Below are 478,518 nucleotides of genomic sequence, written 5' to 3'. Positions count from 1 at the left end.
TTATCTTTTCATTGTGCATGTGTAATTGGCATCACATAGCTAGTCTACAGGTAAGCTTGGCAGAATTTTATTTTTATTTCTTACTTTTCAGGGTGTTCTATTTTTTTTAACTATTTTTAATTTACATTTTTGGGGAAATTAAGGGAGGTTCAGGGTTAGGGCAACTCTGACAGCAGATGGACTCCCAGTATTGACAGTGGGCTTCAGAGAGCTCTGTGGGAGGGCAAGGGGCCCAAGACACAAGGGGTACAAGGTGCAGGGGAGACACTGAGACCCGGTGACACAGAGACCCCTGGCCAGAGCTGTGAGGAGGACAACGAACCACCCAGTTACGGGAGAGTCCACCCTTCTGAATGGCTCCTGCCCCGGTACAACTCCCACTGTGAGGGAGTGGAGCCATGATAGCAGCTGTGCAGGGTTCCCTGCATAACCACAGGTTCAGTAATGCCCAATTCATTCAGGTGCTAGATGAATGGGGAGGCTGAACTAACTGACTGACTGTAATGGGTGTTTTTTTCCCTGTCAATTTCTGTTTGTCCTACAAAATCAACATTTACAGAAACTAGTTATTTAAATTGAATCCTACCAAGCCTGTTTACACTATTAGATGTTGTGCATGAACTACTGATTCCCTAATCTTGACTGGAAAATATATTTTTAATTATATGACAACTATAAAATTATTTGCTGAAGGGTTTTGCTGATTAGATAACTCTAAACTGTATGGTTTCAGAGTAGCAGCTGTGTTAGTCTGTATAGGCAAAAATAACAGGAGCACTTGTGGCACTTTAGAGACTAACAAATTTATTTGACTATAAGGTCTTGTGGGCTACAGCCCACTTCATTGGATGCATAGAATGGAACATATAGTAAGGAGATTTTACTCACCCCCCCCATGAAAAGGTGAGAGTTGCCCACCCAACTCTAAAAAGCTAAGTAACTAAGATGAGCTATTATCAGCAGGAGAAAAAAAAACTTCTGTAGTGATAATCAAGATGACCCATTTCAGACAGTTTGAATCTATTTCCCCATATTAAGTATCCTCACACCTTCTTGTCAATGTGTGTAATGGCTCAGCCATTCCCAGTCTCTATTTATTTAAGCCTGAATTGATGGTATCTAGTGTGCATATTAATTCAAGTTCAGCAGTTTCTTATTGGAGTCTGTTTTTGAAGCTTTTCTATTGCAAGATTGCCACTTTTAAGTCTGTTACTGAGTGACCGGAGAGGTTGAGGTGTTCTACTGGTTTTTGATGATCACTTAAAACAAACCGTAATAGGGCCAAAAATGCCACCATGGCTAAACAATAGAGTAAAAGAGGCAGTTAGTGACCAAAAGACATCTTTTAAAAAGTGGAAGTCAAAACCTACTAGGGAAAATAGAAAAGAACATAAACTCTGGCAAGTCAAGTAAAAGTCTAAATAGACAGGCCAAAAAGAATTTGAAGAGTAACCAACAAAAGACAAAAACTAAATAGAAATTTTTTTAAAATACATCAGAAGCAGGAAGCCTGCTAAACAAGCGCTGGGGCCACTACATAACTGAAGTGCTAAAAGAGCACTCAGAGAAGACATGGCCATTGCGGAGAAGCTAAATGAATTCTTTATGTTGGTCTTATCACTCAAATCAGCCTCTTTATCAGACAAATAGCAGATTATCATTGGAACGTTTTAAAAAAATTGGTATTACATTGGTTATCTTAAGCGATGGTCACATAAATACCACCCTATACTGGAAACCTACTGACTGCTATACTTACCTACATGCTTCCATCCAGGACACACCACAGGATCCATTGTCTACAGCCAAGCTCTAAGATACAACCATATTTTCTCCAATTCCTCAGACAGACAAGCACCTACAAGATCTCTATCAAGCATTTTTAAAACTACAATACTGACCTGCTGAAATGAAAAAACAGATTACCAGAGCCAGAAGAGTACCCAGAAGTCACCTACTACAGGACAGACCCAACATAGAAAATAACAGAACGCTACTAGCTCCCACCTTCAGCCCCCAACTAAAACCTCTCCAGCGCATCATCAAAGATCTACAACCTATCCTGAAAGATGATCCCTCGCTCTCACGGATCTTGGGAGACAGATCTGTCCTCGCTTACAGAAAGCCCCCCAGCCTGAAGCAAATACTCACCAGTAACCACACACCACAGAACAAAAACACTAACCCAAGAACCTATCCTTGCAACAAAGCCCGATGCCAACTCCGTCCATATACTATTCAAGTGACACCATCATAGGACCTAATCACATCAGCCATATCATCAGGGGCTAGTTCACCTGCACATCTACCAATGTGATATATACCATCATGTGCCAGCAATGCCCCTCTGCCATGTATATTGGCCAAACCGGACAGTCTCTATGCAAAAGAATAAATGGACACGTCTGACATCAGGAATGATAACATTCAAAAACCAGTAGGAGAACACTTCAACCTCTCTGGCCATTCAGTAACAGATTTAAAGGTGGCAATTTTGCAACAGAAAAGCTTCAAAAACAGTCTCCAACGAGAAACTACAGAACTTGAATTAATATGCAAACTAGACACCATCAATTTAGGCTTGAATAGAGACTGGGAATGGCTGAGCTGTTGCACACATAGAATCTATTTCCCCATGCTAACTATCCTCACACCTTGTCAAACTGTCTGAAATGGGTCATCTTGATTATCATTACAAAAGTTTTTTGTCTTCTGCTGATAATTGCTGATCTTAACTAATTAGCTTCTTAGAGTTGGTAGGGCAACTCCCGTGTGTGTGTGTGAGAGAGAGAGAGAGATCTCCTTACTATATGTTCCATTCTGTGCATCCGATGAAGTGGGCTGTAGCCCTCGAAAACTTATACTCAAATAAATTTGTTAGTCTCTAAGGTGCCACAAGTACTCCTGTTCTTTTTGTCTAAACTGCATATGTATTCTCAATTATTTGTATACAGAAAATGAGGTGTACCCATATAGATGCTCACTGAGCTTTAAGAATAGTTGAATTCTGCCCAGGCTATAGGCTTGAAGCCTACTCAGAAACTAACCTGCCATAGAGCATATTTCAGTGAGCCAACCAGGGTTAAAAGTGCATGGATAACTGCAGCAAGCTTTATATCAAAGAGACATTATCACAATAGCCTTTACAGGTGCACATGCAACAGATTTTTTTGCTCCCAGTAGCATCTGAGAACCCAGGAGCAATCAGGGATTGAAAAATGTCACCTAAATCATGAAAAGATTTATCTAAAAGTGGTGAGCCCCCTTGATGGAAAAAGATAACATATCCACAATACTCTCAAGTTAGGCCCACTAATATCATTTTGGTCCTGTCAAGGTTCCTTCCCCACTCTGAACTTTAGGGTACAGATGTGGGGACCTGCATGGACACTTCAAAGCTTAATTACCAGCTTGGATCTGGAATCGCTGCCACCATCCCCCAAGCACTACTTTTTTCCCTGGGTAGCTTTGAGGGACTTCACCAATTCCCTGGTGAACAAAGATCCAACCCCCTTGGATCTTAAAACAAGGAAAAATTAACCATCCCCCCTCCTTTCCCCCACCAATCCCTGGTGAGTCCAGATCCAAACCCTTTGGATCTAAAAACAAGGAAAAAATCAATCAGGTATTAAGAAAAAGGCTTTTAATTAAAGAAAAGAAAGGTAAAAAAATCCTCTGGGAGAGATTAGCATACCAGCTGCTCTCACAGACAACAGATTCAAAACACAGAGGATGTTCCCCTGGGCACAAATTTAGTTACACAAAAAAATACCCAAATATGTAATTAGAGGTAGAATCAAGTTGGGTAAGACAGGTTACAAAGAAATAAACATTAACCTATTTATTCCTTTCTAAAACTTACTACTCTGATAAGAGGCTGGTTCCTTGATCTTTTTCATTCCGGCTGAAACTGAAACTCTAAATAAAGGAAAAACTTCCCTCCTTTTTCAAACATCTTGTTCCTCCATTGGTTCCTCTGGTCAGGTGTTAGCTAGGCGAGGTGAACTTTTTAACCCTTTACAGGTAAAAGAGGCATTAACCCTTAACCATCTGTTTATGACAGGTCCTATATATATATATTAACTATAAAGTTCAATCTTACTAAACATGACTTACAGTTGAAACATGCATTAAAGACCTCGATCCTGCAGGTTGATCTGTGCAGTCACCCACATCCTTCCACATATAGCACAAGTTACAGGCCTTTTTTTAAAAAAAGAAATGTTAGCCTAGTACTGGCTTTAAATAGTAATTCAATTGCAGTCAAGTTTTTTTTTTAGTTCTAACTTTCTATTTAAAGTGATTAAATCAATAGACTTAAATAGCTTCTTGTATCGCACTTCCTAAATAATTTGAAAGTGACCCGTTGTTAGTAAAGTATCACTAATGTGAATACAAACATTTGCACTTTTAAAATGGTGCTTTTTGTGTTTTTGGTAAAATAGGCTTGTATATTAATTTGGGCTCTAATTCTACAATTTGTTTCTACAGGGATAGGCTCTGTACCTGCACAAAGACCCATTATCTTTATTGCAGAGTCAAGTACAGGAGTAGGGCCTCAGGCAGTAATTTCTGACAGTGATGCCAAATGATGAGCATGAAGCAAAAGTAAATATGAACTGTTTTTTACATTGCCATTAGAGGGGAAATCTGTTTGTAATTTTTAAATCTATGCAAATATTTTTATAGGCCTGTTTTGGAAGAGGTTTTTTTTTTTATTATAAGGTCTTCGGTTCATGCAACATAATGTTCTTCCACTGAATGAGGCAAAGGACCTGTGGAAAGAGTACGTGATACTGTAATTAAAGATTGTATCATGAATCATATGTACAGAGGGGCTGAATGAACGCTGTACAAGCAATCTTAATTCTGGTATTTCCTAATGTCTGAGGCCTTGACTTTGAAGGCAGTGTTCTTTTAAATAGTTTTGTGGTATGTAATCTTTATAGAAGATGAAAATGATTGGTTCTTTAAGATATTGCTGACTGAAAGGGCTTTAAAGGTTGTGTACATATTTTGTTCTATTTCATCAACCAAGCCAAGTCAGTCAACCTTACAATTTATTTATCTTGGTCTACTCCAATTTCCCTAAATGAATTTGTGCCAGAATAAAGTTCACAAGGTCAGAAGAAAAGATTAATATTTTTTATTAAAGCTAATGTTAATATATATATATATTTAAAATACATAGGTTGGGAAAAGAGTGTCTGTACATCTGGGTATAGTGTTTAGATTATCCACAAATACAAAGTTAGTTTTTTAAGTCATATGACACATAATCAGCAATTACCCAAATTTAGGTGAATAGATTTAACAATACAGTTTAGATATTATAATCCGAATACTTGAGTACATCACTCCTGAAAAATTGTACAGATATTTGGTTGTGGAAAGCAAAATATATCAATGAGTGGAGATTGTCCCTCAGTAATTGAGAATTAGGTTGACTGTCCATTTAGAAAATACAATCCATGAGGAAAACGAGAAGTCTGGTGGCACCTTAAAGACTAACAGATTTATTTGGGCATAAGCTTTCATGGGTAAAAAAACCCACTTCTTCAGATGTGAAAAGTGGAGAACCAATGTTGAAGGACAATTTAGTCAGGATGGATATGGTCCACTCCCAATAATTGATGAGGAGGTGTCCATACCAAGCAGGGGCGGCTCCAGGCCTTAGCATGCCAAGTGCATGCTAGGGGCGGCAAGCCGCGGGGGGCACTCTGCCGGTGCCTGCGGAGGGTCCACTGGTCCTGCAGCTTCAGCGGACCTCCCGCAGGCACCCTCCACAGGCACGCCTGCGGGAGGTCCACCAAAGCCGCGGGACCAGCGGACCATCTGCAGGCAAGCCGCCGAGGGCAGCCTGCCTGCCATGCTTGGGGCAGCAAAATTCCTAGAGCTGCCTCTGATACCAAGAGAGTGTCAATACCACTTCACATCTGAAGAAGTGGGTTTTTTACCCACAAAAGCTTATGCCCAAATAAATCTGTTAGTCTTTGAGGTGCGACCAGACTCCTCATTGTTTTTGTGGATACAGACTAACACAGCTACCCCTCTGATACTTGAATCCATGAGGAAAATATTTATTACTTTACTGACTCCTTTTTATCAGCACTCCAGCTCATCCCTTCTAGTATTGCCAGTGTCCAGTGATGTGTTCTATGTAGATGTCCCTTGACCACTGAGACAATCCTAAACAAAGGAATGGTTGGAACTTGTAGAACTTTCCTTACTTTTCAGGAGCTGTGATTCAGTATGTCCTAGACAGATCTCCTTTCATGTTCTGATTGCCACCATAACTCTTTTTTTAATGGGTGGTTTATTTCAGGTTTGAATAGTGAAATTTTCTTTTTTTCTGACGAAGATGCAACTTGTTCTGTCTCATTCCTCTAAGGGGAATTTTGTTAATGATACAAAATCATTGACTCTTAGTTGGTCCCAAATACTTTAATAAATAAAACATCAGTATATCTGAGGTAAAACAAAACAAAAAATCACCTGAAGCATGAGAATCACTGGACTAAATGATCTATTGGTGTCTTCCAGCCTTAAACTCTATGAAACTATGTATGGAAATAAATAGCTATACATAAATAAAGTAGAAAACAAAATATTACTGGAATTATCTCTAGTTTTGTCACTGTTTAATAATCCTGACTATATAGTGTTTGTTCAGATTTTATTATTGGTAATATTTGGTAGAAATTAGAAAATTTACCATATAGTGGGAAATTCCTGATTTAAAAAAAAAACAAACAAAAACCAAAATCACAGATCTTTCTGTGAACTTTGCAAGGTCTTTTGGATGTGCAGTTTTTTCCCCCCCAGCAAACCTCGGCATTTTTAATAAAACATGAGCAATAGACTTTTACAATCTAACCAAACAGCAACAACAAGTTTTATTGGCTAACATCACTTGAAAATAAACACTGCTGAAGTCAAAGTACTCACTGACTTTGTTCCTCTTTCCTTTCTGACAGCTGAGCTCTTTACTTACTCATTTTCAGACAGGGACTTTCCTTTTAGACTCCCTCAGCTGAAAGGAGAGTAGGGGTTTTCTCTGCCAAGTTCTTGTTGGAATTTTTCATTTTCCAGTAGCTCTTTCTGTACAGAGATTGTAACGAATGATACGTATTGTTCTCTTCCCTATCCCTCCCTCTTTTTAAACTGCTGCTAAATTATTTTTACTTCCTGTGTTGTCCTGTTCTTTGTGCCTGATAGACAGCAATTTGATATCTACAGGATTCCCTCTTTTATATTATTTCAAATCCATTAGTTCATACCTACTACCAAACCCCTTGTCTAGGCCCCAATTATTGCTCAACACGATTGCTGCAACCTACTGTTGTCTCCCAGACACTCGTTTTAGCTCTCCTTCAGTTTGACCAAATTGCTGACAAGAAGGTGGCCTCCCTTGCTCACTATTCAGACTTATATTCAGACCCTCTTCAAGTGCCATCATTCGCTTCCTCTCACCTTGTTCCCCAACTTCAAGCTCTTTGCTTCTGCCTCCAATTCCCTGTACAGTTTAGGTCTGTCTCTCTGATCTTGTCTTTTACCTCCTGACTAGTCACTTCACTCTGATTAAGCCACACAGCTATTATAATATATGCTTGGAAATCATGCTCTCCCAAAGTCCAAGCAGCATAAAGATACTTTCTTCTTGTTAAGGGTTTTCATCCCCTTCCTCCCAGAGTTCATGGTGATGGAATGAGTTTATATGACACAATTACAGAGGACTACAATACAAACACTTAATATCACCTTATAACATGGGGTACAGATGTTATAAGTGAGATTAGTACATGCAGTGTCTTACAAGCATTTCATAAAATCTAAATACATTCTTATAAGCTTAATATTAACATACAGGTGAGCCAGACTGGGTTTCCAAATATGTATTGTCCAGTGTTCAGTTGAGGCCAATAGGTCCGCCAGCACATGGTCTGCCTGCATCATACCAACTACCTGACCAGGATGGTAATGGTGACTTTGAAATGTTCATGGAGATTAGAGAGGCAACAAAAACAGAAACCCTCAAAATAATGGGGGATTTCAGCTATCCTGCTGTTGATTGGGAACATGTCACCTCAGGCCGGGATGCAGAAATTACATTTCTAGATAGCATTAATGACTGCTTCTTGGGCAGCTAGACCTGGAACCCACTAATGGAGAGGCAATTCATGATTTAGTCTTACAGGATGCACAGCATCTGGTTCAAGATATATAGCTGAAACACTTGGTAATATGACCATAATGTAATTAAATTTAACATCTCTTGTGCTAGTGCTGGGGGAGACAGGCCGACTTAATGGGGAAGCCCCAGCTGCTGCTAGCCACTACTCTGGCACCAGCTGCTGCAGTGATGTTGCTGCTCTAGTGCTGCTGCAGCTGCCTGCCTGCTGGGGCTGCTGCTGCCGCCAAGGGGATGCCACATGCCCAGCTCCTGCTTCTCCCCACTCATTCCCTGTCCCCTTCTTTTCCCCATCTCCACCCACTTCCTCTCCCCACTGTCCCTGGTCCCATCCCATCCCCTTCTCTTCTCTCTGCCTTATCTCATTGTCTCTTACTTCCATCCCCTTTCCCCCAGCCCCCCTGCCCTTCTTGCCCTGCCCCCCTTCACTGTTATACAGGAAACAGGAGGGCACTAGGAACAGGAAGTGGCAGCAAGCTGCCTGGGCAGTGACCCAGAGCACAGAACAGCTGCTCTGTCCCGCCCCATGTTCCATGAGCTGAAATGTGCAGGGGTAGTAGGTTGACCAGACAGCAAGTGTGAAAAATCGGGACAGAGGGTGGGGGGTAATAGGCTTCTATATAAGAAAAAGCCTCAAGTATCGGCCTTATAAAATTGGGACATGATCTGGTCACCCTAGGGGGTAGTGGGAGGAGGAGGTGCAGTGTGGATAGGACAAAGTCCCCCTCTCCCCCGGCAGGCGGAGCAGAGCAAGCCCTGCAGAGTACCTCCCCCACTCGCAGAAATTGGTGAGAGGGAAGGAAGTGCCACTTGACCACTTGTAACACCTCCCTCTGGTTGGGGGGGGGGAAATGCTCCCCCTGCATTCTCCCAAACTATGACCATGCTAAAACTATAAATGGGGTCAAAAAAGAACTCGATACGTTTCTGAAAGATACGTTCATCAATGGCTATTAGCCAAGATGGGCATGGATGCAATTCCATGGCCTTGGTGTCCCCAAGACTGCTGGAAGTTGCGACTAGATGATAGGGGATGGATCACTCAATAAACTGCCCTGTTCTGTTCACTCTCAATGAAAAACATTTGGCACTGGCCACTGTCAGAGACAGGGCTAGATGGATCATTTCTCTGACCGAGTATGGCCATTCTTATGTTCTAAGCTGTTTAAGAAAATAATGCTACTGCAGTTCTGAGTGCTATCATAAATTAAAACCTTTTATAAGGAGACAAGAAAATTAATCTAGCTGCCTAGATTTTTTCCTGAGGATTATGTTCATGAGCACCACTTCTGATGCCTCATACGATAGGGGCAGGTGATACAATATCTGTGAAATATGCTCGACTCCCCAGAAGAAAATTCAGTGCGGTTATCCTCCTGTGTGCAGTCCTATCTTTGGCTTTCTAAATGGAAAGTTATCTGTTGTTGTTAGAATCATTAAAAGAGAAAAAAGGTTGAGACAAGAATGATGACATAAAACTCAGTTCTGTCCCCTTCCACACATATAGCTCTAAGTGATTCCATTGGAGCTATATGGCTGTATTTATAAATTTTAAATAAATATGCATGTTGCAACACAAAAGTGCAATGTTTTACATAAAAGGCTGTATGGGAATTACCTTTAGATAGTAATTCAGCCTCTGATCCACTATACATCTGTGTCACTGAGAGCCCGTCTGCTCTTTAAATAGAACCATGTCAGGGGACCTGGTTATAATCTGATTCCAGCCTACAATGTAGATAAGATCTTGACCATATGATTGAACAATGCTAAAATTTTGGACTATCCAAGACTTTAGAATGGCTTAGTAATAGAGTTAAGATTTAATTTACACTACAGATTAAAACTAGGTTGCAATAGGGGCCCTATAATGGTTTGAATTGTAAGACAGCCATGTCCTAAAAGAGACAGGAGCATAACAAGCTGTGGATATGTTGCATAAGTGGTAACTATATAACATCCAGACTTTGAGATCATGTTCAAAATTACAGTAAAAGAGCCTTTTAGTTTATCCAGCATGACAGAAACTTGTGTTTTAAGAGACTTTGTAAGGAAAAAAAATCACCTGCATTATTTGTATTGTGTTGTACAGATACAATTCAAATGGAAAAAAATCATGATTAACCAATGTGTCAAAATAAAAATGTAAAATCATTTTATTACATATTTTTAGTACCTGTCAAACATTCTAAAGATTTCCATTCCAAACAAAAGCCAGGCTCTGCAGCATTTTGGTGAAGCATATTTTCATTGTTATATACAGATGTACATAAAAATACTATATTTGAACCTTAAATTGATCAAGATGACTGAGCAGGTCACTATGTGAAGTAAAGCTATGGAGTATATTTCCTGTATGTATTAATATAAACCAGAAGTGAAATTGCATAATTTGTTGATGACTACTGGCATTTACATAGTGTTTTGGAAATTCTTGATTGCAACATTCATTTATCAGCAGATAAATATTTGCCTTTGTGAAACCAAGCATACACTATTTTTGGCCTCACTTATTTATGACCTAAGTTTTAAGATTGGGAGAAACAGACTCTCTTAGAAATAATTAAGTTAGTTACGCTGTGCTGCCAGCTTTCATTGTCAGGAGAGACAAAACAGGAACGGGGATAAAACTCAGTTTATTTCCGTATGTGTTCGTAAGTGAAACCACATGACATGGATATGCTGCTGGCACCAATTTGCATAACACTTTGGAAATTCCCGAAGTAGGACACAAACATTTTAGGGGCTGGACATACTTAATCAGGAAATCCAGTCATACCATTATGCAATATGTATTTACTGGAATGACAAGTCACTACGCATGCTTAGTTTGCATATCTTTAGCTATTAACTCTCTGTTCTATGTAAAGAGCACCCAGTTGAAACAAACATGAAAAGTCTGATCATAGTCTCTCTACTCCACTTCTTTCAATTAGTGAGCTAATTATGTCAGCGTACACATCGCAGTCTTGTCCTGCCGATGTAAGTGCCCTAATACACAGACATAATAACTCCACCTCCACTAGAGGCATAGAGCTTATGTTGGTGTAATTAGGGTGACGCAGTGTCTGTGTAGACACTGCATTACTTACATTGGCTGTTGGCTATCTTGTCAATTTCATGGTTCCATACTGCTACCTGGAGGCTCCCTGCTCAGGGAGCAGAGAAGCACGGGTGCTGCCCCCCACTCCTGGCTGGGAGCAGGGAGCCAAGAGCCTGGGGGAGAGGAGAAGGGACAGCTGGGCTCCCAATGTGGAGGTGTGCAGTGCTCAGAGTCCTGACTCTCAGCCCCCCATACTGCCCCGCTTCAGTTGGCAGAAGCGCTCCTGGTGAGGATGCACACCGCCGACAGAAGATGGATAGGGCGCAGTAATTACTGCCATGCCTGTAAGTAGACCTAACATAAGTTGACTTAAGTCTGTAGTATAGTAAGTGAAGTCACCACATCTATTTGTGGTTAAATTAAGCCAAAATTGATTTGACATGGTATAGAAAACAAGTGAAAACCACAAACAAAAGTTAAATAGATGATAAATATAACTAAACTAACCCCTGCAAAAGGTGTGCTATCCCTTGTTAACTGATCATTCTGAGAGACAGAATTTCTCTTAGCTGTAACAAGCTGTTAACTAGCATTGCAGCACCCCCATGTTTTACGCATGATTCTGCTGCTGCTCCACGCTGGGGATCTCCAATGCCGCCCCCCTGCTGAGGATCCCGGCTGCCGCCGGTGTCTTGGCTGCCAGCCCAGCTGCCAGGGTCCCGGCTGTCAACCCCACAGCTGGGACTCCACTGCTGGCCTCACGCTGGGGATCGCCGCTACCACCCCATGCAGGCGATCCTCAGGCACAGGAATCCCCACTGCTGCTGGTGTCCCTGGGCGCGGGCATGGAAGCAGAGTCCCGGCAGCAGGGCTGGCAGCCGGGATTCCGGCTGTGGGGCTGGCAGCCAATACCCCTGGTGCGGGGCTGGCAGCTGAGACCCTGGTAACGGGGATGACAGAGAAGGTCCTCTGGCGGGGCAGGCAGCCAGGACCCTGGGCACAGGGGTGTGTGTGGCGGCAGCCAGATCTCCAGGTGCATGGAGTGGCAGCTGGGACCTCGGGCATGTGGGGCTGCAGCAGAACTGAAACTGATAAGCATCAAGTTTAGTGGTTAATCGGTTAAATTTTACATCCCTAATTCTGATATTCCTTCTTTCCCTGTTCCATTGTTTATTTGAATACTAATCTGTATTTAATAAGATAATGAATTTCTCCTAAATGTGACCTTTTGATGTTATGCATAAACACTTGGCATATTTTTCTTATTCCTCTTTCAAGTAATACATATAGGACCTGATTCAGTTAACTTCAGTGGTCTTTTGACCAGACCCATAGAGTCCCTGACACAAAGTAACTATTACAAATCAACCCCTACAGATCCATATTACACACAACAGTAAAATATTAAGTTCATTTTAGTGGATACAATTCTGAATGGGTAGAAAAGACCTCAGCCGTTGCAGAGATGAAGAAAGAGCTTGTTCAGGAGCCGTATCAAGGAATTTCTGCAGGCTGGAGACAGATAAGGAATTATTCACTAATACAAAACCAACCAACAATGACCATATTATTGAAGGGGAGTTAAGATTACTTAACTAAAAGTGCCTTGTACTCTCTCAGAGCATGAAACTTGGCAGCCAAAACCAGAAACCTCTGAGAACCAGGAAATACTCTCAACCAATGTACAAAAATTAGAGAACCATACAATTCAATGAAAGTAAACGCACAGTTAGGGTCAGGCCTCCTACCCCACAATCCCACAAAACCTTAACTTTCTCCCTTTTGATCACCACTCTGAGAGGTCCTTAGGGCAGATCACAGTGCTGTATCTTCCCTAAGATATGTCTAAGGGTAGTGGGGAGGATGAAGAAGACCAGTGCTAAGAAAACCCTAAATCAGATTTACATATTTAAAATACTCTGATCCCTTCTCTAAGAAATCCCTCAGGGAGATTGCAATACCTCAGTCTGCACTGAGGCTTATTATTTAGGATGATGTATGGCAACTTGCTGCTAACTCCCTGGATCAGCGGTGTGCACAGAGCCTGACGGTCCTTGGGAATATATATATAAGGGAAGGCCTGGGACATGCAATTCCCAGATAGAGCTAGTGCCTAAAAACAGCAGTGCGTCCGTGGTGGCAAGGGCTGAGGCTGAGTACGTTCCCGCCTGACCCCCTAGAGCTGAACATTTCACAAAAGGAATTAAGACAAAGCAATAAATCAGCTTAACAACTTTCCTTGAGAGGGTAACATGCCTTGTGGATGGGGGGAAGCGGTATATGTGCTATATCTTGACTTTAGTACTGCTTTTCATACTGTCTCGCATGACCTTCTCATAAACAAACTAGATAAATACAACTTAGATGGAGCTACTATAAGGTGAGTGCATAACTGGTTGTAAAACCATTCCCAGAAAGTAGTTATTAATGGTTCACAATCAAGCTGGAAAAGCATATCAAATTGGGTCCTGCAGAGATCAGTTTTCAGTTCGGTTCTGTTCATCATCTTCATCAATAATTTAGATAATGGCATAGAGAGCACACTTATAAAGTCTGCGGATGATACCAAGCTCAGAGGGGTTGCAAAGTGCTTTGGAGGATAGGATTAAAATTCAAAATGATGTGGACAAACTGGAGAAATGGTCTGAAGTAAATAGGATGAAATTCAATAAGGACAAATGCAAAGTACTCCACTTAGGAAGGCACAATCAGTTGCACACATACAAAATGGGAAATGACTGCTGAGGAAGGAGTACTGCGGAAAAGGATCTGGGGGGGTCATAGTGGATCACAAGCTAAATGAGAGTCCACAATGTAACACAGTTGCAAAAAAAGCAAACATTATTCTGGGATGTATTAGCTGGCAGGAGATTTACCATGAAACAAACCATGCAGTGGCACGGGGCCCCCAGTGATGGGGAGGAGGGCCCAAAATGCAGGACAAATATCTGATAACCTGCTCCCGAGTCCCAGCCTGTGGCACAGCAGGGCTCAGGCAAGCAGGTTGCCTGCATACCGTGGAAGGTGGCCCCACACCGCTCCCGGAAGCAGCCAGATGCTGGCATGTTTCTGCATGGCGGCCCAGGCAGCGCACGGAGACCCACTGCCCTCCTCCTAGGGTGACCAGATGTCCCGATTTTATAGGGACAGTCCCAATTTGTGAGTCTTTTTCTTATATAGGCTCCTATTATCCCCCACCTCCGTCCCGATTTTTCACACTTGCTGTCTGGTCACCCTACCTCCTCTCCACAAGGGGCATGCAGAGATGTGCCAGCAACAGTGCAGCAGGGCTAAAGCAGCTCCCTGCCTGCTCTGCCTCCCTCCCTCCCTCCCTCCGTGCTGCTCCCAGAAGTGGCCAGCATGTCCCTGTGGCCCCTGAGGTGGTGGTGTCTTCATGCGCTGCTTCCGCCCCAGGTGCCGTCTCCGCAGTTCCCATTGGCTGGAAACTGTGGCCAGTGGGAGCTGCGATACTGAAATAAACCATAAAAATAGAATTATCTCCTGCAGACCCCCCTGCTCTCTCCTTCCCCTTGGTGCTGCTGCCGAAGGGGTGTGTGTGCCGGTCGCTTTGGGAGCCACGCTGCCCAAGGTAAGCCTTACCCCCTTGCCCCACTCCTGCACCCCAACCTCCTGCCCCAGCCCAGAGCCTGCACCCCACACCCAAACTTCCTCCCAGAGCACGCAACCCACACTCCCTGCTGCATCTCAACCCCCTGCCCCAATCTAGGTACCTCACTTTATTTTCATTTATTTCCCACTACTTATAATGTAGGAGGAGGAAAAAAAGAATGAAAAATGGGTGGGGTGGGGGGAGATAGGAGAGAATGTTCTTTTCTTGGCTGGGTTCTAAGGGGGCCCCCCAAAAAAATGAAGTTGCGCACAGGGCTCCACTAATTCTATATTTGCCACTGTTAGCAGGAGTGTTGTAAGCAAGACACAAGAAATAATTATTCCGCTCTACTCCACGCCAATTAGGCATCAACTGGAGTATTGTGTCCATTTCAAGAAAGATGTGGACAAATTGGAGAAGGTCCAGAGAAGAGCAACATAAATGATTAAATGTCCAGAAAACATGACCTATCAGGGAAAGTTGAAAAAATTGGTTTTGTTTAGTCTGGAGAAGAGAACACTGGAGGTGGACATGATATAACAGTTTTCAAGTATATAAAATATTATTAAAAGGAAGGAGAAAAATGGTTCTTGTTATCTCCTGAGGATTGGACAAGAATCAATGGTTTTAAATTGCAACAAGGGTGGTTTAGGTTGGACATTAGGAAAAACTTTCTAACTTGCAGCTAGTTAAGCACTGGAATAAATTGCCTAGGGAGGTTGTGGAATCTCCGTCTTTGGAGATTTTAAAGAGCAGGTTAGAGAAACACCTGTCAGGGATAGTCTAGACAATACTTAGTCCTGTCTTGAGTGTAAGGGACTGCACTAGATGACCTCTTGAGGTCCTTTCCAGTCCTACAATTCTTTGTAGACATAGTATAAGAGTGTAGAGCTGGAGTTGCATGGGAAACATGGAAAATGGCATGTGTTGTTAGAGGGAGGTAACTTACAGTTATAGTTCCATTTTTCCATCTTGTACACTCAATGAGGCAAGGGTCCTGTGGAGAAAATAGTATGTGATCCTGTAATTAAAGACTATGTCATAATTAATATATACAGAATGATGGCAAAACTAAGCTTGCAAGGCCAGCCTTATTCTGGCATTTTCTAACTTTAAAGAGCTTAACTTTACAATGCATATTATTTTCTTTTAATGTAGTTTCTTTTGTATGAATAATATAAATAATCAAATATATAAAAAACAGCTAACTAAAAAGACATGTGGCGATCATCACCCTAACCACTTTGCTTGTTACATTGTATTTCTTTCCCCCATTTGTAATAATTTTCTTGTTCTTTTAGATTGTAAACTCTTTGAGGGATGGACTGTCTTCCTAAATGTGTGTACAGTGTTTAGCTCATTTGGGGTGATACTGAAATAAACCATAAAATAGAATTATCTCCTCCAACTATTGATATTATGGCCCCTAAACTTTATCCTTAGAGGTTCCCATGGTATACAGATAGCCTTGGACAGATGAAGTAGAAAGAAGACAGCTAGAGTGCTGGTGGTGGAAGTCTTTTACCAAGTGTAACTGACTATAGCAAAGTTTTGGATGTCTTATGTCATAGCTGTGCAAGAAGCCAAGAAAGGTTTCTTCACATCTACTACAGCATTTGGGAAGCTATGATCAATTAAACTGTTTTGGGTGTAGGCAGACAAGTTAATCATGTTGCCTTCACTTGCTGTGGAAGTGTTTCAAGCTCTGATGTATATAAACTACACTGCAGGCAAGATTGCTCTGATTTGGAATTAATTATTGGCCCCAGTAGAAGCAGAATTTTGTTTTGGGAAAGAAGATCCGAGAGTCTGTGCTGACTGTCAGGTAGCTTTGAAGACAATGTCCACAGGGTGTTGTTGACATTCTCCTACAGGCCCTAGAAAGAGTTGCCAGAGGTGCTTCAGTGGCCACATACCTTTCTTTTGAGAGACCTCAATTACAAAGGCAGAATATCTCAGTCATCTCTGGCCTTGAAGGAACTCTAATAGCGATTTCTAAATATTGACTCCTGTAAAGGATGGGTGGAATTCTAGTATGCCTCACACACAGCAAGAGAGTCAGATTCCAGTGTCTTGGGCTGGGGAGCCCGTTGTGGGATTAGTGCCCTTATTTAAAAATCTAAAAGATATTGTCTATATCTTATGTTTAAGAAGGTGGTGTTAAAATTAACAGCCCAACTTAGATTAGTAACTTTCAAATGAGTACCAGAAGTAAGGGTCTCAAATATTTCCATACGTCAATATTGTGGGGTCTTATTTTTATTGGCTAGGAGAACAAAAATAACTTTCTTGTCTATTTTTTGTCATTAAGCTTTGAGAAGTTTGTGACCTCAAGGCACATGAAAATAGAACTGTTGCTGTCTGACCATCAAGTGAACTTATTTCTTATTTCTGTTACTTATTTCTTTGATGATCGCATATACTGCTTTTGTTCACTATCTTTGTCAGGAGGGCTAATTATGTTATGAAGTGGGTGGGATACAATTTTGGGGGTTCATACTATGTGAGGGGTTATGGCTTGCAAGTTAATAATGGTTGGTGCCTAGGAAGGGGATATCCTAATAGTACTCAACTGTTCCAGGGATTCTGAATTAAAGTAATTCTACCATGAACTGATTGTGGCATCTCTTCTATGTTGGGTTTTATTATAGAGTTTGAATTAACAGTGTCATCATCCATTAGAGATTTGAGTTGAAATTGTCATTTTCCCAGAGCATAAGCTTGAACAATTAGTCAAGAGTTGAATAAAGACTCAGAGGTGAGTTGTTCATATTCCTTCCCTTACTCTCCTATTTGTATAGCTCCGTGGAGTTTACAGAACCCAGTTTGACTGGGTAATTTCTTTTGCTCCACTAAATGATCATGATTTCCTGTCTTTGAATCTCTACACAGAAGTATATGACAATCTTGCATCAGGGATCCAAGAGCTGTTATTGCTTTATTTTTAGACTGCTTCCTGTTTGTTTTGGACACAAAGAAGATGAGGAGTTGTTCTCGTCCCCAGGCGTAAAATTAAGTAACGTATATGTGGGGCTATGGTGCCCCCTAATGTTTTAAAGCAGTGGTTCTCAGACTTTTACACTGGTGACCCCTTTCACATAACAAGCCTCTGAGTGCGACCTCCCTTTATAAATTAAAAACACTTTTTTATATATTTAACACCATTATAAATGCTGGAGCCAAAACGGGGCGAGGGATGGAGGCTGACAGCTTGTGAATCCCCACATAATAACCTCCCGACCCCGTGGGGGGTCCCGATCCCCAGTTTGAGAACCCCTGTCTTAAAGATTTTTCTTATTTGTTGCAGAGTAATTTGTTGGGGAGCAGCCTGAAATCGGGAGAGCACTGTAATTTTATTTTTATTTTTGGAACTTGTGCCAGAGATGCCAAGAACTTTGGATAGGCACCTCCTCTTAATTTTGCATAAATAAAAAAAATAAAATAACTTCCCCCTGAAAATATTTTTCTTCCAGTTGCTGGTTTGGGAAAATTATAATTTGTTTCAGATGGTAGGCTGCTTAAGTTAGTTTCCAAATCCATTTTTTGGCACCCAAACAAGTTTCAAAAATACTGAGCACCCACCAGTTCCTTCTTATTTTTATGGGAGCTAAAGGGTGTTCATCTTTTTTGAAAATCTGCATTAATTTGGTGCCTAAAGATGGATTTAGGAGCTGAAATGTATATATCAATTTAAAAAAATCTTATTCTAAATCTTCAAAGTTTACTTTAATTTCAATGATTTTTCCTTCCAACACCATTGCAATGCAAGTGTTATTGGGGTACAATATGACTAGTCTAACAAGTTACAATATTTATTTAGATTTAAATAATATTAAAAGAGCTATACAAAGATCTCCAGTCAACCTGACAATTACAAAAACATAGCAACTACCTAGTTGCAGTAAAAATATATCTACATAATCTACAAAGTCAATCTACCACAATCAAATCATAACAAATTAAGTCAGCCAGCCAGTAAATCAAAGAAAAGTATTTTCTAATCTATACTATTTAAGTTTAAGGTTAGTTAATGGCTTTTCTTCTGTGACGGAAAACATGGTGGGCTTACAACTTTGGCCAGGCTTTTAGGCCTAAACTTCGGATAAGCTTGTTTCTAGGCTGTGTTGAACTTTGGTTCATCTTGTCTCTGTGTATAAGGGGCAGAGAGGAGGGGGACAGAGTGATGAAAGAGTGATGGAAAAAGATGTGCGTCAAGAGGTAAAAGGAGTCACAGTGGAAAGTTCCCAAAATGGAACAATGGCTTTGTGTGTATAAAGGGCATGAGGGGACAGAGTGATAAAGTCCTCAAGTAGCATAATTTGCAGTAGCCAGGCTTATGAAATATATAGCCACAACAGTTATGTTAGAAAGGTCGCTGACCGCAAAAGAACAGACAGTGAGTAACAGGGGGGGCCTAGTGGGAGAGACGCTTGTTTTTGCTTTTGTCCTATATTAATTTTGCAATATATTCCAAATAAGGTAATTAATGTACAATGTGTGTGTAATTTGTCTGTGGTTTTAACCTTTATAAGCTGGCTAGAAATTTACGGAAGGCAGAGCAACTTGCCACCTTGCATGGGGCCATGCTGACTCTCCTTGCATATATGCTTGTATAAAATAAAGGAGCCTCAGGCTGTCTGATCCAAAATCAACCGTGTGGGTAATTTTCCACAACACTTCTTAGGAAATGACTTGGGATGCACAGTGGAAGAATGCTCCTGTACAAATCAGAAACCACTTAGTGTATGTAATAACGTAGGTGATATAAATCCTGTTGTAGTCTCAGATTAGTGGTTAATCTTTTTGTTTTTTCTTTTCTATATTTGCCAAATTTTTATTGAAGAGGTGGATTAATTTGGGTAGTTTGTAGTAATATACCAATTCTCTGCATTAGTGAAAAAATAGTTATTTATCCTTGGCCTGCATTGCTTTCAGCTCTCAAAACAGTCCCACAGGAAAGATGAAATGTCTCTTTCAAAAACCATTCTGAGTGAGGCTCTTATTTCAATATTAGAATAGAAATAAGAATCCAGATTTCTGTATTTCATCACAGACTTACACAAAGAATGCCAGACTGAAATAGAAGAGTAACAGGCTTGCTGACCTGTGCTACTATAGAAAAGAGCTTTTTCTCTTCATTCAGGCAAAACTCCTTGTTCTGATTTGTTGTCTATAAGTGGCAACAAAACTGAAGTACTTAAGCTAGCTAAGGTTAGTATTTTAAAATAAATATATGAATAGTTATTTTATATTTTTAATTATTTCAGGTTACTGGCCAGATAGGAACTAGCTGATAAGGTTTAAATTGGTGACCACAGTTATGGGTGAAACAGAAATGCCTAGATAAGAGAACATATGTAAGATGCATTTAAGACAGTGTTCTCCCAACTTTTCACAGTTGCACTCCTGCTTATCCCTGTCTGTGCCCCTGGGAGTGTGTGTGGAGGCTACTGACAGCAGTAAGGGGGCTGAGGCTGGGGCCACCGGTGGAGGCAAGTCTTGGGCTATGAATGGAGCCATGGCAGGACTGGGAACAGAGATTTTTTTTTTTTAAATAATTGGAGATATACCAATCTCCTAGAACTAGGAGGAACTTTGAAAGGTCATTGAGTCTAGCACCCTGCCTTCACTAGCAGGACCAATTTTTTCCCCCAAATTCCTAAGTGGTCCCTCAAGGATTGAACTCATAACCCTGGGTTTAGCAGGCCAATGTTCAAACAACTGAGCTATCCCTCCCCCTGAATTCTGGGAGGCTGGCCCACTGGGCTTCCTCACCCTCCACAGGTAGTAAAAGGTTCTGCCACTTGACATTACGGTGGAACACAAGGGTGAGGAAGTGAAATGTGTGGAGCATGAATGTGTAGAGTCATTCTCTAGGCTTGGTTTGGAAGCAAAATGGCTGCAGTGTGTGCAGCTGGTTCGGGTTGTGGAAAAGAGGGGGCGGGGGCGCTTGCAGGGCAGGGGCCTGATGAAAAGGTTCGGAGAGCCAGAGGTGAGGAGTGAGTGGGGGGCACCCAAGAGGTGGGTGATAAGGCTGCTCCCACCTTCTGGAGCATGAACAGGGGAGTCTTAGGGGTGGAGAGCCCCATGAGCCGACCAAGCACCTGGGGATCCACCCATTTCCCCTGCTTGTAATCCAGGAGGTCTCTCCTCGTTTCTGCCAGGACCAGCGTTGGCACACTGAGGCGGACTCCGCCACCTGCACACTGGATTGTGTAGCAGGGGCTCTGAATTTAGTTGGAAACTGGGGCTGGATCGGAGCTGAGGGCAGAACAGGGCTGGGTGGCAATCCTTTCCTGCCCCCCATGGGGGCTGGCCCAGGTCCCGCCCCACTAAATGTTTCTTCACGCCCCCCTAGGTGGGTGCACCCCACAGTTTGGGGACCTCTGATTTAAGGAGATGATATTTCATAGAGTGGTGAATAAATGGATTGACTTGTTACTGAGGTGATGGAGTCCGCAGTATTAATGTACTGATTAAAACAGTGGTTCTTAAACTTTTGTACTGGTGACCCCTTTCAAATAGCAAGCCTCTGAGTATAACCCCTCCTTATAATTTAAAAACACATTTTTATATATTTAACACCATTATAAATGCTGGAGGCAAAGCAGCGTTTGGGGGGAGGCTGACAGATCGCGACCCTCCATATAATAAACTCAAGACCCCCTGAGGGGTCCCAACCCCACGTTTGAGAACCCCTGGATTAAAAGCTCTTTGGGGCAGCCAGTCTTTTCAATATATATGCACCCAGTGCCTAGTACAATGAGGCCCCAATCCCAAACCAAATATTAAATAAATGTAATAATTAATTTGAGCAAAAATGGATGACTATCTAGAATTTATCAAATTCTATATAAGGATTTATAAAGTGTCAATTACTGGTATCTCTGAATCAGAAGAGGTGGGAGTAATCAGTTCCCACAGTGGGTCCTGATCCTGAACAGGGTTTCGATTTTATCATAATATAACAAATAACTTTTCTGTCTTCTCCTGGCTCAGCCATGCTTTTTTGGCATGAGAGTATTTCTGAATTCTTCAGTCATAAACGTTTTTTAAATAATTTTATAATTATATGTAGCAGCACAGAGATGTCAGAGTGTCATCACAGTTCTAGGTACAAAGAGTCCATAATCTATTTGTATTATTATACTATTTTGCAGCTGTGTATATCACTTTGGGCCTAATTCTGTCACCCTTGCTCACCGTACTCTCTGAATAATCCTGATGAAATCAGAATTGTGCCCTTTGTGATTATTCTTTGGTTCTCAGACTCTTTCTAATCTTGATTACAACTTCCAGCACTCAGATTTCATTTTCTCTTTTCCAGATGGTCTCTTGGCACCATCTAGTGCCTGATTGTTACATGTTCAGCTAAGGAACAAATGGGATCTTAGTTTCTATATAGAACAGAGGTGGGCAAACTACAGCCTACAGGCCACATCCGGCCCACGTCCTGCCTTACCCCTGAGCTCCCGGCTGGGGAGGTGAGCCCCCGGCCCTTCTCCTGCTGTCCTCCTCCCCTGCAGCCTCAGCCCACTGCACTGCCAGTGCTCTGATCTACTGCTCCTGCCAGGCAGCGCGGTGGCATGGCTGGCTCCAGCATGGTAAGGGGGTGAGGGGTTCTGGGGGGCACTCAAGGGACAGGGAGCAGGGAACAGTTGGATGGGGTGGAGGTCAGGGAGGGTTGGATAGGCATGTGAGTCCCAGGGGGCCTGTCAGAGGGCGGGGGGTGTGGATATGAATCAGGGCAGTCAGGGGACAGGGAGGGCTGGATGGATTGGGGGTTCTGGAGGAGCAGGCAGGGGACAGGGGGCAGTTGGACTGGTCGAGGGTTCTGGGGAGGGCAGTCACGGGATAGGGAGCAGGGGGTGATTGGATAGGTGTGGGAGTCCCAGGGGGCCTGTCAGGGAGTGGGGGTGTGGCTAGGGGTCAGGGAACTTAGGGGATAGGGAGAAGGGAGGGTTGGATAGGGGGTCGGGTCCCAGGGGGGTGGTTAGGGGCAGGGGTCCCGGGAGGAGGTGGTCAGGAGACAAGGAGCTGGGTGGGGTTGGATGGGTCAGTGATTTTTGTTTTGTTTTGTGTTTGTTCAGCACCTAGCACAACAGGGTTCAGATCCATGACGAGGCTCCTAGGTGCTATGGTAATACAAATATTAAATAATAATTTAGACTCCAGTCTTGCTTTTGCTCATGTGGAGCCCCCCCCCCCCCAACTTTAATGGGATTCTGTGTGGACACAAGGCTCCACACATATGAATCTGATGCAAGGACCAAGTCACAGATTATGACAGCAAGTGTGTGTCTGTGTTTTTTCTAGGGTGACCAGTTACCCCTCCCCTCAAATAAAAGTGTCCCAATTTTTCACACTTGCTATCTGGTCACTCTGTTTTTTTCCCCTCCAGGCTAGCAAGGTTGTTCTATTATTTCCTGGTACAGTAGCAGCACCTAGGAGCCCCAGGCACAGCGCCGGCTGCCCTGTGCTAGGTGCTGTACAAACACACATCAGCAAGGGAGTCTCTGCCCTGAAGCCGTTACAAGCTAACCGTGAGCAGGAGGCGGGCGGGCGGGCGCGCGCTCCTTCTCCCCCTCCCGCAGCTGGCGGGGCTGTACCGAGGAGGCGCGTTTCCCTGCCAGACCCAGGCCCCATCGCGGAACCGAAGCGCCCCCGGGTACCGACCGCCGGATGAGCGAGGACACTAAACGCAGCGCTCAAGCAACACCCATCCGCGGCTCGGTCCCAGCCGAGCAGCCCCGGAAGCGGAAGTGGCGTGCCTGCCGCGGTGCGTTGTGGGCAGCGGCGGTTGCTGTGGAGTTGGAGCTGAATGAAGCTGCCGCGGGGAAGGGGCTGTTGGAGCCGCTGAGTGGGAAGGAGCCGCGTCCGCAGCCGCCCGGCCCGAGCTCTGTCAGGCAGCGCCGCCATGTCCTACAACAAGATCCCGCCGCGCTGGCTGCGCTGCCCCAGGAGGGGGCAGCCGATGGCAGGTGAGCGGGGCCGGGGTGCTCGGCGCGGGGCGGCCGCAGCTTCTCCGCGCCTCTTCGGACGGGTCTCTGGCCCCAGTGCGGGTGGTGGTAGCCCGGACCCCATCCGCGAGCCGGGTCGGAGCGGGCTCCCCGGGGCTGGGCGTGGGGCGTCGCAGGCACCACCTCTTTCCAGGGGAGCCCTCGGACTAGGCGCCTCTCGGCCCCCTCCCTCCTTTCTAAGTGGCGTCTCGCTACCTTTTCGCTTTTCGCTCCCGTTTTATGCCCCAGCGCTCTCATCCTCCCCCAGAACTGCGCCCTGCCCCCCAGCACAGCACACCTCCTTCCCACAAGGCTGGGGGGAAACTGGCCAACATTCACTCCCGCTTCTCTCAGAAATCCTCCTACCTGCAAAACAGTTGTCGCCTTTCGCTCTTGTATCCACCTGGATTGTCGTCCTGGATCAGACGGACCTGCTGTAAAGGGAAACGGACTAACTTTCTGAGATCCTTGTCAGTTTCTGTTTCCAGCAGCAAAAAGCTAAAGGGAAACTGACCTGACCAGTCGCCCTCCCGTTCTTTAAAAAGTAGTTCAGAAACTTTTAACTGGGCGCGAAGTGGCGAAACTGACTGGGGTCGGTTTCTCTTTGTAGCTGGCTGTATGTGCAGATCCTTGAAGTAGTTTCCACTGCTGTGACTGATAAGATGAATGCAATGGTCTGCATCCTGCCCTGGAGCTAAGAATTTACTCAACTGCTCTATCCTCTTTTTTCGTAAGCAGCTAATTCCCTTTACCCCCTTCTCCTATCCCCCCCCCCGTACCATAACACAAAGAAATAAGCTAAGGGACTGAAAATGGGAAAGAGAAGTAATGTTTTTCCTTCTACTTCTTACAAACAGACAGACTTCCTTTTCTAGGTTCTAATTCAGCATTGTACTTAAATCTATGCTTAACTTTATATCTGTGAGTAGGGGCTGCTCATTTGATTAAAATTAGCCACATACGTAACTTTGCTGAGTTAGGGTCATGTTTCCTTCCTTCCCTCCATCATGTTTACTTTTGTTAGTCTCAAGTTCTCTCTTTGTTTTAGTCAATTGCCTTTTTTGAGGATCTTTTCAAGGATTTTTTCTTTACTTATCAAGTTTATGTTCAGAATGGGATTAAAAAATGGATTGTTTGTTGCATTTCTACACATTGTACTTCTCTATTGATCTAGCAGAAGCAGTGAGTGAAATCTTTGGATCAGATCAGATCTGGTTCTCTTACTGGGGATGTGCTATATACAGCAGTGGTTCTCAATCTGTTTACCTTTATAGGCCACTATACAGCTCTCCCTGTAACATAGGCTACATCTGTACAATATATATAATGCCTGTATGGCACTGAGGATGTGTCACAAGGGCCACAGCTGTGTGCTGATTGGGCTGCAGGTTGAGAACCACTGATGGTCAGGAACATTGAGATCCCTACAGGATAGGGGATTAAAAAAAGTGTACGATAGATGCTGTGCAGTGAATTAGTAGCATTTAATTTGAGTTCAGGACTAAAGTCTTTCCTGTTTGGAAGGTCTGTGGAGGCAGAACACCTAGTTAGAAATATAGTCATCTAGTCCAGCATCCTTTCTCTGACAGTGGCCATCACAGATGCTTCAGAAATTTCACATTAGGCCGATGTCACCTCCCTGTTAGGTTTTCTGGCAGCCAATTTGATCTTCAAGTAACTTTACAAATCCCTTCTGTTTTCTGGCCATGGCAGGAGTATCTGTTGTCACACATACTATTTTTCTGATGTCAACTCCTCATTCTTCAAAACGGTTTACAAAACTTTCCAGTATATCTTCCCCCTTTGTTGTGCCATGCTCGGGTTTTAGGCAACAAAGTTCCTCTTGGATTTCATCGGAAGCACAATACCTTGCAACAACTGCCAAATATGGAACGTTGTTTATATCCATGATCTCATCAACTGCAACACTAAACGCTGCTGTGTCTTTCAATGCAGTCACCTGCTTTTCCTCAATGTTTTCTGCCACTTTAACTGCCCATCTTTGCCAGAAGAGTTGAGAGATGCATAAGTGTTTTATTCTAGATATGATTGTACTTTATTTGGCAAATCATTGAACAAAATCTCTGAACTGCTGAGAAAAACTTTATATATTCCCCATCTGTAAATGGCTTTCTGTTTTTTGCAATGCACTGTGCAATCTTGTAACTTCCTTCTTCAGCTTGATTTTTACTTAAGCTTTTAAAAACACTGCTTTGCTTCTCATAGGCTGCTACTGTCTTTTTTATTCAGTCTCGTCTGTTTCGTCAAGAAAGGTTTTCTCATGCTTCATTTCAAAATGTCGTCGAACACTTGATGTGCGACAAACACAAATAGCACAAGTACCAGAGGGGTAGCCGTGTTAATCTGGATCTGTAAAAAAACAGCAAAGAGTCCTGTGGTACCTTATAAACTAACAGGCGTTTTGGAGCATTAGCTTTTGTGAGTGAATACCCACTTCGTCGGATGCATGTAATAGCACAGTCCTTTTCAATAAATCCAAATGCATCTGTCCAAGCAGGCTGAAATGAGTGGACATCTAGCTTCGCTTTCTTAGGAACTGCCATTTTGTCAAATGTTCCCTTCAACTGTCAGTGGGGAAAAAAATGGCGATAGAAAGCAGGCACAAGATCAAACGCAATTTGGTCTGATATAAGCAATTTTAAGATGGGGATGCTGAGCTGCACCCTGAGCTGCAGGTCAGTAGTAGGGAACCCCAGAGCAGCAACTGAGCGGCTCAGCCTGCTGCCGCTCTGGGGTTTTCACCACCGGCTCCTGCCAGCCGGGGTCTCAACCGGCTACCAGCCTGGGGTTCCTTCACCCAGGCCAGCAGTGGGTGCTGATTGGGACCGGCAGCGGGACCCTGCCCGGCAAGGGGCCAGCAGCAGAAATCCCAGAGTGGCGGTGGGCTGAGCAGTTCAGCCTGCACCGCATGCCATCAAAAATCAGCTTGCGTGCCACCTTTGGCACGTGTGCTGTAGGTTGCCAACCCCTGGACTAGAATATTTGCAGTTTTCACAGGTCTTGGGCATTGGGGGAAGGGTTGTAGGCCAGCCTTAGGCATTGTGGGAAATGGGGAGGTCGCAGGACAGCATGAAGGAGCCCTGGCTGAGTTGAAAAGTGGAGCACGGGGAAGATGGGAGGACCTGTGATGCTGGGGAGGAGATGGGAAAACAGGAGAACCCTTGTGCTGCTGTGGGCAGGGCTGATTTGGGGAGTAGAGTACTAGTTGGAGCAGGGGAGACCTTACAAGCTGCTTCCATACCCTGTTGGTTGGCCCCCAGACCAAGTGGAGTACATGATTGTCAGTATCTAGAAATGAAGACCGTGAGAATTACATGTATTTTTATACAGTAACTCCTCACTTAAGGTCATCCCAGTTAACTTTGTTTTGTTGCTGATCAGTTAGGGAACATGCTCATTTAAAGTTGTGCAATGCTCCCTTATAACATAGTTTGGCAGCTGCCTGCTTTGTCCACTGCTTGCAGAAAGAGCAGCCTATTGGAGCTAGCTGGTGGGGGCTTGGAACCAGGTTGGACTGGCAGCCTCCCCATCAGGTCTCTGCTTCCCCAAGTTCCCTGTGCGGCAGCTGCTCAGCAGGCTATCAGTTGCCAACAGTTCAGCTGTCCCTCTCATCCACTGCCATGTGCTGCTCCTGCCCTCTGCCTTGGAGCTGCTCCTGGGAGCTCCTGCTTGCTGTGCAAGGGGGGGGTGTGCTAATGTCAGGGTGTCCCCCTTCCCCCTTACCCCATCTTCATAGAGCAGGGACACACACAGGAGGGAGTTTTCTGGCAGCAGCGGCTGTCTCAACTTGCTGATCTACTTAAAAAGGCAATGTACTTAGAGTGGGGTCAGTGTGCTTAAAGGGGCAATGTGCATCTGTAGCAATGTGAGACTCACTGATGCAGCACCTCCCTCTTCTGCAGTTTGGGAATTAGCTCTTTTCCAGCTCGGAGCACCCTCTGCTGGCCCGCGGCTCACCAGCCTCAGGCCCCCCCATCTCCCTCCTGATGCCCTTTACCTTGGGGTTCTGCCCCAGCAGTATCCCAACTCTCTGGGTCTCCCCTCCCAGGGAATCCCCAACTCTCTAAACCCACCTTTCCTCAGTGGCTACTGCCAGTCATCATCTAGTCCCTGCTCACTGGGGAAGACGGCAGTCTGTAATGGCCACTCATCATTGGCAAGGGGTTCAGACCAGCTGTCTCTGCCTAAGCCTGGGCTGCAGCCTCTGCAACCTCAGTACCTGTTTTGGCATTTTAGCAAGGCCTGCAGCCTGGTGATTTACCAGGCTGGAGCTCCCCAGCTCCTCTTGCCTTTCCCCAGCTCCGCTCTGTTCCCTGTGCCCTGAGATCCCAGGCAGCCAGGTCCTTCTCCCTCCAAGGCTGGAGAGAGACTCTTCCAGTTCCTGGCTTACAGCCCTTTTATAAGGCCAGCTGTGGCCTGATTGGGGCGTGGCCCCACCTGTGGCTGCTTCTCCAAACAGCCTAGCTTGGCTGTTTTTAACCCATTCTCCCTGAGTGGGGCAGTTGTCCCACTACAACCTCTCTCTCTCTCTCTCTCTCACGCAGGGTGTGTGCCTCTGTCTGCCATGCTGTCTCCCTTTGTAGTCTGTGAGGCTACGTTGCCAACCTGTTAACTCTTGAGGGCTCAGCTGAATGCTAGTTCATCATTCAGCAGCAAGGCATTCCCTGGGAAATATCTCACCCTCTTCCACCCTCTAACTTCACCACCTCAGCCAAGCTTCACAGTCATCATGGCTGTGTACAGTATTAAACTGTTTAAAATTTATACTCTGTGTGTGTGTGTGTGTGTGTGTGTGTGTGTATATATTTTTTTTTTTGTCTGGTGAGAAAAATTTCCCTGGAACCTAAACCCCCCCCCCTTTACATTAATTCTTATGGGGAAATTAGATTAGCTTAACATCGTTTTGCTTAAAGTCATATTTTTCAGGAATATAACTACAACATTAAGTGAGGAGTTACTACATTTAATTTTAATATATTTGGTACTTTTAAAAATGCTTTTTTGAATTCGATAGTTACTTAAATAGGAATAGAATTCTTTAGTGTGAATTGGGACCCATATTTTTTAAATTTTTTTATACTTGCAAATTGAAATTTAATACTGCTATTCATAGTTACTTATAATTCAGCAAATACCACAAGTACAGAATCTTATATGAAATGCCTAAAATTTATTGAAACTTAGAAAAGAGATGGTAGAGACCTCTTATGAAGGTTGTCACAAAGCCACTCTGATGTGTTGTGCGAACAATAAAGGCTCATAAATTAAAAAGTTGAGCCTCCAGGCAATAATAGCTGAGAACAGACCTTTCTTTAATAAGGTCAAGACTTGACAGTTCTAAAATAAACTCTCAAAGTCCCAGAGCCACAGGTAAGCACAGTATTTTATACAGAATGTTGCTGTTCCATGATGCTGATAGGGAGACCTCTGTTACTGTGGAACAGTTATAATGAAAAGGGCTGACAGTAAATGGATGTTTCTGACACCGTCTGGCTCTTTTAAGGCTGTCTTTGGAACACTTCACACTTAGAAACCATCAGACCTGATGTTTACATGGTCAGGCTTACAAACTGACATTTTTAATTCCTATTTTCTTGTTCTGGCCATGCTGAATTTAAATGTTACTTTTGGGGCTTGTCGATTAATCGCAGTTAATTCATACGATTAACTAGAAAAAGTAATTATGATTTAAAAATAATTGTGATTAATCACAGTTTTAATTGCACTGTTAGAATATCAATTGAAAATTATGTATTTTTTGCATTTTCAAATATATTGATTTCAATTACAACACAGAATACACTTTGTATTATTATTTTCTCACTTTGCTCACTTTGTATTATTATTTTCTCTTACAAATATTTGCATTGTAAAAATGATAAAAGAAATATTATTTTTCAATTCACCTCACACGAGTACTGTAGTGCAGTCTTTTTATCATGAAAGTGCAGATTTTTTTTTGGTTACATAACTGCTTTCAAAAACTGAACAGTGTAAAACTTTTGAGCCTATAAGTCTACTCAGTCCTACTTCTTGTTCAGCCAATTACTAAGACAAACAAGTTTGTTTACATTTGCGGGAGATGATGCTGTCTGCTTCTTGTTTACGATCTCACCTGAAAGTGAGAACAAGCGTTTGCATGGCAGTTTTATAGCCGGCATTGCAAGGTATTTACGTGCCAGATATGCTAAACATTCATATGCCCCTTATCCTTCAGCCACCATTCCAGAGGACATGCTTGCATGGTGATGACGCTTGTTAAAAAAAAATAATGCATTAATTAAATTCGTGACTGAACTCCGTGGGGGAGAATTGTATGTCTCCTGCCTTGTTTTCCCCCCATTCTGCCATTATTTCATGTTATAGCAGTCTTGGATGATGTTCATTTTAAGAATACTTTCTCTTCAGATTTGACAAAACGCAAAGAAGGTACCAATGTGTGATTTCTAGAGATAGTTACATTATTTGACCTAAGGTATAAGCATTTGAAGTGCCTTCCAAAATATGAGGGACAAGGTGTGGAGCATGCTTTCAGAAGTCTTGAAAGAGCAACACTTTGGTGCAGAAACCACAGAACCCGAACCACTAAAAAAGAAAATCAGCCTTCTGCTCTTGGCATCTGACTCAGATTATGAAAATGAACATGTGTCGCTCCGCACTGCTTTGGATTGTTAAAAGAACATAAGAACAGCCATACTGGGTCAAACCAAAGGTCCATCTAGCCCAGTATCCTGTCTTCCGACAGTGGCCAATGCCAGGTGTCACAGAGGGAATGAACAGAACTGGTAATCCTCAAGTGATCCATCCCCTGTCGCCCATTCCCAGCTTCTGGTAAACAGGCTAGGGACACCATCCCTGCCCATCCTGGCTAGTAGCCATTGATGAACCTATCCTCCATGAATTTATCTAGTTCTTTTTTTAACCCTGTTGTTATCTTGGCCTTCACAACATCTTCTGGCAAGGAGTTCTGCAGATTGACTGTGTTGTGTGAAAAAATACTTCCTTTTATTTGTTTTAAACCTGCTGCCTTTTAATTTCGTTTGGTGGCCCCTAGTTCTTGTGTTATGAGAAGGAGTAAATAACACTTCCTTATTTAGTTTCTCCGCACCAGTCATGATTTTATAGACCTCTATCATAGCCCCCTTTAGTCGTCTTTTTTCCAAGCTGAAAAGTTCCAGTATTATTAATTTTTCCTCATATGTCAGATGCCCCATACCCCTAATAATTTTTGTTGCCTTTTTCTGAACCTTTTCCAATTCCGATATATCTTTTTTCAGATGAGATGACCGCATCTGCATGCAGTATTCAAGATGTGGGTACCCCTATGGATTTATGTTGAGGCAATATGTTATTTTCTGTCTTATTACCTATCCCTTTCTTAATGATTCCCGATGTTCTGCTTGTTTTTTTTGACTGCCGGTGCACAGTGAGTGGATGTTTTCAGAGAACTATCCACAATGACTCCAAGATCTCTTTCTTGAGTAGTAACAGCTAATTTAGACCCCATCATTTTGTATGTATTGTTAGGGTTATGTTTTGCAGTGTGCATTACTTTGCATTTTTCAGTATTGAATTTCATCTGCCATTTTGTTGCCCAGTCCCCCATTTTTGAGAGATCCTTTTTTAGCTCTTTGCAGTCTGCCTGGGACTTAACTATCTTGAGTAGTTTTGTATCATCTGCAAATTTTGCCACCTTGCTGTTTACCCCTTTTTCTAGATCATTTATGAATATGTTGAATAGGACTGGGCCCAGTACAGGCCCTCTCTCCATTCTGAAAACTGACCATTTATTCCTACCCTTTCTTTCCTATCTTTTAACCAGCTACCAATTCATGAGAGGACCTTCCCTCTTATCTCATGATTGCTGACTTTGCCTAAGAGCCTTTGGTGAGGAACTTTGTGAAAGGCTTTCCAAAAATCTAAATACGCTATATCCACTGAATCCCACTTGTCCACATGCATGTTGATCCCCTCAAAGAATTCTAGTCGATTGGTGCGGCATGATTTCCCTTTACAAAAACCATGTTGTCTTTTCCCCAACAAATTATGTTCATCTATGTGTTTGACAATTTTGTTCTTTATTATAGTTTCAACCAGTTTGCCCACTGCTGAAGTCAGGCTTACCCGCGTGTAATTGCCGGGATCATCTCTGGAGCCCTTTTTAAAAATTGGCATCACATTAGCTATCCTCCTGTCATTTGGTACAAAAGCTGATTTAAACGATGGGTTAAAGACTACAGTTAGTAGTCCTGCAATTTCACATTTGAGTTCCTTCAGAACTCTTGGGTGAATACCGTCTGGTCCTGGTGACTTATTACTCTTTAGTTTATCAATTTTTTCCAAAACCTCCTCTGACACCTCTATCTGGGACAGTTCCTCAGATGGGTCACCTAAAAAGAATGGTTCAGGTTTGGGAAGCTCCTTCACATCCTCAACTGTGAAAACGGATGCAAAGAATTCATTTAATTTCTCCACAATGGCCTCATTGTCCTTGAGTACTCCTTTAGCATCTTGATCGTCCAGTGGCCTTGCTGGTTGTTTAGCAGGCTTCCACTTCTGATGTACTTAAATTTTTTTTTGGCTATTACTTTTTGAGTCTTTGGCTAGCTGTTCTTCAAAAATTTTTTTGGTGCTCACGTGGCACTGTTGTGGCCAGTGTCGCAAGATATTATCAAGCAGAAGCTGTAATCAGCATGGACACGTCCTCTGGAATAGTAGTTGAAGCACGAATGGACATATGAATCTTTAATGCATCTGGCATGTAAATATCTTGTGACGCCAGCCACAACAATGCCATGTGAACACCTGTTCTCACTTTCAGGTGACATGGTAAACAAGAAGCGGGCTGCATTATTGCCCATAAATGGAAACAAACTTGTTTGTCTGAGCTATTGGCTGAACAAGAAATAGGACTGAGTGGACAATTTTACATTGTTTTATTTTTGGGTGCAGTATTTTTTTTCCATAATTCTACATTTGTAAGTTCAACTTTCATGATAGAAATTGCTTTACGGTACTTGTATGAGGTGAATTGAAAAATATTGTTTATTTTGTTTCTTACAATGCAAGTATTTGTAATAAAAATAAATATAAAGTGAGCCCTGAACACTTTGTATTCTGTGTTTGTAATTGATTTCAATTACATTTGAAAATGTGGAAAACATCCAAAAATATAAATGATGGTTTAAATAATGTTTTAGTTCCTCTACTGTCCCAAACTGTGGGTCCCAATCCACTAGTTGATCCCAGGAAGGTCCTAGATGGGAGGCCAGATCCAGGTTCGATTAACCCATCTCTGGGCCCTAAGAAAACATACGCTTCTCCTGGCCCCATGCAGAGTAGAGACCCCAGTGGGGAAGGGGAGGTTGGAGAGTGAGCTATCTCTGCATTTTCCCCACACTGGTGGTTCCTGTCCTGTGCTCCTGAGCCCATCCTTTTTACTCCAGGTATTGCGACCTAATGCGTGGTGTTGCAGTGCCACTCAGGTTAGGCCAGGCCATCCCTCCATAGTGATGTAGGGGCAGCAGGCCAAATTTCCCTGAACTTGTTTTTAATTAAATCTGTTAGGTTATTGTTGAGCCTCTGTGAAGCTGTTCTTCATATAGCTTTAAAATAACTTGTGTGTATATGTATGTGTATGTATACATACAATAAATTTTTATTTTATTCTATAGGGAAATTTTTGCCTTTGAAGACAATGTTAGGACCAAGATACGATGAACAGGTTGCTGAAGAGAATCGCTTCCATCCCAGTATGCTGTCCAACTATTTAAAGAGTCTGAAGGTAAGGTAACATTTTATATATATAAAAAAAATACATTTTCTTCAGCATGCATATGTAATAGAGGGTTTCTGTTGGACTGTTGGTAGGAAAACAATCACAAATACTGTAATTTTCCCCCACGTTTTTTCTTTTTCTCTATAGGATCCTAGCTTTCATAAAAAAGCATTAGGTTTAATAATAAAATGGTAGTTGCCCTCATAATCCAGCATTGCTCAAAATTCTGCAGCTAAAGAATTGCATCAAGAGAAGTGTGAACTAATTTTTTCTTGTTATCGTCACCCCCATCTCAATGAGATGCTAATATCATTGTCAAGCTGCAGCCAGTTTAAATGTTAACAGTATTACAGATAATATGCACGTACATACACCTCTACCCCAATATAACACTGTCCTCGGGAGCTAAAAAATCTTACCGCGTTATCAGTGAAACCGCATTATATCGAACTTGCTTTGATCCACCGGAATGCGCAGCTTCGCCCCCCCCAGAGCACTGCTGTACCGCATTATATCCAAATTCGTGTTATATCGGGGTAGAGATGTAATTATAAAGTTGAAGTGTTTCCCTTTGCGCTGAATGCCTTCAAAAGCAAGGGTAAGTGGCATTTTGGACATAAATGATAGACTTCTTGTGTAGTAGGTCCTGACTTCCAGACATATCAGTTTCTGCTGTGTGTGATGCCCCAGTGTGCATTATATTTTTACCCCAACCATGGAATCTAGCTTGAGCATGGAACAAACCTATAGCTTAGATGGTAAGGGAAAGGCTTTTTTTTCAATGTAGTGTGTTTTTTTGCAAAGTGTTGTTTAAAACATTTATCTCAAAAGTTTTGTAGAATAGCATTCAAACTATGCAAAAAAACATGCAATTCAGCTTAAAAGTGAAAATAATACGCCTTACTTCCTTCTGGCAGGGTGACTCCATGTTCCGTCAAGAGTTTGTGGTACGTTCTTTATAACCAATCCAGTGTATTTGGGTGTACCACTGAGTATTTGCTTTATTAGGCTAGAGGGTAAAAGGTGTGTTTTTAAAAGAAATTGAGTTACCAACATTTATATTAAAAAAAAAAAATAACAACCCCCAAAAAACCCCCACTTTTTTAAATTTGGCCTTGTCTAAACAGAGAAGTTGCACCAATTTAACTTGAATCCAGTTATAAACAATTTTGTTAAGCCAGCGCAAAACCCTACATAGACATTTATTTCAGTTTGAGGGATATATTTATATTAATTTAGCTTAAGATTACAAACAGGTTTATGTTCATTTGTGTGTCTATGCAGCCTTTTGCACTTGTTAAATAGATTTTAAATTACCCTTTTAGTTAAACTGGTGCAACTCTGTAGACAGTCCTAGGGGGAACTAGGCCAAGTAAATCTGGAATTATGGACTTGTAAAATAGGAAAAGAAACTTGCCAGTTCAACTGAACTCTCCTACAGCCCTTTTTGTGGGGGATAGATATACTGGATTTTATTCTCTCCATGTGTATGCCAGTTATGGTTAAACAGTGGCAATTTAGGAGCAAGCTTGTTTGGAGATCCAGGCAATTAAAAAAACAGAACTCTTCTCTTACTATTGCTTCCAAAGTCTGCCTGTCTGCTTATGAACTTATCTATGTAGATTTTTGTCTTCCTAATATAGGCTTCTCTGCCCACTCATTCTCCAAAGTTGAACTTTGCTCTCGCAATGCTTAGAAGTGACCTGCAAAGTATTTTTTAGAAAATGCTCTTGATCATCATAAAGAAGTTAAAAAACAAAAAAAAACCAAAACCAAAACTAACCCCCTGAAAGATTATTTTAGGAGGGGAAGGTTGAAAGGAGATTTGAAGTTTGGAATTCTCCCTGCTTCTTCATCCTTGTCACTTATTTCATTTGGTCTTGTGGGTAAGGCACAGAACTGGGAATAAGATTATTTGGGCTCCAGCTTTGTTGCAGACTTTATGTATCACTTTGAACAAAATATGTAAATCTCAGTCTGTTTATTAGTCTTTAAAATTGGAATAACACTCATGCATGGGTGCTGAGGCTTATTTAATAAATGGTCTTATTGGGGTCAGAAACAATGCTGAACGATGTTGACTACAGAAACTAGGAACTCTAATGAATAAGTAAATCTTTCTTTCAAACTATAGTATAATTACTTAATTCCATTTCAGAGGATGAGGACAGAATTCCTTGGTTTCATTGCTACACAGAGAATTTGTCAAAGGTTGTTGTGAAGCAAATTGGTTTATACCTTTCCAATAGCAGCTCAGCATATGTATTTGTAACAACCAGTCTCCCATGTGCCAGGGGAGTAGAATATCTCTAAGTATGCTTGTTAGATGGTTGTATACTATGTGATACAGCAGGGCCAGAGAACAGCAGGAGAGTGGTAGATGGGAAGTATATAAGCTGTAGGATGATCAAGGCCTTATACCCTGTGGACTAGGGAAAGGTTACTGCAGCGTAACTGGAGCACCTGGACCCAATTAAGGCCCTGCCCAAGACCTAATAAAAACTCCCTGCTTCAGTCAGACAGGGAGTGGGAAGGAGAGCTGACCAGAGTTTAGAGGAGTATTGCTGTTAGCCGGAGGACCAGAGTACCAGGGGAAGGGAAACCCTATCCAAACAGAGCAGTGGGACTCCCCCGGCACAGAGGACTGATGGAAACCTGACCCGAGGAGGGAGAGGGTAAGCAGCCCATGAAACTGAAGGGGCTAGGATCCGGAGTAGGAGAGCAGACCTGGGTCCCTTCCCTGCTCCCCTCTCTCTCTCTCTCTCTCTCTCTCTCTCCCCCACCAGGGCACTAGCAGAGCCAACAACACGCAAGAAGAGGGGCAACAGACCACCTGACCCACCACATCAAGAAAAAGCGCGGGATCTGCCAGAGTAGTGTTGGCCATTTGCCACACCTGGTAGATGTAGCCATATGATTCCAAAGGCAACCCCATTTGCAAGTACACCTGACATATAGGTTCCAAGATTCTTGTTTTGTAAAGGCTTGTCATGAACTGTAGAATTTTGCAGATTTTGAATGTTTTCCAAATTTCTGTTTTGTGTTTTTTTTTTGTTTTGTTTTTGCCCTTACAACATGTAAGAATATAAAGGAAAATGAAATGCACAGTAGATGCGGTCCTCACTTGTGTGTTGCACAAAATGGAATTATTTTGCTAGCTTTTTAAAGCTTTCTAATGCTCCTGATCACAAATTTAAGAACTTAAAGTAAGAGTGTGTTGAGTCCGCCCATTTTGTGTTCAACTTGTGCCTGAATCAGTTGTCACTGAAGCTGTTGTGATTCTGTTCTATTTGTAAGAAATCCAACAGTCAGAATCGGCTAATCATACAGTTATTGGCATGAGGGCCATCATTTTAACTGTTTAGTTCACAAGTGATAAGCAAAGTTCTGTCTGTGTAATTAATCCCACAAACACTTTTAATTGTTCAAAGTCACAATGTTGCTTCTACTAACTAAACATCTGCCATTTGAAAGTATGTGGATATTGGCACTCTGAAACTTGCCAGTATATTTAATAGGCAGGAGATTACTTAGAATCATCATATCTCAAGAACAGCAGTTTAGCGATAAACACAATAATGGATGAGTATGTAGCTGGAAAATGGATTATCTAGTGGCAAAGAGAATTTTCCATAGACAGTTGTTAACCAGCTTACTTTAATTTGTTGAGTATTTGTACTTTCAGCAGCTGATCAGATTACTGGAGCCTGGTTATCACCACCTCTCCACACTTCTCTCTAATACGTATGGGAAATTTTAGCAGAACGTTATGATTCTGATTTTTAAAACCGTGAAATGCTGTTAGATTACTGGAGATGTTTGGTGATAGTGATTCCAAAAATAATTAAGACAACCTCTAAATGACTAAGACTTAAAAAAACACCTTTCTATATGGGCAGAATATTCTGTAATAGCTGACTGTGCGGTTTCTTGTCCTCTCTTCTGAAACACATGCTACTGGTTACTGACCGGCTGGATGTCGGACTAGGTAGAACAGTGGTCTGATAACGGTATGGCAACTGTGTTCCAGTACTACATAGTTTTTTCTCAGTAACACTTGGAATAGACAGGAACATCCACAAGAACAGTTCTTTGCTGCATTGAGAGGCTTTTAACAACATATATGCAGAAACCACAATTTAAGGCCTTACTGGGCATGCTTAATAAATGACAGGTTTCCAAAGATCGCATCTGTATAGTGGTCTGAGATGATAGAGCTAACATAATAAAAGCTTTGGGTGACAAATATGCATGAGTTGTGATGTTTCTCATGCTGCAGCTCTGTGTCAATAATTTATTGCCAGAACTACCCTTTATGGACATTCCTGGTTTACATCGCAGAATTTGCTCACACTAACGTTACTCTTCCATCTGTAAATTGCATCATAGAAGGTATGCTAGGCATGATTGATTGAAGATGCTATGATTTGATGAAATGTCAATTACAAAATACTTAATTGCCTGCTGGAAAATAGCTGTACTTTTAATATTCTCCTGATGGCTGTAGCCAGGGGGGCCTTGCAAAAATCGGGGTAGATAAAAATCAATGTTTTAAAAAAAAATCAAATAAATTAATTTAAATTTAAAAATTCCAGACTTTTTAGATAAAATGCTTTTTGAGGAAAAAACCTGTCTAAAGATCATTTTAATTAAGATACATTATAGCTGAACGCTATCTCATGATGGAATAGGGATTATAAATTCTAATTTTCTAGTATGAGACAATCTATTCATGTAATTTTTAAGAAAAGTTTTGTAAATGAGTTCCAATAGTTCACGGATTAGGGATCCAATCTTATGGGGTTCCAGAGGCTTCTGTATATAATATTTAGGTTAATCTTTCTATCTACCCAACGGGGCTTAGTGCTCAGTCTGGAAGATACCATCAGAGATGTTTAGATTTGTAGTTCTCAAACTGTGGATTTGTGTCTCCAGAGATAACATGCTTGTTAACAGCAAAAGTGATTTTAGATAAATAATATATAGAGGTGAGAAATATATAGAGATGAGACCTCAACCCTATTTTCCCTCTGCAAATTTGTGTATAGTCAATCCCTTATCTTTCTCTAAAAGTGTAAAGTTTCAAAAAGTTCAATGAATAGAAGATTGTTGGGGGTGGAATAGATCTGGACAAGGAGAAGTCTGGAGATAAATATGAGAAGGGAGGGACAGGCAGTAGAAACAAAAGTAAAACTGTTTGAGCAGCGCATGCCAGAAGTCTTGAGGTCTTGCTGAGTGTAGCCTTTATTGATTTGCGATCCCCCATACCATTTTCTCCCTTGAAGGGAAAACCTATAATGGCAGCAGGCGGTAAAACAGACCCAATTTGGAAATATTTTAATGAAGATCCTTTACCTGTGGGTAAGACAGGCAGGTGTGCCAAATGCAAACAGTGCAACAAAGAAATGCAAGGCCGGTTGTCCGAATGAAACAACATCATGAAAAGTGCTCCTTCTCAGGAGGAAGCTGCGTTAAAGATGATGAAAGGAACATGTCTGAACATGCAGGATTTTCAGGCTGGTAAACTTTTTTTTATTTCATACTTTTTTTTCTTAAGGCCTGCCTGTCTTCCTTCTGGACTATTCTTGTATTCTCATGTTTGAGCAAAAAATATGGTTGTGACTCTATGGTACTATCATTTTAGATGCAGGTGGGATTAAAAAACCAATAGCTGAAATAGGCAGATCTTCCTTTTACAATTTCACATTTAAAGTAGTACTGAGTGTCAGTGAATACAATGAGTAATACTAAATGAGCAGTATGGTAGTAATGATTAAATAACCACATTGACTTATTTTGTTTAGGAGAATCCATCCTCAACATACAGGATTCTGAAGACTATTCACCTTCAAGATCACCATCATTTTCTATAGTTTCAGAGTTATCTGCCAATGATGGTGTTTCAGTCACATCATGTATGTTACATAGCCACAGTATATCATCTGTAGCAAAAAGAAAAAAAAAAATCTCCATCATCCAGAAACAACTATAGATAAGTTTCTGATAAGAACCAGCAAATTACAAAAAGAAGAAATTGATGAAAAAAATTGCCCAGTTTGTTTATGCAACAAACTCTCCTTTCCTTACAATTGAGGAACCGCACTTCATTAGCGTGGTTCAGTCATTAAGACCAGGATACAGTCCACCCAACAGAGTAGATGTCGCAGGGAAATTGCTGGATAAAGTATGTGAAGGAGAAATTGAGCAGTGTGAAAAAGGTCTAGAGGGTAAAATTGTTAACTTGAGTCTTATTGGGTGGAGCAAAGTCCACAGTGATCCTGTTGTATGTGCTTGTTTGACAACAGAAGAAGGGAATGTCTTTTTTACAGAAATAATGCATCAGGAAATGTGCACACAGCAGAATACTTACAGGAAGTAGCAGTGAAAGCTATAACAAACTGTGAACAAAAATTAAAATGTCTAGTATGCAGCATGGTCAAGGACAATGCTGCAAATGTATCCAAGATGAAAATAAATTTGTAAGAGAGTCCCAAGCTAATAACATATGGTTGCAGTGCTCATTCGATGTACCTCCTAGCCAAAGACTTCAGTGTTCCAGAAATAAGGCTAATGTTGTTGAAATTGCAAAATACTTCCATAACAACCACTTTGCAGCAGCTGCTCTGAAAAAAGTGGGAGGAACCAAGCTAACGCTCCCACAAGACGTGCGATGGAACTCAAGGGTGGACTGTTTTGAGCACTATATCAAAAACTGGCCTCAACTGATGACAGTTTGTGAACAAAATTGTGAAAAAATAGATGGCAGTGTCACAGCCACAGTTCTCAACATTGGGCTTAAGAGAAATGTTGAACACACGCTGAGTACCCTGAAGCCTATTTCTGTAGCCTTGAACAAAATTCAGGGAAATAGCTGTTTTATTGCTAGTTTTCTTGCAAATATTCTCAATACTCGGTACCAGGGTCAAACCTTACCTGCTGAAGAAGAGAAGTTGCCTATGACATGGACATGCAGAAATCATCCCTCCATAATGCCAACTACAATAAACTTTAGAGCTAAGAATGACCCATTTAAGAAATGTGTTTGCTGATGATGTTTTAAAGAAAGTCAAACCAGTGAATTGGTGGAAGTCACTTAAGCACTTGGATTCAGAGACTGTGGAAGTGATGATCTCACTTTTAACAGCAGTAGCTTCTTCTGCCAGTGTAAAAAGAATATTTTCTTCCTTTGGACTAATTCATTCCAAATTGAGAAATCGTTTGGGACCTGAAAAAGCAGGAAAGCTTGTTTTTCTTTTCCAGATTATGAACAAACAGGAAAATGAAGATGACTGAGTGAGTTGCAGAAGCCAATATTTTAAATTTCTCATGTTGACCTGGCTGACATAGTCAATTTAATTTTTTTTTAATTTCATGTAAATATTTAAGTTAAAAACAATTTTAACAAAAATAAACCTGATTTTAAAAAACATGAATGTTTAACTAAATTCAAAAATTCATATGCTGTTTCTTTTGTTAAAATATTGTGTTTGCTGTTTAAGAAAAAAATCCAGAATGCATAATGATGTTTTAGTTAAATAAAACAATTTAAATGTTTGTCTGGTCATGGTCTCTTCCTAATGCAGCATGTTAAGAAAATCTTCCAAATATTAACGATTAATTTGTTGAATTGGAGATAGTTCATCTCCCAATGACTTCATAAATATCTGCTTCAATTACCTTGGGTAAATTAAATAACCAAACAATCATTTGTTTTCTAATATAGCTGTAAAACGAATCTGAAAAGTTTTCAAAATAAATCACTTAAAAAACATAGTATGAACCTTCTAAAAATGAAACCTACATCTATCTCTGAAGTGTGAAGAATATGTATTAAGATTATAATAACCAACAGGAATGCACTTTTATGTAGAAATCCATGATTAAATCGAGTCTTCCTGACTAGTGATTGAAATCATGATTTAAATCAATTTGATTTAAATCAAATCCACCCTGGCAAAAATAGATTCAAATCTAGAGCCACTTTGGGGACAAACATTTGGGACAGTGATCAAGATAGTATCACTCTGGTGATTCTCTCTGGAGCACTGACATTTTATGGACACTCATTTCCACAGCAGGCCAAAGCAGCTGAGCTACAAAAACACATTTCAGAATCTATTTCATGCAATTCTATTTCAGCCCTGTCAGTCAGAGCAAGGGTATTATATGTGCATGTGTACTGCAACTGATGGGTGCTTCAGCAGGAACTGAAACAGTTTTTCTTACTCCTGTAGTACTTGTTTTTCTAGCCCTGTTAAACTGTGAGATACTGAAATGTAAAATAGATATCTGATATTGTTTATTACCCCTACTCTAATTAAATTACAATGTGATTGGAAGGGTGGTAATCTAGTTTTCAGGTGATATAGACAAGGCCCTGTATCCTGTAGCATATCAGACATAAATTATGAGAGGGACCCTTTTGATCCACTGCTGCTTGAAGTGCATGAAGATCAAGGGGTGATCGGAGGGACCAAGGACCTCTACTTCTGTATGCTTAAAGAGGTACGTACACAGGCAGTGAGAGAGACTAGTCAATCAGAAGCGCTAGACTTCTGGGGTCTTCTCCCAAGCAGACTTCGTTAGTTCTTCTGCTGTGCAAATTAGGAGCAAAGCCCCCAAGTACTTGGTGACAATGTGGCTCTGAAGTCTGCAGCAGTGTTCCAGTGAACAAACTAAAATTTCTTGGTCAAATTCAAACAAAATTTAAAAAGTGATTTTTTTTAAAGTGAGTGAAACATGAGGAGAAAATTATCCATAAAAAGTATTATTTGTGCGTATATATTTTGATTAAATTCCTTTTTATGTTGGCTACAAATTTTTGTATTGAAAACTCTTAACTGCATTGTAGAAGTCGTTTGGGGGATCATGGGAAGTTTTTGAAATTTTGAAAGTGACTTTTGAGGCTTCTTGTTTCCAGGAAGAAGTGGGAGACAAGTCTGGATTTTGTCGCTTAAGTGTCAGTTGAAACCTTTTTGTCCTGAGATGAGGATGTCTCCTTGTTCCCTCTGTTTTGGGTAGAGGTACAGTGGAACCTTCAGATTTTGGTGATTGGCTTGAAAGTTTTGTTCCTCCACTGCTTCAACACTTGACAAAATCTGTTTGCCTCACTACATCCAACAATGAGAGAGAAGCTCGTTGTTCTTCGAGTGGTGGTCCCTATTTATATTCCAAACGTGTGTGCACAGGCGCGCCATTGCTGGAGTGGGAAGATTTTCTTAGCAGTATCCATTGTCCCGCATGTGCATCTCTTCGTGTCTCAGTTGCGGTTATATTAGGTCATGTGAGTCGACGCCTTTTCAGTTCCCTCTTAACTGCCGCGTTGTCGGAATCGGAATCAGAATCCCTGTTCCTCTGCAATCATAGTTCAACTATGAGAGCATTTTAGTCTGTTTGTATATAGTAGTTCTTTGTTTTTTTTCTTCTATAGTTAGCTGTAAATAGTTTTGTGTAGTATTAGTTAGTATTCATCGCCCTGGTTGGGCTCCCCAGTGACTCTGTCCTGCATTCCAGGGTTCAAAAACTGGGCTTTGTGTCCTCGCTCGTTCTCAGTGAGCGATGAGTACCAGTGTTGTATCTACTGTCTTGGGGAGACTCATCTCGCTGCCCACTGCAAGATCAGTGTGTTCTTCCCACTGCAGACCTGGGAAGCGTGACAACTTTGCCTCTGCAAGGTCCTTATGGAGGCGGTTCTCTGGCCACATTCACACTCTAATGTGGGACTGGCAGAGCTATTGGTGCAGCGCCCTTCACTGCTAGTGAGTGCTCCGCTTAGCACATCCCACACCCTGGATACAGTTGTATTGACGGTGCAGGACAAGCCCAAGAATGAGAGCCAAAAACATTCCCTCCACGAGCCAGACTGGGCAAAAACTCGTGCATAGACCTTGCCGCACCACTGCCTAAGCTTCCTTGCTCCAAAGGTAAGATGAAGGAGGAGGACTACCTGGCAGTACCACAGACCACTGTAGTGGCTGCCCACCTGGAATGCTTTCTGGGGCACTTGCTGCGAGTGTCTCCATGCCCATCGGTTCACTTGGCACTGCAGACACCACCACGCTCCTCGGTTCTCACAGAAAAATTCACTGGACCCCATGATTCTGTGAGCCCACATCTTGAACTGCTCTATCCCCCTTCTCTACTACTCACCATGCACGAGCCACCCAATTTGCTCCAGGAGGGGCAATTCCAGGTAGTGTGTCATGGATGTCCGTACCGACGACTCCACTGCTCCTGGAAGCTTCATTGGACTCTGATGGATTCTCTGAGCCAGAACAGACATTCTCCTCCAACTCGAGGAGAAGCTTAGACTCCTGTGTCCAGACATCTCACCCACTAGCATATGACCCAGCACCTCCCAAATTCCCCAAGTCCTGGCCACATTGGGATTCATATCAGTGGCTCAGCCAACTTTCTCAAGCATCATTCCCTTCTGCCCTGGACCTCACACCGGAGCCATTGGGCTCTGAGGAAGAAATAGAGGCAGAACTGGTACTACCAGTTCCTCCAGTCTCTATGGCCCCTTTGTCTTCTCCGGATGATGCCCTTATACCCCCTTGCCCCCTGATGACCTACTGCACAGGGCTGCCACAAACCTAGGCATACCCTTGGAGGAGGTAACATGACCAGCACCGCTAACTGCTGAACATCCTTCAATCCCAGGGAGCATCATGTGCGTTGCTGCCCCATCAACACTGCTTTCCTCCAACCTGCAAGAGCAGTCTGGCACAGCAGCTTCCTGTGCCCCTATGCCAAAACAGGCAGAATGCAGGTATGTTGTGCCAGCTAAGGGGTCAGATTTCTTCTTTTCCTACCCACCCTCCAGTTCCATTGTGGTGCTTGTGGCAGCAGAACCCGCCCGCCAACACAAGCAGAAATTGACTCCTCCGGAGTGGGCAGCCAAGTGCCTAGACCTTTTGGACAAGGTGGTCTACTCAGCAGTTTTGCATTGTTGACTACCAGGCTCTGCTGCCAAAGTATGATTTCAACAGCTATGCCAAGCTAGCAGAATTCTTGGATGATGCGCTGCAGGACAAGAAACAGCACTTCCATGCCCCCATAGAGGAAGGCAACCTGGTGGTCAAGGTAGGCCTTGAAGTAGTGATTGATGCCACGGATATGTCATCCTGTTCCCTTGCCATGGGCATAGTCATGCAACACAACTCTTGGCTGCAGTCCTCCGGCTTTCTGTGGGAGATACAGACCTCCATATAGGACCTACCCTTCGTTGAGGACAAGCTCTTCTTAGCCAAGATGGATGAGTCCCTCCACTCCCTGACGGACTCAAGAGTGACACTCCAGTCCCTTGGGATCTACACCCCAGCATCCCATCACAAACAGCAGCAGAAACCATTCTGTCCTTGGCAGTACATAACCTATCCTCCCTACTATCATTGGCAGAAAGAACCCCCATGGAGGCAGCACTTTTTATAGTGCTTCCGGCCTGTGGCCCCAGCTGAAGCCACCTCCTCTACAGTGACACACTGATGGAATCCCCGGTGTATAACCTGGAACTGTGGGACGACTGTGCTCCCGTAACTCTCCAGCCTGGGCTATGTCAGTGACAAGCAGAAAAACCCCTCCCAGATACTGTGGTCATTCAGTCATCAGCATGTGGAGCCCCACACCCAGCTAAAATGCATGAATGCTCCCTGAGCCAGTTGTGAATCTGAGAGAGAGAGAGGCACCAGTCAATCACCCCAACCTTGCACCCCAGAAATATAGTGTCTTACACTGCTCAAGACTCCCTTGGACAGTGCAAGCTCACTAATTAGTTCACCACTCCAGCAAAAGGATAGTGGACGTGCAGCAGCCCTTGGTAACCTGAGCTGAGATTGCCCAGGCACTTCAACCGAAAACACACTGTTTTAGATAACATCCAAAACAGATTTATTAACTGCAGAAAGATAGATTGTAAATTATTCTAAGTAGCAGGCATAGAGATCAAAATTGGTCACCTAAGAAATAAAAATAGAAACACAGTCTAAATTCTAACTTTAACAGACTAAGCAAGATTTGAGTCAGTCTCTGTCATCCTAATAGATGTTACAGGCAGCTCACAGTTCCTACTACACAGGCTGAGTTCCCTTCCAACCTGGGACCAATCACCCCAGTTCAAAATCTGTGTCTTTCTGATGATTTTTCAGTTTTTTCGTGCGTGCATGTGTGCGTAAGAGACCAAGTGATGATGTCACTGTCCCTCTTTTATACTTTTTCCAGCTGTTAGAAAGTTCCTTTCCCTGACATGGGTGCCAGGCAGTCCCCATTGGTCAGGCAGTTTCCATTGCATATGTGCCCTCACTAAGGAGCCTATGGTAGAGTGGATTCTTATTGATGAGCCATCAACGCCTGTTTGGCCAGTGATAGCTGCTCCTTTGCAACTGAAAGGCTGGCTGTAGGCATTTTCAAACCTCACAATATATTTCAGTAACATGGAGGAATATTTTATAACTTCACATACAATGATAGAACATACAATTCAGCAGGATATTAAAGTTCAACAGATCAAGACTTTTAAAATGGTTTCTCACAAGGCATGTGTTGTACAAAACGTATCAATCATATGACAGTGGTGAATATGGGGATTCCAGAGTGCTACTTTCAGGTACACAATGTCACACTCACCAACAGCCCCAGGCTCACTTTTTTGACTTGTAAGTCGAGTGCTGCAAATGCTCCCCATCACCAATCCCGTTCCTCTGGTCATCTGTGGGGCCTGTCTTGCCCTCTTTGTCTCCAAATGGGGCAAGATCACTGACTGAGTACTGGAGATCGTGCACCTTGGTTACTCTATTGAATTCCTTGACTTGCCTCCCCCCACACAGGGGCCCCACTTGGATGCCTACCGGGGATCTTTCCCGTCAATACCTATTACAACAAGAAGAAGCGGACACCTTTCTAGTGAAGGATGACAGAGAGCTGGTTCCTTGCTCTTTTCCTGGGCAGAGAATTTTACTCCCCCTACTTTCTGATCCTGAAAAAGGATGGAGGGTGCCACCTTATCCTTGATGTCTGCCTCCTCAAAACCTTCATCAGAAAATCTAAGTTCTGTATGGTGACACTATCATTTATTATTTCCTTCTTCCCCAAGGAGGCCTGGTTTGCAGCTCTCAGTGTGAAAGACTCATACTTTCACATTGTCAATCACCTGGCCTATTGAAAATTTCTCTGCTTCTGTGTGGGCAGCAACCACTGCCTATTCAGAGTTCTCCCCTTTGGCATTGTGACGACCTCACAGGTCTTCACAAAAGTCTTTGCAGTCATGGCCACACAGCTGCATCATCTAAGTTACTTGGTGTGACCCTACCTGTACGACTGGCTTTTAGTTGCACTGTCACATGATGAGCTTACTTCTACCATCCTTGCTGTCCACTCTCTCCTCATAGCTCTTGGCATTTGTGAATCAAGGAGGAGAAACTGGTACTCATACCGATACAGAGAATCACCTTCATGGGGACGTGTCTTGATTCCTTGACAGCATGAGCCCTCTTTCCTGCAGACAGATTTGCAACCTTGACAGCTCTAATTACAGACTTACACTGCAGCCCTCGCACCATGGCTCACGGTTGCCTCTGCCTCATTGGGCACATGGCCGTCTGCACCTCTGTAACATCGCATGCTTGTTTACATATGCAGTGCCTCCACCTGTGGTTCCTGACGGTCTTCAGACCCCATCATCTGGATGCCAAAATGCTCATCCCACAGTCGGTTCTGGCCTCTCTCACCTGGTGGACCGACTCTTCCAAGGTTCTGATTGGCACTCCCTTTGCTGTCCCGGTCATGACTGCCACCATGACCACAGATGCCTCCCTTGCCAGTTGGGATGCTCACCTAAATCATCACAGCACCAAAGGCATTTGGATGCTGCTAGAGGTCAGAATGCACATCAATGTCCTGGAGCTGCGGATGGTTCACTTAGCCTGCCACGTGTAGCAGCCTCTACTTCACTTGCAACATGTTCAGCTCCTCTCAGACAATATTGCAGCAGTGACATACATCAACAAACAAGGTAGTACCAAGCTCCCGTCCCTCTGTTCCAAGTCTGTCCACGTATGGAATTGGTGCATCTACCACCATATCACACTCCACGCAGTGTACTTCCCGGGAGCACACAACTCCTTGGCTGATGTGCTCAGCAGGACCTATACCTCAACCACAAGTGGGAGTGGCTTGACCCCACCGTCTGCTCCATCCTCTGTCCATGGGGCACCCCTCGCTGGGACCTTTTTGCCATGTACACCAACTGCACATTTCTCCTCTACTGTTCCAGAGGTGCTACTAGCCGTGACTCCTATGGTAATACTCTTGTCCTACCCTGGAGGGACAACCTCCACTATTCCTTCCCTCCCATTCCCCTCATTCCACAAGTCCATCCCAAGATCCACAGAGTTCAGGCTACCATCATACTCATAGCCCCATTCTGGTCCCGACAGGCTCTCCATTCACACACCACTCCATCTTTGCACAGTCTGAGACTTCCTCACTCAGGACATCCCCAATCCGGGCCTTTTTCCCCCACAGTCTGTTTTTATCGAATTCATGTGTAGACAAAGCATGCTCTGCACCAGTTCAGTGCATCCTTACCCATAGCAGGAGGGCCTCCACACTCACCTTCTACGCAGCAAAATGGGAACGTTTCATATCCTGGACTCAATGCTATCATCATCCACTGGATGCAATATCCATTCCTGTTGTCCTGAATTACTTCTTAGAACTCAAAATGTCAGGCCTTGCCCTCAGCTAGTGCCTTCCTTCCCCTCATGGATGGACACTTGGTGTTTACTCACTCCACCGCCGTCCGCTTCATGAAAGGCCTTCTCAACACCTTTCCACTGGAACTGTGGGACCTCAACCTTGTCCTCCCCATCTTCACTAGATGACCTTTGAACCTCCTGGCAACATGTCCCTCCTCATACCGCTCTGTGAAGGTAACCTTCCTCATGGCTATCACTTTGGCCAGGAGGATCAGTGAACTGGCGGCCATGATGGCTGGCCCCTCCTTACACTGTATTTCAGAAGGTTATGTTTCCTTGCGACTGCATCCCAAGTTCCTCCTGAAGGGGGTATCAGAGTTCCACCTCAACCAATCTATTCACCTGCTGGTCTTCCATCCTAAGCCACATGCCACCCCTGCGAACAAGACTCTTTGCTCTCTTGACATCTGCCGCATGCTGGTATTCTATCTGCACAGAGCTCACTCATTTCATGCCTCTGCTAGACTGTTCGTTGCCATTGCTGACTGCTCCAAGTCCTCTCCTCCCAACAAATCTCAAAATGGTCTCTGGCTGCATCTGAGAATGCTATACGCTGTCCAGCACCCACCGCCCAATGGAATTACAGCACACTTGAGATGGGCACTGGCAGCCCCATCCACTTCCTTAGTGGGCGTCTCCTAACAGGCCACATGCTGGGTGGTGACGTGGTGTTCAGTACATACTTTCACAGCCCATTATGCCATTGCCTGAGGGGTGGCGGAGGATGCTGCAGTAGGCCATGCTGTACTACAGGCTGTGATGCCTCTTGTGATGCTGTTCTACAGGCTGTGATGCGTTGTACCCATCTCCACTGACAACTTCTCAATATTTACCCACATTTGGAATACATATAGGGACCACCACTTGAAGAGGTTACTTACCTGAAACTGGAGGTTCTTCAAGATGGGTGGTCCATGTTTGTTTTCCAATACCTGCTCTCTGCTGCGGACTGGTACACTCAGCGGTAAGAGGATGAGTGAAGAGGCATCAACTTGCATGACTTAATATAACCTCGTTTGAGACATGAGGCGACTCATGACACGTGTGGGTCAATGGACAGTGCTATGAAAATCTTCTGACTCTGGTGCATGCGCAACCATATCTGGAATATAAATAGGTACCACAGGTCTCCAAACCTCCTCATTTATGTTATTTTATGTTCCTACTAAAATGATGACCATTGAGGTAGTTAATGTTCACGTTTAATTTGTCATCACACTTCAGATGTGATAACTTAGTACAGTTCACACTTCTCAAATCTATTATTTAGGTTGCCTGTGGACTAGGGTAGATGACATGTAGTTTATATTTGGTTCACATTTTTAAAGGTCATCTCTGCAGTCCTAGGATTAACTGTGATGAGCTAATATATTGAAAAGTGTTTAAACTCTGCACCAGGAGCCTAATGCATTTTTAAACAGAATTTAATTAAAATGTGTTAGCTAATGTTCTTTTAAATAACCTTTTTTCTTAGTATAGTCAAGGCCCAGAAAGCGGTGTGGGTGTCTGGGCTGGGGGTTGTTCTGCAGTTGGACTCTTAGGTGAGAGGAAGTATGAGTGTCTGAGCTGCGGGAGCTCCCTGTGGCTGGGCTCTGGGAGAAGAGGGTGTGGGTGTCTGGCTCCCTGTCTGGGCTATGGGAAGGAGTGGGCAGAGAAACAAGAGCTGGGTTGTTGGAGGGGTTTCTTTAACTCTCTACTCCCTAGGGAATTTTTGTTGTCTGTATTATAGACATAGAATCATAGATTATTAGGGTTGGAAAGGACCTCAAGAGATCATCTAGTCCAACCCCCTGCTCAAAGCAGGACCAATCCCCAAATGGCCCCCTCAAGACATGTCCCGCTATGTGTCGCTTATGCATTCAAGGACTCAATGTTGCAAACACCTAGGTACATAAATACCATTATTCACATGCCTAAGTATTTGTGTGGGATCAAACAGTACATGGCTAGTCCTTGACATAGTTGCTGACAGGTATTTTAAAAGAAATGACCAAAATAATTGAGACTGGCGTAATTACATTGTGTTATTTTGACCAAAAAATATGCAGAATTTTGCAAAATGTTTATTTTTTTTGGTGCAGAATTTTCCCCAAGAATAATTCTCCAATCACAGCTGAAGATTGCTTCCAAACAATCTAGAAAAGCTCGTGCATTTAATTTATAACTTTGCTGTATCCAAAGTTAAATAATTGATGGCCTATTAGCCTTAAATGTAAATAGAAGCCTATTATCTTTTTATATAGATATTTTTATTGATCACAACTCCTGTATGTTTCTGAATACATAATAGTGTTTTACTAATATCACAATGACATACTATCGCCATCCTCTTACAAGCGTATTATGGTTAAAAAAATATACTGTCTTTAATGTTTAAGTGAGCTACTGGTATATACTTCAAAGTGTTTTTTTTTTTTTTTAACATTTCTAACTATCGAATGAGATTAGGTCTACTGATTTTGATTTTAAAGCACATCAGTAGCTGATAAATTGATTTTTTTTTTTGTCGTACTGGCACACCTTGAAATCCTTTTGTTTTTGTAGAATGCAATGAATCTGAGAAAGCCATACATGGTAGGTAAATGCATAATTTTCTTTGACAGTTTGTCCCAGTTGATGAACTGGAGGGTTTCAAAGCCATGAAAAAGCACCTGGATCATCTGCTGAGGAATATTGTCAGTGCTGTTGCAAGAAAGGCTAATGTCATTTTGGGATATATTAACAAAAGTGTTATATGTAAGATGTGGGAGGTAACTGTCCCGTTCTTTTCAGAAGTGGTCAGGTCTTAGCTGGAGTATTGCGTCCAGTTTTGAATGTCACAGTTTAATGTTGCGGACAAACTGGAGAGAGTCCAGATGAGAGCAACAAAAGTAAGAGGTTTAGAAAACATGACCCACGTGGGTCACTTGAAACAATTGTGCATGTTTAGTCTAGAGAAGAGCAGGGTGAGAAGGGGTCCTGATAAGTTTTTAAAAATGGTAATGGTAAAGGTTATTTAAAGAGGGTGGTGATCAATTGTTCTCCATGTTCACTGAAAGTAGGACAAGAAGCAATTGGTTAGTTTGCAACAAGTGAGATTTGCGTTAGATATTAGGGAAAAAACCTCTAACTATATACTCATTGGAACAGGTTACCTACGGTGCTTGTGGAATCCCCCTCAATGGAGATTTTTAAAAACAGTTTACCCAAGGGGTTCTCAAACTTCATTGCACCGGGACGCCGTTCCAACAACAAAAATTATTACATGACTCCAAGAGGAGGGAATGAAGCCTGAGCCTACCTGAGACCTGCTGCCCCGGCTGGAGGGGCTCAGAGCCCGAGCCCCACAGCAGTGGGTGGATGGGGCCAAAGTCGAAGCCATGGGCTTCAGCCCCAGGCTTGGGCCTGTAACCTGAGCCCTGCTGCCCAGGGCTGAAGCCCTCAGACTTTGGCCGTAGGCAGTGGGGCTCGGGCTTCGCCCTCTTAAAATGGGATCGTGACCCAATTTGGGGTCCCAGCCCACAGTTTGAGGACCTCTGGGTTAGACATTTGCCAGAGATGGTCTGAGTATACTGTAATGTGCCTCAGCGTGTGGGGTGAACTAGAATGACTCTTGAGGTCCTTTGCAGCCGTACATTTCTATGACAATACATGAGGTGGATAAACACTAGGGCGGGAGAGGAGTTATTTAAGTTAAGGGCCAGTGCTGATACAAGAACAAATGAATATAAACTGGCCATCAACAAGTTTAGGCTTGTGATTAGATGACGGTTTCTAACCATCAGAGGAGTGGAATTCTGGAATAGCCTTCCAAGGGAAGTAGCTGAGGCAGAAAATCTAATTTGTTTCGAGACTTAGCTTGATAAGTTTTATTGACGGAATGGTATGGTGAAGTCACCTACAATGTCATATGATCCATCTGTGACTGCTATTAGCAAATATCTCCAACTGCCAGAGACACGAGATGGGGAGCACTCTGAGTTACTACAGACAGTTCTTTCCCAGGTGTCTGGCTTGTGGGTCTTGCCCACGTGCTCAGGGTCTAACTGATTTCCATTTTCGAGGTTGGAAAGGAATTTTCCACCAGCTCAGATTAGCAGAGATCCTGTCTCTCCCCCCCCCCACAGCATGGGGCATGGGTCGTTTAGTGGTTTGAACTAAAGTAAGTGGTGGATTCTCTGTAACGTGAAGTCTTTAAATTGAGATTTTAGGACTTAGAGGTTACGGGCCCTCTACAGGAGTGGTTGGTAAGGTTTTGTGGCCTGCAATGTGCAGGAAGTCAGGCTAGATGACTGTGATGGCCTCTTTTGGATTTAAAAGTCTAGGGGTATGTCTACCGTGCAATTAAATACACTTGGCTAGCTCATGTCAGCCTACTTAGACTTGCAGGGCTCAGGCTGCAGGATGCTAAAACTGTGTTGATTTAATTACAGCTTGAGTTCATAATAGTTTAAAAATATCTATCTGAATCAATTTAATAACTCTTTCTTTATTTAAATTCAGATTGCATACTCTTTCCTCACCAAATATTTTTTCTTCACTTTGAGCAGGTTGTTTTGGGGTTTGGGAAGTTTGGCATTGGTGGTTAGTTGAAAAATGAAACATTGAAGCTTTGAAGGAGGAAAAACTGTGGTGGTAGTGGAACTAAATATTACATATTGCTTATGAACATGCACAATATTTAAAAAAAAAAAGGCATTATCAACTTTAGTATGATGTCAATTTATTTTGGTTATTATTGGTGAGCTGTTCATATTTGGAGCAATTAAATATAACATAATTACTTTGCTTTTATTCTTTTAGGTTAAAATGGGTTTATTGGTGGACTTGACGAACACCACTAGATTCTACGATAGGAATGATATAGAAAAAGAAGGGATCAAATATATAAAACTTCAGTGTAAAGGGTAAGTTGATTGTACCCAAATAAATATTTGATCTTTAAGTAAAAAGTCTGTACTGAATTCATTCCCCTTTCTGTTGTTTTTATTCTAACCTTTGTTTTTCAATGTTTACCAGGCATGGTGAGTGCCCTACACCTGAGAACACAGAAGCCTTTATCCGCCTATGTGAACATTTTAGTGATAAGAATCCTTCAGAGCTTATAGGTATGTCTCTTTATTACCCTTTTTTTGCACCATTTTTGCCTCTCCACTATCTTGTCACTATCTTGTCTATCAAGCGTTACTACTTTCTCTGATTCCAAGAAGGATCTAAGCAAGTGGATTTCCTCAGTGCAATTTTTGTGCCACTGTAAGGATTGCTTGGTGGAGATGACCCTATAAACAAGCTTTTGTCTTTCTCAAAATCAATCTCATGTTAGTTTATGCACTAGTTATAATAGAGTTGGTTGCTTGATGCAGACAAATATGGCAGCTAAACAGTTGTATAATGTAGGGGCCTGTGGCTGTCCCTCCCTGTCAGTCTTGGAGGGAGGCCACGCCCTTCATTACTGTGTATCTATAAAGGCAAGGCTCAGTGGGTAATTCGCAGTCTCAGAGGTTATAGCTTTCTGGGCAGGGCAGAGCAGCAAGCAGTTTAAAGAGGCTCTGGCCCTCTGGGCAGTGCAGAGCAGTAAACTATCTTTCGCCTGGCCTCCTAGCTCAGGCATATAGCAGACAAATGTAAAAACAGTTATACTGGGTCAGACCAATGGTCCATCTAGCCCCATATTCTGTCTTTTGACAGTGGCCAATGCCAGCTGCTTTCAGAGGGAATGAACAGAACAGGTAATCATCAAGTGATCCATCCCATCACCCATTCCCAGGTTCTGGCAAACACAGGCTAGGGACACTTCAGGGGATGGTTTTGCATCCCTGGTCAGTCTGGCTAAATGCAGGCCTCTTGGCCTAACGTGGGTAGGCTACTACTCCTTTGGAGTGTACCTCTGTCTCTTGGGATTCCTCCATCTCCCTGGGGTACACGGCCAGTAGCAGTCCCAGTAGCTCCTCCAGGTACTGGTCAGTCAGCAGTCCCAGTCCCTCTTCTAAGTCCTGACAGAGCTCCAACTCAGGTGCAGGGCTCAGCAGTGGGTGAGAGACGTCTGCTTCCTTCTCCGGCTCTTCCACAACTGAGCTGCAGGGCCCACCTTTTAAACTTTCTGTCCTTCCCCAATGTTTCTGGCAGGGTGGGTGTGGCTTGCCTGGCTCTGCCCACCAGAGGGTGAAAAGTCGTTCCTTCCTGTCAGTCTTGGCGGGAGGCCCTGCCCCATCGCTACATATACGGGATAGATGTTTTACCTAACTCCTTCTGATGCAAGTGAGTGCTTCTTGGGCAAGCGCTGCTTGGCTTGACCGCGACTTGTGTGACATTTGATAACCAAGAGAGGCTGATCTCCTTGTGGTCATGTTGGATTTATAAAGATCTTGTGCTTAGTATTCATTAAGGTTCCAACTTCAGCAGTTGAGTTCCTTCAGTAATATATTGGGGAATGTTAATGGAAATTTGATTGTTACACTTCTTTGGCATATACAGCCTCAAAATAAGTATTTTCAGAACTTTGATTTTTATCAAAAGCAAAAATATCCCAAATTAATTCAAGAAAGACTCTTAATTTTATTTTAAATATAACAATCAGGTTAGATACATGAGACTAAGTGCATCCTTTTCCGAATACCATTATGTTTAAACATTTAATATAATTCTATGCTATGAAAGGTAAAAATATTACAAGTAAGTGTTCTTATAACTACCAGTCCTGAAAACTAAACCTGGGATCCAAGAGTCAAGCTAGATTATTTTTTCTCATGTGTCATCCATAATAAAGATTAAGCTCTCAGTGCTTTTGAAACTTTTTAGTTTGCTTTCAGTAGGTTTGTATAGGTGAACTGATAGGTATGTAGTAAACAACTGAATTGATGCATTTGAAGAAATGGTATTCAGTACTTTCTCCCGGTTGTGTTGACTGTCATGCTAACAGGAGTAAAAGCAATAAAACGTTATTTTTTGTCACTGTTTAGCAGATATAATTCTGAATAATCACAGAGAGCAAATCTGTTGAATTAAGAAGATGCTATTTATACATAATTCATTCTTAGATGAGAATCACACTTCAAAGTTTATTTTATATATTTTACATAGAGACACTTGCTGGTTTAAGACATGCATTTTTTTTTTTTAAAACACATAATTGTCTATAGACAGTTTTTGGAACTGATATAACTACATATTGGTTTAGAAACTGATATAGTTAAAGCAGTACAACTCCCTAGTGTGGATGCATCTAGGCTGGTATAAAATGCTTATATTGGCATTGTGTGTGTGCGTGTGTGTGTTAGTGTAAAAATGGTATGTAGACCAGCCTGAAAGATCACAAACGGACTTATTCACTGAAGAGTTCTGTGATGAGGTGCACCTATCCTGCACCAGCTCCCAAAGGGTTAACTGTGCTTTGTAGGCTTAGGAAGCCCTGCCCCTCCAACTCTGCTGGGAATATTCAGCTTGGAGGCAGAATATAAAAGGAAGCAGCTGCTGAAGGGGAAGGCTGCAGGTGCTCTCCAGGGAGCTACTGCAGGCCTGTGGCATGCAGAGCTCCAGACGGACTCCAGGCTACCCGATGAGCCCGGAGAAGAGACCGTGTCGGCAGAAGCTACACCACTTGAGGTTTCCAGAGAGGCGGGGGGACTTTGGAGAATCGCTGAGGGAGAAAGGGTAGGAATCAGCCCAGGGGACTTAGACTTTTCTGTGGTGAGTGAACCAGGGAACCAGTCAACATGCTTCAGGAGGATCCCTGCTGACTCGGTGGTGGGCACCCACACCACCAACAGGACTCCAGGCTGGGTCACACACCTCTAGATGGCACCCCACTTCCCCAGTGAGCCAATAGGCCACACAGCACCCCAGAAGTGGGCACCTTCATTGACTAGCCTTTAGGCCATGCTGCCCTGAGTAGAAGGTCTGTGTTATTGACTCCAGCCATTGGGTCTCGCTGCCCTGCCTGTAAAAAGCTACATTATTGACTCCAGCCAGTTGGCCATGCTGCCCTGTGGAGAAGGGTGACATTATTGACTCCAGTCACTAGGCAGTACTACCACATTTTATAGTAAGGGTCCTCAGCAAAGGACCTAACCGGCTGCAATATCATCTTTGCCCTTTCTTTTGACCACACATGACCCGGCAACCCGTGACAGGGTGTACCTACCCCGCGGCAAGTTCATTTTGCATTTTTATCAAATTTTGAATGATTGGTTTAGAATGTGGTTCTCATCTAAAGGATCATTGCCCTTCCTCTCTTTAGATAAATGGAAGGGAGGGTTTCAAACTTCCTTGTTGTAATGTGGACTTGTGATAGGGAAAAGGTTGAGAACCACTGGATTGGAGGCAAATTGGACTAATACTCAAAATTAACTCTTGAAATTGCGTGAACACTTATTTCTGTGGAATAGAATGTTTTTGTTTTTTCTCAGTCTTCTTTACGTGTTCAATGGGAATTTTAAATAACATTTTCTTAAATCATATATGGAATTTGTTCTCGCATCATATGTTACTTATCAATTGGAATAAGTTGACGTAGCCATCAATAACATCTCAGTGCAATTAATTATTTTCTGTGTCAGCAGTTTACATGGCATACAGATAGCATTATGAAGAGCTTGAAATAGAAAACTCATTTTTCTAATATTTTAACTTTAAATATCATTTGCAGTGTTGGACCATTAACTTCTGACGGTTGGTTATAGGGAATACAGATTACACTACACCTTTCATTTCTGCTGTGTGAACCAAGACATGAAATTGGAGTTATTTGTTAAGATGGCGTTTGTTTTCATCTCCTTAGCTTAGTTATTCTGGTCTGAGATATCTTCTTCCTCGTAAGAGATTTAATTAGCAGTGTCCTCAATGTCTTCTGTTGTAATTTCATCTTTAGAGGGTAATAGAAAGAGGTTCCTTGTCTAGAATTCTAGACAGATGGTGTCAAAGAGAAAACAGATCACTGTTCTAGAAATGGACAGAGGAATGAATGCCTGTATACTGAGGTAGTCATGTTTGAGGAGGGAAGTTCAAATATCTTTTGTTTCTATTCACTAGTCTATTAAGAAGCAGTGCAAAATGTACTGTATGAGAAGAATGAAACATCAAAGTAGTCAAATGTGTTTAGTTGGGGAAGACGAAGAGAACTATTCTAACAGCAGAAAAGAAAGGATATGAACGAGACAAACGCATAATTCTTTAGTGAAAATTTTTACATGAAGTAGTTTCAAATGTCAGAAAGAGGAAACCAATAAAGATCTGGTCAGGCAGTTCTACTCCTGTTGGATTGAGCAGTAAATGATTGGCATAGGACTCCCATCAGAGTTGAAAAAGTTTCATCACATGAGGGTGATAAGATTGATAATGCGGTTTAATCCAATCTTCAGAAAAGAAGCAAAAGTTCTGTGCTTCCTATATGATCAGCTAATTCTTAATTTTTCAAATATAAAGTAAATAGAAAAATCTGCTGTTTCTGAACTTCTAATAGTAATAGAAATCAGAGACAGAAAAGACCCATTAGGTCAACTCCTTCAAATGCATGCTTGTTTGCGACTCTAAATTCTTGAGTTTAGTTTGGTGTACTTGAGCAATGGGCCTGCACTGCTTCCCTTCCCGTGCTGCCAGCATACTTTTCTGGTCATCACATGATTCAAATGTATGTTGCTGATCCGAAACTTTTCCTAACACACTCATATTTCTTTACTCAGTTCCATTCCATTCTTAGGATTACTGGTTTTTCCTCCTTCTTAGTGTTAATTTTTAAGTAAACTTTGGTTGAGTTTTTAGGCATAAAAATCAAATTTTGAGAATTCATAATATTCTGTGTAACTGTCTTGAAGCCTGGGAATCAGGTCCTTCTAAGGAAACACCAGAGTAACTGGGGAGATGGGAGGTTGTATGTACATAGAAAAGGACAGAAACAGTGATGGCTGGGAAAGCTGCGTGATCTCAAATCCCAACGCCTTGCTTTCATTGTCAGCATGCTTCTACTATTGCCATATGGATGTAAAAAATCATAAGACCTTTGACTTTGACTTTTTGATGCCAGTAGTCATTGCATGCCCCATTGCAACAAACTGAGTGTAAGTCAAGAAAATTTAACTTTCAGCCTCGGTAGATCAGGAATACAAAGTGCTAGTTTTAATGGCAATCTGTGTGAAATTTCCTAGCTAAATTAGATAAAGATGGATTGGAAACTTGATTTTTTGGAACACGATGTTGCAAGTCTGGAGTAATCTTGCTACCACCAAGGAAATAAAGTGTAAAGACCTTGCCTTAGTAGGCTGCTCTGCAGAGAGAAAAATGGATTACAGGAACTGAAATCCATTGTGGTCTGAAGCAAGTTATGAGATAAGCAAGGATTAGTAAAACAGACAGGAAGAAAGCCTCACTTGTATCTGTCTGTTAATTATTGGGACATTTCTGTTTTGCAGAGAACACCTTCTTAATATCCTTAATTTCCTATGTATGAAGAAAATGCATCTTTCAATCAGGTTGAGAAAGAAAGGTCTCTGACCTGGTTTGATACGTGTCTGTAATGAGGGGGGCGGCTCAACTTATTCCCCTTTTCTGATCATTAGTAACAATTTTGCTTTTGGTGTGGAGGGAGGAGGTAAAGTACACACTTGAAAACTGTGTATATTTTTTAATCCCATATTTTGGAATTTACCATTCACTTTGCTTCTGTTATAGAAGAAAAAAACAGCTGATCATAATCTGATCATATAGACCCCAAAGAAAAACTCTACTGATACTTTAACTTCTCTGAATATGGTTAAGAAATATGGAAATTGATCTAAATACTATTAACTTGGATGAGTTTTTCTGCTTTACTGGAACATGCAGAATAAAAATAACCAGAATAATGGGCATGGCACTAATAAATTAATGGTGTGACCCCTGTCACTTTTAATAAATTAAAAAAAGAAATGCAAAACAAATTTTGAGCAAGATATTAAAGTCCCCTTTCTTGACAGAACTATTATAATGGCAAGAGATGGTTTTTCCTTCCGATCTGATTTATCTAAACCACTAGATGGAGCTTGTAACATAGGAAAAAGGGAAAATTAGAAGCAATTGCTTTTTTGCTCTCCCTCCTCCATGAGAAATATTCTATAAAATAAAGGCTGAAAAAACAATTTATTAAATTTAAACATTGGTTTCTGTTTAAACTGAAAAGACAAGTAGTTCAAAGTGATTGTCTTTATTGAATGGATTTGTTTTTTTAGGGATTTCTTTCAAAATTAAAAGTAAATAACCACTAACATGTTAATAGCCATTTTGAAATAAAACTGAGAGGATCTCTGGATATAATTTTTAAGTTTTAAAGCAGGGTAACTTTGACATGATTTTTATGCTTAACAGTATGATATGACTGTAACCCCAAATTATTTCTCTAAATTCACAATCACTGCATTGATTGCTGCTTTTATAAATGACAGTGTAAAGAGTCCTGTGGCACCTTATAGACTGTTAATCTATAAGGTGCCACAGGACTCTTTGCTGCTTTTACAGATCCAGACTAACACGGCTACCCCTCTGATACTGTCTTTTATGGCTCCTACAAATGCTGATCAGAAAGTGATCAGGTACTTTCTGGTATTAATCATATTTCAGCACTAATAAAAAATAGTACTGCTGAGGTTTTTGTATTGTGACAAATTGAAGATTCAGAAAATTACTTGTAAGAATTAGCACACAGAATTTAAATATCATCTGGGCTTTATATATAATCTCTAGAGGATCTGGGTTTCCTCAATTAGAATGGGGGCATCTCCTTAATGGTGGTAATTTAAGTGGAATGAGCCAAAAATATCACTTGTTGGCATTGTTTGTAATAAAAACAGCTGCATGTTGTTCATTTTAAAAATGATTTGTCTCCATACATTTAGTGTTTGTTTTGTTTTCCAGGTGTTCATTGTACACATGGGTTCAATCGAACTGGTTTTCTTATCTGTGCCTTTTTGGTTGAGAAGTTGGATTGGAGGTAATTTTGCAAATTTAATTAACGTTGAGTACGGGGAAGGAGTATAATTGGTAGTGTTTTCTCCAATGTGTTTCACAATTGTCATTGCTCCATTGGCGGTCCGATTGTTCTAAGAGTTTTATCTTTAAATGACTATATTTTTTTCACTGTTGATTCTAGGAATGATGATTTTTTTTTCCTTCATATCTGACACAGTGCACTAAGCATGTCTGTATTTTCAATAGATGATGGTAACTGGAAGGTCTTAGGGTTGAGCAGGTGACATACATTAACATTATTCTTGTCAAACTCTTTTGACAGTTGACTCTATTTCAGTTAAGCTTTCAGCTATATTGTCAAGTCTGTAGACCAACAATTAGCCCTACCAGCTGTTTTTAAGTTTTCATGAGTATGGATATAGGTTGCTTTCTCTCTTTCCTCTGCAAAGTATTGAAATAGACTGATGTGTATGCTTTTGATTGATAGCATTATTTTAGATCTTTTGTTCTTGGCATATTCAAAAGAATGGTATTAGATAGTCAAAGTAGCAGGAAAGTGACATGTATGCGTACATCTGAAAGAAAACCCAAAACACTGCATTTGTTACAGGATTTTTCCAACAACAACTGTATTGGTGGTGTAACCTGCCTTTTGAGAATTTTTCCATAATCAGGGTGCATATTTTGAAATAAGGGTGGGAGAAACTAACCCTTCCCGCCACCTCCCCCCGCCCAGTGGCGTTCCACTTTAAATATCAGTACTTCAGGAAAAATGTCTAAAAGTCTTGCCATGCTAGAAGTTGACTTTTATTCAATGATATAATTTAAACTAGGGCCATCAAGCGATTAAAAAGATTAATCACATGATTAAACAATAATAGAATACCATTTATTTAAATATTTGAGTGTTTTCTACATTTTCAAATATATTGATTTTAATTACATCACAATAATTGTACAGTGCTCAGTTTTTATTTATTTATTTTTTATTACAAGTATTTGCACAGTAAAAACAAAAGAAATAGTATTGTCCAATTCACCTAATACAAGTGTTGTAGTGCAATCTGTTTATCATGAAAGTTGAACTTACAAATGTAGAATTATGTGCAAAAAAAACTGCATTCAAAAATAAGTGTAAAACTTCAGAGCCTACAAGTCCACCCAGTCCTACTTCTTGTTCAGCCAATCACTCAGGCAAGTTTGTTTACATTTGCAGAAGATAATGCTGCCCGCTTCTTGTTTACAGTGTCACCTGAATGTGAGAATAGGCATTCTCATAGCACTGTTGTAGCCGGCATCACAAGATATTACGTGCCAGATGCACTAAGTAGTGCAGCCTGATGCATGTTCATTTTCGTCCTCTGAGTCAGATGCCACCAGCAGAAGGTTGATTTTCTGTTTTGGTGGTTTGCGTTCTGTAGTTTCTGCATCAGAGTGTTGCTCTTTTAAGACTTCTGAAAGCATGCTCTACACTTCGTCCCTCTCAGATTTCAGAAGGCACTTCAGATTTTTTAACTTTGGGTCGAGTGCTGTAGCTATCTTTAGAAATCTCACACTGGCTCTTCCTTTGCGTTTTGTTAAATGTGCAGTGAATGTGTTCTTAAAATGGATAATGTGCTGGGTCATCGTCCGAGTCTGCTATAACATGAAATATATGGCAGAATGTGGGCAAAACAGAACAGGGGATGTACAATTCTCCACCAAGGAGTTAACTCTCAAATTTAAGTAACCCATTAGTTTTTTTTAATGAGTGTCATCAGCATGGAAACATATCCTCTGGAATGGTGGCCGAAGCATGAAGAGGCCTACGAATATTTAGCATATCTGGCATGTAAATATCTTGCGATGCCGGCTACAACAGTGCTGTGAGAATGCCTATTCTCACTTTCAGGTGACACTGTAAACAAGAAGCGGGCAGCATTATCTTCTGCAAATGTAAACAAATTTGTTTGTCTGAGTGATTGGCTGAACAAGAAGTAGGACTGAGTGGACTTGTAGGCTCTGAAGTTTTACATTGTGTTGTTTTTGAGTGCAGGCGTGTAACAAAAAAAGTATATTTGTAAGATGTACTTTCACAACAAAGAGATGGCAGTACAGTACTTGTATGAAGTGAATTAAAAAATACTATTTTTATCATTTTTATAGTGCAACTATTTGTAATAAAAATAGTATACACTTTGATTTCAATTACAACACAGAGTACTATATGAAAATATAGAAAAACATCCAAAATATTTAATAAATTTCAATTGGTATTCTATTGTGTGAGTGCGATTAAAACTGCGATTAATTGTGATTTATTTTTTTGAGTTAATTGCATGAGTTAACTGCAATTAATCAACAGCCCTAATTTAAACACAAGATTTTCTCCTATCCACCTAGTCCTGATGCAGAGTCTGTGTCTCTAGAGTCTGGTCTACACTAAAAAGTTGGGTCGACCCAGCTATGTTGTTGTCATGAGTGTCATAGTTAAGCCGACTCACAGGTGTAGACAGCGCTACGTTGATGAAAGAGTTCTTCCGTTGACCTAGCTATAACCTCTGAGGGACGTGGATTATGTATACTGACGGGAGAACCTCTCCACTTGGCATAGGTAGTATCTACACTGAAGCGCCGCAGCTATGTCATTGTAGTATTTCAAGTGTAAACAAACCCTAGGATCTTGGCAATATCTCCCTTTCCACTATTCTATTTGAAGAACCATTTCCAGCATTGGATGGAAAATGGATGGATCCATGCTGCTGCCTTTGTTGTTTGTTTGTTTATGAATGAGCATAAAGCTTATCTTGAGGCTGGGTTATGGACAGGATGACTGCCTTTGAGGGAAGAATCAATTTTTTTGTACGGTACACACGCAGTGAGAGAAGATTTATTATCATGGGGCCTTTGAGCGCCAATGGGCCAAGGAATCTAGAAGCTCAGATGAACCCGGGAAGTGGATATAAAACCGAACATCTTACTAATAGGGTGCTAGTGAGTCCTATGCCTGTTAGACTGGATACTTTCACTTCCTTTAAATGCTTTAAAAAGTCAGCAGGTAATAATTTTAACCACAATAGGTCTTTATTTTGTTTTTTCCCCTGGAAACAAATAGAGATTCTGAGTTAAGTCTATTTGAAATAGTACCTCCTATTCAGCCTTATTTAATACTTTCTTGCTTCTGCATGAAAAGCCTTAAATTGATTGACCAAGCCTTGGTGGGTTTTTTTTTTTGGTTGTTTTGTTTTGGCAAATGGTTAATCGTGTTAATTAAACTTGTTCACCTCGGTCAGCTTTTGTGAAACAGTACCAACGTTCTCAAATGTAGCAGATAAAATACAGCTACAAACAAAAAACAGCAACATTAAAAGAATTGCCTTAAATTTACAATTACAGTAAGGGTCTGCACCATATTAAGAAAAATTGTTTGCTGCATTGTCATTTCAAGTAAAGTGGCATTGCTATTCACTGATGAAACAATGAGGTTTTCCCGGTTGAAAATCCATCCATATTTACCTCTTAAGCACATGATGTCGGATAGCAGCAGATACACTGTGAATGCTGAGATGTGTTATACAGCTAGTTTAAGGAAAGGTCATCTAGACTGACAGCCCTCGAGCTCGTCATTGGAAACCTTACGTGATGCTCTTTTTGCAACTCACTTTTCTCCAAGACAGTTTCATTTCTGGAGTATGTAAACTATCTGTCCTACCAGGCTGGTCTTCTGTACCTGAAATCGGAGCTGTTATATCAGGTTTTGTTACTATCTAGTCTTATTACTACGTATTTACAAGAGAATCAGCTGCTTGTAGTACATCAAGGGCAAACTTTTCTAGAGCAGTGGTTCCCAGACTGGGGTTTGTGAACCCTAGTTTCATGAAATGTTACAGGGGGTTCACAAAATGTTACAGTGGGTTCTCGGGGGGAATCCCTAATGGCGGACAGAGCTGTCCATAGGGATCACGGGGCCAGCAGCCCAGAGCCTTGGGGACTTCTAAGAGCTAAGCAGCTCAAAGCAAGCATATCTATCACACTGAAGAGATTTAAACTTCAAGACTCCTTATACGAAATAGAAAGGGAGGTGGATAATTTTTGCTATTTTTAAAATTAAATAGGCTTCATAGTGTTTTTAAATTATTATGAAGAACAAGTTGAAGTTTTATTGCAATGTGCATTGTTTGCCTGGACTGCTCAAGACCTTGTGTAGAAGGAACTCTTTGAGTTGGCTTCTTAAATACCTTCATGCTGTTTCACATCTGATACTCCTTGATGAAACACAGGAGCCAGAGGCGCCAGTACAGAGGGGTTGACGAGAGTCACATGCCATCCCCGCTTTGGCGCGCCCCCCGTGGATCCCTTCCCCTTGTTTCCTGGCAGCCTCCGCAGCCCTCCCCTTTTCCGGTGGCATCCCCCCAAGCCACAGGGTGCGTGGGGCGTGCCTCTGATAGGAGCCTTGTCTTACAACAGGCTTAATCAAAAGGGATACAAGCTACAAAAGTGAGATCTCGGAAGATTGTTACCATTTTCATAATGTAATAAAAATACTGTAATGATGAATAATTAATAAATAGTGTGTAATAAGCATGTCATAAAAGCAAATGTTATATTCCCAAGATCACTGCTTTTATAATTTATGCTGAGGTAAGGGAGAAAATCCCTGGAAAAATTCATTTTTAGGAGGGGGTTCACTAGACATTTTAGTGAAAAGGGTTTGCAGGTTGTTAAAGTTTGGGAACCACTGTTTTAGAGGATGATTGGAATTCTTAAGCATTTGGAATGTGGGCCCATCTCTCTTCCCTTTTCCCTCCTTCTCCCAAGTTGCCTCTTGTCTCTGGGGCATTAATTAAAGGATTTGTTAAGCAATTTAAAGACATTACCAAGATAATTCTAATTTGTCTTGTAAAAAGAACAAAATGAATTTTAGGATCTTTTTCAGATTCTTTTTCTCTCTAACTTAACTATCTAGGTTCTTTTGCCCATTGTGCCAGCTTCTGGCCACCATCCAGGCTTGCTATTCCAGATATTGATTTTTCCTCTTCTACGGAAGAAAACTAGACTTACTAGCTCTAGGGAAGGGCTTGCTTCCACTTATGCTGAGAAACCTCTAGTTTATTCTGTCTCCTGGCAGTTTCAGAAGACACTTTTCAGACAACCTACCTTCCCAGACTGTATAGCACAGAAAAACTTCTTAACCTCTTCCTCCTGAATCTAATTTTCCTCCTTTTATGCTTTCTCAGTGTTTTCTTTGTCTCTTTGCCTTGTTAGGGTATTTATTCCTGGCTTGGTAGCGTTCTTTGCTCCACAGTCTGTAGCAGCTCCCTTGGTCCCAGGCCAAGGTGTCAGAGAAGTCTGCCAAAAAGGTTTAAATGAAGTAATGCCTTCATTGTTGAACTGCTCTTATTCTATTCTATGTAGGTTCTTATTCTGTGCTCATCACCATAGTATGAATGCTTTCCATTAAGTAAGGTGAATAACATTGTTATGGTCTGTCTGAATTAGGAACTCCTCTTTATTTTGTGGACCTAGCCTCCAGTTCGTCAAAACAGTTAAGCATGTCTACATTTAAGCTTGTGCTTAAGCTTTTTGCTGAACAGGAATGGACTGTTCTGTTGTGGCTCGAAAGAGGAACTACTAAAGGCTGGTTGTAAGGACTTGGGTGCTTCTTCCCAAAGAAATGGAAAAATATTTTAACCATTTATAAAAACTAATTCTGTTTGCTTATCAGTATATTCAGCCTTTGTTCTGGACTCCTCCCAATTGACCCCCATAATTATATGCATTTTCCCCCTCCCTTTTTCTGTAATAGCTGTGAACATGTATCCTATAACCAGGAGTCCAAAAGGGAGCTATTAGCCACTGGAAGGGGCCAAAAAGTACCTGAGAGTCCATGAGAAAAACTTATATAATAATGCAGGCTCTTGCACAGGGAGCAGCAGTTACCAAGATGCTCTTAACACCATGTTTCAAATGATAATGGATTGAGTAAATCTTCAAGTGGTGTCCCTATGTGTGCTTCACTTGAGAACATGAGAATGGCCATTCTGGGTCAGACCTGTGGGCCATCTAGCCCAATGTTCTGTCTTTCGATAGTGGCCAGGGCCAGATGTTTCGGAGGGAATGAACAAAACAGGGCAATTGTTGAATGATCCATCCCCTGTCATCCAGTCCCTGCTTCTGACAGTAAGAGGTTTAGGGACATCCTGAGCATGGGGTTGCGTCCCTTATCTTTGCTAATACCATTGATGGCCATATACTTCATGAATTTATCTAATTCTTTTTTTAACCTAGTTATACTTTTGGCCTTTAACATTGCTGGCAATGAGTTCCACTGATTGGCCGTGTGAAGAACTACTTCCTTATGTTGTTTTCAAACTGCTGCCTATTCTTTCAAGATGTGCTTGCACCCAGGCACTCTTGATTAGAGATTTTTGTCAACAGTGTCCTCAGGTCATCTCCTGTGTCCTAGATATTCCCATACTCCAGTGCAACAGCATATGGGGGGGGGGAGGGAGTAGACCTGCCACTCTAGTTCCTTCTCATCTGCCTGGAGCTTGAGACGGAATGTTGCCATCTCTACTCTAGCTAGCCATGTGACTTCCTGCTTATTTCTTATTGTTTATTTGATATCTTCTTAGTAATTTTTCATTTATATTTTACCATTATTTAGCACAGCTTTGTGCTTTTGGCTGGGGGTCCACCTTCTTCTCCTCTTTCATTTACCTGATCTGGGTCTTGGTTTTTTCTTTTGGGCCTCAATCCATAGCCTCGAATAACAGGTTATGCCCAAGACCCTGGGCTTCAAACCCTACCAGACCTGTCATATGTAGATCTTTTCCCTGCAGTGATGGACAATCTAACTGCCTCCGCTGCCTGGCAGAGACTCATGTCCCCTTCATATGTTAGATCCTGAGCAGATGGAAGGGGGTAGACTCTTGATGGAGTGCTCTTTGAGACCCTTGAGGTCCAAGTCAATCCCTCCTTTTCCCCCTGTATATTGGATTTGGTTGCTCAGATTGCTTAGGCAACCATCACTGTAAGCAAAGATGCCGGAGGTCCTTTAGAACTATACAAATCCTCAAAAAAGAAAAGACCCCATTCTCCAGAATGGGATAAAAGAAGGGGAACGTCGCCCTTTTCATCTGAGTCTCAGGAAACCTCATTTCAGGACATGGGTACTAGTGGGGCTCCCATTCCCTCTGGTACTGAGACTCCAGCACTGGCTAAGAAGACCATGCTGTGTACCAAGAAATCCAACTGGTAAATAACCTAGAGCAGCCCGGTTGGCATCGGATTCAGTGTGTCTAAAGCACAAGAACTCTAAAGCAGGGGTGGGCAAACTTTTTGGGCCAAGGACCACATCCGGGTGGGGAAATTGTATGCAGGGTCGGGGCAGGGGGTTGGGGTGTGGGAGGGGGTGCGGTGTGCAGGATGGGACTCAGGGCAAGGGATTGGGGCAGAAGAGCAGTGCGGGGTGTATGAGGAGGCTCAGGGAGGGGGGTGTGGGGTGCGGCAGGGGGCTGGAGTGCAGGAGGGGTGCAGGGTATACGAATGGGCTCAGGGCAGGGAGTTGAGGTGCAGGATGGGTGCAAGGTGCAGGCAGGGGGCTTAGGGCAGGAAGTTGAGGGGTGGGGTGCAGGAGGGGTTTGGGCTCTGGCCAAGCGCCACTTACCTGAAGTGGCTCCGGGGTGGCAGTGGTGCATACTGAGGCCAGGGCAGGCTTTCTGCATGGCTGCCCTGGCCCCATGCTGTATCACTCCAGGAAGTGCTGTGGCCCCAGGGGGAGGGCGGAGGTCTCCACATGCGCTGCCCTTGCTACACCTCCAGGTACCTCCCCCAAAGCTCTGATTGGCCATGGTTCCCTGTTACCATGCAATGGGACCTGCGGGGGGTGATGCCTAGAGGCAAGGCAACGCACGGAGCCCTCTGCCCGTCCTCCCCCCCGCCTGGGGACCGCAGGGAAGTGGTGCTGTCTGCTTCTGAGAGTGGTGGGGGGCCTGTTTTTTCCATATACAGCAGTGAGCTGTCCCACATTAAACTCTTGAAGAGTCCTGAGAGGAATATCCAGCTGCTATCCACATGTCCTCCAGTACTGTCACCCCTACCAACCAAATCTCGACATTCAGTACGAAAGCAGTTATCAGACCCTCTCTGACCTCCAGTACTGACTGCCCCTCTGATGGATGTGGTTGTTGACACTTCATCAGATTCTGAGATGCCCATATGTCTCCTCAAGGCAAAATTGTCTTGCCCGTTAATACTGCCCTTTTGGCTCCAGCTTGTGTGGTGTGGCAAAATGTAGCTATGATACCTCTTACGTGTAAATGGGCTGTCAAAAATACTATCTCCCATCCAGAAGCTGAGTGTTTATTTTCTCCCACTTTTCACCCAACTCCCTGGTTGTTGAGGCAGTTAATGAATCACAACATCGAGTCCCGCTCAACATCAGCTGACGAGCTGAAACAGCTGGACCTTCTGGGCCTCAAAAGCTACTTCCCAGCTGCTTTGCAGTTTATAGCTGGTTATCAAGCCCTGATGGCAAAGCACGATTTTTACATATTTAAAGTTTTCTTTTTTTTTAATAGAACATTTGCCACAGAGGGAATAATTTCAAGCCCTCATAATGGAAGTAAGACAATCACAAAACTCTCTCTTCAGGCCTTGCTCAGTGCTGCCAACGCAGCTGCACGTTCCATCTCCATGGGAATAGTCGTGCACTGAGCTTCTTGGCTGCAGCCCTCTGGCCTCCCTTGGGAGGTACAAAACACAGTCAAGGACCTCTCCTTTGAGGGACACAGGTTGTTCAGTAGTGCCACAGATGGTTTCCTTCATTCTTTTAAAAACTCCCAGACAAGGATCTCTGGGCATCTATATACCTGTGACAAAGATAATACATTAGATTGCAGATGGCTCAATGCTCTTGTCCAGTTCATTACTAGCCCATGAGATTGGCTGAACCTCTCAGGTGGGAGCCCAGATTCACTAACAAAGGGCCATCCTCTACAGTGACTTTCCAGTCAGTGACATCCTCAAATGACCATTTTGCCCCATTGGTTGAAGGCTGTGAACAATCTCCCTCTCTCGATCCTACACTGCACCAATCCCCTCTCTATCCTTATGGGGATTGTCTCATTTCTACCTTCTTGGGGAGTTCATCACCATGGACAGATGGATCCTGGATGTGATTTCTACAGGCTATCCCATCTAGTCCAGCCGCCCCACCACCATGCTCCTCCCTATCCCTCTTTGGAGGCCATTCTCATGAGGGTCTCTTGAGACAGTAGGTGCAATCTTTTGTAACCCTAATGGTGGTAAAGCCTGTTCCACTGGACTTCATTGGGAAAGTGTTCTTTCCTGGTACTTCCCTGGTCCTCAAGAAAAAAAAAACTGTTGATGTGGATCAGGTGGACATTGTTGCTAGACCTCAGGACTTTGAACACCTTCATCCACTCTCAGCTGTTCAGAATGGTAATCGTAACAGCAATAATTCCTTCCCTGGATCTGGCTGATTGATTTGTCTTCCTCCATCTTCAGGTTGCTTATTTTCATATAGCCATGTACCCCATCCACAGATGTTTCATGGCTGGCAGGGACCACTACCAATATTGCATCCTACCCTTTGACCTCTCAACTGCCTAAAGAGTCTTTACTAAAGTCGTCTTTGCCATCGCAGCCCATCCAGCAGATGGGAATAATCATCTTTCCATACCTGGACGATTGGCTCCTGAAAGGTCGCTCATTTCTCATGGTATAGACAGCAACCAGGAAGGCTCTATCCCTGTTCTTCTCCCTGGGCTGCTGCCTCAATTCAGAAAAGTCTACACTCACACCTGCACAACACGTAGACTTCAGTAGGGTCACTCTGGACTCTACCACTGCCAGAACATACTTGACCATAACAGGTTTGCCACAATGTCCAGATTCATTTCAACAATACAACAGACCTTGCAAACCACAGCAAGGGCTTACCTGCAACTCCTGGACCACATGGATGCTGGTATGTTTGTGACACCTTTATGAAGACTACAGTCCTGGGGTCATCAAGCCTGGACAAGAATTGCTTACACCCCCAACAAGCACAGACCAAGTGAGTGTCTATACCTCAAAGGGTCCTCAATTCTGTAATTTAGTGGAAAGATCCACAAAAGACTTGTTTGGGTTTTCCATTCTCATAGCCTTCTCCCACAAGGATCATCACCGCCGACATCTCCCTGCTAGGCTGGGATGTGCACTTTCAGCTCTTCACAGCTCAAGCCAAATGGACCCACAGGAGGCAATCATCCACATCAACATATTAGAGCTCAGAGTGGTTTGTTAAGCTTGCTAGCACTACTTTTTATTATATCAGTTGTCAAGGAGGAGTAAGATCCCAGTCCTTATATGCCGAGTCAGTAAAACTATGGAATTGGTGCATAGTTCTCCACATACTGTTCTCAGTGATCTATCACCCAGGACTGCAGATCACAGTGGCAGACTCCCTCAGCAGGCATTTCTGCCCTTTCTACAAGTGGGAACTGAACAATGCCGTATTCAGAAGAATGTGTCCTACCTGGGGTATTCTGGAGATAGATTTCTTAGTGACACTATCCACTGCAAAGTGCAGACAATCTTATTTGAGGGCAGGGCACTGCTGCACCCAATGGGAGATGCCTTAGTTGTCCCGTGGCCCTGTGTATTGCTATATGCTTATACCACTACACCATTTACTCAGAGTCCTGAACAGATTGAAACAGGAGAAATTAGCCATCCTCATAGCACTGTTGTAGCTGAGGGAGATATGGTTCCCTGAATTAGTTTGTGTGTCGGAGCAATTGCCTCTCCATTTCTCCCTGATTGAAAATCTCCTAGATGGCTTATTGGTATAGAAGAAGATTGCTCTCTGGAGATACTTCTCAATAGTGGAAAACCTACCTTCAGACGGGAAAATGTTTTCAGTTTTGGGGCAGCCATCGATCTATATCTCCTCTTGATTCTTGTCTGACACAAATTCTGTTACCTGCTAAATTTAAAAACCACAGGATTATTGCTGAGTTCAGTTAAGGTTCATCCCCCTGTTGAGGGATTTTCAGTCTTCATGGACCCAACCACTGTGAGGTTTATTAAGGGACTACTCAATTTTTTTCCTTTTGTGAAAGAACCTACACAATTTAGTCCTTAATGTACTGAAGAAGCCTCCATTTGAATCTATGGGGACTTGTCTCAGGACTGTTTTCCTTATTTCAGCCAGGAAGGCAGGGGAGCTAGGAGTACCCTGATGGCTGACCAGCGTTCGAACATGACAAGATGACACTACATCCACACCTGCGCTTTCTCTGTAAAGTTTCTTCAGAGTTCCACATTAATCAGGAGATTCAGCTGTTGGCGTTTTACCCCAAGCCTTGCTCTCTGAGTGAAGAAATGAGACTACATATACTGGATATGAGAAGAGCTCTTGCTGTCTCTCTTGATAGGGCTAAGCCCTTTAGGGCTTCTCCTAGGCTCTCCATCTCTGTTGCAGAACTAAGAGAGAGACATCTGATCTCCATCTGGAGGCTGTCCAGATGGGTTGCAAGATACACCTTAATCTATTATGAAGCCTCAGGAGTTCGTCCCCTTCCTATGATGATGGCTCATACCACCAGGGCTCAATCTGCCTCTGTGACGCTACTGAAAAACGTACCTATCTCAGACATCTGCAGGTCAGCCACCTAACCTTTGAGGCACATGCTTTCCTAGTACTCATGTCTGCTTCCAGAGCTGATATGGCTTTCGGTGATGCTGTTCTGTGGTTTGTAGTGAATCTGTCTCCTTGGCACTCTTCATAATTGAGGTACTACTCAAAAATCTGCTGAAGAGGAGCACCTATCGGGACGCTACTCAAATAAGGAGAAGTTATGTGTCTTGTACAGTAACTGGAGTTCTTCAATATGTGTCCCTATGGGTTCTCCACTACCCATCCTCCTTCCCCTCTGCTTTCCAATCTTCTCACTAGATTTCATGGCTGAGAAGGACCTGAGCATTGGGGGGGGGTCCATCCCCCCCTTTCCCAGTATCCTTGCACTGGAGTAAAAGGATCTCTCGGATGCAGGTGCTGCAGCTGAAAATCTCCAATCAAGAATGCATGAGCATGCACACATCCTGAAATGGAGTACCCATAGGGGGACACATCTTGAAGAACTTCAGTTACTGTACAAGATAAATAAGTATCTCAAGAGTTTCTGAATTCTTGACAATGAAGTGATTTATTTTTTTGAATTTTTAGGGGAAACTGAAAGTCACACAGAACATTATTAATTTATTAGACATGTCTTGTTAACATCCAGAAATACACAACTCTCAATTTCTGTTTTCCAGTATTGAAGCAGCAGTGGCTACCTTTGCCCAAGCCAGACCACCAGGTATCTATAAAGGGGACTATTTAAAAGAACTATTCCGTCGTTATGGAGATGTAGATGATGCACCCCCACCCCCTGAGCTACCTGAATGGTGCTTTGATGAAGATGATGAAGAGGAGGAGGAGGATGATGATGTTAAAACAGGAGGTCAAGAATCAGAACCTGGGTCTTCAAGTTCCTCTTTTGGCAAAAGGAGAAAAGAACACCTAAAACTGGTAATGTTGTCCAAAAGCTTAACATTTTACTTTATAAATTGAATTTGGAGAACTCTTCTTCACTAAATGTTGCATAATGTGTGTCACAAATACCAGCTCTTGCAAGTGAGGAATGGATTGCACTGTTTAGAGCCAGGCATAACATGAGTTGGTGGAAAGTAAAATTTCTTAGTTCTTTGTATAATGCTTTTGATCTTACTTTCACCACGTCTCCTATTCCAGTACTAGTTGTTTTCTGAGCAGAGATTCAGTTATATTAAATTGTAACAAGATTGCTTGATGAGTTTCCTGATGTGAACAAATGCTCTGTTGAGACTGGGTGGAGACGAATACATTCCTTTTAATTGTGACTAAAGTCTTCCAGAGGTGCAAGCCAAGCCTTGCTAATAGGTGTATATAACTTTTATTGATCTTTTCAATCCAGCCATGCAGTTGAAATTGAAACTTTTGTTTTTGAACTAGTGTTTAATTTTCACATACATTCCGTGGAGAGGTTCTTAGAATTTTTGGCAAACAGTAATGTGAACTGAAAAAGAAAACAACAAAAAACAAATTAAATTTAAAAGCTGTGAGAAATTGTCTAAATAGACTAAAGCAGTTACAGTAATTATAGTTATATATGTTTGATCAATTACTGTGACTAGTTCAGATCTGTGAGATAGGCATACATAATTATTAATGTACTACTTATTATATCTGTAAAAACATGATATAGAAAATAACACTCCTACTTAAAGTGGAAGACATATGGTTTTGTTGTGCTAAAGACTAAGGGTGTGAAGACTAGGTTGCTGTCACCACAGTCAAATGGCATCCTTTCTCACTCAAATATAGGACTAATCTGATCTGTTGAACAAAGATCATGATAGAAGATACTGACTTTTCCTCCTTTCAGAGCTGGAAATGCTAAATTATACAAATAAGCATATTAATAACTAAAACACAATTAAGACTTAGAAAATTTCAGAGGGAGGAATCATTTGATTAATATGCATATTCGTATAATTCAGTTTTACAGCTTGGGATGCACTCACTTTGGCATGAAGAGGAAGAGCCCAGGAATTCTATCCCATGATGCTTGGTTGATTGATTGGACTTTTCCCGTAGCTGATCAGAAAAGGATTCAATCTATTTATGGGTGACTTGTAGATAGGGGGCCAAAAGAGAGTGGTTATCAGGTAAACACTTTTTGCTTATATATCTAGTATTTTTTCTTCGTGTTGGGCATTATATAAGGTGCTAATGTTTAAAATAGAGTTGCAATTAATGTCTCATGCCATGATGTAAACATTCTACAATGTATCATGTTTGAATAGGGAGTTATGCCAAAGCATAAGACACAACTGGAAAAACCCAGATGCAACTTAGAATATAATACTGTGCATGGGCTCCTTTTACATCACCTCCTTTTACATCAGTTACAGGAAGCCTGTTTGTTGCTGGTCTCTGTGATGTTATAGGAAGAACTGAAGAAGTAGGTTTTGACTCAGTGAGTGCTGCACTTCAGCAGTTGAGCATTCACAGAAACGTGACAGCATTGCAGAAGTGTCAGTGACAGACATTTGAAATCTGATTTCAGCAAGAAGCATCGTTGGGTATTTTGTAGATAGTACAAAAATTATACTCCCAAACCATTTTTATAGTCTGAGTTTGTTACATCAGATTGATGAGTGTTAAGTCAAATAGAAGCCTCATCCGTGAATTCTCAAATTACATAGGCATACTGCAGCTGATCTTAATGCTCACATGTACAATGCAATGGGACATACTACATGGTATACCTAAAGATTAAAAAAGTGAGTATAATTGGTTGAATGTCCTTTTCCTAAAATTTTGTTGCAGGCACCTGCATCTATGACTGTATGTTTGGCAGAATAAACTGTCCCCCTCCACACTTAAAAAGTTTATCTGAAGCATGCTCTGCTTCATGAGCAGTTCTAGAAAAGAAAATTACTTTTTTCATAAGCCACCCAGATCCTTTATTATTTGCTAAGGAATATGATCTATTGCATTTTATGTCGGGGACACATGATATAAAAGAAATGTCATAGGATATGGCAGATGGTACAGGATTCTTCCAAGGTGGAATTCTGAGCCCTACTAGGGGTCCTATCAAGGTAGCCAGTCAGTGGCACGGACAGCTGCAGTGGCACAGGAGCCAGCAAACAGAGCTGTAAACAGGGGAGTGTGAGTGTTCTGTTGGAGGAGAAGGTATTTGTAGCTATTTGTATTTGTATGTGTAGAGGCTGGTAGGGGCAGGGTGCTGGGAGAGAAGCTGAGCCCTCATTAGGGGTGGGGCTTCTCTGACTAGGCGTCCTAACAAGGTAGCCAGCCAGTCAGGCAGTGGCACAGGAGCCAGCAAACAGAGCTGTAAACGGGAGTTTGAGTGGGAGTTTGCAGGGAGAGTTTGGGGGGAAGACTAAGAGAGGCAGGCAGAGGAATAGACAGTCTAGTGAAGGGAGTGTGTGGTGTTCTGGCAGTGTTTTGGTGCTTGTTGGGGATTTGTTATGCTGTGGGTGGTGGTGTTTTGGTTTGGTTTGTGTTTCCCGGACTAACAGGATTTAGGTGGGAGAGCTATGATAGATACAGAGGCAGCAGTGGTAGTGACCTAAGCTGTGGAAGACACAATGAAGATGACTGGATGTAGAAGCTGTGGCATGTATATGATCCTGAATGGGGTACATGAAAAGAGTTTTATCTGCATGACGTGCCGCCTGATAGAGCTGATGGAAGAAAAGATCTGAGGACTGGAGATGCAGGTAGAAACTCCGGTTTAGTTTAGAAGGGGGTTTGAGCAGATGATGGAGCAAAGACACAAGGAGGCTGAAGAGAAAAGCTCAGACTTGCAAATGGAAGCAGAACCAAAGAACTCTAAGGGGAGACTGCTGGATGAGGAAAGTGGACAGTGGAAGCACGTGACTAAGAGAACCAGGCAGAGGAAAAGACGGGCTAGTGAAGGAGAAGCAGAGCTCAGGAACAGGTTTGCGGAGTTGGAAAATGAAGAAGGGGCACAGCAGATGGTCACTGAAGGTGAGAGGGCAAGGAAGAAGAGAAGAGCAGCTAATCCTGTAGGAAGAGGGGAAGAGTTAATGGCGATAACACCAAATATGAGCCCCAGAAGGATACATTAGGTTGCAGAGGATTGCAAGGGAGAATAGGAATCGAGAGGACTTGCAGCCAGAGGGAACAGGGGATAGACTGGAAAATCACACCATCACCAGGAAAAGGCAGGTCTATGTGACTGGGGACTCCTTACTGAGAAGAATAGACAGGCCTGTAACCAGAGCTGATCCAGAGAACAGAATAGTATGCTGTCTGCCGGGTGCTAAGATACAGGTTGTGGACCTGAGGCTGAAGAGGATCCTAACGGGAGCGGGAAAGAATCCGCTGATTGTCCTTCATGTGGGAACAAATGATGCGATTAGATTCTCGCTGGAACATATCAAGGGAGACAATGCCAGACCAGGGAGGACTTTTAAGGAAATCGAGGCTCAGGTGATCTTCAGTGGGATTCTGCCTGTTCCTAGAGAAGGGCAACAAAGGTGTGACAAGTTTATGATGATCAACAGTTAGTGGTACTATAAGGAGGGCTCTGAGATGTATGGCCACTGGGAGGCATTCATGGGCAGAGGACTGTTCTCTCAGGATGGACTTCACCTGAGTAAGAAGGGAAATAGATTTCTAGGATGGAGGCTGGCACAACTGATTAAGAGAGTTTTAAACTAGGAATTTGGGGGAGAGGGTTGGGAGATGTCCAGGTAATCTCTACGCTGGATTTTAACATTGAGAGGGAAGAAAACGAAGTAAGAAAGTATACAGCCCTGGATAAGGGAGTAGACATATGAGGAAGGGTAGTGTAGATACCAGTCTAATAGGTGATACTGGTGGCAGAATGTCTGTGCCTAAACAGGTAAAGAATGTGAGCGAAGCCAAAGAGCAAAAATTAAGATGTTTGTACACCAATGCGAGGAGCGTAGGTAACAAAATGGAGGAACTAGAGTTACTGGTGCAGGAAGTGAAGCCAGATATTATATGGATTACAGAAACATGGTGGAATAGTAGTCATGACTGGAGTATTGAAGGGTGTGTGCTGTTTAGGAAAGACAGAAATAAAGGCGAAGGTGGTCAACTAGCATTGTATATCACTGATGAAATAGATGGTAAAGAAATAAGTGATGGAATGGATAAGACAGAGTCTATCTGGGCAAAAATCACATCGGGGAAGAAAGCTACTAGTGCCTCCCCTGGGATAGCACTGAGCCTGTAGGGCAGGGCCGCCCAGAGGATTCAGGGGACCTGGGGTCTTCGGCGGTGGGTCCTGGAGCAGAAGGACCCCCCACTGCTGAATTGCTGCCGAAGACTTGGAGCGGAAGAAGCTCTGGGGGCCTGGGCCCCGTGAGAGTTTTCTGGGGGCCCTGGAGCGAGTGAAGGACCCTGCCCCAGGGGCCCCAAAAAACTCTCATGGGGCCCGAGCCCTCGGAAAACTCATGCCAAACCAACCTGATCTCCTTCTTTGAAAAGGTAACAGATCTTTTAGACAACGGAAACACACTGGATCTAATTTACCTCTATTTCAGTGAGGCATTTGATATGGTTCCGCATGGGGAATTATTAGCTAAATTGGAGAAGATGGGGATCAGTATGAAAATTGAAAGGTGGATAAGGAACTGGTAAAAGAGGAAACGACAATGAATCATACTGAAAGGTGAACTGTCAGGCTAGAGGAAGGTTACTAGTGGAGTTCCTCAGGGAATGGTTTTGGGGCCAGTCTTATTTAATCTTTTTATTACTGACTTTGGCACAAAAAGTGGGAATGTGCCAATAAAGTTTGTGGGTGACATAAAGCTGGTAGGTATTGCCAATACAGAGGAGGACTGGAATATCCTACAGGAAGATCTGAATGACTTTGTAAACTGGAGTAATAGTAATAGGATGAAATTTAATAGTGAAAAGTGCAAGGTCATGCATTTAGGGATTAAAAAAAAATAATTTTTGTTATAAGCTGGGGATGCATCAGTTGGAAGTAACAGAGGAGGAGAAGGACCTTGGAGTATTGTTTGATCACAGGATGACTATGAGCTGCTAATGTGATATGGCCATGAAAAAAGCTAATGTGGTCTTGGGATGCATCAGGTGAGGTATTTCCAGTAGAGATAATGCGGTATTAGTACCATTATACAAGGCACTGGTGAGATCTCATCTGGAATATTGTGTGCCGTTCTGGTCTCCCATGTTTAAAAAGGATGAATTTAAACTGGAACAGGTACAGAGAAGGGCTACTAAGGATGATCCGAGGAATGGAAAACCTGCCTTATGAAAGGAGACTCAAAGAACTCGGCTTGTTTAGCTTAACCAAAAGAAGGCTGAGGGGAGATATTATTGGTCTCTATAAATATATCAGAGGGATAAATACCAGGGAGGGAGAGGAATTATTTAAGCTCAGTATCAATGTGGACACAAGAACAAATGGATATAAGCTGGCCATCAGGAAGTTTAGACTTGAAATTAGGTGAAAGTTTCTAACCATCCGAGGAGTGAAGTTCTGGAGGCTTCCAAGGGGAGCAGTGGAGGTAAAAGACATATCTGGCTTCAAGACTAAGCTTGATAAATTTATGGAGGGGATGCTATGATGGGATAGCCTAATTTTGGCAATTAATTGATCTTTAACTATTAGTGGTAAATATGCCCGGTGGCCTGTGATGGGATGTCATATGGAGTGGGATCTGAATTACTGTAGAGAATTCTTTCCTGGGTGTCTGGCTGGTGAGTCTTGCCCACATGCTCAGGGTTTAGCTGATCACCATATTTGGAGTCGAGAAGGAATTTTCCTCCAAGGAAGATTGGCAGAGGCCTGGGGGTTTTTCGCCTTCTGCAGTGTAGGGCACCGGTCACTTGCTGGAGGATTCTCTGCACGTCAAAGTCTTTAAACCACAATTTGAGGACTTGAGTAACTCAGACATAGGTTAGAGGTTTGATACAGGAGTGGATGGGTGAGATTCTGTGGCCTGGGTTGTGCAGGAGGTCAGACTGGACGATCATAATGGTACCTTCTTGTCTTAAAGTCTATGATTCTATGATTGGAGTTAATGGTTTCTCCAGAACAGTGGTTCTCAACCTATTTACCATTGTGGACTGCATATGCAGCTCTCCGTGTTGTGGGCCTCATACACACAATATATGTACTACCTGTGTGACCCTGAGGATGTCACATGGACCACAGCTATGTGCTGATTGGGCTACAAGTGGCCTGTGGGTTGAGAACCACTGCTCCAGGATTTAAGGAAAGTTGTGTTATATACACATCAACGTGTCAAGGAAATGTCTGGGGTGTACCGGAAACTGCTAAAATCTCTCTGTCAATTTAAGTTAGATAGCAAGGATTAATTTTTTTATTGTCTGTTAAGCCATCAAAGAGCACATTAGCTCTAAATTCCAGTAACTCAGTTCAATAACTTTTTTTATTATGTGTCCTTCAGTGGGGTGTGCATGTGTGAGGATTTTTTGTTTGTTTTTGGAATGATTGTCTCTCCTGTTTTCATGTTGCTCTGGTGCTTTCTTCTGCTTGCTATGCTTTCCTTCCCTTTTTTGCCCTTGAACAGAGTAGTGATGCACAACCTTTGCGTTGTCCACAACAGTACTCTTTGAAGGGTCTGTTGGCTGCGGAAAACATAGTGCAAGGCGAAGTATGCACGGAAGATCTGTGGAATCCCCCATGCAAGATTCCGGGACTTTCTTCAAGTTTTTGTGATTATATGTAACCCGAATAAGTATATGCACAAAAAAAACGTGTATGCATGGAAGATCAGTGCATACGTGGTTTTTTTTGGGCATAAACTTATTCGGGTTACGTATAATCACAAAGACTTGAAGGAGGTCCTGGAATCTTGTATGGGGGATTCTGGAGACAATAAAAGCAATCTGATAGCACTGCTGGGAGGAGGAATTGATTCTACCAGTCTTTTTGGCCACAGATCATTGCTTTTGTGGATTTATTTCAATCGCTCATTCAGCTACTGGATGTTTCCCCGGAGGCTTTTTGCTTGAAAAGTCATTATCAAACTCATGTCCAGTTACTTCCATTCCAAGTATTTATTTTATCAGAAATAAAGTTCACCATTCTAGCTTTGCAAAGATAGCTGTTGGTCAGAGAAATTGCTGAGACAATGGAAAGACTGTTTCATGGAACAAGGTTAAGATTTGCCAGAAATGGATCTTCTGCCTATTTGGAACAATCCCTGAAAGTGTAGAGCACGTAACTGTCACATTTTGTTAGGAATGGTAGGTGAGAAGTGGAAACTTCTGATTAGAGCTGGGCAGGAAACACACATCTTGTCTCATGAGAATTTTTGTCATTTTGAAAAATTTCTCCATCCTAAATTGTGATTAAAAGCTGAAATTTCAAATTTTAACTAACCAAAAAGCTGAAAATTTTGGGATCTGGTCAACTGAAACTTTTAGTTTGGATTTTTCACTATTCTTATATTTCACGATAAATTAACTTTAATTTCCAACAAAAAGTTTTTCAAACTGAAAAAGAAATATACTTGTTTAAAAAATGGTGATATGGGATGTTTCAACAATTTTATAGCTAAAAAAAAATTAAAACAGTAAATTCATCAGTCATGTAATTTTCGACTGAACTTCAAATTTAATTTAAAATGTAACTTAATAAAAGTTTCTAAAATTAATGGAAACTTTTTTTTTAAATTTTAAACATTCCTCTACTGAGTTTGTAGCACAAAGTCAGAAAGCAAACGTACTGTGAAATATCTGGTTTCACTATCCAGGCTGATTGAAATGTAAACAGTAATATCGTATTAGGAGAAAATTACTTTTTGGGGGTTTTTTTGGTATTAAAGAATTCTGTGTCCCTCATACCACATGTTTGCTCATTTATAATTCTGTCAGAATATTTTTTTAACTGCTATATTTTTTTTTAATTGAATTGTGGGTTTGGCTGAGTATAGGCTGTATACAATTGCTTTTCTTCTAAAAAAAATTTTTTTTTTTTTTTTTACAATTTACATTCAATATTAGTTAAGATCAAACTCTTTAAAACAAATTTGGTTTTTTAAACATGAAAAAATATCATTGCCTATTTCAAACCTGGTTCCCTTAGGAGTCCTTCATTTAATGTATAGTTAATTACTTTTACAAGCCAAAGTTCCTTTAAAAGAAGAGTTAATTTATATTCTGTTCACAAAATTCATTTTTTAGGCATCTCACAAAACCTATGAGAATGAGATAAACCCACTCTTGAAGTTTTATAAATATAGTAAATACTGTTAAAGTACAAATCAGTGCTTAACTGATGAGGTATTTAACCTATTTTTTTTTTTAAGAATTATTGTTAAAATGTCTTTTCAAAGCTCCGTAGTTCAGAATTTACTTGATATTTTTCTTGCCTGGTTTCCATCCCTCACACTTTTAGTGCACCATAATCATATGTAATATGTAGTGTCTTTGCAAAAGAGCTTATTGTTTCAGGTCAGGATGAGAGAGTCTCAAAATATTACATCAATTAACAAAAGAATCCAAACAAAACCAGCCTTCAAACAGTGCAAGTAGGAGGCTAGGATGCATATTTTCAATTTCACAAAGCTTTATATAACAAAGGTTTATATAACCTTGAATTTCATTGAGGTAGTTTACTTTTCTAAAAAAATATATATTTTCCCTTCCCAACACATGGAGGGTTGTAACCTGTATAAACTGTACAAACTTGTGATACAAATTGTTGTGTAGTAACCTTACAGCAGACTGCTGTTTTGAGAGAAAACAATTGTACTAAGCACTCTGCCACCTGCAAGTCCAAATAAATAAAATTGAGGATTTGAAAGTATCCCTTCACTGAAAATTTCTGGAGAGATTTTCAAATGACACAGATAGCAGTTAAGCACTTAACTTCCATTTCTGCCTTTTCGAAATCTCACCTGTTGGGCAAAAATTGGATAGCACTGTCTTAGTAGTGGGGAAAGGTACTATCATATTCTCTGGTTGTTTCACTGCACTGCATAATCTCCCTTATCAGGAGTAAACCATGACCATCTTTCCCTATTCCAAACCATTCTCTTAGCCAGACACTGAAAATTCACAGACAGTGCATCTAGGCAGTTGCCTGCTTCCTTTACTGAGCCATTCATATACTGATAGCACTGCAGCCCAGAACTACCTCACTCTTTTGTCCAGTGCCCTTCAAGTAAGTGAGTAGGCAGAGTGACAGAACAAAAACCTATGGAGCAACAAACAATGAAGACATCGAAGTGAAACAGCCTAATTCTCTAGATCTCTTGTGTAAGAATGAGAATTGAAAATGATCCCATCCAGCTATGCCAAGGTCCACAGCCAAGCCAATAAGATCTTGAGTTTATCAATATTCTAAACAAGTTCTTTGCTGCCCAATTCAATTGAGAATGTGTTGGAAACATTTGTTGACACTATGCTTGGTGTAGGTTTGGGTTATTATATTGAAATAGGGACTGGGAGTGTTTAATCAAATAAATTTCTGGTTTTGTTCTGTTGTTGAAATGCAATTTTTGTTTTATTCCCCTGAGCATCAGACTTGTTTTAAAGACTAAAATAATTTATAATGCACTCTGTGGGTTTCTTTTCAATATCCTTTTGATGATATCTTTCTTAGGCTTACAGTAATGCTCAGTACAACTTTATGTATTAGGTTTAGATTAGAAGAAAAATTATGCCTGTTTTTTTTATAAAGTATGTAGGTAAGAAATCAACTTTTTATAGTGTTCTCAAACTCCTACTGTGGAGAAAATTCTCTCAACCAGAGATGACTGGATCTGGCTTCTTTCAGAGTTAGTTAATTTTTATCTGAGCATTACTCAGAGGGAGTCCTAGGTGAACCATAAGATACTTCTTGCACATTCTCAGAGGTGAGTTTGCTCCAGCTTCCATGCTTTCAATTCCCGCCATGGAGGGAGTGAGGAACGGTTCTCTGATTGCAAACTCTGATGTTTGGTGTAGCAATGCAGTGCATTGCCACTAAATCAACAGGCCACCCCTTTTAGCTAGTGTATGCAGAACTGAGTGCTTTGTGTACTTCAAAGTATAATTGTAAACATAAGCCACTATGCTATTATAATATAGTCAGCAGCTTGTTTGGTATTTTGAATATAAGGAGATGTAGAAATGTATTGTGCTCTAACTAGTGGAGAGCCTAAGTGTGGTTTTAATTGGTTCTAAGCATCATCAGCTCTTACTAATTTCACCTGGAAATGTGAGTGCTGTCAAGTTGGACTCTCGGCAGTCTGGCAACAACATTGTGGTGACACACGAGACTAGTGAATAGTCAGTGTGATCTTTAATTTCTGATGAGGTGACTGAGGTGTTTTCTTCTGTGGAAACACTCTTTAAAGGCAAAATAGTTTAGAGATTGCAGTTGTTGACATCATCAGTTTTCTGGTGCTGCTGAAAACATGGACCTTCCTTCAAAAAATCTTAGAACTGAAGTTAAATAACAGGTCAGAGGTAACCTGCCAGATGACCTAAAGATTAAAATTCCCAGGTGAGGCGATTATTTTTCTTGTAACGGAATTACTATGTATGTGGTTTAGAATTAATAGATTCATAGACTCCAAGGCCAGAAGAGACCATTGTGGTCACTTTGTCTGACTTCCTGTATAACATAAGCCATAGAATTCCCCCCAAATAATTCCTAGAGCGTATCTTTTAGGGAAAAAAACCTAATTCTGATTTTAAAATGTCAGTGATTGGAGACTTCACCATGACCTTTGCTAAATTGTTGCAATGGTTAATTACTCTCACCATTAAAAATGTATGCCTTATTTCTGGTCTGAATTTGTCTAGCTTCCACTTCCATTCATTGGATCATGTTATATCTTTGTCTGCTGGATTGAAGAGCCTAATATGAAATATTTATTCCCCATGTGGATACTTATTGACACTAATCAACTCACCCCTTAACTTTTTTCTTTGTTAATATTAGTATATTTAGGGTTACCATATTTCAAGTTCACAGAGGACACTGCTGGGAGTAGGGAGAGGTGGGAGAGAGGGAGGGGAGGTGTGAGACTCCCCTTATATTATCTGGAGTGGTGATCTGTTAAGTCACTCCAATCCTTGACTCTGGGAGCCAGCCTTACCCTGCTCTGCTATGAGAACCCCCACTCTCTGGCTGTTCACACACAGCCTCTAGAACATAAGCTGCTCTCAGCTACGTGAGTGAGCACTTTTGGCCAACCACTGCTTGGATTGTGCAACCGAATGATACTAGCCAATATCTCCAGTCCCAGACATAACCCTAGGAACGTCCATCTTGCAGCGTCCAGTTATGCCCACTGGACACTGACAGCTTATACGAGTTTGTCAATTTAACAAAGAAATTGATATGTACCAGGTTTGTTATCCAAAGGAGAATCTCTGACATGCTGCTGCTTCAGGTAGAATAAACAAATGAATTTAATAGCTACAAAAGATAGATTTTAAGTGATTATAAGTCAAAACACAGGAGGTCAGATTTGGTCAAATGAAATAAAAGCAAAACGCATTCTAAGCTGATCTTAACACTTTCAATGCCCTACAAACTTAAATACCTCTCACCAAAGTCTGGCTGGTTGCCCTTTAGCCAGGCTCTCCCTTTTGATCAGCGCTTCAGTTGCTTGGTGGTGGTGTCTGTAGATGGAGGTGGAAGAGAGAGCGCATGGCAAACATCTCCCCTTTTATCGTAGTCTGTCTTCCCTCTTGGCTTTGCACCTCCCCCCCTTTTAGAGTCTGATGAGCATTACCTCATCGTATTCCAAAACTGACCAAGGGAGGGGGAGTGACTCATTCGAGAGTCTAAAGGCTTGGCTACACTTGCAAGTTAGAACACATTAAAGCATCCCCGGGCACCCTAACTCCTGAGGTGTCCACACTAGCAAGTCACGTAGAGTGCATTACTGTGCTGTGATTGGCCTCCGGAAACATTGCATAATCCCCTGAAATCAAGTGGCCCCTCTTCTCATTGTTTTGAAATCGGCTGCAGGCATGTGGCTATCCCCTTTCAGAGCTCTGTTTCAGACAGTGGTTGGTGCTTATCTGCTCCAAGACAAAGCAAATCATTAGTGTGGAATGCTGCTGGCGTGTGTGTGTGTGGGGGGGGGAGGATGGGGTGTCTGCTGCTGTCTGAACTTACAGCATGCTGACACACTCTCAGCCCCCCAAAACACACTGTCTTTCCCCTCACATACACACAACACACTCCCTGTCACACACATCTCCTCCTCCCATTTGAGAAGCACTTTGCAGCCACTTGCACACTGGGATAGCTACCACAATGCACTGCTCTTTGTGGTGTTGCAAGAGCTGCTAATGTGGCCACGCAAGTGCGCTTTCAGCTGACAACCTAAACACACGGCAGCATTTTCCCTGCTGCTGTCTCCGAAGGCTGTTTTAACTCTTAGCGCTCTACATCTGCAAGTGTAGCCAAGGCCGAACAGATCCTTTTTTGCTGCCTAGGCCAGTATCCTTTGTTCCTGTGAGGCTGGGCTGGGTTTGTCCCATACATGCCCTGATAAGATGTGAACTGCCCCTCTGCTCTTGGAGAGTTTGGCCTGGGCTTATTTTAAGCCATGAGGACGCATTTTCAGCCTCACGACTATATACATGAAATTGCAACCTATTACATTATTATAACAACAATGCTCAGTGCATCATGAGCCTTCTGAAGACACCCGACATGACAAATTTTGCATTGGATATGACATAATCATATTATGAGGCTGAATATGGGGGCGCAGGTTGTTCCCCTGAGGTAGAGAGTCAGGGAGGGTACAGTTTTCTACTGTACACTTTCTTTTGTACCTTGAATATCTAGCATTTTATAAATAAGTGTAATAGCTTCAAAAATAAATGTAAATCAAATGTAAATAAACCTTTTTTTACATGCAGTTAGTCCTTTCCTACAGTGCTTCTTCCTGTTGTGCCCATGCATATTTCTCTGTAGAGTGTATCTTTCTCAGTAGTGGTTGATTGCTCATCAAGTAACCATGAAAGTCATTACAAGATCTATTTCTGGAGTTGTACTGCACAAACAGGATCCCTTTCACTGACTCAACAGTCAATACCATGCCACCCTTAGTCCTGTGCTGCTTTTAGAGCTGGGTGGCTGGCCAGCAGCTGCTGCTCTCCAGCTGCCTAGCTCTGAAGGCAGCGCCGCTGCCAGCAGCAGCTCATAAGTAAGGGTAGCAAACCGGTAAACATGAACTCTGCTTATAAGGCATGTTCGGAATTGTAGTTCTAGCAGAATCAATTTTGGGAAAAGAATGAGCAAGGAAAAATCACAGACATTTGTTCATATTTCAAATATCTGAGCTAGGAGGACCAAAAAAAGTGTGTTCCAGGAAAACCCAGGCATATGGTAACCCTAAGAATATTGAGCTCTTTGAGTTTTTCTAATCCTTTAATCGCTGTCATGGCTCTTCTCTGCATAGGTCTGGCTCAAGCAGTGTTTTTCAGAGGGATTTGAATGGAGAATGTTAAGGTTATAATGTTTTATCTGCTGCATTTCATGTTTTTAAAATAAAAATTCAGGTCTCCAACAGTCCTTATATGTTCTGACTGTGATCACTGAAGCTGATGTTCCCCAGTGACTTTATTAAATACTATTCTCTGATTTTTTTTTTGTGGCCATTGATTATTATGGAATTCCAATTAATACTGATTTGAAGAGTTGAGGGATTGTAGGGGTCTAGTCCCAGAATCAGGCACAACAGAATAAGGGTTATCAAGTTCAGTATCTGATTGGGAACCCTGGTGTGCCCAACGAAGACACTTGCAGTGAGGGTAAAGCGAAGCTTTAATCACTTTTATTAACACAGTTAGTAAAGACAGAAAAGCTGCAAACCCCTTAACATTAACTTTGCATTACTGTTATATTTTTATCTCTTGTACCCCATTCCTTGCATATGCTCACATACTCGCACCCCTTCTTGGGGATCTAATGGTAAGATGCAAAGGTCCAGCCCTTTCTCTGGCATGCCAAACAAGTCAGATGGTCTAGATCCAGATTAAGATCGACCGACCCTTCTTACATGGCATTCTGGCTTATTATAGGGCCTAGAGGTTATCTTGAATATTCATTGAAAGGACCAACCTGTCTTGTCCACCATAAAGTTAGTGCTTTTATCCTATTGGTTAGTATATTAATGATTTTAGATTACCACATACATCAATTTGTTGCCAAGAAGAGTTTACAGTTAAGCATTTGCCAACATTTTATCCTAAAATATTTTAAACTAGTATTAGTTCAGTGTTTCTGCAGTTACCTGGTATCATTTTGTACAACTCCTCCCTTAGGCACATTATTCCCAGTTGCCCAAAACTCAGGGTAAGTGTTGGACCACTTATTCTATGCCAAAGTTCTCTGGCCTCAAAACCTTATGCTAACTGCTTAAACTGATGCCTTACAGGATGCAGGCCTGTAGTTTCTTTGTGTTTACTGCTAAGTAAAATAAAATGCAAAAAGCTATCTCTATGGACTACAATACAAATCAATAACTTTGTAAATTTGACTTAATTAACTGCCTTTTGTTCCTGGGCACTAGATCTCTGCTGGAGGAGCAGTAAGGTAGATTTAATTTGTCGTCTTTTTTTCTGGGCTTTTGCTATAAAGTGGCAAAAAACCAACCAAACAAAAAACCTTGTAACTGTGTAATAGCTTAAATTTTACTTAATAAACACCTTATCTGATTTCAGTTTTTCTAGAAGAACCTTTCCTTGGCCTAACCTACCAATTTTGAGGCCAATATGACTATTTTGGTGTATTTTTAGAAGTAGGGTCAAATAAGACCTGTAATGGAAACTGAGGCCATGTCTACACTTACTGGGGAATGACACTGCTGTGATTGATATAGTGAGAGTTGATTTAGTAGGTCTATTAAAGACCCGCTAAATCAACCACAGAGCGCTCTCTGGTTGACTCTGATATTCCACTGGAATGAGAAGACTAAGATAAGTTGATAGGAGAGCATCTCCTATTGATGTAGCGCAGTGTAGACACTGTGATAAGCTACTAAGCCGTAGCTGGAGTAGTGTGACTCAGTCTACGCTAACAGGGTAGATTGACCTTAGTTGTACAACCTTAAATATTGATGACTTTAAATCTTAGTCAGTCTAGAAGTGTGTGTGTATATGAAAGCATCTGTTTTCTGAATTTCTTTTGTGATATATCTTAAATGCTAATTGCATTTTGTATTTTTTTTTTAAGGGTGCAATTTTCTTGGAAGGAGTGACAGTTAAACGTGTAACCCAAGTGACAACTCAACCAAAGTTAAGAGAAATACAGCAAAAATGTCAGCAATTCTGTGGATGGGAAGGGTATGGGAAAAATCATTTAATTTTAACTTTTTTCTTTGAATAGTCCAAAAATTCAATATTATATTCTTAATTTTGTGAAAAGTCAAGCAGGTAGCTATTTATTCCGATGGACTGTTCTTTTTTTTTTTTTTTTTGGTAACCAGAAATATTCAACAGTAAAGCTATATTGGCCTGAAAAGAAATGAAAAGAATGATCAGCTGTTATAATTTAAGAAACAAGATTCTAGAATCATATTTCCAGGGTCAGATCATAAATTATGTTCGTATTAGCCATTGCTACACAAATAACAAATGCAGTAGTCTGGTCTAATAATTATTTCTAAAGTTTTGGGTGAGTTTTAGTGCACATTAAACTAAATAATGCTAGTTTGAACCAAGCAAAAAATTGCAAGTTTACTTATACAACTATCAATACACATTTGTTCTGATGTGCAGAACCCTAGTTTTTCCATTTCTTGGCCTTTCTAATGCAGTTGTTGCTGGTTTGAATTTGTGCCTAGCATTGATATGAATGCTGATTTAGTACCATTTCTAGATGTAATCCAGAATTTGAATGTCAGTTTCCAGAAGTGAAGGCTCATGGAATATTCACAGTACCTCTTAGCCCTGGTCTACACTGGGGGCGGGGGGGTATCGATCTAAGTTCAGCTACGTGAATAATGTAGCTGAGGTTGACGTACTTAAATCGACTTACTGTGGTGTCTACACTGCACCAAGTTGACTGCTGCCACTGCCCTATCAACTCTGCCTGCGCCACTCGCAGCGCTGGAGTACAGGAGTCTATGGAAGAGCGCTCGGGGGTCGATTTATCACGTCTAGACTAAGGTGGCTCTTGTAAGAAAAAAAGTCATATGCAAGATGTTCCAACTGAAAGTTAACCTTGTAGAAAAGGTAGTGTTAACTGTGTCTCATGCAAGATTGATTGGAGCAATACATTACCTTGTATGGATACTCATCGTAGAATATTAATAAAAATCCTGCTTCTTTTAGGTCTGGATTCCCTGGAGCACAGCCTATTTCCATGGACAAACAAAATATTAAACTTTTAGAGCAGAAGCCGTACAAAGTAAGCTGGAAAGCAGATGGCACTCGGTAAGTTTTCATATCTAAAAAAACTACATAATTCACCCTGATACATAAAGCAAATTGTTTAGATCAGCAGTTTGTATGCTCTTTAGAGCGTGAATTTCTGCCTTGTACAATGGAGAGACATGTTTTATTTTGTTAAACAAAAAAAGCTCTTAAAAATTGAAGTTCTAATATAGTTTAGTATTGTACATGTTATGCTGAAACTTGATGTCAAGCCTCTTTCATCTGAGATGCTTTTCTATAGACTGAATGTTCCTTTAAGTGTATTTTATTTAATATTTTTGCTTTAATTCTTGTCCTCCCTGAGTTTTGCCTGTTGGTAACCAGCTGGGCTTGGATACCATGATGATGAGTGCCTTATAATAGGGGTTGTCTACACTTAAAACACTGCAGTGGTGCACCTGTAGCACTTCACTGAAGTGCTTACCTACAGTGATGGATGGGTATCTCCCATTGACCGAGTGCTTTCTACATCAGGGGTTAGGTTGTTTTAACCGTGTCGTTTAGGGGTGTGTATTTTTCACACCCCTCAGCGACATAGTTATGCAGAACTAGTTTCCTAGTGTAGACCAGGCCTAAGATAATATACAATAAGAGACTTAAAGGAACTCAGCTTGGTAAGAAAAAAGTTATACTTTATGGTACACAGATCAATCTTTAACTTTTAATTTGTTCTTCAGTTGACATTGAAAATTTTATTTACTTTTTCCTATTGACAATGCATCCTACTAATGATTGAAATTTCATAATTCTTCAAAGGTATTTGTACAGTAGTCCTGTGTTAGAATTGTAATTCTGTGACTAGTCAGCATCCTTTTGATTCAACAGTAACTTCTGTTACATGTATTGCAGTGGTGACATTCTTTTAGCAGAGGTGTAGAAATAAATTTTTCAGTCTGCATTTGTGTGCAAGACTTGTATGTGTAGAATGTATTTTTGACAGTTGATCTACCGCTGGATAAAGAGAGAAAATACCTGCACTCCCCCGTCTGCTGTTAGAAGCTGTAGAGGGATATCCATTTTAATTCACTACTCTGTAGGAAGAAAGTTACAAGAGCAGTTCAATAGAAGTGGTTACAGAATCAGTAGAGAAACTAGCTAACATCATGCACTGAAAATGCTTGCAGCTACCATTTCTAGACAACTCATCAATAATATATACTGAGCAAAGTAAAGCTATTCTGTGTCTGGTATTACAAATCAATGCAGACCACAGAGGGCATGTCTAGATTATGGGCGCTACAGCAGCTGTACTGCAGCTGTACTGTTGTAGCACAAAAAATGTCTATATATATATATGGATGGATGGGGTATTTCCGTTGATGTAGGTAATTCACATACCCAAGCAATGGTAGCTAGGTCAGTGGAAGAATTCTTCCACAGCCCATAGCTAGTTTGATCTAAATTTTAAGTGTAGAGTGGAGCAGGATAAGCTGGAGTTTAAATTTTACTTTCCTCAAGCTAATATATATATATGTGGTGAACAAACCTTCTTAAACACTAGCTATTTCCTGTATTTTATTGGGAGTGTTCAAGAAGTGGAAGCAGATATGAAAAAGATTCTTTCACCACTGTATTCCATATTAGAAGTAAAATACTACTTCCCTTAGAAGCCATATAAGAAATGTTACAAGTAAAATGTAGGAATAAAACAAATTAATCAATCAGCAAGTAAAATATCAGATCAGTGAAACTGACTTGGTGACCAGTGCTGAAGCTATACAGTGTCACATTCGAAGTTAATTCTGCTTTGAAATAGATTCCCTGTCTCTAAAACTGGGGAATGTTGCTGCAATTAATAGCTATCAAGTAAGAAGAAACTCCATAATGTACCTGTGTGTGCACTGGGAGAAAATTTCTTCATGACTTTAGCTAGTGATCTGTTTATACCTTGAGTAATGATTTATTGCTCCTGTAATCTTTTATTATTTGGCATTTATATAGCAGTAAGTGTCGAGAGGCCAACTAGACTGGGGCCCCACTGTACATAAGTTTGTTTGCTTTTTAAAAACCCTGGGAAATCACAAAAAAATGTAATAAAATAACATTATGCACTATGATAGTGTTTAATTGCATCATCACATACTATTTGTTACATGCAGTGTTGTTGTAGCCGTGTTGGTCCAGGATATTAGAGAGAAAAAGTGAGTGAACTAATATCTTTTATTGGACCAAGTTCTGCTGGTGAAAGAGACAAGCTTTTGAGTTTACACAGAGCTCTTCGTCAGGTCTGTAGCATTCCTCCCTCAATCACTGCACAAGATGGACAGTGAGTGAGGCAGAGGATTGTAAGGAGAGGAGAGGGCATTCTCTTCTGTTTAAATTATTGGACTGAGTTCCAGGAGAGCGGAGTTCTCTTCCTGACTCTCCCACAGACTTCCCCTGTGATGCTGGGCAAGATAATCACAACAAGTTGTGACAGTATGTGACTAGCCTAAGGCTGACTCACTACTTTGTTTACTTTATAAGGGTCTTCACATGGAGTAAATTGACAAGGTAATAGTTTAAATACTAAATGATTGACTAATTAGCTGGGTGATTCAGTTGAGTCATCAGCTGACACAGTTGAGAGGCAGGAAGAGACAGGGAAGACTGGAAGGAAGGGCTATACAAGCCGGAGATCTCACAGAGGTGAGTTTTTTCCCTGCATTTGGTGTTGAACTTGCCACTGGTGTGCATGGTATGCACAAATGGGATCAATTTAAGGTTGCATCAGCACCTTGACTTTCTAACAGTATCCCCTCCACCCCCATGTGATTTTCTGTGTAGGAGAGGGAAAAAAGAGTAGGAGTTGGCAGTGTCAAAAATGTGTACACAACTGAGGTATCTGAGTAATGAAGAGGAGTAGCAGCAAAATACTATGGGTAAGAAGAATATAAGAAATGAAAAATAAAGAAGAAATTGCTAACTCCCTTTAGTTCTAGAAGTTTTGAAAAATGGAAAAGTTCCTGGATCAGCTGTTTAAGTTCAAAGTTACGGGATACTGCATTCGCAGAGGACATACATTCGAGCTCTAACAGTGAACTGATTGCCATACAGACATAATAATGGGGCATGGTCACTATTCCAAGGAATGTGCAGATGATTCAAATACCAGTGAGGACAGAGAATTAATACAAAAAGAGAGGTTATAAATAGGGCTATTGATTAATTGCAGTTAACTGACGCAGTTAACTCAAAAACATTAATTATGATTAATCGCACTGTTAAACTATAGAATACCAATTGAAATTTATTAAATATTTTTGGATGTTTTTCTACTTTTTCAAATATATTGATTTCTGTTTCAACACAGAATAGAAAGTGTACAGTGCTCACTTTATATTTTTTATTACAAATATTTGCACTGTAAAAACAATAAACAAAAGAAGTAGTATTTTTCAGTTCACCTCATACAAGTACTGTAGTACAACCTCTTTACTGTGAAAGTGTAATTTACAAATGTAGATTTTTTTTTTGTTTGTTACATTGTTTTGTTTTTGAGTGCTGATATGTAAAACTTTAGAGCTTACAAGTCTACTCAGTCCTACTTCTTGTTCAGCCAATAGCTAAGACAAATACGTTTTTTTACATTTACGGGAGATACTACTGCCTGCTTCTTATTTACAGTGTCGCCTGAAAATGAGAACAGGAATTTGCATGGCACTTTTGTAGCTGGCATTGCAAGGTATTTACGTGCCAGATATGCTAAACATTCATATGCCCCTTCATGCTTCGGCCACTATTTCTGAGGACATGCTTCCATGCTGATGATGCTCGTTAAAAAAATAATGCATTAATTAAATTTGTGACTGAACTCAGTGGAGGAGAATTGCATGTCTCCTGCTCTGTTTTACCTACATTGTGCCGTATATTTTATGTTACAGCAATGTCAGATGATGACCTAGCACATAGAATCATAGAACTGGAAGGGACCTCGAGAGGTCAATTAGTCCAGTGCTCTGCACTCATGGCAGGAATAAGTATTATCTAGACCGGGATAGGCACCCTATGGCATGCGTGCTGAAGGTGGCATGCGAGCTGATTTTCCGTGGCACTCACACTGCCCGGGTCCTGGCCACTGATCCGGGGGGCTCTGCATTTTAATTTAATTTTAAATGAAGCTTCTTAAACATTTTAAAAATCTTATTTACTTTACATACAATAGTTTAGTTCTATATTATAGACTTATAGAAAGAGACCTAAAAACATTAAAATGTATTACTGGCATGCGAAACCTTAAATTAGAGTGAATAAATGAAGACTTGGCACACCACTTCTGAAAGGTTGCCAACCCCCGATCTAGACCATCCTTGACAGATATTTGTATAACCTGCTCTTAAAAATCTCCAATGATGGGATTCCACAACCTCCTTAGGCAATGTATTCCAGTGCTTAACCACTCTGACAGTTATGAAGCTTTTCCTTATGTGCAACCTAAACCTCTCTTGCTGCAATTTAAGACCATTGCTTCTTGTCCTATCTTCAGTCGTTAAGAACAACGATTCTTCACCCTCCTTCTTGTAACTACCTTTTATGTACTTGTTCATTTTAAGAACACTTTCACAGCAGATTTGACAAAACGCAAAGAAGATTTCAATGTGAGATTTCTAAAGATAGCTACAGCGCTCGACCCAAGGGTTAAGAGTCTGAAGGCCATCCGGAATCTGAGTGGGATCCGGTGTGGAGCATGCTTTCAGAAGTCTTAAAAGAGCAACACTGACATGTGGAAACTACAGAACCTGAACCACCAAAGAAGAAAATCCAGCCTTCTGTTGGTGGCATCTGACTGTGAGGATGAAAATGAACATGCGTTGGTTCTCTCTGCTTTGGATCGTTATTGAGCAGAGCCTGTTGTCAGCAAGGAATGGTGGTTGAAGCATGAAGGTACATATAAATATTTAGCGCATCTGGAATGTAAATATCTTGCAACACTGGCTACAACAGTGCACTGTGAGCATCTGTTCTCACTTTCAGGTGACATTGTAAATAAGAAGTAGGCAGAATTATCTCCTGCAAATTGTAACCAAACTTGCTTATCTGAGCAATTGGCTGAAGTAGGACTGAGTGGACTTGCAGGCTCTAAAGTTTTATATTGTTTAATTTTTAATGTATTTTTTGGTACATAATTCTGCATTTGTAAGTTCAACTTTCACAATAAAGAGATTCCACTACAGTACTTGTTTTAGGTGAATTGAAAAATATGATTTCTTTTGTTTTTTGCAGTGCAAATATTTGTAATTAAAAAAAAAAAAATGAAGTGAGCACTGTACACTTTGTATTCTATGTTGTAATTGAAATCAATGTATTTAAAAATGTAGAAAACATCCAAAAATATTTAAATAAATGGTATTCTAATTAATCGTGAATAATTTTTTTAATCGCTTGACAGCCCTAGTTATATATATCAGTAGAAAAAACAGATTTGCTCTGGAAAAAAAATGTGAACTAGTACAACGAGAGTAAAGTCAAAATGTTCAAATACTCAGTGGGAAAGAAAGCCTGAAACATTTTTTTGTAAGGTAGTTAGTTCCTGTGGTGATGAGCATACAAAGAGCACCCAACCCCTTTTCCCCTCTCCAAAAGAAAATAATTTGGGGGAGATTGTAAATGGCAAAGTGAATCAGATATTATCAGGACTTCACAAATCCACAGAAAATCACTTGATGCTGGTACTATTCTGGATTTACAGGAGAATGGAAAATATGTTTGAGGTTTCTTCTATCTCGGTGGTTCCCATTGATTATATTCATGTTATGTATAATAAATAAAAATAAAATGATTCGTATTCTAGTGCAGTTGCATTGTGTGATGCCCTCTAAATTTGTGAAGGTCTATAGCATTGTATACATGGAATTTTCATAAGGAAGACATGCTAGAATAACAAAGTACCTTGGCGTAATCCAAGATGATCAGATTATTTCCCAATACTTCATATTTTTAAAATTAATTTATCTTACATAGAGTTCGGTGGAGTAAAATAATCTTGTTTTATTGTTTAAATAAAAGAAATTGGGATTGTTTTCGTAAGATTTCAACTTCAATTATTATTTTAAATATAAATGAAATCATTTACTGTTTTGATAACTACTTCAACACTTTCTTAATTTCTTAATTACTCAAACTCTAGCATTTGTCAAGAGTACTTAACAGCTTGAAGAAAAGTTTGAAGGAATAAAGTGATTTAATGAATGCTGTTACTAACATAAACTCAGTTGGTAGTTGTAAATGTTTTAAGAAGTACAGTAGAACCTCAGAGTTCTTCTTTGAGTGCTTGCTCATATCCATTCCAATTAGGTGTGCGCGCCGCGTGCACGTTCGTCGGAGACTTTTTCCCCTAGCAACACTCGGTGGGCCAGCAGGTTGCCCCCTGGAGTGGCGCTGGTATGGCGCCTGATATATACCCCTGCTGGCCCGCCCGCTCCTCAGTTCCTTCTTGCCGCCCGTGTCGGTCGTTGGAACTGTGGAGCACGGCTAGCCGTTCTCCACCTCCCTAGCGTTTCACTCTTTTGCAGTTTAGTGTATATAGTTCTGTTATTATAGTAATAGTTGTAGTTATAAAGTTAGTAAGCGTAGTTGTAGATAGTTATACAGAGGATTGGGGGTTCGCCCCTTTTCCTCCCCGCGGTGCCGGGGCCCATGCCCGGTTCACCCGGCTTTAAGCCTTGTGCGGCCTGTCATCGGCTGATGCCAACAGGAGATCTGCACAACTCCTGCCTGAGGTGCCTAGGCGAGTCCCACCTCATGGACAAGTGCCGGATCTGCAAGGCGTTCAAGCCCCGAACGAAGAAGGAGCGGGACAGTCGCCTGAAGCAGATCTTGATGGAGGCAGCGCTGACTCCCCCACCGTCGGCACCGACTCCGGCACCGAGGCCAAGTGGCGGCTCTGCTCCGGACCGCCCGGCACCGGCAAAGGCTTCGACTTCCCGCTCGGCACCGGCCCGGCACCCTAGCCGGCACCGCTCCCTCTCCCCGAGGAGCAAGAAGCACAGGGCTCCTGCGGTGTCTACAACTGCACCGCAGTCGGAGCGTGCCTCCAAACCTGACCACCCGGCACCGTCATCCGCCGTGGCACCGAGCGTCGTCGCACCGTTGACTCCGGCTTCTCAGGGACCGTTGAGTCCAGTGCATCTCAGCTCCCCTGTGAGAACAGCGGTTGAGCTCGTCGCGCCCTCCGTTGCACGCGACCTCATTGCCATGACAGAGCCCGAGCTGCCCCAACCCCCGGCACCGCCGGTGCGGGTTCTCCAATCGATGGGCAAGCCCGCCATGGTGCGGCCGCATTCACTGGGCACTACTGGGCATCGGTCCCGTTCCAGATCGAGGGACCACTCTCAGCGACGCCGCTCAAGATCCAGACGCCGCTCGCAGTCCCGAGACCGCTACCTGCGGCACCGGTTGTACTCGCGGCACCGTTCAGGATCCCGGTCGCCGTCGTACTACTCTCGGCACCGGTCTAGATCGCGGCACCGACGTTCCTACCGCAGCCGATCCCGGCACGGCAGTGGACGGCACCGGTCGACCTCCCGGCACCGAGCTGGTAGCAGGTCCCGGTCCAGATCAAGGTACCACCATGATTCCCAGTACCGCTCGCCAGCACCGCGCAGCGACGTCGGGGTGCGCAGAGGCCTGACGCAGTCATCGACGGCTCCTCCATGGCCTTCAAGGCACTCGTCCGCTTCCTCCCGAATGGACAGTGCCTCTTACGGGGGTTCAGATGTGCAGGCCCACCCGGACCAGGGACCACCACAATGGTCCTTTTGGACGCCCTGGGCATACCACCAAGCCCAGGGCGAACCTTCGGGTCCTGCTCGCTCCCGCCAATCGGAGCATTGAGCACTGGAGGCCACGGTCAGCCAGCCCCCCCCTCAAGTTTGGAGGAAGCCCCTATGGATCCCCTGGCGCAGCAGGATGCTCGGGAAGTGGACGTCCCTCTGGACGAGGCTTCAGTTCAGGAACCACTCCTCCCTGGGGTGTCTTCTTCCTCGTCCCCAGATGAGGCGGTAGCGGGCACATCAATCGGCGGGGGCCCTGATGAAGATCTCCGGGCACACCAGGACCTTCTGAGGCGAGTTGCCCAGAACATAAACCTCCCTATCGAGGAAGTCCCGGAAGTGGAGGACCCGGTGGTGAGCATCCTTTCTGCGGAGGCACCGACCAGGGTAGCCCTCCCCTTCATCAAGTCGATCCAGGCGAAGACGGATACCATCTGGCAGTCTCCAGTCTCCATTCCACCCACTGCCCGCGGAGTGGAAAGGAAGTATATGGTACCATCCAAGGGGTATGAGTACCTCTATGTACACCCCGCTCCCTGCTCCTTGGTGGTACAGTCAGTCAATGAGTGGGAACGCCACGGCCAACAAGCTCCTGCGCCAAAATCCAGGGAAGCCAGGCGCATGGACTTGCTGGGCCGCAAGGTTTACTCCGCGGGAGGCCTTCAGCTCCGTGTGGCGAGCCAGCAAGCCCTCCTGAGTCGCTACAGCCACAACACCTGGGAGGCTGTCAGCAAATTTACGGAGCTGCTTCCCCAGGACTCACGCCAGGAATTTTCATCTCTCCTGGAAGAGGGCAGGAGGGTCGCCAGGACCTCCCTACAAGCGTCCTTGGATGCTGCAGATTCGGCAGCAAGAACACTGGCATCGTGCATAGCCATGCACCGTATATCATGGCTGAAGTCTTCTGGACTACCACCGGAGCTACAGTACACGATTCAGGACCTGCCATTCCATGGGCAGGGCCTTTTCTCTGAGAAGACAGATCCCAGGCTACAGAGCCTGAAGGATAACTGAGTCATCATGCGGTCACTGGGAATGCACACGCCCCGGACTCAGAGAAGGCCATTCTGCCCCTACCATCAGCGCACTTACCCCCCACCTCGCCCCAGACAAGATTTTAACCGGAGGCGAGGGCGGCCGAACTGTGGACGTCAACCAGGTCCTCAAAGGGGTAATACTTCCGGGTCCGACAAGCCACCGCAGGGACCCAAGGCAAACTTTTGAAGGTGCGCCCGAGAGCAGCTTACCAATCCCTTCCCTGGATCCACTTCATTTCCTCAACCGCCTCCGCCCCTTCCTGCCGTCATGGTCCCAGCTAACCTCGGATTGTTGGGTCCTGCGCACAGTGCAGTTTGGTTACCATCTTCAGTTTGTTTCTCCACCCCCCTCCCATCCTCCCTCCTCGTCCCTCTTCAGGGAGTGCAACTGATCGTCCAGGAGGTTCACAAGCTCCTGCTCATTGGAGCTATAGAGGAGGTGCCAAGGGAGCTAAGGGGCAAAGGGTTTTATTCCCGGTACTTCTTAATCCCCAAGTCAAAAGGGGGCCTTCGACCCATCCTGGACCTGCGAGGACTGAACAAATTCATCAAAAAGTTCAAGTTCCGTATGGTAACCTTAGGAACTATCATTCCCTCCTTGGATCCCGGAGATTGGTATGCCGCACTCGACATGAAGGACGCATACTTCCACATTGCGATCTTTCCCCCGCACAGGCGGTATCTTCGCTTTGTGGTAAATCAGGACCACTACCAGTTCACGGTCCTTCCCTTTGGGCTCTCCTCAGCCCCCCGGGTGTTCACCAAGTGTATGGCGGTCGTCGCCACTGCCCTGCGCCGCCGTCGTATCCATGTTTTCCCTTACCTCGACGACTGGCTCATTCGAGGCACGTCGGAGGCGCAGGTGACCGAGCACATCACCGTCATCAGGGAGCTGTTTGCAAGCCTAGGTCTGACCATCAACCCCGACAAGTCCACTCTGGTGCCTACGCGGAGCATAGAGTTCATCGGGGCAGTGCTAGACTCCAACCTCGTGATGGCCAGCCTCTCCCGGCACCAATTCCAAGCCATAGTGTCCATGGTCACAAGTCTGCAGGCCTTCCCGACCACGTCTGCTCGAACGTGCCTCGCTCTCCTGGGGCACATGGCCGCATGCACCTTCGTCACCAGACATGCAAGACTCCGCATGCGCCCGCTGCAGACCTGGCTCGCGTCGGTCTATCGACCAGGCAGGGATGCCATAGACACAATCGTAACGATTCCACCGATCGTTCTAAGTTCCCTAGACTGGTGGACAACGCCCTCCCAAGTGTGTGCGGGCCTACCGTTTCACGCCCCTCAGCCCTCAGTGTCCCTGACAACGGACGCGTCATCGTTGGGCTGGGGTGCGCACCTGGGGACCCTGCGTACACAGGGTCTATGGTCACAGAGAGAGTTGACTCTTCACATCAATGTGCGGGAGCTACGGGCAGTTCGCCTAGCATGCCAGACATTCCAACGCCATTTGCACGGCTGTTGGGTTGCGGTATTCACGGACAACACAATGGCCATGTATTACATCAATAAGCAGGGCGGGACCCGGTCCTCCCCGCTGTGTCAGGAAGCAATACGTCTGTGGGACTTTTGCATAGCCCACTCTATTCATCTAGTGGCCTCCTTTCTCCCGGGAGTGCGGAACACCCTTGCGGATCACCTGAGCAGATCCTTCCTGTCCCACGAATGGTCCGTCCGTCCGGACGTCCTCTATGTCATTTTCCAGAGGTGGGGGTTTCCCCAGATAGATCTGTTCGCCTCCAGATTGAACAGGAAATGCCAAGTGTTCTGCTCTCTACAGGGTCGCTCCCCGGGCTCACTGTCGGACTCGTTCTTTATACCGTGGACGGGTCGTCTTTGCTACGCCTTTCCACCCTTCCCTCTCGTCCACCGAGTCCTGATCAAGGTCCGGAGAGACAAGACCCGCCTCATCCTGATCGCTCCGGTGTGGCCGCGGCAGCCTTGGTACACCATGCTGCTCGATCTGTCCCTGGCGAATCCGATTGCCCTACCTCTTTGGCCGGACCTGATCACACAGGACTTCGGCAGGATGCGCCATCCGGATCTACAGTCCCTCCATCTGTCTGCATGGCTCCTGGCTGGCTGAACCAGTCCGAGTTGCGCTGTTCCGATGCAGTACAGCAAGTGTTGTTGGGCAGCAGGAAGCCTTCCACGCGTTCAACCTACCTAGCGAAGTGGAAACGCTTCTGCTGCTGGTGTAGCCAGCACGGCCACGACCCAGTCGCCGCGCTAGTCCCCACCATTTTGGACTACGTGTGGTCTCTCAAGCAGCAGGGCTTGGCGATCTCCTCTCTGCACGTCCACCTTGTGGCTATATCCACCTTCCATCCAGGCGAGGCTGGCAAGTCCGTGTTTTCTCACCCGATGGTGTCAAGATTTATCAAGGGCCTGGAGTGACTATACCCTCAGGTCAAACGGCCTGCCCCTACTTGGGACCTGAACCTTGTCCTGACCAGGCTCATGGCGCCCCCCTTCGAACCCTTAGCCACATGTTCGCTGCTGTACCTGTCCTGGAAGGTGGCCTTCCTAGTCGCTATTACGTCGGCCCGGTGAGTCTCGGAGCTTCGGGCTCTGACCGTGGACCCTCCGTATACGGTGTTCCATAAGGACAAGGTACAGCTGCGACTGCACCCGGCGTTCCTCCCTAAGGTAGTCTCGGCCTTCCATATTAACCAAGACGTCTTCCTGCCAGTCTTTTACCCAAAGCCACATTCATCCCGAAGAGAGCAACAGCTCCACTCCTTGGATGTCCGAAGGGCTCTCGCGTTCTACATTGAGAGAACTAAACCCTTCCGACGTTCACCACAATTGTTTGTGGCAGTAGCAGAACGAATGAGAGGCATGGCAATCTCCTCCCAGCGTATCGCATCCTGGGTCACGTCCTGCATCAGGACATGCTATGACTTGGCCCGTGTGCCAACGGGGACCCTTACCGCCCATTCTACCAGGGCCCAGGCTTCGTCGGCCGCGTCTTTGGCTCACGTCCCCATACAGGAAATCTGCCGTGCGGCCACATGGTCTTCTGTACACACCTTCGCATCACACTATGCGCTGGTCCAGCAAGCTAGAGACGATGCCGCTTTTGGCGCAGTGGTTTTACAGTCTGCTACGTCTCGCTCCGACCCCATCGCCTAGGTAAGGCTTGGGAATCACCTAATTGGAATGGATATGAGCAAGCACTCGAAGAAGAAAAGACGGTTACTCACCTTTGTAACTGTTGTTCTTCGAGATGTGTTGCTCATATCCATTCCACACCCGCCTTCCTTCCCCTCTGTCGGAGTAGCCGGCAAGAAGGAACTGAGGAGCGGGCGGGCCAGCAGGGGTATATATCCGGCGCCATACCGGCGCCACTCCAGGGGGCGACCTGCTGGCTTACCGAGTGTTGCTAGGGTAAAAAGTCTCCGACGAACGTGCACGCGGCGCGCGCACACCTAATTGGAATGGATATGAGCAACACATCTCGAAGAACAACTGTTACAAAGGTGAGTAACCGTCTTTTACGAACTGACCAGTCAACCACAAAACTCATTTGGAATTGGATGTATACAGTTAGGTAGCAGCAGGACCAAAAAATACAGTACAGTACTGTATTAAATGAAAACTTCAGAAAAAAGGGGAAGTTAGAATTTTTTTTTACAAGGTAAGAAAACTGTTTCTGTGCTTGTTTCATTTAAATTAAGATTGTTAAAAGCAGCATTTTCCTTCTGCATAATTGTTTCAAAGCTGTATTAAGTCAGTGTTCAGTTTTAAATTGGAAAGAACAACCATAATGTTTTGTTGAGTTTCAAACATTTCTGAATTCTGAACAACTGCCATTGTGAGGTGCTTGTAACGGAAGTTCTACTGTACAATCAAAATTGGATAACTTTTTATGGTCACCAGAACTAGGCATCATCTTCCCAGTATCTGTGTGCATCTGAACTTTGTAGAAGATCAAACCTCTTTCTTTTATTACAAATGTTACATCTTGCATGCTTTATTCTCTAGGATAGACTCCTATGGTGACCAGATAGCTGAGATTATGATTTGGATCTTCTTCAAAGTTTCCAATTCATTGCTTTCAATCTTGTATAGAAAGAAAAGTCAGACACAGGCAGCCTACATATTTTTCTTAAAAAGACAAACAACGTTTTTACATTTAAAAGACACGGGCAGAGACACCCGTCTATTTCCTATCCATATTGTTGGGATAACTGGAAAGTTTAGTTTTACTCTGTCAGCATGTTATTACATCCAAATCAAAACAAGTTCTGGATTCTCTGCTATTCTGTTTGATTCTCTTGCAAGGAGATTCCTTGTCTTCTTCACAGTCTAATTCATTCTCATTCAGACTTCCAAAGTCAGTTTCATTTTCCTCGGAATTATAATTTTGGATTTTTATTCTAACTGTTCAGTACCTTTGGGGAAATGGTGACCATTTTCTTAAGTTTTTAGAATTTTCAAACTATCAACAGTTTTGTTCGTTTTAGTAGTTGAAATACTATATCTTAATCTCTCATTTTTCTTCAGTATTTCTTGTTTCAAAGCAAAGTTCAAGAATCCACAGGTATTAATGAAAATGTTGTTTACTATTGCTAACCATCACAATATTCCTCTTTGTTGTGGGTACTACTGTGAGATAATTGATATTGACTTGTTACATCGCAGTCAATCTCTCAGCACAAGGAGAATTTAAATACTGTACTGTATTTCAAAATACATCTTACATTTTAATTTAATTAGAAAAAGTAAAATGTTTGTTGGCATAGTAAGAAAAGGCATACTACATTGCTATGTAAATATATGTGTAAATATATGCTAATGTTTGTTAGTAAATTTACTGGAAAGTTTAAAAAGAGAGTTGAATATTTGCGTACATATATGAGATAGGGTTGCCAGGCATCTGGTTTTTGAGTGGAATGCCTGGTTGAAAAGGGACCCTGGCAGTTCTGCTCAGCATCGCTGACCAGGCTGTTAAAAGTCCGGTCAGTGGTGCTAAGGCAGGCTCTTTGCCTGCCCTGGCTCCACACGGCTCCTGGAAGTGGCTGGCATGTCCCTGCAGCCCCTCGGTGCAGCGGTGGCCAGGGAAGCTCCATATGCTGTCCTTGCCTCAAGCGCTGGCTTCATAGTTCCCATTGGCCAGGAACCATGGCCAATGGGAGCTGCAGGGCATCACCTGAGGGTGCGGGCACCATGCAGAGCCTCCTGGGCTGTGCCTTTGCTTAGGGGCCAGACATGCCGGCCACTTCTGGGAGCATCGTGGAGCCTGGGCAGGTAGGGAGCCTGCCCTTAGCATTGCTGATGCCTGAGGTGAGCCCTGCCCATCTGGAGCCCACATCTTGAACTCCCTGCCCCAGATTGGAACCCTCTCCCGCACCCTAACTCCCTCCCATACCCTGCACCCCAAATTCCCTGCCCAAGGTCGGAATCCCCTCCTGCACCCCAACCCCTACCCCAGCCCTCAGTCTCCTCCCACACCCAAACACTCTCCCGGAGCCTGCATCCCAGCCCCGAGCCCCCTCCTGTACTCCAAACCCCTCAGCCGCAGCCTGAAGCCCGCTCCTGCGCCCCAAACCCCTCATCCCTGGTCCCACTGCAGAGCCTGCAGCCCAATCCCCTGCCCCAGCCCTGAGCCCGTTTCCGTACTCCAAACCCCTTGGTCCAGCCCGGAGTTGTCATCTACTCACCAAAGTCCTCATCACCAGTCCCACCCTTGAGCCTGCACCCCTAGCTGGAGCCCTCATCCCCTCCCATACCTCTGCTCCCTGTCCCAGCCTGGAACCCCCCCCATGCCTGGAACCCCTCATTTCTGGCCCCATCCCAAGGAGAGCGAGCGACTGAGGGAGGGGGGCTGGAGTGAGTGGGAGCCGGGGCCTTGGGGAAGGGGCAGGCAGGGGCAGGATAAGGGTGTTTGGATTTGTGGAATTAGAAAATTGACAACCCTAATTTGAGCTAAAAGGACGTACAGTTGTATAAGTGAGGTGTATACTCATAGTTTCAGTTAGAGAAGGTGCTATATGAGAACACAAATCATGCTGCTTATGAAACATTGAAGAGCAAAGGTAACATTCTTGTTGTGTATTGACATTGCTGAAACTGACCATCCAATAACTTATGTTCCTGAAAGGAAGGCAAATCCCATTCAGCATCCAGAAAGAGAATGAAATTAAATTTAAGTGTTCATTAAATCAACAGCAAGTGTCGTCTGGTTTTCCAAAGTCTCTTAAAATCTTCAAACAACTAACTTTGTGTCCAGAGCGCCTTTCTTTTTTGAAGAGAGAGAACTATTGGTCTCTGAAATCTTTTGTGTATGTCTCCATCCTCAAGCGATTCTGCCTGGACATACTATGTAGCTTGTCTATATAGAGCAGCAGTGCACACTACGGGGGTGTGATTTCTTGTCTGAAACAGCACTATGTTAAAGCGCACTCGGGAGCTTTTTCACTTGCACCAGCAGGGTCTACTCAGACCAATTAATGAGCAACATGTTAATCTGCCTTAGAAATCATACCTCCATAGTGTACATTACTCCACCATGTATGCAAGCCCTAAAGATGATAAATTTGGGAGATTAAACAGGATAATGTGGTTTCTTAAACTTATATTTATTGCTTGAACATCAGGGATGCATATGTTGTGTAAGAGGAATTATATATACAAAATGTAATTAACTGAAAAAGTTTTTTTTTTCTTTTGCTTGTCAGCTGTAACAAGTCTTGTGCGTGCACTCATTGGAGAATATTGTGTACAAAACCTGAGGCCTTAGCATAGGGATGGGCAAACTACGGCCCAAGGGCCATTTTAATTCGGCCCTCGAGCTCCCGCTGGGGAGTGGAGTCTGAGGCTTGCCCTGCTTCGGCACTGCAGCTGGGGAACAAGGTCGGAGGCCGCTCCATGCAGCTCCCAGGAGCAGCAGCATGGCCCCTCTCTGGCTCCTATGCATAGCGGCAGCCACGGGGCTTCGCTCTGCATGCTGCCCCCACCCCAAGCACCGTCTCCATAGTTCCCATTTCCTGGGAACCGCAGCCAATGGGAGCTGCAGGAGTCACAGAAGGGACATATCGCTGCTTCCGGGAGCTGCTTGAGGTAAGCGCCACCTGGAGCCTGCACCCCTGAGCCTCTCCCCATGCCCCAACCCTCTGCCCTCCAAACCCCTCGGTCCCAGCTGGAGCACCCTCTTACACTCAAACTTCTGATCCAGAGCCCATACCCCCAGCCGGAGCCCTCACCCCCCACACTCCCTGCCCCAGCCCGGCGCCTCCTCCCATACCCTGAACTTCTCATTTCTGGCCCCACTCTGGTACCTGCAGCCTCAACCAGAGCCCTCGTTCCCTCCCACACCACAATCCCAATTTTGTGAGCGTATATGGCCCGCCATAAAATTTCTATTCCCAGATGTGGCCCTCAGGCCAAAAAGTTTGCCCACTCCTGCCTTAGCAGGTATTCTTTGGCATGATTAGAATGAACAGTGGGATGTCATAAAATTAACAATTTTTGTTGTGCTCTGAGACTGACCTTTCTAATTTATTTCTATTTCATATTTTCAATATGAAAACTATTTCTGTACTGTATATTTTATATTTATGTGAAAAATTAAAGCTCGAATTTATAAAATATTTCAGTTTTCTTGCAAGCCATTTTAGCATTCCTACTTTATATGCCATTAGACAAATTTCCGTGAATTATTATACATTTTTTGTTTATAACTATAGTTTTTCTCTGAAGGCTCTGAAAGTAAATATTAAGACTTCAAATGGGATAAAAAGCTCTTTACTCACCACTTTAGCTTGGATGTTGTCCATCACAGCTATCATCCGTACCCTTGAAGCCACTTTTAACATCATTTTAGCTATAGAACACTTTTCAAGTTTATCTACTATAGTTTTGTTCAGCTTACATTTTATTTTATATGGCTTTCTTTCTTTTTCAGGAGGAAGTCTTTTTACCTCTAAAAGTACTGCAAGGACATTATTGTGGCTTATTTCTGGCTGGTTGAGCTTATAAAAGAGATATTTAAAAAAATACTCATCCAGCTTAGTCAAACTTCTTATATTTAATCAGTGTTAAATCGTTGTATGTTATTCCTTTAGCTGGGGTTCTCACAGTTGCCTCTCAGGAGGCTCAGATACTTGAGCATCTTTTTGTTGGTCTGCCTTATGTACTGATTTAAATATCAACAGTGATAGTCTATGTGACAGTCATTAATTTCACTGAGGACCTGATTTTTTTTCAAAGAAGTCTACAGTTGCCATAGATTTCAGCTGGAGTTGAGTTCTCACCCTTCTGAATTTTTTTTAAAAGTGCTGCTTGTATCATGGAGTTATCTGTACAATAGCACAAGTATTTTTTATTTGCTTTATGAATAGTTGTGCTTATTGTTTGCCTATCAACTATCACTTTTTCCCCTCTTCTCAAATTAACATAACCCCAAAAATAAAATGAGCAGTAATTATATGCAATATTGAGGAATAATGTAACAAAAGCGCTTTACCACAAGCCTTTTAAATACAACTACTTTTGGTGGTTTTAATTGAAGATAGGGTGCAGTCATATAGACAGAATGTGAGTTGTGAGCAGAGAAACTGGAGCAGTTGGGGAGCTTGTCATATGTACTCAGGTAAGGTTTTGTCAGTAGTTGAGTTTTGTGTCTCTGAGCAGGGAAACAGTGTGACAGAAGTCTGTGTGACCTGTTAACATGGAGGGATGTTCTCAGGATACATGTATGAGTGGCACGTGTTTATTACCTGAAGGTATTTCAAAAGTGAGAGATCTGTGATGTCTGTCATTAACACAGCATGCCTTTAGTGGGGGAGAGGGAAGCACTTGGGCTTTGTCTACTGAGAATTACAGTAGGGTCACCAAAGAGACTTCAGTGGAAGCAGGAAAATAGTGAAACTAACACTGGAAACCTCTCCATGGAGTGAATGGCTTCAATAGGAAGACAGCAAGTTGTGAACCTGTGTAGGGCAGGAATGGGCATTGGTCAGTAGGAGAGGATTTGAAAATCTGGGAGTTGGAATTTGTCCTTTCTTTCCAGGGACATGTTTGATGATCTGTTTTGAACACTTAAGCAAAATCCTACTTATCTGTCTAATTTGTGCTATATTTATTGCTGTAATATCAAAGCCCCCAATTCAGCAAAGCATTTAAGCATGTGAATTGGGAGGACTGGGTATAAGCATCCCTAGCCATTTAAATCCTAAATAGATAAATAGTCCCACTGAAGTTCAAAGTTCAGAATTTGTACCTTGCTGTGTATAGATCTCCAGAAATGCAGATTTGTGTGTGCCCCCCTCTCTAGTGACCTGCATATTGAAATACTTACTTGTTTGGAGATCTGCATTCAGTGTGGGTTCAAGCACAAAAACAAAACCCTATCCATGTTCGTGTCAGAGTGGAATAGGCCTAGAAGACCCCTGCCACACCCATCCCAGGAAAGGGGCAGTGGAACTAAATCCTCTGAGTGGCCTAGAGAGACCATGCAGTAGATAGCTGATCAGGGAAAGGCTACAGGGAGCAGCTGATGAAAGAGCCTGCAGCAAGCCGCCAGTCAGGCCCCAGGAGGGCCAGATAAAAAGGAGCTGCAGAGCCAGAGACCTATAGTTCCTTGCTGGAGCTAGAGGAGTTCAGACAGTTCTCCTGGGTAGCCAAAGGGAACTGCAGCACCACAGACAGCTCAATGGTGGCAGGAACTGTGGGAGTGAGAATGAGATCCTGGGTGGATGCTGGGCCTGAACAAAGAAGAGCCCTGAGGTAAGGGTGGAGCTTTGGTGAAGGCTGGGGCAGCAGGGAAATGGCCTAGGGGACTGAAAGTAGTTTAGCTACAGGGACATGGCGGCGCATGGCTTCTATTCTTAGGGCCCCTGGGCTGGGACCCAGAGTAGTGAATAGGCCTGGGTCCCCCCATAGGCCACTAGGGAAACAGCATATAACTGGACAGTGATAAACCCCCAGAAGATGAACTGAACTACTTAGTGGCCCAGCTGGAGAGCTGGGACCAGAATAGACCAAGAGGGTGAAACCACCACCTCCAGGGAGGAAGCCTTGGGGGTATGGCCTGATGCCGGACTATTTAAAAACTGCAGACACAGGCGAGCAGAAGGGGTAATTGTGAGAGATGAGTGCTGTGCCATTACAATGTTTCTGTGCTTGAAGTTAACAACATAATTTTCAGCTGCTCTAGAGAGTTTTGTTTTCTAAGTATCTTATTTAACAGCATAAAGGTGTAGTAGTCCTCATTCAGGATTAAGTCCGTGGCAAGTTAAAATTTCTTTAAATGGGTTAGTATTTTTATATCTATTATGAGGGACGTCTTCTCTCCCATATTCCCAACTCAAAAACTGACTTAAAACACAAAATAAATCTAAATAATAAGATGAGGTAAAATGAGAAAATTCAGCTAGTAGGAAAAATTTGAGTCAAAAGAGAAACTAGTAGTTTAACATTAGAGCTCTTTTGTCGTATTTGTGGTGTTTGTGATGTCACTAAGTGGCCCAGGAATCTGTTTAGATTCTTCATACATATATAAGAATAGCCATACTTGGTCAGACCAATGGTCCATCTATTTTTGTATTTTGTCTTCTGATCATGGCCAATGCCAGATGCTTCAAAGGGAGTGAACAGAACAGGGCAATTATCAAGTAATCCATCCCCTGTTGTCCAGTTCCAGCATCTGGCAGTCAGAGGCTTAGAGACACTCAAAACATGGGGTTACATCTTGGACCATCTTAGCTTATAGCCATTGATGGCCCTTATCTAATTTTTTTTTTTAATTCAGTCATAGTTTTGGCCTTCGCAACATCCTCTTGCAATGAGTTCCACAGGTTGATTGTGCATTACATGAAGAAGTACTTCCCTTTGTTTTAAACCTGATATCTTTCAGTTTCATTGGGTGACCCCCTTGTTCTTGTGTTATTTGAAGGGGTAAATAACACTTTCAGTTTCTCCACACCATTTGTGATTTTATAGACCTCTATCATATCCCCCTCCCCATCCCAGTCATCTCTTGTTCAAGCTGAAGAGTCCCAGTCTTTTTAATCTGTCCTCATATAGAAGCTGTTCCATACCCTTAATCATTTTTGTTGCCCTTCTCTTTACCTTTTCCAATTAAAATAAATATTTTCTGAGAAAGGGCAACCAGAACTTCCTGCAGTATTCAAGGTTTGGGTATTCCATGGCTTTGTATATGAGCATTATGATATTTTCTGTTTTATTATCTATCCCTTTCCTAACAGTTCCTAACATTCTATTTGCTTTCTTGACTGGCACTGCACATTGAGTGGATGTTTTCAGAGAACTATCCATAATAACTCCAAGGTCTCTGTTTTGAGTGGCAATAGCTAATTTAGACCCCATCATGTTGTGTGTGTGTGTGTGTGTGTGTGTGTGTATCTGCCATTTTGTTGCCCTGTCATCCAGGTTTGTGAGATCCCTTTGTAACTCTTTAGAGTCTGCTTTGGACATAACTCCCTTGAGTAATTTTGTATCAGCTGCAAACTTTGCCACCTCACTGCTTGCCCCGTTTTCTGGATGATTTATGAATAGTACTGGTACCAGTATAGGTCCCTGGGGGGACTCTGTTGTCCTTTCTCCGTTCTGAGGACTGACCATTGAGTCTTACTCATTTTTTGTTTCCTGTCATTTAACCAGTTACTGATCCATGAGAGGACCTTATGCCATGATCGCTTAGTTTGCTTAAGAGCCTTTGGTGAGGGAACTTGTCAAAGGCTTTCTGAAAAACCTGAAATACTATACCTCCTGGATCACCTTTGTTGCTGACCCACTCAAAACATTCTGATAGATTGGTGAGGCCTGAAATCCCTTTACAAAATCTTGGATGATTGACATCACATTAGTTATCCTCTAGTCAGCTGGTATATCCGCTGATCTAAGTGATAGGTTACATACCACTGTTCAGTAGTTCTACATTTTCATATTTGAGTTCCTTGAGAGCTTAGGTGAATACCATGTGGTCCCAGTGACTTTTATTATTTCATTTATCAATTTGTTCCCAAACCATCTCTGTTGACACCTCAGTGGGACAGTTTTTCAGTTTTGTCACCTAAAAAGGGTGCAAGTGAAAAAGCTGTTAATTGTTAGTAACCGTTAGGAAAGAGAGATAATAAAACAGAAAATATCATAATGCCCCCGTATAAACCCATGGTATGCTTACACATTGAATCCTGCATACAGTGCTGGTCAGCCCATCTCAAAAAAGATGAATCAGAATCGCAAAAGATGCGGAGAAGGGCAATGATGATTAGAGTTATGGATCAGCTTCCATATGAGGAGAGATTAAAAAGACTGGAATTTAGAAAAGAGACAACTAAAGGAAGATATGATAGAGGTCTATAAAAGTGTGAATGGTGTGGGTAAAGTGAATAAGGAAGTGTTGTTTGTCCCTTCACATAACAAAAGAACCAGGAATCACCAAATGAAATTATTAGACAACAGGTTAAAAACAAACAAACAAAAGAAGTACTACTTCATACAACGCACAGTCAATCTGTGAAACACTTTGCCATGGGATGTTGTGAAGGCCAAAACTATAATGAGATTTTAAAAAGAACTAGAAAAGTTTTGAAGATATCAATAGCTATTAGCCAGGATGGTGGTCACGGATGTGACCCCGTGCTCAATGGTGTCCCTAAAACTCCAACTGTCAGAAGCGGAGCCTGGACCACAAGGGATAGATCATTTGAAATTGTGTTGATAGATTCAGTCTCTCTGAAGCATCTGCCACTAGCCACTGTCAGAGATGGGATACTGGGCTAGATGAACCATTGGTTTAACCCAGAGTGGTCATTTTTATGTTAATTGTTTAAAATATTGTTAAAATACATTACTAGCTACCTCCTTAAATGGTGACTTTTTCTTCTGGAATCTGGAGATATCTTTTTATTTAGGATTAGCCCTTCTTCAGTCATATGTGGCAAGCAACTTGTGTATCTGTGTACCTGTGCATCTGTACAGAATCCAAATATTGACAAGGAAAGTTGTGATTGTTTTCACTGATTGACTTTACTAACATCCTTTTTCTGTTCTTACTGATTTTTACTGGGGTTTTACAAAAGCTACTATTCATTTTTTAACTTTTTTTTTTCTCACCCAAATTTTGGACTGCTGAAGTACATGAAAATTCTATTTGTGTTAAGAAAATCCAATACTCTGTTAGATGTTTATTAGTAATTAAACAAACTAATTGTAAGGCGTCTGTTAAAGTAAGGCAATGTAGTGGAAGATACACTTGCTTGTATATGTATGCATGTGTGTACATCAGTGGTAGTCGTTTTAAAAAAACCAAACAGTGCTGGAACTCCCTGGAACCAACACCCTATTCTAAAGGAGATTAAGCCACTTCTACTTTTAATACCCTTCTCTCTATTTTTTGCTTTTTTACCCCTGTCCTACTGTGCCTCCATATTAACTCTCATATTTTCACAGAAAACTGTCTAGTAAATTTTTTTTGCACTGATTTTCACCCATTTTTTAATATTTTTTTGTAATAAACAGTGTTATATTCCCAGGAAGTTTTAAATACAGTAGAAACCAAAAACAAAGAGCCTTTGGGTTTTCCAGCTTTCAAGGTGTGTTGAGGTCAAGTGATGCAAATTGTGACTTTCTTTGTCTTTACTTGGGGCTTGGACTGGTTGCTGGCTACTGATTGCTGAATCCCAAGTATAGACAGGGTCTGGCAAATGACCTTAAAACATCAAACCAAAAGCTTTGAAGTTCACTTAAGTAATGTTCTTCGAGTGATTGCTCATATGTGTTCCAGATAGGAGTGTGCGCGCCGCGTGCACGTTTGTCGGAAAAACTTTTACCCTAGCAACACTCGGCGGGTCGGCTGGGCGCCCTCTGGAGTGGTGCCTCTGTGGCGCCGGATATATACCCCAGCCGACGTGGCCACCCTTCAGTTCCTTCTTACCGCCCGTGTCAGTTGTTGGAACAGTGGAGTGTGGCTTAGCTGACCTCCACCTTCCCTAGCTACTCGCTCTTCTAGTTATATTCGTAGTGTAGTTAACTGTTATTGTGTGTGTGTATATATATATAGTTCATTAGAGTTAGTTATAGTTCATAGTTATAGTTGTTAGTAAGTGTTGCAGGGTTCGGGGGGTAGCCCCTTCCCCGCACCTGGTGCCGGAGCTCATGCCTGGCTCACCGGGTTTCAAGCAGTGCTCGGCCTGTCATAGGCCGATGCCGACAGGAGATCCCCACGACTCCTGTTTGAAGTGCCTAGGGGAATCGCACTTATCGGCTAAGTGCCCAATTTGCAAGTTTTTTAAGCCAAGAACCAAAAAGGAGCGGGACATTAGGTTAAAGCAGCTCCTAATGGAAGCGGCCCTGACACCGTCGCCCTCGGCACCGAGCATGAACCAGTCGGTGAGCAGAGGCACCCCTATGGCACCGGGCGTCGCCGGTACGCCTAAGGATTCCTGGCACCGGCCACCGCCGACACCGAAATCGACTCCCTGCCGCTCCCTCTCCCCGAGGTCGAAGACAGCGAAGGGTCAGACGGCAACACCAGCGTTGCAGCCAGAGACTGCACCTCAGTCTGACCGCCCGGCACCAATACCTGCTGCAGCACAGCCAAAACCGGTACCGTCAACTCCAGCCCCACGAGGGCCTTTGAGTCCGGCACCTGACAGCTCCCCGGCACTGGCCGTGGTAGAGCTCACTTTGCCATCTACCCCGGAGACTTTCTCCATGGCGAGGGACTTGATCGCCATCACCGAGGCTGCACCGCCCCTACACCTGGCACCGCCGGTGCGGGTATTGCAGTCCATGGGCAAGCCGACCTTGACCAGACCGCCGTCTGTCAGCGTAGCAGACCAGCCACGCTCAAGATCACGATCCCGCAGACGCTCTGAGTCGAGACGTCGCTTCCGCTCTCGACGCTGCTCTCGGTCCCGACGCCGGTCCCGGTCAGACTCTCGGCACCGGTGGGACTCTCGGCACTGGTCAGTCTCTCGCTTCCCAACCCGCTACTCACAGTACCGCTCCAGTTCCTGGCACCGTACCTCCTGGAGCAGGTCAGGGCGTAGAGACTCGAGATCCCAGTCGACCTCCCGGCACCGGGCCGGTCACAGGTCCCGGTCCCGCTCTCGGTACCGCTCTGTGTACCGGCACCGGTCCCAATGATCGAGGGGTGCGAGATCAGTCGGGACTTCAGCTCCATGCTTTTCTGCTCCACCATGGCTGTCCAGACACACATCCGTATCCTCCCAGGTGGGCAGCTGTTACGACCGGGACTGGGATACGGAGGTACCTACGGGTGTTTTCCAGGACTCTCGGCCGCAGGATATTGGACCTCAGCAGTGGTCCTTCTGGACACCCTGGGTGTACTACCAAGCCCAGGGTTCCCCCCTGGTCCAGACCCGCTCTGCTGCCTCAGAACATCGGGCACCAGAGGCCACCATTTCCCGCCCCCCCGCGGTTGAGTTGGAAGAGCACGCAACACATCCTCTGGACTCCCTGGGGCAGCAGGAGCAGGAGGCCGTCCAGGACCCCCTCATTCCCGGGGTATCCTCCTCCTCACCGGATGAGGCTGTGGCAGGGACCTCATCATCAGGGCCCCCGCCGATAGACCTCAGGGCCCATCAGAACCTCCTTCTCAGAGTGGCCCTCAATATCAACCTCCCAGTGGAGGAGGTCCCGGAAGTCGAGGACTCCGTAGTGAGCATCCTCACCGCTGATGTTCCCACCCGGGTCGCGCTGCCATTCATTAAAACCATCCAGGCCACTGCCGACACCCTCTGGCAGTCTCCAGCCTCCATTCCACCGACAGCAAAGGGAGTTGAGAGAAAATACATGGTACCCTCTCGGGGATATGAGTACTTGTGTGTTCATCCTCCTCCCTCCTCCTTAGTTGTCCAGTCGGTCAACGAAAGGGAGCGACATGGCCAGCAGGCACCGGCCCCAAAGTCCAAAGAGGCCAGATGGATGGATCTTCTGGGTCGTAAGGTGTACTCAGCGGGGGCCCTACAGCTCCGAGTGGCCAACCAACAGGCTCTACTGAGCCGATACAATTATAACACTTGGGCAGAAGTGGGTAGATTCTCCGAGCTGCTACCCCCAGACTCACACCAGGAATTCAACGCGTTCCTGGAGGAGGGAAAGAAAGCGGCCAGGACCTCTCTCCAGGCCTCCCTAGACGCGGCCGACTCAGCGGCCTCGGGAATCACCATGAGGTGCATCTCCTGGCTCCAGGTCTCTAACCTGCCTCCTGAGCTGCAGTACACCATCCAGGACCTACCCTTTGATGGCAAGGGTTTGTTCTCGGAAAAGACTGATCCCAGGCTGCAGAGCCTGAAGGATAATAAAGTCATCATGCGCTCTTTGGGAATGCATACCCCCGTAACCCAGCGTAGACCCTTCAGGCCCCAAGCACACTTTACACCTTGGCAGAGGCAGGACCTCAGTAGAAGGCGCGGGCGGGGTGGCCGTAGATGCCAGTCCTGTCCCCAAGGGGGCCAAAACCATGGGCCCTCTAAGGCACCACTGGGCTCCAAGTCCAACTTTTGAAGGTATGCCTGGGGACGGCGTACCAGTCTCAGGACACGATCCTTTCCCTCCCTTTTCCAACAGTCTCTCCTACTTCCTCCCAGCGTGGTCCCAATTGACATCGGATCTTTGGGTCCTGTGCACAGTGAAGCAAGGGTACCACCTCCAATTTCCTTCATCACCGCCCTCCCGCCCCCCCATCCCGGTCCCTCTTCAGGGACCCCTCTCACGAGCAAGTCCTCCTACAGGAGGTCCAATCTCTCCTCGCGGTGGGTGCTATAGAGGAGGTACCTTTAGACGAGAGAGGAAAGGGGTTTTACTCCTGCTATTTTCTGATCCCCAAGTCCAAGGGAGGCCTCAGACCTATCCTAGACCTGTGCGGACTCAACAAATGGATGCTCAAGTTGAAGTTCCGCATGGTTTCCCTGGGAACGATTATCCCGTCCCTGGATCCTGGAGACTGGTATGCCGTCCTCGACATGAAGGACGCATACTTCCACATTGCCATCTTTCCACCACACAGGAAGTACCTTCGCTTTATGGCGAACCACCAGCACTTCCAATTCACAGTCTCCCCTTTGGCCTCTCCACGGCCCCGAGGGTGTTCACGAAGTGCATGGCCGTCATCGCCGCCCACCTCCGCCGGCAACAGATACATGTGTTCCCGTATCTGGACGACTGGCTCATCAAGGGGACCTCTCAATCTCAGGTATGGCAGTATGTCGATATAGTCACGGACATATTCTCCCGGTTGGGCCTACTCCTCAATGCCGAGAAATCCACCCTGGTCCCCACACACAGGCTAGACTTCATGGGGCAACGCTGGACTCCACTCAAGCCAGGGCCTACTTGCCTTAGCCCCACTTCCAAGCGATTGTATCGATTATACCAGGTTTACAGGCCTCCCCAATCACCTCAGCTCGCACCTGCCTCGGACTCCTGGGGCATATGGCCGCATGTACTTATGTGCCCAAGTATGCCAGACTCTACATGAGACCCTTCCAAACGTGGCTCCATTCGGTCTTCCGCCTGGGCAGGGACCCTATAGACGTCCTGGTGACAGTTCCCCCCAACCCCCTCCGCTCCCTCGATTGGTGACTAACTCTATCCCTGGTATGCACAGGGATGCCGTTCCATCCACAGCTGCCGTCGATGACCTTAATGACGGATGCATCATCCCTCGGTTGGGGGGCCCATCTAGGTCACCTGCGTACCCAGGGCCTTTGGTCATCCCAGGAGCTGACACTCCCTATAAATGTCCGGGAGTTGAGAGCAGTCCGCCTTGCATGCCAGGCGTTCCAGCAACATCTTCACGGCCGTTGTGTTTCGGTGTTCACGGACAACACAACGGCTATGTACTACATCAACAAACAAGGAGGGACCCGCTCGTCTCCTCTGTGTCAAGAGGCCATTCGACTCTGGGACCTCTGTATAGCCCACTCAATAGACCTAGTGGCGTCCTTTCTTCCGGGGGTCCGGAACGCTCTGGCGGACCGGCTCAGCTGGTCCTTTCTATATCACGAGCGGTCAATAAGACCGGACATCATCCATTCACTCTTCCGGAGGTGGGGATTTCCCCTCGTAGACCTGTTTGCCTCCCGCTCGAACAGGAAGTGCCAGGAGTTCTGCTCCTTTCAGGGTCTCTCTCCAGGGTCAACCACAGACGCATTCCTCCTGTCGTGGAGGCACCACCTGTTGTATGCCTTCCCTCCATTTCCCCTGCTGCACAAGGTCCTGTTAAAGCTCCGCAGGGACAAAGCGCATCTGATTCTGATCGCACCTGCGTGGCCCAGACAGCACTGGTTCACCACCCTGCTAGATCTGTCGGTGGACACCCCAGTTCCCCTCCCTCTCCTCCCAGACCTGATCACGCAAGACCACGGCAGGTTTCGTCACCCAGACCTGCGAGCCCTCCACCTCATGGCGTGGCTCCTGCATGGCTAAACACAGCGGAGTTGTGCTTTTCCGCTCCAGTTCAGCATATACTCCTCAGCAGCAGGAAGCCTTCTACCCGCTCCACATACTTGGCAAAGTGGAAACGCTTCTCTTGCTGGTGCGCAACTCAGGGCGTTACTCCTTCGGAGGCCTTGATTCCCACGGTCCTAGACTACCTCTGGTACCTTTAAGCAACAGGGCCTGGCGACATCCTCTCGGAAAGTGCACTTAGCGGCTATATCCACTTTCCGGCCAGGTGAGGGTGGACACTCTGTGTTCTCCCACCCCTTGGTCTCTCGGTTCATTAAGGGCCTAGAGCATCTCTATCCCCCCGTACATTGCTCTGCCCCTACCAGGGATCTCAGTTTGGTCCTATCCAGACTAATGCTCCCACCATTTGAGCCGCTAGCGACTTGCTCGCTCCTGTACCTATCATGGAAAACAGTCTTCCTGGTGGCCATTACATCGGTCAGGCGGGTCTCCGAGCTGAGAGCACTCACAGTGGACCTGCCCTACACTGTTTTTCATAAAGACAAGGTGCAACTGCGCCCTCATCCGGCGTTCCTCCCTAAGGTTGTGTCTGCCTTCCATACCAACCAGGACATCTTCCTCCCGGTCTTCTTTCCGAAGCCCCACTCTTCTTGACGGGAGCAATAGCTACACTCCTTAGATGTACGCAGGGCACTCGCTTTCTATATTGAGCGAACAAAGCCTTTCCGAAAGTCTCCCCGACTGTTCGTGGCGGTTGCGAAGCGGATGAAAGGTCTGCCAGTCTCCTCCCAGAGGATCTCCTCCTGGGTGACTGTATGCATCTGCACATGCTATGACCTAGCTCATGTCCCTTTGGGCCACCTCACAGCACACTCTACTAGAGCTCAAGTGTCATCAACTGCCTTCCTGGCGCGTGTGCCTATCCAGGAGATATGCCATGCAGTGACCTGGTCTTCGGTCCACACCTTCACCTCGCACTACGCACTGGTCCAGCAATCTAGAGATGATGCAGCCTTTGGCGCAGCGGTTCTGCATACTGCCACATCTCACTCCGACCCCTCTGCCTAGGTAGGGCTTGGGAATCACCTACCTGGAATGCATATGAGCAATCACTCGAAGAAGAAAAAACGGTTACTCACCTTTGTAACTGTTGTTCTTCGAGATGTGTTGCTCATATCCATTCCAAACCCACCCTCCTTCCCCACTGTCGGAGTAGCTGGCAAGAAGGAACTGAAGGGTGGCCGGGTCAGCAGGGGCATATATCCGGCGCCATAACGGCGCCACTCCAGGGGGCGCCCAGCCGACCCGCCGAGTGTTGCTAGGGTAAAAGTTTCTCCGACGAACATGCACGTGGCGCGCACACGCCTAACTGGAATGGATATGAGCAACACATCTCAAAAAACAACAGTTACAAAGGTGAGTAACCGTTTTTTTTCTTTTGGAAATATTTCCTTTAATTTTAACATGTACATTTAAAATAACTACATGTAAATCATGCAGTTTGTGGGAAAAACATAAATATACTTTTAAAGTTTGTTGCATTACATTTTTAGTGAATCTTTAAAGTTTAAAAATGTTCTAAAACTGTATAATGTGAATCCTATATTATGTATTTATTGAAGCAGTTATTACTAAGCCTCTGGTATCTTGAAAATATTTTTATGCTAATACATTCATGAGACATATAAATCTAAAAGGGAAATTGAAAATTTTCCATTACAAAAATTATGCCCTGTGGCTCTGTTAATAAAGGGTATATACATTGTATGTTAGCAGTAGCTAGAAGATATGCATATGGTTTTACAAATGTACCTAATTTTGAAGGGTTGGATTTTAGAAACAGGAGTTGCTGTATGAATAAGATAATTATTACAATATGTTAAGTCAGGTTCTATGTTTGCTGCTGTTATCGGCTTTTGTACTGAAAAGTGTGATTAGCCCGGGTGGTTTGTGGCTTGCCTGTATCCCTTGATACGTATCTCATTAATAACGTTTGTAGCAGATGTTAGTTCTAATGAGTGGAGCTGAATGTTCAGACAGGAATAGTGTGGTAAAAAGGTAATGAGACACCAGTCTTGGGGAAAAAAATCTCCTACCAAGAAGAATATTAAAAAGGTTTCAAATGTGTATTGAATAATTTAAAACAGTGCAAACAAAAACAGAGCTATCTACATTTTATCACTTTAATGCACATGAATTGATCCAAAATCCAAAATATTAAGAAGTTTTAATTACTTTATTTACATTTGTATGAGTACCTTTTTATATTTCATATCCATATACATGCAGTTTCTATTAAAATCATCTATGTAATTTAACCTATCTTTTTAGTTACTATAAGGAAACCATTTTCAAAAAGAAAGCAATCGCTGGCTGTGATAAAAGATTATTGGATTTGAAAGAATATGAAGCCATGTTTTTCCCTGTACAATAGATTTTTTAAATTAAATATCCTAAGTAAAAATTACAATGACTATGTAAAGTACCATGGAGGATGAATGTGTCTGATTTATCTGAGCAACCGTATACTGAGATCACTGGGGAGGAAGAATGGCTAACGATTGACTTTAAGACATACATATCTGATGGAATGCTACAGCTTCATGGAATTCTGGTTGGAAAAAAATGGGTTGTTACCTAGTTCTTTCTGTAATGACCCATTCTCTTACAAGAATATAATATAAATTAACTTAATAAAAACTCAGCTAACGTAATTCTTACCCTGGGCTTATATGTCAAATAGCTTAACAAATGGACTGATTGGAATCCACAAGGAGATCAGCCACTGGCTTGATTCTAAAGAATTTGTTGTTTGATAATGGTGGTGCTGACTCTGACTATAAGGCTGAAAAGAAGAATTTTATTTGATTTTTTTTAAAGTTGTTGTAAAGAAGCATCATATACTATAATGCTTGAGTTTCCCTCAAGTATAAAATTAAGCTATAGATACTATAGATCTGAGGTGATATAATGTAGCACTTTTTTGCACATGTGAATGAAGGATCACATCATGTCACTTATAGACTTGAAATTTTTGCTTTTTAACAAATTCATTCTAAATTTTTAACTGCTCAGGCTTTTAATTTTCTAGCAACTTGTCTGTACTTGTAATTGTGGTTCTCTGGGTTGCACAAAATCTTTAATAGGCTACCTTCTATTGGTTGTTTGATTACAGGAGAGTGAATGGATATTACAGCATTGTAACAGATTTCTATTATGATTTTATTTGTGTATATCTATTGGGGGAGGGGGAAGGGGGAAAGTATGGAAAGGATATGTTCATGGGCAGGAAAGGTAATGTTTTGCTTGTAGATAAATTAAGAAATGTAACTTATTTTGCTCAGTTTCCTCAGTTTACAATCAAATAGTTAATCCACAATGAGTGCTTTTTCTGTGATCTCACCTTTTTTCTTATGAGATAGATCGTTAGGCATTGTTGTTTCATAGAATTTGTCTGTTTGGTGGCTCCAGCTGTGAGAGAATGGACATTTTTCTCCAGTGTTCTTTTGTGGCCAAATAAAGTTCGAAGACTCGCTTAGTATCTGTCTCCATCTAACTTTGAAAGGAGGATGGCATTAAATAGCTTTTACATGATATAGAGGTCAGATTTTTGTGATACATAACACAAATGCAGAATTTTAATAATTCCACTTGGCTTCAGCACTCTTCCAGGTGTTGGTTTGATCACAAAAATAAGTCTATTGCATCAACTATTATTAGCCAAGTTATGAAGATATACTGTATTTTTTCAGTCAGTAGGTGCTTTTTTCTTTATTTCAGAAATGAACCTGTTTCCTAGAGTACAGTGTGTTGGTGGAGATGATCTCTTTCCTCTGATAAAACCAAGTTCTGATGACTTCATGTAATTTAAAAAGCTAATGGCACTTCTTTTGATAAGAATAGAAATATGTGCTGCAGTGCTCTGTCTTAAGGGAAGAAAATTAGACACAAGATTGTGTCTTCCATGACCTTCATCTGCAACCTGACATGAAATTTTTTGCTCCCATTTTTTTGCTCAAGAGTGAGAGAGAATACAGGCTTTCTGGCGAGTGCTCCAGCATGGGATTATCGTTGATGGTAATCGTACTGTAAGGGTCTTTTCACTGTAGCTTCTACTGGTTGTGCCTGAGTTTCTAGATCTATTTGAGAATCAATGAGTATATTCTCTAACCAGTTTTTTGCTTTCTTCAGTGAGGCAGTATGGATCATTCTAACTTCTTACACTGATGTATAGTAATCTATAGTAGTACAGGATGCTTTGTTACTCCTGGAACATGTCCATGAGGAAATGTTGTTCTCCGAACTGGAGAGTTGCTTTATCAACCTTGAATACTTGGTATTTAGCTGTTGTGGTAAGTGATCCTAAAATTCTGAAATAATTCTCATCTAAAAAAATAAACTGTCTTGCTACTGCTGCCAGGGGTACATTTGACAGTAATTTTTGGCTACCATCTGCCAATGACTTGCACAGTGCTTTGTGAAGACAGTATAATTTTATATGTATTGACCAAGGTGATTGCAAAATTTAATCTGAACGAGATCTGCCAATATTCCTAAGATGCTTTCATTATCTGAGAAACCTAGACTTGATGCAAAGACAGTATTAAGTTACTGTAGATTGGACAGTCTTTTAGAAAGTCTTCTACATCATGGAGTAAAGTGATTTCTGTCCAGATACTTCCCAAATGGACTAGATTCTACATACAGGTATTCTGTTAATTGACTGAGGTTCCTGTACTTATAGATTTGATGTTAAAAGGTGTTTCTTTGGCATGATTGGAGAACGTTTGAGTTACAGAAAATTGTAACAGATCCTCATGGAGCTCTATATACATTTATGCAGCACTGTTTTCTATATTTAGCATCTTAGTCAGGCTTTGCTTGGCAGAGCAGTCTTTTATTTAGTCATTTTTTCTCCTTAGCCTACCTTTTTAGGGATGTACTGCTAGTTAATCTCACACAAGTGTAGCTCTGCAGAGGCAATTCTGGGAAAAAGATGCTACTTACTAGTAACTCTTACATTATAAGCTTGGAGTGTGACGACTTACAGCTTTTTAAATTATCAGTTTGTTCTGATACTTAAATCTGTGCTAGTACTTAATTTTATTACCAGAAAAGTGTAGGTCTAGGGTAGGTTTCTCTGCAACAGTCTGTGTGATGAAGACTGCTATGAAGAAATGACTGCTTCTGAGCAATGTCCTTAACTGTTTTAATTGCTCCATTTAATTTCACTGATTCTTTTGGAGGCTTCCTATTTCTAATATACTTAAGAATCTCTTGTTTATATTTACACTCTTAGCTATTGGCTTTTCTAATTCCATTAATGAGATTTGCCTGTAGGGTGGACATTGTTCACTATCTTTAGGAATATGATTGTACCATAATTTAAGGTTTGTGGCATTTTTGAGGGTTCAGGCGTACGTTGCATGTAGTGTTACATAGTTTACAAAAATTGATAGCGTAACCGTCTGCTCTAGTTGTTTTGAGGGCCTCTCTTTTGGATTGCTTTATTTATCTAATCATGGGAAATGCTTGTTTCTAGATTTTTGGATAATTGTGTCTCTAACAAAGATGAGTTTTATTTGAGTAGAAAATTTTCTACGATGTTTGGATTAGGAATTTTTTGTAGTATGAAGTTGCTTGTAATCAGTTTGTTTTTGTGCCTAGAGTTTTGTATTTGATGGGTTCTAATATGTGGTGGAGTTTTGTTTAAATATGCTAGCATTACTTCTGTTTATTCCCAAATGCAAAGATTCTTTAACATTTAAAATAAAGAGCATTTATCTGCTTGTTTTTCTCATTAGAGAAATTATAATTTAAAAAAAACCTGGGCATATGAGTTGTAGTAGTTTTGTATCCACTGTTACATCCGCTTTTCAAAATTCTACTCGTGGAATGATATTTATTTATTTATTTATTTTTGAATAGGCAGGACCCCCTACAGATGACCAGCTGAAGCTGGGAAGCATGAGATTTGATCATAGTCACGGTCTTAATGCAGAGCTGCAAGTGTTGTAAGCATAGTGAGGGCAATGAGGAAAAATTCTGTTCTCCCACCGGCCCATCAAGAAATGAGATGAACAGGGGGAATAAATAGACTCACAGATTCCAAAGCCCAGCGGGACCATTCAGGCTCCCCCGCCTCCCTGACTGTAACATTTCCTTCTAGAAGATGGATTAAATCATATCCTTTGAAAATGTCTTTTAATCTCATTTTAATGATTTCAAGTAATGGTGAGTCTGCCACCGGCCTTGCTAATCTATTCTAGTGTTTAATTCCCCTCACTGCTAGGAAATTTAATCTTATTTCAAGGTTGAATTTGTCTAATTTCAATTTCCGCTCATTGGATCTTGTTATGTCTGTATCACAAGATAGAAAAGCCGCACTCTATCAGATAACTTTTCCATGTGTAAGTACTTAGGAGTGATCAAGTCACTTTCAACCTGCTCTTCAGTTAACTGAATAATTTGAACTCCTTAAGACTCACATCATAAGGTTAGGTTTCCAGCCCCTGGATCATTTTTGGGGCCCTCCTTTGGACTCTCTCTAGTATGTATGGCCACAGGATGCAGGAGAAGGGGTGTGAGAGAGACCAGAATGAAAGTGAAGCAGTTGGATCAGGCATAACAGTAGGCCAGATTGGATAACAGGTGAGCTGCAGATCTGCTGCTTTTACAAAGAGCCGAATGCCATACTTGGTGGAGACCCTACACCATCCCGCACACCACTATGGGTACCTCTTAGGAGCCCAAGTCACAGGGTCCTACTGTGAACAGTGAGGAGGAGGAGGTGGAGGAGGGTTGGGGACATGCGGATCCAGTTATGCCATGAGCTAGGACCTGTTTGGGGTTCCCCTGCAATCCAGTCAGTCCCAGTAGTCAAGCCCAGTGCAGGGAAAGGAACTTGAGGTAAGTGTATAAATTTATTTCCCATTAGTGATGGTGCCCCCAACTTAGCAGGACATAGCTATACCCTTTTCATTAATTTGCTTATAGAAGAGGTAGCAGTACAACAAAGAAAGTTCCTGTCATCCCCATGCAACTTGTTTCTGCCCCACAATACATTGCCAAAACTCCCCAAAAGGGTGTGTTGGACAATGGCAGGTTGCACACTGGTTTACCTAGCCATGAAGCACTTTACTGGGAATTGAAACAAGCATTCCTGGTGTCCGTGCACAGTGTTGGTGCAAGGAGCCAAGTATGCATGTTCACAAGCAATATACTAACTGTGGTGGCTTTATGCTGATGTAACTTGCATCAGCAAAAGTTTGTAGTGTAGACACGCCCTTAGTCACGCTTTTCAATACCAAGTGTCCCATCCTATTGGAATAACGTGTTATTTGTTTCCATATATATTACCTTGTATTTGGCTGTGTTAAAACACATATTTTTAGACTATGACCATTTAATCTGGTGATTCAGATCACTCTAACAGAAACCTGTTCTCTTCATTATTTACTACCCCACCACTCTTAGAACCATCTGAAAAGTTTAGTAGGAAAGATTTTATATCATCATGTATATTATCAATGATAATATTAAAAAGAAAAAAGGTCTTATCCCACAAATTTTTGAAAGGTAGAAACATTTTATAGTTTTAATTACAAAGAAAGGCACATCCCTTTTTGTTCTTTTCAGAAGTTTAAAAGATAAGATACTTTTTGCAATGAATAAATTCTGAATAGTTTTTGAAAGTAGTTTGCATTTTTATTTCTGGGTTGTTATTGTCATCTTGCTGAAAAGTTGCATTTTTTTTTTTACTCTTTGTGTTAGGAACTCTTTGTAGAAAACTGTAAACTGTTTTTCAAAACCACCTTGTAATATTTTACCCATTGTAACAAGTGACCCTACCCTGTTAATTCTACTCTGAAAAGTAGATATAAAATGTTGTTCTTACTCAACCAGTCTGTTTCCTGTATGTATTCTATCTGCTTACGATAGTGATAAAATCAAGCTTTTTACTATTCCCGTAAACAAAAGAGCCAATATGGTTCTAGAAGAGAGTTGGATTCTATTCTGAGTCATTGTCATTGTCAGTTAGCTAACTTTCATCTGCAACCTTTACTTGTTGTGGTGCCTGAGCCAATCAGAATTTATTTCAGTTTTCAGAGTTGGCAATTGGGGAAAAAAAAAATCATTCAATCAGAAGTCATTGAGAGAAAATTAAAAAAAAATGGTGTCAACTTCAGAGTGACTTTTCAGAGTAGGACTACACTTCAAGGGTCTTGTTTTAAGTCTGATATACAATTGCATAGTAGACTTTACAAGTAGGTTTTTTGATTGCATGTGACGAGCAGATATTTGTGTGTGCGCATGGCTGTTTGTATGTGCAAATAGCAAATTATATTCAGATTGAAAGTGTTTTAGCCTATTGCTGGAGTGATTAAAAGTGGTATCGTTTTTCTTTGTCTTCGTCCAGAGACTTACTCAGAAATTAGCATTCTAAATCTCCACAAATTTTCCCTGAGGTAGTGTCCCTTTATGAAGGCCTCAGCATCCTCTAAAAAGGCATACAAGAGTACCGGCCACTACCAGCTGCAGTAAGTGTAAGTGGAAGGAGACAAAAACTGAGCTTTGCCTACTTGTCAGGGCTTTGGGGCATGTATTGCCAGCTGTCACCTCAACCTCCAAACAGTACTGAGGCAGTTCCTTTACTGAATCAGGCCTCAGATCAGGATTTCTGAACTCTGATTTGTTTTGTGGCATTGGAAAACTGACTTGATGAGCTGTGGGAAAGGGGGTTGCTGACCAGGGGCTAAGTAATGGGCAAGCCTATGTGGCACCTGATCACACTTACATCAGACTCTGTATGCTCCATAGTTTATTACTTGACTTTTCTGCCATTTGGTGCCTGATACCAGCCCTGAACTGCTGCAGCAGAGTAGGAATACTCTTGGTGCTGTAGAGGCCTCTTAGCCCCAGTGTGGGCAGATACTATAGAGAGAGGAGACACATCAATGTAGGAAGTTGTGGGGTAACTTTTAGTTAAAAAAGGAACTAACAATACTAATAAAGGAGCTGTTACTATAGTCTATAAAATAAGGAAGCAAAATAAAATACATATTTTACAAAAATTAAAGAAAATATAAAACAGGCAACAAACTTAGCAACATTTTTTTGGATGGAGGGCAAATGTTAAGGGTTACCAAGAACAGCGGTTTACACTGGAGATTTTTAAAACAGTAATTTAAAACGAACACATCCACATATATTTAAGTGATTCTGATGTAGCTGCCTGAACTTATTAATGTTTCCATTATCCCCCTGCCCATGTATTGTTTGTTAAATTTATCTTCAGTTAAGTTGTAAGATCTTCAGGGCAGGAAGTCTGTTTACCTAAGTATATTGTCAGTACTATGCTAATATAATACAATATATGGAGATATACCTATCTCATAGAACTGGAAGAGACCCTGAAAGGTCATTGAGTCTAGTCCCCCTGCCTTCACTAGTAGGACCAAGTGCTGATTTTGTCCCAGATCCCTAAGTGGCCCCTCAAGGATTGAACTTACCTGTTGTGTTAGACACTGTATAAACAAATCACAAAAAGGTGGTCCATGCCACAGAGAGCTTATAGTAATCTATTGAGTGCTATTGTTTAATATAAACTCTTGGACAAAATACTGTTAGGAGGAATTTAAGGTGGAGAATTTGTGTCAGTAATGTAAAGTTTGAAAAAGGTTGCTGGAATGTTATAATTATTCCTGGATCAGAGTTTACAAACCCTAAAAATTTGGAGTTAAGGTTACAAGTAAAAGAGAGCCAGGAAGTGCAAATCTAAACTTTGCCCTCTAGTGATATTATGCAGTAGCCATACAATTATGTTTAAGGCATTTTAGGCTGCCTACATAGCAAAGAAATCCCCTGGTCCAAGCCTCTTGAGCCCGAGTCCCTGGCATGGGCCTGCTGTGTTGTTTTTCTTTGCTCTGTAGACATAGATTGAAGTTCCAGATGTTAGATAAAAATTGCTTTCAAAGGCACCATATAGTGACACTATGAGGGGGGAAAAGTATGTTCAGTGGTATGCCAGAGTGTGCTGTATTAAACTAGGTGTACAGTTGCATTGCATTGCTAGAGCAACACAAAGCTTCTGAAGTGTCCTTAATTCATAGTTAATTTACTGGTTTAGAGGGTTGTGTTAGTGAGTGCTATGAGAAAAGAGTAGTGTGGGGGAGTCCAGTCCTTGAGTTCATGTCTTTTTCAGCATTTCCCCAGCATTGCCTCATTGCTTATGCCTCGTTGTGGGGCAGCACCATTTTGAGCCTTTCAAACTCTATTGCCCAGGCTATCGTGCAGCCTTGAAATTGTTGAAGAGAAGTGATAGTTATTCCGTTTAATCTACCAACATGTATTGGTATGTGTTCAGTCATTTTCATATCCTTGACACTTTACAACCAATAGAATCGTTGCATGCAAACTTGCTGTAGAGGAAAGGTAGTGATTGCTTGTTGCCTCCAACAACACAATAGTACCTCTGTAAAATTACCTGGCTTGCTCTCTTGACCCTGTCTGTAGCCTATATAGGCAGAGCAACTTGCCCTTCCTGGCTTGTGAAAGAGAGTCGTGAGCAACTGGTGCTATGCCTGACTGGAACAGCCAATACTTCATTCAGAGAGAGAATTTTCCCTTCCTCCTTCAAATATGTGATAGCCCAATCAGGACTGAAGAAACTTAACCTGGATACATTGGTTCTGGTCATCTACTGCTCAGTGTCTAACCTCCCATTACTGAGCAAGCTCATAGAGAAGTTAGCCAAAGGCCAACTACAAGTTCATCAAGTGAAGCTAATATTCTAGATCCAGCACAATCTGGATTCAGGCCAGGTCATGGAATAGGAAAGTGCTTTAGTGGTATTGATGGCTGATCTCCTGTCAACGGATAGAAGGTTCTCTTCCTCCTGCAACTCTCTGCAACATTTGACACTGTTGACCATGAGACACTGCTCTTTTGCCTGAGAGGTGGTACAGGTCCAGTATAATGCCCTAAAATGGCTTGAGTCCTTCCTGGAGGGATACACTCAATGAGTAGTGATGGGAAATTGCATTACCACCATCAGACGGCTTGCTTATGGAATCCTCCCAGGTTCAATTCTCTTGTCCTTTTCAACATCTACATGAAACCACATAGTCGACTGGTTAGGTGATATGGGCGCAAGTGCCAACAATATGCATATAACACACAGCTCTACCTCTTCCTCACAACATATGACCACCACCCCAAGATGGCCCAACGCTTGGACGAGATCAGCTCATGAAAAACAATAGATGACTGATGCTGACCCTGACCAAGACAGAGGTGATGCTAGTGGTGAGAGGAAAGCATTTTGAAGAGTTTGCAGCCACGGTGCTTTTTCTTTTGGTTTAAGGCACACACCCACACTGCTTCAGTATATAGGCGTACTGCTGAATTCCTCTTTGATGCTAAGCTGTTACATAGCACCATTCTCCAATAATGCTCTGTCTTGTCTGGTTGGCTAGGATACTCCATCTCATCTTAGCGGACGATGACTGGGCCTCAGTTATTCATGTTTTCATCAATTCTTGGCTGAACTATAGCAATGTGATATATTCAGGCATGAAGCCTTCAGTACTTAGAAAACTTCAACCAATAGAGAACACTGCACCATGTCTAAATACAGCACAGGCTATCATGAGCGCAACAAACCTATCCTCTGCTCTGTACACTGGCTTCCCTCCGAATTTCAAACAAAGCTCAAGGTTTCAGGCCTCTTCTTCAAGGTTGGCCTGCGCGCAAGAAATCTAAAAGACTACTTAATTCGGGGATGAAAACTGTGGTCAGTGACTTTGCTCTTCTGGCACATTATCTCTATGATAGTAGTAAAGCTCATCTATACAGGAGATGCATCTTTATTGGGATCTTCTGAATCCCTGGAAAGAACTTCCTCAAGAACTAAGGACCATCATGCACTTTGAGGAGAAAATTTGAAGTTTATGTCTTTGACCTCACCTTCTCTAACATAAATACTTTGCAAAATGTGTAAATTAAAAAATACCCTGCCAAAACAAGACTCTACTGCATACACTTCTCTCTCCGGGGAAAGAACGAGACACCAAACAACACATAGCAGATGTTAACACATAATGCACTACTGGAAGGAAGTCAGGTGCTATGCTGATAAATGCAGTATAGAACATATGTAGAGTAGAATAACAATTGTTTTATTCCAATAAATCTCTGTACATTCACTTGTCTTGTTTCAAATTAATAGGTCCCCATCCCAGGCAGCGTAGTATGTGCTTGCACAGAATCCAACACAGTGGGCCTAGATTCTAATGAAAGCTTTTGGGTACTACCACAATACATATACTTAGTAATAATGCTGTAACAGTGAGGATTGCAGGTTCAGTGGAAGATTTTCTTCTATTAAGGCTCTAGATGCTGTTGGAGTTTCTATCATTAATGTACCTAAAGAGCACCATTCTTGCTCTTTCTTTGCTTTGGGAGCTATTGCAAGGATGGGGAGTGGGCGTCCTTAAATCAATAAGGAAAGAATGTAGTTAGATGTTCCAAAGTGGGGTGTGTGTGTGGGACAGGGGAAGCTAAATATAAATTCCAAGGCTGCTAAGTTGCCAGAGTTTGAGTAATATTAACAGTTAACAGTTTTGAAGTTCCTCCCCACAAGTGATGGATAGCTGCCACATCATGTTCTGACAAATGTTTGTCAGTTTTTGTTCTTTCCTGTCCTTTTCTGTCTCTCCCCATCCCCTATCATGTTTTACTTATTATTTTCTTTCATTCCATCTTTCCTGGTGGCTTTCTGTTACTTTTCTTACCTGGAGGCTGCATGCTGCTTGTACAAGCAGGTACATTTATTGTTGGCTCTGTGCGGACAGACTGCTGTTGCAGCTGGCTGTCTCTCTTTGTAGTAGACAAGAAGCTACAATACAGCTGGTGGGCTATCGCCCGAGCCTGCAGCCCTTTATATATGCTGCAATTAGGTGTCATGAGAATAGAGAGTGTACTTTCAGGGTGCATGAGAACACATTTGCAGTGAGTGTACAGGGTGGATCTGGCACATGAAGTTTTCCCCGATCGCTTACTTCTCTCTTCTAACCCATGCCACACTTCCTGGGCTGGTGTGTTGCTCAGCTGAGACCTGTTTCCACAGCCTATGACAGCAATGATGGCATGAAAGTCTCACGGTTATGTCTACTATCTGTCTTCCATTGATGATTAATTAACCTCTTTTGCTGTTAAGTTTTTTGTAATGATATGGCAATTGAAATTCTGCCAGGCTGAAAATCTTCCATGCAGTTGATCCTGATATTTGAATACCACACTGTAGTTTAAAGAAAAATGACATAGTTTGACATAAAAACATAAGAATGGCCATATTGGGTCAGACCAATGGTTTATCTACCCTAATATCCTGTCTTCTGACAGTGGCCAGTGACAGATGCTTCAGAGGGACTGAACAGAATAGGTCAATTATCACATGATACATCCCCTGTATATCACATGTCCAGTCCCGGCATCTGGCAGTCAGAGGCATAAGGACACCCAGAATATGGGGTTTCATCCCTGACAGTCTTAGCTAATAGCCATTGATGGCCCTGTTCTTTATGAAATTATCTACAGTAATTCTTTTTTGAACTCAGTTATAGCCTTCATAACATTTCTTGGCAATGAATTCCATAGGTTCACTGTGTGTTCTGTGAAGAAGTACTTCCTTATTTGACCTTAAATTATCCTCCAAAACTAGGCTTGTAGTAAGATGTTTTTATTCATAAGAAACCAGCTGGGGAATTAGCAACACTGGGAAGCCTGATGAGGGGATGGAGGACCGTATGTTTTTTGCCTTTAACATATTAATAAGATGGTATCTTGCAGACACTGTCGCAAATTTTAAAGGTATTTAGGTCTCATTTTCAAAAGGGTTTTAGGCACTTAAGAGCCAAAATCCCATTGACAGTCATTGGGATTTAGGCTCCTAAGTGCATAAATCCCTTTTGAATGTGAGACTTAGGCTCCTAAATCAGTTACGCATTGCAATGCTGAGTGCAGCAATGCCAAAATTCCTTTACAAAAGCTGGGCCATCGTTTCTAATTTAGGGCTTGATATTCAAATGATTATAGTTATCGTAATTAAATGAGTGTAGTCTAGTAAAAATATAGTGAGCTCCCCAAAGCATAAAAATGTTTCACTAATTTCTTTAAACTGCCCTTTCCAATTGTCAGGCTAACTAGCTATTTTATTCCATATTGTAAAACAGGAAAATGTGTGAACTGTAAAATAGCTGTCATGCCTACTTATTGCCTTGTAATACCTTCTTTTTAACTGTAGTGTATATTCCTGACCTTTGATTTCTTTAAGGCACACAATAAAGTGGTCCAACTGAAAGCAAGTCTGAAATAGCTCATCAATAATTGGAAAAAACCTCCCTCCACTATCCATAAATTTATACTGTATAAAGTCTTGAGATTATTGCATAGAAACTTGCAGTCTGTCTCAGATCAAAGGCTTTATACTGTAAGTCTCTGTAAATTGCATTGTGATTGCCAACAGTGATACTGAACTGAGTAGGACTAGGGATTGAAAGAGCCCGACAATCTTTCAATTTACTTGGAAAGATCTGATGAGGGGGGAGGGGGGAAGCAAAGGTATGCTAGTTATAAATTAAAGGTTGTTAGCTATCATATAGAATAAAGACAAAGCCTTTACAAACAATTTTACCTTGTAAGTAGCCACAATAACTTTCATATTGCTTAAGTAATAATGCAAACTCTTAATACAAAGACTTATGCGATTAATCCCTTTGTAAAAATAATCTGCGGAAATGTAACTGTGAACATCAATAAACCTGCTTTAGACCAACGTGTTAAATTGTCTTGAATAAATGTCACCAGTTATTTATACTGAGCATTTCTATATTTTTGACACACGTCACATTCTTTTACATGATCTTGTGTGTTTTGGTTCATTTTTCACCCATACAGACTCTCTCTTGCTCAACATTTTACATTTTTCTGTGCCTAAATGTCCCTCATAAGTGTTTCAACATCCGTGCTGCTAACCCTAAAGGAATTACTACTCTACTACTTTTAAACAAAATTCCTTTAACTACTGATAAGTCTTGAATACATTATATGGCTTCAGTATAATTTTTTGATCCCTTTTGTAAAAATAATCCGTGGAAATGGAACTGTGAACATCAATAAGAATTGAAGCAGCTTAAGCAACTAATAAAAATGGCTACAGTATTAAAACTATTAGATAGTAACAGATTTACAAAATTTTCTTCAGATGCACCCAAACAAGGCCTAGGTGTGGTTCTATTATAAAAGTATGGTGATCTTTGGAAACCAGTTGCTTATGCATCTAGAGCTATGTAAAAAACGGAATGTCAGTATGCTCAAATAGAAAGAGGTTTTGGCATTGTTTTCTTTATGCAAAAATGTTCACATGATTATAAATGGTAGATCTGTATTGGCAGAAACAAATCATAAACCATTAGTTAATCTTTTAGAAAGGATTATGATTGACATATTGCCTTTGTTACAAAGATTGTTTTTTCAATTGTATTTATATGATTTAAAATTAGAAATCAGCCAGGTAAATCTTATTTGTTGCTGATACTCTTTCTAGAACAGGGGTTCTCAAACTGGGGGTTGGAACCCCTCAGGGGGCTGCAAGGTTATTACACGGGGGTCATGAGCTGTCAGCCTCCACCCCAAATCCTGCTTTGCATCCAGCATTTATAATGTCAAATGTATTAAAAAATATTTTTAATTTATAAGGGGGGATCGCACTCAGAGGCTTGCTATGTGAAATGGGTCACCAGTACAAAGGTTTGAGAACCATTATTCTAGAACTTATGTTGTATCCAGTGTAATTGAAGATGATGATGATGGGGTATATGTATATGTACTTAAGTTGTTTCCTATATCAGGAGTATGGGAAGAAATTGTATAAGCAACTAGACAGGTTGAGAATTTTGCAAAGGGTTGTTATAGCTATTGAAAAAGGATATATAAAAAAAGATACTGAAGCCATATAAGTATTTATTCAAGACCTATTAGTAATTGAAGGAATTCTCATTAAAGCTAATAGATTAGTAATTCCTGTAGAGTTAACAGTAGAGATATTGAAATGCAAACATGAGGGACATTTAGGCATAGAAGAATGGGGACTGGACTTGATGACCTCTCGAGGTCCCTTCCAGGCCTAGAGTCTATGAATCTGAATCTATGAATGTAAATGCATAAACTATCATATTTGAAACTGAATGATAGAGTATATATCCTTTAATGGTAGAAAATGATCTCAGAAGGCCACTGTAACAAAAGAGGTAGCACCTCAATGTTATGATGTCATGACTAATAATGGTCAAGTGTATAGATCAAAGCGGAGTGTATAGACAATTGTTACCTGCTAGACCAGACTCAACTGAAAGAAGAAATGATACACTGCAGTAACAAGAGCAAAAAGAAATTGAAAATGACATCATTCTTCTAAGTAATAAAGAACAGCTTCAATAATACAGCAAATAGAGAAGTTAGATGGTCATTGGATCAAAAGGAGACCTGTTAAGACTTCTAAAAAGCTGTTTATTGACAAATACAGATATGTGAATAAATATGTGGTGGTGGTTTGTTTTTTTTTAATTTAAAAAAAGTTGTGGTATTTCTGTGACTTTAAGAGACTGAATAGAATCTTCAGGATATGGGAACTGACAATGGGAGGAAGCTCTATTAACTATATATCTAATAAAGACTGAAGTTACTATCAATGAATAAGTATTAAGACTAGTGGATTACTTTTATATAAAACAGTCACCTTTAAGTTTTGACTACTTGTCATTAAAGATCCCGTGACATTTTTGTTCAAGAGCGCATGTGTTAGCCTTCGCTAAATTCTAATCTGAGTGATTACATTCTGCCTATATATTTTTTTTCTGCAGTGTGAATTCAGTTTTGGCATTCTTCCTCACATCCTGATCTAAGTTGTTGGATGGTGTAAGCATGCATTTTTTAACAGCTACTTCATTCCTTTCAGAGATAATTTTATGTAATTGATAGTGTAATAGTTCCTATATATGTGAAACGTATAAAAGGATTTGGCAGCAGGGCTGGCCTACAAACCTCAGCATCATTGAGATTACAGTTCCCACCCTTCTCTGAGTGCTTTGGGGAGAGGACACCTCCATCACACTGTACAACTATGAGTTCCAGTGTTGGGCCCTGAATAGAGGCAGAAAATCTGGGTTTGCTCCCCGAAACCACTTTCTGTCCTGATTACCTTTCTTCCTGTCCCACAAGCCTGCCTTTGTCATAAACCCGTGGAATGAATAATGTTAGCATTGGAAGTTTCCCTCACTGGCATTAAAAGTGTCAGTACATGCTTTTCCAAAGTTTTTACTAAGTTTTATTGTTCTTAACCATCACCAATTTCCAAAAGCCTCTCCCATAAATTAATAGGACTTGTCAGCATTCCAGTACCAAGTGAATATAAAGGGAGGTAGGGGTATTCCTTCAAAATGCTCAGCTCTAGAAGTATCCTAAACTGTAGACAGAATCCTATATTTACATGTCTTCTTAGTATTCTATAACAGTGACTTGCTGTTATCTCAAGATACATATAGCTAAAACTGAGCTTCTAATCTTTCCTTCAAAATCATCCACACTATCTGTGTTCTTTGTTCCTCCTTACCACACCACTATCCTTTGTCTCCCAGGCTCAGAAAATGAGGGTATCCTAAGGGAATGCTCTTCCTAAACGTGCATGCTAGTTTTCCAGTTCTGCCTCTGAAATCCTTCCTAAAAACTTACTAGTTGAGTAATGCCAAAAGAGAGGGAACCAAACTGATATAAGGCGTGTATATTGGGGGAGATAGGGGAGGGAATGGGAACCATTAAGACATGTACATGACTAATTTAAGTTAGTTTGCAATCTTATTAATATAACCTTGGCCTACTTTCCTCTTCCATCTCCTTATGTTTATGACTACCATCTCTTATTGCTTAATTTAGACTTTTATGTTCTCTCTCTGTCTCTGGGCAAGATTTAAATAGTAACCTACGGTTTTCAGATTTTCAGAGGAGCATTGAAAGAATTGTTGGCATATCTGTATGTCTCCAAAACGTTGTGAACTTCAGTGAGTTTTCTTAAAAACAGAGTGATGTTTCCAGGTGAATATTGTCATGTCTGCAAGTAAGGTATTTCAGAATATGATTGGTGTTAATTGAAAGTGGAATAGGTATTCCTATGTAGACAAGTCCTTAGTAGACAGTTGTGTAGATCCTTATTGTGACATTTGATTTAGAGGTTAACTCATCTCATTAGTTATGACTTGTTAAGTTTGTGATTAGACCTGAAATCGGGTGAGATTGTGGCTCTCCAAGAATTACTTGGAAGCATTTGATCTGCTTTCGCCACTGGAGGTTGGTTCCATCTTCCATTCAGTTTTCACTGGTGGGAGCAGTTATTGCTTATTTGTGTTAGAAATTATATAAATCCATAACCTTATAGCTATCCATCTACTCTTTAGCATAATGATTTTTGATGTTTAGATAAATGAGTGAAATCTTCGTACTGTATTTCAATTTTTTTTTAAAAAGTGTAGGTATAGGCAGCAGAACTTTCCTCTCAAAGCTACCAGCTCATTTACTGTCTCATATAAGCTGCATTACTTTTCTTTGTACTTTTGGAAAGCCTTGATGTTGAGTAGGAACTTCATGTTTATTTTCAAAGACAATAATTGTAAGGAGAGAATAAAAGTTGAGACTGGAGGAACTGAGTCTAAAAGGAAAAAAATCACAGTTAAATGTGTCTAGCTTTTATCAGAAATGAGAAAATAAGTTTATAATCTGGAGGAAAGACAAGACACTATATCAGGGATAAGACTAGAAGAAAGGGGAAATTTAAGACGGCTGTCAGTAAGATTTACTAGACACTGAAATTATTTCCAAAAGGAAATAGTTGAAGCTTGAATATTTTAAGACTAGACTTGACTGACTACTTAAATTTGTAAAGGAACAATCCTACATTGGCAAAGATATGAATCGGTTGCCTTTAATATAGTGGTCTCTAACCTTTTTATGCCCAAGATCACTTTTTGAATTTAAGGGCAACCAAGGATCTGCCCCGCCTCCTTACCCGAGGCCGAGGCCCTGCCCCTTCCCCAAAGCCCTGCCACGGTCACTCCATCCTCCCTCTCTTCGTTGCTCGCTCTCCCCAATCCTCACTCACTTTCACCATGCTGGGGAAGAGGCTTGGGGTTTGGGAGGGTTGTGGGCTCTGGGCTGGGACTAAAGTGTTTGCAGTGTGAGAGGATGCTTTGAGCTGAGCCTGGGGCAGGAGATTGGGACCCAGGAGGGGGTTGGGAGTGCATGCTCTGGGAGGGAGTATGGGTGCAAGAGGGGGCTCCGGGCTGGGGCGGAGGGGATGTGGGTGCTGGATCTGGGGGGGGGGTCAGGGCTGGGGCTAGGGTTGGGGCTTGGCTTGCATGAGGGGGTTTGGCATGCAGGAGGATATGGGGTGCTGGCTTTGGGAGGGGACTCATGGCTGGGGGTTGGGATGTGGCCACCCCATGCTGGTCCCTGAAAGGGCCAATGTGCCTCTGCGGCCTCTGGGACCGGGGGTTGGAGAACACGTGGCTCTGCGCACTGCCTCTCTCTGCAGGTATCACCCCCAAAGCTCCCATTGGCTACATTTTACTGTTCCTGGCTAAGGGGAGCTGCGAGGGCAGTGCTTGCAGGCATGAGCAGTGCGTGGAGACCCACACACTCCCCCTCAGGGCTGCGGGGGTGTGCTGGCTGTTTCCAGGAGCCACGTGGGGCCGTGGCAGGCATGGAGCCTGTCTTAGCGGCAGCCCCGCTACCCCACCAGAGATCGCGATGGACTTGGAGACTCCCTAGGATCGACCAGTCAATGGCGATTGATGGGTTGATGATCAATGCCTTAATAAGTCTCTTCCATCTTTGTTTAATATTCTGTGATACTGGATTTTATGAGCCCTAATTTTCAGTTATTAAAACAAAGTTATAAGGTTTATTTTGTATCTTTGTGTTCCTTTATTGTGAATGACTATTTACATTAAAATATTTTAGGAAATATATTTGTTTTCAGTATTTTTATTTTTAGAAAGCAGCTTATTAGACAGATTGACTGATCCACCTGATTCACTTTGTGTTCTTGGATTTGAATTGTTGCCCCTACAAGTAACTTCTAATTTGAGAACATATAACAAAATCCAAGTTACTTTCCTTCTTCAGATTTAGTTTTTTCTTAATCTCAAGAAAAACCGAGAAAATACGTAGAAAAATACTTGTTCTGGTCATTATCTGGTGGAAATCATTCATATACAAAATATACAATGTTATACTAGTACTATTTATATTGATGTAGCATCCAAGATGTGCTGTACAGCCATAGGAAGACACAGTACCTCGCATTAAAAAAAGACAAAAAGAGATGAAGTGGGAGAAGGGATATAACATAAAAGCAGATAATGAAGCTGGCAGAAGCACATCTTGTTAGATCCATGGTGTGAGGTGTTTTTTGGGGTGGAGAAGAGATATGGAGAGGATGAGTTTAATGGAATGAGTGGGAAAAGGAGAGGTGAGAGAATAAAGACGAGTGGTACCCCTTTATACTTAGATAAGTGCTGCACGTTTGGAAGGGATATGGTGTATTACCTGAGTGGCTTGCTGGAAGGCGAATTTGGAAGAGATGGGTAAGACTTGGTTCGCTCTGGACTCATGCCCGCAATGCAATGCGATGACTAGAGAAGCATATCAGCTGCCACTGGACATGGAACGCCATGAGCTGGGAGTCCTGGTGCCACAGGTGAAGAATTCGGATCATACAGTCCTCATTCTGAAAGCTAGAACCATGCTGGAGAGAACCCTGAAGGATGCCATCTGCTGCCAGTGTGTGGAAAACCTGAAACGGAAGCCAGACCAAGGCACGGTGTTTGAGGTGACGTATAAGTGGGACGCCAGCAACCACATCCTCCCCAGGGACAGCGTCACCTGATTTGCCGACTGGAGGCTCATCCAAAGAGCCTGGTTCAACTGCATACTACTGAATGGAGCCATCCGCCATGGGAATGTGGACAAACAATGTAGGAAGTGCGGCTATGCCAACGAGACACTACCTCATGTCCTGTATAGCTGCAAGCCCCGTTCCAGAGCCTGGCAGCCTCGAGACAACACCATCCAAGATTACCATCCCTGGAACCGACAGCCAACTGTGACTGGACATCATCATCACCAATGAGGACTGGAAAATCATCATCATGGTGGATGTCACATTGCCCTTCGAGAACAGGACCCCGGCCTTCCACGATGCCCGTGCTGGAAAGGTGGAGAAATATGCCCCACTGTCTGACACTTTGAGAGTTAGGGGTTACCAGGTTCAGAGACAAGCGCTGATCGTCAGAGCCTTGGGTGCATGGGACCCTAGTAATGAGCGAGTGTTGCAAGAATACAGAATCAGTCAATGCTATGCTCGGCTGATGCGGCATCTCATGGTGTCAGATGCCATCAGATGGTCGAGGGACATCTACATAGAACATATCACCAGACATTGACAATACCAGGAGGGATGAGCTGGAGTGCTGATGAGAAGCGCAGTAAGGAAGTAATTTATAGATTGTATTTCCTAAGTGGACAACCTACCCTAATTCTCAATTACTGAGGGACAATCTTCACTCATTGACTTATTTTGCTTTCCACAACCAAATTTCTGTACAACTTCTCATGAGTGATACCTGAATACTTGGATGCTAATCTCTAAACTGTATTCTTAAATTTATTCACCTAAATCTGGGTTATTTCTGATTATGTACTATGTGTATCATATGACTTTTTTTTTAAAAAACAAACTCTGTATTTGTGGATAATGTAAACACTATACCCAGATGTACAGACATTCTTTTCTCAACTTATGTATTACATAATTTTTTTACCATTAGCTTTAATAAAATTTTTAATTCATGCATAGGGAAGTGTTGAAATCCCTGCTTTAAGTGCAAAACTTGGCTTTAACTATGGATCTGTGACTGACTCCTGCATAATAATGTGTGAAGATAAGGCAACCCAGTCATGATTGTATGTAAAACTGTAATGTTGCCGTTTCCTGGTTGAGGACTGCTTACCATGCAAATACTAATGTTTTTAGCATACAGTGCTTGAAAGTTCTCAGTCTGTTTTGTCAAAAGGGGGAAAAACAGAATAAAGATTTTCTGTGCATTACGAGGTAGTCTCGAGTATGGCCTACTTCACTGCCCACAGTAAAGAAGGAGCTTTTGCATTGTTCACTTTCACCATTCTTCCTGTGGATTCCACCTTACTCTGTGTATAGTTAATCAATTTTTCTGTATATATCTAAGGTAGCCACACACTTTGCTCTAAATCTTGTTAAAAAGGCATATGAGTTGTACTATACATGTGACCCTTTATTTCTCCAAAAGTACATAGTTGAGTAAAATCAAAACCAATTCTCAATGGGCTTTCTTCTCAAAGAGGGCTTTTTCCATGCCAAATTGCAACTTTCTACCTTTGATTTTATAAGAACGTTAGAACGGCCGTACCGGGTCAGACCAAAGGTCCATCTAGCCAGTGTCCTGTCTACCAACAGTGGCCAATGCCAGGTCTCCCAGAGGGAGTGAACCTAACAGGCAATGATCAAGTGATCTCTCTCCTGCCATCCATCTCCATCCTCTGACAAACAGAGGCTAGGGACACCATTCCTTACCCATCCTGGCTAATAGCCATTTATGGACTTCACCACCATGAATGTATCCAGTTCCCTGTTGAACGCGGTTACAGTCCTAGCCTTCACAACCTCTTCAGGTAAGAAGTTCCACAAGCTGACACTGCGCTGCATGAAGAAGAACTTCCTTTTATTTGTTTTAAACCTGCTGCCTATTAATTTCATTTGGTGAACCCTAGTTCTTGTATTATAGGAATAAGTAAATAACTTTTCCTTATTTCACTTTCTCCATATCACTCATGATTTTATATGCCTCTATCATATCCCCCCTTACTCTCCTCTTTTCCAAGCTGAAGACTCCTAGCTTCTTTAATCTTTCCTCATATGGGACCCTCTCCAAACCCCTAATCATTTTAGTTGCCCTTTTCTGAACCTTTTCTAGTGCCACTATATCTTTTTTGAGATGAGGAGACCACATCTGTGTGCAGTATTCGAGATGTGGGCATATCATTGATTTATATAAAGGCAATAATATATTCTCCGTCTTATTCTCTGTCCCCTTTTTAATGATTCCTAACATCCTGTTTGCTTTCTCAGTTCATGAAAGGACCTTCCCTTTTATCCCATGACAGCTTAATTTACATAAGAGCCTTTGGTGAGGGACCTTGTCAGAGGTTTACTGGAAATCTAAGTACACTACGTCCACTGGATCCCTCTTTTCCACGTTTGTTGACCCCTTCAAAGAACTCTAATAGATTAGTAAGACACGATTTCCCTTTACAGAAACCATATTGACTATTGCTCAACAGTTTGTTTTTCTCTGTGTCTGACAATTTTATTCTTAACTGTTGTTTCGACTAATTTGCCCGGTACCGACGTTAGACTTACCGGTCTGTAATTGCTGGGGTCACCGCTAGAGCCCTTTTTAAATATTAGTGTTATATTAGCTATATTCCAGTCATTGAGTACAGAAGCTGATTTAAAGGACAGGTTACAAACCTTAGTTAATAGTTGCGCAACTTCACATTTGAGTGCTTTCAGAACTCTTGGGTGAATGCCATCTGGTCCCGGTGACTTGTTTATGTTGAGTTTATCAATTAATTCCAAGACCTCCTCTAGTGACACTTCAATCTGTGACAGTTCCTCAGATTTGTCACCTACAAAAGCCGGCTCAGGTTTGGGAATCTCCCTAACATCCTCAGCTGTGAAGACTGAAGCAAAGAATCCATTTAGTTTCTCCTCAATGACTTTATCATCTTTAAGCACTCCTTTTGTATCTCGATCATCAAGGGGGCCCCACTGGTTGTTTAGCAGGCTTCCTGCTTCTGATGTACTTAAAAAACATTTTGTTATTACCTTTGGAGTTTTTTGGCTAGTCGTTCTTCGAACTCCTCTTTGGTTTTTCTTATTACACTCTTTAACTTAATTTGGCAGTGTTTGTGCTCCTTTCTATTTGCCTCACTAGGATTTGACTTGCACTTTTTAAAGGAAGTATTTTTATCTCTGTCATGGTACAATTCCCCACTCTGAACCTTAGCATCCAAAAGATGGGGTACCAGCATGAATTCCTCTAAGCTCAATTACCAGCTTAGTACCCGTAGTGCTGCCACCAACCAGTAATTCCAGTGCCTGGTACACTCTGGTCCCCCCAAAACCTTGCCTGGGGACCCCCAAGACCCAGATCCTTTGGATCTTAACACAAGGAAAGTAAACCCTTTCCTTCACCGTTGCCTCTCCCAGACTTCCCCTCCCTGGGTTACCCTGGAAGATCACTGTGTGATTCAACTCCTTGAATCACAAAACAGAGAGGACAATTCACCTTCCTCCCTCCTTCTCTTTCCCCCTCCCAGACTTTTCCTGAGAGAAAGTAATCCTGGCACAGTGAGAAATCAGCCTCTCTCTCCCTCTTCCCTCCTTTCTCCCCACCAATTCCCTGGTGAATCCAGAGCCAGTCCCCTGGGGTCTCACCAGAATAAAAAAACAATTAGGTTCTTAAACAAGAAAAGCTTTTAATTAAAGAGAGAAAAACAGTAAAAATTATCTTTGTAAATTTAAAATGTAATAGGTACAGGGTCTTTCAGCTGTAGACACTGGGAATACTCTCCCAGCCTAAGTATACAAATACAAATTAAAATCTTTTCAGCAAAATACCAAACTGAACTCCTTTCAGCCAAATGCACATTTGAACTCCTTCCAACCAAATACACATTTGCAAATAAAGAAAACAACCATAAGCCTAACTCGCTTTATCTACCTAGTACTCACTAGTCTGAACTTATAAGAGCCTGTATTGGGAAGAAACCTCGTTGCAAGTCTGATCCCTCTGAGCCCCCAGAGTGAACAACAACCAAAACTAACAGCACACACACAAACTTTCCTCCCTCAAGATTTGAAAGTATCCTGTCCTCTGATTGGTCCTCTGGTCAGGTGACAGCCAGGCTTACTGAACTTGTTAACCCTTTACAGTCAGAGAGATATAAAGTACTTCTGTGCTATTAACTTTTCTTATCTGTTTATGACAATCTCTCACTGCTTCTTTTACGTGGTTGCTAAGCCACGGCGGCTCTTTTTTGGTTCTTTTACTGTGTTTTTTAATTTGGGGTATACGTTGAAGTTGGGCCTCTATTATGGTGTCTTTAAAAAGCGCCCATGCAGTTTGCAGGGATTTCACTTTAGTCACTGTACCTTTTAACTTGTGTTTAACTAACCCCCTCATTTTTGCATAGTTCTCTCTTTTGAAATTAAATGCCACAGTGTTGGGATATTGAGATGTTCTTCCCACCACAGGGATGTTGAATGATATTGTAGTATGGTCACTATTTCCAAGTGGTCCTGTTATAGTTATCTCTTGGACTAGCTCCTGTGCTCCACTCAGGATTAAATCTAGAGTTGCCTATCCCCTTGGGGGTTCCCGTACCAGCTGCTTCATGAAGCAGTCATTTAAAGTATTGAGAAATTTTATCTCTGCATTTCATCCTGAAGTGAAATGTTCCCAGTCAATATGCGGATAATTGAAATCCCCCACTATTATTGAGTTCTTAATTTTGATAGCCTCTCTAATTTCCCTTAGCATTTTATCATCATCGCTATCACTGTCCTGGTCAGGTAGTCGATAATAGATCCCTAATGTTATATTCTTATTAGTGCATGACATTTCTATCCATAGAGATTCTATGGAACATGTGAATTCACTTAAAATTTTTACTTCATTTGATTCTACATTTTCTTTAACATATAGTGCCCCTCCCCCCTCCTCCCCTGGCCTGTTCTGTCCTTCTGATATATTTTGTACCCCGAAATGATTGTGTCCCATTGGTTGCTCTCAGTCCACCAGGTTTCTGTGATGCCTATTATATCAATATTCTCCTTTATCACAAGGCACTCTAGTTCACCCATCTTATTATTTAGACTTCTAGCATTTGTGTACATGCACTTTAAAAACTTATCACTGTTTTGTTAAATTTTTGTTATATTTTTGTTTTGTTATATTTTGTTAAATATAGTGTTGAAACAGTCATATGATTTTTAATAATGGAGAAAAATGAGTATTCACTATCCTCATACTCAAATAGCTGAGCCATTATCCAAATGCTTTAAAAAAATCACTTTCAGGTAAATATGAAAGGTAAAAATTTCTAAATTACAAGTAACTGAAACAGGAGGTTAAGGCTGCATAAGCGCTTCTGCTTTAACTATAGTATTTGCAGTAGTTGCCTCTATCGTAAATAAATCTAAAACCTCTAAAAATACAGGTAGAAAAGACGTTAAGTGTCATTGAGTTGTCAGCATTTACAGATTTATATTTCCACTCTGTTATTAAACACACATTTAATATTCAGAGATTAGGCGCTGGTTAGACACATTTGGCAGGAAAATTGGTAAGTGGAATTTTTTTAGTTTAAAATTAAATAATATGTCTGTTTAATTACTATTGTGGAAAAGGACTGTTGCATTGATTGTATAGCGGACCAGCTGTGATTTCATAGTAAACTGAAGATTAAATCTTAATTTATCTCTATCATGTATTTAGGTGGCTATATTTAGGTTAACAAGGTTATTGTGCATGCATTTTTTCATTCTATTGAAGTTCATTGAAAATAACAGAATCCATAAACAAAAGTTTTAAAAAATGGTTAAACTAGTTAGAAAGTCTTGTTGAATGAAAAGATCTTTTGAGACTAATTATGGGCATTAAATAAGGTCTTGATAGTTGCTGTTGGAGAGGATGTTAAGACAATGAATGGTACATTTTATCAGTGATAAATGCTCTGATTTACAAGGGGAGTCAAGCAAGAGAAAACAGCACTGGTTTTATTTGTTCTCATAGTCTTATAGAGAGGTCCATCTGCATGTACCCAGACAATCTCTGAAAAGTCAGAGCATAATAAAATTGTCAGAAGTCTCTGAGTAATACAGAATATCAACTACTTCAGAGGGAATGGTGATTTGTAGACCACTAAAACTACATCTATACTATTGTCAAAGTGGACTACTCTGTTGGTAGTGAAATGAGTGGTTAAATTATAGAGAAAATAAAAACTGTAATTTAAAAAAAAAAAAGTCTTCAGGAACTTACCCAAGTTTGGTGAACAAAAATCAGTTTTAAAGTTTTGAGAATTTTTTGAAGCTTTTAATATTCAGACTAAATTGAATCTTTTTTTGATGTTTATGGGAAAATTATTTATCCAGTGAGAGTACAAAGAGTAAAAATACACTTTCACACACAATACTGTATTAATATTTAAAAAGTTCCTTTAAGAGTTCTGGTGAAAATTGATCTGTTTTACAGATGGGGTAATTAAGATACAGGGAAATTGAAGTAGACTTGTACTGAATGTATTTATCTTCCCATTACCAATCCTGTTAACTCATCTTGAGCTCATAATGGAACTGGGGTCCTTTCATAGAATCATAGGAATGTAGGATTTAAAGGGACCTCAAGAGGTCATCTAGTCCAGCCCTCCATGCTGAGGCAGGACAACCTATACCTAGATCAGACCTAATAGGTGTTTGTCCAGCACCTTCTTAAAAGCCTCCTATGATGGGGGTTCCGCAGCCTCGCTTGGTAGCCTATTCCAGTGCTTACTGTCCTTATAATTCAAAAGCTTTTTTCTAATATCTAGTCTAAATCTCCCTTGTTGCAGATTAAGCCAATTACTTTTTGTCCTACCTTCAGTGGACGTGGAGAACAATTGATCTCCATACTCTTTATAACAGCTCTGAATATATTTGAAGATCATCAGGTCCCCTGTGTCGTCTTTTCTCAAGACTAAACTTGCGTGGTTTCTTCTAATTCTTTTTCATTTTCTAAACCTTTTATTATTTGTGTTGCTCTCATCTGGACTCTTTCTAGTTTGTATACATCTTTCTTAAAATGTGGTGCCCAAAACATCTTTCTTAAAATGTGCTACTCCAGCTGAAGCCTCACCGGTGCAGAGTAAAGCAGAACAATTTACCTCCTTTGTCTGACATACATATTCTGTCAATACACCCCAGAATTATATTAGCTTTTTTGCAACTGCATCATATGGTTGACTCAAAATCCACTATAACCCCCAGATCTTTTCACCAATACTACAGCCTACTCAGTTATTCCTCATTTTGTGTTTGTGCATTTGATTTTTTCTTAGTAAGCACAGTACTTTGTATTGTCTTTAATGAATTTCATCTTGTTAATTTCAGACCACGTCTCCATTTTATTAGGCCCTTTTGAATTCCAATCCTGCCCTCCAAAGTGCTTTCCTTCTTATGTATTACCAGTAATAATTATTTTACAGACCAAATGAGGCCTTCATTTAACTTGGGCAGTGGTCTTCAGATCATGCCCTCAGTGACATATCTGTAACTTCAGTGGATTTGCACAGGTGTAAATAACTGAATTTACTTTACAACAAGTCAACCACAATGCTTATGGGATTGCTATGAGCAGGAGAAAACAATATAGATCTAGCTATCATTCTTCTGATTTGTCAATATTGTATTTCTTATTGGTATTCAGTAATATCGCTCCAATTAGTCCTCCCATCTTTTAATGTTTAGGAGTTGTACCAAGATTTTTTTTTTTTAAAATAAACTAAGGTGAATATGGTCCTTTCACACCTCTGGAGCAACAAGGTATAAATGTTCTTGGCCTATGGTTCTGAGCCATTTTTAATCTTTAATTTCCACATATTAGAATAATTACATATTCATCTCTTCCCCAGCAGTTATCCCCCGTAATTTTTCAGCCTTATTTTCCAGTTCTTGCATTTAGTTCACTTTGTCCTGGCCAACATTTGATAGAGAGCCTTGAAATTTTGGTCAGCAGAAGACAGCTTGGCCCCAGTTTTAATGTAATTGTTTTTTAAAAGATCTAGAAAAGTCTGCAGTGTCATTTTGGAGAGCATCTCCTGCCAACAGTGCTGTTTGCACTCGTGCTTTCGTTGGTGAAATGTGTGTTGGTCAGCAGTGTTTTTTCACATCTCGACTGACAAAAGTTTTACCAACAAAAGTGCTAGTTACTCCTGGGGGAATTCTGTGCCGCTGCATGTGTGCATTATTAATGTGACCCACGCATTTTTTTTCCCCACATAAAATAACTTCTAATGGAAAGTTGCTGCAGTTCCACCTTTTGCCCGCCAGGGGATACTGAGGCATTAGAACAGAGCAGCTGCTGATAGGGAAGGGAAGAGGTTGCCTGTCTGACAATGCTGTGCCTGTGGGGCCAGATCAGGAGATGGGATAAGGTGGGACACAGACAGTATGAGGTTGGGAGGTAACAGACTGGGGCTCCTATGGGCTATTGGGGAAGGACAGACTGGGACAAGGGCTAAATGGGTGTGTGTGCAGGGCCACATGGGCGAAGAAGGGTGGCAGTGGGGGCACAGGTACATGGGGACAAGGGGGAGGGGGTTCAGAGACAGATGGGGATGGGGAGGGGGTGCGTGGACACCTGGGGGGTGGCTGAGGATGGTGGGAATGGGTTTCTGAGTGGGGGTAGAGGGACACATGGGGACGGGAAGGTGTGCAACGACACATGGGGTACACGTGTAGAAGGGCAAGTCTACCTGACTAAATGGGAGAGGTTAGGGGTTAGCCAGGGTCTGCCTGGGGAAGGCTCCCTAACAAACCCTCCATGCCCCCCCCAAAACAAATAAACAAAAACCTGTTTCATATTTCTCCCACCCACATCCAGGTTCCTTCCCCCTCCCTCAGCTCCTCCATTACCCCTGACTCCCTCAAGCCTTTGCACTGCTTCTGAGAGGGGCGGGTAATAAGGTTCTGTATTGTAGTTTAAAGGAATTTCTCAACATTCTACATGTATGTGCCTAGTAAGGAATCTATTTGACAAAAAACATTTCCTGAATCTTTTTCATTGTCTGTATTGTTACAGACATACTTGCTGACAGGTATTTTGAAATACATTTATCAAAATAATTGTAAGTGGTGTTAAAATAATCCCCAGCTCCTAGGACACGATTAGTATAGGAGCTATGATGGTGCATCTCTCTTTTCCTGTTTGCCTGTTTTCTAGCCAGCAGTTTTTGTTAGACAGCTGCTGCGTCTGCTAATTTTCCCTCAGATGTCTTGTTCTTCCTTTCAGTACTGGACAGAGGGGCAGTCATCCAGGTGAAAGATCAGTGTTTTTCATGTGCTAACATATTTTGACAACAGCTCCTTTAAAACTGATCTTAAAAATCCTCCTTTTTAGATAGGCTGGAGGATGGTGGGTGCAGGTTATATAATATTACTGTAATTAAATATATGCAACAGGGAAACCTTAGGTTTTGTCTGCAATTATTCTTACATTCTTAAGGCAAAAAGAAAACTAGGAACTGTGAAACCCCTAAAGTTGGAGTGGCCTGAGTAACTTATAAATTCAGCAGGATTAGATATGGTTTTGGGTGTACTGACTTTCTGGCCCTGGCAGTTTCTCTGTTACTGGTGAGTTTTTGTCAACTCTGTTAAGGAGCCTGTGAGTTTCTTGAAAATTAAAGTATTTTAATCTCCCAGCTTTCCAAAGACACCAGTTCACATTTCAGGATAGATGTATACACCAAATTTGGAGATTTTAGAAAAAACTGTTGTTGAAATGATTATCTTAAAAACATCATAAAATGGAAAATTGGAAAACCTTTTTTTAAAACACATTTTTCATATTTCAAATATTCTTTGTCCTTTTTGTCTGACTTGCCTCAGTTTTTCCTCAGATTGTCCTTTCACCCCCTCATGGATTCACCAAGGGCAAGTCATGCCTGACTTCTATGACGAGATAACTGGCTCTGTGAATGAGGGGAAAGCAGTGGACGTGTTATTCCTTGACTTTAGCAAAGCTTTTGATACGGTCTCCCACAGTATTCTTGCCAAGAAGTTAAAGTAGTACGGGCTGGATGAATGGACTATAAGGCGGATAGAAAGGTGGCGAGATCATCAGGCTCAACAGGTAGTGATCAATGGCTCCATGTCTAGTTGGCAGCGGGCATCAAGCAGAGTGTCCTAAGGGTCGGTTCTGGGGCTGGTTTTGTTCAATATCTTCATTAATGATCTGGAGGATGGAGTTGACTGCACCCTCATCAAGTTTGCAGATGACACTAAGCTGGGAGGAGTGGTAGATGTGCTGGAGGATGTAGGATACAGGGGAACCTAGACAAATTAGAAAGAAATCTGATGGGGTTCACCAAGGACAAGTGCAGAAGAATCCCATGCACTGCTACATACTAGAAACCGAATGACTAGGCAGCAGTTCTGCAGAGAAGGACCTAGGGGTTACAGTGTGTGAAGCTGGATTTGAACAGTGTGCCCTTGTTACCAAGAAAGCTAATGACATTTTGGGCTGTGTAAGTAGGGGCATTGCCAGCAGATGGAGGGATGTAATCATTCCCCTCTATTCGACATTGGTGAGGCCTCATCTGGAGTACTGTGTCCAGTTTTGGGCCCCGCATTACAAGAAGGATGTGGAAAAAAGAATTCAGCGGAGGGCAAAAAAATTATTAGGAGGCTGAAGCACATAACTTACGAGGAGAGGCTGAGGGAACCGGGATTGTTTAGCCTGCAGAAGAGAAGAATGTGGGGGGATTTGATAGCGACTTTCAACTGCCTGAGAGGGGTTCCAAAGAGTATAGATCTAGACTGTTCTTAGTGGTAGCAGATGACAGAACAAGGAGCAGTGGGGGAGGTGTAAGTTGGATATTAGGAAAAACTTTTTCACTAAGAGGGTGGTGAAGCACTGGAGGGAGGTGGTGGAATCTCCTTCCTTAGAGGTTTTTAAGGCCCGGCTTGACAAATCCCTGGCTGGGATGATTTAGTTGGGGATTGGTTCTGCTTTGAGCAGGTGGTTGGACAAGATGACCTGCTGAGGTCCCTGCCAACCCTGATATTCTATGATTCTATATAAACCTGTTGTTAGTGGGAATTGCCCATTCTTTAGGTATTTAAAGTCATGCTGTTGGCTGATGAGATCTTTTTTCCTGTCTAACCACTGAAAACTTTCAATGTGAATAAAAGCAGCAAAGAATCCTGTGGCACCTTATAGACTAACAGACGTTTTGGAGCATGAGCTTTCGTGGGTGAAATTTCCACTACATGCACCTGACGAAGTGGGTATTCACCCACGAAAGCTCATGCTCCAAAACGTCTGTTAGTCTATAAGGTGCCACAGGATTCTTTGTTGCTTTTACAGATCCAGACTAACACGGCTATCCCTCTGAATGTGAATAAAAGTCTTTCTTTTTCCCTCCATTTCGTTTTCATTTTTTCCCCATACCCACTTCTCCTATTGTTAAGGTCCGCGGGAGGGGAGCTTTGTAGGCTTCATAATAGCTATTGGAGAAAGGCTCTGCTCTCCGACTTTACATTGCAATGTAACTTTTGGTTTATATAAATATTATATAATTAATGCATTTCCTATTATCAGATGCTGGGTGCAGTGGCACATGCCTGTAATCACGGCTACTTGGAAGGCTGAGGCTAGTGAATCACTCAGGGGTTCTAGGGTGTGGTGCACTATGTCAATCGGGTGTCCAGTGCCACTGACAGCCTGGCCAGCAGGTGGCCGAATGACTGGCTAAAACAACATGAATGACATGTTGTGATTGGCGCTCTCTCTGTGAGGGTTGATAGACCGATCGATCAAGGTGATATTAGCAGACACATCATTCATATGTAGATGCCCTACTGCTTCATCACATTTCACTCTTAAAGAAAAAATTTATACAATTCTTGAAATAGCTTGATGCTTGCTAGACTTGTATGTCTTTTAAAATAATTGCTACACATTTAATAAATATATGAAATGAACAGTATAGAGCCAAGAACATATATCATTATGGAACAAGAATAAGGGGCAAAGGTTAAGTTTGGGCAGGCATTGCAAGTTGGGTAGGGTGATGATAATTAAAGATGGTTTATATGGCAATAGAGAATTGGCGAGATCACTTAATTATTCATTTCCAGACATTCTAATCTTTTTTGTAAAGTAATACTTTTGTAAACAAAGTGCAATGTAGTTTTTGTGTACTACCTGAACTTTGAAATACTCTGAACCTTAATTTATTTGTAACCAAGCTTTTTTTTTGCAAAATTATGCTAGTCACTATTCTATGTAACAATGGCCATTAACTCTTTAGCAGGATGTATTAAACTCATCTGGTGGAGATGTCTGGATTCCATTTTTAATTATTGTCAGTGGGTTGGAGTATAAATTGTGGACTAGATATGCTACCCTTAATCTACAACAGAACTTACTCATGTGAATATGATGTTTGCACAAAGATTATAAGAATGACCATACAGACCAATGGTGCATCTAGCTCAGTATTGTGTCTTCTAACAATGGTCAGTGCCAGATGAAGAAGGAATGAACATAACAGGGCAACTTCGACTGATGCATTCTTTTGTTGTCCAGTCTCTGCTTTTGGCAAGTGAAAGATTTAGGGACAGCCAGAGCATTGCACTGAGTCCCTGGCCATCTTGGCTAATAGCTATTGATTGAACTGTCTTCCATGAACTTGCCTAATTTTTTTTAACCCAGTTAGACTTTTCTTCTTCGCAAGTCCCATGATAATGAGTTCCACAGGCTGACTATGCATTGTGTGAAGTACTTCCTTATGTTTGTTTTAAGTCTACTGACTATTAATTTCATTACTGACATCTGGTTCTTGTGTTGTGTGAAGGTGTAAATAACACTTTTTCTCTATACCAATTATAACTGTGTAGACCTCTGTTATATCCTCCCTATAATCATCTATTTTCTAAGACTGAATAATCCTAGTCATCTTTTTTAGTCTCTCGTCATATGAAAGCTGTTCCATAACCCTTATAATTTTTGTTGCTCTTGTCTGTACCTTTTCCAATTCTAATATTTCTTTTTTCAGATGAGGCAACTGGAACTGTCCGCAGCATTCAATGCGTGGGGTTACCATAGCTTTATATAGTGGCATTATGATATTTTCTGTTTTATTATTTAGCCTTTTCCTAACAGTTTCTAACATTATATGAATATTAATTACTACTCTTATTATTATTATTATTATTTTATTATGCTAATGTTTTCTTAGCGTTCTTGACCTCCACTGCACAGTGAATAGATGTTTTTCAGAGAACTATCCACGATGACTCCAAGATTTCTTTCTTGAGTGGTGGGAGCTAATTTACACCCTATCATTTCATGTGTGTGTTTGGAATTTTTTTTTCCAATGTGCATTTACTTTGCATTTATCGGCATTGAAGTTCATCTGCCATTTTGTTTTGTTTTGTTTAGTGTGATATCTTTGTAACGGTTTGCAGTCAGTTTTGGATTTAATTTTTGTGGGTAATTTTGTGTCAACTGCAAACTTTGCTGCCTCGCTGTTCTCCCTCTTTTCCAGATTGAACAGCACAAGTCCCAGTACAGATTCTTGGGGGACTCTGCTATTTACTTCTCTCCATTATGAAAACTGGTAGTTTATTCCTGTCCTTTGTTTCTTATCTTTTAACCGGCTACTGATCTGTGAGAAGACTTTCCCTCTTATCCCATGACAACTTACTTTTATTAAGAGCCTTTGGTGAGAGACCTTATCAAAGGCTTTCTGAAAATCCAAGTACACTATATCCATTGAATCACCGTTTTCTACATGCTTGTTCGCTCCTCCGCAAAATTCTAATAGGTTGGTGAGGCATGAAATCCCTTTACAATAGTCATGTTGACACTTCCCCAATGCTTAGTGTTTGTGTCGGATATTTACTATAGTTTGAACTGGTTTGCCTCATACTGAAGTTAGGCTACTGGTTGTAATGGCCGGTTTTGCTTCTAGAGCTTTTAAAAAAAAAAAAGTCATTACATTAGCTATCCTCCAGTCATCTGGTACACAGGCTGATTTAAGTGAAAGGTTGCATATCACAGTTAGTAGTTCTATAATTTCATATTTGAATTGCTTTAGAACTTTTGGGCGAATGCCATTGAGTCCTGGGGACTTACTACTGTTTAACTTATCAATTTTTTTCCAAAACCTCCTCTATTGACACCTCAGGGTTCCTCAGATTTGTCACCTAAAAGGAATGGCTTGGATGTGAGGATCTCCCCCCATACCTGCGTTGTAGGCAGATGCAAAGAATTAATTTAGTTTCTCCATCAGGGCTTTGTCTTCCTTTAGTGCTCCTTTAGCACCTCAGTCATCCAATGGTCCCATTCCTGCTTTTGATGTACTGGCAAAAAATGCTGTTAGTTTTTGTGTCCTTAGCTCATTGCTCTTCAGATTCTTCCTTGGCTTGCCTTTGTTATACTTTATACTTTGACTTGCCAGACTTCATGCTCCTATCTTCTTCAGTAGGATTTGTCTTCCATTTTTAAAAGAATGCCTTTTTACTTCCAACTTCCTCTTTTACTCTGCTGTTTAGCCATGGTTGCATTTTTTGGTCCTCTTACTCTTCTTCTTAAATGGGGGTGGGTGGATGGGTGGGAGGGAATGCATTTAGTTGGAGCCTCTTTATGATATTTTTAAATAGTCTCCATGCAGAGTGCAAGCATTTCTCCTCTGCGTCTGTTCCTTTCAGTTATTGTTTAACTAGCTTATTCATTTTTGTTTTGAAGTTAAATGCTGCTGTGGTAGGTTTCTTTGGCATTCCCCCGCTCCCCTCCCCCTATGTTAAATTTAATTACATTATGGTCACTATTATTGTGTAGTTCAGCTGTACTCAGCTCTCGGACCATGTCCTGTGCTCCATTTAGGACTAAATCAAGAATTAAATTACGTCTCCCCTTGCGGGTTCCAGAACAAGCAGCTCCAAGAAGCAGTCAGCTTCTAATCTGTGTACTGTGCTTCTAACCTTTCCCTCATTCCATCCACTAAAATGATTAGTAATTAAATGTTGACACTGAAACATCACCAGTGGGCTTTAGAGTTGACACTTCAATTAAATTATTTGGTAACAGGGTAGCTCACACCTCTGAGTCAATGTTTGAGGCTGTATTCAGATTCAGGCAGATATTGTGTCAGTTTACACTCGTATCACATTAAGGTGTGTGTGCGTGTGCTGGTTTTTTCCCTTTCAACCTTAAGGCTAAGAAACTTTTTAAAAATTAGAGTTTAGATTTTGAGCAATCTGAATGCGTCCTATGGGATGCTGTGACATTACCCAGGGTACAATATGGACTGTTGAACAGCTGTGCCCCCTCAGTTCTCCATCTTGAGGTGCCATTTATGCTGGTTCGCTATGAGAATAACCATTCCTGATCTGCTCACACACAGCATCCAGAATGTAAATTATTCCTAGCTATACTGTATAAGTGCTATAGCCAGCCACTTTTGAATTGCACTGCAGAGCAACACTGCAACAAATTCCCAGTCCCAGATTTTCCCCTAGAAATGTGCGTCTTCTATTACCCAGCCCTTTATTGGACAACACAAGCTCATATAAAGTCCATCGTTTTATTAATAGAAAATGATATGCACAAATCCTGTTAACTCAAATGGAGTTTCCCAAACAAGCACACTGGTTTAGATAAAAGAATAAAACAAGTTTATTAACTACAACAAGATTTTAACTGATTACAAGTAATGAGGCATAAAAGTCAGAACTGGTTACAAAGAAATAAAAGGTAAAACACAACAAAGACCTAATTTAACTAAATTAATTCAGATCAAAAGTCTCTCACTACTTGCTTCTTCATCAGTCTTACTGGCTGAATTCTTTTCAGACAGGATTCTTCCCTCAGTCCAAAGCTGTTTTTGTTCCTCAGGTGTTGTGGCTGCTGTGGATAGTGAGGAAGGGAAGAATATCTTGGTGCATCTGTTCCCCATTCTTATACCTTTTCCTCTTTGAGAATCAGCTCCAGCTGGGGTTCAGGATACAGGAAGTGTGTGAGGATGAGAATTTCCAGCTGTTTCTTTGCCAAGATGTAAATTTCTCGCCCACACCCTTTTTTCCTGCCAAAGAATAGCTGCTTAACTAGGTGATGATCCATTTGATTTCATTGTGTCAGTTTGCCTTTTGTCTCTGAGGAACTGGTTTGTGGCTGCTTCCCCAAATTTGGAATATGTCTTAGTAAGATCACACAGTAGGGTTCTGGCTTTCTGCTAAATCTGAGAGTTGGACACTGGTTGGTGAAGGCCATTGGGTAAGTCCATTGTTGGTTGAAATGTTCGGTGTGTCCCTATCAAGAATGAGGATGGAAAAGGAAACCAGTGATTCTTAAAGAGGCTAGTATTATCATCAGTCCTGCACAACATATAATTAGGCCACAAAATGGGTGGAGGAGGAGGAGACGCATGGACTGTGGTTTTGGAGTATTCGGTTCTCTGATGACATCCATCTCTACACTCAGCCATGTTGGATTTGGCTTCTGTTGACTAAGTATTAGATTACCGTAATGCCCTTTACATGGGGCTACTCCTTGAAGGCATTTGGAAGGTGAAGCTAGCACAGAATGCCCTTTAGTCAGTGCTCTAGGGCCTGCATTAGCTTCCAAAAAGTTTCTAGAATTCAGTAGTGGAGTTAACCTATAAACCTGTAAATGGTTTGGAATCTAATTACCTGAGATGCTACTTCTGTCTACCATACTGCTGAAGCTGCAATTAGTGGAGGTGCTCAAACTGGAGCTTTCTTGTTTTGAGAAGTGGGGAGATGCTGACCAGACACACACTCAGAGAGATTCTCTGTTTTTGAACTTGCGCCTCTAACTTGGTCTGCTGTTGTCAGAATTTGTTTTCTTGACATGCTGCAAATCCCATCTTTATCTTCCAGTAATGGTGAGTGAGTGGGCTGAGGACTGGAGGGTCTGTTTTTTAATCCTCTTATTAGCTGGTGAATATTTGTGTATGTTGAGATGGGAAGAGCAGTCCTTTACAGTGTATATTTGTATTATGAAATTTAATTTATGAAATGAGTGCTCACAGCATGAGGTGGGCATGTGCAGCAGCTTTCATATGTATAAAGAAATGAAAGTGTCAGTGCTCTGTATAGCTCTTGATAGCAAATTAAAGCATTTCCTCACACAGCTCTGTGCCAGTACAACTCAGTACAGACTTGAAACAGCCCACCCAAATTGTGGCCTTTTGAGCATAGAATGCTAGTTATGCTAAACTGTAATAGTTTCTTATATTCAGAATATTGAAAGAAAACATTTACATAAACTGCATATGAAGCTGTGCGGTTCCCCTGCAAGACTTTGGGGTAGAATCTTTGGAAGGGACTGCTTCTGTGTTATCTTAAACTGTCTGGGAAAAGGGTTCTTGGGGGGATGTTTATTACTTGCTTTGTCCTTCTGACAGCAGAGGTCCTCTGGGTGTGGCTTGCAGCTGTTTACTAGAGCCAGTGACTTTTAGGAAAGGCTACTGGAAGATAACTTATCCCGCAAGTAACAGGAATCTTGAATTATGAAAAATATTGAGGTTTTATGAAGGTGTCTAAGTTCAATAGTTGAAAATTTTCCAAACATTAATGCTCATTTTGAATCTCTTTAAAACTTTTATTTTAAACGTTAATTTGATGTGGATGGTTGAAATCGCAAAAGGTTTTATACGGATAATATTTTTCCATATGGCTTGCTCTGAAAGTAACTGGAGTATAGACAGAAGGAACAGTTGCTAAAAGAGGATTTTTATATGTCCCTCTAAGTTAAGGAATCATAGTTATAGGTCTCAAACCTCTGTTGTGTTTTAATATCTATTCAACAGTCAGTCATCTTTATAGATTAAAATTGCATATTTATGACTTTAACCTATATAAGCTAAATGTTAGGTATTGAAATATCTGTCTGTAGTTATTTTAGGTTTAAAAAGGCACTTTTCTAAAATAATGATCACTATATGCTTACCTATAAAACTTCCCATTTTAATCCATTTTCATAGCTTCATTCTTTTGAGTACATTTGATTAAACTAAAAAGGCAGTTACAATTAAAATATTTGTTATACATTTAGAGGCTATAGTTCGAAGTATAATGTCATCTTTAATGTTTTTGTTGCAGGTATATGATGATGATTGATGGCAAGAATGAAGTTTATATGATTGACAGAGATAACTCAGTGTTTCATGTATCTAACCTGGAGTTTCCATTTCGTAAAGATCTTCGCACACATTTAACGAATACTCTGTTGGATGGGGTAAGGTGCATAATGTTTATTACAATGCTATTTTTCTGTGTTCAGCACCTAAGCCATATTTGCAGTCCTGGGGATAGTGAATGTTAGAATTACAATAGTAATGTGTTCAGTACCTAATAGAGAGTGATGACCACATTTTCCATTCGTCATTTGTTACCAGTCCATCCATAAAGTAGCAATGCTGACTGCTCAGCAGGGGCTGAAATCAAGATGTTGATTGGCAGCCTCTGAAAAAGAGGAGGAAGAAAGCAAAAAGGAATAAAACATGACATGAATCTTTACACTAGTCTCCGTCGATGTTGGAAACACTGCAAGTGAACTGAATTATCTTCTACTTCTTTTTCAAGACTCATGTGCTAACCTTTAAATGAACTCGCGTTGAAAGGAGCCGTTTGTTGTTTGTTCTCCCACCTTCATTTTTCAGCTGATTTTAATTATTGTCTTGTGGTTTATGTGCTGTTTTCACCCTCTATGTTAAAGTTTATCTATTTATCTCTGACTAAAAACTTCAAGCAGCGCTGAAAATTTACATAAACTTAAATGGGCCTGATAGTTTGGCAATATTTTAAACTGGCAGATTATCTGGAAATTTATAAAATACCCGTAATTGTTAAGTAATCAGCCCAGCCTTTTAAACCGAATATTGCTTTCCAGAGTTGTTAAGAGGAGAGAGCAACTCCTCTTCACCTATCTTTTTGGGGAGAAAATGGCTGCATTGGCTAGCAGGTCATGGGAGGGTTGGAATCTGCCCAAGGGGAGGGGAATGATACTGACACCATTGGCTGTCACCTGGATGGAGACTAGGTAAGTGAAGCCTTCCTGATAGGTCTGCTCTTACAGCTATCGGGGTGACCAAAGGCAGGAAGTCCTGCCTTTTGATCCCTGGATTTTTCTTGAAAAGACGACCCTGCTGCTGCCACCACTGCTGTTCCCATTTCCTTTGCCTTCTGGAGCTTGTGCTCCCTCCTGTTGTGGTCTGTACCACCCCTTGGGCTTTCCACATTTAGGAATCATTCTCTTTCCGCTCCTTAATGAGCTACTATGCCTAAAGAAGGTCACAAACCAAGCTGTCATCTTAAGAGTGGGCTGTTTAAAGGAGCTCTGTGCCCTTTGAGCAGCAGTGGGAGGCAGAGAATCAGGCAACTAACTATAGAGACAAAGCTCCTGCACCCCCTTGCAGCAGTAGAAAGCAGGGAGCACCAGGAAAACAGAAGTACACAGCTGAGGAGCGTTGCAGGAGGGTTGTGTACCTTTGTAAAGATGAGAACTGCTGCAGCCAAGGAATCTATAAATCACTCGAGGTAATTGGGTCCCCTGATAGTCCATACTACTGCTCTTTTTGTCCCTTCTACTCATTTCCCCGGACGCTTAAGAGAAGTAAAGCTCTCTCAAGGCTCACAAACTGCAAGCAGTCTTTGTCCACTGTCACTCATCCGTAACTCACATAGTGATTATGGTTGCCATATTGTTGAAGTCTCTGCAGCTTTTCTGTAGCCACTCAGTAAGGTTGTGTATTGTCAGCATAATTCAGACAGTTTTTCTGGTGACATGCTGAGTATCTTTCTAAGGGCTAGTCTACACTGGCAACATTAAAGCGCTTCTGGCAGAGCTTTAATGTGTCTCGTGTGGTTGTGGTGCAGCTCTCTCCCAGCGTTCTTAAAAAAAACAAAATACCTTCATGAGGGGCATAGCTCCCAGTGCTGGGGCACTGTTTACACTGATGCTTTATAGCGCTGCAACTTGCTGCGCTCAGGGGGGTGTTTTTTCACACTCCTTTGTGAGAAAGTTGCAGCGCTGTTAATTGCCAGTGTAGACAAGCCCTAAGACAAATGGCTGAGTAGGGAACCAGAAGTGGTTATATTACTCTGCATTCCTTACTTTCTCCCATTTAATGGGCTAGCCCTCCTACCTTTCTGTCCTTATCCACAAAGGTAGTAACCCTAAACTCAGAATTCCAGAGTTACCTCATGCTCTCCTCAGGGATCTCACAGTTGGGTTTGCAGCAATGGTGGGTCTCCTGTCACTTACCCAAGTGTCAGATTTTGTCTTAAAAAATTCCTCGGCGTGCCACCAAAAGAAATCTGAATTACACTGATAATGGACAGCCTGAGTAAGTGGCTCCAGTGCAGCTGCAGAGACTTCAGGAAAATGGTGACCACAATGACTATGTGGGCAGTGGGTGAATGGGAGTGGACAAAGATTGGCTGCAGCTTATGAGCCCTGAAAGAGCTTGATGGTACAGTGACTTTCCTAGCCATCAGGCATGTTTTCACACAGCTATACCAATGAGAATGCTACCAAAATGAAAATGCAGGGGGGTGAATTTGTGGATGGCTTCTCTCCTATATATAGAACTGTTGTTATTGTTACCCATGGCTGTTATGCAGCATGAAACCCTGACACCTCAATAAATATCGGAGTGACGAGAGCTACAGACAAATTGGTTATCTGCTTTCAGGACCTATGAATACCTTGTATGTGCAAAGTAAACTAAACAATGTCTTGTCTTATTAAAATATAAGTGTCTCATACAATTTAATGTCTAGTTATGGGGATGTATAGACTCTCTGATGTTATTTGTATTACTGTATAGCCTCCTAGGTGCTAGTCATGGGCCAGGAACGTAAGCATTATACGGACACAGAACAAAAAGCCTATACTTGCCCCAAAGAGTATAAATATAAAACAAGAGTTGACAAATGGATAAAGACAGATGAGCAAGAACAAGGAGACAATGAGACAGTATTGGTCAGCATGTTAGGCAGTGGTCTCAGCACACCAGCAGCATAACTGTTGTCTAGTTTTTTGTAGGTATCGTGAAAAAGGAGAACTTTAAGGAGAGTATGAAGGTGGCATATGATTGATTTTGTGAATGTTTACAGAGAGCACCTCCCGACTGTGAGAGGTAACATGGTACACTGTTGCAAGGGCAAGCAGCCTACATGGCTTTGGCCTTTTGGGGTCTGACCTCAGAGCATTCAGCACCCGCATTCACCGTGTGCTTCCTGCAGCAAGTCCGCCTGAGTGGGGCTCCTGGGGAAGCCAAAGGGCCCTACACCCCAACTCTGCAATCAGCTGTGACTCCGCAAGAGTGTAAAGTGGAAGGTTTATTAGTTGACAGGTACACAGCGTAGATCAGAACTTGCTAGCACAGAAATTAATGACTTTCAGCCACATTCATTTTGGGGGAACCCTGGGCCAGATGCCCTAAACTCCCCCCTCTTTAAGTCCCTCACAGCAGATTGAGCTGGACCCCATTGCCTGGCCTCTGACATGCCCATTGTTTCTCCCCTGGGCTTTGTCCTGCTTCCCAGGCAAAATGTTTCCTGATCACATTCTCCCTCCTGCTTCTCACGTTATGAAGGGATCAGCAATAGCTTATGTGCAGGCAGCTGGGCAGCCTCATCTGCCCCCAAGGGTCTCAGCAAAAGTCACACACCCTTATTCCCACCACAGAGGCACTGGTACAGTACACAGGAAAACTGAGGCATACAGTATTAATGCAGGACAGTAAGACTCGCATGCAACGTAACAAGAGGGAAAACCTCACTTCATCACAAAGATGATGCCTAATTTACAGGTCTGAGTGTAGGCAGGAGGGTGGTAATGTTCAGTGATAGAAAAAAGAGGTAGCAGAGACGATTTGGAGGGGAAGATTAAGAGCTCTGTTTTAGCCATCCTTAAGCTGACAGCTAAACATCCATGAGGAGATGTTGGAGAGGCAGTTGCAGACTTTTGTTTGGACAGGAGGAGACAGGTTAAAGTAAAGGTAGATCTGTAAGTTATCAGCATAGAAATGGTAGTTGCATTTGTGTTTCCAGATGAGTAGCCAGACATAAGTTATAAAGGGAGAAGAGAAGGGGGACAAGGACAGAGTCCTGTGGTGCCCCTACAAAAAGTTGGATGGGGGATGAGACGTGCCAAAGGACATGCTGAAGGAGGAAGAGAATTAGTAGGAGGGAAGAGTCACAGAGGGCATGGGTAGATAAGATTTCAAGAAGAGGAGCATGATTGACAGCGTTGAAGGAAGCTGAGGATGAAGTACTGGTTCTGAACTTTGGCTAAAATGAGGTTCTTAGAGTTTTTGACGAGAGCTATTTCAGTTGAGTGTAAGGCATGGAAGCCTGATTGGAGAGGGTCTAGGATGGAACGGGGGGAGAGGAACTCTACAGTGATTGTAGATAGTGCATTCAATGAGCTTGGAGATAAAAGGGAAAATAGAGATGAGGTGGTGATTGAAGTGGAAAGTGGGGTCCAGCCACCACCCCATTTTGTTTTTTAAGCTGGGCAAATATAAAGCATGCTTTTATTGTCTAGCTCCAGGGAGCTCAGGAGATCAGATGGGGTCACTGGGACAGGCAGAGGGATTTGAGGAGGGAAGATCAAATGATAAATGTCTGGATCTGTGACAGGGAGAAGGAGAATTGAAGGAGGGGAAGGAGTCATGTTATATTCTGTCAATTTTGTTCTGGAAAAATCCTCAAGGTCCTGTGCAGAGTATGAATTGTGGACAGAAGAAAAAGGTTTTGAGGAATGAGTCTAAGGTGGTGAAAAGGTAGCTGAAATTGTGGTCTTAGGATTCAGTTAAGTTGGAGTAGACTTGTTTAGCTAGAGAGACAGCAGAACTGAAGGATGACAGGAGAACAAATATGTAATGGAGGAAGTCAGCCTGACCACAAGATATCTGCCAGAGACACTGCAGTGCAAGAACATGAATAGGGGAAGCAGATGTTGAAGATGAGCCAGGGCTGGCATTGAAAGGGTGGACCTTGCAATGGTATTTAGAGGTACAAAACAGTTGAGTGTAGGATACAAAACATGGAGAGAGTGAAAAACTATCAATGGAAGGGCAGCCAGGGAGGACAAGAAGTTGTCCATGCTGATGAATTGCAAGTCAGAGATGCTGAATGATAGCATGTGGGAGGGTGTTGATGGGCAATGCTGAAAGAAATCAGGTAGTGGTTGGAGAGGGGAACTTCAGTTATTGAAAACCAAGTCCAGGGAATTTTTGGTGAATGGAAGAATTGAACCAGGTCAAATGATGAGGGTGAGGAAATTCTTAAATATATCAGATGCTGGAAGTCTGTCTGTGAATTTTCATGTACTCATTTGTCAGGGACTAAAATGAAGGATAAGAACACTGCAGAGAAACCAAGTGATTTCTTTGCATCAGGTCTAATTCAGAGGATTTTGGAGAAATACATACTTTTTTCAGTGAATAAAAGAGGAAGCACTGGAAAAAAGTCATAAATTAAATGGCAACAAGACTGGATGGCGTACATCCAAGAGTTCTTAAAGTAGTTTCAGAATGAGGATCCTGAGCTGCTAACATATATTTATAATCCTCATTAAAATCACATAGGCTATGTCTACACTATTGTTGGTTGACATAACTTATGTTGCTCAGGAGGGTGAATAAATTACCCCGACTGACATAAGTTACAACAGCATAAGGGCCGGTGTGGACAGCACTATGTTGGCAGAAGAGCTTCTCCCGCCAGCATAGCTTCTGCCACTCATGGGGGCTGGAGTAGTTAAGCCATTGGGACAGCTCTCTCCTGTCTGCTTAGAGTGGCTACAGTAGAGAGCTTACAGCAGTGCAACTGCATAGGTGCAGCTGCGCCACTGTAAACTCTGTAGTGTAGCTGTGACCTTATTAACCAGAGGACTGGAGGGTAATGTTTTAGAGCCAGTAGAACCTGAGTTATGGACACGGCGGGAATGGAGGTTGTCCGTAACCCTGAACACAGTGCAGTTTGGGATCCAGATCCAGCAGTTGACACTCTAGGCCAGGATTTAGCAGCCACGGAGCAACTGAGTTTGAAAGCTTGTCCCCCTCTGTGCAGAGAGGTGTGTTTGTGTGATATGTCCCCCTCCTGGGAGGAGAGAATGGGTTAAAAACAGCGTGGCCCCTCCCACCTGGGTGAGTGGGGGTAAAAATAGCACTCCTCTCCTGGCAATGGATGGGGTGAAAGCTGTGCAGACCCCAGTGTTGCTCCTGCTCTGCTGTCTCTGGCTGCCTTTACCTGGCAGCTGCACTGTCTTGCTGTGAGTGGGGGTGGAGGTAGGGGTAGGGTGAGGCAGGGCGAGGCAGCCCAGATGTGCCTACCTTTAAGATGCAATACAGGCACAGTACAGTACTTGATTTATTTTATTTTATTTTTTTAAATCTCTTTGTTGCTTGATTGGTTACTTGCAGTTTCAGATGGTGTCTGGTTGACCGGTCCGTCTGCAACTCTGGTGCTCATATCTTTGAGGTTCTACTGTATCTTTGTTAAAAGTGCCTGGGTTAATCTGTGAATTTCTGAAGTAAGCCTTATTTCCGTATCAGATAAACTTGTTGAAATGACAGTTAAGATGACCATGATATGATAAAGTAAAACCAGCACGGCTTCTTTTAAAGGAAATTGGGTCTCCCCAAATTTCTAGAATTCTTTGTGTTGAAAATTAGATGATGAACTAGTGGAAAAATATATTTGGACTTTCAAAAAGCTTTTGACAAATCCCATAATAAGTCTAAATAGTATGTTGTCAACATTACACAAGATCGATGGTGTTATGCCCTTATTCTATACTAGGATAGTGGTTTTATGTATTAATATCTTGGAAAGGGGGTAAATAGTGAGCAAAATTTGTAGAGAACAAAATAACTGGATTTTTTTTAGAACTCCGTATTAGAAGCAGAATTCTGTGCTAGATGGATCATTGGACTGACCTGGTATGGCAATTCCTACTGTGTTCCTATCATCTTATTTTCTTGAAGGACTGTTATATCGGTAACTAATCCTTTGAACATGCAATAGTATTGATGTTCTCTCCTGACTCAGGGCTCCCCTGACAAAATGTAACATCAAATTGGCATGTAAGCTGCTTCTTGTACACCTGGATAATTTTTTTCCAGTTGCTCCTCACATTTTGTGGGTGGTTTTACTATTATGATATGATGCCACTGGGTCCTCTTGCAGCCTTTGATGTGTTGAGTGGTTTCCAGATGGGAGGCTGGGGTATGGAAACCTCCTCCTTTGCTACCTAAACAAATACTTGTTTATCAGCCCTTGGAGTTCTGAGCATTGACAGATTTTACTTGCCACATTCCGGATCATTATGGGAGATGCATTAATGGCAAAACTGAGAGGACCTTCTACCATACAATTTTTTCCTTGCTGTTGAGATTGACACACATGTCTGGGAAGCCCAGCTTTTTCAGGACAAGTGGGATGTGCTCTCAGCTTGCCCAGAATCATAAACCACTGTGCTACCTCATTGCCTCAGCATGAGGTAGCTTTGCTGGAGTGTTATCTGTGAGAGTCAGCTCCTTATCCTACCTATCTGTCTGCCTCGCCAGCAAACTCCTCAAGATCTTGCCAGTCTTAACCTTGCCATGCAGATAACATTCAGTGTACTAGAGTTCCCCAGAGGCATATCTCTGAAGTGTCCAGGCCCTGTCACTGGACACTCACAGAAATTCCCAGGTTTTGCTGTCTCCAAAGAGACAGAATACCTACCAGCCAATTGGCTCAACTGAGATGCACACCTTATTTCACTATAACATTAGTGAGATGAATTTATAATAAAACAAGAATAACTTTATGAATCAAGAACAGAGATTTAAATATTAAACACAGATAATAGAAACAGAAGATGGTTACAAATAAAACCGAATAAAACAAGTTTGCTAATGTCTGAACATCTAACAGATTATAATCCTGGTCTCAGACAGTTCTTATATACAGTCATTTTTCAGCTTCCTCAACCCACATAGTTGAGAGGTCTGCCTTTCATAAATTCCAAGAGGACTGGCTTCCTTTTGTTCCTTAAATGATGGATAACAAAGGAGTCCCCTTTCTTCCCTTTTATAGCCCAGGAAACCTTTGAAAAGTAAGCCCAAAGAAAGTTCCTTTCCCCTGCTGCTTGTTTTTTGGGGTGCAGATGCCAAGTCCCTTCTTGATCCCTTAGTCAGTTTGCTCTTTCGATTAGCTTGATCACTTTATTTACCTTAGATGCAAATATACCTTTATTGTTCTTTTCCTGTAATCAGTCCATGTTGTTTCTTCATCCCTCTGTTAGCTTGCTTCAGGTAAATCCACATTCGTTTGTCTTAGGACAAGTTTGTCTATGGTCTCTTGCTCTCTGGCTTGGAGGGAGGCCGCTCTATCTCACTGGGTCAAGCAACAAACGACAGTTAATTCGAAGTCTATAGCTCTGGCCCCTGAACGGCGCAGAGCAGTCGGTGGTCTTGAGCCCAAGCTTCCAGGCTAAGGCACTCAGCACACACAGTCTGGGGCTCCATAGCCTTCTGGCTGGGGGAAACCAAAAACACAGCACGGCTTCTGGCCAAGGGGAAGTTGGCCACCATCCCAGGAGTGGGGTTGGAAGCAGGGGGTAGAGGGACCCGGGCCCACTCTTCTGAGTCCCAGTCCAGGGCCCTAATAGTGGCTGATGGCTCCACCACGGGGTCAGCGGGGATCCCACAGAAACAAGCTGACTGGCAGCAAAATCAGTTGAAAGTCTGGTTTCCCTGGGCTACTTCCTACCAGAGTCTGGGGATAGGGCTCTGTAGTCCACAAATCTTCCATTTCCTCGGGGTACATGGTTGGTGGCAGTCCTGGCAACTATTTCTCCAGGGTCAGTATCCTGGGGGAGGGGCAGTGCACAGTGCAGGTTCGGCTCCAGAGTTTTGCAGTTGACTGGAGACATCTGCCTCCTTTCCTGGCTCCGGCCCTACTGAGCTGCAGGGCCCGCCTTTTATACTTTCTGCCACAGCCCTCTGCTTCTGCCACAGGGGGTGGGGCTGGTTTGACTCTGCCTACCGGGGGATTGTAGTTGTTTCTTGCTCTCTGGCTTGGAGGGAGGCACTTTGCCTCACTACAGGCAGAATATCATTGGACAGAATTTCAAATGATAACTCTGTGGAACTGGCTGGTATTTTCCAAGCTCATCCTTTAAGTTTGATGTGGCCTATGCATTCCTTCTGCCATTGAATTAGCAAGGGTACATCTGCAGGAATTGCTCTGTCCACATATCTATTCAAGTGACACCATCATAGGACCTAATCACATCAGCCACGCCATTAGGGACTCGTTCACGTGCACATCTACCAACGTGATATATGTCATCATGTGCCAGCAGTACCCCTCTGCAGTGTACATTGGCCAGACCAGACAGTCTCTATGCAAAAGAATAAATGGACACAAATCTGACATCAGGAATCATAACATTCAAAAACCAATGGGAGAATACTTCAGCCTCTCTAACCACTCAGTGACAGATTTGAAGGTGGCTATTTTGCAACAAAAGAAACTTCAGAAACAGACTCCAAAGAGAGACTGCTGAACTCAAATTAATATGCAAATTAGATACAATTAACTGAGGCTTAAACAGAGACTGGGAATGGTTGGGTCATTACACTAACTGAATCTATTTCCCTATGTTAAGTTCTCCTCACACCTTCTATGGGTCATCTTAATTGTCACTTCAAAAGTTTTTTTTTTTTCCTCCTGCTGATGATAACTCATCTCAATTGATTAGACTCTTCCTTTTGGTATGTGTACTTTCACCTTTTCATGTTCTCTGTATGTATAAATATCTCCTGTCTGTGTGTTCCATTCTATGCATCCAAAGAAGTGAGCTGTAGCTGTCTGCCTCGCCAGCAAACTCCTCAAGATCTTGCCAGTCTTAACCTTGCCATGCAGATAACATTCAGTGTACTAGAGTTCCCCAGAGGCATATCTCTGAAGTGTCCAGGCCCTGTCACTGGACACTCACAGAAATTCCCAGGTTTTGCTGTCTCCAAAGAGACAGAATACCTACCAGCCAATTGGCTCAACTGAGATGCACACCTTATTTCACTATAACATTAGTGAGATGAATTTATAATAAAACAAGAATAACTTTATGAATCAAGAACAGAGATTTAAATATTAAACACAGATAATAGAAACAGAAGATGGTTACAAATAAAACCGAATAAAACAAGTTTGCTAATGTCTGAACATCTAACAGATTATAATCCTGGTCTCAGACAGTTCTTATATACAGTCATTTTTCAGCTTCCTCAACCCACATAGTTGAGAGGTCTGCCTTTCATAAATTCCAAGAGGACTGGCTTCCTTTTGTTCCTTAAATGATGGATAACAAAGGAGTCCCCTTTCTTCCCTTTTATAGCCCAGGAAACCTTTGAAAAGTAAGCCCAAAGAAAGTTCCTTTCCCCTGCTGCTTGTTTTTTGGGGTGCAGATGCCAAGTCCCTTCTTGATCCCTTAGTCAGTTTGCTCTTTCGATTAGCTTGATCACTTTATTTACCTTAGATGCAAATATACCTTTATTGTTCTTTTCCTGTAATCAGTCCATGTTGTTTCTTCATCCCTCTGTTAGCTTGCTTCAGGTAAATCCACATTCGTTTGTCTTAGGACAAGTTTGTCTATGGTCTCTTGCTCTCTGGCTTGGAGGGAGGCCGCTCTATCTCACTGGGTCAAGCAACAAACGACAGTTAATTCGAAGTCTATAGCTCTGGCCCCTGAACGGCGCAGAGCAGTCGGTGGTCTTGAGCCCAAGCTTCCAGGCTAAGGCACTCAGCACACACAGTCTGGGGCTCCATAGCCTTCTGGCTGGGGGAAACCAAAAACACAGCACGGCTTCTGGCCAAGGGGAAGTTGGCCACCATCCCAGGAGTGGGGTTGGAAGCAGGGGGTAGAGGGACCCGGGCCCACTCTTCTGAGTCCCAGTCCAGGGCCCTAATAGTGGCTGATGGCTCCACCACGGGGTCAGCGGGGATCCCACAGAAACAAGCTGACTGGCAGCAAAATCAGTTGAAAGTCTGGTTTCCCTGGGCTACTTCCTACCAGAGTCTGGGGATAGGGCTCTGTAGTCCACAAATCTTCCATTTCCTCGGGGTACATGGTTGGTGGCAGTCCTGGCAACTATTTCTCCAGGGTCAGTATCCTGGGGGAGGGGCAGTGCACAGTGCAGGTTCGGCTCCAGAGTTTTGCAGTTGACTGGAGACATCTGCCTCCTTTCCTGGCTCCGGCCCTACTGAGCTGCAGGGCCCGCCTTTTATACTTTCTGCCACAGCCCTCTGCTTCTGCCACAGGGGGTGGGGCTGGTTTGACTCTGCCTACCGGGGGATTGTAGTTGTTTCTTGCTCTCTGGCTTGGAGGGAGGCACTTTGCCTCACTACAGGCAGAATATCATTGGACAGAATTTCAAATGATAACTCTGTGGAACTGGCTGGTATTTTCCAAGCTCATCCTTTAAGTTTGATGTGGCCTATGCATTCCTTCTGCCATTGAATTAGCAAGGGTACATCTGCAGGAATTGCTCTGTCCACATATCTATTCAAGTGACACCATCATAGGACCTAATCACATCAGCCACGCCATTAGGGACTCGTTCACGTGCACATCTACCAACGTGATATATGTCATCATGTGCCAGCAGTACCCCTCTGCAGTGTACATTGGCCAGACCAGACAGTCTCTATGCAAAAGAATAAATGGACACAAATCTGACATCAGGAATCATAACATTCAAAAACCAATGGGAGAATACTTCAGCCTCTCTAACCACTCAGTGACAGATTTGAAGGTGGCTATTTTGCAACAAAAGAAACTTCAGAAACAGACTCCAAAGAGAGACTGCTGAACTCAAATTAATATGCAAATTAGATACAATTAACTGAGGCTTAAACAGAGACTGGGAATGGTTGGGTCATTACACTAACTGAATCTATTTCCCTATGTTAAGTTCTCCTCACACCTTCTATGGGTCATCTTAATTGTCACTTCAAAAGTTTTTTTTTTTCCTCCTGCTGATGATAACTCATCTCAATTGATTAGACTCTTCCTTTTGGTATGTGTACTTTCACCTTTTCATGTTCTCTGTATGTATAAATATCTCCTGTCTGTGTGTTCCATTCTATGCATCCAAAGAAGTGAGCTGTAGCTCACGAAAGCTCATGCTGAAATAAATTTGTTAGTCTCTAAGGTGCCACAAGTACTCCTGTTCTTTTTGCGAATACAGACTAACACGGCTGCTACTCTGAAATCAGGAATTTCAGAGTTTTCCTAGGAACTTTGACAGGAAACCATTAGAAACACAGACATTCATCATGACTGGCTAGGAGTATTTTGTCACAGGCTGTTCAGTCGTGGGTATATAAGAGTACACTGAACATTCTGGGCTAGGGGATGCCATCTAAGCTATTTGCTATTAGTATGTTGTGGTAATGTTTTCAAGGAAGTAATTGAAAGTGCAAGTTAGAATTGGTGTATTTGGGAGGATGTGAGGAATCTCTCTCCTCTTTGTGCATTTCACAAGAGCTGACAATTAGGAGCTGCTGGACATGGGGGGAGCTTGGCTTTCAGTTCAAATGTGTGGACTGGTGGGGAAGGACTTTTATGCATTGATATTAATTCCTGTTTGGGGCTGGTGGTATTTATGGTGCCCTGGTCTGGTGCTTCAGGATGAGACTAATAGTTCCCAAGTTTGTGGTAAATAGGAAAGAGGGTTAAGGGAAGTCCTTTCCCAACAATAAACTATTTTGGAAGGAACTCCCAATCAATCACTGTTTATTTCAGGTACTGCATGTTATTTTACGACATCCTGGATTATGACTTTACATGTTTTGTACTTTTGCAAAACTATTTGTATTGTAATACATTTTAATAGCCCAGTTTATTGGTATAAAATTATTCATAAAACAGGATCCTTTTTCAATTTTTTTCATAAAGTGAAAAGCAAAATGGAATGAAATTAAGAAGGCTTGGCTGGCTGAAGCACTATGAGAGAGAATTAAAACTTTCCATATCATAAATCTATTTTCATAATTCAAATTTTTAAATGAGTATGATCAGTGAAAGGTAATGAAAACTGCTTATGGAATTTATTGCACATTCAGATAAATTATTTTGTGTGTGTTTGAAAATGGAATTTCTATTTCATTTTTAAGCATCACAATAGTTCAGTCTAGTAGGTGGTTTGTTATTTAATGCTGGTCCTAGATGGATTTTTTTCCCACTACTGTTCTTAACACTGGAATATATTCAGTTGTTTTTTTAATCTCTGAGAAGAAAGTCTTGTTTTAACAGATTGTTGCTAATTAGTTCTGAAGGGCTGTTGAAGTTAACTCTGTAATTGCAAAATTAAAAAATTCTTACTCATTGGTCTTGATGTAGACATTCTGCTCTACTGAGATGTAGAAAGAGGTGGTCCAAATGGTACTGATTTTTTAATACATGAATTTAACAACAGAATTTGAAAGAAGAGGAAGTTATTTGACATTCTGTTGAAATAGTTGTGAACAGATATAACATGCCAGGAGGAAAGAAAAGAGAGAGAGTAGATTGACAAAATAGGGAGGGAGGGAGAGAGAGAGAAATGAACTAGGAAAAACATATAAAAGATTATTTACTAAGCAAATTTTCATTCTGAATTTAAAGGAAAATGCATCCTGCTAATAAAGGAGGTGGAAAGCAAACTGGAATAGTGAGTTTAGTAACTTTGTGATTATAGAGGAATCTGTTAACATTTCTAGCATTCTACTTCAATTGATGTTTGACCCTCTTTGTGTTATGTCTTGCAATACTAGATATTATTTTAAAAGTGGGTAAAAAAGAATAGAAAATTTAAAAATAATTGCCCTTCGTTTCTACCTTGCAGAAATTCCACCAGATCTTGGAGACTATCCTAGTAGACTAGTTATCTGGTTCTTCATCAATAGTATTCTAGGCTTCAAAGAGCTATGAGTAGTTTCGTACATTAGATCTCCAATATGAGAGAGTGCTTGTGGTTTTATTTTTCCCAGATACAGCTTATAGAGGCAGTACAGTGATTCAGTAAATCATCTTGGCTGAGAGCTTAATCATTATTATTTGATGTGAGGTATTACACAGTTTGCCCTGGTCTGTATTGACCAGTCATTTGTGTTCAGCTTCATGCTAGCTAACTTGATGCTTCAGTCATATTCCATCACGATAACATTTTGTAATGAATGTAAGTAATTTCTTAGAATTCTTTGGCCGGGGACAGTTGCTCAAATCAACTGGGATTCTCTGTGCATTTTGACGAGTGTAAGAACACCTATAGAGCTTCACAAATATTAAACACGTATCACAATTACCCTATGAGGGAAGTATTGTCCTCATTTTAAAGATGTGGAAACTGAGGCACAGAAAGGCTAAAGCCAGTATTTTCAAACATGGGTACATGAAGTTATGCATCTAAATAGGAGTGGCCTGATTTTCAGAGATGCTAAGCATTTCTGTATTTAGGTGCCTAACTTTAGGAGCTCAAGTTTGAAAATTTTGAATGATGTATTTAAGACCATGCAGAGAGTCAGTGTCAGAGGTGTGGGACTATTCCTTTAGTTCTGGCCATTGTTTGGTGCACTAGAGTAAACTGTGTCTCATGCTGCTGACCCAGCTGGGTTAGCTGCACGCATCTAACTGGTAATGAACTTATAGAAGGCCTTGAGCCATCAGCTGTAGCCTGGCTGGCACTGCTCCTGGCAGCTAGAATCTTACTTGTATCTTCCTAAAAATCAATGGATCTTTCACTGTGTTTTCTCTTGATTTCAAAAGGCCAGCCCATGGTCCATGAGGGGAGCTGTGAGTAACTAGTGATTCTTTAGAAAAATCAGTGATAAGTTTAACCATAGGGATCAGATTTGTCTTGATTTACATTTTCAAGGCTATCATTAAGAAGCAAAATAAGTTTCAAGTCTTTTTTCTTGTATAGTACTGTATGTGTTAGTATGGATCCCACTATAGGTGCACATGAGCACCACGTATACAAGGTCAAATTATTTTTGAATTCAGTGTCTATTGGAGCTGCAGATGCCCCTTTGTGCTCCTATGTGATGACATGAAGGCAGTGTGACCCCATGAGTAGAGCAGGGTGAATAATGGATTTTTAATTCGCTGGCAATTCCAAAAAACTGAAAACCAAGCAAAAAAAAAATTTGTTTCAGGTTGAAGTGAAAACAAAATTTTGTCAAATCGAAAAGTCAAAATTTTGAGTTGGCTCAAAATGAAACATTTTGTTTGTCATCTCAGAAATTTTTGTTTTGATTTTGGGCATTTTGACAAAAGCAAAGGACGACTAGGTTCACAAAATAGATGGGGATAAGGAAAGGTAAAAGTGGAGGAGATCTTCCTTATAACCTTTATTGCATTGGTTAGGGAACTCATACAGGATATAGGAGACCCTACTTCAATTTCTCCTTGTACCTAATGAGGAAAAATAATTAGAAAATTTGTTTCCCACATCTTATCCTAACTACTGGACTATGGAATACTGTGGTATGAGTCTTTCAGAGTCTCTCCTGTTGGAGCTGTTCCACTTTTTATAAATAAAGTCATTGCAGCAAGGACTTGTGTCATAAACAGATAGCTAAGGGTTAATGTCTCTTTCACCTGAAGCACCTGACCAGAGGACCAATCAGGAAACCGGATTTTTTCAACTCTGGGTAGAGGGAAGTTTGTGTCTGAGTCTTTGTTTTCTGTCTGCCTGCTTTCTCTGAGCTTTGGAGAAGTAGTTTCTGCTTTCTAATCTTCTGTTTCTAAGTGTAAGGACAAAGAGATCAGATAGTAAGTTATATGGTTTCTTTTCTTTGGTATTTGCATGAATATAAGTGCTGGAGTGCTTTGATTTGTATTTTTTTTGAATAAGGCTGTTTATTCATATTTCTTTTAAGCAATTGACCCTGTATTTTGTCACCTTAATACAGAGAGACCATTTGTATGTATTTTTCTTTCTTTTTTATATAAAGCTTTCTTTTTGAGACCTGTTGGAGTTTTCTTTTCTGGGAAATTTCAGGGAAATTGAGTCTGTACTCACCAGGGAATTGGTGGGAGGAAGAAATCAGGGGGAGATCTGTGTGTGTTGGATTTGCTAGCCTGATTTTGCATTCCCTCTGGGTGAGGAGGAAAGTGCTTTTGTTTCCAGAACTGGGAACGGAGAGGGGGAGTCACTGTGTTTGGATTCACAGAGCTTGTGTCTGTGTATCTCTCCAGGAGCACCTGGAGGGGGGAAGGGAAAAAGGATTATTTCCCTTTGTTGTGAGACTCAAGGGATTTGGGTCTTGGGGTCCCCAGGGAAGGTTTTTCAGGGGGACCAGAGTGCCCCAAAACACTCTAATTTTTTGGGTGGTGGCAGCAAGTACCAGGTCCAAGCTGGTAATTAAGCTTGGAGGTTTTCATGCTAACCCCCATATTTTGGACGCTAAGGTCCAAATCTGGGACTAAGTTATGACAACTTGAACTTGGGCTCCCACATCTTAGGCGGATGCCCTAACTGGGCTATAGAATCATTCTCACTGTTTCCCTTTCTGTTTCCCATAGTCATTATGAATGCCTATGAATTGCCACTATGAATGACTGAGCTGTAACCGCGACCCTCACTCTGTTCCCTCTTAGCACCTCTGGCCAGGAGATGGAACCGGGTGACCGTACAACCTGCTACTCTCTTTGAGCTCAATTTCTAAACTATTTATTCATCCATTTATATATTATTTATTTAGCAGAAATCTTTCTTCATCTCTTTTACATCATTAACTTTTATTTGGATGTCTCCACTTCTTTCCCCTTCTTCTCCCCCCCAAAAATCTACAGGATACCCCTCTATAGTGAGGAGAGGGGCTTAGTGTTAGCTGCTGTAGTGGACTCTAAACCCCCAGGGTTTAATTCTTGGCCAACTTGCAACGCTCAGCCCTCTGGCCATTGGGCATAACTGATGTCTGTTTTTCTTTCAGGGATAGTTGCATCCCTGATAAGTATTTGGTGCATAAATCTTCCTCATCTGAGGTTCATAAGTTGAGGGACATGTGGCTAATACTCCTGTTCAAGCAATCTATGCATGTTATCTCAGACCTAGAAGGAGATATTCACCTCTAAAGGAACCCTGCAGTGTTAGCAAGTGCCCTGCTGTGTAGATACATATTCTGAGGGTCCACTGAGAGGAAAGTATGGAAAGAACACTTGGTTGAAATTGGCACCAGTCACATAGCTACTGAATACTCTGGTACTGAGGCTATTGACACAACTTACTCTGACCATCTTGGCACCAGCACCAACCTTGCTCCCTCAGCATAGGCAAAGTCATCAGAGCTGATGCCCCAACATATGGTCAAAGCCAAGTGGAGACCAGACATGACTCCAAACAGAGGCACCACCCAATAGAGGGGGGGAAGAGGCATTCAAGTCCTTTGCCAAAGGAGCGAGATTAAGTGAGCTGATACTGCTGGTGACAGTACTGGCACAGACACCAATTAGAGGCCCAAGGTATACCCACAAAGAACCATCGGGATTTCTTCTGGGAACATTGATACTTGTATAATGGTGAGACTGGAACCAAGACATCACTCCTTGGCACCACCATTCAAGGAATATATAACTCCATGTCATTGTGGCCAGACTATGTGTTCTCTTTCATGTCCAGCAGGGATACTTCTCTGCTACCTTTGGAAGTGACCTCAGAGCTGATAGAAGAGGCCTACCTCAGAGAGCACGAATCCTGCATAGCTGTGAGTGACAGTGGGCTTATCAGCTGCAACCTGGCCAGTACCCATACCACCCTGGCCATACTGGCACTAGTGGGGACCATTGGTCCCTCTGTACTGCAGCAGGTCTCCTCCTTGCACATTCAGAAAGAGGAGATCAGGTTCCCTTGTGGCATCACTACTTAGTACACTAACACTGGAGTCAAAGGCCAGAACAGCAGCAACTCTCATCTCCACCAAAAGAGTTATTTTCACTTGATGAGGCATTTGAACCAGCTCCTGCCCTGGCAGTTGACAATTTTAAGGCCTTCCAAGATCTGCTCAGGCACATTGTGGAGGCTCTTGGTATAGAAATGATGGTTATGTAGGAAAGCACTCATAAACTCCTTGACATCCGGACTATATCATTTCCTGTCAAGATTGCTCCCCATCAATGAGGTCATTCTTGAGCCAGTCAAATGTCTCTGGCAAACTCCAGCCACTATTCAGCCTACATCCAAACAGGTGGAGAAGCATTATCAGATATCCCTGAAAAATTTTGAGCACTGTTACTCTTTGAAACCTGGGATCATTGGTAGTCAATGTTACAGAAAAATCTAAGTCATTGAAAGGTAGAGAAAGAGAAGAACCCCATACTTGGTACTGGAAGAAAAGAAATTACATGCATGGGATGCATCTAGAACTCTGCATTATTATATTGACAGGATTAAACCATTCAGACTGTGAACACATATATTTCTGGCTATAGCTGGATCTGTCTAAATGTGAATCTATCTAATCTCAAAGTATATACAAATGGATACCACTATGCATCTCTTTGTGTTACAAAATGGTTGGTGTGCCTCTACCAGCAAACATCAACTAATTCCAACAGTGATAGACTTTTTCCTCCTGCTTCAGTCCCAGTGTTTGAGATTTTCAAGACGGCAATGTGTGGTAACCCACTGATTTTTGTCAAACACTGTGCCTTGGATTTAGCAGCTAGGTCAGATGTCAAGTGTTGGAAGCCAGTCAATCACTGTTCAGCTGATGCAGCTGAAACGCCCCATCCCCACCATCCTGAAGAGGATCCTGCTTGCAAATAACAGTGGGATTCACACTGAGGGTGTGTCTATAGTACTGCAGTAAGTCGACCTACACCAGGCAACTGCACTTACGAGAATGAATTAGCTGGAGTTGGTGTACTTTAGGTCAAGTTACTGAGAGGTCTGCACTGCAGGGGTTCGAGAGGAGAAACTCTCCTGTTGACTTCCCTTACTCTTCTCGTCGGGGGTAGAGGACAGAGGTCGACTGGAGAGCGATCTTCTGTTGATTTAGCAGGTCTTCACTAAACCCGCTAAATCAACCACTGATGGATCGATCTCAGAGCATCGATCCTGGCTGTAGTGTAGATGTATCTTGAGATATAAAGAAAGAATGGTTACTTACTCTTCAGAAGCTGTGGTTCTCTGAGATGCGGTACTCACTGTGGACCCCACAACCCATCCTCCATCCCTCTTTTGGTGTCCTCAGCTACTGTGGGCTTCAATTATGAGGAAACTGAGTGGGAGGCATGGATGCTATGCCTTCTGACAGGAATAAAAGGAGGCACCGGGCATGTTCACAGCCCCAACGAGTGTTACTATAAAAAAAAAAATCTGATTGTGTGTATATTGGTTGCATGTGAAGCTATAGATTGGAATTTCCTACTGACTACAACATCTTGAAGAGCAGCAGGTTAAGGAACCATTCTGTATTGAGAAATTAAAGCAGAAAGATTCTCTCTTGTATTTCTAGGCTCTGTCAGATGAGGAGCGTTTATAGCTTGTCATAAACAGATGGTTAAGGATTAATGCCTCTTCTACCTGTAAAGGGTTAAGAAGTTCGCCTAGCCTAGCTGACATCTGACCAGAGGAACCAATGGGGGAACAAGATGTTTCAAAAGGAAGGAGGGAAGTTTTCCTTTGTTTAGTCAGAGTTTCAGTTTCAGCCGGAGTGAAAAAGATCAAGGAACCAGCCTCTTATCAGAGTAGTAACTTTTAGAAGGGATAAATAGGTTTATGTTTATTATCTTTGTAACTTATCTTGGCACTATTAAGGGAATTATCAAAATTGAGTATTTGAGTATTTTTTTGTGTAACTAAATTTGTGCCCAGGGGAACATCCTCTGTGTTTTAAATCTGTTGTCCATGAGAGTAGCTGGTATGCTAATCTCTCCCAGAGGGTTTTCTTTCACCTCTCTTTTCTTTAATTTAAAAGGCTTTTTCTTAATACCTGATTGATTTTTCCTTGTTTTTAGATCCAAGGGTGTTGGATCTGGATCCACCAGGAGTTGGTGGGAGAAAGGAGGGGGGATGGTTAATTTCTCCTTGTTTTAAGATCCAAGGGGTTTGGATCTGTGTTCACTAGGGAATTGGTGAAGTCCTTCAAGACTACCCAGGGAAAAAGGTAGTACTTGGAGGTGGTGGCAGCGATACCAGATTTAAGCTAGTAATTAAGCTTCAAGTGTCCATGTAGGTCCCCACATCTGTACCCTAAAGTTCAGAGTGGGGAAGGAACCTTGACATAGCTTCTGGGCTTTTTGAGTTTACGAAGGCTGGCTCTGTATAGAGCATTGATTTTTTTTGCTCTTTTGATTCTTGACATAGGGCTGCAGCAAAAATTACACTGAAATTAATTGGGTAGATAGGAAAGATGCTTGAGGGAGGGAAGGAAGAGGAGAAAGGAGAAAAAAATAGTGATTTTAAGGTCTGATTTCACACAGTCTATTTGAACTAGAAATAAATGCTGCATGCTACTGGTAAAATAAGATTCTCAGATTTGCAATGAAATTTAGGATTATTTTTTAGCCTAAATGGTTTTCAAGATACCACTGGTCCCTCACTCTAGCAGTGCTGTGTTGGCACTGTTCCAGGTGGTAGCTCACAGCGCTACTGCTTTTGTAACATATTACCAAGTTATGCTCTGCAACCCTGGAAGATTAGGGAAAAAAGAGATTAATGATGTGGCATAACCTCACCAGTTTACATCAAGTGAGCCAACCATTGGAACTTGCTCTAAGGTTAACCTTGTGGTTTGTAGAACTGAAGTAACAATTAATGAAAAGTGGCAAAGAACACATATCCTAGAAAGCAAACTTGGATTTAAACCACACTTTCTCTGCTTTTAATCTACATGCTTTGATACTTTATGTATATAACTTTGTGTTTTACACTGTCGTCAAACTAATGCTTATTTTTAAATTTGTATTTGTGTTTGTTATCTGAAAAGTTGCTTGGTAAAACTGACCTTGTGGGGCTGCATGTTTTGAGTCCTAATGACTTCCTGTTAAAATGTGATTTGCTTACAAGTAAAAGGTTTTTCTAACAGTAAATGCTGCAAACTCAACTTGAGATCTGACTCAAGCTGTGTTCTTTTTGGCTTGCATATTTTCAAGGAAGATTCTGCAGGCAGAATTTAATAAGCAATTGTGTTGATGTATGTTTCAGAATTAAATCCATTTTGCTTTCTAATAGCTATATTGACTAAAGAGCTCAGAAGAGTAAAAAGTAATATATTTGGGGCATTCTATACGTTGGGGGAGCATCCTCTAACCCACATATTCCTCATTTATATATAATTGTAATATTGCATATAAAGTAGGCCGTATGAGGTATCAGGGGAAAGGTTATGATCTGCTGAAAGTCATTTTTCTATCTAAATATGTATATCGTTAATGCATATGAAGTTATGTGAATGTGTTGTATGGTGGTCATTAAAATATGCCGTGGGTTTGGGAGGCACTCAGATACTGTCTCTCTAGAGACAATGACAAGCGAGGTAACCAACACCCAGGTGGGTGCTAAACAGATATGAGCAGCCATTGTCCAGCAGAGGAGTTACAATGCAATGACTCACTTGCACAAGGCCACACCAGGGGAATTGCTCAACCATGCCTGGGGATTCAGCAGTGCCCAGCAGACATGCCTAAACTTGTGTTCTCCAAGCACATGGGTCAAAGGGTATAAAACAGAACACAGTGGCCACATGCTTGGCCTTACTCCTGTGTCCACCTATGCTGCAAGCAACAAAGACACTCAGAAGACTGAAGACTCCAACAGAGGAGACTGGCCCAGGTTTAAGGGACAAACCTGTATATTAAGGGCCGCAATATCCAGTGGGGTGAAAAAAACTGCATAATCTAGATGTTATCCGGTCTAATAGGGTTGAGAGTTTAGACTGCGTGCTTATATTTTATTTTATTTTATTTTATTTTATTTTGGTAACCACTGTGACTTTTTGCCTATCACTTATAATCACTTAAAATCTATCTTTTGTAGTCAGTAAACTTCTTTAACTGTTTATCTTTACCAGTGAGTTTGCCTGCAGTGTGTGGTAAATCTTCTCAGGTTTGCAAAGGCTGGTGTCTATCCACTTTTCATTGATGAAGTGGTGAACCAATTAATAAATTAATCTTGAGCAGTGCAAGACAGTATATTCCTGAGGTGCAATGCTGGGTGCTGGGGGGATTTGTTTGGTGCCTTTCCCTATGTGATTCATGAGTGGCTGCGGGGGCATTCATGTATTCTAGCTGGGTGTGGGGCTCCACATGCTGTTGTGCTGAGTGATAACAGCACCTGGAGGGGGTTGCTGCTTGTCACTAGCAAAGAACTGTGAGAGAGAGCCAAGGCTGGAGAGTTAAGGGGGCACAGTGGTCCCACAATCCCAGGTTGCACCTCGGGGAACTTGTCAAAATATTTTTGTCAGAAAAGTAAATGAATTTGAAATAAGTACACACAGGACATATCTGATAACCATAATCACAGCAATTTGGATAGTTATGCAGGCAAACATGTCAAGTTTATTTTAAAATATTAAAAATATCAAGCGTTATGCAGATTGAGAGGTTAAAGTTTAGTACTATATCATATATTGTTGTAAATCGGAAAATGGTAATGTTCATCTTCACAAGCTTAATTTTCCTAGAGGTAAGTATCCTGGTACATGATCCCTGCTCTTAGCCTGCAATATATAGCAGTGATGAGTTGCTTTGATGCCTCTAATTTTTTAAAAATTAATGAGGCTACAGTAGTTAGACATTCTGTATTTCTCTTTTTCAAAAGGGTCTGTGTACCCACACATTCGTTTATTTTTTTTCAAAAGTCATATCTGGGAAAAGGTATTAAGTAGAATAGTGGGTTTAAAGAGTGGTGGTAGACAAGGTGGCAGATGGTACGCAGGAAGGGGTAGAGAAAGTAGTGCTGCACGACAAAATTCATGGGAAGGATCATCTTTAGTATGTGGGAGGAAAGTCATGTATAGCATGGGAACAATCTGAATTGAGAAGGAACTGTCAGGTGGTGTGTCAGAATGTATCAGGGAAGGGACAGGAAGTGGGAAACATGAGATAGAGGTCACATTTCCAGTAGACTATTTCACCAGTAGAATTCATGCCAGCATTCAGCCGAAGACATTATAGTTTTGATAAAGCACATCCACACTTGGCCTTTGCTGATGCAGTGTGTCCTTATGGCAAGAGCCTGTATGGGCAAAAGATGTACAGCACTGTGAGCAGGTATCCCTGTTCTCCCACCTCACTATTCGGCAAGCTGCCTTGTGGGACTTTCTTTTTTGCAGTACATTGCAGGGTAATAGCTCTCCTTTAATGGAATTATGGAAGTTTGAGATCATTTCTCCATAATTCCTTCCATCCCATGGTCTTTTTGCACTTTTTTCTAAAATTCACATAGTTCCCTCCATTATATCCCATAATCCGCTCTTCCTCACACTGGTTTTCAGTGCCTTCTCCATTTTGCTGTCAAATTCATGAGTGCTGAACAGGTCAGTGGAATTCTTGTTTCTGTTTTACAGATGGGTCTGATTTTTCTGTATTTGCAGCACCTCAATTACCACAGCAACTGGTTGTGCAGCAGTGAAAATGAAAATATTGAGGAAGAGTGGATGATGTGGACAAAGAACGGAACTGGCCAGGTGCTGCATGCATTCAGTGACCAGCTGTGCACAGTAGAGTAGCATTTTTGGCCCGTGAAATAAGCACTGGGTAGTGGGATTGGATCCTTATGCAAATCTGGAACGATCAACAAAGGCTGCAGAACTTTGGGATGCAGAAGGGGACGTTGCTGAAGTTGTGAGCCAAGCTTGCAAAAGCCTCCAAAGCGCGCACACCAAAAGAGAGTTCAGGCTTGCAAAAGCCTCCAAAGCACGCACACCAAAAGGTAGAGCTGGGCAAATAACAGATGTTTTGTTTTGCTGGCTATTTTGAAAAAAACAAAAATATCTAATTTCTGGTTGAAACGGAAGCAACATTTTTTGAAATCTTTTGGCTAATCAAAAAGTTTGAATTTTTTTTAATTGAAACTTAATTTTTCTTTTTGTTTTGTCCCAAATAAATTTGTTTAGACTTTCAGGCATTTTGTTAAAATAAAAGACTATGTAAAGAAAACGAGGAGGAGTTGATGGTGATGGTGCCTCCCCTTATGAGCTTTAGCCCAATGGGTAGAGCACTCAGTGTGTGGGTGACCCAAGTTCAGTTCTCCCTTCTTCTCATCAGGCAGAAAGGATTTAAACTTGATCCTCTCACATTGCAGGAGAGTATCCTTGCCACTGGGCTATTGGATATTCTGGTATGGGACTTTGTTCTAGCCACCAAATTGTAGAGTCATTCTTGCTATCTCTCGCTCAATTATTATCCATTATTAATGAATAACTATGGATTGCAATTACAAATGACATTGGATAGTTATTGGGCACTAGCAGCACCACCACTTTATCTTCCTCTTGCTTTTTTGTGAATATAGTCGTACTTTTGTTGCTTTTGTCAAAATGTCAGAAAGTCTAAATAAGTTTTTTGAGGTTGAAACAAAACATTTCATTTTGGCTTTTTTGGTTCAGTTGAAACTATTTGGTGAGCTCAGCATGAATTCATAAATAGTTTTGTTTGGAATTGTTTGAAATTGCATTGTTTGGAGAATAAACTATTTGTCTGAAACCCTTTGCCCAGCTCTAGAAATGGATGGTTATTGTGCTGTAGAAGCTTGTAATTCCTTATTGTTATAAATCAGTGGGCAATCAGTTAGGTGTTGGAAAGTTTTTCCAGTAGTGATGGTTGTCATCCAGGTGTATAATACCATTAAGTGTGTCTTGCTGCTCAGGTTTGTGACTCTTGACAATATGCAGGAAATAATAGAGATATTTGATGCAGTTGTCTTGCCAAACAGTGATACGGTGATAGCTGCATATCCTGATTCTGCTATCCTCCCCTTCCCAACCCTGCTTCTGCCGTACATATACAGAAAGAGGTACATTTCCATATTTATGTAAGTATTGGCTGATCACTAGGGATGTTTCAGTGACATGATTGTTGGGTGGAAGTGTATGATGCTCACATCTTTAAGAATACAGGATTTTTTGAAAAGCTGCATGCAGGGATGTTTTTCTTGTACTAGCACATTTATATTGGTGGGGTTGCAATCGTAATTGTGATTCTCTGGGCCTCAGCCTATGCTTTGCTTCTGTGGCTCATGAAGTCATACACTGGGCACCTTGAACAGAAACAAGGAAAGATGTAATTATCAGTTAAACAAGTGCAGAATGACCATGGAGTATGCAGTTGGCAGATTAAAGGGATGCTGGAGATATCTCATGTCTAGGCCAGATCTCAGTGAGCCAAATATTCTTTTTGTTATTGCTACATGTTGTGCTTTATGAGCTATATGCAAAGCCAAGGGGGAAGTGTTACCAGCAGGGTGGAGGAGGGAAGTGGAAAAACTGATTCTGAGCAGCCTGACACAATAATAACTACCAGAGCTTGTCGAGATGCTGTACATCTGATGGAGGCCTTAGGGGCACACTTTGCCAGTGTGCGATAGTCAGTGTGCTGCTTTTGTTTTATTTTGCAATTAATTACACATTTACTTATTACAAGGTTATTGATTTGTGAATAAATTGTAGTTGGCACGTCTATTAATTTTAAGTGCATTGTTAACATTTTATGAATCTAGTGAGAGGGTACTGATTTGAGTAGTTCATGTGTCTTTTGAAAAATAAAGTCAATAAATCACAATTTTCACAAAATAAAACTTGAGCAGTAATAAACAGCATAAATACTTCTAAAAAGTTTTAAAACGACTAAAAAAGTGCAAGATTCTGCTTACCCTGGGATGAATCAAAGCTCAGTATAGGTGTAGTCACAGCAGTTCTTATTTTCCAGTGAGATTCAGTGAAAGGCATACTATGGCAGGCTATGCTGATACTTTAGGGGGCTTTGGGTGTGTGTACATAACCTAGGAGGAAAGAATTGTCCATGAAGTGAATGGCTGCTGGGGTGCAAGTTTTTAGGTATTTTCCTTGGTAGTGCTTTGGAACATCTGAGTTGGAGGAGCTGCATGTTGTCTTGGTGCACTTCCTTATGTATCTCTCAGGCCTTCTGCCTTTCCTCAAGCAAGAGCTCCCTACACTCCCTAGTTTTGTGTGCCCTTCTCTCAGAGATCTTGAGCAGATCAGAGAATGTCTTCCTTTGTTCTTTTGTCTCTCCCCTCGCACCCCCATATTAAGGGTAGTCTTTCAGCAGGTATGGAAGATAACCCAGCCGAGGCTGCTGATAAACAACCAGACAGACATTGCTAGAGTTAAAGGGTTAGCAGACAGGAAAAGATAGGTATTACAACTCCCTAAAATGTTACCAGAAAGATCTTCATAAAAATATGAAGTGATCAGACTGACTGCCATTTGCTTCAGGACTGTTCAGCAACTCCCAGTGTGGTGAGTATATGGCCGTACAAATTTATTACAGGCAGTGATAATTCTAGCTGGTGTCTTGTGGTGCTCCAAAGGCCCGAGAAGGTGTTATGGATTTACAGGATCTGTGCTATGCTCTGGCCTGTAGATAGACTACAGGCATTCCCAGGAGACTATCAGACCCCCAAATGGTCACACACTTCCATAAGAATAGGCGACGTAGTTTCAGAGACTGAGCTCCAGCCCTCCTGTTTCTCACTGTGAGCTCTGCCCAGCAAGCGTGACTGAAGGAGACTCCTGTTCAGACACTTTTATTCCCTTCAAGAATCCATGCACTTCAATCAGTGTTTGTAGTGATTCCAGGCAGCCTTTTCAGAACAGAGTAGGGTTTCTTAGTCAACTGAATACAGCACTGGGAAGTCCTTAACTTTTTCTTCTCTATGCTAACCTAATACCAAGTTAAGACTAGCTACAACCAGGGTGCCACCCAGCCAAGGCACTGTCAAATTAATTTTGGCTTATCCGCTCTCTCCTTTTGCCTGTGCCCCCCAGGTGAGAATTTCTGTGACTCTATGAGCCCATTTCTTATCACAACCTCCTGGTACCTCTCAATCCATCATCGTCCTGCTGCAAAGTCATGCTGAGTTCACGTGTTGTTCTTGCCAGGGCCTCCCATTGTGAAAAGTCAGTTGTGCAGTCACTGGGGCTCCCATTGTCTTTCCAGATGTTCCATTGATGGTTTGGTTCCACCCAGTGCTTACTGACCCATTTGTGTCACTGCGGACAAGTGATACAAATATCTCATTTCTCTTGCATTGCCCCAGGAGCATTATTTTAACACTTCTGCACCCTCTGGATAGTATTACCAAGCTAAATGAGTCACTGCTATACACAGCATTGATAAAAATAATACAGAAAATTCCCGCATTCTTCCCTGAAAGGCATCTCAGTGTTGCCTAAGCCTGTATGCTGCCAGTGTCTTCACAGAGGTGATGTCACTGGAGCTTGTTGTATAAGTGTGGGAAGGTGTCTTGTCTCACCGGGAGAAACCAGGCTGCCCTTCCCAGAAATGTACAGGCAAAAATGAAAGAATGTTTGCTTGAAATTGCTCCAGAGGAGAAAAAGGATGTCTGGGCCAAAATAAATCAGAAACTGCAAGTGGAGAAGGTTTGTTGTTCCTGCTTAGTTCTGGGAGCCAGTAAAAAGCCAAGCCTACCAAGCCAGCAACATACCATTTCTACCTCTTTTTATTCCTGAATCAAAGTGCAATGCATAATTAATTTGTTTTGGACTTGGATTCTCGGACTGGAAAACCAAAGTGCATATTTATTCTGTAGTTTTTATTCATAAAAATCCTGTAGTAAGAATGCTCAGTTGTTCAGTTGCTTACATTGATTCTTTTTATTTGAATGCTTAGGTATCTGTTTCAGTGTATTTCTTTTTCTGTTTGCAATGCACAGATTTATATTTGCATTATTACATTGCTAGAATTTCTGCCTGCCAAAAGCATGCATGAATTTCTGCCTGCCAAAAGCATGCATTTGGGAATGGTTTTGGCTTGCGTGTAGTATTCTGTCATGTTTTGCACTGTGTATTCTTACAATAAACTTGATACCTCAAAAGGAATTGGTCTGTTCCCTGCCTGAGGCCTGGACTACACTACGCGTTTAAACCGATTTAACGCCGCACCCGTCCACACTGTGAGGCCCTTTATATCGATATAAAGGGCTCTTTAAATCGGTTTCTGTACTCCTCCCCAACGAGAGGAGTAGCGCTAAAATCGGTATTACCATATCAGATTAGGGTTAGTGTGGCTGCAAATCGATGGTATTGGCCTCCAGGTAGTATCCCATAGTGAACCACTGTGACCGCTCTAGACAGCAATCTGAACTCGAATGCACTGGCCAGGTAGACAGGAAAAGCCCTGCGAACTTTTGAATTTCATTTCCTGTTTGCCCAGTGTGGAGCTCTGATCAGCACGGGTGGCGATGCTGTCCCAAATCCAAAAAGAGCTCCAGCATGGACCGTACAGGAGATACTGGATCTGATCGCTGTATGGGGAGACAAATCTGTTCTATCAGAGCTCCGTTACAGAAGACGAAATGCTGAAGCGTTTGAAAAAAAATCTCTAGGCTACACAGTGCTGCGTGACAAGCATAACGGAAAGCCAAAGAATCACATGGACGCTCATGGAGGGAGGGGGTACTGAGGACTCCAGCTATCCCATGGTCCCCAGCAGTCTCCGAAAAGTATTTGCATTCTTGGCTGAGCTCCCAATGCCTGTAGGTTCAAACACATTATCCGACATGGTTCAGGGTATAGCTCGTCAATTTACTCCCTCCCACCCCCCATGTGAAAAAAAAGGTGGAAAAAATCGTTTCTTGACTTTTTTTAATGTCACCCTGTGTGCACTGAATGCTGCTGGTAGACGCGATGCTGTGGCAGTAAAGAGCACTATCCGCTCCTCTTCCCTCCCCGGTGGCAGACGATACAATATGCTTGATAGCTGCTGAGTGCTCCTGGCTGGCCTCAGGTGAGGCCGGCCAGGGGCGCCTGGGTAAAAATAGGAATGATTCCCGGTCATTCCCAGTAGATGGTACAGAATGGCTGGTAACCGTCTTCATCATAGCAACTGGGGGCTGAGCTCCTCCGCCCCCTCCCTTTCCTGTGTAAAGAAAAGATTCTGTACTGCCTGGACTATCATAGCAACGGGATGCTGGGCTCCTCTCCCCCGCACCGCTTAATGTCCTGCCTGGACTATCATAGCAGCTGGAGGCTGCCTCCCCCTCATTTTATCTCACTAACAAGTCACTGTTTCTTATTCCTGCATTCTTTATAACTTCATGACACAAATGGGGGGGACACTGCCACGGTAGCCCAGGAGGGTTGAGGGAGGAGGGAAGCAACGAGTGGGGTTGTTGCAGGGGCACCTCCCGTCAATGGCATGCAGCTCATCATTTCTGCGGGATTTGACACGGAGCAGCTGTGCTCTCTGGTTCTCTGATACACTGGTTCTCTAGTACACTTGCCCCATAATGACTTGGGGAGTCATTCCCATTTTTGCCTTTGCGCCCCTGGCCGACCTCAGCCAGGGGCACCCATGATAGCAGCAGACAGTACAGAACGACAGATAACCGTCATCTCATTGCCAATTTACAATGGCAGCAGACGGTACAGAACGACTGATAACTGTCTCTGCTATCATGCAAAAGCAAACGAACTCTGCTGTGTAGCGCTGCAGTATCACCTCTGTCAGTGGCATCCAGTACATATATGGTGACAGTGACAAAAGGCAAAACAGGCTCCATGGTTGCCATGCTATGGCGTCTGCCAGGGCAATCCAGGGAAAAAGGGCGCGAAATGATTGTCTGCCGTTGCTTTCCCGGAGGAAGAAATGACTGACGACATTTACCCAGAACTACCCACGACAATGATTTTTGCCCCATCAGGCACTGGGATCTCAACCCAGAATTCTAAGGGGTGGGAGAGACTGCGGGAACTATGGGATACCTACGGGATAGCTACCCACAGTGCAACGCTCTGGAAATCGACGCTAGCCTCGAACCATGACGCGCACTACTGAATTAATGTGCTTAGTGTGGCCGCGTGCACTTGACTTTATACAATCTGTTTTACAAAACCGGTTTATGTAAAATCGGAATAATCTCGTAGTGTAGACGTACCCTGAGAGTTTGACCACCATTCTGAGAGAGGGGAGGAGAGAGAACAGTGTGTGTGAAGTTTTGGGGCCTGTGAAGAAAGTTAGGTGTATTAATGCCTTTAAAAAAATAAATAAATAAAAACAAACAAAAAAACCCCATTTGATCTCCCTTCCCCTCCCTCAGTGGTTTCTGTCTCTAGGCTCATCTGGGTCAGGTTTAGCTGAGTTGCAAAATGCTCCTGGCTATCTGATAGGTTTGCCTTCTCTGTGTCCTTGTCCTCAATAAGTTCCCGGCCAATGGGAGCTACAGAGCTAGTGCTCGGGGCGAATGCAGTGTGCAGAGCTGCCTGGCTACGCCTCCACCTAGGAGCTGAGGGAGGGGGATGTTGACACTTCCAGGGGGCCCCCGCAAGGTAAGCGCCACTCAGAATCCTCACCCTATCCCGGGCCCCCATCTCTGCCCCCTCCCATGCCCAAACTCCTGCTGCTGCGGAGGTTGAGGGGAGGAGGCGCCGTGGCACATGACTGCCCCAGGAGTGGCCGGTGCGACTGGTCCAGGACTGCCTGAGCTGCTGAGGCAGCTCCTGGGCCAGGTGCCCCAGCCATGCAGAAATTACAAAAAGTCATGGAATCTGTGACCTCCATGACAAGCTCACAGTTTTTGCCATGTGTCCTCAAGAAGGGGACAACAGTAAGAGATGGACATCAAAATAATTCTAAGATGGGGAAATGAGGAAAAAAATATAGAGGGTTGCTTAATTTAGTGTGGAGATGTATGTATTTTTGACTCTGGTCTAATTAGCTGCAAATGTTAATTTGGACTGGTAGTCATATGAAATGTGCTTCAGAGGCAAACAGACGCATAAAGCTCTGCCTTAATTTATGTGATTTAAGCACCATGTGGAATACTTCATTTAAAGGAGCCTTATTGGTTAGTGAGGGATAGTAACTAATACATAAGTACCATTTCTGAGTCCACTCTGCTGTCTGTATAGTCAGAAAAATGTTAACCTATTGTTAAATCATCTGATCTGAGCAAACCAAGCCCCTCCCAAAATAAAAAAAGTTCAGTCTTTAATGGCCACTGTGCTTATACACTGTACGTGAGATTTTTCAGATGTGCCTAAGTGATTTAGGATTACAATTTCACCATTTTCCAAAATGATTTTCAATAGGATCACATACTTTTAAGCTAAATAACACATTTTGAGACCAATGAAACACTGAAGCACAACAGTTCCAGCTCAGAACAGTGTCTTAACACTGATTTGCCTTGGTTTTGTTGAGAACTTTATATGGCACACTTCAAATGTGAAGAATATTTTTATAACACTTGTAAACTCCTGAAAAAATATGCTTGGTAATAGAACTTTGGATGGAGCCTTTTAGCAGTAGTGGTTAGCATTGCTACAGTTCTATAGACGTACTGGATGTAAGCATATTTTGAGACTTTTATATTATTCTTGAATTGCAGATATTAAGGGAGTGTTATCTTTTTCTCTTTTAAGGAAATGATCATTGACAAAGTAAACGGACAAGTCGTTCCTCGGTACTTGATTTATGACATTATTAAATTCAATGTAAGTATCTTTTTAAAATTACTACTTTTTGATTAGTAGTTATTGACTAAAATTAAGACAAATTATGTTTGCATTGTTAAGAGCCAGAAAGCACACTTTGATACCCAAAGTGGTTGGGCAATGTGTAATCCAGCTGACAGCAGTACAGGAGAAGTAAGATGGAAAATATCCTGAATCAGGCAAAGCACAGTTGAAAGCAGCCTCAGTAATGCTACTTGCTTGGTCAATAGAGACTTGATCGGTTGCAGAGACTTCATGAGAGAAGGTTGTGTTGTTTGAAAACCTCTGCAAAATACTTTTCAGAAACTGCTTCTTTCTACAGCAGATATGAGCTTGGTTTGGCCATGGCGGTAATAACTTAGCATTATTCCTCTGCAGATCTGTCTATAGGTAAACAATATATTTACAGCTTAGTTGGGACCATATAAATACTGAATAATTTTTTTTTGCAAGCTCAAGAGATGGCAAGAATATTTAGTGTACATGTTACTTTCTGATTCTCTCTTAATTTGATTGGGATAGTTACACATGGGTTAAAGAGAAAATATCCTTTCAGGCTTATGTTAACAATGACGAGGAAATCACATAGCTGAACTGAAAGCTCTTCCAATAGTCCTGATTTGGCTGGGATCAAACAGTCCCAACTAATGTCCTGGTACTGTTTTCACTTATAAGGATAAATCTACAAAGGGCTAAAAGACCAGTGGCTGGCCTAGGTTAATTGATTTAGGCTTGTGGGGTTTGGGTGTGAGGCTAAAAATTTCTGTCTAGACATTTGGGTTTGGGCTTGAACCCAAGCTCTGGGACCCTCCACTCTAGCAACGTCTCAGAAAACAGGCTCTGGCCCGAGCCCAAGCATCTACACAATGATTTTTTTTTTTTTTTTTTTCAGCTCCAGAGCATAAACCTGATTACCCGGGCCAGCTGCAGTTTTTTTAATCCCTGTGTAGATATAGCCTGAGAGTCTGCAGAGGCCATACTAGGGCACTACATTTACCTCTACAGTATTGTTGGTCTGGGCTACTGCTGTTCTGGGCTACTCTGTCATCTGGGCTGACAGTAAGTGGGCTGGGTTGGTGCTGTGGTAGTGGATCCTTGCCCAGGTCGTGATACAGAGAGTGGGAAGGGGGTTAAGCTGCAGTAGTATAGCTGTTTTTGAAACACACTACACCTTCTTGGCTGCTCTACACCTTCTTTGTATTCTTCTTTTAGATTTAGGCAGCTGCTTCTCAGTTCTGTACCCTGCAGCTGTTTCTCATAAGCTCAGATGTGCCAAGGCCAGACATGGACAGAAATCAGTCCCAAGGACCAGAAAAAGGAGCTGTTGAGTATAGGGGAGGAGGCGTAAGGAGGAAGGAGGGGAAAATGGGTAAGCCATTGTGGAGAGCTATGGGAGCAACTGCAGAGTCATAGCTGGGAAGAAACAATGTGGGTGAAGAGAGAGCAGCTTTCAAAAGGAGTTTGCCAAGAAACTAGAGGTTTGAAAGACACTAAAGGTTCTTGTGTGTTGTTTTAGTAATTTCTTTTTCTCTCATGATCTAAGAAAAATAACCTTAAAATCACTATAATTTACATAGAATTATCAATTGGCTGGGGTCTGTTGGCCCTCAGACTCCCAACTAATTTGAAGAGTTGTCCTTGACAAAATGTTTCACACCCCTCCCCCCCATACACATACAATTGAGGTTTTAGTGGTTGAGGTGATCTGTACATATCTGGATGGCATAAAGCGGCAATATTGAAGCAAAATTAAGTTTTGTCTTGTATAGAAACGTTTTCCCATCTGTGTTGAGAGAATGAATGAGTGGCACTGTGGGGATCATTGCATTACTTATTGTATAAGTGGTCAGTCCTACTGAAACAAAGGAAGGCTTTGATTGAGTTGATGTGCATGAATACTGTAAAAAACAAACAACCCCCCGACAACCTTGTCTTTTAGTTTCAATTTATAGGGGTACTGAGAAGTTTTGTGCCTATATTAGCTATTCTTCTTTGAGTGCTTGTTCATGTCAATTCCAATCAGGTGTGTGCGTGCACGGCAGCAAAAAGATTTTTTCCCTAGTTGTATCCGTCAGATCTGTCCGGACACTCCCTGGAGTGGTGCCATCATGGCACTCAGTATAAGGCCGTAGCTACCTGCCACTCCCTCATTTCCTTTTTACTGCCAGTGACGGTTAGCTGGAACTTCCCTTTGTTTTTGTCATGACAAGCGCATTTGGCAGTCTGTATATAGAGACAACACCATAGCGATATTCTATATCAACAAAGAGGGGTGCATTCTCCTCTACCCTGTGCCAGGAAGCCCTCATACTGTGGGACTTTTATGTAGCTCACGCGATACACCTGCAAGCATTATACTTCCCGGGAATATAGAACGAGTTGGCGAACTGTCTCAGCAGGTCTTTTCATGGCCATGAGTGGTCCCTATGCCTGAGGTGGAGCTTTCCCCAGATGGACCTGTTCACCACACGACGAAACAGGAAGTGCCAGCAGTTTTGCTCCTTCCTCAGTAACAGGCCGAGCTTCATCATGGATGCCATCTTCCTCCTATGGGGAGGCCGTCTTCTCTATACGTTCGAGCTCATCCTTCTCGTTCACAAGGTGCTCCTCAAGATACGGAGGGAAGGGGTTTCAGTGATATTGTTAGCTCCAGCCTGGCTTCGCCAACATTGGTACACGTCTCTCCTGGAAAGTCTGTGGAAGCCCCAGTCACCTTGCCACACCTCACGGACTTAATAACTCAGGATCACAGCCATCTCCAGCACCCGAACCTGGAGTCATTGCACCTCATGGCCTGGAATCTCCATGGATGAACCCCATGGAGCTCTTCTGCTCAGACCCAGTTAGACAAGTCCTCCTTGGCAGAAGGAAACCCTCCACCAGGACTATCTATCTTGCCAAGTGGAAGAGATTCTCAGTCTGGATGGCGCAGCAACATCTATCTCTGACGCTTTCCTCTATGCCACTCATATTGGACTATCTTCTCCATCTCAAGCAGTAGGGACTGTCCATGTCATCACTTAGCCGCCATCTCTGCCTTCCGTCCAGGTGCAGAGGGCCAGTTGGTGTTTGCCAACCCAATGATCAGCTGTTTCCTGAAAGGTCTTAACAGGCTATATCTGCATGTCCAACACCCAGCCCCAAACTGGGACCTCAATCAGGTCCTTTCCAAATTGGGGAGTCTGCCCTTCGAACCGCTGGCAACTTGTTCCCTGCTCTACCTGTCATACAAGGTGACATTTCTGATATTGATAACCTCAGCCAGGAGAGTGTCTGAGCTCCAGGCCCTAACATCAGGGCCTCCTTAAACTGTGTTCTGTAAGGACAAGATTCAGCTCAGGCCACATCCAAAGCTCTCCTTCCAAGCTTGTCTCCCAGTTTCACATCAACCAGGACATCTTCCTCCCAGTGTTCTATCTTAAGCTGCACTCAAGCGGCAGGGAGAAGAGACTTCATTCACTGGATGTCTGCAGAGTGCTAGCCTTTTACATTGAAAGAACAAAATTGTTTAGGAAGTCCATTCAACTGTTTGAGGCCGTGGCAGACAGGATGAAAGATCTTCCAGTTTCCTCCCAGTGAATTTCCTCCTGGATCATGTCCTGCATCCGTGAACGCTATAACCTGCCAGAGGTGCCTGCCCCTGCTCACAGCGCACTCCACTAGGGCACAGGCTTATTCAACAGCATTCCTGGCGCAAGTTCTGACCCAGGAAATATGCAGAGTGGTCCGCCATACATACTTTCACCGTGTATTATGCGATTACCCAGCAGGCCAGAGACTGTGGCCTTCGGTAGAGCAGTGGTCCAGCCAGTGGACAACTCTGACCCCACCTCCTGAACTTAGGCTTGGGAATCACTTGATTGGAACTGACATGAACAAACACTCGAAGAAGAAAAAAAACAGTTACTCACCTTCTCATAACTGTTCTTCAAGATGTGTTGTTCATGTCCATTCCAATACCCACCCACCTACTCCTCTTTTGGAGTAGCTGGCAAGAAGGAACTGAGGAGGTGGCGGGTTGGTAGGGCTCTGTATTGGGCGCCATGATGGCACCACTCTAGGGGGCACCTGGACCAACCCATCTGCTAGGTGATAAATCTTCTGGCTGCTGTGCGCACACGCACATACACCTGGTAGGAATGGACATGAAGAAGAATAACAGTTACGAAAGGTGAGTAGCCATTTTTTCCTGAAATGGCCATCATGCTTCCTATTATTCTTACTAGTGCTTTCGGTTCTGAAATGTCTTTTGGAATCCTGTCAAAGTTGATCTATGGGAGAAAATATTAAATATTTTAGACAATTCAAATGGTAACGTGCATTTTGAAGTGTTTTAGTGCAAACTATGGGGTTGATTCTGACTCACTTAAAATTATTTTCTCACTAAGGAACTCTACTATCATGGAGCTAGGCTCTACTCATTGTGAATAAAAGTGGCAGAATCAGGCCCTGTACAGTTTAAACAGGGTTTGTTTTAGAACAACAAATCTCGGAGGGGTCATTTTGACATTCTCTGCTTTTAAAAGCAAGAGTGTTTAACATTCTCCCACAAATTTGGAATTGAATTTTAATAGCTTATAATCAATGTTTTAGTCAATGTAACTTGTAGAATGTAATTCTTAGCATCCTCAGCAATAAGTGGTGGTTTTCTGAAAGTTGTAAAATATTCTAAGTTTTGAAAACTTTTGAAAAAGAGCAAAAATTGTTTTTGTAATATTATGACCTTTGTGTTCTCTTCTCTAAAAACTTTTTCTTGTAAGGCTATCTCTTATGTTCTCTGCCCTGTCTATGTTCTGTCCTTTGCTTTGTCTATCTCTCACCCATTTTCTATTGTTTTTCCCTACTTTCCGTGTTTATTCTCCTTCACTCTGTCTGGTGTTTGCCCTCTTTTATTTTATGCTCTGTCTGTCACTCACTACTACTGTTTCTTCCTTTCCCATTCCCTCCTTTATGGTCACTTTTCCCTGTCTGGTCTCGCCTTCCTTTTTCGTTTGTTTGTTGTTTGTTCCTCTATTCTGCCTCTGTTCTGCTTTAACAGCTTTAACAAAGTGAAGCTTTCTAGAAGCCTAATCTCTGATGCATTAGATAGAGGTGTTGAGGTGATGGGCTCTGATTAAACATGAAGGAACCAGATTACTGAGCATGAAAATGAGTGGGTTTTTGTAAGGGGTTAAGTTGTGAGGGAAGGCACTTGAGTTGCACTGTAAATGCTGTCAGTTTCTTTGGATGCACTGAGAATCAGGGAGGCATTCATTATGAAGTATTGCACTTTCAGTGTCAAGGACAGATAAGACAATGTGTTATCAGTATGAGCACAAGCAGGACTTCAGCTGAAAGAGGCTATTAGCAGTGGCCATACCGTAGAGATTAAAAAGCACAGCTGCCTTTATGCTAATTCTAGAAGTTTTAATTACAAAAATGGGCAAGCTAGAATGTTTGGCTTGGCAAGAAGTGATCAGTATAATTTTATCACTGAGATGTGTGGTGTGGAGTAACTATAAAATCAAAAGAGACATGGTAAATCCTCTCTTTATGAAATACAGGTTAGGTGGGAGGATCTTGGTTACATATTATAGTGGAGTGCTGGGTCAGCTATAGTTAAGGTTGTGTGTTTCTCCTTAAAAGGTGAATATTATAAGTGCTCTGAAATCCAAGTGCTTGCTTGGATTTTCTGAAAATTGTTGCCTCTTGGAAGTGCGGTGTAGGGGTGGTATTCCAAATTTGGGTTAGAACAAAATACAGCTACTCAAAATCAATTGTTTACAAAATCACCTGCTTGTTACTTTTTTGTTTGTGCACATTTGGGGCTCAAACTGTTTTTCTACTCCTCAAGTTGATCTCAGCTGCTTGGGATTTATTTCAGTTAGTGCACAGTCCCCACTGTCCCGTTGAGAAATCAAGATTGCAAAAGTTACTGAAGGTAAAGTTTTTAAATCTAGGTCAGCACAAGCTAAACTGATATATTTATGTGTGTAATGTGTAAATGAAGCAAGACTAGGACTCTGTTAATGGCTTGAGATTTTCCATGTGGTCTGTTATCACGAAGCTGGGTGGTTCAAGGTGAAATGCTGGGATCATTGAATCTGAGCAACACCCATGCACTACAAGTTTGTGCGCTAACCGGTAGCAGTTGAATGTGTCTTGCACATCTTCCTTGTCCTCTGTCTGAATTGTGTTTTGTTCTGAGATATTTTAAGGTGCTCTGAAATTCACATGCAGACTTTAATTTTACTTCTGAAATATTGTCAAGGCAGTTGTCATTAATTGAAGAGAGGGAAGATAGCTTGATGTAATCATGCTTACATTCTTTGTTCGGTTTCTGAACAATGGAACTGAGTGTGATAAAAAGTTGCTGCATCACTTGGTCAGGGAGTTCCTGATACACAGCCCCCTAACTTGAACTGCTCAGAACATTTTTCGATTCTTATAACTTTTTTTTTTGGTGCAGCATTGTTATGTGTGTATGTTAGAGCAGTCAGTTGAAGAGGTGGTGTGAGGTGGGGCTTGGGAAGGTGCAGAGTGGCAGCTGTGGCTGTTTGCCTAACTTTGTTCCTTAGGTCAATTGCTTTGGCACAACGTAGATGATAACCCTTATTAATGTACATGAGCATCCAAACACCATGTTTTTTAAAACCCAGTTTGGTGATTAAAGATTTGATGAAGAACGGGGATTCCAAAGTAGTAATTTTTCTATAATTGCTGCATGAATAAGGGTTTGTCCTTAAAGGGACCTTTTGCTTTCTGGGAACTCAGAAGTACTAACAGAGCAGAACAATGTGGGGTGAAAAGTTGGGCTCCTTCTCCATTGATGACATTCTTGGAGAAGCAGCAAAGAATCCTGTGGCACCTTATAGACTAACAGATGTTTTGGAGCATGAGCTTTTGTGGGTGAATACCCACTTCGTCAGATGCATGTAGTGGAAATTTCCAGGGGCAGGTATATATATGCAGGCAAGCTAGAGATAATGAGGTTAGTTCAATCAGGGAGGATGAGGCCCTGTTCTAGCAGTTGAGGTGTGAAAACCAAGGGAGGAGAAACTGGTTTTGTAATTGGCAAGCCATTCACAGTCTTTGTTTAATCCTGAGCTGATGGTGTCAAATTTGCAGATGAACTGAAGCTCAGCAGTTTCTCTTTGAAGTCTGATCCTGAAGTTTTTTTGCTGCAGGATGGCCACCTTAAGGTCTGCTATAGTGTGGCCAGGGAGGTTGAAGTGTTCTCCTACAGGTTTTTGTATATTGCCATTCCTAATATCTGATTTGTGTCCATTTATCCTTTTCCGTAGCGACTGTCCAGTTTGGCCGATGTACATAGCAGAGGGGCATTGCTGGCATATGATGGCATATATTACATTGGTGGACGTGCAGGTGAATGAACCAGTGATGGTGTGGCTGATCTGGTTAGGTCTTGTGATGGTGTAACTGGTGTAGATATGTGGGCAGAGTTGGCATCGAGGTTTGTTGCATGGATTGGTTCCTGAGCTAGAGTTACTATGGTGCGGTGTGCAGTTACTGGTGAGAATATGTTTCAGGTTGCCTGTGGGCGAGGACTGGCCTGCCACCCAAGGCCTGTGAAAGTGTGGGATCATTGTCCCGGATGGGTGGTAGATCCCTGATGATGCGTTGGAGAGGTTTTAGCTGGGGACTGTATGTGATGGCCAATGGAGTCCTGTTGGTTTCTTTCTTGGGTTTGTCTTGCAGTAGGAGGCTTCTGGGTACACGTCTGGCTCTATTGATCTGTTCCCTTATTTCCTTGTGCGGGTATTGTAGTTTTGAGAATGCTTGGTGGAGATTTTGTAGGTGTTGGTCTCTGTCTGAGGGGTTAGAGCAGATGCGATTGTACCTCAATGCTTGGCTGTAGACAATGGATCGTGTGATGTGCCAGGGATGGAAGCTGGAGGCATGAAGGTAGGCATAGCGGTTGGTAGGTTTTCGGTATAGGGTGGTGTTAATGTGACCATCACTTATTTGCACTGTGGTGTTCAGGAAGTGGGCCTTCCGTGTAGATTGGTCCAGGCTGAGGTTGATGGTGGGGTGGAAGCTGTTGAAATCGTGGTGGAATTTTTCCAGAGTCTCCTTCCCATGGGTCCAGATGATGAAGATGTCATCAATGTAGTGTAGGTAGAGAAGGGGCGTGAGTGGACGAGAGCCGAGGAAGCGTTGTTCCAGGTCGACCATAAAAATATTGGCATATTGTGGGGCCATGTGGGTGCCCACAGCGGTGCCATTGATCTGGAGATACATATTGTCATCAAATTTGAAATAGTTGTGTGTGAGGATAAAGGCACAGAGCTCAGCAGCCAGTTGTGCTGTGGCATCATCAGGGATACTGTTCCTGACAGCTTGTATTCCATCTGTGTGTTGGATGTTCATGTAGAGAGCCTCTACATCCATGGTGGCTAGGATGGTGTTTTCTGGAAGGTCACCAATGCATTGTAGTTTCCTCAGGAAATCAGTGGTGTCACGGAGATAGCTGGGAGTGCTGATGGCATAGCGTCTGAGTAGAGAGTCCACATATCCAGACAGTCCTTCAGTGAGAGTGCCAATGCCCGATATGATGGGGCATCCAGGATTTCCGGGTTTGTGGATCTTGGGTAGTAGATAGAATAACCCTGGTCGGGGCTCTAAGGGTATGTTGATTTCTTCTGGTGTTGGGGAAGGGAGTGTCCTGAGTAGATGTTGCAGTTTCTTAGTGTATTCCTCAGTGGGATCTGAGGGAAGTGGCCTGTAGAATTTGGTGTTGGAGAGTTGTCTGGCAGCCTCCTTTTGGTAGTCAGACCTGTTCATGATGACAACAGCACCTATCAGCCTCTTTGATGATAATGTCAGGGTGATTTCTGAGGCTGTGGATGGCATTGCGTTCTGCACGACTTAGGTTATGAGGCAAGCTTGTTTTTCCACAATTTCTGCCTATGCATGTCGGTGGAAGCATTCAATGTATAGATCCAGACTGTCATTTCGACCCTTAGGAGGAGTCCAGGTGGAGTTCTTCCTGTGCTGTTGGTGGGAGGGTACCTGTGTATCAGTGTGCTGTTCAGTGTTGTCCTGGAAGTATTCTTTGAGTTGGAGATGGCAAAAGTAGGCTTCCAGATCGCCGCAGAACTGTATCATGTTGGTGGGGGTGGCAGGGCAGAAAGAGAGTCCCTGAGATAGGATAGGCTTTTCTTCTGGGTTGTGTGTGTAGTTGGATAGATTGACGATATTGCTGGGTGGGTTGGGGGTACCACGGTTGTGGCCCCATGAGGCAGGTAGGAGTTTAGACAGCTTACAGTCCTTTTTCCTTTGTAGAGAGGTGAAGTGAGTAATGTAAATCTCCTGTCTTATTTTAGTGAAGTCCATTTGTATGGAAGTTGGTTATTAATGAGAGTCTCCAGGTTGGAGAGCTCTTTTTTGATGTTTTCCTGTTTGCTGTATAGGATGCTGATCAGGTGGTTCCTCAGTTTCTTTGATAGAGTATGGCATAATCTCTCACTATGGTCTGTGTAGTATGTAGATAGCAGTGGATTTTTTTACCTTTAGTCCATTTGGTATGATGTCCATCTGTTTGCATTTGGAAAGGAAGATGATATCTCTCTGTATTTGTGCAAGTTTCTTCATGAGGTGGATGGATTCTTGGAGAGGAATTAAATGGAACCACCTGTGTGCCACCTTCCCCCAGTTCCTCCCAGTGGATCAGCCACAGCTTCACCAGGGAAAGGGAAGGGTCTCCAGGGCTCCCCTTCCTCCACTGTTCACTGATGAGAGGATGAAACCCAGAACTCTCCACCTTCCTCATGCTGCCTCCAGCAGCAAGAGAAGGGGCTCCAGATTCACCATTCCTCTTGTTGCTGCTTCTAGGGGAAAAAATGGGAGGTCAGAGCAGTGCAGGAGAGTGTGGGGAAGAAAGAAAGGGAGCAGAACTGCAGTGGGGGATGTGGGTAGGGTCTTAGGTCTGCCCCCTAAACTTCCCCACATCCATACCTCCCATTTCTGTTCCTCCTTCAAAACAAGCTCCCATAAAGCTGAAATTGGGATGCGGAGTTGGCAGTGAGCATGTTCATTTTATGGCACTGACACACAATGCTAAGGTGGTGTGGGGAACTGAGAACAGGCATGCTTAGTGCATGGCACAAATATACAGTGAGGAACTGGGAATGGGCATGTTTGGTGCATGACACAATACGTGACACTGAGCTCGTATTTGGAAACAGAGCAGGCACTCATGTGGAGAGCTGGGCTGTGGTACATAGGGATACAGAAAAGTATTTTTATAAAAACAAGGAAATTAAATGCCCAAAACTTTAATAGCGTTAAGATTGCCCTTTAGTGTCCTGTGCCCTTTCAGAATGTTGAGTTCAGCTATACTCAAAGCTGTGAAACATGATGAATAAAAATTGATTACATTTTTTATAAAAAAAGGATTTTTATTTAAATTTAAATAAAATACAGGTTGATTTTTTTAAAAAATTTTAACCCATTGAGAATTAAATTTAAATTTATGACAGTGGTTGTTAATTTACTGTAATATATTAAAGTAAATTAAATTAAATTCAAGCAGTACCTTTTTGCTACCAAGTTTTAAAGAAAGTCGTACAAATGCATTAGTGGTAGTCACCGGCTAGGTATCTAGAACCTGAATTTGTTGAAGTGCAAAACTGGCTTTTGACAGTCTTACTTTCTTCTGCAGGTGTAGAGAGAATATTTTCTTCATTTTATTTTATTTAATTGGTTTGTTAAACAGAGAAACCAGTTGGGAGTTAAAAAAGCAGGAAAGCTTGTATTATTTTTTAAATTTATGAATAAGAACTGGGTGTAAGAGGATGAAATCTTCTAGTTCTAAAAACTTGAAGAACGTGATGATCAGAAACAATCACTTCAATACAATCAGTTCAGTTCACTAACTACTGATAATGCTTCCTTTATTTGAAATGCAAAAATTGTGTTGATAAACTTAATTTCTTGCTTATCCAGCACAACCGTAACTCTGTGGTAACACGTTTTTGAACATATAATAAGGGAACATATAATATTGGTCACTGACATCTGCAGGCTGAATGTAGCACGCACAGTGTCTCTTGAAGTCTGTGGCTCCCTTGTCTCCAGCGTCACTGAAAACCAGAATTATTACTCTGTTTATGAACAATCAAGAAGTTTCTGCAGATCTCCTGTAGCAACTGTAACTGTTGTATTGTATTTATTCTTAAAACCATCTGTTGTTCAAAGTGCAAACTTGGGAAAAGCAAAGCAAAACAAACTTTGTATCAGTTCTTAGCTTCACTCTAGTGCTTAATTTTTAATGAAAGAGGTGCCAGGGCTCAAGCAATTTGGTGCCGAGCTAAAGCAATTTTTTTACTTTCATAACTGACGTGGCAAGCCCAGAAGTGTTGAGGCCAAACCTAGAGGTGCTGAGGCTCAGCACTGGCAGCTGCTGGCACAAATTAAGCATTACTTCACTCAGATTTAACTATTTAATTTAACTAACTGCCATTTTGAAAAGTTACTGATTGAACTGGAATGTTGTTTTGAGGTGATTTCCTTATAGTAGCAACTGTGTGCCAGCAATCAGTCAATTGGGAATGGAAGTATGAGCCATTGCTCCATGTGCAACTGAGATACATAAAAAGAACAAAGTACCAGCTGGTGACTTGAGGGAGCAATAAGGATTTTTTTTTTTCAACTCATCATGGCAGCCTGTTCAGGCTGAAATCAGCTTTTCAGATGACTGTGGCCCGGGGATAGGGAAATGAGATAGGAATGAAGGGAACACAGAAGGAAAGTGGAGCTGGAGGAGCTTAAGAATAAGAGGGGAAGTATATGGGCATATAGGAATGGAGGTAAAAGACAAAAAAGGAAAGTGGCAGATTAAAACAGAAACAAATGGGATGGGATTGTTAAGGAAGAAAAGAGACTGCTTTAAAATTAGCAAAGTGTAATGTATTTATATTGTGACAAATAAGTGTACTTTATATCTGTTTCTTATTCACATTAAATTGCCATGATACCCCAGCATGAACTCCTGCTAATTACCTGTCTTACCTGATGTGATCTCCAAGAATGAAGGTCAGATTCAATATCTGGATCTAGCCTCATTGTTTCTGACAGTGTGGATACTGGCTGGCTTACTACCATGGAAAGAAGCTGTTCAGCTGAAGTCCAGAATATATTGATGCTTACCAGAAAGGACTCTACTAGACTGATCTCTGCAGACAAATAGAAGAGATTATCTATTTGGGCAGGCCAATGCCACCTATCTCCCTTAGAAGTCCTGATTCCTGCTATTCTCGACTATAGCCTGCAGGGCTGTTTACCAGCTCCATAAGAGCACATTTAGCAGGAATATCAGCTCATACTCCTCCTGTCCAGGGTGTCACCATATTTTCCCCACCGTATCTTCCCAGTTGCTATATTCCTCAAGGGCCTTTTCCTGCAGTCCAGGAGTTCCCTCCTCCCTGAGACATAAATATAGTCTTTATATGGTTAATGGAACCTCCTCCTGAACCCCTAGCAATTTGTTCTCTATACCATCTGTTTATGAAAATTGGCTTTTTAGTAGTTATAACGTCAACACAGAGAGTGGTGAAATTCAGGTCTTCATGGCTGGTCAACCTTATTTGGTGTTGTCATAGTATCTTTCCCCAATCTGAACCTTAGAGTCCAAAAGTCGGGGTACTAGCATGAATTCCTCTAAGCTTACTTACCTGCTTAGATCTGATAAGCTGCCACCAATCAGGAATTCGAGTGCCTGATACACTCTGGTCCCCCTAAAAACTTCCCTGAGGACCCTAAGACCCAAATTCCTTGAGTCTTACAACACAGGGGAATAAACCATTTCCCTCCGCTTCTCCTCCCCTCCAGGTGTTCCCTCCCTGGGCTCCTGGAGAGATATACAGATTCAAGCTCCATGAATCTAAACAAAGGGATTCCCCCTTCTCCTTTCTTCCTCCCAGATCTTTCCCGCCCTGGGTACACTAGGAGATCACCGTGATTCAAACTCCTTGAATCACAACACAGAGAGGAATGTTACCTTCCCCCCCTCCTCTTTTTCCCTTCACCCAGAGGCAATACAGATTCAAACTCCGTGAATCTAAAACAAAGAGGAAATTCACCTTTCCCTTCTCCCCACCAATTCCCTGGTGAGTACAGACTCAATTCCCTTGAGCCTCAACAAGGGGAAAAAATCAGACAGGTCTTAAAAGCAAAACTTTTAATAAAAAGAAAGAAAAAAGGTAAGTTATCTCTGCAATTTAGATGGTAAAAGTTACAGGGTCTGTCAGCTTATAGAAACTGGAGAAAAAGCCTCCTCCAGCAGAAATACAATTTAAAATACTTCCAGCCAAATACGCATTAGAATTCTACCAGTCAGATACACATTTGCAAATAAAGAAAAACAATTAAAAAGACTAAACCACCTTTCTACTTGCACTTACTACTTGAATAGAAAATTAGAGCCTGTGGTACGTCCAGTCACTCTCAGATCCCAGAGAGAACAAAGCAAAACCGCAAAAACACAAACAAAGGCTTCCCTTCACCGAGATTTGAAAGTATCTTGTCTCCTGATTGGTCCCCTGGTCAGGTGTTTGGTTCCCTGTTTGTTAACCCTTTACAGGTAAAAGAGACATTAACCCTTAACTATCTGTTTATGACAGGTGTTTCATAAAAAAATGTGACCATTAGGTAACAACACCTTAAATTTTGTACCAAAGATTGTTTCAGATTTTCATCTGAATCAGGTGATTCAGCTGCCGGTTTTCTTTCTAAAGCCTCATTCCAGTCAACTAAGGGAAATTGCATAACCTTGATATGGTTATGTCCCTTTCATATTACCTTGACAGAACAATTCAGTAGATCCCTCGGGCTGATTGTATCATTGCAGACAGGTTGAAAGATCAGGCAATATTCACCCAAAGACTGTCTAAATAGCTATCTAATTATAATAGATCAGACCCTGAGTTAACTGGAGTAGATCCACACTTGCAGGTTAAAGCCCACTCTATGCTTTTGGCATGTTCTGTGGCTTCTCTGAGACGCATACTAATTTCAGAAATTTACAGGGTAGCTACATGGGGATCAGCCCACGCTTTCATACAGCCTGAATTGAGGCTTCAGGATCTAACATCTGCTTTGGCAGAGCTGCCCTGAAATCATTATTTAAATAGGACTTCTAGCTCCCACTTCCTGACCGTGAAGACACCACTTGCTCATTACCAGAAGTGGACTTTGTGTGGACAATCACTCAGAGAAGGAAGAATAGTTACTTACTCTACAGTAATTCTGGTTCTCAAGATGTTTTGTCCACAAGTATTCAATGATCTGCCCTCCTTTCCCACTTCTACAGAGTCCCATACTATCTGGATTATCTGTTAGTGAAGGAACTGAAGGACGGTTGGATTTGTACTGCCCTTTATACCTCTTGGTGGTGATGGGGGTGGGGCGGGTGTGACGTAAGGGCATCCAAGGCACAGGCATAGCCCTAAAGACATTGCAGGCCAAAAGAATCCAATATTATGTGCATAAGATGATGTACCCTAGAAGTGGAATAGATGTGGACAACATGTATCAAAGAACTGCAGTTTCTGTACGGTAAAAGAAAAACAAAACTTCTTTTCCTTACTTGTGCAACAAAAAGTGTAGCTGTTGTACTTTGGGATCTAATTAATACAGTCTTATAAAAGAAGCTGAAAGTGAATACTACTTTCCTTTTCCTTTTTCACCCTCTAGCCTTTAAAATTTTTAAATCATAGGCAAGTTTTCATGAGAGCAGATTGGAATGGTAAGAATAGAATTAGCTCTTGAAAGGAAAATGCTTGCATATGTAACGTTTAAATAGCAGAGAGAATTTTACTTGAGTGTTCTTAAATCTGTATGTAAAATAGGATATTTAAGACAAATTTCTCTTCAAGTTGCTAATGTGCATAAAGATGTGGTGGTTGCTATTCAGGAAAGTTTATCACTTGTAAACACATGCTGTGTTGGTCATAAATCCTGTCCATAGCCATCACCCTTAGCAGGAGTTCATGCTTGAAGAATTTTTGTTTTTAAATCTGCATAAAATGTTACTGTGTATTATTCTCCATTATAAACCTCATTTTAAAATGATGTTAAGTTCACAGTACAAGCTGTCTCTCATTTGTTAGTCTATTAGTCTTATCTTAGAACTGCAGTATGAAAATATTGGGGGCACAGTTCAGAAATCCAAGCACTTGTGAGCCAAAGTCCATTATGTTTGCAGTTGCACTTGGATGCCAAAAAGCTTGTTCCTAGGTTTAATTCTGAAGCTGTTAGTTTTTGTAGACACACACTATCAGTTTAAAAATTATATCTTTAGAAATGGCTTTGTTGCTAGTAACACCTTAGAAAAAATAATCCTGTTTTCAAATCAAATTTAGTTTTTCTCCATTTATGTAACTTGTCTCTTGCCCAGATATTTGAGAATGGAGGCAGTTTGTGTATCCGTGTGGGCCATTACCAGTCAATGGTGATAACATCTTACTGATGCTGTTCTGAAAAGCTGTATTTGCCTCTCCCATTCACTGTATATGGGCCATATCTGACAGTTAAAGTTATTTCTTTTATTGTAGCACCAAGAGTGCTCTAGCAGCTCAATCCCAAAGACTCTTAGCTGCTGCTGCTGGGGTCACCACAGCTGCTAATTCCCCTACTTTACAGTGCAGAATGTTGGAAGATAGCAGCAGAGATCAGGGACTAATTATTTGATCTGGTGCAGCAACTTAATCTTGAGTAAATGGCCAAACAGTGCAGTATGTGTTAGTGCCCTCCCACTAGGGTTGGGGGAAAGGGACAGATTTGTAAAGTGGGCAAAACTACAGATAAGAGAGCCAGGTGGAGTTTATGGGAGAGAGAATGGAAACCCCAAAATGGGGATGAAAAAAGGGCATACAGAGATCTGGAGACAGAAGAAGTGAGAGGGACACATTAAGGGGAAGAGAACTTGGAGTCAGATGATCAGATGGGCATTTGGGGAAGCATTTATTTATGATACATATGATTTATTTAGAATGCATGCACCCAATACTCTTAAGCTGTACAAGCCATATAATATATATGATTGATGTACAAAAACTAACACACACCCAGATTCCCTCAAAACTGATGTTTTTCCTACTTCAGTAAACCTGGGAAGACTTAGAACTGTGTGACTTGATGGCATCAAGTGAGTTTGTTGAAGACCTTTACATGAAAATGACCCAATAGTTGAGAATTTTCTTTGAATAGAAAGTAACGAAGAAAACCCTTCAATGATGGTCAAAATGAAACTTAAAATTAAGATATTAAAATAAGGAAACAGGAGGGAAAAGGAGAAAAGCTTACTATTGTGTAGAGTTTTGATAGGGCAGCTAATAGACACATCTTAATGTAAGAAAAACAGAAGTTTTAGACCTAAGCATGAGATACTGTAAGATTTTAACTGATGCTATCGACTGTCAGACTGACAAGGAAAATGAAAAGTAGAAAAGCATCAAGCTCAATATGTGTTCAGTATCCTAGAGTTGAGGAAAGTGAATTGTAGTAGGTGTCACATAGCTTTAGAGACTTCCATAGGCCAATTTATAATTGTGCATTTGTATATATATTAATTTGATCTCTAAGTTGTAAAACAAGCTTTATAAGATTTCTGTTATAAAAGAATGAATCTGTTAGTTAAAAAAAAAAAAAAAAGAAAATGTCTGTCTAGCAGCATGCTTATTTACCAGATCAAAAAATTAATTGAGCTGGATTTAAGATTAAATCTATAAAGCGGTAATTCAAAGATTTAAAAAAAAAAAGCCACAATGGCATGGTAATTATCCTTAAAGCAAGCATTATAAACCCAGAAATTTCAGATGTAAAAATACTCTTAAACGAAATTGAAACATGTTCAAGTAATAAATACGCAGGTAAGGCATCTAAACAACCTTAACTCTTCAAACTTTCCTTATAAATACAACTTACTGAAATATTATGCATAAGGTATATTTGAAGAAATTAATATGTAATTAAGTTAAGGTGTTAATGATTGTTCTAATTGCTGTTCAGGTAATTTGAGACTTTTAAAACAGGTTAAATTGTGAGTGTAAATAGTGTCAAGTCACTTGCATAATTATTCCTACACGCTATTGTAATACTCTTTGTACAAAGTATGCCTTGTGAGGTACCATTTGAAAACTCACAATTTGCTGGTCATTGTCCTTGTAAAATTTATGCGACAACGTTATATGTGAAGTTATAGAATATCCTTGTATGGTGTTATTGACACATTCCAAATCCCATAGCCCTGCCCAAATAGAAGTTGGTAAACAGGTCTGTCCTAAACAAAGGAATGTGTGCTCTGCTTAATTTGCATTTAAGCAGTAAACAGACATCAACCAGGAAGGGAAACAAAGAAAGCTCAAACAGGTGAGAGAAAGTCAGCAGGGAACATCCTACCACATAGACTCTGTCTCCTAGTGTCCCGCTGGAAATGTCTTTCAAGAGAGGGACAGAAGCTATAAAAAGGGGAGACAAACATTCCAAGGGACCCCTTTCTCTCTCCCTTCTTATTGCATTCACTCAGAAATGCAATAGAGCAGTACGGTCCAGTACACCGTACCAACAAGATATTTATAGCTGGTACTGCTTAACGGAAAGACACAGGACGAGCAGAATGTGGGGCTGCCAGCAACTCCTCTGGTGCAGCTGTACCGCCCCCAGCCCTTCCACACAGGGTCTGCTCTGTCTGTGCAGCAGCCCCTGAGGGGTCCCGACCCCAGTTTGAGAACCCCTGGGCTAGGCAGTATGGCTACAGGCCATACTGCCTAGCCCAGTATGTCCAGTACTGGGCTAGGCAGTACTGGACATACATTTCTGCAGGAAAATCTAAGAGGGGGTGTATGGGTCATCTTGCAGTATAATCAAGGCTGGCAAGAGTCAGAATGTAACCCAAGTGTGGCTGGCAGGCTGCAGTTGCACACAGACAGTCAAGGTCTGACTTGCATGCTGGAAGGCTATTTGTGAGCAGCCCAGGTGGGAGATACTTCAGCAAGGCATTGTAAGGCACCCAAAGTTGCAGGGCAGTGGTGACACAGCTGCTTATTAGTCGGTAGGTCACAATTCTGTTACAAACATTTCTGCAACTTTTAATTTAGTCAGATAAACACAGTTGATTATCTTTTAAAATATTCATGAGCTTTCTGAAGTTATCTTGGATGTACAGATTGTTCAGGTGTAATCTTATTCTGTACTAAAGATACTTAGTTTGGGAGGAAAGTGAATTATTTTCTTGTAACTCATAAGAACAAATGTAATTACCTTTCTGATCTGTACCAATTACAATTTTAATTGGATCAGCAGTCAGTGCTGAAAAACAGATTTTAAATATAAAATGAGAAAAAATATCTTCTTTAAATTTTAGACTGTTTGTAAGAACTACAGGGAAACAGAGTATTCATAGAATGTAAAGGAGATATCAGGAAAAAAAATCACATTTAAAGATAGTTTTCAGTATGTCCAAAATACAGCACACATACTGTCATCCTGTTTTCCTACTTGTTGAGCTGTTTAATGCTACTGCAAAATGAAGAGATTCAGATATTACATTTTGTTTGAAAACTGAGATGTTATTGTTACTGAATAACATGTGCAAACCCTGCTTTGCTTTTGTTGCACATAAAGCACACCAATATTTTAGAAACAGAGTATAGTAGATCAAGTACAGCTACTGAAATAGGTTTAATCCTGAGGGAATTCTGCGCCAACATATTTAAAATTCTGCACTAAAAAATTAAAAATTATGTCACAACATTTTAAAATTTTGCAAATTTTATTTGTTAATAAATAAATGTGGCTCAAGCATGGCAGGCCACTGGCTGCATTGAGGTGGGAGATCACCATGAAGCTCCCACTTCCCCCAGTACAGGGACTCAGCAGTGAGACTCTGACACAGTGCAAGGGCTGGGCCTGTCGCAGAAACACCCCGGGGCCCTGCCCCTCTTTGCCAGGTGCACCAGGTATGGGTAGGCAGGCTCAGCCCTGCAGGATCCAAGTGTGGAGGGATCCGGATGTGGGGTGAGAGATTTCTGTGTGAGGCAATCTGGGTGCAGGCAGCTCAGTGGGGGATCTGGGTGCAGAGTGGTTCATTGTGGGGTTCCAGGTGCAGGAGCAATGAGACTGTGCAGGGGATCCAGGTGAAGGTGGTTGGGGCTCATCAAGGGGGTACCGGGTGTGGGGAGATGGGGCTTGGCAAAGGGGTCTGGGTGCTGGGAGAGTGGGGCTTGATGGGATGGGGGTCCAGGTGAAGCTGGCTGGGGATTAAGGGGCTACAGCTCTGAGTGTGTGTGTGTGGGGGGGCTCATTGGAGGGGTCACTATGTGGGAGGGGTAGGGCTTGTTAGGTGAGAGTTCGATGGGCCTGCTTAATGGGGGTGCCCAGCTGCTGTCGAGGGGATGCCACGTGTTGGGTTCCTGCTCCCCCCGATTCTTCTGTTCCCTTTTCTTCTCCATCTCACTCCCACATTCCCCCCCGCACTATTCCATCCCCACTTCCTTCCCCACTGTCTCTTCTTCCTCACGCCCCTTCCTCATTCCCCCCCACCACAGGCACTTGCTGTTGCACAGACGACAGGAAGGCTCGCAGCACACAGAAGGGGAGCATTACTGGCACTAGGACCCAGGAGGGGGCATTCAGCTGCAGAGTCAGCACAGCTGAGAAGCAGCCTCCTTCAACTGGGCAGCCTTGTGCTTGCAGAAATGCGGGGGCGGGAGGGCATAGTGGCACATAGCCCCTGTGCCTCACCTCTGTTTGGAAGGAGGTAGTCTTCCCCAAAAAACTTTGTCGTTCCTCCGCCTCCGTGTGGTTTCCCTTTGCTTCCCTATGTTTCTGCAAGGAAGCACAGGAATTCTGCAGGGGGTGGAGGCATTTTATGTGGATATGCAGTCACGCAGAATCCTCCCAGGAATATATGCTGAATTATTCTTCTTAAAGCACACATGATACACTGGCATAATGAAGGAATTAATAAAACAGCCATCTTTTATTGTGCTATTATAAGTTTCAGAGTAGCAGCTGTGTTAGTCGGTGTCTGCAAAAAGAACAGGAGTACTTGTGGCACCTTGGAGACTGACAAATTTATTTCAGCATGAGCTTACTTGAGCTACAGCTCACTTCTTCAGATGCATAGAATGGAACACACAAACAGGACATATTTATACATATAGAGAACAAGAAAAGGTGGAAGTACGCATACCAACAGGAAGAGTCTAATCAATTGAGATGAGCTATCATTAGCAGGAGAAAAAAAAATTTTGAAGTGATAATTAAGATGACCACACACATAGAAGGTGTGAGGAGAACTTAACATAGGGAAATAGATTCAATTAGTGTAATGACCCAACCATTCCCAGTCTCTGTTTAGGCCTGAGTTAATTGTATCTAATTTGCATATTTGAGTTCAGCAGTCTCTCTTTGGAGTCTGTTTTTGAAGTTTTTTTGTTGCAAAATTGCCACCTTCAAGTCTGTCACTGAGTGGTTAGAGAGGTTGAAGTGTTTATGACTTTGTCCTCACCCACAACTATTTCACATTTGGGGACAATATATACTGCTATCGGTACCTGCATTGCCTCACAGTATGCCAATATCTTTATGGCTGACTTAGAACAATGCTTCCTTAGCGCTCGTTCCCTAACACCCCTACTCTACTTGCGCCACATTGTTGACATCTTCATCACCTGGACTCATGGAAAAGAAGCCATCGAGGAATTTCACCATGATTTTAACAATTTCCATCCCACCATCAACCTCAGCCTAGACCAATCCACACAAGCGGTCCATTTCCTAGACACTACTGTGCTAATAAGCGATGGTCACATAAACACCACCCTATACCGGAAATCCACTGATTGTTATACTTACCTGCATGCCTCCAGCTTCCATCCAGGACACAACCCACGATCCATTGTCTACAGCCAAGCTCTAAGATACAACCGTATTTGCTCCAATCCCTCAGACAGAGATAAACACCTACAAGATCTCTATCAAGCATTCTTAAAACTACAATACCCACCTGCTGAAGTAAAAAAAAAAAAAAAAAAAAAAAAAAGATTGACAGAGCCAGAAGAGTACCCAGAAGCCACCTGTTACAGGACAGGCCCAACAAAGAAAATAACTGAAGGCCACTAGGCATCACCTACAGCCCCCAGCTAAAACCTCTCCAGCGCATCATCAAAGATCTACAACCTATCTTTAAAGATGATCCCTCACTCTCACAGATCTTGGGAGACAGGCCAGTCCTCGCTTATGGACAGCCTCCCAACCTGAAGCAAATACTCACCAGCAACCGCACACCATACAACATAAACACTAACCCAGGAACCTATCCTTGCAACAAAGCCCGATGCCAGCTCTGTCCACATATCTATTCAAGTGACACCATCATAGGGCCTAATCACATCAGCCACACAATCAGATGCTCGTTCACCTGCACATCTATCAACGTGATATATGCCATCATGTGCCAGCAATGCCCCTCTGCAATGTACATTGGCCAAACCGGACAGTCTTTACGCAAAAGAATAAATGGACACAAATCTGACATCAGGAATCATAACATTCAAAAAACAGTGGGAGAACACTTCGCAGTGGAGGAGTTGATAAGGTGATTAGCTCCCCTTCCATGAGGTGCAGCCCCTGCTAGAAACTCCAACCTCTTCCCAGTAGGGGGCTGAGGAAGGCCTTGGCCCCCGTTCGCCACAAGCCTCGGCCCCTGCTCCTCCTTTTCCCTGAGGCCCCAGCCCTGCCCAAGCGGGAAGCCAGAGCCGGACTGTGGTAAGAGCCACTCAGGGAACCCAGGTTGCTGTGGGGAGCCCTGGCCCTCCTCCTGCCCTTGACGGCGCGAGCCCAGAATATGGGCCAGGGCCTGCTTTCAGGCACCCTAGCATCTCCAGATGATGATGATGTATCCTCAGTGTGAGAGGATACCTCTCTGGGGGAGAGAACTCCAGCTGTTAGAAAGAGACAGGTATTAGTAATGGGCGATTCGATCATAAGAACAATAGCTGGATTTGCGATGACCAGGAGAACTTGCCTGCCTGGTACGAAGTTTGCGGATCTCTCGAGACATCTAGATAGATTTATGTGTACGGGTGGGAAGGAGGCAGGGGTCGTGGTACATGTAGGTACCAATGACATAGGGAAGAATAGGAGAGAGGTACCTGGAGGCCAAATTTAGGATATTAGGTAAGAGACTGAAGTCCAGGGCCTCCATCGTAGCATTCTCTGAGATGCTCCCAGTTGTACGTGCAGGGCCAGTTAGGCAGAACTGCAGCGTCTCAACGCATGGATGAGACGATGGTGTAGGAAGGAGAAGTTTAGATTTATTAGGAATTGGGGAAACTGTTGGGAAAGGGGGAGCCTATACAGGAAAGCTGGGCTCCACCTAAACTAAAATGGAACCAGATTGCTGGCACTTAATATTAAAAAGGTCATAGAGCAATTTTTTAAATTAAGGGCTGTGGGAAAGCTGACAGGTGCGGAGGATCATATGGTTTGGACATTGCTTTGGGGAGGATCTGTTAATAGAGAGTCTCTATGCAGGGCCAGCTCCAGGGGTTTTGCCGCCCCAAGCAGCCAAAAAAAAAAAGTCGCGATCACGATCTGCGGCAATTCAGCGAGAGGTCCTTCGTTCCGAGCAGGAGTGAGAGACCCTCTGCCTAATTGCTGCTGAATACTTGAAAGTGCTGCCTCGCTCCTGAGTGGCCACCCCAAGCACCTGCTTGATAAGCTGGTGCCTGGAGCTGGCCCTGTCTCTATGTCATAGTGAGTACAAGAGGATGGAAAATGATAAAATACAGGCAGGGTCTGATCAGAAACAGTCAAATAAAATAAATACATCATGTAATGGCAGACAACTAAAAGGAGACAAGTTTTTAAAATGCTTGTATACCAATGTTAGAAGTCAAAATAATGAAATGAGTGAATTAGAGTGCCTTGTATTAAATTAGGATATTAATATAATAGGTATCTGTCATAGGTTTCACACCTACTGTGGACTTTAGGGTACAGATGTGGGGACCTGCATGAACACTTCTAAGCTTAATTACCAGCTTAGATCTGGGTTTGCTGCCACCATCCAGATGTCTGAGTCATCTGGGAAACTCTGTCTTCCGCCCCAAAACCTTCCCCTCCCTGGGTAGCCTTGAGAGACAACTCCACCAATTCCCTGGTGAGTCAGATCCAATTCTCTTGGATCTCAAAAACAAGGAAGAATTACTCCTTCCCCCTCTCTTTTCCTCCCCACCAATCCCTGGTGAGTCCAGATCCAATTTCCTTTGATCTCAAAAACAGGGAAAAAATCAATCAGGTTCTTAAAAAGAAGACTTCTAATTAAAGAAAAGAAAGGTAAGAGAAGAAGACCTCTGGGAGACAGCATACAAGCTGATCTCAAAGACAACAGATTTAAAACACAGGATGTTCCCCTGGCCAAAAACCTTAGTACACACAAGAATACCCAAATTTGATTATTCCCCTAATTGCACAAAGACAAGTTACAAAAGAAAATAAACATAAACCTATTTATTCCTTTCTAAAACTTACTACTATGATAAGAGGCTGGTTCCTTGATCTTTTCCACTCCAGCTGAAACTGAAACTGACTCTAAACAAAGGAAACTTCCCTCCTTCCTTTTGAAACATCTTGTTCCCCCATTTGGGGGTCAGGTGTCAGCTAGACTATGTGAACTTCTTAACCCAAAAGAGGCATTAACCCTTAACTATCTGTTTATGACAGCATCACAGAAATGTTGTGGAATGAGGATAATTAATGGGATACAGTAATAGCAGGGTATAAAATATTTCAGAAGGACAGAACAGGTCGTGCTGGTGGGAGAGTGGCATAATATGTGAAAGAAAGCATAGAATCAAATGACATAAAAATTGTAAATGAATCAAACTGTACCATATAATCTCTATGGATAGAAATTTCATGCTCTAATAATAAGAATATAATGGTATGGATATATTACCGAACACCTGACCAGGATGGTGATACTGACTGTGAAATGCTCAGGCTCCAAAGGCTCTTATGCAAAGCAAGCTACCACGGGATAAGAGGGAAGGTGCTCTCATGGATTGGTAACTGGTTAAAAGATAGGGGAAAAAAAGGTAAATATAAATGGTCAGTTTTCAGAATGGAGAGAGTTAAATAGTGGTGTCCCCCAGGGGTCTGGCCTGGGAGCAGTCCTATTCAACATATTCATAAATGATCCGGGAAAAGGGGTAAACAGTGTGTTGGGAAAATTTGCAGATGATAAAAAATTACTAAAGATAGTTAAGACACAGGCAGACTGAAGAGCTAGAAAAGGATCTCTCAAAACCAAGTGATGAGCAACACAATTGCAGATGAAATTTAATGTTCATAAATGCAAAGTAATGTACACTGGAAAGTATAATCCCAGCTAGCCATATAAAATGATGGGGTCTAAATTAGCTGTTACCACTCAAGAAAGAGCTCTTAGAGGAGGGATAGCTCAGTGGTTTGGGCATTGGCCTACTAAACCCAGGGTTATGAGTTCAATCCTTGAGGGGGCCACTTAGGGATCTGGGCCAAAAGTCTGCCTGGGGGTTGGACTTAGATGACCTCCTGAGGTCCCTTCCAACCCTGATATTCTGTGGAGTCATTTTGGATAGTTCTCTGAAAACATCCTCTCAAAGTGCAGCAGCAGTCAAAAAAGCAAATAGAATGCTGGGAGTAATTAAGAAAGGGATAGATAATAGGACAGAAAATATCACGTTCTTCTATATAAACCCCTGGTGTTCTCACATCTTGAATACTGCGTGCAGATGTGGTCGCTCCATCTCAAAAAGGATATATTGGAATTGGAAAAGGTTCAGAAAGGGGCAACAAAAATGATTAGGGGTATGGAATGGCTCCCACATGAGGAAAGATTAATAAGACTGGGACTTTTCAGCTTGGAAAAGAGACAGCTAAGGAGAGATATGATTGAGGTCTATACAATCCTGACTGGTGTTGAGAAAGTAGATAAGGAAGTGTTGTTTACTACTTCTCATAACACAAGAACTAGGGGTCACTAAATGAAATTAATAAGCAGCAGGTTTAAAACAAATAAAAGTAAGTATTTCTTCACACAACACAGTCAACTTGTAGAACTCCTTGCCAGAGGATGTTGTGAAGGCCAAGACAGTAATAGAGTTTAAAAAAGAACTAGATAAATTCATGGAGGATAGGTCCATCAATGGCTATTATCCAGGATGGGCAGGAATGATGTCCCTAGCCTCTGTTTGCCAGAAGCTGGGAATGAGCGACGGGGGATGGATCACTGGATGATTACCTCTTCTGTTCATTGCCTCTAGGGCCTGGCACTGGCCACTATAGGAAGGCAGGATACTGGGCTAAATGGACCTTTGGTCTGACCCAGTAGAGCCATTCTTATGTTCTCCGCCCAGGGCCAGCGGAGGGCCCAGGGCTCCCCACAGTGTCCTAGACTCCCTGGGTGGCTCTTTCCATGTCCCAGGTCTGGCTTCTGACCTAACCATGGGGCAGTGTCTTGGGGGGAAGAGTTACGGCCCTGTTGTCTCCCCCACTTCTACACAGGTTCCAGTGCTCCTGACTGTAGTTGTATTTAATCCACCTCCCTGAGAGGCGATAACTACATCAACAGAAGAATTCTTCCATCTATCTAAAACTGTTGACACTGGGAGTTAGATTAGCATAACTACATCCTTCAGGGGTGTGGATTGTTCTTTTTTGAATGATTGCTCATGTACATTCCACAGTAAGTGTGCATGCTCACCGTGTGCATCGGTGCTGGAAGTTTTGCCTAGCAGTACCTGTAGGGGAGCGCCCCTAGTGACCCCTCGGACCTGGTGCTGCTCCCTCTCCCCACCCTCAGTTCCTTCTTGCCGCTAGTGAAGGTGCTTTGGAACTGCTGTTCTCCAGCTCTCGGCCGTAGCATTCCCTGTTTGGATTGCTGTTTAGTTTGTAGATAGTATCTGTAGAAAAAAAATAGGTTAGTTATAGAGTAGAGAAGTGTGCCAGGGTCAGGGCATGCCCCGTGCTTTAAGTCGTGCAATACTTGTAAACCACCTATGCCCGTAAGTGATCTGTTTACGCTGTCTTGTGGAAACCCACTTCAGCGACAGATGCAAGATTTGCAGATCATTTAAACCTTGGACCAAGAAGGAGAGGGACATACACCTCCAAGCTATATTGATGGAGTCAGCCCTGCCCCCGACACCACTATGCCACTCCAAGTCGGCACTGAGCACCGCGGCATTGGTGCGTGGAAACCCAGCAGTGCCCTCCACCAGCCAGCACCACTCCCCATCCACAGAACACTCTAAGAAGATGAAGAAGAGATCTTCTCCGTCAAGGCACCAGGGCAAGACTAGACCCACATTGGGCAGCTCTTGATCCCCCTCGATCTCACAGCCTCTGACTCAAGTTGAGCAGAGTAGCTGAGCCCACTCCAAGCCGGCCTCCCCAGATGCCAGTGGCTACGTACAGGTGCCCTCCATGCTGGAGGTCCTGCAGGCAACTCAAGACGTAATGTCTCTTCTGGTACCGGCTGCACCAACCCCAGTGGCTCCCTGGTTCAGAGGCAAGCCGGTGCTCGGACCGCCACAGTCACTACCCAGGCAGTACTGTTCACAGTCAAGGGAAGGTTCCCAACACTGTTCTCTGCAGAGTGACCGCCCCTCTCACAGCTTGTGCCAGTTCCCATTGACACTCACCAGATTGTCTGGCTGGGTGCCGAGCAGCAGGGATTCCACATTGAGGGAGCACAGGCATTAAGATCAAAGTGCGTACCGCAGGGACTGGGACAGACGGCACCAGAGGTCACCAACTCCAAGAAGCCACTGTAGCCCCTCACGGTACCGACCTCGAAATATAGGGTCGGCTTATGAAAGGGTCATACAGTTTTTGCTATTTTTACCTAACCATCTTGGGAGGTCAGCTTATAAACGAACGGGCTAATGATCGAGTTATACAGTACTTATTTTTCCTTTCCTCCTTTTCCTTTATCTGCTCCCTCTCTGTCTGCCCTTAATCCAGCCGTATCCTCTCATACAGTCTTCACTTTCCCCACATTCTGCCTCCTTGTTCTCCGTTCCCATATCTTGGACTGGATGTTAGAGTGCTGCTGCTTTTTTTTTTTTTTTTTTAAATTCTCTCATGATGTATCTCGCTAATCAGAAGCTGTACTCAGCGATCTCAAGTATCTAGATCAGAAGTGTCTACAAATGTCAGCATAGTGTTTGCTAAGGTGAGGGCAGAGCCTCATGGTCTCTCCTGCTCCATTCCCAGAGACTCTGAACAGCTGGAGATGCTTCTCTTGCAATGTGTGTGTGTATGTGTGCGCGCAGAGGGGCAACCCCTATAATCTGGTGTAGGACTGGTGGGGGATGAGGGGTGAGCTTTACAATGTTTCCCTCTTAACAAAGGACATAAATCAGAAAAAAAGAAAAGTGAGCAAAACTCAAACAGCTTTCTTTTGAAAAAGAATGTGTTGTCATTGACTTATTATATTATTATTATTATTATTTATAAACCAGTAGCTGCCACAATATGCTAAGTACTATTCAAATACACAGATGATACAAACCTTGCCTCAAAAAGCTCAGTATGTTATTATTTGTTTTAAAAATAATTCCTTAAGTAAAATACTTGTTAAAAGTAGACACTTTTTTTTGGTCTATCCTAATTAATTTGTGAAATATGCTGCTCCATTGCTAAGGTGGTTCTTACAAACCAATGGTAATTGTGTAAATTAAGATCCCTTAACTGAATTTGGAAGGTAACCATATAATAGGTAATTTATAATGTGGAGCTGTTTTGTTCCATTATTTGGTCTTGATGAATTAGTTTCTAGTTGAGTGATATCAAACCTCGCACCTTGTTGACACATTTGTGGCCTTCATGATGTACAGGTTCTGCAAAGTTGATGCTTTTATTAAAAAATAAGTGTCTGTGACATGCTATAAATGAACTGAAGATGGACCGATGCCACATCTTCCAGAGTCTGCAAACAGCCTGACAGTAACGATGGTTCCGAGAGGTGGGAACTCCCGAGCTCTCATTCATCTAATTAGGGATAATAACTCCATAGCCTAATGGCAACATTAACTGTTTCATTTAGAGTTGCTGTGATGAGGGCAATGAAGAAAGAAGGAGAAACATTGAAAGGAGGATAGGGAAAGAAAGAGAAACGAATGACCAAAATGGCTGTTATCGTAGGTGAGGATATGTCCATACCATGTGATGCCGTACGGAACAATTAATGGGCTTAGCAAATAAATAGTGATAAGGAAGGTCCAGATGCTGTCAGTCTTATATTTAGTATTTTACTTTACAAATAGTCTGATTTCAATTATAACTACATTTTAGTGCCTGTGGCTGGTTAGTTTGTATGTAAAAGGCTCATTCTACCTTTGATGTTTGTGCAAGCCTGCTACTGACATCAGTGGGAGGCCTGGGGTAGTTTGATGGAAAATACGTTGTTTTAAGATAATTAAAATGGAATTTTGCCAATTCCACAGAATGAGTTCAACACATTCAATTTGTAAAACACGAAATTTATATATTTGGAGTCATTTTGAATGTTAATTGCTTTTAAAATGAAAGTTATTGCTGAACTTACTTCTTGAGTATAAATATTTGTAATATGCTTCTATACAGGGGGGTTTGTTTTGAGTCCCCCAAACTGTTTCTGAATGTGGGAGAATTCACAGCAGTATTCTGTGATATGAGTGCACACTGTATAAATATTCAATAAATTCTCATACCACATTAGTTTGAGTTCTTATCTCGAGCAACAGTATCTCATGTTCTGTAGCTTCCTGGTACCACAGATAAAGTATATAAAACATTTTAAATGCTTTAGGCTTTTTGCCATTAGCTTGTCTCTGTGTTGAGTGATTCAGTGCTAAGGGTTAGAAAATGTTCATCTTAAAATGTGTTGTCAAATTCTAATGGCAGTCTTGCCATTTGTCTCATTTTTAGAAATGAAAAACCTTAATGTTCTAAGTTTTACGGCATTTTTCATTTCCATAAATATTTTACTTTCCATTCTTGTAAAAGAAAAACACAGAAATTAAGATGCATTATTCAACTGCCAAGTTGTTGAAATGTTATAGACCTTATTTAGGGGGCAAAAGACATCCTCACATTAATTAACTTTATTTAAATACATATATTCATGAAGCTATCTTAAATAAATGAAGTTTTAAAATTTATATCCACAATCATAATTCCACTGTCAAGAGGAATATATACTAGTCCATTAGTATAGAATTCAAGGTAGTAGGTTGCAGGGCCCTCTGAAAATGGAGAGACATGATGTGATTTCTCTTTGGAAATGCAGATGTCAGCTGTGTGCGCTTTGAATTGTCAGTGATCATGTTACCACAGGCTGACATTTTAGCCTATATTTGTATCATAGTCTTGTTCTAGAATCATTAAAGTTGTTAAGGCAGTTGTGGCATATGTTCTGTTATGGTTCAGTAAATCAAGGCATGTGCAGTACTTATATGCATATTTTGTGTGGGTGTATATAGTACGTACTGAATTATTCATATTATTTAAGGTACTGATTTTGGGAATGAAAAGGAATATGTTCTGCTGGCAGTTTATTTCCAGACCAAATTTAAAAAAAAAAAAAGAGAGAGAAAGAGATTCTTAGTCCATCCCAGACCAAACTAAATATCAGCGGGATACACAGACTTAGAGTGCTTTATTGAAGTAGAGTCTGGCAGCACTGTGATAGCGTTTCCATTAAAAACACTGGGCTTGGGGGATTTATAATTCAAATACCACACTTTTTCCATCTGCATATTTATCCATAAGAAAATGTCTATGGTATAGTTGGACAACGTAGGCTCAGGCATGACAAAATAAACAGCAATTTTCAGCCTTTCCACATCCTACCTGAAGAATCCCTATTGGGCTAGTGAATTTTTTTCCTCCTTTACCGTGACTGTTTATCTTTTGTCTGCTGTCTACACGTCCTGAAATCCTACATTTAATTAAAAAACTTTTTTGCATCATTTCACACCCAGAAGATTCAAAGTGGACTGGTGGGACATACATTTTGATTTAACATATCTATAAAATTTGCTTTGTTTGGATTTAGTTTGTGCTATTTAAACTATAGGCTAAGACATGCCAAAATACCCTTTCATCATCTTTAGCAGACGACAATCTGTGACTGGACAGCAGAGAAGGAGATAAATCCAAAATGCGTGGCAGAAGGGGATTTTTTTCTCCCCACACACCCCTCCTTTGGTTCTCTGCTTAGCCATTGGCTGGGCAAGGGGGATTGGGCCAGTTGATAGGTAAGGGAGGGGCCATCTGGCAGCTAATTTAAGATAGCCTGGGCTTTTCAAAAGCCTTTTACTCTCCAGTTAGCTGCAAAGAAGGAGTTCCTGTTTAGCCATATCTGGAGTAAGAAAACATTGGACAACACTGGAGGAGGCATGGGAAAAGATCCAGCACATGTTGGGCAAGTAGTAACAAAGGGTTGGAAGGATTTTAGATTCTGGGGAACTTTGATTCAGAGGGGTCATCTCCGGATGGGCTTAGGTCTTGGGCTGGGACTGACCCGCACCCCCCCTTCCTCCCTAGCAGCAATAGTGGCAGCTTGCTCCAGTAGTAGGGCAAGGATACAGGGAGCTTCCATGCCTGAAAGTTTCTTCCCCATCTTCCCTGCTGTTCTGGTTGGTTGTGTAATTGTGTCCCCATTAGAGAGGAATGGGGCACACTACTAGGTGGAACATAGCCACCCTGTAGGGACCTGTGTGGTCTCCACAGCCCCTGTAAATAGGGTGGCAGAGGTGGTGCAGCCAGAGGTGGCAGAAGTCAGAGCTAGATGGCTCCATTTAAGGGGGAGAGAGGAGGAACTGTTGCTTCTGTGGCATGAGGAACAGGGCCTTATAGAAGGATTGATGGGGGCTGGGCTGCTGGGATAGAAAATGAGATCCAGCCAAGTTCTCATGGGAGTCCCACTTCTTAGATGGAGCAGTATATCTATTTTATACCCACAGGCTGGCAGATGGGTACACAGATCGTACTGCCCAAGCAGTCTCTGGCCACCCACAATTGCCAGAGCACCTCTTATACCAAGTCGTGGTTCACGGTTCCAAGGTGAGGAACAGGTTCCATGCACCAGAGAGAAAAGCTCAGCTGATGGACACAGGGTGCATCAGAATACAATCCCTGCTTGAGATGGAGACATTGAGAGGGAGGGTTGATGTTTGTATCTGGGAGCATTTTGTTGTGCTTTGAACCCACAAGCAGGTAGCCACGTCAGAAAGTGTGTCACAACTGAGCTTCAATGCTGATGCCACTTGTCTTTGATGATATGGGCTGGGGCCAGCTCATATCCCTGTTGCATGCAGTGATGGCTGAGCTGTACTCACTTGATGTCCTGCTTATTCACTAGGGCAAAAAATGATTTTTGAGGACTGCACTGGGTTAAATTTAAGGATTAGGATACAGAGGGATGTGGAGCTGATTCTGCAGTTATGGCGTTGCGCTCAGTTGGTTTGGTTTGAGATGTTCACAAGATGAATTTGGTGGATGGGGCCACTGAGCCAGTCCATGTTGACAGGATGTGAAAAAATGTGAGCCATGAGGTAGCCAGGATAATTAGGGAGTTTGAAGTGGACTGTGATAACACAGGCATATCTGATAGTATCTGGTCCTGAGCTATTTTAGGTATGATGGAGAACATCTGTCAAATGCTGGGGCTGGTGTTTGGCTCCTTGACCAGGGGTTGGGTCAGGCAGGAGATGGGTACCAGGCATGGTGGGTGTGGGGTGTACCCATATTAGTTGCTGGTGTCTCCCTTATCTGGTGTCCAAAATAGGTAAAGGCTAAAATGGCCAGCTCCCAGAGGTAAATGAGATATGGCATTTTGCAGTTGGACTTAGCACTTGTAAGCTGGGAGGAGTCTGACATCTTCATAGACTGATGCACTCTCTGCTTCCCACCACCTGGTGGCCTCTGTCATCACACCTCCTTTTACGTGTGAGAGGGAAGGAGAGAGCTTTCACAACAGAGCTGAGTCCGTGGGGTAGATCGGGGATGGTCTACTCTGAGTTACTGTTTGGTTTCTGATTGAAGCCCTGTAACCCTCACTGGAACCAGTAAATGGCTCATGTGAGAAGAGGGTGGGAGGGGCAGTATAATGTTCCTTTCTGAGGTATAATTAATAAAGTTACAGTCTTCCATTTAAATCCATCATGTCATTCATTCATCTGGTGTTTGGCTTGATGGAGAGAAACTTTCAGCCTCCCCACTTCCTACCTGAAGAACGGGGTTAGTTAATTTTTTCTCCTTATGTTAAAAACAAAACCGTGTTAACAAAAGTACTATGGATTACAACCATAACACTTTGTGTTGTGATCTCTCAGTACAATTATACATAGTTACACCATGTTTGTAAAGCTTAGATAGGAAGAAGTGTTAATTCAGCAGACTTCTTTTCTCTCTGGGGGCATGTCTCAACTTGAATTTTTACTCATGGTTTAATACACATTAATTAACCATGCTAACACAATTGCCAATGCTAGTGTAGATCAGGGGCGGCTCCAGGCCCCAGCACGCCAAGCGCGTGCTTGGGGTGGCATGCTGCGGGGGGTGTTCTGCCAGTTGCCGGGAGGGCGGCAGGTGGCTCCGATGGACCCTCCGCAGGCACGTCTGCGGGAGGTCCACCGGAGCCGCGGGACTGGCAACCGGCAGAGCGCCCCCTGCAGCGTGCTGCTGTGCTTGGGGCAGCGAAATGGCTAGACACAAATGTTTCTTGCTAATTGTGTTTAAGACTAAATACACTATCACAACAAACATTTGTTTCATGGAACAAAACGTGTGTAGTGTCTGCACCAGAATTTAAAACCTTTTTAATTAACACATTAAAACATAGCTAAAGTGCCATATCATGAAGCAGCACTGAACCAATAGCAACCTCCCTTCACAAATTATCAGAACTTGCAAAATCCTGAAGTCAGTTCAGGTACTCAGATATTTATAGGTATAAAAAAAAAATCTGATTCATGTCTAATAGGACATGTCAAGTGTTAAATGTCCAGAGTGGATTCTAAAACATATATGTTTTTTGAAAGCAGTTTAAAAATATCTCTCACAGCAGGAGGGGATTTAAACAATCTCCAATTTTTAGTTTTTCCTCCAATTTATTTATTACAGCCTATGTTATTTTTACTATTTTTTGCTAAAAGCTGGAGTCTTCTTTTTAAATTGGGTATTATCATTTGGAGACTTCAGATCAGTCTAGGACAAGTCTGTCTTTTATTTCTTTCCAGTGCTTTATATTTCATTCTTTTGCAACACTTGCTAATCATGGTAAACTGCTAATAACAAAGAAAAGCCCTCCTAACACTACTTGAATTCAATATGTCCTTGATTTAAATTCAGGATTATGCTAAATTTCTGTTCCTTTCTAAAAGTGGATGCTTTGAAAGAGTGAAACCCATCCCAATTTTTTTACTTGGGTGGTTGATGAATTATTTCCAAGCTATTTCCTATGATTTCTGAACCACAGACTCTTACATCAGTCTAACTTTGACCCTTACACAAGGAAACCAGTGGTAATATACTGTAACTAGCTTTGAAATAAAAATTTGAGTGTCAGAAGTGTGGGAGATAATTACTTCAGAGTAGGTGTGAGAAGGGAAAGGATTCTTTAAGGCAGAGAGAATAAGGTGATTAGAAGATTTCATATGGAATCAGTTAAAAGAATTGAAATTGCTAGCTACTAATGACTTCAAATCAATTTATGCCCCTACAGTAAAACTCTTTTAAATGATTAACTGTAAAATAATGGTGTGAACACAATTTCCTATTTTGTTCAGGATAAAAGATTTAAAATATTAGACCTAGTTTTTTGATGTTCTTATAAGAGATGAGTGAGCAGGGAAGTGGTTTTAGGAAAAGTAGCAGAATAATGGGGTAGTGAACTTCAACTTTTCAACTTCAAAATATGTAACCAGAAAAGACTAATTGAGAATCAGGTCTTTTCTTCCCTAACTTGTTGCGAAGATCAAGGTGGTGATGCACTATACTTTCCCACATTGTAAATAGAACAGAAAAGACTCATTGAGAACCAGGTCTTTTCTTCCCTAACTTGTTGCAAAGATCAAGGTGGTGATGCACTATACTTTCCCACATTGTAAATAGAAAATAAATCTGTCAGTGTTTAGTTAACCATTAAATTTCCTCTGAGTGGACAAGGTCAGTCATGATGTAGATGTGTTTTCATGTGTGCTCCACACAGATTGGCTTGAATGAACAATGGAGTGGTAGCTTTTTTGAGTGTCAGTACCTAAAATTAAATCCCACAGCTATGCTCTTGAAAGGTCACAGTTTAACACCTGAGAATTAAACAAGAACTTTATTACCTCTTGTGACTGAGCAATAATCTATTCTACTATCTACAACTGTGTTTAACTTCATTTTCTATAACAAAAATGCTAATCTCTAATTCTTGGTACAAAAGATGTTTGTAATACACATGAAACAAGGGTTTGAGTTATATTTGCAAGCTTTGCAAGTTATATTTTCAGCTAGTTGTCATTAAAAATTATGAACAAAGTGGACTAAATAATAATGGTAAAACAGCACTATATTAAAATACTGTTATGGATATCTTACACAATTCTATACTTATGAAATCATCAATTTTAGATTACTTGCTCTCTTAGTTGAACACACAAGTTTAGCAGGACATTTTTTTTTTTAAATAAGTTATCATTGGATAGATAGGGCATCAGACCTCTTCAACCCTAGAGAAATATTTGCAAGCTGGAAAATTTAACGGAATATGTATATTTTGTTATGTTTTGATGATATTCAGGGAATCTGCATATTTGTAAATATTTTGTAAGGCAAACTTCAGTCTAATCATAATTTGATAAACATTTAGGTTTTTATATTATTTTTTGTCTAACTTGGCAGGGACAACCAGTTGGAGAATGTGATTTTAACATTCGACTAGCATGTATAGAAAAAGAGATAATATTTCCACGGCATGAAAAGATGAAGAATGGTCTTATTGACAAAGCACAGGAACCATTCAGTGTTCGAAACAAACCATTTTTTGACATCCACGCTGCAAGAAAGGTAAATTTATTGAAATTAGGTTTATTAATGTTGTGGTGCTAAAGACAGTAGCTTAGTTCTGAATCTGGGTTTTCCCTCTGTTATTCTAGCTATAGCAATGTCAATTGCTAACGGAGTATTCAGCGCTCCTTGGCTAGGCTTTGGGAATTAGGGTCACTCTGAATATGGCTTGTGGCTTTAATCTATCTATTCCTTCTGGAGTACTATTTTCTCCATTTACAAAACCATTCTTTACTTTTACACAAACTTCGGTTTTGTCTGACAATGATGTACTGTTGTAGTTGTGTTGGTTCCAGGATATTAGGAGAGACGAGATGGGAATGGTAGTATCATTTTTTGGATGAACTTCTGTTGGTGAATGAGAAAAGCTTTCGAGCTACATAGAGTCCTCCTTCAGGTCCTGAAGAATCAATGCTTCGGATTCGAAGACAGGAACCTGTTACCTTTTTTTTAATGTGTTCCTTGATTTTCTGTTACCTTATTTAGCTGTTTATTTACAAATGTTAGAGTTCCTATTTCTCATTGTGCAGTGTAGAAAGGTGATTTCCTTCTGTACAACTATTTTAAATTCTTCCATGTTGGTCAGCATGCGACCTTTATTTCTCCTAAAGCTAGCTGCTCATTTGTACTCATCCCTACCATAGCAATTAGTCATATGTAGCCCTCTGCAAAATACTCACAGCTGAATGTAATGGTAGAGCATTGAATCACCTGCTTCCATGTGTTTTTATTATTGCCTTGAGTTTGAGGCAGGGAATGGGCAGAAATTGCAGAACTTTTTGACTAACAGAGTGGCTGATGAAAGAGAGAGAATTGTTAGAACATGGTCTTCAAACAGAATGATAAATTAATAGAGAGCACAGGTCCTGGGAAAGTTTCCATCCAGAGCAGTGGTACTCAGCTACTGAGGCTCCTGAGCCAAAAGGCTCCTGCAGTTCTTTGCAGCACCTAATATTAAAACACTCTGTGTTTTAATTATTAACCAATCAGGATGCTTTTACTATGTCATTAACCAATTGTAGTTGATAAAATACTAATACTTGGTAAGTTATTTTCCTGTGAGAATAATTACACACATGCACTAAATATTTCCCATGTCATACTGTTTAAATATGAATATATAGTACTATAGTAAATGAAACAAATTCACTCTGCTGTGGCTTTTTCATGTAATATTGATTGCTGCTTTGGCTCCTGAACCACTGAGGTCTGAGATGACTGATCGAGAGAGACTTTATTTCTGATTGAGCCTTGTGAATTTAGTGCAGCATAAGGGTGACCACTGTTTCTTTAGATATATTAAGTTATTTTGGACTGCCAATCAGGAAAATATTTTAAGTAACTAATTAGATAACATTGTATAGAGATTTTTTAATTCAAAATAAAATTTTCACAGGGAAAAAGTAGTTCTTGACTGAAATATATAGTAATTGTGCTTGAGATTTAAAAAAATCTGAGGCAAAGAAAAGATTATCTGGAAGAATTACATTGTGTATAATTTATAGTTACTGGAAATGTACTGAGATCTCAGAAGATTTAACTTGATTTAAAAATTCATAAGGAAACTGAACTCTTTTTAATATATTTATTCAAATTATGAAAAAAGCTTTTCCAGAGCTCAAGGTGCTATGCAATCATATACACATTCAAAACTTCTGTTGTTCAGTTGTTTTTGACCATAGTTTGAATAGGAAAAAATATTTCTAGGTGAGAAGTCATATTTTTCAGCAAACATATTTACCTGTTATACTAATATCACCCTAGATTATTAAAATAGAACATTCAGTCTGACTTTTCAGCTTATGCACTTTTACTGTTTCCATTTGGATTAGTTTGATTGATTAAAACAGTCTAGTCAGTTTTTCTGCAGAGAAGCAGAATTCCAAAAAATCAATGAAACAAATGTTCACCTTCAGAAAAAAATCACGTTTTCCTGTTTTCGGGTTGTTTGGGGACTCATAGAATTTTGGGACCAACTTGTTGCCAAACTGGCTTTCTTTTCACTTTCCCTAGCTAAAGAGCCCTCGCAGCACTCCTTGTTTTAGTCACCCTGCCCCCAGCTAGCATGATGGAACAGGCTGGTATGCAAATCTGAAGCTCCAAAAAATGTTCCATCAACAAGCAAGTCCTTTCTCAGTGCAGGAGGTTGGACAAAATGACCTCTCAAGGTCTCTTCCAGCCCTACATGCCTAGGATTCTGTAAGGGTCCACAGTGGGAGAGTCTTCCACAGCTCTTTTCTGCTACTGAACTATTGATTTGTGAAGGTAACAGGCCTGAAATTCAGGTGATCTGGTGGGGTCTCGGCAGGGCTGAGATTAATCACACACTGTACAACATGTGACTCTTACCTGAAATATGTTGCCCTCACCAGCTGAATCTGGTCTCATCAGGGAGAGTCACTGCCAGGATAACTTAAGATACCCTTTTAAAAACTAATATCTAATCCTTTCCTCAAAAGGAATGTCTTGAGTTCCTCCACATGTATGAAAATGGGTAACATAACTTATTTGAGTAGTGTCTCCACTGTAGGTGCAGCAGAACCGCCTGCACCTGCGATCGGAGATTGGTAGCATTGCCTGTTGGGCCACACGTGCTCCTCGCCATCTTGCACTGTGGGCAGCATCTATAAATAGCACTGTGCAGTCCAACCGCCTTCAGTTCCTTCTCAACCACCTTTGGTCTGGGACAGAATCTGGATCAGAGCCCTTATTCCTCCTTAACCTTCAGAAATACTCTCATTAACTTACCTACATTAGGATTGATTAGCCATTTCCATTAATTTTCTCCCCCTAAAAAAAACAACTTTTAGTTACTCTTCCCTCCCTGTTGCCTTATGCTTCCTTGTTTCCCACCCTCCGCAATTGGAAGCTCTCCCCCTTGGAAGTATGCTGGGATCCCCTGGGTTTAAGAGGTGCCTTTCTTGTCAGGAGGCCTTTTCTGTGAATGATGGTCACTCGTGGCACATCCACTGCCTTGGTGAGGGCCACATCGCACAGAAGTACACCCCACTGCATCAGCTTGACTACCCAGGCCCAAAAGGACCATGAACTCAGACTGAAAATTCCCCTCATGGAGAGTTCTTTACAGTCAGCTTTGGACCCGGCCCTGGTATTTCTCCAATGTGGTTTTCACCTTGGCTCAGTCATGCATAGATCTGAAGAAGTGGGTTTTTATCCACAAAAGCTTATGTCCAAATAAATCTGTTGATCTTTAAGGTGCCACCCGACTCCTCGTTGTTTTTGTGGATTCAGGCTAACATGGCTACCCCTCTGATACATAAATGTAAGTCAATGATTGAGGTTATACATGCAGGAACTCTAGAGATTTTCTTCTGTCGCAGAAATCGCTCTCAAAAACAGATCCAAAATAGTTCAAATGCCCTGTAAAATGCTCCATTCTCTGTATTAGCGGGACAAAGACAGTTCAGGAACAGCTCTGAGAATCCCAGACTGCAGGGTCCTAATGACAGACCACAGTCTCTGTCTGTGGCACAAATGTGGATCAGCACAAAAGAAAAGAGGGTCAAGAAGAAAGAAATTATGTGACATAAACTTGCTGGAGGTGAGGAGGGTCCAGCTGCCCTAAAAAAAAATCTCAAATTTCACTTGCAAAGCTATCACATACTAATAGAGTCAGATAGTACTATGAAATGAATATTTAAAAGGGTTTTATTTCAAATATTTTCTTTTAGCTAACAGTGCGCAAGCATAAACAAAGGCAGACGGTAAAGACTAATGAAAATATGAGTTTTGTCTTTCGAGAAGAAACTAATATATAAAACAATTTAAATGAGAGAAGCCAGAGGTGTCTTAGCATATATTTAAATTAAGGAGGAGTAAGAGTTAAATGTTAATCATGGAAGTAGTTTTATATTAACATGCTGTTAGTTATTAATTCTGTAGGGGAATTTGTATGTTGTAATAGTTTTCCTTATAAAGACTTTGATCTTATGGGGAATTTAGCAATTTATACCCATTTTTAGGACATAACGAAAAGGCTGATGATTTGTTAGTAAATATTTAGTGATCTATTACGGGTACTGTAATGGACTGAAGAGAGTTTAAATTTGGTCTCTATTGGTAGATCAATTAAACAGCAGTATTAATCTATGCTGATGCTGAATGCTTTTTATAAAATTTAAAAAATTATATGCAACGTTAAAATGGGTAAGTTGCTTGCTTTATATATTGTTGTTAACTGTTGACAGCTTATCCCTTAAGACCTAGTTGCCGACAGGAGTCAAAACTCAGAATTTAGCAAAATGTGGTTTTAGTACTGTAGTTCTGTCAAAGTCGATAAAGTTTAGAGATAGTTGCCAATAGATGACTATCAGAACTGATCTGTAGGGATCTGAAGCAGATATGTGGAACACCTTTTTATAGTTATCACCCGAAAAGACAGGAAGCTACACTCATGTTTGATTGCTTATTTTCTTGACCGTTTAAATAAAATCCCTCTAGTGGTCTATACTCCTCCTGTTAACTGTTTGTATAGCTATCTTTCACAATCCTTGAATATGAATATTTGCACTGTTTGGATCTAAAGTTTTTGAATTTAAATAACACTACTTTTTGTTCCATCTGGTCCCCTTCCAAATGTATATAGGTTGTATAGTTGCACTGTAAACTTTTCTAGACAGAATATGTATTATTACAAAGTGTCAAGTATATTGTTGATATAAAGCTACTGTTACTAATAAAACTTTGATTTCTGTTTTTGTGCCTGAGGTTTCTACTACTTTTTTTGTGTGTTAAATTTTCTCCTCATCAGAATGTTTTGTGAAAAGATTAGGAGGAAAAATTATATATTAGTGGCATGAAGTCCTAAATCTTAACTTGTTTTAGAAACTCAGAACCGATTCTGACATATTGCTTGCTGAATATTTTCTATTCTTGCCTTTGCCACTGGATTTGGTAAAATAGCAAGTTTTTTAATGGATAGTCTTGTATAATTTTCATGAAGCAAGGCAGTCAGCAACTATATGAGGCAGAGCTATCTAAAGAGCATTTTTCCCTATTGTATTTACAGAATGTTTTTAAAATGTTATGAATTTTTCTCACTGTCTATTTATGTATGTATTATATCAAGTTGGCTTTAAAAATGTAAGGACTGAGAGAGCTGTGCCCATGTAAGTTCTATTGCACATTATCATATTTTTTAAAGATTTTGTTTAAGGAAAAAAAGGGAAAGTTTTTTACCTCTCTTAGCAGTCATCCTTTTATCACTGCACACAACCCCATCCCATTAACTAATCAGTAATTAAAATAAATTATTTGTGCTGGTGTCACAGGGCTGTAGGGAAGCTCTACTCTTGGGGGCGTCTTATTGCCTCCTTGGAGTCTGGACATGTCCTTGAAGAGGTAGTTGGTCAAGTTCTTGCCTTGTGTGACTCTAGGGGAGTGGTACTTCTGGTCTGTCCAAGGGACCAAGTAATTGTGCCCCCCTTTCTGTCTGCTACTTGACCCTTCCTTAATTTTTTTCTGATGTTTTACATATAGACAGATACTTCAGTATAACTCTGGTTACAGTACCAGATCAACCTAAATACAAAATTGCAAAGCACTTTGGGATTAACATAGTTCCATAACAGTACTATCATCCTATCTGCTTTACCAGCACTTTATAAAGGTCTGTTTTAAAAATATTGTCAGATTAAAAGTATTCTGAACCCAAATATCAAGTTCTATAAACATAACTACCATGTAATTGAAAGTGAAAATTACTGCTTCAGTTTTTTTTTCTTTTGGTCTGTGGCTGCATATAGAATGTCATTCTATTTTACTGCTTTAAGAAAATCTCTCTCCCTACACTTGGATTCAAAATATCCATATTATGTGGGCTTGTAGCTATTAATTTTACACAGGTACTATATTTCTATACGCTGTCACTTAAAATGGCCATTCTGTGTCAGTTTCTCAGCTGATGTTGTTCATTGTTCATCCTCTTCCTGGGGAAACCGGAAAGCCAATAGACAATCCTTAAAAAGTTGTCAGTTGCTTTAAGTAAAGAACCCTTGCATTAGTTCTTGCAGTACTATAGGTATCTCATATAGTAAGTATAGGTAATATTGCAAATACTGAGGTACAAATATTTAGTTATCTAAGGCAATATTGGCAAGTTTTAAAGTGGAATCAGTATATACTGTTAAGCAGACACTGAGTTTTAAGTGAATGTAAAGAATTATTATTATGAGTGGTAATTACTACTTCGCTTCTCAGTCTTTGCCTCTCATTCCAATACTTATGCCTCTATTGACACTTCTAGGTGCAGATATAAAATTATACAATACAGTTAGATATTAAAATGGCATGGCAAACTGGAAACCTCCCAGTATCTAGAAACACTCTGCTCTGCTCTATCAGTCCCAAGAGGTGAAAGGTTTGCAGCATATTTTGAAGGTAATCAAACAAATAATAAATCTTCATATTCATTGAAACATGAAACCTTATTTGTATTGCTACATTAGGGTGACCAGATGTCCCGATTTTATAGGGACAGTCCTGATTTTGGGGTATTTTTCTTATATAGGCTCCTATTAGCCTCCACTGCCATCCCGATTTTTCACACTTGCTGTCTGGTCACCCTACACTACATACAGTTTGAGTGTTTTTACAGTGTTTGAAATGGAGTAGGCAAAATGATATGCTTGAACATCTTCTCAATCTTCTCTTGTCAACTAGCAGTAGAGAGAAGTGTGGATATGATTTATCTATCAACAGACCTCTTGATGTGACAGCTGTGCGTGAGAGACATTAGGCATCAGGAGGGAATCCAGATGCCTTTTCCTTTGAGTGGTTGTGTCCCAAGATGCATATTCGGGGCCCTCTAGGGAAAAATTCCCTGTATTATCTGCCTCTTAATTCCAACAAGAAAGGTTATCGTAAGTGACTTGTAAGGAACCTTTCCACCAGCTTTTTTCTGACAAGTAGTATTTGCGAGTTCACTTGAGTTCCTTCTTAAGGTCCCCTTGTTCTTCCACATTAATCAATAAATTTGTCTCACCTCATTTTGTCCTTAACCTTCCTCTCCTAAGATAGTGTACTGTTTAGACAGTGCCCAAGTTGTTGTTGTTGCTTGGACAAAATTGACTCTTTTTAGAAAGTCTGATCTTTTTTGTAGTACATGGCTATAAAGAAAACAGTCAAAGTTTCCAGGTCTATTGCTTCCCAGTGGGTTAAAACAACCATCTGGGAAGTTTATACTAATGTCCCCGTGTCTTTGCATTCCCCAGCATAGCTGGGCAGGAAGAAAAATCTTAGAACCCAGTAACTGATTGTTCTGCATAGCAAGTTCCATCTGCAAAGGGCTGAGGTTCTCAAATGGGCAGTCTCATGACTTAGACTGAATGCACTTGAGGTATGTTCCTCTCTCTCTCTTTACAAGCACATACCATATTGGGAGACGTTCACTTCTTAGAAGAATGGGTAGGGCAAATTCAAACAGAAGCTGAGCTCTTCAAAAACACTAAATTTGAGACTTCATAGTTGTCCTCTTAAATCTTACTGTTCACCTATTTAAAATTACAGATCTAAATAAAAAATACTAAGGAACTCAACAAGTTAGGACAGTTACAATGAAAGTATTTGTTAAATTCCACTTTAGCGGTTACCTTAATCCAGAACAAATGGATGCATAAGAAAGTAAGCAGTAAGCAGAGAAGTAGGTGAATGACGAAGGCAGTACTTCTTATAGACTAGTGCAAAACTGTTAATATTTTCTAAATTTTCAGTTAGACTGATTAATGAACTATGAAAGAATAGAAATTTATTCCATGGTGATGTGTAGATTAGTTTGAAGCAGCCACTTCTACTTTAGCTGTGAGTCATCTGACAAGTCTGTATATTTTAGGCTAAAATAATTGTTTTAAGACAGTGGTTCTCAAACTTTGGTACTGATGACCCCTTTCACACAGCAGGCCTTTGAGTGTGACCCCCCCACAATGAATTAAAAATACTTTTTTATATATTTAAAACTATGATAAATGCTGGAGGCAAAGTAGGATTTGGAGTGGAGGCTGGCAGCATGTGACTCCCCATGTAATAACCTCGCAATCCCCTGAAGCATCCTGATCTCCAGTTTGAGAACCCCTGTTTTAAAGTAAATACAGTAAGATGTGCTTTTCTTTTGGAAGAGGTGTTTATCTAGGGATCTCCTTCAGAATTTCCTGGTTCCCTGTCATTCTGGTTTCAGACCAATGTTTGGAACCCAGACTATAGTGATGATTTTTTTGAATGCCTGACCTAGTCCAGTATCAGAAAGTGTCCATGTTAATTTTATTAGCCTTTCACTTGTTTGTGAGATCATGAGTTGATACATTGGCTCCTCCAGTATAAGCTTTTTTGCCCCTCAGAGTACTTAAAGGGGTAGTGTTGGGTAATTGCTAATTTACTCCATAGGCTATAATGTGCTGTCACCCCTCCTATCCCATGTTTGCAAAAGCACAAGAGGCGATGCATTATTTTGTAACATCACTACTTTTCCAGTATCTGGACAGATAAGGATGAAAAGCACCTCATAGTTTGGAGCTACACTTTACGTCTTACTTTTCTTTTAGAGTAAAATGATCTGTTTAATATTGTTTTAAATGTGCTTCTAGGATATGGCTATCACTGTATTTCATATAACTGAACATTAATACTGAAGATACACCTTCATTCTCCCAAAGCCTTACTCTATGTTCCTTTCTGAATTATAGATTCAAACGTTTACAGTTTTGTTCAGATTCAAACCCATTCCCTGATTTATTTTTTTTTAAATAATCAACTTCATAGGTCATTATGTATTGATTAGTTCAAGTAAATTGCAGGAACAAGTATTCAGAACAAACAGGAATCTCAGTTATATTCCTGTCCTAGTTTACATATGCTGAGTTGTTTAATGAAAGTAAAGAGGAATGGTGAATATTTTCATAGGTTTGGGAATGTACTGCATTTCTAACATTTTAAAGGCAATCATTTGTTACCTAAAACAGAAAATATATTTTTATTGTTATCTAATTAATTGAATTATAAAATAGGTTTTAGAGTTCATTTTGGGTTTAGGGATTTAGCATTGCAGTTAGTGTGTGTGGTTTATTCTCCTTTAATCTGAAAATTAATTGGCTGTGACATGAACATGCTTTCTTTAAATTATAACTATTAGTATAAATGTAGTACCTAAAGTTTTGTCTCAAGGAGTCACTTAATTATTTGCTTGAGACGTCAGAAACATGGACTGCATATTGTAGTATTGCCATGAACATTATTATTTCTGGAGGAGAATGAAATTTTCTTGCAGAGCCGCAGTCCATTTCACAAGAGACTCTTAGATCTGCTGCCAGGGATAGGAAACAAAGAAAGGGACAGTTCGGTGTATACTAACCTTGCTGAACTTAAGTTTTGTTTTCAGTAATCAGCTTTTATGATCAAACAATATGCTGTTATATATAATCCTTTCTGTCACTGTCCACTAGGAACACAGTCAAACTATTCTTTGTGAACAGTTTTAGTTTGGCCTTGTTACTGTTTGGCTTATTCAAACACTGTACAGAAACAAATTTTATCTGTGGGTTGTTTGTGAACAATGTATACTTAATTCTTTACTGTTCATTATTACAACTGAATGATAGGTCACTTTAGTCACTTGGTATTTTGTCTCTTTCCTCGTTGGCTGTAAATATCAGTGTTAAAGAGGAGTATGTGATTAAGTAAGTTGGCCTTTGATTCTCTTTAGGAGAGGTGGGAACTGTTTGTGGAATGATGAGGAGGTAGGCTGGCAGGCTTTGATAGTTTTAAGTACACTTTGAACCCTTTGCTTTTGGTCCACTTGAGTTAGTCATTGCCCAGGACTTGACTGCTGGAATAGTATGGGCTATAGCTTGTTTTTTCAAGAACAAAATTTAATTCTTATGATCATTCACTGTCAAGTCACATACAAAGGATGAGAACATGGTAAATTGACATTTGGTTTCTAATTCAGTCAAATACTCAGTTAATTTTTCCCACTACTAACATAGCTCGAAGTGGAAAACCTGAGGGATGGCATCAAATTCAATAACAGTTCTGAATTTTTAAGTCCCTCATTTTAAATTTTTTTTTTTATTTAGTATCTTATTTTGAAAACGTTCAATGACATTGAAAGGCAACACATTTAAGACTGATAAAATGGACAAGTTTTTTACGCAATTTATAATTAACAGTGAGTTCCTTAGGTTAAAGAGATTACTCAGACTTATCTTTTAGCAGAATTTTAAAACAGGATTATCCTTTTATATCGATAATAAGAACATTATGATGTTAGGTAGAGTGTGTAAATATGCAAGTAATATAAAACATAAGCATGAGGGCTTACATCCCTTCTTCATAACATAAGCCAACCACTAACTGCTTTGGGAAATGTCCTGTGGCCAGTCACAGCCATGATGATGTCACCAAAGGTTGTAGTCTAGTGAATATGCTGTCTAGCAAAAGTGGGAGATGGATTATCTTCTTGCAGCCCATGATCCCACTGAGAATTGTTGCAGATCACTTCCAATGAAACAATGGGTCTTGGAAGGTTAAATGATAACCAGAAGTCAACTTCACAGCCTTTTCCAAATACCATCATACGGTATACCAGTGACTTGTCAATTCTAAGAATATTATCTGATTTTAAAATGACAGCTAGTCCTGGAGGGGTCAGAATGAGCGTGAATCTACTCTGCTACAAGATGAAATAGTTTGGTACTTTTTTTGAGTATTGAGGGAAATATACAGCCCTCCCTCCCAAAGTATATTGTTATTTCAAATCTTTTGTATTATTTCCTAGTTTATTTAGTATTTGGATTCTTAGCTGTTTTTTCTCATACAGAAGCTGCTTTTGTCATACTTAAGAAATACCATGTTTGCTGTATTATTTTGTTGTACACAACAGCAGTGTGATCACTTTTTAAAATGAATTAGCTCTGGGCCATATATTGAAGTAAATAAGAAGAGTCTGAGTGAGTGGAGGGTCGAAGGCTACTTAGGAAACCAAATGGTCCATCAGCAAAACTCTGGAAAGGGATAACGGAGAGACAGTACCATTACAACAGATTCAAAATTAAATGGGGAGAAATGTGAAAAAGAGATGTCAAGAGAAGAAGCTGTGTAGATTTGCCAGAGGTTTTGAGTTCCATATTTAGGCAAAGACAAAACTAATGCTATCTGGATGCATTTTTTTTACCCCAAAGAGACATCCTTCCTTTTTGTTTCATTTTTTATTTTGTTTTTATTTTCCATACATTAAGGAATGGCTGAATCACTTCACACATCAGTCCTTCCTTTTGCTGACACCAGAATTGGCAGCAGCTCTTCTGTCTCTGTCCTACATTACTTCTCCCCCCAGCCTACCCAATCTGTTCTCTTTCAAGTTGTCTGTCCTGTTTGCCATCTTCTATCCTGTTTCCTCCTCTCTTTTGTCGTCTTTTTTTAACTGTCTCTCATCTACTGTCCTGCTTGTTGTCTGTCTCCTTTCTGTTTACTTCCTCCTTCACTTTGTCCTATACCTTCTCCCTGAGAATTAGAAAAAATCCTTACTTTATTAGGGCACTTTACAACTGAATAGTAAACATGGTGCCTTCCAAGAAGTACTCTTCTGCTACTGGGTACTCTTTCAGTAGCCTGTCTGTTTGGAATACTTCTTCCTGTGAGAGGCAGAATACGAAATTGGAGCACTGATTTCAAGGAGATTTATGATGACAGCTGATCTGGCGTATCAGTATTAACATGCAGAACATTACCAACAAAACAGGTAGGATCGTTTGAGGGTCTGAAGTGACACCTCTTTTACACTAGGTGAAAGTACGAGAACACCAAACTGTTACAGCTGCAGCTATGATCATGTCTGGTAAACTGGTATATATTGTTTCAAATTTATTTTTAAAAGGCTTTGCCATTTGATAAATGCTAGTAAATGAGAGCACTTTTCATGCAGATGCTGTAGAATAGTCTCTGTGTGTTCTCCATAAACAATAACTAGGACAGTAACATCATAATAATAAGAATTCATACATCCTGTCACACAGAAAACTTTCCTGTGTTCATGAATTTGGGCTGGGAGGGAACTCATTGTAAATTCTCAGTGAACTTACAATCTGCAGATCCTCACTTTGGAAAAGGAAGTCTTGGCTTGCATTTCTTAAAGCTTCCAGGGCCTAGAACTTTTACTTTTGATATACTTTCTCCAGCCAATTCTCGCTTAGTCACAACTAAATAGAAGACTAAATAGTTTGACCATATTTTCATCCTGTAGTTTTCAGTTTTTTGTTGTCTTTTTTTTTTTTCTTTTAATTGAAGAGAAGTAGTGCTCCCAAGTCTTGCCAAGCAAGCAGAAAAACAGGAGCGGAGAAGAATAAGATCTGACTGTGTCCTTTGTTCACGTGCTCTTGGTGCTTTCTGTTGTGTTGAGTGATGTGATGTTTTAGTTTAATTTCAAAGCTGCAGACCAGCTGACAGGTCATGGAGAAATCATACTGAAATTTGTATTATAGTGGGTAAGAATTGTTGCTAATAGAATATTTTCCAAAGATTTAAATGTCCTTATAGTGGTACCCTACAGCTTTCCTCCCCCTGTACCCCTGAAATATTGTGTGTGTGTGGGGGGAGAATATTATTGGGATTATTATTGGGACTACACTTCTTCTCTCCAATTAAAAAACAAAACAAAAACAAAAAAACCCTGAAAACTAAAGGATAAAATTTTTTCCAAACTATTTAGTCTTTTATTTAGTTGTGACTAAGCCAGAGTTGCCTGGAGAAAGTGTGTCAAAAGTGAAAGAAAGACAAACAAAAAAAGCCTGCTATTAAATAAAACCCGCAGGCCTGGCCAGATTCCTTAATTACATAGATGCAGTTCATCAGGCAGTCACTTACTTGCCAGTGAGATGTCTGATTACCTATTTTTGTGTATGTAGTTACAAAAAATCTGGGTCATAAAGCAGTTTGTGGGCCAGATTATGCCTGTCCAAAATGTGCACAGCAGCTCGGGGGTGGATGTGGAAGCAGGGGCAGGTGGAGGTATTCAGAGAGCATCAGTGATGGAGACTTGATCTTGTGGGTTGGTCTTTGCTGGCTCCAGCCTCAGAGCAAGTTATGGTTCCCAGTGGCTGCTCTAATTTACATTGTCTTGGGATCACTATTGCATAGCTGAGCTTCACTACACTCTCTCCTCACTCCCAGTATGCCTCTTAAATGGGAGCACTGGCTCAGGAGCTAGTTCTTCCAGCTTTACACCAACAGAGTTCCCTTTGGCCAGGAAAATTCTCTAGTCAGCTACAGTACAGTCAAATTTCATCCCGTTTGCATTGCTGAGGCAACACAAATGGCCAGATTATAAACAAGAATTTGGCATACATGTTTCCCAGTGTTAATGAAACAGGAATCGGATGTTTATTTTTCAGCATTATAGTTTTTTTATGTTAAACTGAATCAAGTATCATACTTCAGTATAAAGGTATGATGATTAAGAAAAAGGGAAAATATTTTCATTGCTCTTTGGCTACATTGAAGAATAGCTCATTGTACCTATTAATTGCATACAAAGTGTTTTTAATCATCCATTTCTGGGAAATTGCCCTATAGCATCAGTTGAAAGAAGCAGATTTACATGTCTTTATTAAGGATTATATTCAGAATCAGTGACCCCATGTTACAGATATTGATAGTGATGAAATAAAAATAATGTAGAATAATCAGATATGGAATATATAATTAAATATCTGACTTCCTTGATAGTGAAATAAGCAATGTAACTAGTAGGAAAATAGATTAATTTAGATGAAATATGATACCTTTTCATATACACTATTTACTTAAACACTGTAGCAGTCTGTATTTAGTATTAGTAGACCTTGTAGTCTGTTGAAACTTTTCTAAACGTACTCTTTAGCTATCTGTTTCAGCAGGATTACTTGCACTATGGAGACAATTAATATGTTTATATGTAGGCAGTCAAGTGTAGGCTTGTGCCATTAATTTCTCCTCAAATTTATCTTATTTAAGAATTTTTTGCGGTATCTTAACAATGCACAATTTTTGTTTACGCTGAAAAGCCAGTTGGCATCCCAGTATGGGTGATTGTCTTGATATAGTAAAGCTCTTTTGAAGTAGAATTAGAGGACTCAGCTGTGGTGGCTAACTGGGTCACTTTACTCATTAATTCAGGGGCAACTGTTTAATACTTTCTGTTGTACCACTTTACAGTCTGCCACTTTCCAAACAGCCTCTTGGCAATAGAACTCCACGGGGAAGGCATCAGCTCTCCCCTACAGGAGTGACTTTCAAGAGACACAGATTTAGTTGGTTTATTTGGACAAATGTAAAAAGAAAACAGTGGTGGAGGTGGTTAAGTTAAAACACCTCATTATAATAGTGATATAGCGTTATAGTGCATCAGAACTGCAGCTTTTCTCTTTTGCCATTTACTGTACAATGCAGTATTGTAGCTGTGGTGATCCTAGTATATTAGAGAGACAAGGTGGTGAGGTAATGTCTTTTATTGGACCAGCTTCTGTTGGTGAGAGACAAGGTTTCGAGCTTATACAGAGCTCTTCTTCAGGTCTCTGTAAGTTCGAAAGCTTCTCTCTCTCACTAACAGAAGTTCCAGGAAAGCTTATTACCTCACCCATCTTCTCGCTAATGTGCTGTACAGAAAGTATTGTAAAATTGTGATAATTTTTTTTGCAAGTTGAACAATAACAACAGTGCTTCAGTATTTCACTGTTATGGACTAGAGCAGCCAGTTTTAATTCAGTTAAGTCACAAACATTGAGCCTTTACGCACTATTGGATAGCTAATGAATCTGGGAGTTTTTTGAGCACACAGTGCATAATGTTTAAATCTAAATGTTTATATTAAAGTATTCGCTGAATTTATGCCCAGTGGAATATATTATCTTGATTTGACTCTAACAATATTACTGTGGAGTGAATTATTAAGATTCTGTATGGTAAAATATCAATTTTATGCCTATTTGAATTGTTATATACAGATTCTCTTGTGTTGAGTCTATTTTCTGCATAGAACTTAATAAAATACACACCATAATTATCTGATCAATTAGAGTGTATTTTAAAAATCTGAAGATTTTCTCTCTTTGGATGGCTCCTTCATATCTTTATGGAACCCCTATTTTCCTCCTTTTGACAACTTCTTTCAACACAAGCTCAACTTTCTTGAAGATGCCTGTTTTCTCTTATTTAAGGGAAGCATTTGAAAACATCCTAGGTAATTGATGTCAATTTCTCAATTGTGTATTTGGGAAGAGATTGACAGTGAGAAATGCCTAATTGCTATCTTGAATTCAGTAATGCAGATGTGCTGTCAATTAAGTATTAACACTCACTCTGTGTGTTATTCTGGGATATTGTTTTGGATATACTAGACATGTGACTTCTTGATTTGTTCCCTCAGAACCTGCCAACTAGTGATAGCTCAGCATGACACTCATCTGAGTGTGATATTGTTTTTCTAAAATGGCCCTATACAAATAGTAGAAAAAACAAAACAAAATGAGACTGGTTGAAATAGTATTTTCTAAGTATTACTAAATCAGTAAAAAGAGTGCCAAAATCTGAAATGAAAATATTTCTTTTCAAAAATTGAAACTTTCCCACAACTTGATACTTAAAAGTTGGCCTCCCTTGCCTCTTCCCTGCCTCTTGCCCTCATTGCCTGAAGGATTCCATCACATTCAGTTATTTCCTTTTGGATGGAAAGAGGGTTTTTTAAGCTTTTAATATTTAAAACATATGTGTATGCTGATGACATCTGTATTGCTGACACTGGAAACGACTTCCAGAGGATTAAAGGGAATCTCAGCCAAGACATGGATACTTTGACCACTTATTTCCAGCAATGGAGACCAATTCTAAATGAAACCAACACAGTGGCAACTACTTTCCATCTAAACAATCACTTTGCCAATCAATTCATCTCAATTTGTGTCCAAGGATGGCTGTGGCCATTTCAAACAGTTGTCACATACTTGGGAGAAAAACTTCACCAGTCTCATCTGAAAAGAAAGATCTCTTCTAGTACCACCTTGATATGAAAACTATTGGGAACCTCCAGGGAAGCAGACCCTTCAGTTCTTCATACCTTTGTATTGGCCCTGGTTTTACTCCAGCTAAATGCTGCTCTACACTCTGGGAATGCAGCCAGCGCACTCTGCTTGTCAACATGGAACCGAATCTAGTCACTTATATAATTCAGGTGTCCACTTATTGTACACCAATCTGCAGTCTGTATGTGCTAGTGCACATAGCTCCACCAGACCTTCTATGGATAACATTACTGTTAGGTTTGCCTGGAAAACTGTGACAAATAAAACCAACCTATTACATCACCAGTTGACTGATGCCCCATTCTCAGACAGAGAACAGCAAGCCATTGCCATCTCACAGGTTTGCTCATATTCAGGGGAGGATTCCCACTCCTGCAGACCAAGTGTGATTTCTCTGCGCCCCTTTGCTAGGGTAACTCTCACACTCTTGGACAAGAGTGCTACTGGCCTTTTACCAATGCTCGGGTGATCAGTACCAACAGGGAGCTGAAACCTGTGGTCTTACAGAGTGGAAGCGTCAGTGGGAAAGAGAGTATAATACATTAAGTAAATTCAGGAGTCCATTGCTACATTTGCGTTCTTGTCCACTTGATTGTAAATCCTGGACCAGGTTCAACAGGTTACTTTCTGGCTTGTCTAGAATTGTTGCAATTTTGCACCAGTTTAGTATGGTTTCCTCCTCATGCCGTGACCTGTAGGGCAGCGTTGCTGACAATAACTCATGTGATGGACAACACATCTGACATCTGGAGGGTGATTTACAAAGTCTAGTCTCTCTTGATACAGAGGCTGTCCTGGACATGGAGCTCTGACAACGGCATATGAGAGAGAGATTGATTTAAAAAAAGAATTATATCTGTACTTTTTTTCTTTTTAAATAATGTTATGAGCTGGGTGAAACTGTGTTATGAGTTGAATTAAAACCTCACTGAGACTGATAGGTTTGTATTCACTGTCACACTACCTGGTACAGAACACATTTTAAGAGTGCTAATCTCAAATCAGACTGCCAGAATACAAGGCATATATCCCAGACTGATGGTATACCACCAAATGTTTTGAATTCCACATCTTCTCCTCTCTTCTTTCTCTCTGGCCACATACTTATCTGTTGCCACTTTACTGTCATTTCAGCTTTGCTTTTATTATTATTCATAGAACAGGCTTTCAAGGGCCTGTAGAAGTGTGTATGTAACTCCCCTCAGCACAGTACATGGAAGTGATGTCCTCATGCTAGCATGTGAGAGAAGTGCAGCTGATCAGCAAAACTGACTTTACATGAAGTGCTGTCAAATGTTACAAAGTAAACAAACTGGAAAAATAAAGATATTTCCTTTTACTCTTTTTTTATAGTAATCATTGGATGCTACTTATGTAGTTCATACAAAATCATCATGTGGAATGTGATTTTCTAGATACTACTCTAGTATGTTTAGCATTATCGGTGTAATTGTCCTGTGGAACTTTCAAAACATATTTGAGTGACCAGTTGTATCAACAGTGCTTTTGTTTTGGCTGTTGGCTATTCCCATGTGTAACAGATGGCACTTACTTAAAAAAACTGACAAGCTGTGGGATAGCAGAGAATTACTAATAAAACCTATTGCATGTTAAACTTGACCTGACATTAATCAAATTTTGAATGCTACAAATGATTCATGGATATTAATTAGTCTCCTGATCATATTAGTGAGCATCAGTATCACACTGCTGCCATTATCTACTTTCATTCTTATAGGAAACAAATCTATTGCAGTAATTGGATGTTTTTAATGTCTTATGCCAAAATATTCTGTATGATTAACTTGGCAAAGGGGTTATTTGTAGCCTTTTAGTATGATTGTTAATTTACTGGTAGATCAGGATGTAATCTGAGTAGCTTTTTGTGTGGAATATAGTTGAAATTTTTTTTTCATTTCATCAAGACAATTCAAGATTTTACTCTCCCCTAGTCAGTTGTCTATGATTTCGCCATAATTTGTCATGTTATTTCATCTGCAACAGATCCCACTTCAGAAAAGGAGTAGTAAGTAATATTATTAAATAGTATTTTATAACTGGATGAGTTTATGAAGCTTGTCTTCATTCTTCTTGCTTAGCACTATGTTACAAATTAGAGTGCACAATGGTATATCTAGACAAATCAGTTTTTCCAACTTTTGTCTGTTACATCCAGAATCTGCGTTATCCAGAGTGGGTGGTTACATGAAGGATTATATATTGGGACTTTGCATGAAAATCTATTGTAGAATTTACAAGAACTCAGCTTTCTTCCAGTATGGCTTTTCTATTCATTTTTCAGCCAGAGGCTTCTTTTAGAGGACATAATAAAATATAAATCTGTTGACGGTTTGAGTATCCTAGGCAGTTAAATCACAGTAAATTGTTACAGAGTGTTTCACTGAAAATAAAACACTTATCTTGGACTATTTGTTTTTCCACAAGCTGTTTAAAACTTCTTCAGAGAATTTATTATTAGGAAGTTAAATTTTTCATTTAATTTAATTGCTACAGTTACTATAACAGTTTTCTTCTCTTTTCCTGGCCCACATTTCAGAGCATCACTGATGACCATAAAAGCCCAGAAAGTGCAGTGTGACTCAAATGACATTTCTGCTCATTATATTCATGGAAAAAATATTAAATTTAGTACAAGATGTTTGTTTTTGTGAATCTAATCTCATTATTACTTCATAAAATAATATTTTATTTCATTGGCATTTCATGCCTGAAAATCTCAGTTCCTAATAAAATGTAAACACACCGGCTGGCCCACCAGGGGCTTTTCCTACAGAAGAGGCGACCCCTGTTTGAGAAACCCTGCCTTAGGTGGCATAAATTAGAGCAGATGCTGGGCAGCTGTAACTTGCTCTGGGGCTGGAGCCAGCATAGACCAACAAGATAAGAGATCCATTATTCAGTTCCACCTCACTCTGTGTAACACCCCATGGCTTCCCCTACAACAGTGGTCCCCAACCTTTTTGTCTGGCGGGCGCCAAACAAAGGACCACTGCAGCGGTGGAGCACCCACCGAAATGCCGCCAAATTTTGGCAGCATTTCAGCGGGGACGTCTCTGGATGATGCCGCTTGCCATTGACAAGTGACGTCATCGAGGGGCATCCCTGCCGAAATTCAGGAGCGATGCCTCTCGATGACATCACTTGTCGATGGCAAGCGGCGTCATCGAGAGGTATCCCTGCCGAAATGCCGCTGAAATTCGGTGGCATTTCGGCGGGTGTTCTCCCGGAGTCCAGGATGCGGGCACATTAAGATGCCCCCATGGGCACCATGGCGCCTGCGGGCACCGCTTTGGGGACCACTGCCCTACATCATTGTGGTGCACGAGCCTTCTCTTTTTTTGTTACTCCTTTAAGTATGTCCTACCTGTGACATTATTTAAATCTAGTATTCATTGCTTTGATACACGTTTTGCCAAAATCTTTATGTAATTGATAAAGGTGATTTTACTTAATTGCTTAAAATATCAGGCAGTCCTTCACATGTTTAGTTTTTTTCAGGGGCATGCATATTTCCTCTCAATTTTTACTTGGAAGCCTAGGTAAAATTTTCAGAAACACCTATGTCCCATTATGAAAAGTTTCTTAGTCCCAGTGACATTCAGTGAGTCTCAAGCCACATTTGAAAATGGGACATAGGGCTCTAAGTCACTTAAGCATTTTTGAAAATTTGACCCCATTCTTTCAATTTTAAAGAGACATTCCCAATAAATATCAAACTTATAAATGAATCAAAGGTAAGAGTTGCTTTGTCTCAACATCCCTTTTCCTAGCCCCATATTTCTTTTTTAACATATTCAGTGTTTGTCCCTATTGTATAAGGTTTCTTCTGTGTTTTACAGAGTTGCCAAGTGAGCTGAATCCTCAGTTAGCTTTTTGGATATCAATTCTTATTGCCTGATCTGTTGAAGATGGCTAATGCTGTGGGAGCGGGACTCGATATGCAATTAATGACATTCTCAAGCGTCTTCCTAGTACATAGCCTCAGAAGATGTTTGTCCCCCACCCAGCTCCAGGCTGTGTCTTCTTCCTATCTGCTCTTTCAGGAAATAAAGTTGGAAAGCTGGAGCTCAAAACAATGAGGGAGTGGGTGACAACAGCTCCAGGGCTTCTAATAACTTTTTATGGACCTAAGTTTGTAGAAAGTTATTGTCTGAGTGAGGCGGGGAAAGACAAATTAGTCATGTGCAAGTTGGCTTTGATGATAAAGTAACTGACCTAAAGTCAAAGCAGACACGAACCACACTTTTTTGAAGTGCTAAAGAGTTTGATTAATTTAAAATAAAATACAATTAATTCACCACTGGAGTTCTTGATGTAACCTAAAATTAGGGCTTCCTAAATAGCACATGGTAGGTTATTCTCAAAATATTTTTGCCCTAGCCATAACAAGGAAAAAACAGAAATCTCACAAGAAGCCTATTCTCATGAACTCTCCAGTCAGATTTCTAGACAAAAAGATTCATATAAGCATTCAAACTTGGTTTATCCAAATCAGATTCCAGGAGATATGCCCACACAAGTAAGAAATCCACTGTACAGACCTGTAATTGGAGTATAACACAGAATTCCTTTATTTAAAGATCTTTCTTTGTGCAGACATCAGAGGTGAAAAACCACTTTATATCTTACTGGCTAATAAAGAATATGATGAAAAATGTTCATCTTAATACCAAAAATATTTTAATTAATTCAAATGCATTCAACAGTATTATTGCATGCTGTTAAAACACAATAAATGTTAAAGGGTCTGCATCTCCTGCTTTGGGTATAAAACATCAACATGGATTTTTAGGTGCAAGTACTTGGGAGTAAATCAATTTTATATTGAGGTTTGTAAAATAAGGGGAAGTTTGCAGGAAGGCGTGGAGATGAAAAGGTGATGAAATGAGTATTGACTCCATTGTCGTTGGTAGAAAGAGAGTGTGATGGAGGAAGGCACAGGAGACCAAGTCAGTGATATAGGTCCTGGAATACAATAAACAAAACGCTCACACTGCAGATGTTTTGCAGGGACGTGATCAAGGTCTGTCTCTTTATTGGAGGGTGATGAGAGGCATGGGTGGACTGCGAGGGAGAGAAAGGAATTGCAGAAACAGAGAGGATTACTAGCTTCCTTTTAATATAAGTAGTACTAAGTGCTAGTAATCTGTGCATGTCCCATTGCAAACTATGATATGCTTGAGAAAATATGAAATTGTATTGAAAGGCATCATTTACAGATCTAAAGCTGTAGATGCTGGCAGTCTTTTATTAGAGCGTATACCAAACCTATTAGGCTTTTGTTAAAGACTATAAACATTATAGAAAATAAATGTTCTTAAAAGCTGGCTAAAAGTTGATTCACAAAGAAGACACTTAAAAAAGAATATTAGTGAGGGAGCATTAAAGACTGCAGGACTGATCTTTGTTGAACAGTTAGGATCTAATGAAGATTAATTTTCCTATCTTGTAACTAAATTTAACTTTACTTAAAATAAAACAAGTTATGAATTTTTAATGTTTCAGTGTACACTACTAGATGCAGGTGTAAATATATTCTTTTTACATAGTACTAATGTCCTATTTGAGGCTAGCACTGTATCTTCCTCTGTTTCTGTATAGCACCAAGCATACTGACATATAATAATAGTAAAAGGTGTTTGTTGTTTTAATCTATCCTGTTAGAATGTCTTCCTACATCAGAATTTTTCAAGGTTTTAGCAAAAAGGTCTTTTGAAAAAGTTTTAAAACATTTAGATAAAGGAGGAGTTTTAGTAATCTGCTACCCATGGTGAAAGAAATTCTCTGTTTAACAGACCTAAGATAACTAAAAAGTAATATTTCTAGTGGTAAAAGTGTTTGTCAATATAAATAATATTATAGAGGCATTGATTGCAGAACCATATTTCATTTTTAATTTCATTTTTTTTCATTTAAAGCAGGGATTAAACCTCTTATGAAAAATACACTGTATCCTCTCCAAACTTACAGTACTTTCTTTTTGAGCACAGAATGAATTTTTTGAGAAAATTTATAAGTAAATCTATTAGTTAAAATCAGACCCTAGATCATTTAAGAAATGTATCAGCTGTCATTATTTCTTTGTTTCAAATTATTTAAAATAATGGAATAACACTGACTCTTCAAACTTATAGCTTAAAATATAGCCTGGGCTATATTTGAAGAAATTAGGTGGTAATAAAGCTTTTGATTAATGACTTGTATTTAATTGTTCTAATTATATAGGTTGCAGACCTGGTCAGGTCAATAACTCAGATAACTCCTTAATCTTAAGTTTATATGATTTTATATAAGCTATAACTCAACTAAATTTTCTTTTATTATAATTTGCTTGCAACAGTTCTATTGATTGTAATGAGTAAGTGGTCTGAGGGAGGCTAAATGTGTATCTTATTGATAGATTACTTGGCTCAGGTGTCACTGCCTTCTAAACGTTCTTTGGTTACATGCTAGAGTGGGCATCAGTTCATGAAAGCCTCCCCTTGGCACTGACTTGGCTCCACTGTGTACTGTGAGGGGAAGGCACATGAGTGTGTCCTTAAAAAGCAGATGAACTGGAATGGAGGAGCCGGAAGAGTTCAGTTCCTCATTTCATGTAACACACTCCTCTTAACCATTAAGACAGCTGCAAATTAAATGCAACTTGGTTGCTTTGTATTGTGCTGTTGATCTGATCACCTCTAAACCCAGTTTAGCTGGCTGGGACACTGGCTACTTTGAGCTGCTGTGGTTTACTGGCAATGCTTAATTTGTAACGAAAGAGCTACTGGAGCTTGAACAATTTTTTTACTTTCATAAATGGTGCATTAAGCCCAGAGGTGCTGGGGTTCTGAATTGCTAAACCTAGACATGCCAGGGCTCAGCCCTGGAAAGCCCTGGCACAAATTAAGCACTGTGTACTGGCAAACAGCTATTAAAAGTTAAGATTAAAAAATGATTTAAAGTTGATGCTACATGACTTCAGATAATTAGAAATATTGTTCAATAGCATTCTCTTCAGTTTTATTAATAAGTTTTTATGAATGAAATTTAATATTTTTGTAAAAGTCAAAAATTCCCAGCCAACAAACTGTTAAGATGAAGTTAAGGTTGAGACTTTGTATTAATAAATTAAGGGTCAAAATATTACAAGGATGTTGTAATTATCCCCCAACCAAACACTAGATACCCAGGAAATTCAGAGTTACGGCAGTTTTTTTTTAACCTGGGAATCTAGTCTGTCTAAGATATTTCTAGGGTGCCCATCATCATAGAATCTGATAATTTCTGAAATGTTTTCATTAATGTGTATTGTTTTTGATTGCATACAGTTAACATTTATAATGTTCTCACAGCCTAAGGCCTCACAAACAATATGCAACTGATACAGTTAATGAAAATGTTACTTATTTGCATGAGACAAGGTGTAGGTGAGGTAATAGCTTTATCTCTAATACTTTTGAACAAACAGTCCTTTCCTCCACAAGTTTCATTATGAAGAAAAAAATAGATGAGCAATTTGAACTTGGCTTTGGTATACTAAGGGTTGGTACATGAAGAATTAATGAGAGTTTGGGTTTAAACTGAATTAAGTTAGCCTACAGTAGTTTTGAAATTGATTGGGAAAATCACAGATGCATATTTGTCTCATATAATGAAATGCAAAATGAAATTTTCCATATGATAAACTCTTTGAGTTTAATACATAGCTATCATTGGTATTTGCTGGAAAACAATTATTTTCTGATGCTTTGCATCAGAACTTTAAGCAAAATAGCTAAGTAGTTAAGAGAGAGTGTTACATAATGCAGTTTAACACATCACTCAAAATCTTGGTTATGGTGCTTCAGTTAATTATTTTATAGAAAATCACTACTTAGTACAGCAGTTTTCTTGTAGAAATCTACAGTTTTATAATATATTTTTAAAGTGTGCAAGGAAGAGACAGGAGAGGAATTTGTCTGAGCATGGACTGGAAGTTTCAAACACCTGTATATCTCTCTCATATGAAACTACCTCTGAAAATCCGTAAGAGTTGGGTGCCTTGCCTCAGAGCTACCAAACCATTGATTAGAAATTGTGTCGATTGGAATGCTTTAGACACCAAAACATCCTCTAGGAGAATAAAGAGGATGTGTGCATCTCTCCCTGGCTGTCATTGTCAAACAGGTGTGTTGTTTTTTTTAATTCCAAAGACGAAATAGGGGCCCAGGATGCTGATCATTCACCTTCTTGCTATTCAGGAAACACTGTCCCACTGGCTGAAAGAGTTTAATCAAAATCAGGCCATAACATTTACATTTGCAAACTGATTACATATAATAAATAAAATAATAAATTGCTCCAGCTAACAATATTTTTTAAGAGAAATCTTTTATTAAACAGAAGTCTTCTTGTCACATGACTATGCTTGGAAGGATTTATTTTTGTTGCTAAACATCAATTTTACTGTGCACACACAAACTGATGAAAAAATATTTCCATTGATCATCAAAATTTACAGATAGGCAAAATAAAACTTTTTGGGCAAGTGCAGTGATTTAACCATTTGAATTAGTGTTGTTACAAATGGACTAGTCAATGAATAAAAAAAGAGGTCTAATTTGTTGGTTTAAGGATATTTACTTTGTATATTTTTTACGTGATGTTGAAAATTTGTGTTCTAACAGTTTATAAAGCTTTCACAATTTGAATCTCATTGTCTATCATTAAATAATTGTCTGATCCCTCCCATAATTCCCTGCAACAGTGAATAAAAATATAAATCAATAAATAGAAAAAAATACTTAAAAAACATTGATCCCTTGAGATTATATAAAAAATTAAAATCAAATTCTGCCAAGTCTGCACGAGTCACACATTTTAAACAGTTGTTTTCAGCAAATGAAAAGCCAGGATTTGCATATTAGCTCGAACAATTATTTTCATTCATGAATTGCTTTTTAAAATAAGAATAATAGAAAATTGATTAAAATAGTAAACTATATGGAGGAAATATGTCCTCTTTTAGTGTTCAGTATAGAGCAGGAAACTACCTGAAGTAAGTCAAGGACTTCATAGGTGAAAATTCATACCAGTAAACTACTAAGAAGAGCGTACCAGCAAAACTGGGTTGTGTGCATCATTTATCTTTTTTGTACAAAGCATCATTGAAATGCATTGCATTTTATTTGTTCCCTGGCAGTCATCCCAGTTAAGCAGGTGTGCCATTTATCATGGTGCCGATTAAATAGATTATACTGTTCAAGTTCATTAGAAATGTTAACATGTTTGGTAAATTAAACAGGAAGATAGGCTTATTTAAAGATGAATCTTGCATATATACAATTAGAAGTTTGTACAACTAAAAACAATATTAAAATTTTGATAGTGAAAAGTATTTAATAGAAGTTTACTCATAGTTCAAGCAGCACTTTTTTGTTCATGCCAAATCTTTGAGAATCTTCTTAAAACATAGAAGCAAATTGAGACATTTTTCATATTCTGCAATATACAAGCACACACAGCATAACATAATAGTCTCATGGCAAAACCCTTGTAATCCTGCCCCACTAACTCTACTTTACTTAATAAACCTTTATCCTTTTTCTATGGTTTGGTTAATCAGAATAAACTGTAAGGCATTTTCTATCAGGGTAATAATAGGCAAGAAAACTGGCCTGTTGCTCCTTTTGCTTCACAATTTAGCTTCTCGTATTGGACTAAAAGATTAAATAATTCCCTAACCAGTCAGCTGCTTCCACAACTCGCAGGACAAGTGTCCATTATTTATAGGTCTCTACGGATTGACCAAGTGACAGAAAAACTAACAGGTATAGTAAGAAGGGGAGAAGTTATTTCTGTGACATTTGCAAGGGAGGGGGGAAATCCTTTTTTGCTTCTTGATGTGGTATTAATGGTCTCACAGATCTCTCTCTCTCTCTCTCTGCTTGTCTTTTATATTGGGAATATTATACTTAAGAAGTCTGACAACTGTAAAATTTGAGAAATTACGACATCATGAGAGTAATGAGGGATTGTCATCAATTGTTAACAGATTTGTTCCTGGTTTTTGACCCCTATTTAAATTCAGTGCCTAATGAACACTTGAGAGAGAGCAAATCTTTATTGAAGATTCAACATCCTTGCCCCTTCAGTTAAGGTAGAGATTTCACAATACACATTCATGAAAGCCCCATGATCTCATTCAGCAAAACCAAGGAAGTTTAGATTCCCCATTTTGAAAGTAAAGCGCCAAGTAGGGATTCGGGTGGTCTTTATACTCTATATAAAGTGAGGCGTGGGCATCAAGACAAAGGAAAGTTTTAAGGATGGATTTGAAGGAGGACGATGAGGTCACATTGTGGATGTTTACAGGGACCTCCTCTCATGCATAAGGGATGGCATGACAGAAGACGTAAAGGTGCTAGTTTTTAAATTTGATATTGGGTGATGAAGTCTAGCGTCATTTGCAGAGCAGAGGCAGGAGCAGATATCTTGATAGCACATGATAGGCAGGGTGGGGATAGGCCATGAAGGGCCTTCGAAGTTGAGGACAAGTTGTTTGATGTGGTGGAGGAGGGGGAGACAGTTGACAGATGCAAAGAGAGGGATGATATGGTTGAAGTGATGAGTTAGGAAATTATCTCTGTAGCAGCATTTTGAATGGGTATAAATGGGCAAGGTGGGATTTGTCAAGGAAAGAGAGGAGACGGTTGCAGTAATTTGAGACTTGAGATGATGAAGACCTGGGTGACTATTTTAACTATATAGATAAAGAGGAAAGTCCAGATCTTGGTATGGCCTGGATAGGGTGATCTAGAAAAAGAGCTGAAAAACTAAGGGCCAGGTTATGGGCCTGACTGATATGGGGATAGTGATGTCCATGGTGACTGAGAGATTGAGGAAAGATCAAGAGCTCTGTTTTGCCCATGTGGTGTTGAAGCTGATGGCTGGACATCCATGAGAAGATGTCAGAAAGACAAGCTATTTATCTTTGCACATAAGAAAAGCTTCTCTTAAGAGAGGGCCATTCTAAGTACTCTTATCATCATGTGGGGTTAGTCAGTAGGGCTTAATGCAGGAGTGTGGAGATCATTGGGTGTAGTATACTGAGAAGTGTAATTAAGTATATACACAGCGGTGTCAAATGAAAGAAAGTAAAGGGATACTTGAAATCTAATCCATTTTTAGAAAATAAGTAGTTTCCAGTACTATGTGTGCTCCTGTAGCCCCTGCCAATTTTTGTGCTCAGCAAACTCCTGATGGTCCCAAGGCAGACCTCTAACAGTTCTGTCCAGAAAGGGACTGACATTTGAACATGTGAATAGGGTGCAGTATATGTACCTGACTGAGGTACATGGAAAGTGCAACTTTAGATGCCTCAAAAGTTGAGGAGAGTCTAAGTTCAAGTCTATGAGAGTTTCTTCCTGATCAAATTGGGCAGCTAAGGATCTAAGGGAGCTAATCCAACGGGATTGGTGTTACCAGATTTGCCCATTATTTTGGGATAGGCTTATTTATTCGGGTTACTTTTCTGGGGAAGGGGATTCTGTAATTCTATCAATGTACTGCTTATGTCACTTGTGTGTTCATATGGAGCTCTACTTCTCCCTTTCTGCAAGTCCCCTCCCAATGGAGCTATCCTGCAGGGCCTAGGTTCCCTAGGGCTGGGATTCTCCAGCTCCAAAACCAGATGAGCACACACCCACGCACACATACACTAACAGAGCAAGTCTGAGTGGACCGGTTCAATCAGCACTGTCAGTCTGACCCCTTATGTGTCCCTGGACTCACTGGGCTGGACGAAGCAGCACTTTCAAGCTGACTCTCCTTATATGCCCCTGGGCTCCGGGGTCTGGGTCAAGCAGCACTTTCAAGCTGTTACCCTTATGTGTCCCAGATTCAGCATATCCCTATCCCCACCTTCACAACACAATTGTACTGGCAATTGATGAGCAAACCCCACAGTATTCTGGGCACTGCAGGGATCTTTAGCTTAGGTAAAATAAGCATTGCTGCAGAGTGAATGGGGGGAGCTAAAAACACAAAAGAGTAAGGTTCAGCCAGAGAGAGAGAAGCAACCAGCTTAACCATACAAGTTATTTATTGAATACAGGTGATAACTACATGAGGAGGGCTAAACCAACATAACATACATTATTAAAGGTTAATACCTAAGGTAGAAAGGAAAAATGAAAAGAGAAAGAGAGAGGAAGGGGATCTCACCACTCCCTGAAGCTGGTAGCGGAGGGTGCTGAGGGCAGGAGGCAGGCAGAGTCCCCAGCACAATCAGTCAGGAGAGTAGGGAGTCCCAGTGGAACTGATGCAGAGTTTGGATCTGAGCATCAGAATCCTGACTGGAGGGTGAGTAGGGATTTTTGTAGAGAAAATACAATTGTTCAGGGGAGAACAATAGATTTGTTTATAGGTGAGGCTGATAACTCAAGGGTTTTCATTAGACTAGACAAAAGTTGCTGAAAACTCTTGGCTATGGGTTGTGTTTTCTTCCAGGGAGCTCACAATGCAACTAGGCGGCTTTACTATTTGGATATCAATTAAGGATTCATTACTAGAATTGGTCTGATAATTGCTGAGCTGGGTGTGTGCAGGCCTATGTTCATTAGCATCTGGAGCAGAGATTCCCATGATGCAGTACTTCCCTGCTTTTTCTAGTCCCAGAATTCAGTGTGGTTCTTGGTTCTCCATTCTGTATGCAAATTGAGATGTCTTCCTGTCCCATCTTTCATGCAGATGAGGCTGGGGGAGTCATCTCTGCTCTCCATTCTGTATGCTAATGGAGATGTCTTAATCTTGTCACCCTTATAAGGAGGGGTCTAGGTGTGTCTCCCAACGCCCTTCACTGCTCTCTGCAAGTTCTTTTCTCTGATGGGTTTTGGTTTAAGCAGAGGCTGAAGGGTGGGCGGGGGGGGGGGGGAGCATTTCATGAGTCAGGCTGGATACTGCACCCTGGTTCCCCGAGAACACAGAGGTGTCTGGTATCATTGTTAATTTTAGAGAAGCAGTGCTTTTTCAAATTATTTGAATAAAAGAAAGCATTAAACACTTTCTTAATATGATAAAATTTGGGTTTTCTGATTTTGCTATTTTTTTAAACTCAGTTGTAACGCTTTTGTTATCCTAACTTTTTTTTTTTTAAATTGAATTTATACAAAGATCAGATCCGGAGCAGACGGCAACAGAAAAAAACAATCCCAATTAAATATTTCATGCATAACCTCGAAGAGTCAGAAGTGCAGAAAAATACTTCAGCAAGGTTTTTTTTTAACATGATCTCCAATGTATTACATTGGTCAGCTAGAGCAAAGATTTGCAGTGACGCACTACATTTTACTTTGAAATGCATGAACGATTATTTTTAATTTTAAACAAATATCTAGTAAATATTCCAGATTTTTAATATGTTGTTTTTTCCCTAAATACTGGGGTTTTCATGTGATAATCAGGCTCTGAAGATTAAAAAAAATCTCAATCATTTTGATAGCTGCTGGTCATGAGTTTCATTTGCAAATTTCAGACACTTGAACTATACGATTATCTGAGTATGTGCTAGGACTTCATATTCTAAATGTGGATGGTACATTACTGAAAATTAACAACTCTATTGATCATTTTCAACTCAGCATCCAGTACTATACGAAAAATTAAGTCTTTTTATCACATCTGAGAACTGTTTTAAAATGTTTTAAATAAAATTATTTCTAAAAACTGAAAAACAAAAGCAATAATGAACGATGCTTCTCATATTTTGTTCTTTATAGAAGCAACATAAATGTTTCAAATACCATATTTGTGTTTAAAATAAAATTTGTATGTCTGGCCAAAAAAAAGAGTAAATTATCACATGTAATTATCACATGCAGTTATCAGCCACAAATTGAAGTAATTCTTTTTGTCAGGTGGGACACTAGCATTTTGATTATTTATGTATCAGAGGGTAGCCGTGTTAGTCTGGATCTGCAAAGAATCCTGTGGCACCTTATAGACTAACAGACGTTTTGGAGCATGAGCTTTCGTGGGTGAATCCAGGTAATATCCAGGATATTATTTCCATTACATGCATCTGAGGAAGTGGGTATTCACCCACGAAAGCTCATGCTCCAAAACGTCTGTTAGTCTATAAGGTGCCACAGGATTATTTATGGTGTGTTGAGCTGCACTGCTGTGTAGCATTATATCTACAGTTAGACACAAATCTTTGGTACCTTTTCATGCTTTTTAAATTAATTCCGTACTCAAGGCTGGATTCTGATACACTAATTCACCTTCAGTAGTAGCCTAGTTACTGAGTAGTCCTTGTCATTTAAATGACATCATTCTGAGAGAGGCACTACTGGGCCAAAATTTTCAAAATTTTCTAAAGCTAGTTACATTTTGCTGTTTTATATATCTGTTTTTGCTCTTTTATTTGATCTTGAGGTAATTGACTGATCTGTTAATTGATTTTTCAAACATTGCCAAGGAAGCCCATAACTTTAGATGATTGTAGAGAAGCCAATATTATAAATTATATTAGGTACCTATATAACCTGCATGATTTTCACAATTTCTGGTCACTCACAGCTTCCATGAAATCATTGTTCCCAGAGACTTCATATTTAGTTACACATTGAGATATGTGGTCACTTAACATAAATACTGACCCCTTTGGTTGGTTTGGTAAATATTTCTCTCAAGTAGATAAATCTTGATGTTCACCTCAACAGAAGTCAGAATCTGCATGATATATAACAGCACATGAATTCAGACGGTGACTTTAATTAGTGCAATCGTTTTTACTGGGCTATGCATGTTAAGGATTCTGCTTTACAAAAACTTTGTCTATAATCACTGGAAATGTTCTTTTAGTTTCAAATATAATATAGTCTTAAAAAATGTAGTATTTCATATGTTTAAAATAGCAACTTTATTAATTGCATTTTGGTAGAAACCTACCATATATACTCGTTCAGAAGCTGAATTTTTTTAGTAAAAAAGAGACGCACCAGAGAAGGGGGTCGGCTTATAAATGTGTATAGAGAGGGAGAGGTGGGACACAGCCCCTCCTCCCAACAGAGGGAGCAAGGAGAGGCAGCAGAGCCAAAAGGGAAGAGGCGGGGCCAGAGTCTCGCCACTTCTGGCCACACTGCTCTCCCCCAAGTCTCTGAAGCAGCTGCAGCTCTGGGGCTGGCAGGTTGCAGCCATGCCGCTCTGCCCCGCCCCCTAGAGCAGGCTGTGGCCACGCCGCCGGAGCACTCTGCAGCCGTGCCACCTGGCCCAGCCCACTAGAACGTGCTGCGGCCATGCTGCCTGGTCTGGCCCACCGGAGCAGGCTGCGGCCACGCCGCCCGGTCTACCATAGAAGATCAAGCCAGGTCAGAGACATCCTCCTCTGGCCCTCCCCAGATAAGATGGGAAGGGATGGAATGGGGGGGGGGTCCTGGGCTAGTGGTGGGGTCATGTGCGGGGTGGTCATGGGGTTACTCCGCTGACTCCCAGCTTCTCCTCACCAAAAAATTTCCCCACCAGTTGCTGTCCTGGCCCATCAGGGTAAGCAGCTGGCGCACCAGGACACTTTGTTTACTTAGGTTTACCTCTGCACCTGTGGATGCTTGAGGTAAACAAACCATTTTGGCTCACCAGCAGCTTATCCTGATGGCCCAGAAGCCAATGTTTGCTGTCCCCTGAATTATAGAGTCGGCTTATGAACGAATTAGAAAAAATTTCCATTTTTACTTATCCATCTTGGGCGGGGGTCGGCTTATAAAGGAACTGGCTTATGATCAAGTATATACGGTATCTTGTCCCATCCTTGAACAGCCTTTGTGTTACCAGTAATTTTCTGAAGTGTATAGAATCATCAGGTTTTCCAAACATCATTTTTCTAACCCTAATGTTTCTCTCAAATTGGTACTGTATCTTGAGGTATCCCTGCTACTTTTTTCTGAGTATTATTTGTAAATATGTTAATTTAATTCCACCAGATCTGTTTTTTCTTTGTATTTTTCATGTTGCCCAGATTCTGAATCCACGCTTTAAATGATATTATATTTATTTAAAAAAGAGGTTACTGAAATACTATGGAACTTGTATCAATGTGGAATCTTGCAAATTAAACACTCTCCTTTATATTGGAAATACTATTTTTGTTTTGTTTTTTTTATTTTACAGCTTCTTGAAGGAAGTTTTGCCAGGGAAGTCAGTCATGAAGTGGATGGACTGATTTTTCAGCCTACAGGCGTAAGTTGCAATGGAACTTAACGTTATTATCTTAATACATTTAAAATATAAGATTGAAAACTTCCAGTTATATTCCTTCACTTGTGCTAATGAAAATTTTTTCACCATCAGGAAGTCTTTGCTTTGGTAGGATTACTGTCGATCAGTGCTTAATTTATCAGGGCTTTCTGGGGCTGATCCCCAGCATCTCTAGGATTGGTAGTTCATAGCCCTGGCACCTCTGGGCTTACTGTGTCGTTTAAGAAAGTGAAAAAAAAAATTTCTTGAGCCCTTACACCTCTTTCATTACAAATTAGGCACTGCCATAGATGCATTGTTATTTCTGTTTCTCCTGGTTCTTAATAAAATTGCCATTACAGAACTGATTGGAGTCTGTATGCTGTGTTCTGTGTGTCTTTGGAACCATTAACAGGAATTTAGTCAGAGGAGGAGATTACTATGTGCCATTTCTGTGTGTTTGGTAGAAAGACCAAAATAATAAATAAGTAAGCAGTTCCCCCTCATTCTGTTCCTGTTTTTATGGAGCCTGTGGTTGTTGAAGCATTAGTCTGTGACCAAGCACTGGAACCACAGTGATAATAGACCAGATTAAGTACAAGCTGGTGTTCAGGGACTTTACACAGCTGCTACTATTTGTCACTTGTGCAAACTAGGCCATAAAGTGTGAGATCTTTCTGTATCAGTCCAAAATAAGTGAGATCTTTCTGTATCAGTTACTTAGGAACAAAGGCTGAGTACTCAATGTCGTTGGCTTCCTCAGGGAAATTTCAAGTGTTGCTACACTGATTTAGTTGGGGATTGGTCCCGCTTTGAGCCGAGTGTTGGACTAGATGACCTCGTGAGCTCTATTCTAACCCTGAAAATTGACTTTTTAAATAACTTGCATAATATGATATATGTGTGAATCCTTTCTAAGAACTGAGAGTAAAGATTGGGTGTATCAAAAAGCTTCCTGAGAGAAATACAGATGGATCTGTCAGTTAACTGTCCTTAACAACAAGCAAAACAATACAAACGGCTAGTGCTCAGACTGGAAGAGATGAGGAAAAGCGAAGTAATGGTATACAATGCAAGTTCATAGAAATGGTTTGCTGAAATGCTAGTGTGCTTTCTTAACTATTAAAATAAATGTCTTTTGAAAGCAATTAAATAACATAATTTCCTGATATGATCTCTTTCTATTTTAGTAAACAGTATCTTTCCACCCACCCACAATGCAAAGAGCTCTCTTTATCTTACTTCCTTACTTGTAAGCATTAGTGTTGGTGATGTCAGCCCAGCTCTAGGAATAGAACTAACCTATGCTCTTCTCTGCTGGTTCTGCAGCAGCTAAACACAAACAAGTGACTGACTTGGGCCATGGCTACACTCACACTTTACAGCGCTGCAACTTTCGCGCTCAGGGGTGTGAAACAACACCCCCCTGAGCACTGCAATATACAGCGCTGTAAAGCGTCAGTGTAATCAGGGCGGCAGCGCTGGGAGCGGGGTTCCCAGCGCTGCACGCTACAGCCATAAGGGATGTGGTTTACGTGCAGTGCTGGGAGAGCTCTCTCCCAGCGCTGCCGCTCTGACTACATTGCAGCAGCGCTTTGAAATTCCAAATGTAGCCATACCCTTGGCCTTTTTTGTTTCTCTGTGGCAGAGTTGTAAGTTTAAAAAAACAAACAAAACAGAATATGAACTTGATAACACCACAGAATATTATTAAAATGTAAACTAATGGGGAAAAAAAGGTTCCAAACACTTTGTATTGCATTGAAGAATTCATGTAACTCACGTTACATAACTTTATTTATCTTAGCCTTTTCTACTGGTAGTAGAATTATCTAGGAGAGTATCCCTAGTCTTTCATTTTGTTGCAGGAAATAAGTTCCTAAAACATTGGTACATTTTTAGAATTTGTGCTTTCTGGTTTCGCATATAAGGAAGTTTGTAACTGAATAAAAGCTTCATGGGATGTATAAAATGCTCTTAATTACTTTTTATTTTAAAATATTGGTGAGACTTTCATAGCACAATTATTGACCACATTTCAGTATATATTGTTTCATATTTATTAAACTTAGTTTTGTTCAACTATTGTTAATTGCTTATTTTTAGATTGAGCAATGTGTAATTTTCTCTGTGTATTTTGTAGCTTGAGTTGAGATAATTTAAAGGATGAACCAAAGTATTCTTTCAAAAGGAATGTAGGAATATTAGACAACAAAAATAAAATAGGCTTACTTAAACTGAAAGCTCTGGAATTGTTATTTGAGGTTGCTAATCCTCTGTTCTTATGTATTACAGATGTTTTAGAACAGTGGGAGACTTTATTGCATAGCAGCAATGTTTAAAAGTAACAGAGTGCAGTGAAGATACCCTGAGAATATTAACTTGAATTTTCTTATCTTTTTATTCCTAAGTTTGCAGTAGCACCAACAATGTTTTAGATGTTTTCCAAATACAGAGGAAGATACAGTCCTTGCTATTTTCAGTCTAAGATAGACAGTGAATGGTGGCGGAAAAGGCAGACATCTTGGTAGATGGAGGAGAGGCCCTGAGATTTAGTCAGAGAGAGATCATTAGAAACCTTAATGAGAGTAGTTTCAATCAATTGAAGATGCTGGAAGCCATATTGGAGAGGATCCAAGGTGTAGTTGGAAAAGAGGAACCTGCAGTTTGTAAATGTGATATTCAATGAGTTTGGAGATGAAGGGGAGCAGAGAGATGGGGAGGTAGTTGAAGAAGCAGGCGGAGTTAAGGAATAGCTTTGGAAGAATGGGGAAGCCCAGATTATAATTATTGTGGGGGAAAGAGAACAGGAGATGGAATAGGTTTGGAGAGAATGTCAGAGTGAGGGCAAAGAAAGCCAGAAAGAGGTGGAGCCCCTGGATAGATGGAGGGATTAGAAGAGGTATTTTCAACAAATTTAATAAAATTATATAAAACTCTGTATTCTGCTGTAATATTTTTTAGATTACACTTGCACCCTGGGTCTTATTGTGCTAAATCCCTGTCTAGTTATAGAATCAGAAATGTAGGACTGGAAGGGACCTTGATAGGTCATCTATTCCAGTCCCCTGCACTGAGACAGGACTAAGTATTTCTAGACCATCCCTAACAGCTGTTTGTCTAACCTGTTCTTAAAAACCCCCCAGTGATGGAGATTCCACAACCTCCCTAGGCAATTTGTTCCAGTGCGTAACTCCCCTTAAAGTTAGCAGTTTTTTCCTAATGTCCAACCTAAGCCTCCCTTGCTGCTATTTAAATTAAGCTAATTGTTTGTTCTACTTAACCATGAGGACAAGGCAAGAATTTATCTCCCTCCTCTTTATAGCAACCTTCTAGATCTTGAAGACTGTTATGATGTCCCTGGTCAGTCTTCTCTTCTCCAGACTAAACAAACTCAGTTTTTTCAGTCTTCCCTCATAGTCCATGTTTTCTAGACCTTTAATCATTTTTCTTGCTCTCCACTGGACTTTCTCCAGTTTATCCAAATCTTTCCTGAAATGTGATGCCCAGAGCTGGTCACAGTATTCCAGCTGAGGCCTTATCAATGCTGAGTAGTGTGGAAGAATTACTTTCATATCTTGCTTACAACACGCCTGGTAATACATCCCAGAAAAAAAAATGAAGTTTGCTTTTATTTGTTACAGTATTACATTGTTAACTCTCATTTAGTTTATGATCCACTATAACTTTGAGATCTTTTCTACAGTACTCCTTCCTAGGCAGTAATTCTCATTTTGCATTTGTGGAATTGATTATTACTTCCTAAGTGTAGAACTTTGCATTTATCCTTACTGAATTTCATCCTGTTTATTTCAGTCCATTTCTCCAGTTTGTCAAGATAATTTTGCATTCTAATGCTGTCCTCCCAAGTGCTTGCAGCTTGGTATCATCTGCAAACTTCGTAAGTGTGCTCTCTATGCCATTATCTAAATCATTGATGAGATATTGAACAGAACTGGATCCAGGGCAGATCCCGGTGGGACCCCATTCCATATGCCCTTCCAGCTTGATTGTGAACCACTGATCACTAGTTTCCGAGTATGGTTTTCCAACCAGTTGTGCACCCACCATATGTTAGGTTAATCTAGACTGTGTTTCTGTTGTGTGTTTGTGAGAAGGGCATGTGAGACAGTATCAAAAGCTTTACTAAAGTTGAGCTGTATCACATCTACTGCTTCCTCCTTTCTTGTCAAAGAAGGATATTAGGTTGGTTTGACATGATTTGTTCTGGACAAATCCATGTTGACTGTTATCACTTCATTTTCTGTTAGGTGCTTACAAACTGAATGGTTGATTATTTGCTGTGATTGCTGCTGTTCCCCCCTCACCGATTCCAACCCTTCATCCAGGTCTCCATGTTTTGACTTACCTGTGGGCTTTTGTCTCCTGCCCTCGTTGAACCTAGTTTTAAAGTCTGCCTCATTAAGTTGCCAGTCGGTACCAAAGATACTCTTCCACTTCCTTGATAGGGGGAACCCATCTCTGCTCAGCAGTCCTTCTCGGAACAGCATTCCCATTGAGGGAAGCCAAAGTCATCTTAGTGACACCATCAGTGCAGTCATGCATTCACCTCTAGGTTGTGTCTGTCTCTGCTGGGCCCTTACCTTTCACCAGGATTGATGAGAACACTACCTGCACCCTCAATTCCTTCCCCCTCACTATCAGAGCTATGTAGTCACTTCTGAGCTGCTCAGGGCCATACCCAAATGGATGAGCAACATGGGGTAGTAGTCAGAAGGCCAGATGAGCCTCATCCTCTCCAGATGCCAGGTCAGGCCAGCAGAGCGATGCTTGCAGCCCCTTTGGAAGGAGTCACTGACCACGACCGCACTTCTTTTTCTCTTGGGAGTGATGGCCCTGAACCTCCCAGCCTTGGAGGATTCATGTCTTCTCTCCTCCACCTGTAGGGGGAGATTCCTCATCCCTCATTGCTAGCATAGTGTACCATTTTAAAATTTTACTGAAGGTGGGTTGGGAACAGGGGAGGAGCACTATGTGCTGCCAGAAATAACAACCAGCCAGCTTCCTCCCTGTGAAGGAGCTGTGCCCCTCACCCCCAGGTGGTGCTACTGCTTTCCTCTATAGGCACCCACTTCTCTAGCTCTCCCACCTGCTTCCTGAGAGATTCCACGAGTAGGCACCCTTCACATTGGATTGTCTTCAAAGCCTGGCTTTCTGTAATGGGGAACCAGAGGCCACAGTCTCTTCAAATCCACACCAGGACCTGAGTAGAGGCATCTGTGGTTAGGTTCTCTGTCTGGACACTGGTGCAGGTGGAGTAGCCAGGAGCAGTGCTAGCGTTAGCGATGAAGCCATACTGAACCATGTCGATTATATTCTGTCTCTCTCAAACTCCTCTGTTTGCTGTCCCTGGTTGCTTAGTGTCTGACTTTTAAGCCCTTCTCTCTTAGGTAAGCCCTACCTCCCACCTCATTATCACACAGGAAGAATGACCACGAAGGTCATCAAACAACAAGAGGCTGGAGCTTTGCTAGTGCCGACTCAGCTAGCAGCTAACAGGCCTCTGGCCCCCACTCCCACCTTGTCCCCAAACACACAAACCCTAACAGATCACATTGTAAACTTTAAGTAAGCCACAGGGGGAGAGGTGTATGGCGGGGGAGGAGACAAACAAGCTCGCGGCTCACTTCAAGAATTAGTGCTCACTCCTTCATCAGGGGATCTCCCTTTCAAACTTCCCTGTTTTACTAGCTCCTGGAATAATTCTGGGATTCATTCTGGGATAATTCTTTTTTGCCAAAGTTGCAGTGTTGAATTTTTGTTAATTTGGGGAAGAGTTTTTTCTGTTTAAAGCATTTGTTCTTGTGCTCTGTGTTCTTTATTAAATACTAAGGAGGTAGTCTCATGCATGTGTAGATACTACTACTAGCTTCAGGAAACGCTGATGTTGAGAATAGAGGTGGGTGGAGAAGTATTCTGTTTTGTGAAGGAGTTTGATATTTAAAAAATTGGTTTAATTCTGATTCAGAATGGAAACCAAAACATTTGAAATTCTCTATGAAAGGGAATGGTGTCCCAGCTCTGGGGAAGCCCTCCAAGCTGTCCCAAAGCCAAACACCTAGGGCTGGGTCATCACTGATAAAGTTTGCAGATGCCAAAAAAATTAGGAGTGGCAAATAATGAAGAGGTATGGGTAACTAATACAGAGTGATGTGAATCACTTGGTAAGCTGGGCACTAGCAAACACTATGCATGTTTAATATAGCCAAATGTAGTATATACACTGAGAAACAAAGAAAGTTGGCCATCCTTACACAATGGGGGAGCCTATCCTGGGAATTGAGCTCTCAGTGCAATCTTGTGGCCAAAATGTGATCCTTGGATATGTAAAAAGGGGAATCTTGATCAGGAATAGAGAGGTTATTTTACTTCTGCATTGTTAGGCTTGGCAGGATATGATTTTAAATCGACAGATGTTGGTAAACGTCAGTTTCAGCTGACACATTGAAATCGACAAACAGAATATCCATGAGTAACAGTCAGTCAGTGCAAATCCAGCGCCCGCCCTGCCCTTCCTGCTTTCCCAGGACCTTGTGCTTTCATGGGTCAAGTGTCAGAGCCCGCCACAGTCTTGCTGTCGTGGGAATTAAGGAGCAGGAGAGGTCAGAGGGTTCCCTGCACAGCTGCAGAGCCAGTCACCTTGGATCCCTGCAGGCTATAAGTGTAGAGAAGTGCTCTCATAGAGCTGGAAGGGACCCAAAAGGTCATTGAGTCCAGCCCCCTGCCTTCACTGGCAGGACCAAGTACTGATTTTGCCCCAGATCCCTAAGTGGCCCCCTCAAGGATTGAACTCACAACCCTGGGTTTAGCAGGCCAATGCTCAAAGCACTGAGCTATGCCCAGGATGTTGTTGCTGATAAATTGGAGAGTGTTCAGAGAAGAGCCATGAGAAGGATTAAAGGATTGGAAAACATACCTTATAGGAATAGAATGAATGAGCTCAATCTGTTTAGCTTAACAAAGAGAAAGTTAAGGGGTGACTTGATCCTAATTTGTAAGTACCTACATGGGGAGCTAATATGTTGAAATGGATGCCTCGATCTAGCAGACAAGAGTATAGCAAGATTCAGTGACAGGAGAAGCTTACCAAGGGTTGTGGTGAATTCTCTATAAGTGGCAATTTTTAAATCAAGCTAGGATGTTTTTTCTAAAAGATAGGCTTTAATTCAAACAGAAATTATTTCTGGAAAGTTCTGTGACTTTTGTGTTATGCAGGAAGTCAGACTAGATGTTCACAGTGGTCCCATCTGGCCTTAAAATCTATGAATCTACACTCCTGATACTGATGTACAAAGCAGGAAATAAGGGGTGGCATACCAAGCCTGAATCCTGCTTATATACATGAATTAATCCATTTGATCACACTATCCTTTAAAATATTATTCACAACAAATTCAGTGATCTTCTTAATTATAATAATTTATTTCTGGTAGTGCCTGTAATATGCTAAGTGCTTTAAGGTCTAGAAAATATGACCTATGAGAAAAGACTGAAAAAAGAAGTAATAGGCTTAAATTGCAGCAAGGGAGATTTAGGTTAGACATTAGGAAAAACTTTTTAACTGTAAGGTAGTGAAGAACTGGAACAAATTACTTATAGAGGCTGTGGAATCTCCGTCACTGGTGATTTTTAAGAACAGTTTAGACAAACAGCTCTCACAGATGGTGCAGATAATAATTAGTTCTGCCTCAGTTCAGGGGACTGGATAACCAATTGAACCCCCTTCCAGTCATGCATAACTATGATTCTGCAGAGGGTCAATGAGTAAAGCCTCCAGACATACATACTGTACATTTTCACAAATAATGTGTGGAGAGCAATGGAAGTTCTTGACCAGTATACAATTGAAAACTTTTTGTAGGCGGTTTCATAGTGACTCTTGCCCATTTTCTCCCATACCAGTTATCCTCTAACAGCTGCCCGATGTGACACAAAATACAATTTTTTTTCTCTTCTTTCCATTTTGTTCCTTTACAATTCTTTCTCTTCCCCCTTTGCTTTCTTTTTCCTTTTTTTCCATTGCCCATCTTTGTGTTTTTTCCATTATTTTAAATTTCCCCTTCCTTTCCTGTCATTCCTCTGTAATCCTGCCTCCCTTTCCCCTCTCCATTTTCTGTCACATTGAAGTACTGCTGATGCAGGACCAAACTGCTGGGTCAACTTGCTCTGGTCAGCTTTGATCCCTCTGCATGGAATAGGTGGCAGAGCAGGGACTGAAGCTGAGTGCTGATTAAAGGGAGTGAAACTGACCAGCAAACAGCTTCTTGGACAAGGTATGTCTCCACATGTTTGTGGCCCAGATCCTGAATGAATTTGCCCTTTAGTTTGTGGGTAAAAGCCTAATATGTTGTTTGTAGTTTCTTAACATCCATCATATAACTTTTGAATTTTTAGAATAATTTGTTCTATAGGGTAACTGCTAAATTATTTATAATTTTGTACCCTCATTGTGGAACATTTGCAGTTTGCCATTCTGTGTTTTTAATTGTTTAGTCAAACTGAAGTCTCACAAATAGCTTCTTATCTTTAGATGTCAGGATCAGTTCTGTGACCTGTGCCCACTCATCAGTAAAATTACTTCTGCTATCGGATTTGTAAATCATAAACTTCACTGGGTCTCTGTAGTCTGTCTGAGAACACCTAATCTTCATGGAAGCAGACTCTTCAAAACTGATTTACCAGCTGCCTAGCACCATTATTTTGCCCTTCTTGAGAAGCAGAATTATTTTATTCTAAAATCTCCCCAAAAGAAAGTTTTTTGGCCACAAATAATGAAGGTTTACAAGGCATCTGATGCACTTCTTCTTGCACTGAGGCACTCACAAGAGGTTTGCATCAGTATCTTTATTCTTTCAAATGCCTGGTTTCACCTCTTGAGTCCTCTGATATTTTTACAGTGGCTCATACTGAATCCAATTTGACACCTTTGTGTACTCTTAGTTTGAATGAGGCATAAACGTCTACCCCCCCCCCAGAAAAAAACATGCCCCCGTTCCTCTAAGATAACCACACCATTTTATATAGTAAACTGGCTTCATTGTCTAAAATAAGCTCTCAAAGTGTCACTGAATCCTCTCAGCCTCATAACTTTTCTCTATATGCAGCACCAACAAGAAACAAAATCACTTGAAAGAAAAGGAATAAACAGTTATATTTTCATTCCCAGGTAGCATTACATGTGGTTTTTATATTAAACCCATCCACTCCAATCTTGAAAATCTCACTGGTAACCTGGAATACTTGGTTGCCTATTAATTGTTTGAACTAATTCCGTTACAGTGACCAGATTATCACCATCCTTCATTATACAAATTTCAGCCCAAATCACTAATGATTACCATTGCATGAACTGGCTTCAAAAGGTCATGTTTTGTGTCATTAAACAGTGCCAAGTTCACTTCAACTACTTCATATGATCTCATTGGTGGTTTCAATGTTTGGCCCAATATGTCTTTTGAAAACTGCTCTGGTAGTTGGAAAACATTTGCCAGTAACTTAAATCCTGTAAGTCTGAAACTGAGCCATCAGTCTACTCTAATGAGTGATGGGTTTTTTTAATTATTATTTATTCTATTACAGTAGCACTCATCGTACCAGGTGGTGTACAGACATAGAGTAGACAGTCACTTCACTGAAAGGGAGGGAAAGGGACTATCAAATATTTAAAGTTTTATATACATTATTTTCCTATACAAATACATTTTCTGTTATAAGTTTTGTAATTCTCCACTAGTCCCTGAACCTATCCGTTATTATTTCCAGCTGGCTTCTGATGGACTTCACAAGCAGAAATGATTCTTGAGAGGAGGAGAACATTGCCCCACAAATCTGTATTGACTTGTGCTATTAAAACCCTTTTTGTTTCATTACTTATGCTGAACATCTAGCTGGTTAGTTGGAATTTCCCCACATGAAGAACATTTGTGACTAAATCCACTACCGGTCAAAATGGCCACTGCTACGCCAGCATGTATCTTTCACGTTGCTGTGGGCTGCCCTTTAAAGGAGAAGCTGCTGTCAATTTGCTGAAATGGCACTGACCTTTATGGCAGCATTATCTGGCCAGGAATGGCTATCCATTATTCTCAATTTCCATAGCAGGGTTCCTGGCAATTCTTCTCTCAAATTGCTAATTGTATCTCAACTATACAATCCCATCATATACTTTATGGATATTAAAAAATTAATTTTAATAAGGCACAGCATATCTTCAGGAATTTTTCCGTGACTATACAGGCCATAACTTAGATAGAACTTTAGGATTGTCGTGGCCATCTTGAGGGGCTTATTTTATCATATCTCTTTAGGTTTTGGTTTTATTTTTTAGTCAAGATACATGTTTTAATTACACAAACACAATTCCGTAGTTAAGCACTGAAATAAAAGTAGTTTAATTGTTCAGGTGTGATGAACAAGTATAACTCCCTTTGACTTAAGTAGTAGCAGAGGACACTCAGCATCTCAGAAAACCACATGACTTTTATTAGGTTCTCCCTGCCTACATTTTCTTCAGGTTCATTTTCTGCTATCATTACTGCTACAGTTATATTTTGAAGTGCAAATCTATGTGCCATTTACCCAACTTGAACTTCTTGTTTAACCTGATTCCCTTAATCTGCCTGCATAGATGTCACTGCTATTCAGGAGTTGAGTTTGCAGGAGGTGTGCAGGGTGTGGCAGGGGGCTCAGGGCAGGGAGTTGGTGTGTGGGGTGCAAGAGATGAGGGGTGCGGCACGGGGTTGGGGTGCAGGGTGCAGCAGGTGGTTTAGGGCAGGGAGTGCAGGAGGGGTGCGGGGTGCGGTAGGGGGCTCAGGGCAGGGAGTTGGGTGCTGCAGGAGTGCAGGGTGCAGCAGATGGCTCAGGGCAGGGAATCAGGAGGGGTGTGGGATGCAGCCAGGGGGCTCAGGGCAGGGAGTTGGATGCAGAAGGGGTGTGGGGTGTGTCAGGGGGCTCAGGGCAGGGAGTTGAGGTACAGGAAGGGTTCGGGATGCGAGCTCCAGCCCAGCACCGCTTACCTAGAGTGGTTCTGGGGTGGCAGCGGCACACACCAGGGCCAAGGCAGGCTCCCTGCCTGCCTGCCCTGGCCCCCAGCCCCATGCCTCTCCATTCCAGAAAGCAGCCCCTGGGAGAGGGGGTGGGGATCAGTGTTCTGTGCATCTGCTGCTCTTGCTGCTCTTCCAGGTACCTCCCACGAAGCTCCCATTGGCTGCAGTTCACTGTTCCCGGCCAGTGGGAGTTGCGGGGGTGGTGCCTGGAAGGGAGGCATTGCAGGAGCTCTCTGCCTCCTTCCCCACTTCTCCCCAGACCGAAGGGACATGCTGCCAGCTTCTTCAGAGAGGGGCGCGGCTCGCAGCACCACAGGGGGCAATCCTGCGGGTAGGCAGAGGGGCGAGGGGGTGGGCAGAGTTTGGAGGGCCACATGCAAGAGCCACGGCATGTTTGAGACCCCTGGTGTACACTATCTAAAGTTCTTCACCATTTGTAGGGGATTGAATTCTCTTTGCTTGTTTGCCACCTACTCACAGCAAATACCCAAATTTGGTCTAGAACTCTGATGTGCAGTTTAGACATCCCCTGTAATCATTGTCTGACATAGGATTGCTGATAGGCATTATGTATTTTCTACATATATCAGCAGTAGTCATCCCAAAGGTTTTCTATTTACCTTAATGGGGCAGTCTGGGTATATTTCATCTGAGCTATCCTACGAAGTACGATAGTTATGCCTGTCCTACTGTAAATATCAACAAATGTAAGGAGTCATTTGTTGAATTTGGATACTAGAGGCTTACTTTAAAAAAAAAAAAAGAAATGACTTGAGTTCCGTGCAGACTACTAATTTCATTTGGTTATGTAGTACCCGTGTCTTAGTGTGAAACTCCAGGGAGCTTGTTGAGTAGGCTTAATGCCATCCTGATAGTTGTGCACGATTTTTCATATTGGCAGCCAACAGACGAGTGACCATGTGTGTCAGATATGAGTGCTGAAGGCATGGTTTTCAGCTGAGAACACCAAAACAGGCTTTAGCTTTAGCAAATATGCCTATGCTTAAGACAATGATCTGTGTGTAATGCAGCATTTCATACTGTGCTATTCTATGTATATGTTGGAAAATATGTAGAGTAAACATACATATATTCCATTGCTGAACAAAGCAAGTTTATAGCTACTTTGAATTAGTGGGATTCTTCACTGAATAACATGTCCAAACTTTTGGATCTTCCCATAGTGAGGTGGATCCACTCCCAGCCCTTCACATATGCATACTATTAATGAAATGATCAGGTACATCCATGGCGCTGCCCCTACCTATCCAAGATCCTGCACAGAGCTTTCTCAGGGTGGGGGAGGGGGTGGATAAGAGGAGGAGCCCTTGGAATTTAACTGAGAAATGTACATCAGCTCTCCCCTATCCCCATGTTACTAAATGGAATAATTAAAATAAACTAGTGCATCCTGAATCATTAGCCTCTCCTTCTCCACTCAAATTGAATGATTTGGGAAAATATCTGTAAGAAGAGTCTGCCTTCTCCTGTTTGTATTTCAGCAGTAGGGCTAATAGATTCCTAGTACTAAATTAGTTTCTTGAGACTTCAAAGTTCGCACAAATATCTTTCATAAAACTATTTTTTTTTGCTTAGCTATTGATATAAACTAATATAGCTATTTTTCACTTAGCTGTTAATAAAAACTAACAGTTTATATCAGAATGTTAATATGTAAATTGATCTTCATTTTGCTGCTGTATTTTATGTAGCAATCCAGCATATCAGCAGTACATTGTAAATAGACTTCATACTGGATGCAAATGAGTAAGAACAGGGTTGTGAAGTCTGGATGTTTTTCAGAGGATAACTCCCTCTACCAAGAATTGAGTGTGTTTAGTACTTTTTTAACAGCTAGCAACTATAGTAAGGCAGAACATCTACCAACTGGTAAAGTATGTGAAAAAGCTGTTGATCAGTACTGCAAACAGGTGACTGTTTTTGTTGTTTTTGTTGTTGTTGTTTTTTAAGTAATTACCAAACACCATTGTGAGGATTTCTCACACAATATGTTTAAAGTTGTTCAAGGCATTCATTGAAATAAACTCTTCGTAGAATTAGGTAGATTAGAACATTAATGATTTGTTCTTCTTTCAACAAGAGATATCCACAATAATGTTATTCCCTGTTCCAGGCCAGCAGCAGGTTTCCAACATCATTCTGTAGTTTTCAGTGAGCCCCTGATACCCCAAAAATGGGAAAGATCAGTTGGTGTTTATTCCACAAACACAATTTAAGATCTAAGACTTGAACTTGATAAGAAAGTTGCAACCTGTTTTTAGGCCAACACCTTTGTCTTTCAGTAGAGCAAATATTGAAATTTAAAGAAATGATTAAAGCATTTGCCCTGAATATACTGCTTTAGATAATTGAGTTGATGCACAGGTGAAGCAGTCAAAGAAAGAACTAGAAGAATCAAAGCTGATGTTAATGAAAAATAGTTGTTCAAGCATAAAAACTGACCCAATTATCACTGCAAGTATTCATAAAGGGAAATGTTTCCTGCTTAGTGCTGCTGATTCTGTCTGAAGTGAAATTGTCCAATTTGCTGAAGATGCTGTTCAACAGTGCAGAGAAAAATGACAGTGAAGTATTTATTTGCTCAAGCAATCAATAAAAAAGGAAAAATGAGAAATTCATACGTGAAATCATCCCAGATTCCTGACAGATAGATGTTCATCATAGTCTTTAAGCCATCTTGATAAGGATGTTACAGCTAACATAGTGCTAAAACTTATTGTGGAAGCACAAAAATTCCACCAAAGTGATGGCAGGGTTGACTGAAAAATGTAGATTGATGCCATAGTTTCCCTGTGATGCTTAATGGAACTCCCAAGAAAATTTTGTATCTACATTTGTATCAAGCAACTAAAATAAAGCATGCATTTCACAGAAGGGACACTACAGAGAACTGCTAAATTTACCAAAGCAATTAAAATAGGCATCTGAGAGACCTGTTAGATTACAAACTGCTGCTATCTAAATGGAAACCTGACTTGATATAATTAATAACAATGAACTGGAATCGCACAAGAATAAAAAAAAATGATTCAAAGAAGTTATAAAACCTATTTATTATTAAGCCCACACAACCAAATACGATGGTCATTGAGTGAGCCCAGAGCAGAGAAATTATGATGAAAGTATCCTGAATTTGTTCCTGTCTTCTAACATTTAAACGCTTGAAAACAATGGAAGTAAAATCACAGAAGATGATGGCAATGGAATTCAGAATTTTAAAAGATGTTCACTTAACATCAGTTGAGTACTTTCTTTCAGCACATTTGGATTAATTTAGCCAACATTTAGATGGTTTTGGTTTGCCAAAATTTAGATGGTTAAAATGTAGCTGTGTTTTAGGTCAGATACAGAAGTGTTGTGGGCCTAACTGGTATTATGTTATTGGGTTTTACTAGTAGAATTTGCAAACCTTTCATTTTGGAAAAACTGTCTATTTATGTTTGATGAATAAATATGTATGAAGTGAATCAGATCAAGTGTTTCATTTTATAAAACCTTCCATAATTTGTTCAGCAGAAAAATAACTGGCTTTTTTCTGGGGAGAATTAGAACAGCCACTCTTTAAAATGACCCATTTACTATTCCTGTGTAATAACTCTAGAGAAAGCAGCAGGAATACTACTAACAGTTTTCATTCATATAGTACTGAATGCCAAGAAACCTGCCAGTTAAGAATGCTGGTTGCCTTAAGTGGTGGATAAAAATGTACAATCTTTAATTCCGTACAAAGTGAAATTGCAGGATTTTGGTTAACTATAATTGTGCATTGTATACACCAGATCACCTACTCTGTTTGCAGTACAGGACAGTAAAACACATCTAGCCATTGTTGCACTGAAGTTGGAGGATTTAATAGCACACAGTTGTGATATAATTTTGTTTCCCTCAGGCTCTTGTTTTTCTCTAAGGTAGTTTTGCTCAATTTTGTATTGCTACGGTTAATCTGTTTGCCCTTACCTTACACTAAGCTTTGGTTTTAATGTTGCATACTGATTAAATATTAATGTTTTTATTAAATCTTTACAGCAGTTAGATATACTGAGTGTTACAGATAGACTGTAAAATGAGAACTGGAATTAAGCTAATATTTCATCTTGGAGCATGTTAGGAATTAGAGTGGTTAGCTGCTGTATCAGAAATGATGTTACCATGGAGAGAGCTTCTGTTTCCATGACATTTGCTTGCATATTTTGATAGGCCTTCATCTGAAGTAGGGTTTTGTCCTCTGTCAGATTTCGTGGGTGTCATTCAACTTCTTCCTAAACTGTGTTTGTGTGTATTGGTTTCTCATTATAAAAATACATTAATTTCTCAGGATGTTATTGTTGATATGCCAAAAAATAGATGCTTTTAAACTTTTGGCATCCGGAAGGCAAGTTGTTGTTTATGCATTTTTTTAATTGGATTAGATTTTCAAGCTTGGCTTTAAGTCGATAAATGTGCTTTTCTCATATTTTTGTTAATTAAAAAACCTCTTCAACTGACTTTAACTTGTACTAAAAAGAATTACCACCAGCTCTGTAGCTAACTAGCATTATACCTGTGAAACTGCTTTCTATTAAGTGGTATTTTGGGGAGTGGATAGACCTTAAACCAGAATATCAGGCAAATTATTGTTAAAGAATTAGTTGATGACCAGAAGGTAAAACTACAAAATCTTAGTTTTCTTAGAACTGAAAAATGTATAATGTTGTTTTTGAGCTGTGATATTTTTAATGTCCATAAAGATAACATTTTGTTCTACTAACAATTTTTCCCCAATGAATAATAATAATTGCAACAAATATGGTGACAGTCTACCAGCAGTGTTTGCAACTCTTCTGTATTGAAATTTTTTTAATTGCAGTCTCAAATGTATTTATAATAGCTCTTCTTTATATAGCGCATATTGTACACTACATTCTTCATTTATTATTGCTGTCCTCACTTAGCAGTAAACAGAAATTAAGAGTTTTCTGTCATCCCTGTGGATCTGCTCCACCCATCCCCATTAATCTTTATTTCTTGTTTCCTAGAAATAAGGAACAGTCACACAATTCTCCAGTCCCTCCCCAGCTCCAAACATTCTTGGTTCTTCCCTCTGAAGAGAGGGGATGGGGAAGTAGAAAACAGGGAAATAATTTGGCAGAGCTCAGGAGCAATACAACCAGATTTTGAAGACCCTATTGCAAACTCAGCTTCTCTGCTTTCACCTCAAACTTTCTCAGACCCTACTGGTTTAATTTTACTGGGCCACAGATGTATCAGCAAGTCTTTGCTGCATTTAGGTGGATGGATATTTGCTCCTCTATCTCCCTCAGACAAACCATCACATGGTGCCAGTTCCTGACACTCACCATGGTACCAGGTAAATGGGTCACAATTACAAAGGGGTTCCTCTTGTGCAGACATTTTTTCCTCATCCCACAGTATTTTTCCATGGGCCACAAAGAGGGAGATTTACTTCTTTCTTTCCTCTTTCAGTGCTTAAACTCATGAAAGATAGTACTGCAGTAACTCTCACTGAGAATTGGTATAAAATGGGGAAGAATGTGTTTTTTCTTCCCTTTCACTAAGCAGCTTTACAGACCAGACAGGAGAAGAGATTGTTGTACACCAAAGTGAGCTCTTTCTTATGTTTCTTTATAGGGCTCTCTTACCTCTTCTGGGGTGGACTGAATACACCGGGTGGAGGGCGTACACTGCCTGCCCCAGGTAGATTTAGCTTTCGGTATCCAGGTAACTCAACTTCTGTAACTAATCGAGAGACATTTCTGCTTACCCACAGTTTTTCTTTACTACTTTGTCCCCAAAATCTTAGGTCCATTTCCAGCATAGTACTATTACAGAGTAGGCCATTTAAATCCCTCTTCTAAGACCTCTCATTGAAGTTGAGATGGAAACACACACACACAGGATCCAAAAAGGCAAGGAGAGCAAGCACCATCCACAGAACTTAAGACTGTTATTTGGATAGCTTTTGCTACTTTAGAGTTAGAAGCCCCTGGTAATCAGCCACAAGACTATACTTTTGGAAAGAGCAAGTTTATACTGCATTTCCCCGGCGTGGTTCCCTTATCAATACTGCTAATCAACAATAGGTGCTGATGGGCTGGGCTCAGAGATCATATGGTGCAAATACCTAGGTTCCTCAGATGAGAGAGAGCAAATATTTTAATTTGACAAAGAGGATTCCCATTTGGTAGACTCAAAATCGAGGTCAGCTTTAAGCTTCATGACCTTCCCTACACAACCACATAACAGCTGCATGGATACGCCTTTTGGAAGGGAAGGTGAGATTGCCATTTCTGAAGTGCACATTACCACCCATTCTTCCAATTAGAGCTATATCAGATTTATTAACTGGTATGAAATATCTTAGGACAAAAACATAATGTAATGATTAGGAAGTAGTCTTATGCAATGATTTCCTTCAATGGGGTTCACATAACCAGAAGCCGGGGGCAGGCGTACCTCTTTCATGGATCAACAGCATCTTTGTCAGCAGTGAGATGCAGTAACAATCTAATGGCTTTGGTAAATTGACAATGTCTTTATTTCATCAAAATATATGTTACTTGTAAATACACCAAAATATTCAAAACCTACTAGGTTTGTAAGTGGCCAGACAGACACCTAATGGGACACATAAATGGCCAGAAGAAATCATATGAGGTTTTCAAAGGGAGGTCCTAGGTATATGCAGGGCCCTCTCTCCTTCAATGAAACTAATTTCTAGGGGTTGTGGTTGGCCAAAAGTGTAGGTACCCAAATTGGATTTTCACGTGGGTCAAAAGGCACCTGGCCAGAGTTAAGCATCTGAAAATAAGGTGTTTTCAGGGAGCACCTAAATAGTAAGGAGCTAGTGCAAATTTGTCTTTGGCAGGTCTGTTCTAGTTTGGCTGCTTTTTGGGACCATGTGAGACATTCTGCTTTTGGAAGCAAAAGGTTAGTTACAAAAACATCAGGCAGATGTACAAAATGCAAATGTGAAATGTATCTCAAAAAACTGTAGTGAATAGAGGGATAAAAGAGGGGGAAATGAAACTAAAAGAAAGAAATGGGTACGAAGTTGCTGCTTTTACTCTGCTTATTTTTTTTTTTTCCTAGATAGCACTGATGCTGGCAGAGCTATGTTCTCAACCCAGTGCTGAGCCATACAGTTACACCACTTGATATCTAGGTGAGGCATTGGCCTGGCCCATGTGTGGTGGTGGTGTTAGGGGGAACAGCCAAATGGGGAATAATTTGATACCCAAACCAGAGCATGTGACAGTCTTAACTAGGTCACCGTGTGTGGGAGGCCTGTCAGGAAGACTATGCCAGTCCAGGTTCTGGGAGAGTAGCTGGGACATTGATGCCACTATAGTCCACTGGAGGGCTATGCTGCCAAAGCTTCCTTCAGGAAGTAGCTGATGCTGGTCAGGACCTTTGCTGCAGTGTTCAGTAGCTAGAACCCCAATCTGATTATTGGGCTTGCTCAGACCTACAGGCTTGTTCTGATTTCCAACAAACAGCAAGTATTTGAAGTTCCACTGGAAACTAGTCAGGTGCTTAACACCTTACCTAGGGTTGCCAACTTTCTACTTGCACAAAACTTAACACCATTGCTGCTCCTCCGCGCCCTGCCCCTCCTCTGAGGCTCTGTTGCTGCATCACCCTGCCTCCGAGGCCCCGCCCCATTCACTCCATCACCCGTCTCTCTGTCACTCACTCTCCCCACCGTCACTTACTTGCTCATTTTCAGCCATAATACATTTTCTAAAATATTCATTGTAGGGGAAATTTTTTCACAATGTCATATCTTTCTAAATGCATCACATCGTTACTTACAAATAATCTGAGTGGAAAACATACATTGTTAACCTTCCCCAATCTAGTCCTTCCTTTCTGCCCCGAGAAAACTGTTAACCTTTCACCTGGTAAAAACAGGTTTATTTTTGTGAAATTAAGTAAATTAAGTATGGCTTTTTACAATTTTAATCTAGATACTTGCTAGTGAATTAATGCAATTAAAACTCATTTTATAATTATACATTAAAATATGTACCTTGAAAGGATATTTTTGTTCCTTGCTTAAAATACTGCAAGATTCTGTATTTTAAGTTTGGCTCATAAATATTTAGTTCAGACAGGCTTATAGCCCTGTAAAATATAATAAACTAAGCCGTAAGAACAATTTCATCTAACATACGTTTGGCAACTTGTAGAAAAGATCCTGCTGGCGATGCTGAGCATCATCTTTCATGCAAATCTGTTCAGCTTTAGGGGCTTTTCAGTCTTGGAATTAGAGAAAAAATAGCTTGCACCTGAGACCAGCATGCTGTAATTTCTTGGTCTGTACTTGTGCACTTCCTCCGTATGTTCCAATTAGCTTAAAGGTATAGTCCATTGCATATGTTTACACCCTCAATCACAACACTCAGCTTTTTAGAGAGAGCTTTGTTTATTGTGGGGATTCAAATCTTTCTTTAGGATTTCTTTTTGCAGACAGAGACCTCCTGTGTGCACATCTACAGCCTCCACTTGTTGCAGCAGCACACACACTATACACTCTGGTCCCTGCAGTACCTCTCTCACTGTGCACCATCCTATTCTTAAAGAGGCAGCTCTCATTTCTCTTACATAATTTATATCACCATGAACAAAAATATGTATAATAAGCAAATAGTCAAAAATATTACTAAATATAAATAATATAAATCTATTTCTAAAACATCTGTTTTAGGAACCTCACACTCTCCCTTGGTTAATTAAATATCCCAATATTCAACAAATACTGTACTGCATACAGTTCTTACTGCTGAAGGCATATTGCGCCAAAAAATTAAAAATTCTGTGGACAGTATTTTAAAATGCAGCAAAACGTATTTGTCAAATAAATGTGGAGGCTTCAGCATGGTATTGGGGAGCACAAGCCACTGGCTGCACAGAGGTGGGAGATCACTATGCAGCTTCCCACTCCCCACTCCAGGACACAGACTCAGCAATGGAGCTGCACCCCAACCCTGACACAGCTCAAGGACTGGGCCTGTCCCAGAAACACCCCAGGGCTCTGCCCCTCTGTGCCAGGTGCACCAGGTGTGGGCAGGCAGGCTCAGCAAGGCCGGATCCAAGTGTGGAAGGGCTTAGTGTGTGGGGATCCAGCTGTGGGTTGAGAGGTTCTGTGTGGAGCAATCTGGGTGCGGGTGGCTCAGTGGAGGATCCGGTATGCGGGGTGGAATCTAGATGCACAGGGGTTTGTTGCGGGGTTCTGGGCGCAATGGTAATGGGACTCTGCAGGTGGGTCCAGGTGAAGGTGGTTGGGGCTCAGTGGGGGGAGATCTGGTGTGAGGGGATAGAGTGCAGCAGGAAGGGTGGGCATGGAGAGCTCAGTGGGTGGGGGGGGTTCAGATGCTGGGGGAGTGGGGCTCGGTGGGGTGGGGTCCAGGTGCAACTGGTTGGGGCTCGGTAGGGTGGGGATCAGGGTGTGGTATCTTGTTGAGGTGGTCCAGGTACAGAGGGAGTGGGGCTTCTCAGAGGCGGTTCTGGGTGTGGTGGGGGGGTGAGGCTCAGCAGGAGGGTCTGGGTATGAGGGGGTCTCGATGCATTGGGGTTGGGTGGATGGGAGAGCAGCTCTCCATACAATGATCTCTCCCCCTGCAGCTGAGGAGCGATGAGTACAGGAAACACGAGTGGGGGAGGCAGTTTAAAGAGCTTCCTACAGTCGAGGGAGAAATCTGGGGGTTGGTCTGTAGGCCTCTGGAGATGGCAGTGCATGGCTGGAGCTTGGAATGAACTCTCTTGCTTCAGGATTCTTTTGTGTCCTTATTACTCATGCAGAATGTTTTGTCTTGTACGAACAGGATGGCAAACCGGGTCAACTTATGAAACTAGTTCATAGACTTTAAGGTGAGAAAGAACCATCATGATCCTTTAGCCTGACCACCTGCACACTGCGGGCCACAGAATCTCACCCACCCACTCCTGTAATAGAGCCATTACCTCTGGCTGAGTTACTGAAGTCCTCAATTCTTGATTTAAACACTTCAAGTTACAGAGAATGCATCATTCAGTCTAGTTTAAACCTGCAAGTGACCCATGCCCCTTGCTGCTGAGGAAGGCAAAAACCTCGCAGGGTCTCTGCTGATATGACATGGGGGAGAATTCCTTCCTGACCCCAAATATGGCAGTCAGTTGGAGTCTGATCATTTTGGCAAGACCCACAAACCAGATAGTAATTCTTTATGGTAACTCAAAGCCCTCCCCATCTAGTGTCCCATCACTGGCCATTGGGAATATTTACTCCTGGCAGTTGCAGATCGGCTACATGCCATTGTAGGCAGTCTCATTATACCATCCCCTCTCTAAACTTATCAAGCTCAGTCTTGAAGACAGGTAGACTTTTTGCACCCATTGCTCCCCTTCAAAGGCTGTTTCAGAACTTCACTCCTCTGATAGAAACCGTTATCTAATTTCAAGCCTAAACTTGTTGATGGCCATTTATATTTATTTGTTTTTGTGTCAGCACTGACACTTAAATAATGCCTTTCCCCACCTGGTATTTATCCCGCTAATGTATTTATAGAGAGCAATAATATTTTCCTTCAGCCTTCTTTTGGTTAGGCTAAACAAGCCAAGCTCCTTGAGTCTCCTCTTGTAAGGCAGGTTTTCCATTCCTCTGATCACCCACCTAGTAGCCTTTCTCTGCTCTGATTCTAGCTTGAATTCATCTTTCTCAAACATGGGAGATCAGAACTGCCCGCAGTATTCCCAGTGAGGTCTGACCAGTGCCTTGTATAATGGTATTAACTCTTCCCTGTCTCTACTGGAAATACTTTGCCTGATACATCCTAGGATTGCATTAGCCTTTTTCACAGCCACATCACTTTTGCAGCTCATAGTTAAGGCTGCATTTTAGTCATGGGTATTTTCAGTAAAAGTCATGGACAGGTCACAGTCAGTAAACAAAAATTCATGGTCCGGGACCTGTCCATGACTTGTACTATATGCCCCTGACTAAAACTTGGCCTGGGGTGCTGCGGATGCTGGGGGGCGGAGGGTGGCAGTGCACGGCCCAAGACCTCTGATGGTGTGGGAGAGGGTTGGCGGGGCAGGCAGGCTCCCTGCTTGTCTCCGTGCAGCTCCTGGCATGTCCCTGCAGGTCCTACGGTGAGGGAAGGCCAGGAGGGTTCTGTGTGCTGTCCCTGCCACTAGCGCCAGCTCTGCAGCTCCCATTGGCTGGGAACTGCAGCCAGTGGGAGCTGTGGGAGTGGTGCCTGCAAGTAGGGGCAATACGCAGAGCCCCTGAGCTCTCCACCTAGGACCTGCAGGGACATGCCAGTCTCTTCTGAGAAGGCCCCGGCCCCCACCCCACCGCTCCCTCCTGAGTGAAGCCCTGCCTCGCACCCCAATCTGTAGCCCTGAGCTCCCTCCCACACCCAAACTGCTGCTACTCAGGTGTAGTGGCCTGAGACTGCTCCAGCAGCAGCCGCTGCAGAAGTCACAGAATCCGTGGCCTCTCTGACAGACATGCAGCCTTACTCATAGTCATTTACTGATCAACCAACACACCCAGGTCTTTCTCCTCCTCTGTCTCTTCCAATTGATAGGGCCCCAGTTTATAGCAAAAATTCTTGTTAGTCCTTGAGTGCATGACCTTCCACTTTGCACTATTAAATTTCATCCCATTTCTGTTACTCCAGTTTTCAAGGTCATCCAGATTTTCTTGTACGATATTCTGGTCCTGCTCTGTATTGGCAATACCTCCCAACATGATGCCATTTGCAAATTTTATTAGCGCACATCTACTTTTTGTGCCAATATCATTAATAAAAGTGTTAAACACACTTGGCCCCAAGACTGATCCTTGGGGAACTCCACTAGTAACCTTCCTCCGTCTTGACAGTTCACCTTTCAGTATGACCCATTGTATTCTCCCCTGTAAACCAGTTCCTTATCCACCTTTCAGTTCTCATATAATCCCCATCTTCTTCAATTTAATAATTTCCCATGTGGAACTGTACCAAATGCCTTATTGAAATCCAGGTAGATTTGATCATCTGCATTTCCTTTGTCAAAAACATCAGTTATCAGCTCAAAGAAAGTGATCAGATTGGTCTGGCATAATCTACCTTTTGTAAAACTATGTTGTATTTTATCCCAATTACTCTTTACCTGTGTTCTTAACTACTTTCTCTTTCAAAATTTATTCCAAGACCTTGCATACAATTGAGGTCAAACTAACAGGCCTGTAGTTTCCTGGATCACTTTTCCCCCTTTCTTAAAAACAGGTACTATATCAGCAATTCTCCAGTCAGAGGGTATGACCCCCAAGTTTAGCATTAATTAAAAATCCTATTGGGCTTGCGGTTTCATGTGTCAGTTCCTTTAATATACTAGGATAATGATTATCTGGGCCCTGCGATTTGGTCACATTAAGCAATTTGAATTTGACTTCCACCTTGGTAATTTCTACTTCCATTTCCTCATTTCCATTAGCCACCCTGCCATTACCTCCAAGATTCTCATTACCCTTACTAAAAACTGAGGCAAAGTATTTGTTTAGGTGTTGGGCTATGCCTAGATTATTATCTTTCCTTGTTTTCTTTTTATTTATATGGCTATTGGATACTATTTACTGTTGGTTTTAATTTCCCTTGCAAGGTCAAACTCTACTTGGCTTTTGGCATTTCTCACTTTTCCTACACTTTCTGACCTCCAGCTGATAGCTTTCGTTGCTGATCCATCCCATCTTCCATTCCTTGTAAGCTTTCTCCTCTCATTAACCTGTTTTAGATGCTTGCTCATACAGATGGGTCTGCCACCCTTCCCTATGAATTTTTTTCCCTTGCTTGGGATGCAGATTTCAGATAGTTTCTGCAACTTTGACTTAAAGTAATTTCAAGCCTCCTCCACATTCAAATTCTTAAGTTCTTCAATCCAGTCCACTTCCCTAACCAATTCTATTAATTTTTTAAAGTTTTCCCTTTTGAAATCAAGGGACCCTACTTGCAGATCTTTCTTGTTTATCCTTCCATTTAGTTTAAATTCCATTAGCTCATGGTCACTCAAACTAAGATTGTCCACTGCAATCAGTTCACTACTCACCAATACTAGTTCTAAAATGGCATCACTTCTTGTTTGTTCAGTAACTGTTTGGTGAAGAAATCTGTCAGCTATCACATCCAGGAAAATCAGTTTCCAAATCCTCCCTTTCTGAACTATTGAGTTCTCCAGAACATTTTGTGATTCCATCATTTTTTTTCTGCAAAGTCATTCCCTTTACTTTGGAAGCACCTTTATTGTTGGGTGACTCTTGATTTTGCTGTTCAGAAATAATGCAGTCACAGGGCATTAGCTGGTTACAATGAATGATCCTACTCCATTTTCTACTTTAACCTCATACATGGGGCTGGACTGTCTTCTTTTCTCGTAGTGACTATATGAACTTGATGCTCCCAAAATGTTTGCAGTTTTCCTCACCTAACCTTCTCCAACCGATTCCTCACCAATACACGGTTGTCAGGCTGAAGTCCAGTCCTAGCACTTTTCGTTCATAGTATTCCTCTCCTCTAGTAACTGATTTCAGAATATATTTGTACAATCTGGTAAACTTCTTTCATCTGCCTCTTCCAGTGCTCAGCATATACCTGATAGGTGTCATTTTCTTCATCTGACCTCAAACCAAATAATAAGTCAATAGGTAGCTTTGGGTTCTCCCATTCAAAAGGGAAAAAGGTGAGAAACCTGTTGCTGCACTAACGGTGCAGCTATAGGCAAGCACCACTTTGTTCAGAGACTCCTTTCAGATTGATTTCTTGTCTTCATCTAGAGTCCTGAGAATGGTGAGTAAAGTTCAGTTAAAACACTCAGCTGGATTCACTTGAGGATGGTAAGGAGCTGGTTTAGAATTTTGGATAACTCTGTATTCTTGCAGGGTTTTCTTTAAACAACTAGTTCTCAAATTCCTTTCCTTGGTCGTGGTATATCTTTGGAAGAAATTCAAATTTCATTGCAAAGTCATTTTAGATTTTCTCAGCAGCAGCTTTACCAAACTTATTTGTTGTAGAGTATGCTTTAGCTAGTTTTGTGAAATTATGCACAGTCGCCAGGATGTATTCAGACCCTCCTTTACTCAGAGCCAAATGAAGGTAATCAATGAAAATTATATCTAAAGGTGCTATAGAGATATCACTTGGCATAGGTGCTCTGCTAAGTATATTCAATTTTTTTTCTACACGTTTACTTGTGATATAATGTTCGATGTCCTGTTGCTTCTTAGGTCAAAAAAACCTTTCTCTTGCTGGGTTTACAACTCATTCTTTTCCCAAGTGAGCCATTTCTTCATGCAACTATTTATATGCTAGTTCCCTATATTGCCTTGGCAGCACAAATTGGGTTCTTCAGGTTGTCTTGCGACTCAAAATACCATTTGAATCAATATGAAGCTTTGTCCGCTGAAATAGAAAGTGTTGATCTTCATTGGATTCCCCTTTGATTTCCTTCAGACTCAATTGTGGTTTCTTTTCTTTAGCTCTATAATTCTTTGAATTACAGAATCACTTACTTGAGAGGATTTTTGCTCATCAGGATATATTTTTCCACTGGGTATTCAGTATGTTGTATTCATTTGATTGTAGAATAGATAGTTTTGCCATAATTGCTGAAATCTGCTCCACATGACCCTAATTTTGGGCTTTCACAGGTTGAAAAATTGCTGAAATGCTCTCAGGGTCATATTCTTCTGTACCTTCTTTCGTGTATGAAAGGTTCCCTGGATAAATAGTTGGCATCAGTGTTAACTTTTCCAGGATGGTATTGTATGGTGAAGTTGAGACCCGAGAGCTCTGAAACCCATATATGACTGGAAGCATTTAGTTTAGCCAATATCATCAAGTACATTAGTGGGTTATTGTCTCTGTAGACTGTACATAAAGGTGCACAGAGGAAGTAGTCTCTAAACCTTGCTGTTCTAGCTCACTTTAGAGCTAAAAATTTCAATTTCCCAGAATGTAAGTCAGAGGTGGGCAAACTTTTTGGCCTGAGGACTACATTTGGGTGGGGAAATTGCATGCAGGGCCATGAATATAGGGCTGGAGTAGAGGGTTGGGGTGTGGAAGGGAGTGCAGGGTGTGGGAGGAGGTGCAGTGTGCAGGAAAGGACTTGGCAAGGGGTTGGGGTGCAGAAGGGGTGCAGGATGTATGAGGTGCAGGGAGGAGTGTGCAGTGTGGGAGGGGGCCCAGGGCAGGGGGTTGGGGTGCAGGAGGGGTGTGACAGGAGGCTCAGGACAGGGGGTTGGGGTATAGGGTACTGGAAGGGCTTGGGCTCCAGACCAGCACTGCTTACCTTGAGCAGCTCCAGGGTGGCAGTGGCATGCTCCCTGCCTGCTCTGGCCCCACACCGCTCCCAGAAGTGGCTGGCACCATGTCCCTGCAGCCCCTGGAGGAGGGGGTGACAGATGGCTCTGTACGCACTGCCCTCGACTGCAGGTGCATCCCCGAAGCTCCCATTGACCTGGGGATAGTGCCTGCAGGCCATAGGACCGTGGTATCACAGGGATGGCAATCCTGGATCCGGCCCACGGGCCATAGTTTGCCCACCCCTGATGTAAGTGATGGTAGTTCTCTGCAGATGTTAAGAGTTCTGGATCCACAGGAAATGACCTGGAGATTTCCTTGGTGCTGGTACAGGACGGTCCCCAGGCCTTCACTGAGGCATCAGTATGGAAGGTGAATGGTTTCTGAAAATCTGGGTAGGTCATGATTGGAGGATTGGACAGAACATGAATCAGTTGTTCTAAAACTCTTTGATGTAGTTCTGTGCTGGGCAGCTAACAGTCCTGTTCTCTTGACATTTTTTATGATTGGAATGGTGATTGATTAGTGATTTTGCCACCCTAAAAATCATTTATAATTCCTCTGTAATAGCTAAAGAACCCAACCAATTTTTTTACTTCCTTCACCATGAAAGGAGTCCTTTCTTTCAAAGCCTGTACAGCAGCTATGTCTTTTCAGTCCACGTTATATCTCTCAGCTGACACCATCCTTCCATAATAGCCCACCTCCTTCTTGAACAGATCACATTTATTTGGTTGCCGTTTGATACCTCTCTTCTGCTGACTTTTGAGAACTTTCCTAACATTTTCTGTATGATTCCTATATTTTTTGTGTAGATAAGCACATCATCAAAGTAGAGTATGAATATTTCACCTCTCAGATTATCCAGGCAGTCTTCCATGCAGTACTGGTGTGCTACAGAGGCATTATTAGTGAGTCCAAAAGAAAGGCAAATCCATTCCTATAATCCTTGGGGTGTAATGAATGCCATTAGGTGTGTATGTACTTCCTTCACTTATAAACTCGATGATAAGGTCTAAGTTGATCAAAGACAGAGAACTATAAGTTTCAACCTAAGTTATCTAGGATCTCTTGAATTCTGGGTATAAAATATTTGTCTTGAATTTTTTTGTTTTGTTTAATTCTCTCTAGACTATGCATAGTCATAATGTGCCATCTTTTATTGACCCACGCTGCAGGTGAGGAATGTGGTGATTTAGACATCTTCATTCACTTTCTGGCAAGAAGATATTTTATGTAGCTCTTCAGTTCAGTATATGGGAGGCTAATATAAGAGAGAAAGGAGTCTGGGAGAGCTGGCTGTATTTTAAAGAAACCTTATTGAGCGTGCAGGAACAAACCATCCCAGTGTGCAGAAAGAATAGCAAATATGGCAAGTGACCAGCGTGGCTTAACAGAGAAATCTTTGGTGAGCTTAAACACAAAAAGGAAGCTTACAAGAAGTGGCAACTTGGACGGATGACTAGGGAGGAGTATAAAAGTTTTGTTCGAGCATGCAGGAGTGTAATTAGGAACGCCAAAGCACAATAGGAGTTGCAGCTAGCAAGGGATGTGAAGGGGAACAAGAAGAGTTTCTAGAGGTATGTTAGCAACAAGATGATATCAGGGAAAGTGTAAGACCCTTATTGAATGAGGGAGGCAACCTAGTGACGGATGATGTGGAAAAAGCTGAAGTACTCAGTGCTTCTTTTGCTGGATCTTCACAGACAAGGTCAGCTCCCAGACTGCTTGCTGCTCTGGGCAACACAGTATGGAGAGGAGGTGAGCAGCCCTCACTGGTGAAAGAACAAGTTAAGGACTCTTTAGAAAAGCTGGACATGTCCATGTCCATGGGGCCAGATTTAATGCATCCGAGGGTGCTCAGAGAGTTGGCTGATGTAATTGCAAAGCGATTGACCATTATGTTTGAAAACTCCTGGTGATCAGGGGAGGTCCCGGATAATTGTACAAAGGCAAACATAGTGCACATCTTTAAAAATGGGAAGGAGAATCCAGGAAACTACAAACTGGTCAGCCTCACCTCAGTCCCTGGAAAAAGCATGGAGCAGGTCCTCAAGAATCTATTTTTGAAGCACTTTGGAAAAGAGGAAGGTGATCAGGGACAGTCAGCATGGATTCACCAAGGCCAAGTCATGCCGGACCAACCTGATTACCTTCTATGATGAGATAACTGGCTCTGAGGATATGGGGTAAATGGTGGACATGGTATACCTTGACTTTAGCAAAGCTTTTGATATGCTCTCCCACAGTATTCTTGCCAGCAAGTTTAAAAAGTATAGATTGCATGAATGGACTGTAAGGTGGATAGAAAGTTGGCTAGATTGTTGGGCTCTACAGTTAGTGATCAGCGGCTTGATGTGTAGTTGGCAGGTGGTATCAAGCAGAGTGCCCCGGGGGTCAGACATGGGGCCAGTTTTGTTCAATATCTTCATTAATGATCTGGATGAGGGGATGGATTGAACTCTCAGCAACTTCGTGGATGACACTAAGCTGGAGGGAGAGGTAGATATGCTGGAGGGTAGGGATAGGGTCCAGAGTGACCTACACAATTTGGGGAATTGGGCCAAAAGAAATCTGATGAGATTCAAGAAGGACAAGTGCAGAGTCCTACACTCAGGAGAGAAGACTCCCACGTATTGCCACTGGCTGGGGACTGACTGGCTAAGCAGCAGTTCTGCAGAAAAGGACCTGGAGGTTACAGTGGATGAGAACTGGATACGAGTCAACTCTGTGCCCTTGTTGCCAAGAAGGCTAACAGCATACTGTTCTGCATTAGGAGCACTGCCAGCAGATGGAGGGAAGTGATTGTTCCCCTCTATTTGGCACTGGTGAGGCTACATCTGGTGTATTGTGTCCAGTTTTGGGCCCCTCACTACAGAAAGGATGTTGACAAATTGGAAGAGAGTTAGTGGAGGGCAACGAAAATTATTAGGGGGCTGGGGCACATGACTTGCGAGGAGAGGCTGAAGGAACTGGACTTATTTAGTCTGCAGAAGAGAAAAGTGAGGGGGCATTTGATAGCAGCCTTGAACTACCTGAAAGGGGGTTCCAAAGAGGATGAAGATAGGCTGATCTCAATGGTGGCAGATGACAGAACAAGAAGCAATGATCTTAAGTTGCAGTGGAGGAAGTCTAGGTTGGATATTAGGAAAAACTGTGTTACTAGGAGGGTGGTGAAGCACTGGAATGGGTTACCTAGGGAGATGGTGGAATCTCCATCTGTAGTGGTTTTTAAGGCCTGGCTTGACAAAGCCCTGGCTGGGATGATTTAGTTGGCGTTGGTCCTGCTTTGAGCAGGGGGTTGGACTAGATGACCTCCTGAGGTCTCTTCCAACCCTAATCTTCTATGATTGGCATAGTGGACATCGATCATGATTTGTGTGAGACTAGCAAAACCATACTATAGCTCAGTATTCCGCCGCTGAATGACAGAATACCAGAGGTGAAGTGCATAACATTTAGGCATTGGCTCCCCATGTCATTCCACCTAGTTGTCTGAGCAGGTTGTTACACATTTTGACCGTAGTTGCTGTCTTTGTAAGATGAGCATGATATGTGAGACTTTTGTCCAACATGATGCTTAGTCTGGCTGTGAATAATGCTTTATTCGCTGATCATTGAGAACTATGTTCAGCTCTCTGCCTGCTTGTGCTTGAAATGGAAGACACTCTATACAGTCTTACTTCCACTTGATGTCAGGCACCACTGATGACAGTAATCGGCCATAGCTGCCAGACCTGAATTCAGCACACTCTCAAGTATGTCAGAGGAGTGTGAGCGGGTGCGGAGGCATATGTCTTCTGCATAAACAAACATGCGAAACCCATGGTATTGTATTCAAAATCTAAGTTGAATAACATTGGAGATGATACTGATCCTTGTGGGAGGCTGTTCTTATGGTGCCTCCAAGCACTTGTTCTATCACCAATATGCACACGGAAATGGTGATTGCTCAGAAACAGAGCCATTGCATGTATTAGCCATCTTGGCATAGTTCTAGATAATTTCACCAACTTTTTTTCCCACTGAATACTTTTATAGAGAGTATCCCCTTAAATTACAGGGAATTTTTTCCTGAAGGAAGAGAGCTAATTTTATTTGATAGGTTTTGACCATAAAATAAGCCTCTTGAAGAGATTTCCTATCTGTAGGTGATGGTAAACAAGTTCAGACTGTAGTGGAACCTTTCAGTGTCTTAAATTAACTTCTCTCAGTGTGTGCGTGCTTGTGCATTCACACAATTGCATCTAGCATTTGTCATTCATAGTCATTTTATTTTGCTGAATGTTTATCATCTTCATAACTGCAAAGCTCTAGGGCCTCATCCTGAGTAGTTCTGAGTTACTTAAATGGGAATTTTTAGGTGCTCGTTGTCTCTCAGGTTTGGACCTTTAGAGCAGAGTTTGAGAGATGGGAAATTCCTGCTTTTATCTTCACAGCTAGCAATGGCTACACTCATTCCTGCAGGGATTAATAAGTTAATTCTGTCATTTGCAAAGTATCTAAGGGCTAGTCTGTACTGCTGGTCTACGCCAGCATAGCTTCACTGTTGCAGTTCTACCACTGTAGTGTGTCTGGTGAAGATGCTCTATGCCGACAGGAGAGCTCTCCCATCAACACAATTAGCCCACCTGAACGAGCTGCACTAGTTGTGTCAGTGGGAGACCCTCTCCCACTGACACAGCATGGTGTAGACATCGCGTTAAATCTATGTAAATTACATCGCTCAGGGGTAGCTTTTCACACCCATAGCAATGTAACTTGCCTCAGTTTAAGTGGTAGTGTAGACAAGCCCTAACTGTTTGACGGAAAAGTGTGTGAGACTGGCGTATGTGAAGGAGGGTTAATTGCTGCACAATCAGTGCAGTCATTTTGTTTCTAATGGGCTAGTTTTTGGACAATTTAAATTTTATGTTTGGTTTTTCTCTATTGCAGTGTGTTCAATTATTAATTTTATGTCCATGTTTCTAGAGAGAGACAAAAATTCAGGAGAATGAAGATCAATTTCTTTGAACTCATCGATTTCAACTTTAACCTGTTCTGGAATTGTAAAATCTAGTTTAAAGGAAGTTACATCTAGGGAAATGAACAAAACATTATTCTGGGTTCACTTAGATAGCTGGGTTACATCTTGTTCTGTTTTTGCACTGAGGTTCATCTCAGTTCAAATAAGAGATAAAAATGAAATAAACAGAATAAAACAAAAAATCTATAGAAGACAAACGTAGGTATTTTTATGGGCTATTATTGCATTAGCTTTTTTTGGTAAGATTTATATAGTACAGATGTAAAGAGGTAATGAGTTCTAGATGGTGAAGAATAACAACATTACAAAATCAAAAGTAATATAGAACTATGTTAAGCAGCAACCATGGAACTCCAATTCCTTCAGCTGAAAGTGACTAGTCATACTATCAGGACAAGACACATTTTCATATTGCCAGTCTGACACTGCTATAACTATTTTGGCTTTAGTAGTAACTCCTGATTTACGGCAGTGTAACTGGAAAATCCAGTGTCTAGGTCCAGGAGCGTCAGAGTCCATTCTGGGTCATTCATCTTAGGCAACAGCTTGTAGCCATTGATTTCAGCCTCTTTGCTTATGATCAAGTGCCATAGTTTTTAGAAGTACAGTGATTGGGAGGATGAAGGGAAAGAATGCAAATCAAGGTAACAGAAACTGATTTCTTCTGACTAAAGTGGTGTGCCAAAAGAAAATAAACAGTGAATAAGTTAGTAGCTAATAGGTTCTGAATGCTGTAAATGTGGGTCTCAGTTGTGAACTGATCATTTATCAAATATTAATGGGATTAATATTTAAATGAAGTTAGTTTTGAAGAAATGTTTGTCACATTTTCCTCTTTGCTCAGTGGAATAATAAGGAAAGCTATTAGTATGGTTATGAGATGAGATGTTTAATGAGGCCTGAGGTATAAAACTAAATTAAGGTACAGAAGTAGAAGACATTTAAGACCAAAATTACAGAAATGAAGTCCAATATAAATATTGCATTGACTTCAAATTCACAGTAGAATTATTGGAAAGACAATTGAGCTCTAGCTTTTAAAATGTTAATAGAGTAATTTCTACATACAGGTTAACTTTCTAAACCTAATTTGCATTAAAATGTTAAAATCCTAAGTATGAAATATGATCTAACATTATTTAAATGAGCAAATATTAGTAGCATATTTGTGCATGTCACTCAGTCTGATCTGACAATATAGCTTAATATTTCAGAAACTTTTTTTGTCTATAATCATCTTTTGCTTTCTGTTTAGTAGAGAACTATGCTGTATTTCAAAATATAACTTGGGTAGTCTTGAAACATATCTTTTTCATCAGACGTAAAATGCTTTACAGTAACATTCGATCAATAGAATACTGCTAGTTTTATATCTTCTTGTAGGTAAGTGTTATTGCTTACAAAATATGTCATTTCCCCATAGCATCTCAATATAGCATTAGCTCTCTAGTGACAAAAGGCAGCAAGCCATTAAATTTGCATTACTACACCAAAGTCAATATGTCACAGTGGTAAATTCTTATTGGTTCTTTGTCTGCATTTAAAATGTTAAAAAGAAATAATCAGCACAAAGCTAGTAGACAGTATGCACCTACAGGTTGAGACAATGTTGTGCTACAGGTTGAGACAAAGCCCATACAATTGGACTTTTATTATACTTTTTTGTCCTTTTGTAAGTTGCAATCGTGTACCTTCAATTAAGAGTCACATTTTTAACACACTCATCATTACTGAATATTCACAAGAAGTCAATAAAAACTTTGTCAAGAAGTCCACTAAAACACCAAGGAGATGAAAAGAATAGAAACCTTGGAAATTTAGCAGCAGCAAAATGTACTCATATAAAGGCACAGGAAATTAATTTACTATCAAATACATCAACTATTCATAATCAAGTAACACAGAATTATCAAGAATTCTATCAAGAATTTTATTTTTATTTTCTTATCAAGACTTTTTTATACAAATTCTTATCAAGATCTTATTGTTGTGCATATTTTGGCTTAGTTGTGAATGTAAGATGACTTTGGCATAGCCAAAAAACTAATTTTTTACATCTTCATAACCTTCAGAAGTTATTAGCTACGGGCTTGTTTCCTATGAGATAATTGTAGAACACAGGGACTTTGTTAACAACTGTATGAAAGATGGATCAAATGCTTTCTGAACACATCAACAGGTCTCTCAATTTCATTATAGATTTATTGAACCAGACAGAAAGCCAGAATCTAGTGATGACTGCAGCTCTTAGCTTGTTTGTGAAGTTTGAATCTGTAGCTTAGATACTGCAGCATTAAAAGCAAAATTTATTATTTTCCTTATTTTTGACATAACAGAATTTTGTGGGTTTTTAAATTGTGCCTTTTGTAGTCCCGCTATTCATGATTCATTACAAAGTGCTCAGTTAGATATCAATAGTGCTGTGATTAACAGTCTGATCTAAAGCCCAGTTAAGTCTTTAACTTAATTTCGATTGGCTTTGAATGAAGCCCCTAGAGATGTATACAAAAGTAGCAGCCATTATGGATATGTTTATGCTGCAGTAAAACACCGGCGGCTGTCCTGTGTCAGCTGACTTGGGCATGCACGGCTTAGACTGTAGAGTTATAAAATTGCAGGGTAGATATTAGGGACTCAGGCTGGAGGCCAGGCTGGAGCCCACGATCCCAGCAATTTTATAACCCTGCAGCCTGAATGCCACGAGCCCAAGTCAGCTGAGTTAGGTCAGCCACCAGTGTTTTATTGCAGTGTAGAGACACCCTTTGTGTCCTGTTTATGTTCCACAGAGTGCCTAGTTTCTTCCTGTAACAAGGTAGGGCTTTTCCCCAGCTTGCTACGGACTCTCTGCCACATCCACAGTCTCTTTCATGCAGTTCTATTGTCCAAACTTAGGTCAAATCAACAAAAACACAGTTCCTTGGGCTACAGTTCCAAAGGTTCCCCTCTCTGCACTTTAGCTCTCAGATTCTTTCTGCCTCCTCTCCCAGGGGACTCTGGCCTCTTTGCTGACTAGTTATCAGCCTGACTCACCCAGGTGCCCACTCACCAGATCTCTCTCTCTCTAAGCCCAGGTATCCTCTTTTAAAGCTCAGCTGGGGTCAGCTGACCAAGTCACGAGTGCACTGGTCCTGTACCCTCTTAAAGGGCCAATGTCACTCTGCGACACTGCCCTTTTCCCCTATTTTCAGCATTCACAATGAAAAGTTTTTTGAAAGTGCTGTTTACCAAGCTGTTTGTCTTCCAATCTGATTGTTCCCAGTAGTACTTATAAATCATATCTTAATGGGTTTCCGTGCAGATAAAGAGAGACAATTGATTTCTAGGATCAACTTATCTTAGCGTGTTTACTTTCAAAATACAGCCCTTGGAATTGGCTTTCACGGAACCTTAGTTGGTTTGGAACTAAACTTATCTTGAAACAATAAGTAAAATAAATTAACTTCTGTAGAATACGTTGGATTACGGCAACCCATTCATTTTGTCTAAACTGCTATGTACTATAATCAGATGTTGAAGAGTCTGGTATTTCACATGACCACTGCAATTGTGGAAACCCCAGAGGCTGCTGTAGAAATACCCCCCCCTTTTAAAGTTAGGTTGGTATAAAATAGTCAGGGATGTAAATGCCCCCTTCTCTTGTTCATCATTTTTTGAATTAGACAATATATAATCCAAAAGTTGTACCAAATAAGATTGAAGTAAGAAACCTACGCAGGCATAGGGCACAGTAGCACTTTGAGCGTGGCACTTGTCATTAACAAACTTAACTTCTTGGGCTCATTTTCTGCATTATTCTTCCTTTTTCTATGTACTTACAAAAAAGCACATATGGTAAAAGCTTTAGATGGTTGTACAGAAATTCTGTAGTGTGTGTAAATGAAAGGGAAATCATCCACAGTATATTTGACCCGACTTCCTGATTAATAAATCAATCCCAATCCCCTTTTTGCCCACTTCTGCAAATTGAGCATGCAGGCCTTCAACCTGAGTGGTCACAGTTAATTTGCAACCCAGCAGTGTGTGTTAGTAGTCAAATATATTCCTTCCAGTGTTCATTATCTTGCGTTTGTCAACACTAAATTCATGTCACTGTGGTTCATTGGTGCCTCTGAAGTTCCTTACGGTCTTTCCCGTGTGAATTAACCTAATAATTTTGTTTAAACTAGAAATTTTTTCACCTCACTGTCCTTCCCTTTTCCTGACTATTAATGGCCCTGCCTACACTGTTAAATTTTGCCATGTGAAAAATTGATAATTTACTCCTTTTCTTTGTTTTTTTTGTTTGTTTGTTTGTTTTGCTCGCTTCTAATTCATGCAGGTATTTAAATCTCATCTTCTGACTATGTAGGCCAACATTTTCAAAGCTAGGTTCCTGAAACTAGGCTCCTTAGTCCATATTTAAGTACTCAAATATAAGTGATCTGATCCTTGGCACCCACAAATCCTATGGAGATTAGTAGCAGGTGCAGGTAGTAAAAATGTGTATTTAGGAGCCTTGCTCAAGACATCCAGTGTTGAAAATTTTGGCCTTAATAGCCTCATATGAGGACCTTTTGCCAAAGGTAGATTGGAGAAATATGACTTTTATCTAGGAAGCGTTCATGTTCATTTAGATTTCATATAGTTCTGTTTTTAATTAGCATGTAGAAAACTGGTTGAAATGATAAAATAAGATTTACTGGTCTATAATTGCACAGATCACTCAACACTTTATTTAAAATTGGCACGTTTGCAATTCTGCAAATATTCGATAGAAGATCTGATTTTAATGAGATTACATATTTTTCTTCAGAATTCAGCCACTTAATTCTGTAGCTCCTATGAAATCCTTGAATGTATATCATATATAATACATAACAGATATCCTATATCACACATAATAACCAATGCTGATGACTTGTTGCTCTTTTTGTTCCTGCATCATCTCTTCTGACAGCTCAATCTTTAACCGTGTCTCATCTTTACTATCTGATAAGACTAGGTCTGTGGTATGTATCCTCTCAAAATCCTCAGTGGTGCTGACTAATACAAAGGATTAATTTAGCTTCTTTGTAACACCCTTATTCTCCTTAATTGCTCCCTTTACTGCCTAGTTGCCTAGCTGACTAGACTTCTTGCTTCTGTTATACTTAGTCTTTTTTGTATTTGTTTTTGTCTTTGATTCTTTGTTCCCTCTTTACAAATTTCCAGTTTAGATTTTACCTGCCATATAGTTTATGCTTCTTTCTATTGGCTTCATTGGTTTAGGATTCCATTTGGTTTGAATTGCTGTATATGCTCATTCATAAGCTGAATTTTTTTGGTAAAAAAGTGAAGCATCAAAGTGCGGAGGTTGGCTTATCAACAGATCCACACCAAAAGTTGACAATTTTATGCTGTATTGAATTATTGAATTGAATATCTAATACATGGTCATTGTAGATCAGAGGTTGGCAAACTTTGGCTCCTGGCCTGTCAGGGTAAGCCGCGAGGGGGCCGGGACATTTTGTTTACCTGGAGTGTCCGCAGGCACAAAGCCCCGCAGCTCCCAGTGGCTGTGATTTGCCATTCCTAGCCAGTGGGAGCTGCCGGAAATGGCAGCCAGCACATCCCTCTGCCTTCCTGCAGCTCCCATTGACTGAGAACATTAAACTGCAGCCACTGGGAGCTGCTGGGCTCTGTGCCTACAGTCGCTCCAGATAAACAAAACGTCCCGGCCCGCCAGCGACTCACCCTGATGGGCCGGGAGCCAGAGTTTGCCAACCCCTTGAAATATAGGGTCGGCTTATGAAAGGGTCATACATTTTTTTGCCATTTTAACCTATCCATCTTGGGAGGGGGTGATCAGCTTATAAATGAACGGGCTAATGAACGGTACCTATCCATTTCATCATAGTATATTATTTTTTCTCCTTTGCTGCCTTTCTTTTTTCTTTTGGTGTGCGTGCTCTGAGACTTTGTTTTGGGAAGCGTAAGCCCCTATACTAATTCTAAGGATTTTAATTACCTCACCTTTTACTTTAGGGTCTTTGATTAACACGTGTGTATGTGTCATAGTGTTAATCTTTTGGTTTTTTATCAGATTAACTAACTAGTAATTTTAGAATCATTATCCGATTATGATGCGCTTTCTCTACAGCAGTAATTAATATCACAAATGGAAGTGCTTCCTTTACAGAAGCTGAATTTAATTACACTGTGGTTACTCTTAGCTTACCCTTAAAGCCATTTTCTTTAAGTTTTTGAAGGACTAGTTATACAGACCAATCTGGATTGCTTGTTAAGGTAGGCTTATTTGAACAACATGAGTTTTAATAGGAGCAAAGAATGTAGGGCACCTTTACAAGATAGGGGCTGTGTCCTTGAATGCAGTGACTCTGAAAAGGACTTGAATAGTGGTAGATGACCAACTGCACTTGAGCTTCCAGTGTAATGGTAGTTAAGAGGGTGAATATGATCCTTGGATGCATAATCAGAGGAATATTAGTTGAGTAGGGAAATGGTATTATCTCTGTGTACATCATTAATGAGACTATTACAGAAAAACTGTCTAGTTCTAGGGATCCATTTTTTAAAGGATGTTGGAAAATAGGAAAGGAAAATAGGAAAGGGCTCAGAAAAGAGCTGCAAGAATGATTTGAGGTCTGGAAAATCTCCCTTACAGTGAGAGACTAAAGAAGCTGAATCTGCTTACCAAAAGGAAGATTAACAGGTGACTTGATTTTGGTCTGTAAGTTCCTAGATGGAAGATTTCTGATAGTAGAGGTGTTTTTAATCTAACCAACAAAGGCATAAACAAGATCCAGTGGCTGGAAGCTGAAGCTAGACAAATTCAGACAGGAAATAACATACACATTTTTAAGAGAGTGAGGGTAATTAACAGTTGTAACAAGTTACATAGGGATGTGGTGGATTCTTCATCACAAAGTCTTTAAACAAAAAATGGATGTCTCTCTAAAAGATATAGTTCAAGCAGAAGTTACAGGCTTGATGTGGTGGAAATTACTGTGTAAAGTTCTGTGGCCTGTGTAAAGCAGGAGATTGAGCAGGAGCAGGGGTGCTGGAACAATTTTTATAGAGGGGGTACTGAGAGCCATTGAACCAAACTGTAAACCCTATGTATAATGGGACCACTTCAAGCCACAGGATATGGCAGCACCCCGCACCACTCCTGGTTCCAGCACCTCTGGGCGGGAGGTGAGCTCTAGTTGAACATAAAGTCCCTTTTGGCCTTAAAAATCTATGAATATATGACTAAGTTAAGAATGCCCTCTTCTCTTGTATGTTCTGAACCACTGATGTCACTTCTTCACAAAATCTGTTTATTCTGCTAGCAGTCTTTCTCATTTTAGCTCACTCGAAGTTGCCCTCATGTTTGTCTTGTCAGATCCTAAAGACAGTTGCTGTGACTATTTTGATTATTTAGGTCTTAAAGAATGATAATGTCCAAGATCCTAAATGTAAGTTATTATGCAAGATTAAGAAAATAGGGGGTGAACAATTAATGGAAACCCTTATATCTTATTGTCTACCCAGATGAATGATGCAAACTATTAGAGGAGAGAAACATCTTTTGAATAAATTGAGCCTGGACTTAATACGGTTCCTTTGTGGAACACCACTTTTAAACATAATGATGCTCCTTCACTATGCAAAAATTTGAATGATTTTCTGAGATGCATTGTAGAAGGGATGAAGGCAACAAGATACTTATATTGTTACATAGCCTCAGAATTGTAATAATGGCAAAAAGGTGATAATGATTTAATTCTTATGCATACTATTGAGTAACGTTATCAACCTGTGCTATCAATGTTTGGTTTATGCTTGTAGCATAGAGTATAAGGATGGCCACAGTCCAGGCCCACCACTCTGGTGCAGGTGATAGCAGAAATAGAGGCTCTTAAGCCATTTTGCCCTCAGTACTGATGGTGTAGGGAATATGACTAAAGGAAAGCCTGCATGCTCTGATCATAGACATTCTTTTTTTTAACCTTGGGACCATTAGCATCTGACATCAGTTAATTTAGCCCTTTAGATGCTCTATATTTTAGTAGGAAATCAGCACTGCACACAGCTGTCTGAAGACTTGGAGAAAGCACTGTCACCATTTCAGGGTCACTACACTTAAATCCCCCTCGCTCCAGGTCAGGAATGCCCAAACAGGTTCAGATCTTGTGACAGGGTGGAGTTTTAAGGTGACACAGTTCCCTGCCTTACACTATGATATCCTCAGCAAACCAGTCTGCCGAAAGGCCAACACCTGGGCTTTGATTTCTCTGCAAGGGCTATGAACAACCTATTTCCCCACAGTTACGAGTTACCACACAGCCATTTCTAGGTGACCACTTTTATTGTTAAGGTAAAAATATTTCAGAAAGAAAATATAAAAACAATAAAAGTTTCTATGCACCTACTAAAAGCTTACCAGAAGTCACCCATCAGTCTTACGGGGACCTTCATAGGCCAAAGACTTTCCAACCCTTCTGCAAGAGCTGGGGCCTTCTGTTTACATAAGGTCCTGTCCATTTGCTGAATCAGAAAGAAGGTCCCAAATCAGTTTAAATGCAATCTTTTATGTCAAAAGCCCTTTCTTTGTCTATTGGTCTCTGGAAAACCCAGTTTGAACTAGTATATGCAAGCCTTCCTATGGGCTGGTATCTCTCTGCAGCCTGGCCCCTGGAGTATACTGTCACAGCCTGAGTAATTCAGCTTAATCACCCTCTGCTGTTTTTAGTTCCTGAAGGAGCTAAAAGTATGCATCCCTCCCTGGAGTTGCGTACAACCCCTGGCCCACAATGATATGTAACCATGCTTAATCTTAATACAACATGTTCCCCACAAAGATACTGCATGCAGTTGCAATATCTGTCACCAGTACTTCTCCACACCCTCCATGAAGATCTAATTCATTTCAGGTTTACAGAATGGCTATTGAAAGCACAAGTTCCCAAAAGAGAGGTTTTAGATAGACATAATCTCAACCATGGTATGCTCCAGTGGTCATTATCCATGATTTCAGGATCTCTGGAAACTTCTCATTGGTGTGATGCATATCTTCCAACATTTTGAGTGGCTAAAGCAGGATAGATGCTGCCCCTGGGGAAGACGGGGTGCTGCCCCTTCACGAGGTGGGAGGCCTTCAGGAGTGTGAGATTGGGTGCTGCTTATGGGGAAGAGAAGAGTTGCCGAGTGAGCTCATCCTGCGCTCAACCTGCAGCGTCCTCTGTAGGTGACTCTTCACCTACAGAGCTTGCTGGGCTCAGCTCCCCACTTTTGGTGTTGCAACCTAGCCATCGGTGCACAGGGTCACAACACCACTCAGATTCGTTCGGTTTCCCTGGTGTGGGGGTAGCCGGGCCAAATTAGAGTGAGTAGCACTGGGACTCCATGCTCCGAATTGCAGGACCACTCACTGAAATTTGGCTTGCCCACCAAAACCCCTGCTAGGGGGTGTCATAAACAGATAGCTAAGGGTTAATGTTCTTTTACCTGTAAAGGGTTAACACAGGGAACCAAACACCTGACCAGAGGACCAATCAGGAAACAAGACTTCTTCAAATCTGGGTGGAGGGAAGTTTTGGGTGTAAGTTTTTTTTGTTCTTTGTCTTGTGTCTGTGCCCTCTCGGCTCTAAGAGTGATTTTTTTTATCTCTAGGCTTTCTAATCTTCTGTTTCCAAGTTGTAAGTACAAGAATAGTAAGACAATAGGTTTATATTGTTTTTTTTGTATTTACATGTGTGTAGTTGCTGGAATGTGTTAAATTGTATTCTTTTGGAATAAGTATAAGTGTTTATTCATTTTTTTCCTTTAAGCAATTGACCCTGTTTATTGTCACCTTTATACAGAGACTATTTTTAATGTCTTTTTCTTTCTTTTTATATAAAGCTTTCTTTTTAAGACCTGTTGGAGTTTTTCTTTAGTGGGGACTCCAGGGAATTGAGTCTGCAGCTCACCAGGGAATTGGTGGGAGGAAGAAGTCAAGGGGAGAATCTCTTTGTGCTAGATTTACTAAGCCTGACTTTGCATACCCTCTGGGTGAGGGGGAAGAGAGATTAGATCTCTTGGTACTTGTGTTTCCAGGACTGGAAGCAGGGAATCTCCTAGGGTCGTCCAGGGAGGGGAGCCTGGGAGGAAGTAACAAGGAAACAAGGGGAGGGGGTTATTTCCCTTTGTTGTAAGACTCAAAGCATCTGAGTCTGGGGGTCCCCCAGGGAAGGTTTTGGGGGACCACAGTGAGCTAGGCACTGTATAATTCCTAGCTGGTGGCAGCAATTACCAGGTCCAAGCTGGTAACTAAGCTTGGAGGTTTTCATGCTAACACCCATATTTTGGACGCTAAGGTCCAGCTCTGGGAAGAAATGTTATGACGTGGGGAGGAGGGTAGCTGCTTTAACTGGGACAGGAGGTTTTGGAAACCAAAGCAGGACAGTGCTGCAAAACCGAGGACTGTTGTGAAGCCTGGTGATGGATGGACCTTGGATATGATGTGCTCCTCCAAAACAGATGTGCTGGACTTCTTTCTAATTATCTAGATATGGAACTTAGCATTAGCATCAACGGATAAAAAATTTTCCCGAGAATTACTTAACAATTTAAATGGCTTTTGGATTGCCAATATACTTTTCTGTGAGCAAAATTCAACAGTTCTGATTTCTGTGGTTGGAGTGAATTAATAGGCTTCATATTGAAGCATTAATCTCTACTTTCAGAAGGTGTGTAGATTAATATACTTGAAAAGGTGGTGTTATGCATTTATAACTGTTTTCTGCTCAGGGTAAATTTGTCATTCACTATATACTTACAATTTCAGTGAGTAGTTTGGTCTTAAACAAATTGGTTCAAATTTTTCTTTAAAATTTTGGATCTATTTCCTAGAACAATTTATAATTTTAGGCAGAACAGCTCTGCAATGTGCTATGATTGCTCTAATGTGAGTCTTTTTACATGCTTCACGTGCTAAATCCTTGATTATTTCCAACTAATATTTAAACAGTATTTTGATTCAGTACTTAGTGTTCAGATTGACACGGGCTCAGTATTGTTTAGTATGTATGTGATCATTCAGTGAGGAAATGAACCCCTTCTCAAGGATTATTGTGGTTTTTGCCAGGCTGAGATTTCATTTTAAGCTGGATTCCTGAGAGTTTGAGTCCTTCACATCGACGTTTTCACTATTGAGAACAGTGCAACTTGTTCTTAAGAGCAATGAGCTTCAAGGTCTGACTGCTATCTGCCCCTTTCAAAATGTTTAGAGAAATGTTGGTGGATCATTGGGAACTTTTAGCAGTTCCTTAGTGTTAACAGAACTGTTGTGAAGTTATACATTTTCTCTTTTTGGTAAGGGCCTGTACTAGTGTGGTTGTACTGCCATTGCTTCTAGGGCATGTTCTTCTGGATCTGCTTATGCAAGTTAGTGTTGTCCTCAGCAAGCACGGTGCATGTCAGCAATAATTTTGAAATTTTTACCATTGCCACAAATGTATGACCCAAGGCTGTTAAGTTCTTGCTGGTTCCTAGTAGCAAAGGCAGAAAGAATAACTCCATCTTCAAGAAAAAGCCCATTGCCTCTAATAAGTTAGAGGTGTGTGTGTGTCAGTGTGCGTAAATTTCTCCTCAACTTTTTCTTTTCATCCATTGCCTTGGAATATTTCTTCTTTCTCTTTTCTTCTGCACAACTGATTTTACATTTTTCAAAGTAGCATCCGTGTTAGTCTGTATCTGCAAAAAGAACAGGAGTTCTTGTGGCACCTTAGAGACTAACAAATAAATGTGTTAGTCTCTAAGATGCCACAAGTACTCCTCTTGATTTTACATTGAGTTTGGTAATTTAATGCAATTTTAATTTTTATTTATATTAAGAGCTTGTTTTACGTCCATGATGTGATGGATCTGAGGTGGCAAGCACCATGTAAATGCATCTTTTCTTTAAGAATACAATGTCCTACACCAGACAAGCTGGCATAGTCTTTCCACTATCTGGGAAATGTCATTTCCCAAAGGGGAGTTTGGCCTGTGTAGCCTTCATCATCCAGGTGAGAAGTGAATAGGATCATGAGCTTAAAAAGTCCTCACCCTGGAAGAGGCTTTTGTACCTGCTTAGAGCCCTCTGAAGCCTTTGGATTTCTTTGTTCAGGGTTTGGCATAGAAGTCCTGATCTTTGGATCTTGACTTTAGGTTACTTTACATCTCAGTCCCATTACCTGTCTCTGTCTAAAGGGCAAAAAAAAAAAAAAAGTGAGAGAGATGAACATAATTTGTTGGGGAAGAGTCAACACGTTTTTTGTAAAGGGAAATCATGTCTCACCAATCTACTAGAATTCTTTGAGGGAGTCAACAAGCATGTGGACAAGGAGGATCCAATGGATATAGTGTACTTAGAGTTTCAGAAAGCCTTTGACAAAGTCCATCACCAAAGGCTCTTAAGCAAAGTAAGCAGTCATGGGCGAAGAAGGGAAGGTTCTCTCATGGATTAGTAACTGGTTAAAAGATAGAAAACAAAGGGTAGGAATAAATGATCAGTTTTCAGAATGGAGAGAGGTAAATAGTGGTGACCCTAGGGGTCTGTACTGAGAGCAGTCCTATTCAACATATTCATAAATGATCTGGAAAAAGGGGTAAACAGCAAGGTGGCAAAATTTGCAGATGATACAAAACTACTCAAGATTGTTAAGTCCCAAGCAGACTGCAAAGAGCTACAAAAGGATTCTCATAAAACTGTGTGATTGGGCAACAAAATGGCAGATGAAATTCGGTGTTGATAAATGGAAAGTAATGCACACTGGAAAACATAATTCCAACTATACATATAAAATGATGGAGTATAAATTAGCTGTTACCACTCAAGAAAGAGATCTTGGAGTCATTGTGGATAGTTCTCCGAAAACATCCACTCAGTGTGCAGCGACAGTCAAAAAAGCTAACAGAATGTTGGGAATAATTAAGAAAGGGATAGATAATAAGACAGAAAATATCATATTGCCTCTATATAAATCCATGGTATGCCCACATATTGAATACTGCATGCCGATGTGGTCACCCCATCTCAATAAAGACACATTGGAATACGAAAAGGTTCAGAAAAGGGCAACAAAAATGATTAGGGGTATGGAACGGCTGCCATATGAGAAGAGATTAGTAAGACTGGGACTTTTTAGCTTCGAAAAGAGACGATTAAGCGGGGATATGTTAGAGGGCTATAAAATCATGACTGGTGTGGAGAAAGTAAATAAGGAAATGTTATCTATTCCTTCTCATAACACAAAAACCTAGGGGCCACCAAATTAAATTAATAGGCAGCAGGTTTAAAACAAAAGGAAGAATTTTTTCACACAATGCACAGTCAACCTGCAGAACTCTTTGCCAGAGGATGTTGTGAAGGCCAAGACCATAACAAGGTTCAAAAAAGAACTAGATAAATTTGTGGAGGATAAGTTTATCAATGGCTATTAGCAAGGATGGGCAGGGATGGTGTCCCTAACCTGTTTGCCAGAAGATGGGAATGGACGACAGAGGATAGATCACTTGATGATTACCTATTCTGTTCATTCCTCTGGGGCCACTGACTTTGGCCACTGTCAGAAGACAGGATGCTGGGCTAGATGGACCTTTGGTCTGATCCAGTATGGCCGTTCTTATGTTCTTAATAAACCCATCATTATGTGTACTCCAATAATCTTGCTCTGCAAATAATTTACCACTTGCAATCTACTATATTTTAAGTATTGCTACACCAGTAGATCCGTAGATGAAGGTTTCAGCTTTCTACATGTCTTGGCAGATGATACAGTATGGTAGGATAGTGAGGGAACTTCAGTCACGTTGGAAGGACAGAGCAGTAGATGGAATGGCAGAACCTTCTGTTCATTTCGTCAAAGGAAAGGCAGCTGCTGCTCTAACAACTTTTGCTTCCTTCCTCTGCTCGCGCTTTCTCAGTAACTGTGATAAGAGCAGTCCATAACTTACGACTTCACAAACAAACTATGGAGAAGTCTGGTACAAATTGGCGTATATCAAAGAACTCATACTTGGTCAAATACTGAATAACTAGAAATACTATTTGGCCGTAGCCAAATTAGAATCCGAAGACACAACAATAAATAATACAGTTGCATTTATTAAACTCAGTCATTTCTTGCAGGAATATGTATTTAGTAGTAAAAAATCATCCTTATTTAGTGGCATTCTCTCACCAAAAAAAATAAAATAAAATAAATGAATGTTTTGTCATCATCAATGCATTTTGAGAACCACTGTGGAGAGTAACTCTACTTTGAATAAGATGATGTGCAGGACTTTTAGTTATTTCAATTTTCTATCAACATATTTTGATAAAAAATATTTTCGGGATAGATTAATTTAATAAATAATTAATGGATTTTTTTAAAATATGAAGTGAAGTAATGCAGTCTGGAAAGGTTAAAGACCTTACTCTGAATAATGGTTTGTCGTGTTCGGTTAAGATAAGTAAGTCTATGTCAGGGATAGGCAACCTAAAAAAAAGGGGAGGGGGGCCGATAGCTGTTGAAAATAGCAATTTCAGTTCTAAAAACCACTGGGAAGCATTTCTTGCTGCTTCATTTCTTATCCTACTTTTTCTACAGCAAGTTACAGTGGATCAGTATATTTGATTTGGGAGAAATGAAGTAACAGCTACCTAAATTGAGCTTGAGCGCTCCTGAATTTTGAGGTGTTCAAATCTGGAAGGCAGGTGCTAGATTCCCTTTCTGAATATTAGCTAAATCTGGAAAGGAAAAGTCCATTTCTGCTTCCATGGCTCAGAAGTGGAAATCCTCCTGCATGCCTGGTATTGTATCTAAAGCTGCCTAAGTCCCCTAGCAGAGCCTCTCTTCCCTTTTCATTTTAAATTCTAGTGGGATCCACGTAGCTCCCTTGTTAGGCTTCAGATAGAGAGATGCACTGTCCATTTAGTCCACCCAATTCCTTCTTTGTGGCTGCAAGGTGAGGTCACACCAGTATCCCTAATGCAGTCTGGGGAAGTCTTCTGAAGGGGACATCTGGGGCAAAGCCTTCTACTCCTTGGGCACACTTGTTCCCCATTCACAGTGCCACCCCTTTCAACTCGCAGCATGGGTCAGCTACCTCACTCCCTACCCCTCCATTTCCTGTTGATAGCTGCCAAGGGGTTACTTGGAAATGTAGTTCTTTCCCTGCTCCAGCGCTGGCTCTGTAGGCAGGGAGCTAGGCAAGGGACTACAGCTCCCAGGGTCCCCTGGGTTCTCAGCTCCCATGCTGGATCCCCAACTACTCCATGGTTCCGCTTCTGCAGGTTTCTGAGAGGGGAGGAAGTGAGTTTAAAAAAAATTTTAAAAAAAAAAAAGGATAGCCAAAATGACGCCCCCTGGAAATGTGCCACCCCAAGCACCTGCTTGTTTTGCTGGTGCCTAGAGCCTGCCCTGACTCTAAGAAGGAGGAGAGATTAATATTTTATGGCTTGTGACTTTTTTTGTATATCACCAACAGTATCCTTTGCAGAAGGGTGTGCAGATAGTCAGCTTTCCCAGGATAGCTCACAATAGTGTACATATCAAGCAGAGCAAGGAAAAGCAGTTCAATGTTACAGTGCAGTCATATCTTATTAATTCCACTGAAATGATAGATCTAGGAGAAAGAGAGTGGTGGCATGTTTATTTTGTTGTGCAGACCAATGAACTTAATGAATCCTAATGATGGTTAAGACTTCATGTCTGTCACAGAGGTCATGGAAGTCACTGATTCTGTGACTTTCCGTGACATCTGCAGTGGCTGGTTCAGGGGCTGCCCAGCTCGGGCAGCCCCATGTCCAGCAGCAGCAGCAGTTGGGGTGTGGGAGGGGGCTCAGGCCTGTGTCAGGGGTTGCGGTGTGGGGCGGTGCTTACCTGGGGTGGCTCCCCGGCTCCCACTGGCATGTCACTGCAGCTCCTAGGCAGAGGGGCCTGGCGGCTCCATGTGTTGCCCGCAGCTTTGGCACCACCCCTGCAGCTCCCATTGGCTGCAGTTCCCAGCCAATAGGAATTGGGGAGCCGGCGCTTGTCACAGGAGCAGCGTGCAGAGCCCTACTGGCCGCCCCTCCACCTAGGAGCTGCAGAGACATATCAGTCAGAGCTGGGTAAGGCTCCCTACCCCTTCCCTCCCTTCCCCCTCCAGCAAGAGTCCCAGGCTATGCGCCACTGCCTGCCTCTCCCCCCCCACAGCACCAGCAGGGGTCCTGGGCCATGCACTGCCACCCTCTCTCACCAGTGCCAGTGGGGGTCCTGGACCACCACCCTGAGCACGCACAGCGCCCCTGGACCTCCCTCCCCTCCCCCCAGCACCTGCAGACCCACAGCCCAAGTTTTAGTTAGGGGTATATAGTAAAAGTCATGGACATGTCACAGGCCGTGAATTTTTTTTACTGCCCGTGAGCTGTCCATGACTTTTTTACTAAAAATACCCATGACTAAAACATAGCCTTAATGATGGTTATTAGTTTTATCTCTGGTGATATAAGAGAAGATTGCTTCTTTTACATTATAAAGAAATAGAAATGCTAAATACAGACAGGAACTTCTGACTAAATGCCATGGGTCTCTTACATGTAAATCACATAGATGAGTCCTAGTTTAAGTGCAAATAACATCATATAGTAGTAGGTAACAAGGTAGTTCTCTGCACACACTCTCACCCCTAATCCACTGCCTGACTTTATTTTAAAATACAGGGAACTAGTGAATTCTGTCATATCCCTAAATACTTAACATAGTATACTTTTCGTTCTAGCCTGTAAGTTGCATCTTACAGTTTAGTCAAGCAGGTACTCTATCTCTTAGGCAACTTGTCTGAGCTTATTGTTCCTGGATAGAAAAGCAGCATACAGAGGTAGCTGTCATGGTTTTCTTTAATCTTTACACAGCACAGTCTTCCATTGGTAGAAAAATGTTTCTAATTGGATCCATCTGAGAAAAAAATACGGTGACTTATCATGACTTATTCACTTTGTATTTAAAGAAAAAAACCATAACCAAACACAAAAAGCGGTATAGCTAACAGAGTCACTGGTCTTAAAATTGTCTGAAAAATTTGAGAGTGCAAAAAAGTTGTTTATGTAGAGATATATAGAGAGAGAGAGAGAGAAAGGATGTCAACATTTTAGATTCTTCTTATGCTGTTTCATCTCAGTTTGAGTTTCCACGTGAAAACACCTTTGTAGGAGAATGTTATCTTTTTATTAGCCAGAAAGACATGACAAATATGTTAATTTATATTTTCTTTCTCAGTTCTTTATCTTGTGCAATTGTTTGAATACAGTGGGATAGCGAATCAGATGTAAATAAAATGGTGAATACTCTATTTGTTGCATACAACTATTGTATTTTGTCATACATTTTGCTAAATACTTCAGCTAAAAGAATATACTTAACTACAGCAACCCTAGAAGTAAACAGTTGATAAAGTAGAAAATGCTTTAAAAAGCCTAATAAAGCATAATTAAACTGCTCTTTAATTTGCTTTAGAAATACAAGCCTGGTCGATGTGATGATATTTTGAAATGGAAGCCACCCAGTCTGAATTCTGTTGATTTTCGTCTAAAGATAACAAGAATTGGTGGAGAAGGGTATGTAATCTCTTCCCTTCCTTACCCTTTTTAAAGATAACCTAAAATATTCACTTGAATGGTCCTTAGCAGCAAACATTTCTCTGGTATTATTACTTGATCTTTTCTAGGTTTACCTCCCCTTCTCCCACACACACACCCTACTTCACTTTCTGTAGCATTTGTCCATTAGAAGCCTAGCCAGTTGTTTCTTTGACTTGTGGTTGGTACTGTACCAAGAAGCTGTACCGCAGATGTATATAACGTAGATCTGGTCAGTCTTATAACTGAATTTCCCTAATTTGTTATTGTTAAAGAAGACACATTAAATTCAACAGCATCTCTTGTGCTTTTAAAAATTAAATTTGCTGTATGTTAAATTATCATCTATCCACAATTGCACAAAATGATATAACAATGAAGATTTATTCAAGACCTTGCTTTAATGTAGCTCTTTGACTTATTAGTTATTCTTTAATATCCACCAAAACCCCATCAAGGAAGGTAAGGTTTCATAGCCCAAGACATTTAAATGGTCTTTAGATTACATCATTTCTACATATTTCTCTGTCTGGTACGTCTGCTGCTTGTAAATTGCATAAATGTATTAAGCAATGGCAGTTACCATGTGTGATTGTACTGGGGTTTAAGTCATTAAGTTATGTTTTCCATGGAAGAGGTTTTGTTTAAAATCAAGTTAATTGATTTTCAGGTTGTTTAATATTTTAATATCTGGGTTTCATTCCTGCTGACAGTTTGATATACTTACTTTTAGCTTTTTTCTTTATGCCTCTAGTAACTATGAAGAAAGTAGTTTTTCAGTTAATTCATATATTGCTCATGATTCCTGTGAACAGAATTGAATAATGGTAATAATAGTGCATCTAACTCTCTAAAATACTTGCAGGTCTTATTAATATATAGAGATTGCGATAGATTGTGAGTGTGTCTCATCCTAAGGACACAGAGAATTATTTGAAAATATACAGAAGTACTCACTTGTGGATATGGCACAAAGCCAGAAAATACCTGTTACTGCTAGGGAATATATTAGGATGTTTGTTTTTAAGTTTAGCTTTTGAGAGGCAGATGTTTCCAGTTTAAAACAAAAAACACATTATCATCTTTGCTTTCTTAAAAAAGGATATCGATAGAAATCACATTATAACTGCTTAACCGGATGATTTTCCATAATAAAAGTTAAGCTTTATTAGCCAAACAAGGTATTTAATTGCAGGGCAGTTTTTGTGATTTCTGCTGAAGCTTGAAAATGTTACAGTAATGAGCCATGATGTCTAAACAAAAAAAGTTCTCTCATTTCATTTTGAGTGGAGTGTGCATTTGATAAGATGATGCTGATTTCACACAGAAATAATAAGCAAAGAAAAGATGCTGATTATAATGTATTCAGTTTGGTAGATTTGTTACTATTAGATTAGAAAAGTAAAATGTTGTTATAAACAAGAACAATTTCTAGAAGCTCACCTAGAATCTGTTGGAGGTAGGATACTTGACTAGATAAATCATTAGTCTGTTTTCACAGGGAAGTCCTACTTTCAGACACGGAAAACATTTATTATATTCCAGCTACATTATATGTTTGGTGTCCAAAATGCAGAAGTGACTTCTAAATTTGTGTGCACATGGTTACTTGTATGCAGGCTTGATGGAATTGGAGTTGTATTTATTTATAATTTTGACAGATAATATCAATGTTATTTTTAAACTTTTTTTCAGTTTTTATCTATTTAAATATTCACAATTGCTGACAATAGATGCTGAGATTCAAGAAGTTAAAGCTGTAGAACCATTAAAACACAAATTGTCAATCTTGCATGTAAAAATATATAAAATAAATATCCTAAAATCAAACTCTCAAGCATCATTTATTTACTTTGCATGTTTATAAATTTCAGTATCATCAATGGAAATATTTTTTGTCAGTTTGCGTGTGTAGGGTTAAATTGATGTTTACCTACATTTACTGATAAAAATCTAATCCTTCCAAGCCTACTTTATATATCTTGGTGCCCATATTCCCTGAATAAGCAGGTGTTGAATAGCCAGTTTAGGAAGCCCCTTCTGAAAATTAAGCTCTAAATATCAAATGCAACAAGGGTAAATGAACAACTTAGATTACAAACCTACATATTTTTACCTGGGTTTCTTGATTATCAGCATATAGACACTACATATTTTCAGTGTGTGCTGTACTACATCACATGTAGTATTATTATTATATATGTGAAAAAGAATTCAGGATTATCACTCTGCATGTCACTGTGGTGTAGAATATACATAGTCAATGTGAAGCAAGGAAAACAGCTACAAGTTGACTTTTTGTTCAGAATATCATTTCAATCACTTAAATTTGTATCCTGTTCAATTTTTAATTCACAGCCATATTGACTTTGCAGATTACACCTGTGCAAAGAATTCTAGACTATTGTGAGATCAAAGGCAACTCAACCAATCACTATCCTTCCTCTATGGCTAACTTGCATGCAGCAGTTTCATTGGCTGCATGAAGGAGGAGTGTGAACATAAGGTGCTGTGTGCATAGAAAATGGGTTGTTTGATCCAACTGTCAGACCTGTGCGAGAGCACAGGCTTTCAGCTATTAGATCATTTGTGTATTATAGTGTCTAGGAACCTCATTTGTGGGCCAGGACCTCATTGTGCTTAGGTGCTGTACAGAACAAAAAGTCAGTCCCTGACCAAAATAGCTTACAATTTGAGTATCGGCAAGTATAAATAAGAGAACAGACTGACAGAGAGATGAACAGAAGAGCACAAGGAAACAATGAAACAGTATTGGTCAGCATGACAGACTGTGGTCTCCACACACCAGCAGGCTAACTGTTGTTAAAAGTTAACATTTTAATGAAGTTTTTAACATAACTAAACTCACAGGGGCCTGACAAAAGAAATGTATTGAAGTACTGAGTAAAATATTATTTATTATAATTTTTAAGGAAATATTTAGGCTGAATAGTGATCTATAAAATCATAGCCTCTGGCCAGTTAATCACAAATAATGTATAAGTAATATGGTGCTATTAATTGGCAGTTGTTAATTTAATCATTCAGTTTATTGCTTGGCAAAACCTTAACAATGTACTCCCAGGAACTGTGTAAGGTGGGTCATTTATCTAGCTGACTGGAAGAAAAAGGCTTGTTCCTCTTATAAGGGCTCCATCTGCAATTGATGGCAGAGGGGGAAGGTTTATCTGGATGAGGCAAGGAGGAACAGGAAGTGGCCAGACCAGGTGTGTGGGGTGGGGGCACTGCCATTCCAGGTGAACAGACGAGAGGGGTGGAGAGGGCATTATTTATTCTTCGGGCAGGTCCAGAGAAGCCCTCTCACAAGGATCAGGCTGGCAATACCCATCGTGGAATCAGAGTAAAATTGGGTTTCTTCATGATCCACTGTGGACATTTTGCTAGTCACCAGTTTTTCTTGAGGGCTGAGAAGGAATTTTTCCCTCAGTGCCAGATTGGCTGAAGTGTAGTGGGCTTTATCACTTCTCCTCAGTTGATGAAAGACTTGATGGGGTGGCAGGGTTATTTTATTAAATTTTAGGTTAAAATTTTGCAACTTAGTAAATAAAAAATGTGGCAGATTCCAGTGTGGGTACTCATTACAGAAGGGTACGGTTAACAGATAAAATGGACTTGAAGGGGATGTAAAGGAAAACATCCCTTAAAGAAACTGGGGAAGCAGGATTCAGGGTTCCTAATGTCTTGTACAGCAGGGAGTCAATCTCCCTCCCTCTTCAAGCGCCCTTAACCCTTGTAGGGGATATTGGTGGGGTCCTAGCAGTTGCCTGGCTGGGAACTGATTAGAAAGGGGGAGAGCTGAAGCCAGCTCCCCAAACAGGTGGAAACAAGGAAATACTGGTGACATGCATTGTACAATTTGTTGCTGAGTATTTCCAGACATTTTAAATGAATAAAGCTTCAGCCTAATTAAACCACATCCATTGCCTCTTGTCTTTTTCTTCGAGCATGGCTAGGCGATATAAAGTTGTTTGAAAAGAGTAACAGAAATATAAGGATTTTTTAGATGCTGCAGGAGTATCAAAAAGAACCACATGTAAGTTTACGCTTTAAAAAGGAATTTCAGGACTTTGAGCACTGCTATAATAAAATGGCTATGAACAAGCACTTGTTAGATTGAATTCTAATATAACTAGAAAATCTGTTTCATTAAACTGAATGCGTTGCTCCTAGCAATTCTAAAATTATGGCATTGGGCTTCCTTTTGGTTCGTTCCCAAGCTAGGCTTTCTGAAAAAGCAGGCATTGATGTAACTGTCAATCTGTTAAGGAAAGTGGTTTTTTTCCCTTAGATCAAAAATACTATATACTGGATGGAGGCTTGACAGCTGAGCGATACAAAAGTGATTAGAGAGCTCCCTGAAATTCATCCGTTATTTTACAATACAATTAAGCACTGATGTTTATGGAATCAGAATTTGTCCCTATATTGATCTGTCAATGACAAATGGTGAGACAAACCCACACTTATCTCAGATAAACACTTGAGAATCCTTTCTCCTCTCCGTGGAGAGCTGAATAAATGGATTCTGAAATAGTAAGCAAAGGTTACTGCTCACAGTTAGCAAGTCCTCCATTCTACTTTAACTTTTACTTTAAATATGGGCAAATACCTAGATCCCTACCGCCTCAGGATGTCATCTTCTCAGTGCTCACAACCTAAGCAGTGTTAGTGCAGGTCAAATTATAAGAATACTCAAGTTGCTTTAGGAAATGGTGTTGGCAGTGCTCAATTTGTGCCAGGGCTTGCCAGGCCTGAGTCCCGGGAGCTCTAGACTTGGCAGTTCGTAGCCCCCGCACCTCTGGGCTTGCCATGTCAGTTATGAAAATTAAAAAATTGCTTGAGCCCCAGCACTTGCTTAATTACAAATTAAGCAATGCGTGTTGGTGATTCAGCCACTATCAGTCTTTTCACTGCAGCAGTACTTATCTAGTGCCGTTAGCATGGGATTATGGGACACGGTGCTGTTGGACCCACTGTTTTTTAGATGGAATATGTAACTGAGATCCTAATTATTTGTAATAATCTTGTGGTAGTTTTCATACAAAAAAAGTAGGGGTTGTCTGTGGTGACTATGAAATTTCCATTTGTATAATGATTTTCTACCTACCTAAAATTCCTCCTGTGGTTTCCTTCTCTAAATTGTTCTGAGGTGTTGGTATTCTCTATTAAGTAGCTGCTGTGTTCCACTCCAGACATAGCTGTATTCGGTGATGGATGGGTGGATGATTCTTTTTATCTGTTCAGTCCTTTTCCCATTGAAATCAGTGGGAATTTTGCCATTAATGAAAAAGGAGCAGGATCAAGCCCATAATTTGTAAAGCATTATCAGGATAAAAGTCTCTATAAAAATAAAATGTTGTTACTACAGCAAGTTACTGTAAATTACAGGCATTGCTCCATCCCAGTAGAAGGCAGATTTTATAGTTTTTTTGTTTTTATGTTAGAGATGCTTGATCCTAAAGTCCCAGTTCAATTTTAGTTGTACTTAATAATCAGCTGAATGAAAATCAGTTTTGGTGGAAGGCCTGCATCTCACAAAAACAAGACATTCAAACAGGAGATCTCTCCTAGTCCATACATTTTAAAAAAGGCTAACTTCACTTGCCAGTACTTTGAAATCCTTTCAGATTTTTTCTAGGTTGTAGTCTCATAACTGCAGGCCCTTCAGCCTTTGAGTGGTTTCTTGTGTTTTGCCTAAACTATATTGATCCTAATAGCAGTAAAACTTCAGGAACATGAACATAAGTATCTATTTCATTGCTGAGTGATCTGTTAATCAAAGCACATTAGCAGAAAGAAAATATTCACTTGCTGCTCTGCAGCATCCTTGATTTATCACAAATGGAGAAATTCTTTAAAAGTCTAAGGTAACTTATCCCAAAGAGCCAGATTTTAAGAACATTTCTGGAAAAATTAAACAAATACTGAAGTGTTTGAATCCTCAGGCATCAATTTTTCTGTGTCCACAAACTGCCAGATACATAGTAGTGGCATACAAGAGCTGAATCTCAAAACTCTTCAGTCATTTCTCTGTTAGCTCTCCCTTTGTGCAGTTTGCCTGGTGGCTTTCTGAACAAAGTATGTTAAAAGCAAATAACAGACAAATGTTTGGTCTGATTGGCTCTGAATGGAAGCATCCAAACAAGTGGGACAATCAGATTTGTCAAACCATTGATACCATTTCAAATCACAGAAGAGCATCAGTTTTGCGCGGAACTTCGACATATGGGAAAGGTTTGAAGGAATTTTACCCATCTTCCAAGGGAGAAATAAATTATAAGGTATAATTTTACAAAAACATTCTTAGGTATCAGGGAGTAGGGAGCAGCCTTCTCTGTGTGTTGGGAGTGCTAGAGGCAGAAGACAATGTAACCATGTTGGCCACATACATTCAGAAAAATTGAAACAAAGGGTCAAATGTCAGTAATACAAGGCAGGAGACTGGGAGTTGAAGTGAAATATGTTTCAGGACACAATCCACTTGCTATAATCAAATCCTGGACTTTTTTGCTACCAAGAAATTTTATAAAATTATTCTCTTTGAGCCATAGAGAGCTAGGCACAGATACAGTAAATATAAGCAAGCCATTTTCCCCTTTGGTTGGATGTAATGTTAGATGGTGTGATTTACTCTTCCTTTACAGCTAGAGTAATCTGGAACATTTCTCGGGAAAAAGCTCAAGTAATTTTAATTGCCACAGAATGGGCATGAAGAGCATGATTTGTCATTTCATATAAATAGTAGCCTCCTTATTTCATTAATGAGTTGCCCTATAAATCCTACAGATTTGTCTGTGAATACTAGTCTGTCCTTGCCTTCCCAGCCTGATAAATATTAACCAACCAGTGACTGGAAAAATTATAACACAAAAACTGTTAAAAAACCTGCACAGTGTATTTTGTTAATTTATGTCCTCTCCTTCCTCTTTACTTTGTTTATGAACTGTCAGTTTAGGTTGTCAGGTCTTCAAAGACAGAACCTTTCCATTCCTGGTGTTGTGTTCTGTTCTGCACAGGTTCTTTTACCACACTTATCATTTTAGTGTCTGAGCTGTATACAAGTCATAACAATATTTTAATTCCACAGGATTATAATTTGTATTATATTAGCACCCAGATATCCCAGTCAAGATCGGGGTCCCATTGTCCTGAGTGCCCTACAAACATAAAATAAAAAGTAGTCCCTGTGCTACAGTATAAACAAGGACAAGATGCAAAAAATGGGTGTAGAACTCAGTGGGAGGGAGGATGACAGTGATAGGAACACACATTTGCATATATTAGCGAAGTGTAAATGTCCAAGTTTTCTTTTTCTAATTAATGAAAAAGAAGTGTAAATTGATCCCTAACAAGCCATTTGCTTAGACTTATTAAGGAGTTTACCATAGGCATCACAGAAGTAGCTCTTAAAAAGGGGTTTGAACGAGGCCAGGGTGTTGGCTGTGCAAACTGATTTGGGGGGTGCATTATGTGTATGAGGGACAGTATGGCAAAAGGCACAAAGGTTCTTGTGATAGAAGTGTGCAACAAAGGCTGCCATCATAGGCATAGTGAAGGGTGAGGGTTACAACACACTTGGGTCAGTGTTTATCTGGACGTCAGAAGACTCTGCCTCGTGGTATTGTCACAATATGGTCTGTATTGTTTGTATCTGGATACTTAGAATCACTCTCTGACACTAGTTCAGTTAAAAAAAAATCCACTTTTAAATCTGGACAGCATTTATACTGAACATAATGTTATACCTTCCGCAGTTAATATTCAGCATGCTTTTGGAATTTATAAAAAAAAACAAAAGAACTCCGTCTCAGTGTTTTATGCGTGCAAGTGACAGCCTTGGGCAATCTCCATCTGTCAGATAATTATTCTACTCATTTCTCCAGATTTTTTAAAGCTTTGCTTCACATTATCCTAAAATTATCTGTATGCTTGCAAAGTGGAATTTAAATCTATTCTTACATGTACTATAGGCCCTGCTTCCTTCAAACCATGAGGGCTGAATTCCCTCTTGACCCACCTCTCTTAAGGTGGACTTTCCGCTTGCTGCAGTGTCAGCTACCCAAGAGCTAGTTGTTCTGTTAAGGAAAAGTTTGTGCTTTCTCCTGCTTCTCTCCAGACAAGAGGTCATGAAGCGGGATCCCAAATATCACGTCTCTAAAATTAACCCATTTCTTATGAATTACTCTATCTTGTTAGATATATTTTGTTCTAAGCCCCCTTTTCTAAAAAGTATTCAACAGGTTATGTAGCTTGGATTTAAGGTGAAATATTATTCAAGTATACCACATTTCAGGAAATTGGAAGTCTTTGCCTTTTATTACAGAAACAAAGAACTCAGAGTAGAGCTAGTTGAAAATTTTTCCATTGACTTATTTTTGTGGTTTTGACCAAACACATTTTTCACAAGAAGTGTCTACTTTCTGTTGAAAATTTTGATATGTGCCTCCGTGAGAGTTGTAGTTCAGGTGCCTCACATCTCCATTATCTTCTGTGGGCTGGGTTCTTCAACCAGACTGCATCAACCACAGGGCACGATGGTCAGGTACTCTGAAAATTCACTATGGTGGCTCAGCAAGAAGGGAAACTGTGGTGTGCCTTGGGAAATGTAGTCAAACCATGAAGCCCAGGAAAATGGGAACATGATGCACCTGATCTACAAATCCTATGATGTACTATAATGGTGTATCAAAATGAAAATTGTTTGTTTTACATGCACAATTTTCTGCCAGAAACAATTTTCCGTGGAAAATTTCAGCGAACATGTATTTTTTGGTTTTGTCAAAATTTACCTGGGGAGGAGAATACCCTATTTTCTGACAAGGTGTAAATCAAAGTATCTAAATCATTCAACTTCTATTCAGCTTAAACTGGCCATTAAAATGAAGTGTATATTAAACAACAGAAAAGCTAACCAAAGGAACCATTTCTTCCTACTGAATAGAGATGCTACACTTCCTATGAAAAATTCCACTCAGCAGCTATTTAGTTTTCTATATGCATTCTTAATTGTCTAACCTTTTAAATGAGGAAATGACATCTTGTAGTATTAAACCTACGTTCATTACAAATCCATCAAATTTAGTAGCAGCTTCAACATGCCAAACTGAGATCGTTTTGTTTGAAAATGAACTCTTGTTAAGGGGACAGTCTGCATTTACTTCTACATTCCATTGATCTCTTTGGGGCTGTGAATGTAATAAGGAGCATTTTTTGAGTCACTTGCCTTTGGCTTTATATATGTGTGTAATCATAAGGTGGAGTGTAACATGCTGTGATTTTTTTTTTAATCAAGTCTGGATCGGTTTGTTTTCTTTTTTATTAGTTCATAGATAAATATCACTGTTAAATAATTTTGTGGTAGGCGGTATATATGAAGCCATCTTGAAGTCAATTAAAGCAACACAGGTCACGATTGGATAGGGTAATATATGAAGATAAGTTCAAAATAAAGGTAACCATTAAATAAATATCACAGATCACTGCAGAACATATATCATATATCTCAAATCACCTGGTAGAAGGAAGCAGGAATATTCACATTTGGTAACTGCTGAACAGCTAAAATGTTAAGTGTCCAAAAAGAAACCTTTGTTTTGAACTTCAAGCTGTTCTAACTCTTTCAACAGACAAAGACTTAAATGCTGCTAGAAGAAGCTAAGACAGGTTTAAATGTCATCTTTGAAGTTAATGGGAAGGAGCATTGAAGGGAGGAGAAAGAAGCAAGATTTTATTTGAATAAAAACCTTTCCCATATTTCTCACCACATTATTTCATTTTCACAATATTCACCACTACTACATTTTAAAATATTTAAATTCAGTATTTAAATATGTTGGTATACGTGTTTACTATGATAGACTGTGATTCTTGTTCTTACCTCCAATCCTTTAGTTTAATTGCTTGGACCCAAGTCTTTCAAAGGCGTAGACCTTGTCTACACTACAAAATTAAATTGACTTAAGTTATGTCAACAGACAGCAGTCACTGTAATTAAACTGCTGTTGCATGTCCACACTACACTCCTTGTGTCGCTGATGTGCATCAAGAGTAGCAGTGTTTGCATGGATGCAGAGAGCAATGCACTGTGCGTAGCTATCCCACTGTGGAACTCACCACCATCTAGTGCCAGGAGTTTTGGGAAGTGGTTGCAATGTCTCATGAGTGCAAACGAGTTGCACGGGGTGGCTGGGAACATGGGTTCAGCGTTCCATGATGCAGTTTTCTCCATTCTGTTATTCCATGGGCATCCTATTACTTTTCATGCTACTTTTCCAAAGCCCCGCTAGTTTGCGCATCCGCCATCTTTGTGAGAAGCGTGGATCCTGCACTGCTCTTCAGTATTGCACTGAGCGATACGAACACAACATGCCCTTTCCTTCTGGTATGCCTGCCGGAGTTTCTTGATTTTCATGCAGCACTGCTGCATGCCCCGTCTTAGCCTTTCTCTGCCATGCCTCAAGCCATCGGGACATAGATGTTGAAGTTCCTACAGCTGTATCAGAGCTTTACTTGGCACAGCCTCCTCTCCACACAGACCCAGGAGATCCACCATCTCTTATGTACTCCAGGCAGGAGCACTTTTGCTGCATGGAGCCTGCATGGTCAGCTGCTACGTTAGCTCTCCAGGCCAAGCAAATATGAAATGGAATTTCAAAAAATTCCTGGGGTTTTAAAAGGGAAGAGGTGTGTTCCAGTGTACCTGGCTGCCAGACAGCAGAATTTTTTTTAAAAGGTGACCAGTGCGGCCACTATGGGGTAGTGTAGGACACTACCTGAAGTCCCCTAAAGTCAACATTAGCAATGCAGTGTCTACACTGCCACTGCATCACCCTAAGTACATCATCCTAAGCGCTATGCCTCTTGCCAAGGTGGATTTATTGGGTCAGCATAGTGGATGAGTTAAAGCAGTAGGAGGAACAATGTAGTGTCATCCCTACACAATTAGGTCGGTATAACCTCCCTACATTGACCAAGGCCTTTAGTGTAGACCAGGCCTTACACGTGCATTTAACTATCTACTGAGAATAGTTACAATGTCGTCCTTGCCCCCAAAATCTTATAAGATTAATATTAATCAAGGAACAGGGAAGTTACGTAGTATAAAACCTATTTGCTATTTTTTGTTTCTTCACCCTTACCTATTTGCATCTTTTACTTGCCTATTTTCTGTCTTAACCTTTGTTTGTTTTAGTGTGTTCATATATACATCCTTCAGCGTACAAAGGTGTAACATATATATGCCTCAGTCACACCCTTGAGTTGAATTTGAACAGTATCTCATCTATGTGAGAGGTGGCTTTTTGAATGCTTTAGGGTTTCTGGCAACTATTCACAACATGAATCTGAGGTTCAACATGGATTAATATAAGACAAGGCTGGAAATGTGAGAAATCATTTGCTTTTGGCCTATGTATTGAAATTAATAGGTGGTGATTACTTCTAGAATCCACAAAATGGGGTCAAGTGAATACCATCACTGCAGCCTTTCTAATCAAAATGTGCCAAGTCGATTTCAGAGGCTCTGTATACTAATTGTTTGCCCACAGAATTAGCCTGTATGTACTTAGAGTGGTATCCAACCCTCCCAGCCTGGAAGCTGGATTTAGTCCATATTATCATAGCCCTCTCCATGTGGGTATTAATTAGAAGATGGTAATAGTGATCCAATCTACTTCTGTTACCAGGAAGGAGACATGTTTCACGTTTATAGATTCATAGATTGTAGGGCTGGAAGGGACCTCGAGAGGTCATCGTGTCCAGTCTCTGCCCTCATGGCACAACCAAATACTGTCTAGACCATCTCTGATAGACATTTATCTAACCTACTCTTAAATATCTCCAGAGATGGAGATTCCACAACCTCCGTAGGCAGTTTATTCCAGTGTTTAATCACCATGACAGTTAGGAACTTTCTCCTAATGTCCAACCTAAACCTCCCTTGCTGCAGTTTAAGGCCATTGCTTCTTGTTCTGTCCTTAGAGGCTTGATGAACAAGTTTTCTCCCTCTTCCTTATGACACCCTTTTAGATACCTGAAAACTGCTATCATGTCCTCTCTCAGTCTTCTCTTTTCCAAACTAAATAAACCCAGTTCTTTCAGCCTTCCTTCATAGGTCATGTTCTCAAGACCTTTAATCATTCTTGTTGTTCTTCTCTGGAACCTCTCCAATTTCTCCACATCTTTCTTGAAATGCAGTGCCCAGAACTGGATACAATATTCCAGTTGAGGCCTAACCCGCACAGAGTAGAGAGGAAGAATGACTTCTCCTGTCTTGCTCACAACACACCTGTTAATGCATCCAGAATCATGTTTGCTATTTTTGCAACGGCATCACACCAGTGACTCATATTTAGCTTGTGGTCCACTATAACCCCTAAATCCCTTTCTGCCATACTCTTTCCTAGACAGTCTCTTCCCATTCTGTATGTGTGAAATTGATTGTTCCTTCCTAAGTGGAGCACTTTGCATTTGTTTTTATTAAACTTAATCCTCTTTACCTCAGACCATTTCTCCAATTTGTCCAGATCATTTTGAATTATGACCCTATCTTGCAAAGCAGTTGCAGTCCCTCCCAGTTTTGTATCATCTGCAAACTTAATAAGCGTACTTTCTATGCCAATATCTAAGTCGTTGATGAAGATATTGAACAGAGCCGGTCCCAAAACAGACCCCTGCAGGATTGGGAACCATTAATAACTACTCCTAAGTACAGTTATCCAGCCAGTTATGCACCTACCTTATAGTAGCCCCATCTAAGCTGTATTTGCCTATTTATTGATAAGAATATCATACGAGACTGTATCAAATGCCTTACTAAAGTTTAAGTTATGAATGTCTTCCCTTCTGTGGATCTGTCATGAATGAATTTACATTTAAGTTTGTTAGGGCCTCAAACAACAGATCTAGTTTGAATGAAAGTGTGCAGTTGTATGGAGTATAAAGAAAGTTCTAATTTATAAAGCTTTACAATGTTGATTTTCTCTGTTGTGCTTTCATGTTAATGTCACAAGCTAGTTATGTTCTAATTTTTATCTGTGCATTTTAATATATTTTATACCTTCCTGCTATGCATAATTCATATAAATAAATGAAGCAAACAGCTGTATTTACATACTGATAGGATACTATCTGAACTAATATTAGACACATATTTTACAAAGCTTATCTGGATGCTTTTTAGACATTTTAAAAATAGTACATTTTAATCTTGACTTTATTTGTTCTCCCCTCACAGTTTTGCAATATCTGGATATTTCTCAGGCTACCTAATTAGCCTTTAGTTGTATTTTCAAATTTTGATTCAATCCATTTGGTTATAGAAGACTACAAGGTGCCAATTAAAAACAGCTTGTATTTAATATAATGAGGAGACTGACACTGGTCCTGGCTACATGCTCCAGAGGCTTGCAAAATACATAATAAAGGCACAGATTAATTTAAATAAAGAAAATGCTTGTCCTTTTTTCCCCTGAAGTCCTGAGGGACATATGGGCTACTCTGAGTTACTGAAGCTGAGTTGCAGCTGATGCTTATGGTCATATTCTTTTGCATTAGTATAAGTTAGCCTTTGTAATTTATAAAAATGCCCTGAAGTATCAGCTCATTTTTTCCATACTATTCTAAAAACTCATCTCTCATCAATTTAGTCCTATTCAGACAAGGAATATTTTTGTGAATATGCCATAAATAACATCTTAAATCTCCAAATGTTTTTCCTATTTTAGTTTTCCTGATTACCACTTAATTTTACAAATTCATATATTTCCTTTTTTGTTAGCTAATAAATATTTTTACTTTTAAAATATTTTCTTATTACAAACTAGTGCTTTTAAATGTACATTCGTGACAGATCCACAGAAGGGAAGGCACTCATAAATATTTTGTACTCCTGATCTTTATTTTAGGAGACAGAACATTATTTGATGTCTTTTAAAGTTAAAAGAATATATATACTTATAAAACCTCAGTTGACCTCCTTGCATATGCTCATGTGTCTGAAAAAAGTGTAAAACTGGGGGAGACAGTTAATTTTGTCACAGGGAAAAATTTAGACATACAGAGACACTAAAGAGAAGACATTCACAAATATTTTGTATTCCTCATCTTTGTTTTGTTCCAAATGTTTCATCATTCAATTTTCTGATAAAGCTGGACCCACAAATCATATAAGTAGAGATAAAAGTACTAAGTTATAAATATATTTAAAGATAAAATAGTTCATGACAGTCAGTCATAACTTGAGGAGTACCATTTAGTTTGCTTTGATACCACCAAATGCACTTAAATTGTTTTGGAAGAACAGAAGCCCAGCTTCCCATGGCTGAGTGAATTCTTAAATTCTAGAGAATCAGCGTACCATATCAAAAAATAAATGAATCTGCTCTGGATTGCTTGTATTTCTGCTGTTGCAATATCATCTATATGATATGCATATAACTAGTATGTTCCAAATTGTGATTAAACTTGTGGAGATTTGCTGAAGAATCATCTTTTTCAGTTTAACTGGCAGTATGTTTACCTTAAATCCTCAAAGACATTAGAAACAGTCCTGGATTTTGTGGCAAGAGAGAATCAGACTCACGCCTTCGCATGATGAATTATTTGAGTTCAGTGACAGGAATCAGATTCTCCTTAGGGAAGAAAGGACCATCCTAGTTGTCATTTTCCTTGAGATATTGACCCCCTTAGATATAAACAACCTAATAAGGACAGGATTGCAATGGAAATCTACCAAATGATATTCTTCTGAAATTGTTTTAAAGAATTTGTAAAATTCTATACGTGCATTCTTATGCTACATTACTCAAGTTTTGGTTACCAATATAAGCATTGGGACTGATCCAGGGGTAGGAACAAATATAGTTCTTCTTTGAGTGCTTGCTCATATTCATTCCAGTTAGGTGTGTGCGCGCCACGTGCATGTTCATCGGAAGATTTTTACCCTAGCAACACTCGGTGGGTCGGCTGGGCGCCCCCTGGAGTGGCGCCGCCGTGGCACCGGATATATACCCCTGCCAACCCAACCGCCCCTCAGTTCCTTCTTACCATCCCTGTCGATCGCTGAAACAGTGGAGTGAGGTTTCACTGACCTCCACCTCCCTAGCTACTCGTAGTTCTCTAGTTGTTTTGTTGTGTATATAGTTCAAAGTTATATAGTTATAGTTAATTTTTATTGTTCATAGTTAAGAGGGGTGAGGGGATTAGTCCCTTCCCCACACCCAGTGCCGGGGCCCATGCCCGGTTCACCGGGTTTCAAACCGTGCTCAGCCTGTCATAAGCCGATGCCAACAGGAGATCCACACGGCTCCTGCCTTAAGTGCCTTGGGGAATCTCACCTGACAGATAAGTGTCACATTGCAAGGCTTTTAAGCCAAGAACAAAAAAGGAGCGAGACTTTCGGCTAAAGCGGCTCCGCATGGAGGCGGCTCTTACCCCTTCGCCTTCGGCACCGAGCACAGGTCATTCGGCAGGCAGAAACACCTCCTCGGCACCGGACCGCACCGGTACTGCCAAGGCTTCTTGGCACTGACCGTCGCCGGCACCGAAGTCGACTCAGCACCACTCCCTCTCCTCAAGGTCGAGAAAGCCTAAGACTCCTGCTGTTTCCATGCCACCTGCACCGCAGCCAGAGAGCTCATCTAAGTCAGATCGCCCAGCACTGACACCTGCCGCAGCACCGACGACGTCAGCACCGTCGATTCTGGTCCCATGAGGGTCGTCGAGTCCGGTGCCTGACAGCTCCCCGGCATGCGCCGTGGTTGAGGTTACTATTCCCTCCACGCTGGAGACATTCTCAATGGCGAGGGATCTGATTGCCATGACAGAGTCGATGCTGCCTCAAGCCCTTGCACCGCTGGTGCGGGTAATACAGTCTATCGGCAAGCCTGCCTTGATAAGACCATCCTCTGTCGGCACAGCAGAGCGGCACCATTCACAATCACAGTCCCGCAGATGCTCCAGGTCCCGTCGGTGCTCCCGTTCCCGATGCCGCTTGCAATCCTGGTACCATTCTCCTCCTCAGTACTGGTTGCACTCGCAGCACTGGTCAGTATCCCGTTCGCCAGCCCACTACTCTCGGCACCGTTCCAGCTCCCAGCACTGCTCCAGCCAGCAGCCAGGACTTTGGCTTTGGGTGTTGCCACGAGGCGCATCTCATGGCTTCAGGTTTCAAACCTCCCACCGGAGCTTCAGTACACCATTCAGGACTTACCATTTGATGGTAAAGGCCTCTTCTCGGAAAAGACTGACCCCAGGCTGCAAAGCCTGAAGGACAACAGGGTCATAATGCGCTCTCTCGGCATGCATACGCCGGTGACCCAACGCCTTCCTTTCCATCCCCAGCCTCTCCGCCCATGCTTTGTGCCTAGACAAAGACAGAACTTTGGCAGGCGGCGTGGCTGAGGTGGTCGCAGACCACCATCAGGACCTCAAGGGGGCCAAAATCAAGGTCCTTCGAAACCACCACTGGGACCCGAGGGCGGCCTACCAGTTACAGGCCAGGATCCCTCTCCTCCCTTCTCCAACCGTCTCTCCTACTTCCTCCCAGTGTGGTCCCAGTTAACTTCAGATCACTGGGTCCTACGCACGGTGGAGTATGGGTACCACCTCCAATTTATTTCAACCTTGCCCTCCCACCCTCCAACCCTGAGCCTCTTCAGGGACCCCTCTCACGAGCAATTCCTCTTGCAAGAGGTGCAGATGCTCCTTGCCATAGGAGCTATAGAGGAGATACCGATGGGTGAAAGGGGCAAGAGGTTTTACTCCTGTTATTTCCTAATCCCCAAGTCGAAGGAAGGTCTCAGACCTATCCTAGACCTGCGAGGAATCAACCAGTTTATGATAAAGTTGAAGTTCCGCATGGTATCCCTGGGGACCATTATCCCGTCCTTGGATCCTGGAGACTGGTATGCCACCCTCGATATGAAGGACGCGTACTTTCACATCGCCATCTTTCCTCTGCACAGAAGATACCTCCACTTTGTAGCCAACCGTCAGCACTTCCAGTTTACGGTCCTGCTGTCTGGCTTTTATACAGCCCCAAGGGTATTTACAAAGTGTATGGCCGTAGTCACCGCCTACCTCCGCCGATGTCGGATACATGTTTTTCTGTATCTGGATGATTGGCTTATCCGAGGGGCCTCCAAGACACAAGTCACTCAGCATGTGGGCATTGTCAAGGACCTATTCACACATCTAGGCCTGATGTATCAATATAGAAAAATCCACTCTGGTTCCCACGCAGAGGTTAGACTTCATAGGAGCTATCCTGGACTTCAATCTAGCCAGAGCCTGCTTACCACAGCCGCGGTTTCAGGCGATGGCAACAATCATCCGAGGTCTACAGAATTTCCCGACTACCTCAGCTCGCACTTGTCTCGGTCTCCTGGGTCACATGGCTGCCTGCACGTTTGTAACCAAACATGCCAGGCTCTGTCCTCTCCAAGTTTGGCTCAACTCGGTATACCGCCCGGGCAGGGACCCAATAGACACGATAGTCACCATTCCCTCGAGCCCTCTAGGCTCCCTAGAATGGTGGCTAACTCCCTCCCTGCTGTATGCAGGGATGCCGTTCCATCCGTCCCAACCCTCAATGTCTCTGATGATAGACGCGTCATCTCTCTTCTGGGGTGCTCACCTCAGTCACCTTCGTACTCAAGGCCTTTGGTCTTCTCAGGAACTGGCATTACACATAAATGTCCAAGAACTGAGAGCAGTCCATCTGGCGTGCCAGGCATTCCAGCAACAGTTGCGAGGCCGTTGTGTCTCAGTGTTTACAGACAACATAACGGCCATGTACTACATAAACGAACAGTGAGGGACACGGTCCTCCCCCCTTTGTCAGGAGGCCATCCAACTCTGGGACTTTTGCATAGCCCACTCAGTAGATCTGGTAGCGTCCTTTCTCCCAGGCATTTGGAACACCCTTGCGGATCAACTCAGCAGGTCTTTCCTATCTCACGAGTGATCGATCCGCCTGGACGTTATGCATTCTGTTTTCCAGAAGTGGGGATTTCCCCCCATAGACCTGTTCTCTTCCCGCGAGAACAGGAAATGCCAGATGTTCTGCTCCTTCCAAGGTCTCTCCCCGGGATCAACCTCGGACGCTTTCCTGATGCCGTGGAAGAGCCAACTCTTTTATGCCTTCCCACCATTCCTGCTGGTTCACAAGGTCCTGCTGAAACTCCACAGGGACCGAGCGCGCATCATCATGATCGCTCCAGCGTGGCCCAGGCAGCACTGGTACAGCACGTTGCTCGACCTGTCGATAGCCAACCCAATTACCCTGCCACTCCACCCAGACCTCATAACTCAGGATCACGGCAGGCTTTGCCACCCGGACCTGCAGGCTCTTCACCTCACGGTGTGGCTGTTGCGTGGCTAAGCCAGTCAGAGTTACGTTGCTCTGAATCAGTACGACAAGTTCTCCTGGGTAGCAGGAAGTCTTCCACCCAGTCAACATACCTGGCCAAGTGGAAGCTTTTCTCCTGCTGGTATGAAACACTTAATCTTACTCCCACTGAGGTCTCGATCCCCTCTATTTTGGACTACCTCTGGTCTCTCAAACAGCAGGGCCTAGCAGTATCATCACTGAGGGTACACTTGGCAGCCATCTCTACCTTCCACCCAGGCGAAGGTGGTCATTCTGTGTTCTCACACCCTATGGTTTCGAGGTTTCTTAAGGGCTTGGAGTGCTTATACCCTCAAGTACGCCGCCCAGCCCCAACTTGTTTTTAACCAGACTTATGTCTCCCCCATTCGAGCCGTCAGCAACCTGCTCGCTACTATACCTGTCTTGGAAGACAGCTTTCCTCGTAGCCATTACATTGGCCAGATGAGTCTCTGAGCTTACGGCTCTTACAGTGAATCTGCCGTAAACTGTGTTCCACAAAGACAAGGTGCAGTTGCACCACACCTGGCTTTCCTCCCTAAGGTGGTTTCTGCCTTTCATGTTAACCAGGACAAATTTCTCCTGGTCTTCTTCCCGAAGCCACACTCAACGCGACTGGAGCAACAATTGCACTCCCTGGACGTCTGTAGACCACTTGCATTTTATATTGAGCGGACAAAACTGTTTCATAAAATGCCCCAGCTCTTTGTCGCGGTAGCAGACCGAATGAAAGACCTACCTGTTTCCTCTCAGAGGATCTCATCTTGGGTGACGACGTGCATCCACGCTTGTTATGATTTGGCTCATATTTCCCCAAGCCACATCACTGTGCATTCTACCAGGGCTCAGGCTTCATCTGCAGCCTTCCTGGCTCGTGTACCTATCCAGGAGATATGTCGCGCAGCTACCTGTCCACACCTTTGCTTCGCATTATGCTCTGGTTCAACAGTCAAGAGATGATGCAGCCTTTGGCTCAGCAGTTTTGCATTCTGCTACATCTCACACCGACCCCACCGCCTAGGTAAGGCTTGGGAATCACCGAATGGATATGAGCAAGCACTTGAAAAAGAAAAGATGGTTATTCACCTTTGTAACTGTTGTTCTTCGAGATGTGTTGCTCATATCCATTCCAAACCTGCCCTCCTTCCCCACTGTCGGAATAGCCGGCAAGAAGGAACTGAGGGGCGGTTGGGTCGGCAGGGGTATATATCTGGCGCCATGGCGGTGCCACTCCAGGGGGCGCCCAGCCGACCCACTGAGTGTTGCTAGGGTAAAAATCTTCTGACGAACGTGCACACAGCGCGCGCACACCTAACTGGAATGGATATGAGCAACACATCTCAAAGAACAACAGTTACAAAGCTGAGTAACCGTCTTTTGTTGTGACAAATAAGGCAACTTTTTACCATATCTATGGGAGGCTGTATTGTATTAAGTGTATGAATGGTTTATATATCATTGTGGGCCAGGGACTATATAGGCTCCAAGTGGGGAAGGTTGCCACATCTCCTCCAGGAAGTGAAAACGGTAGGGGATGATTAAGGCAAATCACTCAGAGAGTGACACTTCCAGAGAGGTACCACCTCCAGAGGAAGCTTGCATATTCTGGTTCATTCTGGATTTTCCAGAGACCAACAGACAAAGAAAGGACTTTTGGATAAATAGCTGAGCTTAAACTCACTCTAGCCCTTTGTTCTGGATCCTGATCTAAAGATTGATATGAACTTGTAACCACTGGGTAAACCCAGTTGTGGGGTCTGAAGGACTGACACCTGCCAGAGCCCTATCTTGAAGTTCAGGGTGACCTCTGGTGAGCTGCTTAGCATATGTGGTTCTTTTATTGTTTTTATATGCTTTCATGGTCTCATAGACTCCAAGGCCAGAAGGAACCATTGTGATCATCTAGTCTGACACATCTGTATAACACAAGACATAGGACTTCCCCAAAATAATTCCTAGAGTGTATCTTTTAGAAAAACATCCAATCTTGATTTTAAAATTGTCAGTGATAGAGACTCCACCAGGCCTTTTGGTAAGTTGTTCCAATGGTTAATTACCCTTAACATCAAAAATGTATGCCTTCTTTCCTTTCTGAATTTGTCTAGCTTCAATTTCTGGCCCTTGGATCGTGTTATACCTTTCTGTGCTAGATTGAAGAGCCCATTATTAAGTATTTGTTCCCCATCTTGCTGCTTACAGAGTATGATCAAGTCATCTCTTTACCTTCTCTTTAAGCTAAATAGATTGAGCTCTTTGAGTTTATCACTATAAGGCATATTTTCTGAATCATTCTTGTGGCTCTTCTCTGAACCCTCTCCAATTTAACAACATTCTTCTTGAATTGTGGGCATTGTAAATGGATGCAGCATTCCAGCTGCATGTGCACCAGTGCCAAATACAGGGTAAAATAACTTATCTACTCCTCTTTGAGATTCCCTTGTGTATGCATCCCAGGATCACATTTGTTCTTTGGTCACAGTGGGAGCTCATGTTCAGCTGGTTATCTACCATGACTCCCAAATCTTTTTCTGAGTTATAGCTTACCATAATAGAGTTCCGCCATCCTGTAAGTGTGGCCTACACTCTTTGGTCTTAGATGTATACATTTACACATATTAAACAACATATTGTTTGCTTGCATCCATCTTACCAAACAATCCAGATCGATCTGAATCAGTGATCTGTCCTCTTCGTTATTTACCAATCTCCCATTTTTCGTGTCATTTGCAAATATTATCTGTGATGACCTTATGTTTTCTTTCAGGTAATGAATAAAACTGTTAAATAGGGTAGGGCCAAGAACTGATGCCTACAGGACCCCATTAGAAACATATCCACTTGACAGTGATTCTTGGATTACAGTTACATTTTGATTCATATAAAATTAGCCTGGCACACATTATATCTTCCTATTTTTTTAATCAAAATGTCATGTGATACCAAGTCAATTGCCTGACAGAATTTTAAGTACATTATGTCAACACTATTACCTTTTATCAACCAAAATTGTAACCTCATTTAAAAAAAAAAAGATATCAAGTTAGTTTGACAGGATCTATTTTCCATATTGATTTGCATTAATAAGATTACTCTCCTTTAGTTCTTTATTAACTGAGTCCCTTATCAGCTGCTCCATTATCTTGCCTGGAATTGGTGTAAGGCTGACAGGCCTGTAATTATCCAGGTCATCCTGTTTATCCTTTTTAAAAATTAGCACAACATTAGCGTTCCTCCAGTCTTCTAGAACTTCCTCAGTGCTCCAGGACTTATTGAAAATCAACATTAATGGTCCAGCTTTTTCTATAATGTTTTTACTTTAACAATAAATGTGTTTACTTAGAAGGAGTGGTGTGGTAACTTGTAATTGCTGGCAACACCTAGCCCTCAGAGAGAAAGAAAAGCAAAGGAACTGGCTTTTTAGGCAGACTGTCTTGCTGGGGTTATCACAGTGTAGATGAGGGAGCTGTGCAGCCTTAAAATCGCTGGTCAGAAGGGAGTGAGATGTGGGTTTCTACTCAGAAGAAGCGATGGCTGGGAGCCAGAAACATTAAGTGGATTCCCTCAAGGGACCACAGAGTGGGAAATACAGATGCAATTACTCTGAAACTGTGACAATAGTATGGTGCCCTAATTTTAACATGCATTTTTAACATTGTACTTTAAATTTTATTTTGTGGTGTTGAAATGTGAAAAGTACCCTACTTAATTTTTAAATGTTTATCTTTCTTTCCTCAGAGTATACCTAATACACTAAATATCTTCACTGTAGAAACAAAGCATTCTGTTTTTTACAAGAATTTCCACTTGTGGAGATTAATTAAAAAAATTGTATAGTGCATTATTTCAGTTTTGTAAAATTGTCAGCATTTTCAGGGACTGGGGTCTTGCCAGGCTTTATGTGCAAGATTTAGCTATCAATGACTTTTCCTAAAGATCAGTTACATTAAGGATTTAGTATTAAGGGTGCGTATCTATCGTGAAGGTCACCTTTCTGCGACCTCCGTGAGTTCTGTAATGGTCAGTGTAGCTAACATCAGGGCAGGTGGCCCTGCAGTCAACTGTTCCAACCACTGCTGGAGCACCAGCCGCTAGGGCGACCCTGCAAGCCACTGCTGGAGCAGCCCCACAGCCAGCCGCACCAGACGCTGCTCAGTCCCCCCTGGTAGCTGGCCCCAGGAACCACTCAAGTAGTGGTCAAAGGGCAACTGGAGCAGCGGCCTTGGGGACAGCGGCACTAGCCTCTGCTTGGCGGCCCCCGGGGTCCCCAGGGACCGCCTGAGCAGCGGCCAGCGGGGCTGACCCCAGGGACTCCCCAGAGCAACGGCCCCATGGGAGGCCCTCAAAGTCACCCCAGCTAAGATTTGGTCAGGAGTATTTCTATTAAAGGTCATGGACAGGTCACAGACCATGGATTTTTGCTTGTGACCTGTCCATGACTTTAACTAAAAATACTCGTGACTAAATCGGAGCCTTACTTAGGATCACTCTTTTTTTGGTTGGGGGGGAGGGGCAGGGGGGTTACATAACTTGGACTTTGATTCTTCTTTAAGTAGATGCAGCTGGGTATTCGACTTAGGTAGTGTGTTCCCACTGCACTGGAACCAGAGAATTTTGCCTAGCAGCACCTGTAGAGGGGTGGTGCTCATGCTTTGAGGCCATAGCCCCTCCCCTGACTAAATGAGGCTTTGCTGCCTTTGCCCCCTCTGTTCCTTCTTATCATCCATGCTTGGAGTCAGAGCTCTGTGTGGTTCTTACCTTCATAATATATCATTATTTTTAGTGTCTTTTTCTTTCTGCATATAGTTAGTAGTACCCTTAACGTTAGTTAGATTTAGTGTTATTTGCATTTACTTAAGTATTCGCCTGTGATTCCCTCACCAGGCTTTAAACTTTGTTTGTCATGTGGAGGAACAAGGCCCACATCAAGGAGCGATGTGTGATTTGTCAACTCCAGTTGCAGCCCTGGGGCATCCATTGAGTCTGATACAGATGAGGGCAATGCCAGCTCTGGCTGTTTCCATGCCAGTAGCATACCAGGTGGCTACGGCCCTCTTCTGCCTTTCTGTCCTGACCTCTCCCTTGGTACAGGACAGTGATAGTTCTATGTTGTTTATGGCCCCATTGGCTGGACGAGCTGCTTAGAGCCTGTCAGCACCACACCCAGATGTTCCCCTTCCACAATCTGTGGAAGCAGGTCTGGTACCAGCTCAGTGCAAGGGTCTCCTTGGCACTGGGAAACTCTTTGGCACTGTTGCTTTTGGCACTGCCAATGTTACTGTGGCAGCTCTTACCATCCTCTACTTTGGCACTGTCGATGCCACTCCCAGAACCAGCAACAATGGAGGTGTGTTTGGTGCCAGCAGTATGGTTTCCACCATCAATGGAAATTCCTCCTTCATTTTCGGCAACGGATAAATCAGACCAATTACTCACCCGTTAGTACTGGCTCCACCTTTATTCACGGAAGCCTGAGGATCCTCAGTGTCAAGGTGAGTGATTTCCACCTCCTGATCTCCTTGCTCAACCCACATTGGGGACCATTTATGGAGCACCATGGATACCAGGATTGGCACTTGTCTCCCAATGGAGAATGGGGGCCCCTGGCCAGGGACTTACTGACCACCAATGCCCTATCCTTATGCCCAGTGGCCTCCTTTAAATCTATTGGGCTTTCCTTGGTCACAGAGGTCGCACTTCTCAGCTCACTGGCAGATTGGTGGTGGAGACCCCATATCAACCTGAAATTCAGGTATCAGTGAGCCTTTCCCATGCAGAGCCTATGGAGCTGACCATTCCAGATCCACCAGTCCAGGAGCAGGTGCAAGCCTTAGCTCAGATAACTGCCTCTTCTTCATCACTGGGTGATTCAACAGTGCCTGGCTCTTCCTCTCCTTCAATACCTGAGGATTTCAAGGCCTATCAGGACCTTGTGTGGTGCATAGGTGCTTCCCTGGGCATTCAGGTGGGGTTTCTGCAGGAGAACACCCACAAGTTAGTGAATACCCTGCAGCCATCTGCTGCTGGGAGAGTAGCTCTTCCTATTGATGATATACTCCTAGAGCCTGCAAAGCATGTCATGCTGTTTTCAGATTAAAAATAAAATAAATCTGTTTACTCTTACAAGTTGGAAAACAGAATATTTTGTTTTAGAATGTAATTTCCCTTTGTTTTCACATATGGACGCTCAAACCTTCTTTCACTAGCCTTTTTATTATTAAAAAACAATCCCTACATATTTCCATTTTTAAATCAGATTTTCTTGTTTCCTGTATGTTCTTAGTTCCAGAAGATGCACATCTTCATACCTGTCTTATTCAATCACACTTTGTCTTCTTCCTTCTTGTTTTCCTTCCCCGCATACCATGCTTAAGGATTCTCTTTACATAGCAATGTTGTTTTTGCCAGATGCCTTATTGGTCTTGCATCTGTACTCTATTTGCTGTATAATCTAATGATGCAATGTTTTCCACCAGTGGATCATTTCCAGAAAAAGTGATAAGACATTTAACCAGTAAAGAAATAAACTATGATGTGGTGCTATCCTTCAGAATTTTATTAAAGCTAGGATTCTCATTGTACACTGATCCAGACAGCCTGCTCAGTGCAGTACGTATATCTGGAGGTTTTTGTTTTCTTAAATTTGTGATGCTACAGAACACACCAGTTTTTTTTCCCCCTAGTGGTGGCTCTAGTGCTCATGAAAGGTTAAAGGTATTCTGTGTGTATGCTCACTGTTGGATTTCCTGCGGTCTGTGGAAGCTGGCAATAGGAAGTTTGTTGTAACTTTGTCAGTGTTCTAATGAAATGGGCTAGTTCATGTTCCCCAAAGGGTGTGAAAAGCTTGTTATACATCAAGTTTATCAAATAAGCTATTTTCCCCAAGCAATCGTGTGATAGGTGTTGCTCAAAAGATCCTCAAATTGAATGTGTATGAATTATATTTAGGTTATATTATGATATTAAAATTATCTGCGGTGCCGTCCTTTAATGCTTGATGAGAAAAAAGCTTTCATTATAAGTGTGAAAATATCAAAAGAGACTTTAAAATATTGAGTAGTTTTTGTGTAATTATAAGGGAGCAAGTGTCATCTATTGGGTACAGCAGAGGACTTGAAATTGGGATCTGGGTCCAGTATTGATTTCTCCTGCTCACTGACTTACTATGTGACTTTGAATGAGTCTCTTCTTCACTTTGCACCTCATTTTGAGCATCTTCAAATACTGATGACTAATATTTAACTACTTTATGTAACTAAATGGGATGAATTGTAAATGAATCTGTTGGAATAACTGGCAAGGGACTCAGTCTGCCTTAATCTCAGTCCTTCAAGAGGAGTGGTTTGAGGGCCCAGGGAATTAAAAGGAGTTACAAGAGGGGATACACGAATACCATGTTCTTGCACAGACTTGAGCATGCATTTCTTAGACAGTTCTTGAGAAATGATTCAAAGGTGATGGCAATATAGTTGAATGGTTTTGAGATTGAACTTCCTCAGTTATATTTAATAATTTTCTTTCTTGCTACAATAATTACACCTATCTTATAACACAAGCTAAAGGGAATCTATTTTTGTATAATTCAGTTTTCTTTCATTATCTCATATTTTTGCTTTGCAAATAGTGTGTAATGTAAGAGGGGTTTTTTTCTGCATTGTATTTCAGGATTTATGATCTCATATTTTTAGGAGGCACATATCACCGAAGTAGGGCACTGCACACCATGTGGCTATGGTTGTATCTTAAGTGGAGCAGCCAGGGAAAGTATTTGACACACAGACTCTAAATTATAGCAAATTCCCTGCATTGTTCTAAAACAATCTAGGGAGACTTTATTATATGGGTACCCTTAACACTATTGCATAAGGTATGTCTATACAGCAAAAGCTGTGCTGGGGCTAACCTACCCCTGCTATTTTGAATCCATCTAGCATGAATAACAGCAGTGAAAGTGAATCATGGGCTTCAGTGCAAGCTGATGAGCCAAGTACAAGTCTAGGATCCATGCTGGGCTTATGCTACTTGCACTGTTTTCTTTCCACTGCTGTTTGTTACTTGCACTCTCTGGCTTTAAGCTAGTTCAGTAGGCTAGTCTGTGCACAGCTTTTGTTGTATAGACATACGCATTAGATGGAGGTTGTGAGCAAACGTGCCACTGAGGCATCTGTGAGATGTGTTTGAGAAAATAATGAAGTATTATAAAAGAAGAATATAAATTTCAACTTCAAGACTTGTTCTGAAAGCCGTAGAACCACAACTAGAATATCTGTGAATTCTGGGAGGATTTTTGTATTCTATTTTACTTGAGCCATTCTCTATCTTTCAATTCTAGTTATTTGTGTGAAATAGAGTGCCCTTTAAAAACACATTAACTGGAAAAATAAGAAAAATGGTTGAGCTAACCAGTCAACAGAAAATGCAGAAATTTATTGGAATAACTTATGTACCATTCATATAAATTATATGATATATTGTCTTTATTGCTTGTAAAGTAGGAAGCAAAGCCGCAGAAGGCTATAGATTCAAGACTCCAGAAAGCCAGCAGCAAGATCACATTAGACACCAGGATTAATTATGCTCCTACCATGAAGTCCAGTTACTGAGTGCACAGGCTGAAATTGTCAACAAACAGCATCACTTGCCCCATAACCTCAGCTGTACAGAATGCAATGCCATTCACAGCCTCAGAAACAACTCTGACATAATCAAAAGGGCTGACAAAGGAGGCGCTGTAGTCATCATGAACAGGTCAGATTATGAACAGGAGGCTGCCAGACAACTCTCCAACACCATATTCTACAGGTCACTATCCTCCAATCCCACTGAGGAGTACCAAAAGAAACTACCCAATCTGCTCAAGAAATTCCCTGCTATGGCATGGGAACAAATCTACACATACACATACCTAGAGCCCCGACCAGTGGTATTCTATCTGCTACCCAAGATCCATAAATCTGGAAATCCTGGACACCCTGTCATCTCAGGCACTCTTACAGCAGGGTTATCTGGCTATTTGGACTTTCTCCTGAGACCCTACACTACCAGCATTCCTCGCTATCTTCAAGACACCACCGACTTCCTGAGGAAACTACAATGCATTGGTGATCTTCCTGAAAACACCATCCTGGCCACCATGGATGTAGACGCTCTTTACACCAATATTCCACAGGAGGATGGACTACAAGCTGTCAGGAACAGTATCCCTGATGAGGCCACAGCACACTTGGTGGCTGAGCTTTGTGACTTTGTCCTCACCCATGATGTGGAAAAATCGATCCACCCGTCGTGTTTGGATCAGAACAAGCCTGAGGCACCTTTATTGATTACAAGCATGCAGGAGCTGACAGCTAGCAGAGCTGCCCCTTCCCGCCCCCCCCACCCCCCGAGTCCAGGAACACACAAGCTTTTTAAAGTTTAAAACCACAGACAAATTACACATACTTCCATATTAATTACCTTATTTGGAATACACTGCAAAATTAATATACGTCAAAAGCAAAAAGAACAATCACCCTTCTTATTTAGCTTTTCCTGTTGTTATTGTTCACAGTCTGGTTCGCTTGTGGTTTGACTTTTCTAACAGTGCGGTTATATATTTCCTAAGCTTGGGCTATTACAAATTGTTCTGTTTGGGGATTTTTTCCACTTTGACTCCTTCTGCCCCTTGTACACAGAAACAAGCAGGATTTTAGTTCAAGGCCTGTAAGCAAGCTTGATCAAACTCAGGGCCTTGACTAAAGTTTAAGGCCTGCTAAATTTTCCCTCACACCAGCAACCATTTCAGATTTGGGGACAACTTATACCTTCAAGTCAGCGGCACTGCTATGGGTACCCACATGGCCCCACAGTATGCCAACATTTTTATGGATGACTTAGAACAACACTTCCTCAGCTCTTGTCCCCTAGCAGCCCTCCTCTACTTACACTACACTGATGACATCTTCATCATATGGACCCACAGGAAGGAGGCCCTTGAAGAATTCCACCTGAGTTTCAATAATTTCCACCCCACCATCAACCTCACCGTGGACCAGTCTACATAAGAGATCCACTTCCTGGACACTACAGTGCAAATAAGTGATGTTCACATAAACACCACCCTATACTGGAAACCTACTGACCACTATAGTTACCAACATGCCTCCAGTTTCCATCCAGGACATGCCACACAATCCATTGTCTACAGCCATGCCCTAAGATACAACCGCATTTGCTCCAATCGCTCAGACAGAGACAAACACCTACAAGAGCTCTATCAAGCATTCTTAAAACTACAATACCCATCTGGGGAAGTGAGGAAACAGATTGACAGAGCGAGACGGGTACCCAGAAATCACCTACTACAGTACAGGCTCTACAAGGAAAATAACAGAACACCACTGGCCATCACATATAGCCCCCAGCTAAAACCTCTCCAGCACATCATCATCAATCTATAACCTATCCTGAAAAACAATCCCCCACTCTCACAGGCATTGGAAGGCAGGCCAATCCTCGCTTACAGACAGCCCCCCAACCTGAAGCAAATACTCACCAGCAACTATACACCGTACCACAGAAACACTAACCCAGGAACCATTCCTGTAACAAATCCTGTTGCCTTCTCTGTCCCCATATCTACTCTAGCGACACCATCATAGGATCCAAGCACACCAGCCACACCATCAAAGGCTCATTCACCTGCACATCTGCTAATGTGATATATGCCATCATGTGCCAGCAATGCCCCTCTGCCTTGTACATTGGCCAAACCGGACAGTCTCTACATAAAAGGATAAATGGACACAAATCAGACATCAGGAATGGTAACATAAAAAAGTAAGTAGGAGAACACTTCAGTCTCCCTAGACACTCAATAACAGATTTAAAAGTAGCCATTCTTCAACCAAAAAAACTTCTAAAAAAGACTTCAAAGAGAAACTGCTTAGCTACAATTTATTTGCAAACTTAACACCATCAATTTGGGCTTGAATAGGGACTAGGAGTGACTGTCTCACTGCAAAAGCAATTTTGCCTCTCTTAGTATTGACACGTCCTCATCAGTTGGGAGTGGATTACATCCGCCCTGACCTCATTGGACTTCAGCACTGGTTCTCCACTAGTAAGGTAACTCTCTTCTCTTCATGTGCCAATATATATTTATGCCTGTTTCTGTAATTTTCTCTCTATGCATCTGAAGAAGTGGAGTTTTTTACCCACAAAAACTTATGCCCAAATAAATCTGTTAGTCTTTAAAGTGCCACCAAACTCCTTGTTGTTTTTGAGGTTTTTAGTAGCATTAGAGAGTATCAAATCACATAGTTTGCTTCTTTAAAAGAATCTCTGTAAAAGAATCTCTGTAATAAGAATTATTCTAATGCAGATCTTTTTAACAAAGCACTAAACCAGGGGCTTTCCCTGCACAAGTGATGGCCAAATTTGGGAACCACTGTCCTACAGTATTCTCTTGCTTTAAGAAGGGGAGAATCTCTTTCATAACCATAATAGACTTTGCTGAAGCACAATACCAGTAGTAATATCTGTGACTTCTTTATTTAAGGTGACAGTGTTCTCTATACATTCACAAATGGTAGAAATACCACACACACCGTAGTGATGGAGAAGCTTATACTTAAATTTATGCATAATAATCACTACACTAGAATTCCCATTGTCCTTAATTTGGATTTCAATAAGATAGAGTGGATAAGGGTCAAATGACGTGCCATATCTGGGTATTTCAGATGAATTTCAGTGTTTAGAACGGATATGATGTCAGGATATGCAGATGTTTTCCTCCATTTAGGTCAGTGGCTCTTAATCTTTCCAAACTACTGTACCCCTTTCGGGAGTCTGATTTGTCTTGCGTACCCCCAAGTTTTACCTCACTTAAAAACTACTTGCTTATAAAATCAGACATAAAAATACAAAAGTATCTCAGTACACTAATACTGAAAAATTGCTTACTGTCTCATTTTTACCACATAATTATAAAATAAATCAGTTTGAATGTAAATAAGGTACTTACATGTCAGCATATAGTACTTAGAGCAGTATAAAACAAATAATTGTATGAAATTTTAGTTTTTATTGACTTCATCAGTGCTTTTTATGTAGCCTTTTGTAAAACTAGGCAAATATCTAGATGAGTTGATGTACCCCCTGAAAGACCTCTGTGTATCCTCAGGGGTACTCATTCCTTAGTAAAACCACAGAAATAGGGTACTTAACTGAACTGGTAAAATTTCTTTTTTTTTTTATGTAACAGGAATATTAAAAAAGGATGTTCATGATCATTTTTCTTACTACTACTGTGCTTTAAAGTTCTTTCTCATATTTCATTAATTAGTTCTCTGTCTTTGTAACATTCAGTTGTAGATTGTACTATAGAAGATATTTGGAGAAGTCATCTGAACAGCCTGCCCTCTTGAGAGTTAAAATTAAGGCCTGTCCTGCAGTTGACTGCCTGTAGGTATAGCTTATGCCTGCTTGTCTGAGGGGAATGTGAGGCAAACTTGCAGCTAGACCAGCGCTGCTCCCTAAGCTGCCATGACTTACCACTGTAACATAGCCAGCAGTGACTCAACACTCGGGCCTGCTACAGCAGCTCAGCTGTGCTGATTCATCCCATAAGCAGAGTCTGTGGTGACTCAGCCCTCAGGCATGGTATAGCAGCCTATCCTTGGTCAGGGTCTGCATCAAATGACATCCAGGCACAAGTGTTTCACTGACTCCACCACAGCTGCAAGTTAATCTTTGCACCAGTGCTATTGAGGGAACCCTTCTGCTGCCTTGCAATGTTAGACTCCATATGCTTCCAGATGGTCCTTGGTCTGATTCCTGCTCTTGCCCCTGCCTCTCCTGGGCCCTGTTCTGACCCACTCCAGCCCTGTACCTGCCTCTAGACCCTAGGACTGACTCCAACTTGTTTGATCTGGACTCTGGAACTAGGGAAACTAATTCCTTTTCCTTTTATTTGAGAGATAAATATCTCTTTTTATCTCTCAAATGTCAAATATAATTAAATTTTATCTTCATCTACTCTAGATCAGTTTAATTTAGCTTGAGTGATTTATGCTTTAATAAAATTACAATTTACTGTCTAATGATAAATTTTCTTAGCCATAGTAACAAAAGATACCAATGAAAGTAGCTTTCAGGTTCAAAGAAAGGAGTAGCTTATTTAATTTTCAAATAGATAAGGTACTCCTCTATCTGAACAATTAAAATTTGATTTTGCTTTATTAATATAGATTGGTGCCATCTGATAGACTTGTTATTAATTCAAGTAAATAGACTTATGCCCATAATGTAGATCTAGTGATAATTCTTTATCTAACAATACTGCACTCTATTTCTATCACACACAGAATTATCCTCTCTCTCTCTCTCTATATATATATATTTTAATATGGAGATATGCCTATCTCAAAGAACTGGAAGGGACCCTGAAAGATCATCAAGTCCAGCCCCCTGCCTTTACTAGCAGGACGAAGTACTGATTTTGCCCCAGATCCCTAAGTGGCCCTTCAAGGATTGAACTTGCAACTCTGGGTTTAGCAGGCCAATGCTCAAACCACTGAGCTATCCCTCCAACCTTAAGTTTAAAAACTTTAAGCAACATTAGGAGATAAACTTCAAACATGCTAGTCAGAAAAATTAAAATCACAGCAATTGGTAAATTGACCATATTGTTCACACACATATACATAGAGAGAGAGATTGAAGAAATTGTATAGTTCCAAAATTAACCACTCAAAAGTTAGGAAATGAAATTCTATCATATGGAACTATATGGTACCCCATATGTTTCATCGGGGTGTTGGAACCTTTAAATCCATAGCATAGACTTCTGCTAGTTGAGCCAATAGAGGAACTGGTAGCAGTAGTAGACTATATCTCTTCTCCCCTTTCCTCCCCTCCCCCAAATTTATGCATATCCAAGCTTATGGGATTGGGGCCAAAGAGTCTCAAAAGTTCAGTTTTGCAGTCAAGTTGATTACTGTTTATTGTCAGAAAGTTGCTATGTTCAGAGTGCCTAGTTAAAGTGCATGGAACTCAGCTGAAGTACTTGGAATTTACACCCTTTTAAACCCGGGCTGAATTAGGCCTCTGATGTTTAGAATAAAGGGTGTGAGGGGTTTTGTTCTGTAATGTCTTAAATTAATTAGAATGAACTGTATGCTAAAAAAAGTTGATTATGCAGATCATTAATAGTACTGTCAAGGGGATCTTATAATTGAAAAATCAAAATATATTGAACAATCTTATTGACTAATTTTTAACAGGGTTTTTTTTAATTTCTTTTTATTTTATTTTTTTGGCAAATGTAACATCACAGTACAAAATGGCATGCAAAACAAATATCTTGCAATACAAATGATGTCTTGAGGATACGCTGCAAAAAGAAAATTGTTTTATGCTTCATTTTGATGACTGATAACTTAATTTCAGTTATACAAATCATCTCAGAAACAAGTAAAAGGAAAAAGCAGGTCATCCTGATGCCAGTTAAATCATTAGTTGACAGACAGGGTCTGGAAATGCCTAATTTTTTAGTCTGATGAAGTCATCATAATTGCTGTTTTTTAACCTGTGCCCTACGTAATAAAAATGCATAATTCCATTCAGTAAATTGAAAGATGTTTTCTCCCTATAATAATAGCAATTTTCATGAACAATTAAATCTTTTTTGCCAACGGTTTATAGGGAAAAGTTAACAAGTGATGTTTTTGCAAGTTGCTTATTGCCCAAGGCCGAGGTTCTTTGACTTTTTAAAGTGTCTGACGCTAAATGGTTTTATTATAAATAAAACCCATAAAACTGGCATTGAAAGAGAGGGAGCGAGACTAGAGGTACTAACAGAAAGATTTCTGTAGAAATAGCTCAGTACTATATTTTTTCATTCCTTTATACTGATCAAGTTTTCAATCCATATTGAGCTTCATTGTAAATTAGCTATATATAGTGCCATTTAAATTTTGAATGCTTTGATCTGTTTTATTTACTTTGTTTTTTTGCAACTTTTACCCATACTAAGAGTGTGATCTCTTTATAGACTGATTTATATTGAAAGCAAATCCTATTTTTGTTCGATCATTTTGTTCTTGAACATAAGATTAGAAGAGTGGATTGGATTTTGTTCCTGAACACTTTTAAATTAGCAATCTTCACATCTTTTTAGCATGTTTGAGTGTACTATATACATTTTGGCTACAGATGATAATGATCATAGAAATATATAGGTCTGAAAGGACTTCAAGACATCATCTAGTCTATCCCCTTGCTCTGAGGCACAAGCCTGATTCTCTTATGAATTCTGGCCTCTTTACACAGCTCTGGGAATGCAAATAGACCAGAAAGCAATTGGATCTGGCTAGCTGAAAATTTCTTGGGTTTTGGGGAGTTTTGGGGTTGGGTCTTTTGAATGTGTAGCTAAGTCCTGGGTTTCTGGAGGGTAGGTGATGTGGTAAGTGCACAGTGACTCCAGCAATCCCCATCTGATTTATAGCCCGTTGTGGGGTATCATTGCCAGTTAGAGGAGCCCTCCACAGCTGCTGTAATGCATGTTGAAGCCAAAGCATGTCTGTTCAGAGAATCAGGGAGCCACAGACTGGCTCTTTGAAGGCACCCTTCAGCCCCTTTTCCCACAAGCACAAGTTGAGCAAATCTTAACACAGAAAGAATCTGGGCTAATATCTTTAGTACAACAGATTAAAAAGGAATATTCTAAGATACTTCCTGACCCGATTTACTACTTGTTCTATGTGAAATTGCTATCAAAATTCAAAATGGGGTTTTAGAACTGAAATGAAGATGAGATGGAAGGTTTTCTTTTTCTTTTTGTGGCTCTAAGAGTCCACATTTTGAAATTTGAATGCACTTTTGCAGATATCAGAAATGTGAGCTCTCCAAAATAAACATGCAAGTTTAGGTTCATACACTCTTTCAACATTTGTGTGCCTAGCTTAGATGCCAACTAACATACAGATGCACTTTTGTACACAAGCATGTGTAAAAATTTAGTCCAAATCTGGCTGATTCTTATGGATTACAACAATGCCTATAATATTTTTTCAAGATGCTTGCTCTGAATTCTTCAACAAGACATCCTAGTTAATGCGGAAGCATGATATAAGGAGAATCATTAAGAAAATGTTTGAATAACCAATGTTGTTAATTATTAATTTATATAAAGTATTTCTAATATAAAATACACTATTACATTATTCCTTTAATGTTTAACTGCATACAGTTCTGATTGTTTTACCATGCATGTTACTCATCTTTCTGATTTCTTGTGCAATGCAAAATATAATATTGGGATGCCACAAAAATCAGGAAGAGGAGAGCAGGCAGGAGTGGGCGGGGGCGAAAGTGGTCAGACACTCATGAAATTGAGGAGAACTGTCTGATGGAGCAGTAGAGCATTTAGAGAAGGCTAAACTACAGATAACTATACTGATTTATTACCTGATATGATGATACAGCAAAAAGCCATTGCAACTTTCCACTGAAGATGTATAATGAATATTTGACAGGAAGAATCCTCTTAAGTTGCACAAGTGCCTTTTCTTTGTGCCAATGAAATTCCATCCAGATTTGGCTGAAATGTAGTTACAAAATGTATAGTGGACCTTGCTGTAAGACACTGGAGAGAATGCCTCTGAGAGTACAACATACAGTTCTGGGTGTCTCATTACCGGAAGGATGTCAGAAAATGTGAAGGGCTTAATAAAAGAGCAGTAAAACTGAATGAGCTGAGGAGATAAAGAGCAACCGAATAGAAACTGGAATGTAGAAATTGCCAAATTTCAGAGAAAGCTGGAAGAAGCCCTATAGTGGGCAATGTGCCCCTTATGATTTACCATCCTGCCATTCAGTCCTAAATGCTGAAGAGATTGGTTTAAACCTTGAAGTACAAGGTTTTGTATCCCTTCCAATATTTTTATTTAAGCACTAACTGTTAAGATTTGGATATTTTTGTTATCTGTTTAAGTGTCCAATCCCTCTTTAAATAAATCCCTAACAAGCATGATTCTCTTAAACAGTATAACAAACAAGTGATGTCATATTGATTGTTACTATCTTAGCTAAAACCAGGTTTTGGCTGGTTTGGGATTAACCTGTTCCCCTGCCCTGGCTAAAAGAAGATTTGGCAATTGGGCCTGCTTCTCACAGATAACATTGGTGTGTCAGGGGTCACTGCTAGTTTAACACATACAACTCTGCTGTATTGTTCAAAGTAGTTAGGACCATTCCTGATAATTAGAGGCATCTCTTTTCTTATCAGCCACATTTTAAGTTCACTATGTTTACAATTTATCTTTCCAGTTACATTCTAACTTTTATTTTCATGGCCTTATTACATTTGCTAAAAGGACCTGCATAGTACACAAACTGTAAAGTATATATATTTTCTTAACCACATTAAACTAACTATAACCCTTCATATATCTATCTAATTCTGCATTGACTTTGCAGCCTTAATACTGTTCTTTTAATGTAATGTTTGTGTGTAATTTTATATACTTTTATTGTGTCCTTTCTTAACAAATCCCACTCTTTTCCATCTCTTTCAATGAGTGTCTTTCCAGGTCCCTAATATTTCTTGTTATCCTTCTCTGAACCCCATATACTTCCACTATATCCTTTATTTGATAGGGAGTGATCAGTACTGTACACAATATTCCAGATAATTACATCCCATTGATTAATATAATTGCATTATAACTTTCTGTATTGTTCTCCACCCTATTCCTTATACAATCTGACATCTTTCTGTTTTATTACTGCAGCTGTATATTGATCAGAGACAGCTTCACTCATCTATCCACAATTCCTTATATTCCTTTCCTGGGTTGCTATTTAATTTATAATTTTGTAAATTGTATGAGTAACTTAGACATTTTCCCTCCAATGTGCATTACTTTGCAATTATAACAGAAAACTTCATCTACCATCAAGTTGCCCATTCACCTAGCTAGGGTTAAGTCTGGCTGAAGTTCCCTATGATCATCTCTGGACATGACTAATCTTTAGAGAGACAAGGTGAGTGAAGTAATATCTTTTATTGCACCAGCTTCTGTTGGTGAGAGAGCGAAGTCTTTGAGCTTACACAGACCTCCTATTTATTGCCTTTAATAAGTTATGCTCCTGTTGATTGGCCTCACTAGGGTTAGATTTCCAATTTTTAAAATTTCTCTTTGACTTGAATATCCACGTAGCCATATTTGTTTGCTTCTTGCCTTCCTAGTTCCTTTTTTATTCATGGCATGTACTCCTTCTGAGATTTGGTTGTTTTTCTTACATAACATCCATGCTACTTCTGAGGATTTTACTTTCTTCACTTTTGACTGGAGAGCCTTTTTGACCTTCTTATTTTATTGAAATCTCCCTTTCTAAAGTTTTTAATACCACTGTATCAGTTTTCAGTATCTTTCATCCTTGTAGGATGTTGAACCTAATTATATTGTGGTCACTATTACTTAGTGGCTCAACTACTATTAATTCTTATGTTAACTCCTGACTTAAAACTAAATCAAGAATAGCTTCTTGTTTCATGCATAGCCTCGCCTCTTTTGTGCTTTACAAACATTAATGTATTGAGTCTCATGACATCTCCCATGATCTAGGTAAGTTTTATCATGAGTATTTTACAAATGGAGAAATTGTTGCACTTGTCTTATGTCGTACAAGAAATTTCATGGAAGAACTGAGAATAGTCCCTATATTTTCTGATTCCCAGCCCTGTGTATTAACAAGATCATCCTTACAAAGGGATGAAAATGAGCAAAGGAAAATTGATACTGATTATCAGAAAAATGTCTGAGACGTGTTAGACTGGGTAATCTCCCACAGGCAAAGGTAGAAGCTCCATTGTTTGAATATTTTATAACTTGAATGGACAAATCACTCAACATACCATAAGGAACAGTTCTCCATTGGTAGAGGTTTGAGCACAATTACTTAATGGGTTCTTGTCCACTTTACTCTTTATGGTTCTGTTACATGTAAATATGATGTAAATAAAAATGATGGTTTCAGTGCTTTTCTGTGCAGTAAAGTCTTTAGATATTAAAATATTTCCAACACTTGATAAGGGTCTAATAGTCTAAATGCAGCATGTAGCTTTTTTTAAAACATCTAGGGTGGTTTTAATTTGTAAGGTACAAAGATGTTCCTCTTAAAAACCTTTCTCCCCTTAGGGAGGTCTACATAAAAATTAACAGCCAGAAACTATCATAATCAAAACCAGTAATAATTATACTTTCCTAATTCTGAAATAAACCTTGATTTTATATAACTATTTTTATTTCATTTCACCTCAAACCCAAATGGGAAAAATATAATTTTTTACAATTTTTGACTTTCCAATTGTCATTTGTATCGTGGTTTCTTATAGTTACACATAGCAGCACAACGTGTAGTAAACTTATTATTCAATGGAAGTATGTCCTTTCAGGGATCAGTTACTTTCTAGATCCCTATTATCGGTAGTCACTGACAGATTATGAGTTAATATTGAGATTGAGGTGATTGTACGTCAGACTTTAAATACCATGCAAATGGTTCTTCTATGAAGGACAATTAAAACGTAACATTGTTTTCCTGAGTTGTTTGTGTTTGAATTAAAACAATATTGTGGTTAATATAACTACAATAATATACATTACAGGAACATTGTGAGCTTGGGGAAAATCTGAGGGAGCTTACCCAGTGGCTATTCTTTCCAATGGAATATTTTTTAATAAAATTACACTAGTTGCTTCCACTGCTGGCTTTGTCTCAGGGCATTCTGCAAGTTGAGTAACCTCTGTATGAAAATGTTTTGCCTAAATTCTCCTTTGGTTGATATTATTTCAAAGATTCTGCCTATGTTTATTCTCACTATCCCTTTTGCATCTTGAAAACATTAATCATATCCTTCCTTAGCCTTCTTTTCTTCAGTTAATACATTCCCAATTTTTCCATCTTTACTGTATAATTTAACTCTCCTTACCATCTTTTCTGTTAATACAGTAGTCTTTTCAATGTGTTCTCAAACTGCAACATCGTCCGGCCTTGTAACTGTTAAGAAAATATACCAGTCTAGTTTACAGACTGCCATGAGGATTATTTATTATATGTTGTTTATTATATTATTTATTATTATTATATTTATCTATTATGAGGAATAGTTTATTATATTCATAGAATCATAGAATATCAGGGTTGGAAGGGACCTCAGGAGGTCATCTAGTCCAACCCCCTGCTCAAAGCAGGACCAATTCCCAACTAAATCATCCCAGCCAGGGCTTTGTCAAACCTGACCTTAAAACCTCAAAGGAAGGAGATTCCACCACCTCCCTAGGTAACCCATTCCAGTGCTTCACCATCCTCCTAGTGAAAAAGCTTTTCCTAATATCCAACCTAAACCTCCCCTACTGCAACTTGAGACCATTACTCCTTGTTCTTTTGTATGATAGCATGAGCAGAATTTTGTATCACAAGAATGCAATAGTCAAAAAATATAGTTTGATAAGTACATTATAGAGTGCTGCAGTGATTTCCTCCATCTTGTAACTGAATCCCCCTGCTTATCCATCTGTTTGTATTCTGTTTACTATCTTAACTGTTGCATACATTGAACTGATAGTTTCTTTGTTCAGCCTACTCCTAAGTCTTTCTGCACTGTGCTCTACAAACGATGAGCTATAAATATATATTATTTCCTCACCTTACATATATTATAAAATACATGAGCTTATATGTCCACTGATACCCCTTGTGTTTTTCAGCATGTATAGCTGATCCTTTCTTAACCCTTTAAATGTTATAATATCTTGTACAATATTGGTCTCAATGTAGGTACCATGTTAGATTTGCCTTCACTGCACAATAAGTCAACTGCAGTATATAGAATAAAATGTTTTGACCCTAATAATCTTTGAAATATGCCATTTGTATTGTTTTCTGATAGTCTACTTGTATTATTTCTTGAGAGTACATAGCAAGGATAGCTAGAGAAAAGTTTATTAAAATAAAAGTTAATTATAGTGTCACAGTAGTAATACCAAAGTTTTGATCGAGGAGGCACTTTCAGTAAAAGTCTTTTTTTCATGGTTAAGATTCTGCAACACAATACACAATTTTACTTACCAGAATGCCAACTATAGGTATATCCAGATATGTCCAATGTTTAAGACCTTGTTAGAAGCCTCCCATCAGGTATGATGGTCTTTCTGCTGGGCCATGATGCTTTATATGGGTTTTGTTTGTATTCTCGTAAAATAATAATTACAAATATAAAATAGTTTATTTGTATGATGTAATTTAAAGGTTATAAAGTGGTATATTAAAGGTTCCTGTTTTTATCTTGAAGGATGTGGTTGAAAAAATCTTCACATGTTATTTGGAACTGTTCCTACTGAGTGTATGAGTTAGAGCACGGTCTAATGAGAACTTGACGTTTTCCGCCATCTTGCGGCACCGGCATCATGGTGCGCACGAATGTTCTGGCTGATGCCCTTAAGAGCATCAACAATGCAGAGAAACGTGGAAAACGTCAAGTTCTCATTAGACCGTGCTCTAAAGTAATTGTGCGGTTTTTAATTGTGATGATGAAGCATGGTTACATTGGTGAATTTGAGATCATTGATGATCACAGAGCTGGGAAAATTGTTGTTAATCTGACAGGCATACTGAACTGGTGTGGTGTGATCAGTCCCAGATTTGATGTTCAGTTGAAGGACCTGGAAAAGTGGCTAAGTAACCTATTCAATTTCTCTGGCATAGGAAACTGGTTGTTTCAGGGAGCCCTAACTATCCTGTTTGGAATCTTAGTGATTTTTGTATGCTTTCAGTTAATCTCCTGTTGCATCCAAAATGGTGTAAGACATGCCACACAGATAGCTGCCCCAAACCAGAGTGCTAATAGATGATTCTAAATATCACTGGTGAAGAAATAAAGAATGATTGATTTGTGGAACCGGTAAAATTTTGGTCATGGCGTGAGCTTGACCAAAAGGAGGGATTGTGAAAGTAGAATGAATTAAATTGTAAAAATAAGAATGGATTAAAGAAATGTTTTATGTACCTTTAAGCAGAAATAAGAAATGTTGAAATACAGGTGCCAGGAGTATATTGCTGTTGTCATCAAGTCTGTTTTTAAGTGTATCAGCATTTTCATTACAAATTCCTTTTATTCAGGATTTGCTTTGTATAAAATGTAGCCTCTGGCCAAAATGTGATGTAAACTTCAGGGAGCAGTTTTTAGAACTTTTTTGAAAAAAGTATTCAACAACATAAAAATATTACAGTTCTTTGTGTGTTCTTGCAACAACAAAAAGTAAAGTATACGAAGATTTAGACTATAATGAATACTAATCCCTATTTTGTAGTTACTTGACATTTAAAATGTGCTTATGGTCAGAAAGTGATTCTTCTAAAATTTCATCAATGTGTCACATATTTATTCTCAACTGGTTATATACCAGATTTTGCTCAATTTAGACTCAATCCTGCAAACACTTTTATGGATGTGCTTAACTTTTTCCTGCCATTAGTAGGGATTACTCATGGTAGCAAAATTACATGGTAGCATACAAGTTGACAGAATTAGGGCCTACATGTTAAAAAATGATGGTGAGCTCAATGTGGTTTCTGAAAATTAATTTCTAATTTTATAATTGGCCATATATATTTCACTCTGGTGTGCATGTCACTATATGCTTACAATCAGAATCTTTTGGGAAGCAGTGTCCATTGGAGCTGCACTTATGCCCTATCGAGGGCATAAACTGTAGAGCAGGCCCAGCTGCCCCTCAGTTTCTTCTAACTAGCTGTGGCTGCGTCACAAAGGCCAGCAGAGTCTGCATCTCAACATACTTTTTCCTAACTGGTAATGTAGATGTTTATAAGTAGTGTTAGTTAAGTTTACTGTCATTGGGCTTGTCCATTGGCAATTCTTTGATAGTTGAGCTATTCTGTTTTTATTTTTGAAGGGAAGATTTTCCTCAGCACCACAGCATAGTCATGTCCAATTCTAAATCTCCAGGATTTAAGAACTGCCCTTCCTGTGAGGTGACTGTCCCTCTTAATGATGACCACACTACATGCCTTTTCTGCCCAGGCAGGGTCATCACCCTGAGAAGTGGTCTATTTATCAGTCCTTTTTCAAAAGTATTCAATCAGTGAAAGAGGCCTTCCTTATAGTATTACCATTAGACCGCTCAATGTGGCCCATCCCCAATCCAAATGAGATGCTCCTCCGCCTCCCTTCAGACCACCTCCATTCAAGCCCGGAAGTGTCCATGTTAACTCCCAATCTCTGACTTGTAAAAAGACTGCTACAATTGTGGACTCAGGTAAAAATGTTATATACAAAGAGAAAAGGGAGTATAGATCTGCTGGGAAGCACAAATCTCCACAGGTAGGAGGCTCAAATGACCTCACTATTCCCTAGTCCTATTCTATGAGGACTTTATGACCTGAATTTTGTATCACTAGAGTTTTGAGGGAGCATAACACCACGCCTCGGCACCGTCTTGGGAGTCAATGTCTTGCCTCGGATACAGAGTTCACAGTACCAATCTCTACTTCAGCACCAATTCCTCCAACACCAGTCCCTTTGGTCCAGTCCTTATTGTACCACTCACCTCAATGCTGACTACTTTGTTCCTGTTCACTGCGGCACCATTCACCCAGGTACAGCCTATTCCTGACACCAAGGTTTATGACACAGGCTTTCTCCATACCAAGGACATGTGTGATACTGGGAGAGCTTCATGTGACAGAGAAGCCAGAAATATTTGCTGGTCTCCATGGTACTGAATATGCCCACCATAGAGGAGAATACTGCCACTGCTGTGAAACGGAGAGCCCCTCCAGTAGGGGCTGAGACTTTTGCTGTGGTGTATTTAAGCACCATATTTAGGGTAGTCCCTCTTTGAACAAGAAATGTTCGTCGTCCTTGTCTGATTTCCAACAGGAAGTTGAGGGGTTCCCTAAAAGTTCCACAAAGGCTGCCTCATTTCATAGAATCATAGAATGTCAGGGTTGGAAGGGACCTCAAGAGGTCATCTAGTCCAACCCCCTGCTCAAAGCAGGACCAATTCCCAACTAAATCATTCCAGCCAGGGCTTTGTCGAGCCTGACCTTAAAAACCTCTAAGGAAGGAGATTCCATCACCTTCCTAGATAACCCATTCCAGTGCTTCACCACTCTCTGAACGAAGAAGTTTTCCCTAATATCCAACCTAAACCTCCCCTACTCAACTTGAGACCAGTACTCCTTGTTCTGTCATCATCTAGAACAGTCTAGATCCATCCTCTTTGGAACTCCCTTTCAGGTAGTTGAAAGCAGCTATCAAATCTCCCCTCGTTCTTCTCTTCTGCAAACTAAACAATCCCAGTTCCCTCAGTCTCATCATAAGTCATGTGCTCCAGCCCCCTAATCATTTTTGTTGCCCTCAGCTGGACTCTTTCCAATTTTTCCACATCCTTCTTGTAGTGTGGGGCCCAAAACTGGACACAGTACTCCAGATGAGGCCTGACCTAGGTCAGATAGAGGGGAATGATCACATCCCTCGATTTACTGGCAATTCCCCTACTTATACAGCCCAAAATGCCGTTAGCCTTCTTGGCAACGAGGGCACGCTGTTGACTCATATCCAACTTCTCGTCCACTGTAACACCTAGATCCTTTTCTGCAGAACTGTTTCCTAGCCATTCGATCCCTAATCTGTAATGGTGAATGGGATTCTTCCGTCCTAAGTGCAGGACTCTGCACTTGTCCTCATCAAGTTTCTTTTGGCTCACCTCTAATTTGTCTAGGTCCCTCTGTATCCTATCCCTACCCTCCAGCGTATCTACCACTCTTCCAAGTTTCATGTCATCTGCAAACTTGCTGAGAGTGCAGTCCACGCCATCCTCCAGATCATTAATGAAGATGTTGAACAAAACCAGCCCCTGGACCGACCCGTGGGGCACTCCACTTGAAACCGGTTGCCAACTAGACATGGAGCCGTCGATCACTACCCGTTGAGCCCGACAGTCTAGCCAGCTTTCTATCCACCTTATAGTCCAGTCATCCAGCCCATACTTCTTTAATTGTGGGAAACCATATCAAAAGCTTTGCTAAAGTCAAGGAATACATCCACTGGTTTCCCCTCATCCACAGACCCAGTTATCTCCTCACAGAAGGCAATTAGGTTAGTCAGGCATGACTTGCCCTAGGTGAATCTGTACCAATTCTTTCTCCACAAAGGGCTGTCACCTTCTCCCCATACTGTGCTGCCTAGTGCAGCAGTCTGGGAGCTGACCTTGTTTCTGAAGACAGAGGCAAAAAAATCATTGAGTACATTAGCTTTTTCCACATCCTCTGTCACTATGTTGCCTCCCTCATTCAGTAAGGGGCCCACACTTTTCTTGACTTTCTTCTTGTTGCTAACATACCTGAAGAAACCCTTCTTGTTACTCTTAACATCTCTCGCTAGCTGCAATTCCAAGTGTAATTTGGCCTTCTTGATTTCATTCCTGCATGCCTGAGCAATATTTTTATACTCCTCCCTGGTCATTTGTCCAATCTTCCACTTCTTGTAAGCTTCTTTTTTGTGTTAAAGATCAGCAAGGATTTCACTGTTAAGCCAAGCTGGTCACCTGCCATATTTACTATTCTTCCTATGCATCAGGATGTTTTTTTCCTGCAACCTCAATAAGGATTCTTTAAAATACAGCCAGCTCTCCTGGACTCCTTTTCCCCTCATGTTATTTTCCCAGGGGATCCTGCCCATCAGTTCCCTGAGGGAGTCAAAGTCTGCTTTTCTGAAGTCCAGGGTCCGTATTCTGCTGCTCTCCTTTCTTCCTTGTGTCAGGATCCTGAACTCGACCATCTCACGGTCACTGCCTCCCAGGTTCCCAACTACTTTTGCTTTTTCTACTAACTGTTCTCTGTTTGTGAGCATTTGAGCCTTATGGGTTGAAATGCAGGCTTCCTAAGTACCCCAGTCATATAGGTGTTACAGAGATAGGCATATGTCTCAGTATCCTCCTCACTGGCCCCCATGCTCTTTTCCATGCAACATTCACCTGGAACCATCCACCATTTTTGAGTATCTGTACACTCTTCCAGTACCTGGTTTACTGGTGGCTGCGGTGGCTAATGAAAAAAAATGGTGGTAACCAAGAATGAACCCAAAATATAAAAATCTAAAGCAGCTTAATTTATTTGGAAGAAAGCCATTTGTTGGCTAGCCTGTTATTTGGGTTTGCTAACTACCAGGCTTTGTTAGCAAAATATGAGTTTATGAATTATCATAAATTCTTGGATTTTGTTGTTAAACTCCTACAGAAGTCCAATGACGTTTCTGTATTAATGAAGGAAATGAGAAGCAGTTCATTGCTTCTTGCACCTTCTATTCCCTCAGTACAGGCATGAGGACACTTGCAGTAAATACATATACTTAGGGGATAAGCCCAAAAGATTCCTATCTTGAATGCTCAGAGCACATGCACACCAAGACTGGAATATATATATGGAGAACACATCTGGAAAAACTGAAAATATTGTAAGGTAAATAACCATATTTTGTCCTTTTCTACTTCATATCTATTCATAATAAAATAAAGACTCATAGACCTGAAGGGACCATCGTGATCATCTAATCTGACCTACTACACATTACAGGCCAGAGAACCTCACCCACCCACACCTGTAGTAGGCTGATAATGACTGGCTGTGTCATTGAGTCTTTAAATATTAATTTAAAAACTTTGTTACAGAGAATCCACTATTTGCTCTAGTTCAAACCAACAAGGGACCAATGCCACACAATGCAGAGGAAGGAAAAAAAAACCCAGAATCTCTGTCAGTCTGACATGGGGGAAAATTCCTTCCAGACTCCAAATATGGTAATCAGTTAAATGCCGAGCAAGTGGGCAAAACCCACCAGCCATACTTCTGTGAAAGAATTCTCTGTAGTAACTCAGAGTGCTCCCTATCTATTGTCTCCATCTCTGGGCACTGAAGATATTTGCTAATAGCAGTAACAGATGGGAATTGATAAGTCCCCAGCTCCTATCAACAATACTTATTAGTCCCTAATAGCATGACTTTGCACTATTAAATTTCATCACATATCTATTACTCCAGTTTTCAAGGTTATCCAAATCTTCTTGTATGATATTCTCATCCTCCTCTGTATTGGTAGTACCTCACAACTTTGTGTCATCTGCAGATTTTATTAGCAGATTCCTAATTTTTGTGCCAAGATTATTAATGAAAATATTAAATAAGATTGGTCCCAAGTCTGATCCTTGAGGAACTCAACTAGTAACCTCCCTCCAACCAGGGAGTTCCCCTTTCAGCATGACTCTATGTAGTCTTCCCTTTAACCAGTTCATTACCCATCTTTCAATTCTCATATTAATCCCCATCTTCTCCAATTTAACTAATAATTTCCCATGTGGACCTGTATCAAATGCCTTCCTGAAACCCCGGTAGATCAGATCTGCTGCATTTGCTTTGTTTAGAAAAATCAATGATCTTCACAAAGAAAGAGATCAGGTTGTTCTGACAATTTTTACCTTTTGTAAAACCATTTTGTATTTATTTCCATTACCATTTACCTCTGTCCTTAACTAGTCTCTCTTTCAAAATTTATTCTAAGACCTTCCATACAATTGAGGTCAAACTAATAGGACTGTAGTTTTCCAGATCGCGCTCTTCCCTTTCTTAAATATAGATATTGTATTTGCAATTCTCCAATCATAGGGTATGACCCCCAAATTTACAGATTCATTAAAATGACAATTATATCAGTAATGTATAAGGCAAAAGAGAATACTTTGTACTGTTTTAACGTTAAATTAGGTCAGTTTGCAGGTAAACTAAACATGTTCTCAAGGTGAAGAGATGTGTGTTCTAGTAAGGTACCATTTTGCAGTCACTTTTCAAACAGCTGTGCTCTTAAGTTTTAACATTTGAGTGTGAAAGTAGCTCTATAGTTCTCTATTGATTTTTAGCAAACATGGTGCTGTGGTACTGTTACTATGATAATTCATACAGTACCACAGATTTTAAGAGGAGCTATAGTACAGGAGATAATGTAATAGTGGTCTCCAGCTAGTATCAGGTATAGGTATCAGATGCTACTGAAGGTGTTTTGAGGATGGGATTGCATAACCGTGAAATTAGAAAGAAAGCTGTGGAGCAAACTTCTAAAAGGGGTGTATTGGTAGTGGAGAACATGAAGGTGCACTTGTTGATAGCCATGTCTGCCAAAGGATGCAAATGTGATTAGTTTTCAGAGGCAAATGTTAATCATATGACTTAGTGGGTTGATTGGTTCTGATGTTTAGGAGGGGGGCAGCCTCTGCTCTTTATGCATGTTGTAGTATATGGTATAAAAATATAGATATTCAAAGGAGTGAAAACTGCATCGTCTTAAAGGGGAACTGAAAGAAAGGAAATGTAATACTGAGTTTTCTAATAGGCTCGGAAAATACATGTTGGGAATAATTTAGGGCTCACTTGTGTCCAGTTCTGAGAGCGATGTCTATGAGAAGGTAAAGAAAAGGAAGGCAAAGGAAGAAAATTCATCTATCTTCCAAATAACTAACTGTTGTGAGTTGGAATTTAGTGTTTAAGAATAAATAGCAGCATTGGAATAAGATATTATTTGAACTTAGAAAAAAAAAGTGTTAGAATATCAAATATATAGGTGAAATACACCAGGAAAGGGTGGCAATATTACATGCCGTGCAATAAATTCTGATATTGCTGTGACATTCAATTGCCCAGTATATGAGATATTCAAAACCTGGCAAATCTTGTGAATGAGTAGAATGTTTTCTGGATCTCCAGTTGTTGCTTGCAGGGAAAGGTATTTCCTAGTCCTATTCTATGAGGACTTTATGACCTGAATTTTGTATCACTAGAGTTTTGAGGGAGCATGATACCACGCCTCAGCACCATCTTGTCTTCCTCTCTACAGAATACATATTTTTTCATTAGTTTTGAATTCTGTTAGTATTCACTACATAATTTGGCAGGGAAAGAGTCTTCAAAGAGGGATTAATGAGGAGGAAAGGAGATTAAATAGGAGTCTCCCTGTATTGTTTTTTTTCTCCTCCTCTTCCATCTTGTGGTGTCTTCCCTTCCTCTTCCTTCTACTACATGCTCATATGCTCCGTGGTGTTCTCTCTTCCTCTGTCTCTTTTCTCAGTGCTATCTTCTCTTTCCAGGTCTTTGCACTGCTTTCCAATTTTACTTAAGTAAAGGATGCACAGGATGGGAAGTGAAATAGTGAGAATCAGCTCAGTAGCATCTGGAACACTAATGATTAGCAGTGGCTGAAAACCACTGCAGCCTTTTTTAATTCCCAGCTTCAAAGCAGAAACCCACTTCTACTGAAGAGTATTTCAGTCACTATGGTCAATATTGACATGCCAATGGTACCTCCCCTTCTGTACATACTAATAGCAGAATTCCTCTCCACCAGAGATCCAGGGTTATCATTAGCTACCATTAATGCTTTTATTTAATGTTTGTGATGCCTACATGCCACAATGATAGGCATATTAGAAATGTGTTGATCAGATAACATTAAGTTTGCAGATCAAAGTTGTATATATTTTGTCTTGGATAAAAATTAAGACCTATAAAAGAATTGGGTGATTTTTTTTTATTTTATTTTATTTTATTTTTGGTCAATGTAGTGATCCCTTGCTCTCCAGTGGGGAGGGCAGCCACTCTTTCTCGTTGTATTGGGCAGTAACCCTTGGGCTCGGGTCACTCTGGTGGGGGGCCTCACCGTCAGTAGTATATAGTTCTGGGTCCCTCTAACAGAGACAAACAAGCAATAATACTCTGGTGCTCTTGTCCCCACCCTTGGAGAGGCAGAGCACCAGGGTCATCTTTAGTTCACAGCCCTCAGCTGGGGCTGGCAGTAATTAACAGTCTGGAGCTCTAGCCCTTAGCATGGGGCTGAGAAAGGAGCAGGCTTTAGCCTAAGCTTCCTGGCTAAGGCAGCCAGCAAACACACAGTCTGGGGTCCAGGTAGGAATGAGCACCCACACATTCTAGGGGCACACAGTGTAGAGATTCCAGTAGGGGGGAGCACCGAGTCTAGCATCCTAGCTTGACAGATGATATATTCCCACAGGTCTCCTGACCTATGGTGGGGAATCGGCCCAGCGGGAGTGTGAGGTGGCAGAGGTAATGGGATGCGGGCCCGCCCAACTCCACTGCATCCCAGCCCAGGGCCCCAACTGCAGAGGAGTGGTCCACCACTGGGTCAGCGAGGATCCAACCACAACATGCTGACCTAGAAGCTGTCAGCCATGTAGCCAGACAGTCATCAGCTGCCCTGAGCTACTTCCTACCTCCCTGGGGTTTGGTACCTCTATAATCCTTAGATGGTCTGACTCCTCTGAGTACACAGCAGATGGCAATCCCAGCAACTCCTCTTCAGGCCCAGTCTTCCCCCTGGGTAGGCTGCTGCAAGGCGCAGGTTCAGCTCCAGGGTGCCGCAGCAGAGTAGAGGCGCCTCGCTGCTGCTCAACTGAACTGCTGAGCCCTCCCTTTATACTTCCTGTCCAGCACTGCTAGTGATCCCTCACTCTTGAGTCCAGGGAGAGGCCACTGTGCCTCACTACAGTCATCAGTAGACCTTCTCAGTAGATGAAAGCCAACCAGAAAATATTTTCACAAATAAATCTCAAAACTCTGATTGACATAACAGATCTGTCAGGCTGGAGATGTAAATATTCTAGACCTAGTCATTGCAAGTAAATCAGATGATAAAACTGTGAAATTGTGTGGATTCTAAAATTGTGCTTTTTCTTCACTGGTTTGTGTGCTCTCATGTGCATTCCCTCTGTGTGTGTGGGGGGGGGGGTAAGAGTGAGAGAGAGAGATACCATGCTTGATCTTAGTAAAAAGACCAAGGAAGGACAATCTTTTGTATACTCCTCTCTTTTTACTAAGTTCAAGTATGGTATCATTTTAGAGTATTATGTCATTTTATCTTCTGTCTGGGGAGTATATCTTACTCTTCAATAGATATTTTCTCTGTTTAAATATTATCTTCTATAATACACATCACAGAGCTTCTTATAAAATAGATGCTACATTTAGGTACACTTGCTCAAGTGTTGGTTTTACAATATAAGGCTCCATTTTCTTATTTATGTAAGGCCCTCTATCTCCAGTTTTAAGTCTCTTTTACAATGATGAGTTGGTGGATACAAGAATCAGTCCCACAGTACTTTCAGGATTTTGAAAGAAGAACTGACATTTAATTCTTCCACTGTAAGCTGTGCATCTGTAAATATGCAGGTTACATTATACAATATCAGAAATGTTAGTGTTGTAGCCTAGGTTTTTTGCTTTTTGTGTCCTGCTGTAATACATCTAAAGCAAACCACCATTTTAAATGATTGCTCTGTTTGGTTATATTCATCTTTTCTTCTGCTCTAACATCTTAAAAGATACTATGTTCAATAATAACTTATATACTGCTTGCTTGCAATACATGATGTGTCTAGATGTTGCAGTGTGTACTAATATAATAGTGCGGAGGAAGAAAAGCATCATAACAAGTTAGCAGAATTAAAACCTTGTACAGTAATTTGTTCAGAACAAATGTAGATGTTTTAACAGTCACTTTATGGTAGCACTGAAATCTATCAAAAGGAAACATACGTAGTATGAAATTAACCCTGTTTCTGATTTGATTTCATACAATAGAAGCAAAAAACAATGTGCTAACTTACATTTTTCCTTTCTGAAATATTAAATCATTAAGGCAAGATGTTCTCCTATAAAATGTTTTCCTTATAATTAGAAAAAATGCAGAGTTTTTATTTCTTTGAACTTAGGATCTTTTTGCTTTGTGTAGTTGTCTCTCAAGTTAAAACCATGTCTGTGTTCTACTTCTGTCACTTACATATGCATGTGTGTAGGTACCTAACTCACTCATCTTATACACTTGGTGTGTGGCTGGATGTTCTGTACTTAAGAAATGAGTGAGTGTTTTTCAGATTTTTCACCTCATCATGAAAATGTTGCCTTTAGAGACATCATTGAGACTTTTTGTCTCTAAGGCCATGTCATAAACAGATAGCTAAGGGTTAATGTTCTTTTTCCTGTAAAGGGGTAACACCAGTAAACTGAAACACCTGACCAGAGGACCAATCAGGAAACAAGACTTTTTCAAATCTGGGTGGAGGGAAGTTTGTGTGTGAGTTCTTTGTTCTTTGTCTTGGCTATGAGAGTGATTTTTCTATCTCCAGCTTTCTAATCTTCTGTTTCCAAGTTGTAAGTACAAAGATAGTAAGACAATAAGGTTTATATTGTTTTCTTTTGTATTTACATGTGTGTAGTTGCTGGAATGTGTTAAATTGTATTCATTTTGGATAAGGCTGTTCATTCATTTTTTTCTTTTAAGCAAATGACCCTGTATTTGTCACCTTAATACAAAGAGACCATTTTTATGTCCTTTTCTTTCTTTTTTATATAAACCTTCTTTTTAAGACTTGTTGGAGTTTTTTCTTTAGTGGAGACTCCAGGGAATTGAGTCTGCAGCTCACCAGGGAATTGGTGGGAGGAAGAAGTCAGGGGGGAAAATCTCTTTTACTATTTACTAACCTGACTTTGCATACCCTCTGGGTGAGGGGGGAAGTACCTGTGTTTCCAGGACTGGAAACAGGGAGGGTGGAGTCCCTCTGTTTAGATTCACGGAGCTTGCTTCTGTATATCTCTCCAGGAACCCAGGGAGGGAACACCCGGAGGGGGGAAGGGAAATGGTTTATTCCCCTTTGTTGTGAGACTCAAGGAATCTGAGTCTGGAGGTCCCCCAGGGAAGGTTTTAGGGAGACCACAGTGCGCCAGGCACTGTATAGATTCCTGGCTGGTGGCAGCTTTACCAGGTCCAAGCTGGTAACTAAGCTTGGAGGTTTTCATGCTAACACCCATATTTTGGACGCTAAGGTCCAGATCTGGGAAAAATGTTATGACAGGCCTGGTTTACACCACAAAGATAGGTCAACCTAGTTGTGCACGTGTCTTCACATGTAACCCATAGGGCTAGCTGCCTTTAATTATATTCATTGCCTTACCTTCATTATATTTTGTCTTTATTATATTCAGTAGTACTGCAAGGAACCTATATTTATTGCTAAATATATTAATACATTATTGTAAATATAGAAGACCTCCTATAGTGTGTGTGTTGCAACCATACACATCAGGGTTCCCAATTATATAGTAATTTTAATAATATTGGGCCTGATCTTGGGACAAGAATCTATCAACCCTCAAAATAATAACTGGGAAATGTTAAGTAATCAATATTATTAATAGATACATAATACATAATCTATCGATCAGACTACACACCAGTGCAAGTGCCCCATTACTCTGGCATAGTAACACCACCTTCTGGAGCAGTGTTGACCCATGGTCAATGTATAGAGGCTGATACAGTGCGAGTGTAGATGCTGCATTGCTTTATATCAACACTAACAGTCCTCCAACAGCTGTCCTACAGTGCTGGACACTGACTGCTGTGGTCACTACTGTGAGCTCCACTGCTCGGGGTAACTGTTGCATTCCCTTCTGGTGTTATCTGGAACGTGACCTGCTAGCTCACTCCAATCCTTGACTCTGGGAGCCAGCCTTACTTTGCTCTGCTGTGAGAACCCCCACTCCTGGGCTGTTCACGCACAGCCTCTGGCATGTAAGCTGCTCCTTGGACTGTGCAACCGAATGACACTAGCCAGTATGTAGTCATCACTAGTGCCAAATGTAGTCATCATAAATGTACAGCAAACTCCAGCATTAACAGCTACACTGTCATTAATATATGCACAGATGTGCATCAAGCATTACTCAGTTCCTAATAGGCCCCAAAATTGCTGCCCAGGGTGGAACACAGTACACCTCAGCATATTATTGTGGCTTGCTGTTAAAGTGCTCTTTCAAAGCCTCCCTTAGCCGTATAACTCCTCGTTGAGTTCGTCTGATCGCCATTGTTTCTGGCTGTTCAAACTCAGCAGACAGCCACTCCACTTCCACTGCAACCTTCCCCCATTTGTTTCACAAATATTATGCAGGTCATAACAGGAAGCTATAACAACTAGGATATGTTTTGCACTGCTATCCAATCTGGTGAGTAAACATCATCGCCCTTTCAATCCACCAAAAGCACATGCAGCTGTCATTCCGCACATATGGAGCCTGTAGTTGAATCTTTCCTTGCTGTTGTCAAGGTGAACAGTGTACAGCTTCATTATGCAGGGGAGTAAAGGGCAGGCTGGGTCCCCCATGATCACTATTGGCATTTCAACATTGCTAATGGTAATCTGCTGGTCAGAAAGAAGGTCCCTGCTTGTAGCTCTCTGAACAATTCGGTGTTCGTAAAGATACGAGTGTCATGCATCTTCCTCGACCTGCCAACATGGATGTCAGTGAAGCGTCCCGGGTGATTCACCAGCACTTGGATAACTATGGACAAGTGGTTTCTGTAAGAGATGTCGGACAGCAACACATCCCATGCAGGTTTGTGGGAAAAATAGGTGTGAATATTATGGGATGGAGAACACTGCATTATGGGAAGTTGATCCCTTGCTCCCAGTACCACTGCATGAGTCATTTCTCCCTCACTATGCATTGCCAAAATTACCCAAAACACAATGCGCTGAACGATGGGGGATTGTACACTGGATACCTATCGATGATGCATTGCATTGTGCATCGACTCTAGCACTCCTAGTGAGTACGTGCTGCACTGATGCAAGGAGAAAAGTATGCATGCGCATAAGTGATATACTAACTGCAGTGGCTATATGCCAATGTAACTTGAATTAGCAAAAACTTGTGGTGTGAACACAGCCTTAGACGGTGAATCTTGGAAACTAAAGAACCCAAGGATGTGACCTTTTTTCCAGCAAGGGAGAATTAAAAGAAACTTTCCTTTTCCTAACAAATTCTTCTAGAACCCAGGAGCAACTCTTGTAGAATATTAATGTGTATACCGTATTAAATTGATTTACTAAGTTTAACTACAGAATATTTGTTTCCTCATAGCTTCGATGCATGTAGTTGACAGAGGAAAGACGCAAGGGAATTTAAAAAAAAATCAAAAGGAGTAATAAGATCTTTAAGCCAATATAATGGTCATTGAGTTTAGATTTAATACAATTGAACAAAATTGGAGATTAAATTTTTGGGACATGACTTAATTATTTTTTTAGTTAGCACTAAAGTTATGTTCCTTTAGCCATATTAATCCACTAAATCAAATGCTTCTAAGATATCTACAGAGACAGTATACCATTCCCTAGACAAAAGCTTATTATTTACAAGATTAAACAAAGAGGTGATTCTTGATTTTTTTTTTCATCTCATGGCAATTGATTCTGAATTAAGGCAGTATGAGAATATAGATAAAAAGCTGATAAGGAATGAAACACTTTTCAGGCAAAGTAGTTAATATTGATGGAGTGGTAATAACCTTGTAATTCTGTGTCATCAGTCTCAATAAATAAGGCAAGTACGTGCACCATGTTTTACAGATGTTGGAACAAATTAGTATTAGTAAAATAAAATATGTAGCTAGGGCTGTTTAAACTGTAGTTTATTCCAACAAACCTTTTACTACACTTGGTTGTATTGCATGTTTCTTTGGAAAGGTCAAACATGAGCTTCTGTAGACATTCACTAATACCAATTGAAAGAATCATAAAGGCTCACACCTGCAATGGTTCTGCATTTCTGGTGTGGAGAAAATAGCAGTGTAACATAGACACAACTACTTCCTATAACTTTATAAAACATTTTTTCCCTTTTCTGTAGCCTTTATTAAAACAGCTTATATGTGTATCTTATTCTGAAATGACAACTGCTAAAATACTATCTTTTTGAAATTCCTTTAAAACGCACTTCGCTGCTGTTGTGTAGCTCTTCCAAAACATAGTGATATCCCTTGAACCCTTGTCATGGGAAATATTTCCTTTTTTTGCTTACTACTAATCCTTCAGGCACCACTACTTAACCACTCTACTGACAAGCTCCCGATGCTCTTATTTAAACGTTAGAAATGGTTAAATATTTACCAAATGTGCCTCTCTCTCCTTGGAACCATATGACCAGCACGTTGGAGACCTACATTCAAAACTTGATTTTTCACAACTGAATATAACCCAGTAGTGTGAGTGGTACAGTACTCCATTGCCTTCAGCTGTCTGCTTTTCTTTGAGGGCATCTGTACACTCGTATTTCAGGGAATTGCACCGTCTGGCACTCGGCGCTCCAGAACTTCTTAGTAACATTGACCTCTTGTGGTCCTGTGTAGCATCTGTCCTTGCTTCAGGAATCAAAATAATTTTGTTTTCAGGGGTACACAAACTTTTTGGAACCACTTTTCCCTATTTTTAGCTAAACTTTTGGTAATATATGGTGGCTTAAAATTTTAAACAGAATCTCTTGAAATGGTTTTGAGCAATGTATGGTATGTTAATTATTTGTTAAGCCATTATATGACAGCAGAGATTCTTTCAGATTTTCTGTGATTGCATTGTGATAAGTCACTTTGGTTCATTCAGTTATATCACTTTATATAATGTTACAGTTGCATGTCTGATACTATTTTAAATCTATTAGACTTGCTGCTTTGAATAGTGAATCTGTTTGTCTTTGTTGTTTTAAAATTGCAATTTTGTTGATTCTATTACTCTAAAGAGCCATACTACATGGAAATGATGTATGCCCTGCCACTCTTGCATGTAGCTGGGCACCAAAGGTATTGTGAAATGACTTTATTGGAGCACTTCTTACAGAAGGAATATAAATTACAAATTCACAAGTTATGGTGCTCTATCTTTAATGTGTGTCCTTTCTCTTTAATTTATCCTGCAAACTGTTAACTTCTATTTTATCTCATTTTCAGTATGACAATAAAGATGGTTACAGTGACGTGTTTAGTTACAAACAATGTCTTAAATGATGTTTTCTTTTTTTAGATTACTTACCCAGAATGTTGGTCTTCTTTATGTTGGAAGTTTTGACAGACCTTTTGCACAAATTAAGGTATGACTTTTGGTTTACTTGAAAGTTATTAAATACTTGTATGATTATAGTCTTGATATTTCAAAATATTTTTGAAGGAATCAATATAATTTCAAGAAAAATAAATGAAAAAATAATATAATTTCCTTGTTTTTGTTTGTTTTTTGGAGTTATTTCCAAAGACATTTATATATTTAGCTATCAGAGAAGTTCAGTGTTTTCTTGCATCATATTTTGATTACTTTTGATTCTGGGTTAATTACCAGAAACAACATGTTCATTTTTTTTTTAAGGTTACTTGTCAGTGACATATCAAAACAAGGCCACCTTTTGAACTTCTTACTCTTTCAAGTTATTTTTGACATGGAGGACATTTCAGATTATTTCCACACCATTATTACACTTTATTGTAATGGATTGTACAGTTTCTGAAAAGTCTTTTATGACTTAATGATCATATTTATCAGCTAAACTATAGTTTTACTGCTTCTAATTGCTGTTTGCCAAAGAATCATTGCTGTGCCCCTTAAGAATAAAGAATTATTTCATTATTCCATATGGAAAACTGCCTTTGATCCTGTCAGCACCAAAAGTGTCATTGCTATTCACAAGCATTCTATATTTAATGTAAGTAGTGTCAAGCAAAATGTCTAATTAAAATATGATGCAGTTTAGTTAAACATATTTATAAACCATTCTCCAGTCAAACTACCAAGTGCTATGTTAAAGCAGTGTAAAATGTCTGATTGAAACATACAAAAGCAAGACAATTTAGGCAAAATATTTGGGCTTGTTCCTTAAATCAGACAACTGAAAGACTTTTTTCACGTTAGTAGTACATAGTAATGGTCAATGTTTAGTTATGATTTGATTCTTAAAGCCTGATCCTGCAATCTTTGTGCAGGTAAAATTCCTGTATAAGTCAGAGACAGAATGTGTATAGTCATAAAATCGAGAGGTCACCTAGTCCAGCCCCCTGTTCTGTGGAAGGACCAAGTAAGCCTATATCATCCCTGGCAGATGTTTAATCTGTTCTTAAAAACTCCAGTGATGTTGATTCCACAACCTCCCTTGGAAGCCTATTCTAGTCTTTAACTACCCTTATAGTTAGAAAGTTTTTCCTAATATCTCACCTAAATCTCCCTTGCTACAGATTAAGCCCATTACTACTTGTCCTGCCTTCAGTGGACATGAAGAACGATTTATAACATCCCTTAATGTACTTGAAGACTGTTATCAGGTCTCCCCTCGGTTTTCTTTTCTCAAGACTAACCATACCCAGTTTTTTTAACCTTTCCTAGTAAGTCAGATTCTCTAAACCTTTGATCATTTTTGTCGCTCTTCTGTGGACTCTCTACAGTTTGTCCAAATCTTTCCCAAAGTGTGGCACCCAGAATTGGATGCATTACTCCAGCTGAGGCCTCACCAGTGCTGAGTAGAGTGGGACAGTTACCTCCCATGTCTTACATTTGACACTCCTGTTAAGGCACCTCAGAATGATATTTGCCTATTTTGCAACTGCATCACATTGTTGATTCATGTTCAATTTGCCGTACACTATAATCCCCAGATCCTTTTCAGCAGTACTACCACCTACTCAGTTATTCCCCATTTGGTAGTTTTGCATTTGATTTTTTTTCTCCCTAAGTGAGGTACTTTGCACTTGTATGTACTGAATTTAATTTTGTTGACTTCAGATCAATTCTGTAATTTGTTAAGGTCATTATGAATTCTAATTCTGTCCTCAAAAGTGCTTCCCATTTATCCCAGGTTAGTGTCATCTGCATACATTCCACTCCATTATCCAAATCATTAATGAAATTATTGAATAATACCAGACCTAAGATTGACCCCTGCAGGACCCTATTAGATATGTCCTTCTCAGTTTGTCTGCAAACCATTGATAACTACTTTTTGAGTAAAGTCTTTAACCAATTGTGCACCTGCCTTATAGTAGTCCACATTTCCCTCACAGGCTGCTGTGTCTCTGGTATTTTGTTGGTTTCATAGTTTCTTTAACAAATTAAAATGGGAAATAAAGTATGTGGAAGATTTCTTTACTGAAAAGGCCTTAGCTTCTGCCATATTAAATGTAAATAATGGAAGCTTGCCATCTTCTGTATGTGTTGTCAGATGTTGGCTATGTGTGTGTTCATTCAGTGTGCTGCCACAGCTCTGTGGAGATAGCAGACCTCAGTTACCTGTCCAATAAATCCACAGACTCGGTTTTCAGTGAAGACACCCAGCCAGGTTTATTGTCGACAAAGCACGGTAATAGCACCTGTCAGACTCTACAAGGATACTAAGATGTGTATCCTCGCAACAATGGACGCAGCTCATTCAATGGTGGAACTTTGCACTGCTCCCTAAGCTGGCCAAAGATACTCTCTCTGAGATACCTCTTTATACCCTGATACAAACAAGTTTGTACTGCCCCTTTCACATAGTTAGTTACTCCTGACGTCTCTAGTTATCACCCATCATCTTGTACATGTTGGTTCAATTAAAACATCTCTATTACGAACTGTCATCCTAACCTTATCTTTTAAAAGGGGTCAATGTGTTCCTCTTATCCTTGGAAAATATTTTTTTGTACCATCCTTAATATTGGGATGATCTGGTACCACTTAATATCGAAATGTGTTTGTGTGAGCACTCTGTAACTGGCACTTCTTAAAAATATATATTTCTGCAATATCAGCCCTATTCTTGCCAAATTCCATAAGCAGGTCCTGCCTCATACCAGGCCTCTAATACAAGGGCTTATGTCTCAAGCTCTCTTCCTACTACAGTATGTCAGCTACCTTACAAGCTGGAATATGTTGGCTATTGCATTCTCCCTTATCTTACTTGGTATTCATAGACTGTTATAGTGAAATGTGTATGTTTGCAGCAGGTGAGTACACAACCTGATGTAAAAAAAATCATTATGATGGATTACTTAAAATCTTTCATCTATATCTATCAACTACTCGTTATATCAGCATTTAAAGAAAGAAAGAAGGAGCTGTCTGCTGCTCCCAAATCAAACTTTGTTGTCCCAAGTCACTACTTTTTTAAGTTCATTATAAAATTGTTTCTAGGTCGCCAAGACAAGGGTAAATATTAATATTTTTTTTACTTTACTTCTGCGATCACACTAAAATACAATATTGAATTTCAAAGGATACCTCTGCATATACTACAATGTACTGTATCGTATAAATTCATGAAGAGAGCACAAATTCTGAGAGAAAATAAAGCAACTTCAGAAAAAAATTTGAACAGTATCATGTATTCCAGGTGTTTCCATCCCAATTACTGTAGTTTGGAAGTACTCTTGGGGCTTGTCTCCACTTATTGGGGGATTGACGTTGGGCGATGGATCCACTGGGGTCGATTTAGCGAGTCTAGTGAAGACCCACTAAATCGATCGCTGAGCACTCTCCCATTGACTCCGGTACTCCACCAGGACGAGAAGCTTAAGGTAAGTCAACAGGACAGTTTCTTCCATCAACCCAGTACAGTGTAGACACTGCAATAAGTCGACCTAAGGTACATCGACTCAGCTACATTATTCATGCAGCTGGAGTTGCATAACTTAGGCCAACTTAGCCCCGTAGTATAGACCTGCCCTAGCAGATGACCGTTTATCTTTTTCCAGAAATCATGTCCGCTTTTCAAGAAATGAAAGAATTAACCTATCTAGATTTATTTGCCTTCTGAGTTAACAAAAGCCTCTCCTCCACCCTCAAGTATTCTTTATCTGTAAAGATGCTTGTTTCAGTGGTGTTGTAGCTATATCGTCCCAGGATATTGGAGAGGGTGGGAGAGGAAATATCTTTTATTGAACCTGTTTGGTTTCTAGATTTTTAACAGCCAGTGGAGAAAGTTCCCTCTTTTCTTCCAGTTTCCCCACCAACCACTGAAATGCTTCCCTGTGACACCCATGACCAGTGTCCCACTTATTCATTTTGAAGCATGACTCTCTCTGAGAAGGTATAGATTGTGACCTGCATCCCTGCCACTTATCAAATTACACAGTTCAAGGAAGAAAAAGTATAAAAAGAAAAGTAAGGAAAAGTGTATGTTATCTTATACCTGACAATGGCCCTCAGTAATTTGAAAAACCCAACATGTGGTTTGTTACAAACATGCCTTGTCCCTTTAGATGACTTATTCCAAGAAAAGAGAAATCGGAATGTGCTCATAAAATTCTTTGTGTTCTTTTATTAGAGATAAAGTCCTTTAGGATCCTTTTACCTTGTTATTGATTTTCTAAGGACTGCTTCCTACATCAAGGCCTGACGAAGAACATCTTTCTCTCTTGGAGCCTTAACTTGATTCTCTGAAGATTATGATTAGCCTATTCACAGCTCTGGGATTCTTTGTGTCCTCAAGATTTTCTTTGTGGTGATGTCCTCAGCCTGCAGAGTGTGTGAGCTGATGATGTTACGATGCTATCTTTCTTTCATTAATACAAGTGACTCATAAGATGGTTCCCTTCTTTGGTCTGAATGACTTATCCATTTTTATCTTAATCAAGAGATTCCCCTTCCTATCTCTAGTCTGACATCCATTTAGTAGTGCTGGAACAATTTGTATAGTGGGAATGCTGAGAGCTATTGAAGCAAAAAACTGTAAACCCTATATATGATGGAAACCACTTCAAGCCAGAGGTGCCACTCCAGCAGCCTTAGTTCCAGTACCTATGCATCCACTGAAAGGAAGTCATGATCTATAGATATTAGATCCTTATCTTGTATATAGAATTCAATTTCTGGCTTCTGTTTCCTGTTGGAATTCATTATATAGAAGGAACATAAAGCATACCTTCCTTGAGTCTTCTCAATCTATCAAATCTGGTAGCAAATAGATCAGAAGCCTCACAGAAGGAAGTGAAGGGCTCCCCTGCCTGGAACAAGGAGAAACTCCCTGCAGTTTTTCCTTCTAGTGGTTTGGTCTCCCATGAGATTTCTGAGACATTACAGGCTTCATGCTTTGCCTCTCTGAGCATAACATTTAGATATAGAGTTCTTAAGGCTATTATCCAATGTTAATTTATTTTTTTAATGTAGCTTAATTCTATATAGTTTCTTTCTTTTCAAGGTTGTTGGTTGATCTGGAGAACTCAATAGAAATTTCTATGCATAAATTTGATTTCCATACCTTTAGTAGTTTGGTGCATTCGATCTTCATCTGGAGCAAGTAATTTTAAGGGTTTGCAGTTTTTATTCCTGTGGTCATCTATTTAGTGGCTTTCTTGATCTTGAGGAAGTTATGTTGTAGAACCTAACAGCAGGCAAACTGAACGAAGATAGTGCTAATATCTATATTGTTATATTAAGCAAGCATGTGAGGAATGTTTGATAGTTAATGCAAAGGGTTGGCATGGCCTGTCATTTAATTGAGGGAGGGGAATAAGTGAACTGAAAATCTGGAAATCAAATAAACAATTATTATGAAAATTCCCATTTATTTTTCAAAGCACTGCTTTTTTAAAGGTTATATTGAGGTAATGGGCTTAATTTAAGGTTAGTACTCAATGGCATTTTAGTTGTTTTTAAATTATATTATTTCAGTCTAACATATAACTCTAGCATCTGTTCAAAGGCGTTATAAAACATTTTTGCTTTTATGTATATTTAGTGTGTGATGTATATACTGTCTAAATAGTAACAGCTTATGCTGTTAACATCTAGGAAAGTGAAAAGGCTACGAATTGAGCCTTGAGTGAATTCAGTGATTTGCAGCTTTCTCTGTTAAGTATTTGTGATTTGTCCATTAAATATCTCTTAAAGTCTCACAAACTAGATGAAACTAAGAAGGCTTCTGTAACTGGATATCATGATCAACTAGATAAAATAATTTAGTGAAGTCATTTATAATTACCATTTGAGTTTTCCAGAATCCCTTTATATTATAATATTGTTAGTAATCTTAAACAATGCTATTATCATAGAAATTTTGTTCCAGGAAAGAGTAATTACATTAAATACACCAGCATATGCAGTAGTAATTTTATGAACTGCCCCGAGTAATGCTTATGGAATAAGTATTCTTCATGATACATTTGCAGATATATTTTCCTTTTAAAGTAAAAGATTCATAGTTTTAAATTTAAAATGAGTTTTGAAATACAGTACATGTTTGCACAAGATAACTTATAATGTTTTAAGAAAATAAGATCACAAAACATTTTTTTTAGGATTGAAAGTTTTTGCAGTTCAATCTGTAGTAGGTTCTGGGATTAAAACAAATCATTCAGTACATTTTCCATTATTAAGCAGTAATGAATCTTTTGGCAGTCTTCACTATTCAGTTAATGACCAGTTTCACTTTGGGCTCTTAACACATTAAATTACCATTTGAATGAAGATTAATTACTGCTATTTTAAAACAAGATTATTTATTTTAAGAGTAGTTATTAAGAAGTTGCATAATAAATACTACTTTGATCAAAATGGAGCAGGTAATTTTCATAGAACAAGACGACAGTTATGAAGAAAAAGTATATTTTGGACATAGAGATGTGATATTCACTTTTTGTATCCACATGTTCTGTGCTCCCATCTTACTGGAAAGATGATCAAAGTTTTAAAACTACTTTTGGAAAATTTATGCATATTTTCCAGGACCCTGGTGAGGGCTAGTGGGTATCCTATAGCAGTGTTTTGCTCAGTGATTTGTGTAGGATGAAGTTGTAGCTTGAACTGCATCTCTAAGTAGCCACTGATTGTAGCTTTATTGAACTTTAAAGAGCAGCATTAGTGGATGTTGGGAGAGAGAGTAAATTAAACTGCAACTCCACCCTGGGCAAATTACTGGCCAGAACCCCATATTGGAACCCAAACTGCCTCATTCTTCCTCAGCATGTTCAAATATATATTGAACAAGAGAGGCAATAAAACCTAGCAGAATCCCAACAACAGAAGTCTTCCTGCAAATAATAATTGTCTCAGACTACCTTCTTGGATGACCTCTAAAGAGAAGAATAGAGCCATCCAGGTACAAATCCATTCACCCCTGCCGTGGTCCACAGGCAAGTCATTATCACCTCGTGATCAATGGCATAGCATGTTCCTGACAGATTAAACAACATCAGCACGCACACCTGACCTTTGTCCATATTTAGGATATCCCAACCACTACTGCAGTCTAAGTATCATATCCAGACCTGAAGTCTGATTGACTGGTTCAGCAAAATAAGATGTCTACAGATAATGCCAAAGTTGTTTTGCCAATGCTTATCTATCCTTTCCAAAAAAAGGAGAAAGAGACAGGGCATTAATTGGGAAGACTGTTGATGGTTTCTCATACAAGGGCTAGAAAATGACTACATGAGTGAAGCTAGCACATTGCTCCTACTCTGGAGCCAATAATTCTCTCTATTGATAAACATTCCAACATTCAGGGTACGTCTACACTACGGGATTATTCCGATTTTACATAAACTGGTTTTATAAAACAGATTGTATAAAGTCGAGTGCACGCGGCCACACTAAGCACGTTAATTCGGCTGTGTGCGTCCATGGTCCGAGGCTAGCATCGATTTCCGGAGCGTTGCACTGTGGGTGGCTATTCCATAGCTATCCCATAGTTCCCGCAGTCTCCCCCGCCCCTTAGAATTCTGGGGAGAGCCAAGTGGCTGATGGGGCAAAAATCATTGTCGCAGGTGGTTCTGGGTAAATGTCGTCAGTCATTCCTTCCTCCGGGAAAGCAACAGCAGACAATTATTTCGCGCCCTTTTTCCTTGGATTGCCCTGGCAGACACCATAGCACGGCAACCATGGAGCCTGTTCAGCTTTTTTTTTTACAGTCACCGTATGCGTACTGGATGCCGCGGACAGAGGCGATACTCCAGCGTTATACAGCAGCATTCATTTGCTTTTGCATGATAGCAGAGACGATTACCAGTCGTTCTGTACCGTCTGCTGCCAGTGTAATTTGGCAATGGGATGACGGTTATCTGTCCTTGTGTGCTATCTGCTGCTATCATGAGTGCCCCTGGCTGAGATCGGCCGGGGGCGCAAAAGCAAAACTGGGAATGACTCCCCGAGTCAATCCCTGCTTTATGGTTTCTAAAAATAGTCAGTCCTATCTAGAATACGGGGCAAATGTACTAGAGAAGCAATGTATCAGAGAGTACAGCTGCTCTGTGTCAGATCCCGCAGAAATGATGAGCTACATGCCATTCACCGGGGGGTGCCCCTGCAACAACCCCACCCGTTGCTTCCCTCCTCCCCCAACCTTCCTGGGCTACCGTGGCAGTGTCCCCCCCATTTGTGTCATGAAGTAATAAAGAATGCAGGAATAAGAAATACTGAGTTTTTAGTGACATAAAATGAGGGGGAGGCAGCCTCCTGGTGCTATGATAGTCCAGGCAGGACATTAAGCAGTGTGGGGGAGAGGAGCCCAGCATCCCACTGCTATGATAGTCCAGGCAGTACAGAATCTTTTCTTTTCACATGAAAGGGAGGAGGAGGATTGAAGCTCAGCCGCCAGTTGCTATGATGAAGACGGTTACCAGCTGTTCTGTACCATCTACTGGGAATGACCGGGAGTCATTTCTATTTTCACCCAGGCGCCCCCGGCCAGCCTCACCTGAAGCCAGCCAGGAGCACTCACGGGTTGATAAGAAGGACAGTTACCAGTCCTACTGCACCGTCTGCCACCGGGGAGGGGAGAGGAGTGGATACTGCTCTTCACTGCTGCAGCATTGCGTCTACCAGCAGCATTCAGTAGACATAGAGTGACATTGAAAAAAGTCAAGAAATGATTTCTTTCCCTTTTCTTTCACGTGGGGGGGAGGGAGTAAATTGATGAGCTATTCCCTGAACCACGCTGGACAATGTGTTTGACCCTACAGGCATTGGGAGCTCAGCCAAGAATGCAAATACTTTTCGGAGACTGCTGGGGACTGTGGGATAGCTGGAGTCCTCAGTACCCCCTCCCTCCCTCCATGACCGTCCATTTGAGTCTCTGGCTTCCCGTTAAACGCTTGTCACGCAGCACCGTGTAGCCTGTAGATTTTTTTTTCAAACGCTTTGGCATTTCGTCTTCTGTAATGGAGCTCTGATAGAACAGATTTGTTTCCCCATACAGCGATCAGATTCAGTATCTCCCGTACAGTCCATGCTGGAGCTCTTTTTGGATTTGGGATTGCATTGCCACCTGTGCTGATCAGAACTCCACGCTGAGCAAACAGGAAATGAAAATCAAAATTTCGCGGGGCTTTTCCTGTTTACCTGGCCACTGCATCCGAGCTGAGATTGCTGTCCAGAGTGGTCACAGTGGTGCATTGTGGGATACCGCCGGAGGCCAACACCGTCGATTTGCGGTCACACTAACCCTAATCCAATACGGTAATACCGATTTTAGCGCTACTCCTGTCATAAACAGATAGCTAAGGGTTAATGTCTCTTTCACCTGAAGCACCTGACCAGAGGACCAATCAGGAAACCGGATTTTTTCAACTCTGGGTGGAGGGAAATTTGTGTCTGAGTCTTTGTCTGTCTGCCTGCTTTCTCTGAGCTTTGGAGAAGTAGTTTCTGCTTTCTAATCTTCTGTTTCTAAGTGTAAGGACAAAGAGATCAGATAGTAAGTTATATGGTTTTTTTTCTTTGGTATTTGCATGAATATAAGTGCTGGAGTGCTTTGATTTGTATTCTTTTTGAATAAGGCTGTTTATTCAATATTCTTTTAAGCAATTGACCCTGTATGTTTCACCTTAATACAGAGAGACCATTTTTATGTATTTTTTCTTTTTTTTTTATATAAAGCTTTCTTTTTGAGACCTGTTGGAGTTTTCTTTTCTGGGAAATTTCAGGGAAATTGAGTCTGTACTCACCAGGGAATTGGTGGGAGGAAGAAATCAGGGGGAGATCTGTGTGTGTTGGATTTGCTAGCCTGATTTTGCATTCCCTCTGGGTGAAGAGGAAAGTGCTTTTGTTTCCAGGACTGGGAACGGAGAGGGGGAGTCACTCTGTTTGGATTCACAGAGCTTGTGTCTGTGTATCTCTCCAGGAGCACCTGGAAGGGGGAAGGGAAAAAGGATTATTTCCCTTTGTTGTGAGACTCAAGGGATTTGGGTCTTGGGGTCCCCAGGGAAGGTTTTTCAGGGGGACCAGAGTGCCCAAAAACACTCTAATTTTTTGGGTGGTGGCAGCAAGTACCAGGTCCAAGCTGGTAACTAAGCTTGGAGGTTTTCATGCTAACCCTCATATTTTGGACGCTAAGGTTCCTTCCCCACTCTGAACTTTAGGGTACAGATGTGGGGACCTGCATGGACACTTCTAAGCTTAATTACCAGCTTAGATCTGGTATCACTGCCACCAGTCGCAAGCACTACTTTTCTTCCCTGGGTAGTCTTGAAACTCTTTACCAATTCCCTGGTGAACACAGATCCAAACACCTTGGATCTTAAAACAAGGAGAAATTAACCATCCCTCCTCCTTTCTCCCACCAACTCCTGGTGGATCCAGATCCAATCCCCTTGGATCTAAAAACAAGGAAAATATCAATCAGGTATTAAGAAAAAGGCTTTTAATTAAAGAAAAGAAAGGTAAAAGAAAACCCTCTGGGAGAGATTAGCATACCAGCTACTCTCACAGACAACAGATTCAAAACACAGAGGATGTTCCCCTGGGCAAAAATCTTAATACACACAAGAATACCCAAATTTGATAATCCCCTTAATGGTACCAAGTCAAGTTACAAAGAAAATAAACATAAACCTATTTATCCCTTTCTAAAACTTACTACTCTGATAAGAGGTTGGTTCCTTGATCTTTTCCACTCCGGCTGAAACTGAAACTCTGACTAAACAAAGGAAAACTTTCCTCCTTCCTTTTGAAACATCTTGTTCCCCCATTGGTTCCTCTGGTCAGGTGTCAGCTAGGCTAGGTGAACTTCTTAACCCTTTACAGGTAAAAGAGACATTAACCCTTAACTATCTGTTTATGACAAAGCCTTTGACAAGGTCCCTCACCAAAGGCTCTTAAGCAAAGTAAGCTGTCATGGGATAAGAGGGAAGGTCCTCTCATGGATTTGTAACCGGTTAAAAGATAGGAAAGAAAGGGTAGGAATAAATGTTCAGTTTTCAGAATGGAGAGAGGTAAATAGTGGTGTCCCCCAGGGGTCTGTACTGGGAACAGTTCTATTCAGCATATTCATAAATGATCTGGAAAAAGGGGTAAAGAGTGAGGTGGCAAAATTTGCAGCTAATACAAAACTACTCAAGATAGTTAAATTCCAGGCAGACTGTGAAGAGCTACAGAAGGATCTCTCAAAACTACGTGACTTGGCAACAAAATGACAGATGAAATTTAATATTGATAAATGCAAAGTATTGCACATTGGAAACTATAATCCCAACTATACCTATAAAATGATGGGGTCTAAATTAGTTGTTACCACTCAGGAAAGAGATCTTGGAGTCACTGTGGATAAGTCTCTGAAAATAACTGCTCAACGTGCAATGGCAGTCAAAAAAGTTAACAGAACGGTGGGCATCATTAAGAAAGGGATAGATAAGACAGAAAATACCATATTGTCTCTATATAAATCCATGGTACACCCAAATGTTGAATATTGTGTATAGATGTGGTTGCCCCATCTCAAAAAAGATATATTGGAATTGGAAAAGGTTCAGAAAAGGGCAATAAAATTATTAAGGGTATGGAACAGATTCCGTACGAGGAGAGATTAATAAGACTGGGACTTGTCACCTTTAAAAGAGATGATTAAGGGGGATATGACTGAGATCTATAAAATCAATACTGGTGTGGAGAAAGTAAGTAGGGAAGTGTTATTTAATTCTTCCCAAAACACAAGAACTAGGGGTCACCAAATGAAATTAATAGCAGCAGGTTTAAAACAAACAAAGGAAAGTATTTCTTCACACAATGCACCGCCAACCTGTGGAACTCTTTGCCAGAGGATGTTGTGAAGGCCAAGACAATAACAGGGTTCAAAAAAGAACTAGATAAATTTGTGGAGGATAGATCCATCAATGGCTGTTAGCCAGGATGGGTAGGGATGGTGTCCATAGCTTCTGTTTGCCAGAAGCTGGTAATGAGCGACAGAGAATGGATCACTTGATAATTACCTGTTCTGTTCATTCCCTTTGGGGCACCTGGCTTTGGACACTGTCAGAAAACAGGATGCTGGGCTAGATGGACCTTTGGTCTGATCCCGTATGGCCATTCTGATGTTCTTATGATCGGATGAAGTTAGTTTGCAGAAGACAGGGCTTTCTTAAGGGTGGCACAAGGCTACGGAATGAACGTCCACAGGAACTAAGAATCATCGCAAATCTCGCCTCCTTCCACACCAATTGGAAGATGCACTTCTTCAATCTTCCTTCTCTAATATACACCTCTACCCCGATGTAATGTGACCTGATATAACATGAATTCGGATATAACACGGTAAAGTAGCTCTCCAGCAGATCAGTGCATCAGCCTGTCTGGCTCCGACATGCTGCTCTCAGCAGCATGTTAAGGGTGCCGGGCCGGGGCCAAGGATATAGAGGCAGAGGGTCTCAGGGGGCAGGGACCGGGGGGGTTGGATGGTTTGGAGGTTCTGGGAGCGGGGCAGTTAGGGGATGGTGAACAGGGGCTCTGGATAGGATGTGGGAGTCCTGGGGGTGATTAGAGATGGAGGAGTCTCTGGAGGGGGCGGTCAGGGGGCAAGGAGCAGGGGGGCTTAGGAGGTGGGGTCTTGGGAGGGGTGGTTAGGGGTAGGAGGTCTCTGGAGGGGGTAGTCGGGACAAGGAGCAGGGGGGTTGGATGGGTATGGGGTTCTGAGGGGTCAGTCGGGGCGGGAAGTAGGTGGGGGTTGGATAAGGGGCAGGGCCAGGCATGTTTGCTGACTATTAATAATGGAAATGCTCAAGGCCAAAATAAGTTCGATATTATGCGGTTTCACCTATAATGCAGTAAGATATTTTGGCTCCTGAGGGTTGTGTTATATTGGGATAGAAGTGTATATACATAGCCATGTTTACATATTAAAATTAAAATTAATATTAACCCCCCGCCCAATAACAAAAACCCTACTAAAACAAAACACTTAACTGCACACACAGTTCTTCCCATGTGGAGACTAAGTCAGAGAACAAATGTTCCCATGCCACTTACTATACTACTGGAAGACACTCAGGGCATGTCTCCACTAGCAACACGAAAGCGCTGCCGCGGCATCACTTTAACGTGGCTGTGTTGTCTGTAGCTGTGCTAGCTCTCCCACCACTGTAAAAATACCACCTCCACGAGGGGAATAGCTACCAGCGCTGGTAGTATGGCTGGTGCACTGTCTACACTGCCACTTTACAGCACTGAAACTTGCAGAGCTCAGGGGGTTGGGGTTTTTTACACCCCTGAGCGAGAAAGTTTCAGCACTGTAAAGTGCCAGTGTAGACAAGACCTCAGATACTACAGTGATGAGGGAGGTATAAGAATATATATAAAATAGATTAGATAGGTTCATTTTCAGGGATACAATTATTGGACCATGAATTCCTCAGAACTAGCACCATCTTTTAGAAGATCTGCTGGTAGAGTCTCTGGCCAGCTTATGGCTCTTTCGCCACCTGCATCAGTGTCTGGCCATGCATCTCTATTAGCTGGACTTCCACAAGTGCTTCACACCTGTTGCAAAGAAGACTTTGTAGAAAAGTGATGTTGATGGAAGTGGTTAGACAGATTGTCTCCTGTAGATGATCCAGTGAGAGCTTTCTCTTCGTCCCTTTCTGAGGCTGACTGTATTTATCAGGAATTTGACCATCAGAACGACAAAGCTCTTAATATTAAGTTGTCAACAATATATAAATTTTACCACAAGTTCAACATCTTGGAGCCATAAAACCAGAGGGCAGAGTGAATGTTTCTCCGAATGATGGCAACCTGGACCAGCAAAAGACCTTTGGGTCACGCCAAACTTCATCCAAACACTTTCAGAAGGGACTGATGAGCTGGAAAGATTTGAAGGCTCCAGATCTGCTCTGTAAGCACAGTCCCTGCTAACCTGTATACCAGAGGAGAGTCAACAGTTAAGTTCCAGTAACTCAACTCATCCTTGTACACACTCCCAGAATGAGTAACGGAAGCAGCCTTATACAGAGATTGTCTCATTTTGGGTCTTGTACAACATCAAGCCCATTGCCAGCATTACTTAAATGATAAGATTCTGAATGGACAGAGTTCTTTCAATTGGACTTTCTGTGGCCCTAGGGTCTTTGCTAAGTGCCAGGCAAGTCACTTAAGATGTCAAGGTATTCATCTCTAGCCAAATTATCACTCGATAAAAGCATAATCTCTACAAAGGATCCATTCTGTCCTCAGAAAAATATGTACTCTATTCCAGTCCCTGTAATTTAAGATTAAAATAAGAAAACTCCACTTTTACTCTGATGCAAAAGGTTTAGTTTATTGTTTTAGGTTTGGTTAAAAACAGTGTACTGACCACACTATACAACAGCTTGAAGTCACAGGTAACAGTAACTTGAAATATTCAGGGAGATCAGGCAGATCGACACTTCAGAGGCTACATATTCTAGATGTTACATATCCTGAGTAAACTGAAGAGACTTAAGGGATGGCTGAGGTTGGATTGTAATCTTAAAACTGAATGTCAGTAATCACACGACCTCCCAAAGTCACTACTTTTTAAGGTGTTCTGATTGGATGCCGCAGGGTATGCTCACCCAGATAGTGTGGATTCATGCTGATCGTCCAGCCAAAGTAGTACAGTTACTGCCATATAACCTGGCATACACTTCAACATGTTGTCCAAAAGACAGAAATTCACTGAACTTATAGAAATGTAATGGTAAAGCATTTTCAGTTGCTAACTAGAAAACCCCCAACCATTGGTAGGTTAAGTTATGTGGTAATTTTTTTTTTTTAATTTAAGATTTAAAAAACAATAACTACTTTAAAGAACAATAACTACTTATACAACCACATGATTCGGTTTTGTAGCCCTTGTCCTTCTCTCTCTCTTTTTACACATGCTTCTCTCTAATTACGTTGTAAGCTCTTCAGGTCAAAGGACCATCACTTCGTGTGTATTTATACAGTGCCTATTTGGGGCCTCTAGGTGATACTGCAGTAAAATATTGTGTATTATTTATATTACAATGAAGTCTAAAGGTCCCAACTTACACTGGGCCCAGTTGTGCTATGCACTGTATAGATACAGAATGAGAACAAAACTGTATGAACATTTTCTAAAATCTGTAATAGCACAAGATTACACCATTAAGTGATACATTATCACATACACTATACTTAAGATAAGTAACAATAGTAATAGAATCTCATTTATGAATTCACAGTGTTCCAATATGCTTACAATAATGCCTACAAATCAGAAAAAAATTGCATTTTTAGTGCATGTAGTGTTCATAAAATTCCACAGATTTAGGAAGACTACATCTGCAGATTGCTATAGTCTCTGTCAGTAAGATAAAATAACTGCTTCTAGGTTTTGGACTCTCTTTTTTTTTAATTGGCTAGCTTTTATCGTTTCGATTGCTAGTAATTTTAAAAAAATCCATCCAAATGTGTTCTTGCTAAACACAGGATAAAATAAGCCTTTTGGAAAGGTTAAAATAAAATCTGATTAACTGTAGAATATTTTTATTCTTATTTCAATTTTATATTTTTTCCTATTTTAACTATTTGAAGATAAAATCTTGACATATTTAAATGCATATTGTAAAATGGACAGACTGCAATTCTTCATACCTCAAACTCTCCTTTTTCTCAGTCTGGGAATACAGATGCATCTTAGTAATAAAAAAATAGTATGATAATACATCATTTCTGTCAAAATAGTCATAGACTTTGAGGAACAAGTGATTGTTGACAGAAGGGCATACATCTCTACCCCGATATAACGTGACCCAATAGAACACAAATTCTGATATAACGCGGTAAAGCAGCGCTCCGGGGCGGGGCAGGGCTGTGCACTTCGGCGGATCAAAGCAAGTTCGATATAACATGGTTTCACCTATAACATGGTAAGATTTTTGGCTCCCAAGGACAGAGTTATACTGAGGTAGAGGTGTAATTAGAGTGTAAGAATCATCACTATGCAGTACAACTTTATTTTTTTCCATATATTCCATTTATTTGGAAAATATGTAGTTGTTTTTTCCATGTTATTGAAGCTGCAATAGTATAAGATAAACAGAAGTTAATTGATTTCCTCAACAAAGTGGGTATATAGTGTGTCATTCAGTTTTCCCATCTGCATTTTTCCTTTGCTGCTGCTGTTTCAGAACGTCTATTCTAAGATCCTTTATTTTTCTTTTGCAGTAAATGTCTCTATTCTTTATTTCTGTAAGTAAATGCCTCTTTCATATATTGTCAAAAACATTGAAAAGATAAAATATTATCATAAAGTTATGGAATCATTATTACCTTACAGAGATAATCACAGTATTGTTGAATTGTAGGACTGGAAAGGACATCAAGAGGTCACCTAGTCCAGGAGGTCATCTGCTCTGAGATAGGACCAAGGAAACCTGGACCATCCCTGACAAGTGTTTGTCCAATCTGTTCTTAAAAACTTGCAATAATGATATGCCACAACCTCCCTTGGAAACCTGTTCTTGACCTTAACTGCCTTTATAAAGTTTTTTCCTCATGTCTAACCTAAATCTCCCTTGCTGCAGATTAAGCCCATCACTTCTTGTCCTATCTTCAGTGGACACAGAGAATAATTGATCACACTCCTCTTTATAACAGTCCTTAACATATTTGAAGACTGTTATCAGGTCCTCTCTGTTTTCTTTTCTCAAGATTAAACATGCCCAGTTTTTTTTAACGTTTCCTCATATGTCATGTTTTCTAAACTTCTGTCATTTTTGTTGCTCTCCTCTAGACTCTGTCCAATTTGTCCACATCTTCCCTAAAGGATGGCACCCAGAATTGGACACAGTACTCCAGCTGAGCCCTCACCAGTGCTGAGCAAAGTGGGATGATTACCTCCGATATCTTACATATGATACTCCTTTTAATACACCCCAAAATGATATTAGCCTTTTTCACAACTACATCACATTGTTGGCTCATATTCAATTTGTGATCCACTAAAACCCCTGATCCTTTTCTGCAGTACTACTGCCTAACTATTTATTCCCTACTTTGTAGTTGCACATTGATTTTTCCTTCCTAAGTGAAGTATTTTGCACTTGTATTTATTGAATTTCATCTTGTTGATTTCAGATCAGTTCTCCAATTTTTCAAGATCAGTTTGAATTCTAATGCTGTCCCCAGAGTGCTAGCAACCTCTCTAGCTCAGTATCTTTCACAGATTTTATAAATGTTTCTCCAGTCCATTATCCAAGTCATTAATGAAAATATTGTATAGTACCAGACCCAGGACAGGCCCTTGAGAGACCCTGCTAGATAGGTCCCCCCAGTTTGACAGCAAACCATTGATAACTATTCTTTGAGTACAGTCCTTCAGCAAGTTTTGCACCCACTCTATTATAATTTCATTAAGACTACATTTCCCTAGTTTTCTTATGAGAATGTTGTGTGGAACTGTATCAGAAGCCTTACAAACTCAAGATATATCCTGTCTTTTCCTTCCTGCCATCCAATGAGCAAGCAACCCTGTCAAAGAAGATTAGATTGGTTTGGCCTGATTTTTTTCTTGACAATCTATATTGGCTATTACTTATCATCCTATTATCCTCTAGGTTCTTACAAACTGATTTAATCATTTGTTCCAGTATCTTTCCAGGTATCAAAGGAAGGCTGACTAATCTATAATTCCATGGGACCATTTTGGTCCCTTTTTAAAGGTAATATTGTCCTCTTTCACACAATATGCAGTTACTCTCCACCAAAGAAAGAATAAAGGGTCTTTTTAAAATTATTATTTATAGTTTTTTTATTCTCTCATAGAGTGGTAGGATTTCCTAGTGATATGTATTGTAAATAAAGTATCTTGTGGCTTGATCTGAGTGTGTGTTTTCTGAGCATAGCTGGAACTGAAACAAGTTGGTGTTTTCAGGAATATCACTGAATATGAACAGATGAATTAAGTTGCAGGATGATTGGGTTAGTAGCAAAACTCAAGAGTAATGGGATGATGTAAGGAGAATAATGGACGAGGGAGAAATTTTAGCAAGGGAGTGAATTAAATAAATTAAAAATGTAGACAATGCTGTCAGTAAGGAAATATCAGAAGATAGAATTGTACAACATAGAGAAATGGAAGAAAATTATAGGAACAAAATCAGTTACCGTATACAATAGATATTAGGAGACTTTTTGTCCCATTTTTGGAAGTGATGCTGACCCAGGGCCCTTATTTGGGAGCTCCCTGAATTAATCCATGAAGCCATTTTCCTCTCCTCTTTCAGTCCCACTTTGTTGACCTACTTCTGCTGTAGTACCTGTGAGAAATGAATCAACCTACAATTCAGCAGTTGGGGATATCTGATATGTGTATGTAATTTTTTAAAATTAAGATATTTCAAGCCTACAAGTTGTGCCATAGCCAACTTATGTTACAGCATGAGCTTATTTTTGTTACCATGTTGTTCTCCTTTGTCCCTTTTCTCCTGTTTGTCACACTGATTGCATCTTGTTTCACACTGGTAGCTCTTTACATAATGTAGTCTTTGGGCACTGCTGCAATGCAAATAACCATACAAATAATACATTTTTGTGGCAATAGCTACCTGCAGATCTTTCCCAGTGTTCCCTCGTCCAAAATTAATTCGTTTTCCCTATTGAATTGGCCCCTTATTAAATATTACTGTCAAACATCTCATTTCAGACATGTATTGATCACCTGTGGATTCGGCTTCCATTTCAGAAAGCTGGAATCTCAGGCAATGATGTCTAAATTGTATTCCCTGTAGCTTTTTAAAAAATTCATTAGGTTTAAGATGACATAAACACATATACAAAGCTTGCGTAAATAGCGAAGGGTTAAGTACAAAATGAGCTCAAACTAGCTACAGGAATAAAGTGAAACAAGAAGACTTTTTATTAATACATTAGAAACAAGAGGAAGACCAAGGACAGGGTTGGCCCACTGCTCAGTGAGGAGGGAGAAACAGTAACAGGAAACTTGGAAATGGCAGAGATGCTCAATGATTTCTTTGTTTCGGACTTCACCAAGAAGTCTGAAGGAATGCCTAATGTAGTGAATGCTAATAGGAAGGGGGTAGATTTGGAAGATAAAATTAAAAAAAGAACAAGTTAAAAATCAATTAGAAAAGTTAGATGCCTGCAACTCACCAGGGTCTGATGAAATGCATCCTAGAATACGCAAGGAGCTAATAGAGGAGGTATCTGAGCCTCTAGCTATTATCTTTGAAAAATCATGGTAGACGAGAGATTCCAGAAGACTGGAAAAGGGCAAATATAGTAGCCATCTATAAAAAGCGAAATAAAAACAACCCAGGAAACTACAGACAAGTTAGATTAATTTCTGTGCCAGGGAAGATAATGGAGCAAGTAATTAAGGAAATCGTCTGCAAATACATGGAAGGTGGTAAGGTGATAGGGAATAGCCAGCATGGATTAGTAAAGAATAAATCATGTCAAATCAATCCGATAGCTTTCTTTAATAGGATAACGAGTCTTGTGCATAAGGGAGACATCGTGGATGTGGTATACCTAGACTTTAGTAAGGCATTTGATATGGTCTTGCATTATATTCTTATCAATAAACTAGGCAAATACAACTTAGATGGGGCTACTATAAGGTGGGTGCATAACTGGCTGGATGACTGTACTCAGAGAGTAGTTATTAATGGTTCCCAATCCTGCTGGAAAGGTATAACAACAAGTTGGGTTCCGCAGTGGTCTGTTTTGGGACCGGTTCTGTTCAATATCTTTATCAATGACTTAGATATTGGCATAGAAAGTACGCTTATTAAGTTTGCAGATGATACAAAACTGGGAGGGATTGCAACTGCTTTGGAGGATAGAGTCATAATTCAAGATGATCTGGACAAATTGGAGAAATGGTCTGAAGTAAACTGGATGAAGTTTAATAAAGACAAATGCAAAGTCCTCCACTTAGGAAGGAACAATCAGTTTCACACATACAGAATGGGACGAGACTGTCTAGGAAGGAGTACGGCAGAAAGGGATCTAGGGCTTATAATGGACCACAAGCTAAATATGAGTCAACAGTGTGATGCTGTTGCAAAAAATGCAAACATGATTCTGGAATGCATTAACAGGTGTGTTGTGAGCAAGACTCGAGAAGTCATTCTTCCGCTTTACTCTGCGCTGGTTAGGCCTCAACTAGAGCATTGTGTCCAGTTCTGGGCACCGCATTTCAAGAAAGATGTGGAGAAATTGGAGAGGGTCCAGAGAAGAGCAACAAAAATGATTAAAGGTCTAGAGAACATGACCTGTGAAGGAAGGCTGAAAGAATTGGGTTTGTTTAGTTTGGAAAAGAGAAGACTGAGAGGGGACATGATAGCAGTTTTCAGGTATCTAAAAGAGTGTCATAAGGAGAAGGGAGAAAACTTGTTCATCTTAGCCTCTAAGGATAGAACAAGAAGCAATGGGCTTAAACTGCAGCAAGGGAAGTTTAGGTTGGATATTAGGAAAAAGTTCCTAACTGTCACGGTAGTTAAACACTGGAATAAACTGCCTAGGGAGGTTGTGGAATCTCCATCTCTGGAAATATTTAAGAGTAGGTTAGATAAATGTCTATCAGGGATGGTCTAGACATTATTTGGTCCTGCCATGCAAGCAGGGAACTGGACTCGATGACCTCTCGAGGTCCCTTCCAGCCCTAGAATCTGTGAATCTATGAATAAGCTTCTGATTGTAAGAAATAACGTATTAATACAAAACAAAGATCAAATGACTCATCTAATATAGTTCGTTGGCTATATAATAAAACTGAAGCAGAAAAAAAAATCTCATAATGTGCATCAACAGATGAGCAAAACAACTAACATGAAAAATTTAAAATTCTGCACACAATATCTTTTTAATTCTGCAAAATTCTGCATATTTTATATGTGAAAACAACACAATATAATCATGCCAGTTTCAATTATTTTTGGTCATTTATTTCAAAATACACCTCTACCTCGATATAACGGTGTCCTCGGGAGCCAAAAAATCTTACCACGTTATATGGAACTTGCTTTGATCCGCCGGATCGCACAGCCCCACCCCCCCAGAGCGCTGCTTTACTGCGTTATATCCGAATTCGTGTTATGTTTGGTGGCGTTATAATGGGGTAGAGGTGTACCTCTCAACAAGTATGTCTATAACAATACAGACAACAAAAAAAGATTCGGGAAATGTTTTTTGACAAATAGATTCTTTCCTAGGCATATTACTACAAAACTCTGAGTAATTTTTCATTTAAACTACAATACAAAACTGTGTTTCCCACAACCCTCAGAAGTAGTGCAAAAGCTTGGGAGAGTCAGGGGTAACAGAGGAGCTGAGGGAGAGAGAAGTAAATTGCTGGGAAGGAACCTGGGTGTGAACTTGGAGGGTTGTTGGGTATGGGCGGGAAAAGTATGGAACAGGTTTTTTTGAGGGGTGGGGAGGGATTGTTAGGGAGCTTTCCCTATGCAGACCTTGGCTGACCCCTAGCCTCTCATTCAGTCGGACACATCTGCCTCATCCCCATGTGTCCTTGTACCCCCTGTCACGTGTCCCTCCACCTCCACTCAGGCACACATTCCTGCCATCCCCATGTGGCTCCATATCCCCTTCACCGTCCCCATGTGGCTCTGTGCCCCCACACAGCCAGTCCCCTGTCCCTATGTAGCTCTGTACACCCTCCCCCATCTCCATGTGGTCCTGCACCTCCCCCACCCCATGGTCCCCCTGTGGCCCTCCACTCCCATTCAGCCCCTGCCCCACTCTGTCCTCCCCCACTAGCCCTTATGAGTCCCTGTCTGACCCCCCCCCCCAGCACTCCATGCTGTCTGTCTCCCTATAGCCTCTGTCGCCTGGCTTGGCCTGACATACACTGCTAAGAAGGCAGGTTCTTTCTCTTCCCTAACTGGCTGGGAGCTGTTGTGTTCTATCGCCACAGTGCCCTCTGATGGGCAAAGATGGAACCGCAGAAGTTATTTTCTGCTGGGAGCTGCTGCTGTTCTTGTGCCACAGCACCCTCTAATGGGCAAAAATGGTGGAACTGCAGCAATGTTTCAGCAGAAGTTTTTTTCTGCACAAAAAATTAAAAATATGCACAGCTCATTAATTATGTGTGCACACAGTAGCACACAATTCCCCCAGGAGTAATACATCGTGTAGGAAAGGCATTCAATAAAGAACGCAAAATTAAAGGATAAAACTTATGTCATGGATGATCACAGAATTGTTGCTTATCACATAGTAAAAGTTGCTGAGAGAGGTACTGGTAATAAGAGGAAATCCTCATTCCTTTGTCTATAAACAAACAGAGATATACCAGGTGTTCATATCGTCACCATTACATTGACCTTTCATGCTTGCCTTGACTGAACAATCAGTTCATCTTGTTTTACTACTTTCAAGCATGTTTTGTTTTTGTGCAAGACTAATCCTTTATTGTTCTGCTCATCTACATCACGTTCTTCTTCTCCAGGCTCTTCACTTGTTTTGAAGTGGCTTTCTTGTGTATCTGATCTGAATTTGGGTGGCACAAGAAACTTCTCGCTTTCTATTTTATAAAATATCTCATAAATGGAGAATGATTTGCCTCATTGATGAGGCTCTTCATACTCCTTTCGCTTAATCAGTTGTTGCTATATGTCATGACTGGGACTTGGGTGGTCATGCCTAATGGTTGGAGCAGTAGTGGTCAGAGGCCAGGAACAGCTTCAAAGTTCAGAGTTGAGGTCATGAATCAGGAGTCAGAGCCAGTTCAGAAGTAAAACAGCACACAGAGAAACAGGTCTGTCACTAGGACTGGCAAGGGAGTCCACTTTGTTGCATGGACACTTCCTGGAACTCCTCTTGGGCTTCAATAGGGTATCTAAACAAATTAGGGACCATGAAGGAAGCTGTCAGTCTGGCCCTCTGAGGTGGTACTTCCTTTGATGCTTATCTCTACAGGGTTTATATGATAATACACACGTCCCTATCACAGCTTCCAGGTAATGGCACGGAGGTGTCGGCCACCCCACAGACCTGACTTGTAGTCCCCACACTATAGCTTACGTCATGTTGTTCTGTTTGCATTCTGGATCTTATTTCGAAATGTAGTTTTTCTGTGTTTATAGATAATTTGCTCCAATTGGTTGCTGTTTTGTGGCTAAAATAATAGATGTCTTGGTTTTTAATAGCTGACAGTGGGGTTAATTATTTAGTTTTTGTTTGACAACAGCAAAACTACTACAGTTTCTCTTTGTGATGCTCAGCACCACTCTGCATCACCAACACTGAGAAAAGACACTTCTTCCACTTCTTGAGAGCCTCTGCACATCCACCATCCTTGGTGCTGAAGAAAAGCGCTTCTGTGAGACAACCTCAGCACCACTCGCCATCACTGGTGCCAAGATAAACACAAAAAAACTGTAAAGGGTCAGTCCCCAACTCTGAGGTCAGGGAGACACTAGTAGAGTGCGACTCTCATTGGACCACTCCGTAACTCCATCAACCTGTGCAGCACCAATGACTCGGGCCCCGGAGCAGGTACTATTGAGTCCAGCACCAGTAGACTCACCACCACAGGAGAGCTACCAGAGTTCCACTGCCTTGGCAGTACCGTCAATGCAAAAGGCATTTGCCACGGTGAGAAACATACTTGGGAGCTGACAGCTGTGACACCAGCAGGAAGGAGTTCCGTGGCACTGAGATCCAAACTGTCTTCAAAGAGGAAATTGGCCATATTGGCCCATCCCTAGTCTTCACCCTCTCAGCACTGTTCCTCCTTGATCTCCAGAAAGCGAGTCTTCAGAGACGTACTCAGAGGCAGAGTCATGTGCCCCCCACAAAAGCCAGCACCGTCACTGCAGTTGGCACTTTATTGCCATGGATCCAAACCAATGCATCCCACCCATGGCGTGGTCCTTGGGCAGTGGCAGATGCCAGTACAAATGCCATTCTGGAACCCCTGTGCTTTTCCACTAATGCAAGGGCTGAAACCCAGAAGGTCATACTCCAAGGCTGAGTCCAGAGCACTTCCACTGCTCTACTCAGAGCATGACCCAGGCTCCACTACTGCTGAATACCAAAAGCCTGCACCATCCGGAGCCGAGAATGAAGAATAGTGCTTTCTCCTCATCTTCTCTTGATGAGGCTGTCACGGGAGCAGATATAGTGCCCTCTCAGGATGATTATGAAGTCCATCAGGGGCTCCTCAGAAGCATGGCTTAAAACCTAGGGATCCAGGTACAGGAGATCAGGGAGTCCTCCCATGCCTTAGTGAACATTCTAATGGCAATGGGCCCTTCAAGAGTGGCATTGCCCCTGAATGAGACCATTATGGACCCCATCAAGGTGTTGTGGCAGACCCCAGCATCCCTTCAGCCAACGGCAAAGAAAACTGAAAGGAAATACTTTTTCCTGGCTAAGGGCTATGAATTCCTATACATGCATCCACCACCAGACTCTTTGGTTGTATCAGCAGCAAATGAGTGGGAATGATGAGGACTACAAGTGTCAACCCCCAAGGCCCAGGCCACCAAAAAACTAGACCTTTTGAATAGAAAGGTCTATTCAGCAGGTGGCCTCCAGCTCAGGATGGCAAGTGAGATACTCCTGAGCAGGTACCGGGACTCCATGTCGAAATGTAAAGAGTTTTAACTCCAGGAATCCAGACGAGAATTTGCAGCTCTCATGGAGGAAGCAAATCAGTGCTGAGCAGGACTTTCCCTACTCTTGCTCCTCCCAGAAGTTGGGAGTCGCTATAGTGCAGAGTACAGAAGTGAGTGTAGGGGGACTTTCTCTTGTTTTCTCAAAGCTGATGCCCAGGAAGAAAAGAGGAAGAGGAGCAGCAGCAGCAACACTGGAATGCAGAGGGGTGAGAAAGAGGGATGAGAAGAAGTGTGCAAGAGCCAGAGCACAGAGAGGAGCAGAGGGGAAGGGTAGGCAGGAATTGGTGGGACAGAAACCAGGTATGTGTGGTGATAGGAGCAGAGAAGTATAAACAAGTTTGAGGTACAGGAGCAGAAGGTATATAAGCAGTAGAGTACACTCCCCTTCAGTACCTGGGCTTGAACCCAGGATTCCTTAGACGCTACATATCTCTGCTGTCAACAAATAAGTCTGAAAACCACTGGTAAAAAGTGTATCTCATCACCATCTAGTAACTGGACCACATAGAGGATAACAGCCTACTACTGCTACCATTTTCTCTGTTAGTTCAACTGGTATAGGTCTGTGTTGTGGATCCAATAGTTGGAAACATGCTGATGACCCAAACTAGGCATCAGTGTGTCTCCCCATGATGGAGTTTCTTATTGTTCAGTTTTTTTTAATTAGGAATTCGATTAAAAAAAAACTGTTAAAAGAATGTTATGGTTTCACAGTTAAGTACTCAAGTTAGCAAAAGCCTAAATTAAAGTTCCTTCTTGAAGGATTGTATGTACGTATTCCACTGTTGATGTGCTTGTTGGCCCACGCCTGTGGCCTAGCTGCCCTCATGGCCCTCACCTCCAAGGGCATAAAAGGTTGTAGCGGGATCAATTGATTCACAGTTCTTTCTAACCAGAGACTTGGCTGAGAGATGGAATAATTAGCAGCGTCCTTACTCTGTCTAGTTTTTCCCTACTATTCTCTATTACAAATCTTGTGAATAGTTAGGATTATTTTTTAGGGATCGGTCTCATTTGGGTATACATTTCATTTTTTGTGTATACATTTCTGCTTTATCAGTACTGGGTCTTCAATATTTATAGCTGAACAGAAAATTCCTGGTTTCAAGTACTGTCCCTCATGCAACACAGCCATTTTTCTTAAATCAATGCCATGCTAAATTAATGTTTTTGTTTAGTTAAGGGGCATATTTTGAGCAAATGCTGAATTTGCTGTTCATTTTCAGAACAAACTCAAAAAGTGTGAGACACTTGATGCTGTTCCTGTTAGGCAAATCTGTGAGACTCGCCTTGGATCTATCTGCTCCAGATCTGTCTGCTTTGGAACAATCTTTCTCCTCTAAAAGTGCACTGGCAACTTCTGTGCCTTGTCTGTCTGCCTCTTCAACTCCTTCGGTAGACGTTCCGGCTCCGAAAACATTGAACAGAGGTAGGACTCATCATCGTTCCTCAGGGAAACATCAGGAGATATCATATTCTCAGTGACCCTCTAAGAAGAAGACATTCAAATCTCCTCAAAAAGTTGCTTTTAAATATAGTTCAAGGTATAAACATGATCCCTCTGGCATCCTGAAGCAGGCCAGTACACACGAGTCGGTACCAAAGAAAGAGCAGCACCCTGCTATTGACTATACCAAGGCTAGGTATTGCCTCTAAGGGTCTTGGCACAGAATCAGTCTGCACTGAAGCCTTGTGAGTTGTTTCCTTCAGTACTGGTAGTCCTTTGGTTCTAATACATCAGCACCGACATTTACGGCTCCAGGGGATTTTACAATCTCAGATTTCTCCGAGTCTCCATTACTCTCTCAACTGGATTAGAATTCCTGCATCAGTACTGGGATTCACTAACGGGTCTTTATTATTTCTGAGGGATTCAGGTACAGATGTACTGGGAACTTCTGTTACATTGACTCCTCCAATGCAAGAGGGCTATTCATCTTCCTCAGTTCAGTACTCCTAAGAATGGCCATACTGGGTCAGACCAATGGGCCATCTAACCCAGTGTCCTATCTTCCAAAAGTGGCCAGTGCCAGATGTTTCCGAGAAAATGAACAGAACAGGCAGTTATTGCGTAATCCATCCCCTGATATCCAGTCCCAGCTTCTGGCAGTCAGAAGTTTAGGGACACCCAGAGCATAGGGTTCCATCCCTCTCTAGTCTGTTTCTCACCTGCTAAACATACTGGAGCTCAGGCTCATTATGCAAGGCAAAGGGATCACAGAAGGACACACTCATCCTAGTATCCCCTGCCTGCAGCTGATTACAGAAAACACTGGTACTATATTTTATATTAAGGTAATAGGGAGGAGCCAGATCATCTCCCCTTTATCAGGAAGTGATCCAGCTTTGGGAGTGATGCATTGACCATCAGTTATCTAGCTGTGCAATTCATCTATCAGGACTGATGAACATTCTTGCAGATCAACTAAGCAGACATTTTTCCTCTGACCACAAATGTTTCATAGAGATCAAGTGGCACCTTATAGCATAAGCTTTTGTGGGTGAATGCCCACTTCATCAAATGCATCTGACAAAGTGGGTATTCACCCATGAAAGCTTATGCTCCAATACTTCTGTTAGTCTATAAGGTGCTACAGGATTCTTTGTCGCTGTTTACAGATCCAGACTAACATGGCTACTCCTCTGATACTTCTTGAGATCAGTTAGTTATTCAGCAGATTTTCCAAAAATTGAGTTACAAAATTACAGAACTGTTTGCCATGGAGAGGAACAAAATATCCAACATCCACCCATTCCCTTAAAACTGCAAACACTAAGAAAACTCAAGCATAATGCTGCAGCTCTTATTCTAATTTCATCAGGTTAGTCCAGGCAATTTCAGTTCCCACATCTGGTAAGATTTGGGTTCAGACTCCAGTGTCATTGCCTTTACTCCCTGATTTGATCTCCCAGTACAAAGAGAAGACTGTTTACTCACACTGACCATCTCTGCACCTTACAGCTCAGATGCTTGCTACTAAAATGACAGAGCAGCCTTGCTCCAGGGATGTCCAAAATACTGTATTTAATAATAGAAAAAACTCTAAGATGTACTTTTGCCAAATGGAAAAGGTTCACCATTTGGACAAAACAGCATAATGTTTTCCCCTTTCTAGCAGACATCCCCTTCATATTGGACTACCAGCTTCCATTAAAATTGTCTAGATTCTTCATTAGTTCAACAAAAGTTCACCTGGCAACTGTATCTGCTTATCATCCACAAATTCAAAACCACAATGTATTTTCATATTCCACAATGTCTAGATTTGGAAAGGGGTTAGTGCAGGTATTTCCTCCAATTAGAGAAGCCTCTCCATTGTGGAATCTGAATGTTATTAACAGATCTGATGAGTCCCCCATTGAAGCCATCAGCCACTTATTCTTTTCAACATCTTTCTGTGAAATCATCATTTTTATGTGCCATCACATTAGCGTATAAAGTGGGAGAAAATCAAGCCCCACTGGCAGACCCACCATACACCATTTTTTATAGAGATAAGGTCTCTTAGGCCTCAGTCTAGTTTCATTCTTCAAGTTGTTTCTGACTTTAATATTAAACCATGCATTTACTCATATTATTTCCAGAACCACATGCTAATGATATGGAGAGAAAATTGTATACCTTAGATGTCTTGGTTTTTAATAGCTGACAGTGGGGTTAATTATTTAGCTTTTGTTTGACAACAGCAAAACTACTACAGTTTCATCTTTCTGGTACTAAATAAAAGTGAGAGTGAAGAGCTCAGTGGTGTTATTACATTTCAACAAATTGAAGTTTGCAAAATGCCACTTCAGCTTCTCTCTGAAAAGAAAAGATGTATTGTATAGCAAATAGCATGTTACATCTTTGGAGAAAATAGTGTAAAAATATTTGAAAAGGAAAGATCAGAAAATGCAGCAGTATCATTAAAAGCTTTGTTTAGGCATCCCACTCCTTACCGCCAAGAACTATAGACACTTTCACATTTACTGAGAAGAAACTGCAGATATAGACTATCGCTGAGACGTCTCTTTTGTGTTACTAAATTAACTGAATTGCTGTTTAGCTGAGATATAAATGTTTTCAATCATTGACTTCACAGTCAAAATACTGTAATAATATCCCATATCTTTGGAGAGAGGTGTTCTTTCCTCTTGATTAGATTTTTAGCTTTACTAACTGAAATTAAAAGTAGACAAAGAGACTTTCAATTAATAGACTCATAGGGTGGCATGTCGGATACTTAGAGCATTGGGTGAGATTCTGACCGCTGCTTTTCATACCTTTTATTGCCAAAGAAAAGGCCAGACTGATTTGAAAGGACTCTAAGGGTATGTCTACACCGCATTGTAAGCCTAAGGTTAGTGGGACTCGAGTCAGATGACCTGTGTCAGTGAACCCTGGACTTGAGTATCTACACTGCAGTTTAACCCTGGGTTAAGGATTTTCTGATCTATGCTCAAACCTACGACTCTAACGTCCACACTGCAGTGCACAGACGCAAGTCAAAGTAACTCTATCTCAGAGTGCCTAGCGCCTCCCCCTGGCCCTTCTCCTCAGTGTTGACGCTCCAGTCCTATGAATGTGTTGCACTATGGAAAATTCTGCTGCCCCGTCCCACCCTCCCCGTTTCCTAACTGTAATGGTGCTGTTTTGGGACTCAGGTGCCCATGAGGAGCACATGATACATAAACCGCATAAGTAGCTCCTTTGGTGGCTGTCTCAGTAGAATGACTGCAGTTGGAGAACTACCATCTAATCTGAGAATCGGGCTCTCCACTTCTAGGCTGTCACGCTGGCAGGAAAATGCTTATGTGCACCTGTTCTGAGGATAATTAGGACATCAGTCTCCAGGGCTGTCAAGCTATTAAAATGAAACTTTGCAATCCTTAATTTTTAAAAAGGAGTGTTCAGTGAAGGTGTGTGTTTGTTTTTGTTTTTGTTTTTTTTTGTCTGTTTTGAAGTTTGCCATAAAATGTAGGTTTTAGAGGAAAAACAAACACACACCTCAGCCCTGGCTGCTAGCAGCTGCGGAAGAGGGAAGTGCACGCTCAGGGCTTTTTCCCTGCCCCTGCCACTCCCAGCAGGCAATGGGGAAGTTTTGAGGCTGGCTTCCACTCACACCTTCACACTGCATGCAATCCCAGTGCCTCTGCACATGCAGCCCCTGGGAGGGTGGGGAGTGGGGCCAGAGAGCAGAGACCAAGTGTCTGCTCTGCAGGGAGTGGGAGCGGCCAAGATGTTGGGGGTTAGTCCTCCTCCTGCCATGCTGAGCAGAGCTGCCAGCTTTTTAGCTATCTGCTGGTACGCGTGATCATTCCTTGTGCTTTTGCTGAAGTCCAAAGTTTTATTGGCCTCACACCACAGAGTCACTAAAATCTGGCTTGCTCTTGTGACCAGAAGAAAAGCCTCTTCTGATCAGTCTCCTTTGAAAATCCTGCATGCTTTCTCTGAGTGTGCTTGCAGACCAGTAGTCAGCACACAATGGGTAAAACTGACCTGAGCTGCTGGCATTTGCAAAGAGAAGTGTGGCTTCTGTTTGCAATAGAGTGTAATAGACTGCACCACTGATTGTTAGCATAGGGAGGACTAAAGAAGTTGCCCAGGGAACTCTGGCATACATCCAGAGGACTTCTGGGATCCGAGTTAAGCTGGGGCCAAGTGCACACAAAAAAGCAATAGGGTTGGACCCTAGGTCTCTGCTTAACACGAATTTGGAACCTCCAACCCTGCAGGGTCCTGGGGCCCTAGGTTAGCACAATTGGTGTGTGGATGCAAGGTGAATTAGGCTTGAACCCAGGCTCAAGACCTGGCTTACATTGCTTTGTAGACAATGGGTTGGGTTGGGGAAGGAGGGTGTTTCAGAAGCGAGGCTGCAGTAGCACGTAGCACTGCAGAGATTCTTAACTGCACCGCTGCCTGTAATCATCCAGGGACAGATGGCTGTAACTTAGGCATTCCCCCTAAGGCTAAGTTACACCAAGGTTCTCTTTGGGCCCTAGAGAAACCCAGAATATGATGGCACAAGGATTACTTAAAGCCATTTTATTCCCTCACCACACCCGGCAACAACTGGGAAGCATCTCTGTAGGGGAAACTACTTTGTCCAGCTCATTCAGGTTTTTTGTTGTTGTTGTTGTTCTGGGCTGTTGTATTTTAAATATAAAACTCTACCTGTATCTTTGTTTGAAAGAGGAAATGACAGTATGTTTTGTGGCTGGTAGTTTTATTCTATAAACATTCTAATTTAGTAGGCAAATTTTTTATCTCTGTTAAATTATTTATATGGATATTAAAACAAAGATATGCTTATCCAAAGGTCAGTGCCCTGCCACTGCTAAAAATCCCATGCAAAATTATACAGAAATAAAATACACAGGCAACCTCATCTCAACAATATCTAGCTGAAATCGGCTAATAACACAAACACCCTAATGCCTCATTTCGCCTCATACCTAAATAGTCCTTGTTAAAATCTGTTTATGTATTTGCTGATTGTGGTGAACCAAGCCTGGTGACTGACTAGTTCAGAAGCATTTTAACAAAGCTCTTGCATTCCTCCCTGCACACACATACCCCTGTTAGAAGTTAAATCACACAAAAAAGTTGGCAAGTTATAGTAAAGAATCTGAGCAATAATGAAGTGATGTATACTAGAATGCAAATGGCAAATCAAAAACAAGATTTCTTTAGTCCTTGGATCCATCAATGTGAACAAACACTCATCTGCTATTCTCCCACACCATGCTTTCTTCCTTCTCTAACACGAGTAGAGGCCAATAATGCATAATCACAGGTTTCAGGATAATTTAACTTCAGTGGAAGCCAAAACTAAAGGCATCTCTGAATAATTTAGAGAGACATGTACAGACCAGTGAGTCAGATATTTTGGACTTGAACTATAAGTGTTGGAGAAGTTGGCACTGAAGCAAATAAACCTGAATAAAATCTTAATTACATGCCCACCTAATGCTTCATAGTGAAATTTGAAAAAAACATTCTGTTCAAAGCAATTTTGTATGGCACTGTTGTCAAGAGCAGGGAACTGGTCTATGGTTGCTGTTCCTGGTTCTGCTATTGGGCAAGTCAATTTCTCTTAACCTCAGTTTCCCCATCTGTAAAATGTATGTAATATTCTTTACTACAAAGAAGAGTCATAAGGTTAGTTTCATATTTGTAAAACACTTAGAGATTATCAGAAGTGCAAAAGTGTCATTACTATTTGTTATCCTATACATTCTGTTTCTTCTTTCCCCACCCTGTTCCAGTGTTTCAGTTCATTTGCATGTAAACAAGAGCTTCATCTGATCCTGCTGATCATTCCTCAGTTGGAATTATAAAATTTTGTGACACCCACTCCATGCCAGTAAATGATATGATATTACTAATATAAGATTATTATGTCAAGTGAAAGGCAGATTAATACTAAAAAAAAAGTTTGTCACAAAAAACTATTCTTGTTACTTTTTTGGATAAAGCTGGGCAAATAATTGATATTTTTCAGTTTGGCCAGAAAGTCAAGGAAAATATTTGGTTTGATTCTGAAAATGTTTGGAATTTGTCAGTGAATTGGAAAAATCCAGCAAACCATGTGCACGCCTGTATTTTTTTTGGCAAATAAACTATTTGTAAAATTTTACCTAGCTCTAGTCTGGGCCTGCAGTCTTGCAAAAAGGCCTGTGCAGGTAGGTTCTGCACCTGAGCGAAACCCTTTTGAATTCAACAGGCTTCTGAGGTCAGCCTATGGAGAGTTTAATGCAGGATCAGAGCCTTGAGTATCTGAGCCATAAACAATCTTAAAAGCAGTTCTCTTGGGAAAGGACAACCTGGGAGGCTGTTTCAGGGATCTCTGCCGCCTAAAAGAGCCTTCCTTTTAGAGGAACAACCCCACTGGCTGACTGGTGTCACTGGCCAGCCTAAGCGGTGCAGAGTACTACACTGGCTGAGAAGGCCAGCATACTTGAAATTAGTCTGTGAGGGAGAGAGAGGGAGAAAGGGAAGGAATTGTATTTAATGTCGTTAGTATTTTTTAAAGAAGAATGAATTTGTGTTCAGTAATTTTAGCCTCTGATTGGTTGCAGTGAGGCCTTGAAGTTTATACCTTCCTTGTTAAAGTGAATGGTTTGGAAAGATGACCGAATTCATGCCTCCTCAAGGGAACTGAGGTAATTGAGAAATGAGTTAAGGCAATTGAGAAATTTTTCTACCACCGTTGTTTTGGCTGAAGACAGTTTTTGAGCCTTATGTTAATAGAGCAGTAACTCATCTGTTTATATCGTGATGGCTGTTTTGGCAATGGAAAAAGATAAAAACTTCCTTTAAAATGAAAACTCAGGCCTGGTCTACATTAGGAAATTAGGTTGGTATAACCATGTTGTTCAGGGGACTGAAAAATCCACATCCTTGAGCGACACAGTTAACTGACCTAACTCCAAATGTAGACAGTGCTAGGTCAGTTGGAGAATTCTCCGGTCAACGTGGCTTCCCCTTCTCGGGGAGGTGGAGTACCTCCACTGACAGGAGAACCCCTCCTGTTAGTGTAGGTAGGGTCTTCACTGAAGCGTTACAGAGGCACAACTACAGCAGTTAATGTGTAGACAAGCACTCAGAATTTCCAGAATGTTGACAAATGCAATAAAAATTGCAGAGTGACCCTAATATGCCATCCAGAGGTCACAGCCACATTTTGTTCCAGTTTCTAATATGATGGCCACAGGGAGCACTTTTGTTTGTTTTTTAGGTTTTGCTCTTTGTAGGGTTGCCAACCTGCCAGGTTTGGCCTGGAGTATCCAGGAATTAAAGATTAATCTTTCATTAAAGATTATGTCATGTGATGAAATCTCCAGGAATACATCCAACCAAAATTGGCAATCCTAGCTCTGTGTTTCAATATGGCATTTACAAACTCCCTCACATAAGTGGTCCCAGCAGCAACCTGAAACTCAGATTATTTACTTTAATTAAAAGAATGGAGGGTTCAGTTGGCAGTATAACCAGGGCCAAGTGGTTAAAAATCAAGGATTAGGTCTGAAAAAATCAAATAAACGAAGACTAGTTTCTTTTTATTTGTCTTCTGATTGAGCCTTTAGGGTTCACATTGTCAAACTGTCACCCACAATCACAAGTGCTAAAAACTTTTTTTTTTTTTAATGAAAATTGAGGGTCCAGAGTAATCCTAAAATTCCAAGAACTGGAACCTTAGGACAAATACCTAATATTGCAAGACTCTAAATACAATCCAGAATTAACAATGCTGAGTTAACCCTCTCTGGTTAAAATCTGAGGTTCCTAGGAACCTTCATTGATGCTATTCCTTCTAGTGAATGGGCATGGTGTATTTAAGGAAAAATTGTTTTTATAAGATTATGAAATCTTAATTTTGCTGTGAAAGAAGTGTCTCTTTTTAAAAACCTTTTCATATTTTGTACCAAGCACATCAGCAAGTGAGGGCTAGTTCTGAAATGTTTAGGAAAAAACAAAATGGCATTTTGTAACTATCCATTGGCAAAAATGGCAAAAGATTTTCAAATATATGAGATTAAAAGATAATTTACCTCATAAAAATATAATTTGGGTCTTGGATGAGAGAGAAGAGAGCGCGTGCCAGAGCCCTGATGCATGCAAGCAATAATATTTAAAAAAACATAATGCCACTTACAAATCTCCCTCCCTTCCTCCACTTTCCTAATAGCACTTGCATGACATGTTTTTAATAGTTTACATATTTCTTAGGTGCCAACACCAAATAATGTAAATATATCATAATTCAACTTCTGACATTACATTTTGCTTTCTAGTCTAGCACAGTGTATTAGATAAAATAAACTTAAAATGATCAAATCTTTCTTAATTTTATTTAATAATGTTCTGAGACAGGAAAATTTGAGCCATGTGGAAAGCAGAGCTGTTAACAAACCAGTCTGGGGCTTTGTTAGTCAGCAGGGTTGACACATGAATATGTTACATATGATTATCATAAAATTATAGTTTGGAAATTGAACAGTCATGCTGCAGCATTTTAGACAGCACATTTATAATAAGCTGTAATAAAGTAAACATTTTGAATGGATATAAGAATAGGCATTACTTGCAATCACAAATGTATGTTCAATTGAAATGTTTTTGAAGCTCAATTTAACAAAGCAAACAAATTTCCTAGCAGTATTAACATAATTGTTTTCATTGTTGAATTTTGATTTGAAAGGGGGGGAGAAAAAACCTTTAAGCATGTACAACTAGCTGTTTAGAAGCTAAACAGAAGAAAAATAATATGGTTCAAAATGGCTAGCATTTGAAAGCTGCATATTAATAAGTAAAGGATGGATCTTAAAAGATTCCCTTGTAATTATTCTCTACTTTGGATTCTGATTTCAACTTCTTTTGATCACCTATGAGAACTGATTTGTACTTTTTTTGAGAGGAGCGCTATAATTTCAGGGAAGGTTTTAGAATTCAGCTGAGTGACGGACAGATGGAGTCTAAGGCCCCAGTCTTGAAAACACATATGCAAGGGAATAGTTTCCATGGGACTATTTGCATGCATAAAGTTACATGGATAAGTGTTTGCAGAATTGTGGTCTGATTCAGTAAAGGAAAAGGTTAGTTGACCTGTGGAAGCCATTTTTTTCTTTAGACTGCACAGAGAGTGACCTAGATCTTGCTGCAAGCACTGGTACAGGGATGCTCTTCTATGTTTACATACAGCAAAGGTAGTATTACTGCAGATAAGTAGGAGTCAGATAATTGTGTAGTCTCATAGGCCCTTTGCAAAATGTGCAAGGGAGAAATGCAATGAAGATAAAACCAGAATCATAAAAAATCAGTCACTCAGAGATACAGGAAAGATGAGAAGAGGATGCTCTTGGATAGGACACAGAAGAAAATATATGTATATTACATACACACAAAATACTTTAAAGGAACATCATTAAGGTTGATAAATCAAATACACAAAAGCTAGGAAAGGCCAGAAATAAGGTCGCTTGTGAAACCTCAGTACGGCCCCCTTGTCCATTCTGATACAGTTTAATTACACGACCACACACTATTTTTCCATGAGACCCCTGCTTCATTCAGTATGCAGAATGAACAGTGCTCCCTTAATGAGTGGCTACTAAATATTTTGTTTTCTCATTATTTGGTGTGTGGTTCCATGCTTTATTTACTGAACTCTGTTTACAACCTACTCTGAAGATAAAATTATTAATTTCCTCGTGGGCTTTTTTGTGGTACTCATCACTATAGTATCCAAGTGCTTCACAAACATTAATGACTTTACTTTCACAACACCTAGTGTGATGGGGGTGGGCTGGGTGGTATTATCTCCATTTTACAGAAGGGGATCCCAGGCACTGAGAAATTAAGGTCAGAAGTTTGCACTAATTCTGAGTGCCCAATTTGAAATGTCTGAGACCGAATTTTTCAGAGTACTTAGCATTTCATAGCACTTTTTATGTTCAAAGCATGGTGTCCATTGCCTGAAGTTGCAGCTGTGAGTGCTTAGCACTTGCGCAAATCAGACCCTAGGATCTCAAGTCAGGAACACACAATTAGTGACCCTCTGTGAAAAGTTTGGCTTAAGTGACTTGACTAGCATTACATAGGAACTTGGTTGCACAGGTGGAAATAGAATGGAGTTCCCCTGGGCAGCATTCAGTTGTCTCAGCCATGAGACTGTGACCATCCTTTCTCTTCTTTCAATCCCCTGTTTCATTTATCACACACCTTCCATCTACAACAAAGGAGGCAGGGGTTCTACACACCACAGTGTCTTTCATTACGGGCATGTCTACACTTAAAATGCTACAATGGCACATTGCAGAACTTCAGTGTAGACACTGCCTGTGCTGACAAGAGGGGTTCTCCCACTGGCATATGTAATCTGCCTCCCTGAGAAGCAGTACTCTAGGTCAATGAAAGAATTCTTCCGTTGACATAGCACTGTCTGCACTGAGGGAGTAGGTCGACTTAATAACACCACTCGGGGTGTGGATATTTCCATCCCTGACCAACATAGTTAAGCTGACTTAACTTTCTAGTGTAGACCAGGCCTTATTTTCATAGCAGGGCCATCCTGTGCACTGATTGAGGCAGGGATCCTGTGGGAAAAAATAGTATGTGATTACGTAATTACTGTATCATATTCACACAAGGGGGCTAAATTAAGGGGGTTGCTTCCTGATCTCAGTTCCAGTGCCTGGCCCTATTTCATAGCAGCCCAGGTTGTTATTGCCCTGCTCAGGTTCACTGTGGATGGAATCTGAGGAATTTAGCTGCAAACCCCTAACTAGTCGCTAATGAGCATGTGAAAACTGGATATTTTCAAAGGCTTATTAGTTGGCCAAATTTGGGCAGATTTTCATAGGGTCAGCAAAGGAACATCTGTGAACAAAAGCAATCCTCTGCTAAATTTCACAGTCCTGCTCCAAAGCAAGGGATCTTCTCAAAGAAAAGGACACCAAATTTTTTTAATATAGGCAAAAGATATTTTTCCCTATGTCCCTTTTTGGAAGCAGCAAAACTATTTTGGCTGAAATTTTCCCAAAACATTCAGCCTGAGGCAGACATCCAGTATGGAAAATTACATCCCAAATGGTTGAAGTTTAGGAAAGTTGTAAGCAACTGAAAACAGAGTCTTTACAATGGGAAGTGTCAGGCAGTCTTATAATAGACAGTGCAGTCAGCCCTGTGATACACAGAAAAGGAGAGGGGGAGAGGGAGGAAGAACTAAAAGCAAGGGAGACAGCACATTCGTGTTACTATACTTTTGCAAAAATTTGCTTTTGATGCTGGACAGTCTTTCATTCTTTGCTTGCTTGAGCTTTGCCTGTATGTATCTATTTATGCTTTTCCTCATACTGAAGTCATTGGCAAATGAGAGGCGAGAAGCTACATCCTTGTTTGAAACCAGTATCTAGGTTAAACTATTTGCTCATTTGCATTTACATTAACTGTGCAAGCTGTACTTTGATATAAAGGCTTGTGATTATGTTAATTATTTTTCTGGCATACCATAATACTTCAAGTTGTTGCAGATTTAATTGCAATGAAATCTGTCAAATGCTTTCTTAAAATCAATTGGGTTTATGATGAATAGTTTTTGCAATTCATTACTCTCTTCTATGATTACTCTTAGGCTGAAAGTCTATTCCCTCATCAACTTCCAAGTTGAAATCCAGCCTGCTCTTCTCTTAGGTCAGGTCTATACTCTCAGCTTAAATCAGCATAACTGCATCACTCAGGGGTGTGAAAAACCCACGCCCCGGAGCAACACAATTATACCAACCATTGTTCTGGAGGGTTTTCCTGGTTCTATACTTTATTAAAAAAATCAGTGATTTAATCAGTGGTAATGGTCTCATCACCAGCTTCCGGCATTTTCCTGGGGACTTGCGGTTCATATTCAGCTTTCCCAGGATTTCATTTTTTTGTCATTTGAAATGTTACAATGTGCTGCTATGGGTTTTTAATGTCTTTGTAAAAGTCAAGTTTCTTGTGGTATTGATCTGTTTAGCACCTCTTAAAAGTGCTGTGCTCATCACTCTTTGTTCTTTTCCTGTTGTTAAGGTCTGATCTTGTGTCCTGGGGTACACTCACCATGAGGGTGCTGCCTTCTGGCTGCTCTGGGATTACCTCCGCCTAGTCTGATATCCTTTTCCTGTCTCTCGTTTGTGCTGCAGCCTGCCTCTCTCACTCACTCTCTCTCTGCAGCTCGGGGTGCTGTCTCTTTTTGTGACTCAGTTGCTACCTCTTTGTGGCTTGGCCCTCCAGCTAGGTAACTATGTGTTTTCCCCGTTCCAAGGTCCAACTCCCATTCGATGATTTTCTCAGGCTGTTTTCTTGTCCACTGCCCACTCTGTGCCACTTCCCCAGTGGCTGGTAGGGGAACTTGGGCCCACCCACTATTCCAGATTTCAACTCAGGGACCCTCTAATCAGTGACCAGGGTCTGCAACATCCCATCTTGCTACCATTTCCCCGAGCCTTTTCCTATTCTGCCTCTCATGTTTCCATTCCACTACTTTCTGAGAAAACCCTTCCTTCAGGGCCTGCATCCCTAGGGTTTCTACTATCCAACTGGGTTTCCTCCTTTTCCTCTCTAAAGCACAGAGAGTGACTGCAGTCTTTCTCACTGAAGCCCCCTTCTTGCTCTCTACTTCCTGTTTTTTACCAGCTTAGCCTGCCCTTGCCTAGCTGGACTTCATCATAAGCTAAAAGCTTATCAGCCCTGACTGTTCTCCAAATGCAGCTTATCATAGGAGTCACTGGCCCTTTCTCTCTACTCAGGCCTGGTGTGGGGTAGGACCCCATTACACACCCTCCCCCTCAACCCTATAACCCTTAGGGGTATGATGCCTTTTCCCTGAGAGTTATTGGAACTGGGCCCACAGGCCATCCCTTTCCAGCTCCAGGTCCCCCACTATAGGAAGAAGTCTACTCTTTTCCTCCATGGTGTCTCGAAACTTTCCTGCTGGAATTCTGACTCTTGGGAAGCCATTTTCAAGGCTTACTCAGCAGCTACCAACCTCCCTTGTAGCTTTTGCCCTGGCTCCACAGACTCTCCCCAAGTCTGAGTTCCCACTGTATTCTGATTACCCTCTATATTTGTCCCCAAATCCTTTAAGTTTGTCTTTGGATGACTTTGTTCCCTCCAATTTCTCCTCATCCTCTATCTTCACAGCACCCTTGGCCTTCTCTACAACTTATGTGCCCACGCTATGGGCCTCTGGCTCTTTCTTCCATTTCTGTCTTTACCTGTTGCCCTTTTCATGGCTAGTTTCCCTTGTCTTGTGAGGGCACTGCACCCACACAAGTCCCCATCTCCCACAGGAAAAAAACAAGTACCTTTTTTTTCAGCAGGTGGGACTTGTTTCGGCTTTCCTAGATCTTTTGCTTCAGAGTAAGCTTTCTTGTCCTGATGTACATAGGGGCAGTCCCTTTTCAAGTATCCCCCCTGCCCACAGGCGTAACATTCATAAAATCATAGAATATCAGGGTTGGGAGGGACCTCAGGAGGTCATCTAGTCCAATCCCCTGCTCAAAGCAAGACCAGTCCCTAACTAAATCATCCCAGCCATGGCTCTGTCAAGCCTGACCTTAAAAACCTCTGAGGAAGGAGATTCCACCACCACCTTGGGTAACCCATTCCAGTGGCCCTGGAGCATTTTTTTCTGCTCCCAGCTTCTTCGGCCCCTGCTCCCTCCTTGTCACGGGATCCTAAACAAATATTGCTGCTGTTCAGCCAGCTTCATTAAATATGCTTGCAGATCTAATTGTTCCTCCCATTGCTTCTATTGATTCTGCAGGACCTGCATAAGTAGTGCGTGGGTCCTCATGGATTGTTTTATATCTCCCATAAATACAAGTGAAAACTCTTGAGGGCCATCTTGAAAGTGTATATTGGTCTTCTCCATGAAGCGTTTGCATTCTCTTTCCTTCTGAACATCACTACTATGGCATCTCTCACTCCCCTGTATCGAGGTGACTGCCTTGCCTGCATTCTCCACCAAATCATCACTGCTAGGGCGTCTCCTCCTGGCTGATTTGGGGATTAGCTCTGCCAGGTCTGATTCCCCTTTGTTTTATACTGTTTTTTGCTGCTGCTTGTTCTAGAGGTGTTTTTTGAGGAGTCTGTCTGTTTTGACTTGTTTCCTTTCTATCACACAGTTTAACACATCCTCACTTATCCAAACTTTAGGTGTGCTTATCTGGATGCCAACTAGAGTTAATGAGGCATCTGTGATTCTGTAATACAACTGTCCATGTTGACTTTTTGTGGTGGATCTAAGTCTTTTAGAGTGTGAAATCTGTTCTTCAGTACAGTTTAGAATAGCTGCAGTATATAGATGGTCTGTCTCATTCCTGGTGACTCCATCTGGGGATTTCCAAGTTACTCGTTGGATATCTTTGTGTGGGAATAATATTCCGCCCAATTATGAAATCTGCTACTGGCACAGTTCTATCAGTCGTTCACCATTTCGATTTTGGGTACGTAAGCCCATTTGTGCATTGTTTTCTGCCTCCATTGTTGTCATCCCGAACTTTGTCATTGAAGTCCCTCCATTATTACAGAGATATCTGTCAAAGAATTGCCAGAGTTTGTAGCCAATTGTAGAATTGATTTTTGATCTAATTGTGGTGGTTGTCTGCACAATATTGATAATTGTCATGTTTGAAATCTAGTTTGGAGCAATTTTCTGATAATTGGTAACCCAGTCTGAATGATTTTTTTTTCTGCTTTGAAAGTCATAATTAATGGCACTCTGAGTGAAAATCAGCTTACCTTCTTGAATATTTTATTACCTTATTTTCACTTTTCTATCTTTTTATTAGCTCGTGGCCATCACCATTCGCTTATTCCAGAGATTTTAAGATTATATTCATCCATTTTTTTCATTTCTGCACAGCTTTTGTTGTTGTAGCCATTATTCTAATATTCTAGAAACCCACTTTCATAGTTTGTTTCTAGAATCTTGGCTTCCTGTTGGCTTTCCAAAACTTGTTATTTCTGCCAAGACGGAGTCCATTAATTTGACATACTGTTTCTGGAATGGCTGCTTTGTATTTCTAAATGTTAAATTTTTGACAATAATAAGTTGTTGACTTATCATTCAATCCCCAACCTGGAGGACTAGTGGACTGCTTTTCATTTGGTTCCTTTGATCTGCCTAGTTTGGGTGACCCTATCAGGAGTAAAAATATCCTGACAGCATAGCTTTTACACACAATCTCATGCCAGGTATAAGTACTGTCCTCCAAACATTCCAGTCACTTTTGTCCACTTGCAGCAGGGGAAGCTGAGGATCAGGGTGATATGGACTGTTCTTTGAACTCTGAATAATCAGAGAACTCTTTTGATGCCACAGTGGAGGAACACCAAGGTGATGGCTCCACAGTGGCAGATCTTACCTTTTTAAATTTTTACAGACGTTGTCCAGGACACCTGCTTTTGAGATGAAACCAGTCCAGGAATCTACAAGGACCATGAGTGAGAGTTGCCTGGACTAGGAACTCCAGTCTGTTAGGGTTACCTTTTTGTTACATCCTGTTTAAATCATCTGGTGAAGATGTGGCAGACCCCATGATGCAACCACTTCCGAGTGTCAAAAGTGATCAAGAAAAAATATGCCCTCAAAGATGCCTCTGACCTCTACTGTCCTGTGAGAGTTTCGTGGCAGAGATGGCCATGGCTACAGGGAAGATGAGCCATACTTGGAATACTGTGTTCTAGATCCCTGAACTGTGGTGCTTGGATTATTCAGACAAAGGGTGCATCAGTCTACGTCCTCAAACCTTTCCATCGTGAACTATCAGGCTTTCATATCTAAAGTTAAGGTGCCGATATGGAAGAAGGCCTCTACCCTGATTGATTGATTTTATTAAGAGAGACACTAGGCCTTTGAGAAGCTAGTCTGTGAGAACATGGACCTAGCCCAGCATCAGGTTCTGGTGACCTCTGATGCAGGTGAAACTTTTGGAGGCATAGATGCCTGTAGGTCTGATTGGCTGCAGGTATTATTTCCACTAGGGGTCCCTGAAAAGCTCTTCCCTTGCACTACAGAGAACTTTTTAGGGCAGTCTTATTTGGTGAGGAAAATAGAGACAAAGGCCACACTCTGTGCATTTGGACCTGTGATTCATTCGATGGATCCCGCCTTCAGGTCAGAGAAGGAAAAGGCTCCACCACACAAGCTAGTTTTAGCGTTAATGACTAGCTTCAAAGGAGGTCACCTTACATATAGTGTGCTCAACCTTAACAACACCAGAAACCAAATGATCTTAACCACTCTTTCAACATGCACCAGAAATAGAAGGGGTTTTGAAAGGTTCCAGATCATTTAACTGGCTTTGCCATTAACAGTAGTTTACTGGGACCTCTTTGGTATTTTACAACCCTTGGTCTTTTGTCACCTTAGACACATAGATCCTGATTGTTCAGAAGGTACTATAAGATCTGGTTTACAGAAAACTCTCCAGATTGCTACAGGAAATGTACTTCCTCCTGGCAAAGAAATACCAAGCTTATGCCACCAACCAAAAGAAAGGGAAGGGATTTTATTTGTTATTTCCTGGTAGTCTGAAAGACAGGCGGTGTCTAGCCCATCCTAAGTCTCAGAAAGCTGAATCAATATTTGAAGATGGGAAATAAAGGTAAAATGGTGATGAAATGGACAATACCATATGCTAAGTGATTCCAGTTCTTGTGATTTTTATTGCAAGTCTCACAATATTTGGTGTTTTTCTTAAAGCACCAGCACCTAGAGAAATGTGATTAGGTGAGAATCTCTACTTTCATTAAAAAATGGTTTCTAGCACTCATGGTTGTGAAGAAGAGCATGTTTTTAATCTTATGACTAAGAAAATAACCTTGAATTTACTGTTTTTAAAAATCTCATGATTTTGAGGGGCATGACTCAGGATTTTTCAATTCTTGGTATTGGCCATGCTGTATATAGTAAAAACAAGATTTTCAGAATGTATGTAAAATATTATTTTAACCTGTTAATGTTCCTTTAAAGGCGTCAGATCATTCATTTTATTTCCTATAAACAAGAGATAATGTGTAGTCATTATCAGTAAACAGCTTCACTATTGAATAAACATTTCAACTTCATTTGCTTTTACCCAACCTGACAGCTGTTTATTGTCTAATATGCTTCTTAAAACTACACACCATCAGTTCTCGTAACTGTAGTAAAATAATATAACAGCAGTGGTAACCAATTTAGCACATCTTTATTTTTGAGAAAACAGTCCTTTTAACATGCATTTTAAATATGATTTCATTATATTATGAAACTTTGGTGAACAGAAAATATGTAATATTTTATTTAACTGGTTCACTTTTTTATCAACTGAAATGTTTGACGCTTTTAGGTGCAATAAAAGCTCATTGTATGAACAGGCTTGAGTATATTTTTAAAACCTTATTTTATATTCATGTATATTTTGGTATTTCACTTGAAAAACTATATTCTTTAAAATGGTATTTACAATCTAAATTATATACTTTCAGAGAAGACACAGACATTTTATATTTACCATAGTGTATAACCTATGACATTAGAGCTGACTTTTGGGACCCACAAAGTCTGCTATTACAAGTGCCCCTGCCTTATTTAAATTTACACCAGTTGCTAGGGTTGAATATTTATATTTGATATCTCCTGGATATCATAGGTTATTCATTGTCTGCTACTTACTCCCTGCAGCTGCCCAGATCTAGACTTTGATGTCTTTGAAAATCATCACACATCTCTTTGATTTTGGGGAAGACCCGCCATCATTTTGTGGCTAATGGAGCAGTAAGCCCACTGCAAGCTTCCTTCAAATTGGCTGCCTGCAGCTGAGCTAACTTATGCTTAAGCAACCTTACGACCTCTGGCCACAAGGAGGGATAGTTCAATAGCATGAGGGGACAGGAGATTCAAGAGGACAAAGCACAGGATGTAGAGCAAGGGACTCTCAGGTTCCAATCCAGGCTCTGCCACTGACTCTCTTTGTGTCCTTTGTCAGGTTGCTTAAATGTTCCATGTGAGTTTCCTTATATGTAAATCATGCATGATAATACTTTCTCATATTCCTCCCACTATCTGAATGATATAGTTCACCAAAATGGGGTGGTACCACCACATCAAGTTTGGTAGTGGTGGAGAAACCAGGATTTGAGGCTGCATTAGTTCTGCCCTGCCTCACTGAAGGGGTCACCAACTGTAAAGGCAAAAGTTGGTCTGCATATTTCCCACCTCATCCGCTGTGCTGTCATCGAAGCCTGAACACAGCCAAAATCTTCCAGTGAATGAGGTGCTCACATCTCTCAGATTCTTTGGACAATTGTCCCTTGAAAACTTGGTTAAATGTTTCAAGAATGCCCTGACCCCAGCACTAGCTGCTGGGTTCCATTTCTCCTGAAGCAGAAATCTGGGGACGACCTGAAGGGTCTCACTCTCCTTCAGAGAGTTATTCAGTTAATTTTGGACGTACGCTAAAGAGCTATCTTTCTCACTTTGTCCATAGTAGTGTGATCTGGGTGGAGAAGAATCACTTATATTTGCAGTGAGGAGGGGATTGTTCCACAGGCATACCTAAAAGTGCTAAGACAGGCTCTATATGGCAAAATATGACAGCTTTTCTGCAGTTCAGCTAATGAACTGTGAGTGAATATTATTAACGTGTCTATTTGTTCATTTACATAGGAAAACAATAGTGTTCACATCGTGTATGTTTTTTCTTACAAAGAAGCAGATGCCTCTTGGAAAACGGTATTTTTTAACTGTTCTGCCTGTATAGTCAGTAATATGGAATAAGAAAAATAAAACAAAGAAATTACATGATAAAAAAACTTTTATTTCTTAAGAATTCAGCTGCTGCTCCTGCTTATTCCTCTGTGGAAATCATAATCTTCAGTCTCTAACATCACAGGCATTTCTACTGGGATATCACAAATCAGATGATGACTTAAGGCAAGGAATAAGCAACAGAAAAAACGTTTTTTTAGTCATGCAGATGTTTTTGGTAATGAAGAATGAGGGGAAAAGTACAAAGACAAAATATGAACAAAAAAGTATTTCTAAATAGAATTTCTAAACTGTTTTCTTGGCAGCCTCACTGTCTCCTTAAAGTAGATTGTTTTCCTAAAAAATGATTTGTCATAATTGCATTGAATACAGAACTCAATGAAGTATTTAACCTCATGTGTTTCTTGTTGTGATGTAAAATTTTATCTACATTTTTTACACAAAAAAACCCCCTAAAAATTAGAAAACTGGAAAAAATAGATGTTGGTAATTTAAAAAAAAAATCATAACTTTTACATTTTAATCAAAAGTCTGAATATTTGCTTAACTGCTTTAAAATATAAAATAAACAATGATTTTTCAATAACTAAATTACATACAATAGCAACTTTGCAGTGATCCTCTCATCTCACAAACTAAGCAGGGCTGGATTACTATTTGGATGACACCATGTAAAAATTGTAGGGAACGATGTGCTGATTCAGTAAGGTGAAATTCTCCCTGACTCATTACTGAATCTGTGCTCTAGCATGGTACCAAGAGGCACTGCACGGCTACAGGTGCTCTTTTGAATGAGATGTAAAACAGAAATTTTGACCGTTTGTAGTCATCACAGATACCGTGGCAGTGTTCAGAGCAGTAGAAATAATTACTGTCTGGTTACCTAAATGTTTTACCTTCTGTATTTTCAGTTGGATACATTATTTTTCATGTCCTAAATTGCTGTGTAATGTTGCTGTGTGTACTTCACCTCAGAAATGGCTGCATTGCAGTGGTAGATGGAAGTAATTATTATGTGTAGTTGATATTTCAGTTTCTTTCCTACTTCAGGTTCCATTTGCACAAAAGCAATACATAAATGCTTGATGCTATTGTTTTTGTAAAGGGAAGCGCTCTTCTGTATTAAAGGAATACAGTAGATAGTGCAGGTAGTGGGGAAGCTTTTCATCATAACGAAAGGAAAAAGTTAAGCTTTTTAATTCCATATGAGCTAATAGGATTACCTTAAATTTGCTAAACTTTAAAGGAATCTATTTACTCCATGACACTGATTCATGTGGTATTGTGGGATCCAAATTTCCATTCGCTGTCTGAAAATATTCTAGGGAACAAATGGTTGATTAAGGGAGGCTCCATGGAGTCCTTAGTTTGATGGAAACTTCCAAATTTGAGGCCACTGAGCATTGGGTTCCAAACAGGTCCAGTTCAAACAAATTTGGAGTCCCCTGCAAAGCTATTCAATTGGGAACCGATGTGCCAGGACCAAGATTCAGTATGTGATCACCTGTCCTCCATACCCGTACCTATTCCCAATCCATATATAGTGCCAGGTGAGTTCACTTTGCATTGGAATATGGACTATGAAATATGTATAAATTGAGGTTTGTGATTGTGGGGACAGTTACAAAAATAGTGGATGGGGGTTTTCTGTTCACGGGGGAAGGAGAGCTTGTAGTCTGTCCCAGTTTGGTCTGGGATGGAGGGAGAAACATACTGACTATCCCCCCCGCCCCCAAAGAAGGACTTTGTTGGCATCAAGCTGCACTAGAATGGGTGAGGTGGCCCCATAATCTGGCAGACCTGTATGGCTGCAGCAGGTTTGGAAGCATTGTCAGAATTGGCTCTGGTTCCACAGATTTGTCATCACTGGGATAAGAGAACCAGCAGCTCATACAGGGAATCTCACTGCTGAGCAAATTGTTCAGCACTCAACCCCAAGTCCTCTCATAGCTGAGACATCTTCTGCCTTGTCTCATCCAGCACAAACTGGAAGAAACAACTGCCAAAACTCGCTTTCAAGAAATGGAATGATGAGTTTCTCAGATTTCCTCTACAATATGTAGAGGTGGGAGTGGGGAAAGGATGGAGAAACACAAAGCCAAGATGGAAGAATGGAGAGAGACTTCTCTGAGGCAGGATGTGTAATATGTCATTCTGTTTTTCACTAGGAGGGAAGTTTAATCTCTCACTCCCAACTGCTAGGAAAGAGCTTGGTAAAGAAGGGATTTTGGTGAGGGATGAGTTACATTTTGGTGGCTCCCAGACCACATTTAATCTTAATCACCACTTCAGGAAATGGTTATGAGTGATACATGTAGTGATTGTGGCAGATTGACAATATCTAAAACAGCCTTTGGGGGTATTTTGTATTAGAATTGCAATTGTGTATGTGGTATTGTGGCATTTTATGTATCTTCTCTAGCAGGTAGTGCAGAGGCTAATGAACTTCATCTGTCATCTGCCTTTGAAGCCTTCTCCCTGGAGATATACACATACACTAGGTCAGACTGGATTCCCAGGGGCAGAGAGGAAAAGAAAGGGTTTTGGAATGAAAAGTCTGGATTTAAATGCACAGGACCCCTAGTCCAGGGAGGGCCCCAATCCTTAAAGTATAGTTGGAAGGACTGGGCCTGCCAGAATCCATATTAGCGTGAACTCTGGTAAGCTTCTTAGCATGCAAAAAGGTTCTTTTTTAGTATATTTTCTCTGTAATGCTTGTACCTGAAGAATAAAATAGGTTGGAGAGGACTTTGAGGTACCTTATATCTGCAGAAATCACTCTGTTATCATTCTCTGAAGAAAAAGCAAGCAGATCTGTTTAGGCAGACTGTCTTTGCTGGGAAATACACAGTGAAGACAGGGAACTGCAGCCTGGAAATACCCTGGTCAAAAGGGAGTGAGAGGTAGATCTCCCCACCCAATAGAGGCAACAGCTGGAGAGCTGGAACCTGAGAGCTGGATGGCTGAGGTGCAGTTGCCCTGAACTGTGACATATTTTCAGCAAAGCTTGTTTACAGTGATTACTAAGGAATTGTTCTGTGACCTTTTCAGTCCTCTCCAAACACATACATATTGAGAAGCCTACAATGATTGTGGTACACTGGTGTTTTCAGCATTGTTAATGCTGAACGTGTATGTTGTGCTCAGAGTACTTTCTGTACTCTTGATAAAATGTTCTACAGCTTCTAAAAGAAAATGTGCCTACACATTAAGACAGGTGCTTTTACAAGACCAAGGTCATTTAATTGGGGAATGGTAACTGCTATGTTCCTTATATGGTAAGATAATTGCTATAACTTGTGAAGACTATGATCAGCAGTTTCTAAAAGCATTTAGCTCAGTGCATTAGCAGGTATTTGCATTTTCTGGAAAGATCCATCTTCCAGATTGCTAATGAGTGGCCAAGCAAGCATACAGAGAGTTAATAATACTGCTTAATTGCCACAGTCACATAGAGCAACCACATAATTTATTGCTATTCTGAGCCTCTGAACACTAGAAGAATGATAAACTATATGACAAAGGCTTATTGAGATTGCTAGTTAGTGAAAGTCACTGGCTAGAGTTGAATATCTCTCTGCTTCTAGCAGGTGATTCTTCTAACAGCATTTTCCTGCTTCATCAGGAAAAAAGGACATATAAATATTTTTTTCCCTTGGCAGCTATTGTCAAAGTAATATACTTTCCAAATAATTACACAGCCAAAAGTTTCTTCCTGTATTTAAACATCCACAGTGGACTAGAAAAGGATGTTGTGTTTTCCTGAACACACCTAATGAAACATAAATGTTAAGTGAGTCTGTGTTACTTGAACATCTGGTTGGAATATAGCTTTTAACACATGTATAGTGAACTAAGATACCGTATAAGGAAATGTGCTAAAAAGGGAAAGACAGGCAAATTAGGGGATGAGTTAATCTTGCAAACAGGATAGGAGATGTCTCCCCTAAGCCATGTGACCACCAACGATCACAAAGTGCGTTGTAGCGGTTAAATGGCTTTTAAAAATATCTGTAGCGAGCAGAAGGATTACTTCTTTTTAAAAAAGAAATACATGAATTTATGATAAAAAACTGATGAAAAAAACTGAATTTTTTTATGTTAAAGTCTCTTGACTTGAGTGGCTTAAATTAAGCAGGTTAGCTAAATTGTCTCATAGTGTCACTTTTACTTGACAAGTAAAATCCCAGAGCTCCCTTTCCTGAAATTAATAGTAATGTTCAGAATAAATGCTGAACAAAATGTGATGGTTGCATTTTTAGCAACTTGAAGGTTAGACCTGTCCTATTTTGCAAGTGGGGTAATCCACAAAGGTTTGGGGCTCATATTGGCAGATTAATTGCCTTTATCTAGAAATTAGTCCAAAATATGTTTGAGAGTATTCACTGCACACCCAACTAATTGTTCCAAAGACTTTCCTGGCCTTCTTGAAAATCTGTATCCCTGAACAGTAGTAAATTCTTGTGTCAGCACTGGTAAGTGGATCGACAGTAGAAATGCAAATTTCTGCTAATGAAATAACCAATCCTCTTTAGTGTAAGGAAAAGTAATTACTCATAAAAGACTGCATCACAGTTGTGACATTACCTTGACTAGCATTTGATCTGAAATCTGTAACAGAGCTAAACATAAAACTAGCAGTTAAATACAGATTCATACATACAAAGAGGCTTTTTGGAACAAACTGAAGTATATTGGGAAATAGTTGCTAAAGCATTAGCTAAAGTTCTCAAGTTGCCATGGTTACTTGGGAATTTTGCATTTTATCATAGGTTAAGATGCATAGGATGAAGTAGCCAAAATAAACAGGAAGTATAAAACACATGAACTAAAAATGTCTGAATCACTCAGCAGCAGCTAATAGAAAGACAAATAGCTCACAATATCAGCTGCTTGTCGACAAATCTATGAATGGATAGAGAAAAGAGGCCTGAAGGATATTTAGAACATGTATGATTTAAAAACCCATGTAATTTTTGGAGTTAGAATTTACTTTGTTTTTGAAAGAAAATAATCTCTAAAAATTTAAAGAATGGAATGATTTTTATGAGCTAATTGGTATTGAAACCTAATGTTTGGCTTTGAGACCTTTAACAAAGAAGGTTGATGGAAACACAGATAATGCATTTCATATACTTAGTAGCACTTATACAGGAAGCAGTTCATCCCCATGGAAACCTATTTGCATTTGGGACATTTCTACTGGCTGATTTTTTTTTTTGATTTTTTTTTAACTAGAGTAGCTGATGTTTTAGCATAATTGCCATATATTGACAACAGATTTCAAAAGTATTTTTAAAATGTCAAGTAGCTGAGCATGTGTACATTGGAGATGTTAAGATATTCAGCTAAGCTTAACTTTAGGTGTAGGATGAAGAACAGTTCCTGATGAATTTAAGGGCAATGTTTGGCCTTCCATTGTCTATCACAAGCTGAAGGAACTATGCCTTTAAACTGATTAAATAAAATGCACTTATCTTGAACTTTTTTTAAAAACAGGTGACAAGAGAACTGAAACAGTATGACAATAAGATTATAGAGTGCAAATTTGAGAACAACAGCTGGGTCTTCATGAGGCAGAGAATAGACAAAAGCTTTCCAAATGCTTACAACACCGCCCTAGGTGAGTAGAATAACTTCATTTTTACCATTTCAGTAAACCTGGATAAATGGACTCTGGCAGAAAATTTAGTCCCAGAATTTCATCTGCCTTAATGTTGTTCTAATTTAATGAGGGAAAATGGTCTGTAGTCTCAATATCTAGTTTAGCAGTCTGTGTTTTTCCAGTATAACATTAGGTCCTGACCTTGCGAAGACTTATGTATGTGCTTAAACTTTATACACGATGAGTAATCCCAATGGTTTTAATGGGACTTATTCACTGGATGAAATGAAATAGGCTATGCTCCCATTTGTTATGTGCCAGCTGGCTCAGGTTAAGGGAATGTTTAATTGCAGTGTAGATGTTTGAGCTCAGTCTAGAGCCCAGGATCTGGAATCTCGCAAGGTGAGAGGATCCCAGAGTTCAATCTCCAGCCTATGCCCAGACATCTACACTGCAGGTAAACAGCCCCTTAACCCAAGCCCCACAAGCCTAAGTCAGCTGACACGGGACAGTCATGGGTTTTTAATTGCATTATAGACATACCAGTTACTTTACTGAGGCCATGATTGTGTGTGAAGTAAATGTGTGTGAGTTCTTCGCAGAATTGGGACCTTATTTAGTCAAATATATGCTAAAGGCCTGCATTTAAGTGAGGCCCCCCAAAATATGTTGCCTTAGCTCTACAACACAGTTAACTGACAAGCACTAGTGCTATGTTGACTTGTGGTGATGCACAAAGAAAGATACTTTGGCACGTCAACATGCTACATAAGTTGAATTTGTTAAACAAAAAAAGCCATGATAATTTCAGCTCTATTCAAGATCATTGTTTGCCAGATGGAAGACAAAATTAGTAGGAGAAAATGTAATTTCAAGCTCCTAAAATAGTATTACAAACAATAGAGAGTAAAGCAAATGAAAGCTATGAAAAAAAGTTGTCCTTATAGGATTGTGACGCCTTCAGATTCTCCTGTAGACAATAAAAAAAAAGAATCCTCTGAAAATGCAAAAAAGCAATTTTCTTTCAGGTGGAATGAATGAGTTTAAATAAAGATATGTTGGAATAATATGAGTAACAATAGTCATACTGAACTGGCATTTTGTTGGTATCATAAACTTGAACATGGTATTCAGAACTACTAAGCTTGCCAGGAGATATATGTATATTGCTAGTTTTTCTTTAAAATTAATCCACCCATGTAAATTTCTGATAATCTAGTGAAATTAAATTGTTTGGATGAGCCAATTGCAATTAGCCATTTGATCAAGTGACAGTAGGACTGCTGGTGCCCTTTTGGAGACACCTCAGAATTCCAACAGCTCCACCACCATAGCAGCTTTGTGCGTCTCCTGCAGCCCTCACATCAGCAAAAGGGAAAGAGGGATGGGCCACTGAAGAAGAGGTACCATTGTACCACCTCCTAAAGTTTTTCCCCATCAACACCAGCATTTCCTCCTAGTTGCGTCAGCAACCTTTATTCCTTTGGCCTGCCCCAGCCCCCTCCCCTACTTCCAAGCCACAGCAACTTTTCCTCTTCCTTTCTCCACTCCCAGCATGCACAGCTTTCCTCTTCTTCCCCTCTGCTAGAGCTGGCTGGAAAAAAAAATTCTGAAGAGTTTTCTCACCAAATAAATGGGGAGGAGGTTGCAAAAAAATGAAATTTCTCATGGGAAATCATTTTTTGCAATTAAATAAAAATATCCGTGAGGAAAAATTGCATTTTTGGTTCAGTTGTTGAAAAAAGTTGTTTTTGGAGGTTTGATAGGTTCCCTCCCCTCCTCCTTTCTTAACTTATCCCCACTGGAAAAGGTATATGGTGAGGAGGAGAGACCCACTTTTTTTCATATTTGAAAAAAGCTGGAAAGAAATAGTAAAGCTAAAATAAAATGTCTATGTGCTACTTCTTTCCCTTTTTGAACTTTTCTTTTTAGACTTTTCCAGTTGAAAAGTTTTTTTTAAAAATTAGTGATTTTTTTCCTTTTTGTCCCATTAGTCCTGGTCAGCCTTTAAAAATGGTCATGCACATTTACCAGCACAGGCTTGCTGGGGTGATAACTTTCTTATTTTTGTAATTGTTTGTTTTTGGCAAGGCTAGCTATTTTTCTTTATAATACTGTGTTTAAATGGACTAAAGCTGATGCATACAGAAGAAATTTTTAAAAAGCATCTTTACACCAAAAATGTTTTTAATTATAAAACCATTGTGTTTATAGTGGATTTATTAATGTTTCATTCAGATTGTTCATGCTTCCAGAATTACAGTGGTATGAAAAGAATATCTTCAGTGGCCCATGAGACCATATTTTTAGTAGCTAGTCATGAAGATGATTTTACTTTATATCAGTTGAGGGAGATAAGTTTACTCATTTTATTTAATGGATGTTGGGGCTCAAAAGAGTAACAATTATTCTTCCTCATGAAACTGCCTCTGTAGTATAGCTGGTCTTCCTCATACTATCTCTCAAAATCTTTTATAGCCCTTATCTTATATTTTTGTCCCAGCTAGTCATGGAATTCCACCTTAGATCAATATATCTTGCTTCTAGCCTTTTTTCCTAGGTCCCATATTTCATCAGACAAAACCAGGTTGCATAGGCAAAATGATAAAAAGATACTCAATTCAGGATCAAGCCTTTTCATAAATTATCTAAATTGTTTGATATTTGATGAAAAATCCAAAGACTTAGCCATTTCAGTTCCAAATTTGTCAAAATGGATAAAATCATGTATTGCTACCAGTAACGACTTAGGTAGAGCTTCAGAGCCAGAAGACACATTGCACAAGAGCTTTGTTGCTACTACTTGCCTAAGTAATGTGCTAATTCCTAACATTTATATTGAATTTAATTTTACTTTTTGACAAAGATTTATTCTTTTGACTAGAAGGCTAGACTGGTGCCTGTTGGGACAGCAGTTCTTTATTCTCTGTAGTCCTCAGCTGTGTGAGAGCAAAGTAGAGTAATTTCATCCCTAACACAAAAGTTCTATAAAATATATGTTCAAAGCTGAACATTTGTGCCAAATACTGTCATTTATTTTGCAAATACAGGATCAAATTGTTCAAGTGTTGCATGCAGCCGATCAGTTTAATAACTTCAAAATGTGTTCTTTATTCCCAGCTGTATGTAACAGCATCCAAAATCCAGTCACAAAGGAAATGTTGTTTGAGTTCATTGATAGGTGTACAGCAGCTTCTCAAGGACAGATGCAAAAACATCACCTGGATCCTGACGCTGAACTCATGCCCCCACCTCCTCCCAAAAGACCACGCACCATAACCTAAGACCACAGTCCGAATAAATAGCATGTTGTTTACAAATCTGCAGAAGGTGAAATGAAAATGTGCGTGGATTAAAAAACATTTGCAAAAAAGTCATTCTATGCATCCTGTAAATATCTAGATGCATTTTTTTCAAATGCCACATCATGAACCGACATTCTTTTTGTAACTGGCAAATTCAGCCTTACTTTGTGGGATTTGAATATAGAAATATCCAAAGGTTTAGACAAGAACAGTATAGAATCAGTGGAAAGCTGCCTTGTTTGTACATGGATATCTTTCACCTTTAATTTATAATGTTAGCAATCTGGAACTGTGAGAAAACATTGGAACACTGTACTTTTTAGAATCTGTGTTTCAAATATAGTGGTGTTTCTTTTTCTTTCTTATTATTTAATTAGTTCAGATTTGTCACGCTTAATATAATTTATCTTAGCGTTCCTACATTTCTGAGACTCATGTTCAAGAACAAACAGCAGTGTTGTTTGTGTACTGTATTGGTTTAAAAAAACCTTATTAGGTTTACTAATTTTAAAAGTAGCTGGGTTTTTTGTTAAAATATTAAAGAACTGAATCTTTATTGTTGTAAATAGCATCCTTTCTAAAGGAAATGTGCTGGGTGGTCGTGTGGGGGTTAGTTTTATTTTTGTTTCATTATTTGAAGTCACACACCTAATGTCTGGTGGGTCAATTTTAGCTCTGCATTTTAAGTTTATCTGTAGATAAGGAACACACATGAAATCCTTAGTATTAAGGTCTCTGTTTTGAGGCAGTTTCTAATACAGGGTTTAGTTCTCCACAATGAAGCCATTATAAATAATATGTAAAGGTACACCTCACTGTGATATACAAGAGTAATACCCAGTACTAATGATGTTGTCTTAGATCCAGGTGCAAAATGGCAAAAGAAATGCCAGACAACATCTTTGATGAGGAGGTAATGCCAATGGAATAGAGCCCTGTCACAGGAAAAGGCCTCCTAATTTTAGATAAAAGCAGACCAAAGGCAAGACATGTATTGGTGGAAATAAACAAGCTGAATACCAAGACATTAATTTTCAAAGCAGCAATCAGTTGTCCTGTGACAGTATTCTAATCTGTTGACTTTATTTCTGTTATACCCAATGATGAAACAAATATCCTAGCGGCCCTTGCTGCAGTACAATTGGAAGTTGTTCACTCAATTAAGATGGAAAAGCTGCATTCTAATGGACATATGGAGGCATTGCTCTGAGTTTGAACTAGCTAGAAACAAAAGTAATTATAAAAATGCAGTTTTAAAAGTTTTCTGCACAGTTAATAAGCTGGTGTTTGGCTATTCAGTTATTGATAAATAAGTATAAATATAAATATGAGTGATCCATTCATTCAATAGTCTGGTTAACTAACATAATTTCATCTGATATAATAAATGATCCAAAATAGTTTATATTTAAATGAGTTTTAATGTTTGTAAATAAAGTTAACTCATGCAGTGTTTTTTTCCTATATGGAAATTTTAGGGCTATGCTTTGTGGGGGGCTCCTCCAGTTGTTTCAACGTGTATAAATATACACTGTATCATTCACATGGTAATCCTAATGTCCCTTTCCTGGGATACTCCATATATGTGTTAGGGCATTGAAGAGGTTTAAAAAGTTGCTTTTTTTGCCGCAGTAAAACTTGAGGAAAAAGTGTGTTCATCAAAGCTCATGTTTCAATCATACATAGTTCCCTTGTATTATCTTTATAACAGATATATCATCCTATGCAAGGCTGAAAAATTATCTCCCCAAAACAAGCTTATAAATTTCATGTGGAAACCTATGCAACCTCAGTTCACCCTTCATGGAAACACACAGTCCATTTCTTTTCCACATAGTTTTTGTTGTTTTTTTCCCCAGACTTACAGCCCTACCATTGAGTTAAGTCATGACATACATTTTATCAGCTGTCTCTAGTGCTGTTTAAATGTCTATGGTAATTGCAATCTTTTAACTGAGAACGAGATATGGGAAAAGAGTTTTTTGTTTTAAATATTTATCCAGATTATTTCCTCTCTTCTCTTTTCCCCCCTCCACCTTTTTATTTCAACAGAATTTTAAAGTTTATAAGTTATCATTTTCTTTAGTGCATTGTAGCCTGCCCTCGACGTGCATTCCACTGTTGCCTTTTGCATATTTTGACATTACTTTTTTTTTCCACTCAATTTTTAAAATTGGTATGTTGAAGGAATTGTAAAGACATTGAGAGATGATCTGATGGTTTGGGAGATCTCTGCTCAGATTTAACTTGAAGTTCTTCCTGCACTGCAGCTCTGTAGCCTTTGGAAGAGGCTGATCATCTTAGGTTTTCTGGACAAAGTTTTTAAAAAACAATAAAAGGTACTGGGAAGGGAAGAGTTGAGTGAAGAAGCAGATGAAAACAATGGAATTCCACTTGGACCAGCTGTTTGTTTGCGTGTTTGATGTATGAGACCCTGCTCTCTTTTGCTACTGGATATTCTGAGATAGGAGTCAAGGGGGCAAGGAGGAGCCTGTGCCAAAAAACCTGAGAAAAACTCAACTGTCTGCTCTTAGGGTATAGAGTATGAACCCATCCTCTAAGTTGTTGTTTGTTAAATAGTACATGTACAGTTATGTTTTGCTTTCAATGGAGTTCTCAGAAAATGTCAGTACATTCCTCTGAAAACTATGTATTAAGTATTTTAATAAAGTCAATGGTTTAAAAGAATGGACGTTCACTTACTAGTGCTAGTGGTCTAATTATTTATGCTTATGATATCCACAGAAGAATTTTACATGATTTGCAGAGATCAGAGGTTCAACTCTGGGCTAGAAAGCCTATGCATAAGGATACCCAGAGAGCCAATAAGCAATATAGCTCTTGGCTATGATAAATATTTTTTTAAAGCAGAGTTTTCCCTTCCTACGGCCTGAGAGGAAACTGAAGAATTGGTGAATCAGAAAAACTTTTTATAATGTGTTAACATTGTCATGGTATAACCCCCACTCTGAACCTTAGCATCCAAAAGATGGGGTACCAGCATGAATCCCCCTAAGCTTAATTACCAGCTTAGATCTTGTAGTGCTGCCACCAACCAGGACTTACAGTGCCTGGTACACTCTGGTGCCCCCAAAACCTTCCCAGAGGACCCCAAGACCCAGACCCCCTGGATCTTACACAAGGAAAGTAAACCCTTTCCCCCACCGTTGCCTCTCCCAGGCTTCCCTCCCTGGGTTACCCTGGAAGATCACTGTGATTCAAACTCCTTGAATCTTAAAACAGAGAGGAATGCACCTTCCCCCCTCCTCTTTTCCCCTCCCCAATAGGTAATACAGATTCAAGCTCCATGAATCTAAAACAGAGGAATTCCACCTTCCCCCCTCCCTTCTCTCTCCCTTTCTCCCACCAATTCCCTGGTGAGTACAGACTCAATTCCCTTGAGCCCCCACAAGGGGAAAAAATCAGTCAGGTCTTAAAAAAGAAAAGCTTTTAATAAAAGAAAGAAAAAAGTAAAAGTATCTCTGTAATCAAGATGGTAAATGTTACAGGGTCTTTCAGCTTATAGACACTAGAGAGAAGCCTTCCCCCCAGCACAAATACAAATTAAAATCCTTCCAGCAAAATACACATTTGCAAATAAAGAAAACAATCAAAAAGACTAAACCACCTTTCTACTTGAACTTACTACTTGAACAGAAAATTAGAGAGCCTGTAGGTACGTCTGATCACTCTCGGAACCCAAAGAGAACAACAGACAAACAAACAACACAAAACAAAGACTTCCGTCCACCGAGATTTGAAAGTATCTTGTCTTCTGATTGGTCCTCTGGTCAGGTGTTCCAGGTTCACTGCTTGTAACCCTTTACAGGTAAAAGAGACATTAACCCTTAACTATCTGTTTATGACAAACATATTACATTATTATTTATTTATTTAAACGTCTACTGTACAAAAAGACCAAACAAAATTCAGTATTCCCCCACTCCAGTTAAATTCTCACTGGATACTAAGAAATACATATTCAGAAACACTGAATAATTTTACGTGGCCTTTGAGTGTTTTGCAGTAGTATAAGTTCCATCTTCCTATATTGTGTTAAGCCAGTAAAATAAATAAGCTCCCCAAATTAACCCTTGTCATCTTGTGTTCCAGATACCTTCAGAGTATTTTCTCTGTGACACTACTTCTTTGGATGCATATTCCAACTCATGGGGTGTGCTAGCTGGTGCAGCTCAAGAGGTGGAACCTGCTCATAGCAGTGCTTGTCAGAGCACTTGTGCACCCCTGCTATTCCTTCCCTTTTCCTTCCTGAACATTCTGGGGGTGAGGTCATAAAAGGGGGAGTGGCACCCTATGCTGCCTCAGTTCCTTCCAAATGCTGCAGCAGATAGATTTTAGCCTCTCTGAATCCAGTTGGATCTGGAGCCTTCACGCAAGAACAATTTAATGCCCTTGTTTGGTATAGTTTTACTTTTAGTGTAGTTTTCATTATTAGTTTTAGTGGTAAACTTTATTTAAATAAAAAGGGTTTTATTCTTAGCACAGATAGTAGATATATCTTCAATTCTCACTGCTGGTTCTGTGTCAGATTGATTTTAAAACCCGCAGCTGTGAGTCTCAGTGCCCCGGTCTACAGACTTGAGCTCACAGCACTAAAAACAGCTGTGTAGACAGACGCTCAAGCTCTGAAGTTCAGGATGGGGGAGTGGGTTTCAGAGTCCGAGCTCCAGTCCAAGCCGCAGTGTCTACACTGCTGGTTTTAGTGCTGTAGTGCCAGCCCAGATTCTTACACTCGCTGCTCTGTTTTTTAAAATGCAGTGTAGACATAACCTAAGAGACCTGGCTTCAAAAGGTTAGGTGCATCTCTTGTCCGGCCATTTTCCCAGGATCAGGATGCCCATAGTAGATGCTTGGCATGTGTCAGAGAGGGTCACTTTCCCTCATGGTGGTCTGTCTGCAGCACATTTACCCTCAGCATGCTCAGAGAGCCCCAGAACAGGCTGCAAGCCTTATTGCTGCAGGAAGTTCTGGCTATGAAGTGTCCTGGATCGGATATATATAAGAGATCTGTACCCCAGGTGAAAATACCAGTGTCTGCTTCTTTTTAGCACCTTGGGGACTAAAAAGAAGAGCAATATGTATAATACTGGGGTCTCTTTCCCAGGATCAGTTTCAGTGCTTTGGTGCAATCGGTATCCAAATTATTGGATCTGATACTATAGTGCTCAGATATTTGGTTGATACCAGCCTCTGCGGGAAGAGCCAAACCATGGGAGAAACCTTCAGATCCATCTACTTCAGTTCTGAGAAAGTTTGTGCAAGACAAGAAGGCTCCTGCTTGCAAGGACAAGTCATATTCAGGAGATGCCTCAGATCCATATGACCTGGATCCAAGAATATCAGATCCTAAACCAAAGACTAAGGTTCAGGCTTAAGGTGAATCATAGACTAATAGAAATATAGGGCTGGAAGGGACCACAAGAAGTCATCAAGTCCAGCCAAATAGACAGACCATCGCTGACATGTGCTTGTCCAACCTATTCTTACAAACCACCAATGACAGGGATTCCACAACCTGTCTTGGAAGCCTATTCCAGAGCTTAACTACCGTTAGAGCTAGAAAGACTTTCCTAATATCAAACCTATATCTCCCTTGCTGCAGATTAAGCCCATTATTTCTTGTCATACCTTTGGACATAGAGAACTATTGATTACCATCTTCTTTATAACCGTCTTTAACATAGTTGACAACCGTTTATCAGATCCACTCAGTCTTCTTTTCTCAAGAGTAAACATGCCATGTTTTTTTAACCTTTCTTCATGGATCAGGTTTTCTAAACCTTTTATCATTTTTGTTGCTCTCCTCTGGACTCTCTCCAATTTGCATCTTTCCTAAAGTGTGACCTCCAGAATTGGACACAGTACTCCAGCTCAGACCTCACCAGTGCCAAGCAGAGTGAGACAGTTACATTCTGGGTCGTACATACTACAGTCCAGTTCATACACCCCATCACAATATTAGCCTTTTTCGCAGCTGTGTCACATTGTTGATGCATGTTCAATTTGTGCTCCACTATAACCTCCAGATCCTTTTCAGCAGTACTACCACCTAGCCAATTATTCCCCATTTTGTAGTTGTGCATTTGATTTTTCCATCCTCAGTGAAGTGCTTTGTACTTCTCTTTTATTGAAATTTCATTGTGTTGAATTTAGACCAATTCTCCAATTTGTCATCATTACTTTAGATTCTCATCCTGTCTGCCAAAGGGCTTGCAACCCCACCCAGCTTGGTGTCATTTGCAAATTTTGCCTAAAACTTGCCTAAAAACTTATCCCCCAGTTCTGAAAATTGCATTGAATCTGAAAGTTGTTCTAGAGTTGGCAATAGTTTCTTTATCCACTATTTGCATGGAACCAACCCTTACTATGGTAGCACAATCGCATGACATCGATTCACAATCAGATCAGTTACCCAGATCTGCAAGAGACAAACTGTGTCTACTTGCATAAGAGAGTAAAAGGAATGCTCCTGCTACTTGTCCTTCTTATGTGTCCCGACCAGGGAAAAGGAGGAGGTCAGTAACATTTGTTTGCTTTTCTGTTTTGCATATGCAGGTCCTATAATTTCCCCATTTACTTCTGTGTTGCACCTGAGATCGGCTCTAGGTTAGATCTATAGTCCAAAGAAGAATCAAAATATGCTGGATGTTACAGATATACCTCCAGGTTCCATTATCAGAAGAAGGAATGCACCTCAAAATATGGTGCCTACAGATCATCAGACCCTTCCAGATATGGGCCCTGGCAGATTCTGCCCTGGTCTGGAAGGCCCTGTTGTTCCAACTGCAGACATCTGCGGGGTTGCTATTTGGGGCTTTATACTTACATTTACAAAACATTACTTCCTAGACCTAGCTTCTACGTCGGATGCTTAATTTGTCAGGGCAATACTTCAATCCCTATTCAGTTAGGACTCCAAGTCCAACCTTCTATTTATGGAGTACTGCTTGATAAACTGTCTTGAGTGGAAATATGCAGCAGAAATGAAGGTTACTTACCTGTAACCAGAGTTCTTAGAGATGGATTCTGCCTATTCGCACTCAGGGTATGGCTACACTTGGAGATGTGCAGCGCTGGGAGTTACAGCTGTGTTCATACAGCTGTGTAGGGAAAGCGCTGCAGTGTGGCCACATTTGCAGCATTTGCAGCACTGTTGGGAGAGGTGCATTGTGGGCAGCTATTCCAGCGTTCAAGTGGCTGCAATGTGCTTTTCAAAAGAGGGGTGTGGGGTGGAGTGTGACAACGAGCGTGGGGGAGACAGAAAGAGTGGATTTTTGGAGCTGACGCTGTTCTCACCTCCCTGCCTTGCAAGTTCTAAGGACTGGAAGATACACAGTGCCTACCTTCAATCATTTTAAAAGTTTTGACCTTTCCCCCACCTGTCTCTTATTCACAAAATGCAAATTATGCACTCCTAAATAGTCTTCAGACCATATAAGCAGCTGCTCAACACTACCCCTCCCCTCTCTCCTCAAGCAAACAGCTGTGAACATTCCAAAGCAATTCCCCTGCCTCCGCTCACTCGCTCGCTGGAGCAAAGAGCAGCTGTGTTTATTTTTTAGCTAAGTAGCTATGGGGAGATCAGAGTTCAGCCATTCTTCCGGTTTGTTGTGGACAGGAATTCTGGGATACCTCCTAATACCCTGGAGGCCAATAACAGCGCTTTTAGTGGCTACACTTGATGACCAGCGCTGCATCACCAGCGCTGGAATCGCTACACCCCAAGCAAACCAGGTGTACAGCCAGCGCTGCAACCAGGGAGTTGCAAGTGTGGACAGAGAGTGAGTTGCAGCACTGTAACCCCATCACCAGCGCTGCAACTCTCCACTGTAGCCAAGCCCTCAGAGTCCTAATGGAATCTTGATTGTGGGGAGACGGTGGAAAGAACTGAGGAAGTAAAGGGCGCCTCACCTTCAGAACATTCAGGAACACAGAGGGGAGAAGAGAAGGGTGGGGGTGCATGAGTACGCCAATAAGCACTGCTGTGAGAAGGTTCACCATCTGAGCAGTACTTGCCGGTGCATCCCATGAGTGTGAATGCACAGAACTATGACTATAGGTAAGCAACCTCCATTCACAGTATGGCAAAAAAAAAAAAAAAAAACCCACCACCCAACTATGAACTATTTGTTCACCATGAAAGCAATGGATGTTATGATATCAAAAGCTTTTTTCCCCCCTCAAATTCTCATAGCACAAATGTAGTTCAACTGAAATATTTTCCCCCTACATCTTCCCATATATTTAATCAGAAGAAGACAGACAAATTGAGTTCAGAAGCCATTAAACTATAATATTCTGATAAATGTTGACTAAATGTTCTGCACAGAACTATTCTGTGAAGAGAGATTATATTAAGGTTATTGCATTAAATAGATCTGTATAAATTGTAAATATTGAAGATTGGAAAAACATTTTTATTTTTATTAAAACACTCCTCAGTTTTTCTTACTTGTACACAATTCATTAAGGGATTGAAAGTTTTGCATCAGCAGGTAGACCTTAGCTCATATAATTTGTCACAGCTACACTGACTTCAGTGGAGCTACTTTGATTTCACCAGCTGAGGATCTGGCATGAGGATCCTGGACCCACTCCAAAGAAATGCTGGCTGCACCAAGACACCAGTGACATTTTGGGGATCCAGTGTCTCTCACACCCTCACCTAAACTATAAACAAGTATTGAAATTATTTACAGTGCTTGAAAAACTTTAGTTTTTAGTCCTGTGGGCAATCATGAAATCTCTGATCTTAAATCATGTAATTGTAACTGCTATCATGCTTTCCCCCCCCTCCCAATTGAATTCTGATGTGATTTTAGTGGCCTCTATCTCAAGATTGGCCAGAATCCAGTGATGTTATGCCATTTGGAATTATCTAACTGTAGTGGTTCTCCTTCATAGACAGGTTTGCTACCGGTAACAGTGATCTTTTTCCCCCTCTGTTACTGCAGTTTAGAAGACAAGACAAAAACAGGTTATCACGGGAAACTGCCAGTTTTATTCTGCATCGTGACAGTTACACAGACGGGGTGTCCAGAGCAACCACCTTCCTAATCTTCAGAACAGAGGAAAAGCCTTGAAATTCATCTCTTAAAAAAAAAAAAAATCTACCCTCTTTTTCTCTTAGTTTGGTTCGTGAAGGAACAGCCTGGAGCATTTGTCTTTATGCAGCAGCGGCTCCCCTTGACTCAATGCCTTAGTGTAGTGGCAGCATTGTGATAGGGTGCCAAGTCCCATCAGGGTCAGAGAGTAGTTGTACTGGGAGTAGTGTAAACACATAGGAAAATATGGTCACCACTCTGAACAACCTTACAATCTAATTTGAATCAAGGTGAAAGAAGTGAGTGAAACAAACAGTAGGAGGGAATGTGGAGAAGGCAGTATAAGTAGGAATGTTTTGAGTAGGAAAGTTGATCCAGGAAATAAAAGGTGAGAGCAAGGGGGGGAAAACCCCAAGGGCTCTGGTGGGATATGGCCATTGGTGATGAGCACCCACCAGTCTGAAGGAAGGTTCTAACATGCTGCTCCCCACTGTGCCTGCCTTGTAGAGTCAAGTAATAGAGAACTAGTATCAGTTCATTAGGGAGCACAAGGCCCAAGAGCAAGAATCCTTTGGGATCAGATCTTCAAAGAAGCAGACTAACAGGTAAGTAACTTTCTCTTTTCCTCACAATTATTCTTTGCATTAACTCAGAAATCTCTGTGGTGTAACTGTGCATGCACCACTGGGAAGTGAATTTCCTCCTCACTACCCAGTGAGCAAAGGTGTCATAATGAGAGAGAAGCTTCGGTCAAATCCCTGAATTGGAACACCACCGCACGGAGAAATTTCTGAACCAAGTGTGTGCTGAAGAAGGACTTTGTAGTTTAGTCAGTGCTGTGTGAGTACATGTGCAATGTGATGCATTATGGACCTCGCTACTGAAACTATGAGCCTGATCCTTGGCCTCCCAGCTGCTTTGTGCAGCTCAGGAAGCCAAAACATTCAGAAAGTTGCACCAAAGGGACAGCTGGGGAATCCTCTGGAAACCTAAGGTTGGTGTTGCAGGCTCTACACCACTGCCTCCCAGTGCTCTGTCAGCATATGAGATGTGCTGAGTGCACTACACTCCAGTGATCCCCAGCCAGAATATGGTTCTGATTTAAGATGGGGACAGAAAGGTAAATTGGAGCCACCTTCCCCACCAAGCAGTGCTCTGTTGAACCCGTGAATTTCCAACCCTTTGTTCTGATTGCAGAAGCTCATGGTAACTGGGCACAAACACCATGTATAGTATTTCAATGCATATGGAATGCCAGCCATATGCATGAAAATCCAGAATAACTTCACTAAACTCTGAGGTTACTAGGGGTTTTCTTCAGTGTAAACAAGATCAGAATCTGACCATAATAGAATGAGATTAGAATAAAACTGGTGACCTTAGCTCTGACTTTCCTTTGTAAGTTTGTTATGCACTCAGTGTTATTTTAGTGTGTCTTTTAATGCTTATTACATTCTTTCATTTGTTGTGTAGACAAATACTGTGCTACAGGGTCTTATTTTAATAAAGTTTTTGCTTTACTATATGGGGTTTTGAGATACATAAAATTACCATTCAAATATAAAACACGAAATTTAGGATAAAGGTCAAACAATAAAGGGAAAAATCGACTGCATCAAACTGCAAAGAATTCACGTCTCTAAATAGCCTTCTGCTCTTAAAAACGCTCAACTTGCTGGAATAATTTACTTTCTGCTGCTGAGCAGTTTGTTCTTTTTTAAAAAATAAAAATTTAATGTGTTACTGTTGTGTAGAAAAATCAATCCTTTGGAATCAATGATAATTTTGCAGGTAGTTAATACTTATTCACATGAGTGACAGTGTCTGCCAGTGTTCTGCAGAAATAATGTGTGACAGAACAAATATTCAAGTTTGTAACATTACTACTGACCCCTTCCCGTGCAGCCCCAGGATTAGGGAAATGCAAAATTGCTTTATGGCCACCTTTGACCTTCCTGCCCCTTCTAGTCCTGGACTTAGTGCTGTTAGCTGGACCAGAGAAATCTGACCCCAGTTCCCTAGATCAGTGCTTCCCTGCCAGGGATAAGTGCACAATTGTTATACAACACTATAGTTGTGCATAGTGCTTAACTAGGGTGACCAGATGTCCTGATTTTATAGGGACAGTCCTTATATTTAGGGCTTTTTCTGATATAGGCGCCTATTATCCCCCTCTCTGTCCTGATTTTTCACACTTGCTAACTGGTCACCCTATGCTTCATCGATACATGAAATGGCAAGTAGAGCTTGGCAAAGTATTTTGTATGAAACCTTTTAACCAAAAAAAAAAAAAAGCAGAATTTGCTTTGTTGTTTGTCAGGAGGTAGTAGGGATTCCAGAAAAAAATCTAAACATTTCATTTACATGTTTTCTAAATGAAACTTTTCCATTTTTTTGAGTCAAACGAATTTTCATTTCAATTTTTTCTTCAATTTTTTTTAAATGTTAAACTTGAAAACAAAACACATTTTGAGTTTTATTACAAACCATTTTCTACAAGACGTACCTTTTTGGCCAGTAGTTCTCACTTCCTCCATTGTCTGTACTGGAGAAATCTATCTTGTACTTCTAGGGAGATAATTTAACAAATCCTCAGCGTGGAAGAAACATCTGTTTAAAATGATTCTTGGTGCACACTACCTTTTCACTTTTGTATGTTGTGTTACAAAGTATGGCTACTTCTATTGATAGAGCAAGGTGAAAGCACTTCACCATTATCTCATTTGTGCCACTGCTGGTGATGTGGTCAATCATTATGGAACACATTATAATAATTCCCAGTATCATTTAAAGACTTTGGGATGTTTTGGAGTGTAAGATTCTAGTGATCACTTTTTAATGCATATTTAAAATGAAGAAATGCAGATTGGCAAATGCCAATTGTACAGCTTGCTGGAAATTTTGCTGTGAATATTTTTTCTCAAAAATGCTGATTCATTGAAACAAACTGTTCACTGAAGAGGTTTGGATTTGACAAGTCTCCTGATTAAAAAAAAATTAAGTTTAAAAAGAGTTAACATGTCTTGTTCTGACATTTTCAAAATGAACAGTTCTGGCTTTCTGATTTGAGATGACTTTTGGTTTTGAAGTGTGATCTAATTAGATTTTAAAAAGAGAAAAAAGGTGAAAATCTAAATGAAATGTTTCACTTGACCTGAACTGAAAATGCTTTTTTTTTTTGGTTGGTTGGTTGGTTGAGAAATGTTTTTGAGATTTTGCCTTTTCATACCAATTTGAGCCAGACATTTTTTTTGAAATCTTGACAATGTTTGAAGGATGGGAAAAGTTTCCTGCCCAGCTATAGTCAATAATTCTATGCCTCATTAAAACAAGTCAACTAATGTAAATACTATATGTTCAGTGATTGCCAAATTAAAGTCAACAAACCATAACATCTGAGAGATCACAATTACTTCCTATTGTAAGTAAAGAGAAATATAGCAGCATCCCAAACAGCAGCAGCACACAAAATGGAAGTGCAATTAGATAAGACTAAATCAGGTCAAGGCTATAATGTTAAATCTGGGTGAGATAAGATGGGTGAGGTCATATCTTTTATTGGACCAACTTCTGTTGATGAGAGAGACAAGCTTCTGAGGCACACTAAGCTCTCCTTCAGGTCTCTATGTAAGCTTGATAGCTTGTCTCTCTCACCAACAGAAGTTGGTCCAATAAAAGATATGACCTCACCCACCTTGTCTCTCTAGTATCCTGGGACCAACACAGCTACAACAACACTGCATACAACAATCAATTTTGTCAGTTTGCTTGAAGTGATTGTGCTCTCTGCCCAATAAAAACAGATTCAAATCTAACTGAATATTTGTTCGACTATATCTACAAGAAATGCAACATGAGCACATCATGTCTTGTTTCTGCCAGGTGAGACTTTTTTTCCTTCAAGAAAAGCTGCCAATTCATTTGTCAGTTTGTATACATGAGACAAAACTTTGCCATGGGACAATCAATGAACCTCAGCATGGAAAGGCAGATGGACACACACTGCCCATTTCCTGACAAAAAAACCTGAAAGCACTGGGAATTCTTGACATTGTTTTTGATATAATTTACAATTTTCCCAACACCTTTAAGAGTTTTGTGAAGCTCAGGTATGACATCTTCAGCTGGTAACACCTCCCTGTGCACGAAACAGTGGTTCCATGGTACAATGGGTGTTTTCAAAAGGATTCTTTGCACAAGTCCCAAATGTTTCCCTGTCATTGAAGCATCTCCATCAGTTGTAATGCCACACTTCGTCCAACTCAATGTCACCTACTGCATATAATTATTCAGTGCACCAAATATATCAACAGCAGAAGTAGGCATATCTGCACTAAATAGGTATTGTTCTTGAATCCCACCATCCCATATATGCCTCACATTAGCCAGCAAAATGGCACGATTTGCTATATCTGTAGATTCATCTAATTGTAAAGCCAAATAATCACTTACTGAAAGATGGTCAGTTTTTTGCTATTGGATGTCTTCTGAAATATGAGGATGTCTCCTCCTTATATCCTTGGAAAGAAGGACTGTTTTTAACTTTGCAGCTGACTCACCCAACAATTCAGTGCATATGTCAATAGCAGAAGGTAAAATTAACTCCTCACCAACGAGATGAGCTTGTTTATGTTTGGCAATGCAGAGTGCAGAAAGGTAAGAGGCATGTAATGCTTGCTCTTGGACAGTATAGCCACATTTAAGAATTTTTTGTGACATTACCAAATCTTTGGATTTTCATTGAAAAACATCAATAGGCTTGTCTTTAGAGCTTGGGTATTTTCTCTCCAAATGCCTGTGTAATTTTGATGGTTTTAGGTTTTTGTTGGTTAACAATTCCCTGCAGATGATTAACTGTGACCTGCATTCACCCTATCGATCCTCAATAAACAATAACCCAAATGTTAAGCAAGTGGGGTCATACTTATGTTTACTTCCCATCTCACATTGTGAAGAATTTTCATTATCACTGCTACTTAGGGTGGCCAGATAGCAAGTATGAAAAATCAGAATGGGGTGGATGGTAATAGATGCCTATATAAGGCAATGGATCAGCGTCCTCGTTGCACCACCCACCAGTACCCGACAGCAGTCAAGGAAGCTAATGATCCAACCAGTGAGTTGAATTCCATGAGCACCAGCTAAACCAATCCCAGCATTATCATGACTGACAACCCCAACATGCAGCCCGGCGACTTTTATGTCATTGGTCCAACTCTATGCGCATTTCAACTCAACATGGAGGGTTTGTCAGTTGCCAAGTGTGATTTACTCGGCATTCTTGCTCATCAACATATTATTGACATCATTTGCTTGCAAAAGACACATGTAGCAACTGCTGAAGCCGGGCATTACAGTATTGACGGCTTCAACCTGTTGTCTATTGAATTCTGTAACACCATCCAGGTTGGCAGTGTCTGGCTGGCAAATGTTTACAAGCCTCCAAGCATCAGCTGGAACCAACAGATGCTACCAAGCCTGTGACACCCAACTGTCTGCATCAGAGATTTCAACAGCCATCACACAGACAGAGGGTATAAGGAGATTGACGCAGATGGTGAACAACTTGCAGACTGGGCATCTCAAAATGACCTTGCCCTTATCCATGATTCTAGGCAGTGAGGCACATTCCATTCTTCTGGATGGGATCATGACTACTTTCCTGAGTTATGCTTGGTCAGTTCAGTTCATGGCCATCCTCAGCCAGCAACATGCCAAGTCTTGGATAATTTTCTACACAGCTAACACAGACCATCTTGATCCATATCGGGCTACAGCTCCAAGTTGTCAAGAGTTCCAAAAAGAAGTGGTGGAACTTCTGAAAGGCTGACTGGAAAAATATCGGGAAGTGCTGGACAAGGGTGTGGTGACAATACGAGCCCGGCATGCCTTGGTAAATGAGACCGACCATTGCTCTGTGGTGCTATTTACAAAGCAGCCTGAAGAGCCATCCCACGCAGTTGCAACCTGGTCTGTGTCCCCTGTCTTGAAGAGGAGAGCACTGTCTTGCTTGCAGTATGAGGCACTGGTGACTCAGATGTCGCTGACCATCTGATCGAATCATTGGACGCTGCGTGCCAAGCCAGATGGGAGGAGACAACCAAGAAGATGAACTTAACCCGCTCCAGATGCATGTGTTGTCAGTCTGCTCTGATGCCTTAGAGCAGTGCAGCAGCCACCTGTATTCTCCTAACCCTCAGTGATACCCAACCAAGTAGCCAGACACCTTTGGAGAAACAAATGCGAAGACAAGTGAGGAATGAATGGCGTATGTTTAAACATGTACATTAGATCAGAAGCTGCCCAGAACCATTCACTGTAACAGAGCTGGAACAAACACTGGGTAGCATCAAGTGTGGAACAGCTGCAGGCTCTGACAACATATCTCCAGAATTCCTGAAAAACCTTGGCCCCCGTTCTCGGCTTTGGCTTGTGTAATTTTTCACCAGGGTCATCAGTGAAGGCAGGCTACTGAAGATATGGTGCACCGCAAAAGTCATTGGCCTCCTAAAGCCTGGAAAAGACCCAAGTCAAGCATCAATCTGTTGTCCCATATCATTATTATCAGTGTGCTTCAAGGCACTGAAGGGCTTGGTCCTACAGTGCCTATTACCTGACATGGAGAGAATTTTGAGCCCTGACCAAGGCTTTTGCTGAGGCCATATCACATGCAACCAAGTACTCGTGCTGACCACATTTGTTGAAAATGGCTTCCAGAGAAACTTGAAAACAGGTGGTGTTTTCATTGACCTAACAATGGCTTGTGATACGTTATGGCACACTGGCCTGCTTGTGAATGTATCAATGGTCCTGCTACCTTGGGTCACAAGTGTTGTTGAACTGTTCCTGCACAATAGGCCATTCAGAATCCATATGGGGGAAAAGACAAGTGCTTGGAGATGACAGAGCAATGGGGTACCCTAGGGCTCTGTGCTTTCTCCAACCCTGTTCAACCTTTACATCAATGACCTGCCAACAACGGAGTCATGTAAGTTCATTTACGCAGACAACATCTGTTGTGGTACCCAGGCCCAGACGTTTCACAAGCTTGATGCCACCTTAAATTGGGACATGATAAAGTTAGCTGACTACTGTAAGACTTGACATCTCCAACCAAGCATCATAAAAACAGTCTCCAGTTTGTTCCATCTTCATCTCACCAGCACAACCCAGGAACTGAATGTTTATCTGAATGGTCAGAAGGTGAAGCATGAAGTAGAACCAGTCTATCTATGTGTGACCTTAGATCGCACACTGAGTTACCAGGCCCACCTGAAGAAGACAGCAGCTAAAGTTAAGATGCGCAACAATCTTCTTAGCAAACTGGCAGGTTTATCATGGGGTGCTCGTGCTCCAACTTTGAGGACGTCAGCTCTTGCCATTTCATATTCGATGGCGGAGTACTATGCACCAGTTTGGAGTCGATCGTCATACACCAAACTGGTGAATATCCAGTTACTTGCCACCATGTGTATCATCTCTGGCACCCTGCGTCCGATTCCACTCCCCTGACTTCCAGTTCTGAGCAATATTGCTGCTCCTCATATCAGATGAGAGGTTGCTACTGGCAAGTTACTGGAGAAAGTAAGCACCAACTCAAGCCTGCCACTGCACAATGACCTTTTTAAAGCAACAGCTGCACGTTTGCTGCCACGTCGCCCATTATGGTCTCATCCTCCACACCAAGATGTTAGGGCAGAAACACTCTGGCAAGAGAAATGGATATCTGTTACAATCTCCAACCAGTCCCTCATCGCTAACCCCACAATTTTCTCACCTCGTTTTGACCTGGCTTGTCACCAATGGTCCCTGTTGAACAGGTTCTGGACCGGGCAAGGTCTCTGTGCAGCCAACCAGTATTGCTGGAGCCTTTATGACAGCCCTTTGTGCAGCTGCAGCGCAACACAGACGATGATGCACATTATCAATGAATGCCTGCTGTCAAGGCTGAATCCCAACGCTCTCACTCCAAGTGCAGAAATGGAGCCTGCAAGGATTTTAAAAATTAATACTGGCCACTCCAGTCTTAGATTAAACTCCCAAGGTTACAGCATTTCTCTGACCTTGGCTTGGTAAACGCTGCCACCCTCCAAATGCAAAAAAAACCCTTTGAGCCCAGGAAGGAGTACTTGGGAATTCCTCTCTCAAGTCTTTTCACACCCCTCTGGGGAAGAGTTGAGAGAGAAAATAAAGGCAATTACCTGTGGCTATCAGCTAATCAAACAACATGCACAAACCTTTTCAGACACCAAAAGTCCAATCCTGTTCTTTAAAAAGGTAAATTTTATTAAAAACAAACAAACAAAAAGAAAATACATTCGGAACTTAGGCTTTTGCTAGATTTTAAAAGAGCAGTTCCAAAAATCAAGCACCCAAAATAGCTTTCTTAGGGGTTCAGCTTAAAAATTACAAGCAAACAAAAGCATCGGGAGTTAGCACAGAGGAGTCCACAAACCAATAAGAAATAAAAGAAATAACCCTAATCACGTCTAGCTAAACGTTCTGATCTACTTACACATTTGGAGTTCAGATAAGTAGTTCTAGACATGATCTAATGATTTATGGTCATACCTGGCTTATGCTGCTTATAGCATGGCTGCTCTGTCCCTCCAGCCCAGAGAACAACAGATAAAGGGAAAGTTTATTTCCCAATTCTAAAAAGCTCTACCTTCCCATTGGCTTTTTTGGTCAGCGGCTCACTTTTTTTTTCTTTACCTGGAGGACTTTTTAACCCTTTACAGATAAAGCAAGTAAAGAATAGCTACCAAGAAGAATTTTACAGCTAACTTGCTGGCTGGATATCCATCAAAGGGAGTTATCCTCCCCTTTATTTATCACACACCCACCCAAATCACAGATGGTGCTGGCCAGCCTGGTTCAGGTCGGGTCCACACCGGCTGGGATTTCTTCCTGGAGGTTTAGTAAACAGAGTTAATAAGATACATGCACCTCTAATTTTACTAATAATTACATGACAAACTAAACAGTACTTTTTACATTTCAAGGACTACAGGGACTTAGAATGCAGAGACATTTTTACCTGGCTGATTCTGGGAAATCTTCCCGGGAGAGTGCATCACCCACTTTGTTAGAGGCTCCTGAAATGTGTTGTATTTTAAAATCAAAGTATTGGAGAGCGAAGAAGTTTTTTGTTAGTCTCTTTGACTGTGTGAAGCCACTTCAGTGCAGCATGGTCAGTCTGCAGGTGGAACTGCCGTCCCCAAATGTATGAACATAGCTTCTCCAGAGCATACCAATGGTGTAACATTCTTTTTCTGAGACTGACCAGTGGCTTTCCCCCTCAGAAATTTTTTTGCTGAGAAACACGACAGGATGGAATTGTTGATCTGGTCCTTCCTGCATTAAAACTGCTCCCACATCACACTCAGACCCATGGTTACAACGAATGGTTGGTTGAAGTCCGGGGCCCTCATTACAGGGTCAGATGTAAAGGCTGCCTTAAGCTGGTTAAAGGCTTTCTGACACTTCTCAGTCCACTAAACTGCATTTGGTTGTTTTTTCTTGGTCAGGTCTGTCAGTGGGGTGGCAATTTGGCTGTAGTTTGGTATAAACCATCGGTAATACACCTGCTGACTAGGTTCAGCGGTGCCCTAGAAGAACTGCACCACGCCACTGAAGATGCCATCACCATAGATGACTGTGCACTCGCTAAATAAATAAATAAGACAAAGCTCCAAATATCGGGACTATCCCTATAAAATTGGACATCTGGTCACCCTACTGCTACTTGCGAAAAGGCAGGTTAAAAATTTCTCCATTTTACTGGCTGAAAGATTTGCTTCTGACTAAAACACACTCCAAACTCTCCACTGCTACATTCCAGTAAAACGATGGAATGTTACATTTGAGTGGCTAATCACTGGCACCTGCTGCTGTTCAAATAACTTTGTTACAGAGCTTCTACTGCATGAAGCATGTGTTTGGGCTGGCATGGGATCACAACACAGAAATTCTGAGGTGCTGGTTCTGAAATCAGAGAGAGAATGGTGGGCAATGGGGGTTGGCTTGGGGTGGAGTTTCCATGTGGGATATGGGAGTTTCTGTGAAGTTCCAAATGTCTGGGAGCACTCGGTCCACACTTTGTTCCCTGGTCTCAGTTCAGGTAGCACTTGTATTCTGTGCCAAATGTTGAAGTTTTGTTGCTGCTAAATTTTTATTTGATCATTCCGTTTTTGAAATTCTTTCAGGCCACTTAAAAGCATCCGTAGCCATCTTCCCATCAGAAGTTCTGCTGGAGATGTTCCAGACGCAAGTGGTGTTGACTGGTATGTCAGAAGAATTTTGTACGGTGTGATGGGATCCCCGGGCTACAGCCTGGGACTGTGGGGCCGCTGTGCCCACTGAACTCTTTCCAGCCTGGGCTGTCTCTCTCAATGCCTTGCTAGTGACCAGCAGCAAACCCTTCCAGGTGCTATCATCACTCAGCACAACTGCATGTGAAGACCCCACACCCATCTAGATTGCATGAAGGCTCCCAGAGCCATTCATGAGTCACACAGGAAAAGGGACCAGCCAAATCCCCCCCGCTCCCAGCCTTGCACCTCAGGAATATACCGTCTTGCACTGCTCAAGGCGAGCAATGCAGATTTATTAATTGGCTCACCACTTCATCAATGGAAAGTGGATATACACCAGCCTTTGCAAAACCTGAGCAGATTTACCCCATGCTTCAGGCAATCTCTCTGGTAAAGGTAAACAGTAAAACAAATTTATTAACTACAAAAGATAGATGCTAAGTGACTATAAGTGATAGGCAAAAAGTCAGAGTTAGTTACTAACAGAAATAAAATATAAGCACGCAGTCTAAACTTTCAACCCAACAACTACACTAAGCTATTTTTCTTACCCCACTGGATACTGCAGTTCATAGTACACAGGTTTCACCTTTGAAATCTGGGCCAGTCCCCTCAGTTGGAGTCTTCAGAGTGTCCTTTTTGCTTGGAGCATAGGTGGGTGAAGGAGAAAGGCCAAGCATGTGACCACTGGATTCTGTTTTACACCCTCAGTCCCATGTGCTTATAAATATGTGCAATATAAATAAGAAGAAAACAAAGAAAGAAGAAGTGGGACCGCTAAACACAGAGGATGGAATGGAGGTTAGGGAAATCTAGGCATGGCCCAATATCTAAATAAATACTTTGCCTCAGTCTTTAATAAGGCTAATGAGGAGCTTAGGGATAATGGAAGGATGACAAATGGGAATGAGGATATGGTGGTAGATGTTACCACATCCGAGGTAGAAGCCAAACTCGAACAGTTTAATGGAACAGCTTTGAGAAGGTAACAGATTTTTTAGACAAAGAAAACGCAGTGGATCTAATTTACCTCGATTTCAGGAAGGCATTTGACATGATTCCACATGGGGAATTATTAGTTAAATTGGAAAAGATGGGGATCAATATGAAAATTGAAAGGTAAATAAGGAATTGGTTAAAGAGGAGACTACAACGGGTCATACTGAAGGGTGAACTTTCAGGCTGGAAGGAGGTTACTAGTGGAGTTCCTCAGGGATCAGTTTTGGGGACAATCTTATTTAACCTTTTTATTACGGACCTTGGCACAAAAAACGGGAATGTGCTAATAAAGTTTATGGATGACACAAAGCTGGGAGGTATTGCTAACACAGAGAAGGACTGGGATATCATACAGGAAGATCTGGATGACCTTGTAAACTGGAGTAATAGTAATAGGATGAAATTTAATAGTGAAAAGTGCATGGTCATGCATTTAGGGATTAATAATAAGAATTTTATTTATAAATTGGGGACACATCAGTTGGAAGTAACAGAGGAGGAGAAGGACCTCGGAGTATTGGTTGATCACAGGATGACTATGAGCTGCCAATGTGATATGGCCGTTAAAAAAGCTAATACAGTTTTAGGATGCATCAGGAGAGGTATTTCCAGCAAAGATAAGGAGGTGTTAGTACCATTATATAAGGCACTGATGAGATCTCATCAGGAATACTATGTGCAGTTCTGGTCTCCCATGTTTAAGAAGGATGAATTCAAACTGGAACAGGTTCAGAGACGGGCTACTAGGATGATCTGAGGAATGGGAAACCTGTCTTATGAAAGGAGACTCAAAGAGCTTGGCTTGTTTAGCCTAACCAAAAGAAGGTTGAGGGGAGATATGATTGCTCTTTATAAATATATCAGAAGGATTAATATCAGGGAGGGAGAGGAATTATTTAAGCTTAGTACCAATGTGGACACAAGAACAAATGGATATAAACTGGACACTAGGAAGTTTAGACTTGAAATTAGACAAAGGTTTCTAACCATTAGAGGAGTGAAGTTCTGGAAAAGCCTTCCAAGGGGAGTAGTTGGGGCAAAAATCATATCTGGCTTTAAGGTTAAGTTTGATAAGTTTATGGAGGGGATGGTATGATGGGATAGCCTAATTTTGGCAATTAATTTAGCAGTTGATCTTTGATTATCAGCAGGTAAGTATGCCCAGTGGTCTGTGACGGGATGTTAGATAGGTTGGGATCTGAGTTACTATAGAGAATTCTTTCCTGGGTGCTGGCTGATGAGTCTTGCACACATGCTCAGGGTTTAACTGATCGCCATATTTGGGGTCAGGAAGGAATTTTCCTCCAGGCAGATTGGCAGAGGCCCTGGAGGTTTTTCACCTTCCTCTGCAGCATGGGGCATGGGTCACTTGCTGGAGGATTCTCTGCAGTTTGAGGTCTTCAAACCACAATTTGAGGACTTCAATAACTCAGATATAGGTTAGGGGTTTGATATAGAAGTGGATGGGTGAGATTCTGTGGCCTGCATTGTGCAGGAGGTCAGACTAGATGATCATAATGGTCCCTTCTGACCTTAAAGTCTATGAGTGTGTAGATAAAATATTGAACAAACTGGGATGCAGGAAGATTTTGTGCTAGAATTAGGAGGATTACTGTGTGGTTTATCTGAGTGTTTCCCAATAATATTAATTCTTTGAACTTGCTGAAAATGAAAGAGAATACTGGACTAAGATAAATGTGATTGAATTTAGCTGCTTTGATGTTTCTTAAACAAATCTTTGGATAGAAAGTAATTTCTCAACCTTGTCTGCACATACTGTATAATTTAAAATTTTTGACAAGTTCACTGGGTTGCAAATCTCAGTGATGTCCAGGTTATAAATTTCACTTCAATGGTTTTGCCACTCTTAAAGAAATAAAACAAAGCATAATAGAAACCTTTTCCACCATATTTCAAGCACTGGGTTTACCTCTGTTTTTCAAAACTGTTTCCTTGACTGAATCCTTATTCATATTCAGTCCTTTAACACGTGTGAAAAGCCAATAATTCAAATATTCAAATAATTCAAACCCAAATAAATAGATTAAAAGATTCTCAGGGTTCTGATTTGCTGTCAAGAGACTACTCTGTGTGTAAACAAGGCAATAACAGTCATGCCTACAGAGTGGATCAAATTTTGTAATATCAGATACTGATAGAAGTGAGTCCTAAAGTATTATAAAAATGAAGCTCCAAGCCAATCTTTGTACACACACACACACACACACACACACACACACACACACACACACACACACACACACACACACACACACACACAAAATTGCACGAGGAGGCAGCTTTGAGTCCAAAAACCTTCCTTAAAAGCCTTTGATATATTGAGTTTCACTATTCCTCTTTTCATTAGATAACCAGAAGTTCAAGTTACGACATTTGGTTGCTCTTTCGCAGGCTTCTGTTTCATAGCTCAAAATGTTGCTGATAACAGACATTTTGAATGCAGTGTTGGTGGGCTTGCTCCAGCCAGATCTAACAGTCTGAACTGCATCACAATCACTTCAGTATATTTTTCTTCCAAAGAATTCACTAGTAAAAGGAGACTTCCGTGTTCTTTGCACATGCCTTCATTAAGGACAAATGCTAGGACCCGGACTCCTGTGTAGGCTGCTCTGCAAAACTCTAGTAAGACATTTAACTCATCTCCTGCTGTAAAATAACCTTCATTGGATAAAGATGATTTGAATAATGACCTACTGAGAGGCCAACTATTGTGCCATACGAGAGTAAGCTGGAGATATTTCTCATAAATGAGAAGTAGAAAGACTTAATAAAGAGTTTGATTTATTAATTTTTCTAAGCCATGTAACATCTGACGTGGCTTTCTGTGATAAGAGAAGGTTTTGACAGAACTGAAATCCTTTTTCTGACTCTGTGTGGTCTCTAATTAAATGATTCACTGAGGCTCACTGGACTCAACTGCCTCTTAGCTTTTCCAGAAGTGTTAAGGCTTTTTCCTCAGTATTTAATCTGTCCAGAACCTCTAGAAGAAGCAGCGTGAATTGTTTGTTTACTCTAATGGCTTTATGCTTTAAGTGTGTCACCAGACCCCAGTGCTAAACACTTCATGGTTAAAACTTGCTTTCCTTTGCTGTCTTTTGCCAGGATATGGTTCTTAAAAATGACATTTTTGGAAACTAGATACTGGAACTTTGGGAAAGTCATTAATACAACCTGCCCTTGCAAAGGATCTTCATGGCTCTTCATTCAGAAAGGCTTTGTTCTTCCAACCAGCCTTTTGAGGATTTTGGAGTAAGCACAAGATCCTTTGTGGAGTACTAACAATTGGACTAGGCCTTGCGTCAAAGGTACCCAAGCTGGGGACCTTTCTGAAGAGGAGCCAAACTGAGAGTTAATATGAAGCGCAAAAAAAAAAAAGTCCACCACTCTATTGTCTATTGGCTCCACTGGAAAACACCGCTCCTCCTGGAAAAGAAATGTATCAGAAATGGGCAGAGAAAAGGATTTGCCACTTACGGCACATTCAGTGTGGCTATGTTAGAGATTCAGATACAAATATATGAAGTTGTGTGTTTGCAAATGAGAGATTAATGCAACTAACAGCTGTGCTGTTATACAGCCTGGGGATGAGGGGGCACAACTATTGAACTTAATGTGCAGCACCTCCTCGGACTCACTTAGCATTTAGTACAGGATTCAGGGTCTTCATCAATTAGTGTAACTGTAATTTGACCTTCTGTACAAACCCCCCTGCCCACTGAAACATTTATTTTCCTACTTGTCACCATAAACTTATCCAGGTATTTTTTCCATATCTCATTTAGCCTCCTCTCCTCTAATGATAGCCCAGAATAATTCAGCACCTTACCCTGGTCTTCATTTTGACAAGCAATAAACTCACTCTTATCTTGTTTGACGTATGAGTTTGGCTTGTGCAGCTAGTTGAAATTTCAGACGTGGCAGGAGGGAATGCTCCATTGCAGAAGCATGAATTGAGTCTGAAATTAAAGCTCCATTTAGTTTAATTGTCCTTGATTTTATCAAGCATGTGAAATGACTGATTCTGTATACAAAAATAAATACATAGGAAGGCAGCTCAGAAATGTCTTCCTTTCAACAGTAGCAATTTTATAAAGTCTCCTGTTTTGTTCTATGGTCCTGTGTTCATTCTCAAAACTGGTCACATCTTTCTAATAAAGGCCATTTTGGTAACTATAGGATCCATTGTCATTAGAGATGAAAAAGATCCTATTAGTTCATTGAGTCCCAGTCCTGGCAAAAGCAAAGGACAGTCTCCCAACAGAAGATGAGTGATACTATGGGTGACACTATATCTTGTATTAGTATTTGACAGATTTCATGTTTTATATTTTGTCCCTAGAATGAGCAAATGATTTGGATAGCTGCGCTGTGCAATATTGATTTGTTTCAATCCAACAGGTCTTCCATGCCTCGAAATGAAGGGTGCATATTCTTGCTTCTGTCAAATTGACTGACTACATCAGGAAGGTCTAGAAAGATTTTTCCAAAGGGAACATAGAATTTTCACCAGTATTTTTCTGTCCCTTCAGTATTTTTATTATTAATTTACTACAGAACCCAAAAGTGTGCTAAGTGCCTTACTGTACAAACCAAAGGGTTTGAGTTTTACCTTTTCTCCCTAGGAATAATAATATCTGCTCTTATATAGTGTTTTTTCATCAGTAGCTTTCAAAATGCTTTACAATCTTTTATATGTATTTATACCGGTGAGGTAGGAAAGTGCTGTGATTCCCATTTTACATAAGGGGACCTGAGGCACAGAGAGACTACAGGCTGGTTTACACTACAGCTGCTATTGTGGCACAGCGTCAGGATAGCATGGACCCTTCCTACATCAACAGAAGGGTTTTTGCCATCCCTGTAGTTAATCTGCCTCTCCAAGAGGTGGTAGCTAGATTGATGGAAGAATTCTACCACTGACCAAGCTGCATCTACACTGAGAGCTAGGTAGCCCTAACCATGGCTTCAGGCTTCAGGGCTGAGAAACTTTTCACAGCCTTGAGAGATGTTGATCTAATTTTTAAGTGTGGGCTAGGTCAAAGTGACTTGCCGAAGGTCACACAGAAAGTCTGTGGTGGAGCCAGGAATTGAATTTAGGTCTCCCGAGTCCTAGGCTAGAGCGCTAAGCACTAGATGTTATGCTAAACTGAGTAACTACAAATACTTTGGAGCAGTGTTTCTCAAACTGGGGTCCATGAGGGTACTCCAGGGGGTCTCTGGGCCCCGCTGACCAACTCCTCCCCCTCTCTCCCAGCCCCTCCTGCACACCGGGGAGCAGCTGGGAGGGAGGGGAAGGAGTGGTGACGGGGACACTCAGGGGAGGAGGCAGGGAAGAGGGGAGGGAAGAGGTGGGGTGGGGTCTTGGGGGAAGGAGTGGAGTGTGGGGCAGGGCCTGGGCTGAACAGGGAGCTTGTGGGTCCGCAGCAAAATTTTGACTCAAAATGGGGGTCCTTGGGTTACTAAAGTTTGAGAACCGCTGCTCTGGAGGATTCCACAGGGAGTGACAGGGTGATTGTGCAAAAAGTAAGGTGCTATTCCCCTCTTTAGACACAATGGCATCGCTATAGTTAAAACCATAGCACAGTGCCCTCTCTTTACAATTTTCCAGGTTTGCCTGAGCCCATTAGGAATGCCTCAGGATTTACAGTGTTACCTCAACTTCCCTATTTCCTACAGGGACTACTTAGAATACTGCAGATTCTGGGGTAAAGTTTTATTGTTATCTAAGGCTATTGGCAAATATGTAAAGCCTGACCACTGTACCTAGTTTGAAAAATGCATTGGTGTGTTTTATTCTGCTCATGTTTTAGTCTCAAAGAAAAACCAGCTGATTGGTTTTCTTAGATAATAAAACTCTTCTAACAAGTTATGGCCTCAAAAGAAACTCCTTTCAAAATAGTTTCCAGCTGAAATCAAAAGACTTTTTTTCTTTAATATGGTAACAATATGGGGTAGTTCTCCACTGGTGTACATTGTCATAGTTCCATTAGCGTCAATGGGGTGATAAAAATTTACACCAGATGAGTACGTACTCCTTTGGGTTTTAAAAAAAACCCACTGATAGCAGAAATGTGATGAAACTGGCTTATTCTGAATATACATTCCCTTTTTTATTCTTAGTACAGAGAAGGAAATCTTTTTAATATAAGATGGGGGAAAAAAGACATTCTGAATGCAAGAATTACCACTTTTACTTTACTTGCTTTGCATGGCTTTGACATAAGACATATGATCCAATTTGGATTAAAACATGAATAAGCTAGTTATGCTCCTACACATTTTTACATATTCCTATACTGATATTTTCCTACCAGATGATTTCTGAAAGGAATAGGACTGGTTGTGACTTACACAAAGTGGGACTTCTGTTGTCAAAGCCATCAGAACTAATCTACCACATCTTTTTTTAAATGACCAGAAATGTCAATATACCAATAGTTGTAATAGTTCACCTATTCCCAATATCATCTTCCTCCTTCCCTGCCTTTCTGCACTGTACTACAATACTTTCCACTCCTGGTGTGCCTTCCATTTGAAATTCTCATCCTTTACAAACATTAAGCATCACAACACCTTAGAAAGGTAGGTAAGTATTGTTATTCCCATTTTACAGATGGGGAAACTGAGGCATGGGGCTTGAGGGACAAATTGTCAGTGACCCAACTTCTTTAAATGTATTAATTTATCATTTATTTAGTTTTGTTTACACACCAAAAAGAAGTGCTTAGTGATTCACTCTGCATGCCTTTAACGTAACCTGAAATATATAACAAAAGTAATACACAAATGTAATTGATGTGCAGCGCTGCAATTCAGTATATTCCACTACCAGCAAGTAGCAACTGAAAGCTCAAATTGTGTCCCATATGCCTACACCTGAGTGAATGACACTGTGATCTGGCAGTTGCCCCTCTCCCGTCCCCAGCCTGCCCTTCTACTATAACCATAGAACCATCAGAAGACTCGCTACCTCACCCCGAGTTGAGAATCTCTTTTCTGTGGGGGGTGGGGGGCACACTGAGGTTTTGCCTAGGGCAGTGGTAGTCTTGTATATCACATGTGCTGCCTAGTTTATGGAAGGTGAGCGCCCTCTCAATTTCTATAGTGCACAGGGCCCCAGCCTTCTTCAACCAGGGACTGCCCCACTGTTATTTAGATACTGATAAGGCCTCTATCACCATAGGATCTGACCTTCACTCCCTACCCCCATCGCTTTGTCAATTTCTTGCTACAACATGATGCTTATTCTTCTTGTTTCTGCAATTTTGGCTGCCTGATGGTTTTACCCTGATGGCCTGAAAAGAGATTATTTCCATTGATTGCACTTTGAGGCCTTTTGCAGAGGGGTAGCAACTTTGTTCACATGAGCAGCAAATTTAATTTTTTCCTCCTGCTATACATTATAGAAGAAAGTGCCAGTGCAGTCTGTAGTCAAACATCACCTACTGTCAAATATGAAATATAAATCTATCAGTAGCAAGACTTGAACTGACCTCTGGAGGAGCACAAAGTCGGTGGAGAACTAGTTTCCCTAATAAATGCCTATTTACAAGCACAGATTTCTACAAACATCTGACCAAAAGATTTCTCTATGAAACCAAATGGGTACTATAGCTGACTGTGTCTACAAATAAATTGGCATAATTCATGGTACAGCAGAATGACTCACAGGTGCAATTATCATACATTCACATCCTGAGATGAAAGTGCATGCTATACCTTTACTTGCTGTTCAGTGCCTCTGATGATTTGAGAGTTTCCTGTTCCTCTGGGCTATCATATACCTGATTTGCCTGAGAACATCTTGAAACTATGTCATACCAATGCTGTCTTGCTGAAACTAGTCTGCAAAGCAGCAACCATAGATTAATGGCTGGTGCAATATCCAGCAACTTTGTCAAATGCTGTATTCTCCACCTCCCTGAAACCTGTAGTTATGAAACTTTGTGGATGTTCCTTTTGCCCTATAGTCCTGATATTTCTATTTATAATATTCTGTTCCTTACTGTGCTTGCATAGTCTAAGGGTACTGTGAGGATAGCTGTATGAGCAAAGCTGAATTTTTTTAATCATAATTTTTTTTTAGAAGTCTCATCCTAAGTTTTATAAAATATTTTTTCTAGTTCTTCGGGCAAAAAAATAACAACATTGGACATGCCCCTCAGTGTCCTTGGTAGCCACTGCAACACCAATCAGTGATATTGACCTGTACCAAATAGCATTTCCTGTCATAGTTGTTTACACTTTCAGTGGAAAATATGGCCAAGTTATTTGCACTAATGGAACATAGCAAATTTGAAAATGTTCATGCCCATGATGAGTTCCATCATTTTCATACAGATTGGAAATGTACGGTTAGGAAGAGATTGCCTCCGAGCTCTGTCTCACCTCTCTCCCTCCCTCCCTCACCCCACATCTCTATGTGATGGGTCTGTGCATACAGTATATGTGTGCTTAACCCTAGAAGCCTGTGCTGTCACTCAAAAAGATCTTCCTGGAGCTGACACTGATCTGGGCATAGGCTTGCTTGTGCTAATGCAATGTGAAAGAGCAATGAAGCTCTCATCTGTCAGCTCTATATATGAATTTAAATTAAACCTCATTTAGCTAGGTGCTCCCCTTTGATTTACTGGCAAATACCGCTCACTGTTTGGGGCTTGTTAAATTTCTAGCAAACACTTCACTGACCAGCTGTTCCTATTAAGTCCTAAGTGTGCCACAGAGCAGGGTCAATTCTGCTTCACTTTTGATAGCTCTTACATGTTGTCCCTGTGGAGTTTTTCACAGGCAGGGTATTATATCCATCACACTGGGAGATGTCTGGTTAATATGAATAAAATATTCTTGGTCCTCAGCCTCTGTTCCCTCCAGTTCTCACATTTGTCTGCTATGAGTGAATAAAACCTCTAATAAGCTCCCTGTCAAGAGATGAGGTGGTATCATTTTTTAATTCAAGCATTTCTTTTTATTATTGAATGCTGTTTGCTATGAACTAGTCAGTCATTTTTCAGATGAGTGCAAAAGAAACTTTTCAGAGCTGCTGCAAAGTTGCAAGTATTAGGTAGAAATCAGAGCTTGCTTCCATTTTCTTCATATCTCACTGGATAAGGGTGAGGATTCTGCATTCAGAAGAGGCTATTTTTAACATCCAGCAAAATATTTCATGCACACAGTAAAAATGCTAGAGATTTGAGTTCTCCTGACTCATTATGGTACAGTAACGAGATTTTACATTTATATAGTGCCTCCATTCTGAGTGATCCCAAAGTAGTTCACAAACAATAGACAAACTTCAAACATACAGCACTGAAATGCAGCTCCTTCTGGGGTGGAGCATAGAAAGAAATTAGTGCTCATGGCACAGCAGTAGAGGGAGGAAAAAAATTGGCCAAGGGCATCAAGGCAAACCCCTACTTTGATCAAATATGCCATGAGAGCTATCATGTCCATGAACAGTAGAACAAACCTTGTTTTTTTAAAGTTCTAATCTGAAACATCAACATGTGGTAAACTGCATGGAACTTAATTTAGCTAGCTTCCAGGATCAAGAGCTATGTTGACCCTGCCAGGATCTGAGAGAGTTGTAAGTATTCCATACTTGACGCTCAAGACCATTATTATATTTTATTAATGTCTCACTTTGCTTTATTATTTATTCATGTGGCATTTATAGTATGCATGGTGCTTTACAGATCAGCAAAGGCACAGTTTCTACCCTGAGGAGCCTGGGCAATTTAAGGCCCCAATTCTGCAAAGATTTAAACCAATATTTCATAGGACTTTTCATAAGCACAAAGTTAAGGAGATGGGTAAGTCTTTACATGGTCAGAGCCTGAGTGAAATAACACTTCCTGTGATGGAGGGAGAACCCTCAGGCAAGTGGGTGGCAATTGGTCTGAAAATTATATAGTGTAAGGCCCTGAGGTTTCCTGTTCACACATTAAACATTGTGTTAGTTCCTAAATGAATTTTTTTACCAGTGTTTTCTTATGCTGGTGTGGGAGTGGAACATCATCACTCTATTCCCACTGGCTGTGTGTCTGATGCATGTAGATCTAAATTTTCAGTCAAATGGGATTTAGTCAATTGGGATGCGTTAACACAGAACTAGAACTGGGGACTATGTAATTTTTCCTCTTACCTGTTCATTGAAAAATTAGCATGGATATGTTCTCGGGGATCTGCCAGTAATCTATATTCAAAATTATATTACCAGTCATTAATCATTATGTAATATTTATAGGCAAAGATTTAATCGCATCATTTGAAAATTCTGTGTGTGCCTGTGAAGACATCACACAGTATTCCCAGTCCTGTCAGTTCTACTTAGAGTTCGTTTGCTGCCATCAGACTCTTTGTAGGACTGGACTCGTTGTCCTCTTTTTAATGCTAGGCAAGTTGCAAATTGGCCTAGAAATGTAAAAGCTCTTCTGATCTATAGGCACCCTCTCTCCCCCTTTTAGCTTTAGAATGGCTGAAGGCATCCATTAGAACAGTTAGGAAATGAATAAATGAATGTAAGAAATACAGTTTGTTCTCAGATCTCTCGACTACCAATACTCAAGTATTTACAGACTTTAGCCCAAAGAGATCAGGGGAATGACCTACACCTCTGAAAGCATAATTCTGAGTTTATATCATCTGCCACCGAGATAGAGGGGAGACTTACTTTCCCACCTGTAAGTGAATTGAAAGGTACATGCGAGATTAGAGATGACGCTATCTTTATTTGTAACCAAGCTGTCACTCCTGATAAGGAAAGGCCACTGACCTTTCTGCGTAGCTCAAAAGCTTGTCTCTCTCACCAACAGAAGTTGGTCCAATAAAAGATGCTACCTCACCCACCTTGTCTTGCTAAGGAAAAGTTAGGGCAGTTATCTGACGAACTGCTTTTTTCTGTAAGTAAAGGAAATGGCCCCTCAGACTCTTGTCAAGGTGGCTGGAAATTCTTGACAATGTTATTTTTATACATGGAGTGCCTTATACCAGTAAGCTTGGCCATGTGTCTCACTGCACCACATGGAAGAAAGGAGGATGCTGTCTCTCAGTCATATGTTGGAAGAGACACTAGAGGGGGAGGGCACTTGTTCAGATTCAGCCACCAAACTGAAAGGAGGGTTGGGGGCGATTTTCCTGCCTCTGTTGGAGTCAGCCCCTCTCTGCATCCTGTTAAATCATCCCTGCCAGATATGACTCATCCCTGGGGCTCATAAAAATACTTCTGAGTAGCTTATTTTCTTTTGCCTTTCAAATGGACTGAGAGAGGTAGTAGGAATTTTCAAAAGATATCCCTAGGGGAAATTATTCCTTAGCACTGCCTCAAGCTCTTTAAACCCTCACTCATTTTTAGTGCTATAAACAGAGCACTGTACTATAGTATCAATCCATTTGGTGTTTTTTTCAGGAGCAAAATTTAAACATTGTCAACATAAGTTGCCTCTTTCATTTGTCATGATTACGAACATATATTTTTGTCTAAATAGGAAGGGAAAACAAATTAATAGATTCCTTAGTCCCTCCCACCCTCCTCTCTGCAAATACATGTGGGCATGGGTCGTTGGCATTATCACAGGTTTAAGGGAGGGGGGATTTTTGGGTGGCCCTTGTTAAAATACTGGCAGCATATCACTTGCTGTGAAACACAGGGGACGAACATTGGTATCTGCTGAAAATAGCAGCATCCTTAAGATTCTGTCATGTTATTCTAAGGGGAGTTTTCTGGCAAACCTTAACAGCTTTCTCACTAAATCAAGGTTTTGAACTTTAATATCTTAGATCTGAATATTGGAAATGTTATATCACGTTAAGCATCATCTATTGATATTTTGGCTGTAGCATATTTAATAATTCACAGAAAGATTAACATTTAATTAACATAATACTAGAAATTACAGTTTTGATAAATTCTCACTGACTTCTCTTGCATTAGACACACAGGAAATAATCTTGAGGGCTGTCATTTAAAAAATAAAAGTGAAACAGCAGGGAAACGGGGTAAGTAATGACCCTTGCAAAAACGTGTGACAGTATTTTTACAGTGATGGTCCATACAACTATTTTACAGTAGCAATACTGTGATGTTTGGGAAGTTACTATACAATACCCTAAGTCTCCTTTGTGTAAGAGTAATTGTAGTAGACTGAGCTAGCTGCTGATGCTACACTCTAGGCTTCTGTGAAATAGCTACCCTGCTGGGATTGTTCATAGCATGTTGTGATCATCATCATAAGGTTGCCACCTGGCTAGTTTTCAACAGGCTGTGCTGTGTGTGTGTGTGCGCGTATATGTATGTTTTGGGGGGTTAGTTTCCTTTTGCATAAAAGCCAGTGCAAGCTAAGCAGAAACCAGGCTGTTTTGACTTCTGCTTCTATGAGATAGAGGTGAGCAATTTGTCATTTTGACATTTTCAATTAAAAAGAAACATTTTACCATTCCTGAAATCAAAATGTTTCATTTCAGTTTGTTGAACTGATTCAAAATGGTTCATTTTGAACATTAAACTGCATTTTCCCACAATGGCCCATTGCCTCCTGGGAGCTGTAGGTCAGGAGCCTGATGCCCCTGCTCTCCTTATAGGCCAGGTTCCCTGACTGGACTGCATCTCCTATAGTGCACCATGCAGAGCTTGGTCAAAGGGAAATAGACATGACATCACAGAATGAATGCAGCGTTCAGAGGGGGTCTGAACTACAACTCCTGTTAGGCAACGTGCAGACAGGGAAATGCAGTTTAAGGTTTTACTGAACTGATTCAGAATGAAATATTTTGGGTCAGTTCAATGAAATAAAATATTCTGATTTAGGTCCAGCTGACCTGAAACAAAATATGTCATTGTAATTTTCCCAATGGAAAATGAAATTTGATTGGAAAAATGGAAAGTTTCAATTATGCAGAAATGGCATTTTCCAACAGAAAAATTCCCAGTTAGCTCTAGTCTCCATTTTTGCTGATGACCATTCTATTGTTGTAGCAGGTCCTGGTCATGCAGAGAGCTGAGGCTATCCCTGTGTCTGCTCAGGCTCAGCCCAGGCCAGTTGGGATGTGACACCCTCACCTAGCGAGCCATGGATAGAAGAAAGCAACATAAAATATTAACAAAAATCATTCTAGATTATCTGCAAGCACTAAAGGCTTCTGACAGAGCAGCTAACTGACTTTAGGGTGAGAAAAATCAGTTATGAATTAGGCATTTATCATTGCAAAAAAGGGGTAAAATCATAATTTTGCTTTAAAAAAAACCAACAAAATTTCAGTGTAACCTCCACCCCCTTTGCAAGGGGGCAGTGCCCCAAGAGAAGTGACACATGTTTTGGACCCCCAGTGGGGTCGAAACACAGTGTCCTGCACTGTTGACTTCCCCAAGTTGCTGAACGGAAGGGGGAGGTCACAAGCCTGTCATCCTGCTGAGCCTGTTCCCTCAACCAGTGGGAAGAGGGGACATGACAGCAGTCACCAGCAGCTAATGAGATGGCAGGAGACAGCCAGACAGCACAGGAAATGGTCTGACCATGTGAAGAGCCCTGGATGCCTGGGAAAGCTATAATTAGCCCTGCTTCTTCTCTGTGTGGCAGAGACCAGCTGGGGAGTGGAGGAGAGAGAAGGTCTGCCTACAGCTGGCCAGTGCGGCACTTGGCCCTGCACCTGGCCTGACTGCATCACTTCCAGGCTCAGGAACCAGCCTGTCTTTCCCCTCATCCTGTTTAAAAGCCTCAGGAGGGGACAATCCTTTCCTCCTACAACCTGCCTGCCAGCAACAGCAGGAAACGGACTGTCTCGCCTGACTGTACCCTGCTTGCCCTGCAGCCAGCCAGTGCTGGATTCCAGACTCCAATTTATCAAAATCCCTCAGCATTTTAGCTCTATCCTCCAAAGTATTGGCAACCCCCTCCCCCCCAGCTTTGTGTCATCTGCAGACTTGATCAGTGTGAGCTCTATTCCTACATTCAGGTAATTAATAAAGATGTTAAACAACACAGAACCCAGAACAGATCCCTGTGGAACCCCACTTGAGACCTCCCTCCAATCCAACATTATTCCAGTAACAGTCTTTGTTTGCAGTTGTTTAACCAGTTATGTATCCACTTAATGGTAGTTCCATAAGACCACATTTCTCCAGCTTGCTTATCAGAAAGTCATGGGCAACTGCGTCAAAAGCCTTGCTGAGTCCAGGTATATTATATCCAATGCATTCCCCCTATCCACCTAACCAGTTACCCTGTCAAAGAAGGAAACCAAGCTGGTTTGGCATGACTTGTTATGGGTAAATCCATGCTGGCTACTATTGGTTACCCAGTCATCCTTCAGGTATTTGCAAATTGAATGTTTTACGCATTGCTTTAGTAGCTTCCCAGGTATCAAAGTCAGACTGACTAGTTTATAGTTCTCCAGCTCCTTCTTTTTCGCCTTTTTAAAGATGGGTACTACATTAGCCCTTCTCCAGTCTCCCAGGACCTCTCCTGTCATCTGTGAGTTTGTAAATATTGTTACCAGTGGCTTCGAGATTTCCTCAGCTAATTCCTTCAGTATCCTTGAGTGAATAGCATCTAGCACCGCTGATTTGAATTCATTCAAATTGGTTAAAAGATCTCTGACATGTTCTTTACTTATATTGATCTGCATCCCTTCCCCACTTCTCTAGTCATCCGGTCACATGTTATTTTTTGTGAGACGACTGAAGCAAAGTAGGCATTGAGCAGCTCTGCTTTCCTATCATCATCTATTACCAGCTCATCTCCACTGAGCAGCCAACTTACACCATCCTTGATCTTTCTTTTTTGTCTGACATGTTTGAAGAACCCTTTCTTGTTGTCTCTAACATTCTTTGCCAGCTGTAACTCATTCTTTGCCTTGGCTTTCCTGATTTTGTCCCTACACACTCATGCTATCCCATGTGTGCTTTCCTGGTGACATGCCCATCCTTTCATTTCCTGTATGTATCCCTTTTGGGTTTTAGATGACTAAAAAATGTCTTGTCCAGCCATATTAGCCTCCTGTGGCACTTTCTATCTTTCCTCTGTGTTAGAATACCTCCATGTTGAGTCTGTAGTATTGCATCTTTTAGGAACTGCCAACTCCCTTTGACTCCTTTTCTTTCCAAGGGACCTCGCCTACTATTTCTCTGAGCTGTTGAAATCTGCTTTTCTGAAGTCCAGTGTCCTTGTTTTGCTGTTCTCATGTCTTCCTTTCCAATGGACCTTGAATTCTATCAGTTTATGATCACTTCCTCCCAGGTTCCCGACCACCCTCACATTGGCAACTAATTCATCACTGTTGATTAAACCAGATCCAAAATGGATGAGCCCCTAGTTATTATGCCTCCAGCTGCAGTCACTCCTGTGCCTGCCTTGTTACTAGCCTTGCTCCTACCCTGATCCAGTCCACCCCCCTGCTTACTTCCTGACACTTGGCTGTGACTCCAGGTTTCTGGCTCTGCCTCTGATTCCCAATTCTATTCCTAGCTGCTGACTCCTCCTCCAACAACTAGGCCTGACCACCCACACCAACATTTGTGACAGGTGCTATTGACTTTATATGTTGCCTACTCTCTATTTCTACCAGCCATGTATTTGGAATGTAAATAAGCTCATCAGACACATGTTCCATTTTATGAGACCAGAACTGCATAAAAGAGTGTAGCAGAATATGAATAACCCATTTTTGGCACATCCTAGGCTTTGGAACTGATTTATATGAGTCAGAAATAGGCACTGTGTGAAAAGGGCTCACTTACCAACATGGAAGGAAGAAGTAGGAGACTCTTGTGATGGGTTCAATCACAGACACCCCCTTAGGACTGTCACCTGATGCTCTGAGACTACCTCTGAGTCCGTTTTCTCTGCCAGTTTGGGTCTCCAGAACCCTGCCTTTTTGAGCCACATATGCCAGTCTGCTCCAACGCAGACCCGGGGTCTGAACCACGCACCCCAAAGCTTCAGACTTAACTGAAAACAGCTTAAGAAGTGCTCTTGTCTCCAGCACCCAGACACCCAACTCCCAATGGGATCCAAACCCCAAATGACTCTGTTTTACTCTGTAAAGCTTATACAGGGTAAACTTATAAATTGTCCACCCTCTATAACATTAACAGAGAGATACGTGCAGCTGTTTGTTCCCCGAGGTATTACTTATGTAAGCAGAGTCAGGATAAGCTCTACCCTGACATCTGGTGGAAAGAATTTCAGAGAGTGTATTTGTATAGGCACGCCTACCCTATCCCAAACTGCGGGACTGCTTGGTGACAAATGACTCAACCTCAGTTGGGTGGTACTTGCTAGACAAGGGACATGGGTTCCAAAACCCAGTGAATTGAGAGAGGCTGGGGACAGGTATCTGTGTCTGGTGGTGCAGTCTCCTTGTGGAGCCAGAAGCACCAGTTCCAGCCCCTCCTCTCTCCACTGTGGAATGTCAGAGTCGATTTTTTTATTCCCTTAAGAATCCAGATACAGGTTACTGAGCTGAACTCACTTTTGGCTAATGGTGCACTAGCAGTGGGGCTCCCCTACTATGAGCTGAAATTACTGCGCTGAGAGCACTGAGTACTGTGCTAACTAGTGGGGAGCCTGAAGCTATACTGTGGAACAGAGCAACTGGCGGAGTGGAGCAGTTTGTGGGGACGGCTGGAGCGGATCACGGGACAACTGGTGGAGCAGAGCGGCTGTCAGAGCGGAGTAGCTGTGGGACGGGTGGAGCGGCCCACAGAGCGAGCAGAGCCAAGCAGTTTGCAGGGACAACTGGAGAAGCTCATGGGACAGCTGGTGGAGCAGAGCAGCTGGTGGAGTGGAGCAGTTTGTAAGGACGGCTGGAGGAGCAGAGTGGAGTGGCTGGTAAAGCGGAGCAGTTCGTGGAGAAGGCGGGAGCAGAACCCACGGAGAGGCAGGGCAGTTGGTCCCGGACCACGTAAGGTGCCCCTTTCTACCCAGGCTGGAGGGAGGGACCTCTGCAGATAGACTCTCGAACTTTGGGGCTGCACTGACCCAGGACAGAGACTTTTGGGATTGTGGGACTTTTGGGACTGTGGGTGATTTGGGGGGGTTGTTGGACTCAAGAGCCCAGGAAAGGGGACACAGCCCAATTTCCTGGGGTGGGTCTTTGCTCACGGTTTGGTCTATGAACTCTAGTTGAGGTGTTTTCCCAATTTAGTGTTTGTTGTTTAGCTCATGTATTAAACCTTTTCTGCTACACCGAGACTCTGTGCTTGCGAGAGGGGAAGCATTGCCTCTTTGAGGCACCTAGGGGTGTGTGTAAGATTTTCCCAGGTCACTGGGTGGGGGCTCGAGCTGGTTTGGCATTGGGTTATTGAAACAGAACCCCTGGATACTGAACCCGGCCCTTGTTGCTGCCAACTCAGAGGGGCAGAAGGGTTACACTTACTTGTTCTGGGTTAATTAATAAGCAAAAGTGATTTTATTAAGTATAAAAAATAGGATTTAAGTGGTTCCAAGTAATAACAGAAAGAACAAAATAAGTTTCCAAGCAAAATAAAACAAAACATGCAAGTCTAAGCCTAATACATTAAGAAACTGATTGCAGATAAAATCTCACCCTCAGAGATGCTCCAATAAGCTTCTTTCACAGACTGGACTCCATCCTAGCCTGGGCACAATCCTTTCCCCGGTACAGTTCTTGTTAGCTCCAGCTCAGGTGGTAACTAGGGAATTTCTCATGACTGCAACCTCCTTTGTTCTGTTCCACCCCCTTATATAGCTTTGGCACAAGGCAGGAATCTTTTGTCTCTCTGGGTCCTACCCCTCCTCCTAAATGGAAAAGCCCCAGGTTTAAGATGGATTCCAATACCAGGTGACATGGTCACATGTCCTGTGGGACCCCCAGGCCATGGCTACACTGGAGAGTTGCAGCGCTGGTGATGGGGTTACAGCTCTGCAACTCACTCTGTGTCCACACTTGCAAAGCACAGCCAGCGCTGCAACTCCCTGGTTGCAGCGCTGGCTGTACACCTGGTCTGCCTGGGGTGTAGTGATTCCAGCGCTGGTGATGAAGCGCTGGTCATCAAGTGTGGACACCAAAAGCGCTTTTATTGGCCTCCAGGGTATTAGGAGGTATCCCAGCATATCTTTTCAGCCACTCTGCTCATCGTTTCGCACTCCACTGCCCTGGGCTCAAGTGACCCGCCCTTTAAATGCCCCGGGAATTTTAAAAATCCCCTTCCTGTTTGCTCAGCCAGGTGTGGAGTGCAATCGATCAATCAGTGACCATGCCTCCACGCCCCAAATGAGCCCCAGCATGGAACACTTCCGAGCTGCAGGACCTCATCAGTGTTTGGGGTCAGGAAGCTGTGCAATCACAGCTGCGCTCCAGCCGTAGAAATTATGATATCTATGGGCAGATATCAAAGCCCTTGCTGCTAAGGGGCCATGAACGTGATGCGTTGCAGTGCAGGGTAAAAGTAAAGGAGCTGCGGAGTGCCTATTGCAAAGTCCGTGAGGGAAACCGCTGCTCAGGAGCTGCCCCCACGACCTGCTGTTTTTACAAGGAGCTGGATGCCATACTTGGGTGTGACCCCACTGCCAATCCGAGGAGCACGATGGAGAGTTCAGAGCAAGGAGAAGTGGGGGAGGGTGTAGAGGAAGCGGAGAGTGAGGCTACTGGGGTGGAGGGAGACACCCCGGAGTCCCAGGAGGCATGCAGCCAGGAGCTCTTCTCAAGCCAGGAGGAGGCTAGCCAGTCACAGCAGCTGGAACTTGTTGGTGAAGAGGAAGCAGAGGAGCGTGTTCCCGGTAAGCAGATTTTATTTTTAGGATGGAAATGTTTTGTGAGAGGAGGGTGGAGGTTATGGCTGCCTGCCTGCATGCCTAAATATGGAATAGCCCATTGATTTGGTCTATCACGTCTCTGTAATCGGCCTCGGTAATCTCTTCAAAAGTTGCAGCCAGAGCATGGGCAATGTGCTTGCACAAGTTTATAGGGAGAGCCATCGTGGTCCTTGTCCCGGTCAGGCTAACTCGTCCGTGCCACTGTGCCGCAAGGGGTGGGGGGACCATTGCTGCACACAGGCAAGCTGCATAGGGGCCAGGGCGGAATCCACATTGCTGTAGAAGACCCTCCCTCTCTTCCCAGGTAACACGCAGGAGTGATATATCTGGCAGTAGAAAATCCTGTTGAAAATGTAGTGATGATTGTTCAGTGCAGGTCCCCAACTATCTGCCCTCTGCTTTCCCCACTGCTGGTCCCCAACTGTCTGCCCTCTGCTTTCCCCAATGCACAGAAACCCCAGCCCTCAGGCAGTTCCCCTTCCCAGGTGAAGTCGTGGCAGAAACACTCAACCCCATTGCTCGCCATGCCTATGCCTTCGCTGCCGTGGCCTCTCTGTGCTATGTTAGGTATGTGGGAATGATGCTACAAAAAGTCTACAAACTCCTTCACTGTGATAATAAACAATGTAGCCTCTGTATTAAATGTTTCTATTTATGTTTTTTTAAGTGTCCTTGAATAATCCAGCCCTATCACTGCCTGCGCGAAGATTACAGAACTTGAGGAAAAATCCTAGAAAATCAAAAGAAGATTTGATCAAAGCAGTTATGAATCAGTACGCAAGAGACAGTAAGAGGCTGCAGGACTGGAGAGAGAAAATGCATGAGTGGAGACAAACACAGAGCAGGAGAAAGGAATTGGCTACCAAGAAAAGCACAAAGCAGCTGATAAGCCTCCTGGCTCGCCAAACTGACTGTATGCAGTCTCTCATAGCCATGCAGGCAGATCAGTACTGTGGTAACCCCCACCCCTCCCAAAGCTCTCTCCCTTGTTCCCCAGTGTTTGCACAAAACACCTTTCTCCAGCAGCCTGGTTCTTACCACTACCAGCTGCCCCCAACACCTGTACGTTCACCTACCAGCCCTGATAACTACAACCCTTACCCAATGCACTCAACCCCCATCACAATGCAGCATATTAATCCTGAAGTGCAGCAGGCATTGAACAGCAATCCAAGCAGGACATATTCAAACCTCTGAATGTACAGTCCACCACCCTTCCCCCCCTGCCCTTTTATGTACTGTACTTTGAATAAATGATTTCTTGGCTTATAAAACATTTTTTATTATTGCAGAAAGTGAGAAATACTGTACCCTAAGGGAAAAATGGCACAGCAAAGGCACCAAACATTACTGTTGGCTTTCAGCCTCAAATTGCTCCCTTAAGGCATCCCTAATCCTTGAAGCCCTTTGCTCGGCCTCTCTAGTAGCCCTGCTCTCTGGCTGTGCAAATTCAGCCTCTAGGCGTCAAACCTTGGAGGTCCATTCCTCACTGAATCTTTCACCCTTCCCTTCACAAATATTATGGAGGGTACAGCACGCGGATATAACAGTGGAGATGCTGCTTTCCCCCAAATCTATCTTCCCATAGAGACACCTCCAGCGCGCTTTTAAATGGCCAAAAGCACACTCTACCATCATTCTGCACCGGCTCAGCCTGTAGTTGATCCGGTCCTTGCTCCTGTCAAGCTTCCCTGTATAGGGTTTCATGAGCCATGGCATTAAGGGGTAAGCGAGGTCTCCAAGGATCACAGTGGGCATTTTGACGTCCCCTACTGTGATCTTGCGGTCTGGGAAAAAAGTCCCAGCCATCAGCTTCCTGAACAGGGCACTGTTCCGAAAAATGCGTGCATCATGCACCTTTCCAGGCCATCCTGAGTAAATGTCAGTGAAACGCCCATGGTGATCCACAAGTGCTTGGAGAACCACAGAGAAATACCCCTTGTGATTAATGTACTCGGATGCCAGGTGGGGTAGTGCCAGAATAGGAATATGCGTCCCATCTATTGCCCCTCCACAGTTAGGGAAACTCATTTGTGCAAAGCCATCCACAATGTCCTGCACGTTCCCCAGAGTCATGGTTCTTCTTAGCAGGGTGTGATTAATAGCCGTGAAAACTTGCATCAACACTATTCCAACGGTCGACTTTCTCACTCCAAACTGGTTCGCCACCAATCGGTAGCTGTCTGGAGTTGCCAGCTTCCAGATTACAATAGCCACCTGCTTCTCCACTGGCAGGGCAGCTCTCAATCTCGTGTCCCTGCGCCGCAGGGTAGGGAGAGCTCAGCACACAGTCCCATGAAAGTGGCTTTTCTCATCCAAAAGTTCTGCAGCCACTGCTCGTCATCCCAGGCTTGCAGGACGATGTGATCCCACCACTCAGTGCTCGTTTCCCGAGCCCAAAGGCGGCGTTCCACGGTGCGGAGCACATCCGTTACTGCCACAAACAATTTAGTGTCTTGCGCGTCAGGCGAATCAATATCATCGTCTAACTCCTCACTGTCACTTTGGAGCTGAAGGAATAGCTCCACTGCCATGCGTGATGTGCTGGCAACATTCATCAGCACGGTCCTCAGCAGTTCGGGCTCCATTTATAACAGAAATAGCCCTGCAGACTCACAATGGCGCCAAACTGCTTGGAATGTGTACCAAAGCACCACGGGGTGTTGGAACAGGAAGCGGAAGGACCGGCACCCTTCAGTCCCCTTCCCAAAAGCCACAGCGCCAAAATGGGATGAGGTGCTCTGTGGGATAGCTGCCCACAATGCACCACTCCCAACAGTGCTGCAAATGCTGCAAATGTGGCCACACTGCAGCGCTGGTAGCTGTCAGTGTGGCCACACTGCAGCGCTGGCCCTACACAGCTGTACGAACACAGCTGTAACTCCCAGCGCTGCACAAATGTAAGTGTAGCCATACCTCTGAGCCTTCATTCTTCCTGGCCTGACTCACAGGAAGGCTTGCAAGTAAACAGAGCCATTTACAACCAATTGTCCTAGTTGATGGGAGCCATCAAGATTCCAAACCACCACTGATAGCCCACATTTTGCATAATTACAATAGGACCTCAGAGTTATATTTCATATTTCTAGTTTCAGATACAAGAGTGATACATTTATACAAATAGGATGACCACAATCAGTAGATTATAAGCTTTGTAATGATACCTTACAAGAGACATTTTGCATAAAGCATATTCCAGTTACATTATATTCACACTCATTAGTATATTTTCATAAAATCATATGGAGTACAATGTCACAACTATGTTATGCTGATTTAAGAAAAATGTTGCTCCCTGAAACAGAGACACATGACACATAGCAAGTTGTCATGCTGGGGCCTAGTTTGTGTGAGAGCTATTTGGGTTTAAACCAGCACTCTGTCCATTGATCTTTGCCATTCACTTGTTACAGCACATGTGTCTTCAAAAGAAACTAAAGACAGTCAGTGTGTCTTTGAAAAGGTGATAAATTAAAAACAGCAGCTAAAAACCCAGCATTTGAAAAAGTCAGAGCTTTAATTTTGTTTCTAGTGTGTGGGGGGCAGGGAAATCTATTTCAAATGTTGAGTCTGAAAGAAGGTATCTCTGAACTCTGTGTCCTTACACAGAGAGCTGAAAATCATTAGACTGCTTAGCAGCATCAACACAGGAGTCAGAGATGGGGCTGAGTCACAAACGATCAACTCTAGATCTGAAATTTCCCAAATAACTGGGATTTTGGTTCAGCTCCCTGCTAATAGAAACCTGCAATTTATGGCTCAGAGTCCAACATAAGCCAGAAGGCAGACTAAGATTCAGGTGTCAAGAGACAGGGTCAGGTTACCAGGAGGTCAGAATCTGAGATAGGCCAGAGGTCAAACAGAGAGGCAGGGGGCAGGCAGGAAGGAAGTTACCAGGGGATCAGGATCAACTGCCAGGTTGCAGACAGCAATTGAAGAACAAACCAGGATCAGAAGCTGGAGTCTAGGGTCTATCGTGACTCATAAGTAGGGTCTGGAGCACAGATAGCTAGGCAGTCTGCCTTGTTGCTCAGACATCTTCCTGGTTTAAGTACTGGGACCAGCCAATCAGTGGGCTGCAAAGGGCTGCCAGTCAGGTCCTGCTGGGCAGTACTTCCTGCCAAGCACAAATTCACGGGGTCCTCCCACAGGAGCCAAGCCTAAGCCTCCAGAGGCAATGTGGCAGAGTCAGCAGCACAGAACCCTCCTGGGCCCAGTTGCTAGCCCTGCAGGTTCTTATACCACAGATGTTATGCTTTTTAAGAGTAAAATTGAGGTTGTTAGGTTCTTCTGCAAAATCTGAATTCCTTGTTTTACTGTAACATTGCCCCACAAGGGTTTAATTAGGAAACCAGAACTCCCACAGCCAGGTGGATTCTGGGGGAACATCTAAGTAACTATGTTCTTGTAAGAGTTGTGGCATTGGTTCTGGGGTCCAGGCAGCAGGAATGCAGGGTCCCACTGCCTAAGAAGAGCGTTAGTCACAAGTTATGCGCCTGAATGACCCAGAGTTAGAAACAATGATCAGCCATTACCCAGACCCAAGGGGCTTAGAAGCACATAGGATCTAGCATCATTTGGATCCAATCATAACGTTGTGGTGTCTGTCCTGAGAGTATGGCCATAGAATTCTATAGCAGAAAGAATTCTCAATTAATTCCATAGATTGGTTATTAAATCTTACAGCAGGGATATCGTTCTCTATTAAACTCTATATTATTTTTGAGTATTCCTTATAGACACACATTGCTAGGAAGTGCCCTCTCCTAAAAGTGAGAAGTGTGAAATGTGTGTTTTTAAAACCAACCTATAGAATTAATTGCAAATTCTTTCTGCTATGGAATTCTATAGATGGTTTAAATCTCTCTAAACAGGTTGCTCATTCTCTGTTAAATTCTCAGTGTAGGATGTTCCCATAAGAGTTGGATGCTAATGTGATAAAAACTTAATTATTACTGAGGGTCATGTTTGTGTGTCCTGATCCACCTCACTGTGGCTCTTTCACTCCCTTGAATTAGCCATGGCACTTATTTCCAGTAACTTGCTAAACTGGTCCCTGACCTAATGTGTAGATGCTAGTGTAATGGCAGTTTTGCCAAATCTCACAATTTTATCAAAGCTCTAAATGTTTGATGTCTTTTCTTAAAGTTCCAGCTACTGGAAACAAGAGAGTTGCATGAGAACTGTTTTTTAAAGTGAGTTTCTAGTCCTCACAGTTGCAGAGAAAAGCTTGAAAATGTGACCTGAGTGTATTCTAAAGGCTCAGAAATCAGAAAGCCAAAAAGAAGAACCCAGCATCTATTATTTTTTTTAAATGTCATGACTGGCTTAAAATCTCATGATTTTGGGGTCCGACATGATTTTTGAATGCTTGAGGTTCTCAGTATTGTGATGGGCTCTATAGAAAGTGCTTAAAAGGATAGATGTCTGTATAGATAGAGCAGCAAAGAATCCTGTGGCACCTTATAGACTAACAGACGTTTTGGAGCATGAGCTTTCGTGGGTGAATACCCACTTCCTCAGTGAATACCCACTTCCTCATGCATCTGAGGAGGTGGGTATTCACCCACGAAAGCTCATGCTCCAAAACGTCTTGTTAGTCTATAAGGTGCCACAGGATTCTTTGCTGCTTTTACAGATCCAGACTAACATGGCTACCCTTTGATACTTGTATAGATAGAAATTCAGTCCTGAGCCCATAAGCTGTTTCTTCTATTGGTATGGTGTATGCTGGCAAGGTACACTTAATGGTTGGCTTGACAAAGAATGTGACAGACAAAATAGTTTTTTATGTGCTCCTAAGGGAATACAAACAGGAGCTCTATATTCCCTCTGTTTAACTTACTCCCTGGTGACTATCAGAGTTTAGATTCAAACTACACGTTGATAGGAGTTGCTTCTGGCAGGGAAGAAGTTAATTTGTTTGTTATTTTTGTTGTTTTTTTAAAAGCTCTGATGTGAATTATCCATTTTTGGCAAATGAATGGGAACAGATACATGTACCTAGTATTTTCTGCTCACACACACTATTATTAGTAAGAAACACATTTCCTTTTGGGGGTGAACATTAGGGACAAAAATAAGACTGTTCAGATTACCTTTATTAACTCTGCTAAAGCAATTGTGCTGGCATTTAGATGAACTGTCAAATGCATTTGCACAGCAGCAAATGGGATATATTCAAAGTTCTTTTCTCGTTAAAAAGAAAATAGGAGCTTTTAGGCACTGGAAATGTAATAGCCAATTTTTGGTAATGATTTTTAACATTTGCAGAAAGAAAACAAATATTCAATTCGACCATTTTAGTGCAAAAGGAGGAAAATAGCTCTGTATTATCCACCATAACCCTGAAAGCTCTGGGTAGCATTTGGTGCCTGTTTACTATCCACATGCAGACATTTACCTTCAGTGACACATCATTTGGCTAAGGCTCGGGTTGTATGTTCAATATGTACTATATGACCTCAATCATTGGAATGAATTTGTTTTACTGCATAAGCCAGTGAAGGCACACAGACAAGGCATCTTTTAGTAGCATGGTGTTCTTCCAATCCTCAGGCAGGATATATAATCTTTTTGAAGAAGGGGAACTTTTTGCTTGTGTGCCAACCCCAGTTTATTTGAGTTCTCAAACATCCTAAAATGTTTTGGTTATTAAGAAACAGTGATTATGCCTGGTGGGAAGCCTGAAGCCAAGTGGGATGCTGGGTATGTTTGTTTGTATAGTGGTACCCAGAATGGTCTTGCTCTGTTTTATTTCATAGCAATGCTAGTGTCCTCAGAACATGCTCTGTGGTTGGACTGTGCTTGTGTGTATGCTAAATTGATGAGCCACTCAGATTTTGGAGTAAGTAGCTGCAGTGACTTTTTCTTCAGTGGAAAAAAGTGAACTCTGAATTTGGCCCTCTTTCTACTGGCTATGTTGCAAACAGGAATTGTGGGCAGTTTTCCCCATTGTAGCCTGCACCCCCATTTCAGTTTCATTTATAACCGCCTTAATATAAACTTGCCTTAATTAAAGAGAGTCTCATGAGATTTGCGACCCATTACCATATCATGGAGAGAAGGGTTGATGTTAGGCTATTCCAAGGAGAAAGAGGCATGAACGATTATTAATATTATTTTTCAACAGAGAGCAATGTAAAGTTAGCACTTCAAAACAGCAAGTCAGCTTTAATCCATTTCCTACTGAATAGAGGGCCAGATTCCAACTGTTGCAGTTCAAGGCAACTGCACCTGGATTTCCCCTCAGTGGTCTAGCAAGGTCAACCACTGTCAGGCTTCCTGCTCCTCAGATGTTGCCTCTTTTGGATGGAGACATGCATCTCTCACCCTTCTGACAAGGGTATTTCCATTTCTGCACAGTTCCCTGCCTTCACTGTGTATATTTCTCAGCACAGACAGGTTGCTCAAGCACACCGGCTTGCTTTCTCTTTAGAGACAGTTAATAGGTGTAATTGCTACAGATACAAGTTACCACACAGAACTTCCTGTGCAAACCTACTGTGATGGGGCAAGGCCAGATGGCTACAGTAAAGAACTGAGAAACAGGTATGTTAGCCCCAGGCTAAACAAATCCCTAGGACCCTGGTAACCAAATGGCAGTTGCTCCAGGTTAATCAAGGCACCTGGGGCCAATTAAGATCTTTCTAGAAGGCAGTAGAGATAGCTACTTTAATTAGAACACCTGCAGCCAATCAAGGCAGGCTAATCAGGGCACCTGGGTTTAAAAAGGAGCTCACTCCAGTCAGGCAGGGAAGAGCCAGAGGAGAAGGAGTGTGTGTGAGGAGCTGGGAGCAAGAAGGCAAGGAGCTGAGAGTGAGAGAGTGTACTGCTGGAGGATTGAGGAGGACAAGCATTGTCAGACACAAGGAGGAAGGTCCTGTGGTGAGGATAAAGAAGGTGTTTGGAGGAGGCCATGGGGAAGTAGCCCAGGGAATTGTAGCTGTCATGCAGCTGGTACAGGAGGCACTATAGACAGCTGCAATCCACAGGGCCCTGGGCTGGAACCCGGAGTAGAGGGCGGGCCCGGATTCCCCCCAAACCTCCCAACTCCTGATCAGACACAGGAGGAGCTGACTCAGACTGTGGGTTCCACAAGAGGGGAAGATCACTGAGGTGAACAAATCCGCCAATAAGCACAGGACCCGCTAAGGTAGAGGAGGAACTTTGTCATACTACTTTATTATGAAGGTAAAAAGCATTACAGACATAACATTAAAAACAGTCGAAGAATCTACACACATGCTAGTAAGTCAACAGGAATTAACCCCAACCCTAACATGGGTTCTGGCAGGAGCAGTCTTTCAACCTCCACTCAAGGCGATTCCTTGTGATTACCAGTTCATCACAGCTTCAGCTCAGAACAAGTACTCAGTCTTATGGAACCTCAGTAGGGCCAGTCCTTGCAAGCCTACCATAAGGATTGGAGCCCACCATGGACCAGGGTTCCTGTTCATTTGCTGGATCAGGCAGAAGGCTGCAAGCCAGTTTGAAAGCCCTTTCTTTGTTGGTCTCTGAAAAATCCTATTTGAACTAGTGTATGCATATCTCTCCAAAGGGGATGGCTTCAAAGGGTTGGTAGTGGAGAAAGTACGTTAATATCCTCCCTGCCTACTAAAGAAAGTACATATGTTGCCACATTAACACACACACACACACAGACACACAGACACACACTCACTCATTCACTTGTAGTTTTAATACAATACTCCCCAAAGGTATTAACCCTAAATTGATAAAGGTGTAAATCAATTAAGTAAGGTTTATCTTAATTCCATAAGGGTTGTTCATGATATTGTCTGTCTGTGATAACAACAAACATCACAACAGTTACAAGTTGGCAACTTGACATGACTTCTCTGGCCAAAATGACCAAGACCGACTGGATGGCTAGAGGTAATCTTTACAGGACGTGGCTGATGCATAAGGTTGGGAAAGCTTGCACTGCTGTGAGCCATGAGGTTCTTGTTCTGTGGCTCCATCAAGGACACCAGTCACCAGTGAATCCCATCCATCAACTTGTATGTGCACTAAATTTTTTTTAACAAGATGCTTTCAAAATAGGGTGTACCTTTGAAACGAGTATTGATAAGCAGCTATTTAGTTTTAGTAATTTTCAATATTCATTTTGCTATTATTGAATATTAATGCACCCGAACAGGGTTATTCACTTACAAAATCCAGCTTCTTCTCTCTGTTTGACATTTGTGGTGTAAGGGTCTTGCCATGGAAGTAACTGTGATGTCACAATTCTTGTTAATTACCTCACAGGAGGCTCTAGGAGGAGGAGTTGGTTTTTAAGGGAGAATCATAAGACTGGAAGGGGCCTCGAGAAGTCATCTAGTCCAGTCCCCTGAACTCATGGCAGGACTAAATATTATCTAGATCATCCCTGACAGGTGTTTGTCTAACCTGCTCTTAAAAATCTCCACTGATGGAGATTCCACAATCTCCCTAGGCAATTTATTCCAGTGCTTAACCACCCTGACAGTTAGGAGGTTTTCCCTAATCTCCAACCTAAACCTCCCTTGCTGCAATTTAAGCCCATTGCTTCTTGTCTTATCCTCAGAGACTAAGAAGAACAATTTTTCTCCCTTCTCCTTGAAACAACCTTTTATGTATTTGAAATCTGTTATCATGTCCCCACTCAGTCTTCTCTTTTCCAGAGTAAACAAACCCAGTTTTTTCAATTTTCCCTCACAGATCATGTTTTCTAGACCTTTAATCATTTTTGTTACTCTTCTCGGACTTTCTCCAGTTTGTTCACATCTTTCCTGAAATGTGGCTCTGAGAACTAGACACATTACTCCAGTTGAGGCCTAATCAGTGCAGAGAAGAGCAGAAGAATTATTTCTCGTGTCTTGCTTACAACACTCCTGCTAATACATCCCAGAATGATGTTTGCTTTTCTTGCAACAGTGTTACACAGTTGACTCATATTTAGCTTGTGGCTCACTATGACCCTCAAATCCCTTTCTGCAGTACTGCTTCCTAGAAAGTCATTTCCCATTATGTGTTCAACTGATTGTTCCTTCCTAAGTGGAGTACTTTGCATTTGTCCTTATTGAATTTCGTCCTATTTACTTCAGGCCATTTCTCCAGTTTGTCCAGATCATTTTGAATCATAATCCTATCCTCCAAAGCACTTGCAACCTCCCAGCGTGGTCATCCGCAAACTTTATAAGTGCATTTTCTATGCCATTATCTAAATCATTGATGAAGATACTGAACAGAACAGAACCCAGAACTGATCCCTGCGGAACCTCACTTGTTATGCCGTTCCAGCATGACTGTGAACCACTGATAACTACTCTCTGGGAATGATTTTCCAACCAGTTATGCATCCACCTTATAGTAGTCCATAGGTTGCATTTCCCTAGTTTGTTTATGAGAACGTCATGTGAGACAGTATCAAAAGCTTTATACCACAGCTACCGCTTCCCCCTCATCCACAAGGCTTGTTACCCTGTCAAAGAAAGCTATCAGGTTGGTTTGACAAGATTTGTTCTTAATTATTTGCTCCATTATCTTTCTGGGTACAGAAGTTAAGCTGACTGGTCTGTAATTCCCCAGGTTGTCCTTATTTCCCTTTTTATAGATGGGCACTATATTTGCCCTTTTCCAATCTTCTGAAATCTCTCTCGTTTTCCATGACTTTTCAAAGATAATCGCTAATGGCTCAGATATCTCCTCAGTCAGCTTCTTGGGTATTCTAAGATGCATTTCATCAGGCCCTGGTGACTTTAAGACATCTAACTTGTCTAAGTAATTTATAACTTATCTTTTTCCTGTTTTTGCCTCTGATCGTACCTCATTTTCACTGACATTCACTATATTAGACGTCCAATCACTGCCAACCTTTGTGGTGAAAACTGAAACAAAGATGTCATTAAGCACCTCTGCCATTTCCACATTTTCTGTTATTGTTTTTCCACCATCATTGAGTAATGAGCCTACCCTGTCCTTCTAATGTATTTGTAGAATGTTTTCTTGTTACCCTTTATGTCTCTAGCTAGTTTGAAAACTCTGAAACATAAATATCTCTGATTATTAGTAAAAGGGGTAATTAAACTACAGTCATTAAAAGCATGTGACAAATGAATTAATTTCATTTTTCTATGATGATTTAAAGATTTTTTCCAACTGGAAATTTCTTTTAAAAAATCATAACCTATTAAAAGAAGTAATTGTATTTTCCTGGAGGTGACTCGCCTTCACAAGAGAGACTCAGCAGTGTATGAAACTTACACCTTATCTCTGGGTAGTTTCATCTGCAAACATGAACTCAACTGGCTTTAGGGTAACCAGATGTGCAGGGGACTGGACTAGATGACCTCTCGAGATCCTTTCCAGTCCTATGATTCTATGATCCTATGATTTCATAGGGACAGTCCTGATATTTGGGCCTCTTTCTTATATAGACACCTATTACTCCCACCCCCATCCCAATTTTTCCCTTGCTATCTGGTCACCCTAACTAGCTTCTGTATGCTGACAATCACAGATCTACCTCTCTCTACCCCAGATCTCTCTCTTTCTGTCCAAACTAAAATCTTGACCTGTCTTTCTAACATCTCCTTGTGGTCTAGCTATCAGCTCAAGATCAACATGATTAAGGCCTTGTCTACACTCCAGAGTTGTGTTGACGCAAGTTACACTGATGATCAAAGACCGGTATAATTACATCATTTGTGCATGTTCACATGCAGGGCCGGCTCCAGAGTTTTTGCCACCCCAAATGGCAAGGAAAAAAAAAAGTTGTGATCGTGATCAGCGGCAGCTCCACCACGCCGCTTTCTTCTTCTACAGCACTTCGGCGGCAGGTCCTTCTCTCCGAGAGGGACCGAGAGACCCACCGCTGAAGAGCCCGACTTGTTGTCCCTTCTCCTTGGCCGCCCCAAGCATCTGATTGCTGCACTGGTGCCTGGAGATGGTCCTGTTCACACAATGCTCCTTCTGTCACCAGAGCATGTGCATGGTTGGTGCTTTAGCATTGACAAGAGAGCATGGCACTGTGGGTAGCTATCCCACTGCGCTACTCACCACCTTCTGCAGCTAGGCATTGTGGGAAGGAAGAATGAACCACAGTGCATCATGGGTGTGGGCTCAACATCCCATGATGCAGTTTTTTCCATCTCATCATTCCATGGTTTTCCGATAGCGTTTTGCACCATTTTTGAATGGCCCCTATTTACTGTGCACCCACCATCTTTGTCTGAAAGGATGGATCCTGCACAGCTATCTACTGTTGTGGTTAGTGTTATGAGCACATCACGGATACTTATGCAGTATATCATGAGCTCCCAATCTGAACAGGAATCAGAGGTGCCTGACCTGCTGTGTTCTATGGAAAAAAACAATACCAGATTACTTTTGGCATTCACGGACCAGCTGCACATGGTGGACTGTTGCTATTGTTTTTGAGAAACAATAGTAGTGGGATCACTTCATTATGCAGGTCTGGGATGAAGAGCAGTGGCTGCAAAACTTTTGGATCCGACCTTCCTGGAACTGTGTGCTGAGCTCGCCCCAGCTCTTCAGCGCAGGGACACCAGAATGAGAGGTGTTTTCTCGGTGAAGGAATGTATGGTGATCACTGTGTGGAAGCTGGCAACTCCAGACTGCTACTGGTCAGTCACTAATCAGTTTGGAGTCAGAAAGTCCATCATTGGGGCTGCATTAACACAAGTGTGCAGGGTCATTAATCACATTCTGATATGGAGGACTGTGACTCTTGGAAATGTGAATGAAATAGTGGATGACTTTGTGGCAATGGGATTCCCTAACTGCAGCAGGGCGATAGATGGAACGCAGATCCCAATTTTGGCCCCGGACCATCTTGCGATGGAGTACATTAACAGAAAGGGGTACTTCTCTATGGTATTGGAGGCACTTGTGGATCATCATGGGCATTTCACTGACATCAATGCAGGGTGGTCAGGGAAAGTGCATGACCCACTCATTTTCAGGAACACTGGCTTATACAGAAAGCTGCAAGCAGGGACTTTCTTTCTAGACCAGAAGATTCCAGTGGGGGATGCTGAAAGGCAATGGTGATCCTGAGAGACCCAGTGTACCCTTAACTCCCATGGCTCATGAAACCTTACACAGGAAACCTGGACAACATCCAGGAGTGCTTCAACAATAGGCTGAGCAGGTTCAGAATGACAGTTGAATATGCATTTGGTAATTAAAAGCTCACTGGCACTGCTTTTATGGCAGGTTAGATCTACATGAGGAAAATATTCCCATGGTCATAGCAGCCTGATGTGTGCTGCATAATATTTGTGAGGCTGAGGGCAAAAAGTTTCCTCTGGGGTGGAGTGTGGAGGTGGATCACCTGGCACCTGATTTTAAGCAGCCAGATACCAGAGCTATTCGAATCAGAGAGGCTTTAGGCAACATTTTGACAATGAGCACCAGTAATATGTCTTTCTATACAGCACTCTGCCCCGCTTTAACTTGCTGCCTTGCATGAAAATTTCGATGATTCCTGACCATGATTTGTAGTCTGCAAATGTTCTAATTGCCATTGTGTATTAATTCCAGCAGTAACCACCATGTATAGGAGACATATAAAGATTGATTATCTTTCAGAGAGTATGTTTTTATTAAATAAGAATTAACAACACACTGAAAATGCTTGGTAGGAAGCAGGGGTGGCTCCAGGTCCCAGCATGCCAAGCGCGTGCTTGGGGCGGCAAGCCACTGGGGGCGCTCTGCCCGTCGCTGTGAGGGGGGCAGGCAGGCTGCCTTCGGCGGCTTGCCTGCAGAGGGTCCGCTGGTCCCGTAGCTTCGGCGGACCTCTTGCAGGAGGGAGGTCCATCGAAGCCGTGGGTCTAGTGGACCCTCTGCAGGGTCTATTTTATAATTTTCATTTACAGTCTTTCTTCATACTCTCTGTGTTCTTGTTTTGCAGCTTCTGAGGATTGGAGTACCTCTTGAAACATGTCCTCCTTGCTCTGTCATGCTTCTTATCTGGTAGCGGTACTCCACTGATGTGTAGGGGGTTCCCCTGAAGGTCACAATCTGCAGAAGCACAAGAAACAATAAACAGCATGATTGTTAGTGCACTCACGGCATCGAATCATTATAGTAAAATACACCTCTTTTTAAAATACAAATCAGTTTCTCACTGTCCCTTGGCAAGACGCAGCTCAGCAAACACCCTAAATATGATGAGTTTGGCCCAGGAGTGACGCTCACGATGGGGCAAACTGTCTAGGTGGTTTTTTAAGGGGATCACTGCAGGGGACTATGGACAAAATTGTAAATTCTGCTGCCATTTTCCACAGGTGGGGGTCACTGAAGCAGATATCTCACTCCTGATGGTAAGAGAGGATGCAGGGGTGTATCTCCTGCATGCATGTGGCTTCAGACCAGATCCCTATGCTGCTCTCCTGTGTACCACTTTGGTCTCTGTACAAGTGATTGCCAATTGGCGTGGGAAAGTTTCCTACAATGGGGGAAGAAACAAAGCAGCTCTGCCAAGGCACCTTTGGCAAAGGATTGGTGAGTACCTCCAGGAAGGTTTCCTAGAGTTCTCTCTGAAGGATTCCCATGAAATCTTGGTGTGTATTAACATATTATTCTGCCTCACTGTGTAGCTGCCCAGGGGAATGTGAAGCAGACACAAACACAGCTAGTCTTGTACATTTCTATCCCTTCACCCACTTCTAGCATATAACAAAGCAAAGGAAAATTCTACCTCATATAACTGAGCAGCATAAACTCAAAAAGATCACTTAGCAGAGCTCTGCTCTCCTGCAACACGTGCGCCATAGACAGACAGCTGGACTATCCCGAACCCTCTTGTGTCTAGAAGAGGTCCTGGCTCACCACAGTACCAGATGACCCTGTTGCCTGTCCCATCTTGTCTTCCAATTTGACCCCCTTGTCCACAACTTCATCCTCAGGGTTGAGTCTGCTGTCCACTGTCTCCAGCCCCAGCGAAGTATCCATGGGACTCTTGGAGGTGGAGGTGGGGTCACCACTGATGATGGTGTCCAGCTCCTTATAAAGCAACAAGTCTTCAGAGCAGCACCAGAATGACAGTTTGACTCCCTTACCTTCTGGTATGCTGCCTCAGCTCCTTTATCTTCACACTGCACTACTGCGTGTCCTGTTCGTAGCCCTTATCCAACATGCCATGAGAATTCTGACCATAGGTATCAAAGATCCTATGGCTGAAGCGGAGCTGGGACTGCACAGCCTCCTCTCCCCATGGTGCCAGCAGATCCAACAACTCAGGTGTGCTCCAAGCGGGAGAATGTTTGCTGCATAGAGCCACCATGGTCAGCTGGGAAGATACGCTGTAAGCTGTCCATACCAAGCAAACAGGAAGTGGAATTTCAAAAATTCCCAGACTGTGAATGTGGTAGGGCCTTATTTATAAGCTTTTGGGGGCAGGTACCACCGTCTTGTTCTATGTTCCTACAGCATCCTAGAAGATTAGGGTTGGAAGAGACCTCAGTAGGGCATCTAGTCCAATCTCCTGCTCAAAGCAGGACCAATCCCAACTAAATCATCTTAGCCAGGGCTTTGTCGAGCCTGGCCTTAAACACCTCTAAGGAAGGAGATTCCAGCACCTCCCTAAGTAACCCATTCCAGTGCTTCACCACCCTCCTAGTTACAATGTTTCCTAATATCCAACCTAGACCTCCCCCACTGCAACTTGAGACCATTGCTCCCTGTTCTGTCATCTGCTACCACTGAGAACAGCCTAGCTCCATCCTCTTTGGAACCCCCCTTCAGGTAGTTGAACGCTGCTATCAAATCCCCCCTCACTCTTCTCTTCTGCAGACTAAACAATCCCAGTTTCCTCAGCCTCTTCTCATAAGTCATGTGCCCCAGTCCCCTGATCATTTTCGTTACCCTCTTCTGGACTATCTCCAATTTGTCCACATCCCTTCTGTAGTGGGGGACCAAAACTGGATGCAGTACTCCAGATTTGGATTCACCAGTACCGAAAAGAGGGGAATAATTACTTCCCTTGATCTGCTGGCAATGCTCCTATAATACAGCCCAATATGCCGTTGGCCTTCTTGGCAGCAGGGACACACTGCTGACTCATATCCAGCTTCTCATCCACCGTAATCCCAAGATTCTTTTTTGTAGAACTGCTGCTTAGCCAGTCGGTCCCCAGCCTGTAGCGGTGCATGGGATTCTTCCTTCGTAAGTGCAGGACTCTGAACTTGTCCTTGTTGAACCTCATCAGATTTCTTTTGGCCCAATCCTCCAATTTGTTTAGGTCACTCTGGACCCTATCCCTACCCTCCAGCGTTATCTACTTCTTCCCCTGGCTTAGTGTCATCTGTGAACTTGCTGAGGGTGCAATTAATCCCATGGGTCACTCCGCTGGATACCGACTGCCAGCTAGACAATGAGCCAATGATCACTACCCGTTGAGCCCAACAATCTAGCCAGCTTTCTATCCACTTTATAGTCTTGTACAATGGGGTCCTTCTCCATGACTAGGGCTCCTTGGTGCTAGTCTACTGTGTATAAATAATAATACAATAATTAGCAGTTTGAGCTCAAATTCAGTGAAATAGGCTTTGCCTGTTGCTAGTTTCCTTTTTGGTTGCTGAGGCCTTTATCTGGGGAGGGAGCTGTCTATAACAATGTGCAAATGAGGGTACAAATGGGAGGGCAAGTGCCTGTGAATTGGAGAGTGTGAGGACTTTAATGCTGCGTCTACACTGCCCCGCAGTTCAGACTGTGGGACTGAAAACAGCAGTGTGCACCAGAGGGCTGCACTGTAACTCCTCCGTGTATATGCTGTGGATGCGAACTAACGGATTGGTTACTGCACAGCACTTTGGTCTTATCCCTATACTCCAAACTGCAAAGCAGTGTAGACAAGCCTCAAGCTGCAACCATGGTATTCAACCATTAGAGGTCTCTGGGATATATTGAAAGTTCCAGAAAGGGAGTGGTTTCTGGTAACAAACAGAGACAAGAATGGAGCTGAAACTGCTGCAGAACACCTGCTAGTTTTGTTTGCAGTTTGTTGCTGCTTTCTCTAGGAAATACGGGCTCTATAAAGAAGTGCAGTGGATCCAATATTATGACAGAGGGAACATCTGAAAGCAATGGTGAGCTAAAAATATTGTCAGTATTTTTTTGTAATTTAATATTTTCATGTACAAGACTGTGTACTGGATTGCTCAGTCATGAATTGGGACACAAAGTCAGAGTGGCAACTGCAGTGGGCATTTAAATTACTCGTATCAAAATTTTATTTACATATACAATTAAGCACCTAAAAGTTCTTTGGCTGCTTACTTCAAAAATAAATTCTTTAAAGATCTTGGCCTAAATCTGCAAAGGAAAAAAAAAAAGAGCATAGCATTTATAGATTTTGTAGGATGCTGGATTAATTATGAAGTGAGATGTGGCTATACCGAGGGACTTGGATCCTCTTATCATGTCTTTGTCAATAGTAACATTTTGACATGCAACTGACAGCACATGCCAAGAATGCCAAAGAAAACGGGGACTTGAAATGAACTTCAGCCGGCATCTTTATAAATGCAGCACGCTCATCCTTGCGGACCCCAGAGTGTGCCTAATAATACAACAAAAGGCCTATGGACCCACAGGACACTACAAGCCAGTTAATTTGGTATCACTTATGGGAAAAAGGCTGAAAGCTATAGAAGGATTTGTTAAGGGAAACACTTGGCAAAGTCTGTAGGTCAGGGAGATTTCAGGGAAGCCAGTTCTTGCCTAACTGCTGCTGTAGAAAAGGTCGCTGCACAGGGTATTTTAGCCAGAGAGCTCTAGAGTATTTTGTTGGTGCCATGCAAAATAATGTGCTGGAAAAATTTGTATAGTGAGGGTGCTGAGAGCCATTGAACAAAACTGTAAACCCTGTGTATGATGGAAACCACTTCAAGTCAGGGGCGGCGGCAACAGTCCTAGTTCCAGCACCCCTGGGTGCTGCAATGTGTTTAAAAAAAGTGTGAGTGGGTGGGGACTAAGACCCATATCCATTTTCTGTATGAAGAGATATTTATAATCTATTTAATTCCCGCCCTGTAGTGAGCAATCAGTAAAATGGGCTCCTTTTCCTCATATTAAACAACTGCAGTACCCCCAGTGTGCACGATGTGCTAAGCATACAGCTTCTGTAATGAATGAAGATTAGAATAGTATTAGACTAAAAAAATCTAACTGAGAATAATATCTAATAAAGTGCCACAAGGACTAAACTGATTACGAAAGAGAGAGAGGCCCAGTCAGTAGGCATATAACTCAACATGCCTGTCTGTCTAGCTAGGTATTTATGGCCCTCATCCCTGCAGCACCTGAGCTGACCAAGCAGGCAGGTATTTTTCAGAACAAATCAGGCAGAAGAAGATATTTTATGTGTCCTCAGTTGATGCTGAAGAGGAGAGATCTGGGAGGAGAGAAAAAGCAGCTTTACAGCATTCTGCCAGCCTGGACGCTTTGCAGTTGAAGTGATCAGAAGCAGTGACTGATGAAGATAGAATTCTAGGTCTATGCTCCAGCAGGCCCCACACATGTCAGAGAACTGGAAGCTGCCATGACGATGGGAATGAGGTAATTCTTTCTCCAAAGAAATACACAAACAGCTTTGACTTTGATCACTCCAGGCCACATGTAGCCATAATCCAGCTCCAGGTGAAGCTCTGCCAGATCCTAGCCAGACCACTAGGCCTAGCACATTGGACACATCTCTTCACTAAATGAGGGAGAACACACATAGTGCCCCAACATCTTTGCAGTATCTTGGATAGCTAGAAACTGCAAAACAGCAAGGAGTAAAGTCTGAGTCAGTGGTGACCTCATATGAAACTCTTCAGTCCAAGAGGGATCGCTGGATAGGCGGAGTAATCAAAAATATCCAGAGGAAGCATTGAAAATAGAAACCTCCAGGAACCACTTCCTAAGAAGACTGAGTCATTGCCAAGACCTGCAGATCAGATTATACAATCAGGAACTCTGGAGCAGTGCATCACTAAATGATGTCAGGGACAGATGAGCGCACAAGAGACCAGCACATAAATGGGGTTGATCTACAGCTGCCAAGAGGGCACAGCTGACCACACCGTCTTTACAGAGCTTAGAGAGCTGTGCCAGTGTTATAAAAGGAAAAGTTGGAGCCAGACTGAGGAGCGGACAAGCAATCCCAGGGGATATCAGAGCTATCCGGTGAAGCAAAGGGCAGTGGCCATGAGATAGCAGGAAGCATCCAGTTATAAAAGCTGTTATGAGAGATCAGAGCATGTGTTTCCAACGAACCAGCCAGGAACCAAGGACCCAGGGGTCAGCACCAGATCTAGAATGCTGAGACCATTGGGTTGTAAAAAACTAAAGAACCATTCAGAAAAATAATAAACTTTCATTGCTTTAGTGGATTATTTTCAAGTTTCATTTTAGAAGAGGGAGCAAACTAGGGGGGGATTGGTTGTTCAGTTTAATAAGTGCTCATCTAAAGAGAGAGCTTCCAAGGGAAAATGTAAAGGGGAATTGACACACTTGATTTTTGTTATGAAAATACATGCATATTTTAATGTGGTAAAATACATGTCTAAAGAATTTTTACTATTTCACTGTGCAAACAGAGCAAAAGGAAAATTACTGGAGAACCTGAGAAACAGCTTTGCTTCTCCCCGTGTGTGTGGAGTAGGGGGAGAACAGGAGGTTTTTCTACATTTTCAAATATATTGATTTCAATTACAACACAGAATACAAAGTGTACAGTGCTCGCTTTATATTATTTTTTATTACAAATATTGCAGTGTAAAAAAGAAAAACAAAATGAATAGTATTTTTCAATTCACCTCATACAAGTACTGTAGTGCAATCTATTTATCGTGAAAGTGCAGCTTACAAATGTAGAATTTTTTTTACATAGCTGCAATGCGATTAAAACTGTGATTAATCGTTACTTTTTTTAATCTCACAATTAATTGCGATTTTTAAAATCGTTTGATAGCCCTAATCTAAACTGACCCAGTGCCCTATTTGAATTAAACTGATAGGTGACTCCAGGTAAAATGATAAGGTGTGCATTTTGTCTCTTTTGAGGAGCTAATGAATCTTATTATTCCTCTGAATGGTCCAGGAAAGGGCTGGAGAGAGCACACGGTTTTGAGGGAATTCAGGACTGTGGGATGTTGGAGTCATCTTGCCAGGTTAAAATGGTTAAAAGACAGGGAACAAAGGGTAGGAATAACTGGTAAATTTTCAGAATGGAGAAGGGTAGCTAGTGGTGTTCCCCAAGGGTCAGTCCTAGGATCAATCTTATTCAACTTATTCATAAATGATCCGGAGAAAGGGGTAAACAGTGAGGTGGCAAAGTTTGCAGATGATACTAAACTTCTCAAGATAGTTAAGACCGAAGCAGACTGTGAAGAGCTTCAAAAAGATCTCAGAAAACTAAGTGATAGGGCAACAAAATGGCATAAATGTAAAGTAATGCACATTGGAAAAAATAACCCCAACTATACATACAATATGATGGGGTCTAATTTAACTACAACTGATCAGGAAAGAGATCTTGGAGTCATCGTGGATAGTTCTCTGAAGATGTCCACGCAGTGTGCAGAGACGGTCAAAAAAGCAAACAGGATGTTAGGAATCATTAAAAAAGGGATAGAGAATACGATGGAGAATATCTTATTGCCCTTATATAAATTCATAGTACGCCCACATGTTGAATACTGTGTACAGATGTGGTCTCCTCATCTCAAAAAAGATATACTTGCATTAGAAAAGGTTCAGTGAAGGGCAACTAAAATGATTAGGGGTTTGGAACGGATCCCATATGAGGAGAGATTAAAGAGGCTGGGACTTTTCAGTTTGGCAAAGAGAAGACTAGGGGGCGGATATGATAGAGGTATATAAAATCATGAGTGGTGTGGAGAAAGTGTATAAGGAAAAGTTATTTACTTGTTCCCATAATACAAGAACTAGAGGCCACCAAATGAAATTAATGGGCAGCAGGTTTAAAACAAATAAAAGGAAGTTCTTCTTCACACAGCACACAGTCAACCTGTGGAACTCCTTGCCTGAGGCAGTTGTGAAGGCTACGACTATAATGGCGTTTAAAAGAGAACTAGATAAATTCATGGAGGTTAAGTCCAGTAATGGCTGTTAGGCAGGATTGGTAAGGAATGGTGTCCCTAGCCTCTGTTTGTCAGAGCGTGGAGATGGATGGCAGGAGAGAGATCACTTGATCATTACCTGTTAGGTTCATTCCCTCTGGGGCACCTGGCATTGGCCACTGTTGGTAGACAGGATACTGGGCTGGCTGGACCTTTGGTCTGACCCAGTACGGCCATTCTGATGTTCTTAAATTAGGTGTAACCAAAAAGCTGGTGATACCAGTGCGTGGCTTGGGTGTAACAACCAGGCTGCTGGAATTGCTGGTCCAGAGTTGCTTATCACACAGTCACTCAGTGCATGCTTGTGTGCTGGCTGGGAGCATCCAGACAAGGAAGTTACAGCAGCAGAGCATTTAAAGGCACCCAGCGTTACAGGGCAGGCAGTGCCACAACCCCTCACTGGTCCAGATTGCACCCCAGAATGTGACGTTGTCCCACTCCTCTTCCTGATATTGTAAGTGCTAGTCCAACCTATGTCTAAAATCTGTGCATTTCATGCAGCAGGTCGTCTCTGAACCTTTTCCTTTTTCCACACTTGTTCAGGGTCCCCTCCCCGAGGGGCCCAGGTGGCTGCCTCAGTCTAGCAGAGATAGAAGGTGTTGCTAAGGCAGTGAAAGAACATGTTTTTTGTCCATGGAAAGGAATAATCTCTCCTTTTACATTATGCATGATGGCAAGGCCACAGGTTGATATTTTTATCTACTTGGGTATGCCTTTATTTCATCCCCACACATTAATCTGTTCAGAAGCTGCTGCTAGGCAGCCTTCAAAGAAACTGTAGTAAATATTTCAGATTTAACTCATTTAAAATATGTGTTGGGCCTGCTTGGGGTGTGAGTTATGGCCATCAGAGCAGGGGCCTGTTACAGTATTGGTTAATGCTATTTCAGTCTGGGGAAGCCTTGGAGAATATTAATCTGCTTGTGTTTCACGCTCAGAGGAGGGAGCAACTTTTCCACACCTGGGTAGAAAGCCATCTATCTAAGGTGATATTTTGTCACCTGCTGACTGAGCAGCCTATTAATGAATGGGGAAGGCTGATTATCTTTGAAAACTCATGGCAATCAGGGGAGTTCCCGGATGATTGGAAAAAGGCAAATATAGTGCCCATTTTAAAAAAAGGGAAGAAGGAGAATCCAGGTCAGCCTCACCTCAGTCCCTGGAAAAATCCTAAAGCAGATCCTAAAGGAATCCATTTTGAAGCACTTAGAGGAGAAGGTTATCAGGAACAGTCAACATGGATTCACCAAGGTCTGCTATAGTGTGGCCAGGGAGGTTGAAGTGCTCTCCTACAGGTTTTTGTATATTGCCATTCCTAATGTCTGATTTGTGTCCATTTATCCTTTTCCGTAGAGACTGTCCAGTTTGGCCGATGTACACTATACACTTTGTCACCTGCTGACTGAGCAGCCTATTAATGAATGGGGAAGGCTGATTATCTTTGAAAACTCCCACACTATAGCAGACCTTAAGGTGGCCATCCTGCAGCAAAAAAACTTCAGGACCAGACTTCAAAGAGAAACTGCTGAGCTTCAGTTCATCTGCAAATTTGACACTATCAGCTCAGGATTGAACAAAGACTGTGAATGGCTTGCCAATTACAGAACCAGTTTCTCCTCTCTTGTTTTTCACACCTCAACTGCTAGAACAGGGCCTCATCCTCCCTGATTGAACTGACCTCGTTATCTCTAGCTTGCTTGCTAGCACACATATATATACCTGCCCCTGGATATTTCCATTACATGCATCTGAGGAAGTGGGTATTCACCCACGAAAGCTCATGCTCCAAAACGTCTGTTAGTCTATAAGGTGCCACAGGATTCTTTGCTGCTTTTACAGATCCAGACTAACACGGCTACCCTCTGATACTTGACTTCAGACACAGTCAGACTAAACCATTACTTGCAGGTTTAAACATTTTTCTCTTTCACTTGTAATCCACATTGAATCATACATAGTTTGGAGGGGGAGGTGCAGGGAAATGGCATGCCTTCTTCCCTCAGCTGAAGGTAAGGCTATCTCAGAGCCCAGTGGTTCTCAACTAGGAGTATGTAGAGGTTTTCCAGGGGGTACATCAACTCATCTAGATATTTGCCTAGTTTTACAACAGGCTACATAAAAAGCACTAGCAAAGTCAGTACAAACTAAAACCTTCATACAGACAATGACTAGTTTATACTGCTCTATATACTATACACTGAAATGTAAGTACAATATTTATATTGCAATTGATTTATTTTGTATTTATATGGTACAAATGAGACTAAGCAATTTTTCAGTAATAGTGTACTGTGATACTTTTGTGTTTTTATGTCTGATTTTGTAAGCAAGTCGTTTTTAAGTGAGACTTGGAGTACGCAAGACAAATCAGACTCCTGAAAGGGATACAGTAGTCTGGAGAGGTTGAGAGCCACTGCCAAAACACATAATATCCTCCAAAACAAAAACTGCATTTGTCAGAACCCACTTATGCTGAATTTTCCCTCATAATAATAAAGGTGAAGGTGGATTCTTACTTGGCTGTAGCTCTGATTTTGACTCTGCAGCCACTTCCTCTCTGGGCCATTCCCTGAGCACGCACCCAAACCAATTATCAGAATACAGCCCTACGACATTCCCCAGCCCATCTGACCAAGTGGTCTGCTCCGGGGTCTGTTCCTGCTCCTCCTGCCACTGCGGATTCCTCTAGTGTCATCGCCTCCCCTCCCCAGTTTTCCACAATGGTTTTTCTTAAGACAAAGGCCCAGTGGGATTGGTTTAATGCTCTGTCGTCTTAGAGCTGGCCCTTTGAGGAAGGAAAACCCTTTGATGCCTTAATGATCTAGCTCGGATACCACCTTTCACACACCGCTTTGGCTGGCTATTGGCAGTTTCAGTCAGGCCTGTTGGTAAACCCTGACAGCAGTTTATTTTTCTTCTGTCATAAGCTATAAATTGTGGACAGAATTGCAGACCCTCTGTGGGGTGATTTATGGACTATTTTATATGGCATATTTAGAATGGCTATTTAAAAAAAAAGTCATACCTATAAAGAGGAGAAAGGACCTCCTGTAGAGGACAGTTATCAGAATAAGTGGAAAAGATTAGTAAATGTTGGCATATTGATGTACACATCTGGAAATAGCTGATTTGTTGGGAAGGTCATTTATTCCTTGGGGGGATACTTAAGGGTCACATAAGCACAATTAAGCAACTTCAAGATAAGTAAAACAAACGAACAAGTGTAGCTCAGAATGGAGGATCTATCCGAGACAGGATGGTATTAGAAGTCTCACATTCTACATGAGCATGGTGGAACACAGACACCTCCTTGGCTCCTGAAGGGAATTTTTTTAGTACCAATTATAAGGGACATCTCATACTCTTCCTTCGGTGATGCTATTGAAAGCAGATTTAAATATATATATGGATCAGTTATCTGAGAGGCAGCAATTAGAGAGGAACCAACAGAACTAGATCCAGAAGGACTTGAATGATTTAAATAACAAATACCTGGATCAAAGATGGCAAGCCCAGCACAGTACAGGTAAATATAGCACGATGCTGGAACAAAACACTAGAAAAGGGATAACCAGTTACAGCCCATTGTCTCACACTTCACATTGGCCACAGTTATTTAAAGTTGTTATAAAAATATCCACAATGCCTCTAGCCCAAGGTACAGCTGCAGTGGGAAAGACAGATTGGCTGCTGAGCAGTATTGCTAGAGAAATACACTATAAATCAAAGCAGATTGTACTTTAGTTTCATAAGACTATTGTTTCCAACTGCTCCTATCAAAAAAGATACAGGATCTGTATAATCTTTCTGTATAATGTAATTGGACAGTCCAAGTGATTACACTACACTGGTAATTTACTGCCAGTTTGGTCAAGGACAATCAAATTACTTAATTACACATAACAGTTACTCTGTAAAGACTTAGGAAAACAAATAAACGTAACTAATCCCTTTTTCTATTTGTTCCTTGCAAACAAAAGCCTACGGATTTGAAAGAAAGCAGCACAATTAACATAATTAGAGATGAGTGTCACTCAAACCTTGAACAAGCCCCATGGATATGGGGAATTTTTAGAATCTAATTAAGTCACAGAGAGTGACTTTTCAGGGGCAGTACCACCAAAGGCAGCATCAGCCCATATTCATTGTCTGCTGTTGTGATATTACCCTCGTGCGTCTAAGTAGTGCCCTCTGAATGAGGGCTTCTCGGAGTTCATTGTATTTGTATGTCAGTCAAGTATTGGGATACACATCTGGATGGATCAAATACCATCTATGGGCAGTAGACTGACCTGTAGGTATGGCCCGGCTTTTATGTACAGTGTACACACATTTTAAAGTTAATGTGCATTTAGAAGGAATGAGCCAAACTTATTTGTGGAGTCTGAGGAGCTGTATTTATTCACAGAACAGGTTCAGAACAGACAATGGCAGCACAAGTTTTCCTCACATTGCCTTAACCCTGAGCTGTGTGGATCATCTCTAGGACAGCGAAGGTAGTTCAGTTTCAATAGCCCCCTTCAATAACTGATATGTCTGCTGAAAGTGCCAACATTGAGTGTTTTGTATGATGCAGACACCTGTCCCACAGGAACTAGACTGAGAACACCAAATTCACTTCATGTAGATATTGAATAGTCAACACTTTCACTCACTATTGCCATGGGAGTTTCTCTGTGTGAGAACAGGGTGGGACTATGATGAAGAGATATTAGCTTTAGTTTTCTCAGGAGATGCCTCACCAATTTTCATCCTTTAGGTGACTGCATTGTTCCAAGGTGATTCTTTTCCCTTTTTTAAAAAAAACCACACTAACCACAACAGAAAAGTGGAGGAGCTAGATGTGTATTATTTTTTGCATTCAAGCAACAAGAGCTTTTACTGAATGACTACATTATTTGTATTTAAAGGTTATGCAATTTGTAGCATAAAACCAAGCCTGCTGTTCTCTCTAGCCTGCAGCTTGTTCTGAGTGGTCACGGAAGTCTAGAACCTTGCCCTACAAAATGGAGGACGAGCTTTGGTCTGTGCTCACACCCCACATCCTTACATAGCAATAGGCGGCTAGTCCACAAAAGGCCTTCACTCCAGGAATAACATCTTATGGGTTGTGGAGGACACCTTAAATGCCTTTTACCATCTGAATGTTCATGTGTGACCACCTTCAGACTGAAAGAACTATGCAGCCCCCAAACTGCCATTGGATAAGGAGTGATAAGGAGCACACCCATCAGTGCTTGCCATTGCATGTGATGATG

General features: G+C 41.4%; 1 protein-coding gene and 1 long non-coding RNA gene across 7 annotated transcripts; one reads left to right on the top strand and one right to left on the bottom strand.

The window, feature by feature from the left end:
- Positions 1-11,242: 11,242 nt before the first annotated feature.
- Positions 11,243-23,478, bottom strand: LOC115648381. The gene is made up of 3 exons (XR_003999536.1): positions 23,387-23,478; positions 15,794-15,841; positions 11,243-12,746 (listed from the first exon to the last, which is right to left on the bottom strand). It is a non-coding gene; the product is annotated as an uncharacterized LOC115648381 (long non-coding RNA).
- A 148-nt stretch (positions 23,479-23,626) lies between these two features.
- RNGTT (RNA guanylyltransferase and 5'-phosphatase) lies at positions 23,627-449,080 on the top strand. Of its 6 annotated transcripts, none has more exons than XM_030555911.1 (17): positions 23,627-23,825; positions 33,539-33,648; positions 53,178-53,281; positions 53,394-53,482; positions 60,255-60,330; positions 72,618-72,873; positions 88,100-88,209; positions 89,200-89,301; positions 155,610-155,745; positions 187,122-187,193; positions 222,123-222,287; positions 254,498-254,566; positions 303,465-303,565; positions 358,976-359,042; positions 409,539-409,662; positions 432,223-432,300; positions 449,022-449,080. In XM_030555911.1, the coding sequence occupies exons 1-17, from the start codon at positions 23,762-23,764 to the stop codon at positions 449,063-449,065; spliced, it is 1,767 nt and encodes a 588-aa protein (XP_030411771.1). In that variant the 5' UTR covers positions 23,627-23,761; the 3' UTR covers positions 449,066-449,080. The 6 variants fall into 6 exon arrangements, with proteins under 6 accessions (XP_030411771.1, XP_030411774.1, XP_030411773.1 ...); XM_030555913.1 differs by lacking the exon at positions 449,022-449,080 and adding an exon at positions 436,453-436,501 and having other exon boundaries at positions 23,628-23,825; XM_030555910.1 differs by lacking the exons at positions 432,223-432,300; positions 449,022-449,080 and adding an exon at positions 412,765-415,637 and having other exon boundaries at positions 23,628-23,825.
- Positions 449,081-478,518: the final 29,438 nt, after the last annotated feature.

This window comes from Gopherus evgoodei, chromosome 3, assembly GCF_007399415.2.
Source record: "Gopherus evgoodei ecotype Sinaloan lineage chromosome 3, rGopEvg1_v1.p, whole genome shotgun sequence".
In the NCBI taxonomy this organism is placed as follows: Eukaryota; Metazoa; Chordata; order Testudines; family Testudinidae; genus Gopherus; species Gopherus evgoodei.
This window is presented reverse-complemented; position numbering and strand designations above follow the sequence as displayed.

What these genes read in the sequence shown, in the direction of transcription:
- RNGTT (XM_030555910.1), top strand. Translation starts at nt 23,762, where the DNA reads ATGTCCTACAACAAGATCCCGCCGCGCTGGCTGCGCTGCCCCAGGAGG. An exon ending in GAATCCTTCAGAGCTTATAG is followed by an intron (nt 53,483 to 60,254) that starts GTATGTCTCTTT and finishes TTTGTTTTCCAG; the next exon opens with GTGTTCATTGTACACATGGG. An exon ending in GAAAAGAACACCTAAAACTG is followed by an intron (nt 72,874 to 88,099) that starts GTAATGTTGTCC and finishes TTTTTTTTTAAG; the next exon opens with GGTGCAATTTTCTTGGAAGG.